At 36.0% G+C, this 555307-nt stretch overlaps 24 protein-coding genes and 3 long non-coding RNA genes across 51 annotated transcripts; 15 read left to right on the forward strand and 12 right to left on the reverse strand.

Annotated features, from left to right (window-relative positions):
- Positions 1-19827: 19827 nt before the first annotated feature.
- Positions 19828-21688, reverse strand: LOC123871653 (alpha-(1,3)-fucosyltransferase C-like). Its single transcript, XM_045915566.1, has 2 exons — positions 20467-21688; positions 19828-20328 (listed from the first exon to the last, which is right to left on the reverse strand). The coding sequence occupies exons 1-2, from the start codon at positions 21453-21455 to the stop codon at positions 20061-20063; spliced, it is 1257 nt and encodes a 418-aa protein (XP_045771522.1). The 5' UTR covers positions 21456-21688; the 3' UTR covers positions 19828-20060.
- Positions 21689-29668: 7980 nt separating this feature from the next.
- Positions 29669-35729, reverse strand: LOC123871654 (alpha-(1,3)-fucosyltransferase C-like). Of its 2 annotated transcripts, XM_045915568.1 has the most exons (3): positions 35418-35729; positions 34355-35387; positions 29669-30179 (listed from the first exon to the last, which is right to left on the reverse strand). In XM_045915568.1, exons 2-3 carry the CDS (start codon positions 35335-35337, stop codon positions 29912-29914), a joined length of 1251 nt encoding a protein of 416 aa, XP_045771524.1. In that variant the 5' UTR covers positions 35338-35387; positions 35418-35729; the 3' UTR covers positions 29669-29911. The 2 variants fall into 2 exon arrangements, with proteins under 2 accessions (XP_045771524.1, XP_045771525.1); XM_045915569.1 differs by lacking the exon at positions 35418-35729 and having other exon boundaries at positions 34355-35409.
- An 8026-nt stretch (positions 35730-43755) lies between these two features.
- On the forward strand, positions 43756-51605 carry LOC123871595. 4 transcript variants are annotated; one of them, XM_045915478.1, is made up of 7 exons: positions 43756-43924; positions 44077-44111; positions 46115-46336; positions 47821-48089; positions 48854-48900; positions 49642-49712; positions 50655-51605. In XM_045915478.1, the coding sequence occupies exons 3-7, from the start codon at positions 46153-46155 to the stop codon at positions 50744-50746; spliced, it is 663 nt and encodes a 220-aa protein (XP_045771434.1). In that variant the 5' UTR covers positions 43756-43924; positions 44077-44111; positions 46115-46152; the 3' UTR covers positions 50747-51605. The 4 variants fall into 4 exon arrangements, with proteins under 4 accessions (XP_045771434.1, XP_045771436.1, XP_045771435.1 ...); XM_045915480.1 differs by having other exon boundaries at positions 44077-44110; positions 46167-46336; XM_045915479.1 differs by lacking the exon at positions 44077-44111 and having other exon boundaries at positions 46167-46336.
- A 1173-nt stretch (positions 51606-52778) lies between these two features.
- Positions 52779-55402, forward strand: LOC123871596. Of its 5 annotated transcripts, none has more exons than XM_045915481.1 (5): positions 52779-53025; positions 53797-54122; positions 54495-54587; positions 54874-55023; positions 55267-55402. In XM_045915481.1, the coding sequence occupies exons 1-5, from the start codon at positions 53001-53003 to the stop codon at positions 55267-55269; spliced, it is 597 nt and encodes a 198-aa protein (XP_045771437.1). In that variant the 5' UTR covers positions 52779-53000; the 3' UTR covers positions 55270-55402. The 5 variants fall into 5 exon arrangements, with proteins under 5 accessions (XP_045771437.1, XP_045771438.1, XP_045771439.1 ...); XM_045915482.1 differs by having other exon boundaries at positions 54910-55023; XM_045915483.1 differs by having other exon boundaries at positions 54937-55023.
- Positions 55403-55982: 580 nt separating this feature from the next.
- On the forward strand, positions 55983-57873 carry LOC123871597. The gene is made up of 2 exons (XM_045915486.1): positions 55983-56293; positions 57294-57873. The coding sequence occupies exons 1-2, from the start codon at positions 56144-56146 to the stop codon at positions 57735-57737; spliced, it is 594 nt and encodes a 197-aa protein (XP_045771442.1). The 5' UTR covers positions 55983-56143; the 3' UTR covers positions 57738-57873.
- Positions 57859-59561, reverse strand: LOC123871600. Of its 2 annotated transcripts, none has more exons than XM_045915489.1 (2): positions 59102-59561; positions 57859-58268 (listed from the first exon to the last, which is right to left on the reverse strand). In XM_045915489.1, the coding sequence occupies exons 1-2, from the start codon at positions 59333-59335 to the stop codon at positions 57987-57989; spliced, it is 516 nt and encodes a 171-aa protein (XP_045771445.1). In that variant the 5' UTR covers positions 59336-59561; the 3' UTR covers positions 57859-57986. The 2 variants fall into 2 exon arrangements, with proteins under 2 accessions (XP_045771445.1, XP_045771444.1); XM_045915488.1 differs by having other exon boundaries at positions 59093-59561.
- A 1774-nt stretch (positions 59562-61335) lies between these two features.
- LOC123871598 (myophilin) lies at positions 61336-83605 on the forward strand. The gene is made up of 4 exons (XM_045915487.1): positions 61336-61555; positions 80476-80612; positions 82105-82309; positions 82886-83605. The coding sequence occupies exons 1-4, from the start codon at positions 61502-61504 to the stop codon at positions 83054-83056; spliced, it is 567 nt and encodes a 188-aa protein (XP_045771443.1). The 5' UTR covers positions 61336-61501; the 3' UTR covers positions 83057-83605.
- Positions 83606-87649: 4044 nt separating this feature from the next.
- On the forward strand, positions 87650-97062 carry LOC123872128 (mitochondrial glycine transporter-like). 3 transcript variants are annotated; one of them, XM_045916278.1, is made up of 7 exons: positions 87650-87840; positions 94062-94195; positions 94556-94819; positions 95320-95495; positions 95971-96140; positions 96758-96882; positions 96922-97062. In XM_045916278.1, the coding sequence occupies exons 1-6, from the start codon at positions 87751-87753 to the stop codon at positions 96875-96877; spliced, it is 954 nt and encodes a 317-aa protein (XP_045772234.1). In that variant the 5' UTR covers positions 87650-87750; the 3' UTR covers positions 96878-96882; positions 96922-97062. The 3 variants fall into 3 exon arrangements, with proteins under 3 accessions (XP_045772234.1, XP_045772233.1, XP_045772235.1); XM_045916277.1 differs by having other exon boundaries at positions 96758-97062; XM_045916279.1 differs by lacking the exon at positions 87650-87840 and adding an exon at positions 91741-92244 and having other exon boundaries at positions 96758-97062.
- Positions 97063-98904: 1842 nt separating this feature from the next.
- On the reverse strand, positions 98905-102446 carry LOC123872121 (apyrase). Its single transcript, XM_045916269.1, has 4 exons — positions 101655-102446; positions 100917-101126; positions 99794-100027; positions 98905-99305 (listed from the first exon to the last, which is right to left on the reverse strand). Exons 1-4 carry the CDS (start codon positions 102186-102188, stop codon positions 99102-99104), a joined length of 1182 nt encoding a protein of 393 aa, XP_045772225.1. The 5' UTR covers positions 102189-102446; the 3' UTR covers positions 98905-99101.
- Positions 102447-104601: 2155 nt separating this feature from the next.
- LOC123872132 lies at positions 104602-106405 on the forward strand. Its single transcript, XM_045916286.1, has one exon. It carries the CDS (start codon positions 105567-105569, stop codon positions 106398-106400), a length of 834 nt encoding a protein of 277 aa, XP_045772242.1. The 5' UTR covers positions 104602-105566; the 3' UTR covers positions 106401-106405.
- A 30718-nt stretch (positions 106406-137123) lies between these two features.
- LOC123872130 (WW domain-binding protein 11) lies at positions 137124-273563 on the forward strand. Of its 2 annotated transcripts, XM_045916284.1 has the most exons (5): positions 137124-137231; positions 186616-186642; positions 224320-224326; positions 244696-244755; positions 272413-273563. In XM_045916284.1, exon 5 carries the CDS (start codon positions 272423-272425, stop codon positions 273296-273298), a length of 876 nt encoding a protein of 291 aa, XP_045772240.1. In that variant the 5' UTR covers positions 137124-137231; positions 186616-186642; positions 224320-224326; positions 244696-244755; positions 272413-272422; the 3' UTR covers positions 273299-273563. The 2 variants fall into 2 exon arrangements, with proteins under 2 accessions (XP_045772240.1, XP_045772239.1); XM_045916283.1 differs by lacking the exon at positions 224320-224326.
- Positions 240350-261697, reverse strand: LOC123872143. The gene is made up of 3 exons (XR_006797414.1): positions 261640-261697; positions 248512-248515; positions 240350-240360 (listed from the first exon to the last, which is right to left on the reverse strand). It is a non-coding gene; the product is annotated as an uncharacterized LOC123872143 (long non-coding RNA).
- On the forward strand, positions 264373-298426 carry LOC123872107 (protein CLEC16A homolog). 5 transcript variants are annotated; one of them, XM_045916246.1, is made up of 19 exons: positions 264373-264383; positions 277442-277844; positions 278831-278970; positions 280436-280584; positions 280666-280808; positions 281459-281545; positions 282362-283458; positions 283610-283612; positions 283707-283925; positions 285113-285299; positions 285940-286066; positions 286415-286553; positions 287520-287680; positions 288737-288895; positions 289775-289916; positions 290370-290472; positions 291132-291279; positions 293137-293164; positions 297254-297384. In XM_045916246.1, exons 2-18 carry the CDS (start codon positions 277642-277644, stop codon positions 293161-293163), a joined length of 3234 nt encoding a protein of 1077 aa, XP_045772202.1. In that variant the 5' UTR covers positions 264373-264383; positions 277442-277641; the 3' UTR covers position 293164; positions 297254-297384. The 5 variants fall into 5 exon arrangements, with proteins under 5 accessions (XP_045772202.1, XP_045772197.1, XP_045772200.1 ...); XM_045916241.1 differs by lacking the exon at positions 293137-293164 and having other exon boundaries at positions 297254-298426; XM_045916244.1 differs by lacking the exon at positions 293137-293164 and having other exon boundaries at positions 282380-283458; positions 297254-298426.
- Positions 298427-308160: 9734 nt separating this feature from the next.
- LOC123872124 lies at positions 308161-370423 on the reverse strand. Its single transcript, XM_045916274.1, has 7 exons — positions 370371-370423; positions 343585-344385; positions 311205-311360; positions 310514-310666; positions 309575-309714; positions 309006-309222; positions 308161-308555 (listed from the first exon to the last, which is right to left on the reverse strand). The coding sequence occupies exons 2-7, from the start codon at positions 343723-343725 to the stop codon at positions 308271-308273; spliced, it is 1092 nt and encodes a 363-aa protein (XP_045772230.1). The 5' UTR covers positions 343726-344385; positions 370371-370423; the 3' UTR covers positions 308161-308270.
- A 3744-nt stretch (positions 370424-374167) lies between these two features.
- LOC123872140 lies at positions 374168-385837 on the forward strand. Its single transcript, XR_006797411.1, has 2 exons — positions 374168-374228; positions 385653-385837. It is a non-coding gene; the product is annotated as an uncharacterized LOC123872140 (long non-coding RNA).
- A 12386-nt stretch (positions 385838-398223) lies between these two features.
- LOC123872141 lies at positions 398224-415766 on the forward strand. Its single transcript, XR_006797412.1, has 3 exons — positions 398224-398234; positions 414400-414404; positions 415629-415766. It is a non-coding gene; the product is annotated as an uncharacterized LOC123872141 (long non-coding RNA).
- Positions 415767-438855: 23089 nt separating this feature from the next.
- Positions 438856-446792, reverse strand: LOC123872131 (E3 ubiquitin-protein ligase CHIP). Its single transcript, XM_045916285.1, has 7 exons — positions 446496-446792; positions 444680-444878; positions 444246-444387; positions 443722-443824; positions 443034-443090; positions 440470-440586; positions 438856-440015 (listed from the first exon to the last, which is right to left on the reverse strand). Exons 1-7 carry the CDS (start codon positions 446613-446615, stop codon positions 439890-439892), a joined length of 864 nt encoding a protein of 287 aa, XP_045772241.1. The 5' UTR covers positions 446616-446792; the 3' UTR covers positions 438856-439889.
- A 1106-nt stretch (positions 446793-447898) lies between these two features.
- Positions 447899-455401, reverse strand: LOC123872114. 2 transcript variants are annotated; one of them, XM_045916257.1, is made up of 11 exons: positions 455215-455401; positions 454541-454745; positions 453828-453948; positions 453342-453524; positions 452779-452880; positions 452094-452249; positions 450926-451093; positions 449909-450103; positions 449189-449311; positions 448863-448981; positions 447899-448273 (listed from the first exon to the last, which is right to left on the reverse strand). In XM_045916257.1, exons 1-11 carry the CDS (start codon positions 455285-455287, stop codon positions 448111-448113), a joined length of 1608 nt encoding a protein of 535 aa, XP_045772213.1. In that variant the 5' UTR covers positions 455288-455401; the 3' UTR covers positions 447899-448110. The 2 variants fall into 2 exon arrangements, with proteins under 2 accessions (XP_045772213.1, XP_045772214.1); XM_045916258.1 differs by lacking the exon at positions 455215-455401 and adding an exon at positions 455057-455093.
- A 1075-nt stretch (positions 455402-456476) lies between these two features.
- LOC123872108 (neprilysin-4-like) lies at positions 456477-465756 on the forward strand. Of its 2 annotated transcripts, XM_045916247.1 has the most exons (13): positions 456477-456996; positions 457837-457977; positions 458464-458603; positions 459095-459263; positions 459624-460486; positions 460564-460714; positions 461011-461197; positions 461524-461642; positions 462134-462526; positions 462825-462997; positions 463416-463600; positions 464230-464373; positions 465150-465756. In XM_045916247.1, exons 1-13 carry the CDS (start codon positions 456587-456589, stop codon positions 465324-465326), a joined length of 3252 nt encoding a protein of 1083 aa, XP_045772203.1. In that variant the 5' UTR covers positions 456477-456586; the 3' UTR covers positions 465327-465756. The 2 variants fall into 2 exon arrangements, with proteins under 2 accessions (XP_045772203.1, XP_045772204.1); XM_045916248.1 differs by lacking the exons at positions 459095-459263; positions 459624-460486 and having other exon boundaries at positions 456480-456996.
- Positions 465757-465906: 150 nt separating this feature from the next.
- LOC123872135 lies at positions 465907-469178 on the reverse strand. Its single transcript, XM_045916290.1, has 4 exons — positions 468750-469178; positions 467424-467503; positions 466478-466640; positions 465907-466266 (listed from the first exon to the last, which is right to left on the reverse strand). Exons 1-4 carry the CDS (start codon positions 469081-469083, stop codon positions 466106-466108), a joined length of 738 nt encoding a protein of 245 aa, XP_045772246.1. The 5' UTR covers positions 469084-469178; the 3' UTR covers positions 465907-466105.
- Positions 469179-473849: 4671 nt separating this feature from the next.
- LOC123872127 (prostaglandin reductase 1-like) lies at positions 473850-474986 on the forward strand. The gene has a single exon (XM_045916276.1). It carries the CDS (start codon positions 473850-473852, stop codon positions 474864-474866), a length of 1017 nt encoding a protein of 338 aa, XP_045772232.1. The 3' UTR covers positions 474867-474986.
- A 1823-nt stretch (positions 474987-476809) lies between these two features.
- On the reverse strand, positions 476810-488950 carry LOC123872122 (protein HGV2). 2 transcript variants are annotated; one of them, XM_045916270.1, is made up of 9 exons: positions 488764-488950; positions 488067-488239; positions 487599-487693; positions 487128-487294; positions 481268-481358; positions 480774-480911; positions 480014-480088; positions 479336-479580; positions 476810-477280 (listed from the first exon to the last, which is right to left on the reverse strand). In XM_045916270.1, the coding sequence occupies exons 2-9, from the start codon at positions 488237-488239 to the stop codon at positions 477086-477088; spliced, it is 1179 nt and encodes a 392-aa protein (XP_045772226.1). In that variant the 5' UTR covers positions 488764-488950; the 3' UTR covers positions 476810-477085. The 2 variants fall into 2 exon arrangements, with proteins under 2 accessions (XP_045772226.1, XP_045772227.1); XM_045916271.1 differs by lacking the exon at positions 488764-488950 and adding an exon at positions 488679-488750.
- Positions 488951-495505: 6555 nt separating this feature from the next.
- Positions 495506-521008, forward strand: LOC123872120. Of its 4 annotated transcripts, none has more exons than XM_045916265.1 (6): positions 495506-495609; positions 508344-508482; positions 516543-516630; positions 516930-517046; positions 517693-517830; positions 519111-521008. In XM_045916265.1, the coding sequence occupies exons 1-6, from the start codon at positions 495518-495520 to the stop codon at positions 519380-519382; spliced, it is 846 nt and encodes a 281-aa protein (XP_045772221.1). In that variant the 5' UTR covers positions 495506-495517; the 3' UTR covers positions 519383-521008. The 4 variants fall into 4 exon arrangements, with proteins under 4 accessions (XP_045772221.1, XP_045772223.1, XP_045772220.1 ...); XM_045916267.1 differs by having other exon boundaries at positions 516930-517037; XM_045916264.1 differs by lacking the exon at positions 508344-508482 and adding an exon at positions 508515-508995 and having other exon boundaries at positions 516930-517037.
- A 2842-nt stretch (positions 521009-523850) lies between these two features.
- On the reverse strand, positions 523851-537629 carry LOC123872106 (small subunit processome component 20 homolog). Its single transcript, XM_045916240.1, has 14 exons — positions 537433-537629; positions 536413-536699; positions 535580-535913; positions 534254-535480; positions 530694-534166; positions 530282-530446; positions 528897-529944; positions 528289-528515; positions 527844-528009; positions 527377-527559; positions 526400-526936; positions 525837-526025; positions 524980-525234; positions 523851-524350 (listed from the first exon to the last, which is right to left on the reverse strand). The coding sequence occupies exons 1-14, from the start codon at positions 537475-537477 to the stop codon at positions 524162-524164; spliced, it is 8325 nt and encodes a 2774-aa protein (XP_045772196.1). The 5' UTR covers positions 537478-537629; the 3' UTR covers positions 523851-524161.
- A 267-nt stretch (positions 537630-537896) lies between these two features.
- On the forward strand, positions 537897-541125 carry LOC123872129 (hydroxyacylglutathione hydrolase, mitochondrial). Of its 2 annotated transcripts, none has more exons than XM_045916282.1 (6): positions 537897-538191; positions 538658-538886; positions 539211-539437; positions 539840-540072; positions 540337-540489; positions 540590-540627. In XM_045916282.1, exons 1-5 carry the CDS (start codon positions 538110-538112, stop codon positions 540478-540480), a joined length of 915 nt encoding a protein of 304 aa, XP_045772238.1. In that variant the 5' UTR covers positions 537897-538109; the 3' UTR covers positions 540481-540489; positions 540590-540627. The 2 variants fall into 2 exon arrangements, with proteins under 2 accessions (XP_045772238.1, XP_045772237.1); XM_045916281.1 differs by lacking the exon at positions 540590-540627 and adding an exon at positions 541040-541125 and having other exon boundaries at positions 537898-538191; positions 540337-540529.
- Positions 541126-547151: 6026 nt separating this feature from the next.
- Positions 547152-549228, reverse strand: LOC123872137 (high mobility group B protein 3). The gene is made up of 4 exons (XM_045916294.1): positions 548986-549228; positions 548652-548886; positions 547853-548032; positions 547152-547326 (listed from the first exon to the last, which is right to left on the reverse strand). The coding sequence occupies exons 1-4, from the start codon at positions 549135-549137 to the stop codon at positions 547246-547248; spliced, it is 648 nt and encodes a 215-aa protein (XP_045772250.1). The 5' UTR covers positions 549138-549228; the 3' UTR covers positions 547152-547245.
- A 106-nt stretch (positions 549229-549334) lies between these two features.
- Positions 549335-554960, forward strand: LOC123872123 (heparan sulfate glucosamine 3-O-sulfotransferase 3B1). Of its 2 annotated transcripts, none has more exons than XM_045916272.1 (6): positions 549335-549738; positions 550502-550710; positions 551256-551336; positions 551793-551966; positions 553326-553551; positions 554226-554960. In XM_045916272.1, exons 1-6 carry the CDS (start codon positions 549556-549558, stop codon positions 554460-554462), a joined length of 1110 nt encoding a protein of 369 aa, XP_045772228.1. In that variant the 5' UTR covers positions 549335-549555; the 3' UTR covers positions 554463-554960. The 2 variants fall into 2 exon arrangements, with proteins under 2 accessions (XP_045772228.1, XP_045772229.1); XM_045916273.1 differs by having other exon boundaries at positions 549335-550085; positions 554226-554958.
- Positions 554961-555307: the final 347 nt, after the last annotated feature.

The following is a 555307-nucleotide window of genomic DNA, read 5'->3' on the forward strand; positions in this document are numbered from 1 at the left end:
TTAATTTACACTTGTTTTCTATCAGCTACCTACGAAAAAAGCTCACAATTCAAGGCATGCATTATTCTGCTTAAGAATTTGGAGAAAATAGATAATAGGCAGGAATTCACACACGGCTAAAGAGATAAACTTTTAGATAATTGGATTAATTAATTTATTGATCGCGTTCTTCTATGACATTCTTTGCATGAGAGATTTATTAACGATCTGGGCTTTTTATGTGAGATAAAATCATCAAACATTTTATGGGCTTCTATATTATTCTCTTCTTCTTCTTCTTCTTTGTCGTAACACTCTTGTCGAAAATCCGTTGAGGTCCCAAGGTGCTACAATGGCGACATTGCCTCGGAAAGCGCAGCATTAAAAGGCTCCACCATGATATCAAACGAGTTGCAGGAAGCCGCTGAATTCAGGCGGCGGCGCAAGACCCGTGATATTTATGGAAGCCCATACAAGAGACCCATGTTGCTATCGAGACGTCTATCGCTTGATAATGATGATGATGACGATATTCTATCAACGCTGTCGGGATATCCAAAGGCGTACAAAGGTATTGAAGCACAAATAGGCAATCAAAAGCAGTTATTCAATTTCGTGGACATAGCTTGAGTTGATTGGCAAAATTTCCATCTACGTCAGATGGACACAGGCTACATGTGGAAATGAACTGATGATTGTCAATCTGACTTCTTGTTAGAAGGCGGATATTGACTAATGGGAGTTGATAGACTTTTCTGTGCCTGTACGCCTGTCGCAGATGAAAGATTATCATCAACATCATGATTATCAACGTCGAGACTTCCACACGCCACGGTCTTAAAAGATTATAGTCAATCCAAAAAAGTTATACCTACTACTGGTACCTATTGTCTCTCTAAAAATCGGAATATATGGCCAATTGTTTGATAAGAAAACTTCGGCCGTGGCTAGTTACCACACTTCCGGCAAAGCCGTGCACCAAGCTCCGGTACGATGCATCGTAGAAATCGATAAAGGGTGTGAGTTTAGCAAAATTATCGTAAGTAATTACCTCTTCTAGCCCGCTTCCATCTTAGAATGCAGCATCACTTACCATATTCTTCAAATAAAAAAACAGTATCCGTATGTTTTTAGGACATTTCTATTACGTAGAAAAGCATAAATCATTTTCCTCAATTTTTTCTCTACTTCGTAAATAGTTAATTCTTTAGTTTTCCTTAAACCAAATGCCAAACTGCTAAAGGTACTGCGCTATTTGATACAGTGTTCTTCAAAGTATAAATTAATTAAACAATACTATCATAAATAATTGTTATTGATTTTCATTCATGATCTATAAGGTAATCAATCGCATTCCAAGGGAATTCCGTTAGGCTGACCTACGTTAAGGATATTCGATGTTTAAATAAACTGTCTCATGTTTTCATAATTTATGTTGCATGCCAGAAATTATTTTTATTTTGGAAAATCCAAAATAGAAGGATCTACTCTTCTCCTCTATCCTCTATTAGTTTTAAGTTTAGTAACCAATTTAAATTATCAATTACCTAAACTAAAAAAGCATGTCAAATGTTTGTGATCTCACATAATATCAGTATTTCATACTAACTTCCACACTAAATGCGCGTTTTTAATATTTGATATAAAACGCGAGTGAATTTAGAACCCTCAGTGCGAGTCACGCACCGAGGGTTCTATACTCGAGGGTTTTTTCCGACATTTTGCACGATATATAAAAAACTATGTTAAACTATATTATTAACATTAAAATAAATAAAAATCTATACGTATTTTAGAATGTACAGGTAAAGAGCCCTTTCATATGATAACCCACTTGATAATAGTTATCTTACTTTGAAAATACTAATTATTTGCTTGTTCATGAACACATTTCATTTTTTTTTTTTTTTATTATTTCGGATTTTTTACTGACTGACGCCTTTACTTATTTATTTTTGGTTCTGCAGTGAAAAATAAAGTCGAAAAAATAAAGCGACACTTTTTCTGGCAGATTTTGTATATTATGACTACGTGTCTTGGCATGCTTATCTAAGTGTGCGTCTCACCAATTTACGCATTCGGAACAAAAGATTTCAGGTTGCGTATTTTTCCAGGACATTTTTCCTCAACTTTTCCTTAAACAAAATGTGAACCTGTCAAGGTTGCGTGACACTAAGTCATTCAAGTGTAAATTAGGTAATGGAAGAGATCACTCATAATAAGGCAACCTTTACATCATGGCCTGCTGTAAATATTCTCTCGTGATTCTGTATGTAATATCTGTGTATTTGTGTAAAAGCAGTGCTAGTGGTTCGGTTAGTGGCTTCACCGTTCCCCTGCCATACCGCTTCCAGGTTAGCTCGCTTCCATCTTAGACTGCATCATCACTTACCACCAGGTGAGATTGCAGTCAAGGGCTAGCTTGTATGTGAATAAAAAAATCGGAACGTCCGGCTTTCGATCCCAGGCATGCACCTCGGAGTGACCTATATACGTTTTAAATAATGAAAATATGTTTTCCATGTTTTCAAGGAACACATCGTGAGGGAACCTGCAAGAAGTATAATAATACATAATGTTCTGATAAGATGTGTGAAGTCTGTCAATCCGCACTTGGCCAGCCTGGTGGACTATGACCTATACCCATTTTATTAACCCCCGACCCAAAAAGAGGGGTGTTATAAGTTTGACGTGTGTATCTGTTTATCTGTCTGTGGAATCGTAGCTCCTAGACGAATGGACCGATTTTAATTAATTTTTTTTTGTTTACAAACATGTGGCTTGATCGAAAGTGTTCTTAGCTATAATAATCGAAGAAAATAGGTCCAGTCGTTTGAAAGTTATCAGCTCTTTTCTAGTGTTCTTATAGAGGTTTTTGTGTCCGGGGTTTTTAAATAAGTTATTCTGAGAGAAGACGTGAGCCTGCCATGGGATGAAATAATGATGATCTATTTATGATAGAGGATGCCCGCGCCTTCGTCCGCGTGGATTTAGATTTTTATAGATCCCGCTGGAACTCTTTGATTTTTCGGGATAAAAAGTAGCCTATGTCCGTCCCCGGGATATAAGCTAAACCTGTACCAAGTTTTGTCAGAATCGGTTACAGTTTACACTGTTGGGCCGTGAAAAGGCAGCAGACAGACATACAGACAGACAGACAGATAGACAGACAGACAGACAGACACACTTTCGCATTTATAATATTAGTATGGATGAAGAGTTTTTACTTACTAAATAAATCAGTATCAATTAAGTAAGTACCTACCCTATTCCAGAATTGTCAAGGGGATTCTAATGGACATTCCCATAAGGAAATGGAGTGATGATTGTCAATTTAGCCACTCTTCACTCGTCAGGGACCGGATACTGGCTAAATGGACGAGATGTTGTGTGACTTTACCTGGACGACGATTTTTTTAATTTATAGACTAACGCTTGGCTGCAATCAGACCTGCTGGCAAGTGATGATGCAGCCTAAGATGGAGCTCCCTTACCTAAGAGATGCCTATTAACTCTTGACTTGAAGGTACCTATATTAAAATTGGAGGGAAAAACTGAACTGAATCGACGATATGTCAAATATTAGACTGTGGTGACGTGAAGTGAAATCATAGACAAGTGTAAATTAAAAATTTATAACACCCCCGACAAGTGAATGTTACAGTAACTAGAAAAGAGCTGATAACTTTCAAACGGCTAAACCGATTTTCTTGGATTATAGCTAAGAACACTCTCGAAGCCACCTTTCAAACAAAAAAAAACTAAATTAAAATCGGTTCATTAGTTTAGGAGCTACGATGTCACAGACAGATACACACGTCAAACTTATAACACCCCTCTTTTTGGGTCGGGGGTTAAAAAATAGGGCTACCTGCGTCAAATATGACGTCGAAAGCGATTTTAGTTTTTTTAGAAGCGACGCGGTTTTGTTAGAAGTTCCCTATCTACTAAATGTAAAAATCAAAACAATTCACCGCTGCGCTGGGTTAGATAAATTTTTATTTTCCAAGTGTTCTACCTGGGTCTATTTGGGCAAATATTATACGAACAAATCAAGCAATCATGAATTCAGCGTGCCATTGAAATTTGAATTTTATTGAAGCTCGAATACGCACGAATAAATAATAATGTGAATATGTAATTTGCCTCTATGAAAACGTGAATATTTTTCTTAACATTTTCCAAAAACGAGGTCTCAATTAGGTGCATTTTTTTACCAATTTCTCCGAGTTTCCTTGATTTTTAATTTTTATTTTTATGTATGTATGAGGTATAATAAGTTAAGAGTTACCAGAATGATATTCAATTTTATCCTGATCTTCAGACTTATTTCTTCTCCCAATGCCTATATTGCGAACGCAACCTGAAAACGTGTAAAGAGTACATTTGCCAAACAATACGGGTAGTAGAATTTAAAATGATATTCAAAACAATGCTTGTAAACACAAAACAGGCCCTAGAGGTCCCTTTATTACGTCCTCGATGTTAGGGGTTGAAGGTCAGAATTTTAAATGAGAGCTATGCTCAGTTTGAGCCTGCAGGACGGAGGTTTCAGAAAATCTGAACGTGTAGTCATGTTTACACAATACGGTTGTTGGTATTTTTATTATTCATTGGGTTTCGTGTGTTTTTCTTTTCACAGATGCCTTTGCCTTTCATCATGATAAGCTGGAACGCGTTTACCTGAAAGATGCCCCTATAGTATAGGTACTCGTAATAATATACGTAGGTATTAACGTTGAACTTACCTTAGATAGTTCGAAAGTGAATAAAATGACCTATTAGTTCAGAACATGAATATCATGAGTCACAACCGATCGCGACACAGCGCACTATGTTGCCATAATCAATTTAACAATGTGTCAAGCTATTCCGTGCTTGTTTCTATTCAATTACACATTTTCATAATGTATGGTTATTCCTATGTCATATTGAGGTGGGCCGTGGGCGTAGAACTATTACCTAGTAAGTACCTAACTATAAAACGTTTAGGCGCCATCTCCACGTACGGATTTAATCAGCTTCCGTGAATTCACCACACTACCAATTACTTTAGATCAACTATTTATTCCCAATAGTTCAACTGCATCTAAACTAAATCCTCTTGAACTAGTGAGGAAAAAAATCTTACTAGTTCAACGGTTGAACTAATAAGTGGAACTAGTGAAAACGAGCAGATTTTTCAATCGTCAGATAATAACTTAGGAATAAATTTGGGCATAATAGATTTTCAATACAAAAATTACTAGCTAAATAATATATTTGTGGTGAATTCATGATTTGGTGCTTGGTCTCTTCTGCGTTGATACCTTTGAAAGCAACTAGATTCAGACATTATTCAGACTATGCCTCACGAACATTCGCCACTTCTCCCTGCTGGCTGATAGGCTGGTACTCTCGGTACCAGCCTATGCAAGGGACCTGCTCTCACTATAGAATAAAATGCACATTTTATAGAAAATACCTATATCATAAATAATCCAATCACAATAATCTCGATTGTATTGTTGCAACAATAACAATTTTTGTTCTAAAGCTGCCGTAACTTCAAGCAAAAGATATAAAATGAGCAAATTTTTCGCAGTCCTCACTTAATTTAAACTCGCTTGTTGAAACATGCTGTATATACGTAAGTACAGACTTAAAACTTGAGAGCTTTGTCCTTGACCTACTACCTGTTGCTCTGTCCGGGCCCTCTAACTAATTTGGTCGGCTACTCAAATATTCCGGAACACAATTTCCTCCGCACACTTCTGTATTACGAGTAATATATTGTCGGTGAGGATTTTTACTCTACTAGATCAGTAGGTAAAGTACCTAGGTATTATGAGCCTCAATAGAACCGGTAAAGGAGTGGACTGAAAACCGAAAGGTCGACGGTTCAAACCCCGCCCGTTGCACTATTGTCGTACCTACTCCTAGCACAAGCCTGACGCTTAGTTGGAAAGGAAAAGGGAATATTAGTCATTTAACATGACTAATATTCTTTTATTAAAAAAAAAAGATAAGATAAGATTATTAAAACATTTTAGCGTTTGTTCTGCTCATTCATTTTACTGTTCTTGAAACAATTCAGTTGAAACTTTCGGTGTTTTTAAGTATAATACAGACTTAAATATGAGTCTTCAATCAAAATAAGTCCACTGGAACCTGAGAACGAGCTCGACCCAGCAAAACTTAGTAACGAGATAGTTACGAATATAATTATGAGTAGGTACTCATAATTACATATATATTTCCTGTATAATTAATTGGACCAGGATATAAACATCACTCTTGAGGAAACACCATGTTATTAATTTTTCATTGCACTTGCACTATGAATAATAAAATTGATAACTCAAACTGTAATACCAGCTACGCATCACATACAAAGCGCCTTAACAAATATTATTAGCAATATTACGTTTACAAACTGTAGCTCTGAAGAAAGTTTAAGGTAAATTTAAAAGCGCTTACTCTGTCTAATGTGCAAAAAGGTGTTTCTAACAAGTGTAAATTATAAATTTATAACACACCCGACAAGTGAAGGTTACAGTAACTAAAAAAGAACTGATAACTTTCAGACGGCTGAACTGATTTTCTTGGATTATACTTAGCTAAGAACACTCTCGATCAAGCCACTTTTAAACAAAAAAAAACTAAATTAAAAGCGGTTCATTCGTTTAGGAGCTACGATGCCACAGACAGATACACTGATACACACGTCAAACTTATAACACCCCTCTTTTTGAGTCGGGGTTTAAAAGACCGCTATTTTTAGAAAAATATCAGTTTTTGAAAATTGCCTTGTCTTTTGGCGATAGACAAAACTACTATATATGTGCTCAACCGCTTCTTAAAATTAGGATGCAGACGGCAGAATTCATATTTTAATGATACCTAGTCAAATCACACATAATGACCAGGACCACTTAGCACTTACCTGATTTCTACACATGCAAAAGTTTTCCTAGACGCAGAAACAAGCCATTGTGCATAGAATCCGTGTCAAGTATAGTTGCTTAATGATCGCCAGCGTTCGTTAAGACCAGCAACGAGGGAAATGGATACAAGAACTACTAACTACTTAGGGGTTCCTTAGTTTTTACACGTGTTTGGTGTACATTAAACAAAACCGTTTCTCTGTTAAATATTTGCAGCTTTTTAGTGCTTTCTCTACCGTAAAGAACTTACGAATCTCTTCAGTATAGGTACCTAACTAGTGTTTATTTTTAACCCCGGACCCAAAAAGAGGGGTGTTATAAGTTTTACTTGTGTATCTGTGTATCTATCTGTGGCATCGTAGCTCCTAAACCAATGTACCGATTTTAATTTAGTTTTTTTTATTTGAAAGGTGACTTGATCGAGACTGTTCTTAGCTATAATCCAAGAAAATCGGTTCAGCCGTTTGAAAGTTATCAGCTCTTTTCTAGTTACTGTAACCTTCACTTGTCGGGGGTATTATACCTACAATTTTAATTTACACTTGTAAAAGGGTTTCGTAAATTTTTTCAATGCATCACTCAAAAAACATGTACTAGGTACTAATTATTGTAACGAAACATTCCCTTCGAAAGCATAATATAAAAACTAAGTAGGTATGTAAGTAGGTACTTACTACTTACCGTAACTTACCTATATATACGTATAGGTATATTTGTAACTTACCTATTATAACAATAATTCTGTAAGTATAATAATTGGTAAGTATAATATATTCTAATGATTTCTAATCTACATGTTACATATACGATGTAATTTTTTTTTACTTTATAGAAACACCTTACAAACGCTGCACTTACTCGTATGAACTTAAGAGGAAAACCTATGCGAATGACATTGACGATTTCCCCTTCAAACTAGCAATTTTGACATGTCATGACCCTCTATTGACAATTAATCAAGCAGACATTTCAATCTGCGAAATTTACGCGGACTTTTAGTATTTTGACGTAGGAGGGTAAAAGATCCAGTACATGAACGAATAAGGACTACCCTGACTTTGACCTAAAATTAAGATATAGTATGAGAATCGTTCTATATATAATTTTTATATTTTTTTTTATCTGTGTCTATACACAGTAGGTATACACTCTTAAATTATTTAAATATCAAAAACGCAAAAAAATGCGTGGTATTAATTATTATAAATTATTTTATTTAACAAAAGGATAAATTGCCAGTAAATGAACTGGGAATTTCAGTGAATGAACGAACTCTATCTAGTGCATAAACTCTCGATTCCTATTAATAAATTCTTAAGTATATTTTCGCCTTGGAATTTTAAAAAAAATGTCAGATTTTCAGTTTTTGACTTATTGTATATTTTTTTCTACATTTTGCGCGATAAATCAAAAACTATTTTACATAATAATAATAAATAAAACCTGTTTTAGAAGACTGCAAGTTACAATAGAGCCGCTTGGAACAATTTTTTTTGCTGTTTCTTCTGGTAATATTCACAATGCAGAAATAATAATCATCATGGTGTTTAGATGGTTTGCGCCAAATTATAAAATTTTTTTTTAGTAAAAGTAGTTAACTATTCTTATTTGCTCATAAACGCAACGAGGAAATACAGCTTCCACATATAAAAATTTGAGTCCAGGCCTTGCTGTTAGCTGCTAATGGGTTCTCAAAGTAGCCCGAGTATGCTTGTTTTACTGGGCACAAAAGGAAAGAATGAAAGGAGCTTACCCAGTACATCTTAAAAGATCCGTTATAGATACATGCATCCTGCCATGCCTTACCTATGCCAGCCAAACATGGGTCCAGACAAAGAATATAAAAAGAAATAGTGACTTGCTAAAGGGCGATGGCAAGGTGCATAAATTAAGCAAAAAATATTCAAAGTGAGAATTGAAGACATAAGAAAAAAGACAAAGCCTACAGACACCTTGAGACATGCCCTAAAACTGAAATGCAAATGGTCATATTGTATCGATTTTTACAGATGAAAGAAAGACAGGTAGGTAGACCGAAGACGCGTTGGTCTAATGCTATTGTGCAAATCGCGAGAGAAAATTAGCTTGATAGTACCAAAGACAGAGAGAAATGGGGATACCCAAGAGGGATCCATATCCAAGAAAGCAGAATACCAGAATAAATATAAAAAAAATTCAAAAGAAAAATAAAACCGACTTCAAAATCACAAACACTAAAAAGTAAAAAATAATTTAAGTTATTGTGGTTTTTGAAGTCGGTTTTATTTTTATTTTGAAAATTTTTTATTTCAAAATTTTTAGTGGCCCCACTGTACTATAATAATATGCCATGCCCAGCTAAAACCCTACTGTTTACTAAGCAATTACACTGATCGCGAGCAATTTGCTCTTATCCATTGAGGAGTTCTGTTCTCCATCTCAGAAGATATTCATCAGAACTTCATCAAATTTATATGGGACCACCTGCAAAGTATACCTAGCTTTTAAAAAAAAAAAAAATCCAGATCGGTCCAGGCGTCTTTGAGCAATCGGTGAACATACATTAAAAAAAAAATTGAATTTGCTCTTATCCATTGAGGAGTTCTGTTCTCCATCTTCAAAGATATTCATCAGATCTTTACCAAATTTATATGGGACCACTTGCAAAGTATACCCTATCAAACAAAAAAAAATCCAAATCGGTCCAGGCGTCTTTGAGTAATCGGGGAACATACATAAAAAAAAAGATACCAACGAATTCAGAACCTCTTCCTTTTTTTAAAGTCGGTTAAAAATATACTAAGATTTACTAACATGGTGTTATACCATAGAGTAGCAAACAGAGGCAAAGCTTCTAAGAAGCGAGCAAAATTTATAACTATTTTGGTAGGGCTGGCACTGGAGGATACAATTTAATTAACAATGAAAAGGTGGACACCCTTGCTAAACAAGCCTGCCTCGATGGTGTGAACATGGCACTAGAACCTTTTTTTTCAGATCTTATTTGGCATGTAAGAGTGAGGTGTTATTCTCTCTGGAACGAGTATTTTGATGAGCGATCCAGGGAGAAGGGCATCTGGTACAGGACGATGCAGTCCCAACCATGGAGGTTTTGTTGGTTTGATAAATACAAAACCAGTCGATCAGACCTAATTACAGCTTTTAGGCTTCGCTCCGGACACATTCCTACTAATAAATTTGCCTTTCTCATGAAAAAGTCAGATTCTTCCAATTGCTCCACGTGTGGAGTAATTGAAGATATTTACCATGTGTTGTTGGAGTGTGTTCGGAATGAATCGTTTAGGTTAAGCTTATGTAATATTTTTGATTTAAATTTTAATATTTTTGATTGTGTTACGTTTCTTTCATTTCCTGCGTGTGATCAAGCTAAATTACTATATAAGTTAAGTAGAATATTTTTTAAGATTCGAAGTAAGTAAGTTAATGTAAGTGTGAAGTTGATTGTAAATAATAAAGCGACATAGTCACTTAGTGACTAAGCTTTTCAATAAAGAGTTAAAAAAAAAAAAAAAAAAAAATAGTTATTTGTTCAACAAGATGGTAAAGTTTGTTTTTGTTGTGATTGCCTAGTTTAAATATCGATCTTTAAATATCGATCGATAGATCTAAATATCGATTTTGAACGAAATCAGTCAATTTAGAAAGAATTATAAATGGTGCCAACTTTTTTAAATTTTGGTTACAGGTTCCTATTTTGTGATCCCAGGGAGCTCTAAATATCGATTTTGAACAAAATCGGTCAATTAACAAAGAATTTCAAAATGGCGTCGACTTTTTTAAATTTTGGTAACAGTTTCTTATTTTGTGATCCCAGGGAGCTCTAAATATCGATTTTGAACGAAATCGGTCAATTAACAAAGAATTTCAAAATGGCGTCGACTTTTTTAAATTTTGGTAACAGTTTCTTATTTTGTGATCGCAGGGAGCTCTAAATATCGATTTTGAACGAAATCGGTCAATTAACAAAGAATTTCAAAATGGCGTCGACTTTTTTAAATTTTGATAACAGTTTCTTATTTTGTGATCCCAGGGAGCTCTAAATATCGATTTTGAACGAAATCGGTCAATTAACAAAGAATTTCAAAATGGCGTCGACTTTTTTAAATTTTGGTAACAGTTTCTTATTTTGTGATCGCAGGGAGCTCTAAATATCGATTTTGAACGAAATCGGTCAATTAATAAAGAATTTCAAAATGGCGTCGACTTTTTTAAATTTTGGTAACAGTTTCTTATTTCGTGATCCCAGGGAGCTCTAAATATCGATTTTGAACGAAATCGGTCAATTAACAAAGAATTTCAAAATGGCGTCGACTTTTTTAAATTTTGGTAACAGTTTCTTATTTCGTGATCCCAGGGAGCTCTAAATATCGATTTTGAACGAAATCGGTCAATTAACAAAGAATTTCAAAATGGCATCGACTTTTTTAAATTTTGGTAACAGTTTCTTATTTCGTGATCCCAGGGAGCTCTAAATATCGATTTTGAACGAAATCGGTCAATTTACAAAGAATTTGAAAATGGCGTCGACTTTTTTAAATTTTGGTAACAGTTTCTTATTTCGTGATCCCAGGGAGCTCTAAATATCGATTTTGAACGAAATCGGTCAATTAACAAAGAATTTCAAAATGGCGTCGACTTTTTTAAATTTTGGTAACAGTTTCTTATTTCGTGATCCCAGGGAGCTCTAAATATCGATTTTGAACGAAATCGGTCAATTTACAAAGAATTTCAAAATGGCGTCGACTTTTTTAAATTTTGGTAACAGTTTCTTATTTTGTGATCCCAGGGAGCTCTAAATATCGATTTTGAACGAAATCGGTCAATTAACAAAGAATTTCAAAATGGCGTCGATTTTTTTAAATTTGGTAACAATATCCTGTTTTGTGATCCTAGGGATCCTCAGATATTGATTTTGAACAAAATCTATGACAGTTCAAGAAAATAGATTTTAAACACTATTTAAATTATTATCATTAACATTAAATTAAATGAAAACACGACGCGCGACGTGTACTGCAGCCCCTGAGCTTGAGCACAGGCCGAGCCGATATAAACCGATTTCTCTCCGTACGCGACGTAGCGCCTGTGCTCACGCACACACGCGCCTCAAGCTTGTAGTAGTGTACCTATCGTAGCGCGCTTGTATGAAGCTTTGACTCTGTTCGCTACACATGTGGTTATACAACGCAATACCACACTAACAAACACTCGTACAAACATACAGACAAGTATATACTCACACACACTCACACACACACATGGACGCACGCACACGCACTTTTGAACGGTTTGAACGGAACACGGTTTTGAAATTGAAATTGAAAAAAGTGTAAGAATTTGTAAGAAAATATTTAAAAAAGGTATATCAGCCGGTTTTTTATTCCAGCTCTTAATACATGTAAAAACGTCCAATCTGTTCATTTACTTGAGCCTTTACCCTAGTACCTAATTATATCGACCGCCCCATATCAAAACAAAGTAAATGACATTTTTCCGAAAATCGTTTTATGTCATAAGCCTAACTTTCATAGTATGTCCCGTTGTATTGTAAGGACACCCACATTAAAGTAAAATTAAAAGCTAGTAAGTCGCTTTGACCATTTTAAAACATAGTAAGTCTATGAACTGGCTAGGTTTTTTATAGATTAATGCGCCTTACTAAGTTTTTCAAAGGAATTAGATAAAATAAAATAAATATCACCCATTATCTAAATACCATGTCAAAACAGTAAATACTTAATGATGCATTAAAACTTAAAAGTAAGATAGGAAAAGTCAATGACCTCTACATGTCAACTGTTAAATATGGCTTGCAAGGGAAATACTTTGCATACTTACATAATGTTTTTAAGGTTCCATATCTCAAAAGGAAACCTAGAATTATGGGCAGGTAGATAGGTCTCAACTCTCATAGCCCAAGTAAAGGAATAAATCCGAGAACAAATTTCGTGATTCTAGATCAACGGGAAGTACTGTATAGGTTTTCTTGACGGACGGACGGACAAATGGACAGACAACGAAGTGATCCTTTAAGAGCTCCGTTTTTCATTTTGAGGTACGGAACCCTAAAAAAGAAAGTGATGCACATCTAATGAATAAATGTGTAGGCCAGTCTTCACACTAAAATATTTAAACCCCTTTAATTTAAAAACTGTCATAGCCTAGTGGTTAGAACGTCCGCCTCCTAATCGAAGGTCGGGGGTTCGATCCTGGAATCACGCACTACTAACTTTTCAGTTATGTGCGTTTTAAGCAATTTAATATTGTATATCAAATCTTTGAAAAGAGCAACCGCCGAGTTTCTTGTTGAAGACTACGGCCTAAACTTCTCTTGAATTTAAACCACTTACTAGGTTTTGATCTGAGAAAGAAATTTGACATTAATTGACAAAATTGAGAGACCTAAGCTTGTATAAGAACACAGAAGTGTCATAATTCGTGTTCACTTTGCCTAACGTCTCTCGGAGAGCAGAGAGAGATTTAAACTGTTTCTTATAATCACTGGCCATATTTCAAATGCGAAAGTGTGTTTGTTGGTTTAATATTCAATCACGCTGCAACGGAGCAACCAGTCGACGTGGTTTTTTGCATGGATACATTTAAAGACCTTGAGAGTGACATCTCTCTCTGCATCGTATTCTTTATTGCTGAGGGTTGTGACCTCTTTCCATTATTCCTACATCTAATGGTAGGTTTTCTTGGGATAATAATGCGGTGGGTTCAAAGAGCCTACGGAACTCGACTAGAAAAACGAGATTTTGACTCTTAGTTTTAACGGTTATGAATTAGTTATTATTATCAGTGATAAAATTGATTAGGGCTGCCAGGTAAAATGACATTTATCTCGGAAAATCAAAGAGTTTCCACGAGATTTTTTCCAAGTTTGCGCTACTAAGTACATATATTATGAAGAGGAAAGGTTTGTTTGTTTGTTATCGATAAACTCTGAAACTACTGAACTACTTGCACTAAAGACATAATCATCAACATCAACCGACAGACGTCCACAGTGAACATAGGTCTTTAATAGGGTCTTCCACATGCTACGGGTTTGCGCCGCCTGAATCTTTGCGCTTGCGCTTGACGACAATCATGCTTTAAAGAAAGCAATGATGAGGTCCAAGTTGGAGCACGCTTACCTGGAAGATGCCTATTCACTCTTGGCTTGCAGGTATCTATGGTATATATGGCAGGAAACACGGCCGCCGAAATGGCGTTCCAACCTTTAGGCTCTCCCCATTGCCCGCAGCATGAATCTGAGCTTCCTTATGATGGTTATATTATGTACATATAATATCTCATAAGAAATCTCTAACACACAATCCAGCTAAGTAAGTCCAATTTCGAAAAAAGCTAGCTAGCCGACAAATCTAACTCAGGCAGCCTTCGGGAACCTTCGAGATGTCTCTGTCCAAAATTCCTCAACGCTTGAAGAACAGTCTTTGAATAGTGCATATTGTCAGTGATGAAATATGGATCCGAAATATAGGTCTTTTTTTTGTACACAGGAAATGCCTGACGCATACCCCTCCGTCATGTGGGGCTTGCACCAAACTTGCACTACTACGAAATCCATTTCGGAACACGGCACCCGGAACGAGGCGCGCTATCTCCTAACATAGGTATAATACCTATTTAGAACACTTACTATCTGTCATCATAATCTATGACAACCTCCGAGTATTTACCTGGTAAAACCGTAACTTTAGAATAAAATTTAGTATATAAGCAGGCTTCATTTAGAAATGAAAAAATCCCTATTTTATTTTTCAACGATTATAAACACAACTTTCATTCAAAAATAATAAGCTTATATTCATTTTAAATAATATTTTGCGACGAAATGACGCGCACAGTCCTTCCGCCATGACAGTCCAGTGGACACTGAATTCCATAGAGCGCCTGCAAGAAAATAAATAGCACAGGAAGTTTTTTGGTTAGTTTTAGATTATTTAAGAAACGAAAAACATTTAGTATAAAACTAACAGTTAAAATTGATTGCTAAACCTAAACATATCATTTTCTGGAGGTTGGCTTCAAAGTATCAAGATGTTAAAGAAAACTTTTACAGAACAAGTTGCGAACAGCAATGTTTTCAACTTGGTTTTTTTTTATTATTGGGATAATGTATACTAAATTAAAAAAGGCCCTTATAATCTTCACAAACTGAAGTTTTTAATTGCATGTATTTAATAGCTGTTAATGCTTTAGAAAAATAAACAATTTACTTCAAAGTACAGCATTTTTGCGATTTGTCAAATAGCAATTACCTTAAATAGCTCTCAGCAATAAAATAAGGAAAATAAAAGCAGCATAAAATCCACTCAATCATCTTTTCACTACAGCATTATTGAATATTGAATAAAATTGTAGTGAAAAGATGAAAGGAAATTTTATAGTAACTTACTATAGAGCTTAGCTTTCTTTTCAGTAATAGTTTTGTTTTGATAGCTACCTAGCTAGATATAAGTAGGAAGGTAGATATAGTCCTATTTTCCACTTAGTTTGCCTCAAAGATGAACAAATCGTAGTTTCGGAGAAACATACACATCGATGCGGAGAAACGCGTAAGTGACAAACCCTTGAATTAGGTAGCGGACTAAGAGCCAGCGCGTGCCAGACCTTCGTTATTTAATAAGAGCTGTCAAACGAAACCTGAAAGTGATTATTTTAGCGGTTTTAGAAATCCTAAACTGGCGCTACCTGTGACAAAATGCCCGAGAAGGTCCAGCCTCCAAGCAAACCCGAAATAATGAAGGTCTGGCACGCGCTGACTCGTTCGCTACCTAATTCAAGGTGTAGTCGGGCAAATCTTGTCACTTACGCGTTTCTCCGCATCTATATCTATTATCTATAGTCTATACCTAGTATCCACGTGTTCCCACTAGATTACAACGTGGGTATTCAAAGGGCGGACCAACAAATTCCTGAAAGGCTGGCAACGCATTGCTGGTACCTCTGGTTCTGCAAATTTTCATGGGCAACGTACGGTAATCAATTAACATCGGGTGACCCACCTGCTCGCTTGCTCGCTATTTTATTAATAAAAAAACTACTTTTTAATACTCAAAATTTTATACAAAATCCTCCATACTAATATAATAAATGCGAAAGTGTGTCTGTCTGTCTGTCTGCTATCTTTTCACGGTCCAATGTAGTTTAACCGATTCTAACGAAATTTGCTACAGGGTTAGCTTATATCCCGGGGACGGACATAGGGTACTTTTATCCCGGAAAATCAAAGAGTTCCCACGGGATCCCTAAAAACCCATTCGCTTAACCGATCTGTATGAAATTTGGTACCGACTAAGCTTGCGTCCCTGTGATTGACATAAGCATTTTATCCCCGAAAATCAAACAGTTCCCACGGGATCTTTAAAACCTAAATCCATCGCGTCGCGGGCATCCTCCAGTTTCATATAAAATATGTAAACGCAGCTCCATGATACCCATACCATGCATATTGATCGGCACACCGCCGCCGCCTCCGCCGCCTCATCGTCATATTATATTATTCTCGATAAGCACGTCTCGGATCTCAACCGGCTCTCAAATATTAACTCCCGAAATTTAAGCAATTTTTATTGTTGCCTTTGTAAGCAATATTTCAGGTCTGAAGCTTGTTAATTTTGACTACAAAAGAATTTCTTTCAAGTTCATGATTTATTTTATAGATAACAATAGGTATCCTTACCTTGACTGGCTGTCTTCAAAAAAAAATATTTTTCAGTATTTTCAGTAACTAATTTTTTATTGCCTTCATCGTGTAGAAAGTTTTTTTGAACAAGTCACAAGATGCCTCGTCGACAGGGCATTGCAAAATATTCGTAAGTAAGTAAGTAGATAACGGAATTCCGAACCAGTGGTAAATTATTATTTGACGATTCAAAAGCACTTGTAAAAGTCTATTTGAATAAAAATCTATTCTATTCTATTCTATTCTAGATACTTATGAAAAAATACAGACCATATCCATATCCATACTAATTTACTAATCCATACAAATACTATAAGCATCGGCTAGTGTCTCATAAATTAATAAATAACTACCTATTGGGAAAACTTGTATAGACGTAACATTGGTTTTCCGCGGACGTTGTAATAATATTAGTATAAGGTATCTATTTATATTATTGATCCATAATAGGTATTATGTTGATAATAGTATGTCATAAAGTTGCAATTTACAAGAAAGTATATTACGGACACATACAGGCTGATGGAATGAAATTGAAAAAATATACCTACCTACCAACCTATTATAGAAGATTTTAACGTCTCTAAAGGGCAAGTCACAACATCAAAGTTTCAATTATAGAAATCGATGTTTTCAGTAGAATAGAAAACAAACTTCAAAGAGGGCATTTCGCAAATTCGTCCTTTTGGGATCGCAATCTTTGACCCGGTCTTATAAGTCCTGGAGAGGCTTATCCTTTATTTGAACTTTCCAAATCACAGGGTAAAAACTAAAAAAGTTTTAGTAGTTTTACAGATTTACAAAATTTAAATTCCGGAATCAAAACCACTCATTTAGAATCTAAACAAAATATAAATGCTAATTTTTAGCCCGTTTGTTTAAAGTCGAAACTAATCTATACAACGCGACGCGCTGAAGAGAAAAAAAAGAAAATAAAAAGAAAAAACAATAAAAGAAAAGAAAAACTATCACCGTAACTAATAGTAATAATAATAAAATTGTTCAAATATGCCTAATATATTTGGATCAATATTGTTGGCTGGATTTTTAAAAGATCTATTCTTGGATCAAGAATCGATCTCTGTTATATTTTTATAGATACATCAATGATTTAATATACAGTAAGGATGTAGATAACCATGGTTTTGTTCGTGAAAAAATAAATTGTGTAGCAACAGAATTAAAGTAAGTAATTATATTATTACCCATTACAAAAAAGTTTTCAGACGGTTAAATACTGAAAAACTTCTAATTACCTATTCTGTTTTACGTGGTATCATGTTAGCAGGTTAGCACTATGTTTAAAAAAACCGGCCAAGTGCGAGTCAGACTCGCGCACCGAGGGTTCCGTAATCGGGTATTTTTTTCGACATTTTGCACGATAAACCAAAAACTATTATGCGTAAAAATAAATAAAACTCTGTTTTAGAATGTACAGGTAAAACCCTTTCATATGATACCCCACTTAGTATCTAAGTTATCTTACTTTGAAAATTTAAACACATTTAATAATCTTTTTTAATGATGTAACCAAAAATTTACGATTTTCGGATTTATACCTTTACTTTTGCTATAAGAGCCTGCAAAATTTCATGATTCTAGGTCAACGGCAAGTCCCCTATAGGTTTTCTTGACAGACATGACGGATGGACGGACGGACAGACAAACAAACAGACAACAAAGTGATATAAGGGTTCCGGAAAAAACCTTTCATTTTGTGAACATATATTAGAAGAAGATGATAAAAATGAGGCGCTTAGTAATAAATGAAGACATGTGGAAAGCCAATTTCATTATATTTTCATTATATTAAATAATACAATATTTAACAAGTAAAACAGTCATTCCGAAATCATTCCATAAATTAAAATGTTATGTCGATGTATGTATCCATAGATACACTAGGTACAAAATATTACTTTATTGCATACCACAACAGGACATATTACAGTAAAAAAAACTTGAAAGGTAGGTACAATAAAGCAGTCTTATCGCGATGTTGAGTTTCAATAACATTTTCATCAAAATCTAGAGTAAAATCAATAAACTTACTTAAAATACATTTTTTATGGTCTTGTAGGTAAGAAATAAGAATGAGTTTCATAATAATTTCAAAAACTAATATTTTAGTTTTTGAAAAACTAAAATATCTATATTTTAGTTTTTGAAATAATTATGAAACTAACTAGATAACTCAAAATTTAAAAAAAACCGCGATACAAAAACCTCTATAAGAAAACTAGAAAAGAGCTGATAACTTTCAAACGGCTGAACCGATTTTCTTAGATTATAGCTAAGAACACTCTCGATCAAGCCACCTTTCAAACAAAAAACAACATTAAAATCGGTTCATTCGTTTAGGAGCTACGATGTCACAGACAGATACACAGATACACACGTCAAACTTATAACACCCCTCTTTTTGGGTCGACGGTTAAAAACGCTACCGTCCACCGTGGCTTCGCTTTCGTGGGAATTTCGAAAAATCTTTTTATATATTAAATTAAGTATTACTGTAGTAATAATGAAATAGTTAAACCAAATTATAAATTATGCCTAATAAAATCTATCATACACACTTTAATTGATCGACACAATAAAGAAATATTGATATTTCCTATCATGTATCACTTTACTAAGCACCTAAATACTTCACAAATACTACCTCGTTAGATACGTACTACTTTTATCAATCAGAATCAGAGTGCTAATTATAATTATTCTTTCAGTTTTAATTTTCAAACCGTTTAGATTTACGACGTCAAACTAAACACTTCTTGTAAGACCCACCAGTTTGCTTGAATATTTGATTTTCCTACAGCTTTTATTTTTTCCACTTCTACAAAAAAATCGGTGATTTCCACGACCGGCAATCTAGAAACCGTGATAGGCTCGCATATCCTACGCTCCGCCTCAGGAAAGTTGGGAAATCGTTTGTGGGAATGAGTGTAATATTTTATAATAAAATTCCACAATCAATTTTAGACTTGCCTTTACACAAGTTTAAAAAATCTATTAAAAGTATGCTCCTGAAAAAAGCTTATTATACAATCGAAGATTATGTAAATGACAAAAAAGCTTGGATTTGATGCGCTCCAGTAATACACGGCGCTGCAATTGCTTGTATACAGTATGGCATATTATTGTAAATTGTACATTTGAAAAGAGCAACCGCCGAGTTTCTTGCTGGTTCTTCTCGGTAGGAACAGCATTCCGAACCAGTGGTAGATTATTTTGACGATTCAAAAGCACTTGTAAAAGTTTAATTGAATAAAAATGAATTTGAATTTGAATTACAGTCTTACACATCTTAACTTACTGAAGAAGCCTTACTTCTACAGTCAGTAGATGTGGAAATATTCATTTCGTTAACAACATAACTAAGGCCAGTTTTATTTCGTTAATCATCTTATGAAAGAAATATAAATTAGACTTAAATGTAAACTTCCAAACCACTCTCAACACCGCCCTGGTGGATCCCACCAATGTCTGAAGTCCTCGTATATACTTGTCCGTTTCACTAGCTCTTCGTTATTCAGAATAGTACAGAAGCTACAGTAGTCATCTGTTTCTATACTTTCATATCTTCTGTAGAATGAATAATGTTTCTTCCATCTAAAATACTCTGCATACGAATCAGGGTTTTGAATGAGCTCGTTCATTTTTGCTGCTAACTTTTCAGCACCTAATTCCCTGGCATTCAAATAAATCCCATCTGGCATGAATCTGTAAATGAAAAATATGTTCACAGGTTCATAGGGTGTAACAATTACGCTAGCAAGAAGACATTTGATAGTACTAATGATTATTGATAAAATATCATAAAAAACATCGCGGTCATCAACTAGCAATGCATAAAATTACCTAGTATAATTGGCACCACCAAACACAATTGGGATAGCATCATGCTGTAACGGATATAGTAACTTCTCAGTAACATAATCTTCAGCAAACGAATTTTCAAAAGATAGATAAAAATAATAATCATTGCTAAGCATTTTGTTGCAATCATCTTGATTATCTCTAGAACATTTTAGAGGGCCACATGTTCCATAAATATCTACGTTTAAATTATACTTCTTAAGCGCCGCTTGTAACTCTTTGACAAATCTTTCTCGGCCACTCTTCGAATAGCAGTTTGATACAAACCATGCTGCTGCCTTAGTTTTCTTTTTTAATTTCTTTTTTAATTCCTCACTAACTGGACCCATTTCTGCCAATCTCAACCAATGCATGTTTTTTTTAGGTCCTATAATGTTATGATTGGCATCTCTCACTACTATATAACCCCATTTAGCTTCCGACTCTAATTTGTATGTCCAAGTCCAGTTAAAGACATTGTTTAGTTTATCAGAACATACTGGATAGTAGTCGGAGGACTCTATGCTCGCAAATGAAAACTTTTGATGAGGTGATCTTCTCTCTGGTAAAGAATTCTTACTCATACGTACTGCTTCTGGGCCACAAAATGCAATTACGTCAAACTTAGTGTAATCACCGAGATAAGTCCTATTGCTGGTCACATAGCAATTTGTAAAAGTGCAATTTCTATCTATAAACCCTTTTTGGCCTTCGCCCATGTACACAAATGGTACATTTTTCGGAGATGTCCACTGCAATATATATTTAAGTTCCAACTTAGGTTTTGAATTTGCTTTATCATCTTCTATGTTTTTGTCTAAATGTTGCAGTACCTTTTCCATAGTGTTTTCGACTCCCTCCATTCTTTTAATAAATAGAATCTCGTTTTGCGTTTTTAAATCATTCAAGGATAAATATAGTAAGATCAACATAGAAAATGTTATAATATAAAAGAAAGTTTTAAATGATATTAAGTTATATCTCATTTTCATGTCTTAATTTTATGGCACTAACACAATACTAACACAACATATTATACGTTTGTATTTTAGACGTTATTGATATTTCTAAATTATTTAGATAAAAGACCATATCGAACCCATATATCTTATCGGATAAGTAATGATAAAAAAGGAAATAATATGACTGTCGCGCAGAAAAACCAAACGAGCAGTTAGTGGGGACGGTTACGGACGAACACCAACGCTATACTGTGGCAGTACTGATGCTTCTAATCTGATTAGGTATTTCAGTGGATATTAATTTTATATATATAAATAATATTGTACATTTGTATGTTTGTTACTCAATCGCAAAAACAGAAACAAGGAAGTTTCGAACTAAAACACTATTGATAGGTTCTAAACTATGCTTTAAAAATAACCTTAGGAACTAAAATGATATTGGAACCAGCCATGTTCGAAAATAGTAAGTGAAGTTTACTAAAATAATATATTATACTGACGTAAATTTGCCTTGTTCTCAAATTATTTCTGACAAAATTTGATAAATATTCAGAAAACTATTAAGTACTTATTGAAACAGATGTTTTTCTCCAATATGAGTACGTTAGTAACTTTTGTTTTCAGTTATAATATATTTTTCTGACCATAGCCACGTTCAAGCTGAGTACACAACAATGTTAATGTCTTCGGGTAAGTAGGTACGAAATTATTATTCACTTGATACCTCCATGGTTTTCAAGCCTAAAAAACAAAGAAGCCTAATAGATAGCTGTGGTACCATCTAACTCATGACGAAAGCTATTATTTACTTAGATAACAAAGTAATTGGTAGTTATAGGTAGATAGTTCTTGACTAATTTGATGCGTATAATATAAAGCGACTTTTGAAAACTTGAATAAAATGTTTACTTTGAGGTACTGACTGAATAACATCTAATTCATAATTCTAAATTTATTTATTTCGGGAATCACAATAAGATAGGTTGATTCTTAACCCCCGACCCAAAAAGAGGGCTGTTATAAGTTTGACGTGTGTATCTGTGTATTTGTCTGTGGCATCGTAGCTCCTAAACTAATGAACCGATTTTAATTAAGTTTTTTTTGTTTGAAAGGTGGCTTGATCGAGAGTGTTCTTAGCTATAATCCAAGAAAATCGGTTCAGCCGTTTGAAAGTTATCAGCTCTTTTCTAGTTACTGTAACTTCACTTGTCGGGGATGTTATACCTACATTTTTAATTCACACTTGTTACAACTAGATAATGGGGGTGTGTTTTCACACTAGGATTTCCCGAATCGAGGAAATTATTTCCTTCCATTCTAAGCTAGTGAATTTGTACACGCGTGTTTTGTGTGTGTGTGTGTTTGTTTGTATCTAGAAACTTAAGACTTTGTATTATGTTCTCTTTATAGACTACTACGCACTAAGGAAAAATATTCCGAAATTTCACTCTACCAAAGCCGGAGTAAGTCAGTTAGTTAATAATATTAATTGTATTCTCAAGCGACAAAGCCTAGCACGTAGAGGCTTCATGAGGACATTTATTTAAATTTAAATACGCTTCCTTCAGTACATTAATAAGTTGCATGGTTACATATCTATGCATGATAATCCCCGGTGGATGCAAGGCTATTTCAAGGAATGAACCAAGAGCCAGCGAACACCAGATCTTCGTTATTTTGTAAAAACTGAAATTTTCTCTGCCTATTGTCCCCAACACAAGGGGAACGATGAAGTTTTGATCATGGTGGCTTTGGGAGATAGGTAACAGGTAACAAAGGTATAAAAAATTCTTACGTCAAGAGTAATTTTTTTATATTTCTTTGGCATAATATCATCTAAATTTATGGGCGTCATGACACCCTTGCCAGACACCCTTAAATTTTTAAACTTTAAGGGTCTCTGCGCACGGGTTCAGTACCGTCGTACAAGACAGGTACCTATAGGTAACAGTGTAATTATTAGTTTTTTAAATTTGCATGGCAGCCATTTTGAAATTCGCTATCTTGGTTTTTTATAAGTAGATTAGATTCGGATTCGGATATTATTCGGATCCCTACCCTGTGCTTCGGGTACGTAACCCAAAAAAGCATGCATGCATGTATGTATGTAAATCAAACAAACAAACCTGCAAAAAAAAATTGTAAAGAATTATCGCCAAAAATATGGGAATTTAGAAAAACCAATGTTTCTAAAAAAAGTTAGCCACGTAGGAATCTAACTAAAAGTCTTGGTCCTACGTAGCATTATTTTTCAGAAATTCCGTCAGTTTTTGGCGCTAACTCATACATTAGTTTATGCACTTAACGGCTCTTTCAGATAACGGATTTTTAACGGATGGGTGCTGCGGACTTCATATCTGGTTTAGGTATAGGGGAGATAACAGACACTTATTAATACATGTATTATTATCAGTTACTACATAATGCCCACGAGTTCATCCGCGTAGATGAATATTTATTTTTTAACTTACATTTTTTTAAATCTTGAGGAATTCTTTGATAATTCCGGGATAAATGCCCATCTCCAGGATGCATGAACGCCTTACGGCACTAAGCATTTCTGCACCAAGTTGCGTCAAATTCAGAAAAATGGATGGATTCTGAAAGCATAACTTAAAGCTATCACACTAATATTATAAAAACGAAAGTTTGTATGTGTGTGTGTGTGTGTGTGTGTGTGTGTATGTTTGTTACTCCTTCACGCAAAAACCACTGGACGGATTTGGCTAAAATTTGGAATGGAGATAGATAGTATCCTGGATTAGCACATAGGCTACTTTTTATCCCGGAAAATCAAAGAGTTCCCACGGGATTTCGAAAAACCTAAATCCACGCGGACGAAGTCGCGGGCGTCAGCTAGTAGATAATAGTGATAAAAATCGGGAGCGACCTCGGCTTAACATGCTCTCCTTGATGCTGAAGAGCAAAGGATCCCCCGAAGCCGATCGCCCATCCAGTTATCGCCTGGAACGATAATGCTTAACTAACGCTAACAACTGGTATCTATTTTTATTACGCAACTAGCTGTGCCCCCGACTTCGTTCACGTGGAATAGTGACATTCAGCGCGCTTTATATAGCCACGGACGCACAGGCGCGAGGCGTGTACTCTGTACGTTAAAAATGTTCGCCGTGATTCTTTAAATTGACATAACTTTTTTATTTATGAACCGATTGACATGAAATAAACACGAAATGCTAAGTGAAGCTTACTACAATATATTAGTGAAAACGGTGTCTAAATCGAATAAGCCGTTTCTGATATTAGCGTGCACAAACACACAGACAAACAGACAAACAGACAAAAAAAATATTAATTACAATTTCGGGTTCGGCATCGATATAATAACAACCCCTGCTACTTTTTTTTATATATTTCCATTGTACAGACACCACTTTTCTACAATTTTATTATATGTATAGATATAAGTAAGTAGTAAGGTATACCCTAATCAAAACATACCCTTTCCATGTTAGTCCATTCCCATCCCAGGGTGCACACACACAGGTGTAGTCGCAATCAAGGACTAGTTTGCATCCAACAAAAAAGTTATTTTATAGCTAAAAACATTACCTAGGTAAAGTAAAATAGTACAGCGGTATCTTCGGCCTTTACGAACACCTACCTATTGAAGAAATAGATAAGCAGCAATACTTATAAACTACACATTGAATTGCAAATTATCCTTTGTATTAATATTTCCATAGCTATCCACCCGCCATCTTGACTCTTGTTGTATTATAAGTATCACTTAAAAGTTAGTATAAATAGTCAGATATACCTAGAATCTAGATCTTGACCTAGATATAGTCTGTAGTCCGTACAAAATGAGAACTTACGCGCCATTTTAACTCTACGGTGTCTGGCTCTATGGGACATTATAGCTGTCAATATAATCCGATTAGGTAAGGTGAGCAAAAAAATATAATAATGATCACAAAAGAATTTATCTCGAATGAAAATGATTTAATCTGAATGTAGTCACTCAATTGCACTGATTGCATTCTCCGAGTATCTATCTATCTGCATCATTCTCTTCATCTTCATTAGAGCTGCTTTCCCCTAGGGTTCCTTACCTCAAAAGGAAAAAGGAACCCTAACAGGATCACTTCGTTGTCTATCTGTCTGTCTTTCTGTCCGTCTGTCGTGTCTGTGAAGCAGACCTATAGGGTACTTACCCTTGATCTAGAATCATGAAATTTGGCAGATACGTAGGTCTTATAGCACAATCAAAAAAAATCATAAAACCGTGAATTTGTAGTTACATCACAAAAAAAATGTGTTCAAATAATATAATTGTGACGTAATCTTTCTTTATGGTCTAAGCTATTGCTCTGACATTTTTTTAATTTGTAACCAAGCGACTTAACCATAATAATTATAAATGAACTCGCACGAGTATTTTTATTCAAATAAAGTAAATCCACGCGGAGGAAGTCGCGGGCGTCATCTAGTAGGTACATAGTATTATAATATTTTGGTGCCTGCAATTTCGTGAAGAGCAAACTCATACTTAGGAGAACGGGTATTAGCAGCGGCGCAGGAACGGGCGCATCCTTTTACTCATTTTGCCTTTTGGTCTGATATAGTAGAAAGCTTCGGCCGTGGCTAGTTACCACCCTACCGGTAAATCCACCAAGCGATTATTTGCTTACGATACCATGCAGACATTAAACAGAAGTATTAAAAACAAGTGTAAATTAAAAATTTACAACACCCCCGTTATTGAAGGTTACAGTAACTGGAAAAGAGCTGATAACTTTCAAACGGCTGAAAAGATTTTCTTGGGTTATAGCTAAGAACACTCTCGATCAAGCCACCTTTCAAACAAAGAAAACTAAATTGAAATCGGTTCATTAGTTTAGGAGCTACGTTGCCACAGATAGTTACACAGATACACACGTCAAACTTATATAACACCCCTCTTTTTGGGTCGGGGGTTAAAAACTGCTCAAACCCTTCCAAGTTACCCCTCGTCCATCTTACACTGCATCATCACTTACCACCAACAGGTGAGATCGCATTCAAGGGCTAACTTGTAGCTGATTAAAAAACCAGTCACGTGCGAGTTGGGCTAGCACACTGAAGGGTTCCGTGTGATGCTTGGCGTTTCTGTACCTGATCAAATCAGAAATGAGGAGATACGAAGGAGAACCACAATAACTGATATAGCTAAGTGGGTTGCGCAGCTGAAGGACAATAGGCAAGGCACATAGTTCGAAAAACCTATAGACGTTGGGGTCCCAAGGTGCTGGAATGATGATTCTTCTAAGTACCTATGTTATTCGAGATCTAAACTAAGCAAAATATCGATTTTCCGAACAATAAGTATTGAAGTAGGTATTATATTATTTTATTTTGAAAGTTATGACCCTTGAGAAATATATGATTTAAGATCCCTACTTCTTTCTATTTTTCAATCGCCTGACGCCTATTATTTAATGTTTCTCCATACTATATCGTAAAACTGTGCTATTGCCATATTTATAGGATTCTTTGGCTTTTCGTGTCTTTTCTGCTGAATAATAAAAACAACAAAGAATAAGGTAATAAATCTTTTATATTTACATTTATTTTTATATGTACACGTATCTACTTACATATTTATTATTAGTAATTTACCTAAATAACTACTCATTGTTCGGTTTCGACTCAATAGAGATAAATACCTGTTTATGAATAGGTAGGTACCATAATGTACCTATATTATGTGCTTTGATATCTTAAGTACATTTTTATATCTAACAAAATTCTCAGTTCGATGCGTACCTACCTACCTACTTATTTTAATTTTTAACAAGTCTTGCTTAACATTAATTTATTATTATTAATTTGTTATTAGTTTAGTACACTATACATAATATAAGCGTTTGTCATCTACCTATTATAATACTGATAACAATCATTTAATACAATAAGTATATTAAAAGTTTTCAATATTCTCTCAATTTTTATAATAAAACATTAAAAAGTACAATAAAAAAAGGTTTAGGTAGGTACATAAAAAACTTATCACTAAAATTAATATTTACAAAAATATACACCGTCCTAGTGGTCATTAATAATAATTAATCAGTAGGTACACCTATTACCTAGTGCCCAATAGACTGGCCTGAGTGGCTATAGGTTTATCGATTGACATATGTAAATAAGCGATTAGATTAAAAAAATGTTAACCAAGAAATTAAATTTAATTAGCGCCTTGTCAAAATGTAGGTAGACTATACCTAAATAAAATAGTGAAGAACCATTGTCTACATACAAAAAACCAAAATATTAACAAAAATATAGTTAATTTTTATCAGGTAGGTACTAGTCAATATTCGTGTGACCCCAGAAATTACCTACATACTTTAATAGCCTACGAGTTTAATGAACTCTCATGTCACGCCATGAAAACTGCGCCCTATCCCATAAATTGTGACGTAGGCCTAATTAATGAATGGCCCCTTATCAATCAGTAATTTAACATTTCTATATTGACTACATCTAAGTACTAACTTAACTAACTTTGGAATAAAGCGTTCTTTTTTCGCAATAAATATTATTTGTAACCTTTATCAAACAGGTGAAAAATTTATAGGAACTTTACTACTTTGTTATAATAACATACTTTAATTACGTACTAAACTCACTTGTTACATAATACATAATATACTTACATATTTATAATGAATATCACTCAAGACAGTTTTGAACGCTAAAACACTACATGCTTTAAAAAAAATCTAACAAGAGATTCTCATCGTCTCAGAAATAAAAGACCTTAAAGGACAAGAAACTATCTTAAATTTTATTTTTTAGAAATCGACGAGGATTACAAGAAATATGTAGATACTAATGTAATGACGTAATCAGTTTTAGAATGTACAGGTAAAAGCCCTTTCATATGATACCCCACTTGATATTGTTACCCTACTTTGAAAATTTAAACACATTTTTAATTTTATTTTAATGATGTTACCACAAATTCACGGTTTTCGGATTTATTCCTTACTTGTGCTATAAGACCTACCTACCTGCCTTTCATGATTCTAGGTCAACGGGAAGTACCCTATAGGTTTTCTTGATAGACACGACGGACGGACGGACAGACAGACAGACAACAAGGTGATCCTATAAGGGTTCCGTTTTTCCTTTTGAGGTACGGAACCCTAAAAACCGGCTGCAATAAGTGTTTTTGAGATATTATCGTAAACTTGTGAATTTTCAAAAAGACGTTTAAAAAAAAATGTTTTGTAGACCAAACTAAAACTAAAAATACATAGGTCGCACAGTACAATAATTGACCTCAATTCGTTCCTAATGAGTGACCCCCAGACCTGTGGGTACGTGTAGGATGTTTGATTGTCTTGCTCAACGTTATAGTAGGTATACTTACTTATAGCTACATACGGTAGGTGCAGTACTTATTTTTTTATTTAATTTAATTGTTGGTAGGTATGTAAATTATTACAGCTAATACAGAGCCGAATTTTGTATCTTAAATTTCACTCAATGTTAGAGCCCGCAAACAAACTAGGTATAATATTATTTAAGTACCTTGGTTTTTTACGGTTCCGACCTCAAAAGGAAAACTGAACTCTTCTAGTATCACTTTGTTTTCTGTCTGTCCGTCCGTCCGTCGTGTCTGTCGAAAAAACCTATAGGGTAGGTACTTCCCTTTGACCCAGAACACGGGCAGGTAGGTAAGTCCTATAGCACAAGTATAAAGGAATAAATCCGAAAACCGTGAATTTGTGGTTACATCAAAGAAGAAAAAATTAAAATGTGTTTCAATTTTCAAAGTAAGATGGTATATATGAAAGACCTTTGCCTTTAAGTGTATTTTAGAACAGATTTTCATTTATTTTCATGCATGATAGTTTTTGATTGCAAAATCAATCATGCCTCGAAATTATTATATATAAATACATTATGTATTTATATTTCGATGGCATGTCTTTTGGAAGCAATGATGATATCTACGGTGGAATTTGCACATATCGTGGTGTGTCACATGCCACATACAGCCATTCATAACGATTGATTGAAGTTACGCTTCAAAGTACCATAATAAATTAATAGTATAGTTACTTAGGCACGTCTTCATATAAAACAAGCTGGCCTTCTGTGACATATCACAATATTCACAACACAATAAATTATAGGCACTGAATATAAGGCACCTATTCAGTGCCTATAATTCGTTAGCACATTTAAATAGTTACTGAAACTAGCACCTTTAAATAGTAACTGAAATTTAGAATGGTAATACATTATTGATTATACCCATTACACATAGGCTACTTTTTATCCCGGAAAATCAAAGAGTTCCCACGAGATTTTTAAAAACCTACATCCACGCGAATGAAGTCACTAGTTACGAAAAATGACGTTTACACGTGCAATTGATATCAAAATTAATGTCGTGAAACTACTTTCGTGCTATTAATTTCGTAAAGTAAATTCCGCGTTAAGCTTCTACATAAAAAATTAAAGTATCAACAGCGACCAGGCGGGTCCCACCAGCTACGAAAGTCCCTAACAACACTAGTCCTTTTCACATACTCCTCATCATTTAGCATCTCACAAAATCCACAGTAGACGTCCGAGTCTGCAGAATCCGAGCTGTCGTGGTACGAGTAATGTTTCTTCCACCGGAACAACTCTGCATATTGGTCCGGATTCAAAATTATTTCATTCATTTTAAGAGCTAGCGTTTCTATGCCGAGCTCTCTCGCGTTCAAGTATATCCCATCTGGCATGAATCTGTTAAAACAGAATAAACAATTAGAGCATCTGTTAGCGAACTGTTATGATTACGGTAATCCATACTATAGGTACCTACATAATATTAAGTATCACTAGTCACTAGTCGTGGATGAGTATCTATAATAATACTAATATTATCAATGCGAAACTGTGTCTGCCTGTCTGTTAGTTTTTCACGGCCTAGCTGTTAAACCGATTTTGACGAAAACGTACTTACAAAGATAGCTAGTCTGCGTCCCGGAGATGGACGTAGGCTAAGAATTTCCACGGAATTTTAAAAACCTAAATCCACGCGAACGAAGTCGCGGGCATCATCTAGTTAATTATATTTACAAAATTTAGCAGGCAAGAAAGAGGAGATCTTACAAGATATTGAACAATCATTACAATGTCCAAGATTGAAAATTTTTTTTTGAAAAGAGCAAATTAATTAATTCAAAAATAGATTAGTCACAATCAATTAAAAACCTTAAAAAACAACTTAGTCCAGAGTTTAAAATAAAATGTCACTAATAAAACAAAATGTAAATAAAGATTTTTCTTTACGTAGTATTATATAGTATCAACAATATTTATTTTGTTTGTTTACTGTCCTTATTAGGTACCTAAGGTCAGTATAATCAACAGCGTGACTGATATTATTAGTACAGGAGTTAAGAAAATTCTAAGTTGATAATGATTTTTGGTTTTGCACGTTTTGAATTTGGGGGAATTTACTACAACTAGGTAGAGATATTTCATTCATTGTTAAGAAATAAGAATCCCACCAAAAACATTTCATGTAAAAAGTTAGCCAAGACTCACAAGTTCATAATGTTTTCACTGTTAAAAAGTTATGAGATCTCTAGTAGAGCCAAGCCCCTAGCTGATCTTAGATTTGTGCTGGCCATGGGACCTATCCCAAGTCCAAAGTAATATAGCTCTTAAATGTTCTTGACTATATCACATTTATAACAATAAATAACAAATCACTCTACTTACAAGCTCTGATTCTACAAACCCTATATCTTGGTAAAAAAAGTACGGTTTGGCCGTTTAATAACTTTTAACGTTTAATATGTTATGTCATGTAATAGTTTTACGAACATTAAACGGCCAAGCCGTACTTTTTTTACCAAGATATAGGGTTTGTAGAATCAGAGCTTGTAAGTAGAGTGATTTGTTATTTATTGTTATAAATGTGATATAGTCAAGAACATTTAAGAGCTATATTACTTTGGACTTGGGATAGGTCCCATGGCCAGCACAAATCTAAGATCAGCTAGGGGCTTGGCTCTACTAGAGATCTCATAACTTTTTAACAGTGAAAACATTATGAACTTGTGAGTCTTGGCTAACTTTTTACATGAAATGTTTTTGGTGGGATTTCATTTCTTTTTGGCAGGTGCCCTAAATTTTTTTTGGATCTATTTCTTGTAGGTACATCATTTTCATGGCCCACTCTCTATCGTTACCTCTTTTTTTAAAAGCTTTTATTCAACTTGCAATGTACTCGTATGTAAGTATATTTGTTCGGGTGGAATCTTGCAACTCAATTTTGAAGCAGATATACCAAATTTCAGTCTTTTAGGACTTCAGGAAACACAGATACTTGGTACGTTTGATAAATCTGCCACGGACATCTTATCATGTAAACTTTAGTATTCGAGCAACAGATTTTACAGATATGCATCTCATATACGAGGGGATGAAGGGGGACTCGATTTCTTAATTTATCTGTTGTTCATAATTCTTGAAATTTGTACTTAATGCCAAATTTCAGTCTTCTAGGACTTCGGGAAGTACCCTAGAATTACAGACTAGAAGTTTTGACTGTCAATAAATCTGAAACTATAAAAGTTAGACAATTGATACTCAATGCGTTTAATCAATTTGCCAAGGACATCTTATCCTGAAAATATCAGCATTCTAGCGACAGAATTTACAGATTTGCTTTTCTCATAAGAGGCGTAGAGGGGGGAAAATTCCAATTTCTCAATTTTTCTGTAGTTTGTATGCAATTTCTAGTCTACACACCAAATTTCAGCCTTCTAGGACTTCGGGAATTACCCTAGAATTACAGACTAGAAGTTTTGACTGTCAATAAATCTGAAACTATAAAAGCTAGACAATTGATACTCAATGCGTTTAATCAATCTGCCAAAGACATCTTCTCCTGAAAATATCAGCATTCTAGCGACAGAATTTACAGATTTGCTTTACTCATAAGAGGCGTAGAGGGGGGGCATTGCCAATTTCTTAATTTTCCTGTAGTTTGTATGCAACTTCTAGTCTACACACCAAATTTCAGCCTTCTAGGACTTCGGGAAGTACCCTAGAATTACAGACTAGAAGTTTTGACTGTCAATAAATCTGAAACTATAAAAGCTAGACAATTGATACTCAATGAGTTTAATCAATTTGCCAAGGACATCTTATCCTGAAAATATCAGCATTCTAGCAACAGAATTTACAGATTTGCTTTACTCATAAGAGTCGTAGAGGGGGGGCATCGCCAATTTCTTAATTTTCCTGTAGTTTGTATGCAATTTCTAGTCTACATACCAACTTTCAGCCTTCTAGGACTTCGGGAAGTACCCTAGAATTACAGACTAGAAGTTTTGACTGTCAATAAATCTGAAACTATAAAAGCTAGACAATTGATACTCAATGAGTTTAATCAATTTGCCAAGGATATCTTATCCTGAAAATATCAGCATTCTAGCCCCAGAATTTACAGATTTGCTTTACTCATAAGAGTCGTAGAGGGGGGGCATTGCCAATTTCTTAATTTTCCTGTAGTTTGTATGCAATTTCTAGTCTACATACCAAATTTCAGCCTTCTAGGACTTCGGGAAGTACCCTAGAATTACAGACTAGAAGTTTTGACTGTCAATAAATCTGAAACTATAAAAGCTAGACAATTGATACTCAATGAGTTTAATCAATTTGTCAAGGACATCTTATCCTGAAAATATCAGAATTCTAGCGACAGAATTTACAGATTTGCTTTACTCATTAGAGGCGTAGAGGGGGGGCATTGCCAATTTCTTAATTTTCCTGTTTGTATGCAATTTCTAGTCTACATACCAAATTTCAGCCTTCTAGGACTTCTGGAAGTACCCTAGAATTACAGACTATGAATTGTGATGATCATCAGTGAGGGACGAAAACGGCGTATTTTAGGTATCAATAAATCTATAACCATAAAAGCTAGATATTTGATACTTAGTATATTTGGTAAATTTGCTGAGGACACCTTATACTGAAAATTTCAGCTTTCTAGCGTCATCCAGACCGAAGTTATGACGGGTCGAAAATACGGCGAAACACTTCGAGAAAAAGGTACTACGTAGCGCCCCGGCCGCCGTTTGGCTCGTCTTGGCGGGGGCACTGCCGTGCCCCCTGATCTATCAGGCATATTGCGCCGATAGATATTTTACCCGACTACGGCAAAGCCAAAAGGAAGGATTATGATTTTGGCAGATGTATTTTCCATTTTAGGTTTTCAGGTTGCATGTTTTGGACCACCTCCTTTTTCTAGTGCGTGTTCATAGGGTTTTGTTTGTAATAATTGTAGATTAGTAGGTATTAGAAGTTTTATAAAACCAAGTACTTAGGTGCATATTATATATTTTGTCCGTGAAAACAATTAATAATAAATTATTATATTATGTAAATAATACTATATAATGTAACTCTTGTCATCTAATCATGTACAATGTATATTATGTAATCATTGAAATAAAAATAAAACCTACATATTTTGCTCATAGTGCTAAATTCCCATTAAAAGTAGGTAGCTAATTATTTGTTATTCAATTTTAAATAACACACTCGTAAAAACTAATTGTTTATTACAATTTATCTTTGTACCTAGATAGGTATTATAATAAATAATAATCGAATAATGATATTATTGTAAACAATTCGTAATAACTGCTTGAGACAATCGCGCAATGCAAAATATATAATATGTACCTCGGTATAACGTAACTTTGTATGAACTAGGTATATTGTAATGAACATAATACAACAATTAATCCTTACAATGTCCAAATACCCCATCTTTAGGGCGACAAAGAATTATTATGGAGAAAAGTGCTTCCCTGTCCACTTTATCTTACTTTTTCTCTTTGTTACAACTTTCTGGTACAAATAAATAATTAAAAATATTTAAAAAAAAACAATACCTTGTATAGTTGGCGGCACCATACACTATCGGCACAGCGTTGTGTTTCAAGGCACGCAACAACTTTTCAGTCACATAATCCTCCGCAAACGAATTCTCAAACGAGAGGTAGAAGTAATAATCATCCTCCACAACCTTATCGCAAGCAGCTTCACTGTTCCGTGAACACTTGAAAGTCCCACAACCACCGTAAACGTCCACACCCAACTGATACTTTGCCAGCTCTTTCTGTAATTTCTCAACGAATTTCTCTCGGCCACTCCTCGAATTGCAGTTAGACACGAACCACGCAGCCGCTTTCTTTTTACTTTTCAACTTATTTTTAAATTCTTCACTCACAGGGTCCATTTCTGACAACTTCATCCAATGCATGACATCTCTCGGTCCTATAATCTCGTCATTAGAGTCCCGCACCGTCAAGTAACCCCATTTCGCATACGGATCAAGTCTGTAAGTCCAAGTCCAATTGAAAAAATCATTAAACTTGCTAGAACAAACCGGATAATAGTCTGAAGACTCCATACTTCCGAATACATATTTTTGGCGAGGCGACCTTCGTGTCGGCAAACTAGATCCAGTCATGCGAACCACTTCTGGTCCGTGGAATGCAATAACGTCGAAACTTGTATAATCGTTGAATAACGACCTGTTGTTGGTAACGTAACAATTTTTAAAGGTGCAATTTCTGTCAATAAAACCTTGTTGACCTTTCCCCATGAAGACGAACGGCATAGTGGTGGAAGACGTCCACTGCAAAATGTATTTCGTATCGGCCATTGCTTTTCTCGATAGCTGATCTTTGTCCAATTTTAGAAGCATTCTCTCCATCACTGATTCTATGCTCTGCATTTTTCTATCCAACAACTCCCCATTGCTTGATTTTAGATCTCTCAAGGATACGTACAGCAAAATCAACATGGATATCGTGAAAATATAGAAGAAGGTTTTCATTGAGAAGTTACTTCTTATTTTGTTAGTCTTCATGGCACCGCCGCGTGATGACCTTAGGTGTACTTAGAGCGCGGAACGGGCACGCGTTTACACTGTAAATCGTAATAAGACTGTTCACTATACCAAACAGGATCGACTATTTACGTTATCGAACTACAGTTCAATATCGATGTAATCGCATACAGAATAGGTATTTCACTATCTTACCCTCTCTCCAAAATACGGGGCGCTTGAACGCGTGTTTTGTGCGTCACTCCAATATTTAATTGACTAAAAAATCACATTAGCATTTTATCTTCATCATAAAATTCACATTATTTATTATTTTTAAATGGTTGATTAACTATTTTACTGATAATTCTTCGTTGCGTAGCCTGTAGGTACGTTCCGCAAGAATCACAACACAAACTGCCTACCCTCCATAACGTCGATTCAAAACGACTGCCGGCGTGCCCGTTGTGTGACGTCATTTGTGACGTCACTTGGCGACGGCTTGGCGGCCAGCTCGTAACTTCGCAGGCCAGCGCCTTCAATCGAAAATACGTGAGAACATGGTAAGTTCAGGCAAGGCGTGGGGAAAATAAACTGTGGCACCGAGCCAAAGTGAAAATGGTTCTATCTGATGAGCGTAAGCAACCTATTGACTTTTTAGTAGCTCTATGCCGTAGCGTTAAGCAACCGTGGTTTTTCTTAATCAAGTAAGTATTGTACCTACCCAACTATACTAACCAATTAAAAGATTGCTATTAAAAACAGGAACACAGGTGATTTTTATTTAATAAAATTTAATCAAATTTAGCTACCAAATAATCAATAAGTATCAGTTTGTGGTCATTTTTATGTACTTAGGACTAAGTAGAAGTAGGTACATACCTACCTATTGTTAAAATTATGTACTCACATTAATGTAAAGTTTGCCCCTTTTTTTATAATTCTAATTTAGTTAGTGTTGTAAAAGTACAGATAAGGCTTTTGAGGTCATAGACCTAAGAAAGCAATAACCGGACCGGACTTACCACAGGAACCGATAGAATGCGGTAAGCTCAAGAAAAATAATCACATTATTACTTATATAAGTTTGTGTGTGAATTGTCACTGACGCAAAAAGTGAAGTTCGTCCACGTTGTTTGTCTGGGGCAAAATAGCGCCTCAGATGAATCGATTTGAATACGGTTTTTGGATTCGATAGCGTGTTTAATCGAAATAATTCTTAGCTAAGTTTGAGAAAAATCTATTAAGCAGCTTGAGGATTATTAATCTTTTCTCAGTCGGTGTATCCGTCTTAGTTATACAGTTATTGATATACCTATATTTTTAGGGTTCCGCGAAAAGGAAAAACTGAACCCTCATAGGATCACTTTGTTGTCTGTCTGTCTGTCTGTCAGTCTGTCGTGTCTGTCAAGAAAACCTATAGGTTACTTTCCCTTCACCAAGAACTATGAAGTTTAGCAGGCATGTAGCTGTTATAGCACAAGTAAAGAAATAAATCCGAAAACCGTGAATTTGTGGTTACACACACATACAAAAAAAAAATGTGTTTCAATTTTCAAAGTAAAATAACTATACCAAGCGGGGTATCATATGAAACGGTTTACTTGTAAAATTCTAAAACAGATTTTTGTTAATTTTTAAGCATAATAGTTTTTGATTTATCGTGCAAAATATCGGAAAAATACCCGAATACGGAACCCTCGGTGCGCGAGTCCGACTCGCACTTCTTTATGTTACATTCACTTGTCTAATCGATTTTTACGAGTCGATCAGACAAATCTTTAGATATGTAGAAATTACTTTGAACACGTCACACCAACGACATTGCAATAATATGGTAGCCATGACCTGATGTCGCAAGTAAACTTTCTGACTCCACGACAACTTATTATTGATGACGTCATTTCTATTTACGGCGTTATTTATGCGGACCAGGGGTGAGGGTGTAAATTCATTAACGATCTGTTTATAAGTAAACCTATTTGAAATATTATTGGGAGGTTCTCAATTTCACATGCTTTTAAGGGTTCCGTTGTAAAACACGGAAGCCTTATAGTTTTATAAATGTAAATATATGACGGCTAAGCCCTTGTGTTTGCTGGAGTATGCCCGACCAGAACCCGTTCGGGGTCCATTTTGAAACGGCGTCTGCTCACGACGCGGCGCCAAAGAGATAGTTTCATCTAATCTGTCTGTTCGTCATCTATCTGTGTGCCTAGTGGGAGATTTTTAACCTATTCGATCGCGTAAAAGTTAACTGCGTTTTGTATGGAATTGAAACAGCGTCATCTAGTGACAAGAAGATGGCGCTGTTTCAATTCCATACAAAACGCAGTTAACTTTTAGGCGATCGAATAGGTTAAAAATCTCCCACTAGGCACACTGTCCATCTATCTATGTGTCACAGTCATTTTCAGAAAAACTATAAGAGCAGTAAGATTTTTTGTTCGATTCTAGAAATTGAATGTTATCACAAAAAGCGTTCCACTCCACAACGCTTCTCGCCTAATGTTCGATGCAAACTAAGTAAATGCCGACATCAATGTCCATATTTAACAAGACACCGCGATAATTTTATTATTAAACCTAAGCGTTGTTCCACTGGACAAGACGGCACGATTCCAGTGCAAACGTAAGATGATAAGTGGGCTTAGATTAAGGAGGAGACCAGATAGGTAATAGGCAGCAGCATATTTAACTTTTAGGGTTCCCTAACCGAATTATGCCAACGGGGCCCTATTACTAAGCCTCGTCCGTCCGTCCGTCGTCGGTCTGTCTGTCGGCGGGTTATCTCTCGTGAACTATTATACCTAGGTAGAGAGTTCAAATTTCCACAAAATATATTCCTATAACCGCTATAACAGCTAATAAATTTTTTAAAAATTACCGCCTTGAAAATTTAAAAAATCAAAAGTGTTATTACTTGTACGTACGGTGGTACGGAACCATTCGTGTGAGAGTCCGACTTGTACTTGACCGATTTTTATAATTCATTTCGTAGCTAAAACCAAAAAGTTACTTTTTAGAGGTTTCATATAATTAACGAACAATCTAGCCTCATTTTAAGCCTCAATAACTCAACGGTTAATGGAGCAGACTGAAATCTAAAAGGTTGGCGGTCAAACCCCACACTTTGCACTATTGTCGTACCCTCTCCTAGCACAAGCGAGGTGTAGGGTAGTGGAACTTCGGAACATGACAATAGTCATTACATTATTGCCTCATAGACTGGTCCCATGGCACTAATTCGCTAAGGAAATTACCTACATTGGAAACATTTTACTTAAATTGAAAAAACTGGCCAAGTGCAACTCAGACTCGCGCACCGAGGATTCCGTACTCAGGTATTGTTCCCCACATTTTGCACGATAAATCAAAAACTATTACATAAGAATAAATAAAAATCTGTTTCACAATGTATATGTAGGTAGGTACAGGTAAAGAAAGCCCTTTCATATGATACCCAGCTTGGTATATTTATCTTACTTTGAAAATTGAAAGTAAATTATTTATTCTTGAACACTTAATGTTATTTTTTGTGTTGCAACCATAAATTCGCGATTTTCGGATTTTTCCCCATACTTGTGCTATATGACCTACCTACCTACCTACAGACAGACAGACAACAAAGTAGTCCTAAAAGGGTTCCTTTTTTCCTTTTGTGGTACTGAACCCTAAAAATTATAAGTGAACTCATACTTGGTATGCTATGATCGCAAGTTCATCGGAATTTTATATAACTTTTGGAGTATTTACTGGAGTACTAAAGACTTATTTGCTTTCGTTTTTCTTTCACCAACCAACCACCGGGAGAAGGAACTCAAAGATAATAGTAAAATAACTACCTTTGTTGCGTACGAACACAAAATAATATTAGCCTTTTTGCCTCTTCGTGTAGCAACCGTGTAATCTAAAAGGTCTTTAATGTATACAAAGGAGATTAGGACCAGGAGATTAACCTTAAAGACCGTATTCGATGTTTTGAGATGAAATACAAAACGTAGGTAAGTTTCTTTGTAAAGTAAGGTAAGAACTCTCAATATAGAAAGGTGAGAGCACGTGAGAGAGAACCCATAAAATAATGCATGATGATACTACTTACTTACTACTACTTACTTATAATGTTAGTGATTGATGATTAAGTGAAAACTGAACATTTTAAATATCACATAAGTAATTGGGCTATGGCCTGACTGTCTATAACCGTAAATCCTAAAGTAAGTTCTCAAAGGTACCACTTAACAGGGCTCTCCGAAGCTGACGTACTCCGTACCGTGTAAATTGAATCAAAATCGGTTAAACTGTTGGACCGTAAAAAGCTAACAGACAGACAGACAGACAGATAAACAGATGGACAGGCACACTTATGATTGTGCAAAAAAGTGATCCTATGAGGGTTCTTTTTTTCTCTGGAGGTACGGAACCCCTAAAAGGGACAGGAAAATCCACAAGGAATTCGAAGTAATTAGGAGTCAACGTATTTGGGAGCAGCTGCTTGATTATGAATGATGACATCTCGCGGCCGTTGTGACAAGTTTGATGTATGGTTTAACCACAAATTAATTGTGTTCAGATGTTCCCAATGGGTCACACATTTTGTTTATTGGGTCAAGGTCACTGTACTTATACCTACTACGTCATAGTACCTATTTTATTATTAAAGGGATAGTATTTAAAGCGACGAGGAGAGATGTATTCATTCGACCAATCAGAATCATAATAGATGACGTGAAAAAATATCCTCTTTTAAAAATCTGATTGGTTGACTTTACACATTTTATTCCTCTCTGCCCCGTTTAGGTGGATACCGGGCCTTATGCCTGTAGATCCAAACGTTTTTTGAACCCGAGAATATTAATCGAATTTGGAGCATTGTTTACTGACTGAATTAACCACAGTATTACAAGTAAGCATATTAATGCTAGCGTACTGCGTACCTATCCGGATTCGATCGGAGATTTCTAGACCAAAATTTTCCCGGTTTTGAATCGGATGCCGAGCTTAAAGAGCCTAAAGCGCCCTGCCCGTTGCAAAATAAACTACCAGTTTTCCTCTCAACAACATACAACTTACGGAGGTTAGTAAAAATGGAACATCCATCTTCCCCGCTTACCAAATCCTCAGCAGCCGCGTTCAACTGGTAGGCAATCAATCAACCACGGCACCTGTCGGCTGTAGCAACCTCAGTCTAACAAGTTGCTAAAGCCTAGAGTTTTCAAGTACAGCATAGTTTTTGGGTAAGATTAATAGCTCGTTTAGACAGGCTGCGTAAGCGTAGACGTAGCGCGTGCTATTACGTTGTAATGTATGGGACTTTAAGAAACATGGCACACCGCTTGCGTAAAGCGTGGACTTATGCATAACCTGGTGTGTTAGGGGTTTACGCGCGTCATTACGCACGTGTCACGTGTACGTGCTTGGTGTGAATTGGCCTTTAAGAGGAGTCTGTCCGTCACTCGCTCCATACAAACGTAGTTCCAATTTCATTTGAATATTAAGCAACCAAAGTCCATGAAATTTTGCAGACATATTCTAGAAACTTATATCTATGCCGGTAACGTAGAATATATATTTAATTATCGTGATGTCATAGGGTGATATCTATTTACGAGTAGGTAAGTACTTCAATGTTTTACAAGCGTTTAGGAATGGATGAAGAATAGTTACTTACTCTAAACAATATGAGTATCTGAAGAACATTGACATTGGTTGGTGCCTCAATTTTTGGCTCTGTCATTTGTTATTTCAAGAGAGCGCTACACATACTAAATTCTTTGCGTGAATAGAGTATATCTACTAGATTAATATCAGTTTATCTACTGCAATTTAAGACACTCTATATACTTAAGCATATTATTTTCTCATAAATAGGTAAAGCAACTGATGGCACGATAGCACATTCAGTGATATGTACCGAAATACAACTTTTACCTATACTGGAAACTGCAATAACTCATGAAATAACATAACTCATGCCAACATTATCTACTATATAAAAATAAGTCGGGTTTTCCTTCCTGACGCTATAACTCCATAACGCACGAACCGATTTCCACGGTTTTGCATTCGTTGGAAAGGTCTCGGGCTCCGTGTGGTTTATAGCAAAGAAAATTCAGGATTTCGAAAAACCTAAATCCACGCGGACGAAGTCGCGGGCGTCAGCTAGTTTTGTATGTAAAATGAAATGCTTTTATTTTAAAGCGACGATAAGCCTCGAAATACTACAAGCATGTTCGACATATTTCATTTGTTGCATTTGCTTTCAATATTTTTCAGAAACTTATTCAGCTGGTTCCATCAACATATAAAATCACTTGTACGGAAAAGTAGTAGTGCAAGAGCCTGCGAGGGCCAGACCTTCGTTATTTTATAAAAACTTTTTTTTATTCTGATACCAGTTAGCCCTTGACTGTGATCTCACGTGATGATGCCTGTGAGTGACGACGCAGTCTAAGATGGAACTGGGTTAACTTAAGCTGAAAGTGTCATGCGCATTGTCTCCAAAACAGGGAGGAAAGATCAGCGACGTTTGAATCATGGTGGATTTGGCAGATAACAGGTAACAAATACGTACAAAACTTTTCGTCAAAGTATAAAGTAAAATATTTTAATATCTTCATCGGAATAGTATTATAATTTACGTCACTTAGTATTGTGGCAATCCCCTGCCAGACACCTAAAGACATATTAAAGTTTAAGGTTTTTACGTACCTATATAAGTACCTATAGAATTTTGCTGTAGTCGGGTAAAACCATAGAAAACCCCCCTCTGTGGGTAAAACGCATATTGCCACCTTACAATCTTAATTTGAATCAATAGTACTTCTGATAATCTTTAAAATCAATAGTGATAATGGCCATTACATGAGATAATGTCTTATGTCTCAAGATAAATAGGCAGGTACATGATAAAAATATAATCTGGGTTCGATAAGTACCTAAGTACTCAATCATTCATTTCGAAAAGGTGTTCTGTCACCCAACGACCTCATCTGCAGACAAAACGTACAAGTTCAAGTAGAGAGAACTTGAGTAAATTAAGAGAAAGAGAGATTAACAAAGAGAGTCGTCATCGTAGCAATGACTGTTATCCATGATGAGCGAGATTATTGAGATTCATGAGTAGAGTTCAAGTAGAGAGAACTTGAGTAAATTAAGAGAAAGAGAGATTAAGAAAGAGACTCGTCATCGTAGCAATGACTGTTATCCATGATGAGCGAGATTATTGAGATTCATGAGTAGAGTTCAAGTAGAGAGAACTTGAGTAAATTAAGAGAAAGAGAGATTAAGAAAGAGACTCGTCATCGTAGCAATGACTGTTATCCATGATGAGCGAGATTATTGAGATTCATGAGTAGAGTTCAAGTAGAGAGAACTTGAGTAAATTAAGAGAAAGAGAGATTAAGAAAGAGACTCGTCATCGTAGCAATGACTGTTATCCATGATGAGCGAGATAATAATCTCGCTCGAGATTCATGAGTTGAAACTAATTTTTATACCGGAAAATTAAAGAGTTCCCACGGGATTTTTAAACATCTAAAACCACGCGGACGAAGTAGTGGTATTGCATCTAGTATAAAATAAAAAAGGCTGTGGTGCACTAAAGTTACTAGAAATAAGCTCAGTAAGTTAAGTTTTAGGTAAATATTTAGGTATTTAAGTTTAATTTATTAATTATTTTAGTATTTATATTTCATCTGTATCCATCCTATATACCCTGTTTGCGCCAAGCTTATAGTCCCAAATAAAAGTATATTTATTTATTTTATTTTATTTTATTTAAGGTTTCTTCGACATTACATCAAACTTTTATACTCGTATCTTACTCGTATTTGAATAAACTAGACGTACTGAAGTAAGTAAATAATTGAGGTATAGTGAAAAAAATGTTTAAGATAAGTCCATAGACGTTTTATATGTTTCAGGATAAATGATAACAAAAATCTACTGTGCTTTTCAGCTTTACAGCTGGAATTTGGTTGGAAATACTTCCGAAAAAATCTGCCTTAGATGAATAGACATAGAAAAGATGATTCGATGTGTGAATTTCTACTATTGAGCACGGAACACTAAGGCAAAAATACATTAATAATAAATAATCAAGATATAGATTTGTGAGAGTACACACGACAAGATAATTACATTAAAAATAATGTTTTATTATATTATCAAGATTTTTGGGCATGTGTAACGAATACCAAAGGAATAATTGTAATCATCATCATCAGCCTGTGGACGTCCACTGCTGGGCATAGTCCTTCCCTAGTTGTGGTGGCGCTCTATAGCGCCACCACACCCGGTCCTCAGCCTTCCTCATCCAGTCAATTGTAATCGGTAAACTTATAATGCGAGAAAATCCCAAGAAGAACATTCGGTATTTTACAACATTCTGAACTCTTTGGTGCATTACTGTACCCATAAATATCTTTGAATTTTGTGCCGTCTGTGATATTTATTGATTGGTAAAAAGACGTCAAGGTTGCTGTCAAGGCGTTTTATAATGAAAGAATGAAACATGAATGAAACCTGAAAATTGAGACAAAAATTAACAATTATTCAACATGCTATGCGCCTTGTATTCAATAAAAAATTATCCACAATATTTTAAAAATGTGAAGACAATTGTCTGGTTCGTATAAAGCCGCCAAGAACAATAACCTACCTATCATATTTCCAATTAATTTTCTTTGCCCTGGGTTGGCTTGGTTGGGTTTCTGAAAATCTTTACATTAGACGTTTATAATATAAAGAAAACCTAACATCCACAATTTATCTTTCTAGACCTAGCCATTTCAGATGTACGTTGATGTGAGATGTGAGTTAGTTTATCCTTTTCTCCTAAACATATAAAGAAGATTTAATTCAAATCTTGCAACTTCGACCAAATAACTTTAACCAAAGGGTAAACAAGTGTAAATTAAAAATTTATAACACCCCCGACAAGTGAAGGTTACAGTAACTAGAAAAGAGATAGCTAAGAACACTCTCGATCAAGCCACCTTTCAAACAAAAAAAATTAATTAAAATCGGTTCATTAATTTAGGAGCTACGATGCCACAGACAGATACACAGATACACACATCAAACTTATAACACCCCTCTTTTTGGGTCGGGGGTTAAAAAGATGTGTCTGATAATGAATTGACATTATAGCTAAAATTAAACTATTTTGTCTTTAAGATACTAACCCATACCTTTACGCCAAAGTTACACCTACATTAATCGTTTCACGACCTCATGCGAATGCGTTGATAATTGATATTACGCTGATGGCGTTGCTGGAATGTTGAAGACTTGTTTTAACTTTGATTCAAGGTATACAGGGTGGTCAAAAAGTCGTGGATCAAACGCAATAGGGTGATAGAGGAGGTGATTTCCAGCAAAAAACATTTCGACAGCATGGCCATATTTAAATTGCCCTAAAAGTTATGAATATTTTTGGGTTTTTTTTAAAAATACCAAATTCTTTTACAATGAGACTAATAAAAAAAAATGTAACAAAAAAACAATAAAAAAAACGATGTTGTGTCATTACTAGATAATGTATCAGCACTACAAAAGTTCTTTTGAGGCTCTGGGTACCAAATTACAAGAGCAATTAATTTTTTTCCGAAACTTTTAAAGCGTTACCAAAAATTAAATGTCACTTTAAAAGCGCACTGTGAAAAAAAAATGTACTACGGAAAAGTGACCCTATATCAAGAAAACTTGCCGATTTAATGCCAATTCAAATGAGGTATAACACATTACCCTTTGTTTTATAATTCTGGTTTTATAATCGTTTTTTCATATCAAGGTGCAAATTTCAGCAGGTTAGTTTAATTCAAAATAATTTTGAAGATTATCATGCTGCTAGTTAAACTGCTAGTTTTTTGTACGTTGGAATGCTAAAAACATCACTGTGCTTGTCACACTTAAAATTTGTGAAAAAAAACATAAACTCTTTACTACCACCACGTACCAGAACTACCCAGAACGCCCGTCTTGCAAGTAGTTCATCTTTTCTAGGAAACAAATGGATAAAGAAACTATGCCTCTCTTTCGCACTAATCATCCTTTCTATTTGCGTTGTTGGAATAAGGAAGAATGATTAGTGTGAAAGAGAGGCATAGTTTCTTTATCCTTTTGTTTCCTAGAAAAGATGAACTACTTGCAAGACGGGCGTTCTGGGTAGTTCTGGCACGTGGTGGTAGTAAAGAGTTTATGTTTTTTTTTCACAAATTTTAAGTGTGACAAGCACAGTGATGTTTTTAGCATTCCAACGTACAAAAAACTAGCAGTTTAACTAGCAGCATGATAATCTTCAAAATTATTTTGAATTAAACTAACCTGCTGAAATTTGCACCTTGATATGAAAAAACGATTATAAAACCAGAATTATAAAACAAAGGGTAATGTGTTATACCTCATTTGAATTGGCATTAAATCGGCAAGTTTTCTTGATATAGGGTCACTTTTCCGTAGTACATTTTTTTTTCACAGTGCGCTTTTAAAGTGACATTTAATTTTTGGTAACGCTTTAAAAGTTTCGGAAAAAAATTAATTGCTCTTGTAATTTGGTACCCAGAGCCTCAAAAGAACTTTTGTAGTGCTGATACATTATCTAGTAATGACACAACATCGTTTTTTTTATTGTTTTTTTGTTACATTTTTTTTTATTAGTCTCATTGTAAAAGAATTTGGTATTTTTAAAAAAAACCCAAAAATATTCATAACTTTTAGGGCAATTTAAATATGGCCATGCTGTCGAAATGTTTTTTGCTGGAAATCACCTCCTCTATCTCCCTATTGCGTTTGATCCACGACTTTTTGACCACCCTGTATTTACTACACGTTTTAAAACACAATACATCTCAAATGTGTTCCTGCAGAGCAATGCCCACTCAAATAGAATGTTATATGGACGAACTGATCGACTGCTTCGAAGACTTTGTGAAGAAGTCCCTCATTGTCATATCGGTTGGGATAGCGGCTATCGTTGGCTTGCTTTTGTATTTGCTGAAAGTGGTCTCGTATCGCCCTCCAAGCAATATCATTACTGGTAAGTGATTCTAATCTGTTTGACGACGTTCCTGACGCATGAGGACCTCCGGCGCGCACTGCTGGACGGGATCGTTCGTGAGGAGGAGGGTCCGGTCTACTACCAGGACCTCGTTGCGACGGCGGAAAACTTCGGAAAGCTACGGGAGTTCGCGCACCAATGGCACAAGAGGTGGAACAGCTCGGAGCCGTGATCAAGGACCAGCGCTTAAGGAGAGGAACGGATCCGGACCGCGTGGCACGCGGGGATCTGCGTGATAGTGTTCGTCTGCCCCAGAAAGGGGAGAAAGACCAAAAGGACGAGGAGGAGATAAATAATTTGTAGGGAGTCAAGAATGCGCCCCTGGGAAACACGCCCAGAGCAAGTACCGGGGGGCTCTCCCGCGATTCGGCCCATATAACCGAGAGGTTGGTGGAGCCATGGGTGGTTGGAGGGTTCCTGACGCAGCTAAGAGGCTCTCCATATTAATTTTATTAATGCAAAAGTGCGTCCGTCTGCTAGCTTTTCATGATCTAGCCATTTAACTGATTTTGACGAAATTTGGTAGAGAGATAGCTTGCATCCCAGTAACGGACTAAGGCTTTTAAGGATTTTTAGGCCCAGAAAACCAAACAGTTTCAACGGGATTTTTAAAAATCCAAATCCCTTTGGATAAAATTGCGGGCATCATCTGTTTGGTACAGAGATACTTAGCTTAAATCCTGGACATGGACATAGGCTATATTTTATCCCGGAAAAACAACAAGTTTTTACGGGATTATAAAAACCTAAATCTGCAAAGCCGTGGACATCATCTTGTTATAAGGGTTTGGGTTCGATTTCCAGCAGGGCCAATTTGAGAACTTGTAATTTCTAATTTGTCTCTATCGAGACCCTGCCTGACTAGTTTCATGCCGTCAAGCAATTTAGCGTCCCAGTATGATGCCGCATTGAAACCTATGTATGGTTTAATTGAACTGCCGTACCGTGTTCAATTTAGTCCGCTTTCATCTTTGACGTCATTATCACTTAACACTAGGTGAGGTCAAGCACAGAATGCTTTAGCGTTTAATATTTTTTTTTAATTTAGAAAAAGAATATTAGTTTATTTATTTATTATTTTATTATAGTTAATAATATATTAGTTTATTATAATTAATAATATTACTAGCCGGGACATGAGAACTATCAGGCATGCAGGTTTCCTCGCAATACTTTCCTTCACCTTTAAAGCTAGTAATCTTTTAGTAGTGTTTAATTACGCACATAACTCCGAAAAATTGGAGGTACGGACTCGAACCCCGGACCTATAGAATTGGAGGCTGATGTCTAAAGTAGACAAATAATCTCTAAACATAATCTAAACATACTGTTACAAAACCCTCTGTGATAACCCTAATATGTCTCTGCACGTCAGCTCACCTCATACCCCAATTAGCGTCACGACCTGTCGCAAACTATACGTCGCTTTTTTTATATCTATTCAATGTAATATTTTTTCGTAGAGAGTGCAGCCAATGATAATAATAATAATCAGACCGGAAGTATGGGTTTGGAAGAGACCAAAAACCAAAAACGCCTTTTTAACTTTAAATTACTACAGAAAAAAAGTTCGCGCCAAGGAAGCAACACCTCCCTCAGTAAAGGAAGCTCAACAAAAATTGTTACTGATGTAAATACTGTTTCGGGTCACATAAATACATCGCCCTTGACGAAAAAGCTAAGCTTTGATGAAAAAGTTTTAAGAGACGTCGGTCTAACTTCATGTTCAAAAGTAAGTTACAATGGACTAGAATAAAAAGTTTTCTAATCAAATAAACGTTTAAGTACAAATTGCTTTGGAGTCGTCAAATGAATGTATCACTGTTTTGGAATGCCTCAGAAAAGCTAAAAATTGGATGGTACAATGGGTACAATATTCTCTTTTGAAAAAGTCAAAATTAGTCAGTTAAACTTGGATAATGCATCTATCCATAGGTAACTATTGTTATGAACCTGCTACTTCGTTGGCTTGATCTAAAGAGTATTTTTAGCCTTTAAAACTAGTAGACGCTTATTATCTTGCCTAACTTTACGCCTGCTTAAAGGTCACGTCTGTTCAATATTCGATCCAGCTATATCTACCTAGTATTTTCGAAACGGTGATTTCCCATTCATCATATATTCGTCATTTGTTATTCAAAAAACTATTAAAAGTTACTACTTACTGTAGTGAATGAGATGAGGGTGATTACTATTTGAAATTCTTTTTAATAACTAAGCAGAAGTCCACTATCTATTCTGACCATTTCTGACGGTTATCACAACTCACAATGTAGGTAGGATAACCCCTAACTTTAATCTCTCCAATCGAATTTGATTCAATGAACATAAATATAATATTATAGTAATGATAACGGATCAATCAAAACAGATCATGTCAATAACTAGATTTATTTGGAAACCAGGGTCATCATTACAAAATGGAACTGATAAGAGACCTGTTCTCAGGCAATGTGGTGAATTCCGAAAAGGATTGAAACATAGCTTTATTTTCAGCTCCACACTTGTGAAAGGACTAACAGCCATAGCTATATACCGTGCAGGTATGTATGTAATACTAGCGACCCGCCCCGGCTTCGCACGGGTGGACATTTATTTTTTAAGCTCTCTGAACCCCTGCGGTTTCGCCGTGCGAGTCGTGCGACACCATCACTCATTTTAATACCAATTACAATTTTAAATTCGTAATATCTTTTGAATAGATTGTCCGATTGGAATAAAATAAAAAGTAATTTATAGCTATTGAAACAATCTTGCTCAATAAATAGTTTATTTGGATAAGGATTAATATTTGACGATAATATGATCAATAAACATAGGCTAATAATTTTAATTAAGTACTTTTATTCTATGGAAAAGTGGTTATAATGGCTAAAATATAAATGTTTGGTTTATACTACCGCGGACTTTTTTGTAGGCATTATTGAGTTCTACAACTTTTCTATAGAAGTCAACCATACATCTCGAACCATTTAGGCAGCGTTCGCGAGAATTGTTAACTACGGCAGTTTTTTCGACGCCTTACTCCACAATTTTCACTACCACGAAAAATCCTATCTATTTTCCGGGATAAAATATAGCCTATACGGATTCGGAAGAATCCCTCTAAGTAATGGTAAAAGAAATTTTGAAATCGGTCCAGTAGTTTTTGAGCCTATTCAATACAAACATACAAAAATACAAAAATACAAAAATACAAAGGTTTCCTCTTTATAATATTAGTATAGATTGGCATATCAAACATGTCTACATTTAAATTTTGATGACTGTATATCCTATTTCAGGGTTCCTGTCTCCTCCAAGTCTCCAACAAATCGTAAATCTGATCACGCTATTCGATCCACTCAAAGTAAAAGTAAGTCACTAAGTTTTGAAAAGAAAAAGGATTCTGTTAGATAATATAATACTATGTGGGACTATGTTCTTGCTTCACCCGCGCTACATAGCTACCTAAGATCTACCTCAAATGATACCCTAACATCAAGTAGGTTCAATACTATTCTGCGTACTGCAACCTTTCGTTCAATTACTTCTTAGTTCAAACATAATAATAAGCTGCCCGCGACTTCATCCGCGTGGATTTAGGTCTTCGAAAAATCCTGTGGGAACTCTTTGATTTTCCGGGATAAAAAACCTATGCCCTTCCCCGGGACGTAATCTAACTGTGTACCAAATTTCATTCAAATCGGTTAAACTGTTAGGCCGTGAAAATCTAGCAGACAGACAGACACACTTTCGCATATTAGTACGGATTAATTAGTTAGTGTTTTAGTGAATAAAAAAAAAAGTCCTTATCACCTAGGAGCATATCTATGCCTGGGAGTAACAAAATTTCAAATCCCTCTGCCGCCATTAACCGCGACTTCAAGCCGTGTTATCCTTGCCTGGACCGTTTTTAGGCTAAAATCAAGGGTAACTAAGATGGTTCACCTCACCGTGTACCGTAAACGAAACCACAATATTAGGACAAATACGATCATAAGAATTAGGGGTTTCGTATCCAAAGGGTACCAACAAGACCCAGTTACTAAGCCTCTGCTGTCCATCCGTCCGTCTGTCCGCGGGTTGTACCTCATAAACCGCAATAGGTAGACATCTGAAATTTTCACAGAATGTGTATATCTATTGCCTCTATAGCTACAAAATAATAAAATTTCAGTTCGGCAAAACTACAAAAAAAAATTAAAACGTCAATATTATTATTAAATGAAGTTATTTATACTTTTAAGCGAATTAGGTATGGGTAAGTACCTATTGGTAGATACGAATTTGCTAATTTTACGTTTCTGCATTACAGATTATATACCTGCACCGTTGCCAATTTGCCCAAAAAGCCCTAAGAAAGGCTCCTGTTGTTCAATTTGCTGCGAGGATCAACCATTATCATAGAAAATCTAATAAACAATTAACATAGAAATTAATGCAAAAATATATTTGAGCTAGCACTACGTCCAAAACCTAGTTTTATTAAATGTCATGAACTTAAACAAACTATTGTGTCTTGGCGTGACGTGATTGGCGTACTCTGTCGTGGCTTGGCACGTTGACGCTCGAGGTGCACTCTGATTGGTCGATTGTTATCATTAATCACGACACCCGACAGATTGCGACACATTACAACACAGTAGTATGTTTGCACCTTTATGATTAAAAATTGCAGTCGAATTCTTATAAGGGTCATAGCACACACGATCTCTTAGCATCAACGACGGGCGTTTTAGTTGTGTTTCGGAAGCTCGATGTCACGATTGAACGTTCGAATGCCAATGCACACCTACAATTTCTATAGTCGCAGCGATCATGTCTGATTTGCACGAGTTCGATACGATAAAACGCGTAATTTTTGTACGGCGATCGAACGCAGAAATTTGTCAAAACGCGATGCAGTCGTGAAATCGCTTATCGGAAATGCTACAAGAATCGTAACTATGTGCTAGGGCCCTTAGGTGGGTCTCTTTATCGATCATCTGTTTGGTACAGAGGTATGAGTAGCTTATATCCCGTACAAAATCCTAAAGGATAGAGTCCCCTTAGGATTTTCACAAAACCTAAATCCACCCGAACGAAGTCGTTGACTTGATCTAAAAGAAGAAACCCAATTTTGTCGATTCATTTATATGCCTACATATACCTACCTACCTATTATATAATGAGGCGCATAGAATGTTGTAGGTACACATTGTGCTTTGTTTGTGTCAAAATTCGACCTAAATTGTGTAATTCGAAAATAAATACACTGTTACCTGAATAATACTTTTATTTATGTAATTTCATGAATCAAAAGTTTGAGAAATTGTGGGGTATTCTGAAACGCTTTAGTTAAGTTTGGGCGAAACAATGGAGGGGAGCATTAAATAAATTGGACCAATTTGTCATCTGTGAAAGCATCAACGTAATACCGGTCGGGAAACTCCATTTTCTGGTATAGTTTGTACCATTTTCTTAAAATAAGGCTCTTTGTACATTAGGTGCATTGTGCCTATAGCACAGTTCACGGGTTAGTATAGTTAGTATTTTACGATCGTTAGTTGAGTTCAAAGTAACCGACATAGCTCAACGGGTTGCGATGCTGAAGTGGTAATGGCAGGGCACATAGTTCGACAAACCAAGGAAAACGCAGCGTTAGATATCCTCCACTGTTGATAGAATTTGAGCGTCGAAATATAACAACGTTCGAAGAAAAATGTACTTAATCCATCTTGGTTTAAAGTTAAAAATCCATTTCCACCGATTTCTATTTCGTGAGGTTTTTAAAAAAAAACTTGTACAAGGTACCTACTCACTTACGGCCCATTTTACTTCAACGCTAAAGTGTTTCAAAATTCGAAATCTATCAACGTTGGTGAGAAGTAAAATATCATACTAACCCTACTCAGCAGCATAGACGTAAAAATCCTTCACTAACGTAGTAATGTTGTTTTTCGTAGCCACTTCGTAGCATCGTAGCATACCTTAATGTGTGACGAGCTTTATAGCTTTGCAGTCTTACCCAATGGCCGCTTGAATGGCAGTTTAAAGTAAACATTACACAGCTTTCCACATCATTTCAATGCTTCCAACACAATAAGGAGGAAAAATGGACGCCCGGTAAACTGAAACTTGAAACTACAACCGATACCTTTGTAGCCTTCCTTTTTAATAGGCAGTCATACTTATTTTGTTTTGAGTGATGATTAGTTTTGTCGACCATTCAATTATGTACTACTTAACAAGTACCTAGTGTGTAACAACTATATTACAATCATTACAATCAGAAACAAAAGAATTCCTCTGGTCGTACAATATGGGTCTTATGAGTCTTACTGCTATGATTACATGGATGCAAAATTTTTTGGGCAATGCTATCGGGTCACAGATTAATAAATGCATCGGGCAAAGCCTTGACAAAGCATGAGCATGGGCAAAGCTGTCAATTTTTGACAGTTCAATCGACATTAAAAACAACAAAATCCTAAGATTTATTCATCCAAGATCCTAAGATGAAAAGAAAACAATCAGCGAAAATCCGTTTGTAAATATGAAAAAATAGTCATTACAAATTATTATGTAACTTAAACGGCAACTTAACCCAAATGTAGATTCACTGTAAATCTAATTTTCTAATCAACTGAGGAACCACAAATGAATTTGTAAGGCAAAGAATATGGCAAAGCGATACGTCTACGAAGGTGAGCTACAATCATCGATGGCTACAATGTACGCGACAGGGCGAGATGGCAATCGAGGTATGAGGCGCTGGGACGCCCCGCACGTTACCCGCGGAATCCCGCACCACGCCTGCTCGATAGCGACTAATATAAGGCAGGTTTCGTGTACTGCTACATACTCTTTACACAAGATCTGTTTATCTAGTCGCTCGCAACTTGTCTCTGTACAAATAACTAAACACAATATGGAGGAGAGCTTTGTTTGGAAATGAAATTAGTAATCAAGAAATGACTTGCTAGTTCCGATCGAATGATTATTATTACAAAAACCGGCCAAGTGCGAGTCAGACTCGCGCACTGAGGGTTCCGAACTCGGGTATTTTTTCCAACATTTTGCACGATAAATCAAAAACTACTATACTTAAAAATAAATAAAAATTTGTTTTAGGATGTACAGGTAAAGCCCTTTCATATGATACCCCACTTGGTATAGTTATATTTTGAAAATTGAATTTTTTTTAAACCTGTATGTAACCTCAAATTCACGGTTTTAGGATTTATTCCTTTACTTGTGCTATAAGACCTACCCACTTGCCAAATTCCATGATTCTAGGTCAACGGTAAGTACCCTATAGGTTTACTTGACCGACACGACGGACGGACAGACAGACAGACAGGCAACAAAGTGATCCTATAAGGGTTCCGTTTTTCCTTTTCAGGTACGGAACCCTAAAAATGTAGAATTTTGAACAAATGCATATAAAATCCAATTTAATTATTCATTTTATACAGATTCCTATAGGACACGTACTCGCAAGACCCACCCCAAAGGGAATAAACCGTTTCTAATTGAAGAAAAATATACCAAAAGAGAGAACAGAGACAAAATAACTGAACTACTAACAATAGCAAAGAAATACATAGAAATTATTGAGCCTTATCTAAGAAAGGCCATCAAGTCGTTTGAAAGCATATCTAGCTGGCTGTCTCGTAATTATTTACCCTTTACTCTGACGCTAGTAGTAATCGGCTTCAGCTTGCTCCTGCCTAACATATCACAGAAGCTACATAAAAACAGTGAACTTAAAGCTATAAATAATGTTCTTCATCGAATGCAGGTAATATTAATTATTTATTGTATATTTTTAGGGTTCCGTATCTCCAGAATAAAAAGGAACCCTTATACGAGTAGTCTGTCTGTCTGTCGTGTCTGTCAAGACCCCTCAAGGGAATCAAAACCTTATACTTCGCAATGACCTAAAACCATGAAATTTTGTAGGTACGAGTAGTATAACAATGTCTTGAAGCACAAGTGAGAAAAATCCATAAGTCCGTAGTCATTACGTCAGAAAAAAATTAAAAAGTGTTGTTTCTTGTACGATGGTATGAAACCCTTTGCGTGCGAATCCAACTCGCACATAATTTTACTTTACAAGCCATTTTAGCTATCTCGGGAATGATAGTAATTATGTATATAATATTGTTAACAGGACGAGGTGAAACGTGCAGAAGTAGAGTGCTTAGCCGCAAATGAAAAGATCTGCGACTTACACTGCACCCTTTGCGACGAAACAATTGAAACGGTTTGTATTATTAAATAAATATAATATCCAACACTACATAATATTATATGGCCAAGGACGCGGTCTCCACTCCAGAATACGTCTGCCCCAGCGCGCCATCGGTTCTGCGACAGACAGCCTGTCCACTGCCACTTCAACTGGTTGATTCATTGAGCTATGTCGGTCACTTTGGTTCTCCTACAGATTTCCTCTTCGCGAATTTTGTCCCTCAGAGAGACACTCAACATAGCACGCTCCATAGCACGCTGAGCTTATTGCTCCAGCAAATTTTAAACCATAAACACAGTCTACTTGCAGACCTAAGAACCTTGAACTCTCTCAGATAACATCAGCCGGGGACTTTCCACAGCACAATTTGATCCTGGACCAGAGGAGAAAGGGGTTGGATTCTTTAGCCGGTTCTTCATTAAGTATCAGCCGGAACTCTTCTAAAAAGGTACAACTGTCGTCATAAGGTTTATGTATATTTCACAGGAAAAATAAAACCAATGCTCTAACTAGCACAGTTTTTTTTATATTAAGTAACAATAAATTTCTACAAACAAAGTTAGTTTTGCGGTTTGTTAACAAAAGTGATTCTTACCGTTTTAATTTTTCTGTAGTACGGAACCCTTGGTGCGCGAGTTGATTCGCACTTGGCCGGTTTTATTTAACATATTATATTCTAATTTTTTCACAGTAACTCACCATTTTGCCAGTCATGTGCACGGACTCCTTCGATTCTCAAGAAAAATATTTACAATTAGATTACAAGTTGTAGCTTAAAGCAATCTTTAACTAATCCCTAAAAATAGAAATAAAATGAATAATACTGTAAAAAATTGTTTTATTTAAGTGTACCTAATTATTGTAATCACAACAATTAATTAAGACGACTTTTCTAAATACCTATCTAAGCAATTTATAATCCTAATAATACTTTCAATATGAAAGTTTGGATGTTTGTTACTTCTTCATGCCACAATAACTGAACCGATTTGGCTAAAGATAGCTTATACCCTTTAACACTACTTTTACGCTACTTTTTATTCCGGAAAATCCCGCTGGATTTTTAAAAGCCTATACACGACGAACTCTAGATGATCATGTAGTAGAAATATAAAGTAGGTAGGTATAAAATGCTTCCGGATAAGTCAAATAAAAAGGCTGATTCTAGACCGATTTCGTATTCTGTGGCCGGCTTTTACTACAAAAACCATTCAGTAATAAGACAAATTTCTAAAATTCAAAAGCCTATGATAAAATCAAATTCATAAAATAACTGCTGAGATCAAGTGGATGAGATTCGTAGATTCTAGATATTTTTAATCTGTGGCCGAATGGCAGTTCAAACTTTTTGGTAGGGCCATGGAGAATGGAAAATATGGAAAAATATTTAAAAAAAAAAACCGGCACTAACTTTCACTTTAAAGTATTCAAGCCTGACATAACATGCCTTTAACATGCAAATAACCTCAAATATTACAGCTAAGAAAATGAAACAACCACCGTATCCCAATGTTTAATTACCTATGTAGATAAACTGGTGAAAATTACCAAAAAATAATCACTTTAAAATGGTTAAGTTTTTTAAGAAATTACTAATAGAAATCACTTTGTTCATCGCGATGGTTGCTCTGGCTGGACATGTGACGGTTAATTTTTGGGAACAATACGTTGTCCAAGACAATCTTTTGGAGATGAAGGAGAGCTTAGATCATCTGAAGGTATGAAACCTAATAATACTTTACTGAAAGCAACCTAGTTGTAAGGCTTGCGATCTCACATAATGGTGGAGTTTGTCCTGGTCTTGATAGGATGATAATTATAAATGGTGGGGCCTCGATAGCTCAACGGTTGAGGAGCGGACTGAATTCCGAAAGGTCGGCGGTTCAAACCACACCCGTTGCATTATTGTCGTACCCACTCCTGGTACAAGCTTTACGCTTAATTGGAGGGGAAAGGGGAGCATTAATCATGTTAAGGATGGCTAATATATATTTTTTAAAGAGAGATACCTACAATCTACATTATATTATTATAATCAGCAAAACGGATTATACGTCTATAAGTTGGACTCTCAGCCAGACAGTTTATTGTGTGTCCATGACACATTAAACAGGTAATCGACTGAAGGACCTCCAAATTCCAAATGTAAATTTTTATTAAGCCTTCATGTTAAAAATTCTGTGTATATCTTGTGTAATGTATATTTTATTTAGGTATAGTATTGCTGTGTACACCTATTAGGGGTTGTCACTTAGATTAGGATCTTTTGTTTTTATGTTTGGACCATTTTTAGTTACAACCTGTTGTGTGTACCTTTGAATAAATAAATAAATAAATAAATAAATAAATTCGGCAGCGATCCAGTCAATAAGTTTGGTAAACATTGCAATTGAATGATATTTTTTAATGTTACCAAGTCTTCGGGCTTTCCAAAAAACTTTAGCAGATTTAATAAAGATGTATTTATTTATAGTGATTACAAAACAAGTACTTAGTCCAATTTGAAGTCCTATCCTCTCCTATCTCTGATATCCTCTTGCTCATGTCCTATCACATAGACTAAGGATTAAAAAATATATACATGCCCGGCTGACATCTTTTTTACTTAACGCGCAGATAAATACACCTTTGTATTCAGATCAGACAATAGTTACTTGTTTTGCGTGTACTTTACTTTCTTGTTTCTTCTTCAATCTGAAAACCTATGCCTCTTTGCAGGTTACGGTAAACAACATGGGATACGCCTACGATGATTTACAAAGAGATCTTATAGAATTAGCAAAAATCAATTCAAAATCATCAAAATCATCTATACCCAGAGTGCTTACACAAGAACCAATTTCTTGCAAGAAAAGAGGAGGGCTCGATCATAAAGTATTAGAACATTGGAATCTACTCTTTGCACAAAATAATGATAAAGCTCCTCGTGTATTGATTACTGATAAAAATGTTGGTAGTGCACCTGTACCTAGTATGGCTTTAGTCAAAAATGCTACGACTGCTACAAGACTTCCATTGAAAGCAACTGCCGTAGGGTCAGAAACTGTAACGGAATTCCAAAATCTACATGAAAACGAATGCATATACAAATGCAGGGCAAGAAACAGTGTCCGACGATGCTACGAAGATTGTGAAAGCACTAATAAAATCCAAAAGTTTTAGATAAAAACTGTTTGGTATTTAATTTCTATACTATTTGATTTTGGTTAGTCTAAGTTACGAGTAAGTTTGTCATACTGTCTCAATTTTCCTATTAAAAAGTGGGTAGTTCAGAAAAATAAAATTACGTTGCACAATGTTTTTTATTATTTTAGTAAGTATATAAGGTCGTTTTAAGTATATTTCTTAAAATACTCCAAAACATGCATCTCTGACTGAGGTAACATTTTTGGAATAACTATCATTTGCTAGTCAATCCGTAGGGGTAATATTATATTGTGTTATTTTTTCCGTCACATTTTTCTTAATATATGGGTTTTCTGTAATTTTTGTGTTAGGTTCTTTTAGAAACACATCGACATTGGGCAGGGTCAGATGTGTTTTAGGATTCCATATGGAATCACCTCTTTCCATAGTGTTAGCTAATGCTTCTAAGATTTCGATTTGACCTTCAATTTTCGGAATATCCCCAGAAAACTTCGTAATTGATTTTTCTAAATCGGTATAAGATGCTTTTAATCTTGAAATGTTGACCTGAAACGAAAAAAAAATCGTTTACTTAGAAATTAGGTGGGTAAGAAATCTAAAAAAAATGTTTTTGGCTTTTTAAAAAAATGCAATGTTTATTCTCTAAAAAAATCCAATGTACACCTACTCATTGCTACTCAAAAATCAGAATAGCCTTGAATAACATTGAGCACTCTCAGGCATGCATGTTTTGTGCAAGTGATACCTACTCGTATATTTTAATTGCATGAAATGCACAAACTCCGAAAAATTGCGTGCCTGGGTTCGAACTTCAAACACTGAATCCCCTTGAAAAAATATTACAAAAGCTTGGATGTTTGTTACTCAATCAGCCCACAATTGCTGAACCGATTTAGGCACCAAGTTGTGGAATGGAAATACCTACCTAGCTCGCACAATATAAGCTATCTTTTTTTACCACATAGGCTAGACTTTTATCCTGGATAAAGTTTTCGTATGGGATTTTAAAAAACTCTATATCCAAGAAACCCATCTTGGTTACATAATCTAGTAATTATCAGGGAGACAGCATCAAGACCGGGAGCCGCAGCAGAAATGGCTGACATTTCGCCGCGTTTAATAGCCTCATCGGGTGATAGAAGGGCTGGCTCATTTTTTGCGCAACGGATCAGCCAGGCTGTCCAGCGTGGAATATGCAGCCAGTATTCTTGTCACCATTCCACGCGGGCATGATTTATATAGTAATTATATAAGGCTAGCGTTTAAGTTTTATTGTAATATTTTCAATTAAAAAAAATTACTATCGCTAAATAAAATCTAGTAATTTTATATGGAACAAGGTTAAAATAAATAAATACATATTACTTTACTGCCATTACCGCAATATCATTGATGCTTTTTGTAATGTCGAGCCCGTCGTATTTCTTGCTGCAAATCTTACAATGGTGGTCCAGCTTCAGATAAATCATCGCGATCAAGCTGGCCAATATGAAGAAGCTACAAAAGCCGTTGTAACTGTTGCTTGTTGGTGGGCGTTGGGCAAAACGAACTTGTTGGTTTGGTATCCGTGATCGAGGTCGCCCTCTGCGGTTGCGTCTACCGGAATATTCCATTTTTAATTTTTATGTTTTTGCCCTGTAGCTTGTCCTCTGACGGGATCACTGCGTTTAGTTAGTTAGTTATTTTTTAGAACATGGCTCTGTTTCTGATTTTCGCTTTTTTGTACAAAAGTACAAAAGATTTTGGATTGGTAGGTGTCCTAGTTAATAAAGAAAGGGAAATAACCATGAAACTGTGCCCTGAAATGTCTTTGCCCTGAAATAACACATTGTGTTTTGATTGATTTGACAGTTTTGTTTTTTCTTGATAATAGCAAATTAAGAACCGAATATGTATTCTTTTTTCTCATTTTTTTTGAAGTAGAAACTTCTTTAGGAGATAGTCGCACTATAAGGGTTCCATTTTTGCCATTTTGTTACGGGACCCTAAAAAATAAAAAGATGTAAAATTAAAAAAAATGTCATTTTTGAGATACTGCCATCTTACGAAATCCATTCAAACCCTTTGCAATCGAGTTCAAAGGACGGGGAATCCATGGATGTAAGTGAATGGTTCAGTGCACAACTTTCAAGCTAAGTGATTAATGACTTGTTCAATAGATGGCACTCATACCGAAATTGAGGCCTTGAGGCCATAATTCGTGAAGGCGCCAGATTGTTACTTTGCTAACCGAATAAAAGATAGAAGTTAGAACCCCTCCTTTTTGAAAGACGGTTGAAAACAACTTGCTAGGTACCTACTTACCTACCTATGTCAAATCAAATTAAAAAAACATTTATAAATAAATAGGTAAGTAGGTACCTACTATATTTTGTGATACCAGTAAGCGACTAGTTGCCTGGCTTTAATTTAACCGCGTTTATTATCACGAAATTATCGCGCCGGTGTTACCGGTGTGTTTTGAGGATTTTGAGGTTAGAATAATTACCTGTCCAGGCTTTTCTATAGTAGGTATCTATAGACATTAGGCGCGGATGTACAAGCCTTTCAATCTCATGGTTTTCGGTCTTTTCGTCGAGACTTTAGAAGGAGAGGAGGAATTAGGCGTCTCATTCCCTCTCATTGTATTCCATACTTGGTTTTCATTTTACATTTCGAAGTAAAATATAGGGTTGTGAATTTATCGATATTTTTTATTATCGATAGAAAACAATAAATTAAAAGTTCCATGTTTGAAAATCTGTAATCAAACTGTAATCTACATTGGTTTTCCATCGATACACACTTTACAAATTTTGTACTCGTGTGTGTAGCACTCTATTAATTAAAGTCGCTGCGCTGGATTAGAACTACATTATTCGATTCGACTTAAGTAATAAAGATGTCGAGTTTATAGAGAAAATAATTAAGGTACACGTTTTCTTACGATTCTGTAACTTCTTATATTTTCTTAATTCATTATTTTCATAATAAATATTGATTGAATCGATTCTTCTTCTAGGGCTTCATACACCGTTTTCTACATTAAAGATTCTTACTTTGAGCATTGTCAAACCTTCCTATCTTACATTTAACAAATTATTTGCAATTTTATAAATTATTCATGACATGGTAAATAGGCATCGCATCATTGAAATGTCGCGGACACGTCCGAAGCGATTTGCCTCTTCGTTTTTAATTCGAAACGCTAGCATCCGTTATCCCCTCCAATTTTGATATAATATGTCAAGACTCAAGAGTGAATAGGTATCTTCTAGACAAGTGCGCTCCATCTGAGGCTGCATCGTCATTCATCACTTACGCAGGTCTGACTGTAGCCAAGCGCTAGTCTATAAATTAAAAAAAAATTAGCCAATCACAACAATCACGATTATAATCATTTTTACCTGGCTGCGGCAAAGCCAAAAGGAAGTCAAAATCGGCTCAATAGTTCAGACACTACGGTGGAACACACAAAATCTGGGTAAAAACATACATACATAGACTGCTATAAAATCATAACCATTCCTTTTGGCTTTGCCGCAGTCGGGTAATAAGAGAAAGCTAAGCCGATAGAAATAATCGATATCGATAACCAGCCACAACCACCCTACATCCGAGTCGTGCACCAGCCGCCGCTGCATGATGTCATTCATCACACACTCACACATCGAACCGGTCGCACTCGCCCGTTTACCCGCGCTGTTTACATTACCAAACGATTATACCAAACGCGGCGACTTCACGACTACTCGTGTTTTGTGATTTAATTTATTATTATAGTTTAGTTAAAGGTTAAAATGGCCAACAATCGGGCCACCAAGTCTGGATTTGCCGCTGAAGCACAGAGAAAGGTAAGCAAGCACTAACAAGCAGATTTCTGCTTAGATTTTAAGGATAACTTAAGAGGAAAACCTATGCGAATGACATTGACGATTTCACCTTCAAACTAGCAATTTTGACATGTCATGACCCTCTATTGACAATTAATCAAGCAGACATTTCAATCTGCGAAATTTACGCGGACTTTTAGTATTTTGACGTAGGAGGGTAAAAGATCCAGTACATGAACGAATAAGGACTACCCTGACTTTGACCTAAAATTAAGATATATGTATGAGAATCGTTCTATATATAATTTTTATATTTTTTTTTATCTGTGTCTATACACAGTAGGTATACACTCTTAAATTATTTAAATATCAAAAACGCAAAAAAATGCGTGGTATTAATTATTATAAATTATTTTATTTAACAAAAGGATAAATTGCCAGTAAATGAACTGGGAATTTCAGTGAATGAACGAACTCTATCTAGTGCATAAACTCTCGATTCCTATTAATAAATTCTTAAGTATATTTTCGCCTTGGAATTTTAAAAAAAATGTCAGATTTTCAGTTTTTGACTTATTGTATATTTTTTTCTACATTTTGCGCGATAAATCAAAAACTATTTTACATAATAATAATAAATAAAACCTGTTTTAGAAGACTGCAAGTTACAATAGAGCCGCTTGGAACAATTTTTTTTGCTGTTTCTTCTGGTAATATTCACAATGCAGAAATAATAATCATCATGGTGTTTAGATGGTTTGCGCCAAATTATAAAATTTTTTTTTAGTAAAAGTAGTTAACTATTCTTATTTGCTCATAAACGCAACGAGGAAATACAGCTTCCACATATAAAAATTTGAGTCCAGGCCTTGCTGTTAGCTGCTAATGGGTTCTCAAAGTAGCCCGAGTATGCTTGTTTTACTGGGCACAAAAGGAAAGAATGAAAGGAGCTTACCCAGTACATCTTAAAAGATCCGTTATAGATACATGCATCCTGCCATGCCTTACCTATGCCAGCCAAACATGGGTCCAGACAAAGAATATAAAAAGAAATAGTGACTTGCTAAAGGGCGATGGCAAGGTGCATAAATTAAGCAAAAAATATTCAAAGTGAGAATTGAAGACATAAGAAAAAAGACAAAGCCTACAGACACCTTGAGACATGCCCTAAAACTGAAATGCAAATGGTCATATTGTATCGATTTTTACAGATGAAAGAAAGACAGGTAGGTAGACCGAAGACGCGTTGGTCTAATGCTATTGTGCAAATCGCGAGAGAAAATTAGCTTGATAGTACCAAAGACAGAGAGAAATGGGGATACCCAAGAGGGATCCATATCCAAGAAAGCAGAATACCAGAATAAATATAAAAAAAATTCAAAAGAAAAATAAAACCGACTTCAAAATCACAAACACTAAAAAGTAAAAAATAATTTAAGTTATTGTGGTTTTTGAAGTCGGTTTTATTTTTATTTTGAAAATTTTTTATTTCAAAATTTTTAGTGGCCCCACTGTACTATAATAATATGCCATGCCCAGCTAAAACCCTACTGTTTACTAAGCAATTACACTGATCGCGAGCAATTTGCTCTTATCCATTGAGGAGTTCTGTTCTCCATCTCAGAAGATATTCATCAGAACTTCATCAAATTTATATGGGACCACCTGCAAAGTATACCTAGCTTTTCAAAAAAAAAAAAATCCAGATCGGTCCAGGCGTCTTTGAGCAATCGGTGAACATACATTAAAAAAAAAATTGAATTTGCTCTTATCCATTGAGGAGTTCTGTTCTCCATCTTCAAAGATATTCATCAGATCTTTACCAAATTTATATGGGACCACTTGCAAAGTATACCCTATCAAACAAAAAAAAAATCCAAATCGGTCCAGGCGTCTTTGAGTAATCGGGGAACATACATAAAAAAAAAGATACCAACGAATTCAGAACCTCTTCCTTTTTTTAAAGTCGGTTAAAAATATACTAAGATTTACTAACATGGTGTTATACCATAGAGTAGCAAACAGAGGCAAAGCTTCTAAGAAGCGAGCAAAATTTATAACTATTTTGGTAGGGCTGGCACTGGAGGATACAATTTAATTAACAATAGTTATTTGTTCAACAAGATGGTAAAGTTTGTTTTTGTTGTGATTGCCTAGTTTAAATATCGATCTTTAAATATCGATCGATAGATCTAAATATCGATTTTGAACGAAATCAGTCAATTTAGAAAGAATTATAAATGGTGCCAACTTTTTTAAATTTTGGTTACAGGTTCCTATTTTGTGATCCCAGGGAGCTCTAAATATCGATTTTGAACAAAATCGGTCAATTAACAAAGAATTTCAAAATGGCGTCGACTTTTTTAAATTTTGGTAACAGTTTCTTATTTTGTGATCCCAGGGAGCTCTAAATATCGATTTTGAACGAAATCGGTCAATTAACAAAGAATTTCAAAATGGCGTCGACTTTTTTAAATTTTGGTAACAGTTTCTTATTTTGTGATCGCAGGGAGCTCTAAATATCGATTTTGAACGAAATCGGTCAATTAACAAAGAATTTCAAAATGGCGTCGACTTTTTTAAATTTTGATAACAGTTTCTTATTTTGTGATCCCAGGGAGCTCTAAATATCGATTTTGAACGAAATCGGTCAATTAACAAAGAATTTCAAAATGGCGTCGACTTTTTTAAATTTTGGTAACAGTTTCTTATTTTGTGATCGCAGGGAGCTCTAAATATCGATTTTGAACGAAATCGGTCAATTAACAAAGAATTTCAAAATGGCGTCGACTTTTTTAAATTTTGGTAACAGTTTCTTATTTCGTGATCCCAGGGAGCTCTAAATATCGATTTTGAACGAAATCGGTCAATTAACAAAGAATTTCAAAATGGCGTCGACTTTTTTAAATTTTGGTAACAGTTTCTTATTTCGTAATCCCAGGGAGCTCTAAATATCGATTTTGAACGAAATCGGTCAATTAACAAAGAATTTCAAAATGGCGTCGACTTTTTTAAATTTTGGTAACAGTTTCTTATTTCGTGATCCCAGGGAGCTCTAAATATCGATTTTGAACGAAATCGGTCAATTTACAAAGAATTTCAAAATGGCGTCGACTTTTTTAAATTTTGGTAACAGTTTCTTATTTCGTGATCCCAGGGAGCTCTAAATATCGATTTTGAACGAAATCGGTCAATTAACAAAGAATTTCAAAATGGCGTCGACTTTTTTAAATTTTGGTAACAGTTTCTTATTTCGTGATCCCAGGGAGCTCTAAATATCGATTTTGAACGAAATCGGTCAATTTACAAAGAATTTCAAAATGGCGTCGACTTTTTTAAATTTTGGTAACAGTTTCTTATTTTGTGATCCCAGGGAGCTCTAAATATCGATTTTGAACGAAATCGGTCAATTAACAAAGAATTTCAAAATGGCGTCGATTTTTTTAAATTTGGTAACAATATCCTGTTTTGTGATCCTAGGGATCCTCAGATATTGATTTTGAACAAAATCTATGACAGTTCAAGAAAATAGATTTTAAACACTATTTAAATTATTATCATTAACATTAAATTAAATGAAAACACGACGCGCGACGTGTACTGCAGCCCCTGAGCTTGAGCACAGGCCGAGCCGATATAAACCGATTTCTCTCCGTACGCGACGTAGCGCCTGTGCTCACGCACACACGCGCCTCAAGCTTGTAGTAGTGTACCTATCGTAGCGCGCTTGTATGAAGCTTTGACTCTGTTCGCTACACATGTGGTTATACAACGCAATACCACACTAACAAACACTCGTACAAACATACAGACAAGTATATACTCACACACACTCACACACACACATGGACGCACGCACACGCACTTTTGAACGGTTTGAACGGAACACGGTTTTGAAATTGAAATTGAAAAAAGTGTAAGAATTTGTAAGAAAATATTTAAAAAAGGTATATCAGCCGGTTTTTTATTCCAGCTCTTAATACATGTAAAAACGTCCAATCTGTTCATTTACTTGAGCCTTTACCCTAGTACCTAATTATATCGACCGCCCCATATCAAAACAAAGTAAATGTCATTTTTCCGAAAATCGTTTTATGTCATAAGCCTAACTTTCATAGTATGTCCCGTTGTATTGTAAGGACACCCACATTAAAGTAAAATTAAAAGCTAGTAAGTCGCTTTGACCATTTTAAAACATAGTAAGTCTATGAACTGGCTAGGTTTTTTATAGATTAATGCGCCTTACTAAGTTTTTCAAAGGAATTAGATAAAATAAAATAAATATCACCCATTATCTAAATACCATGTCAAAACAGTAAATACTTAATGATGCATTAAAACTTAAAAGTAAGATAGGAAAAGTCAATGACCTCTACATGTCAACTGTTAAATATGGCTTGCAAGGGAAATACTTTGCATACTTACATAATGTTTTTAAGGTTCCATATCTCAAAAGGAAACACGGGACCCTTATAGGATCACTTTGTTGTCTGTCTTTCTGTCCGTCTGTCCGTCTGTCGTGTCTGTCAAGAAAACCGATAGGGTATTTCCCGTTAACCTAGAATTATGGGCAGGTAGATAGGTCTCAACTCTCATAGCCCAAGTAAAGGAATAAATCCGAGAACAAATTTCGTGATTCTAGATCAACGGGAAGTACTGTATAGGTTTTCTTGACGGACGGACGGACAAATGGACAGACAACGAAGTGATCCTTTAAGAGCTCCGTTTTTCATTTTGAGGTACGGAACCCTAAAAAAGAAAGTGATGCACATCTAATGAATAAATGTGTAGGCCAGTCTTCACACTAAAATATTTAAACCCCTTTAATTTAAAAACTGTCATAGCCTAGTGGTTAGAACGTCCGCCTCCTAATCGAAGGTCGGGGGTTCGATCCTGGAATCACGCACTACTAACTTTTCAGTTATGTGCGTTTTAAGCAATTTAATATTGTATATCAAATCTTTGAAAAGAGCAACCGCCGAGTTTCTTGTTGAAGACTACGGCCTAAACTTCTCTTGAATTTAAACCACTTACTAGGTTTTGATCTGAGAAAGAAATTTGACATTAATTGACAAAATTGAGAGACCTAAGCTTGTATAAGAACACAGAAGTGTCATAATTCGTGTTCACTTTGCCTAACGTCTCTCGGAGAGCAGAGAGAGATTTAAACTGTTTCTTATAATCACTGGCCATATTTCAAATGCGAAAGTGTGTTTGTTGGTTTAATATTCAATCACGCTGCAACGGAGCAACCAGTCGACGTGGTTTTTTGCATGGATACATTTAAAGACCTTGAGAGTGACATCTCTCTCCGCATCGTATTCTTTATTGCTGAGGGTTGTGACCTCTTTCCATTATTCCTACATCTAATGGTAGGTTTTCTTGGGATAATAATGCGGTGGGTTCAAAGAGCCTACGGAACTCGACTAGAAAAACGAGATTTTGACTCTTAGTTTTAACGGTTATGAATTAGTTATTATTATCAGTGATAAAATTGATTAGGGCTGCCAGGTAAAATGACATTTATCTCGGAAAATCAAAGAGTTTCCACGAGATTTTTTCCAAGTTTGCGCTACTAAGTACATATATTATGAAGAGGAAAGGTTTGTTTGTTTGTTATCGATAAACTCTGAAACTACTGAACTACTTGCACTAAAGACATAATCATCAACATCAACCGACAGACGTCCACAGTGAACATAGGTCTTTAATAGGGTCTTCCACATGCTACGGGTTTGCGCCGCCTGAATCTTTGCGCTTGCGCTTGACGACAATCATGCTTTAAAGAAAGCAATGATGAGGTCCAAGTTGGAGCACGCTTACCTGGAAGATGCCTATTCACTCTTGGCTTGCAGGTATCTATGGTATATATGGCAGGAAACACGGCCGCCGAAATGGCGTTCCAACCTTTAGGCTCTCCCCATTGCCCGCAGCATGAATCTGAGCTTCCTTATGATGGTTATATTATGTACATATAATATCTCATAAGAAATCTCTAACACACAATCCAGCTAAGTAAGTCCAATTTCGAAAAAAGCTAGCTAGCCGACAAATCTAACTCAGGCAGCCTTCGGGAACCTTCGAGATGTCTCTGTCCAAAATTCCTCAATGCTTGAAGAACAGTCTTTGAATAGTGCATATTGTCAGTGATGAAATATGGATCCGAAATATAGGTCTTTTTTTTGTACACAGGAAATGCCTGACGCATACCCCTCCGTCATGTGGGGCTTGCACCAAACTTGCACTACTACGAAATCCATTTCGGAACACGGCACCCGGAACGAGGCGCGCTATCTCCTAACATAGGTATAATACCTATTTAGAACACTTCCTATCTGTCATCATAATCTATGACAACCTCCGAGTATTTACCTGGTAAAACCGTAACTTTAGAATAAAATTTAGTATATAAGCAGGCTTCATTTAGAAATGAAAAAATCCCTATTTTATTTTTCAACGATTATAAACACAACTTTCATTCAAAAATAATAAGCTTATATTCATTTTAAATAATATTTTGCGACGAAATGACGCGCACAGTCCTTCCGCCATGACAGTCCAGTGGACACTGAATTCCATAGAGCGCCTGCAAGAAAATAAATAGCACAGGAAGTTTTTTGGTTAGTTTTAGATTATTTAAGAAACGAAAAACATTTAGTATAAAACTAACAGTTAAAATTGATTGCTAAACCTAAACATATCATTTTCTGGAGGTTGGCTTCAAAGTATCAAGATGTTAAAGAAAACTTTTACAGAACAAGTTGCGAACAGCAATGTTTTCAACTTGGTTTTTTTTTATTATTGGGATAATGTATACTAAATTAAAAAAGGCCCTTATAATCTTCACAAACTGAAGTTTTTAATTGCATGTATTTAATAGCTGTTAATGCTTTAGAAAAATAAACAATTTACTTCAAAGTACAGCATTTTTGCGATTTGTCAAATAGCAATTACCTTAAGTAGGAATTCCGTTTTAAGCGGCACATGTTTTCTCATGTAACCTTATCGATTGGGAAGCTGTGGTCCAGATATTGTTACAAGGGCTAGGCCGTGACCTACTTTCGCATCTGGGTGCGACATTATTTTCCTATGGGATGAAATGAGATGACATTACAATCCCGTATCCTGTTCTTTCAAGGATTTTGGTTTTAATATTGGATTAACATTTGACATTAATCTTACTTTTGATTCATAGTTTTTAAACGTTCTAATTTTAAACTGGTTAACTTTTTGGAGTTTAGAAAAAACCTTTTTTAAGCCTTAGAATTATAACCACCCAGTTTTATGCGTTCTACCCACACTAACAAACGCTATTCATACGTTACACTTACACGTCCCCACATAAGAGTTATTCCTAAAAGGTGGAACAGGTTTGAGGTTTACTTCACAAAAAATTCGTCTACATAGGTGGATACACATAACACAGGTGCCCATATGAACAGCCATTTTCATGACTTGACATTTTTTCGAATCTAGCGCGTAGGTATATTCGTATTATTTAACTAAATTATAAGTTAATTATTTGTTATATTACATCTAATTAAATAAATGACCTACCTGGTAGGTAGTTAGTAAAACATATATATCTATAATTAATTATTATAATTTACTTACGAGCGAAATACCTACCTAAACCAAACAAAACGTTGCACGGTATATTCCCTGTTCGACCGATTACTTTTTTCGAATAAAATAAAATAAAAGTTATAAAAATGAGTGTCAAAAGGGCGTGTAGTAACCTATTACTAATTTAATTTAAAAAAAAGCTACCTACCTAGATGGGGAATGATTACTCGGTGACCAAATAGTTCTTGTACCTACCTACTCTGAAGCAAGCGCAAATGATACACCTTCATTTGGAGTTTCAATGGCCCATCACTTGAAATCTTCAATCACGTGAGCATTGTCAATTGCAAATGATGACCTTAAAAATTGGTTTTTAGTTATTACCTGTTTTACCAATATTTAATTCTACACTTGCTGGTATTAAAAATGAAGCGTCTTATTAAATTCATTGTCATTGTCTTATTAAGTCTAAATACATAAAATCATCAGTATCCAAATATAACACACAAACTATAATAGGTAGTGATGTAAGAACACCAAACATGACTAACAATTGGGACGACGATGTGTTATAGAATTACCACAAAACAATACCTACATGAATAAAAGTCAACGTATATCGGTCTCTACTTACCAAATACATATAGCTTATAGTAATGACAAATAAAATTATGGAATTAGGTTCATAAAATATAATTACAATACTTAGAACCAGATTGACAAATATTTTCGCCCGATTTTTTGAAAAAATACTTACTAATTTAAATATTATATCGTATTTGGTATGAAAAACTTGTATAATATGTGTATATTTTTTAGGTAAATAATTTTATCGTTCGTCTGTGGTGGATATATTGCTGTTGGTGTAGTCTCTAAAGTATTAGTTAGTCAGCTTTTAATTTATATCTTGTTTTATCCTCAAGGAACCACTATACACAAGGTACCTACCTAACGTCTGTTTTACTAACAAATATTTTTGTCCTCAAAACATGTCTGAAACATATTAGTAGTACAACAGTCGGTTCAATACGTTCTGGCAGGTCTACGTTAAGACCTTGTTATGGCTAAAGCACAGGCTAGAGCCAAAAGACGTTTAATAGTTACCTGAACACGTCAGCGAAACTGCTTTTGCACTTGCCAAGGAAATTCCATTGCATAATGCCCTGCTAGACAAGGTTTTGAATTTTAAAGAAGCTCGAAGCTTTATTTACATTCATGTATACGCCCGAGGCAAGGATGAAATCTGTTTAAAATCTTAATCCATTCAATTAAATTGATATGATTGAAACCACTGAAATACATGTGGTCGTGAATCGTGATGCAAGCCTTTAGTTATTAGATATCTAACTGTGCTAGAAATGACGCAACTCTCATACCAAACTCATGAGTTTCGAAAACTATACGGTATTATGCTGATAAACCGCATATTGTAGCTGGGTACGTATATTTATCAGTAGTTTAGTGTAAAATATAAAAAAGAATGACGAAATATACATTAGGTATCTAAAAATAATGAACAAAATTTTAACGATGAATATTTATTTTTTCATTAATTTCCACTAATTTGGGCAGCTATGATTTGTAACTAAATGATGCTCGCGAATAGGTTCATATGTATTTAGGATTTTAAACATCCCGTGGAAAAACTTTGTTTTCCCTTGATCAAAAGTCTAATATCAGCTGCAAAAAATCACGTGTATCTGTTGATCTTTTGCTGCGTGATTAAAGCACAAAGATGCGTAAAATGGCATCCCGCAGGAACTAATAGGTCTGCGTATTAGTGTAAAATCTACGGACCTCCACAGGTTTTAAAAAAATCCGTTTGAACACTTTGTTTCCCTGGGATAAAATTAACCTACGTCACTTTCCACTTCTAGATATATTCATGCAATCACGTTGATCCGTTGCTCTGTTGCGACGTGATTGAATGACAAACTTATACATTTTCATATGCATATTGCATAACAATAATAGGGATCACAATTATGTATTTATTACCTATCCTCACATAAAAACGTACCAAAGCTTGGTTTAATTCCTTGTTTATTTAATTAATAATGATATAACTGAAATCAAAAACAGATTGCAATATTGAAATTTCGTTACGCTATTATTTAAAAGTGTCAGTTGAGCCTGTTTTAAAGAAATTTAAATTTTGCAAACAACTTAAGCATTACCGAATGCGGTCAATGGCCGTAAATGGTTATTTTATACATAAATTCGAATGTATAGCACAAAATTGTTAACTGTACATGAGAATTACTTACTAGCGATACTTTTGGGAGTTGACTTACAAGTTTTTTTGTAAGAAAAATCACGTATAGTGTATTCGTGTATTCGGTAAAAGGTGTTTTTAACAAGCATCTCTTCCTGCTGCATTCAATCGATGTGGGTCAAGGAGAATCAGTCAACAATTACGACCGGTTATAAACCAAATAAGAGTCGTTATGCATCACTGATGATAACTGTGTAAGTGGGGTTAACTCTGCTCGATAGCAAAGCCTACACTTTTTTACTGCTTTCGAAAATTAATGTCTAAAGTTTTTTTAAAGATGCCTTAAAACTTTTCCAAGTGTAGAAAATATAATAATATCGAATATATTGGCCTTGGACAGGTAGAGGTCAAATGAATTCCGCAAGTTCGTTGAGCTGATTTAAGTCCATAGGTACCTACATTGTAAGTCTTACAATACGCTCGATTAGAGGCTGTATTAGCAGTTGGTAAATCCAACAAGTTTCTTAGAATTATATAACTACTTAGATCTGACGTTTGTCTTTTAAACTGTTTATCTTCGTACTATTCAATGAGAACCTGTTAATTTTTGTCTACAAGCAGTGAAATTAATTTCAACTAAGTAACTTTTTGTTTCAAGTTAGACATTCAACAGGTGAAGAATAATAATTATTTTAAATACTACTTCATATAGTATTTACGCTAGTGCACATTTAGTGCATTATAATTTTCCATGTTACGTTAGGACTTTAAAATATACAATTTTATGGCTAACAGAGTGGTCTGAGCGATTATATTATTTTAGTTCAAGCAAATGCTTCAAGTTGTTTGTTTAGATAAAGTCTGACGCATAGAATACCTATGGTAGGCAACTTATTATTTTGTTATGTTAAATCTTTAGATCTCTCTCTACCTTTTATGTACCAAAGGATTTTGTCCAGAGGTCATTTCTAACATAGTTTGTGGAGGCTGTGCCGTGAACTACCCATAGACCTACCGCCAAAAATGGAACTGGATCGGGCGTACACTTCGTTGAGCACCGACATTATACCCAGACTAACGTTGCTTTTGACCTCGTAAGGCCAAAATAAGATTGGATGGCCAAAGCAAACTTTGCAGAGTAGGTAGGTATCTACCACTTTAGATAAGGCAAAAAGATCAATCTCATTTGAGGTAAGTGGCGTCTGATAAAATAAGCTTGAAGAAGAGTATCGTCTGTCCCGAAGAGAAAAGCACAAGATTTAATAATGACGAGTCACCAAAGTATCAGTAACTGACAAATTTTAGATTAAGTATTATGATCATTGGATGAAAATGTAAGTAGATACAATGTTAAAATGATCTTAAACTAATGACCAGCTGAATATAATATCTAGTTATTCATAACTTTATGATACAAGAAAAAAATATAGCTAGACTTGAATAGTCACACGCTTTAGTGAATCTGAATTTCGTGATTGCGTTGTACAGAACTGAAGTTTCCGAATGGGGATAGGCCATACTAAAAAACTGAACAGATGTTCAATTAGTGCACAAGAATTTATTTCATACTAATTCACCAAGACGATGACTCAGAAAAGGCACGGTTCAGTTACAACACCAAACCACGCCTTATAAGGTATGGCCTTTACGCTGGACGTATTTATATGCCTTATATATAGGCTACTTTCAAAACTCCACCATATGTTCATGATTGACACCCAGCTAAATTTCTCTTTGAAAACATTTATGTCGCCTGCATTGTAAACAAACCCAGAATAACAAAAGGGATCGAAAGCCTTCAACGTCAAGCATTGAAGAGTCTGCTAGAAAGCCTAGAAACCTAAAACTGTATACAGAACTGCATCTGTTTTTGTATAATTGAGTTTCTAATTTCATAGGTCACCACTCACCATAGTAATGAGTTATGACTTAAAACTTGGCTTAAAGATTACGAAATCATTAATTAGTCCTTTTGAGACTAATGCAGATAGTTTTGCTATCCACATAACTATTGGGGCTAAGTGCTGCAGCACACAATATCACATTTTCAGCTTTGACATTTCTATTTATCGTTGTTTAATAAAGACTTGTTTCCTTGATTTTTTAATAGAAGAAATATGGAGAAATCATAAATGTTCACAGTAATGTGTCTGCAGTCAGTACCTAGATGGTTTTCTTACATAAACTTCTTGTATGCATAGCTGATTTGATTGGTGCCTATTTCATTCTCAACATGTGTGGCCACAATATGTAATCCGATACCTATTCGGGCCAATATTATTGTTCTGTGATGTCGACCTTTTGTTCTTATACTAATTTTATTACATACTTATGTAGCTACTACTGAATATTCAAGTTTAACTTACACGTGCCTTTCTTAATTGACTTACATGTTTCTTAAATCTGAATTATTTATCTGTGACGTCTACATTCTTCCATTTATGTTCTATCTTTAAAAAAGTAACCGTTTACTGTTCTAGATGAACACTTTTTAAATATCCTGTACATATTTTGAAGTGACATTTATTAGTTTTTAGTACCTATTTCTTTAAATAGTGATCGATCTATTTTATAAGCTCATGTAACTGCTATCAACCTAACCTTGTATCACAATATCTAAAGACTTAATGAATTCCCATAGTAATTACAAGTTGTATTTCATTGGCCGTGTGTCAACTGACGGCCTTATAGTGACCCCATTCCTGTTTCCTTTTAGAGGAAGCATTGTCAATGATGGTATATCTATGAAGTCTTTTTTCTACATGTAACATGACATTGGTATTTAATCGTGCAAATTCTTATGATAAATTATTAAAGTACCTAAGTAAAGACTGTATTAGTTTTAAATAGTGTCGCGACTACATTGAGATAAAATCCGTTAATACTGAGTCATGGCTATTTCTGGCTTCAACGTTGCCAGTTGTTACTAGGTACGAGTAAATTTTTACCATTTAGAGATTGGCAATGAAAGAACGCTTTTAACGGCACGTTGGTAATCCCTCCGGCGTTGTGACCTTCATATGCAGCTGGCGCCAGAAATGGATTAAATATGTAATCCTATACAGTGCATGCGTTGCACTATTTACTTAATCAGTCTATAATCTATAAAATATTAATGTATAGTGACCTAAAACCAACTTCAGAATAAGTAGGTACCTACATGAAACATAATGTTGATTGATGTTTTTATTACTAGCCACCAAAGTTATAATATAATTATTATTAGTAGCCCTAAATAAAGTGTATTTGTAACGGAATTCAAAATTACATACTTACTGATATAACTTGTTCTATTTTCGTTATCAACCTAATGAGTTTATTGACATGTAGAGTTAGAAATTAGGTACACAATTACAATAATTAAAAAAACATTTGTGCAGTTCATATGAGATAGAAATGAAACCTTCAATAAAACCTCGAGAGAATGAGACGAATGCGAGTGTCAGGAATAGGATAATAATTGTAGGGTTTATTTATTACAACATTATCAACAAGTTTAAAAATTGTTTTATATTTTATTCTACATACATATGTATTACATTATATATTATACAGACTCCAAGTTTTCAAATTTCAACAAATGATATGATTGGCTTATGGTAACTAAAGTACAAAATAGTAGGAAACACTATAGGTATAACGTATTCTATCTCTTTCTCTCGCAGTATAAATCCTATAGATATATGAGGATTGGGAATGTCTCTTTTTAGTGTCGTTTATTCGATTCAGCGAGTTTCAAATCGGTAATCAAGAACTTTTCACTTTTTCAACTCATGTTTCACAATTTGCGTAACCAGTAATCTTTTTGTATTTGCGATATTTTATTTTATTCCCGTTCAGTAAAAGTTCAAGTTTGTGTGATGTAATGACAAGTTTATTTATTTAAAATTGGGCAGGTGCTACAAAAAAGTTCAAACAGGACATAGCTAACAAGAAACCACTTCCTTCGTCTTCCAACACAAATTAGATAACGCTTCGGAATATTAATGAAAGGCCCAACTATTAAACGTTGTTCTTATCAGTCAGCCCCATCAACTTGTTGCATTGAAAGTTAAAACTGATGTCAGTGAATTTTTTTTTTTTTGGTTTTTGGTTTCTTGAAAATTAACATACTTTACATTCAGTTCGTAGGTATATATTACTATCGTCTATAATGGCCTGCTTCAGTTCTATCACGGTAATATTAAATACATAATATTACCGTGGTTCTATCGTGTAAGCGATACTTAACTAAATCTCGTAAAATAATATAGGTACTTACTACCTACCTATCTAATTTTTTATTTTTAATCATTTGAAATATTCCTGTTTCAGCCAAGCTCAAATTCTTCTGATCTGTTGACTTATTGGTCTTGATAAATATTTAATTTGCAAATAAGACTCATATAAAAAACATGGTAACTTTTCAAACGCGATCGCTCTTTCACAAAAGTGAAAGAGCGATCGCGTTTGCATCTTTTGAGTTGGCTTAGGTCATTGTCAACATTAATCAACAGAAACGCTAAAAGAAACAGGATATATTTTATTCTTTGGTACGAGTATTATTATCAGCCAACAGCCGAATGAATCTGAGAGACGAAGGAGAATTCAGGTTGTAATGATTCGTTATTTCTTGCTAATGTCTCGTCTGCGAAATCCTGAGTCATGTTCGAATCCTTCGACAGTTACGTCATCAAACGCGTTGGTTGATTTTAGGTTATCGCAGTTCTTAGCAATTCTACAATAAGCTCTTATAAATATTTATTTATATTTACTTAGTAGGATAATTCCGAGAACATTATCGTCACTTCAAATTACTTTATAAGGAAGTCTTTGTAGTTAGACCTTCCTTTAGACGTGGTGTTATGAATATGTAAGCGTATGTAGATGTAGGATGAAAGAACTTACTACTAGGTACCTACTGAATGCTTCGTTATTAATTTAGACTAGGTCCTTCACGCTTGCACTGCCTTATAAAATATAATGGAGCAGGGAAGTGCTCTGTATTGGAGTTACTATCCTAGCCTCTATTCATCACAATTATTCTGTTCACAAATAATTATGAAAGGCGTGAATATAATTTTACAAACCTTGATTGCTTGTTAACTTTATTTTAATGTTATTAGAACTCATTATATTCTTATCTCTGAATAAAATACTTTTGTGTAAGTATATTTATGTAAATAAGTATATTTTGCAAGAGAGAAAAACACTTTTTTTTTATTTTGACTCGATGTTTAGTCCGAAATGTTTGAATTTAATTCTTAGAGTTTAAAATGCATTAGCAAAATACCTACTTTTTTCATTAAAATAACATAAGTATTATAAAGTGCGGGCATTATTTTAATAGCTTAACTCTAGGAGTATTGCGATGTAGCGTGCTCGCTAAAAGGATTGAAGTTTAACAAAATATGACGTGATTATAGTAAATCTTCAAGCAATTAGTTTCGAAGTAGAAATACACGTCATAATGCTTTTATGCAAATCGTTTCGTTGCGATCCATTTAACTGCAATGGAAATCGATAGAATATGTACTTTCTTAATGTTTTCATCTCTAGTAAAATGGACAAAACAGAAAAAATTATTGAATTCCTTACAAATCGTTTTTAGGTACCTAAAAATTAGTTGAATTTCGTGGTTATGCCTGGACATTGAGTAAAATAGAATTGTAGTAGATATATCAGTAGAGCTTATTCGGTTATATTATGTAGGTAAACTATTTCAAAACTAATTATATAAATTAAAAAGAGTCTAAAATCGTATTATCAATTTCGGCTTTTGAAGAAGGAACCGGGAAGGAACCGGAAGGAATAGGTTTGCAGCAAAATGCACCATTGTATGAAATAACTTTTGCTAGACCATGGTGCCTGTGCCCCATCAATTCCTGAAGCCCACACGCTAATGTACCTATTGGCACGGCACTGTCCGTACCTATACACAAGTTGTTACTCAAAAACTAAAGCTATAACTTAAAATTTAAGAAAACCCCGACACAAAAACCTCTATAAGAAAACTAGAAAAGAGCTGATAACTTTCTAACGGCTGAACCAATTTTCTTCGATTACAGCTAAGAACACTCTCGATCAAACCACCTTTCAAACAAAAAAAAACTAAATTAAAATCGGGTCATTCGTTTAGGAGCTTCTATGCCACAGAAAGATACACAAATACACACGTCAAACTTATAAGTTATAAAACACCCCTCTTTTTGGGTCGGGAGTTAAAAAGGTCTCGTGACGTAGAATATGTCAACAATAATAATGGATGCCTGACATGACAATATTTGCAAAGGGCGGACACCCTGTGTCAACAGTCACCAGCTTATAATGGAATAAGCAATTATGAAGAACGTTTTGAACTTTTTAAGTCAAACAGAAACAAACTGGATGTAGTTATTCAATACATGCAAAAGCCGAATGGAGTGTACACTTTAATTAATACCTATTTCAGGTCAAATTAATTTTTAACTTTTTTCTAACCACGTGACAAAAACTACAAATAAATATTTTGATATAATCAAAAGTTGAGTGGGGTATAAACCGTAATTACCGTCGAGTTTTACTATTAAGTTTTGTAGTAGTAGTTAAGAGGGGTCTCTCCGTCACTCGCTTCATACAAACGTAGTTCCAATTTCATTTGAATATTAAGCAACCAAAGTCCTTGCAGACATATTCTAGAAACTAAGGTGTTTGGACTTTCGAGCAAAAATAAATGAGAGAAGAATAAAAAATGAAAAAAAAAAACGATCGGGATATCTGGAAATTACATCCTACACGGATTTTCAAAAACTCCACTCGAGGGAAGCTGGGGTGGGAGACTGGGACAGCTAATTATATTACAAAAATGTCTTGAAATATAATATTGATTATTACGTTGAACATAGATATTTCTACATACAAACACAGTTCGGTGTGATGCCGATAACAAATGTTAGAAAATACATGTGAGTTTAGTAAATACTAACCGTTGAAGGTCACGGTGATAAGCAGGCTAACTGCATGACCGTTATAATGAGCCGACAAACATCTTCAGCTCTATGAATTTACATCTTGTGTTATAAAATCATAATAACAAAGGGAGCGATTAGAAATCTCATCATCTTCTCACGTAAAATTGTGCACTCCTGCTTTTAATATTTATCCAATTCATTATATATAATGTACAGGTACCTATAATACCTACTTAATTAACCCCAGACCCAAAAAGCGGGGTGTTATAAGTTTGACGTGTCTATCTGTGTCTCTGTGTATCTGTCTGTGGCATCGTAGCTCCTAAACGAATGGACCGATTTTAATTTGGTTTTTTTTGTTTGAAAGGTGACTTAATCGAGAGTGTTCTTAGCTATAATCTAAGAAAATCGGTTCAGTCGTTTGAAAGTTATCAGCTCTTTTCTAGTTACTGTAACCTTCACTTGTCGGTTACAATATCATGTTAATTCACATTAATTTACAATTATGTAATATTAATTGTACCTATTAAATCCTTTTCAGAAGCGATTTGCAGTGGGTAGTAGGTAGGTAAAATAGTAAATACATAGTAATATTAGCTATCTATTTGTCATATAAACTTAAATGTTCATAGCAAAAAATTTAAAAATTCATCATGTCCATATTTTACTAGATAGTTTTAATGAGATGTTTCCACTTCATAAGAGTACTCCGCACTTCACTACTCGGTAGAAGCCTGAATAGAGTGCCTGTACCTATAATGTATATACCTACTTTCTAGTAGGTCTAGATAAGTTTGAAGTTACTTTAAAAAGGGAACGTCTGCCAACGCCAGACGGGGGATTACTTGATTAGTCCTGTTTTTATGGTCCATTCCACCCTGATACCATCCAATGTACCAAATCTCTACAAAACCTATTTTATTTTAACCCCCGACCCAAAAGGATGAGTGTTATAAGTTTGACGTGTGTATCTATGTATCTATGTATCTGTCTGTGGCATCGTAGCTCCAAACGAATGAACCGATTTTAATTTCGTTTTCTTTTGTTTGAAAGGTGGCTTGATCGAGAGTGTCGGTGGTTTTTTAAATTTTGAGTTATATATTATTTATCATAGATACTATACGCGGTGTCTTGCACCTTCATCCAAAAAAACCACCAAATACCAGGTTATATTACTATTAAAAACCTAACAATATGTTATAACGAGAAACTTTATACACACACGTTTCCTTACTATGGCGTTTCTTTCCGGTTCTACCCAGTAGAAGCCGTCACAGCAGTAGCAGCAGGTCACTAGAGAAAAAATTGTTACGAAATACGAACTGACGTTTCATCATTGATGATTCAAAAGAGTATGAAAAATCCTATTTAACAGGGCTCTCTCCGTCACTCGTTTCATACAATCGCAGTTCCAATTTCATTTGAATATTAAGCAACCAAAGTCCATGAAATTTTGCAGACATACTCTAGTAACTAATATCTATGTCTGTGGTTTTCCAGATTTCTGTTAAAATATTCGGTTTCAAAGTTACGCGGTCTTAACAATTTTCATACAAATCTTTGAGCCCCTGTAATTTTAAAACTACATATTTAAAAGAAATCTAAAACACCACAGACACAGATATTAGTTTCTAGAATATGTCTGTAAAATTTCATGGACTTTGGTTGCTTAATATATAAATGAAATTGGAACTACGAATGTATGAAACGAGTGACGGAGAGAGCCCTCTTAAATTCCCAACCTTGTGACTAAACGTATGCTAAAAAAATATAGGTAACTAAGGCAATGCATAGGCATTATTGAAACATGATAAACTGTCGGTCCGTTGTGAATCTCAAATGAAGCCCCGCAGTATAAATCGCGGCTAGGCGATAATCGTCTAGAGTATACTAACCACACTGACATATTGAATGGTTTTGCCATCGCCCATTACGCATTTATTATGGCGTCTGATTAAAAACATTAGGTAACCAAGTTATAGACATTAGAACATCTTAGACCACATCATCACTTTCCATCAGGTGTGATTTTGGTCAAGCGCTTACCTATAGTGACTATCTTATGTTGCATCATCAGATTGCCAGCAGATCCGATTGCAGCCAAGCGTTAGTCTATAAATTAAAAAAAAACTTGTCAATTCTGCGGCCAAAACTAGAAAATCTAAGGCCCCTTACTCAAGGGGGCCCAAATTGATGAAATACATTTAAATTTTTTTATTTGATTTTTTCAGATAAACAGCAAATACAGTGAAGAGCTCGCTGAAGAATGCCTGGAATGGATCCGGCAGATCACAGGGGAGCCTGAGAATACATCAGGGGATATGGACAACTTCTACGAAGTGCTTAAGGACGGCACGCTACTTTGCAAGTGAGTAAGATTATTCCACCAATTTTTGGTAAAGAATTTGCAGGCATGGTGTAAGTTCTAAAATTTGTCTGACTGACGCAGTGATTGCAATGATTACGTAAAAACCTTATTATTATCTTTTTTCTTCTTAAAACTTTACTGTTTTCATTTGAATCGTGAAGTCTTTTAATTCTGTATTAACAATCTTGTTCAACAGTATTAATTGCTGTTATCAAAGCTATCAATAAAAAATTACTAATTTATATTATGAATTTATCCTTCATATAAAACGTAAACTGATAGATTTGATCGATCGATCAGGGGAAATACGTGTTAAGGATTTTGTACCTGATGATATCGAGATAATTCAAATAGATTTTTATATTTTCTACATAAACCAAAAACCTTCCACCTCTCTCATTCGGCTGTTGCTTCCATCTTACGTCCTGTTATAACTGCATTACTTGTCTAATAAGCATGCCCAAGACAGGTTAAATCACGAAAAGCATTTTCCAACCAATTTGAAACTGACATTACAAATATTCAAGCAAGGTTTTCATCTATTGCAAACAGTAGGTACCTAGTCAAATACGGACAAATTGCCGGATCGTGATCTGTCGTTGTATATCTTGTCTGTTTCTGCATCACTTGCAATGCTATTCGACGTGTTTATTTAGCAACGCGCAACGTGCAGATAAGGTTCGAACCTGAGGCAATGGTGCTGTTCTATTTGCATAGTAAACACTTCGAATACAGTATTTCAATGAGCGTTTCTTATCTTATATTTAACGTAGATCTATATTAATGCTATACCTATTGCGCGAAAGATAGAAATTGATCTTTAAATCTGCTGTTATCTCAGTCTTTTAAGTGGTTTTCGCAATTCCTTTCATGCCAACCTTAGCTCAATGAAAAATTCCAACTAGGTAATTTAAAGGATTGTCATTGTCTCATTGTCATCAGTAATCAGACTATCTCGTTGGTCTGGTGAGCGAAATGGCTACCTTATTCTTCTGCGGATCATGAGGCTTTGAGCTCTCGGTTTGGGCCAATAGGCTTTTCTGTCAAGGAATTCTCGATATCAGCGGTAAACCTCCATGTCTCTAAAAAAGACTAAAATTTTCAGTGCTGATCCTCCCGCACTTCTTTAGTATGTTAGGTTGCTGTTTTGTGTCGTGACCATGAGGGTGAGGGAATGGAGAGTGCATTTGTGTTTCCACACTTACTTGTATAGTATATTATTTCACGTTGGTTAATTTCCGCTGGGATTGGCCACCGTGGCCGAAGTTCAGTCAGGGCTACATCATCGTCATCATCATCGTAGCTGTCATGAAGTCTTAAAGGATAGGAAAATGTATGTGGTTTAAGCTGAGATGCCTAATTGATATTGGAAATTTTACTCTTAATGTAATAATTCGGCATGGATCTAGATGTTTTTTTTGTTAACTCCTCTAGTACAAAAGTCTATTTTATGAATACATTTTTGATCAAGAGAGTAACCTTTCTGCTTCAGACTCTCCAACCAGATCCAACCAGGTACAATCAAGAAGATAAACGAATCCAAAATGGCATTCAAATGCATGGAAAACATCAACGCGTTTTTGGAATCGGCGAAGAACTTCGGCGTCCCAGCGCAGGAGACCTTCCAAACTGTTGATCTTTGGGAGAGACAGAATCTCAATTCTGTTGTTATATGCCTGCAATCACTTGGCAGAAAGGTTGGTTCGAGTTTTCTAACACTTTGATCTATTTACTTAGATAGTTTACTTAATATTGATATTTTGATTATTATGATTGATATTATATTATCGATTTCAGAATTTCTTTAACCATTCCTTGATTTGATTTCGTTTTGATGATTGTACATCGTAGAGCGATTTTACAAAGCATATAGTATTAGATACAAGATGATGCCTGCGATTTCAGCGATTTTGGTTTTTAAAATCCAGGGGGAACTCTTTGATTTTCCGGTATAAAAAGTAAGCTCTTCCCGTTTCTGGGATGCACGCAATCTCTGTACTAAATAGATGATGCCCGCAACTTCTTCCAAGTAATTTGCCTAGGTATTTTATAAATCCCATGAGAACCCATTTATTTTTTGGGATAAAAATCAGCTTAAATGCGTCCCTGGGTCCTGTCCCGCAAAGCTATATTTCCACCTTTCATCAAAATCAGTTACTCAATAGGCCGTGAAAAGCCAGCTGACAGACAAACACATTTTCGTATTTAAAAAATTACTTTGCATATATTAGTATGGATAAGGAGAATTGATGATGTCAATTGCATTTTTCCAGGCGGGCAATTACGGCAAACCTTCCATAGGCCCAAAAGAAGCCGAGAAGAACGTAAGAAACTTCACGGAAGAACAGCTCAGGGCTGGACAAGGAGTTATTTCTCTTCAGTACGGCTCTAATAAGGGAGCCAATCAAAGTGGAATCAACTTTGGAAACACCAGACATATGTAAACATAAAAAATGTGTGGGTTTACTAAAGCCGTATTATCTTTTTCTTACACATAAGTCAGACACTGTCGTAGAAAAGGATGATATCTGGCATTTTTTGGCCCGAGCTATTCGTATATTTTGACATTCACACTCCTGAAAAGACGATATTTTGGCAAAGATCAATATGAACGTACAAGTCATTCTTGTAAGTAAATTATAAAACTGTTTAGGTTAGTATATATAAAATTGGACTTTTCAAAGTGTTATTACCTAATAATAAGCTATACTAATGTACTTACAAAGTAACGATTACTTAAAGTACGTATTTATGGACCATTGCAGTTAAACTCGAGTGGAATCTCTAAGTAAAATAGTATTTTATGTTGTGTCATAAGTCCCATGTTCAAAATAATAATATTATATTGTTTAGCATTTAGATTGATCATTCCTGATTTATTTCATATTTTTGGATTTATTTTTTGCATTATACTTAATAATAATTAATTAATATTTAATATTGATGAAATGTAAGTTTCTTTTGAACTTACGGTTATAGGAAAACATTTTTTTTTTTCAATAAAACATTTCCATGTTAGTTTTTAGTTTATGTGCCAATTACAATTTGGAGAAATTATAATTTTTGATACAGGACAGTTGATAAACTGTTTAATAAAGTTATTATTGTGTCATTTATTAATTAAAATATATTTACAATTTTGATGAATAATTGTGCCTTCCTGTTCCATAGGAACTTTTTCTGCGGAGGTGACTAACAAGTTGTATGCTTCTAACGTAAGCTGGGCATTCGCCGATACTCTTATTTATTAAAATTTAACTATTCATTCCATATTATTATTATATTTATTGTGTTAGTACTGTGATTAACGATTTTTATAAATATGTCTATTCTTATAGTTATTGTATTTGACGATGAGTAAGTTTATTGTGTAAGTTTCATGAAGCACACACTTTGTGGAAGTACGTAGAATAAAAATAAGTAATATAAAATTAAGTGTGTTTTCTTTCACATCACATTCTCTGTACAGCCTATAATTAATAAGGTATCATGCCTTCCTAGATGAAATGAAAAAAGTGGTCCGATGCTGGGTATAAAACATTGTTATCCGAGAACCTCGCTAAAGTAGACTGGGTAGGGGCCCTAAATAAAACTAAATTCATTAATCGTCATTGAATTAAAAAAAAATACCTATTGAATGTTGTTACAGTAAAAATAATTTATAAGAGTACGAGAAAAAATACGGACTTATGTTAGAAAAAGTGCAAAAGGCCTTCCTAAGATACTTGTGTAAGCGTTGCTATGGATATTACCCCTTCCTATATCCAACCAAATTTCTTTTAGGTTGCTTGGGTTTTAACTCCTTGGAGGTCAGACGGACTAGCGACCAACTAAAAATCATGTGCCAAATTTTGCGAGGGGATGTCGACGCTCCAGACCTTCATGACCAACTCTGTCGTATACGAGTACCTAAATTAAATAATAATCTTCGTCCACGAAAGAATAAACTTTTCGTGGTACCAGTTCATCGTACTGTTGCTCGATCTATGACACCGATACCGCGTTCATTGGCTTCCTTCAACGCGCTCTCGGATATAAATGATCAATGGGATCCATTCAATGACGGGTGGGCATCGTTGGTTCAGGAGTTACTGAGGTACGCGGAGAGCATTGAATGAACAGGATCATTCAGTGCTCTCAGCGTACATACATTCAAAATTTAAAATCTTTTATTGTAACATATTTTGTTCTAGCTTTACCTTTTATTTTTTTTCTCTTTTTGTATTTGTATAATAATCATCTAGTTCGTGTAAGTGGCACTGCCGTTCAATTAGATGTAAAAAAAAATAAATAAATAAATAAATAAGAGCTTTTTGAGGCCCCCTTAGTTCGAGGGCCTTAAGCAGCCATCTTTAATTTAACTGCTATGTAAAATTATGTACACCACTATTCACTGTAATGGAACACTGAACAGAAAAATAGATCATTACGTAGATTCAAATAATGAGAATCCATACACATTCATCTATTTTTATTTAATCCTTTTGTGCATGTGTACCTAAAGAATTGTATATAGCTACAAATAGGTTATCTCATAATATTATCTAGTGTTTAGAATAACAACATAATCTGATTTAATCTGACTGGAACATCGGACGTATGGGTAAGATGCATAGGTAATATTACTTAAATAGTAGGTACCTACTAGTCTCGTCTTGCCTATAAAGGTAGGTGTCCATTTTAAAATTGAATAATTTTATTTTTTGACCCCCATGTAAATTCATAAGGGTTTCTATCCAACATGTTTTACCGGTTGCAGATGTGAGAGGTCAGATGATAGTAGTAGAAAAATACCTAATGATAACGATAGGTAAGTAAGTATATAATTAGTAAGATAATTAGTATAGATACTTACATAATCATCATCATCAATCGATCTAGACGTCCATAGCTGGAGCTATGTTTCTTGTAGGGATTTCCACGCTACGGTCTTGCGCCGCCTGAATCCAGCGGCTTGCTTGATGTCGTCCGTCCACCTAGTGGAGGGGTCTTCCAACGCTGCGCTTTCTATTGCGAGGTCGCCATTCCAGCTACTTGGGACCCCAACAAATTATCTAGATGCGTTTTCGGTTTACGGTTTTAGTAGAGCTCCGCCCGCGCTAATTTTGGCAGTCAAAGTGCGATAGCAGCAAGTTTGCTTCAAGTAAGTAGGGTAGGTACTTACTACTTATGGTATTGTTGTAAATACCAATACCTACCCCATACACTCCCATCGATGTTACCATGATGTTACACACTCCAGTTCTACAATTAATTAACTGCACCCCATACATTGACCATCGATGTACTGTGTAACACTTCAGCATTCAGCATCTTCGTTTCAGTGCGGTCGCTCCATCTATCGGAAATGTATGTATTTACGTAGACTATTATTAATCTACCCATTATTTGTTAATAGTATGAGTCATGATCATTAAGCGTTATCAAATGCTACAAATGCTCAATAGGTGGCACTATATAAAGCTGACATAAGTAAATAATTTACTCAACCATAGACTTGATAGACTTTCAACTGTTGAAAGTCTATCAAATCTATGGTTGAAAGTTGAAACACCGCACATTACAGCATTTTCAACAAGCAATGCATTTTTTAGTATAATTATAGACGTAGTTACCTACTTCACTCTGTTCCACCAATTACCTTTATCGATAAATAATATTTTAATCGTAATCAGCTGTAAGGTTAAAGTTCTTTGAAACAAAACCTATGTAATAATTACTTACAGTTTTTTTTTTTTTTTTGAAATTTGGATATACGTTTTGAAGCAGGACATAACTTTTGTTTAATCAAAATAACTTGGTTGCTTATTTCAGTTGTCTATTAAAGTGTCAAGAAGCCGGACAGGCCGGATATTATGTTTGGCCGGACACTTCACACGATGCAAAAATATGGTCCATACATGGTCCATAACAATAAGTATGGCGGGTATGGCGCTTGTATTCGTCACCGCATTTTATCATGCAGTGAGGTGTCTCGTGCAAAAACGCCGTAAAAACATGTCCGGCTGAAACTGGACGCCTGGTAGCCCTAATTATATTTTATCACGTGATTGGTTAGTGTAATATGCTGAGTGAGTACCCCCAGCAATGTTATTATCACAAAGTTCACAGCCGATAACTTATGTAGGATAACAGCTAACTAACAAGAAGTAGCTACCCACACCTAAATGCCTAGTGATTATTTTATTGGGAAAACACATTCTGGTTGGTAGGTATCTAGGTAAATACTTACCTACTATAGTTTTGAGTGCTGGAAGTAGGTAATAATAGAGATGTATATAGGTGGGTAGGTAACACCTATTATTTAATCGAAAATGTTGATGTTTTTTTTAATAACATAGCTACCTAGTAGTAGTAATAAGGCACATAATATTATGTACCTTGGTACTTGCCTAGTGAATATTCCCTAGCGAGAGATACCTGTGCCTAATTATTATAATGGTAAAATACACTTTTATTAGTTTTATAGTTAGTACAGTGTAGTTCCAGAGTACCTACCTAGTTAGGTACATAAATCTATGTCTATAAGATTCTACTTCATTATGTGGATAGGTGTGATGGGTATCTTTGAATGCAGTTTCCACAGGCAGAGGTACCTAGTTAACTAGGTAACTACATATTTTCTTTATGGATTTTATGAAACTGCATTCAAAATGTTCTTCATGAGGACATAGAGCCTCTTACGAAGTCTTCCCCTGTTATCATAATCTTTAGAGAAGTCAAACATTTTGCGAAAAAATAAAATCACAATGAATGAAATTCGCGGACTGAATTGAAGAAAGTGAGCGTTCAGCTTTACAATTATTTTGAATTTGGAATGACTGAAAATCTGTTATCTATTTATTATTTAATTTTACATCTTATGTGTGAATTATATTGTGTTCTTAAATAGAAAATAAAACCTATAAAATAATAATTAAGTAACTAGTTACCTACCTACTTACATATTTTTTTCTAATCTTTGTAAATGTTTCCATATTTTGCGTGATATGGTTTTTTTCCCGAAAAACCTACGTCAACCGTCAGTCAATGTCAAAATTGACGTATGCAAAATGTCTTCTATTCGAAAACAATGTGAAAAGAAAACAAATTACGTTAACATTTTGTAAATAGTTATGCTTTTGAAACGATTAAAGTGATGTCGCATTCGCTGGGGGTGTTTTCTAACGGATGGGCGATCGACACCACAGCGCCTGTGGCCTCTGACCTCAAGAGCCCTGATAAAGACGTAAGTGTAGTGCGGCCCCCTGCAGACTTGTTTTTCTCGATAAGGACGTCCTCGGTGACCCTGTGCGTTGTTTGCCACGAATGGACTATACATTATACCTACTATATTCCTGCAATAGCCAATAATATGGCGTCATTATTTAGTCTTATTGGTAAGTAAACATCTTTAGTTATCCTACCTTCCTACGATACTTTAGCTCATACCTGCTGCTTAACTCGCATGATTATTAGTAAACATATAAAAGGATGAATTGACAGATTTTGCAAGTATCCGAGCCCAGAGTATGTCTGAAAGTTTCCTATATGACTCTCTCACTGAGAAAAGAATTTCAGAAAAACTGAAAGCTGGACCAGGTTCAGCTAATACGTAAATTAATGGATACACCAATGAAAACAACAATACAGTAACACACTAATTCTATTTACACTCATTAATATTTCTTGTAAATCCTCTTGTATCTTTCATTATATATTGACTATACTTAATTATACTACTTATGTTTGCTCTGTGACTTCATCCATGTGATTTAATTTATAACCCTTACTTGGGATAAAATGTAGCTTTAAATCTGAAAATTACCCCCTACATCCAAACTTACAAACTATACCTCTTTATAATATTAGGTAGATGTTTAAGGAAATAATATTATGTTTACATAATTTTATCATTTTTTGCATGACCAATGGAATCTTGTCTCCAGGGTCAAGTAAAGATAAAGATATTTATTTTTTCTGCTAAATAAATTCACATTAGTAGCAGTAGACATATGCTAGTTAACTAAGTAATTGAACTATTAAAAAGATAAATTATACATACAGTGAACAGTTGTTTACTTACTACTGTTGTATTATATTTTTCTCATATTATCTGTTGTTATGGAAAGGTCAAAATTTCTTTAATTGCTAGAGACTTGATATCAAATTGGAATTTTTTGGCTGCTGTTGCTATCCAAATCCAACATTACTTACTATTATGATTGTAACTATGTTAATACGCTATCAGGCGAAGTTTCTCAAAGATGTTATAACTACTTCCTGCATGGTAGTTATCTATATGATGAAAAGAAGTAATATTGGCAACTAAGGCCATTCTCTGAACTTCCGTATTTCCAAGTGCAGATAACATTGTAATTAGGTCCTTATTATTTTCAATAATAATTTATTTTTTAATTTTCTATAGGCACACACTTGATCACATTAAATGGGGAGTGATATGGCTAATGATGGGGCACTTTTATCTAGAAGTTGCCTATTTAGTCTTAGATTTTAGGGTTCCGTGCCTCAAAAGAAAAACGGAACCCTTATAGGATCACTTTGTTGTCTGTCTGTCTGTCCGTCTGTTGTGTCTGTCAAGAAAACCTATAGGGTACTTCCAGTTGACCTAGAATCATGAAATTTGGCAGGTAGGTAGGTCTTATAGCACAAGTAAAGGAATAAATCGGAAAACAGAGAATTTGTGGTTACATCACAAAAAAAAACCTAGGTACACAATTATTATACACTGTACACGAGTGTACATTGTTTTTTTTAAATTAATATTAGCCATGCTAATCATGACTAATACTCCCCTTTCCCCTCCAATTAAAGGTAAAGCTTGTGCCAGGAATGGGTACGACAATAGTGCAACGGGTGGGGCTTGAACCGCCGACCTTTCGAAATTCAAACTGCTTCTCAACTGTTGAGCTATCGAGGCTCTTCAGAGTCTTCAAAGTTATTTTAGTTTTAAGTATTCAGGGTTTAACCAATGAGCTTGGGTAATACTGAGTAATATTATAAAAGTCAATCTCATAATCAGTGGCGTGCACAGGGTTTGAAGCCAGGGTAGGCTTTAGTTAGGTAGAAATCTGTTCACTAGCAGGTCATAATGAAAAGTATGCATTGAGGTGTTACAACTGAGATAAGCAGTGCATTTATGCCTCTATGACCTGCACGCCACTGCTCATAATGCCCCTCACATGAGGCTATTAGTCAAAATAAATGTAAGATATTGTTATCAAATTAATATTAATTGGTTGATACAGAGTTGCGGAATCAACATTTGTCAGAAGTATATAGATAACAAAATTAAATGCCAGTCTAAAATTATTCTTAGGTCTTGATTTTATGTTAATTACCTACCTAGTTAGTTCCATTATGATGTTATTTAATTTTACATAAAAAACCGGCCAAGTGCGAATCAGACTCGCGCACTGAGGGTTCCGCACTTGGGTATTTTTTCCAACATTTTGCACGATAAATCAAAAACTATCATACATAAAAATAAATAAAAACCTGTTTTAGAATCTACAGGTGATACCCCACTTGGTATAGTATATTATTTTGAAAATTTAAACACCTTTTTTTATAATGTAACCACAAATTCGCGGTTTTCAGATGTGTTCGTGTACTTGTGCTATAAGACCTACCTACCTGGCAAACATGATTCTAGGTCAACGGGAAGTACCCTATAGGTTTCTTAGACACGACGGACGCACGGATGGACAGACAGACAGACAGACAACAAAGTGATCCTATAAGGGTTCCGTTTTTCCTTTTGAGGTACGGAACCCTAAAAAACGATCTACATGGGTACAATCAGCTATAGTGATGGCATATGATCAACACATGGCTGGCTCACTACAGAGTATGGGTCTCCTCTCAGAATGGGAAGGATTTTGGCCATAGTATACCATGCTGGCCTAGTGCAGATTGGCAGACTTCACACTCCTTTGATATGTGATATGTGATAGCCTAGTGGTTAAGACGTCCGCATCCTAATCGGAGGTCGAGGGTTCGATCCCGGGCACGCACCTCTAACTTTTTGGAGATATCTGTGCTTTGAGTAATCAAATATCACTTGCTTTAACTGTGAAGGAAAACATAGTGAGGAAAGCTTCATGCCTGAGAGTTCTCCATAATCGTTTGTTATTTTATGTGTGATAATTAAGGGAATTACTTGTTGGAGAATTATAATATAACATTAATAACTACCTAATTCGATTTTCCTTATTGTATTTACCTAATATTGTGGACTGAGAAATACCTACAATTTATTTTACTGCCTAATATATAGTTCGTCATTGTTGACGTATTTAATCATAAACAAATATTATTAATATATAATTAAACACTACTTCGAATCATTATATCTTTATTGAGAAATTCATAATTATAGTTTTAGTATTCATAATAATAATATTGTGTTTACTTTATTCAGATGCAACATGCGTCGCTATTTTATTTACTACTAGGTAGATGAACATAGGTTTCTGAAAACCCTATCTCCGTCTCCGAGATGCAAGCTGCATCTGTATCTTCAAAAACAATTAATCAGATTAACCATGAAAAGGTAACAGTAAACAGACAGACACTTTCGCATTTACATGGATATATGGATTTCATTTTTTATACTTACCTAATTACTGGTAGGTAAGTAGGTACTAGGGATAATTATGACCTCCCAGGAGCAGTGGTTAGCGCTCTGGTCCTACCAGTGGGAGGTGTTGAGTTTGATTCCCGACAGTGGAAATTTTATAATTTCTAAATTTTCTCTGGTCTGGTCTGGTGGGTGGCTACGGCCGTGTCTAGTTGCCACCCTACCGGCAAAGCCGTACCGCTAACGTTACGGTACGATGCCTTGTAGAAACCAAAAACTGCCTTACCCGTTCTGGGTTAGCCCGCTACCATCTTAGACTGCATCATCACTTACCACCAGGTGAGATGGCAGGCAAGAGCTAACTTATATTTGAATAAAAAACTTTAATTAAAACAAGCATGTAACAATATGTAAGTATTTACTCATACATCATACCCCCTAGTTAGCGCGGCACGGACAGCCTTATCATTGGGTCAGCATGACCTACGTCCCGGTCACCCGCGACCGTTGTCTACAACCGATAACACCACCTATAAATTACCCCAGTTTATCTCAACGCACAGCTTATTTGTCACCAGTCAGTGCTCAGATACGTATTCGTAACCACGCGTTTTTTCTCCTCGCGCGATTTTATCCTTTGAAAGTTTCCCACGTTTTCTAAATGGCTAAATTCGTTAATTACTGTGACTTCCTTTCTCCTAACTAAATCAGTGTTTTGAGAGACAACAGTTCCAGCTCTTGGGATCCGTGGACTGTATTCGTTTAAGATTAATTCTGGTGGCAGCATACATGCATCGATTTTCGAGCAATCTGTTCCAAAAAATGACCATTACATTAATGTACAGAGTAAACCCGATTTACTATTCCGACTACTCCGATACGATTTAGGACTGCATCTGAAGTTATTTCAGATAAAACACGTTTTCTGCCATTGGCTCTATCATTTCGAATACTATAAGTTCGGGGTCTATCCACAAGATATCACCTGACCAATAGCTATCCAAAAGTTACGAGAAAAACTACTTTGAGAAAATGGACATCGTGGCTAACGTAAGTTCTTATACTGATATATTTATTGCATATCTATACCAACTCTAATTTGTATGATTACATTATTATCAACATTGTAGGGCAGGCGATTTGTTTCATTTTTAACCCCCGACCCAAAAAGAGGGGTGTTATAAGTTTGACGTGTGTATCTGTGTGTTTGTGTATCTGTCTATGGCATCGTAGCACTTAAACTAATGAACCGATTTTAATTTAGTTTTTTTATTTGTTTGAAAGGTGGCTTGATCGAGAGTGTTCTTAGCTATAATCCAAGAAAATCGGTTTAGCTGTTTGAAAGTTATTAGAGGTTTTGTGTCGGGGGTTTTTAAATTTTTTATTTATTTATACTGAATTTATTTAAAAGCATCTCTTTATTAGCTGTTTGCGGTATTACTCGAATCACTATACGACGATGTATTGCCTGATCTTATTGGACCCGTTTTCATCAGAGTTAGATGAGCCAAAGTATGAAAATGTAGAGATTCCACTAGTAGGTTTCATAGCTTCACAGTTCTGGTGGAAAAGTAGCTTTCTTGACCAATTGCTATAACCAGATATATTTTCAAAATAAAAAAAAGATTCCCATGAATTGACAACCTCCTCCTTTTTTTGAAGTCGGTTAAAAATAGCCAGCAAACGAGCAGGCGGGTCACCTGATGTTGAGTGATTACTGCCGCCCATGAACATTTGCAGTACGTACCAGAGGAACCGACAATGCTTGGTCGGCCTTTCAGGAATTCATATTAAATTGTTGAATTAGTAATTAATTTGTACCTAAAGTATGACCAAGACACACGTTATCGGTGAATTAAGTTACAACGGACTCGTGTTAAGGTCAAAGTTTATCTTTATTAATTCACGAAAGAAAACAATGTTATACAAACAAAGTTACTTGTATCATTTTGTTCATCATGAAGGTTAAATGTCGATGACTGAAGTTGGGTTGAGTCTGCGTTGAAGAGATAAAAGACTTATAGAATGACTTTAGTTCGTTACTGGGCACTCTTAGCTAATTAGTAGGGTATACCTTTTGTCAAGATTCCTTTAGCCTTGTAGAGAAAAAGAAAAGATAAACCTAGGCAGCGTCATCAGAAGTACTTACTTGATTGAAATCGCATCTTACGATGTTCATACGATGATCATAGATTACTTAATTTCAGGTAAAGACTGGTCAGTATATTAAAAAGGTTCTTTTGAAAAACCAGTGCATTTTAAAGAGATCCTTGACTAAAAGGGAATTTAGTGGGTACAATTCTCTCTTACCTTGAGATCCAAAGAGATCTTTAGAGTTTCCTTCCTAAAACATTAAGGTGTCAATGGTTTTCTCTGTAGAAAAATATCTCGCTCAATAACCTTAAGATTTACCAAAGATAAGAGGTGATATTTTTTTTGCTGTTACCTTGCCTTCACTAGATTGGCTTGGTTATTCCTTACCATTTAGATTTTTCTCCTTAAAACTTTAGGTATGAACGGTAGGTTTCACCTCGGAAAATTATCGCGCCAAGAACTATTTTAAGAGGTACCTTGCCATTCCATTCCATCAGCCTGTGCGCGTCCAGTGCTGGACATAGCCACTGGCGCGCCACCAATCACGGTCTTCCGTCTTCCTCACCACCTGCTCCCCGCCACCTTCTTCAGGTCATCAGTCCAGCGGGCTGGAGGTCGTCCCACACTGCGCTTACCGGTCACGGTACTTACACGGTCTCCACTCCAGAACACGTCTGAACCTTGCCGTTACCTTGCCTCAATTAGATACGTTATTCTGACCATTACTGTTAGCTATGAAGAAATACTCAAAGGCTTATTCCTTTTCTCCACAGTACCACCCGGTGTTCAAAGCGTTCCTGGCCGGTTCCTTCTCAGGGACGTTCAGTACGATTCTGTTCCAACCATTGGACTTGGTGAAGACAAGGTTGCAGAATCCTGGGCAACATGTTGTTGCGGCGACAGTCAAGTAAGTGTCCTATAATAAAAATATAGAGCCTCCGATAATAACTTCGTCTGAAAGATTTTAATCAAATTGAAATTTTTCTCATTTCAATTTAACTTTTATTTCTTAAAAGAGAATTGTATACGGTCGGCCTCAGAATTCTCGAGTAACAATTCCGCGAAACTATTGCATTAAAAACTTGTCGCACTTATGACCTTTTTCTATAAAAACGCCACTCACTTAACGCATGTGCATAACCGTGCCACGCGAACATGATCATTAAGGTGCTAAACGACTTACGGCCTTCGACTGTACCTACATGAGTTGGAACCCTACCTTCTACCAAAGCCGAGACTACTAACATCTTCGTTTTTTCTTCTCCAGCAGCCGAATTCAACCCGGCATGATCACAATCTTCGTGAACATAGTACGCCAGGAGCAAATCATCGGTCTATGGCGGGGCATGGTCCCCTCCATAGCGCGATGCGTTCCCGGCGTGGGCCTGTACTTCTCTTCCCTCCATTGGCTGAAGACTAAGCTGGGCAAGAACAGACAAGACTTGGGCGCTATGGAGGCGGTCGCGCTTGGTGTTATTGCGAGGACCATGAGCGGAGTCGCGCTGATACCTATCACTGTTATTAAGACTAGGTAAGTCTTGCTATTTTTTAGATTCTTATCTATATTTAATATTATAAAGAGGAAACCTTTGTATTTTTGTATTTTTGTATGTTTGTATTGAATAGGCTCAAAAACTACTGGACCGATTTCAAAATTTCTTTTACCATTACTTAGAGGGATTCTTCCGAATCCGTATAGGCTATATTTTATCCCGGAAAATAGAAAAAATAAATGTCCACCCGTGCGAAGCCGGGGCGGGTCGCTAGTAATTTATATTTGAGATAGAAGAGTTGAAGAGCGAAGCAAGCAAGCTCGCTTATTTCTGTGCATTAGGTATGCTATCATTAGGGTTCCGTACGTCAAAAAGAAAACAGAACAGTTATAGGATCATTTTGTTGTCAGTCGTGTCTGTCAAGAAAACCTATAGGGTACTCTAGTGGCGCCGCTCTAGTGCGACATGCGCCCTACGAAATGATTGAAATAATTATATTGATATAGTTTCTAAAAGTTAGTATCATCTTTTTTCACAGATACGAATCAGGATTATTCAAATACAACAGTCTCGGTGGGGCCCTGAAGGCGATATACAAGGCGGAGGGTTGGCGAGGCCTGTCGTGCGGGCTGGGCCCGACGCTAGCGAGGGACGCGCCGTTTTCGGGGCTCTACCTTATGTTCTACACGCAGACGAAACAGGCTATTCCCAAAGGTAAGATTTTTCCACAGGGAAAATTTTGAGAGGCATTTTAGATCTGTCGTTTTGATTTAGTTTAGAGCCATAGCAGCTACGGTGCTTTGGGCAGTTAGTTGCTTTTTGCTAGCTTTTATTCCGAAACAAGAAAAGTTCCCATGAGAGTTTCAAAAACCTAAATCTATGTAGATGAAGTCGTGGGCATTATCGTAAATTATAGTACGCGACGGGTTGAGATGGCAATCAGGGGTGGGGACGCCCCGCACACCCGCACAGCCCCTGCGCTAACCCGGTGACGTGCAGGTGTGCGGTGCTTTCCCCCTCCTCATACCCCTATTGTCATCTTACCTGTCGCGTACTATAGATGCACGCGGATGAAGTTTATGATAAGGGCATCTAGTTTATGATAATATATTTAAAAAAATCGGAATTAAATTTTTTTAAACCTAAATCTAGCCCAATCTAAACCTATAATTTAATTCCATCTTTCCAGAATGCCTCCAATCCCCAGCCACGGCAAGTATAGTGAACTTCTCGTGCGGCATCGTGGCCGGCATCGCGGCGTCGCTCGCCACCAACCCCGCGGACGTGCTGAAGACCAACATGCAGCTGTACCCGGACAAATTCCCCAACGCCTTTAGCGCTGCTGTTTACGTGCATCAGGTAAAATATCACATTTCTTTCTTTCCTCTTGGGGGCTGTGTAGTTCCTTGTATACCCTGTATCGCTTCGATCGTCTCCGATCTATTGTGATCGCCACCAATTTTAAAGTTCCTTGCAAATACTTGTGGCAGCCAGGTTTCCTGACTGGAATTAAAATAGAATCAGGGTGATCTGTTTCCCTAGGTGAATGCTAATGTGGATGTGGCAAGTGTGGTAGCAGATTATGGTGCATCAGAGTCTCGTCAGACTCCTGTTAGTCTGCAGATATCTGTGCCCTGGAGTTTATTTATAAGAGCACGCAGACTCGGTGTAAGTACACTAACTTGCGTGCAATCTGCACACTCCCACAGTACTTGGATTCGAAAGATTGGAATTGTTCGTGTTTTTTTAATGATTTGAACGTCTGGCTCTTCTCTGACGTTGAGGTCAGAGCCTTTGTTATTATTTATTTTATTGTTTCTTTTCATTTATTTCCTGCTTCGTGTTCGCACGAGTCTTAGTACGAAAACGCATCCAAAGTGTGGCTAACCCTTCTTGCTCACAGCATGTCATATTAGTAGGGATATGAGAAATCCTCACGGTAGTTTAAAATCTAAAGTATTTCTCTATTGTTACAGACTTATGGAATCAAAGGCTACTTCAAAGGCGCAGTACCTCGAATGCTTCGCAGAACTCTAATGGCGGCGATGGCTTGGACAGTGTTTGAACAGATAACTCATTCTATCGGCCTCAAATAGTCAATTATTCGCACGTGATTTTACGTGCCTTATGAGCAGTGCTTAGTGAATCTATGACCATTAGTGTCCGACCGAATCTTCGGCCACGGCTTCGGCCAAAGTGGATAAAAGTTTTGGCCGAAGCCGAAGGTTTCTAACAAGTGTCGAAATTGAACGAACTGTTACGAATGCGCCACAGAGTAATGTAAGAAGCGACGCGCGGGGGATGGGGTTTCCACACTGGGAGGAGAGGGAGGAGGATCAAGAAGGGAACAGTCAACATTAACTTTAAAAAAACCGGCCAAGTGCGAGTCAGACTCGCGCACTGAGGGTTCCGTACTCGGGTTTTTTTTTCGACATTTTGCACAATAAATCAAAAACTATTATGCATAAAAATAAATAATATGTTTTAGAATGTAAAAGTAAAGCCCTTTCATATGATACCCCACTTGGTATAGTTATCTTACTTTGAAAATTGAAACACATTTTTTTTTAATGATGTAACTACAAATTCGCGGTTTTCGGATTTATTCCTTAATTTGTGCTATCAGACCTACCTACTTGCCAAATAAAGTACCCTGTAGGTTTTCTTGACAGACACGACGGTTGGACAGACAGACAGACAGACAACAAAGTGATCCTATAAGCGTTCCGTTTTTTCTTTTGAGGTACGGAACCCTAAAACTTTATTTTGTCCACTTTTAGTCAATATTCAACTGAATTTCTTATAGTGATTAAACCTTCGGCTTAGGCCAGAAATTGGCCTTCTTCGGTCGGGCACTAAAGACCATGCATAGGAATTAAGATCACATTGAAGTGGGGTGCTATGATCGTAGATATGATTACCTTAATGTGGGGGTGGGTTTGAAAAACCAACTTTTAGATACCCTCTTGGTACTTGCAAACCTCCAAAAAGTTTTCTTAGATGAAACTTGTTTTAGTTTCAATTTTTCCCAATGTAAGTTTAAAAATGAATTATAAAACATCACAATACGTTTATAAAATAAATTGAGGATCTGGCTAACAAAATGGTGTAAGTACACAAAATTAGTTTTCACAGAAGCAAGAAACTGAATGAAAGCTGTTGAAACCTTACTGTAATTATTGTACCAGTTAGTATTTAGGCCAGAAGTGTAAGTACACCCTTTTGCTCTTCAAATACTCTCACTTTTGTGTCCTAGGTATTGCTTTTCGCACTTAAGCCTTTCATTCTTACCCTTTAAAAATAGTCTCACTTTCTATTCATTTTGGATTAAAAAGCAGTGATTTTGACTTTGATTCGCATCTGATCAGTTTTATTTTAAATTATGATGTGAAAAGAATTTTTAACTACTACATATATTTTATCATAATCGCTCCAAGAGCATTAGTGTATTGGGTAAAGTGTTCCTTATCTGTATTGTTTTGTTATCTATATTAGTAGTTTTCCTTTTTTTAATAACGCGTAGTAATTTTTTTTATCTTTGTGTAATGTATTTTTTCTGTTATTCTTATCAATTATTTTAAAGTAATTGTGTAACTTTCAAAGTAATATTATAGTGATATTTAATGCGCAAGTTACATTTGTTTTTATGAGTATACTATGTTTTATGTATACTTCTTGCAATGTACTCAATGCAGGATAAGGTAAATAATTAATATTGTGATATTGTTAATAAATAAATATTTAAAATATGAATTTGAGTTTTATTTTGCAACAGCAAAGCGAATTAGTTCAAAATTAAAAGAGATTTTGTAACAAAAAGTTTATTTTACATATTTACAAATTTTCTATTGCACTAGTCAAAATATAGTAGGAATATCTTACTTTATTTTCTTGTGTTGACTTTTAAATCAGTACTCTAGTCACTAATGTATGAAACAGAGTTACGATCTTACAAAATCAATGTTTGATCAATAAAAAAGTATTAATGCTAGATTTTTGACTAGTGTATTATTAAAATTAAGTAGGTAGGTAACAATATTGATTGTGCTTGTTACACGACTTATTTGCTTAAAAGCAAATATCAGTTAAATATAATAATTTAGTGATCAGGCCTAAAAAGTTAATATGAAGACATTTCTGATACTTCATTGGAATGTTAACTTCATATAAATTCAATGCCTTCATATTAAAGTTTTGCTAACATCTGTAAAAGTTGTATATTGCATTCATATGAATTCAATACCCTCAATTATTTAATGTTGTCTATAAGTGTTACAAGCCTCCTTGTAATTTCAGTGGAGTAAAATGTTTCTACAAAGTTCATATAAATTCAATGCCTTCATATTTAACATTCTCTATAAATGAATCTTCGAGTAATACTTTGCCATTTGTTTTAAATGCAGAAATATATGTTGCTGTTTTGCCTTCAAACTCTGTGGTTTTTAATGCAACTATAGCTTCATCATTTGTGTCTGGTATAAACTTGAATGAGGAGAAACCATGTTTCGGCTGGTGTTTGGTTATCTGAAATATAAGGAGTATAGAATTAAAAAACATATGTGATTATCCTATATTACTTATATATCTGATGATAAAGAAAATAATTACTTTATCAAACTATACCATCACCAACAGAATATAACGCTTTTTTTACCCCCAACCCAAAAAGAGGGGTGTTATGAGTTTGACCTGTGTATCTGTCTGTGGCATTGTAGCTCCTTAACTAATGAACCGATTTTAATTTAGTTTTTTTTTTGTTTGAAAGGTGGCTTGATCAAGAGTGTTCTTAGCTATAATCCAAGAAAATCGGTTCAGCCATTTGAAAGTTATCAGCTCTTTTCTAGTTACTGAAATCTTCACTTGTCGGGGGTGTTATAAATTTTTAATTTACACTTGTATTAGAAGTTGCCTAACTGTCGTGAACTTTGCTATAAGCCAAATTGTTTTACTTTAGTTACCCAACCATTTATTTCATGCCAAACTTGGTGTCAATTTTGTAAGTTTATACCAACCTCTATAGCTTGTACTTTGTTGAAGCTGTTATCAGCTGTTATTAAATAATTGCACCCCATAATTTCATCCCTTGTTTCATTGTAGGCTTCATGACTGCATCTTCGGGGTAAAAAGTGCCACTTTTGTGAAACATGCGACCATACTCCAGACTCATGTATCATGTAGCCAGGCCAATCTATGCCAATTGAGCTTCTTATTGACTTGAATTCATGGACCCAACTTATGTGTTGCACCTAAAATAAAATCACACTAATATTATAAAGGCGAAAGTTTGTGTTTATGTAAGTATGTGTGTATGTGTGTGTGTATGTCTGTTACTCTTTCACGTAAAAACTACAAGATGGATTTGGCTGAAATTTGGAATGGAGATAGATAATATACTGGATTAGCACATAGGCTACTTTTACCCCGGAAAATCAAAGAGTTCCCATGGGATTACAAAAAACCTAAATCCACGCAGACAAAGTTGCGGGCATCAGCTAGTCAAAATTAAAAATGGTAGCACTTAATGTAAAATTAAGTTATGTTTATGAAATCTTGTGAAAGTGAAAATATTCATGCTAATTCTACATTTTCTATTCAAATGTCCTATTAAATCCAAAGGCTTAGTAGCTTGCTAAACACAAAACATTATTTTATTAAGAACCTGTTGATAATAAAAATTCATAAGTACTAGTAGTCTATTAGTTAAAGGAATTTGTTTTAAATTCTGGTGTTTTCCAGTTGTGTGTTTGACATTACATATTTGCTTACATTACATAATTGATATTGTGTAAGTAATTAAATTAAATTATATGGTTAAATAGAACTTGCATGTTAGTTATCAAACCAGTGTTCTAGAAAAATTTTCATGAATAAATACTTTATAAATTACTTTCTTATATGTAAGCCAACTTAATACTTTTTGATTTAAGCTAAGACTACCACCTAACTTTAATCAAAAACAATCGTAGCAAAAATTAATGACATTAATCAAGAATTTTTTTATTTTGGTATGCCAATAAGTGATGTAGAAGGCAATACATCAATTGGGGGTTTGGACTTCTTTTCCAAAATCATTGTTAAGTGCAAACCAAAATAAGAACCAAATAATCACTTAATGTTTGTAAAATTAAAAATTACCTCTCCATGCATATTCACAGCTTTTATCCACATAGGGTCAAAACTCTCAAAGTCTCCACCTGCAGTTGTCCACTCTTTGCCCATAGAGCCAACATATAAAACTTTGTCTTTAATAGTTGCCCATTCTATCTTGAATCCTTTCTCATTATGACCATTGCCATCTGATAAAATCACCCAGGGCACAACTTTGTTGTTGATTATTTCAAAAATCTGCAAGACACATTAAATTAAGCAACACTAACCGTATTAAATTATTAAAATTGGTTCAGTAGTTTCAAAATTTGCAAAATTTCCAATTACAAACAAATCTTTTCAATACTTAACATTATTAGTAGGGACTTCGTCTGTGGTGGCGTTTGCTGGCGTTGGAGTGTTTTTTTGTGAGAAGTGGCTTGTTTTTGTGTTCTGCTGGTGTTTATTGGTGTTGGAACTGACTGGGAAGCGCTCTAAAGGGGAGCCGCGTGTATGTCGGCAGGCGCCGGCACAGATGAAGTCCATACTTATACATATAGTTTCCCTAACTTGTAAATAACTATAAACTTGACATTGGCTAATCAGTGTAAAGCCAGAGAGAGAAGAAAAAAAAGATTATTAGTAGACATATTATTATAGAAATGAAAAAAAATATTTTTCAGCTCTCTATTAAGACACTAAGAAATAAGAAAATTATATAGAGGTAATGTTGGAACTTTTACTGTTTCTTCCATAAACAATGAGTTAAAATAATTTAGTATTTACCATGCCTGAGCGATCATCAAATGTGAGCAATCTTCCATCATACACAATCAGCTCAGAAAGCTCCATTCCTCTTCCTTTATGTGAATATGTTGATGACAACACCATTGTAGGCCTGGTATCCCATAACACAGTGGCATACTCCTTCACAGTGTCATAACTTAAGAAACCCTTCTTTAAATAACTTGTAAATGTATGCGGCTTTTCACTCTTAGAGTTAGTGTCTAAGTCTGCGACTATACCTATCCTGTAAGATATCACGTCTCCCGAACGAAATGGTTTCGATAAAGGGTATGTGGTATTGTACTGCCGCGTGGGCACTATCCATCTATATTTGGTCTCTGTATTACTTGTACACCAATTGTAATAGAAAAATATTGATAAACTAACACCAGTGACCACAATTAGAAACAGAAATTGAGGTTGCAATCTCACTGTGTTTCCCACTCGATAAGTCGCAGGAGTCCGTAGCGCTTTACGCCAATCCCGAAAGTTGCCTTGCATTTTACGATCTTCCAATTCGTAATAGTCATACATAACGTATTCACGATAAATTAGTTCATTATTGATTCCACTAAAATGTTCACTTAACACCTAAAATTAACTATGGAAATTAATTAGCAAATATGTAAACTATTTGACTGTTCTTGCTGTAACACTGTATTAAATAAGGAGCTAGGTGACTTCTTTTGTGAGAAAATTACAAAATTATTGCTCATTTTTGGTGAAAAATGGGATCTACTTTTTTATCTAATCACAGGCCAGCTGTGTCAACAAAATTGAAAATGTCATCAAATGTCAAATTGTCTATATATGTCATTTGGTGACATGCTGCTTTGAAATATCACAGATAGTAATACAAGCCACAGACTAAAATAATATCTTAAGGCTCTTCCACACTAGGCATGTTCTATGATACTAAGAGTGCTTGTGCACTGCAATCATTGTAGATCAGAACCGGAAGTGAAAGATAAAACCATAAAACAGATATTTACAAAATCAATGGACTTCGTCTGTGTTGGTGTTAGCTGGCGGGGGACTTCGTCTGTGATGGCGTTTGCTGGCGCGCGTGCTGTGCTTGTTTGGAGTGTTTTTTTTGTTAAGAGTGGCTGGTTTTTGTGTTAGTTGGTGTTTTTTGATGGTGGAACTGACTGGGAAGCGCTCTAAAGGGGCGCCGCGCGTATGTCGGCGGGCGCCGGCTCAGACGGAGTCCATACTTGTATAAATTCAATAACTTGAAAATATCACAAACTTGACATTGGCTAATCAGAGTAAAGCCAGATTTAAAGACAAAAAAAAAATAGCTGGCGGGCGTGCTCTGCCTTTTTGGAGTGTTTTTTTTTGTTAAAACTGACTGGAAAGCGCTCTAAGGGGGTGCCGTGCGTGTGTCGGCGAGCGCCGGCACAGACGGGTTCCATACTTGTATAGTTTTCCTAAGTTGTTACAAATAACTACAAACTTGAATTGGCTAATCTTTGTAAAGCCTGACGAGAGAGCAAAAAAAAAAAACATAATCAATGTATAAAATAAAAAATATTATAAAACAACAAAATTTAGCACAAACCCGATCCGATTCCGGACCCAATACTCAAGAATTTCTATACATCTCAAATAGCTGTTACCATATTCATCTGGTCATAAGTCATTTTGCCTATTGACTCTCCCAGAGAGGAAACAACTGAAAAAAAAAACAGCAACAAGTAACAACCATTCCCTCACTTTTTTGACGCGAAATTTTAAACATATAGCTATAATTGAAAATAATTTTAAATAAAATACCTAATTTAAAACAAACAATTTACTTTCACTGCCAAACTAACTGATTACTTTGCCTGACATCCTGTAAAGAACGTAATTAAAATAAATTGACCTTATCACTAAAGATTTTAGATCTTCCATCGCTTGAGTTAGGTACCTATCCGTGTAATTATTAATTAACTGGACACTCTCACTTGCTCTCACTCATCGAACTGAATAGAAAATGAATACTAGGAACCTTCCTATATTATTAATATGAAATAATTAACCTTTAACCTTTCGAACTTCGTGCCTAGTGCATCACCTATACTAAATATTTTTTAAATACATGACCAAAAAAGAAGGCCAAGTGCGAGTCAGACTCGCGCACTGAGGGTTCCGTACTCGGGTATCGGTATGTATACAAATAAATAAAAATCTAGCTGTATTAGTATAATATACAGGTAAAGCCTTTTCATATGATATCACAGATGATACCCAACTTGGTTTATTATCTTTTGGTTACCTTACTTTGAAATTTTAAACACGTTTAATTTTTTTTAATGATGTAACCACAAATTCACGGTTTTCGGATTTAGTCCTTTACTTGTGCTATAAGAACTTCATGATTATAGGGCAACGGGAAGCACCCTAAAGGTTTTCTTGACAGTCACGACGGACGGACGGACAGACAGACTGACAGACAACAAAGTGATCCTCTAAGGGTTCCGTTTTTTCTTTTAAGGAACGGAACCCTAAAAATTGTGGGATCGGCAGGATTCACACCTACCTACATAATAATATAAGCTCATTACAGCTTTTCAATTAGTATTATTTCGTAGCTATCTTTTTGCATTACCTATCTAATAGTTGATACCTAAAATAGCCGATCGAATTTTAAATTGCTGATATAATTTTGGTTATGCTGATATAACGTTACCTAGTCCTAGTACCTACCTAATTTACGAGTAATACCGTAGACCTACTCACGAAATGCTTTCAAGACCAAGTAATAAAATAATTAGATAGGTAGTTAGGCACCGAAATCGATTTCACAATTTCTAAGAATCAGTGAAACCTCAAAAGTTCAAAGCATAGACGATTTTGAGAGGAGAACCACATACAAAACTTTGTGGCGAAACGGAACGTTTAACGTAATGACGTCTGTCACGTTTTGGCGGCATTCGCCAAGTGACAGATGTCAATACAATACAATACTAACTTAGATTTTACAAGTCGAGTTTTTCCCTCGCCACAATTTACTTACCTATTTGTTTGTTATTAGAACTAAGATGTAGTAATTGCCTATGGTGTGTTACATAACCAGCTACGTGAACTATAATTGTCCGTACTCACTCTAATATAACTCTTTATACAAATGGGCGTTTTATTTCAATGGACAAACCCATGCCCATAATGGTGACCCAAGTAAAACACGTACAAGAGTGCCCTACGGACTGTATCCAAGTGTGCCTTCGTCTCTGTGCCTAATGCTTATGTGCCCGTTTTGTGCGTTTGAAACGTGCTCCAACTACCGGACAACGCTTGGCGCCGCGGCCGGTACCTACCTACCGTGGTTCGCCGGTGCCTGGCCTGCGCCGCCGCATCGCATGGGGGCCTGTCGCCGCATGCGCTGAGCACCAGTTGCATGTAATTTGCATGCCACAAAGCAAAAGGGAAGTACATCTACACTAACATTTTAACCTCAAACAAAGGAGCGGTACTAATGATCTACCTAACCAAACCTACTTACTTACTAGCTAACAGTCAAGTGCAAGTGAACTAAACTAAAGTGCTCTAAAACTATTTTACAAACTGAATAACTGGGTGCTATCTGTTTAGCTTGTTTTTAGCTTGTTGTGTACATAGTATAATTTAAGGTATTTTGGTTAGAATTCACTGCCGTTTAGAATTAATTTTAAGATATTTTGTTTTAAAGGTGCACTGCCTACTAACATGTTACTTATAGTTTTATTAGAATGTTAGTTTTAAGGGTGTATGATGCTAGTTACTAAGTTTTTTTAATTTAATAACAAATGCTTGTTTAATCAGCCTGCCACTGTTTTGAAACTTGTTTAGTTAATCCAACTAAGTTATATAGCTTGTTTTAACTTACATTATTGTTCTTTTGTTTTGGTTTTGGTTTGTGCACTGTATTGATTTCTTTTATTTTTCACAATGTCTGAGGAATTGCACGACCAAATCAAAGAACTTCAAAAACAATTAGGGAACTTGCAGACTCAGCCACCGGCAGTTAATGGTATAGCTGTAAAGTTGCCCACATTCTGGCAGGACAAACCGGTGATATGGTTTGCACAGGCTGAGGCACAGTTTGAAATAGCGGGGATAAAACAAGACTCAACCAAATATGGGTACGTCCTCTCAATGCTTGATGAAAGGAAGGCTGAGGAGGTTGAAGATATCCTGGCTAACCCTCCTGAGAATAATAAATATGAAACATTAAAGGCAGAACTAATCGCACGTTTTTCTGCCTCAAAAGAGCAAAGAGTGAGAAAGCTTTTAGGGGAGGTGCAACTTGGGGACCGCAAACCATCCGCATTCCTGCGGCACCTAAAGTCTCTTGCAGGTTCAACCTGCAAGGATGACGGCATCATAAGGGAGTTGTGGATGCGGAGGTTGCCTCAAGAGGTGCAGAGAATCCTCATCGCTCAGCTTGATTTGCCTCTGGACAAGGTGGCCGAGATTGCTGATGCCATCGTCGAGGCGCCTTCATCTTCCTTTTTGCCCTCCACAGTGAGCGCAGCAGCAGTGCCATCGGAGATGGAGATGCTTAAGCAGCAAATGGACATTCTCATGAAGAAGATGGACGAGCTATCTAGAGAACATAGGTCAGGATCTCGTTCTCGGTCTCAAGCTCAACGCCAACGGTCATCTTCTCGCTCTGGTACCCGAGCATGCTGGTACCATAAAAAGTTTGGTACTAAAGCAACCAAGTGCACTAGTCCCTGTGCGTGGATACCAGAGCGGGGAAACGAGCCGGGCAATCAGTAGTGGCGACTACTGATTGCGACCCTGTTTCTCGCCGTTTGTTCGTTGTGGATGCCCAGACCAAGATCAAATTCTTAATTGACACTGGCTCTGACTTGTGCTGTTTTCCTCAAACCATGCTAAAAGCTCCTGTCAAACAAACAGACTTTGATGTGCGTGCAGCAAATGGCACTGCTATTAAGACTTACGGTACCATTTGCCTGCATTTAAATCTGGGCTTGCGTAGAGACTTCAAATGGAACTTCATGGTGGCAGATGTAGGCATGCCGATCATCGGTGCTGATTTTTTAGCTTACTACCAACTTTTACCAGACTGCCACAACGGTAGACTGATTGATGCCACCACAAATTGTTCCACGAAGGCTACCATTGCAGACATTGCACAGCCCAGCGTCAAGACTATTATTTCAGGAGAGTCACCCTACTTGGAAATATTGAAGGAATTTCCTGATATAACGCGTCCACCGGGTATGCACAGGGAAATCAAGCACACAACGGTGCATCACATTTTAACTTCTGAGGGACCACCAGTTGCATGCCGTCCACGAAGGCTTGCAGGCCAGAAACTACAGATTGCAAAGAAAGAATTCGAGGATATGGTCAGTTGCGGCACGGCACGCCCATCTAACAGTCCTTGGTCCTCGCCATTACACTTGGCCAAAAAGGGCGAAAATGGCTGGCGACCGTGTGGCGACTACCGCGGCTTAAACTCACGCACAATACCCGACCGATACCCCGTCCGTCATATAGGGGACTTCAGTCAGGACTTGGCTGGTTCCACGGTATTTAGCACCGTGGACCTAGTCAAGGCATACCAGCAAATTCCTGTACACCAGGATGATATACCTAAAACGGCTATCACCACACCATTTGGCTTGTTCGAGTTCCCCTTTATGACGTTCGGGCTTCGAAACGCAGGGCAAACCTTTCAAAGGTTTATCGATGAGGTAGTGCGAGGCCTCACCTTTTGTTTTCCCTACGTGGACGACATCCTAGTGTTCTCCCGTACTCCAGAGGAGCATGTTGAACACTTGCGTATTCTTTTCAAGCAATTGTCAAAGTTTGGGGTAGTCATTAACCCATCAAAATGTGTGTTTGGTTCAAAAGAAGTGACCTTTTTAGGCCATCGGATCTCCAAGGACGGAACTTGCCCGCCTCCCGAGAGAATTGAAGCCCTGCGCGATTTCCCTTTACCGAAAACGGTTGAAGGCCTCCGCCGGTTCCTCGGCATGGTTAATTTTTACCGCCGATTTCTCCCGAAGGCAGCTGAGTTGCAAGCACCGCTTATTAACATTTTAGCGGATTCTAAACTCAAAGGTGCAAAACCCGTCCCCTGGACACCTGAAACAGAAACCGCATTCCAAAAATGCAAAGATCATCTGGTTAACGTTACTCTGTTGGCACACCCTAACAATACTGCCCCACTCGGGCTATTTACGGATGCTTCCTCATCTCATGTCGGTGCTTGTCTCCAACAGTGTGTTGATGATGGTTGGCAGCCTCTTGCGTTTTTTAGTAAGAAGCTCACGGAGTGGAAAGCCGCGTGGCCTGCTTACTACCGTGAATTGCTGGCAGTCTACGAGGCTGTCCAACATTTTCGGCATATTTTGGAGGCACAGCATGTTACAATTTATACAGACCATAAGCCCCTGATTTATGCTTTTTCAAACCAAAATCGCGAAAAGCTGCCTCCCCCACAGTTGAATCAACTTACATTTATTTCTCAGTTTACCACAGATATTGTGCACGTAAAGGGCGTCGAAAATGTAGTCGCGGATACAATGTCACGTGTTGAAGCGGTGCATTTGGAGGAGGATTTTGCTGCCCTTTCCAAAGAACAGGATACAGACCTCGAGCTCCAGGAGGCCATTACAAAGTCTTCTCTCAAACTCGAGAAGGTAGTGATTCCTGGCACAGAACTGGCTATATTCTGTGATGTATCCACAGGTAAACCGCGGCCATACTTGACCCCTTCATTTCGTCGAGCATATTTTAATAAGCTTCATAATCTCAGCCACCCAGGCGCGCGGGGTTCCGCGCGATTGGTAGCTGACCGTTTTGTCTGGCCAAGCATGCAAAAAGACTGCCGCAGTTGGGCTCGTACATGCACTGCTTGCCAGCGAAGCAAAATCAGCCGACATACATCGTCTCCTATAGGCGATTTTGCCTGCCCTTCCAAGCGTTTTCGACATGTACACATCGACATCATTGGCCCTCTTCCCCCTAGTAAAGGTTATCAATATTGCCTCACTGCAATAGATAGGTTTTCTAGATGGCCTGAGGCCTGGCCAATGATCGGGATAACTGCAGAGGAGGTGGCTGAAACATTTTTCCGCGAATGGATTGCCCGTTACGGCGTCCCTCAAATTTTGACAACTGACCAGGGGAGACAATTTGAATCCAATCTTTTCCAGTCGCTCATGAACCTCTGCTCTGTTAAACGCGTTCGTACCACGAGCTATCACCCGTGTGCGAACGGGTTAGTAGAGCGGATGCATCGGACACTTAAAGCTGCCCTCATGTGTCATCAAGAATCTTGGGCAAACGCTCTGCCAGTGGTTTTACTGGGGATGCGTTCAGCACTTAAAGAAGACATGCAGGCTTCCGCGGCTGAATTAGTATATGGGGAGCCGTTGCGCTTGCCCGGCGAATTCTTTGCCCCAGCGCCCAAAGCTGATGTAGACCGGTCAACGTTTGTCACGCAGCTCAGACAGTACATGGCACGATTGCGGCCAACGCCGGTCGCAAGACACGGCCAGCGGTCCTCATTTATGTTCGAGGACCTCAAAACTTGTACCCACGTCTGGCTGCGGGATGACACCGTACGACCCTCACTGCATCCACCTTATAATGGGCCGTATAAAGTGGTCAGCAGAACCGAAAAGAACTGCACCATTTTAATCGGTTCCAGGGAGGTTGTAGTGAGTGTCGATCGTTTAAAACCGGCCTACATCGACGCAGAAACAGCCCCAGCCTTTGTAACCAAGGAACCTCCGGCTCCAGCCAATAAGGTGGATCAACCTCAGCCTAAACCAACTACAACCCGGTCCGGCAGAACTGTCAAGTTCAAGACACCAGTTGATGTCTGACTGAAATTTTATATCGTTTTGTCGTATATACTTATTTTTATTGATTTTTTTGTCTCCGTAGGGGGGTGATGTGGCGAAACGGAACGTTTAACGTAATGACGTCTGTCACGTTTTGGCGGCATTCGCCAAGTGACAGATGTCAATACAATACAATACTAACTTAGATTTTACAAGTCGAGTTTTTCCCTCGCCACAATTTACTTACCTATTTGTTTGTTATTAGAACTAAGATGTAGTAATTGCCTATGGTGTGTTACATAACCAGCTACGTGAACTATAATTGTCCGTACTCACTCTAATATAACTCTTTATACAAATGGGCGTTTTATTTCAATGGACAAACCCATGCCCATAACTTCATAAACTTGGTTCATAAATAAGAAAATTGGACGTTAAATTTTTGTCAATAGGTACAATGTCAATGACAGTCAAATAAAAACATAACAACAAAAATGCTCGAATCTTTCACAAATGTACTATGGTATTTGGAGTTCTTTGCGTTCGCAATACTTTTAATAGTGTTTTTCTGTTTCATTTTGTACCTAGCGAAGATAAACTACGTGTCTTATAATAAGCGGTATGACTTCCGGCAAAAGTGAGTTGGGTATATTTAATATGACCTTACCAATCCTCATGGATATCTCCGCGCATGGGGAGGCACGGAGGTTATGCCAGATTCTTACTGACTAAAACCCCACGGCGTTCCACGTATCGCCTGGTGGCTGGGTTACGGGGTCAAACACGTTCGCGCAACCCAGCCAGCGGCGTCTGCTGAGGACCCTCTTCAGAGGACCAATATAGTCCCTACACACCGTCTGAGGCGCATCACCAACACAAAGATGCGCCTCCCTGATTACAGGACTGATTTCTTTTCGGACGATAGACTCCCCGTGTCTATGGCCCGTCACCCCTATACTAACCCATGGTGGACTTGTGTACTACATTTTGCTTGAAGTTCCGCGACACACCCGGATCACACCTGGATGCTTCTGCTCGTCAGACACTGAGCAAACTCTTGAGCATGTCCTGAACGTGTGGGCACGCGGTCCAGTGCACGTAGGTTGAAGCTCGAGTTCGAGGTTGACGTAGAAATTAGTAGTACCTTTTATGTAATGAACGTTCAGAACTGAAATTCGCCAACTTTTGCGTTGGTGTCAACTGTCAAGGGAGCTAACACAAATAACTACCTAACTACCTACTTAACTACTACTATGTAACAATTTTAAATAATATGTAACTTTGTAAAAAATATAAACAATTCAAGGACACTGAAATATAAGTATAAAAGGGGTTTTAGGAAAAACCCCTTATGTTAAATCCAAAACCGCATTCAAATCGGTCAAGTCAGAAGCGAGAAAATCTCGAACTTACCTATCTACAAACGAAAGTACGGTTGCGGTGTGAGATAGTTAATCTAGTACCTTTTATTTCTGGGGTCGGGTGTTCGACCCTGGGCATGCACCTCTAGCTTTTCGAAGTTAAGTGCGTTTTAAGCAATTAAAATATTAAATGGTTTAATGGCGAAGGAAAGCATAATGAGGAAACCTGGATGCCTGAAAGTTCTCCATAATGGTTAAAAGGTATGAGAAGAAGTCTGAAATGTTATATCAAAGACCTTATGTGTTTAATTAAATTTATTATGTATGATTAGATATATGGCTGACGGCACATGGTTATTGCAAAGCTAAAAAATGAACTACGAGTTTAATCCCAACCATAAAGACATCCTGTATGTCGGCGGTACCGACTTTTAGCTGTCAATACTTTGCTCACTGAGCATTACGTCATCTCCCCACTGTCGTCGTTGGACTATAAAATCAGACACGCTGTGCGTAGCGAGGCATTATTCGTCCGGTTGTTGCCGAGGACACTTCTCAGTAGGAATAGTCTGTCGTACTGTAGGTTTTAGAGTAGTGGTTACCTAAAGTGGTACTGTTGGTTAAACGAGTTGTTATTGTGGTGGTTAGGTTAGATGGTTGGTTTGGGACCGGTGTAAGGGGTGGAGGAGCCGGTCTAGGTAGGTTAGGTTAGGTTTACCTAGTTACGCTGGTAGTTGTGACATGCAGTAAACGGAAGTAGCCTAGTGATCGAAGCAGACCCTAAGGATCTCCGCCTGCCTTCATCAATTCTTAAACGATCCTCGGCTCGATCCGACATCAGAAGCGGGATGAACCGTGGAGCCTCTTCAGCTCCACCTAACCACATCGAAGAAAATAGCTGGCTTGTTGCAAGGTCGAGCCAAAACTCTTGGAGATACGTGAATCAATTACCAAAGCTTGGAATATCTGGAAACGAGTGGTTAATGGTGACAAAGACAAGGACATCTGATTCAAGTCCAGGAGGTGAAAGCTACAGGTAATCTGCACTTTTTCAAAATCTTAATATTGCCGCTTTGTGTGTGTGACGTAAGTTGAGGACAGGGGCCTCCTTACTTCTGTGTTTTGTAAGTTGAGGACAGGGGCCTCCTTACTTCTGTGTTTTGTAAGTTGAGGACAGGGGCCTCCTTACTTCTGTGTTTTGTGACGTTTGTGTGTGTGACGTAAGTTGAGGACAGGGGCCTCCTTACTTCTGTGTTTTGTGACGTTTGTGTGTGTGACGTAAGTTGAGGACAGGGGCCTCCTTACTTCTGTGTTTTGTAAGTTGAGGACAGGGGCCTCCTTACTTTTGTGTTTTGTGTCGTAAGTTGAGGACAGGGGCCTCCTTACTTTTGTGTTTTGTGACGTAAGTTGAGGACAGGGGCCTCCTTACTTTTGTGTTTTGTGACGTAAGTTGAGGACAGGGGCCTCCTTACTTTTGTGTTTTGTGACGTAAGTTGAGGACAGGGGCCTCCTTACTTTTGTATTTTGTGACGTAAGTTGAGGACAGGGGCCTCCTTACTTTCACTATTAGTCGTGTCCAACGAGGATGAGGGCTTCCGTGCGTAATCTGTTTCGTACAACGGTACTGTGTTCTTTTTTTTTTTTCTTTGGCAGGTCGAGGGCGACCTGTGGTCAGAATGGCCATGTCGGCGCTGATTAACGAAGGCGAGCACGAACAATATCGGACAATCCATGAATCAGGGACGGTAGGGACGGTCCGGTCGCCAGCATTATAAAACAGTGCGTTGCGAAGCCACGCGCACTATTGTCCAGGCGCTCGTTCCGACAACACCTCTTGATTGTGACACGGTTCACGCCTGATTGGTGGAAAAGGTCAAAATCTGAGTAAGTTTTATTGTAAGTTCGCGCCAGGCGTAGAAGTACGGAGTTTTGGGCGTAGTTTGTATTGGATTTCGGTACGCAAAGTAGCTGAGGTTTACGAGGCCTAAAGGAGCGAGCGTTGAGTGAGAAAGCTGACAGCAGGCTAGGACAGTCAATTTGTCCAGTCAAAATAGCTTGTAGCAACATCATGTCACTTTGGTTTCTTCTAAGTTCCAGTGAGTCAATTTTGTAATGCGAACAGGCTTCTTTATAACTGCTAAATTTTTGAATTCTTTAAACGCCAGGTACTTAAGAAATTGTTTTTGTATTGATTCTAATCTTTGAGTAGGTATAATGTAATACGGTGACCAAATGTTGCACCCATATTCGAGAATACTACGAGCATATGCAAAATACAGGGTTTTTATACATTCAATATTACTGAAAGTACGTGTAACGCGTTTAATGAAACCTAGTTGTTTGTAAGCTCTATCCGCTACGACTTCGACATGCTCATTCATCGATAGTTTAGCGTCAATTTTAATACCCAGGTCTCGGACGGTTTTGACTTTAGCTATGTTTACATCGTTTATATGATAGTCGAAGGATATAGAGCTAGTTTTACGAGAAAGAGTTATGTGGTGAATTTTTTTTAACGTTAACGGTAATTCTATTCCTGACATAATAATCACTCAGGGCGTTTAAGTCTTCTTGTAGCCGATAACAATCCTCAAGGGAACGTATTTTAAGGAAAATTTTCTTATCGTCAGCAAATATTAAATATTGTCCATGGCTAAAACAGCTACCAATATCATATAGATAGGCATTATATAGGAGGGGACCTAGGATAGACCCCTGATGGAATGGTTATAAAGTTACTTCTAGCGCTGCCTGTTACTACAGCCTGCATACGGGTTTTTATATATGAAGTTAGCCATCGGAGTAAGTTGCCATTTATTCCTAGAATGCTTAGCTTGTGAAGCAGAATCACGTGATCCACACGGTCGAAAGCTTTTTCGAAATCCGTATAGATCACATCCACCTGGTGTCTCTCATCCATACTCCGCAAGACATAGTCCGTGAAGACCGCTAAGTTGGTGACAGTGGAATGGTTTTTCATAAATCCATGCTGCTCGTAGGGGATAGATCTCGAAATGATTGGAGATATGTAAGAGTAAATAACTGACTCGAACAACTTGCTCATTACGTTGAGGATAGAGATAGGTCGGTAATTCTCTATTTGAGTTTTAGATCCGCTTTTGTGAATGGGGACTATCAGCGCTTCTTTCCAGATGTCTGGGAAACTACCGTAGACGTTTATGGAGTGGTTAAAGATGATCGTGAGAGGTTTCGCCAGATTTGAAGCACACTTGCTCAGGAAAATAGGTGGAATACCATCACTACCGGCTCCCTTGTTAGTTTTCAGAGTTTTGAGAAGCTTGGGTACATTATTCTCTTCAATGGTGATTTTGCAGATTGACTCGTTATAGCTCAAGTTAGAGTCACTCATCGCGTCGTAAGAGTTTGCTGGTTTGGCAAAGACACTCTCAAAGTATTTACTGAAACCGTTACAATCACACTATATCACTTGATAGTCCAAGAATATCGTTAGTACGCCCACGAAGGCTCGGTTAATCTAAAGGTTGCTATCCTGACGTATCCGCTTAGTTATTATCCAGGTTTACTAGTGGTTAGATCATGCTTTAATCTTAATAATCATTAGAAGCGGCGAAATCAGAAGTGGATTACCCACATTAGATTATTTTTACGATTATTTGGTTACGTGTGTCGTGACGCTGCACATTAAGTCAGGGCAACTCTCTGATAATGTGTTGTGGTTTAGATTATGTGTAATAGTGCGTATTGTACGTACGTGGCTAGGGCTACTCTCTGGCAGTGCTGTGGCACGCATTGTTACACATACTGGCGGGACATATCGTGTGCTTGGATGGGGTTATCCTTCGATAGCACTGGATGTGTTTGAGCTAAACGGAACCAATAATCGGATTTTCTGGTACCTACCTACATTAAACCCATGTGCGAATACCTTGTTTCTTTTTGTCTTCAACTGCGGTGTACAGCATTGGTTAGGGATTGTTTGTGCTTGATCCGTACTAGCTCCCGAGGACGGTCGCGCGTCAGAATGGCCGTGACGCGACGATGTTAAACGAGTTTTACTGTCATAGACACCGCACAGTTACAGTTAACCACATATCCTTAACAAAAAAAAAAAAAAAATTTGTTTTTAAGTTCAGTTAGATGCCAAGTCTTGTGATTAGTTCTTTTGTTTTCTGGTTCTCTTTTGTGATAATCATCATGACGTTATAAACCAGTTTTGGAATCAAGTAATCCGTTTAGTAAAGAATCATTGATGACTCTTGTGCAGAGTTAAAATAAATTGGGACAATGAGTTTCCCCATGAAATCGAATAGCTTGCATTCAGAAACCGGGCACTTACTGGCGATTCCTTGATTGGGATACGCGGTGGTGTGGCGATGGATAGTGTTCAAGGCGCCGTAGCGCATGATACTATGGCTTTTAGTATTGTAATTCGCAAAGAGTGGAGAAGGTGAGCTATTGCGACATTTGAAGTAAAGAGAAGTCAATAATGTGATCTAGTTTAGATGTGAGTATCAATGCAATGATTCTTTAAGGAGATCTTTTCTCGTGAAGATGAAATTAACGACTCAGTTAGACGCCACCGAGTTTCTTGCTGGTTCTTCTCGCTAGGTTGTGGCATTCCGAACCAGTGGTAAATTAGTTTTGAATAATGTTTAGATCATGATTGATTAAGAGTTGCAATAGCAATTGCGCTCTAATCATATGAACTGTAGTTTAGAATCGTTTCAACTAAATTTCGCGTCGCGACATGTCAGTAGATAGGTTCTTGTAATTAGGTTTTGGTTCTTCTCGCAGTGTTAGCCTATTTTTTAGACAGATGATCAGTTGAAAGTGATTTCTTAACCTAGGTTGGTTGTGTCAACTTCCACGTCAAGTGTTGAGATGTGATGAATTAGTCAAGCCAAAGAGCTCTAGAAAAAGCCGTGATGGTCAGAATCATAACCAATAGCATTGTACGTTAATTATTGTAATGTTTCTGGTTTACAGAGATTTACTGACTGAGGGGACGCTGATGTCCGGTCCACTAGTGTTGAGTGGTTGAGGGGACATTGATGTCCAGGTTTAGAATGAGAAAGATGTTCATTGACAGTTAACTGCTAGTCAGGATAGACGAGCGGTATAGTGATTTTGTGGTTATGGTTTTGTCCTCACATGCTTTGTGACATTTAGCGTACGAGGACGTACGCAGGTCAGAATGGCCGTGTCGGCGGTACCGACTTTTAGCTGTCAATACTTTGCTCACTGAGCATTACGTCATCTCCCCACTGTCGTCGTTGGACTATAAAATCAGACACGCTGTGCGTAGCGAGGCATTATTCGTCCGGTTGTTGCCGAGGACACTTCTCAGTAGGAATAGTCTGTCGTACTGTAGGTTTTAGAGTAGTGGTTACCTAAAGTGGTACTGTTGGTTAAACGAGTTGTTATTGTGGTGGTTAGGTTAGATGGTTGGTTTGGGACCGGTGTAAGGGGTGGAGGAGCCGGTCTAGGTAGGTTAGGTTAGGTTTACCTAGTTACGCTGGTAGTTGTGACATGCAGTAAACGGAAGTAGCCTAGTGATCGAAGCAGACCCTAAGGATCTCCGCCTGCCTTCATCAATTCTTAAACGATCCTCGGCTCGATCCGACATGTAAGTATTATATATGTTTTTTTTAAATAAAAACTAATTTAACTGGAAGACTAATAATCTCCGAGCTCAAAGGCGGGCATGGCGAAATTATAAGAGTTCCTTGTTTGCTACAGAACCCTAGGTAGAAACACTAAAAACCAAACCAATTTTTTTTATTTTAGATACAAAATTTCAGTCTTCAAGACCCAAACCGAATTTACACACTTAAAAAAACCAGTTTAAATTATTATTTATTGCAAAGACTAGCTGATGCCCGCGACTTCGTCCACGTGGATTGAGGTTTTTTGAAATTCCGTGGGAACTCTTTGATTTTTCGGGATAAAATAGCCTATGTGCTAATCCAGGATATTATCTATCTCCATTTCAAATTTTAGCCAAATTTGTTCAGTAGATTTTGCGTGAAAGCGTAACAAATATACACAGTAGACACACATACATACACACAAACTTTCGCCTTTATAATATTAGTGTGATACGTAGATAGTCTACGAAGTGAGGGGTTTGCTAACGCCGCGCTGTGTTTTTCGGTGTGAGGTGGCCATACTAGCACCTAGGGACCCCAAGGTCCATCAGTTTACCAAATTAATGTACCATGCTCATTGCCACTTCAGCTTTTCCACCCGTTGAGCTATGTCGGTTATTCTGGTTGTCTTACGATCTCATTCCTGATTTGATTAAGTGGAGAATGTTTCTAATTTTACAAAATTTCAGTCTTCAAGACATACTCATCACAAAACCGAAACCGAAGTTAAAACCAAAGGAACCTAACCAGAGACCAGTGTGCTTGGATCTCGGCTGCGTGTGGTTTTGCCGCTTGGTCGGCAGCATCATGGCCATCACTATATGCTACTGCGGCGCCTACACCTTCATATCCGATACCAAGCTGAAGTTTGGGCTATTTGTGCCGTGATGACCAAAGATTTTCGTCGGTTTTGTGACGTGATGTGTGATGATCAAAGTTAGACCCAATATATCAAATTCTTTGTTTCGAAACAAAACAATAAAACAACTTTTTTAATTTGAAGCCTTTTTTTTAACCGCCGACCCAAAAAGAGGGGTGTTATAAGTTTGACGTGTGTATCTGTCTGTGGCACCGTAGCTCCTAAACTAATGAACCGATTTTAATTTAGTTTTTTTTTGTTTGAAAGGTGGCTTGATCGAGAGTGTTCATAGCTATAATCCAAGAAAATCGGTTCAGTGGTTTGAAAGTTATCCGCTCTTTTCTAGTTACTGTAACCTTCACTTGTCAGGGGTGTTATAAATTTTTAATTTACACTTGTTAAATAAATAACTAGCTGACGCCTTCACTTTCGTCCGCATGGATTTAAGTTTTTAAAACCCGTGAGAACTCTTTGATTTTCCGGGTTAAAAATTAGGCTATGTCACTCTCCAGGTTTTTTACTAAGTATATCTATGCAAAACATCACGCCGATCCGTCGCTCCATTGCGGCATGATTGAAAGAAAAACCAACAAACTAATAAACTAGCAAAGAAATGTACTTTCACATTTATAATATGGGTAGTGACTAGCTGATGGCTGCAAGTTCGTTTGTGTGGATTTTAATTTTTTAAAACCCCGTGTAAACTTTTTGGTTTTCCGGGATCCGTGCAATGGTAACAGAGAGTCAAACAGACAGGCAGATAGAAATATACAGTTTGTGATACACGGAAGTATGGATTTGATCTAAAAGAATGCACAATCATCATAACGCAATCAAGACATTTTGGTGCAATAAATGTTTAAAAAACGCCTTCCTTGTTCTTTTTAACCCCCGACCAAAAAAGAGGGGTGTTATAAGTTTGACGTGTGTATCTGTGTATCTGTGTGTCTGTGTATCTGTGTATCTGTGTATCTGTGTATCTGTGTATCTGTCTGTGGCATCGTAGCGCCTAAACGAATGAACTTGATCGAGAGTGTTCTTAGCTATAATCTAAAAAAATTGGTTCAGCCGTTTAAGAGTTATCAGCTCTTTTCTAGTTTTCTTGTAGAAAAGAAGGTTAGATAACCGTTAGGTTCTTAATATTATGTCAATAGGCAAATGTCAAGCTGTCAAGATGGACGTTGCCTAAACACATAATTATTTATTTGAAAATGATGTTTTGGAAAACTCAAATACTTTGGATCGTCGGGGGTGTTATAAATTTTTAATTTACACTTGTTAATAAATGTACCAACTAGTTCTGTTATACCACTATGAAATAATATTAATACCAATTACCACAGTAGGTATAAAGGAAGACACAGTACTCCGACTGCTGCCCGGCTAGCATGGGCAGTAGTAGATAAAAATTATATCCCCCGATTATATCCATTGATGTCATAGAAATCAGTGGATAAAATCGGGGATATAATTTTTATCTACAGCCCATGCTAGCCGGGCTGGGGCCATTTCCGGTCATTCCCTTACCGTAAAATGCTTTATCTATAGATTAACTTCGTCGAACTCTGGTATATCTTTACTGTGTGTTCATACTTTCTATATTTTGTATAAATTTTCGCAGCACTAAGTTCAATTAACACATCTCAGATCCATATCTTTTGGTCACTAGACCATTTAAAATTTGATTCCTATGTAATTTTTTGCTCGGCTCTAAATTAAGACATGTTCGCACTTTCGAATAGATTAGACAAATGAATGACGGAATAGTTAATATAATAATTGCACCTAATGCAATCAGAATGAAAGTAAAGACCACGAGTAACGAGTGCTTAGAAAAATATCAGATAATAATAGTTTTTGTGGTGTTATTAGGACGAGGTTCTGAAAACAGCGGAGACCGAAAAGCTATCGGCGCGGTGTTAAAACATACCTACTCTGAAAACGCCTGAAGCGATTTTAAAGCAAAACATGTGACAAAGTCAAGCGCATTAATATGTGATTTAAAAATTTGCTGTTAAACAAACTAAAATGCTAGCAATGAGTGTTTAGAGATGTCAAAGAATTGCATAGTCCTTTATGGGCTCACAAAATCACACAATCATGGGTCATAATAGGGCCACTGACGACCCTTTACGGACTCATGATTGACAACGATGGACCATTCAGAACTAGTTCGTCACATCCACAGATGAAGAGATAGAACCTTAGGTCTAGGATTTTAGTGGAGGTTTCAGTTGTGCGCCTATATTATGTCAGTCAACCAGTAATTTATATTTAGGCTTGTATTGATATTGTAGCCACATTTTGCTGCACCCAATTATTATTATTAGTTGCCTTTCAGCCAACTGTCAGCAAGTAGAGGTGGACGGAGACGCTTTACATTTCTGTAATCATTATACAAATCACTAAACTATATGCTAAGGTTAGTGTGATAAGCGAACGTCCTATGTAGAGCCGCTTGTTTCGCAGCCCAACCATAAAGTTAGTATCATGACTCGTGATGGACTGCTATACGTACGCCTGACAAATTTGATTAGCAGATCCTTTGTGTTGGACATAAACGGTTTTTTTTTGCACGCAAAACGCTCATAGCCCGAGAGCTCGCAATAAATTTGGAGGAGGTGCTTGATAAAAGCTATTTTCTATTTTACCTCTACTTCTTCTTCTTCTTCTCTCTGGGCTGGTTTCCGCACTTAAACGTTTCCGTCTGTTGTGCGTGCGTTGTCCCCGCCGAAGTCTTCACTCCAGCCATCCAAGCTCACTCCAGAAGCCAAGTAGACCGCCCAGGTTGCCGAGGGCTTCATGAAGTGAGGTTGGGGATTCCAGATGGCGTTCTCGATGTTCTGCCACGCTTGCACACTCCAGGAGCCCGTGCGTCGGTGTTTCATCGACCTCCATGCAGGCCCTGCACAGAGGACTGTCGGTAACACCTATAACGAAAAAGGTGTTTGTTTAGTAGGCTATGCCCTGTTATGAGTCCCACCACCTTCCTAAGTTTACCTTTGTCCAGGCGGAGTAGTTTGTTAGTTTGTCGTATATCTATGTTAGGGAAAGCCTCTTTGGCTTGCCTGCAGTCAGTTGCGTTTGCCCATAGTTGAGAATGCTCTTTACCTCTACTTAACGGCAGGTAAAAAGAGCTCTAGATGACAGTAAAAGCATAATTATGATAACTACTTATCTCTCATAACGCGGAAAAATAAAGGTACTGACTAACCTAAAGCCGGATACCCCCACCATCGCGCCCTACCTCTTACCACCAAATACAAGTTATCTTTAGTTGACGCCAACCGTACCGGGTACCTAGCTGGAAATCACTGGTATCGAAAGCTAAAATATTTTTAAATTGCGTAAATACTGTTTCGTTGCTTGGGTATTGTATTAAACTTTGTTTCAATGGCAGGTTACCCAAAATACCAGTAAAAAGCCATAATAATAAAATTAAATAAATAAGAACCCACCACGGACTAACTTGCGGGGCTTGTTACCTTTCTCAGTTAAGGTAAAAGAAGCACCTTTCACAACTTTTTTCAGGCACTTCTTCAGATCTTCCGACCATCTCTCGGACTATCATGCGAGCCCCGTGTTGCGGATACACTTTCTATTCGAAAGAATTACATAAAATTTCGCGATCACTATCTCGACAGCTCTGATGAGTCTTGAGCTAATTTAATTTGTAATCCGACACTTTTGTCTTGAGTGTTAATTCTCTAGTTGACGTCTTTATTAACTGTTGATCTATTTTGTTTGTTGGCAAAAGAAATTCGGTAGATACCTAATCTTTTTATTACTAAGACTTTCGTAAGTTTCCCTCTATCATCATTATCATTGGCCTTTTCGTCGGTCAGCACGAAGTAATGCCACGCAGTTCCGTGCTCACCTTGGAAGACATGGGGAGGTTATTTTAGTCCGCGCGAGACGGACACACCCTGCCAGCAGGCAGAAGTTCGTAGGGATTTTTTCCTTCCCCGAAGAAAAAAAGACGTTTCAAATACTGTCTAAGCGACACTTTCTTCTATGATTGAACAATCCAAAACGGGAACGGAATTTACGGCTACAATTTGCCCCCAGCCGGATAAAGACAGTCAAACAATGTAGAAGAATGCTATGCTTATACTTAGAGGCTACTCATAGGTGAGGTCAAAGGTATTATTAAACTATACCTAAACCATAGAATTACAGGTGTTGTAATTCTAAGCTGTAGAGATATTTAATAAGTTCTTTGGGCGACTCAGATTTTTCTTTTCGCGAAGTGTAATTATGATCTTGGGATGGTCAATTCATAGGCACGATACACTTTCTGTGTTCCATAGAAAACATAGTTATATGTCAGGCAGTCAATTTCTCCTTTTATTCTGCTAATAATAATTATAAATGCGAAAGCGGTTTGTTAGTTTGTACTTATGTATTTCAATCAAGCCACAACGGAGCAGCGGATAACGTGATTTTACGCAAGAATATCACAATAATATTATAAAGGCGAAAGTTTGTATGTGTGTGTGTGTGTGTGTGTGTGTGTGTGTGTATGTTTGTTACTCCTTCACGCAAAAACCACTGGACGGATTTGGCTGAAATTCGGAATGGAGATAGATAATATCCTGGATTAGCACATAGGCTACTTTTTATCTCGGAAAATCAAAGAGTTCCCATGGGATTTCGAAAAACCTAAATCCACGCGGACGAAGTCGCGGGCGTCAGCTAGTATTATTTAAAACCCGAGATATATAGGAGAGGATACTTAGGTCCTTTTTGACCCTCGAAAATCAATTAGTTCCTACGGGCTTTTTCCACGCGGACGAAATCAGAGAGTTATCATAATACTCATACATCTATACTAATATTATAAAGAGGAAACCTTTGTATTTTTGTATGTTTGTATTGAATAGGCTCAAAAACTACTGGACCGATTTCAAAATTTCTTTTACCATTACTTGAGGGATTTTTCCGTATCCGTATAGGCTATATTTTATCCCGGAAAATAGAAAAAATAAATGTCCACCCGTGCGAAGCCGGGGCGGGTCGCTAGTACATAGATATAGATAACTGGACGAAGTCAGAGAGTTATCATAATAGGACATAGATATAGATAACTATTGATTGAAGGATTATAGATAAACAATTTTCAAGACATGGGGGACATCTTGACCGAAAGAAACTCGTCCTAATGGCCGAGTTGCCTCTTTGCAATTTTTTGGATGGTCAGTAGGTAAAATACTGAGGCGATAATGAATAGTCAAATACAAAATGTGTTTAGCGAATCTAATATTTTGTTTAAAATTTGAATCTTTGTGAAATTATTTTATTAAGTAGTTAAAAATAATTATTGTAGAACCAAAAATTATTGTTTTCGCTTTGATTGTAGGTATACGACTGTAGTAGAAAGTAGACCTAGTATCAAATATCTGACACGCAACGGAAATGAGAGTTCGTTTCGTAACTTTAGCTGGGTATTCAATATAACTTTTAAAAAATTCGTCTAAGTATCTGCTTTGATTAGCAATTACTAGATTCTTCATTACCAGTGTGACATGTAATACCTCGATTTGAGCCTCGATAGCTCAACGGTTGAGGAGCGGACTGAATTCTGAAAGGTCGGCGGTTCAAACCCTACCCGTTGCACTATTGTCGTACCCACTCATGGCACAAGCTTTACGCTTAATTGGAGGGGAAAGGGGAGTATTATTCATGATTACCATGGCTAATATTCTTTAAAAAAAAAAAAAACATAAACCTACAAGTATTACCTATCTATAGCCACCTCAAAGTCAGATACGAAATGCAAATTGCAAACTATAGTTCGCGACAGGTCGACATGGCAATCGCGGTGGGGACGCCTCGCACAGTCCCCGCTCTATAACAGTGCGGGATAGTGCAAGCGCTGTGCGACTCACCCCATACCCCGATTGCGATGTCAACCTGTCGCGAACATTACACAGGTGCGATTTCCGACTTCTTACCGACTGTTCTCAGTCATTATCATCGTGATCAACCCGTCGCCGGCTCACTGCTGAGCACGGATATCCTCTCCGTAAAAGAAGGCTATGCCAATAGTTCCCCACGGCGCTGGTCAAGTGCGAACTGACTTCAGACACCTTTGAGAATATTATGGAGAACTCTCAGGCATGCAGGTTTCCTTTATCGTTAAAGCAAGTGATATTTTTTTTTTTTTAAAACGCATATAACTTCGAAAAGTTAGAAGTGTTTGCACGGGATCGTACCCCCGACCTCCCGAATAGGAGGCGGACGTCTTAACCACTAGGCTATCACAGCGCTTTTGAAGTACGCAATCCTAACAAGATAAAGTTGAAAACTAAAACCCGACTGCGATCGTCTTAATAAATGCTGAAATATTATAGTATAAAATTGTTTCCTGTCGCTTGGTATAAGTATTTTTAATGTTTTTGTACATAATTATATTTATGAACTCAGAATTTTCTCCTCTTTCATTTGACACCCCACTCGATACAATAGCAAAAAAAATTTTGGAGACCTCCACTTTTTTCGTGTAACATTCATTAGGTCAATTTTTTCGTATAAAATGTAGCCTATGTCACCCGGACCTTATCGACGAATCGATTGATACCTCATTCATCAAAATCGGCCCAGTAGTTTAGGCGCTACGGTGGAACACACAGAATCTGGATACAAACATACACACACACAATTACATACATAGACTGCTAAAATCATAACCCTTCCTTTTGGCTTTGCCGCAGTCGGGTAAAAACGGTCTCACAAAATTAGCATCTGTTTACATTAACAGTAACTAAGACCTGGGTGCACGAAATTTGGAGCAGTGCACGTATTCCTTGCACGTGCTGCAAGGCAAAAATAAACATTCGGCCACCAAAACTGTTTCCATTGTCTTGTACTTACCGTGAAAATTAACGGCTTGAACAGTCGAATTTACGGCCCATCATTTTGGGACCAATGATGCTAAATTCATGGTTTGTAACTTTCGTTGGCGTAGACTGGCGATCTTTATCGTGCTTCCTCAATCGTTCACGATAAAAAGCGCTAGTCTAGTGGTAATCTCTAGTTTTGTACAATGAAAGACAGCTCATAGTTACATAATATACTCTTAACTTATTCTCTTCTTTTCGGAATTTTAATATCTTTAGTTGAATCGTAGAAAATTATAAGCCGTAAGTACTAGACAGAACTATAAAAAAATCAAATAGTAAGTATACTATCAGTCTTATAGACCACACAAATCTTATCATACCTACCTACCCACCTAGAAATACAGAACAAGCTACTGTGACAAAACTAGTATATTCCGTTTAAAAATTCATTATTTTTTGTGTGTACCTACGTCTGATCTACCCCTGCTTAGCACAGGTAAAATAGGTATCTGAAAATCATTTCTAAGTGAAAACCAATCATAGTGGAAGTTATAAAGAAACCTACATAAAAAGTTTTAAGTTTCTAGACCCAGTGATTCGAGCTGTATATTGATGTGCAGCAGTCAGTCGGTTTCTCCTTTTTAACCCCCGACCCAAAAAGAGGGGTGTTATAAGTTTGACGTGTGTATCTGTGTATCTGCCTGTGGCATCGTAGCTCCTAAAATAATATACCGATTTTAATTTAGTTTTCTTTGTTTGAAAGGCGGCTTGATCGAGAGTGTTCTTAGCTATAATCCAAGAAAATCGGTTCAGCTGTTTAAAAGTTATCAGCTAAAAGTTATCAGTTATCTAGTAATTACTGTAACCTTCACTTGTCGGGGGTGTTATAAATTTTTAATTTACACTTGTTATGTAGATTTTAGCTATGCGAAAATACTATCGGTTACAATGCGAACGCGCGTCGCAGATCGGGGTACAAGATTCGGCCTACGCGGTCAACGGGTCAACAAACATGTTTCACATCTTTGTTTCAACCGTCTATTTGTCCACGAGTGTTTGCTCGAAGGGGGCTAAGTGAAATGGGGCGGATGCGTTAATTGACAAACGCTCTTAAGGAGATGGGTGATGGACATTGCCGAACTTCACGGTGTTCAAAAGAACTGTGAACCTTCTAGTCAGGCGCACTCCACCATAGGCTGCATCATCGCAATTATAAATTTCCAAATTGGCTCTGTTGGGAATCGAACCCGGAGCCTCCCACTTATCCATACTAATATTAGGTACTAGATGATGCCCGCGACTTCGTCCGCGTGGATTTAAGTTTTTGAAATCCCGTGGGAACTCTTTGATTTTCCGGGATAAAAAGTAGCCTATGTGCTAATCCTGGATATTATCTATCTCCATTCCAAATTTCAGCCAAATCCGTCCAGTAGTTTTTGCGTGAAGGAGTAACAAACATACACACACACACACACACACACACACACACACACACACACACACACACATACAAACTTTCACCTTTATAATATTAGTGTGATAAATGCGAAAGTGTGTTCGTCTGTCTGTCTGCTACGTTCACGGCTCAACCGCTGAACCGATTTTAATGAAAGGTACAGAGTTAGCATACATCCCGGGGACGGATATAGACTACTTTTATCCCGGAATATCACAGAGTTACTACGGGATTCTTAAGGATCTATCCGTTTAACCGATTTATATGAGAGGCACAAAGATAGCTTACGTCCCGGAAATTGACTTCGGCAACTAATTATCCCGGAAAAGCAAAGAGTTCCCACGGGGTTTTTTAAAACCTAAATCCACGAGGGAATTGCGGGCATCATCTAGTAAGACTCTACTGCACCGGGAAGGTCGTAAAAAAGTACATCTATACTATCTATACTATAATATTATAAAGAGGAAACCCTTGTATTTTTGTATGTTTGTATTGAATAGGCTCAAAAACTACTGGACCGATTTCAAAATTTCTTTTACCATTACTTAGAGGGATTCTTCCGAATCCGTATAGGCTATATTTTATCCCGGAAAATTATAGAAAAAATAAATGTCCACCCGTGCGAAGCCGGGGCGGGTCGCTAGTTTTACATAAACCTTGATTGTAAAACAGAGCATTTATACTTACTGTGGAAACCTGCAAAACTGTCACGTCCTACATCCCTATTGCCCACATCCTTTAATTTGCCTGTAGATACTTGAAGTAAACTTGTGAGAGACATTTACTATACTAGCTTTATTGACGTTCAATCAACTCGTACATTTATTGTCCAGGTTTTTATTATACCTCGTGTGGAACGCTTTTCCGGCTTCTATGTTTCCTGCCGCGTTTAACTGTATAGAGAGAGAGAGAGAGAGAGAGAGAGAGAGAGAGAGAGACCTTCGTTATTTTATACTAGCGACCCACCCCGGCTTCGCACGGGTGGACATTTATTTTTTCTATTTTCCGGGATAAAATATAGCCTATACGGATTCGGAAGAATCCCTCTAAGTAATGGTAAAAGAAATTTTGAAATCGGTCCAGTAGTTTTTGAGCCTATTCAATACAAACATACAAAAATACAAAGGTTTCCTCTTTATAATATTAGTATAGAAAAGCTGAAAGTTTCTAAGCTCCAACACAGGGAGGAACGATCAGCGACTATAAAGTTTGGTTCATGGTGGCTTTGGGAGATAATAAGTAAGTAATAAAGGTGTAAAAAATCTTACATCAAGGTATAAAGTCTAAACCGAATTTTTTTTTGGAATAGGTAAGTACTATTAGAAATCACGCCATGAATTGCCAGACACTTAGTATCGTGGCAACCTCCTCCCAGACGCCCTTAAACTTACTTTAATATTTAATATATGCAAATAAAATATGCACTCCTCCATCGTAAAAACCTGTAAGTAGCGAAACTTTCGCTCAGATCTGTGGATAACGAATTGGAATTTTCCACACGCCGAATTTTCTAGCTTTACATTTTCATCTGTACTGATGAAGGCAAAATGACGTCATGCATGAATACTTTTCAAAAAATTCCAGAGATTTTCACCTTATAGTCCGAAAGTTAATGGACAATTGTGGAAAGGTAATCTTCATAACGTAATAATATGAGCACCCCAAAAAGAAAAAAGTTTTTATTCACTAATGCTTTTAGGATCATTTCGTGATTTAACGACATATTGTGGAAAAATCAATATCGATATCCCAAAATCATCATAATATTTTATATTTAAATAAGCTTTTATAATTAATTGTAATTTACAAAATATAATGTAAAAGTTTCAAATAATGTCACGTAAATAAATCTATATATAGCTGTATCCCCAGCACAACAGGTTTCCGCGCGCTGTCATATGACAGTAATAGTAATGTCGCCTATGACAGGGCGGGAAATTATTCCTGCTAGGGGTGCAGGTTCGGAATACGCTTCTTACCGAGTAGAACTAGCAAGAAACTCGGCTATTGCTCTCATTATTATCACTAACTCTCAGCTTTGGATACAAAGTAAGGTACAGTTACATCTTGCTACTGCTTTTTACCATCGTAGATACAGATCAAAGGAGATCATTATTTTTGGGCCTTTTCTGAAAGTGCCGGCCAACGAAAAAAAATGGTACGGATCGTTAGAACTAGCCATTTGGAGTAATAGTTAATATGGCAGAAAAGTTGTAGGACTGTTCTGAACCAAGTTATACAAGGTCGAAGATTCGTCATTTTCATACATTTTATTGATTTCTAAAAGTGATGGGAAACATAAAATAATGTTAGATATTGCTAGAACTAATGATTTGAAGCAATTATCATTATGACCCGAAGGCTGTGGGGGCATTATATGTCGTGTTATACAAGTTATACAAAAAATTAATATACTTTGTATAATTAATTGCAACCGATTTTATGATTTTGTTACTGTTCTGATTGTTTTATACGAATTTCAATACACGTACAATTATTTTGACTCCCACGAAGTGCTGGATCAGCTGCAATGTGGACAAAATTCGTTTATACATACCTGGATTGTATGCGGCCTTGTAATACTAGGTGATCTCATCCAGCCATCTCCCAAACTTCTGCCATTGGGAATTGGGATATCTCCGGCGAGCTCTGTGATGAATGCACCATTTGGTTATACGTACTGTTCACCATAGTAACTACGGGCTTGCTTCAGTCGATAGCTGCCCAAAGCAACCTGCGTCAATTCTTCTGTGAATCTAGGAAAGTCATTGAACGGAGGATGTTGGCTTCCATAGCCTGGAAATAAGCTCTTCTTCTATTATAATTACATATTGTTTGTGATAACAAGTTCTGCTGAACTGTTTTTCTCATTGACCGTTCATGGATTACGTCAAGAAAATCACGTGCATGCACGTTTTTGTCTATCAGAACATGATAGCCTTTCAGCAATGCTGACAAAATTCTGAAATAATCTAAGCTTGTTACCATTTGCCGCTGGATGGTGAAAGTGATGAACAATTGCTTTAAAAGAGATTTTCGATTGCTCAGGGTTGATCAGAGTGACCGGGCATTAAGTAACATCATCGATTATTTCAGAATTTTGTCAGCATTGCTGAAAGGCTATCATGTTCTGATAGACAAAAACGTGCATGCACGTGATTTTCTTGACGTAATCCATGAACGGTCAGTGAGAAAAACAGTTCAGCAGAACTTGTTATCACAAACAATATGTAATTATAATAGAAGAAGAGCTCATTTCCAGGCTATGGAAGCCAACATCCTCCGTTCAATGACTTTCCTAGATTCACAGAAGAATTGACGCAGGTTGTTTTGGGCAGCTATCGACTGAAGCAAGCCCGTAGTTACTATGGTGAACAGTACGTATAACCAAATGGTGCACTCATCACAGAGCTCGCCGGAGATATCCCAATTCCCAGTGGCAGAAGTTTGGGAGATGGCTGGATGAGATCACCTAGTATTACAAGGCCGCATACAATCCAGGTATGTATAAACGAATTTTGTCCACATTGCAGCTGATCCAGCACTTCGTGGTGTAATAAGTACATGGCGGCGTGCGCGGCGCGCGGTCCCGCCGCCACCGCCCCGCTGCCGGCCGCGCCAACCAGCACTCGCGCCGCCCGCGGGCCCCGGCTGGCCGGCGGCAGCGCCGCGGGGCCGCGCCGCGCCTCGCTGCAGCTGCTCGAGCGCGCCGGCGGGGACGGTGGCGGCGGGACCGCGCGCCGCGCACGCCGCCGCCTCCTTGCTCGCTCGCTCCGCCGCTCGACACCACGTACTGGCCTCCTCTAATGTGATCGACGATTTCGCTAGTAATTTTTCTTTCATTTGCGTATCTTTTAAACCACGTATTAATTGCGTTAAAATGAGACTGCTTTTCAAAGATCCAAATTCACAATTTTTACTTAATTTTTTTAATATTCCCAAATATTTGTCAAAATTATGTTCGTTCTGGTAAGTTTCAAAAAAAATATGTCTTTCGTAGTTTACATTTTTCTTTGGATCGCAATACTCACTGTATTTATCACATAACGTTTTATAATCTTTTTCTTGTTCTGGCGGTACATCGAGTTCTTCGAGAATTTCTCGGCCATATTGGCCCAAACAATGCATAAATAACCCATATTTTTCCTTACTACTTGCTGTCTCCTTGCCTGTTGCAATCAAGAAATAATCAAATGCATTTTTCCATTCCCTCCAATTCGTAGCCAGGTTGCCATCTTGCTGTAATGGCGCGGGTTGTTGAATAGCCGCACTAATGCCGTCACCTCGACTATCGTTAGCCATTACGTATTTTTAACTTCTTCCGAGTATTAATTAAGTTAAACAACACTTTTATATCACTTTTAGCTACATTTCCTATGTTTAAACTTACACCTGACACCATGTAATAAGTACATGGGTCCAAATCAAACCACTATTTGATGACGACTGACTTTATTCATGACTAACAAGCCTACCTACATAATATTATATTTTATTAAACTACCTACTACACGTGGGAGTCAAAATAATTGTACGTGTATTGAAATTCGTATAAAACAATCAGAACAGTAACAAAATCATAAAATCGGTTGCAATTAATTATACAAAGTATATTAATTTTTTGTATAACTTGTATAACACGACATATAATGCCCCCACAGCCTTCGGGTCATAATGATAATTGCTTCAAATCATTAGTTCTAGCAATATCTAACATTATTTTATGTTTCCCAGCACTTTTAGAAATCAATAAAATGTATGAAAATGACGAATCTTCGACCTTGTATAACTTGGTTCAGAACAATCCTGCAACTTTTCTGCCATATTAACTATTACTTCAAATGGCTAGTTCTAACGATCCGTACCATTTTTTTTCGTTGGCCGGCACTTTCAGAAAAGGCCCAAAAATGTATGGAGCTAGAATGATCTCCTTTTCGTCCCGCTATTTCCTACAAAATAAACAGTTGTATCAAAAATATGATCTCGTAATAAAAACGAATATCTCCTTATATTACGTACGATAAAAATATAATTTGCACCAGTGACCATGACGGATTATTAAGTTGGTCTTTATGATTCTACTCGGACGCACAATAAGATGATACTCTCGATGATTGATGCTTTTGTTAGGTTTATCTTATGTTTTTTAAAAGAAAATTGTGTTTAATTAATGCGTAGTATGTAAGAGATATGGTGCAGATTTCGAATCGTATCATTGTTAACGAAGCCTGCTTAGATCGATGGGATCTCGTTTTACGTGTTGTTGTGCTATGTTTCAAAATTGTTTTAAGTCTGATGGTAGTCTAATCACAATCTATGAGATAAAATCTATTCAGCTATCGCGCGAATCTAACAAATAATGCACACATACGGTTGGTGTTAACTTGGGTTTCACATACATTCTTCTCCTTACTAGTTTATCTGCATTCTGCATAGCACGATACCATAAAGTATTTTTAAAAAGACAAAAATTCGTAAACAGCTATCATTATGTTTTTTTTGAAATATTTACTTAGAACTCGGATAATATTGGCGAATTAAAACTATAAACGTGCTTAGTGAGAGATTTAAAACTAATTGTTGTGCAAATCGAAATTTCATTTATTTATTTTACTAACATAACTCTTACAACTACTTACATTATATCATGACGAGGCATTCGAAAACAATCATCGCTAACCGAATTTGTAGAGAGTGTATTCAAAGAAAAGCTTATTTATTACAAAAGTAAATCATTTAAGTCGGTCATTTATTTATAATTCACTTAAAAAAGTGAATTTCAAATAAATCATCGATGAATATTTGAAATTGGTAAAAGTCTAAGTAAATATTTTTTCGCAAAGAAAGCTTCTTTCAGCTGTTCAATTAATTAAATTTCAGTAGTTTACTGTCTTGGTTCTCGACCAAAAAAGCAAAAGATATATGAAATCCCTTGGTAAAGCATAATAATTAAATGTAGAAATAAACACATTCTAAATTAATATTTCGATTACTTTGTCATGTGCGCGCCAAACAAGTAGTCAAATCTGAATACGAGGCATAGGTATATGAGATGCGCGTGACTTCGTTCCCGTGGATAAAGGTTTTTAAAAATCCCGTGGGAACTCATTGATTTTCCGGGATAAAATGTAGCCTATGTGCTAATCCAGGATATTATCTCCGTTCCCAGCCAAATCCGTCCAGTAGTTTTTGCGTGAAGGAGTAACAAACACACACACACACACACACACACACACACACACACACACACACACACACACATACACACACACACACACACACACACATACACATAAACATTCGCCTTTATAATATTAGTGTGATGAGTGGGCATGTACGAGTACAAACACAGATCTCAGCCCGGCTGGTGGAGGTATTTAATCCGTACTCTTCTGCGCAAAACATCATGTTACAACTTCAGATTAGACTACTTATTTTGGGATTACTGTGCCTATGTATTTGCAATGTACTGATAGATATAGCGAATTTTCAAGTTATTACACACCCTAATTTTATAAAACTTCCTTTTCGAATGTTTTGAGCGGTGTGGGAACTTGAATTATTTCTTACTTACTTCTTACTTAATTCAGAATCCCTTATACGAGCTTCATACGAAATTCTTCGAAAAATGTCTAGTCTGTAAGTATAACTAAGTACCTATATATGTTTTAACCCCCGATCCAAAAAGAGGGGTGTTATAAGTTTGACGTGTGTATCTGTTTATCTGTGTGTCTGTGTATCTGTCTGTGGCATCGTAGCTCCTAAACTAATGAACCGATTTTAATTTAGTTTTTTTGTTTGAAAGGTGGCTCGATCGAGAGTGTTCTTAGCTATAATCCAAGAAAATCGGTTCAGCCTTTGAAAGTTATCAGCTCTTTTCTAGTTACTGTAACCTTCACTTGTCGGGGGTGTTATAAATTTTTAATTTACACTTGTTACATTTTAAATCTGCTTTCCGAAGCGGTGGTAGAATCTTGACGTAAAAATATTATGGCATAGGCTGTCCCACATAAAATAAATTAATTCACTTCATTTCATTACTGCTAGCAGCGTATGTCAGTGGCCTTTCATAAAACGTAATAAGCATAGAAAGAGTTATATATCCACCTACGCAGTAAAAAGCGTTATTTTTAGTGAGCGTTTTGCTCTACGCACTAGCGCCTACAAAAAAGTGGCTTTTAATAGCTTAATTATGGGATTCAAAGCTTGCATGTGAGCGACATGTCTCTTATTACTTGAAGACTCGTTATCTGTTATTAAGAGTATAATAGAATAAGTACATTTTATTTGCTTTCACAATAAAATATGGAGAGTTTACATAGACAAGACCGAATCTGAACAATTTTAAATACCTACACATAATATAAAAAGTTGCAGAAGTGGCAAAATCCGCGATTTTTGATATATATTTAAAATTATTAAGTTTCCTTGTAGTTTGAACCACTATCATACAATTATTAACAAGACAGAATATATATCGAGCTGCTAACATAATATCATTTAAAAATATTCACGATCTCTGACCTTTTCATTTCTTTCATTCTATCTCTATTTATGTTGCAAAAGCTATCATTTATTAACCCCCGACCCAAAAAGAGGGGTGTTATAAGTTTGACGTGTGTATCTGTGTATCTGTGTATCGGTGTGTCTGTGTATCTGTGTATCTGTGTATCTGTGTATCTGTCTGTGGCATCGTAGCGCCTAAACGAATGAACCGATTTTAATTTAGTTTTTTTTGTTTGAAAGGTGGCTTGATCGAGAGTGTTCTTAGCTATAATCCAAAAAAAATGGTTCAGCCGTTTAAGAATTATCAGCTCTTTTCTAGTTTTCTTGTACAAAAGAAGGTTAGATAACCGTTAGGTTCATAATATTATGTCAATTGACAAATGTCAAGCTGTCAAGATGGACGTTGCCTAAATACATAGGTAATTATTTATTTGAAAATGATGTTTTGGAAAACTCAGATACTTTAGATCGTAGGCGCGGAATAGTCCAAGAAAATCAGTTCAGCCGTTTGAAAGTTATCAGGTCTTTTCGGTCTTTTCTAGTTACTGTAATCTTCACTTGTCGGGGGTGTTATAAATTTTTAATTTACACTTGTAAAGTTCATATCTTACTTGTATTCTAATTTCATGATAACGTTAAGTTCAGCGATTATAGAGGATTTTTAAACATTCTGATTTATTTTTCAGATTTGTTTACCCAGTTTTTAAAAAATATAAAGAATGCAGCATTCATACGTCCAGTTATTAATTATCAAGCACCCGTATAAAATTATCCATGACCTCTCGTACAAAGCCAGTGTATGGTCGTTAGTGTGTTGTGGCTCTTTATATAAAATTTTATAAAGATAAAGTTTTATTATTTTATGGCTAAAAGTAGACAGAATACAAATAAATAGACTGCAAAGCAGTGCAGCACGCAGAACGAGTAAAACACACTAATTACTGATTGTACGCCCATAAAGATATCTTAATTCAGTTATAGGTAAGAGCTCTAAAAAAATAACAAGAAGGCTACAGCTACTCAATAAACAAACTGTTTCTCGCAACTTTGTCTTCTTGGTACCTATTTAAAATGATAATTGTATCTCAAACGAACAAGTTTAGTAATTACAGTTGAATTATATTTAATCTCTTTATTACATAGTAGGTACTAGTTGATACAACGAATCCGCGTTTTAAAAACCCGTGAGAACTCTTTAAAATTCCGGGGTAAAAAGTATATCCGCCTCTATAATTCAAACTATCTCCGTGTCTTTTTTCAAAACTCAATCACACACTCGTTCTGATAAGATTACGTTTTAAAGATAAATCACAAGGCACTTTATAGACCATCATTACCATCATGATCAACCCATGATCGGCCCACTACTGAGCACAGGCCTCTTCTCCGATTGGGAAGAGTTTAGTCCATAGTCCGCCATGCTGGCCAAGTGCGGATTGGCAGATTTCACGCACCTTTGAGAACATTATGGAGAAACAGAGAACTTCAGGTTTCGTCACGATGTTTTCCTTCACTTAATTGCTTAAAACGCACATAACTCCGAAAAGTTAAGGTGCGTGTCCCGACCTTCCGAATAGGGAGGACGTCTTTATCACTAGGCTACCACGGCTACATAGATACTAATCACACTAATATTATAAAGGCGAAAGTTTGTGTGTATGTATGTGTGTATGTTTGTTACTCTTTCGCGCAAAAACTACTTAACGGATTTGGCTTAAATTTGGAATGGAGATAGATTATACCCTGGATTAACACATGAGCTACTTTTATCCCGGAAATTGAAAGAGTTCCTCCGGGATTTTGAAAAACCTAAATCCACGCGGACGAAGTCGCGGGCGTCAGCCAGTTTTGAATAAAGATGAGCAACTTGAGACACTCGCAAGGAACAGTCTCATAGGCCACTCTGACAATGCGTTTGAGCAATTGAATATTGCTGGTGTTTGAGATCACTTGTTTTAGGAGCACAATTTTTTTTTTGATGACATCGATGCTATGATCTACGGTGTGATTTGCTGAATCAGTGCTTATCACTGAATGAAAGCCATCATAGCTCATTTGATATTTGTTTTTATCAAGCTGATGCCCGCGACTACGTTCGCGTGGATATCGTTTTCTTTAAAATCCCGTAGGAATTCATTGATTTCCGGGATAAAAAGTCGCCTATGTGTTAATCCAGGGTATTATCTATGCCCATTCCTTTCAATCAAATCCGTTCAATAGTTTTTGCGTGAAAGAGTAAAAAACATACACACATACTTTCGCAAGTGTGATGAATAAGTATATGGTTCTATGGTAATGTTATGCTTCTACTTTTTCTGAGTATAACCAGCTGATAGGTCAAGATACATACGGCGCTAACTTAGAACAGTTCCATATTACAAAACTTATCGGCTTTTCTCAAGCGCTCTACCAAAATTTACCACCAGCTTTTCAGCTACGTCCAGTTAAACCCTATTTTACTATTAGACAGGTTTAAGTAAGTACATTAATAAATTGAATATGCCTTTTTATTCGCAAAATCACCTCATACATAGTTAACCCATAAAAGTAACTAATGACTTAACACGTTCTTATCCTACATTGAAATGATACTAACAGTCTTGCGATACTGTACAATTACTATAAACAGAGATTAGCCTTTATTTATTTGTTTGAATCTGATACATTGTAGGAAAAAACCGGTCAAGTGTGAGTTTGACTTGAACACGAAGGATTCCGTACCATCGTTCTTAATTTTTTATTATTAGTTGTTATAGCGGAAATACACATTCTGTAAAAATTTCGACTCTACCTATTACGGTTCACGAGATCACAGCCCACTGACAGACAGACGGACGGACGCGGTCGGACGGACAGCGGAGGCTTAGTGATAAGGTCCCGTTGGCACTCTTCGGGTACAAAACTCTGATAAAAGTACCTATTTGGTAAGTTAATAAGTAGATGCGTATCCATAGGCACCAATAATATTATAAACATACTACATGCTACATTTTCACGGTCCATCTGTTTAGTTGATTTTGAAGGGTTTGCATCCTGGGGCTATTTTTGGTTCTAAGTAACCATAAGTTACCTAAGAATATAAAATTGTTAAGCAAACCGTTTAAGCACTGGCCTGAAGCTATTGTGTAACTTTTCAAGTTAACGTTAACTGTCATCAATGTGTTAATCAAGTAAACGATCAGTTCTATCCCTGGCACACACCTCTAACTAACAGCGAAGGACAACTTCGTAAGATAACCTGCATGCCTGCGAGTTCTCCATGATGTCCTCCATGGTGTGTGAAGTCTGCCACTACCTACTTGGTCGCTAGCATGGTAAGCTACCTACTTAGGTACTGTTGTATAGAAGCAGGCGTTACTAGTTATAAAGCAACTCTTGCATTTGGGCATTATAAGGTCTACATCTCCGGTTTCGGTGCGTAACGTGCGTCGAGTGGTTTTTGAATTAGGGGTGGTGGTGTGTATTGCTTGCTTGGTGGCTGGTTTTTCCTGCATGTTTAGCAGTGGGAGAGCAGGTGGTCCATATGGAGTAGCATATTCCACCATACAGATTTGTCTGGTTTAGCGGATTATAGCAAATTAGGCTTTTGGTCCTTGTATACCTACTTACTGGCAAGTCATAAAGGTTGATGAGCATAGGAGCTATTGAGATCAATTAAGGTAACTATTTCTTATGTAAGCAGTGCAGGCACTAGCCTCTAGGACCTGCACGCCACTGCCTGAACCCTTTTCATTCGGAGAGGAAACCCGTGGTCGTGGGCCGGCGATGAATTGATGGTGATGATTAAGTTAACGTAGCATATAACTTGAAAAGTTACAGTAGAATTTCAGATGTTTCTTTTAGCTTAACTTCGTTGTTAATAATTTGCTATCAACAGTCGGTCCTATTCGATTTTTAGCCCTAACTAACTATGGCCACTTCAAACTTTATCTCCCTAATAAACCCTTTGCATAGTACTTAGCGAAAGTGCTCGCACCCTCACCCGCGTATAAACGCGCGCAGGCGCACAGTACCAAGCACTCGCGAATTACACGCCGACGTGTGCGCGCGGCATTAGTGCAGTGTGGTGATTCGAATTTTGAACGAGATTGTGAATTACATTTTTTTTTAAAGTGAATCTTGTAGTGGCTTGGGTGAGTGTCTTTTTGTTTTATTCGGATTAAGATTTTTTTTAAATTTTTAAATAAAAATATTATAATATTTTATTTTTGAAAAAATCTACTTACTTATTTAATTTTTAGATATTTAAATTATTTTACTATTTAATTACTTGATAAAATATTTTTCTGTAATTTAAAAATGAAAACAAAATTATATTTTATGCAAGAAAATTAAATCTAATTTTATTTTAAGAAATTTTAATCACTTATCAGAAAAAGGTTAAGTAAATGAATTACAATAGTAACAAAATATTTTGTATGAATGTATAAAAATCAAAAAGCGGTTTTGTAATACATTTTCAATATTTATATAGAAATAATTTAATTTTTACGAACAGGTAAATTTTCAATTTTTGAAAACAGCACATTTTTTAAAATTTCGATTTTGGTTTATTTTTGACTTTGAATAAAATAGCTAAGCAGATAGATATAGGTCTGTATATTTACTGCAGGATTTATACCTCAAATATTGGTTTATTTTTTAGCCAGCAAAAATACTTAGCACATACCTACGTAAAAGCTACCATTAAATGCGATATAAGTATAACTCATGAACTTTATTAATATTAATTACTTTCATCCTCAATGCCATCTTAATGAACCGTCTTATAATAAATACCTCGTGTTTCTAAGTAGGTACAGTCCTTGAATCTATATTTTAAAAAATCCGGTTATAATAAAATATTTCTGTCAGTGTAAAGTTAATTATATTTTAGTTATTTCAAATATAATGAAAATACAGTATCACATTATTTTATACATATTATTTATATCATACATACATCCGTATAATTTTAGTTGGCAATATTGTTCATGTCATATAAGCATTGCCGTTGAACTGATGACGACTTTTTATATTTACCGGTATTTGAAACGCATATAGGGTTGCCATCGAAACTATATTATTTGTAGAGTAAGCACCCCTCAGAAAATGTGTATCTACATAAGATTAAATTGACTACCTACCTGACGTGCAACTACAGCTTTAGTTGGAAGGTCTAGAAACTTAAGATTTTGAAGTAGTAGGTCTTCCATCAAGAATTTTCCGAAATTTCCCCGCGAACCTGTATGGCTCAGCTAGTTCGGTATCAGTAAATAAGTACATCACTACCTACTGGTCACTGCAGATGCAGAAAGCACTTGTTCAATAAGAAATAAAATGAAACAATAAGAAAATAGAATAATAAGAAAGTTCAAAATCGCAGTAATATTTAGCCCAACCAAAAAATAAATTAATAGTAAGCACATAGTAAGTTTATTGGCTTAGAATATATCAAATTGCTTGTACTGTTGTAATACTTGGTCAAATACGAATAATATACTTAATTTAATACTATTCATATTAGGTACTAACTGTAACTACCGATACAATTTTTTTTTCTCTTTAGGCTCTAAGGGCGTACAAGGTAGTATTACAAGTGACAAATGATATTTTTCTAAAATAATAACAAATCCAGTATTAGAAGATAATATTGCTAATATTATCTTTACAATTATTATTTACCAAGCTGTTATATTTCCTGCAAAAATGTGGCACCCCTTATAATCTCGTAAAGTGCATTTCTTGCCGGTTTCTATGTTTGTCGCTGCAAGATTTTCTTTTGCTTTTTATAAAAATGCACTGGCTACTTTGGTCCTAGCCTACTCGTGACTTTGTAGAAACATTACCACAGTAGCAAAAGTTATAAATAATAATATCATTATATCTATTGATAGTCTGCCAATCCGCATTGGGCCAGCGTGGCGGACTATGGCCTAAACCCCTCTCATTCTGAGACCCGTACTCAGTACTGGGGCGGAAATGGGTTGATCAGGTATATAATATCTATTGATATAAATTTTACAAGAAAACTACGACTACTTAAAATAAGTTCTAAATATCTTTGAACTTTAAAAGCTTCATACTTAAGTCTCTTCATTACAATAATAGAATTTAGTACAATTAAAAAAGAAATTGGTTCACACAGCAAAATAGTATAACTACTTTGGAAAAATATTTCAAAAAATCGTGAAGATTTTGACGAATTTCTGACAAAGTTACGTTGAAGTGGTCCGCGTTGCATTCAACTGCCCACGTTGTATACTTATACGACTTATTGCATTGATAGGTAGAGCTAATAAATAGTATTTACCTTTTCGCATTAAAAGAGAGAGAGAGAGAGAGATTTTAATCCATTCATAATTACCTAAAAAATATGGTTTCTGTATAATACATCATGTTGGCTGTAATTTCTATTTGATAGTAAATCAGCATCGCCCTACAACTTACTACATATCATTACATAATACAGCACTTTAAGAACAATGAATGTAAAAATAATTTCCCTAAGATAAATTGCCTGCTCATTTCTACGTCAAACAATTATCTTAATAGTGGTTATAGTACTTAATATTTCATTTGCCTTTCATTACTGCGTTACGAAATTAAAGACGCCAGAAGCAATCGCTTGGCGTTTACGAGTTAACGGGCTTAGTTTAATAGTCCATTCATTAATAGTCCACTTGCTTCATGCTCCATGCAAACGTTATTTAGTTCTCATTTGAATTCTTCCTCTTCATCGTAACACTCTTGCTAGGTCGTGGTCATCGCGAAGCAACGTCTTTGAGGGCAGATGCTATCCGCCTCACGAGCATTCGCCACTTCTCCCTGCTAGCCAACAGCTTTGTATTTTGTGCAAAGGACCACCACAGCAGATTTAATTTGGCCAGTCCACTGCATGAGCGACCTTCCTCGCCCTCTCATTTGAATAATTAATTAAACTCTATATAGGTAATATAGGTAATTTTATAGACATGTTCTAGAAGTTTATACCTTTGTCTGTGGTTTGTCAGATTTTCTTAAAAATAACTAGTTTTAAAGTTACGCAGATTTTCATGTAAATTTTTTAAGCCGTGTAAATTGGAAATATGGAAAACCAAAGACATACATAGATATTAGCTCCTAGAACGTATGTACAAAATTTGTTTGAGTTTGAATGGTTAGATGGTTAGTATTCAAATTAGAGCCAAACTACGTTTGTTTGGAGTGCACTACTTACGAATAAACATCAAAATCCCGTCCCATGAGCTCCCATTATCCCCGAAAAATATAACAATCGATTATTTTTGCTTTCTTAATTAAAATATGATTCCGAATCGATTATTCTACATTCACGTTACCGTTTTGTCGATAATCGATTAACAAATCGTTTTACGCACGTTTCCGTGAAAGTGTCAGTGGGGTGCGAGTATAGAAAGTGATAATTTTGTGGACCGCCTGGCCTGTTTGTTCGTACATAATTCAGTGCATTGTCAATCAAAGTGTAATTTAATCGATTTTGTCACACAATTCTGCGATTGGAATAGGAATGAGATTGCGCTATTCCACGACGAATAATTACGGAATTTGCATGCTTATCGAGGCAGGAAGATGAATTGCCAGATGTCTAGCGCTTAGTATCAATCAGTGGATGAATACGTAAAATCAGACGGTGGAATTGATTGGATGATTGGTCTGGATTGGATATTTGAGTTTTACGAAATATAACTGTGACTTACTCAAAATAAAATTGTATCTAAGTTAGCAATAAACTAAATTAAAAACTTAAATCTCATCGATACCGCTGCAGGCTGCAGTGTGACATTGTATCCAAGTTGCTAGCAATATTACCCTTTTGTATTGCCAAACTAATTCTTTGGCTAACACTACAAAGGCTACCAGCTCTCGGATTGCCGGTAGACTTTATCGCCGTACCTACTAATGAAATTTGAAGTATAATATCGCTTAATTCTATTCGTAATTGCAATTTTGCCGGACTTTTTTTTATTAATAAAAGTTCAATGGTTTATAGTGTTACGCTTCAGATATTTTATGACTTAAAAATAAAAACTAAATGAAAATCTGCGTATAATTAACTGGTTGCAAGCTTTTGACCATCGCCGAGAATAGACAAAAGTACATTGAATTTGATTAGGTTACATGTATGATAATAATCTAATCATCTCATTAAACTTAATTAATAAAACCGCGGTAATTAATTATCAAAATCTTACATTCACATAATGCCGGCAAAATAAAAAATAACCTTGAAACTATACAGTGTGGTTCTTTTTCGTTTTTTTTTTCGGTTTGCTCTATGTTTGTTTGGAAATTCCAAAAAATGGCTTGACATCATGCCTGATGTATTTAATTGAAGCTTAATACTTCATGTTCTGTAAGTTTTTGTAAATAAAATTGCTTTGAATATTTTGGTATGGAGCCTGGCTTACAGCTACTTTTTCTTTTACTCGCCTTCTTCTTTTCTTTTTTCAAAATAGCGGCCACGCATAACAACTGCATTAATTAATAGCATCAATACTAGCAAGTATTGTAAGAGACAAAATCTTCCAAAGTGTCACGCTTCCAAGATATAAATTATCAAATTATACTAGTACTGGTAGCTAGACTGTTACACAATTTAGACAGTTTGTCAAACAGTTTGACAGTTTGGAAACGTGAGATACTGAGAAATTTCAATAACACTATGACATTTCTCTCTATTTTGGGAACATCAACTTGCTAAATCAGTAAATCAGGTTGGGCAGGCATCAGTTAATTAATGCCAGTTGCTCCATTAACAAATTTATTTATTCAAAAACTAACACTCAAGACTTTGAGTAAAAACTTAATTGAATTAGCAAGCTTTTAAACGCAAGATCGAGACTAATTAATCAATACCTAGGTGCTAGGGCAGCTGTAGGACGGAGTGATTGACGAGCGTAGGTGTAAGCTATCCATTAAGGACTGCAAGTGACAGATCGCGTCTGTCTAATGGACAAATTAAGAGATCACCCTGTAGATAACTTGATTGTAATTATTGCACGCGGTGTACAACTTGCAAGCGGTTGATTTATGTCCCTATTAAGTAGTAGCTTTTGATTTTGCATGACTTTGCCTCTTTGACTGTAATTTATTCTGCATTAAAAAAAATGACCTATTTGGTTCATCGTCATCATGATCAATCTGTCACCGACCCACTACTGAGCACGGGGTTCCTCTTAGAATGAGAAAGGTTAAGCCCTAGTCCTCCACGCTGACCCCATGGGAATTGACAGGCTCTCTCACTGCACCTTTGAGATCATTATGCCGAACTCTTCCTCACGATGTTTTACTCTAGTCTGGTGGGAGGTTTCTGCCGTGGCTAGTTACTACCTACCGACAAAGCCGTGCCGCCAAGCAATTTAGCGTTCCGGTACGATGCCGTATTGAAACCAAAGGGGGATGGATTTAATAACTGCGGTACCACTTCCAAGTTAGCCCGCTTCCATCTTAGACTGCATCATCGCTTAGCACCAGGTGACATTGCAGTCAAGGGCTAACTGGTATCTGAATTTAAAAAAAAACTTTATTGAATTGGAATTCAATTTAAAACATTTAGCATTTTTCATTCTAATTTAATTTGGTATTTAATTATAGAATTGCTTTATTGATTGAATAATTGAACTGAATAATAAAGAAAACGAAAGAAAATCTACAATTAAATGTTAGGAGTCGTAGACACACACGTACCTACATAGTAGGTACGGAAGTCTACCTCTAATGATTATTATTTATAAAATCGATTTCTCTACATCTATTTTCTTGATTTAATCGTTCTCATTGTGAAAATTAAAAACCTAGCTAATAATAATATGGTTAACTGTTGTAGATTATATTATTTCCTAAATTCATAATATAACAGCGTATATACCCTTCGCGTCGTCTATTTTGTCCAAGAATCGAATCCTTGCAAATCATTGTTTTTATCAAAAACTTGTATGGTTTTTTTGACAATGAAAAAATACTGAAATGTTGTGTTAAATGTGCTTCCCACGGTGCGTGATTCTGCGCATTATCACGCACGGCCGACGACCACGGCCAGCCACGTACCGCGGACGACGACGAGACGTGTCAGCGCTACCACGGTCGATGATACTCTTCCCATAGTGCGTGGGTGCGGGTTGGACCGCGTCCATCTGTAATATCACGCACCGTGGGAAGCCGGTGTAACTTATTTACAGATTACAGGTAGTTGACACTGGTCACTTTGCTACAGAAATACTACAGATCTGAGCCACAGACGGAGGGTTGTACCAGAGTGATCTAGAGTGAGACAATTCTCGGTTTGATCCGAGATCCGACGATATGTCAAATGTACTAGGCTATGGTGACGTAAAAGCAAAGAAAAATAGGACTACTTTAAGGCTACCGCCTACCTGCGTCAAATGTGCTAACATTTGACGCCTGCCAGTGACGTCGAAGGCTTGACGTTTTGTTAGAAGTTCCCTCTGTCGTGAACTGTGGTTGTACGTAATGACAATATTTTTGACAGATCAATGCCCAACCACGTCCGTGTGAATACTCCTTTAGTCGGGTTCAAGAGAAATCAATGGTTTTTATGGGCTTGCAAATATATATTATGGTGATTTAGGAACAGTTTACTGAATGCAACTAGTGGTCATATAAATCGGATTGTAGAGTCTAGAATCCAATTTCTAAATAGTTTCTAAATGGTGAATTTATTGGTTGAATATTTATGAAGAATATTTGAATTGGGTTAGAACATGCAGAAAACAGTTCGATGGCTTGTTAATTAAATATTGGTAATATTAGGTACTACTGCTGTGCTACTATAAAACCTTTCGACGCCTTTTTATTAATTAGATACTGTAGCTTATCCAAAAAAAATAACTGTAACATCTTATTTAGATGATGTTGTACTTTAATTGAAAACTAGTATAAGCCCGTATCTTCGTTGGCTACACTATACAAATGTCAAACCCCTATTTTACCCCCTTAGGGGTTGAATTTTCAAAAATCCTTTCTTATCGGATTTCTACGTCATAATAGCTGCATGTTATACAGCCCGATCCGTCCTGTAGTTTGAGCTGTACGCTGATAGATTAGTCAGTCAGTCAGTATTTTTCTTTTATATCTTTAGATATTGCAGCATCCTGTTGCACTGAATTATAATATTCTTTAAGTATATTATATAGAAAAAGATTGCATTAGAATATCTTAGAATTTCTTATTTCAAGTTAATGACGAAAAATAGATCATAAAATCATTAGTATATACATTCACTAAATTGTCGTGTAAATTGTAACGCTAAACACTTTCGCTGAGATAAATATTACATTATAATGGCCGACAATTTGTGTTGCGAGTTATGACATTTGACCGACAATGAGGCGCTAATATATTTTTCATGGCTAACGCAGACGCCCGTTTTTTATTGGAGACCAACAAGGGCCGCCTTTAGATGGTGAAGAGGTTTTGATACTTTGGCACTTGCATTAGCACTTACGTATGTACTCATATGTTCTACCTTCCCTTCCCTCTTTTAAAAATCAAATCAACTGGCGTGAGTTTTTCTAACTACGATTTTTGTGAACCGTTTAATTTTGCAGTAAAGCTTCTAAATGCACTTAAAAACACCTAAGAGGCAAAAAGTAAGACGTACAAATGAACGCTTTACCTTGTTGACTGGGCATTGCATATTGTTGCATGAGTGAGACAGAGTAAAGCTTCTGTTGTCTTACGACACCTGGCGGGGTTTTCTGGAACATCTGCGTTATTAAACTTGTGCTTTACTTTATTAGATTTTTATCTACCTAATATTTTCAGTCGTCTGCGTTATTTACAGAAATTGTATTTTTTTAATTCCCGGCGGATGTACTTTACTAAAGTGCGTTTCATCGGATAGTATCTATGGCGTTATGTTGGCTCCCCTGTCTGTTGGGTGGTCATTGGCACCATATTGGCATGAGAAGACGCAGATTTTGTTTATTTTCATTTGATTTTCATTTCATTCATTCAGGAAAATCATATGAAAATAAACAAAATCTGCGTCTTCTTATGCAAATATCGTGCCAATGACTTGGACAGACAGGGGAGCCAACATAACGCCAAAGGTACTATTCGATGAAACGCACTATAATTAGGTACTTAATGACTCAGAGTAGGTACATAATGAAAGCATAATCATGACATAAACGTCTCTATTCGTGTTGGATGTACATATTTGGGCTGTCGTGTCAAATAATGGACTTTTTACAGGCACGCTGCACGAGTTAAGTAGCTTAAAGCGTATAACTTTTGTTTTTCGTTTGCAATTACTGCTAATAGGGGTCATTAAATCTGGGTATGAATGAAAACGAAATAGAAATCTAAAACTTGATGCATGTTGAAATCAGGAAGTCTAAAAATGATAGGTGTGATTCACTAAGGCATGTCAGGTAATCAGATGTTAGAGATAATAACCGGGATTGAGAGCTTAGCGTTCTCTACGAGGCTTTGATTAATGAAAAGGCTAAATTTTGAATCTTCAAAATCGGTCACCCATGCAGTTTCAAACTCGCGTCAGTACCTATTGCTTATCCAGCACAATAACTAAGTAGGCCACGCGATCCTCTGATGCATAAAAGGTTCTCAATACTAGGTCTAGTAGGTTTTACTAGGTCTAGTACTGATTAGACCTAATAAACCCCGTTATGTAAACCTGGGTTAAAGGTTACAAACACTCTTTCTCTTTATCCACCTGTAATTTTTACACGTAGCTATCTACTTACTAGAGAGTGAAAACAGAGCAATTATTGAGTAGGTAGGTATCTCTTTTAACATTCATTTGTTTTGTTTTGTACACCATTTTTTTGTCTTATTAACGCCTCTTAAGTGAAGAGTACCTACGTACGCATGTCAGATCGCCAATTATCTCGTCGTACAAAAAGTTTTGCTTATCAAAGGCTCTGTTTCATAATTAGTAGTATTTTTTTAAAAAGTAACACCACTTAAAGATTAAAGTGCGGGTTTTTTACTGTGTCAAACATTTAAGTAAGTAGTAAAAGTGCGATCTAGAGGTTGTAGTTTTTTTTATGTGTACAATGTACATATTATTATTAATAATAATAATAATCCTTTTATTTAAAGCTACTATGGCTCAATTTGTTAGTATACAGGCACTTAAAAACCTAATGTTAGTACCTTAAAGTATATTCGTGGCAACAGACAGAAATAATTACAAAGGTGGCCTCACCAACACTTTAACAATGTGTTTAAGCACATTAATGTTATGCTTTAGAATAGATATTTAACTTGGCCAGTGTGGTCGACTAAGCCTTAACTAAAGACATCTCAGAGGAGATCCACACTCCGTACGAGTTCGACTGCATGAGAAGGGGCTGGCGATAGATTGAGATCATGAATCCGGTCAAGTGTGAGTCAGACTCGCGCACCGAGGGTTCCGTATTCGGGTATTTTTCCGACATTTTGCACGATAAATCAAAAACTATTATGCTTAAAAATAAATAAACATCTATTTTAGAATGTACAAGTAAAGCCCCTTCATATGATACCCCACTTGATATTTTTTTGTGTGATCACAAATTCACGGTTTTCGGATTCTTTCCTTAACTTGTGCTATAAGACCTACCTACCCACCACATGATTATAGGTCAACGGGAAGTACTCTATAGGTTTTCTTGACAGACACGACAGACGGACAGACATACAGACAATACGAAGTGATCCTATAAGGGTTCCTTTTTTCCTTTCGAGATACGGAACCCTAAAAAGTTATACACAAATAATTATTTAATACCTATCGTTGTATGTTATACAAATCCCTATCGTGATAGAGTTGCATAAGAGAGACTCGGGGTCCGAAGCAAAACGTGAGCTATTTACAAATATGAGTATGTACTTAAAAGCCACAGGAGAAAGTACCAAAATCTGCATTGCGAATAAGTATGTTTAATTATCTAATTACCTTAAGTGCCTTAGCGCAAAAATTAATCTAAGCCGGTAGCTCTCTCCTACCTTTTGTGAGTTTTCTAATGACAATCGTGAAATAAATTGACCAACACGCTCGGGCTACTTTCAAATTTAATTTAAACTCATTTGTTCATTTAACCTTTTTCGTTTTAATTGTAACACATCTTAATGTAGACTTAATAAACACACAGCTCAGCTGGGAGGTGCGAAAATGAATGGCCTAATTTATCCTGAAGATCTGTAACAGCAGATAAGTTTAAGTGACGAAGTATCTACCGCAGACTGCTGATAATATCGGCCTGATTAAAGTTGGCGAAACCGATTAAAGTCTGCAGAAACAGAATACAGGATATTTGAGTGTTTTTGCACTGATATAAAAAATAATTCCTTCTAAAATAGGGATAAGTAATGCTGACTTGATCCGCTTTTGTACATGTGCTAAAGCAGATGAGTGTGTATTTTCGGTTTAAAATCGGTTACAGATTCTCGATCTCTGCACAACAACAACAATAACAAGCGATACTTAAAAAAAATTAAAAAAACACGACTACTGTGACAAAAAAGTAAAAAGTATGCATATTTGAAAATTTTGAAGTTGTAGCCAGTGTCACTCGGGATTATGTAAGGATTTTAACGATAACACGTACATCTAAATCTGTTCAGCTATTTAGAAGTTATGATTGAATAAAGAAACTCGCATATATGAACCCTGAAAACATTGCACTCCTTTTTTGGGTACTCCTGTAAAAATCGATCGCCAACAAAAGCGGTCGTCTGCGTAAGTTCCAAACTTATTGATATTTATCATTTTTTTAATTAAGTTGGTATTATCAAGTTAACATTAGTAAGCAAATTATGATTAAATATTAGGCAGTGTTATTTATATTTATACAGCAATTAGCAAGCGTGAGAGAGTTAATTAATTAGATGTTATCTCGTACCAAGTAGCTAAAAGGCTATTAATTTGCTACATTAATTTTATTTGGAGCTATGATTCACCGTTGGAGACTACAAAGCAGTCTTCCGGCAAATATCTTTGCAGAAAAGGCCGCCGGCTTCAAATTTTTAGACAGATGTAGGACGTAGGTAACTAATTAATTATATTACATAAAAACTTATGAGTGTTCTTAGAGTGCACGCTGTAGAAATAAAGTTTAATTCTTATTGGAATATGTACTAAGCAGTCAAACTTAATATGGCTCTACAAATTATTACCTTTATCTGTAGTTTATCAGATTTCCATAAAAGTAATGTAGGTACTTAGTTTTAAAGTTGTACAGGTTCAAAGACTTTTATACAAATCTTTGAAAGACTAAGACTATTTCTAAGAGACGAATATAGGATAAGATACTTTTTATTGGGGCAAAAAAAGGGATTAAAACCTCTAAATCCACGCGAATGAATTTTTGGACAAAAGCTGGTATTTTATCAGTAAAATTAAATCATAAGAACCATTACCATTACCATGTAGAACAAAATAGGTATAAGAAAATTAGTTTAGTGGAGAAGCTGGAAGGGGTATGGCAGTTTCATTAAACTCATACAGCTTATCGGTTTTTTCTTTCTACACGGCATTGTACTGGAACGATAAATGGCTTGGCGGCACGATTTTGCTGCCTAACTAGCCACGGCCGAAGCCTGCCACCAGATCAGACCGGAGTCAATTCAGAGGAAAGGAATGTAGTTTCTTCTGTAAAAGTATTTAACCGATGTTAAACTAGAAGACACTACTAGTAAACACTACAGAGTACAGGTACAAGCGAAAACTTGCTTACACCGAATATATTTGCGATAAATCTAAGTAGATGGTGTTCATTGATACAACCTAACAATGGCCACCGCGCGTAAATACCGGCTTCTATGTAATTAAATAATTACTGATTACTGTGGCATCCAGTGCGGAGCGAAGCGATAAGCGACTGTGGAGAATAGAAGCAAATCTTAGATCAGTACACGGATTACACGGTGTTGTATATTATGTGTCTACCATTTGAACGTATCTACATCTATACTAATAAATAAAATTGAAGTGTCGCGTCTGTTTGAACGGGCTAATCCGCGGAATGGCTAAACCTATTTTGACGGGACTTTCACAGACAAGTAGAGGATTAACCAAGGAGTAACATAGGCTACTTTTTTAACCGACTTTGAAAAATGGAGTTGTGTACTTCTACCTATGTACACTGATATCTCCAAGATTTCAGAACCGATTTGCGTATTTTTTTTATCGTTAAAGGAACTTTGCGACATTGTTCCATAAAAAATCTGGTTTCCAACTCCTCAATCCTGATGCTGCAGGGGATCTGACCAATCCACGCGGGCGAAGCTGCGGGCATCATCTAGTGTATTTATAAAATCTCTTGGTACATGACACAAGAAACAATGTTATATAGCAGAAAATTTCTTAATAGTTACATCAAAGATGATTTTATCTGATTACCTACCAACTAAATACAACTAATTACTTGGTGGATTTGTATTATATGTAGATACATTAAGTAAATGATATCATCATTTTAAATTCCGTTTCTGAAAGTTGAAAGCGAAAAGTTTGTTGTCACTGCGCAACCGGGTTAGCACGAAAGTTGTGATTATCACATTACGATAATCGCTATAATTGTGATTGGCTGAATTTTTAATATTGTTTCTTTTCTGCAAAAGTACATTTGAGCCGTAGGAACAGTCAATTGCATTGAGTACCATCATTGTGAAAAGATACGTGGTATCAATATAGGTACGGCTAATATTAATAAAATAATTAAAATCCGTAATCTGTCGATTAGTTCTTTAGCGACGTTACGTTTAGAACTGCCACAAAGACAAATTCTTTGGACAAATAACAATTGCTAACGTGAAGTTGTTACTTACCTTGATATCGTTGGATAGCCAGCTTTAATTTTACTATCTTAACTCAGAGTAACGGTCAATGGCATAGCAATTATTTGAAGCTTAATTAATTATTATTAGAATAATTGGCCAGTTAATTAGTTTGCAGATTTGATGAACTTCACATACCTCATATTATAAAGAATAGGTACACGAGTATTTTTATCGTTTTATTTATTAATTTAAGTCGTTACTTAACGCCATCTCGCTTGGCTTTAACTAATTATTCAATTACTAAATATACTATCATTCAAAAGAATTATTTCTGTATTTAGATGATGCCCGTGGCTACATCCTTGTGGACGTAGGTTTTTCAACAATCCCTCGGGAACTCTTTTGCGGGATAGTAAATAGCCTAAATGCTAGTTCCAACCAATCAAAATATCCGTTCAATTATTGTGGCGTAACAAACATCCAAACCTTCATATTTATAATATTATTAGGATTAGGATAGTAAGATTAAATAAATTGGGTAAACTCATCTGCAGCTGATGTAATGACTACCTTATTTAAAGGTAGAAAGCAATATTATAGATTTATACTGTGACTAGCTGACGCCCGCGACTTCGTCCGCGTGGATTTAGGTTTTTCGAAATCCCGTGGGAACTCTTTGATTTTCCGGGATAAAAAGTAGCCTATGTGCTAATCCAGGATATTATCTATCTCCATTCCGAATTTCAGCCAAATCCGTCCAGTAGTTTTTGCGTGAAAGAGTAACAAACATACACACACACACACACACATACAAACTTTCGCCTTTATAATATTAGGGTGATATCCACAGTGTGATATGGATCGGCTTATTACCAATTTTCATGGCAATTGAAACGCGAGTGAGGTGGCGTTCCGTAAATAGATGTCATTAGGTATTTTCCACACCATTACTTACCGTAATATGCTGTTAATATTTCAATCGCAGGTGATTCTAATCCGTGCCATAAAATAATGTTGTAGCCTGCATTTTGTAACTTCAAATTTTATTAATAGGTATTGCATTAAAAACATCTCACCTTTGCCTTGACCTTGACATTGATTGGAAGTTACTTATAAAACTTGGATTAGGAATCTGAAAAACTCTGGAGACATACCTACTTTAACCACGAGTTTTTCAGCCAAAAATTTAAAAAAAAAAATATATGTATATCTTTGTTCGGACAATTTTTTTTACCAAAAGCTTGACAGTTAACTTTTTAATGATGAAATAATTAAGTAATAACAATATTCACAAATACTAAAAACACTTAAATTAAAAATTATAAAAAGCTATGAATCAATCAGTAAAAAACCCAAAAAACAAAATATTAAGTAGGTATTGACAATGTAACTTTTTCAATAAATGTCTTAGTTTTTATTCTGGTAATATGCATTATAATAATTAACAATGATTTCTATAAAATAAACTTAAAACTAAAAAAAATGTTAAACTTATTAAAACCAAAATAAATTAAATCTAAAACCCCACCCAGACCACCGCAGCGAGGCATTGTAATAAATATATTGTAATCATTAATCAGTAAACATAACACAGCCTAGTCTAGATGACGCTATGATTATAGGAATTCTGCACTAGTACGAATTATATGCTCGCCTATATAAATATTAATGCGTTGTAAAAGAGTAAAGCCTCTGACCGTGTGAACTGAAAATTAAAATGCCCGTAACGCGCGTGTTGTGGTTAGTTAAATGTGTAACTGTCTATGTGAGACGAGTAGAGAGTAAAGTCGCCGGTAAACAAATAGCGGGTGATGTATTCGTCTACTATTAATTATGTATTGTTTTTGTCACCTCGAATTATTACAATTAGTTGATTCTAATTCGTTATAGACTAATCACTAATTAATTACAATAAAGGATGCATTTATGTTACGTTATTTTCTAATAATATACTTTTGCATGCATGTTATCTATATACTTTTAATATTTCCACGCATAAAATAATCTAAATACGAGTATATAAAACGAAAAAAGGGTGACTGGCTATTACTGACTGATTAACCTATTAACGCGCAGCTCTAACACGATGGATACATTGGCTAAGAAAGGATTTTTGAAAATTCAAATAAGCTAGTTAAATATTATAATGCCCGCTCAAATAATTGTGATTGAACTACGCCTAGGAGCCTATTTTGACCTTTTTCTATTCTGCTGTGGTTTTTGAACAATCGGGTACCTATAAAATAGTGAAAACATGTAAAGTCAAACGCAAGATTCTGATCAAGATATTTTTTAGATTTCGCTTTTGAAATTTCAGAAGAAAAATCAAAATCTTGTATCTGAATCTTGTTTTGTATCTGAACTTAAAAAAAAAGCAGTACCGAAACAGACGCTGTCTAAGTGTATTTTTAACTAACCTATGGTTTTGGCATATTATTCGAGAGCAATCTTTAAATAACTGTTAGTTGTGAACTCTTTAAGTGACATTGCAGTATTTGCCCGTAATTAGTCGCAAAACGCTATCACTTTGAAATAGCCTTAATTAATATTGACACGAGCGGCGAATCACCGTTCCGCATGCCGCCTAGGAGCGAAAACGGGGCGTACCCCATCACTCTCTAGTCTCAGCCACATTAAACCCATCCATTTATATCTATATTTGCATAAATATGACTAAAACTGGCAAAAATTTAAATATTTATCAAGGCGAACTAACCCGCCTCTTAGTGTAAAATAGGTAGTTGATTTTTGTATTATTCAAAAACTAATATTTATTTACTTATCTATACATATGACAAAATTGTAGAAAAGTGGTGTCTATACAATGGAAATATATAAAAAAAAAAGTAGCAGGGGTTGTTATTATATCGATGCCGAACCCGAAATTGTAATTAATTTTTTTTTTGTCTGTTTGTCTGTGTGTTTGTGCACGCTAATATCAGAAACGGCTTATTCGATTTAGATACGGTTTTCACTAAAATATTGTAGTAAGCTTCACTTAACATTTAGTGTTTATTTCATGTCAATCGGTTCATAAATAAAAAAGTTATGTCAATTTAAAGAATCACGGCGATCATTTTTAACGTACATGCTGCCCGAAAAGTCACTGTTCCACGCGAACGAAGTCGCGGGCACAGCTAGTTGTTAATAAAATTATCATACATTTTACTATGACTTACTTTATGGAGAAAATCCTATATCTATCTGTTAAAACCTACAATGTTATCCTTGATTCTTTATGCTGTGTTTATTTTTTAACCCCCGACCCAAAAAGAGGGGTGTTATAAGTTTGACGTGTGTATCTGTGTATCTGTGTGTCTGTGTATCTGTGTATCTGTGTATCTGTGTATCTGTGTATCTGTCTGTGGCATCGTAGCGCCTAAACGAATGAACCGATTTTAATTTACTTTTTTTTGTTTGAAAGGTGACTTGATCGAGAGTGTTCCTAGCTATAATCCAAAAAAATTGGTGCAGCCGTTTAAGAGTTATCAGCTCTTTTCTAGTTTTCTTGTAGAAAAGAAGGTTACATAACCGTTAGGTTCATAATATTATTATGTCAATTGACAAAATATGTCAAGCTGTCAAGATGGACGTTGCCTTGATACATAATTATTTATTTGAAAATGATGTTTTGGAAAACTCAGATACTTTGTCGGGGGTGTTATAAATTTTTAATTTACACTTGTAAATGTTTTGTTTGACTGGTCTACTTCTTGTGATTTGAATTTTGAGTTGGTCTATATAAACTTATTTAATATGCATATAATGTTTGTGTTATACGTACTTGTTTTTTTACATTTTTTGAAAGCAGTAATAAGTAAAGTAAGTAACTCTTCTAAGTAAAACTTCTTTTCGATTCGATGTGTGGTAGATGCGTCTTAAGAACTTATCTAATATTGGCTTTATTTAACTAGAATATTTTGTGTAGCTATTAGAGTTAAGACACAAATCCTGAGTGTCCTCAAAAGAGAATAGTAACTAGAAAACGATTCTCTCAAGTAACACCAATCGATTAATATGTAAACCGTACAAATTATAAATAAGTCGGTTACTAAGTTACTATGAAACATTGCATGTCTGTGCGTACGAGTCGAATTCCCAGCGAAGTGGGTGTCTGGGTCACATGTGGCGTTTTGGTATTGCTTTAATTTGTTCGCTGGCCGAATATATGGCCTATTTTGCTTTTAATTATTTTTGGACGTAGGCTTTTCTGATTTCTCACATGTTATCTTCTGCATGACAATAAATTAGTACCTATATAATATTATGTATTTATTAATAGCAAAATTAATGGCGTGTTAGTCAAGGGCTTAGCTAAAGGGTAGGGGAAATCCCCCGAAATCTCAGACAAAGAGAAACTAACCAATTATCACAAGAAACTATCACAACTCTACATATCTAATCGTCTATTGTCATCCAAACCACACAATGTCTACTCAATCGGATAAGTGGATTTCCGGAAAATCAGTTACGTGTCAATTTCGACTTCGAATGACAACATATAAACTAGGTAATGGACCTATTAAAAACTATTTAAAACACTTAGGTATTTAACCGAAATAAATCATAGACTGGTATGTGCAATAATCTACTAAATAAAACTGTTACACTGACTGACTATCAGACAACTATGCGTCTAAGCTATGAGTCTAGAAACATAAAATTTTTACAGTAATTCCCTATGTATACTTACTTATACTATATACTATATAATACGTAGGCATTTTTTTTGGGAAATCCAAGGTCTTTAAAACTCCTTAGAAGTCTGTGAAAAAACCTAAATCCATATGAACGAAGTCGGGGAAACTGCTATTAGTAATTGATAAAAAGATTGTCTCTTCCATCCCATCTCACTATCTTATTTTTGTGGAACGCCCATAAACAATGTTTTCTAAGGCAAGCTAGCAATATGTTATACCTACCGTGAACACAGATCTAAACAGGATATCCTATTTAGAAATGAATACCTTAGTCTTATATGGAAGTTGTTTAAAACCTATGCGTTTGTATGTAAAACCGATTTGACACATAATTTACATGAAAACACTTGATCTTGAGCTATTTTTGATTCTAGATAGACTCGTACTATGTTTGAGAACATAGTAAGTATTACATGAATAGTGATATAATCTGATAATTCCTAATATGTCTTGAAGATTTATGAATGACACAAAGTTCTTTCATCATAGATCGCTTGATGGTCAGTGCAATTTTGGAAAATATTTTATTATATGTAAGTAGTCTTATAGATAATCTACTAACGACTAACTTATTTTACGCCGTGCATGAACTCTGCCGTGCCGTGGCTAGGCAAGACTTAAATTATGCACCTGAACGAGGTACGGGTGAAGCACGGTCCAGTCATGAATTAATTGATACAATGTCATGTTACCATCCTTTCAATCATGCCCGACGGGTGTCCAGGCCCAGTTCATAATAAATAGCTACTTTCTTTACACCCTCTTAGGATCAGGAGAGAGTTTTCTAGCTCAGAACTTCGAGTTATGATCTAATATCAGAACTTTCAAATTGCTCTGTAGTGCCGCTGTTTATTTATCAATCATTTAATTCATTTTGAGATTTAATATTGACACGAGTTAAAAAAAATTGGTTGTCTGTAAAGTCGGTTTACTGACGATAGTTGAACGTGACAACAAAGGCCGATTGTGCTTCTTTGTCGCTCGTTCCGCGCTCTCGCTTGCACTTCAAGCCTTACATGGAACGCCTCAGAGCGAGGTAACGCCGCATGAGTCATGTTTTTTCGTGCGTGCAGCCGGCTCTATCGAATTATAAGACGTTGTCACGTCAAAAGCTATACACACGAAGGCTCAGAAAATATTATCTTTTACGAAAAACTTTTTTAAATAACTATTTGTATCGATAGGTTCTATTAGCTCTACATTGCAAAGTCATATTGCTTATACATGAACAAATACACGTGTAATTCGCAGTTGTTTAGTTAGACAACAGTTATCCAAAGCGTAAAGTTTGTTAACAGTTTTGTGCGAACTAGTAAAGTTCGTCGAACCGAACAGGGTGTAAGTTATTGCATCTAACGTGACCATGGCGAAATCGCTACTGTCAGACTAGTCATGCTTTAAGAATTATACCGCTATTCATTTCAAGATTTTTCCCTGACTAAGTCTTGTTTATTTAAAAAAAAATATAATTATTCAAAGTAGGTACAATTGTACTCTTTTTGATGGTCGAAATGGTTAAATTTGTACGATATGGTGATAATTAATTACGTAACTTAAAACTAAAGCTACGAGGGTTCCAAACTTTAATTTGTTTAAATTAAAGTTTGGAATCCTCGTAGCTTTAGTCTCATTTCAAGCTAAGTAAATAGTCCTTAATCATCAGGGATTTGACATTTATCATCATTAACATCAACCGATAGACGTCCACTTTTAGACATAAATATCTTGTAGGGACCTCCACATATTATACGCCACGCTTGCGTTGCTTGAATCCAACGGCTCACTGCGACTCGTTTGATTATCGTCTGTCCACCTAGTGATCTTGCAGCGTTGCGCTTCCCGGTGCACCTTGTATTCTAGCACCTTGAGACCCCATCGTCTATCGATTTTCCGAACTAGGTATGTGCCATGCCTACTGGCACTTTAGGTAGATATAACCAGAGGGTGGTCGGACTTATCTCTATAAGAGATCTCTACCAGTGATCCTTGGCAGTGCGAGAGGTTGTAGGGAGTAAGGGAATAAGGGAGTAGAATAGGTACTGCAAAGATAGACAGTATTCATGAAAAGCTTAATATATATAATTATGGTACATTATATTACATACATTATATACAACTACAACAACATATGGTACATTATATACAACTTCTTCAGTAGTTAACAAGTGTAAATTAAAAAATTTCAACACCCCCGACAAATCATTTTCAAATGAATAATTATGTATATCTAGGCAACGTCCATCTTGACAGCTTGACATTTGTCAATTGACACTTGAATATTATGAACCTAAGGGTTATCTAACCTTCTTTTCTACAGGAAAACTAGAAAATAGCTGATAACTTTTAAACGGCTGAACCAATTTTTTTGGATTATAGCTAAGAACACTCGATCAAGTCACCTTTCAAACAAAAAAAAGGTAAATTAAAATCGGTTCATTCGTTTAGGCGCTACGATGCCACAGACAGATACACAGATACACAGACACACAGATACACACGTCAAACTTATAACACCCCTCTTTTTGGGTCGGGGGTTAAAAATACTGAAAGTTCCCAAACATTTCTTGCAGCCACAGTAAACGTAAACCAGATCAGAGAACTTTTACGAGTAAATCCAATAAAATATACTCCAAAGCATAGATAAACACTTTTATTTATGCTACACCCGCAAAACTTTCACTGTTAAAACTAATTGCATTGGAATAAACATAGGCTGTTGCATCACGCTAACAAGTATATGCAGTAGTATACCTCATGTTAGTCACGTTGGTCAATGAATGCAGGAAGTCGTTTATGATAAACCCATAACATGAAGAAATTATTATTTTACACACAATCCATGTTTTACATGGAATTACATGATTCTTGCTAATTAATGCAGTTTGTGCAAACGCCTAAAAGGGCAGTGACCAAGGCATTGAAGACATTTTTTTGAAATTTTGTCGTTTTCATACTGAATTTCATTACGATTTTCACCGTGAACGTTAATTAATTTCTAAGAGAAAACTGAATCTGTTTCACCAATTTACCATACCCCTTCCACTTCCGCCTTAGACAGCATTATTTCATGCCAAAAGGTAAGGATGCAGTCAAGAAATAACTGGCATCAAATAGGCAATACAAAAAAAAACCGACCAAGTGCGAGTCAAACTCGCGCACCGAGGGTTCCGTACTCGGGTGTTTTTTCCGACATTTTGCATGATAAATCAAAAACTATTATGCATTAAAATAAGTAAACTCTGTTTTAGAATATACAAGTAAAGCCCTTTTATATGATACCCCATTTGGTATGGTTATCTTACGAGATTGAAACACATTTAAAGCTTTTTTTAATGATGTAACCAAAAATTCGCGGTTTTCAGATTTATTCCTGTACTTGTGCTATAAGACCTACCTACCTGCCAAATTTCATTATTCTAGGTCAACGGGGAGTACCCTATAGGTTTTCTTGACAGACACGACGGACGGACGGACCGGACGGACAGACAGACAGACAACAAAGTGATCCTATAAGGGTTCCGTTTTTCCTTTTGAGGTACGACGAAAAATCCGACTTACCTACTGCGATTCCCACATTCAGTCGTGTCAACGTTGTGACTTTTTTGTAAAGAAACTTAGATTAAGGATTGGTCCATAGATTATCTTGGATTGGTTTGTAGCGCAGCGGAGACCAATCCTTAATTTATGTACCTATGGAAGGTTATTTTTACCGTTTTACGAAGCTAGTAAAACGAATTTACGATCTAAGTACCCACTTAAGTATACTGTCTAGGACCCATCTCGGATATTCGTAAAAACCTACTGTCCATGTATTACATAGCTTGGAAGTAATAAATAGAATTCTCATTAGTAGAAATAAATGTTGTAAAGACTTGAACAGGTGTACATCGCTGACATGGGTTTAACCATATTTATTGGCGTTGTTTTCATCCCATACATTTCGAACTTGCTACTAATTAGTGTCGCAACAGTCTCTGGTTGTAACCTAAGATTGTGAACTTTGAAGAACTTTTAAGGATTATCACAAACTAAGTAGCGGATGTACCCGGCGTGTGCTAAACTGCGCTAACAAGTGTAAATTAAAAATTTATAACACCCCCGACAAGTGAAGGTTACAGTAACTAGAAAAGAGCTGATAACTTTCAAACGGCTGAACCGATTTTCTTGGATTATAGCTAGGAACACTCTCGATCAAGCCACCTTTCAAACAAAAAAAAAACTAAATATAATCGGTTCATTAGTTTAGGAGGTACGATGCCACAGACAGATACACAGATACACCCGTCAAACTTATAACACCCCTCTTTTTGGGTCGGGGGTTAAAAATGACAGGGACGTTACGTTGATGTAGTTTGCATACGATCACCGGCGCTTTCTTGTTGGCCACTTGATCGAAAGAGTTTTATAATAACAGGCTGTTACCATTAACAGGAGGGATCAAGGAAGTAATATACACTGATCTTATTACTGGACGCATTGCAACGCAACGGTTTGATCTGTTCAGGTTTACATCGCGAAAGCTTCAACTAGGTTTATTAATCGTGATTTTATAAGATAGATATAAATTGGACTTCTGTGGCGAGTATAATTTCATGATGGGCCGGTGTTCCCATCAGGGTTGTCGGTTGATGATTAATCTATTATGTAACATAGGTCCTAAGTATCACACGTCTTGTTATTAATAACAGAATGTACCTATACCTGAAAGTGTACTGCGTACCTACTGGGAACGGTGCAAGGTCGCCAATCTATCTCCTTGGGATCACTTGGTTGTCTGTCTGTCTGTCCATCCGTCCCTCCGTCCGTCGTGTCTGTCAAGAAACCTATAGAGTACTTCCCGTTAACCTAGAATCATGAAATTTGGCAGTTAGGTAGCTCTTATAGCACAAGTAAAGGAATAAATCTAAAAATATAATCTAGCACAACTAAAGGAATTTTTAGTTGCTTCATTAAAAAAAAATTAAAACATGTTTAAATTTTCAAAGTAAGATAACCATACCAAATGGGATATTATATGAAAGGGCTTTACCTGCACATTCTAAAACAAATTTTTATTTATTTTTACGCATAGTTTTTGATTTATCGTGCAGAATGTCGAAAAAAAATACTCGAGTACGGAACCCTCGGTGCGCGAGTCTGACTCGCACTTGGCCGGTTTTTATCGAACTATACCTAGTGCCACTTCAGCTTCGCACCCCGTTTACCTAATTCGGTTACTCTGCTTCTCCTACAGATCTGGTTAAATCATATCCCTAAACAAAGTCCAAGCATAGCTCTCTCATCACCCACTAATATTTCTGATTCTGAGCTTTCTGAGCTAAGATTCTGAGCTTTCTTATGAGGCCCATAGTTAGCGATCATGTCTCGGGTCCACATTGTTATCACTGGCGACACGAACTGTTCGATGACTTTGGTCTGTACCATATGCTTGAATATATTCAATCTAATTCAAATTTAATTTTATAAATAAAAAATTAAAAAAATAAATCTACTGAACTAAAACCCCTCCAAGCAATTCTTCATAGTTACATCCAACTTCTGCTACCTATTATATATACATCACTATTATGTTACCCCATAAAGTCATATAACCGCACACCAGCAAGCTCTATAATGGGTTTTACAGGGCGATTAAAACCTTAAGCTTTGGTTTGAACAGTTCGGTTTTCCTGATGAACATGTTTTTATTACCTCTTGTATTGCGGAAATGATCCCGGAATTCGTTGGCAGCCAGCAATTAATAAAATAATTATATACCTTCGCACTGAGTTATTATTTTTAACCGACTTCAAAAAAAGGAGAAGGTTCTCAATACGACAATTTAAAAAAAAATGTTTGTTACGCGATTTCTTCACCAATTGTGAATTGTTTTTGAAATTAATCGAGATATATTGATATTGAAGTGTCTATATCAAGTAAAAACTTTGTCGTTGACCTCGTCTCGAGGACCCAACTCCTCAACCCTGATGCTGTAAGGAATTGCATTTCTAAATCCTGGTGATTCCTCGGGATTTTTAACGGATCATACGTTTAAATGTTTTTACGTGGTACAGAACACGTTGCATCCCGGGGACCGTTTATCACGAATTGGCTTATTTTGTCCTGGGAAATCAAAGGTTCCCACGGGATTTCGGAAAACCTAAATCCACGCGGACGATGTCGCGGGCATAAGCTAGTACATAATTCATATATTCAGTAACAAATTAAATTATTTTTGAATTTTTAGTGTTTGGGCCGTTTGTGGTAATTGGAATAGATTGTTAATTTTTTAATTTTATTATTAAATCAATAAAAAGAATCACGCACTATGGACTTAAATATCTTACTAAAATGGTTGTAAATAACTAGGTTTTTTATTTTTATGGGACTTTATATCCGACACGGACATTGTAAGTAACATTGTACATAAAAAATAAGCAGTCAATTGAGAACATCCTCCTTAAAATGGCAATGGCTTAACTACTACTGAAGCTAGATAATCTATTCTCACGAAGCCTTAACTAGGACTGAATCTAGTCCTCATTTACAACATTCCGCGTATTTTTTACGCGCTGATGTAGGCTCGTTACTAACTATTCTCTTCCTGTCGGTTCATCTGCTCAGCGAATTGTAAATCGTAGTTTTATATGCGAACACTTTATAGGATAATTTTATCTACTATCTGATGTTGGTCGTAAGAATTTATATGAGCTTAGCGGAATAATGATATAATTTTGCTTGTAAGCTAATTGAAATGCTAATGTTGTTTGGTTTGTTTACATAACATTAACTTATTATGAAGTATCCCTATTGATATATTAATGGTTCATAAGCGTAAGATTTTTATGACATAGGTATTAGGTACCTAGGTAAAAGTTGAAAATAATTAAAAACCGGTCAAGTAAGAGTCTGACTCATACAAGAGGAGTTCCGTATCATCCGTAAAATAAAACATTTTAATTTTGTTCTCTGGACATACGGAATCTCTGAAGATACGAAAAATCTGAAGATTAATTGAAATACTCGTAGTGAAGTTAGAGTTAGTTAGTACTTGTGTTGCATCTAGCTCGAGAAATATAATTTGTTTGAGTAGATAAAACGTTTAGAAAAACTTTAGACCGTGTAGACTATGCGTTAGATCTTAGGTCTTTCTCAATTCGGCGCATATTGTTTTTAACCCCCGACCCAAAAAGAGGGGTGTTATAAGTTTGATGTGTGTATCTGTGTATCTGTCTGTGGCATCGTAGCTCCTAAACTAATAACCGATTTTAATTTAGTTTTTTTTGTTTGAAAGGTGGCTCGGTCGAGAGTGTTCTTAGCTATAATCCAAGAAAATCGGTTCAGCCGTTTGAAAGTTATCAGCTCTTTTCTAGTTACTGTAACCTTCACTTGTTGGGGGTGTTATAAATTTTTAATTTACACTTGTGTTAAAGATTAAAATATCTATTTAAGAACAGTAGGTACTTACCTAAAGGGTAAGAGTATAAAAATTTAATAGAACTTAATGTAAGTTGATGTTATATTATATTTGCAATCAGTATAAGTTATAGCAGACTGTTTACTGCATAAAGACAACGTGACTTGTTACATCTGGTCTCATTATAAGAGAAAAAGCTGCATCCCAATGCTTATTATGAAATACCTACTTAATGCAATTTATGACGTTTATTACGTTCTTAACGTCCGCCGGTTAAAAAAAAAGCGGGTGTTAAATATCGAAAGTGAATTTCATACCGTTAATTAAATACGACACCAAATAAATACTTACATAATGTTAAGTGTATTAAATTACTGACGTTATAATATAGTGATAGTATTATGAAAGACTTGCCTTTTAATTAATCATTATTTATTAATTTATTAGCTAATAAAAAAAAAGCTTGGCATTCATTGCAATATGAACAAGTCGAGGACGTCGCCCACGTGGATTGTAGTTTTTAGAATTCCCGTTTGAACTCTTTGATTTTCTGAGACCAAAAGTAGCTTATGTCCGTCTTCAGAATGCAAACTATTTTTGTACCAAATTTTGTCGAAATACATTAAACAGACAGACAGTATAACGACACACTTTGGTATGGATTGTAATGTACCTAAGAAGCTTCGCTAAGTAAGTAAGTAAATATCAAACCAGCAGCAAAATGTTAGTCACATAAATGTAAAGATGCGTCCACAGCGTTAACAATTTTTATCGAGTGAAAAATTGTGGGATAAGCTAGTAAGATTTTCACTACAAATTCGAATCTTTTCCACGGAAAAAAAGTCTACACTGATTAAGATGAGTACTTAGAGCGGTCTCAGACTAGCGTTTTTTTCACACGCGCGCTCGTATCAGCGTGTTCCCTTGAACCAATGGGTCAGTAAGTAGCAATATTATGTAGTCCTAAGAAGTAATGGCACGCGCGTAGGTACAGGTAGGTAACTAGGTATATGAGCTTATATGTATAAGCGCACCTCCGCTGATACGATATACGCGGGTGCGGATACGCACATACAAAAACGACCTCATCCGCGCAAAATCGCTAATCTGAAACGGCTCTTTAACACAATAATTTCCCCGATTCAGAGCGAAAATTTTCGTTGATGTGGTTGCGTCTTTAGGCAAGGTTTCGCACCTGGTAGCGAATGAAGATACAGTGTAAGTTATAACGGGCTGTTAGGTACTTTAACGCCGAGGTGTTATTGACTGATAACGACGTGTTAACGAGCGATGATGATGATTATGTAGGTTCGTAAGATCAAATAGAAGATATGCCTAAATCAGCGATATAAATGTTCCACTAGATATGGTGTTACATAATAAGTAGGTACATGTTCCAACGAACATGGATGTCCGCACTCCTGTTACTGCTTTAGACAGTCCGTTTCAAAGAGCATTGATAAATTAAAATAGATATAGGTACTCGTAAATACTACAATTACTTATGTAAATAATAATTAAGTGTAATAGCGCATTAATTATTACAAACAGGCTGCGTCTAAAAAGGATTACGATTACTTAATAGGAGTGCGGACACCGATATTCGTTGGATCATTTTGCTGCTATGAACTATGAAGCGCCTCGTCGGAACATTTATATCGTTGACATAAATCTCTTTGCTGGATTTAAAAAAAATAAGCAATAGCGAGCAAAAGATCAGGCAAGTCACTTGATGTTAAGTGATTACCGCCGCCCATGACTACGATGAGTAATAATTTTGCTTGAATCTTGTTCGCAAGTACTTATCTTAGTAATGCCATCCTAGTTATTAGCAGCTTTAAGTATGTTGTAAGCACTTGCATAATCATAAAAGTTATTTTATTCTTTTAAATCTTTTAGACCTGATGTTCTTTCAAATAGGTATTAAACAGGATGAGGAAGGAATGTAAGATTTATTTGTTATCACTAAGATTTACCATTGGCATAAACGTTCAGTTCTCTAACTCATAATCATTTTATGGAACAGATATTATATAATACCTACTACCTCCTATATAACGTGAAGAACATGTGAAGGAGCTATAAATTAATGATTTATATATATTAACTGTTCATGCCTCAAGCAAGGGTCATAGCAGACACAGAAACGATGTTTTTAGCATCTACGATCAACGATTTTGCGACTGTATCGATGTTGAATCGTATATTTTCTGTATTTGATTTCGATGATGTTTTAACGACTTTCTGCGTTCGACAGGAGGTGTTCTGTGGTTCGAATCGCGCGCTTTAGCGATTATTTCAATGCTGCATCGCGCTAAGACGATTTCTGCGTTCAATCGCGTTCTTTCTGTAACAAAAATATAAATAAAATCGACTTGATCGTTGTGACTAGAGATTATAGATAAAATTGAGGAGTTATTCAGTTGCGGCGTCGAGCTTCCGAAAAGCAACTAAATCGCCGATGGCTGATGCTTTTAAAGCGTCATGTCTGGTATAGCTCTAAGGTCTGAATTTAAATCTACCAAAATTATTGAGAAAAGTGTTCTGAATCACACTCATATTATGAAGGCGAAAGTTTGTGTGTATGTTTGTTACTCCTTCACGCAATAAACACTAAATGGATTTGACTGAAATTTGGAATGGAGATAGATAATATTCTGGATTAGCACATAGGCTACTTTTGATCCCGGAAACCCAAAGTGTTCCTACGAGATTTCAAAAAACCTTAATCTACGCGAACGAAGGCGTGGGCATCAGCTAGGGTTTAATAAAGTAAGCATCATTTGCTTTTTAACCGCGGTTTCGTCTACAGAAAGTAGTTGAACTCCCTTCTTTATATTTTGGAATTTTACACAAAAATATTCGATTACCCATTAGTTTGATATTTAAGTATTTCCAAAGCATCCTTTTGTTTCTTCTAGTTCCAGAAAAGCTCGCTACAACATTTCACGTAGGTATCTATCTTCCCGTCTCATACACGCTGTGACTTGTCTATCACTTGCACATATTCTTCCATGTTTAGAATCTATCCATTATTACAGCATAATGTACATTAAATTGACGTAGGTCTCACGATTATTAGCATCTGTTAGAAATATGATCACGTCACCGACAATCGCAGGATGGCGTCGGACCGTGGACTGAATACATACTGCATTTATAGCCCGAGAGTGCGTACGAAATTACGAAGAGGTAGCTTATACTGGTGCGTTCTTAGGTTGACATCTATAGAGTTGCAGTTAAAACGAGACAGATTTATGACAGACGAATAACGCTGTCTCGTTTTAACAGTGCCTTAAATCTGAGCAAAGTCAAAGATAGATATCAGCCTAAATCTGGTTTTTGTTTCTGTTTGACATCGCTTATAACGAGAGAGTTATGCAGAGATTTGGTCTCGTTTAAAATTTGTTTTAAGTCTGAGTACGCTCTATAGATAGATCTTCAGTCATAAATACGTATCATACCTAGTAGGATATATATCTAGTATACCTAGTATAGCTTATATTATATACCTAGTAGTGTATTAATATCTTTTATCGTTTAGTTGTAATATGAACGAAATAAAAAATATTTGAATATCACTTAATATCTTCCAGTTTACGACATACGGCAACGTAGAAGGGACTCTTGACATACCGCATTTACTAAGCATCTCCTCAAAATTTCCTTCTGGCTGTCGGCCTATTGCATTTGGTTTTTGCGTACAGATTAGAACTTGGAAGCCGGTTGGATTCCGACACGCGGTGATAAAAGCTCTAATGGAAATAGCCTGACTTGTTTACATGTCGCAGCCTGTGTGATATCGGCAATATCTGAAGATTAAATTAAGATTTCCATCATTATTGGACGGAGGTTCGCGTCTCTTGGTAGTGATAAAGTTATCGATGTAAAGATTGCGATCTAATAGGGTTTCTTTAATGTTTGCATTTATGTTAATCCATATTATAGATTGCTTCTTATCGATTGCTTGGATATTTATAGCTTCAAGATCAAAACTACTATACTTAAACCAAACTTTTCTATTCGTTCTATGCAATCCGTTTAAGTCGTCAATTCTATACTAATATTATAAGTAGGAAATATTGGAAAGATTTGTTGCTTTGTAATCGATATACTTTGAAACTACTAAACCGATTTTAATAATTCTTTCACCATTAGAAAGCTACCTTATCTTGAAGTAACATAGGTTATAAATTACAGAAGTAGTCGCGGGTGAAGTCGTGGTTTTTGTTAAATTAGGACAGAAGAACTGGTGTTCCATAAATTAATGAATAATTAATACATTGGCCACCATAAATAGAACTCTTTTTATGACTACACAAATATGGATGTTCTACTACTCGTTTGACTACACCTAGTCATGCAGTCAGTAGTTGGATACCTGGGCTTAAATTAGAATCTATTTATAAACTAACTAAGTACCTATCTACTAGATAATGCCCGGCATGTGTTGCAATGCCACTTTGTATGAACTCGCCCCGCCATCATGCAATCATCCCTGCAAATCTCAACAATAAAACCGAATTTACATTATGAATCTAGTGGCATGAAATTAGTTTCATGACATTAATTTCATATAAGCGATTTCACGTGTAAACGTAGAATTTCCTGCGTATTGAAATTAGTTGCGTGACATTTATCTCAACATGTATGAAAGTAATTTCGTAATGTAAATTCCTCTTAACTTTACCAATAAATAGTAAAACTTACAAGAGCGCACCACGCACAAATAAACAATCAAAAATAGGTTAATGTACATTAATTTTATTTGTATAGATTGTTCCAATGACGAAGAAATAACATTAAAATTATGTTTTTGAAAAATACAAGTAACTACCTAGGTAGTTACAGCTTAATGTATTAAAATTTAAGAATAGATAGGGGATGCTAAAATATAGACATATTGACATAGATATAAATACAACTATAGACATATATACAAATTTACTTTCTTCTCTTTATTAAATAGATAAAACAGTCACAAAATATGTGAATCGCGTTTGTCTGTGTAGGTACTTACTCATACTTACATATTTTATTATTCACTAGATACTTACTTACTTTTAAGCTTCTGTTTTCACTACTTTTAAAATATTTCACTAGCAGGTATCTTACATGATATAATTGTTCATTAAATTCATTTACATAGGTACCTATTAGGAATAGAAAAGGCTTAGCCCACCTGTGTGAAGCCGGAGCAAGTAGGTATATTACTTAAGTAAAATCCACGGTACTTATCCAACATTCCAAATTCTTTGCATTATTATTTAAATAAATCAATTTTTAGAAAGTTACGTTTTCAGGTAATATTACGTTACGTATCTATTTCAGTTACAGATCAGTGCAAAAGATAATTTCATAAGAAACAGAACAGAAATGCCAATTTTGTACATCGTTTCCGTTGAAGAAGACGAGTCGCCAAAGGAATTTCAATTCTTTCTCACGGGAGCAACGGGACATTGCTTTTTAGTCATTCTAAATCGCTTTCACCGTCTATAAGTTAGACGACCTATTTGGTGCATTGCTGGCCTATGACTATACTATCCATACTTGATATTATAAATGAGAAAGTGTGTCTGTCTGTCTGCTATGTTTTCACGGCCCAACCGCTGAAGCGATTTTAATGAAATTTGGTACAGACTTGGGATACATCCCGGGGAAGAAAATGGGAAAATCGAAGAGTTCCTACGGGATTTTTGAAAACCGAAATCCACGCGGGCGACGCCGCGGGCATCCTCTAGTACCTACATACTAATTCAGTCTGTCGGCCTGTCTGCTACGTTTTCACGGTCCAACCGTTTAACCAATTTTGACGAAATTCGGTACACAAAGCTTCCATCTCGGGGATGAATATAAGCTACTTTTGTCCTGGGAATTTAAAAATATAAATCTAAATAAACCTGGATGAAGTCGTGTCATCTATTTGGTATGGAGATAGCTTGCATCCTGAAATCGGATACAAATATTTTTTATCCAGGAGAATGATAAGTTCCCACGAGATTTAAAAATTTCAATTCATGTAGGCGGAGTCGTAGGCCATCAAAAAGTAACTTTATAAGTGGGAGATGCTAGAGTAGGTCCTGGCCTGGTGGCTTCAGGTATGGGTAGAAAGAGTACATCATATTTTCGTGTTTTGACGCAGATTTTCAAAGTTTTGTCTGTTGTTTTCATACTTATTTTTATGATTTATAGAGCTATATTTAATTTATGTATCACGTACATTTTCAAAAGAAAGTAAGGTTAGATTAGAAATTCTGATTTATGTAGTACCATTAACAGTAAAGACAGCATTATGCCACTGACGACTGTATATTAGTGGTAACTGCGTATTATAGATTCTGAGCTAAGAGTGTAATTTTCTAAGTAAACAAAAACACTTCAATAATATTGGCTTTAGTACTAAGCCTCAATAGTTGTAGGAGAGGATTGAATACAAAAGATTACCTAACTTAACTAATTCGTATGAGGAAGGAAATGGGCCTTGTTACATTATTATTCTCTAGTAGGTATATTGCACAAACGTCATGCAACCGTTATAAAGTACTTCAATACAATATATTACACAACCATTAAGTAATGGTAGGAATTACGACCCCGAATAAAGAACACGACGCAAAGAGGGATTAATAACTTAAAATTTAAAAAACCCCCGACACGAAAACCTCTATAAAAAAACTAGAAAAGAGCTGATAACTTTCAAACAGCTGAACCGATTTTCTTCGATTATAGCTAAGAACACTCTCGAGCAAGCCACCTTTCAAACAAAAAAACTTAATTAAAATCGGATCATTCATTTCGGAGCTACGATGCCACAGACAGATACACAGACACACAGATACACAGTTACACACGTCAAACTTATAACACCCCTCTTTTTGGGTCGGGGGTTAAAATGAAGAAATTCTAAACTGTACGGTAACCAAACTTTATGTCCATTAGGTTAAAAACTAAACGTTTTTTTCACGCCAAGTTTTCAGATTTTTTTATGCTCTATTGATTGAGATTTCATGCAAAAAGTTGTATGCTGCCTTTGTAGCTGTCAGCGGTTTCATTAGCTTGTTGAGTTTAACGTCTATCGTGATATTATGTGCCGGTACTAGCATGCTACCTAGTTATAATCAACAATTTGTTGATCGCAACATGTTACAAAACAAACAAGCTGTCACATTTCAGCGATCTGAAAACACGCGCACACGTTCATACTATTAGTATTAGATTAATTTAAATTGGTAATTTTCGCTAAAGCTAGGGCCCAAGTGCCCGCTTTAGTCGAGCGTTAAGCGGAGCGGGGCGTGCAGTGTTCGTCTCAATCATATTATTGAACCCCCCGACCCAAAAAGAGGGGTGTTATAAGTTTGACGCTATATCTGTTTGTGTCATCGTAGCTCCTAAACCAATGAATCGATTTTAATTTAGTTTTTTTTTTGTTTGAAAGGTGGCTTGATCGAGTGTGTTCTTAGTTATAATCCAAGAAAATCGGTTCAGCCGTTTGAAAGTTATCAACTCTTTTCTAGTTACTGTAACCTTCACTTGTCGCGGGTGTTGTAAATTTTTGATTTACACTTGTGTTTCATACACACAACTTCCTGAGTGGTAGTGGTGTCCTCATTCTGAATGCTCTCTCTTATTCAGGCCTTATCTTTAGTGTGCGTTTCTACTAAAGCGGAACGGAGCGCAGTTATGTGTTCTTCCTTTATTTCTTCTTGCTTCTCTCTGGCCTGGCTTTCGCACTTAAACAGCAGTTATGTGTTTTTGACCAATCAAATTATTCAAAGATGAATAAGGAAAGTGCAGTACACATGCGCAAAAATATCCCTTCTACTGCCTTCCAGAGGTCTCTTTATCTGACACCAACTGCATGAAAACGTTCATACTATAAGCGCGTGGGAGCCCCCGCATCTATTGTCGTAACTCGTATATCGTTGCGCTCACGAAACGCAGTGTGACATACTTTATTGTCCTTGCATTAAAAATCATACATGTGTCCAGTATGAAATCCAGACGTGGTTTTGTCGTCACGCGTTCTGTTTATCCAAGAGCGAACTGCAGGCATGTGATGTCAATATCAATTTGAAATCGCTTAGCAAAAACCTGTATTCTAGACGTGTATACGCTAGTTAATTTAATGTCGCTTCTGTGTTTTTTGCGTTTAGCGGCTAAGTGTATGCATGTTTATAAAAGACGAGATGAAGATGATTATTCGTGACGAGATCGACGCTACAATATTATCAGTATTAGACCTGTCCTACGCTGCAATATTATGCATCTTCATACAATAATTTCCCGTCAATACTCTTACAAAGTATACAATATTTAAAACATTGTGACATTTTAAAAAAGGAGTTATCTTATTAGCATTTGCTATAGAGCAACTTTAATATCTTAAAAGGGTTAATATCATATTGTTTTTAACCCCCGACCCAAAAAGAGGGGTGTTATTGTTAAATATCTTCAACAGCTGTTTTAATTAAGTAAGCCATTTTCTCGTAACTTTGTGTGGATTTTGATTTTTTCTAACTGAAAATCGTTTTTAACCCCCGACCCAAAAAGAGGGGTGTTATAAGTTTGACGTGTGTATCTGTGTATCTGTGTATCTGTGTATCTGTGTATCTGTGTATCTGTGTATCTGTCTGTGGCCTCGTAGCGCCTAAACGAATGGACCGATTTTAATTTAGTTTTTTTTGTTTCAAAGGTGGCTTGATCGAGAGTGTTCTTAGCTATAATCCAAAAAAATTGGTTCAGCCGTTTGGAAGTTATCAGCTCTTTTCTGGTTTTCTTATTACTTTTATCCCAGGACCACCAGAGGTTACGTATTTTCTGACACAGGAAATATGTACGATTGAGTAGTGTTAGTAAGTACTAAGAAAGCATGCCTAGCCTACGTGCTAGCTTGCTTAGACGGCCAATTTTCAGGTATCTGATAATCAAGGTACATAAAACCATTACTTACCTCACGTAAATTCTCCAAACTGATTTTTACGTATATTTTAGGCAATATCCTTAAAAATATGTCGCCAATACTCCCAGACACTTCCCGCGTCGGCCGTATTGCTTTGCAGACGCTTTAAAGCTCCCAAAATAAGTAATTACTTAACTGCACGTAAATTCTGATGCTCCATATTTATATATGTCCACCAGACAACTATTTTAAAACCTTTTACAAGAAGACAGACCGATCCAGAGGGCCAATCATCCCCTAAATTCAATTTTAATGCCTCTGTGGGTTTGTGCGCGAGGGCATCATTATCTACGCGCATGAGACTGAGTAAGATATTATGTATTAGGATATATTGACTTCTCTGTCATTCTCTTATAGTTTACTTATGTCAATTAATTATTAATATTAAAAAAAAACAGCTAAAAATTAAAAAAATTGGAGAATTCACGTGAGGTAAGTAATGTTTTTATGTACCTGATACCTGAAAATTGGCCGTCTAAGCAAGCTAGCAGGTCTGTAGGCATGCGTTCTTAGTACATACTAGCACTACTCAATCGTCCACATTTCGTTCGTCAGAAAATACGTGACGCCTGGTGGCCCTGGGATCTTTCACTATTGTAACAGAGATTCATAATATTATGTCAATTGGCAAATGTCAAGCTGTCAAGACGGACGTTGCTTAGATACATAATTATTTATTTGAAAATAATGTTTTGGAAAACTCCGATACTTTGGATCGTAGGCGCGGAGTTTCTAATTTATTAAATATTATAATCACAGTTAAACGAGAAAACATCAATTCAATTATAATATCCAACAGTCAACCAAAGGCCACGAACAATCAACCCAAACCCAAACCATAGTCAAACTATTTTTAGGGTTCAGTAGGTATCTGTAGAAAAAAAAAAGATGTAGCCTCGACTGTTTTAGTCGCGTAGGTGTGCATGGCACCATTAAATATCGTAGGAGGCGATGACCCTCCGCGCGGCTGAGGTTCCCGCATCGTAGTCGCTTTGTCGCGCAGGTTTGGATGATGCATTAGGCGCACCTTCTTTATATTTTATCTGCTTGAACTCAGCTTATTTAGTTTGACAAAATACGTTAAAAATTCATCATCATCGGGATCAACCCATCGCCGGCTTACTACTGAGCACAAGTCTCCTCTCAGAATGAGAAGCTACCACACTGGCCAAGCACGTATTGGCACACCTCACGCACCTTTGAGGGAGCATTATGGCCAACTCTTAAGCATGCAGGTTTCCTGACGGTGTTTTCCTTCACCACTTCGTTGTCTGTCTGTGTGTCATCTTTCAAGAGAATCAAAACTTATAAATTGGGTACTTCCCGTTTACGTAGAATCATGAAAGGCAGGTAGCAATATCTTATAGGCCAAGCACTCTACTCCTGTGGCCCAAGTAAACAGAAAAATCCAACAACTGAATTGTCATTACATAAAAAAAAAACTTGTATGGAACTCTTCATGTGTGAGGCAGACTCGCACTTGACCGGTTTTTGAAAGTTATGTCAAATAAAAATTTGACATGCAATAACAAACAAAATGAAATACAAGCCACTTTATTCCTTATTTCATCGGGTGAAAGTCGATTTCAATTTAATCGTAGGTATATCTTGAAAAGCGAACTATTATACGACTACGTAAAATGGGTACATTTTTAAAGCAACGACATGTTAGAAACAGATATTTCGTTTTGTTCATGTTAAACTATGTGAGTCATTCAGATAATTCTTGATTTAGTGATGTTCGGTCAAAAATATTTCATGGAACGTATAATTAACATAACATTGATGTTACTTTTGAAGAGATATTAGCTACCTTATTGGATTTATATTATTATAGAAATTGGGTTTTAGAATGGCACAAATAAACGGTAATTTATGAATAAAAGTTTAAAAAGCGTGAAATAAAAATTAAATTAAAAATTTAAAAAACCCCCGACACATAAACCTCTAAAAAGTAAAAAAATAATAGGTAAGTATGTATGGGCCCTTTAAGAATAGTATAAATAGTAAAGTTTTTATCCAAGCGTTCGTTGCGTCGGGGGACCGCTAAAGTTAACAAAAACTATTCTTCCTACAACAGATGACTTTCATAGTTTATGATAGGTAGCGGTCCCCTGGCGCAACGAGCGCTTGGATAAAAACTTTACTATTTATACTATTCTTAAAGGGCCCATACATACTTACCTATTATTTTTTTACTTTTTAGAGGTTTATGTGTCGGGGGTTTTTTAAATTTTTAATTTAATTTTTATTATTTAAGCTCTGGTTTCCTCCAACAGCGGTGCCGTTTTTAAACGGACGCTATTTGATGACCGCAAAAAGACGGCCGTAAACATGTCGAATGTTCGTGACTGCATTGACCGTTTTATTACGGTGAACAGACCACAAAGTACGTGTCAATGGTTGAAAATGGACGGACTTGATTTAGCGTAACTCGTATATTTGGAAGATGAACAATCATCAGAAGATGAAAATAGTCTAGTCTTTATGTTTTACATTATATAGCACATCATGAACCCGCAGAAAATCAACTAAAATTTCATCATCCTCCCTAGTCCAGTTGATGAAACTCATTTTGAACAATAAATATTTTAAAATGGCACGCAAATTAATATTACGCTTGAAAATACCTTCACCGCTATGAAAAAAAACGTTGACAGACACTTTGGCACCGACAAGACGGCCGTCATGCAAATGGCGGTACCGCTTTTTGACGTTACGGTGTCAATTACCGTTATCAAGGAAACCGCGCCATATTGTTTACATAGAGAACGTTCTAGTGACGTCATTCACCGCTGTATTACGGCCGCTACATGATGGCACCGCTTTTGGAGGAAACCAGAGCTTTAGTCTATAATCTCTGTTTGAATCTATAATATTGCACAGGAAATTATCATGCAAATTCTCATAATAATTAAAAATAAGTATCTAGACCAAGCGATTTGATTTCCAGACAGTTTTTCTTTTTATATTTATTCAAGCTAATAAGAGACATTTTAGTTATAAGGCATATGATGTAGATTCTTTCGATATTTCCAGCTCTCTGAGTTTCGTTTCGTCATTAAAATAGCATTCTTTTTCCTTTATGATTTCAAATGAGCCGCGCATTTTAATCACACGCACCAGGCATCATGTAGTTACTATAGTTTACTGGCGTCAGTTTTGTCGTCCGGTATAAATACATAGATTAACGGTAATACTACATTTGCATTGCGTTTGACCATCTTCGCAGCAATTTGGCGTATTCAACCGGCTTAGTCTTTATTTCGTCGGCTATAATTGTTTGTATACATGCAAACAACGACTGTGTTAATATTTGCATGTCACTTCATAAACCGCACTGTTTGTCATTTTTTTATGGTTAAAAGTAGGTGAATTTTTAAGTGGTACACGCTAGTGTTTTCGATTGATTAGGTAAACATTTCTCAGAAAATTGTTCATAAGTTAGATAGACTTTTTTATTTGGAATTCTAAGCATCTTACGTTCAAAGCAAAACATAATTTTAAAATCACACTAATATTATAAAGGCGAAAGTTTGTATGTGTGTGTGTGCGTGTGTGCGTGTGTGTGTATGTTTGTTACTCCTTCACGCAAAAACTACTGGACGGATTTGGCTGAAATTCGAAATGGAGATAGATAATATCCTGGCTTAGCACATAGGCTACTTTTTATCCCGGAAAACCAAAGAGTTCCCACGGGATTTCGAAAAACCTAAATCCACGCGGAGGAAGTCGCGGGCGTCAGCTAGTGTTTTAATATACAAGAGCTTTTAGATGGTGCTAGCATAGGTAGAAGTAACAACTCAGGGCCAATACCCTTCCACTGGATCGAATGGTTTCTTAAGAGCCTTTGCGATCGTCCTCTGTATTTACTGATTCTTAGTTCGCTGATAGGTCCCTAAATTAGGGTTCTGGATTAGGTTGTGAAGCAGTGGGCCCAAAAGTTTGGTAGCTGTACATGATTCAAAATGGTTTCCTTTTTGAGATGTTAGGTACTTTTTACCGAAACGATCCCACCTATGTTTGGTAACACACCAATTTATTACGTTGTAACTTGGAAATACAATGATCGGCTTAAAGCGACCTTAAAGGAGAATAAGATAAAGTTGAAAACTAAAACCCGACTACGATCATCTTAATAACACTGAAATATTAGAGTAAAATTGTTTGTCTGTCCGTTTGGTGTTTTTTCATGTTGTTGTACATTAAAAAGAGGAGAAAATTCTGAATTCATGGGTATAAATTTTGCACCCATGAATTCAGAATTTTCTCCTCTTTCATTTGACACCCCACTCTATAGGTACAATAGCAAAAAATATTTTTGGAAACCCCCACTTTTTTGATGTAACATCCGCTAGGTCAATTTTTTTGTATAAAGTATAGCCTATATTACCCGGGCCTTTACATCAAATCAATTGACACCTTATTCATCAAAATCGGCCCAGTATTTTAGGCGCTACTGTGGAACACACAGAATCTGGATACAAACATACAATACATAGACTGCTAAAATCATTGCTCCTCCTTTTGGCTTTGCCGCAGTTGGGTAAAAAGCTTAGGTAGAATTCCTGCAAGAACGGCGCTTCTCTTTGTTAAAAATTAAGCCCATCCATTTACTTTGTTTAGGAGTTTTTGCCTGAAGAAATGTTATGTCCAATTAAAACCCTATTACTGAGTTAGTCTCGAACTAATGAGTGACGTGATTGACTGGCTTCCTATAAAGCCTTATAGAGAGATGAATTGAAAGAGAATCCTGCTGCTTTCTGTTAATGATCCTGATCCTAAACAAAAGATTGTTTAGAGTTTCTTTATTGGCAGGACAGCAAAACAAGGAAGACCTCCACCTTAGCTACAACATCACTTACTATTTGGTGTGATTACAGTGAAGCTCATGCCTGTAATATAGTTAAAAAATAAATGCTTTTATTTTCCTTTAATCACAAGTTAATGGTCTCACAACAAAAACTTAAACAAGGTTTAAACTAACGTTAAATATATGCATCTGCACGGATTAGACGGGTTCATCATTTATGAATTTTTGTGGTCAAGTATATAGAATAGAACATCCTAACCACACTAATATTAGGTATTAAATGTGAAAGTATGGTTTTCTGTTGCTTTTACTGGCTCATTGTATTCAAAAAATAGTTTTGAAAAAATGTTTTGTAGATACACAGGAAAATAGAACCTCTTTTACTAAAAATAAATAATCATTGCGTATTAGAAGTTTTGGGTGATCAAAATATTTTCAGCAATACGGTATATCTTATCACCTTAATAATGGTATCTAATATCTATGATTTTATTTAAATAATCTACAAAGCAGGGCATCGTTCAGACAGGACCTCTTATCTATAATATAAAAATGAATCGCAAAATGTGTTGGTAAGCGCATAACTCAACAACGCCTGGACCAATTTGGCCAAATCTTTTTTTTAAATGTTCGTTGAAGTTCAAGGATGGTTTTTACGGCGAGAAAAATTAGAATTATTGCTGGAAAACCCCTAAAAATAGCCCTTTTCTTTTTCCCATACAAATGATTTCTAACTAAAACGTAGTCAATTTGAGCTTTATTGCTATGGTATAAAGTTCATATTAAATTATCCTGGATTAGCACATAGGCTACTTTTTATCCCGGAAAACCAAAGAGTTTCCACGGGATTTCGAAAAACCTAAATCCACGCGGACGAAGTCGCGGGCGTCAGCTAGTGTTAGATAAATACTTCTTATTTTTAAATTACCTTTGAAATGTAAACCATGTGCCATACAAGGCGCAAATCACAAATCAAAGAAAGGACTAGGGATTATCAGGTTGCTAGTTTATAATACTTGTATGCCTATGTATGGTCGCAGACACTTGTTATAGAGGAACGCTGTAGATAATAACGCAAAAGATAAGTAGGTAGATCTTATGTACGCGTTGATGTCTAAGATACGTCACCCTTTTACTTTTAATGAGGTTTAAAAGTTTCCTTTTTTAATGTTTTTTTACGATTTACGAATAGTATTGAAACACGCCTTAACGAGTTGCTAGTTTAAAGATGAGTTATAACTGAAAATGAGAATTGAAATGGTAAGCACAGTAGAATTTAATACGGCTAGTAATAAACTGTAACCATACAAATATACTACCTATGTCTTTTTAGAAGATTCCAATGGGACGCTGTTACTAAGCCTCCGCTGTTATTAAATTATTACAGGGATTAAGACAGTTTTTGGAAAAAACTTCCTTGAAAATTATCGTTAATTTTTTTTTGCAAATATAGCATACTAGCTGATGCCCGCGACTTCGTTCGCGTGGATGTAGTTTTTTAAAAATCCCGTGGGATTTTCCGGCATAAAAAGTAGCCTATGTACTAATCCAGAGTATAATCTATCTCCATTCTAAATTTCAGCCTAATTCGTCCAGTAGTTTTAGCGTGAAGGAGTAACAAACATACACACACACACACACACACACACACACACACACACACACACACACACACACACACACACACACATACAAACTTTCGCCTTTATAATATTAGTGTGACAAATAATAACCGGGCCTCAAAATCAACGATGGAACACTTGTAGTATAGAAGCAGGCGTTATTTTGCGGAAATCCATTATATATAAGGAACCAAAAGCTTATTTTGCTATAATCCGCCAAACCAAAGAAATCTGTATGGTGCAACATGCAGCATGCGACATGCACCGCCCGCCCTCCCACTGATAAACATGCAGGAAAAGCCAGCCACCAAGCAAGCCACACGCCCCACCACCACGCAGCACCACACAAATCCCAACACCACTCGACGCACGTTTCACCCCGACACCGGAGCATCCTCAGGAGATGTTGACCTTACAATGACTAATTGCAAAGTCATAAATTGATGGAACACTTTTATATAGTAGTTATGTATTCCTAGCACCTGAGATCTTTGAAAGTTTTCAGCTCCACAAACTCACGGACAAAACATTATTGGTCGTGGTAATCTGATTACATGATTTATAAAACAATTTCTGCATGCCTGATACGTGGTACTCAGTGGCGGCCGAGTTTATTAAATAAATGACCGTGCGGCAAATTACAAGTACTATCAATCAACCACCAAGTATTTATGGTCGTAGCTATAAAGTTACACCTTTTTGCCTGCTCTGTGACAGAGTTTTATTTCTTCGTCATTTGTACTTGTATGTTTATCGAGCAATATCGCTAATGCAATATGAATGATGGGCCTTACTAGTAGTTTATTTAAAACAAATGTAACAAAAATAATGGGACGTCGAAGAAGCGATCTGAACCATCATCGATTATTTATCGTTACAAGTTACAAAATTGAGAAATATTTGACGTTTTTGCCTCGCTTTCGGTACAGCGGTAGCAGCGTGACGATAGTTAATTTATGTTTTTTTTTAATTATTCTCTTTAATGAAGTCTATAGCTCCATAAACTACCGCTATACAAAACATCACATCATTTTATTACTACAGTCCAAGACTCTATTCAAATAGGTACCTACTAGGTACTATTTAGAATATAGGTATATACCTACCTATACGCGTAATAATAATTGCTTTTGTAGAAGTCACACGTCTTTGAAATCTAGTTTTCTAAAGACATCTATACTAATAAATAAAATTGGAGTGTCTGTCTGTAATTTCGAAATAACTACCTCATATTAAGCTCATATGGTTATTTGAACGATACCATAACTGAATCACACGTTTTTAAAATTTTTGTCTGTCTGTCTGTCTGTCTGTCTGTCTGTCTGTCTGTCTGTCTGTCTGTCTGTCTGTCTGTCTGTCTGTTTGAAAAGGCTAATCTTTGGAACGGCTGAACCGATTTTGACGGGACTTTCACAGGCAAGTAGAGGATTGACCAGGGCGTAAAATAGGCTACTTTTTTAACCGACTTTCAAAAAGGGAGTTGTGTTTTTCTACCTAAGTACACCGAAATCTCCGAGATTTCTGAACCGATTTGCGTCATTTCTTTTTTAATCGATAGAGGAACTTTGCGACATTGTTTCATAAAAAATTTGGAGTCCAACTCCTCAATCCTGATGCTGCAGGGGATCTGACCAATCCACGCGGGCGAAGCTGCGGGCATCAGCTAGTTAAAAATAATGTAGCCTATCCCTTCTAGGTTGTCTCTAAAAACTGCGTGTCCATGTAGTTGTGGGTAATAGAGCCTCCAGGCTATACTCGCTAGAACATTTTTTAATGGCGGCATCGACACGGGTTTAGGACTTGGAGCTATTAATAATATGCTTGTTACACTATTGCATGTAAGGAGAATAATAGTTGTAGAAATAATTTGGCATTTTTCGTTTGTGTAACTTTCTCAATCCAAGGCGAATTTATATACATACCTAGCTATTAAGTGTCAATTTATTTTATTCGAAGATATGTTCGTTTACTAAGTACTAAAATGTAAAAATTATTTTCATAATATTGTATTATACCTTGCATAGATAATAATGTAACTTATCTACACACGACTCTACATTAATCCCGCGTCTTCATCCGTTTTGATTTAGGGAACTCCCAAGGTATCTCTTCGATTTTCAGGGATAAAAGTAGCCTATCCGTATAGGGGATTCAAGCCTTCTTTATACCAATACTTTGATGATGCCCGTTACTTGGTTTATGTGGAATTAGATTTTTTTTGTAAATCCCGTTTAGACTCTATGATTCGGGACAATAGTAGCCTTTATCTATCCTCGGGATGCAAGGTATCTTTCGTTAAAGAGTTCACTACTGCTTAGTGTAAATACTTAGCAAATAACACTATTTAACCCATTAACCGCGCAGCTGGTCGCTGAACATTTAGCTAAAGGCTCACGTCATACCTAATACGTCCAAATGTTTACGAGTAGGTAAGCGCGTGGTATGCATGCACGCATAACTCATCTTTGTCTTTAACCATGATTGCATACTCATTAAAGCAAGCCGTTACAAGTTATACGGCAGGTCAACTCGTCTGACCAAGGCAGGGCTACCAGCTATCAACTATTCATACTTTGAATAGTACATTTCCATTTTAATGTTCTTTTAATAGCCCATTATGTCAGTGTTAGGTGACTTCCTTTCATAAAGAGAACTCAGAGATATTGCATATTATTATGGAGCTTCGAACCATCAATATGTTATAGATATACCTACCTACTTTGTTTAGGAATTTTCTATTCGTTGCGTTTTCCTTTTCTCTTTGCATTGTATTAATCATTGGGATAATAAATAGGCAAATTTTTGTAAAAAGTAAGAAATATAAAATTTCATAAATATTTTTACCTATGGGTTGATGATATACCTAGTTGATGATAGCAGTAGATGGATATTACGATGGATGATACGATATCGTAACCAAATTTTTGTCTCTGAAACCGATAACCCTGCACCTTATTTACATAATATCGTATCACTGTAAATGGCTCATGTCGTTTAAATTCTACAGACGGGCACATAAGTCCCGTATGTTTTAGTTTCTTGTTAACAGGGATCTCTCCGTCACTCGCTTCATACAATCGTAGTTCCAATTTCATTTGAATATTAAGCAACCATAGTCCATGAAATTTTGCAGACATATTCTAGAAACTAATATCTGTGTCTGTGGTATTTTAGATTTTTCTAAAAATATGTACCTAGTTTTAAAATTACAGGGGCTCAAAGATTTGTATGTAAATTTATAAGACCGCGTAACTTTGAAACCGAATATTTTAACAGAAATCTTTAAAACCACAGAATTAGATATTAGTTTCTAGAATATGTCTGCAAAATTTCATGGACTATGGTTGCTTAATATTCAAATGAAATTGGAACTACGTTTGTATCAAGCGAGTGACGGAGAGACCCCTCTTAAAATGAAACTCAACAATGTCATAAGTCAAAATGGGAACTAAACAACTATTATGAGGATTTAGTGCTACGTACAAACTCACACTGATACTAATATTTGATTTGAACCTAATACGTACCTAATACGTACTAATATTACTTTGTATGTACCTAGATACTTTATGATGCAATTGCTTAGTTTTTAATGTGGTCGCAGGGAGGAAATATAGTAAAACCAATTTACAACAAACGAAATACAATGCCGTTACGAATCTTCAACATTGACAATGGATTTACAATGCATACAATTTGGCATTGGATGTGCTTGCAACTTCCTGAAGTTTCTACCTTTTTTGCGAGAAGAATACCTAGGTATTAGGAATATGAAAATAAATAATATAGTATCATTTTCATAACCCGTGCCGTCGTGATCACGACTTGTGCAAGTCTAAATATCAGCAGTTACAAGTGTAAATTAAAAATTTATAACACCCCCGACAAGTGAAGGTTACAGTAACTAGAAAAGAGCTGATAACTTTCAAACGGCTGAACCAATTTTCTTGGATTATAGCTAAGAACACTCTCGATCAAGCCACCTTTCAGACAAAAAAACTAAATTTAAATCGGTTGGTTAGTTTAGGAGCTACGATGCCACAGACAGATACACACGTCAAACTTATAACACCCCTCTTTTTGGGTCGGGGGTTAAAAATACCAAATTAATCGTAGCATGCACCCTTTATCTACAATGTAAGATGTTGTATTAAACGCTCCCAATTTATGCATTTACGTTGAATCCGTGCACAAAAGTTATATTTTATAGCTAACGTGACCTATAGTTTCCGCATTAGTAATTAATTATTATTAATTAAAACCGTAACCTGTTAATTACTTAATTTGAAGTGCAGTATGATTTACTCAATGCGTGTGCAAAACTAAACATTGATATTTATTTCCTTATGTCTGTTATGTATGTATTATATAGGTAATATAATTTCTTATAAGATGCATAAAATGTATTGTATGGAATTTTTAGTTTTTTTACATTTAGACCCAACAATCTATATGTAGTACTGCGTTTTTTTTAATACAAGACGCGTCATTCCGAATGAAAAATTATGCGGGATTGCATTTCTTATTTCTTCTATGTTCTTCTTAGTCTATTCTATTTTTCTTAGAGCTATTTTGGAGTTTCTCTCAGTGATCAAATCAAAAATGAGATAAAAATACCAAAATGTGTCTTGTGAGCGATTTAATTTTCGGACTTTCACAGGCCTTTTAAGAGGGCTCTCTCCGTCACTCGTTTCCACTCGTTTCATACAATCGTAGTTCCAATTTCATTTGAATATATATGAATATGCATTTGAATATGCAGACATATTCTAGAAACTAATATCTATGTCTGTGGTTTTCCAGATTTCTGTTAAAATACTCGGTTTCGATGTTACGCGGTCTAAAAATTTTCATACAAATCTTTGAGCCCCTGTAATTTTAAAACTACATATTTTTAGAAAAATCTAAAACACCACAGACACAGATATTAGTTTCTAGAATATGTCTGCAAAATTTCATGGACTTTGGTTGCTTATTATTCAAATGAAATTGGAACTACGATTGTATGAAACGAGTGGAAACGAGTGACGGGGAGAGCCCTGTTAAGATGAAAAATGATTAAATATTTGAACTTATAACTAATTGTCGAGGGTGAAAGCCTTAACTCAGCTTTAGGACTTTAATATAATGTAACTTATTACATTATTTATTTATACTATTCCGACTTCACTCACTGAAGTAACTCTCATATTGCAGCATGCCACTAAATCAGAATGAACAGTACCGTGAGAGTACTTTCACTGAAGAGATCCACCGGACACATCACTCAGATGCGTTGTAAACAGTTTTTCATGAGACCGCTCGCTATTTTTAACCCTAGAAATTGTAGCTCCTTGCGTATGATTAATGCAACTTATTTTATGTTGATAACTTCCTGTGACTTCAAAGATTTATCTTCATACTCATTCGTGTAATGAAATCGTGTGTGTAAATGGTGCATTTGCCGGTTCATACACATTCTACTGCTTATAATACCTATACTTAATACAATCAGCGTAAAAGACGGAGACGTTATTAATGCAAAGCTTTTTTGCATAAAGATTCAGCTTAGCTTTAAAGGATGGAAGGAGCATGTGAGATCGGTATTAACTAAAATTTTTTTTTTAATTTATTTAATTCCTGGATGATGCCCAGGGCTTCATCCACGTAGATTTAAATCATGAAGATTGATAAAAATTCCGTGGAAACTGTTTGGTTTACCTGGATAAAAAGTAGCGCCACTCATCAGATTTTTAATAATATTCATGCAAAAATCACACAGATACGTTGCTCTGTTGTAGCGTGAATAGAGGATAACTTTCGCATTAATAACATTGCTAGATTTTATTTAATTAAATATATTCAAATTTTAATGTAAATTAAGTTATAAATAAGTCCGTTCCTATTTAAAAAAAATACAACCAAGTGATAAATGAAAGAAACATAAAATTATTATTTTTATGACTCTATAAGGATATATTTTATGTCTATCTAATAGCTTTATAATATTGACTTCTAGATGTTTAATAAATGTCTTCAAGTGCAATCATTAAAACAGCATTAAAATCTTGTTGCATACTATTTACTACTCTTAGCAATTTCACGATCAATTTCATTTTCTTTATTACGTAAATAAAAAACGACTTACCGCCGCGCCGTTGGACGTAACGTGACGTGTCGTATTATGTGGCTGATGATTGGTTTATCATTTTTTCTATTGAGTCAATTTAGTTATTAAAGTAATTGATAGTGTTTGGGAGATAGCGCTGCTGACATTGTTACGCAACGTGTTAATGGGAATAAGAGAACCTCGTTGATGGTACAAAAAAAGAACATTTTGTAATAGCGGTCACAACGTGTCACTTTTGTATACTCTGTCCACGGAAAGGAGTTAGTATAGCGCCCTCTTCGTCACGTAATCCCATCGAATGACAGAGACAAATATCTCAGGAGGCGTTAACAGGGCTCTCTCCGTTACTCGTTTCATACAATCGTAGTTCCAATTTCATTTGAATATTAAGCAACCAAAGTCCATGAAATTTTGCAGACATATTCTAGAAACTAATATCTGTGTCTGTGGTGTTTTAGATTTTTCTAAAAATATGTAGTTTTAAAATTACAGGGGCTCAAAGATTTGTATGAAAATATTTAAGACCGCGTAACTTTGAAACCGAATATTTTAACAGAAATGTGGAAAACCACAGACATAGATATTAGTTTCTAGAATATGTCTGCAAAATTTCATGGACTTTGGTTGCTTAATATTCGAATGAAATTAGAACTACGATTGTATGAAGCGAGTGACGGAGAGAGCCCTCTTAACCATTTTGAGTCACATAGCAATCTCAAATATGTTTTCAAAAAACAGTCGAAATTCAATTCGATAATGTTTCCAAAAAACATTCGAAATTCAATTCGAGAACATACTTAGTTTAGTTTGTGATTGGTTGGTGACTCAAAATGGTTTACATCCACTGAGATTTTCTCTCTGTTTTTTGTATGGGATAACGTAACAGAGAGAACGCAACACGTGGTTAACTAACTTCTTTCCGTGGATCGAGTATAGTAATAATTATAACGTACTTTTTTAGAATCTTTCAAATGCAATAAAATCTGAATTTATTTCTACAACCGGACTGATCTGAAAAAACTGGACTTAATTTGGTAGTTACAGTACCTCTAGCTACTCGTACATTGTCAGGACACCTGTAGAAAAAAAATTAACCGTGGAAAACGTGAATTTGCAGACCGCACAGTGCGAAGTAATTCTAGACTCGAGGCGTCATTTCAATGTTGCCCTATAATATTGGATACGCATCAAGTGTTGCTAGTAATTGCGGTGCGCTTCAAATTTGCTTGGCAGGGGACTCCGGGTGATTGGTCTGTTGTCGCCCGTTGAGTCCCCGGGTCGGGAGGCGCACTTCATTGGTGCGTGCGCCTCAGACGTGGAGTTAGGGGACCTCGCGAGTGAGTCCCCGGAGGAGGATCGGCCTCGTCCGATGTCGCTGGCTGGGTCGCGGTTGATTGCTTCGATGTCCCCGTGACCCAGTCACCAGGCGACGCGCAAGGGCGCCGCTGGGGTTGAGTGGGTATTCCGGTCGGCTCTCGGCCGGTGAGTCCCACATACCCTCCCTCAGCTGGCTGTCTGGCTGGTTGGTCTACGGCTAGCTGGCTGGCTTCCAGGGAGGGATGCGTAAATGCATTCCCCAGCGATAAAAAAAAAACCTTTAGCTACTCGTACATTGTCAGGACACCTGTAGAAAAAAAAATAACTGTGGAAAACGTAGAGTTGCAGACCGCACAGTGCGAAGTAATTCTAGACTCGAGGCGTCATTTCAATGTTGCCCTATAATATTGGATACGCATCAAGTGTTGCTAGTAATTGCGGTGGGTCGCGGTTGATTGCTTCAGTATCCCCGTGACCTAGTCACCAGGCGACGCGCAAGGGCGCCGCTGGGGTTGAGTGGGTATTCCGGTCGGCTCTCGGCCGGTGAGTCCCACATACCCTCCCTCAGCTGGCTGGCTGGCTGGTTGGTCTACGGCTAGCTGGCTGGCTTCCAGGGAGGGATGCGTAAATGCATTCCCCAGCGATAAAAAAAAACCTTTAGCTACTCGTACATTGTCAGGACACCTGTAGAAAAAAAATTAACTGTGGAAAACGTAGAGTTGCAGACCGCACAGTGCGAAGTAATTCTAGACTCGAGGCGTCATTCAATGTTGCCCTATAATATTGGATACGCATCAAGTGTTGCTAGTAATTGCGGTGCGCTTCCAATTTACTGATTTTCTTTACATTACGCGACAAAATAAGAACGGAAAGACTTTTTACTTGTGACGATATTGACCTGTATTTTTATTTTACAATTAAAGAAACCATAACTCAAAATAAACTTTACATAGCATACTACATTGTTATTATTAACGACTTATATAAGTAAATCATCAAAGTTCCATCCAGTTATCTAGTTATTGATGGCTAGTTCAAAATGTTATGCTCCCCAGTAAGGACTAGCAGAAAAGAGACTTACTTATCCTTTATTTTGAATCTGAATTTTTAATGAAGATATATATATTGATATATGTATTGGGCTTGAACTATTCATAATTATGAGCGCTAGTCTAAAAAAAAATCAGTGTTTCAATTTCATTTACAGCCATGCCATCTATCCCTGTCGATATCGTATCGTTGTCGTGAATTCAAAAACGGAACTTAGGACTTTTTTTTAATGTAATTAACTTTCGATTCTAGGCTTTCTCGGAATATTGTTTTCTTTTATTTGGATAATATTTTCTACAATGTCTGCGCCAGGAAAAGTAGAATTTCAGTTACGAACTAAACCGTGAAATGCAATTTTATTTTGAATGATTGGCGTATTGCAATAATAAATTTGTACTATTGCTATTGATTGATCTCACCAGTAGACGACAATAGTACGATTTAGTCTAAGTTTAGAAATTCTCCCTTTTGAAAGGAAATGCTTCTAAAAAGAAAAAAATCAGCAGAAACGTGGAAAAGTTTATCTCAGTGAGATAAAAGACCTTTTGAAATCCATGCAGCACTTTTTATGATTTGTGTGTGTTTGCGAACTTACTTAGATAGTTCTTTCAGACAAACAGACGTGATGGGCAAACTTTTGAAACAACGTAATGATTCTCCAAAATTCATAACGTTAACTAACAATTTAATTAACCACCATTAGATATGTAAATTAACTTAAAACGGGCGCTCCCATTCCCTGCCCCAAAATGATTTGGTTTGCAGTTAAAAGGCTATTGTTAAGTGTTGTTATCTGTTTCAGATTGGGCGATAAACTGCAGCGCGAAGCGTGAGTACTTTAACACTTTACCTACTTACCGAATACTTGGGGCGGTGTAGACTAACGGATCACAGGGCAAGCTTAGTAGCCTATGTAACTCTCTAAAGTTAACGTGACGTGCTACGTGTTGTGTATAAATATAATGTTAATCGTTTGGTATGTAATTATTTAAAACCGCATTGAAATTCACTAAGAACTTTACAATTAGTTATTATTAATTAGTTATTATAGTATAAGTAATAAGTAATTTACAACTAGGTGACAAAATCATAGCGTTCATAGAATAATCTAAGGACAGTTATTGGACTGTAAATCAGATATAAAAATTAATGAAATATGCTTCAATGTTCACCAAAACAAACAATAAAATAATCTTAAAAATAATAATAATCTTCATCGCGTGCATTCTTCGATAGTCGAAACGAAGTTTGGCGATCATCATCCGAAAAGCTTCTATATCTAAAGCCCTCACTTTTAACTTCGGGTAACTAAGACCCGTCCACCCAATAATATCGTCCAACCATTTGCGTCTTTGGCGACCTTGATCTCTTTTGCTGCAATTCTCCCTTCTAACACTAGTTAAAATAATAGACATTATTTATTAACCCCCGACCAAAAAAGAGGAGTGTTATAAGTTGGACGTGTGTATTTGTCTGTGGCATCGTAGCTCCTACACTAATGAACCGATTTTAATTTTGTTTTTTTTTTGTTTTAACTTGATCGGGAGTGTTCTTAGCTATAATCCAAGAAAATCGGTTCAGCCGTTTGAAAGTTATCAGCTCTTTTCTAGTTTTTACTGTAACCTTCGCTTGTCGGGGGTGTTATAAATTTTTAATTTACGCTTGTTACTGTTTGGAGATGTTACGTTTAGCGACTGTCTTGTCTGAAATCTCCGCTAGTCTTAAGTGGACAAGACTGTAACTTGTGCTAGGGGTGCTTTCCCATGTTTCGTGGTGCACGTTACCTACATACGGTGAACATACAAGATTACAGACGCCGATCGAATGGTTTTATAGGTGTAAAGTACAGGTCAACCAGTTTTCATTCATGATTTTGCCATAAGCTCTTACTTTGATGTTTCAACTACCTTTCTTGGTGTAACGATAACAATACTTATAATATGAATATCTATACTAATAAATAAAATTGAAGCGTCTGTCCGTTTGAACGGGCTAATCTTCTGAATGGCTAAACTTATTTTGATGGGACTTTCACAGAAAATTAGAGGATTAACCAAGGAGCAACATATGCTACTTTTTTAACCGATTTAAAAAAATGGAGGAGTTGTATTTTTCTATCTATGTACACTGATATCTCCGAGATTTCTAATCCGATTTGCGTAATTTTTTTCATCGTTAAAGGAACGTTGCGACATTGTTCCAAAAAAATTTGAATTCCAACTCCTCAATCCTGATGCTGCAGGGGATCTGACCAATCCACGCGGGCGAAGCTGCGGGCATCATCTATACATTATATGAAATAAGATCAGGTAGTTCTGGTGGGAGATTTTATTCATGGTCTAAAACCAAGATGAGCTATGTAGCAATTCATCTTAGCCTATTATGAATAAACCAAAATAGAATTGACCATCTAAGTGATAAATTATGTTTAGCATATGCTTGGGTACCAAAAGATTAGCGCTAAGTTTCTTAAAAAATATTTGATTAGTTCAGTAAGAGTTTTATTTGGGAATCTCAGTGAGAAAATTGGCTGACTGCATCACTAATTATATTATATTAACTGAAACCGTGGGGAAGCGCTAATAAAAAAGGAATAATCTAAGGATACTTGGTATCCATGCAGCAAGTTTAAAGGAGACGGAAACGGGATATATTTATCCCGGTCAATTAAGTGGCTCCCGGGGGAATATAGCAGATGGGCGTATCCACAGGCGCCGACTCTTGATCGCATAAATTATATGAATAAATAAAATGTTTAATGAGGACCGACCTTTATTAACAGTGGAATTTATAGTAGCTTTATTGAGGATGGTAAAGTAATACTTAATTAGCTGATGCCCCCGACCCGTGGACTAATCCCGAAGGAACTCACTAATTTTCCGGGATAAAAAGTAGCCTGTATGTTAATCCAGGTTATAATCTATCTCCACTCCAACAGCCAAATCCGTCAAGTAGTTGTTGCGTGAAAGAGTAACAAACATCCATACATCCATACATACAAGCTTTCGTGTTTATAATATTAGCGGATTAGCGAATTGAAGTGACAATGAGCAAGCTATGTCTGTTGCAAAACCGATGATATCTGGAGCCATTCTGTTTTGCAACCGACTGTTCTAGAGTGGAGATCGCGTAAGTTCCAGCAATGCGTACAGGATGATTTAGAGCCCGCTGAAGCTATGGCGGGATGTGAGTGGATGAGAATGGTGGATGACCTGGATGACCTATAGTGGTACATTCTCAGGGAATGGTTGAAGACCATATATGTGGATGACCTATAGTGGTGCATTCTCAGACCACGACTCATGCAACTGAGTCCAAATATCGGCAGTTAAAAACACCTAATTAATCGTGGTAGGTAAGTAGGTATGTACCTACCCGTTAATATAAAATACCCAAATAAATTTCTCTATTCGCGAAAATATCTTTCAACGGTGCAAGCTCTGAACTGATGTTGAACCAATATAATATGATGTTGTATCCGTGCTTGATATACTTAGGCAATAATATCGTCCTGGAGTTGGACGTAGTATGTTTTTGTTTCCGATAGGTATTATAATAAAAGATATCAAGGGATGCTAAAGATCGCAGCCGTTACAAGCGAGTTCGTGAGTTTTATTCGTATTTTAAGAGCTCGTTCACACAGGCTACGTAAGCGTAGACGTAGCGCGTACCATTGCGTTGTAATGTATGGAACTGTATGAGACATGGCATACCGCTTGCCGTGAACGTTCGCGTGGACGTAATGCGTGCAGTTATGTCTACGGATTCACGCGCGTCACTACGCACGTGTTACGTGTACGTGCTGCATACGCAATGGGTGTGAATCGGGCTTAAATCATTTCTTATAAAATATTTTATCTCCGCTGTATCCGTCTCCTGAATGCAAGACCTAATTCTGACCTAATTAATTAATACGTCTGTATTAATTTTATTAGGATCGGTTGAAAAGGTAACGAACATATCTCGTTTTCATAATACTTATACGGACGAAGATGTATATGGTAGGTATTATAAAAATTCACAAATGTAAAATAATAAAGTTGGATACATAATATTTTATAAGAGGGCTCTCTCCGTCACTCGTTTCATACAATCGTAGTTCCAATTTCATTTGAATATTAAGCAACCAAGGTCCATGAAATTTTGTAGACATATTCTAGAAACTAATATCTATGTCTGTGGTTTTCCAGATTTCTGTTAAAATATTCGGTTTCAAAGTTACGCGGTCTTAAAAAATTTCATACAAATCTTTGAGCCCCTGTAATTTAAAAACTACATATTTTAAGAAAAATCTAAAACACCACAGACACAGATATTAGTTTCTAGAATATGTCTGCAAAATTTCATGGACTTTGGTTGCTTAATATTCAAATGAAATTGGAACTACGATTGTATGAAACGAGTGACGGAGAGAGCCCTGTTAATAGGTATCAGAGTTGAATTCTAATTTGATTTATCTACTTCAAAGGCAATTCTCACTGCAATTACTGTCAACCTAGGCATTCAACTACCAAATATTCTAAATTGGCTTAATTTGACAATCTGCATGTCAAATTATTCACGCGTGGGAAACCAGGAAAAATAAAAAGGAAAGTAGTAAAATAGGTGGAAAGAATATTCGCTCGTTCCCACTACTTCAACTGATTAGTTCAACCGGTGAACTAATGGGATTTTTATTTGGGTTGGGTTATTAGGTTACCTACTTTACGGTTACTATTAAACTTTGAACGTTAATAAAAATAAAATGGACTATTGGGATAGGTACCTAATATATTACAGTATATACATATATGAACATAATACCTATGTGTAATTAGTAATTACTATGTAATTACTATATTATGTCTGAATACTCTACTGCTTTCTGCATCAACCTCTTGTATTTCTAAGTATAAGGCCACCTTTGTACCCTAGCACAATTATTTTTCTACTTGTTTCTATGAATTCTATGGATAATAATATTATGTTACTGTTTTCGTTGCATTATAGCGACAGTACTTCTACCACTACTCCTTATTTACCTTATTCAGTGGAAATTTCGAAAAATCCGGTCTAAATCCTTGTCCACGTTATATTTATTATAGGGAATCTCTGCCCAATTTTTTTGTTTTCTAGCTCCAAGAGCGGAGCGATGATAAGCCAATCAGTGAATGAGTCATTTTTTATTTACTTATGAATCAGATTTATTGTATTTACGAGACTGATACCAATGTTTGCCCGCAATAAAGTTTAACTAATTAGCAAATAATATGGCAGAAGGTAGACCCTTGCTGTCTATTTATCTTTGAAACAACGATTATTACTAAGATTACCTATCTATCTACATATTTAACTATCGTGAGCTTCCAGTCAACAATATATTATAGTTACACTTACGACAGTAATTTATGGACTAAGAACCAGCGCGTGCCAGATCTTCGTTATATTATAAACGCTGAAAAATTCTCTACGTAGGTACCTATTATCCCCAACACAGGAGGAACGATCAGTGACTATCAAGTTTGGATCACGGTGGCTTTGAGAGATGACAGGAAGTAAAGGTGTAAAAACTTTTAAAGTTTAACAGGGCTCTCTCCGTCACTTACTCCATATAATCGTAGTCCCAATTTCATTTGAATATTAAGCAACCAAAGTCCATGAAATTTTGCAGACATATTTTAGAAACTAATATCTGTGCCTGTGGTGTTTCAGATTTTTCTAAAAATATGTAGTTTTAAAATTACAAGGGCTCAAAGTATTGTATGTGAATTTTTAAGACGGCGTAACTTTGAGTTAGTTCCCGCAACGTTTCTACAAAATTCCTTTGAGCATGATTGGTTATTATTCCAATGAGAGGACTCTTAGGACTCTAGGGGTTGCCACGACTCTAAGTGTCTGGTTTTTACACTTTTATTACCTACCGGTTACCTCTCAAAGCCTCCATGATCCAAGCTTCATAGTCACTGATCGTTCCTCCCTGTGTTGGGGACAAATTAAACTTTCATCTTTTATAAAGTAACGAAGGTTTGGCACACGTTGGCTCTCTCTCTATTAAATTTTCTTGTAATAGCTCTTTATTGTAGTTACATCAATCATAAAGTCACGGCTATAAAGTGGACATGTGAAATGTCTGTGCATATAATAACACAAATTACTGTTTCTGGAGTCGTTATATGCATAAATTTAAATGCGATTACATACACGCAACGCGGTTTAAGAGTTTGATAGATGAAGTCATAATAAGTCAATTTTATCTGTTTCAAACGAGTTTTATCGAAACTTCCGAATAAATCAAAGTAAATGTGTAGGTAACGTCTGGTCTAAGTGATGCTTTGTGTTACTAAAGGCTCAAAGCTGTTGAGTTTGTTTTGAATGAAACACAAACACAAAATCATCATCATCATCATCGTCAACCAATAGACGTCCACTGCTGGAGATAAGTCTCTTGTATGGACTTCCACACGCCACGGTCTTGCGCCGCCTGAATCCAGCGGCTCCCTGCGATCGTTTGATTGCGTCTGTGTGTTAGTAGGAGAGTGGTCTTACAACGCTGCACTTTCCGGTGTAAAGTATGTATTTTAACACCTTGAATAGACTTCATGAAAACAAGAAAATTAAAAACAAGTGTAAATTAAAAGTTTATAACACATAGTCAAGGTTACAGTAACTAGAAAAGAGCATAACTTTCAAACGGCTGAACCGATTTTCTTCGATTATAGCGAAGAACACTCTCGATCGACCTTTTAAACAAAAAAAAAAACTAAATTAATATCGGTTCATTAGTTTAGGAGCTACTATGCCACAGACAGATACACAGATACACACGTCAAACTTATAACACCCCTCTTTTTGGGTCGGGGGTTACTAAAGTACAGACCAACTTTTAATTATTGCAATACATACCGTGTTTAATATTATAGCATCCCAATATTATAACGTCGTCGTTTTGTATGTGTTTTTATGTAATTATTTTACGGTACCTAGTCGTTATTGCCAAAGTAATATAATAGGTATAGACCCTAAAGATAGACTAGAAGATATGAGTAAGATCGTAAATGCAACACAAACACATTTCGCTGAATTTTCGCGTGCAGTGAAAAATCTTATTTAAAAATATTCGTTTCAATAAGAAGAAACTATTTACTTGCTCAATGAAGGTAGTAATTACTAAGTATTTCAATCATTTAGATATCGATACATGCTTATCATGTTATTCTTTTAGTTCGTTCTAGTCGGTGAAATTGCTGCCAATTACATTATAATCTCGTATTAACAGGGCTCTCTCCGTCACTCGTTTCATACAATCGTAGTTCCAATTTCATTTGAATATTAAGCAACCAAAGTCCATGAAATTTTGCAGACATATTCTAGAAACTAATATCTGTGTCTGTGGTGTTTTAGATTTTTCTAAAAATATGTAGTTTTAAAATTACAGGAGCTCAAAGATTTGTATGTAAATTTTAAAGACCGCGTAACTTTGAAACCGAATATTTTAACAGAAATCTGGAAAACCACAGACATAGATATTAGTTTCTAGAATATGTCTGCAAAATTTCATGGACTTTGGTTGCTTAATATTCAAATGAAATTGGAATTACGATTGTATGAAACGAGTGACGGAGAGAGCCCTCTTAATCCGTCCCTCATAGCATCACGTTCCTACCTACTGCATCTGTGTAGGTCTAGTATGGGCTGGCATATCTCGAAAACTTTCATGGTTTTTGTATCATTGCGTTAAAATTAATCTATGCGTGCAAAATGTTATAAATGAGAAAGTTTGTTACATTTTCACAGTCTATCGTTTGAAGTGATTTTGATGATATTTAGCACAGAAATCTTACATGCTGAAGACGAACAAATACTACATTTTGTCCCAAAAATCACGTTTCTACGAAATTTATAAAAACACTTGAGTTCAAAGTAGTAAATAAACTAATAAACAAACATTAGCTTCAGACTATTTTTGCAATTTGTTGTACAATCTCTTAATTTAAATACTTTATTCCTTAGTATTGTGAAAAATTACAACGAGTAAACACAAATACATTCATATACAATATACATACCTAAGTCTACATAGTTCGTTCATTTGTTGTATCGATCTTTATTTGCGTAGATATAATGGAAGATATTGAAGTTTGTCTCGAAAACTATAAATACTCGTACTAGGGATACTTGCTGATCATAATAATTTATCTTGCAAATTGCACTGCGGCTTGTTAAATCATCAATAATTACGATCATCGATCTAACATCGATTTTATTTTCAATATGCTTCCAAGACGCCCCTATTTAGTATTCATGAGATGCGACGGATAGAGTTGTACTTTTCTTCTTGTGAATAATTATTATTAATTATGTCTGTGTTAGTTTTAATTACTTTTTATTTGCTACAACTTGATTAGCATAAATTATAATTGCATCATCAATATATATTCTCAACAATTTCCGGGTTATTAATTTTTGTTACTTTTTAAATATCGATTATTAAAATCATAAAAGTTTAACAGGGTTTTTAATCCCCGGCCCAAAAAGAGGGGTGTTTTAAGTTTGACGTGTGTATCTGTCTGTGGCATCATAGCGCCTAAACGAATAAACTGATTTTAATTAGTTTTTTTGTTTGAAAGGTGGCTTGATCGAGAGTGTTCTTAGCTATAATCCAAAAAAATTGGTCCAGCTGTTTAAAAGTTATCAGCTCTTGATATTATCTATTTATACAATGCTTTTTATTATATAGAAGTAACTGTTAGTCAGACAGGATGACCATTCCATCATTCATTCAATTTTACTTATGTACATATTGTACATAATAGTATTTGTATCTACCTGAAACTTTTCGGCGGTTAATAGAACATAGTTACAGACCGTTTGCATATACTGACAGTCTTTAGTCTATGTGTGATCCCACACAGCTTCCTTTTGACATCTCAAATTCACTTGCACAAAAATGAGCTAACTTCACGTAACCGCCAAAAGATTTACGGGTATTATACGAGGCATTTTCTACTTTAAGTACCAAATCCCTGTTGTACCGGAAAAAGGAAATTCTAAATGCATTGCCAAAGCGTAACAATTAAAAATTGAAGTAAGTAGCCCATTAAAGATGAACTAATTCAAAATGATAGCTTAGCAAAATAAAACTATTTACTGTGGATAACGTAGATAATTAAAACCAAATAATCATAGATTAGATAAATCAGTACAAATTGCAGCTTAGCTAACGAATGTTTAATTCCGCATTAATCCGACAGTTAACAGAACTAATGTTTAACATCGTAAGGCGTGTTAAATGCTCATAATTTTGATGAATGAGCTGGAAACAGTCGGATGTTTTTTTATATAACCGACATTGCGTGTGAGTGTTCAGATTAGACTTGTAAATTGATTGCCGGCGTTTGTAGCAGCTAAGGTTTGTTATTACGTACCGTATTCATGTTCTACGTTGCCTAATATTCACAGTTCAATGGACAGACGGAACGTATTGTCTAGTCTATGTTTTTATTATTGTTTAAATATTCAAAGCAGTGCTAGATCGTAAGATTGATTTATCAAAGAACTAAGTTTCAATGTTAGATACCCAACATCACTGTCAAGGTCTTAATAAGATGACGTGAAAAAGATACAACGCATTCAACACCTCACCAGCTAGTGTAATAGTTACATTGATTATGAATATAACATTTTGATTTTTTAAAAGAGCAACTGGTTTCTTGCCAGATCTTTCCAGTAAAATCTGCTTTCCGAACCAGTGGTAGATTTAATTATTTAGACGCATTTAATATCCTGAAATACGTACATAAGTGGCCCTTATTTTCCGTTAAAAGCATTTCTTTGTTTTTAAAAAGAAAGTATGTAAATGGAATCATTTGTTCCATCTCGTACTTCTGACTGTTACCATCGCAAACGGTACATTTAGGAAATCAGATTTTCACATAATTATGCAGGTGTCAAGATATAAGATACTTACCGACTAACAAAAGCATTATTATAATTGGAATCTGCTCGTAATTACGTTAATAATTACAATGTTAGTTTAATCTTAAAGGCAAACTCTTACTAGTAAATTTCAATTAACTTTACTTGCCTTACTTTAATGTATTAAAAAAATTATGCATGTGACGCAAAAATATTCAACCTAGAATAATTATTTTAGAAATGTGTTGTTTAAATGAATGTGAACTAATCAGGATTTCTAAAAATAATCCCACGGTTATTTTTTTGAGGGATAAAATAATTGCATTTTTTTCTTCAAATAATGTTGCTTTTTGAAAAATTTAATTGAATTCGCTTGAATAATTTAGGCATAATAAGCGAACAACAAATAAACAAACACCAATTTTCGGATTACTTATTGATAAATTAAAATATGTTTTTCGTTTGTCGTAATGGAATTTTCGACATCAAATACTATTTCTATTTTGTTGTATCAAAATCCCAGAATACAATTTCGTGCGCTATCTTCGTTCCTCCAATTCTGTCAGCTAGAAACTTTATTGTTTATCTACAAGTGTAAATTAAAAATTTATAACACCCCCGACGATCCAAAGTATTTGAGTTTTCCAAAACATCATTTTGAAATAAATAATTATGTATTTAGGCAACGTCCATCTTGACAGCTTGACATTTGTCTATTGACATAATATTATGAACCTAACGGTTATCCAACCTCCTTTTCTACAAGAAAACTAGAAAAGAGCTGATAACTCTTAAACGGCTGAACCAATTTTTTTAGATTATAGCTAAGAACACTCTCGATCAAGCCACCTTTCAAACAAAAAAAACTAAATTAAAATCGGTTCATTCGTTTAGGCGCTACGATGCCACAGACAGATACACAGATACACAGATACACAGACACACAGATACACAGATACACACGTCAAACTTATAACACCCCTCTTTTTGGGTCGGGGGTTAAAAATAGTTGTTTTATCTCAAGCGACAAAGCGTTGACTTAACGAGGTCTTAAGATAGTGCTAAAACTGTCAAAAGACTGTTGTAAGTCCATTTAGTTTCACGATATCATTATTAATTCTAAAACATATCTATGATTCTAACGAATATAAAGATTACCTTTACTAGAAACAATTGAGTGTTTTGTGTAATGTGTAAATGTTTGTTACCTTGCTAATCCATACTATCCATACTAATCTATACTAATATTATAAAGAGGAAACCTTTGTATTTTTGTATGTTTGTATTGAATAGGCTCAAAAACTACTGGACCGATTTCAAAATTTCTTTTACCATTACTTAGAGGGATTCTTCCGAATCCGTATAGGCTATATTTTATCCCGGAAAATAGATTTTTCGTGGTAGTGTCCACCCGTGCGAAGCCGGGGCGGGTCGCTAGTAATATTATAAATGCGAAAGTGTGTCTGTCTGTCTGTCTATCTGTCTGTCTGTCTGCTACGTTTTCACGGCCCAACCGCTAAACCGATTTTAAAGAAACTTGGTACAGACTTGGGATACATCCCGAGGAAGGACATAGGCCACTTTTTATCCCAGAAAATCAAACAGTTCCCACGGGATTTTAAAAAACCGAAATCCACGCGGGCGAAGCCGTGGGCATGCTCTAGTTTAAAATATAATATCAATTTCCATAACTATAATTAATTCCATTAAATTCTAAATGCAAAGAGTTAAGCTATCGGCTTTATTCAGGTGTTGAATGCAGTCTTCCGACATGCATATTATGTAAATGCGTTTCAGAAATTTAAGGTTAGGCTTGTCACTTATATAGCATATTTCTCCATAGAAACCAAAACTGAACATTTACCTCGCATTTCAAGTTTAAGTTTATGACTAACATAAAATAGACAATTGTAAATTCTCTATTACAAATGCGCTTTCATCGATTTTATTACCATAACATACATTTAATATTATGTTTAAGTGTTATTGAATTTCACCTATAAAATTATACAAAAGGGTAGCCGTCATGTTGAATTAAAATTCCATTTATCCATCCTATATCCTATAATATTATAAATGCGAAAGTGTGTTTGTCTGTCTGTCAGTCAGTCACACACGCAAAGCTCAGTCCAGTCAGTTAATATTACAAAATGTTATGAAGTTTATTTTACAGTTATTTTACATATAAACCACAACAACTATAAATTTTGCAAACTTACTTTTATTGCATTTTCCAAGGAAGTGTCCTGCATTAACGAGGTGACATTACTAATTGCTGATCCTTCGATAAGAATCGCTCCTAATGCTAACGTCAAACACTGGGATCTAAATTTTTATGGTGTGGGAACCTTATCTAGATAGACATTATCTCATGTTAAATTATTATGGTGTAAAACAAGGCTGCAAATCTGCAAGTCTGTCAGTAGTAGTAAAACATATTAATATAATCTCTTACGACTTAGCAATTTTCCCAGGGAAAGAATATTTAATAGAATTTAAGTAGGTCTATTTAATTTTTAATCCCCGGCCCAGAAAGAGGGGTGTTATAAGTTTGACGTGTGTATCTGCGTGTCTGTGTATCTGTGTATCTGTCTGTGGCATCGTAGCGCCTAAACGAATGAACCGATTTTAATTTAGTTTATTTTGTTTGAAAGGTGGCTTGATCGAGAGTATTCTTAGCTATAATCCAAGAAAATAGGTTCAGCCGTTTGAAAGTTATCAGCTCTTTTCTAGTTACTGTAACCTTCACTTGTCGGGGTGTTATAAATTTTTAATTTACACTTGTTAAAATAGGTATGTATTGTTGTTAGACAAACAAAACAGTAGAAAACTTCAATAAATTCGCAATTTTATAGATTTCTCCCATAAAGCACTGAGAAGCGGGTCTATAAATTATTTATCGATAAATGAATAGCGCGATATAAATCAAAATGGCGTAACAATGGGCGCGGATTGTCTTCGCACCTGCATGGTGGTCCCTCTATGAACTATGGTATTTAATTTGCTCAAGGAACGGTGAAATCTATCGACAGTACGGACGTAATGTATGATTCATTTGTAAATAGCTGATGCACGCGACTTCGTTCGCGTGGTTTTGGAGTTTTGAAAGTCCTGTGGGAACTTTTGCTTTTTTTCTGTAATAAGTAGGTAAGTATGTCGGACTCCAAGACGCAAGCTATAGTTGCACCTGAAAATCGACTTAGCTGATGGGCCGTTAAAAAGAAACAGACAGACAAACAGATAGAAATACCTACTTGACTTTTATAATATTACTAGCTGAATGCCTGCGCCGTCGTCCGCAGGAATAAAAATCACGTTAATCCGTGACTCCGTTGCGACGTGATGAAGGATAAACCAACAAACAAACACACTTTTGCATTAATAATAATATGGGTAGTGATTAAATATGATATGGTAGAGATCTATGGGGGGCGCTTCTAAAATCAATGGTAGAGATAGTATGGATAACAACAATAAATTAGCCAAAAATATTTAATTTGTATGCTCATTTTTTACGCAACGTATCAGCCTGGCTGTCCAGCACGCAAAATGCACCCAGTATTCTTGGCACCATTCCACGCGGGCATAATTTGTATAGTCATTAGATAACACTAGCTTTATTGTAATATTTTCAATTAAAAAAATATCTGAATTCTAAAAAAAAATTGTTTTCAAATATACAGTTAGCCTTTGACTGCGATCTCACTTGGTGGTAAGTGATGGTGCAGGCTAAGGTCGTAGCGGGTTAGTTTTTATAAGTTAAATCAGAGGTCAGAATTGTTTTACAGTGTAGTGTGAACTAGGAATACGGTACTGGGAATGAGCAGGCGGGGTCGCGAACAATGAATAAATCAGGGACAATCCTAACCCGCGGCGATCGTCTGTGGCTGTAATGGGACTCCGCCTCTGTGACAATGTTGACCGCGTGTGCTAAACAATTATACATTTCCGGGGGGAATTTTCAAAAATCCTTTCTTAGAGGATATCTACGTCATCCATACTTCCATACTTTACTATACTTGTAACATTATAAATGCGAAAGTGTGTCTGTCTGTCTGCTACCTTTTCACCGATTCTGACCAAATTCGGTATAGAGTTAGCTTATATCTCTTCCTAAAGACCCATCCGTTTAACCGATTTGTACGAAATTTGGTACCGAGGTAGCTTGCGTCGTCCCTGTAATTGATATGGGCAACTTTTAATCCCAGAAAATGAAACAGTTCCCACGGGATCTTTAAAAACCTAAATCCATGCAGACGAAGTCGCGGGCATCCTCTAGTATTATATACGTCGTCGTCTACGACTACGTCTGCATGCCTTTCAGCCCGGTCCGTCCAGTAGTTTGAGCTGTGCGTTGATACATCAACCAGTCAGTCAGTCAGTTCTTCCTTTTGTTTATTTCTATCACTCAGGGATAATGTACCAAGCTATCTATCAATGAATTTTTTTTCAGAAACAGTTAGTTAAATGTGAAGTCTTTTACTAAGTCTTTATAATATACCTACGGAAAACCACTTTCTATTACGGATTACAGCCCAAGATGTTAATTATTATTATGAGATGATGATAATAATACTACTCATTTAGATAATAAAATTGCATTTCATACAAAATAATAATTATAATTTTATTGCATAGTGTTATAATAAATAATCAATAATAATTAATCTATCATTAAAGTTACAGAAAAACAACAAAATTAACAAACGAATTTTTAATTTCATAACGTCTATAATCATTAGCTAGGCATAAAAATCAAAAAGTAATAAAACAGAATAAAAATTGTATTCGCGCTTTCGTAATTTAGATACAATCACAAATCAATAAGAGCAAAGCAAAACTGTTCCAGTCAATAAAACCGCAGACACTTCGCGTATTCAAATTGATTTACACTTTTATTGATTTTTAATTTACAGTCGCCGTCTGATTATAATGGCAGACTATCAATCAGAGGGGAAAAAGTGCGCTAACGTAATGATAGACACTTTCTTTGGATAAAACGATATACAGGATGAAAGGAGTAAGTACGATCAGTATACCTAATACAAAAAAATATTATGTACTTACTAGCCGATGCCCGCGACTTTGTCCGCGTGGATTTAGGTTTTTTGAAATCCCGTGGGAACTCTTCGATTTTCTGGGATAAAAAGTAGCCTATGTGCTAATCCAGGATATTGTCTATATCTATTCTAAATTTCAGCCATATCCGTCCAGTAGTTTTTGCGTGAAGGAGTAACAAACATACACACACACACACACACACACATACAAACTTTCGCCTTTATAATATTAGTGTGATAGTGTGAAGTGTGATTTCACGATGTCCGTTACTTTGACGGCGTGGATTTAGAGAAAACCTAAATTACACTATTTTATTTTTCACATTAAAGACATTAAATCACCTGGAAACTTTTTGATTTTCCGGATCTCTGTCTATCTGAGCTGTCTATATCTTTTTAACCCCCGACCCATAAAGAGGGGTTTTATAAGTTTGACGTGTGTATCTGTGTGTGTCTGTGGCATCATAGCTCCTAAACTAATGAACCGATTTTAATTTTGTTTTTTTTTTTGTTTCAAAGGTGGCTTGATCGAGAGTGTTCTTAGCTATAATCCAAGAAAATCGGTTCAGCCGTTTGAAAGTTATCAGCTCTTTTCTAGTTACTGTAACCTTCACTTGTCGGGGGTGTTACAAATTTTTAATTTACACTTGTATTAAAATCAGTCAAAAGAAAGTTTTATCTACGCTCGTTTTCTTACATTCCTGATTATTAATGCAAAAAACTGACTTAATGACATTTTATTCACATGCGTCCATAATATGAAAAAAGCATTGGTTTGTTAGCAAAATAATCAAAAGAAAATTATTTGTGTTTGGGCTGTTGGTACTGAGCTATTAAATATTGTATATAAAATCATATAATATTCAACAACCTCGTCTGCGGCTCGGTTTTTAAACTCACACTCGTATTTTAATAACCCCTACTTTGTAACCTTTTTATAAACTACTATAATATGTAATGTCCTTACTCCTGTTATGTCCATAGTGACTACTGTCAATATATCACCCTATATAGTCAGTCGAACCACTTGAAATGCCGCTTGAAAAAGCTAACTTAATTTTCACGGTTGTCGTCAGCTGGGACGGACCGCCCAGTTGCCATTGTGTTTTTATTTTTTTATTTTCCGTCTGGACGTTTTTTGTCTTTTTATCCAGTTACGAATTTCGCTTTCACCGGTGTGCGTTCAACACTGACCTCTACTAATACAAGTGCGCTGGACCTGTAACTGCCGATCTGTTTTTGAAGGAACTTGTTTTTCGCTATTTTGGCGCTGATAGCAGCAGTGAGCATCATGTGAGCGTACCAGGAACTGAATGTTAGTAATGAGACATCTGTCAATCTCAACACAAAGCCCATTTGACCGAAAGTGAAGAAAGAGTGTGAATTTTAATTCCTGGTCCGCTTCGAGGCGGCACAAAACTAAACCTGTCATTTTGTATTGCAATCCTATATTAAGCATATCTAGCGTACTATATAAATGGAGTTATTATATATCAACGGCGTTAAATAATTGACGAAAGTCATGTTTAAAAGCAGTCTTTATCTGTTTTAATTGACCGGGAACCGTTTTGTTTTGAGATTTTATACTACTTTCAACTATTTCAGTTCTTTTAACTTGTTCTGTAAAATCACTTAATTAAAATGATACAGATACAGAATGATACTTTATAAATTCCAAGCTGTTTTAGTGTAGCTGCTTTTAAGGCTACGTTTTTAACTTAGCAAATTAATGTTACATACTTTATAAATATTTAATGTTAGTTTTACGAAAAAAGTACATTTGATTTGTTTTTAAAATAAATCCTAAATACCGTTCCGTACTAAAATAAGACACTCACAGTTTTGTTCATTTCATCGGTCCATATGTACACATGTAATTTAAAGCCGTAATTTAAATGTAAAAAATTTACTTTTGGATAAAGTAGTTCTTAACGATGTTTTTTTTAAATTTTCATTTTTTTTCTATTTCAGTTTCAGAGATTATCGTTTACATAAAATAACGAACAAATCTTTGCTTTATACCATATTAGTAATTATGTACTAATAAATTAGTAAGTATACAATTGTAGATTACATGAGTGTGGTGTGATTCCTGTCTTGTGAAGGAAAGTTTTGAATAACTCGAAGATCCGAATTTTTAGAAGAATTTAGAGTCCAGGTACGATATTAACAAGTGTAAATTAAAAATTTATAATACCCCCGACATTGTGAAGGTTACAATAACTAGAAAAAAGCTGATAACTTTCAAACGGCTGAACTGATTTTCTTGGATGATAGCTAAGAACACTTTCGATCAAGCCACCTTTCAAACAAAAAAAAAACTAAATTAAAATCGGTGCATTCGTTTAGGCGCTACGATGCCACAGACAGATACACAGATACACTCTTTTTGGGTCGGGGGTTAAAAACCAATGAAATTTAAAAGTCAGTTTTTAATATTGTGCGATGTAATGTAGAGTCAATGTCCTAATATCATATTTCGATACACACGATCAGTTTTTTTGATCTATTTCATTTGATATCACTCAAAGATCGATATCAGAAACGAAGAAAAATAACCAGTAGTCGTATTCTTGATAGCACTGTTGTGTAATATGTCTTGTCGATTATTGAATCGGGTGTCAAGATGTCAATTTGCCGAGCTGTGAGATGTTATGAGGTTGTCGCCGAATATCATATTATTTTGACTTGCGGTTAATTTTGTCGAAGGCAGACATCTGATATTAACTTCGTATTTATTTATTCACGCGATTTTGTCAACGTATAGACACTATGCATGATATTACGACGCTATCTATTAAAGTATTCTTCTGAAAAAACCATATTACCTTCACAATCGAAGATTATATAAATGGTAAATGAGCGTGGATTTGATTTGCAACTCGATCCAGCAATGCGCGGAACTGCAAGGATTTTTTTAATACATGGTATGCCTTCTATTATTTTAAATTGAATCAGGGGCAATTGCCGAGTTTCTTGCTGGTTCTTCTAAGAAAGGCATTCTGAACAAATAGCAGATGCATTTGACGACTCAAAAGTAAGTTGGTAATTGTTATTTATTTAAATAAAAAAAATCTGTTTCTATTTCTATGTAAGATTATAAGACTCCAAATAGGCAAAGCTAGTGCAATTGTTTTTAAAAAATCCGGCCAAGTGCGAATCAGACTCGCGCACTCGGGTCTGATTCGGATTCCGTACTCGGGTATTTTTCCAACATTGTGCACGATAAATTAAAAACTATTATGCATAAAAATAAATAAAAATCTGTTTTAAAATGTACAGCTAAACCCCTTTCATATGATATCCCACTTGGTATATTCCTGTATTTGTGTTATAAGACCTACCTACCTGCCAAATATCATGATTCTAGGTCAACGGGAAGTACCCTATAGGTTTCTTGACAGACACGACGGACGGACGGACAGACAGACAAACAGACAGACAGACAACAAAGTGATCCTATAAGGGTTCCGTTTTTCCTTTTGAGGTACGGAACCTTAAAAATGAAGAGAAATTCGTACTACGCTACTGTGTGTGTGTGATATATAAGTAGGTACGCGTAGCGGCGCAGATTGCAAAGCTATTAGCACGGACGCACTTTTTGACACCTTCGAACGCGCTTCAAAAAATAACGACCCGTTACCAGGGTGTTTACATGATACAAGAAGCAATGTGTACAGAGAAAATAGAGTAATTTTAGCAAAGACACCTAGGTCTTTTTTTTTTGAGTCCAACAGCTTCAATGTTTTACAAAAAATGTAAAACATAAATCATGCATACCTAATTATCTTGACAAGAACACTTGAGGAATACTTAGACCGGCAATCAGTCTAATCTATGTCGGTTAAAAATATGAAATTACACGTTTTAGAAAAAGGTTCTACGCCATTCTGCCGCCCTATTATAATAATAATGACAACCGTCAGGGATTATTTATATGGAAGTGAGCAGTTATTGAACAATTTGCATTTGAAAACTTGTTTTACACTCGGTTCGCTTTCCTTTTTTTTTACTAAATTAGCCTGCAATACGCTGAATGAAAGGAACTTTCCCGCAATACTATGATCAGGGTAGATACTTACTTTTATCTTAAGCCTAGTTTATATATGAGTAGGTACACTAGGACAGTGCATGTCAGACCACACTAGGAAGCAACGTTGAACCAATCTATAACTGGATGGATGACTTTGACATTGGCAGAGTAAACTAGAGTGAGGGGACTCTAGGTTTGATTCTGATATGTCAAATATTAGGTGATGGGTGACTTGAATCAAAGAAAAATAGTAGAAAAAAAGCCTCGATAGCTCAACGGCTGAGGAGCGGACTGAATTCCGCAAGGTTGCTGGTTCAAACCCCACCCGTTGAACTATTGTCGTTACTCTTAGCACAAGATTTACGCTTAGTTGGAGGGGAAAGGGGGAGTATTAGTCATGATTAGCATGGCTCGTTTCATAGCTTGACTAGCGTCAAAATAATGTAGGTAATATTTGACGCCTGCGAATAACGTCGAAGCCTCCGAATCTTGTTACAAATTCCCTAACTGTTGTGAACTGTGCCATCAGCAGAGCCATTGGCTTCCTAATAAAAAAAAAAATTGAAAATGAACGTTGGCAACCCTGGTTACGGGTTGCGACAAGTGAAGGCCGAACAGAGGCCGGTCGCTGACCGGCGCGGACGGCGCTATTTATACGTGGACTCCACAGAGCAACGATATCACAGAGGCTGTGAGGGGCGTGTCTGATGTAATGGCGCGTGGCGTAAAAATTCGGATGCATCTTAGTGAAATAATCATTTAAATATGAATTTTCATTTAAAGCACTTATACATGCTTGAATGTAAGTTTAGCTCAAATTACGCGACAGTTAAGTAAAAATTCATAACTTTTTAATATAATTTCATGCAAACTCGTTATTATTGCCATTTACAATTCGAAAAATTGGTTGAATTTTTTTCTCCACTTAAATTAGGTATATAATATGGCATATAATTATATTATGGTAAAACTCAAGTGGCGAGTTTATGAATACACCTGAATTTTTATAAACTGTGTAAATACTTTCTTAAATAAATAAATATTATTATATGTCTACGCGTTGCATTATGCATTCTACGTCATCTTATTTATTATCATATTAACGTTTAGTCAACATGAAAATTTATGAGTAGGTAATAAGTAAAAATACAGAGTTACAAATAAAAATAAATAAATAATAAACTTGGATCCTACTAAGGAATAATTTTCAAAACTTTCAATCAAGCGGGTCAGCTAGTATCGTATAAAAAAAAGTTTTAGTTTTACAAATTAAATTCATTAATTTACGCGTTTACAAATCCTTACCACATTTATTCATACAAACAAAGTAGAATAAAAATATAGAGCATAAAAGGCGTATCTAGCATGTTAAACTTTATGCGTTTCGAGCTTTTATTCGACCGAGACCATTTTATTCGCCCATTTGTATGTAAAATCAATTTCACGGATAACGCTAATTGAAATATCGAATGATGGTTATGATGTTTGTTCATTTATGATCATTGGATCTGGAACGTGGTTGTAAATTTGAAGTTATGCACCATGAATCTGTTGTGACTTTGTATTGGGAATATGCGGAAATAAATTCTATAATACATTTGTAAATAAATGTATTATACAATTTATATCCACCATAATTACTTCAAAATTCTGGTTGTTAAATTTATAGCTATTACTCTGATTTAATGGAAAATTTAACACTGACCGTGCTTACCCAAGTTCATAGGGAATATATTACAGTTGGTGTACGTAAGTTATATACGAAAGTTTGTCTTTTACCTAAACGTTGCGTTCTTATTAAATTTTGTTGAATACAGACGTACGCGCCGTGATAAATCCAAAATTACAGAAAGTCCGGTTAAATAAATTCATAAACACACAGTTTTTAATTCAAGTCTGAGGTCAATAATAAAATGTGTATCGATGTTGATCAAAATTAGCGCAGTGAGTCTGAGTACCATTTAAATTAGTTCCTCGGTTTTTGAGTTAAGCGTCCACAAACATACAAACAAACAGTTATAGTCTTATAATAATAGAGATTACTCTATGCACATCATTACACATTACTCTGTGACAACAAGTCTAATGACTCGTCAATTGTTAGATTCCATCAACATAGACAACCGGCTAAGGCTGGGTCCACATTTTTTATCATTTTGGTGTATCTTGCGAAGCTAGGTCTGAAGTGTATGATAAACTTAATAAGCTAGGATGAAATTAACGTATACTTATTTTATTTCCGATACGAGATCGCCATTCTAGCACTTTAGGGCCCCACCGCATTTTTGATTTTAGCTGTGTATTGTGAGGTAATGATACAAGTGTGGATCCAGCCTAACACTAGGCACCGTTATGCGGTAAAGTATTATAACTTATTTGTTGCTTGATTAATGTTACGCTTGTAAAATTATTTAGTTTTACTAATAAAGATTTTATTATTGAGATACTGCTAACTAATTTATAAACAAATAATAACTTGTTATTATCACTCGTATCTTTGACGGTACAATAGGATAGGTATATAAAAGAAAGTATTATATGTATAATATATTTATAATGTACAATTATAGGAGTTGTCAGATTTTATTACATGGCTGCCCAAAAATGGAGTGAATTGTTTTCAGGGTTCAGGTATGTATGTGAGTTTCTTAATTCCACCATAACTTCTAAATGCCAGATTTGGATGTAGGTAGCTATGGAGTCTCGTTAGAATTCTTACATCATTCTAAGTGATGCCGGCTTGTTGGTGTTTTATAGGATATATATATTTCGGAGAGTGTGCATAGGAGTTCCTAGATCGAAAAGTTTTTCGATCTTGTCCCCCTTCACCATTTTACCACCGAACCGCAAGACGTCGGGCGAGTTTCCATCCTTTTGTCGTCGACATTCCATCTAGACGTACGAAACGTTTTGCGTCATCATTCCTCATACGCACGGCTAAGGTTTGGAATACTCTTCCGCGATCTGTGTTTCCTGCCAATTACAATCCGGGTATCTTTAAAACAAGAGTGAATAGGCACCTTCTAGGTAAACGCGTCCCATCTTAGGCCACATCATCACTTTCCATCAGGTGTGATTTGGTCAAGCGCTTGCCTATAGTGAATAAAAAAAAGTGATACTGGCAATATTTTAACGTGTCATTTTCAAACGTATTTTTTTTATTACAGCGTGTTTATCGCATCTTTTCGTATTAAACTTTGTAAATTCGGGGTTTTAGATTTAATTTGATAGTTCATAATTTGTCATAATTGGCTCTAATAACCTCTAGTTATAATTAATCTGTGTAATAGGTCTGATGACTCAGGCGCCGCTCGGTATAACATTATTTGCTGATTAATTTATCATAATAATGCGAGAGACGGCTGTATAATTTACCGTAGAAGCAATAAATTAATTTAAACATATATACATAGACTGCTAAAATCATAATTTCTTTTTGGCTTTGCCGCAGTCGAATGGCAAAAAAAAAACAAAATACAACTTCTTCCTTCACGCATGTAAATTTAAACATGGGTGAAGTGAAAAATACACAAATTTTAATAAACAAAATTCATAACTGAATTTGAGATTAATGCTTTTTAATACATTTTATTCGTACTACCACAAAAAGAAAAAATAATTATAAAATAACAGCGATAGCTAGAGGACAGGTACATAAGTGGTTTTTTTTTTTTACTTTTTATGAATTCAGATATCAGAATGTGTATAATTAACTAACTCAGAGTTTTTCAAAATTCGCATCTCCCATCATCTCTCACACTACATGGCTTCTATTCTATATTTCACAGACTGCGATTTTTATTAAGATACGTCTAATTGCGTCCGGAATCAATTTATACCGGATACCACTTTTTTCGCAGTAAATTAACCGTTACAACTTACATCTAATGATAAGTTGTTGCAAGCGCCGCTTCTAATTACTCATGATCGATCATGGAGGCGTATCCAATAATATTTTTAGTAAAAACTTATAAATGATAGAACTTAGAAGTGTGGGTTACTTTAATTTATTAAATCCAAAGGAAAGCTTTTGGCGTATCATTCAAAATTCATCAAAATATTGGTAAAGTTGTTATAAAAAAAATAATAGATAAAGAAAGATTTATTTCAAATAAACTTTCACGTTAAATGAATGTTTTATTCACTGGTTCGGAATGGAAAAAAATAATATAATTAAGTATAACATGTATAAATTTATTTATAGCACGTTACGTTTATCACACAAAAGTGGTTCAGGGCTATTATATTTTATAAGTACTCAAGCCCTCATACTACATTTTATTACCTGGATGGAAAACAGTATTTACCCATTTATTTTATATCTTGAGTTAATGTATGATAATCGAAGAAAAACGATTAAAAACTCGACTTATAGAGTCAAAGAAATAAACAAAAAAAATTGAAATAGCCAATTTCTGCCTCTCAGTTACAGTGTGCAGACAGGCTCCGGTGTCTGGTGACCAAAAGGTAAAAATATAATTAAATAGCGACATTGAATGCGCTAATAGAATTTATGTCTTTGATGTTGGCGCCATACTTATGGGTGCTACAACGTGCGTGTTTACGTAGAACAAGCGGCAGCGGATATGTCAATTTTTGTATAGAAGCCTGAGTTACCATGAAAGTTCATACTTGCCGAGAACAACGGTATAATGTTATAATTTTAGTTACGTAAGAATATTGATGGCCGCCCTAGGCAAGTATGTATGTAACTAAACATACCATTTTATCATCTTCGGTGGATACTTACTTACAATCATTTTCCACTGGCTAAAATCGCAACGCGATTTAATTAAGGGTGAGCGAAAAAAAAAAGAGTGAACCAGACTCGCGCACTGAGGGTTCCATACTCGGGTAATTTTTCCGACATTTTGCACGATAAATTAAAAACTATTATGGTTAAAAACAAATAAAAATCTGTTTTAGAATATACATTATATTATGATATCATATATTTTATATTATGATACCCCACTTGGTATAGTTACCTTACTTTGAAAATTGAAACACATTTTAATTTATTTTCGGTGATGTAATCACAAATTAACGGTTTAAGGATTTATTTATTCCTTTACTTGTGCTATAAGATCTGTCCTACCTGCCAAATTTCATGATTCTAGGTCCACGGGAAGTACCCAATAGGTTTTCATGACAGACACGACGGACGAACGGACAGACAGACAGACAACAAAATGATCTTATAAAGGTTCCGTTTTTCCATTTTGAGGTACGGAATCCGAAAAAGAATATTTTTTTTCACTATAAATATTATTGTAACTCAAATTCGCTAAAAAGTGAGTTACTATGTTTTCCCTTGCAGGTGTCGACATTTTGTGAACAACTGCCTACAACTCTACCTATTACGGTTCATGAGATCAGTCCGCTGGCAGACAGTACGGACGGACAGACAGCACAGGCTTAGTAATAGGGTCCCGTTGGCACTTGGCACTTTTTACGGAACCCTAAAAATACAATGCGAGTAGCTCATTGATAATAATATAGTCGGGTAAAACATCGATGACACGAGCAAATTGGTAGGTTCGGATGCCACTTTCACATGTACCAGATAATTTCCATTTACGAACACCTTAGTGACCTTACAGGTAATTTGTATAAGTGGTGAAACTTATAAACAATAGCATTATTATAGCACGGACTATTGTTGAAAGCAATTAAAAATAATTGCAGTTTAGAATAATTGAATCAAGAGAAATGTACCGATTTTCTATTCCTAATCATACCTATTAGCTTGTAAAAGTGTTCGCACACTGGAGACGATCCGCGAACGCCGCAAGTGTTAGATAATGAAAAGATGCGTTATATTCACGACTTACAACTCTATAATCAAGCGTAATCTGCCAATAATTTAAATAAATAAATCTAACGAAATATTGTAATGATTATTTTGACGACTTCCCTAGTCTTTAAGTGGTTTGACAAGTGGAATATAATATTACCCAGCTAGGAATTGTCCCGTTTGGGAATTCATATTTTCTGAATTGGCTCAGATCTGGTCAGTTAGTAGTAGTGTTGAATTGGGGATTCTGTATCAAAATTGGTGGGGATTTTGGATCACTCTCGCTACGCTCGCTCGCTTCGCTCGCCGTGATCCAAAATCGCCACCAATTTTGATACAGAATTCCCCAATTCTAAACTACTGTCCTCAACAACACATTAAATAAATGGAGTGTAGCTAAATCCAAGCAAAAATTAATCAACTATCCGTATTTTGAACAAACTATTCACATGGTTTAAGAACGAAATATTCATTCTATTTGCACGAGCAAATAACTAGATAGGTACTAAGAAACCTTGAATTTTAAAATTACTCTTCAAATGTAATATTTTTACAACATGAAAAACAACTATTTGGCTATAACAACCTACACCAAATATTGTGTTTTCAATACGAGTATAATCAGTAAATTAAATAAAAGAAGCAGGTATATGGAAGTTAAACAAGCATATTTAATCATCTAAAACTTTATTATTCATACACCACTTTTTTAAACAAGTTACATTTTTCAGCGCACAGATGGTCGGATGATAAACACAACTATATATGTCAGAATGTGAATTATACAACTCATACAATGTTAATAAACGAGGACATCCTTTATCTTCTAAATTATGTACGTTAGGATTACTTAATATATCTTTTAACCATAACTGCTTTTCAAGGCCTTTACAATAAATATCATTATTTTTTAAAATATCTATTAGATGGTATTTATAGGTCTCGTAAGGCACGATTCCCTCGCTCCATAATATTTTTCTATTCTTTTCAATCCATTTAACTTGTTTCTTTTCTGTGTCTGTTAGCCATTCATAGGGATATGGCGGTTTTATTAACAAAACTTGAACTCGATCACTATACACTATAGCAATCTCTTTAGGCAGAAAGTAATTTTGATCATTTTTAAAACCTTGAACGTCCACAATAATTTTCATGATAGTTTTCGAACAATGTTACTCAGCGGCCTATACTCCACAAGACGATCGTTTATGATTAAACAGTAAGCGCTGGTATTGCTTGGAATTTCCTGAGACGTTTCTATTTCCAGACGAACATCAACTGGACCAGTTTTTAAATTTTCATTTTGTCTGGAACAATCTATGACAAATAAAGGCGCTATTTCTTTAAATGTATGAAGATCAAGCAGTGGATCAATAGGAAGGTTGTAAAACGACTGACGAAACTTGGTGTACATGTCGTATAATATACTGTATTTATTTTCCTCAAACTTGAGATTTAAAGCATCATACGGATAATAGTGGGAATTCAGGAATAATGTGACATTGGTTAATGTACAATGATCGAATATTGTGCTGTCTCTGTTTTTAACGTTTTTTCTATTAGTTTGCAAACCAAATATAACATATCGAGGTTTTTCTAATTGAGAAGCAGTCTTTAACGCCCATGAATGTTTGGTAGTTTTTGGCAATAATGGATATTCATACAAATCCCAATTTCTAAATGCTATTTGTACGGGATTATCTTTTTCTAATTTCCTTAAAAGTATTAATCTTTGCTGATCTGATACTTTAATATGTGGTACTCGCCATTGGATTCTCTGTATATCAATGTCTACAATATCATCGCTACCCATGACAACACTATTTATGTTAGTACTACCTCTGTTAAGTATGAGTTCATGTTTACAGTTTATTATTATTTTATTGTAGTCTTCAGCAAAACCTAAAATCTTATTTAAGGGTATCAAAGCATTAAAATTTCCATTTTGATTTTTAAATCCGTCTATATTCCAACCCCAAGCAGCAGCCGCTTTACTGTCACCGCTATTCATTGAAATGAAAGATTTTATGGTTGTAGTTATTCCAGCATTTCTAATACGATCGATTTCAACACCATTCATTTCGTATCGGATATCTTGAAAAAGAAATGCAATTGCATTATTACTGAAGTCAACACTTTTCTTTTGAACTTTGCCAGCTTGATCTTTATGAGTCACCGAAACTTTTCCTTCAATGTAAATGGAACTGGCTGATGGTAACACGTAAATATCTTGCTGGTGAATAGGTATCCGAATTTCATCATTTTCATTGAAACTGTTATTGTATGGATTATATGTATGAACCTCATAACTCTCGATAGAGTTATCGAATTCAGGTAATTCGTTGATCTGAAGGAGGCTCATACTTTGAAGCCGAGGGCTTTAAGAAATTGTTTATTACTCTGATGAATTTTTTTATATACTCTAACACGTCTTCTTTGTTTTACACTTTCCTTGGTAATAACTTTCTTAATAGTTGGGTTATACTCTTTATAATAATTACTTTTGTTAAATACGATCATTTTGACTTTTTCAAATGAAGACACAAAACAATAGTTTCGCCCTTAAAATTTATATTATTGCCTTCCAAATCCAAAATTTTTATTGTTATTGATGAAATTATCTTTCTTTTGACCGGAAAATATATCACATTACTTGGAGATTCTATAAATCTATGACCTGGAGGAATGTTTGGCACAAACTCATAAATAATATGTGAAGGAGAACCGTTAGTGTACGAACTCTGTACAAGATCACATTCGATCCTTATGACAGACAGTGGTAGAATGTTAACGGATTCTGTAGATTCATGCCATTTATTTGCTTTTAGTTTTTCGTTAGAAAAACCTAGCATAGGTCCAATACTATTTTCTGAATTAAAGTTTATAGTTTCAGTACAGTACAAAGAGCATGTCATTGTATTGATGTTAGATTTTATTTGTAATTCACAATTTTCAACTCTTTCTTTTAGGTATTCATACAAATCTTGTAAATCGTAAGCACCTGGTTGAATAAGAATTCTTTTTTTCTCTTCTCCATATTCAAACACATTATTATTATAGTCTACATTTGGAATTGAATTAAATGCAGAAAAATATACTAAGCCACACTCATATTCGTCTTCCAAAATAAGAGGAGGGGCGTAAAATGATTCTAGAATAGATTTTTCACCCACGATCGTGAGTGTAATAGACATGATGGTTAAATGAGCTTACATATTTTTGTATCATCTATTTATTTTCAATTTTTATTCCAAAAATTAATAAGAAATTTGATACATAGATGGCCACAGTTATAAGAATTAGATCCTTGATAATTGTCATAATTATAATTAATATTCGCTCCCACATATTTTACAAATTCTTTAGGCGGTTTCAAATTACCATAACTATCAAAGTATTCAATGTAATTATTTATTTTTGCATAGGCTACCCAATGAGTTCCAGGATTTTCAGAGCTATCTAAGTTGATGATACCACACTCTTTTTTAAAAGGATATTTTGGAAGTTCATTTCTCATAAATACACCTCTGAAATAAGGAATATTTTTTGAAATTTTTAGAATATCCAAGTTACTTAGAGCACGATTAGGTAGCCGCCGAATCAGTTTTTTTCCTTTGCTGTGTATATTCCCAAACCATTACCATAGGGCTTTATAAATAATCCTTTTCCGATACACAATGTTTCCATCTTCTCGTTATGTCTCTTTAGTTCTTGAAATTTTTTTTTCATTAAATTAATAGCATTGACTGCTTTCACTATACTAGCAGTACCACCCGCTAAGCTGCCCGCGGCAGACAATCCTGCAAATATGGGGACTAGTGGCAAAACCCCACCTGTCTTTGGTATGGGTATTATACGCGGTACATTAACTGAAGATGTCGCTGCTAATTCCTTAGCAGCAGCAAGAGCTAATTCGATTGCAGCTTTTTTGCATTTAGGTTTCAATTTATGGATATGTTTTTTCGCGCGAGATACAATATCCTTAAAGCTTTTCTTAAAACCAGCACCAGAATTACTTGTTTTCAAATTGTTAGATTTTCTTCTCAAAGTCATTTTACGCTTGGATGGTTGTTTCTCCATTTTTAATAAAAGAGAACTCTGCTCAGTATCGTAGATAATAAGAGACTGAAAGTTGTTAACATAAAATGTGTTTATAAAAGATTTAGTTTATCTATCCAACTGTTTTCACTAGGCGGCAGACCTAACCATTTGACATATAATTTATTTCCTTTTGTTTTTAAAACCTTTTCAATAAGATATATATCAGGATGTTTTGTTTTTTGTAATTCTTCAGTATAGAATGATCCTAAAATAGGTCGCTGTCTTGCATCTTTTAGAAGGTAAGTAATTGGATGAGTGTTTTGAACTTGAGCTATATTAAAAATTTCAGTTGACCAGTTGGGAGTATATCCTTTGTCAAAAGTTCCTTTGTATTTGCTTATTCTTACATAATCTCCAATTTTGAATTTTGAACGTTTCTGCGATGGTGCTGATAATTGTAGTAGTCTGTATCTTTTTAGTATATTTTGTTTATTCTTTTCATTAACTTTATCTGGAGCTGTACCAATTGTTCTGTGAAATGTGGAGTTATATTTTTTCATGATGTGCTCGAGGGTTCCATCATTCCATTTGTAATTCCCTTGCAAGCTAAATTGCTTGTACATTTTAGTTTTCAACGTTCTTATAAATCTTTCTACTATTGACGCCTTTTTAGTGGAATAAGTGGAATAATGATTTATACCGTATTTTTGTAATAATTTTTTGAAACAACTATTATAAAATTCTGTTCCTAAATCAGTTTGTAGATTTTTGGGAACACGACCTTTTTCTAGTAACTTACTAAATGCTTCAGTCACAGTTTCTTTATTTTTAAGTTTAAGCGGATATGCCCATGCATACTTTGAAAAAGCATCGATGACTGTTAAAATATATTTATATTGTGAATTATCTTTTGAGAATGATTGCATATCAACTAAATCGGCCTGCCATACATCATCAATGTCTTTAAGTATAACATGTCTTCGAGGAAAATTTTTCCTAACATTTTTATGTATTTCATTTACTACACTATCTTTGCTCATTTTTTGAATTTACGACTTACACCTTCTATATTCCTTTTTAGACTATTTATTTCTGATTTTAACTGCAACAATGTTTCCTCTACTGTTTTTAATCGTATATAGAGCCCATCTAAGAATTTGTCAACATATAGTTTAGTAGCACAGTCGTTTGGGTCAATGGGTGTACCAACATGTTTGATGATTTTATGTTGAGCATCAAAGATATTTTCTAAGGCAGAGCTATCCATTTTCAGTTTCTTGTGTACATGATGACCAAACTTGTTGACATTCATGTTCAACAGTGTTTATAGAACTAAGCAAAAATGTAACCAGGTTTTATTTTTATATACTTATTTTATTATACCAGCTTCTTTAAGTTCTTCAATTATTGATATAATCTCATTGTCATGACTAGTGTTGCCAGCATCTTTTGAAGCAATTAAAATTTTCAATCTATCTACTAACTCATTCGGATCATCCCAGTATATGAAATCTGTATTTTTTTTCAAAGTTTTAAGAGTTGGCATAAAACCACCTTGTTTTTTTTCTTTTAATTCACTATCAGTAAAGAGAGGTTTCACAATTTTAGTATATTTTGTCCCTTTATCGCCTTTAATCTGATTCGTAGGGTTATAATCTCTCCTATGTGCACTAGTATTGCATAAAATATCTTTATATACTAATTTATCTTGATCAGATACAATCTTTACATCTGGTTTACTCTGAAATAATAATTCTGCCAAACCTGGGGTTACTTCATAGGATCTATTTCCTATTTTAGCCATCATATTTTTGCTATGAGCATCACCATCTGAAAATGTTACTTTTGTATTTCCAATCATTAAATTACTATTTTCATTACGTACACCAAAAGGTACATTCAAATTATAGATTTCATTGCTTTTTTCAGGCGTTGGAGATGGAGTATAGAATTCTTCGATTTCTTCAAAATTTTGGGTAGAAGTTATTGGTTTTGGTGTTACATAATTTTTATCATCATTTTCTATGTTTTTAATTTTATCAGAAGTTGAAGGTGAACATGTATCTGGTAAATCATGGTGACTATTGTTTTTATTTTCTTTTTTTTGCAATACTATGGATTCTAATGGATCCGTTATGGATTTAAAAAGTTTGCGCCTTTTTAGTTCTAAATCATCTTCTTCTTCACGCATTTGTTTTGCTTTCTTTTTGATGGTTTCAATTGATTTAATTAATTGTTTCTTTACAACGGCTTCCATTTTTAAATTAAATATGGGTAGGTATTCTTACCAGTGCTCTCATTTGACTGACTAAATTTGTGTCTCGTATGTGGTATATAATTGTAAAATTGTTAGTCGAATTTCACGAATATGTCAAATGTTTTTCTGTACCGACCGTTATTTAGTTCGCAATCTTTGTTGATTGATAAAAACATAAACGGATCTTTCCAAATACTTGCACACAATTGTTTAAAGACATGCCAGCTCATATCAGAATTAACATGTTCCTTATATATATGTTTTAAGTTTATATCATCTTGCTTGAAAATAATTAAAAAGTTAACATTGTCACGTATTAATTGCTTAGGAATTTTTGAATATGTTTGGGTCAAGTAAAAGCAATCAATTTGTTTGTGTCTGCCCATCGAAAAATAATTTCGAATATTAACTTGATTTTCACAAGTCACGTCGTCAAAAATGAAAATAGAATTTCTTAAGGCTTCAGTTGGCGAAATAACTTCTTCACTATTTTTGAACATAATAAATTTAACATCTGGAGTATTTTGAAAAACTTTTTGTAGGAAACAATATTTAGATTGAAAAGTGGACTTTGAGTAAATATAAACATTTTGGAATTTAAGTCCATTTTCGTGCAATAATAAGTTTATCATAATATTTGTTTTCCCACAGTTGGAGGGTCCGCAAATTATGCATCGAATTGTGTTTGGTAGAAGTTTACTATGTCGGCTAAAGCATGGTGGTGGTGTTTCAACATCTATATAATTTATTTTTAATGATTCAGCCTGTTTTATCAACTTCATATTACTGATTGATGATAATTTTAAAAATGCAACTTATTAAATAACTTCATATTATTGCTAGTTGATTTAAATTTTAAGGTATTGCTTGTAGGTATCACATTCGTGTTTCACTTCGCACTTGTCTAGCGCACTATTATTTGTCGATGATTATATTAAAATGTAGGTATACATTTTAATTTAAACCTTGTGATAATAGTATGAAATTGAAATTCGTAAGAACTTAATATTAAACAGGTTCTAACATGTCGCTAGAGATTGCATAATGCGGACGAATGTCATACAAGTATATACAATTGTTTTGAAAACTTGACTCCATAGATTTGTTACTAAACAATTTTCATTCCCAGATCTTCTCACGCAAGGAACTCACTCGCTTCTGGTTAGTGAAAAAAATTACTTATATAATATTTTGACTGTATTCTTTTCTATTTTAGAATTTGTTTATTGATATTTTTATAAATGTTGTTTTATTGTTATATTTATAAAATTTTGTATTTTGTTACAGCATCATGTCGGACTTTTATTTCACGGATGACGAAAGAAACACAAGTATGAATAATCCATTTTATGGAGCTCAAGACTTGGATGCTATTTTAGAAAGAGAAGAAGAGAATAGATTGAAAGCTTTACGTGAGCAAAAAAATAATGAAACACTTGAAAATAACACCAGTTTGAAAACCATAAAAAAGAAAAATAAATTGTCTTTAAAAAAGAAGCTTCCAAAAATAGATCATGTGATTTCACCAGCTCCAGATTCATCTTTTGTTATACGGAAAAATAAAGCAAAGGGAAGCCACATTATAAAAATTGAAATACTTGAAATTGATAGTAAAGAACAGGAGAACAGTGCAAAGACTAATTTGAGTGTACAGTACATAGTGAGTGATAATTATGACAATATGATGGATGCTACAGAAGATTTAATTAATAGGATTATACAAAAGCTAAGTGTGCCTGAATAGTTAAATTTAATATTATTTTATTGTTATTTTGCGATTGTAAAAATAAAAAGCATAAATGAGTTCTAATTAAAGTATAAAGTATATTTTATATTTTCATATCATGCAAGTAAGTTGTAGTCCGAATATTTTCCATTAAGTAGTAAGTTTTTATAATACGTTAATCTTATGTTAAGTACTAAGTTTATGAAGTAATGTAAATAATTGGTTGAATTAATAAAGGGAATATAAAATATGTTGTGATTTTATTTGAAATAAAACACTGTGGTAAACTTAATCAAATTTATTAAATGCTAAATTACCATTAAAACTAATATTAAAATTAGACACATAAAAATTTGTAAAATACATAGGTACTTAGCATAATATTTTTACTAAAGAATCGTGCTGTAATGCCCCCAAGGCAAAGTTTTAAAATCATTTTCCATTATTTGCCTTTTATTATCATCACTATTTAATACTAATTTATTAATTTTCTGAGTAAAAACCTGATGATTTTTTGATCGTATGACAAACATATCATCTCTTATATTTTCATTGCAAAATAAGGCTTTCTTATATTTCTCAAAGTTTAATTTTTTTGTCACAGGCTTCGTGATACCCTTTGCTTTACTGATAGTTTTTTTCTCAGAAAGTAAACAATATAATTTTGCGCGTAAACCAACAAATTTAGAAATGATTTCTCCTCCCATTTCGTCTTTAAAATATCCAGGTATTTTCATATTAGCTTTCGGCATATTAAAAATATTATCATCTTCAAAATTGCTAGTATCAAAATAATGAATGTTATCTTTCATATCTTCATAAAAATCATCAGTTTTTACAAGATATAGTAAACTATCAGTATCCGTATAACATAACTGAACATTATTTCCATAGATTCTTTTTATGACCGAATAATGAAAATGATACAAATGCGTTTTCGACAGTTCAAGAATCGTGAATCCAATATATATTGGTCGATCTAAGACAATTTTTGTTTTTTTCAATTGAATAGCTACTAAGTTTTCAGAAAAAATTGATAAACTGTGAAAATGTGGTGCACTAATATATTTTTCCGCTCCATTCAATTTATTAGTATTATTTGTAGTATCTCTCCAAACGTTTACTAGTTTTACGTCAACCTGCTTCCTTTTGTTTTCTATCGTTTTTCCAAAAATAGAATTATTCTGCTTTTTAAAAAAGTCTTTCTCAAAATCAGACTTGGCATTTTGTCTGAGACTTGTGTTTAAAAAAATATAAGGCTCTAAAAAGTTGTCCTGATAAAAAGATAGCACTCTGTATATTTTTAAAAGCAATAAACCATTCTTTAAGCATTCTTGCAAGTGCATATAATGAATAACAAAACGATGTTTATTATATAAATTTGCCACCAATTTTTTGCTTTGATTTTGAGCAGGAGAATATTTTTCCGCAGCAAATGGTAGGTCTGAATGAGCATCATGAATATTATCCGGATAACATAAATCTACCTCGAGAATATATCCACACTGACTTTTTTTAGAAATGTTCCTTACATCAAAATTTTTAATTTCATTTTCATTTAAAAATTTAAAGTCACGCATTGGCATTTTTTGCATCATAGCAAAACCGTAAAGGTTGACACAGTCTAAATAAATTAAGTACGTACTTGACTCATTTTTATTGTAGGATGGTAAATATTTATTGTTTGCTTCAGCATATCTCAATGAACACTGGGCTAAACCACCTCGAATACCTTTTTCTAACATCTGATACATATCCACATCAGAAATCAAATCAAGCTCAACTTTAGTATATAACAACATTGCGTCCCAACTTAAAGATGGAGATGATACATAATAGCAGGGGTCTAAATTATAATAGTCTAAACTCATATTTCTGAACTTTTCAAAAACGTCGCATAGTAATAAGACATCGCATTGTAAGTATAAATCTGTATACTCTCCTAAGTTTTTTATACCAAAAGTTTTCCATATTTTTAAAGCGTGTTCGTAATCCTCAATGGAAATATTTTCACCTGTGAGTTTATTAAAAAAAATCGAATGTTTTGGTAACTTTGTTTCATTATATTTCTCCCATGCATCCATATAATCATAACAATAGACACCCTTTTTACAGGCCAAATTTAATAAGTGTTCATCCTTAATAAATACACGCATATGCTGAAAATCATTCGGATGAAGACTCTTTGCCAGTTTATCCAAACCCGAACTCAAAAAATTAAATGAATCGATAAACTTCAGTTGAGCAGCATTTGTTTTATCAATAGGTAAAAATTTTGTGAATGATATATATTTTTCTTTAGATTTTGGTATCAAGCTCGTTTTTCCGGTAATTTCTGATAATTCTTTAATAAATAAGTGGCAATCATAACCACTCAAGTTATGAAAAATGATCGGTATAAACGTACATTTTTTTGCATTTATGTTACAAGTGTTGTGAGCAGGGCCTCGGTATTTACCTGTAAAATGGTCATGATCCTTTACTATTATATCATATTTTTTAAACATTGTTTTACAGATGCAGCAAATTTTTGCTTCATTATATGAAGTCAACTCTTCGGTAGTAAGAGGAAACATTGGATTATTTGTATTTAAAATACCGTGCAATCTTTTTACATCTCGCGTAATGCTTTCAACAAATTTTTTACCACAGTTTGGTCCGCGATAGCTTACAAAGTCATTAAGCTCAGGTTTAGAATGGCAACATATGTAATAAGCGAAACAAGATGGTTCATGTGTTTGTATATCTTCAGTATAAAGAGATTTATTTTCGTTTGAATATTTACAAAGCAAGCTCTCAAAATCGCCATATATCACGATAGGAATTCTTTGAGTTCTCTCATAGTTTGAAAAATGCAACTTACTACCATCTTCTGGAAGTACAGTTTGTCTTTTAGCACAATCGTGATTGTGTAGTTTTTGTTCATTTGCGAAATATAAAAAACATTCATCACATAAAAATATTTTAGACTTGTGTTTTGTTAATTGCCTTCGCACAAGTCGGCCAAAGTCTTTAATCAAACAGTAATGGGCTTTGTCATTTTTAGTAATATATAATAAATTAACATGGGTAAGTTTTCGAGCTAAAGTCACATACAAAGGACCTGTAACTGTATTATTGGCTTCTAACCCATAAACATTTACACTAATAGTTGGATTGTTCTTCTCAAAGGTTTTAATATCTTCAATTCCCGGAGGAAATGTCATATTTCTTATGTCAAAAAGCAATGAATAATGAGGATATGATGAAACTCTATTGGAATTAAGTTTTGTAGGATACATTTTAGCAGCAATGCACCATAAAAAGCAACAATCATCGAAATTATGAATATTTAGACATGATTTTGTATTTCTTATATGTGATGGTAATGCCAAATATGATCCACCTTTCAGAGGATTATATTTATTAATATTTATCTCCAAATGACTGATAGAATCAATTGTCCAACCAGATTCTGACTGTTCGAATTCTGCGCATTTGCAAGTTAACTTTTGAGCACATTGTAATAAAAAATTATCAATATCAGTACTTTGGACTATAATACCATATTTAGTACTGAAAGATTTAATAGACTTTTCAAAATTTTTTGGTAAAATATACGAAACAAATAACTCAAAATTTACTTTAATGGCAGTGTGTTTCTTTAGAGATATATTTATGATCTCGCGTGTGGTTTTAAATATTTGTGAAAAAAAACTCTCTGGAACTAAAGTTGTAGAGGTCGGATTTACTTTGTAACTGACTATTCTGTTTCTAAAAGCCGTTTTTATAATTTGCACATTCTCATATCTAGATTGAAATAAACTATTAGATTTATGAGTATTTGTTCTGTTATGTGACGATATAGATGTTTTAACATAAAGGTTACACTCTTTGCAGAAAAACATTTTCAATTTCATAGAATTGCTTATCTTGTTTATCTATTTAGTATCTAGTTTCTCAGTTCTGGTTTTAATATTCTGCGTATAAAAAATCGGTAAGGAAATACAGCTAAATAATAAATCAAGCTATTGGCTAATAAACAGTAAACAGTTATTAATAGAATGGAAGTAATGCGATGTTTCGATATCAACATTCAAACATGTCAAGTATCTAGTTTGTATGGTTCTAGTTTCTCAGTTCTAGATTTTAAATTTTGGATAGTTATGAGATGACTGTATTAAAATAAAGTAATCTAGTTATTTTCAGACAATGTGCAGACTTAGTAAGAGTATAAGGGCTGTAAGTATCACGTTATTAATATCCCAACTTCAAATCTTTCGATATGAACATTTAGACATTTTTATTTAATTTTATATGGTTCTAGTTTCATATGGTTCTAGTTTTTATGTTTCTAGTTTCATATGGTCTAGGCTTTGTATGGTCTAGGTTTTGTATGGTCTAGGCTTTGTATGATCTAGGCTTTGTATGGTCTAGGCTTTGTATGGTTTAGGCTTTGTAATTTCTGTAAAAAAAACACGTTAATTTAATTTTATATGGTTCTAGTTTCATATGGTTCTAGTTTTTATATTTCTAGTTTCATATGGTCTAGGCTTTGTATGGTCTAGGTTTTGTATGGTCTAGGCTTTGTATGATCTAGGCTTTGTATGGTCTAGGCTTTGTATGGTTTAGGCTTTGTAATTTCTGTAAAAAAACACGTTAAAAAATATTTACAGGCACAAACATAAAGATAGTAATTTAATTGTCATACTTATTATATACAATATGTTGCAGATGAAATATTTTTTGAATTTATTTATGAAAATAATTTCTAAGATTTACAAAATTTAATTTACAAAATTTATCTTAGAAATTATTTTCATTTGCAGGGTATAAAATGGGCTGAATATTTTTTAGTTCAGCCTTACTATCATCAATTAATTTGGTGAGGGACTTCCATACCACCGAATTTAAATCAGTTGCAAGTTTTAGTGTGCAGATGGCATGCTTCCAACGCTCATTGTTCGCGAGTTTCTCCACTTCTTCAGAGTTGTAGACGCGCAGCTCGAAGTAGTAGCTGCCTTTCTTCGATGGGTCTGATTGGGATGTATACCCCGACGCAACGCGCCGACTGAGAAAACTTCTCAATTTCGCAGCGCGCACTGGCTTGCTAGTAGATTCATCCTGAAATTGAAAAATATTCAATTTAGTATCATCTGCGATAATTTCAACTCTCTACCTATTATGGTTCATGAGATAAAGCCCGCTGACAGACAGACGTCCGGGCGGACAGCGGTAGCTTAGTAATAGGATCCCACTGGTACCCTTCGGATATGATCCCTAACAAAATAATAACTTTAACAAACTATATTCATAAATTTATATACAGACCAATTGCCTAACAACATTCTTATTGGGAAGTCTTTTAAAAGCTTTAATCCAATAAAATATAAATAAGACAACTCACCTCAGATTCGGTAATAAACCTCCTCCGCTTAACAGATGGACTCGTAGGTGTATTTGGAGACGTTTCGGGTTCAGATTCCGATCCGCTCGATTCGAACGGATTCTTCGGAGCAGAAGAAGTCACCTCCTTTTTCTTGATCGTCTTCTTCCGCTTCACCTCACGTTTCTTCTTAAGAGACTTCGATGTTGATGGGGGCTGCACCAAAGCGATGGGGTCTTCGTCTTCGTCAAATGGATTGATGAAAGATGAAGAGGCCCTGAAAAACAATTTAAGTAACTATCAACATGAAAACTCCAAATAAAAATTCAATAGGTACCTAGTTGCTTAATTCAAAAATAAACATATAAAATAAAAATACTTACATACTTTATTTCGACTGTTGTTGTCGTCGTATCCAAAACTCGGAAAGAAAGGAATGGTGACGCTTAGGATCGACCTATTTATACGCTCGAATTCTAAAACCTCTTTCATAATAAACGAAATGGATTGAAATAAATTAGATTTAAACATTTGCGCATGTAACTTTAAACACTAAATCATCACAACATAAAACTTATATTTGCGAAAGTAATCAGACTAGATTTATACATTCGTATGAACACTGTCTTACGTATAAATTATTGCCGCATCAGCTATAGGTGTTCGATTTTGAAGCATGGAAGACGCTGTTGTTTATAGTTACGCAGTGAATTGAGATCTAACCGTAAAAGGAATGGTATGCGTCGGACTCGCGATAGTTAAAATGTTAAAAGGTTATACATTTTACTACTTTCCATAGGTAGGTATAAAATTTGTGAAAGGTCTAATAATATTTGCTCCTATTTGATGCTTCAATCTTCTTCCTTGCGAATTTGATTTAAAACTTGAGTGGAAATCCTTTAATTTTCGACGTCAAAAAATATCCTGGATCCGTCTCCAAGATGTGAATTGTCTGTGTATCAAATTTCGGCAAGATTCAGCCGTTAGTCTTTAGTTTAGACAGACGCCTTTTTGCATCACTAATCATACTTATTATAAATGCTAAAGTGTGTCTGTTTGTTTGTTTATTGGTTCGTCCTTCAATCACGTCGCAACGGAGCAACGAATCGACATGATTTTTCGTGGGTATAGTAAAAGAACTGGAGAGATATAGACAACTTTTTATCTCGGAAAATCATAGAGTTCCCGCAGGATTTAAAAACCTAAATCCATGCAGATGAAGTCGTGGGGGCATCAGTGAATTTATTATATTAGTACGCATTGTACGTATTTTTTTCGTCCATTAATCTCTATTTATCAAAGTATTTATAACAATCGAAATATATTTAAATAGCGGGAAATGTGTCTAAATTCATCATTAAAGAATTAATTTTCGATAAATAATAATGTATGATAAGCTTGCACACCTTACTAGAAATCTGCTATAATATATTTTTACTAATAAATCTTTATCCAAAATTCATTGTTTGTAGATCAGAATGGAGTTAATATATCCTAAATATCCTCGCTATGCAACTCAAATCGCAAGATTGCGAAGTTTTGATACCTGGCCTCAAGATTTAAATCAAAAACCTCAAGAAATGGCTGATGCTGGTTTTTTTTATACAGGAGATAGTGATCGCGTGATTTGTTACTTTTGTGATGGCAGGCTCAAAGACTGGGGCATCGAAGATCATCCATGGTCGGAGCACGCACGCTGGTTTCCGTCCTGTCCCTATGTTTTACTTGTGAAGGGTGAAACATACCTACAAAGTGATAGCAAAGATGTTTGTGGTGCATCAAAAGTATCTGAACAATTTGTAAATAACAATATAATAAGTTCTTTTGCAGACAGAAACATATTATGTGTTGAAAATATTAAAGAAACACTTTGCTGCAAAATTTGTCTTGTAGAAGAAGTAGCTGCGTGTTATATACCATGTGGTCATGCTATAACGTGTACTAAATGTGCTTTATCGTTGGATAAAATGTTATGTCCGATATGTGGAAAAGCAATCGTTAATGTAATACGAATATATTTCTGATGAGCTATAAACATTTAAAGAGTCTACCTTTATCCAACCTATTATAAGTATGCGCAAGCCTCGAATCAATCGATCGAAATTCATACTAATGAATACAGCAATGCCGGATCAAGCAGAAACACGATCAATATACAAAAATAATTTGAGCGCAACAAATCAAATGGTTAACTATGCGAGAGCAAACTTTTAGACGTAAAATTATCATGCATATGGGCTCGTTCGCATTTCTTATGAATGCCGCAGTCTCGTCGAACTCATCGTATTATATCATCCACTGTGCGGTGCGGGCGTATGATATAGGATCCGCAATAACTAGTCATTGAGGATTTTGTCTCACTGTTGATAGTGATTAATTGTTGCTTGGATTTAGGAATACTCCATTTATTTAATGTGTTGTTGTGGACAGTAGCCTACATTGGGGATCCTGTATCAAAATTCATGGGGATTTTGTATCACGGTGAGCGTAGCGAACGAGCGTTAGCGAGAGTGATCCAAAATCCCCATGGATTTTGATACAGGATCCCCAATTCAACACTACTGTTAGTGACTTCGGTCTTCGACCGTACCTCGCTACCATAAACTTTGTGCCTCCAAGTGATTTAGCTAAAAACCGATTTGAGCTATGGTTTAGCAAAAACTGACGTTGACCCTGAATTGACCGCTTCGTCTAAACTGCATCGTCTCTAATCAGCGGTAGTGAGCGCATTCAAGAGCTAAATTCAAATAATATAACTCAAAATTTTAAAAACCCCGACACAAAAACCTCTATAAGAAACTAGAAAAGAGCTGATAACTTTCAAACGGCTGAACCGATTTTCTTCGATTATAGCTAAGAACACTCTCGGTCAAGCCACCTTTCAAACAAAAAAACTAAATTAAAATCGGTTCATTCGTTTAGATACGATAGCAACGATGCCGCAGACAGATACACACGTCAACTTATAACACTCCTCTTTTTGGGTCGGGGGTTAAAAAAATATCATTACTTCCTCAAGAGCCGCAAACGCGGAATAGATGCGGATGCGACTTTTGCGCTAGTGCTCTAATCTGCGATTAACTTTATATAATTGAATCTAGTGAATTGTAACGATTTTCTTTTCCAAATACTTAATACCTATAAATTAGCCTGTCAGTCGGACCATGGTCGGACCTGGCTTTGTGGTTAGATCTGTCAGTAGTCATTTCAAAATGGCGAAGTGGAATAAAAGTAACGAGTGAGGAGAATCAATTTTGCCGTCTCGATTCAGATCTAGAAATCGATTGCGCAACTGAAACCGTGTTGGAGATCTTCTAATTCAAAGAAAATCGTGAAGATAGTCACGCGAGAGCAATTATTATTTTTGTGGTCTAGATTTGATATGAAGTCCTACCTAGTTCCTGTATTATTTAGTTGCCATTCGTGACGAACCTTATAGACTTATTGTGTGCTAGATAAGTAGATCATTCCCAGCTTCCTCTTATGATTTTAGTATGGGATCTCTCGCTACTCTCTCTATCTTCCTCTCCCTATCTTCCTCTCTCTCTCTCTCTCTCTTACTAGAGTCATATGACTCCTTCAATTAATGAAATAATAAGTAGCAGATGGACTTCCACATCCGTAATGTTTAAAAATCCGGCCAAGTGCGAGTCACATTCACACTGAGGGTTAACGAGGTTACCTTGGAAGGAATGTGTAATTTTTTTGTTGCTTAAGTTATCTCCAACAACAAATGTGTAAGTTTGTAAAGTATTTTTAATGTGTGGATACTCAAATAAACGATTGTCGTATTTTTCTCTTTATTTATGTTCTAACTGCGTTGCTTCCTGCCTTTGATGTTTCGAGGTTTGCCGGTAGGCTTTGATTTATTTGCGAATACATAAATGGCTGTATTTTTTACTTTCTTGACTTAGAAGCTTGTTTTTTTAAAGCTTCAAGGGATATTTGATACCAACTTCAACTGACACCACTTGTTCCTGAGAATAAGGATCTTGACAGACAGAACAACGAAGTGATTCTATAAGGCTTCCTTTTTACCTTTTTACGGAACCCTAAGGGAATAAGGCTGTAATGACACAAGATTTCTTCGAAGAAACAAACAGCGGCATCCGTTTAGATAATGTGAAAAACCTCGTTTAATTAAGCTACTCTAAATAAGTTGAAGCGAGTTTTTGTTAGATGATTCCAGCCACTCTAAACAAGTAGAATTCCGGAAAACTTCCGGAAAAGTAAAACGTGATTCGTAAAGCTGTTGGATTGCATAGTATTGATAACTTTGTAGAGTCGTTACTCCATAGTTCCTCTGAACGTTTCTAGGCTGCTCTTCCATACTAGGTATGTGTGTGGATACCAAACGAAAAATTGAATTGATACGGTAGATTTAAATATAATAATATAAACCTCTTGAATCACACGTACTAAGTATACATCTGTATCGTTCTTGATCAGTCGTGGCTAAAAAAGCGATTCTATTTTTCACATAAGTTACTCTCTTTGTTATCGTCGTTAATGTCGTCAATCGACATAGGTCTCGTGTAGAGACTTCCACACGCCAACATTGGCGTGCTGCTCATAGAGGCATAAAACACTGTTTACACTAGTCGAATAAATCAATGCTTATTTCATCATGATTTGCCAGAAAGTGCATACCTGAAACCTTGGTTTCAAATCCTAAAAAATAGAGCCTCGATAGCTCAACGGTTGAGGAGCGGACTGAATTCCGAAAGGTCGGCGGTTCAAACCCCACCCGTTGCACTATTGTCGTACCCACTCCTGGCACAAGCTTTACCAGGATCCATCGGAACCCTGCGACTCGTTTGATGTTATATGTCCTGCCTACAATGTGCCAAGCGCACATTGTAGGCAGGACATATAATTCAAGGCCAAAATTCCAGCGCCTTGCGACCCCAACGTCTACCGGTTCTTCAAACTATGCACCCCGCTCATTAATTGATCACGTGGTAGAGCGTTCTCTTAAATGAAAATGAAAATGAAAATGAAAAATGTTTTATTAACAAAATATAGTCTTGTACAATAATTTCCCTGTGTCTGTTGGTACCCACACTAGGTAATCCTGTATCGTGGGTACCTAGTTTGCATTTACAATATCCCGTTTACAATTTTATTTGACACTCGGTTAAATTAAAGCTAACAGTATAACAATTATTAAGTATAACATTAAGTATAAGTATTAAGTATAACAGCTAAAATTCAGTGGCGGTATCATGTTATTATGTTAGTCGGTATCCCTGACATCTCACGGATATGTTTATAACTTCGATCAAGTAGTAGTAAATTATATATCGATGGTTAATAATAGGAATAAATTTCCACTATCGTATGTAGGTAGGTACCTACATTCACTATCATTGGAAAGGCAATTTCACTTTACTTATAATTATAACTGTGTAAAGTAAAGTAAAGTGGTAATTCGTCGTATTTCGTTTTATGTGGATCCATAGCAGTCATTTATGTGGCAGCCATTTTAGTTAACAGGGCTCTCTCCGTCACTCGTTTCATACAATCGTAGTTCCAATTTCATTTGAATATTAAGCAACCAAAGTCCATGAAATTTTGCAGACATATTCTAGAAGTAATATCTGTGTCTGTGGTGTTTTAGATTTTTCTAAAAATACGTAGTTTTAAAATTACAGGGACTCAAAAATTGGTATGAAAATTTTTAAGACCGCGTAACTTTGAAACCGAATATTTTAACAGAAATCTGGAAAAGCACAGACATAGATATTAGTTTCTAGAATATGTCTGCAAAATTTCATGGACTTTGGTTGCTTAATATTCAAATGAAATCGGAACTACGATTGTATGAAACGAGTGACGGAGACAGCCCTCTTAAGAAAAGTTGTAAAATAAATCAATTCATCAATATTAAAATGTATTTTATTGCTTTATTGCTGACAGGATAAACAGTAAGTAAAAGGTTTACTGGTAAAACTATAAAAAATATCGGTTATAAAAAATAACATGTTTATGAGTTCATTTATTTTGTATACCAAATCCTCGAAATCTGTCTGAAATTAACGAGATGTACAACATATCGAGTATTTGATTTTTATACCTATACTAGCTGATGCCCGCGACTTCGTTTGAAGTTTTTTAAAAATCCCGTGAGAACTCTTTGATTTTCCGGGATAAAAAGTAGTCTATGTGCTAATCCAGAGTATAATCTATCTCCATTCTAAATTTCAGCCCAATCCGTCCAGTAGTTATTGCGTGAAGGAGTAACAAACATACACACATACACAGATACACACACACACACACACACACACACACACACACACACACACACACACATACAAACTTTCGCCTTTATAATATTAGTGTGATGAAAATGCCAGCAAAATATATTGTTACTTAAACATAATAATATATGTTTAGGTAACTAAGAGGTATAATTGCATATAAGTACTATTTCTATTCATTTAAAATACAAACAATATCTTAGAGGCAAAATAAAAATAAGAACACTTGATTGTTTGATATTATCACGGTAATGCCGTCTCCAGCATAAAATAATATATTCCTATGTATTAAAATAATAACTATACGAAAACAATGAAGCAAACTTGTTATAGTTGGCTCTTCCTGGCCAAGATTATGTATTAAATGGGTCTGAAAATAACGATACTCATCTTCGTTGACTGTTACCAACGGTATCGTTAGAATGATCATATTATTACATTGACGTAAATTTTCTGTGTATATTTACACATTAATAAGAAAATGCCAGAGTAAAATATGTGTATATCTGGTAATAATGCTTGTATTTCTATTAAATTAAAGTAGATAAACGTAAACAATGCAGCGAGCGAAGTAAACCGCTTTACTCCTTCGCTTCCTGACTAAGATTAATTTAAATATGTCTGAAAATAACGAGCCTAGGCTCATCTTTGTTGGCTGTTATCACGATAGCGAGTATCGTTAGAATGATCATATTATGTCGACGGCTTAGAATGTTGACGCATTATTACCAAGTGCTACCGAGATGCATCGAAGGCTGCGCTAGCGCTGTTTATTTCTTTGAAAAGTACGGTTAGGAAAATAAGACTTGTAATTTGGAAAGAAAACAAGCAACTTTTCAAGAAATGATGTTGATATTATATTTTCTTGTAATAGTATCTAGTTACTACAGTGGTAGATGCTTTTGACGATTCGAAAGAACTTGTAAAAGTCTAATTGAATAAAAACATTTTGAATTTGAATTTGAATTTGAACTGAATAATCTACCTATGGGTACAAATAAATAAAAAAGTGTGTTTGTTATGTTAAAGTAACAGCTTTTTACTAAAAGCATATAAAAGTATTATGCGGTGCTTAATACTAAAAACAAAAAACAATTTGTGAAAAAAAAAATCTGTCTGTCCGTTGGTTCCGGTTAATCTCCGAAATGGCTGGATCGATTTTGACGGATTTTCTATTGGCAGGTAGCTGATGTTATAAGGGATTACTAAGGCTACTTTTATTTAGAAAAGAATTAGGCTTTCGTGCCGCAATATTAAAACCCATGAAATCCAATATAACCCAGAAGCCAGGAGGATCAGTTAGTTTATAAATAAATTACTATGAACTCTGACCTTTCTGAAACAATTAAATGTATTACACGGAAAATAAAAATTATGTCCGTACGTAGTATACTAACACACTTTTCAGTAACTTTCTAAAAGGTTAAAAACTGTTAAATATAATAATTTTCAACAATTTAAATGTGTCAATTTTTTTTGCCAACGGTATTTGGCACTCACCATGGGATCTGACTCATTAGTTCACATCCGATTTCAGCTGTTCATGTTGTGATTTGCAGTTCACTTAGCTCTCGTACGAGTACGTTAATGGAATGTATGTACGAACGTTAATGGAATATCAAGTAATAAAAAATAAAAAGCTAAGTGGTAGCTAGTTCCATGATCAAAATAGAGAAAAATGCGATAGCGTTGTTACATAATGCATCATATTATTATTTCTTCTTAGTTTTGTATTTTATAAACCCTACTAGTTGTTGCTCGCAACTTCATCCGCGTGGATTTAGATTTTTATTAAATACCGTGCGAATTTTTTGATTTTCCGGGATAAAAACTAGCCAATATTCGTCCCCGTGATGTATTTAGATGAATAAAGAAGAGTGAATAGTACGGATCTCCATACTAATATTATCTACAGTGAGTTTGATAAATCATATAACATGACTAATGAGATTTATGTAGTACTATTTTTTATTATGATATCTAGTGCCATAGATTTTTTTCCTTGTTTCTCAGCACACGTAACCGATCCTTTGAGTATACAGAAGTATTACTGGTTCATTTTCGCGGTCAGCTGTTGGCAGAGTCGTTGCATTGGAGTTTTACACAAACTATTTAAGTCCTCATATCTACCACGGGTATCACGCTACTAGGTCCACTATTTTTTTGGTACATCTACACATCGGTCCTAATCTCAGCTTGCTGGGATGTTACAGACATTATCCTAACACCTTGTATGCTCTAAAAGGAAAAGCTGACTGACTGACTGCTATTAACGCACAGCTCAAACCATTAGACGGATCGGGCTGCAATTTAGCATGAAGATAGCTACTATGACGTAACGAAAGGATTTTACCCTTAAGATTAAGGAACCCTTTAGGGGTTGAATTTTCAAAAATCCTTAAATAGGGGTTTGGTGTAGTCCACGCGGTCAAAGTCGCGGGCATAAGCTAACTTATCAAGCTAATACAAACTAAGCTATTACACCTATGGGAATAGGTGCAATATTTTTTTTGCAGACCGTGTAGGTGCTCGCTGCGGGAGGTTTGTCAAGTTTATTCATACATTGATATCAGATTTGCCCGCGGTTAATATAGTTAATATTTATAGCAGTTGCGCTTGCCGACCGTGATTAACTGGATTGAGCTATAAATTAATAGGCTTAAGCTTCTAATCTGTGATATTTTATGTTCGATTGGGATAATTATTGTAGGCGTTAAGGACGTATTTGCACACTTGTATAGATTTTCGGTACGCTTTGTGGCTAAAATATACTAAGTAAATTGGAACTACAGATTGCTAAAAATAGATTGGTCCTTTATCTCGAGATGGTCGAGTAATTTTTTGATAAAATCATTAATTTTGATACTATAAGAACGATTTTCCTTCACCTCTTCCACGCAGAATTAACGATTTAGGGTCAAGTTTAGGTACATTTTTCTCAGTTTACGTACGGATTTTATTCTTCTAATAAATATTTTCCGTTAGCACATAATGTGTACCTCAAAATGTAGGATTATTATATTTAATATTAATATATATTGGATGGAATGAAGCGTTGCTGCTTCTGTCCCACTATAGAGACGTTCTTTTCAACCTGTAATGCTGGTTCATGTATGATAGTTTCTCTGTATGCTGACGCTTATCTCTTACTTAAAAGTTTGAAAGAAATTGCTCTTTAGCGATAAGACTACCTACTTGACAAATTTTCTGCTTACTAATTACTTAGTTCAATAAAGAGGTTAGTATATAATATATACCTATGTTAATAACTACGTTACAAATTAGGTATTTTGACCCAGTACAGACAGTGGATTAATGTTTGTAATACAACTATCATGGTGTCGAGTTAAGATATAGGTAAGTACCGTAATCTATCTGCCCAATTTTTACTATAACAAGTGTAAATTAAAAATTTATAACACCCCCGACAAAGTATTTGAGTTTTCCAAAACATCATTTTCAAATAAATAATTATGTATCTAGGCAACGTCCATCTTGACAGCTTGACATTTGTCAATTGACAAAATATAATGAACCTAACGGTTATCTAACCTTCTTTTCTACAAGAAAACTAGAAAAGAGCTGATAACTCTTAAACGGCTGAACCAATTTTTTTGGATTATAGCTAAGAACACTCTCGATCAAGCCACCTTTCAAACAAAAAAAAGTAAATTAAAATCGGTTCATTCGTTTAGGCGCTACGATGCCACAGACAGATACACAGATACACAGACACACAGATACACACGTCAAACTTATAACTCCCCTCTTTTTGGGTCGGGGGTTAAAAATAGTATTGACAACATAAGAGGAACTTAGGTACTACCTGCTCCAGAATTATATAAAGATACATTGAATAAGACGTCTGGCATATTTGTTAACCTTATAACTCTTTTTTTAACGAGCTTCTCCACTCTCCTCTCTTTAAAAATTGGTCAGTTGGAAAAGTTTCCAATCCCTAGATGTTTTAAGTCATGTTTCTAGTAAATAGGTAGGTACTTACATGTAAAATTTGCACATTGTAAACGTCATATTAAACCCTTTGACCTTTGTGGTGAAAATATTCCGAGAACAAATTGTATGTTATCTCAAAAGAGTTACATAAATTATATTCTGAAAATATGTACAGGAACATCTGACGATCCAACGGGACAAGACGAGAATAAATATCAAAGTTCCCTTACTAGAACTACAGTTTATTTATTCCCACTATGACAGAACTCAATAGGAGATACGAGAAACTTAACATAACCTGTTACAACTGGCAAATAACATACAGTGACCGAAGGCAACATCACTTTATAAATCATAACGGCAAAGATAGACGTATTGAATTTCCGAGTCCAGAATTATATATAACCCAATAAGGCACTAATATATTCCTCTATCGTCTCCGTATAACGAAATGCAATCTATTCTGATAAATCTTGTATGCGGAAGGTGATATCATTAGTGGCTTCCCAAACTGGACACAATGGCTATCGATTTTGAAAATGGTGAGCTTAGTTTTAGGGAATATTCTAGTATTATTATGTATGAGCTACAAGTTGCTACAATACGTAACTAACTACTTACCTACTTGGGTATTTTGTTTTTAACCCCCGACCTAAAAAGACGGGTGCTATAAGTTTGACGTGTGTATCTGTGAATCTGTGTGTCTGTGGCATCGTAGCTTCTAAACTAATGAACCGATTTTTAACCACCGACCCAAAAAGAGGGGTGTTATAAGTTTGACGTGTGTATCTGCGTGTCTGTGAATCTGTGTGTCTGTGGCATCGTAGCTCCTAAACTAATGAACCGATTTTAATTTAGTTTTTTTTTAAGGTGGCTTGATCGAGAGTGTTCTTAGCTATAATCCAAGAAAATCGGTTCAGCCGTTTGAAAGTTATCAGCTCTTTTCCAGATACTGTAACCTTCACTTGTCAGTTGTCGGGAGTGTTATAAATTTTTAATTTACACTTGTTCAACCTTATCCACTATCAATGATTACTGATCTGTGTTAGTGAGTTTTCACTGTCCACTTTCCTTTTTTTGAAGCAAAGAATACAATTAAGCAAATCTTTGTAATTGATAAGGAATTTGAGTAAGCCAGTAATTTAATTTTTCTCGTACAGAGCCGAAAGAGATTATTAAAAAGTGTACAAGATAAATATTTTTCATTTTCAGGCCAGTTAAAAATGATTTTTCCATGATACAAATTTTTAGGCTAAATTATGTATATGAAGAAAAGTCCATACTTCCATAATACTACAATTGTGAAAGTATGTAATATTATGTTTGTCTGTCTGTTACCTTTTCACGGCCCATCCACTTCAATGACTAGACTTTGGTCCAGAGATAGCTTGCATCTTGAAGACATACATAGGCTACCTACTTTTTATCGTGGAAAATCAAGAAGTTCCCACGGTAATTTTAAAAACCTATGACCGGGCGGATGAAGTCAATAACATAATTTAGTTTCATATAATAAGCTAAGCATCTGCAAATTAAAGGTCACAGAACTCTTCATCGAACTAATCAACTCTAACCTATCATTCAAGGCAGTTACCTGCTGCAAAAGCTCCATTTAAGACGTCAATAAAATTATCTAAAAGCTCTCCTCACATTAAACGCTTAATTATGACACTCGGTAACGGTTAATCTCGGAAAGCGGTCACGGGAAGTATCTTGTAGCTGCTGTATTTACATATAAATTGAGTAGGCTTCATTGTCAACCCAAACTGATGTTAACAGGCTGCCTGGACACGCGAGTAGGGTGACCAATATTTAACTTGGAACAAAATATTTCGAAAAAATACCTACACTATGGCATCATATTGAGATTTTTACATGGTAGTATGTTGTTTTGTGGTTGCTAATGTGGTTACTATTGCTAAAGGCGTATAAAAAACTTAAGCGTCACTTAGCGGGAAATGGAAAGACCTACACTCTTTGTTTTTCTTTCTGATTAGATTTTAATTAGAAATGTTATGAACTGCAGTGACTGAAATAATCCAATGAAATGATCCAAAGAGTGATATGCCACACATGAGAGTGGCATATTTCAGAACATCTAAAATCTAAATTATTAAAATAATGAGTGGCATTACATGAGGCACATAGTTCGAAGAACTGATAGATGTTGGGGTCCCAAGGTGCCTAGAGTGGCTAGAGAAAGCGCAGCATTGGCAGTCAGTTGGCAATCCTTGATTTCTTGATGAAAATCTAACTACTAGCTAAAAGGCAACAAAATACTCTTAACGTTAGCATTGGATAAAATAACGTAGATTTAAATAAAAATAAATAAATAGTTTATAGTTTCCTAGGGTAGAATATGTTAGGAAACACTGTAAACACATATATAAACACTATGGAACTTAAAACTAAACTACACATACACATTGTAAAACATAGTACTCCTGCAATCATTAGATCTAGGGGCATGCCGAGGCGATCAAAGCAATAGGGGTTAGCCTCATCTTGTTTCGCCGAAAATTTTTTTTATTCACTATAGGCAGGTGCTTGACCACAATCACACCTGATGGAAAGTGATGATGTGGTCTAAGATGGGTCTAGGTAGACCTAGAAGGTGCCTATTCACTCTTGTTTTAAAGATACCCGGATTGTAATTGATAGGAAACACAGATCGCAGAAGAGTAAAATGTGTACAATAGCACTCAAAAGTGTGTACAAAGCATTCAAATATGAAAATCCATCATCTTAAAGATATAATTATGGTCACCTCACTGGACATAACCTAAGCATCGCTAAGAAGATTTAGTGCGAGAAGGCACATGATGTGAACAGAATGGGTGTAATGATGCTAAACTTAGCCTGAACGGTGTCCTAGATGTCCAGTGTCTAACAATGTGATGCGGAATTTGCATAATTTTGTACCACTAATGTTTGAAATGGCGATGATAGCCTAGTGGTTGAGATTTTGGCCTTTTACTCCGGCGATCTGAGGTTCGCTCCCGGACCTCTAATTTTTCGTTAAAAAAAAAATATTTATAAAGTACCAAAATTGTAGTTAACAAGCAATAATAAATTAAGTTATTTAATATATTATTGTGACATTTTCAAAAAAAAAAAAACAGTTACATTGGAAATGCTTACCTAACTCTAAACAGAGATTTCTTGAGTTATGTGCGTTTTTTTATGGAGAAATTATGGATCAGTTGCTTTAACGGTGAAGGAATGGTGATATTAGGGGTGGCTCTTTCAAAATCAATGGGTGATATTATAGAGATGACCGTAGAAAAGTTTTCATCTTTTAAACATGCCAATAAAAATAAAAGACCTACTACGCACTGGACGATCCATTTTTGCAGGCTTTAGTTTAATGAGTTTATTTATAGTCTTGAGTATGCGTATGATATAATGAAATATATTAAAATTATGTCATTACGTCGATAATTTGACTTCCGCATATCATATTCGCAAATATTTAAGAAAGTTGACATAATGCTCATTGAGAGCCGGTTTTGCATTAAAAAGAGAAAATATCGTAATTCAAGTCCACCAGTCTTAAATTGCATCATATCATTTAGTTGCATGATATACCCGTGTACTGATACATCACAATTTGTAAATTACTATAATGACTTCTTTATGGCCATCGTTGGACATGAAGGAGGTTCTTAATAACTCGACGCGACGTTATTCAGTATGTCACTATTGATTTGCGCGTTTCTTTATGGAATATGGAAGGGTGATTTTATGGTTTATATTTTATTGATGATGATTTGGCTAAATCCTTGCCTATGTTTATTTTTGTGCTAATTAGTAAGTATCTATTAATATTTATTTCTTCATGACTCCAAAATTATGAATGATGTTTAGTATCAAATAAAAGATTTCATTTTTTAAGGAAAGATATCCGAAAAACACCGAAGAAAATATATGAACAGATCCTTGTATGGTGGTATCTATAATGGAGTAGGTAGGTACTTATAGTAATCAAGTTTCAATTTTCATTTGTACTTTTGATTTAGTAATTTCTATGAAATTATTAAAAGTCCATAACACACCTACTTATGTAAAAATATTAACTCGAGGCTAATGAGTATGTAACTTATTTTGTAATTCGTACTTATATAATTAAATTCAGACACAATAATTACAAGGTACTCCAACGAACAGGCGTTTTAAAATGTAAACTAACTTACTATAATATAATTAGAATTCCCAACGTTCGGTCTAAGTCAAAACAAACTACAATAATGACTATAAATCTGTACCGGTAAATTTATCAGTGTAAAACGGTACGGCAAACTTTGCTAATGAACAAACATATCTCGGGTTGAATGCTTAGGAATTCTGCATATAATAACCGCCTTAGTACAATTAATGTTGATTTACGGTAAAATTGCCGGTTAGCTGAAACTTTGAGTCAATTAATGAAGACATCGTGACACGGGGACGCTAATCGTATGCTTTTACTTAACAGGGCTCTCTCCGTCACTCGCTTCATACAATCGTAGTTCCAATTTCATTTGAATATTAAGCAACCAAAGTCCATGAAATTTTGCAGACATATTCTAGAAACTAATATCTGTGTCCGTGGTGTTTTAATTTTTCTAAAAATACGTAGTTTTAAAATTACAGAGGCTCAAAGATTTGTATGTAAATTTTTAAGACCGCGTAACTTTGAATCCGAATATTTTAACAGAAATCTGAAAAACCACAGACATAGATATTAGTTTCTAGAATATGTCTGCAAAGTTTCATGGACATTGGTTGCTTAATATTCAAATGTAATTTAAACGTACGTCACTAGCTTCATACGTACATACGTACGTATGAAGCTAGTGACGGAGAGACCCCTCTTAAGTAGGTACATGAATAATAAATCCTTAGGGATTTTCTGTTTATTTAGTTTTATATCGCATTGAGGCATTGAATGTTTTTATTTGATGCAGTCTTTAGCTTGTAGGTAAATTAAATGAAAATTACCTAGTTAGGTTTGACGGTGGTCTTATTAGTGGAAGGTCCCGGCTTCGATTCCCGGCAGGGGTTTCGAATTTTGTAATTTCTCTGATCTGGTCTGGTGGGAGGCTTCGGCCGTGGCTTGTTACCACACTAATGGCAAACCCGTGCCGACGCGCGACGCCGTGTATAAGCCAAATGAGTATGGGTTTAATGAAAACTGCCAACTCCTTCCAGGTTAGCCCGCATCCATCTTAGACTGCATAATCACTTACCACCAGGAGAGATTGCAGTCAAGGCTAACGTGTATCTGAATAATAAAAAGAAGCTTAGTTGGATAAGGAATTAAGGTCCTTAACTTTAGTACACCCCTGACATTTCATACAAGCGAACAAGAAGTAACCACAGTAGGTATGCCTAAAGCAATATTTTATAATTTGTAATAGTTGTAATGGATTATACGGATTGACTGATATAATTTATAAGTGTTCTTTTTTCTTCTAAGCTAGCCTTATCCTAATCATGCCCGCGTGGAATGGTGCCAAGAATACTGGCTGCATTTCCGCGCTGGACAGCCAGGCTGATCCGTTGCGCAAAAAATGAGCAAGCCCTTCTATCACTAGATCAGGCTATGAATCGCGGTGAAATGTGTCGTAAAAATGCGTAGAAGTAATAAATTTAATTCTAATTGATAAATGATTGCATGATGATGGACCACATTGACGGTTCTTCTAGTACTCCAAATGTTCATGGGCGGCGGTAATCACTCAACATCAGGTGAGCCGCCTGCTCGTTTGCTCGCTATTTTTATTGAAAAAAAAAATGAAGATGTTAAAAAGCGGCCTGAATACAATAATAACCGCATTCTAATCGCATGCATATTATTATCTACCCATAACTACCTATTAAATGACTTCACAGAGGCACATGCTAATATGATATAACATATAATTTAAAATTCTATCCGGAAACACGGAAACCGTACACAGTAAAAGCGTGTCTAATCGGCCAATTTACATAAACAAATTAAGAGAAGTTTCCTTAGCGCGCACCTCAGCACTCCTCATACAAATGGTTTTTTGTATGGAGAAATAAATAAACACAAAATTTGCTAAATTTCTATTAAAATGACTAATTTCAAAATTTAAAACTACTCATTATAGGGCTTCTGGCAGAAATTTCTTAAAGAGATAATTGTGTTGTCCTTGCAATGTATTTATGTTTTAGTTTTAAAGTAAAAAATAAATACTATAAATAGGTACATTTTTAAGTAAGCCTGGAGAAATAAAAACTCACTAAGATTGGTTAATATTCAAATAAGAAACCAACTACTTTTTTTTGGAGCGCAGTACCAATAATATAACGTGTTATGAATAACAGTGATTCAGTATGTCAATCTTAAAACAAGTGTTTAACACCCCCGACCAGTAACTAGAAAAGAGTTGATAACTTTCAAACGACTAAACCAATTTTTTGGATTATTATAGCTAAGAACACTCTCGATCAAGCCACCTTTCAAACAATAATAAAAACTAAATTAAAATCGGTTCATTAGTTTAGGAGCTACGATGCTACAGACAGATACACAGATACACACGTCAAACTTATAACAACCTTCTTTTTGGGTCGGGGGTTAAAAATACAGCTGCTAAGTGTAATGCATGTATGTATGTACAACATACTATTCATGCGTGCGACCGACGTACACGACGCTGTACGTACTGTATGCAAAGAGATAAATTCAAATGTACGAATGAAATTCGACCCTAAAGTCCTTCAGCTACCGTTAACCTGTTGTGACTCAAGGAAAATACATATTGCTTTACTTTTTATTCAAATTAATTCTGATCTCTATTTTAATCAGATTCTAATGAACTGGAGAACCGGAAAGTAGGTATATCATGCGCCCGGTAGCAATGAGCAAGATTAATACACTTTTTTGCGGCCAGGATTATATTAACGGTGATTACCGATGAATAGTTGCCACAAAAAACTGTTTAATCCTATGCCCTAAGGTAAATACATACAAAGCGTTTAAAAACACGCTACTATGAACCGATCAATCAGCTCGTTTGCACTGCACAAGGTCCTCCATCTTCCTCCTCCATCGTCTTCCCACCATCTTCTTAAGACCGTCAGTCCAACAGGCTGGGTATCGTCCTACGCCTGCTTGCTAGTACGTGGTCTTTATTCCAGAACGCGTCTTACAGCGTCAATAAAACTAACTACATCGGATAAGAAGTAGGTATAAAGGTCTATTTGAGGAAGATTATATTGTGTAGGTATATTAGAATTAATAATGGAAGGGGCTATGACCATCAACGCTGAGAATTGCAAAGCAAAGAGAAGTTCTTGAATTGGTATCATTATAACTTGTAAAACAACAATCCATTTTCTTCAAAAACCAAAGCGTTCGAAAAACGTCAACTTTTCTATATAAAAGACATCAACGCGTTCTTCGTAGCGGTTCTAAGCATTTAAACAAACAAATGCGCGTAATCAATAACTCAGGATGAATATTTTTTAACTGTCTATTTGGTACATTTGAGTAGCAAAAAACCAACAAAAAAACTGGGTGTGTTGACCGTTCAGTCCATTATTTATGATTAGTGACGAATTGATGTTATGTTGAGACTATCTTGTCTCTAGAGATAACGCTAATAAGATAATGTCATATCACATAATATGTCGCGGCTAGCGGTAGGTGGATGGCCGACACTACCTATAGTGGGCTGATATCTTAATTTAATTATAACAACACTATAAATCAAATATCATCAATCAATCAAATCATATCAAAACTCTTTATGTACCTATTGCAACAAAAATTATACTTCCATACTAAGTATAATAAGTACGAAACTGTGTCTGTCTATTTTAACCTTTTCACGGCTCAATAACTGGACTGATTATGAAACTTTATTCCTGGATAAAAACGATTATAAGCTGCCATATTCAACTAAATCGAGTGATGGGAAGAAGTTACAAAAATCCAAACTTTTAGGTAAGATATTACTAGTAGACGCCCACGACTTCGTCCGCATAACAAGAAACCAAAAGCTTAATTTGCTATAATCCGCCAAACCAAAGAAATCTGTATGATGCAACATGCAGCATGCGACAAGCACCGCCCACCCTCCCAGTGACAAACATGCAGGAAAAGCCAGCCATCAAGCAAGCCACACGCACCACCACCACGCAGCACCACACAATTGCTTTGCACAATTTGACACAGAGATATTGCATACCTACTGAAGACAGGCTTAGGCTTCTTTTATCCCGGAAAATCAAACGGGATTAAAAAAAATTAAATCTACGCGGACGAAGTTGCGAGCATCACTTAGTACCTACTTAGGTACTAAATGTACCCATACATAGCTTACCTTATCTATGTATTGAAGATAAGCTATTTTCAATAACAGCTACGTAGGATTGTTATGATAAGGAAGTAGGAGCCATGTCCCGATATGTTTGTTCAACAAAGCAATCTGTTACGTAATTTCATACTCGTAACAGGAATCCTGACTGCGATAGATTGCATGTGATAGGCACTGACAAACTTGGGATGGAATAACAGGACTCAAGACTTTGAGGAGCTATCTGGGACCTTGCAAAGAATGCTTACTTGTTTGTAAAATAAACTAGAGGTTCCTGCCAGTTACTTCTATTTTAGAGATCGGTATCTCCAGAGAAAAAATAGGAACCCTTATAGGATCACTTCGTTGTGTGTCTTTATCTTAATATTATAAATGCGAAAGTGTGTCTGTCTGTCTGTCTGTCTGCTACGTTTTTACGGCCCAACCGCTGAACCGATTTTAATGAAAGGTACAGACTTGGGATACATACCGGGGAAGGACATAGGCTACTTTTTATCCCGGAAAATCAAAGAGTTCCTACAGGATTTAAAAAACCGATATCCACGCGGGCGATAACCGTTTCTTAGGTGAAAGAAGGTAAACTCACAATAACTTTCGCACAAGTATTCAGAATTCCAAGAAGTATAATTTGGAAAATTTTATCGACAACGAACCACATAGAGGCCGAATACGTAGATATAATTAAGGGTTTTTCAAACATCTTCTGATGTTATGTCTTAATCACTCATTCCTCAGATTTATCTGGTGTAGTGAAAAATGTATGCAAAGAATCCCAATTCCAATATTGAGAATAATTGATATTATGACGTACCTACCTACTTAAACATAGATTCGTATAATGATTGTAAAGGTATTATGTTATTTCTTAGAATTTACACGGGTAAATACCGCATATCGGCAAATTGTCGCATGTAATAAGTATAATTGGAGGCAGAAATTCTTTTTCCACGTGTTCTAAGATATGGGGAATTCTCCGATTATTGCCTGGATAATTCTATAAACCTACTTATTCCCTATTCTAATGATGTTTCTTATTATAACGATGATTCCATTTATTGTAATGACTATTTTGATAATTAATAATATATCTTTTGCCCAAACATTGAACTTTTTTTGTTAGTTTGAGTAGTAGAATAATTTTATTTAGAAATCAAGTTCAAAGTGATGTTTCGCATATGTCGGCAAGCACCACGTATTTATGAGCATATGGCTGTGAGTGTGAACACAATGTTTAAAGACATTAATCTTCTTCCTATCCTTATATCACGCTTTGTGGAGTTAGCACAACATGCATTGTCTTCTTCTTACAGTCGCTTCTGTCATCCTTCAACGCAATATCCATCCCTTTTTAACCCCCGACCCAAAAAGAGGGGTGTTATAAGTTTGACGTGTGTATCTGTCTGTGACATCGTAGCTCCAAAACTAATGAACCGATTTTAATTTAGTTTTTTTTTTGTTTGAAAGGTGGCTTGATCGAGAGTGTTCTTAGCTATAATTTAAGAAAATCTGTTCAGCCGTTTGAAAGTTATCAACTCTTTTCTAGTTACTGTACCTTTACATGTTATAAATTTTTAATTTACACTTGTACATGCATATACCCTTTCACGAAATTCATCCGTCTTTTCTTTGGTCTTCCTCTCTACTTCTTTCCTTCCACATGCATATTTAATATTCTTCTACTGATGTTATGATTTTCTTCCCTCCGTATTACATGCCTGATCCATGCCATCCTATTAACTGACCACTTTTCTTTTGTACCACTGGCGCTACTTTCAAACTCCCTCTTATACCACACATTCATCTCAACATTTGCATTTCGATGAGGACAATATTTAAAGACTATGAGATTTATTTTATACTTATCATTATCATATTCATTGCATACACATGCTTAAATACCTGCTTCACATGGCAAAAAAGGTGTTTTCCTATTTGAAGATCTGTGGCGCCGGCGTGAGACATATTTTTATAGGATAATTGAACAAGATGTATAGCATATTTTTTCATAATTATGTAGGTGACTCGCTGCGCGTCGTACCAATTAAAACAGTAACAGATTACAATAATTGTTTAATTGCGACTAGTCTTAGCGGTCATTCGATGGAAAAAAACAAACGATTTCCTATCATACGATATCTAATAAATATTGTTTTTTTTTTCAGGTACAACGTGGAATATTACGAATAGCTGAGAAAGCGGCGACGCTCGCGCTGTTGCAAACGGTAGGTACCTACCTACTCGTAACTACATAACACAAAAACAGGAATAGATACAAGAAGTTCATAGAAATGAAAGTCAAGATTAACTGGTGTAGTTAATATTATCGGGAAACCATTGAATGTAGTGTCAGTGACTCGGATTGGCAAGGAATGCTGTTGTAATTAGTTCGATCATTTTTTATCTACATTGAGAGTAATCCATGTGGATTACCTACTACAAGTGTAGATAAAAATAATCAAACTTGTTTCCATATGGAAATAAACGTTTTATTTTAATTTACTGATTTTTACTTAGCTGCACTTGTCTAGCAAAAAAACTTGTAGAAGGTAATTTGCGGAAGTTACGTTTCAATGGAAAATCTTGCAGAAATCGTTTTGCTGCGAATGAATGAGAATGTCAGCTACCTGATCTGACTTCTGCAAGTTTAATTGCCAGTGGTAAGCGGTGGTAGCCTAGTGGTCTCATTGTTAACAGAAGTATCACGTGCTTAAACTGTAAAGGAAAACATCGTGAAGAAACCTGATGCCCGAGAGTTCTCCATACTTCTACAAGTGTAAATTAAAAATTTATAACACCCCCGACAAGTGAAGGTTACAGTAACTAGAACTGTAACTTTCAAACGGCTGAACCGATTTTCTTGGATTATAGCTAAGTATACTCTCGATCAAGCCACCTTTCAAACAAAAACAAACTAAATTAAAATCGGTTTAATAGTTTAGGAGCTACGATGCCACAGACAGATACACAGATACAAGATACACAGATACACGCGTCAAACATATAACACCCTCTTTTTCGGTCGGGGGTTAAAAAAATTAGTACTTCACTTACCTATAATTCACGTTCATTATGTTTGGCGTAGAAAAAAAAAAATTAAAATAATTGCACACTTCACGCTTTCTACGTCCATATTATGAAAAGCATGGAGACTAGCTAGAGATCGCTGATATGTTTATCTAAAGTGGTTATTATTTGCGCAGACTTAATGGGATACCTAGATTTATGTTTCAGTCTTAGGAGATGGACTGATCACCTACATAAATGTGTATCAATTTTTGGTATTGAAAATATATACAACTTGAAGCTAACCCATTATTAGTATTAATAACCCATTATTAGCTTAGTATACAAATCAATCCAGCTGGAATAGTACCAATAATACTATGCTATATTTCCGCGCTGAACAGTAGGCTGATCCTATGCAATAGAATTAGCTAGATTTTTCTCACCAAATGAGACAATTAACCGATTGTTCTGGATTCTTAGACTCCATGGCAATGGCCATTATCTCCCTGGCAAATGGAACAAAAATGTAACTCTTGATAAAGACAAAGAATACTACAATAATTATAACTACGTAAAACAAGCAACACTGCCCCGTGCCCGCAACGTATGGTTACGCCGAGTAGGCAAAGCGTTGTCCTTGTCCCGCTCGTTTAACGTACAGTAGGTACATGTCAAAAGTAGATGATTTAATCTGTTCGCTTATAAGAAGTGTCGGCAGTATAATAGAGATATGTGTGTATACTGAATCAATGACAGATTAACTGTTTACGACAAGAAAAACCTATCGGGAAATCTTCTCGGCATTTTGTCGTTGTGTTGATATGGTACTTCCCTAATGTGTTTTAATATGTTACTTTGCCGGCAGCAGATGAATTCCTGACCGTTATGCTATTATGGTTTCCAATGGTCGACTGATTTGTCGACTGATTGGGGAAGCTGTTAATTAAAAAGAAAAGATATTAGAAAATCAGCTTGAAGGTTAATATACACGCGGATTCGGGTTCTAAAATTCCCGTGGGAAATTTTCCGGGATAAAAAGTAGCCTATTTCAATCTTCAGTTCTATAACTATTTATAGGCGGGGAGCCACCAATCCTAAAAGCTCCGTGATCACGGATTATAATATTTTTAGTAAAAAATAAAAGTTAACGTTTAGACGAACAAGATTTGCTTGGTCGGCGTGGATTTGATTGGCCGGAAATATTTTAATTAAATTATTTATTATTAAATTTCCATAATTTTTTCCGTCATCACGGATTTTGATCAATCTTATATAGAATCGTGTGAAATATTATGTTCAACAAGAAAAAATCCGGCCGACCAATGATTTTTAGCCGGAAAGGTCACGCATACCTGTTTGAATGGTGTGATAAGGGGTAAAATTTATCCATTATTACGGAAATCTTTTTTTTTTTAATACACGCGTTTTAATGTCACATTTATAATTATCTTGGTATGCGTGCTTACAAACTGCCAAAAGTATCGCGCATACCAAATTATAACTCTTCGCTTTTTAACGGTTTCTATATTTCTGTAAAGAGTGAGTGAGGCAGATTTTTGGATGGACACTACATGTAGCTCAATTATTAAAGACAAAAAAGTTTTTTTAACAGTTGAAGACAAGTGTTTTGTGTACACTCATAGTAATGAAATAATAACTCGAATACTAGATGAAAATTATAAATGCTACCATGAAGAAGCTGATAAAAGATTTTTTTTCCACTTAAACAAATGTTCGCCTCAACAAAAAATCCTCATAAAATCATTAGATACTGACGTGTTAATTATTTGTCTCGGAAACATACATAAATTAAAAGAGCAAGAAGTACGGATCACAACCAAACCCAATTTCGAAATAAATTACGTAAATTGTACACAATTCGCAGAAAAGCTAGGTTCATCAGTCTGTCGAGCTCTACCGGGCTTCCATGCTTTTCCAGGTTGTGATTATACAGCGGCTTTTGTTCGTAAAGGAAAAATTAAAGCCAACAACCTCCTGTTAGAAAATGAAGAATATCAGAACATGTTCGAGCATTTGACAAATCCGGGAGGCATAAATGATAAAGAAAAGACAGATTTAGTCCAAAGATTTACAAATGAAATAATAAATGTGACATTAAAACGCGTGTATTAAAAAAAAAAAGATTTCCGTAATAATGGATAAATTTTACCCCTTATCACACCATTCAAACAGGTATGCGTGACCTTTCCGGCTAAAAATCATTGGTCGGCCGGATTTTTTCTTGTTGAACATAATATTTTACACAATTCTATATACGATTGATCAAAATCCGTGATGACGGAAAAAATTATGGAAATTTAATAATAAATAATTTAATGTAAATATTTCCGGCCAATCAAATCCACGCCGACCAAGCTAATCTTGTTCGTCTAAAAGTTAACTTTTATTTTTTATTAAAAATATTAGAATCCGTATCACGGAGCTTTTAGGATTGGTGGCTCCCGGACTATTATATCCATGCAAAAAATATCAATTCGTTCCTCCGTTGCGGCGTGATTGAAGGACAAGCCAATGAACAAACAAGGGTTTTGGGTGTGATAATCAAATGTTAACATAGTACGTAGTTTTGTGTCTTCTGCTACGTGAAGTAAAGTTATATTAGTAGGAGATGTCAACCCGTGTCTTTTAGCATTTAAATAGAACAAATAGGAATCCACTTATGTGCTTGTATCTCAACAGAAGATCGCGTCTACTTTGTTGCGGCTTCAATTCGAACGCTTCCTAGTAAAAGCCTTGCATTTGACGACACGGGCATGACAATGGTGTACGTCGTCCAACGCTCGTGTTACGCTCGTATCATATGGAATATCTCAACGTGAAATGAAAGCACATTATTCAACTTCTCATGAAAGGTCCTGCGACAATCTTGGCATTTCACTTTATGGGTCGCACGCCGCATACTCACATGTGAGTGGCTACCACATTATACGTATCCCCCTTTACAATGTTACATAACTAAAACAATGACCTTTGTTTTCATGATGACTATTCAATGAAATCCCTAACAAACGGCTATCCCTACCAAAAATTTACCAAGATATAGGGTTTGTAGAATCAGAGCTTGTAAGTAGAGTGATTTGTTATTTATTGTTATAAATGTGATACAGTCAAGAACATTTAAGAGCTATATTACTTTGGACTTCGGATAGGTCCCATGGCCAGCACAAATCTAAGCTCAGCTAGGGGCTTGGCTCTATTAGAGATCTCATAACTTTTTAACAGTGAAAACATTATGAACTTGTGAGTCTTGGCTACCTTTTTACATGAAATGTTTTTGGTGGGATCGTTTTTTCACAACAGACTGTAATCGCACCAAATAGTACCTACGTGTTGATTCAACCTAAGGTGGAACATGCCTGCTTAGGAGACGCCTAATCACTCATCTTTCAAAGATACCAATATTTGTATAGTTAGCGAGGAAAATTCAAGAAGAAAGGACATTCCATATTCTAGTAATGTGTATCAGAAATAAGAAAGCGAATCGCTTTACTATAAGTCCGTGGAATTTTGACTATGTTAGAGACCTTCTAATATGATTTTTTACTTGTTTTTGTATGGAGCTTATTTATTATTTATCACGCAGTGCCCGGTAAAATCGACTACGGTTTTTGTGGCATTAAATAATTGTATAAGTTTTCCATCCATCCATCCATCAGCCTGTAAGCGTCCACTGCTGGACATAGGCCTTTCCAAGAGCGCGCCACCAAACACGGTCCTCCGCCTTCCTCATCCACCCGCTCCCCGCCACCTTCTTCAGGTCATCGGTCCAGCGGGCTGGAGGTCGTCCCACACTGCGCTTACCGGTACGCGGTCTCCACTCCAGAACACGTCTGCCCCAACGGCCGTCGGTTCTGCGACAGACATGGCCTGCCCATTGCCACTTCAGCTTGCTAATCCTTTGAGCTATGTCGGTCGCTTTTGTTCTCCTGCGAATTTCCTCGTTCCGGATTTTATCCCTGAGAGTAATACCCAACATAGCTCGCTCCATAGCGCGCTGAGCGACTTTTAGTTTGTGGATGAGGCCAACTGTCAGTGTCCACGTTTCTGCTCCATACGTCATCACAGGTAGGACACACTCATTGAAGACCTTAGTCTTAAGGCTTTGCGGTATCGACGATTCGAAGACCTGACGTAGCTTTGAAAATGCTGCCCAGCCCAGCTGGATTCTTCTGTCAGCCTCCTTGTCGAAGTTGTTTCTACCGAATTTTATAATCTGGCCGAGGTAGTTATATTCCTGAACAACTTCGATGCTGACATTGCCGACGGTGACGGGTCTTGAGTAAGTTTAATAATAAAAAAAAAATAATAAAAAATATCAATTAGTTTGAATAATAACTTATGCCATGCATCGAGGCCGTAACTTGATATATCGTCTAGCAAAACTCATGGATACGTGTAATGTAGTAATGCCTTTAGTATGTAAATTGTGACATGTTCCATATAATTTACTCACCCCGTAATCTTAGCAGCCGTAACTTTCAATTTTATCGAAATGCATCTGTAAGCATCAATTTATGATGCGTAGAGAAAACGGTGTGGTTTTTAAGGCTTACAGGGGTAATTGCATAATGCGCTCGCAATCTGCATAACTTTGATTTAAGAAGCCAATATGTTTAACTTGAAAATACCACTTAAAATTACCTATTATAATCGTCCTCATCATCACAATCAATACTCTAGTATTTTCTCTCTTTTCTTCATCTGCCAGGATTTGGAACTTCTCAAAATTCTAGACTCAGCAGAGTTTGAGCTATATGCCCTGAAATGTCAGTCAGTTCTCCTTTTATCAATACTAATATTATATTGTATGTGAAAGTGTGTCTGTCTGCCTATCCGTCTGCTAGCTTTTCACAGCCCGTACCATTCAATCGTTTTTGGCGAAGTTTGATAGAGAGATAGCTTGCAGGGAAGGACATAGACTACTTTTTATACCGGAAAATCAGAGTTCTCACGGGATTCTTAAAACCTAACTCCAAGTGGTTAAAGTTGTAGGTATCTCAGTAAATACTACTAAACGAACTGTCCCGATTTCGCTTGAAACCTTTTCTTAGTGAGGGTTTATACTCTAAATTATAGAAGTCATGTGCAATATCTCAAATTTTCTGCAATACTGCAATGTCTCAGAATACCATTGGCTTGTTTACCTATAATTTGTAGATATAAACGCAAGAGCTATATCTATTTACCACTGACGACTTTACTTCTACCTGTTTACTCATAGATTCATTCTCTTCAATCAATGTTACTTGTATTATTATGATAATCAAGTTCATGAACTTATAATATGAAGCAATCAGCATTTGCCTCCAGCGAGCATTGTATGTTATTATTAGTGCTTAGAACATCGGGGGTTATAAATGTGTTGATGGCTTACCATTTTGTGTAACGGTGTAAAAGACATGATTTAATAGCTTGAGTTATAGACTAAGAGCCAACAAGGGCCAGATCTTCGTTATTTTATAAAAGCTGAAAGTTACTCTGCGTATTGTCTCCAACACAGGGAACAACGATCAGCGACTATGAAGTTTGGATCATGGTAACTTTGGGAGATAACAGCTAACTTTCAGCTTTTCCATACTATAATATTATAAATGCGAAAGTGTATCTGTCTGTCTGTCTGCTACGTTTTCACGGCCCAACCACTGAATCGATTTTAATGAAAGGTACAGACATGGGATACATCCCAGGGAAAGTCATAGGCTACTTTTTATCCCGGAAAATTAAAGAGTTCCTACGGGATTTAAAAAACCGAAATCGCGGGCGAATCCGTGGGCATCCTCTAGTATAAAATAACGAAGGCCTGGTCCTCGCTGGCTCTCTCCCTATTGCGTCTGTTATAAGTACAGAGTTCGGTTAGTCATAATAGATGGGTATTATGCCAATTATATCAAACTAATGCGAAGATTAGGCAACGTTAAAGTTAGTTAATAAGATAGATGAATATTAGATTACGATGGGATGTGTTTATAATTTTAGATACTTAAGTACTTAAATAATTTCCCATAAATAAATTGGACGCCCGCCCCTTATTGGGTGTTAAATTAAATCGCGGAGTAGTTTTTCGAGTTGCAGTATAATTATAAATAGCTAGTTGATGCCCGCGACTTCGTCCGCGTGGATTTAGATTTTTTAATCCCGTGGGAACTATTTGAGTTTTCGGGTTCAAAAGTTGCCCATGTCAATTTCCAGGACGCATGCTACCTCTGTACCTACCCGTATAAATCAGTCAAACGTATGGGCTTTTGAGAATCACATGGGAACTCTTTACTTTTCCGGAATAAAAAGTAGCCTTATACCCCGGGATAGTTACGGGATACAAAGTTGATAGTTACCCGGGATACAAAGTTAGCTTACATCCCCGGGATGTAAGCTAACTTTGTACTTTTCATCAAAATCGGTCAATCTATTGAGCCGTGAAAAGCTAACAGAGACAGACACTCCCATTTATAATATTAATGCTTTTATACGTGAGGGCGTGCAAAAAAATGGGCGTTCAATAAAAAATACTATGCAATTATGCTTGGACACCCAACGGTATTACATTTTGCGTGAGGCTGGAGGCTCGATGGGTTAAGTCGTCGACTTTTGCTGCCTAGCCCTAACTTTGTTGCTTGCTCTACCTATACGCAGAAGGTAGGTATGATTATGAAGGGATCAAAGATCTCGAAACCCTTCAAGTAGAAGTTACGCTACTTGCAAATAAACAAGCTGAAATATCTCATAGAGAAGCTGCCGTACTTGTACATTAATATGTTGATTCAGCAGTGGCTCCTTGAATTTATGTCCGTGATATTGTTGCACTAGGTGGCCGCAGTACTTGCGGTTTAAAAGAAGAGGTTGCAAGTAATGAACGCGAGCGATTTATTATAGCACTTGTGATGAAATCAGTGTACGAGAAACAGTGATAATCATAATCAGAGCCTCAATAGCTCAACCGGTAAAGGAGTGGACTGAAAAGCGAAAGGTCGACGGTTCAAACCCCGCCCGTTGCACTATTGTCGTATTTACTCCTAGCACAAGCCTGACGCTTAGTTGGAGAGGAAAGGGGAATATTGGTCATTTAACATGGCTAATATTCTTTAAAAAAAAATGTTGTATTTTAATGGGCGGCATGGTCCGCTGGATTCTATACTCGCTAACTTGTATAAATAAAACCGACCTAACCTCAAGGCTATCGAAGTGTGCTAGGCTGCATTCCACAAACACCGCAGTGCATCAAGTCTGCAACTGTTTTTACCTCTACCACTACTATAGACTCCAAAATAACAATTTTTCATTTATACCTGGTAGAAATAAATAAAACTCACAAAAATCAGGTCGAGTTTTAGCATAGGTAGTTAGAAACTAATTTTACGCACTTAATATCTCTATGCACTATTCGCAATGTTCATGGGATTCGATAAGTTTTTAACACTCGTACCTATAAATATCATGAAACTTTAACAAGTAGATCAATGATTAAAAAAAAACCGGCCAGGTGCGGTCTATCAAAAACTATTTACTATACATAAAAATAAATAAAAATCTGTTTTAGAATGTACTTACAAGTAAAACAAGGAATGTTAAGTATCTTTAATTTTTAATTAGCATTTTCTTGTTTGTTAACTATAGAAATCTCAATTCTTAAATTAAGGGATTTCAGGATGTTACCGTATTTCTCGAGTGGAAATCAATTAATAGCCTACACTTTACAGATGCATAAAACACTGCTTACCCTAATTTAAAGGATTCAACAGTTGATCTTCTGTCTTCTTTTCCAAAATTACCTAAAGACAGGAATTTTTTTCAAAGGCAGGATAGGTATTAGGTCTATCCTGACTTTGAAACATGTGCATGCCACAGTTCTCGATTAGCTAAATATTTTATTGATTGAATTAAAAGAGAGAGAACTTATGGTAGGGGTTGAAACGGGCAGCATTTATAAATACGGCAAGCTTCGATGAAAGCTGCTTATAATCGTTAAACGCAGACAAATTATGTTGTTACACAGTTATATTTCATTTGAATGTGAGTTTAAGCGATCCAGGCGTGGCGTGGGTTTGTAATATTAATTAATAAGATTCAGATCTTCAAAGCTAGGCGCCTTTGCATAGATTCGTGTTTAGCTCGATTATTAAGTTAAATCCGTATTGTTTAGATGTTTTGACCTAGTTTTGGCATTACGATACTATTATAGTTCGCGACAGGTTATGATGGCAATCGGGGTGGGGACGCCCCGCACACCCGCATAGCGCGGGTGGCGTGCGGGTGTCCCCCCGCCTCACACCCCGATTGCAATCCGATCTGTCACGTACTTATAGGTGATGCTCGCGCCTTCGCATGGATTTGAATTTTATAATATCACGTGGGAACTCTTTTATTTTTCTAAATAAAAAGTAGCCTATGTCCGTCCCGTCCGTCTAAGATAGATACAGGATAAGTGGACCTAGGTTTTTTAAAAATCCCGTGGGATTTCATTGATTTCCGGGATAAAAAGTAACCTGTTCCTCAGCCAAATCCGTCCAGTAGTTTTAGCGTGAAAGAGTAACAAACATATACACAAACACACAATCTTTCGCCTTTATTATATTAGTGTGATGTGATTATCAATATGGTTTACTAATTAAATGGATTATAATATTAGTAGGTAGGTAGGTACAGTATGGATGAATAATTACAATTGTTGTAGGCCATGGATTATAATATTAGGTACCTAGGTTGGTTACAATATGGAAGACACAAACAACATTGTTGTAGGTCAGCTGTAGGCATGTCATCTCTACACGGCTACAGAGTCACTTGACGTAATAAATGGCTTTCAAAACGATAAAATTACACGAGAGCACTGGTTATGGTTTTGTATTTTTTCGCTGCCAATTGCAATTTATTGATAGACAAGGCGACATGGCGCCTCCTTGTAAACCGTAAATTATAACTTATCAGCATGCGATCTAACCTGTTCATAACAATCACTTAGTACTACTATACTCAGTGACGGATTAAGACTACTTGGTGCCCTAAGCAATCCATGCCTGTGGGCCCCCATATCCGTGTGTCAACTAGAATCGGTCTTTAAACCTTTACCGCCTAAAAACAGTAGTTTTTTGTAAAATAAGATGATGAGATGTAACGTACTTTAGAAGTGAAGTAGGTGCGACAACAATAAAAACCAAAGCATAATTTATTTATTTATTGAAATGCGCCTTGCGGCTTTCGGGGGCATTCGAATTGTCGAATGCACAAGCGGGCAGCGAGTGGGCAAGCGGGAGTGGGGTTATGACTCTAGATCGGACTCTATGTCAACTTGAAACGCGCGAATTTTCAAATTAGTCCTAGAAACTCTTTTTGGTGTGGTTTTTGGTGACGTGAGTGAGGTGAGACGTGATGCCCTAAGGTCGGTTTTTTTTTGTGCTTCTTCTGGTGCCCCCTCAGACGTGATGCCCTAGGCAATTGCTTAATTTGATTAAGGGTTAATCCGTCACTGACTATACTACATAAATTACTTAACTTTTAAACACTGGTCTATAGGTAAACAAATAAACAATAATCTGCAAGAACGTATGGTATAAGAAAGATGAAGGTAGGTATACAATATACCTACTCAAAGGCCATAGCATTCGAATAAATACATAGTGTGAAAATATTTTGTGAAAGACGTGAAAGAGGTCAAAATCCGATATTTGACAGCTAGTCAAACCTGTATTTTTTATCAAACTTCAAAAGACGCACTTGTATGGGACCTTCTATGAAATACTAGCATGTGACGTCACAATGATTTGATATGCTTTTTGCATGTTTAATCGATAATAATTTGAAATGGTTATTGCACTCAAAACAAACGAAGCACATGAATTTTACGTATTTTGGAAGGCCCTCTGTTTAATAATCACTGAGAAATAAGTCCTTTTTGACATAGGCATATTCCGTATTGAAATGAAGTAGGTTTCTTAATTAAGTAAAATTATTAACATTATAGGTAGATAGACAAGTTGTAATCAAATAAAAAGGCCTAGGTCTAGAAGTGGACGCAAATAGGCTGATGGATGAAGCTATAAGTACACTGTTTTTGTATCGTTCATATCAACAAGTAGAAAATCATAGATTAACTAATTGAGGAAACATTACATAATTACCTTAGGAGGTAGTTATGTGGTTTTTAGACGCATTTTTGTATAACCGCTAACCACAGGCCAAGCGCGCTAGGTTAATAGTGCAATCCTGAACGTAAGGGAAAGCCTGTTCGGTAATGTGTGGTTTAAGTTTAACCGACTTGCTAACTTGTTTATTACTAGTCACAGGTAGCTATGTAAATATTACCTACTAACTGGTTATAATTATAACATACCACAACATATACCTATAGGGCTTTGGTACAAGAAGTGAAATACATATATACCTAGGTCTCTCTGTAAACTTCCTATTCATATACGTACTTACAGTAGCCGGCAGGTAATATTGTACATCGACCTTTACACTAGCGGCACGCTATGATGGCCGGTTTGACACATTACAATAGTGATGTGGAATGTCAATTTATTCTCGAACAAAAAACAATTAAGTTTTGTTTTTGTACCTGATTAAATAGGTTTAATAAAACAAAAATGTATATGTTTATTTAATTTATTTGAACGAACTGAATATTTGAACGAAAATGAATATACATACTTTATATGCACACAAGAAACATATGAATACAAAAGATACCAAAAAAGGTGCCACAAAAGGCCATAATTAATCAGATTCGTCCATACTACTATTTTCACTGTCGTCACTGCTATCATCACATACATTAATAATTATATGTTCGTTTTCTATAATATTATCTATTTTCACATCTCTTTCATAATCTTCCCTTATTAATTTAACAGTTCTATTCACAACCTTTTCCCAGTCTCCTTTAGTCACATGTTCACAAGCTTCTTCTAATAATTTTAGCATTTTTTTTGTGGTAAATGGGGGTTCTGTATTGTGTCTTGCAGCATATCCCTTAATTTGAGCCCACACCAACTCAATCGCATTATACTCACAATGGTAAGGCGGTAACCGTATAACTCTGTGCCCATGTTCTAATGCTATTTCGTCAATGACGTATCGGATCTTGGTTGGTTTGTTTTCTTTTAAAAGACGTACTAATTCCGCTTTTAACATATTCATGTTTGCATCTACGCCATTTTTACGAAGCCATGCGACGATATCAGCTTTCTTTTGGGATTGGGCAGGTGGCTTGTCAATTTGCATCGAGTGGTATGGGGCGTTGTCCATAATTATAATAGATGGTTCAGGGAGGCTACACAACATTGAGGTAAACCATTCAGTAAACTTTTCTCCATTCATGTCTTCATGATAGTCTCCAGTGGTTTTTGACGCAAAAGCCATGAGAGAACCTTCGACAAACCCGTTGATGGTTCCGGCGTGACAAATTATAAGTCGCGATCCTTTTCCTACAGGAACTTTGGAAGTAGATGCTGCTGTGTCATCGTTCCAAGAACGGCCTACAGTATGGTTAGCATTAAGCCATGTTTCATCCAAGAACACAACATTTTGCCAATTTTTGATTTCTTTCACTTGCCGTAAAAAAGTATACCTTGCCATCGCTATATCAAATCTTTCCATCAATATTTTGCGTTTGTTACATTTTTTGTATCGAAATCCAATAGTCTTCAAAATCTTCGTTAAAGAACTTTCCCCACCGAAGAATAATCCAGCTTCCTTCAGTGAATGCACCAACTTTTTTCTTGTTGGATACTCCTTCTGTAAATAGTAGCCGTAAACATGTCTTCGGATAGCATCGGCATCAAAGCTATCGATGCCTACGACTGGTTTTGCTCGTTTTCTCTTTTTTGGTGTGTGAAGTTTATTTTCTTCTGTGCCAGTCTCGCCATATTTTTTTTTAGTTATCCGTCTAACAGTTCGTTGTCCAATATTAAGCGCATCAGCTACGCGTTCAACCACTGACGTTATAGGTAAAATTGGCCCTCCATTTTGAGCTTCACGATCGAAATAGTTACGAAGGCGTATTACGAACTCACGTGTCTGACTATTTAGAACAGTTCTCTGCGTACGTTCGGTCATATCGACGAAATCCACAACAAAGGGCTTGAACAGAGTCCAAATTAACGAGCAAGGGTCAACAGTAATGCAGTATCAATATTTGAAATCCAAAGCCAGGTCAAAACTATATCACAATCGCATTGCACTGACAGTTTATACTTTTCGAAGCAACGTCAATTCGAAACTGCTTTGTTTTGCATTGAGCATTGACGCGAGTTTGCCGGAGGTAGTAGTTGTGCTAGCCAGCGATCCTATGTGACGATCGTATTAGATTCCATTTTTAAAAATTTATTGATATTTTTTTGCGATTTCAGAGGTTTGTCCACATAGTGAAAATTGTTCATATTCACAAGTACATTCACCCCTTAAATGGTGCAAACTGATTTTTCTACACTTGTATACATTTAAGAAATCAATTTAATAAATAAATTTTGAGTCCTAAACCTAAAACTACATTCGATAAAATTTATGAATCTCTGCACATCACTATCGTCAATAAAGTAATACAATTATTTCCTTCAAAGTCGTTATCAATTAATACGGAACTTCATGAGCGGACAAACGTCAAACCGGCCATCATAGCGTGCCGCTAGGATAGAAAGAGATTTCGGCTTCGTAGAGCGTTGTCTCTGTCATTCATACCTATGTGAGTTGTGACGTTTTGTCGGTCTCAACGACAGAGACAATGCTCTACGAAACCGCTATCTCCTTCTAAAGGTCGATGTACAATATTTCCTTGCGGGTACCGGGTAAGTACAGTATACTTCGTCTGCATGGATCTAGATTCTAAGCCTTTTGGAAATCGCACGACCATACCTACGCGCTCCTTCGTCTTCCGTCTCCACCCTTTCCGCAACGTTAACATAAAGCTTGATCAACCCGTTGCCGATCCACTACTGAGCACGGGTCTCTTCTCAGAGTGAGAAGGGTTTAGGTTATACTCTGGCACGCTGGCCCATTGCGGATTGGCAGACTTCACACACCTTTGAATACATGGAGAACTCTCAGGCATGCAGGTTTCCTCACGATGTTTTCCTTCACCGTTAAAGTGATATTTTAAGTTGTCCTCTGTCTCGGTGCCTTGTTCCTCATTTATGAGGGTTGTAACTCCTTCCATTATTCACAGTTACAATAACAAATTAACGTCAGGAATAAAGCTAAGAAGTGAGACGTTACGGTAGAGGTGTTTGTCTCGCCGCGTGACTGGTTCGCCAGTCAACATTTTGCTTCGTGCGCTTTAGCAAAGTACAGTAGGTAGGTATTTCGTACAGTAGTTAGGGGATTTGAGCAAAAGCGGCGTAGTGGAGGAAAGTTGGCGCATCACAGAAAACAAATGCCAGTTAGGACTGATCAACCAATCGGGATGATGCCTATGTAAAAAAGAAATTATTTCTTATTAATTATTAAATAGAGTGTCTTCCAAAATTCGTAAAATCAACATTCGACACTTTTAAGTTTTGCTAACCATTTTAAATTACCAAGTTACCTAATAAGTACGTTAAATTACGTCAAATGTGATGACGTCACATCTGTGAATTCCATACAAGCACCCTTACTAAGCGAGCGTTTTGACGTTTGATAAAAAGTCGCCGATTTGACTAATAGTCATCATCCCTATTGCATGCGCGCGGTAGAAATCTTCTGAATCCCCAATTTAGACTGCTAAAGAGCCTTAAAATTATCGATTATGCGCATTTTCTCAACTTGTTTGTTAGTTTCTATGCGCATAGGTAGGGCGGATTAAGGGGCGGACACAACCCCTCCACAGGCTAAAAGCTCTTTTTACTTGACGCTAATTGTATTGAGCTAAACGCTATGGTATCATGAAATACACTCCAGTTACAAGTAACTTGTGCTGCTTCTACATGTAGTAACTGTAGGTATATTGCCCTAATCGACCAGTAAATCTGCCCTTTACTTTTGTATATTGGGGCTTTAAACGTTAATTTATGTGGTGTTAACTATTTAGCATAATGAGCTAAAGAAACGCGACTGATACGGTGAACCTTAGCTGTACAACAACCTATTTGCCTAGGGTCATTGTCCATTTAACCCCTCAGCACTAAACTAGCTTTAGCTTAAAAATAGAATAGGTAATAAGTAGGTCGAGTAAAAAAGAGTAGGTAATCTGATGTTCGCGACATCATTCCAATGGATTTTGATTGCCTACTACAACAAGCTCCAGCATGCAAGCTAGCACTGTGCTTTTCATCAAGATCCAGGGGTGAAATGGTTATAATTAGATAGACAAACAATAATATAATTACTTTTGCATAAAATTAACATAGATGGTGCTCGAATTCTTTGATTTTCCGGGATAAAAATTATCATGATGTATGATGCTAGCTATCTTTCTACCAAATAGATGAAGCCCGAGACTTCCCGTCCGTGAAAACCTTGATTTTTCGGGATGAAAAGTAGCCTATGTCCTTATATGGGATGCAAGCTATCTCTGCAATAAATTTTGTGAAAAACGCTTAAACAGATTGGCCGTGAAAAGCTAGAAGACAGATAAACAGACAAACTTTGGCATTTATAGTTTTAATGTGGATTAGTTTGGATGCATTAAAAAATAAATTGTACGTTGAATTCACGTTTTGAATGTACCTATACTTTATTGGATAAACCTGAGATGCATGATAATGATTAAGTAATAATGCATTTGTATACCTACTAGTCGAGTCTAACTCAACGAACAAACTCGATGAACCTACATTTCATATGGCTGACGTCCTGTGACCAACTTCCTTTTCCAACATCAGACCCTGGTTAGTCTGGAAAGTTATCTGCCAACTATTTCATCGAGACTAAATTGTACAGACTACGTCTTATTGGTACTTACTATTCGAGCATTAATTTTAGCCCTGTCTTAGTTTTGAGATTTGTGTACAAAATAGGCACTGTTAGGTATAGGTTCTCTACCCGTTTTTGCATATCAACCATACCTTTAAGTAACTTATTCCAGTTCCATAAATATGTCCGTAATAATTAACTTTATATCAATTAGATATGGTTCGTTTTAACCTGTAGGAAGTGGCGAGATACATTTTAAGTGAAACGGATGGACTTTCTACAGGGAGGCTGATAAATTGCTGATTTATTATATCGTCGACTACACCGCAACATAATATTGCATAATAAAATCAACTCAGGTTACTTGGACTGAGCTCAGTTGTATATTTACACGACTAAACTGCCCAAAAAAAGGACTGTTAGTTTTCAAGATTCATGTAAGGTTTCTTTATTTCACAACCTTCAATAACTTCTAAATGCCAGAATTTCTGATTTACTATGGGCAAAGATTATGGGGTATTGTTAGAATCCTGACATAATCCCGAGTGCTTTAAACTTTAGCAGCAGTTAGGTCTGGTCTAATAAAAAGATAGGTAACAAAAAGTTTAAGTCATATTAAATTCGTGAACGAAAATTGAAAATTAATGACTTCCTTAATAAAATTTGTGGTCACACACGGCCAAGGACATTCAACTACCTAATTAGATTCTTACCTACTTCATATCGTAGTTTTTGTATAATAATATTTATTATACTTATGTACCAACTTCTAGTTTTTATTTATGACTGCATCCGCTTGGAGATAATATAGGGTATTTGACAGGTTTTTAAAAACTGTTCTACGTTAATCACTGAAGGACTCTTTAGAAAATGTATATTTTACGTTCCATACTTAATGCAAGAAAAAACGAAAACAATAATATTGTTTAAATATCCCGCGAAAACGGGTTTCCTGATATTATGGCGCCTCATATTATGACTCGTGAAGTCACCTGCTTGTAAACTATAGCTGTTGACTACAGCTGCTGTTGAGACTAAAGGCTGATTCACACCTAGCACCTACGTACACGTGACACGTGCGTAGTGACGCGCGTAAACCCGTAGACGTAACTGCACGAATTACGTCTACGTGAACGTTCACGCCACGCAAGTGATATGTCATGTTTCATACAGTTCCATACATTACAACGCAATGGTACGCGCTATGTCTACGCAGCCTGTGTGAACGAGCTATAGATTGTTTATAAGAAGTTGACGTCATCAACCATTCGGCCAATCACAGTCGTTTACGATCACGTGACTAAAGTATCAAAAATTATTCTTATCTTATCTCATCTCTCATCATCTCTTAAAATATCTCGTATTTGTCTTAACTGAGTAAATAGTTGATTTCCAAAATTCAAATTCAATACGGATAGGTACCTCCCATCAAAAGGTCCTTTATTTTACACTAGCTGATGCCCGCAGCTTCGCCCGCGTAGATTGGTCAGATCCCCTGCAGCATCAGGATTGAGGAGTTGGACTCCAAATTTTTTATGAAACAATGTCGCAAAGTTCCTCTATCGATTAAAAAAGAAATGACGCAAATCGGTTCAGAAATCTCGGAGATTTCGGTGTACATAGGTAGAAAAACACAACTCCCTTTTTAAAAGTCGGTTAAAAAAGTAGCCTATGTTACGCCCTGGTCAATCCTCTACTTGCATGTGAAAGTCCCGTCAAAATCGGTTCAGCCGTTCCAAAGATTAGCCTTTTCAAACAGACAGACAGACAGACAGACAGACAAAAATTTTGAAAACGTATGATTCAGTTATGGTATCGTTCAAATAACCATATGAGCTTAATATGAGGTAGTTATTTCGAAATTACAGACAGACACTCCAATTTTATTTATTAGTATAGATGCTGTCCAATACCCCATTCAGTGCCTATATTACTTACCTTATTTATATTATATAGAGTTCTAAATAAAGATTTTTCATTATGTGCTAATCAATTTTTGCAGTTTTATAGGTTTAAACAACTCAATTGATAGGCATATCTAAAACGAGATTATGTGAGCAGCTTTGTATACTCAATCCACCCCGCCCAGTAGCATTTAAAACGTAGCGATAAGATTAATTTTATAGGGACGCATAAAAACTTAAGTCTAAATCTATGAGAACCGTTTAAGAGAACACGATAAAAAGTGGCTTACACCAATCCATATTACCATTAACACTGAGAATAGACTATTAATATCCGTATTCAATTACATGATAATCAGCGCAGCTGCTCAGCGTGGGAGAGTGGCTCGCTTTCGCATATCTCTATCTCAATTCTACACGAGTTGAGATGAAACCTGAGAAGCAAATAAGTACACACATACGGATTAAAGCCTGGCCAGAAATAGCACATTACAGTCATGGAAAAATATTACAGTTCAGGCCGGAAATAAAGCAATTGCCTGCCAACTAGATAACATTAGTTAAGGACGAAGCGCCAGATGAGTCTTTTTATTAAACTAAAAGAAGTCGTTTATTGCTATTTCGGCCGAGACTTGTATAGTACTTTTTTTCATGTGCGAGGAATGCCAAGGTAACCCTTCCCCATAACCCATCTTTTTATCCAGAAAAATCAAAGATTTTGAAAACCTAAATTGCGAACGAAGTCGCGGACATCATATTCTATACTATTCTTATAAAACTACTTTAAAATTAATTTCTCACGTCAGGTATACTAAATAGGTAGTAGGTACCTATTTTTAATAATCTTTTCATTTATTTCAGTATTATAGTTATAAATAGGTTCGTACTTAGCCATAATTTTAGGAAATGCAGTTGTGAAAATTCCTGAAAACTAAAAAAGTTTAGGATGTAGATTCCCCGTTATCCGTAGTGCGTAGATAATAATAATGATAATAAAAACGGTACCATTTTTTAAATGGTAATCGATTTAAACAGCACTATGATTAGGTATTATTGATCACATACTTAATCATAACTTTTTTGTATCTAATACTAAAGTCATTGATCCTGATTGTTAAGCCTCCTACACTCTCTATACCTACGTGTTCTATCGCATTTATAACGGAGATCTTAATCCACGCTCCTTTTTCTACAGCCGCACCGCACGCCACCTAAGCAATTTCACCCTCACTCCCTCGGTGTCTTGTGTACTTCGACCACCCGTTGAGTCAAAACTATTTTTAACCCCCGACCCAAAAAGAGGGGTGTTATAAGTTTGACGTGTGTATCTGTGTATCTGTGTATCTGTCTGTGGCATCGTAGCGCCTAAACGAATGAACCGATTTTAATTTACTTTTTTTTGTTTGAAAGGTGGCTTGATCGAGATTGTTCTTAGCTATAAATCCAAAAAAATTGGTTCAGCCGTTTAAGAGTTATCAGCTCTTTTCTAGTTTTCTTGTAGAAAAGAAGGTTAGATAACCGTTAGGTTCTTAATATAATGTCAATTGACAAATGTCAAGCTGTCAAGATGGACGTTGTCTAAATACATAATTATTTATTTGAAAATAATGTTTTGGAAAACTCAGATACTTTAGATAGTAGGCGCGGAATAGTCCAAGAAAATCAGTTCAGCCGTTTGAAAGTTATCAGGTCTTTTCGGTCTTTTTTAGTTACTGTATAACCTTCACTTGTCGGGGGTGTTATAAATTTTTAATTTACACTTGTTACGGTTAGGTTAGAGAAAAACGGAACCCTTATAGGATCACTTAGTTGTCGTTATTAACAATTCGATCGTCGATCGTTCCTTTTAAAATCTAATACTTAAACCTAACATGTTGTTTATTTTTTTATTAGGCGTAGACCGTACCTATTTATGAACTAGCTTATGCCTGTGATTTCGTCCGCGTAGACTACACGAATTTCAATCTCCTATTTTAACAGAGCTCTCTCCGTCACTTACTCCATACAATCGTAGTTCCCATTTCATTTGAATATTAAGCAACCAAAGTCCATGAAATTTTGCAGACATAGTCTAGAAACTAATATCTGTGTCTGTGGTGTTTTAGATTTTTCTAAAAATATGTAGTTTTAAAATTACAGGGGCTCAAAGATTTGTATTTTTCTTTAAAAAAAGGCCCAACTTTGTGCTCGTTTTTCTAGACAACGAAGCAATTTAATGAAATTTGGAAAAACCACAGACCTAGAAAATTTAATGAATATTATGTAGTAAAAAAATTATCGTTATATATTTTATATTGTTATAATTATGTGGGAACTACGAAAACCAGAAATTACACCCAGAAATCTTGAAAATTTCGTGCTGTCTCGATTTGTGCAAGCGGGGTGGTGAAGTGCGGGGGACGACACGTGAAACTGACAGAAACGGACAGTCTAAACACACGGGCCACATTTAGACTGCACCCGACTCCAAACTTGTCGATAGGTCTAACTAAATACATTTCAACTTGCGTTAGACGTATGCGTTACCTACTCAGACGTTGCCTGTAGATAAAAATATGTCTCATGTTTGCTGGCAATAGCGTATGCATCAAACACTGCAAGTTGCAACTCTCTTGCAACCTATTCCTCACGCAATACGCACAGCTTTAATATTATAATTTTTGACAATGTATACTATATGTAATGCCATATCACAGGTCACTCTCTGATTTATTGCTAACAATTTACTTCCAAATGCAAAGAAATCTAAGTGTGTTGAATTCACACTGCCCAATACCAGGACCTTAAATGACATAAAATCATTGATAAATAATCATATGTTGAAAATAAAGGAGAACCCCGTGTTTCTCGGTATAATGTTAGATGCAAAGCTTCTATGGAACACCCACATATCAACACTTGATGGTAAACTCAGCTCTGCTGCTTACACTGTTAGAAAAATTCGACAGGTACTGACGTGGAAACTGCAAAAATTGTATATTTTGCCTATTTTCACTGTATTATGTCTTACGGACTCTTGCTATGAGATAAAGCGGTAGATATTGAGAAAAAAATGTATTACAGAAAAGGACAGGACGTGCAATTTATAATTTAAAACCGCGCGCTGCCATACAATAAAAATATAAGGAAATAAGTACCTTATCTATTATCTTATAGTAGCTTCTAAATATATTTACAACTAGCTAATGCCCGCAGCTTCGCTCGCGTGGATTTAGGTTTTTAAAAATCCCGATCCTTTCATTTCCCAGAACAAAAGTTGCCTCTCCGTAATAGCCCGTCCCCGGGATGCAACTTGTTTCTGTATCACGTAAGAATATTTAAACGGATTATCCTTTTCAAATCCCGAGGGATCACCAGGATTTAGGAATGCAATTTCTTACAGCATCAGGGTTGAGGTCAACGACAAAGTGTTTACTTGGTATAGATACCTTCAATATCAATTAATAATCGACACTTTTTAAATCCCATTAGCTTTAGTAGTCAGGTCCCCTGCAACATCAGGATTGAGGAGTTGGAATCCAAATTTTTTATTGAACAATGTCGCAAACTTTCTTTATCGATTAAAAAAACTACCCAAAATTACGCAGTTAGGTTACCTGCCAAATTTCATGGTTTTGAGTCAACGGGAAGTACCCTAGAGGTTTTCTTGACACACACGACAGACAGAGAGATAGACAACAAAGTGATCCTATAAGAGTTCCGTTTTTCATTTTGAGGTACGAAACCCTAGAAAACGTAGGAACGGCATTCCGAACCAGTGGTAAATTTTTCTGACCATCCAAAAACACTTTGAAGTTTACCTAAAAGTTTACAGGAATAAAAATTTATCATTGTATTCCATTCCATTTCATTCTATTCCATTCTGTTCAAAGATAAATAGATAATAAAAATATTTGTCACCGAAACAATAATTTACGATACATCGACCAATATCAATTTTACTGATGACAATCTGACTATTACCAAAGTGAACGACTACTATAATATCTATTATATACGACTAACATAATATGTATTATAAATTGTGTGCCGTTTGCATTCTCACTAGGTTCTCATTAAGTTTGTTTTATTTGGTTAAACTTTCTGGCATTTATATTGTTATGACGTTTAATTGGCAAACAGTCTGTTTATTGGCTGAAACTCAAAAATTCAGCCAATCACAACAAAAAAAATATTGTAATAATGATTGATGCAGCTTTCTGTAATTGAAAACAAAATATTTGACATTAACTTGAATGTGACAGTGTTTTCCGAATAGGGTTGCCAGAGGCCCCGTATTTTACTGGTTACCCCGTATGTCAGGATAGAGAAACCGGTAATTATGAAAATAAAATACGGGGCAAATAAAACTAAATATTTTTAGGGTTCCGTAACTCAAAAGCAAAAAGAACTCTTATAGGATCACTTCGTTGTCTATCAGTCTGTCTGTCTTTCCGTCTGTCCGTCTGTCCATCTGTCCTTCTATCCGTCTGTCATGTGTTCATGAACAAATATTAGTATTTTCAATTTTCAAAGTAAGATAACTACATATATCAAGTGGGTTATCATATGAAAGGGCTTTACCTGTTCATTCTAAAACAGATTTTTATTTATTTTTATGCATATTTTTTTTAATGCATAACAGTTTTTGATTTCTCGTGTAAAATGTCGAAAAAAATACCCGAATCGGAACCCTCGGTGCGTGAGTCTGACTCGCACTTGGCTGGCGAAACCGAACACTGACGTTATGTCCAGTAGAAAGAATATTTTCCTTTTGCGGCAATGCGTAGCCGAAACCCACTCGATATTGATCATGGTCGTAGCCAAGGCGGCGGGGCTTGGTTTGAGGATGTTAGCCTTTTTTTATACAAGTTAGCCCGTGACTTTAATCTTTTCTAGTGGTAAGTGATGATGCAGTCTAATTTCTTGGCCGTTAGGGCCATACTAACCATATAACTAGCCATGACCGAAGCCTCCCACCAGACCAGAAATTTAGAAATGGCGACTGCGCCTGGGAAGCCGTCAAAAACCTAAGCCTAAAATAATACTTACACTATTTCTTGCATTTGCTTACCAATTTTTTTTTGGAAATATATCAAACATTTCGCGCTCACTTCACTCGCGCTTTGAATTTGTATTACTTGGTGTAAGCCCCGCAATTTCGTTTGCATGAATTTAGAGTTTTAAAAATTCCGTGGGGGATTTTCCGGGCTAAAAAGTTTATGTCTGGGATGCAAGTTACCTCTGAATAGTAAGTACCAAAATTTTGGTAAAGAAGATGGGCCGTGAAAGGGTAACAAATAGATAGGCAAATAGATATACTGTCGTATTTGTAATATTAGTATGGATAGGGAGCTTTAAAAATAAAATCTTGCTATGGCTAAACTCGTTTCCCTTTCACTTTAATTCTTTCTGTAATTGAACCAAAAACACTTACGCTCACTGCGCTCGCGCTTTTTTATTGTTGTATTTTATCTCACTGTCAAATTGAAAGGCGAAATTCCACTAACCAGGTAATTAGCCCATAAAGTTGAGCGAATGTTATTTTCCTCATGACAGGATTCAGTTCCGGCCCTGATAAAACCTCTCCCGAAATCGATTCCTGGCTACGGCCATAGTATTGATACTGTGAAGGTGGAATTACAAGTTAAATGTAAATTTAAGTTAAAATGCAAAGATTGTATGCATGAAATGTATAACATTTTGCTTTACAAAACTAGAGTTTTTAAAAGCTATTTAAATAAATAAATCTTTTATTTAAAATCACATTGCAAACACAGTTCACCAATCAAGACACGGCAACATACAGAGAAAAAATACAAAACTTACAAATAAACTGAAATATCTAAATAGGCTTTCCATGCATTTCAGAGAGAACCACCGCCTATTTCTTCAAATACTTCAAATTTTTAAATTTCTTCAAATCTAAACCCCGTATTTTTGATGGTGGTAGCCTGTAAATCAAAAAGAGGCAGGTGGCAACCCTACTTGCCACATGACATTACAGAATGAAAAATTGTTTTCATTACTCGGTAAGCCTACTGCCATAGTTTCACAGAAAGTGTGACGGTAGTTGTGACCTCTGATTGGTCGACTCTCTTTCACTATTTGCTAAAATTGATGATTGCAACAACAATTTTTTCTTTTTTGTAATCAAAAACAGAACACGGACGTCATACAGGTTGACTAATTGCAATCATTTCTGACCGGCTAACATTGTTCCGCTAGTGGCTCAAACTCACTGTCGCAGCAAGAACATGGTAAATTCAGCCAATCACAGCAATTAGAATTGGTTATCACAAATGCACCGATCTAGGAACCGAGAATACACGAACCAGGGCAGATAGAGATGAGAACAATAATATCATACGTAGGAAATCGACGGGGGATCGTTGACAATGATCCTCTTAACTCTTAGTGCTTAAAATAGGGGATTGAAATTTGTATAGTCTACGCGGAATTAAAATAGGATAAACAGTAGTTTGAGCTGTGCGTTGATGGATCACTCAGTCAGTCAGCTTTTCCTTTTACCTATATACTAGCTGATGCCCGCGACTCCGTTCGCGTGGATGTAGGTTTTTAACAACCTTGTGGGAACTCTTTGATGTTCCGGAATAAAAAGTAGCCTATGTCCTAATCCAGGGTATAATCTATCTCCATTCCAAACAGCCAAATCCATCCAGCAGTTTTTGCGTGAAGGAGTAACAAACATCCATACATACATACAAACTTTCGCGTTTATAATATTAGTAGGATATGGTTACCTAATGTAAAAGGTTCTTTAAATTATGCCCGTGTAATTTCATCACACTGTCGAATTAGTGTACGCAGCAAAAAGTGACGATGACAGTAATCAGATGTAAAAATACACTTTTATTGGGGCTTTGAGATTAATATAATTACAGGTGGCTCGGATACTTGTTATAAATTCTATTTAACAGGGCTCCTCCGTCACTCGCTTCATACAATCGTAGATCCAATTTCATTTGAATATTAACAGGGATCTCTCCGTCATTTTCTCCATACAGTCGTAGTTCCAATTTCATTTGAATATTAAGCAACCAAAGTCCACGAAATTTTGCAGACATATTCTAGAAACTAATATCTGTGTCTATGGTGTTTTAGATTTTTCTAAAAATATGTAGTTTTAAAATTGTAATTTTAGGGCTCAAAGATTTGTATATAATTTTATAAGATCGCGTAACTTTGAAACCGAATATTTTAACAGAAATCTGGAAAACCACAGACATAGATATATAGGTATATATAGACATAGATATATAGATAGTTTCTAGAACATGTCTGCAAAATTTCATGGACTTTGGTTGCTTAATATTCAAATGAAATTGAAGCTACGTTTGTATGCAGCGAGTGACGGAGAGACCCCTCTTAATGCTCTCGCTGTTTAGTGTTAACGTGTTATTATGAATGTATTCGCGCCGTAATCTCCGTTGAGAAGTTATTTGAATGGTTGGCAATAAAAAAAAGAAAATTTAATTACTATTTTTATAGGGACGGTCTTTACTCTACTTTTTATGCCGAAAAATCAAAGGGTATATGAAACCTAATTCCACGTGGACGAAATCGCGATCATCGTCCAGTGCTAGGCTTAGAGCATGGGGTTCTGGTGATATCTCAATTTTTTTCTGTAAAAACACCAAAAATAAAAACCGACCAAGTGCGAGTCGAACTCGCGCACCGAGGGTTCCGTACTCGGGTATTTTTTTTGATATTTTTCACGATATATCAAAAGCTACTATGCATAAAAATAAATCTGTTTTAAAATGCACGGGTAATGCCCTTGCCAATGCCCATTCATATGATACCCCACTTGATATAGATATCTTACTTTGAAAAAAACAATTTTTTTTTAATGATTTAACCATCATCAATTCACGGTTTTCGGATTTATTCGTTTACTTGTGATATAAGACTTACCTACCTACCAAATTTCATGATTATAGGTCAACGGGAAGTACCCTATAGGTTTTCTTGACAGACACGACAGGCGGAAAGACAGACAGACAGACAGACAACAGAGTGATCCTACAAGGGTTCCGTTGTTCCTTTTGAGGTACGGAACCCTAATGGCTTTATATAGGTAGGTCTACATGACTATACGTCGGCTATAGAGTACGGATCCCAAGTTAATTATGATAATTCTGGAAGTGTACAGTCTACTCGTTTACCTGGCTTAGAAAATAAAACTAAAACTAATATGGGAAAATGTATGCAAAATATAATAAGCTGGATGAGTACTTATTCGTAGACATGGAATGAAAACCACAATATGTTTGCGGTGTACGTCTAATAGTAAAACTGAAATTACTAGAAAAAGTATTAAAGGAACAGGTAAACCTAATAAGTAATAAGGTAAGCAACTTCCAAAAAAACCGACTTCCTAAACCACTACAAAGTAAAAAAATATTTTCGTTTCTATGTTTGTATGAAGTAGGGCGAGCTTTGTGTTTGTTTATCCACTGATCTCGCCGGAACAGATCGATAGATCGAGGTGATTGCTTTAATACCTAGTTTACCTAGGTAGAACTGAAGATCTGGAAAATAACATAGACTACGTTTTATCCCGGGAAATGATTCCCACGGGATTTAAAAAGCCTAAATCCACGCGTCTGAAGTCGCGGGCATCATCTAGTCAGCAATGAAAATAAAACACTAAACTTAATGTGAAATATTTCCAGTAAAAACATATTTATGCATAGGTTGGTTTGGTACATATTTTAACCGCTTTTACTGGTGTTAATTTTTTGCTCAATGTTTTTGTTTGTATGTTTATTATAATTTGAGTAGTCAATTTTCTTGTCAACGCATTGTAGTTTCTCTACTGTTTACGGTCCACTAAAATTTAATAAGTAGGGAATTTGTATGCTAATGTAAACATATATTTTTTTAATAATATAGTATCTTTGTGCATACGTTATTTAGTGAATACTTGAATACTAAAATGTATCCGCCTACTATTTTATCTATTCAATAGGTACAGCCACTGCACGCGACTTGGTTTGCGTAGAACTTCAGTTTTTGTGTAGGTAGATACCTAGGTTAACTCTTGCTGTTTCTTGCTGGTTCTTCTCGGTAGGAACGGCATTCCGAACCAGGGGTAAATTATTTCGACGATTCAAAAACACTTGTAAAAGATTAACTAAACAAGTGTGAATTAAAAATGTATAACACCCCCCACATGTGAAGGTTACAGTAACTAGAAAAGAGCTGATAACTTTCAAACGGCTGAACCGATTTTCTTGGATTATAGCTAAGAATACTTTATATCAAGCCACCTTTCAAATAAAAACAAACTAAATTAAAATCGGTTCTATAGTTAGGAGATACGATGCTACAGACAGATACACATATACACAGATACACAGATACATCTCATACGTACTCAAAATAAAGAGTTTGACATGAGCTACTCACAAATTAGTCGATATAGCAGCTAATTTCTTAAACTGGACCCTTTCAAGTAAAGATTTTTATATAAACCTGTGAGGATGATACTTGAATTTAAATTTGAATGTCTCGGGCAGGCCCGTTTCATGCCCCTTAGTAAAATAAATTATCCTTAAAATGGACTTCTGTTAGTGGCTACAGCAAGAATAAATAATGACTACAAATAGTTCTTGTTTGTTTGTTTCGCCCATTTGCCAACTGCAACCGATTAGCACTACCAACGACGGACTTATAATAATTTATCTCAGTCTAGCAAGGCGTTGAAAAATAGAAAACATTACACTTCGTATTACGTGTGAAACATTATGACTAACTGACAAATGACGCTAGTATCATTATTTTTCATTTGATTTATCTATTGCTTTATATATTTGAAATGTAATGTTCTTAGAATTAAAAGTTTATTTTTATTATAATTAAATGCAAAATAGATTGCATAGGCGTTCCTTACTATTATCAAATTATTATTATATTATGAGCTATTTCGTCGGTCGACCATAGCTTAGCTTGGTGACCCAAGCCCAATGAACAGAGGAAGGTTCATCAGCTTAGTCTAACCACTTGACATGGTAAAAAAATCAACTGGTTGTGAACTTCTACACAGAAAACATTCCACTATACTTAAGCAACGATAATTTCTATTCAATTTATAAACCCATTTTTTCTCTTTCTTTTCAGATAAACCAAGATGAAAACTTCAACTCTACTCCCCGTCCTGATTCTGCTCAACATTATGTACCAAGCCCAAAGCGCCCCTTCTAGAAGATCCCGCGCCGCAGCGATACCTGAAGAAACAGAAACAGGACGACAAAGCAAACTTGAAGACAAGTTCAAAGAAACCACCACAACTGCACCAAAACCCACACACAGAAGAAACAAAGCTCTTAACCTATTTGGAGGATATTTTCCTTCCTTCTTATCGTCTGGCCTGGATTATTCTGAAGATGATGACGACGACGTCACTTTCTCCGTTAACGATGACCGGTTTGAAGAAGACGACATTTCCCGGACTATTCCTTCTAAACGCCGCCAGCAGACCAAGAAAAAGAATGGAGGAGATTCTTATCCAAACGATAATCTGAACTCTCTACAGTACGACAATTCGCCTATCTTCTACATCAGATTGCCACCCACGCCATACATGTTTGTACCCGGATTAGGATATGTATCACAGCCACCAACAATTGGACCTCCGATGCCACCCATGCTTCCTCAAGGACCTCCTCAAGATCCGTTCATCAATCTACCCATTGACTTTGTTTCCAACGGTAAACCAACAGGCGTATATCAATGGAGTGGAGCGCCTAGCTATCCACAACCTCCACAAATGGCGATGGATCCCTACGGCTATGGACCTGCACAGCCTATGATGCCACCTTCTCGACCAAGTTACAATGCGCCGTCTTACTCGAAACCCAAACCGAAGCCAACTCCAACCAATTCTAAAGTCACTAACTTAAAAGGTCCGTACGTTTTCAATGGAAAACCAGGAGACAGCGTTTACGTGCTTCGGGACACATACAATTCTATATATTCGGACGCCCTTCAGAATTTTTACCCTTAAACGTAATATATTATAGATAGTGGTATATTTAGGAAATAATAATGGCTCGTATCGAGTCGTCGTTAATTTATAGTTTATATTTGTCTAGCCCAGCCACATTTTTGCCCTTAGTGATATGCAGGAAAAGTTGTTTTATAATAATTTTAAAAATAAAGGTTCATTATTTTGTACTACCCTCTAACAGCCAACAGGTGCATTACGTTGGTATAAAAGTTGAAAACTATAACCCGACTGCGATCGTCTTAATAAACGCTGAAATATTATAGTAAAATGGTTTTTCTATCGCTTGGTATATTTTAATTTCGTAGTATATTTATGAACTCAAAATTTTTTCCTCTTTCATTTGACACCCCACTCGATACAATAGCAAAAAAAAATTTTTGGAGATTCCCACTTTTTTTCATGTAATATCCGTTAGGTCAATTTTTTCGTATAAAGTGTAGCCTATATCACCCAGACCTTTACGACGAATCGATTGACACCTCATTCATCAAAATCGGCCTAGTAGTTTAGGCGCTACGGTGGAACACACAGAATTTGGATACAAACATACATACCCACATACATACATACATAGACTACTAAAATCATAACCCTTCCTTTTGGCTTTGCCGCAGTCGGGTAAAAAGCGTACGAAAGACTGTCATTTCATTGTTATTTACATGTAACTTAAGAATTTGGTCGAGATATATAAGACATATCAATTTATCAGTAAATAACTAAATATATTTAGCTATTTTTGTGATGATACATTAATTAGGTAAGTGTAGTGCATACAATAATATTATTATTATAGAACATTAAGTACTTAGACAAATAGCAATAAATCTTTGTAAGTAGGTATTCACTGCAGTTTAACTTGAATTAGTGTGCATATCTGCAGTGGGTACATTATTACTCTTCAAATAAATTATTCATACCTAGGGATTATCTATAGATCTGCCAGTAGATTATGTTATCTATTGGTTGATCGATTAATAGTCTCCATGACTGCGCTACCAGGCTACCAGTTGCAAAAATAAAATTATTCACGTAGAAAAATGTGCACCGCCTGGTTGACAAGACAAATCGTTAAAGATAAAGGCAAGATAAAAGTGGCTGAATAGCCTCATTGTCATTATATGCCTTACTAGGTAGTGTATTATATAATACTCAAGATAATAAATATTTATGTACCTAAGTTATAGATTTTGTATAAAATGAGCTTCTAGTTTGCAACAATAGCTCGTCATAGCTCGTGAAGTCCATTTTTTAACCCCCGATTCAAAAAGTGGGGTGTTACAAGTTGGACGTGTGTATCTGTGTATCTGTCTGTGGTATCGTAGATCCTAAACTAATGAACCGATTTTAATTTTGTTTTTTTTTTTGTTTGAAAGGTAGCCACCTTTCAAACCGGCTTGACCGAGAGTGTTCTTAGCTATTATTATCCAAGAAAATCGGTTCAGCCGTTTGAAAGTCATCAGCTCTTTTCTAGTTACTGTAACCTTCACTTGTCGGGAGTGTTATAAATTTTTAATTTACACTTGTATACCGAGCAAGATGCATTCATCGAAGCGCCCGATCTAATAATGGACTATCTACATCTATGTCACAGAGAAGCGTTACATAAGCGCAGATTTAAATCACGGAGTGCTATAAAATTATGCCTATTACATCTTAGTCATGTCAGCATTGGTTAATAAATTCGGTAGGAAATATTTATTTTAAATATTTAATATATAGGCTAGGTATTTTAATTTATTTTATTAGCAAGTAAGAAACATTATTGGTACAACACCCAACAATATGATCCGTCCATAGTTAGGTATTTAAGTATAAGTATGAGATTTTTTCGATTAAGTAAAATCTTATGTGATTTAATTAGTTACATTTTAAATCCATGTTTTTAATTTTAAATTATATTTTGATAGTCATAACAAGACGGCATTGTATTGTTTAGATATGTATTTTTTAAGATATTACCAAGATAACTAGTATACTTTTCCATCTGTATAATTTGATGGTATTTAAATTCCAAGCTTCAATTATATTATTATCCATCGCCGCGCACCAGCTCACTACTGAGAACGGGTCTGTAGCTCTCTGAATGAGAAGGCTTTGACCATTGCGCCAATTCACATTTGGCCAGCGTGGTGCACTATTACCTATTAAATGAGGTAGACTTCCAAGTGCAAGTTGGCTGACTCAATTGTTCACCTTTAAATTGTGGAGAATCTCAGGCATGTAGGTTACCACCTCCCTATGTTTTCCTTCATCGCTAAAGCAAGTGATATTTAATTGTATAAAACGCACATAGGACCTAACACCAAAAAGTCAGAAGTGCGTGTCGGGGATCGAACTGCGGACCCCCGAATACAAGGTCGATCTTTTATTATTATAATTGCCTACATTCTAGTTTTTTTTGGGATATGCAAATCTCTTAATTTAGTCTTCTGTCGGTGCTTAGATCATTTTAGATATTTGGGTAATATTATTATTTCTAAGAAATACTTAGTTAAAAATCCATTATGGTCACAAGCATTGCTCAATATTATCTATGTACTTACTAGAATATAACAATTTAGTAAAAATTATTTACATACAAGTATGTATTATGGAATTTCGAATTAAATATTTTTATTACGAATATGTATGACTTTGTTTTATTTTATATTTTCGGATTTCTATTAACTATTAATTTTAGTACCTAGGTTTAGTAGTTAGGTACCTACCTACCATTACATTCATTCAAGCCTTAAGTCATTTCTTAATTGATAGAAGTGCTCTTAAATTAATTGGAAGGTAATCTTGTAATTAATTAAGAGCGCCTCTACCGGATAACTTGTATCTACTTAGCCTACATCCTTTCTCGGGAGGTATCTACCACTATACCAAATTTCGTCAAAATCAATTAAACGGATAGGCCGTGAAAAGTTAGCAGACAGACATAATTTCGTATTAATGGATTAGTATGGATAAGGTTCAATATTTTATTGGCAAGTTTAAGACGTCTCTTTGAAAAAAATACGAAATAACTAAGGAAATTCGAAGATGCGAAGCTACAAAAATTACCCAAAAAGTATGAATTTCTTCTTCTGGCAATGCTGCAAACTTGATTTGGGAATCATTGGCATATGACTGTCATTGAATTTGACGTTCATACCAGTGTTTACACTTACGATTTCAGTTTTACCCAATTTTCCGTAGGGATTCACCCTAAATTAACCAAAAAAAAAAAAAAAATTATCATTATCATCAACAACCGATAGATGTCCACTGCTGGACATAGGTCTCTTATAGGGACTTCCACACGCCATGGTTTTGCCCTTTCTGGAACTAGCGGCTCAATGCGATTCACTTGAATATTATGTCGTCCGTCCACCTAGTGGGGGATATTTCTACGCTGCGCTTTCTGGTCCAAGGTTGCCATTCCAGCATCTTATTGGGACCCCAACGTCTATTAGTTTTTTTTAACTATGTGCCCTGCCTATTGCCATTATAGTTTCGCTACCACGCGCCGCTAAGCTATTTCGGTTACTTTGTCCGTCCGTCCGTCCGACCGTCTGTCCGTCTGTCTGTCAAGAAACCTATAGGGTACTTCCCGTTGACCTAGAATCATGTTTGGTAGGTAGGTCTTAAAGCACAAGTACAGGAATAAATCTGAAAACAAATATGTGGTCACATTAAAAAAAAAAAAATTAAAATGTGTTTCAATTTTCAAAATAAGATAACTATACCAAGTGGGGTTTCATATGAAAAGGCTTTACCTGTACATCCTAAAACAGATTTTTAATTATTTTATATATAGTAGTTTTTGATTTATCGTGCGAAATGTTGGAAAAAATACCCGAGTACGGAACCCTCAGTGCGCGAGTCTGACTCGCACTTGGCCGGTTTTTCATTCTGTCCCTTTTTAGCACGTTAGAGCCTCTCCTCTTCGATAAATCTAAAAAATATGACATTAAACCAAAAACTAAAACACTGTCAACATAAAAGACGCCCTAAGCAATATCTAATATTAGTCTTTTCGTCCTAAAATAGAGCGAAATTTCTAAAAATGGAAACACTGGACTGCTGACACCTTTCGTTTTATTTGACACTTGACACGTGTCAACTGTCAAATAAAACTTCAGTGTCATGTAACAAAGCAAGTAAAGTAGGTAGTGGAAGTGGATATGACTAAATTATAATAACAAGAAAAAATACTTAAAAGATTAATGCGTGCCGTCAATAAATAGATAATAATTGCAGCCCGAGAAAACAGCTCTGTGGTCGTTCGAATGTATCAAGTTTAATCAGTGATGTTATACAAACCTAAAAATGTTTAGTGTTGACCAAAAGCGTGGAAAACCTGAAGTGGCGTGATGTTTCGGAGTCGTAGTTGGTTCGGAGGCGGCTGGGGCCGCCCCAAGAACCCACATTCTCTGGAGAGGTTAAAATATCTCCATAATATCCTATGCAAAAATACAACAGTCTCTGAGAGCAACCGTGGGATCTTGGTGGAGTCCTTGCGTTGCATAGCCGAAATTTTGATATGGGGAGACCAGAATGACAGCTCTGTGTTTGAGTAAGTATAAAATGTTAGGTCCTTTTTTATTCTATATCACAAAATTACATAGTAAAATTGATTCTTCATACCTACTTAATAAACCCTTGATGGCTTGTCTGAGCTCTGCATTGCTCTATAAGGTAAGCTAAGCTACAAAGAAGGTTATCTTAAGATACTTCATCCAATTAGTAACCTTTATAAGTAGAATAACAGCTGGTCAAGTGAATGCCATAACTTCCATTAGGTCTACCATAATCTTAGTTGGTTTAAATCTTTAGATCATTATTAACTAAATTGTGGGGTTTTCCTAAAGAAACCAGGGGCTCAATTACAACCAAATGACAGCTACATTTTGACGATTGCAATCACATCTTATTGGTTGACACTAGCTCACTATTGGCAACAATACATTGTTGCAACAATAACAATAAATTCAGCCAATCACAACAATTGTGATTGTAATAATGATTCACGCAGGTTTTCCAGAATCAACCAGCCGGTAATGATTTTAAAATACCTTTTTAATTCAACGAGGTATCATTTGAAAGGGCAATTCAATTTTTTCAGCTCGCTTTTGATGAGAACATACCATTAGCGGGTCAATTGGTCTTAAATCTAGTCTGCCCCTTTTTCTCTAGGTATAAAACTTCACATAGTAATTAAAAAGCAGAGCATCATAAAATTATACAGTCTTGTTCTATTAACCTCATATTGTCCATGCATAGTTATTTATCAAGGTTTTAAACTTGCAATGAAGTTATGTGGTTGGCATCCAATCCATTTTCAACATTTCTGATACAAACTACTAAAATGTGGAATGCTCTTCTCTGATTCCTGCCACATATGACTTAAGGTTGCCTTTATATCTTCAAGAATAAAGGTATCTTCTATGCAAACACTCTCCAACCCAGCCTCATCATTGCTTTCCATTGAGCATGGTTAGTCAGGTGAGCACACACCTTTCTTTCATTGAATAAAAAAATTAATTAAATTATCATTTTCAGTTTCTTTTTGGAAAAAAACATGCTATCATATTTCCTTAAGATTATGCGACAGAAATGTGGTGGCTCGTCCTATGTGTGTGTCCAATTACTACAGACTCTTAACATATTATTCGAAAATATTAGAAATGAAACTTCCTTATGTAAGTATGAAATCCAATTAAGTAAGTACATTACATATACATACATTTTGAGTAACTTATTTTGCTTTCACAAAATAAATAGCCTACAAAACATGGTGTTCCATCAAACACTAACTTGATGATAACTGAACTATTAAATATAGTTAAGTATGCTAAAAATAGAAGGAGTTGAAAAGAAAAATAAAAAATTTTCAAAAGAAAAATAAAACCGACTTCAAAAACGACAAACACTAAAAAGTAAAAAATAACTTTTGTTTAGCTACACGTGTAATGTACCTAGGTATGAAGTCGAGCGAGCATATTAAAACAAAATTAGAAATCCAAGAGTGAAGCTCGCCCGACTTCATACCTAGGTACATTACACGTGTAGCTAAACAAAAGTTATTTTTTACTTTTTAGTGTTTGTCGTTTTTGAAGTCGGTTTTATTTTTCTTTTGAAAATTTTTTATTTCACAATTTTTAGTGGCCCCACTGTACTATAATATGCTGTGCCCAGTTAAAACCCTACTGTTTACTAAGCTATTACACTGATCGCGAGCAATTTGCTCCTATCCATTGAGGAGTTCAGTTCTCCATCTCCGAAGATATTCATCAGATCTTCACCAAATTTATATGGGACCACCTGCACAGTATACCCTTTCAAACAAAAAAAAAATTTTCCAAATCGGTCCAGGGGTTTTTGAGTAATCGGGGAACATACATAAAAAATATAAAAAAAAAATAAAAAAAAAAAAAAAAAAAAAAAGATTCCGACGAATTGAGAACCTCCTCCTTTTTTGGAAGTCGGTTAATGAAACCATAAGCAATGAATCTCAGTGATATACTTTAGTTTTCCTTAGTTTACTTGAAATGTAAACAAATGACAGAAACCTTCTCGAAAAAATGTGGAGTTAGATTTTTCACTTGTATTATGATTTCATTTTCAGTTTTCGGTAACAGAGTTGTAAAGGCCGGACCTCACGTGTTTCAATGAGGAACTACTTGCCCTTGAGGAAAAACTAAAGTATAGATAATAGATATACTGATAAATGATAATAATAATAGATGGCATGAATAATAAAATGTTTGGATTTCGTCTGTGTTGGTGTTAGCTAGCGGGCGTGCTCTGCCTTTTTGAAGTATTTTTTTTTTTTTTGTTAAAACTGACTGAAAAGCGCTCTAAGGGGGTGCCGTGCGTATGTCGCCGAGCGCCGGCACAGACGGGGTCCATACTTGAATAGTTTAACTAACTTGTTACAAATAACTACAATCTTGACATTGGCTAATCTTTGTAAAGCCAGATGAGAGAGAGAGAAAAAAAAGGTGTTTGTTGGATGTTTTCTGTAGTATACAAGTAACTTATAAGAATAAGAATAAGAATAAGAAGTGTTTATTTGCTATAGTTGTATACTATGTAACTGGGATAAAGAATAAGTCTGCAGGGCTCTTAATCAATGTATGAATTGTGGATACTTTTGTATTTCAGATTATTTACTTAGCAATAACCATGTGAACTCGATAATAGTTCACAAATTCGATATATCTGATGAAGAAGTTATGGCGTATTATATTTCATTCCTCAAGACTCTAAGCTTTAAGTTGAACAATCATACCATACACTTCTTTTATAATGAGGTTAGTAAACAAGTGTTTTTTAAGCAAGTAGGCCTTATATTGAGTCTTAAGTCAACTGAATATGGTTCTTTTTCCTTTAAGCACACAAAAGATTTTCCTCTATACACTGAGGCGATAAAATTCTTCAACCATCCAGAGTCAATGGTGCGAATAGCAGTTAGAACACTGACATTAAATGTGTATAAAGTTCAAGACGCCAGTATGCTGAGGTTTATAAGAGACAGGTACTTAACAGAATTTATTTTATTACATTCTCTATAAGAAAGTACATTTTTAGATATATTGCAATTTTTTTCACATAGGCCTACTTAGTACTTATCGCTCTTATGATACGACAAGACTTAACCAAGTTAAGTTCGGAAAGCAAGTTCTAGTGAGAAGAGCCAGCAAGAAAGTCAGCAACAATTTTTTCACAAATTCTTTAGTATTTATTTCCTCATTATTCTATCTTATGAGCTGTTATAATAGATTTAGATGAATTATGATTTATTAATGTTTTTTTTTATATTAGAATATTAGCCATGCTAATCATGACTAATACTCCCCTTTCCCCTCCAATTAAGCGTAAAGCTTGTGCCAGGAGTGGGTACGATAATAGTGCAACGGATGGGGTTTGAACCGCCGACCTTTCGGAATTCTGTACGCTCCTCAACCGTTGAGCTATCGAGGCTTAAAAAAGTTAATGTTTGAAGTTTGAATCGAAAATAATATTCATATTTGGTTCATATACTTACTTAATTAAAATAGAAGAAAAATTTATTTATCTATCCTATCAAGGAATGAAGCTTTTTCACCATGGAAGCAAAGCTGTGGGCTTCCGCAAGTTATACCTATGTTTGAAAAAGGTTTTTAATATCTAACTTTTATGTTTTAGAACTGCTGCACCGTACTTCAGTAATCTAGTTTGGTTTATCGGTAAACATATACTGGAATTGAATGCCTGTGTCAGAAACGATGCTGAGTAAGTAATAGTGAATCATTACTAGTTCACATAAAATTAATTGTCTGTTTGAACTTGGCTTTGACACACTGGCATGTTACTTGATCATTATTAGCCCACATAAAATTAATTGTATCTGTTTTTTATTTAAAACTAGATGATTCCCGCGACTTCGTCCACGTGGATGTAGATTTTTAAATCCCGTGAGAACTATTTAATTTTCCGGGATAAAAAGTTGCCTATGTCAATTTACGGGACGTAAGCTACATATAAATCGGTCAATCTGTTGGGCCGTGAAAAGCTAGCAGACAGACACACTTTCGCATTTATAATATAAGTATGGATACACTATAATACTCATAGGCAGAATTACATTTTATCGTTTATCTGGTCTATGAAATTGGGTACTTATTATAAAAAATTCTTTGTCATTGAAGGTAAACAATGCCAGGAAAATCCGCTTTGGACAAGTTCTGTAATAGTTTAAATTAGCCTAAATTCGAGTAAAACAGTGAATTATCTATTTATTATCTATTTAGAAGGTAGACTTTGAGCTACGCGACGGCGAAACGTAACACATATAATATATAAATGTCGCATAATCGACTTATCTACGATTAATAGTCGCGTGTCGCGGTCACTCTCAAATGCTCTCCATACATTTCTATACAAAGCAGCTGGCAATTATTGTCGCGTGACGCCTAGCTCAAATACTATCTTTATGACTGTCAGGGCTAAAGTGTCAAAAATCTGTATCTACGTAAAATCTAGATACCCAAAAACTACCAAGTGCAATCATCCCATTAGTCTGGTTACTACAGTGTTATTTAAAAATAGTTTATCTGTTATTTCCAGCCATCAATCTCAACAGAAGCTAGACGACCTAGTTGCCGAACATTTAGACCATTTGCACTACATCAATGACATACTGTGTCTCAACATTCCAGATCTGAATGGTGTTCTAACAGAACATCTGTTGCATAAACTGTTAATCCCTCTATACATTTACTCTCTTACGTCCGAATCAAGCAAACGTCCTGCTACATCTTCACCATACAATAGAGACCATATACAAAGTATTGAAGTCATAACAAGGAATCTAGAAGCGATTTTGACAGGAAAAAGTACAGATACACCTTCGCGGATTAACTATCCTTTACAAAGAATCGAATCAGATGATGAGGCGAAACCTTCTGTGTCCTGTGTAGTCTCATTATTCCTTTTATCTCAAGTATTCCTAATAATAACGCACGGCCCGATTGTTCACGCGTTGGCCTGGATAATTTTACAATCGGACTTATCAGTCTTCGAAGATGGGGCCACTAAAATATTGGACATGTATGTCTGCAATGCAAAGTCGAATGTTAAACTCGAATTCTCCAAGCCCCAACTAAGTTTGGAAAAAGCATTAGAAAATACGTCGTGTGCTGATAGAGATTATACGACTCCTGAATATTCTGGTGCTAAAGCGTTTGGTTACGATACCGATCAATCGAGTTGCGATCTCGATCCCGAGTTAGTTTCAACCTCTCTTCCGTCCACTTCCCATATAAGTGAATCTTCCAGTATAGCGCACGATTCAACTGAGGATTTAGTAACTCAAATACAGCCGGTCAAATCTGGTAGTTCTGCGACCTTATCAAAATCTAATATGCCCGATTCGCCTCTCCCTGATTCAGCGTTAGAATCAAGTTCTTCAAAAGTTTCGGAGCTAAATAATATAACGGACGAAGAAAAGCAGAAACTGTTAGGATCAATGCCAAGTAAGAACCCCGAAAAGGTTGCGTCAGTAGAAAATTTATTAGAAAAAGAAACGAGGAATATAGAGACGAGACCATTTCTCAAGACAGTTTTAGATTCTTTGGATTGCAGCGAAAACGACTATAAAGCACTCTTTGCTTTGTGTTTGCTGTACGCGTTGATAAATAACAAAGGTATGTATTTACTCTAAAGCAGTGTTGCTAAGTAAACCGTGTGATATGATAACGAATTTCCTTGAACTTTACCTACTGTTATTACGTAATATATTCCTAGTATAATAATAAATCATTTTTACTCTTTCTTTATTGCTGCCCTGGTTATCAGTGGGTAAGATATCACTATACCATATAAAATTGGTTATCTACTATAATTAATATACTACATAAATATTTTTAAAATAATGATATGTTAATGATTTTAGGAGTAAATCCGGAATTACTTGAGACATTGTTAAATTCTGAATCAGATCAAAGAACTAAATCAAATGTATCAAGTGAAAAAGCAAACGCAAACCAGGATGAATCATCAAGTACAGATTTGACTCAAGAAAATTCTAATAATGGAAAACGAAAAATTGACAGTTTCAATGCCCTCCTTATATCGAAACTAATGGCAATAGCGAACCTGAGCTGCAAACCTGGTAAGGTTAGACATTTTGAGAATAACGGGTCGTAAAACTATGAAAAATTACTAGTTACAAACTTATCTTACCGTACAGATAAGCAGATAAGTTTTAGCAGAATTCCGCGTAGAAATCGACCTTTGAAAAATTAAGCCATGCCTTGCGAATATTGTGTTTTATCCTGTATCTGTCAATCGATCAATCAAATCAGCCTGTTTGCGTCCACTGCTGGATATAGGCCTTCGCGAGAGCGCGCCAACACACACGATCCTCATAGTCTACGAGCGAGAGACCTGTGACACACCAACAGACAGACAGACGGATAGACAGACAGACAGACAAACAGACGTACAGACAGATAGCAGAGTGACATTTTTAGGGCTCCGTTTTTATCACCTTCCTCATCCACCCTACATACAGATAATACAGATAGGTATATCTGTATCTGTCTTAGGTCTGATCTCTACTAATAGATTTATTGTTTTAATTCTTTCATTATAACCATGTGATATTTGAGTGAAAATCTCGTCGCTGAAAGACGTCCAAAGCTGAACTTTTGTAGGGACTTCCAAATGCCATGGTCTGGCGCTGCCTGAGCCCTGAATCTCTGCGACTCTTTTATTGACGTCTGATATATTATTGCCAATTGCCTTATTGGTGGCCTGCCAATTCTGAATGGTCTCTAACGAACCCAAACATCTATAAGTTATTTGAACCATGTGCAGTGTGCACCGCCCAAAAAAATATTAACAGTCTGTAACTGTTGACAGAAGAGAAAACTTAAGCATACTAGAGTATTAGACACTTCCATTAACAAGTGTAAATTAAAAATTTATAACACCCCCGACAAGTGAAGGTTACAGTAACTAGAAAAGAGCTGATAACTTTCAAACGGCTGAACCGATTTTCTTAGATTATAGCTAAGAACACTCTCGATCGAAGAACACTCTCTAGCCACCTTTCAAACAAAAAAAAAAACTAAATTAAAATCGGTTTATTAGTTGAGGAGCTACGATGCCACAGACAGATACACTTCAAACTTATAACACCCCTTTTTTTGGGTCGGGGGTAAAAAGTTGAGGTTGCGTTAGGGACCTAACTAAGTGCTAATAACTTAAGCATGTTGCTGACGCGACCTTGGACTTTTCATTCATCACAAAATCGCCCAACGCGAAGAAGTTTTCACTTGAATTTTATTTTTTCAGCGTCCAAAGTAAGGCTAGTAACATGTGAGCTGAGTGTGCGTTTACTCAGAACGTGTATGCAAGGCAGCAGCGGAACAGTTAGTGTGAGACACATTTCTGCTGTCGACAACCTGCGCGCGCGCTCCGCCGCGCTCGCTAGGAACTTTTATAAGTGTGACGACATCTTTTTGGATATGTTTGAGGATGAGTAAGAGCTTTACTTTCTTTTGAAACGCTGACCCAAATCTTTTGTAATTTTTTAAATATCGTCGTCGTCGACTTCTATCGGTTGATGACAACCGATAGAAGTCTACAGCTACCTACTTTTTGTAGGGACTTCTGCACACCGTCTTAATCCCTGCGACTCATTTGATGCTGTCTGATGCTGAATTGTCGGTGTTGCAAGTTTTTCATTCCAGCATATTAGAACCCTACCATCTATAAGTTATTTGAATTAAGTACTATTTTTCCTTTTTGATTAAAAAATATATCTAACTTAAAGCTAGGTTTATCTAATAACTGTACAAATCATACCCACGTGGAATGGTGCCACATGGTGCCAATAATACTATTAATACCAAATCTAATGGATTATGCTCATCTGCCAATCTGCACTCGGCCAGTGTGGTGGACTTCGCCAAACCCTTCTCATTCTGAGAAGAGACCCATGCTCAGTAGGGAGCTGGCAATGTGTTTTTTAATGATGATGATGAAGTGCTTTTCATTTTACTTTCTTTCTTTTTTTGTTACCCGAAAACGACCAGCGCACTTACTCGTATTTTGACAAGTTCATAGAACTCGATTTGTGTTCAAAATAGCCATTCAAAAAATGAATTCAATGATTTAAGGTATTGCGAAATGAGCAAGCGGCCGTTGAACGTGGAATGGCTGTGTATGGACGCGGCGATACTGTTGCCACCCACGCGGACGCCAATGTCCGGGATTGCTTTTGAGAAACGATTGCCTAGTGGAGAGGTAAATTTCCAATTTTAACTTTTAATGATAAATGTATAGCAAAAGAAATGACCAGGAAATATCTAAGAAAGAGGAGCTGGCGAACGAAAGCAATTGACCACAATCACACCTGATGGAAAGTGATGATGTGGCCTAAGATGGGACGCGTTTACCTAGAAGATGCCTATTCACTCTTGTTTGAACGAAATAAAATTTTACAAGAGGGACATGAAACTTAATGAAATCTGTTGAATTAAAATTGTAGCGTTTTGATTGAAACCATGAAGTTTTTACAGTATTTTAACACTTGTCTGTGCTACACCATTTTGTTCACAGTTAATTAACAAGCCTCATTTTATTTATTTGCAGATGGAAAGAGCCCGTCGCGCAATACGAACGTTTTTCTTAATCAGGGAGTTGTATCTAAAGTTGACGGGCAAAACGGAGACTCAGTTACCACTAGCAAACCCTGCGCCTTTTGTACAAGTTGCCGATATACTGGACCTTAGTGAGTGTCAGATGATAGCCTAGTGGATAAGAGTTAGGGTGCCTTTCCACTAGAGATGTGCTATGCAGCTATGCTACGAAGATGTGAAATCTACGCTACGAAAATATGTGACCGTTTCCACCAATACTAAGCTATGTAGCTGTGCGAGGAGGATGCGCTATGAAGATGCGCCGCCGCAAAGTAGCTGCGCGAGAAAGATGCGCAGCTCGAGCTATGCGATGTATCGATAATAGGGAAGAGGTGAGAGCGACGCGGTGAGGAGAGTGGCGCTCACGCGTCCTACCGTGCCTGCTACACCACAAAGCTACATCACTCGCGACGGCCCATAGCAGGCATCCATAGCACGCATCCTTCCTTATAAAAACATATCTTAGTTGAATCCGTTTCCACCAGTGCTAAGCTATGTGCACCAATGAATATGATTGGTGGATATCAAACGCATCCATAGCAACGTAGCATAGCACATCTCTGGTGGAAAAGCAGCCTTAGTCTTCTGTTCTGGTTGTCTGGGGTTCGACCTCTATTTCATCAGTATATGAATCATCATCATCATCATCAGGTCGGACTTTTGGAAATTTTCACGGGACCGATGCCGTGGGCGGTCTCTAGTCATTTATGTCAGTGTGGAGGTGAATAATGCGAAAATAGTGTACCCTTTCCATTGTTTGCTCTTTATTTCACATATTGAATACTAGGTGATGTCCGCGACTTCGTTCGCGTGGATTTAGTTTTTTAAAAATCCCCTGCAAACTCTTTGATTTTGCGTGATAAAAATTTGCCTATGTTACTCAGGTCTTTTACTATAGCCATGCAAAAACTTGCGACGTGATTGAAGGACAAACCAATAAACAAACACATTTGAATTTATAATATCGCTAGTGATCTATCTTTGCTTTTTCTTGCAGGTTATCAATAAAGCATCCTATAATATGTTTCTAGAGTTTAAACAATCATTACATTTTGCAGACGACTCTGACCTAATTTCATGCGACATCATCCAAAAAGACGGCACTTGGCAGCATCGGTTTCTGGCAGTGGATAACATCCAAGTTATCCTGGTGGAGCCGGACAAGCAGCGGCTTGGCTGGGGAGTTGCCAAGTTGGTTGGCAGCTTGCAGGATTTAGAAGTAATTTTTTTCACTGGCTTTACGACTCTGGGGTCTAGCCCTTTTAAGCTTATATAGAAGTAAGTAATGCTACATGCGTAACTTCTAATGCGTACCTGTAACAACTGTATAGAAATAAATTCGACTGAATGACGGAACTAACGTCGCTATTAATTTAAACGTCTTTGCGGAGTGAGCCTTCTGTACCAGTAAGGTAATATTAAGTATTCTGTGGTTATAATGATTTTATGAAGTAGTAAAAATAATACCCGGCCGAGTTTGTTGTGGGCTCTTCTCAGACCTAGGCGCGATTGGAACCCTCGTAGCTTTAGTTTTAAGTTGACGTAATTAATTATCTATACTAATAAATAAAATTGGAGTGTCTGTCTGTAATTTCGAAATAACTACCTCATATTAAGCTCATATGGTTATTTGAACGATACCTACACTGAATCACACGTTTTTAAAATTTTTGTCTGTCTGTCTGTCTGTCTGTCTGTCTGTCTGTCTGTAATTTCGAAATAACTACCTCATATTAAGCTCATATGGTTATTTGAACGATACCTACACTGAATCACACGTTTTTAAAATTTTTGTCTGTCTGTCTGTCTGTCTGTCTGTTTGAAAAGGCTAATCTTTGGAACGGCTGAACCGATTTCGACGGGATTTTCACAGACAAGTAGAGAATTGGCCAGGGAGTAACATATGCTACTTTTTAACCGACTTTCAAAAAGGGAGTTGTGTTTTTCTACCTATGTACACCGAAATCTCCGAGATTTCTGAACCGATTTGCGTCATTTCTTTTTTAATCGATAGAGGAACTTTGCGACATTGTTTCATAAAAAATTTGGAGTCCAACTCCTCAATCCTGATGCTGCAGGGGATCTGACCAATCCACGCGGGCGAAGCTGCGGGCATCAGCTAGTCATCACTATATCATCTTACAAATCTAACAATTCTGACCATCAAAAGGTGTACAATAAGTACCTACTTTGAATAAATGATTTTGACGACTTCTTAGAACACGATTTTCGTCCGTAACAGCTGTTTCATACATTTAATTTAAACTTGGTACAGATACAAGGTGATAAAGACGATCCACGATGTCTACACTTGACCATTCACAAGCCGCGCGTGGGCGCGAGTGCTGCGTTGCCACGGACAGTGTTACTGCGAGCCAAGTTCAAGTTCGACGACCACATCCGCAGTATGGCGGCCAAACAGCGACTAACTAAGGTTTTTTTAAAGAATATTAGCCATTTGAATCATGACTAACATTCCCCTTTCCCCTCCAACTAAGTTAAGCTTGTGCTAGGAGTGGGTACGACAATAGTGCAACGGGTGGGGTTTGAACCGCCGACCTTTCGGATTTCAGTCCGCTCCTATAACCGTTGAGCTATTGAGGCTTAATTTAACACCATTGTGTTGAAAGTCATTACTATACACCAGGACAGGGTACTTTTGATTACATGGCGTATTTAATCCCTTGGTCATTGATTTTCTTAAATGCACACGACAACATTTTTACTAATAAATTAGCGATTATAAATAAAATAAATAAAATATTGGGAACAGCAGCCATATTTTTTGAAATTCCCATAGGATAGGGAATAAAAAGGATTTACATTTGAAGCGTGAACTTACGAAGCAAAGCCTTTGCTTAAGCCTTGTTTAAACTGGCTGAACCACCGGTCAGCTAGTTTAAACAGATTAAAGTAACTGACTGTATGACTTACTGACTGATCTATAAACGCACAGCTCAAACTAATGGATGAATTGGGCTGTCTGGCATGCAGACCGTGATGCAGGTTATGACGTAGACATGCGCTAAGATTTTTTTTTTGAAAATTCAACCCTTCAGGGGGTAAAATATTGGGTTGAAATTTGTGTAGTCCACGCGGACAAAATCGCGGACATAAGTTAGTATGAATAAAATTGGGCTTTTTTCATGAATACTTTCTATCTTTGTTGTACCTATTCTACATTCTTTACAACCTCTCGCACTGCCAAAAGGTCACTGGTAGAGATCTCTTATAGAAATAAGTGCTTCCCTGTCCACTTTTTCTTTTTACTGTTACAACTTTCTGGTACAAATAAAAAAAAAATTGTCATCAGGGTCGCACAAAATCCCGTCAAAAGAAAATGCAGCAGATTGGTCGGCTGTTAGAAGTGTCGGGAGTGGCGGCGCCTGCGCCTGCGCCGAGGCATCGCCCGCTGTTCGCCAGACCCGCGCTCTCCACTGTGAGACGACATTCAGGTACCATGTTCAAAATAACCTCTTAGGTATTACTTTTATAACGAAATTTTTCACTACCCACCTTTTCGGGCTACCACAATTTATAGACACAATTTTTCTTACGGCTTCCGTGCCCGAAAGGTGCCAACGGGACTCTATTACTAAGACTCCGCTGTCCGTCCGTCCGTCTGTCTGTCAGAGGGCTGTATCTCGTGAACCATAATAGTTAGCGACATGAAATTTTAACAGAATGTGTATATCCATTGCCGCTATAACATCAAATAAACAAAGTGTTATTTCTTGTATGATGGTACGGAATCCTTCCTATACAAGTCCGACTCACATTGGCCAATTTTTTAGCTTTTGCACGTGACTTCGTCCACGCTACTATGTTACTGCTGGATAAAGTAGCCAGAACTGCAAATATCGACTGATTTTGAAATAATTGATATAATTTGTTCTATTTTATTGTAGGTTTAGAGGGCGATGATACAGAACGTCGCCTCCGCAGGCCGAGCGGGCACGTGCTCAAAGACGGCATCGTCGTGTACCGCGAGAGGACCACCAGCCGAGAAAGGTTTAATTTCTGTGATTTACTTTATTCATGAATCTTCCATACCGAAATACACACATACATACATACATAATAATATATGAATTTGAGACCGCAAACGGTTTTGTAATTTGTGTGCCTGAGACCTTTGGCTGTACTGAAATGGGACACAAGTACCCTGGAAGACGTGTGCCATACTAAAATAGTTTTTTTAATGTCGATTCGAAGTTATCGGGAATTAAAGTTGACAAATGGTCTGGTTAGTCTTATTAACATTGTAGAAGATATCTTATTACTAATTTTAATAAGTTCCGATTGCTTACATGAAGCTCACTTCTGCTATCAGCACCAAAATGCCGAAAATCAAGTTGGCAATCCCAGGTCTATCTTGTATTAATAGAGGTCAGTGTTTGGATGTATTAAAAAGTTGCAGCGCGTGCACGGTGCGTTGGCATTTCGTCGACTGGCGAGACAAGATATAACATATCCGATAAAGTACGATCGGCTATAGAATGCGAGTAGCAATTCCGAGAAAATATTGCATCAAAAATCTGTCTTATGACCTTTTCCTATAAACACGCCACACACACCTAACACATGTACATAACCGTGCCACGTGAATATGGTCATTAACTTGCTAAACGACTTACGGCCTTTGACTGTACATAATACTCTTTCCTTAGCGTATCACGCAGCAGTAGCACTCAAGCGTCAAGAGAAAGCTCTCCCAGAGCGCGCTCTGAAGAGATCCCTCTAGAAGACATAAGAAGAAACCCTGGCATTGCCGCCGCTGTCCCTTCTACAAGTAGCTCCACTAATAGAGTTCAACAGGTAAGGGCTGAAATCTAGACATTTGCGCTAGTTCTTCGCGTTGAAAACGATATTTAAACGCTTCGATCAATAAACTACAAGATATGCAGTCCCATGCTAAATCTATTTGCAAAAGTATCCGCGTCGATGTCGTGATGTATTCATAACTGAACCGAAAATAATAAGCAAAAACACATTTTCGTTCAGATGGCTTTTGATTTTACATGCTTATTGACACCCACAGCCCACATAAATTCACGTTTTTGAAAGATTTTGTCGGGATTTCTAAAAAACCCTTCCTCTGGGGAAAATCCTTCCTTTAGGGGGGCTAAAGTAGTCAAGGAATGTTTCCTTCTTTCAAATCTCTAGACCACCACACCCAAGTAAATTCACATTTTTCTAAGATCTTGTTGGAATTTCTCAAAATCCTTTGCACTAAAGGTAAAGTGGTTGTAGTAAATCTCTAGATCTACCAATTTTTTACGCTTGTGCGTGATACTAGAGTGACTATGGGTAAACGACACCTATCAGCATGCTTCAAATTATGGTGCCCCGGTACTAGTCTATAGATGTATAGTAAAATAATATATTTGCGACTTGTATGTTTACAATTTTTTAAAGCTCTGTGGCGTTGTAAGACGTTATTGGCTTCCTCAATAGCTGGTATTTATTACGCACAACAGACGGAAACGTTTAAGTGCGGAAACCAGCCCAGAGAGAAGAAGCTGGTATTTAATTTGCTATCGCACAATTATTAGTACTATGTTTTCACGGACACATTTTGACGACCGATATATCTTCTTGTACTTTAATGATCGAAGCTTGAACTGGATTAAATTGGCTAATACCATTATTTTTACAAAGTTCCCCATGGAAAAATTATTCTATTTACTCTGTCAATTTAGTTTGGTTGTTTTGTGTACTGTCAAATTAGCATCACTACGATTTTCTTTGCTTTACATGTTTTATTCTCTACAAAGGTGTGAGATTTACCATCTAAAATAATACTTACGTGGTTGATAAGCTTGTGTGTTCTTGCATTTTTGGACTAACGTTGTTATGGTGTTTTACGGTGTTGGACTGAAAATTAACTTTCTGTCGCCTGTAAATAAGGATATTGGCTCCGCCATAGAGCAGCCTATAATAAGCTCTATACATATGTAGCAAACATGTATACAGATGTCATACGTCATAATACAGGGTGTAACCAGAACGCTGGCAAAAACTTATCATTTGCCTTATCTTGTAATTTTAGTGATTTAGTATTTTTGAAACCTCAATAGCTCAACCGGTAAAGGAGTGGACTGAAAACCGAAAGGTCGAAGGTTCAAACCCCGCCCGTTGCACTATTGTCGTACCTACTCCTAGCACAAGCCTGACGCTTAGTTGGAGAGGAAAGGGGAATATTAGTCATTTAACATGGCTAATATTCTTAAACAAAAAAGAAAAAAAAAACCCACATTAGTAGATGCTTTTGACGATTCAAAAGTACTTGTAAAAGTTTAATTGAATAAAAATATTTTAGATTTTATTTGAATTGCATAGCGTGCAAAATTCGGGTCAATGCCCCACCTACGATTCGGCATTGACTTCGAGTAACCTATTTACGGAACGTTCGTTGATCCCTGGCGTCAGTCAGATGTTTTGTTTGCAATATATTGTGAACATTTAAAAATACAGGTTTTTTTTTAATTTCGTAGTTTTTTTAAGGTATCTTATCAGTAATCATCAATAATATCACCTGTCTTCGTTTTCTAGCGTTCTGGTTACATGCTGTATGTAGCAGACACGTATACAGACGTCATATGTCACAAAATAATTATACAGACGTCATACGTTTAGTGTAGATATACATAAATAAATATTGTCCTTTTGCAGCCACTAGAGGGCACTTCTGGCGAGTGAGGTAAACTTATTTTAATGAATTTCATGCTTAACGATTTATATATTTATAAATATTTATATTCATAACATATTAATTAAATTAAAATTTCTTTTTATAGGGCTTTAGGTAACAAAAAAAAAACAATTATGTACGGTCGGCCTCACAATTCGAGCAGCAATTCCGCGAAATTATTGCATCAAAAACCTGTCGCACCTATCAGGGGGCACGGCAGTGCCCCCGCCAAGACGAGCCAAACGGCGGCCGGGGCGCTACGTAGTACCTTTTTCTCGAAGTGTTTCGCCGTATTTTCGACCCGTCATAACTTCGGTCTGGATGACGCTAGAAAGCTGAAATTTTCAGTATAAGGTGTCCTCAGCAAATTTACCAAATATACTAAGTATCAAATATCTAGCTTTTATGGTTATAGATTTATCGATACCTAAAATACGCCGTTTTCGTCCCTCACTGATGATCATCACAATTCATAGTCTGTAATTCTAGGGTACTTCCAGAAGTCCTAGAAGGCTGAAATTTGGTATGTAGACTAGAAATTGCATACAAACTACAGGAAAATTAAGAAATTGGCAATGCCCCCCCTCTACGCCTCTTATGAGTAAAGCAAATCTGTAAATTCTGTCGCTAGAATTCTGATATTTTCAGGATAAGATGTCCTTGGCAAATTGATTAAACTCATTGAGTATCAATTGTCTAGCTTTTATAGTTTCAGATTTATTGACAGTCAAAACTTCTAGTCTGTAATTCTAGGGTACTTCCCGAAGTCCTAGAAGGCTGAAAGTTGGTATGTAGACTAGAAATTGCATACAAACTACAGGAAAATTAAGAAATTGGCAATGCCCCCCCTCTACGACTCTTATGAGTAAAGCAAATCTGTAAATTCTGTCGCTAGAATGCTGATATTTTCAGGATAAGATGTCCTTGGCAAATTGATTAAACGCATTGAGTATCAATTGTCTAGCTTTTATAGTTTCAGATTTATTGACAGTCAAAACTTCTAGTCTGTAATTCTAGGGTACTTCCCGAAGTCCTAGAAGGCTGAAATTTGGTGTGTAGACTAGAAATTGCATACAAACTACAGGAAAATTAAGAAATTGGCAATGCCCCCCCTCTACGCCTCTTATGAGTAAAGCAAATCTGTAAATTCTGTCGCTAGAATGCTGATATTTTCAGGAGAAGATGTCTTTGGCAGATTGATTAAACGCATTGAGTATCAATTGTCTAGCTTTTATAGTTTCAGATTTATTGACAGTCAAAACTTCTAGTCTGTAATTCTAGGGTAATTCCCGAAGTCCTAGAAGGCTGAAATTTGGTGTGTAGACTAGAAATTGCATACAAACTACAGAAAAATTGAGAAATTGGAATTTTCCCCCCTCTACGCCTCTTATGAGTAAAGCAAATCTGTAAATTCTGTCGCTAGAATGCTGATATTTTCAGGATAAGATGTCCTTGGCAAATTGATTAAACGCATTGAGTATCAATTGTCTAACTTTTATAGTTTCAGATTTATTGACAGTCAAAACTTCTAGTCTGTAATTCTAGGGTACTTTCCGAAGTCCTAGAAGACTGAAATTTGGCATTAAGTACAAATTTCAAGAATTATGAACAACAGATAAATTAAGAAATCGGGTCCCCCTTCATCCCCTCGTATATGAGATGCATATCTGTAAAATCTGTTGCTCGAATACTAAAGTTTACATGATAAGATGTCCGTGGCAGATTTATCAAACGTACCAAGTATCTGTGTTTCCTGAAGTCCTAAAAGACTGAAATTTGGTATATCTGCTTCAAAATTGAGTTGCAAGATTCCACCCGAACAAATATACTTACATACGAGTACATTGCAAGTTGAATAAAAGCTTTTAAAAAAAGAGGTAACGATAGAGAGTGGGCCATGAAAATGATGTACCTACAAGAAATAGATCCAAAAAAAATTTAGGGCACCTGCCAAAAAGAAATGAAATCCCACCAAAAACATTTCATGTAAAAAGTTAGCCAAGACTCACAAGTTCATAATGTTTTCACTGTTAAAAAGTTATGAGATCTCTAGTAGAGCCAAGCCCCTAGCTGATCTTAGATTTGTGCTGGCCATGGGACCTATCCCAAGTCCAAAGTAATATAGCTCTTAAATGTTCTTGACTATATCACATTTATAACAATAAATAACAAATCACTCTACTTACAAGCTCTGATTCTACAAACCCTATATCTTGGTAAAAAAAGTACGGCTTGGCCGTTTAATGTTCGTAAAACTATTACATGACATAACATATTAAACGTTAAAAGTTATTAAACGGCCAAACCGTACTTTTTTTACCAAGATATAGGGTTTGTAGAATCAGAGCTTGTAAGTAGAGTGATTTGTTATTTATTGTTATAAATGTGATATAGTCAAGAACATTTAAGAGCTATATTACTTTGGACTTGGGATAGGTCCCATGGCCAGCACAAATCTAAGATCAGCTAGGGGCTTGGCTCTACTAGAGATCTCATAACTTTTTAACAGTGAAAACATTATGAACTTGTGAGTCTTGGCTAACTTTTTACATGAAATGTTTTTGGTGGGATGACCTTTTCTATAAACACGCCACACACATCTAATGCACGTGGCACGGTAATGTACATGCATTACCGTGCCACGTGAATGTGATCATTAAGGTGCTAAACGACTTATGGTCTTTGATTGTAGATGGATTTGCGAAGATTAATCTTTATTATAATAATGTTTTTTTTTAAATCCTAAACCCCTATATAAATTAATATCATATTCATGCCATAAGCTTACATTAAATAAATAACAAAACCAATCAATAAAATAATACCGCAGTAAAATTACCTCACTTTTCAGTAAGTGATATTTTGCATGTTAGTTTAAAGACTACCGCTTCATGACTTTGCTTAGACTTAAGTTTAAGTTAAAGCGAGACAGATTTATGCCAGTGGTATATCGTTGTCTCGCTTTAGCAGTATCTTAAATCAAAGTGCGCTCGATAGATCTCAGCCTAAGATGGAAGCGGGCTAACTTGGAAAGGGTACGGTTTAGTTATAACTTAATCGGTTTTCGCTCAGCATTGTACTGTTGAGGTAGTTACTAGCCGCGGCCAAACAGGACAGGCGTATATAGAATCCAAAAATTATAAATTTCCAAATTGCTCCTACCGGAAACTCCCACTCCCGATTCCAAAAACTCCCACTCATACATTAGCCCTTCGCTTACGACTTCGTCCGCGTGGATTTAAGTTTTTAGGGTTCCGTACCTCAAAAGGAAAAACGGAACCCATATAGGATCACTTTGTTGTCTGTCTATCTGTCTGTCCGTCCGTCCGTCCGTCGTGTCTGTCAAGAAACCTATACAGTACTTCCCGTTGACCTAGACTCATGAAATTTGGCAGGTAAGTAGGTCTTATAGCACAGGTAAAGGAATAAATCTGAAAACCGTGAATTTGTGGTTACATCATTAAAAAACATTAAAATGTATTTAAATTTTATAAGTAAGATAACTATAACAAGTGGGGTATCATATGAAAGGGCTCTTAACCTGTACATTCTAAAAGAGACTTTTATTTATTTTTATGCATGATAGTCTTTGATATATCGTGCAAAATGTCGGAAAAATACCCGAGTACGGAACCCTAGGTGCGCGAGTCTGACTCGCGCTTGGCCGGTTTTTTAAAATCCAGTGAAAGCTCTTTGATTTTCCGTGTTAAAAGTAGCCTATATAACTCTCTGCGTCTTTTCCTATATCCGTACGAAAATCACATCGCTCTACTGCTCCGTTGCGGTGTGATTGCAGGCCACATAAATACCTTTCATATCCGCATTCGCATTGTATGGAAAACTAGCCGATGCCCGCGACTTCGCCCGCGTGGATTTAGGTTTTTCGAAATCCCTTGGGAACTCTTTGATTTTCCGGGCTAAAAAGTAGCCTATGTGCTAATCCAGGATATTATCTATCTCCATTCCAAATTTCAGCCAAATCAGTCCTGTAGTTTTTGCGTGAAGGAGTAACAAACATACACACACACACACACACACATACAAACTTTCGCTTTTATAATATTAAGTGTGATTGTGGAAATTATATTTTTTTTGCAGACTACGCCAAGTACATCTCAGCACCTCAAGCTAACGAGTACATCCTCAGAAGAAACTTCATTCATTTCGAGCGAGCCGCGAACTAAAAGAAAAGGAATCGTCGAAACCATATGATATTAGCCTAAGAACCGTTTCACACTTAAACCACCGTGAGATACACCAATTTACTACCCTGAAATCGCGCTGGGGGGTATTTCCTGCAATAAGAGTTGATTCACCCATTGCTTAGGGTCATTGCACACTAGTCGCTGGCGACTCAGTCTCTCGTAGACTACAAAATGTCGGTGAAGGACTAGTCAAAAGTCCGTAAACAGCGAATCAAACTTAAACAATGTGACCGTTGCCCTCGATCAGGAAACGGTGCATAATGACAAAGATCACACGGTATTAATACCGCACGTTTTTTTTTTGCTGGTAAATCTTACCGAGCACGTAGTGGCGAATACAGTGAGTATAGAACCACATGGTTAAAACTATGTACGTTTTTGCAGTAAAAACAACGTGTGAACGGTTCTAAATAAATGTATGTGTCACTACGTAGTCAGTAAGTTTTATGTCGTGGAAAACGTACGGTGCAAATTGTTGTGTTGTGTAAACGGGCTGTTAGGTAAATCTCGGAAATGCCTGGCGCATGCAATACGGCCCCTTTTGACGGTTTTAACAATGTATGGTGAGAAAAAATATCGACATAACCTTGTAGCGCAGTTTGACTTCTGTAACATATAAGATGGTAATAATGTTTTAGATTTGAAATAAAATTTCTCCTGGACTTTTTGTAGCTTTTCTCAAGCGAATATTCAAAAATTCTTACAAGTTCTCGGGTCATGTACCTTATATAATATTTTACAGTAATGTTCAGCTATCAGTTATTAGTGTTTATATTGTTCTAAGCCGGGTCCTGACGAAGTATATGCTCGACGAGCAAGTTCCATATAGACCGTAGTAATACTCGACGTTGCATACAGCTACTGAATGAACTTAGACGTCGAGCAAGTTCGCGCGTGTACACCTAGTTAAAAAGGTATTAATTAGTATGTGTCGTCCATTAAAATAATGTGTTTTGGGTTGTTTTTAAGTATTGTACAAAGCGTAAAGTATTTTCGTCAAATAAAGAACGTGTCACACTAGAACGATTAAACTCAGACTAACACCGACTTAATTCGAAATTAAGAATTGAAAAAATACCTTTAATTATTGTTTTGCAATAATACGCTGTGCGCAGTATGAATAGTAAAACTTACATTTTTATTTTTTATGCATCGGTGTAAAATCGTTATAGTGTGTGATGGCTCTATGAAAGCAAAACTTTTGAATTTAGTTTAAACTTTATGACTCTTCCTTTAAAAAAGAGAAAACTATTTATGATTATTTTTTGAAGTTTTTTCAATTATATTGAGCACATTTGCAAAACTTCATCCAACAACATGCAACAAATCGCGTATGAACTGTTTACAAGCAACACATTATGGTGTTTTATATAATACGACTAGCGACCGCAAAATATCGAATTGATAGTTACGTGTATATGCATTCGATTTTGAGTCGATACGCATGGTATAGCGTGGCGGTGGGTGTTGCAAATGTGTTTCTGTCATAATTATTATAGTGAGACCGGTATGCCAATTCCCAGTATGCACTTAGTTATTTTCTTACTTTCTATCAAGAGTTTTTTCTCAAAATGTGCATTCTTTTTAAATAAATTATATTTTTTACTTACTTTAAGTTTTTAACCCCCGACCCAAAAAGAGGGGAGTTATAAGTTTGACGTGTGTATCTGTGTATCTGTGTGTCTTTGTATCTGTGTATCTGTGTATCTGTCTGTGGCATCGTAGCGCCTAAACGAATGAACCGATTATAATTTACTTTTTTTTGTTTGAAAGGTGGCTTGATCGAGAGTGTTCTTAGCTATAATCCAAAAAAATTGGTTCAGCCGTTTAAGAGTTATCAGCCCTTTTCTAGTTTTCTTGTAGAAAAGAAGGTTAGATAACCGTTAGGTTCATAATATTATGTCAATTGACAAATGTCAAGCTGTCAAGATGGACGTTGCCTAGATACATAATTATTTATTTGAAAATGATGTTTTGGAAAATTCAAATACTTTGTCGGGGGTGTTATAAATTTTTAATTTACACTTGTCTTTATTATTTATATTCAAGTATGGAGTACATTCGATATTTTATTTTAGAAGAGTTCGTACAATTCTTTTATCGATTTTATTATTTTCATACCATGTACTCATACATATTACCTATGTATCTAAATATTAAGTATATTTATTTATTCTGGTATCTGTGTTATTAGAATACTACAAAATAGTTATGGATTTTACTTAGTAACTCAAAATGTCCTCATGATTAAAATGTATTTTTATAAAACTAAATAAAATATCTCCTTTACTACGTCCTTTTGAATAGTTACTAAACTTTAATATCAAAAAAAGATCATAAGTTTAACTTAACCGAAACAACATGAAAATATTGAAAACTAAGCCCCTTTTTATAAAGGAGGGAAATATTTTAAGTCTTGACTATTTTATTAGTGGTAAAACTGGTATTGATAACTGTAATATTATGATAGTTACGTATCTAAAATCTAATTAAATAAATTGTTACTTCTTTGCGTATTGTAATAAGAACCTATTCTAAGATTAATTTGAATCCATTCTCAATTGGATTTTCACTCTCAGATCCGACGTATAGGTACGGAGTGGAATGCAACAAAGCCGTTGTGTCTTTTTTGTTGTTGATAACAATTTAAAACATAGATGCCAATTTCAACCGTATGTCAAAATACGTAACTTTAAAAGTAAGTAACTTTGACATAAGGTAGAAATTGGCATGATAAATAGGTACAACAAAGAGAAGGACTCAAAGGCTTAGGCAAAAGGCAAAGCTTAGTTTGAGTTGTTATCAAAAAAGATGTTACCCTCGACTGCATTCCTCTCTACGGGTATGCGCGTTTAAGAATTAGTCTACTACCTACACTGGTGCGTTATCTACTTGCGTAGAGGAATGCGTGTAAGCTGCTGAAGCAATATATGCAATCAACGAATTATTGCTTGCACCGATGCGTGCGCTATTGCCAACAAACTTGAGGCATACACGCAGGCATACGTCTGGGTAATTAACGCATGCGTTTAACGCAAGTTGAAAGCGAACCAGTGTAGTTAGACCTCATAAATGAGACGTGACAAAAAAAACCATAATTGACACAATACTTTATTATAATTATTTTGTTAGTAGAAACGGTTTTAAGCCGTTTCAATGTTGTGATTTCGTTCTAAGGTTTGCAATGGAAAATGTAAATATTTTTTTTATTTTAAATTTGTTCGTATTAATAGGTACTGAAATATTTTAGAGTTGGAATAAATAGTTATATTATGACATGTTAATATTGTGTTGTGATTTTAACCATCTTTTGCTTTAAGTTGCTGGGAGTCGCTAGACATGCAAGTTGCAACACTACTTTGTTCGGCAGAGAACTTCAAAAATATCAATTAAAGATAAATACCAAACGTATAGCGGTTAAAACATCGACGTAATAGACTTTTTTGGCGAATTGTCAGTAGAATCTGTCCTGGGAGATGCTCGTACGCATTATGATAATCGTACACTTGGAATAAAAGATACACTTTATCTATGTTTCTGTTCTAATTTATTTGATTAATCATCTGTTCTATACACATGATATGCACCAATGCCTATAAATAACACAAACGATGTACGAACAATTTCGTGGCTATGACAAAAACAATTTATTATTATATTTATATATACACTCAAAAACAAAATATTCCATATTACTAGCTCATATAAAAACATTAATTATAATAATTAATAACTTTTGTAACTTATTGAGCGCAATGACAAACATTTCTTTTAATAATAATTACAAAATAAAAGTTTAAAATTCACTTCTCAACAGGTTATCGAATCTCAAAATGGTAAACTTTTCATAATCAACATTTTACTTTAATCACAGTGATCATTCTATCAAATAGATTTCACTTGCACCGTAAGGACCGCTACAGACTGACGGAAATGTGTCGAGTAAGACGCTACGCAATACGTAGTACGTAAGAATAATACGTAGTACGTAAGAGTAATACGCAGTACGTAATACGCTGACTCAAGACATTTCTGTCTTCGAGCGTCGTACTTAAATAACTACGCAGGACGTTAAAGCAGCGATTGCTCAGAGATGCAAGAAAAAACATTACCTTCCTTTCTCGTTTATAACCGTAGTTGCCTTCAAACTACGAAAATATAATATAATATATAAATATCGCTCACCCTATTTTTAAATGTCACTGTTCACACTTAGATGTAATTACAGTGACATTTAAAAGTAGGGTGAGCGATATTTATATATTATATTATATTCCGTAGTTTGAAATCAACTTTAACAGGAGACTCTGTCACTCGTTCCACTTGACTCAGTTTGGTTCTCATTTGAATATTAACCAATCAAGTTCGAGGTCATTTTGTACACGTTCTACGAACGAATATCTAAGTCTTAAGTGTAAGTAAAATAACTACCTAGTTTTAAAATTATACGGGTTTTAAGATTTGTATGCCAGTTCTTGAGACCGTGTAACTTTGAAACTGAATTTTTTAACAAAAATCTGGAAAACTACAGTCATAAATATTAGTTCCTAAAACTTTTCTAGAATTTCGTTGAGTTTGATTGGTTATTCAAACGAGAGCCAAACTAAGTTTGTTTGGAGAGAACTACGCATAAACTACTCTTAAATAATTAGAATAAATAAAATTGAGGATGATACTTTGTTTAAAGTTATTTTTAAAGAAGATATAATACAGGTCCATACTTTTAAAATCAACACACTTTTTAAAATCACTTATCAATATAGAATTCAAATACACTTAATAAACTTCAGACTGGTTTTCAAATGTATTTATTAGTTTCCTATTAGTTTTTAACTTATATGTACTTTCTAAATACCTCAATTATAAGAGATTCATTGTTTTATAAGATCACCGCTGTTTGCACAAAGAAATACTTTAGCAACAGCAAAGGAAAATCGTGAGTAAAAAAATGTATGAGATAATTATAAAGGCAGGTTTACATTCAGGCTTTAAGTCTCGTCATTGCGATCACACAGCGGTAGTGATGGTTGTTGCCCCATGTAAATATTTCCGCTACTGTTTACTAGTTTGAATAGAGTGGTAATAATATATGTACATTTTATAACAGCATTGGTGTACTGCGAAGCTTTAATACACTGTTTTAATATAAACCTGCCTTAAATATTTTTTATAAATCTACAACTCATTAAATGTAACCCGTAAAGGAACATTCTTTTTACAGTATATTAATCTTAGTCTTAACGAATTAATTGTACTCATAACTATATTGAACAACTGTTTGGTCGCAACTTAATTTCTAGCTGCAAGCTGGCGTATAAACGTGGACCACGTGATAATTTAAGGCCGATTCACACCAATTGCGTACACGTGACACGTGCGTAGTGACGCGCGTAAACCTCTAACACACCGGGTTACGCATACGTCCACGCTTTACGCAAGCGGTGTGCCATGTTTTATACAGTTCCATACATTACAACGCAATGGTACGCGCTACGTCTACGCTTACGCAGCCTGTGTGAACGAACTATTAAGTAATTATTAGTAGTCAAGCCAGTGATACAAATGATCCACTAGATGCGGCGCTTCATAGTAACATGTTCCAACGAACATCGGTGTTTGCACTCCTGTCCGTTTGTAAAAATTAAACTTGCGCGATAACTCTAAATTATTATTCACGTTATCATTATTTGAATAGATATAGGAAGCTTTAGTACCTATAGTGTGTTCTAACTTATCTGTGTTCGTAGAAACGGATTGCGTCTAAAGCGATAGATATACGAGTAACTAGATTACGATTGACAGGAATGCAGACACCAATGTTCGTTGGAACAGTTAGTATGAAGCGCCGCATCTTTAGAGTATTTATTAACTATATCGCTGAGTCGAGCAATTCCGTTGGTTAATTAAGTATTGCTATTGATAATTTGTTTCACTGATAGAATATTACGGTTAGTTTCAAAACCCATACTTTTATTGTACGACAATGAAAATTATTACTAATGCCGATCGATTGTAGGGGTTTACGCTTTACTAATGATTACAATAGCAACAAACATCCTTCTGCTCCAAATTTTAGTTAGTCTTCCAACAATATTTGGATTGAAATAGATGCCTAAGTATTGAAGTTATAAGTATACCATTTTTTTACAAGCTTTTGCTCGCGGTTTTACAAGCTGTTAGTTCAACTCAACTGATGATTTTGATCAAACAGTTATGAGTCTGACTCTACCTGTGCTTTCGAACTGTAATACTCTTATAACAAAAACCCGGCGTCATTTTAATTGATGTTAAACTCGTGCGTTGCGTGGTATAGATCTGTCTGTCTCTTTGATCCACGCCTAAAGTTACATCATGAAAGTTTTGACTCAATCGGTCCAGTCAGTTCAGTGATAATAGCCAAAAAATATTAATACTAGTGAGTACGTAAGTACCTACTATGAAACAAGAACCACTATTTTATTCTATCAGTAAAATAAATAGTCCAAAATACTTACAGCCATTTTATATTTAAAGTTACGTAAATACTAGAGAAACACACCGAAAAGCCCATACACAGTTCCAAAACAAGATTCTAAGCTAAATAAACAATTAGGCCTTGAGAAGTCGAGTAATTAGTTTGTTTACCAATTAAGAACTATGAAGCGATAAAGCACGATTTAGGAAAGCGATCGTCGCAAGCTATTTTGTGGAAGCACATTAATCAATATTCTTACGGGAATTAGAAATAACACCGTAAATGACATTTTCGTATGAAAAGAAATGATTGGTGCATTGCTGTCGTAAAAATTAACGGGGTATACCTACGTACTTAAATATTTCATTCTCTTTACAATTCCATTATTTATTAGTTTGTTTAGAACTAATGTTAGTAGGTATAGATATAGATATAAATCGGGTGCGAATTATTTATCTCGTGACGCCTTTAAAATGGGGTGTGTAGGTAAATATTTTCCCTATAAAAGGTTTATATCATTCTATAAATAAGCAGACATATTTTTTTGTAAAAATACTTTTGAAAAATGTGTGATATTCAAAATTTTGCACTCAGGGCCGAATTCAGCGTGGAAGTGTAAAGGTTTAAAAAGTTAAACAATAATATAAATAGGTGGTGATTAAAAAATAAGCAATCTATATAGATCTATGCAACGCTTATTTTGACCCTGAATGCTCTTTGCGTCTGCTGGTAGACAAATATAAAATTTTAACCCTGTCACCAGATTATGTGCGCTTGATAATAACGTTTAAAATATGGTAAACCTTTTTTTTTTAAACTTTTGTAAATAACAATTTACATGAAAATAAGAGGTATAGGTAAGCAAAATGTTCAAATCGAGAAAGAGAAATCAATTAATATTTAGGATTACACAGTAACGACAGACGATGATGATACTCTATGTACACAACACTGTCAAACAAGCCAGTAAGTCTAAATAAAGCTCATAATTTTCCTTAACATCTATTCATGTGGATTCTGATCTTTAAAAGTATAGTATTTATACTTAAACTAAATATTTACGCATATACCAAACAAACGCACTTTAATATACATCCCAGAAGAATATTAAATATTATAAATTGCATAATATATAATACCGACGTCTTATACATGTTTATATACATATACATGTATATATACATGTTTCGATCATTATTCTTCATATTTTTAACTCAATATAATTGGTTATTCTCTGCTGCATGTTCTATTAAATATTTTTACTGGTTCAGAGGTAGTATTTTATAAATTATAAGACTTAAACTAACAGAAGATACTTTAAAAATTAATTTTCGAAAGAGATATTACATTTTATTGCCCGTACCGATACATATAATTTTTATGAAAATTTAAAATATAGATTGGTAAATACATAGTTATAGCGATTAAGTAAATCAAGCAGATACCTTATGCCAAAATAATCATTAAGTAATTGACAATTCTTAGATTTAAACAATTCAAAACAACTACATTCATCTGATTACAAAGTTATAATTGACAAAAAACTAATCAAAAAATTTTTACCACACAAATATTTTTTGTTTGATAGTTACTACCAAAGTACGAAAATCCATTATGATCGAAAAAATTTTATTTTAAAGTCTTCTATTATCATATTTCATTTTTTCTAAACAAATGATAAATAGCTATGAAGGTGATTTCGATTATAATGAATTTTTTCGTAAAAATTCAGTTAGAGACACTTGTTCAAGTGTCACATAATAATAATATATATATATATATATTCTAGCTAAACCTGCAGATATACATTTGAATATTCCACTACTAAAGGTGCAAATATTTCTAAAATATATAATATAATTATATAAACAGTATTTCACTATTGTGCAGTATACAATGCACGCTTAAATGTTATATTTTATATTGTTAACACTTGGTTATAATTTTTTAACCAGTTAATTCAATAAGTAAATTTTAATGTTTAAAATAATAAGTAAGCGAAGTGAAATTTCGAAATATATTCAAAAATATAAATTCTTAATTTGAAAACGTATTTAATGATTGCATTCTGAAATTTACGGTTAAAAGATATCTTAATATAATATACATTAATTTAATTTGTAAATAACTAACTGTTTAACTTGTTTAAGTAATAATGAACGAGTGTTAACAATATTTTCCATGAATTTAAGGAATGTGCTTTACCGCAGTTTCTCTCTAATAATAACATACTCATAATTACTGTTAAACAGTATCACTCACTATACACTGACTTAATATTTTAAGCATTTATATCATAAAGTTGGTGTATTTACGTAGTTCAAACGCCAAGATAAAGGATTATTTTATCAATTATATTATTATAATTCCTATTATAGTAAATATATTCTCAAATCCATCAATTACATTAACAATTCACTATATTAACTTATCTATTTAAATAAATTTAATATATCTCTCCGCTGTTTTCGAATATCATCATCTTTTTACCCTTCTTAAATATTTTGAGTTATCGGGTTTATTAAAAAAGTTATCATTGTTGCCATGATTTTGTCATATAATTTACAAAGATTTAATAAATAAAATTTTAACAATTTAATAATAATAAATTAGTTACTATTTTCTACGTAATATAAATATCGAACAATAAGTACATGTGTATAATAAATTATTAAATATTTGAAATACTCGGCGAATGAACTACACTGGTATCTTGACATTTAATTTAAATAAAATTATCGCGCATACATCATAACACTCTATTATACATCAGTTAACAATCATTATTGTCAGTTATATAACTAGTTATGATTTTATATTTAAATATAAATTCGCACTAGTATTTAGGCAGTTTTAACACAATTTTATGTTTATATCATAATATAATCACTATTTTATATCGATACACGACAAGGTGCGGTTTCTGTTTTAAATTAATCTTTACTTAAATTTTAATAAAAATATAAAAAATGTATGATTGTAATTAAATAAAAAGAAATATATAGATTTTTATAAAACCAATTTTTTTTTTGTCAGTTACTAAGTTTTTTCGTTAGGTGGTTACTCAGGTGGGAAAAAAATTCAGTTCAAGAAGGGTTTGAAACCATAATTTTATTCATTCTCCTCTCAATGGTGTATCATGTGTTTGTTTGACAATTTAAATATTTTTTCCTATCTTAAAAAAACCACACCCAATCGTAGGTATAGGTATTACCAATAGTTGGCGTTACGACGGATGACTAGCACATTCAGTATTAAAATGACTACGGATTTATAAACAACGCTTACAATTTATTCGACATAATACTATCTACCATATTACGGAATCGTTCGCTAAACTAAATAAAACAGCTGAAACACTCGTTGCGGTACGCAGTCGAAAAAACCGAAACTTAGCTTAAAAATTAGGGTACACTCTCATTGTTTTAGAAATCGCCAGTTCTGAAAACAAACCTTTGAATTCTTGCTGATTCGCTTATCATTTCAGCTCACGTTTAAAATCATTATCATGCTCATCATCAACACGAACGCCAAGATAAAGGATTATTTCCCAACTAGAATGAGAAGACCTTGGTCATAGCCTGTCACGCTGGCCAAGTGTGGTAAGGCAGACTAGACACACCTTTGAGAAAATTATGGAGAACTCTCAGGCATGCAGGTTTCCTAACGATGTTTTTGCAAGTGATAAGTATTTACTTAAATTCACTAAGTACCTAGGTATTTAGGCACTTATAGTGCCTAAAAACCTAGAATCGTTCATAAAGAAGGTTGTGTTTGGATCATACCTTACATGAAAGAGGGACCCAAAGAAGGTTGTATGCGGTAAGATTTACATACAACGTGCGGTTCAAATGTGTGAATGCCTAATCCACCTTTATTATAAATTAGCTGATGCCCGCGACTTCGTTCGCGTGAATGTAGTCTGTTAAAAATCCCGGGGAACTCTTTGATTTTCTTTGATAAAAAGTAGCCTATGTGTTAATACAGAGTATAATCTATCTCAATTCTAAATTTCAGCCCAATCCGTCCAGTACTTTTGGCGTGAAGGAGTAACAAACATACACACACACACACACACACACACACACACACACACACACACACACACACACACACACACACACATACAAACAAACTTTCGCCTTTATAATATTAGTGTGATTCATGGAAAGAAGCCACTTCTGATCGTCGCCATTAATTTGCTTGATCAAGTGGCTGTATAATAGCGGTACAGGATTGATATCTTTGATAAGGATGAATATTAATAATACCTACCTACCTAAATTCCATACTTATTTATACTTGTTATCAGAGTTGGCAATTTCAATACAGAGTGTTATATTAGGTATATCAAACGTGCAAAATTGATCTCCACTTGCCGCCACACATATCGCTTTGGCCGATCATAGTCATAGTTCGTATAAAAAGTATTGCGACAATGTTTATTGCTTGTGGGTTAGGAGCGTAACTGCGCGGGGCTGAGGACCAGCTCGCCGTCGGGGCCGCCCGCGAAGGACACGTTCCTCGGGGGCGGCCTCTTGCCTGCCGTCTGCTGCGCCGACTGGAGCGACGGCGGCGGCCTTGGCTGTGACCCTGGCTGCGGCCCGGGCTGCACGCCTGGCTGCGGCCCTGGCTGCAACCCTGGCTGCGAACCCGGCTGCGACCCCGGTTGCGACCCTGGCTGCAACCCCGGCTGCGACCCTGGTTGCGAACCTGGCTGCGATCCTGGCTGCGACCCCGCCTGAAAATTAAAGATTACTTTGGTAAAAAACATGGCCACTTGAAGATTTTCCACAGCTAGGACTATTGGTCAAAAAATCCTTTTACCATGTAAAGGATTATTTAAATGACAAAAAGCCTGAGAATCATTCGATGTCTTATCAACACTGTACCTACTACTTAACTGGATCGTCAAACTGTAGCTACGAGTAGGTATATCATACTACGGTGGTAGGTCTACTGAAGAATTACCAAAAATGTGTTCTATGCCTTAGATTGTTTAGCTTACGTTCTGCACATGAACAGTCTGCAGCTGCAAGTGTGTGTGGAGGTCGCGTTGAACGTGCGATATCGGCGCATACGCTTTTCTTCGCCGCTGGTCAGGCTGGACACGCCGCACGAGGACGCGTTACACGTTGCGTTGGCGGCCACGGCTTTAGCAGTAGGATCATAGCAGCGGTGTTGAACTTACTGGCTGTACGTGAACAGTCTGCGGCTGCAAGTGTGTGGAGGTCGCGTTGGCCGTGCGGTATCGCCGCAGACGCTCGTCCTCTTCGCCGCTGGACAGGCTGGACACGTCGCACGAGGACGCGTCGAGGCGTCGCGCCGGCGAACACTGCGCTGGTCCCTGACGTGTGCTTGGGCACCTCGCCAGCGGCATCTCTTCGCCTTCCACGCAACCGGACAGTCTGGAACAGGTATATAAGATGTTAAGTCAATGATTCACAAATGGATAACCTTATGAGCGCCAAACTAGATTTTGTAGCACAGAAAATTTAGGACAACTTTTCAACTCAACGTTAACTTTGTTTTAATATGGATGGGAAAACGTGTTTTAACATCTCCAAACAGTTTTGCCAGGTTTGCATTAGGTACCTACCTACTCTGGAGTCTGGAGTCATGTATTTTCACATGAAAATATTCTGAAGATTTTTTGTTTCAGTATTCAAGGCTCAGAAGCATTTCGCCCAATTCGAGCGTGAGATACCTATTATAACGTTAAGATGTTAGGTATATTTTTGGTAAAAAGATGCGAGTTACCTTCTGTTCTCCTTGTGGTTGGTCCTCCGCCTGCAACAAGGCTTGGCGAAAATACAAAACATAATACGCAGCAAGCAACACGAAAGGCCGGCCACGATGAGTGACGGGCCCACCAGACGTAGCGCTGGTGTTTTGAAACCCTGGAATAGGAATAGGAGATTATACCAATCCATACTTAATATTATAAATGCAAAAGTATGTCTGTCTGCTAACTTTTCACGGCCCAGTAGTTTAACCGATTTTGATGGGTACAGAGTTAGCTTACATCCCGGAAACGGACACAGGCTACTTATTTATCCCGAAAATCAAAGAGTTCCCACGGCATTCATAAAGGTCCATCCGTTTAACTGATTTATATGTAATTTGGTTCAGAAGTAGCCTATGCCCCAGAAATTGACATGGGCAACTTTTTATCCCGGAAAACCAAAGATTTCCCACGGGAGTTTTAAGAAACCTTAACCCAAGATGGCATCTTCTATGCAAACGCGCTTCATCTTAGGTTGCATCATCACGTGCTAGCAGGTCTGATTGCAGCCAAGCACTAGTCAATAAATTTAAAAAAAACGTACCGAGGCCGGTTCCGTACTCGGGTATTTTGCACGATAAAAATCAAAAACTATTACGCTTAAAAATAAATAAAAATCTGTTTCAGAATGTACAAGTAAGCCTTTTCATATTATGATACCCCACTTGATATAGTTATCTTACTTTGAAAATTTAAACACATTTTAATTTTTTTTCTATGGTGTAACGGTTTTCGGATTTATTCTTTTACTTGTGCTATAAGAGCTACCTACTTGCCAAATTTCATAATTCTAGTTCAACGGGAAGTACCCTATAGGTTTTCTTGACAGACTCGAAAGACGGACAGACAACAAAGTGATTCTATAAGGGTTCCGTTTTTCCTTTTGAGATACGAAATCCTAAAAATGAACTGACCTTGTCTCCGGTGCCGACGAAGTACACGACGAGGCCAAGAGCGAGAATGGCCAGCCCCGCGTACAGAAGCCTCGCGACGCCCCAGGGCTCCCCGCTCGCTCCCTCCAGCTCCCCGTCCGAGTCCGACGATGACCCGTATGAGGCATCTCGGACCTGCAACGTTGTTCATCTTATTTACTAAAGAACATATTTCATTGCCACTAGACTACTATGCAAGTAAGTACTTTTATGAGAGATTTTCGGGTACAGTTATAGTGCTATAGCAGTATCCTAGTTAGGTAATGAGTCCTTCAAAGTAACCTAAGCTGTTTAGTGGAGGTATGGAGTAGGTACCCGGTTGGTGTGGTGCCACTTCCGCGCGGATCGCGTCGCGTGCTCGGATGGTCGCCGAGCATGGAGCATCGGCGGCGTCTTTACTCTAAAGGCGCTGTATTGTGGCGCTATAGCAGTGGTGTAGAGTTCATTGAATTACATCTACATTGAAGCAGGATTAGGTTGTATAATGATGGTAGAGATTAGTTACCCGGTTTGTGCGGTGCGGGTCGTGCGCCCTTGTGGTCGCCGAGCAGTAATACTGTACAGTAGGCGGTGCCTATACTGTACAGTATTACGCTGTACAATGGTGCTATGGCAGTAATCTGGAGTACTTGAGGTAAGGCTAAGGTGTTTAGTGGTGGTATGGAGTAGGTACCCGGTTGGTGCGGTGCCACTTGCCGCGCGGGTCGCGGCGCGCGCCCGGGTGGTCGCCGAGCACGGAGCAGCGGCGGGCGGCGCCGCCCGCGCCCGCGCCGCCGCCGCCCACCGACAGCGCCGCCGCCTCCTGCCAGGCCGCGCGACCAGCCGCGCACTGCAATATACCAACGTGTTTGGTTCATTCATCTACTTCTTCTTATTTTGCTTAATGGCTTTTAATCTAAGTGCCACACCAGCACAATGCACTTCGCCAGTGTCATGTAGAAAAACATTGATTTATTGGAAGTCATCTACCCATCGTTCAATGAACTGAATCAGATGAGCTGTTTAGCTCAGCTTAATTTTTAATTTCCATAAAAATCAGCTAAATCGGAATTCGATTCTTAACACGTGTATGCAGTTTAAATAATTTACAAGTAAATCCTCCAATAAGTAAGTAAATAAGTATCCTACAATTCCAGGAATAATTGGTCAACATTATTGTTAGCGTATGGAATATAGGTACGTGTGACGCATGGCGTTGCCATGCCGATCATTATTGGTAGCGTGGATATAGTGTGACCATACATTTATTTTCAAAACCTTGTTAAATTAGAGAAAAAAAATTAAACCAATGAATCGAACGATGCATGCATAATATATTATATATTGCATGTATAATAGTTGTATGTTGTTCTATGCATAGTAAATTATTTTATGGTGGCTAATTAAAAGTTTGTCGTGTACATAATCAACAAGTTTATTCCGTAGGTAAAGAAATAGTAATGGAATTTAGTACTACGAAAAGAGTCCAATGATGTCCATGTTATCTCTATCAGATTCAGTGTTTATAGGACATTACACAACCATTGACATACAGAATTTATAGGCCTGTAGCCCACATACTGGTGCAGTAGGTAAGTATTGCAGTTAAGAAAGTAAATAGTTCTTCAGGTGCCTAGGTACTAATAATTGAGAGAGCAATCCCAATATTGTGATGTAGGCTTCTTGTATTTTTGTGAAATAGAACAGACCACACTCGGCAGTGATAGCTATTTAGTGGTTAAGAATAGTAGTCTCCTACGTTGCTATAGTTTTGCTATTATTAGAGAAATATGTAGAGTTATCGAACTTCGCAATATAGATATGCTTATAATTATAATATAGGTAGGTAACAAATAAAATTACGTGCCTATGTACGTTTACAAAAATAGACTAAGAATGTCACTTATAATTAAATAAAAAAGGAGATTTTGAAGGAAGGTCTTTTTTCACTACTACGAGTAAGTATAGGTACTAAGGAAGTTTTACTACTATACTTAGCTACTAGCATAAAAGAATAGCGTAGGTAATACTTAATTAATCAGTGCATATCACTTAGTAAGAAAGACTCTTATCTAGCGAGAGTATTATATTTTTAATTGGCATTCCAACTACAATAGTTATAGGTCCCATAGAATTAAGCTTTGAGCGCCAATAAAAAGCAAAGTAGGTTGCATAAGTTAGTATGAGAAATTAGAACGAGTATCGACTAATTTGTGAGTAACTCACGTCAAACTCATTATTTTGACTAATTTCTTAAACTGAACTCTATCAAGCCAAGATTTTTTATATAAACCCGTGGAGATGTTACTTCTATTGGCGTTATTAGAATGCCATAAGCCTATTTTGTCGTATTAGTTTACAAATTGCGAAAAACCGAATGAAATTCAAGTTTAAAGTGCACCTTAATCATTAAGGTTAGAGGTAAAATTTTAGTCCAAAGTTAACAAATCATGACTTGTAGAATCTGTTTTGATTTTATTGACGATCAAAGTTTAGCCGTACCTAACCATAACGTAACTTTAACTGCCTGTCATACAACTGGATCTCAGGCTTAGTTTTAGTATAGGAATAATTTCCCACCAAATTATTACGCGATAGTCAGAATTTGTTAAAAAAAGTTTAAAACCTACTCAGATATAGCCATGGGCAAAATATTATACCTCTTCCAGTGCCTTTCTACGACTACATTGTTAGCGAAGGATGTCGTGTAGGTAGGTAAAAAAAAAATCCGACGAATTGAGAACCTCCTCCTTTTTTGGAAGTCGGTTAAAAATGACATTAGAATCCGGTTTAACACTAATTTGCTCCTTAGTAATTATCATACTTAGGTTGATTTATGCGCTAAAAACCCATTTGTATTGCGGCGGGCGGAACACGCCAGTGGCCTAGGGTTACCAGACGACGCGAAGGGAATTTTTGTTACCAAAAAATTCCCAAAACTGATAAAATTCCCAAGAAAAAAAAAATCGGACATCTATTTTCTGCATGCAAAATACAAATTGTCGCCTATCTTCTTCTTGAACTATGGGAATTCATTAGAAAGACTGACTGGCAGTGGTGTGTTCCGTGCGTAAAGATTTTGTGACTGACTTAAATTACTACTAAGTACTGCTTTCAATTAATTTTTTGGCAGTTTATGCTAATTTGGATTAGATATTTTTAGAATGAGTTTTTCCACTTCACATAATAACATATACATAACATTAAATAAACTAATTCTAATTTAAATTAAAAACTAAAATGAACTAAATTATCATAAAATATCAAGATTTTAGTATCTCTTGTATCTGGCAGCCCTATCCCAGCCTAAATAACTCCTTTAAATTCAGCCTTTTTATACCATATAAAATGTTTATAAAGCAATTAGAGCATGTAGGCCTGCTATTTGCGGCTTTCGAGGCTTTCATACTTTAACAATACGTACTTAAATATAAACTGTATCGTTTCATAATGCTCACAAGCATTTAAAAGGTAGCTCTTTTTAATTACCCACATATGGTTAAAAGCTACGAGCTTGTTAAAAATCCTGAAGCTATATTGTAACTTTTTCAAACTTAGTAAACGTGAATGGTGAACTGTGCGAAAATCTGTCAAAATCTATTTTGGCAAATCACTTCGGTCACGGTGAACTGCGTTTTTTACAGGAAAAGACAGGGCTAGCTAACATTGCTATTTTTTTTTACTATGCATGAAATGGGCTATGCTATTAATAGTACATATTTAGTAAGTATTAGTACTTATGGCTTTTTTGAATAGAGAATGATCGGAAACTGATTCAAAAAACTTAAATTTTGCATTCAGCTTTTGTGTTGCTTTACATCCATACTTATTAATATTATATATGGGAAAGCGTGTCTGTTTGTCTGTCTGCTATGTACTTCGACGAAATTTGATACTGACACAGTTTGCATCCTAGCGACGGACATACTCGTAGGCTACTTTTTGTCTCGGAAAATCAAAGAGTTCTAACGGGATTTTTAACGGAATTAAAACATGAATCCACGCGTATGTCATAAAATTGTTGTACCTATCCCCAAAACTGCAAATTTTCAATAGAGCGTTCTAAGAAATCTAAATGACGTTTTCCATCGCCCTCTTTTGAAAAATACAACTTCAAATAGAAACGTCGTTTCATAAGTATAAAAAAATTGTATTTTCAGCATTATTTTATTTTTGTTAACAATTCGACACTAATTTTGTAACTTACCACAACAGCTTACGTAGGTGGTATCATACAAATAATATATTATGTAGGTAAGTTCATAGATAGGTAGATAGTAGGTACATACTTGTAATGTAGGGCAGTATGCGATGTACCTACGTAAAAAGTTATACAAAACTTTTAAATTCGAATACTCAATAGAAAATAAACCACATACCGACTCTGCCTGTAGGCAATGTAGGTTCACTCGTAGACTAGTAGAAAGTTCAACTTTATCTAGATGCAGTAGGTACTGGTACACAGCTGGTACGGTCGGTGTAAACGCTATGGTTTGTGTTCCTAAATACATGGCCGCGATATGACGTGGCACTGCTTCTCAAACTACAGATTTTAAACTTTAATGTTTATAACGCTGAAAAAGATTAAAAATCAGGCAAACTACTTAAAATGCTCCGCAACATCGTACAAGATGTAACACTGTATTTACTTTAAAAAAAAATTTGATAGCCGTCTTGGTTTTAAAAATTATTTATAGCGGCAATCAAAATACAGACGGACATTAGGGTCACGTTGGCACATTTCCGGTACGGAACCCTAAAAAATGTGATTAAAATAGCGCCAGTTAAAGTAAATAAATAAATAAAAAATTGTATTCAATTAAATTTTTACAAGTACCTAGATATTGAATGGTTAAATGTATCTACGACTGGTTCGGTATGCCTTGTGATGAGTTGTGGTGATGATGACTTGCGGTGACATTAATATTATGAAGAAAACAGAATTTTTCGATACCGGCGCGGCGTTAGGCGGCCTCCTTATCGATCCCGGGCACGCACTTTTCGGAGTTATGTGCGTTTTAAGTAATTAAATATCACTTGCATTAACGGTGAAGGAAAATATCGTGAGGAAACTTGCATGCCTGAGAGTTCTCCATAATGTTCTCAAAAGTGTGAGAGGTCTGCCAATCCGCACTTGGCCAACGTGATATGGTCTATGGCTAGACCCTTCTCACTCTGATACCCGTGCTCCATAGTGGGCCGGCGATGAGTTGATCATGATGATGATGATATTTTTAACCCCCGACCCAAAAAGAGGGGTGTTATAAGTTTGACCTGTGCATCTGTGTATCTGTGGCATCGTAGCTCCTAAGCTAATGAACCGATTTTAATTTAGTTTTTTTTTGATATTTTGAGTAGCGTATGTTAAAAGTCATAGATAGATATACTTACAGTAGAGTAGGTATGATAAGTGGAATAACATCGCGTGTCGGCAAGACATTTTTCAATTAACACGGTTAACATTACGAACAATAGCAATCGACCTCGCGAATATAGAATTCATCGAGTACTATTCATATACTTTCATTATTATAACTATTACATATAAGTACCTACGTAGGTTTACGTAGTTGATCATACTACGTACATTTTAATAGCTGACTTAACTGTTATCGAATTCAAAATAGAAAGTGTCTATTTATTTTTTAACGCATCACACTCTTTTTTTTTTCTCTTGTCTGGCTTTACAAAGATTAGCCAATGTCAAGATTGTAGTTATTTGTAACAAGTTAGTTAAGCTATACATGTATGGACCCCGTCTTTGCCGGCGCTCGCTGACACACGCACGGCACCCCCTTAGAGCGCTTTCCAGTCAGTTTTAACAAAAAAAAAAAACACTCCAAAAAGGCAGAGCACGCCCGCCAGCTAACACCAACACAGTCGAAGTCCCGCATCACACTCATACTCAAATCACTTATTCAAATTGGGTAACATATTTTTATTTAGTATCAGCATACAGAATCAATTCATGTATACGACTATGATTTGACGAAACTATTAAAACTAAAAAAAATGTGTAACATTCTACTTTTTGATTGTCAATCATGGAATTTATAGATTGGTGATAATTAATTATTTACTTACGTAAAATAAAACCTAATGCTACCTACGAGGGTTCCAAACGCGCCCCTGGATAATCAAATATTGAATGCGTTGCAATGGATACAATATAGCCAGAGAACTCATAAGATATGTATTGTCAACACAACCACTGCATGCCAGTTCGAAAAGTAAGCTCTACTGAAAAGAGCCGGCAAGAAACTCAGCAGTTTTGAAAACAAAAAGACACTTTTTTAAGAAGAAAACAAAAGATTCCTATTAAAAATCTAAATAGATTCACGTGAACGATGAAAAATTACAAGATAAACTTACGGACATAAAGTGTCCGCAAAAAATATATATCCGCTCATTTTTTTTTGGTGGTAAAAAAGTCGAGGCAACAATTTCTCTGTTAGATTTTGTATGTGACTACATACGTATCTTTTTGCAAAGATGGTATACTCTAACTGTTCTAGAGTTCTGTTAACCTACCACTGCTATTAACTACTAGCATTAACAGGGCTCTCGTTTCATACAATCGTAGTTCCAATTTCATTTGAATATTAAGCAACCAAAGTCCATGAAATTTTGCAGACATATTCTAGAAACTAATATCTGTGTCTGTGGTGTTTTAGATTTTTCTAAAAATATGTAGTTTTAAAATTACAGGGGCTCAAAGATTTGTATGAAAATTTTTAAGACCGCGTAACTTTGAAACCGAATATTTTAACATAAATCTGGAAAACCACAGACATAGATATTAGTTTCTAGAATATGTCTGCAAAATTTCATGGACTTTGGTTGCTTAATATTCAAGTGAAATTGGAACTACGATTGTATGAAACGAGTGACGGAGAGAGCCCTCTTAAAACAAGAACAATATTCTGATATTATTGCAGCTTAGTAAAGACCTTGTAAAGACAAGCATCAATTAATATCCTCATTTAATTGTGAAAGAGAGTTCAAAAGGATCTACTTTAAATCACTACTGACAGTTTCAAAAGCGCCAACAAAAATACTATCGGAATTTTGAAAAGTTTACAAACAAGTCACGACTTCGATAAACATCGGGAAATGTGAAATAGGGCAATAACCAGTGGATTTGAGGCATTACTCGCCCATTGCCTATTGGTTGGTGACGATATTTCAAGTCATATTATTACACGGATACAACCGTAAACCGATGCGACCTTTACACTATGTACCTATTTCTTTCTCTTAATAAGACCTTTACCATAGGTACATTATTTCTGAGTTGGTTGTGGGTTCATGTCAGACTTGGGCGCGTTTGGAACCCTCGTAGCTTTAGTTTTAAGTTTACGTAATTATTTATCACTGTTACATCTTACAAATTCAACAATTGACCATCAAAAGACCCAAATTGAATAAATTATTTTACCTTTGATTTTTGAAATTGTAATAAATAAAATAAGTTTGAATTCGGCATTCGGGTGTTTTTACGGTTGCGTACCTCAAAAGTAAAAACGGGACCCTTATAGGATCACTCTGTTGTCTGTCTGCCTGTCTGTCATCCGTCTGTCCGTCCGTCCGTCGTGTCTGTCAAGAAAACCTATAGAGTACTTGCCGTTGACCTAGAATCATGAAATTTGGCAGGTAAGTAGGTCTTATAGTATAAGTACAGGAATAAATCCGAAAACCGTGAATTTGTTGTCACACCATTAAAAAAAAATTAAAAATATGTTTAATTTTTCAAAATAAGGTAACTGTACCAAGTGGGGTTTATATGAAAGAGCTTTACCTGTACATTCTAAAACAGATTTTCATTTATTTTTATGCATAATAGTTTTTGATTTATCGAGCAAAATGTCAAAAAAAATACCCGAGTACGGAACCCTCGGTGCGCGAGTCCAACTCGCACTTGGCCGTTTTTTTTGTTTTTCACAATTCATAAGTTCGCAATAGCGCCTCCAGCTGGTTGAGCCGCCATATTGGTACTGACAGAATACAGGCTATAGTGCGGTCCAAATAAATAGCCTCCAAAAGGGGCTATAAAGGAAAAATATTCTGAACAAGTCACTTATTATTATTTGATCTTTCCGCTTTTTTGGGATTTCCTTTTCCTGATATCAAAAGAGGATAGAAAATTGTCAAAGCCTGTCCTTTATTATTTTGAATATGTCTCTTTGCGTTGTTTTTCTTACTAATGAGGGCCGTGACTCTTTCCATTAATGATGGGAGTTTCCTTGGGATATCTATCTATCGAATACTAGTACGGTGGACTCCTAAATTCTTTCGTTCGTATCGGTATTATTTAATTATGTCCAGTGTAAAAATGTGGTGGACATTTTAAAATTCTTTACTGATGTAAATCCTGATTACCTGATAGAGGATGTTAATTGATCTATTTTGCGAGTGGTTAGTGGAGCGAAAATGAGGCAATTTTGTGCATAAAGTATAATAAAAATGCGAAAGTGCATAACTAACGGTTTAGTAAATTTCAATTACTAAACATAATAGGTACCATGTAACATCTAGGAGTAATATTTTAATAAACTCGTATAAACTCGAACGCAAGGTTTAATTTTAAGTTCGCCGGCGTTAAATAGAGATTTTCTTACGGGCAGGAAATTATTAGTTGACGAGTTTCCGGTGAGCGGCAGCAGCGCTTTGGGACGTTCGATCTTTCAACGTAATTAAATACATCCCTATATAACCGGCTATATTTATTTTACTAGAAACACGCGAGTACATTACGTTTTTACTACATGATACCTACCTTGTTGTACAAATTTTGTACGAGTAGGTAAGTGACGTCGTCGTCATCTTCTTTAACCGATATACGTTCTTCCTACCATCGTACCACCAGGCATCGTCAAGGTCTGCATCCATACGTAGTCGAAATTCCTTGAACACGTATGAAACGATTTACTTCTTCTTTTCTAATCCGAACCGCTAGGATATGGAACGCCCTTCCTGCATCAGTTTTCCCTTCCTACTATAATATAATATGGGTACCTTCAAGTCAAGAGTGAATAGGCAACTTCTAGGCAAGCGCGCTCCATCTTAGTCTGCATCATCACTTGCTAGCAGGTTTGCAGCCAAGCGCTAGTCTATATAATTAAAAAAAAAAAATAGCCACTGGACATATAAGTCTTTTTTAGGGACTTTTTCACGCCGCAGTCTTACACCGCTTATATTCAGCGTCTCGTTACAACTCGTTTATTTGATGTCGGCTATTTACTTAGTGGTGGGTTGATCAAGACACGAAAGCACATTTCTGGTCGATACTCCAACAACTCAAGACCACAAGATCTATATAGATTCTTTGAACTTATGCCCGCCCATTGTCACTTCAGCGTAATAGATAGAGGTAACTATGTATAGTATGTAACTAATCACCTTGATGAGTTATAAAAATCACATAATTATTTATTTGCCTTTCGTACTTACTTACTAAGTATATACTTCACTTTATGGATTTGCCGTAGCCGAGTTTAAAGGCACTTTAACTATTAACTTCAACTTTGTATGATTAGTCCATTTTATACGGTCATGAAAAATGTACGTCTTGATTTTATCACTGAATAATTTAAAATGTTTGAACTACTTAACACTAGCGTGTGAGAAACGATTTATATGGTTCGTAGAATAGAGATATAGAGAGTCCATTGGCCTCTAAGGTAAATAAAAACACAAAGAAAGGAAGTTAAGATTAATTTGTGACACTTTCTTTTTAGGTCCCCTCACTGAAAGTTTTGGTATTTAATTAGACTTGCCTAAAAAGTTTCGGAACCTATTAGCTTATTTATGTACTAAATGTAGCGACATTTTAGCTGCTAAAACATAGTAAATTGACCAAAGAATTTCTTCCACATAGTTTTGCTATAAACAGTATGAATAGTTGCAAAAATTGATTGCCTGTACTATGACGTAGTAATTTGCTACGCCGTAGATCCATCGTAGCATCATTAACATTTTCTACGAAGCTAGGTTTATGATAAACTATCTTTTGTCTACTGCTGCATGGAGTCAAGTTTATCAAATTTAAAGCCCGTAGCAGATCGCTGCGAAATTAATGCATCGAAACCACTACACGTTTCGCTTAGCGAAACATCACCAAGTAGCGAAACAGCTGTGAAACGGTCTTTAATTGACTTGGCTGTGTATCTCTTTCCCACAAGATTAAATATCGCTAAGCAAAATGTGTAGGCGATTTCGCTATGTTTATTTCGCGTCGGAGAGTGCCAAGAGCTTAAGTCCTTCACCGGGCACAGCTTCCAATATCGGGTTAAAAGGAAAAGGACTCAAAATCCAACCTCTTGTATTAGAGGTAGCTTAAGCCCGCGACTTCTTCCGCGTGGATTAAACAAATTTCAATCCTCTGTTTTATCTCCTTAGGGGTTGACTGTTCAGAAATCCTTCCTTAGCGGATGTCTACGTCATAATTGCTATCTGCATGTCAAATTTCAGCCCGATCCGAACGGTAGTTTGAGCTGTGCGTTAGTCAGTCAGTCAATCAGTCAGTCAGCTTTTCCGTTTATATATTTAGACTAGAGGACGTCCGTGGCTTCGCACGCGTGGATTTCGGTTTTATTAAACCCTGTAGAAACTCTTTGATTTTCCGGGACAAAAAATAGCCTATGTCCTTCCCCGGGATGTACCCCAAGTCTGTACCAAATTTCATTAAAATCGGTTGGGTGGTTGGGCTCTGAAAACGTAGCAGACAGACAGACAGACAGACACACTTTCGCATTTATAATATTATAAGTATATAAGTATGGATAGGCAATATCGCTTCCATTATGCATGTCATACAACTGACAAGTCATGGCTGTGATTCAAAGGTTTCGCTGCTATGATTTAGCAGAGATGTGCCACCAGAGCGTGAAGGTGTGAAATTGCTATCTCAACTGGTTCAGTGACTTTGCGTAATGCGTTCACAGACCAACAAACTGGCATTTACAGTTCTATAGTAAATAGTATAAAAGACATAGTTTTTATCGGCGACTTCGTCCACGTAGATTAAGGTTTTTTAAAAATCTATTTAGCATTTCTTAAAATCATTTCTTAGCCTGAGTCTACGTCAACTCCAGTTTTTAGACCCAGGCATACTTGCTAGGTTTAAAACTGTCCTTTAGACAGGGTGTCTCCTTTTATGTGGATAGGTATTTTATAAAATAACTAGAGGATGCCCGCGACTTCGTTTGCGTGGATTTATGATTTTAAAGATCCCGGGGGATCTGTTTGATTTTCCGGGATAAAAAGTTGCCTATGTCAAATTACAGGGATGCAAGCTACCTCGGTACCAAACATACAAATCGGTTAAGCGGATGGGTTTTTGGGAATCCCGTGGGAACTCTTTAATTTTCCGGGATAAAAAGTAGCGTATGTCCGTCCCCGGGATATAAGCTAACCCTGTACCAAATTTCGTCAGAATCGGTTAAACTGTTGGGCCGTGTAAAGGTAGCAGACAGACAGACACACTTTCGCATTTATAATAAAAATTAGTATGGATATATAAGCCGTGCTAGCCTGCTGATAAAAAAGGTCCGCCTGCTATTCGGGCGGTCGGGAGTTCGATCCCGGGCACGCATCTCTAACTCATCGGAGCTGTGTGCGTTTTAAGAAATTAATTATCGAATTCTTTAACAGTAATGGGAAACATCGCGAAACCTGCATGCCTGAGAGTTCTCCATAATGTTTTCAAAGGTGTGTGAGATTTGCCATTCTGCACTTGGCCTGCATGGTGGACTATGTCCTAAGAGCATCTCATTCTGAAAGGACTATAGGTGTGATGGATTGATTATAATGATAAAATCATATAGCACATTCCACAAAAATATGTAGAGACCTTTATCAACGTTAAAATGACAGACCTCCTAGACCCTATATAATGAAAAAACACAGTTATTAGTTTAATAACTAAGTCCCCAAGTCTGTCAACAAACCTTGCATTTCAAAAACTTCAATCCAACGTTACAATTTCAAAATTAAAAATACAGTAGCCGGCTTACTCGCGAAAGCATACAGCGAAAGAAATGCACCCCTAATTTCATATTAGTTGGCTCGAGCTGTATAACCTTTGCATCTCTCACGGAGGGTGGCATCAAACTAAAGACATAGCATGCGACAAAAAGTTGCAAACTCCGTTAACCGAAAAAAAATTAAGTTCATACAGTACATACAAACTTATTTGGAAAACAATTTCTTCCCTAGCAGAATATTCGAAAACTACCCCAAAAGTTTATATCGGCAAAGTTCATTAAATTTTGGGTATTTTTTAAATTAGTTATGTGGATAATGCACAAACTCGAACAAGTGGTATTTAAATGCTCTGCCGTATAGCATTTCAATCAAATAATTTATAACCAAGTGTCACTCGAGATGACGACGTAAGGATTCTAACGATACCCCATGCATCCGAATCAGTTCAGGCATTTATACGTTAGGATGAAACATAGAAACTTACAAACACATTTAATGCATTTATGCAACATACATAAATACTGAAAACATCCTATTTTTTGGGCAGTCTTGTAAAAATATTATGAAATTACTTTTTGTTTGCTACAAAATGATATAATTTAATTTTTTGCTTCCAGCGCGGCAAACATGCTTAGTTGCCATCTCTTTCTGGGTAAACTACAATGAATAAATCTATCCTGCTCACATTTTTGCTCTCAATCGTGTCAATACAATTTGTTGTTAGATAAAAGTCTCTAGTCTGAAGCAGCTCTAAGCCACTCGAAATAGAGCAGCTTGCGCAGCGGATTACGTTTCAATCTAGACCTTTTGAATAGTAAATTTTCCCCGCAGTAGAACATCAATGGCTGCAATCACTTAAATCTAGGCTAGGTTCACAGAGCTCAAAAAATGTGCGACATTTACAGCCTAAAGAATCTAAAGAATATATTTTTAATGTACCACAATAAGTTAGGTCTTTTATAATGTAAAGGTTAAAGGGTCACGTCTGAAAAATTCGTGACGATGATGTCATAGCATACCTAGGTACTTTCAACCTTTGTTGGAAGGTGCAAATAGCAACAAAGCTTTTTTGCACCAAAAAGTTTGCACCCGCTAATGTAAGCGACTATGGACGGGTGCAAACCAGACTTTGTCGCTGACTCTACAATGGGTCTACTAATACACTAATCGAGTATATACGATTTACGAAGTAATACATTAACAGCACAATAATACATGTGTAAGTTAAAAATTTATAACACCCCCGACAAGTGCAGTTACAGTAACTAGAAAAGAGCTGATAACTTTCAAACGGCTGAACCAATTTTCTTGGATTATAGCTAAGAACACTCTCGATAAAGCCACCTTTCAAACAGAAAAAACTAAATTAATATCAGTTCATTAGTTTAGGAGCTACGATGCCACAGGCAGATACACAGATACACACGTCAAACTTATAACACCCCTTTTTTGAGTTCATAAAATATCTGCTATTTATGTGCCTACCTAAAGTTAGGGATCATATTTCACACAGTCTATCAGCTTGATCTACAAATTCAACTTTTCCAATCAGACCGTGCCTGAGAGAGTACGTCAATCTGGTGCTTCGGATTATTATTAGATATTACTAAGATCTGATATTATAGTTAAACCTAATAGCCGTACTCACTACCCAGTCATATTATTATCATAAAGACTCTGTTCGACTTCACTCCGCCTGTTTGCGTTGGCCCTTAATAACTTGGTGGTTTCGCTTTGTCCGTAGGGTAGTCTGTACGTCTTTTGACGACCTCCCTGGCCCCTTTTCATTGTCTTTGTGGTATTGTCATTTCCATTGTTACCTACACAGATTAATCAGAGTCTATGATTCCTCGAAAAAGTAATAGGCAGGACTGCCTAGAAGATTTTGTAATATTAAGTACTGCAAAAGCGGTCCGAAAAATAAAGTAATGACCTTATTTCGAATGAGTCAAATTTTTAAACCCCGACCCAAAAAAAGGGGTGTTCTAAGTTTAACGTGTGTATCTGTGTATCTGTCTGTGGCGTCGTAGCTCCTAAACTAATGAACCGATTTTAATTTAGTTTTTTTTGTTTGAAAGGTGGCTTGATTGATTGTTCTTAGCTATACTTAATCCAAGAAAATTGGTTCAGCCGATTGAAACTTATCAGTTCTTTTCTAGTTACTGTAATCTTCACTTGTCGGGGGTGTTAAAAATTTTTAATTTACACTTGTGATATTATAATACTAACGTAATAGGAAACATAGATGTGTACAAACCTGGCTACTTGAGCGATGCCTACTTATACCGACTAATCTATATGAATGGGTAATCCCTACAGATATAGGAATAGCAAAAAGATTATCGATGGACACATATTAGTACGGCTTCCAATTAGCCCGCGCCGTGGCATATTTGCAATCCATATTTGCTGAATCCCGCTTCCATCGGGGATTTATAGTTTCCTACAAGTTGTGAGTCAAACATTCGTACATGCTATTGATTTATCCACGTCAATAAGGGAAATTCACCAAATCTCGGTTATGTTTCTTAATCCAAGAATGAAATTATGGGTAGGACATGTATTTTTTTAGTTTTTTTACCCGACTGCGGCAAAGCCAAAAGGAAGGGTTATGATTTTAGCAGTCTATGTATGTATGTATGTGTGTATGTTTGTATCCAGATTCTGTGTGTTCCACCGTAGCGCCTAAACTACTGGGCCGATTTTGATGAATGAGGTGTCAATCGATTCGTCGTAAAGGTCTGAGTGACATACTCGTAGGCTATATTTTATATGAAAAAATTGACCTAACGGATGTTACATGAAAAAAAGTGGGGGGGTCTCCAAAATTTTCTTTTTGCTATTGTATCGAGTGGGGTGTCAAATGAAAGAGTAGAAAATTTCGAGTTTATAAATATGAATGTACTACAACATTAAAATATACCAAGAGACAGAAAACAATTTTACTATAGTATTTCAGCGTTTATTAAGACGATCGCAGTCGGGTTTTAGTTTTTAACTTCATATTGTTATAAGCACAACTTAAAACTATTACAGGCCAGCCTGATGGGTAGAATTGTCAAGACTACATGGAATTATGGTGGTCAGATTATGTTCTGGGCTACTTTAGCAAACAGGTCCTCTGGCTACCGAAAGCCTACTAGACACTTTCCTTAATAAAAATTGTAACAAACAGTTAGCGTTATGTAATAAATTTTAAAAGTTCATTAGTGGTGGTACAATGACCACTGGTGGCTGGCTAGACACTGTCATATGAGTATGTTAAAGTTCCCTAATCCCTTTAGGCTATGTCCACATCAAGCGCACGTCGCTTGCAAGCTAGCTATCAGCGGAATTATTCGCTAACTCAGTGTTCACACTGAATGATGGTCACCGAGCTCATTTTTAGTCCATTAAAGGTTTTTAGGAAAAAATATTTTAATATTATTAAGTGAAGCAGCAGTGTACAAAATGTCGAATGACCTCGGTGGCTATAATTCAGCGCTGATCACTAAATTAGTGAATCGTCCCGCAGTTCATGTAGATGAAGACGTCATGTCATATGTTTATTAACATTGAAATAAGTTCTAACAAGCGAATTTTGTTATTGATTACTATAATATAAATTGACCTTAACAGCTTTAGATAACCTTTGACCTGATTCAGTTTTATTTTTCCACCTAGTTTTAAAGGCAACAAGTTTTTCTATCGAGGCTGATGTTTTCCTACGAAAGTCAAACATCGTTCGTGCAGCTATTGATTTATCAACGTCAACACTGGGGAAGCTGAATATCGGCGGAGATTTGCGTGGCTTTAGCAGTAAGCTTGCTTATTGCTAGATATTAAAATTCGGCCAAGTGCAAATTGGTCTCGCACACAAAGGGTTCCGTAAAATCGTACAAGAAATAACAATTTTTAATTTTTTAATTTTTATGGCGGCCATTTTGAAATTTTTATTATTTGTTGTTATAGCGGCACATTCTGTAAAAATTTCAACTGTCTACCTATTACGATTCACCATTGATTCTAGAAGATACAGCTACGGAGATACAGCCCGCTGACAGGCCGACGGACGGACGAATGGACGAACGGACGGATGGACGGACGGACAGACAGAGAGCGGAGGCTTAGTAATAGGACCCCATTAGCACCTTTTGGGTGCGATACCCTAAAAAGTTGCGGGTGTCCACTGGTGAAACTTTGAACTTTGCGGGTGAAACTTTTCTCGACGTACCCGTAGATTCGTTTCTGGTATTTTTAATCAAAGTCAGCCAAACATTTTAACCTACATTCAGGATATTGCTACCTCAGGGTTCCTAGATTTTTCTCGTCTTTGCGGCGTAAAATATTTGTATGATAAATTGTATAGCACACCTGAGGGCTACGCGGGGAACTATTATATTTCATCTCAATTTTTGCTTATAATTCGAGGGCTTTGAAAGTTCTTCCTCAGAGCGTACTGGCTAGTCTGCAGGAGTGGATCTATATAAGGACTTTTTGGGCTGCATCCCAGGGCCTCGTGGATGCAAAGGGCCCCCAGCCCTTATTGAAGACAAAATGGAATGGACAAAATGCGAAATTGTGTCTGTCTGTCTGTCTGCTAGCTTATCACGATTTAACCAATTTTGCTGGGTACAGAGTTAGCTCAGATCCCGGAGAAGGACATAGGCTACCGTTTAACCCCGGAAAATCAAAGAGTTGCCACGGGTTTTTTAAAAAACCTAAATTCACGCGGACGAAGTCGCGAGCAATATCTAGTTTGCTATACGATTACAGAATATAACAAATTGCAGAAACCTTCTTGGGGAAACGTGTAAGCGTCGCGATTAGCGAGGCGCTTTAGACTTTCTGGAGTTACGTTTCCTGCCAGTATCATGTTTTCATTGTCAGTTTGTGGTAACAAGGTCGTATGGACCACAGAATACAATTTACTCCAAGGAATGTGGACAGCATATAGAGCGTCTCATATTTCCGCGAGAAGTTATTTGTTTACCTTTTAAGTCAGTTAAGGAAAAGTAGATTATAGTGTAGTGTAACGAAAACTAAATATACGTTCAAAAATGATGTAGATATTTAACGAAAGTAAGTAATTTGGGTCACTGGGTGCGGTTCTCAGGGTTAAAATCGAACACTCGAGTATTTATGTAAATGACTCGAGCTGTTTTATTTAAATTCCGTACAAATTGTATGCAATTACGTCCGTGTAACATAGTTCTAATGAGAAAGTTACGTGATTTTTGTGATGAGGCGTGCTTACTAGTTAGTCTTTTTTTTACGTTGCGAAGACTAATGAGTTTGCAGTTTCGGGTATTTTTTATTGAGAACTAGCTAATCTGATTGAGATTCGTTGCAATGTGCCACCAAGTGATGGTACTTTTCAGAAACCTTTTCTCTCCAACTAAGCATCAGGCTTGTGCTAGGAGTAGGTACGACAATAGTGCAACGGGCGGGGTTTGAACCGTCGACCTTTGAGTTTTCAGTCCACTCCTTTACCGGTTGAGCTATTGAGGCTATTATGACGTAGACATTCACTAAGAAAGGATTTTTGAAAATTCAACCCCTTATGAGGTAAAATACGGCTTTGAATCGAATATTTGAATACGAATTAGTGTAGTCCACGTGGATAAAGTCGCGGGCATAAGCGAGTCATTAAAATAAATAATAAATAAATCCGATATCATAGAGGTACATTGTAAGCGTCATCGAACATATCCGTATGCCATAAATTACATCCATTCAAATCCGGTTTGAAGCATCGAACAGAGCATTATTGCACTAGATAGATTTTAATATTTCATCAAAAACCGGCCAAGTGCAAGTCAGACTCGCGCACTGAGGGTTCCGTACTCGGGTATTTTTTCCAACATTTTGCACGATAAATCAAAAACTATCATACATAAAAATAAATAAAAATCTGTTTTAGAATGTATACGTAAAGCCCTTTCATATGATACCCCACTTGGTATAAATATCTTACTTTGAAAATTGAAACATTTTTTTTTTTCAATGATGTAGCCACTTTGCAGTTTTCGGATTTATTCCTGTACTTGTGCTATAAGACCTACCTACCTGCCAAATTTCATGATTCTAGGTCAACGGGAAGTACCCTATAGGTTTCATGACAGACACGACGGACGGACGGACGGACAGACAAATAGACAGACAGCAAAGTGATGCTATAAGGGTTCCGTTTTTCCTTTTGAGGTACGGATCCCTATAAATCATCCCATCGCGTTCACACAATAGTGCCTGTACATGTCCGGTACTCCATAAATTACGGGCATTGGAATCCGGTGTGATTCACCGAAACGCTGCTATCAGTATCGCATTAAATAGGCCTATACGTGGGTAGTCCTAATCTACAATGAAAATTTCATACAATGGATTTAATGAAAGCTATAATTCATGACTCTTGTTCAGCTCTGGATTGTGGGAAGCTGTATCACTTAACTTATTGGTTTGCACGATTCTATGCAGATGTCTATGACGCGACGATGCAATTCATATTAAAGAAGTATGAGATGTTTGTAAGCACCTAAGAATACTACTGTGGAAATAGAAATCTAAATCCTAATAATAAAAATTTTAATCCTCATAGAAAAATTAACGGGCAACGAGTAGTTATAAAAAAGCAATTATAGAACTTTTTACATTATTCTACTCGAACTTGAATAAATACCAAGTTCTGAAATAAAAAGCATTCGATAATTGTTATCGACAACAGGTCAGTCGATTACCTACTCGAGCTTTCATGAAGCCGGCGTCATAGCTCCAAGCTTTTTATAAATTCGTTGATCGAATTCGATCAGGGTGGCTAGCCAGCTACGTCATTTGCTAAATGTCACCCTTACTACCTACCATACTATTGGCATTGCGAAAATGCGACTAAGGCTGGTCGCCCATTGGGTTGGGTTGGTTCCGTGCCTCAAAAGGAAAAGATATTATACTTTCTTTTAGGATCACTTTGTCGTCTGTCCGTCTATCGTGTTTGTCAAGAAAACCTATCGGGAATTTTCCGTTCAGCTAGACTCATGAAATTTGGCAGGAACCTAAGTAGGTAGGTCTTATACCACAAGTAAAGGAAAAAAAACCGAAAACAGTGAATTTGTGGTTACATCACAAAAAAATTAAAATGTGTTCATAAAAAATAAATAATTAGTATTTTCAATTTTTAAAATAAGATAACTCTATCAAGCGGGATATCATATGAAAGGGCTTTACCTGTACATGCTAAAACAGATTTTTATTTATTTTTATCACTGATTTTTATGCATAACAGTTTTTGATTTATGATGTTAAATGCCGGAAAAAATACTCGAGTACGGAACCCTCGGGCCTCGGTGCTCGAGTCTAACTCGCACTTGGCCGGTTTTTAGTTCTTAGCAGCTGAGTGCCAGATTTTTTGGCAGCTTATGCTTCTGTTGAAACAGACGCTCATTCAACATTTTATACTGCCATGGTAGGAGACAATAAGATTTTCTTAAATTACATTTACGGATCCTCTTCAAGATATCTTTATTCCTACCTGGGTTACCCTTTATGCAACTTTAAAAACCTTGCTTAAAATGCCTTTAATGCCAAGTGTAGTAAATTACTAATCACTAGAGGCCTCTAAAAGCTTTTTATAAACTTGATAAACTAGTTCAATTGGTGAGGCTACGTCATCCTCTAAATGTCACATGAAAAAATTATCTATAGTACACGCAACAGGCTGAGATGGGATGGGGTAGGGACGCCCCGCACAGCCTTCGCTCTAACGCGGTGCGTGATAGTGCGGGTGACATGCGGGTGTGCGGGGTGTCCCTCCGCCTCATACCCCGGTTGCCATCTCAACCGGTCACGTATTATACATACCTGAATAGTTGGCGAGCCTGAAATAAGTAAGTATCATCTATAGTTTTCTATATATTTTCCATCATTTGATTATACCTATAGAGATTCCGAGCATGCATAGTGCGGGTGGTCACACACTACACCGTCTGCTGAGTGACTCTGAGCTCACTGATAAAGCTGACGGACTGTAAATTCCATGCAGTAAATAACACACCCGCCACTTACATCAATTTGAGTTCGTACGTAAGTTGAACTAATGACTTGTACGGGAGCTGTGTCTGTGTGCTCGACCGTACAAATAGGGAAATTTCCCAACCGAGCGGTGTTGTGCTCGGTGGCGCCAGCTGGGCCGACGGTTATGCGTTGAAACTTCTATATATAGTCCAATTTGGTAAACGCTCTGTCATTGCGATTGAAAGTTGCGTGTTCTATTTTGAGTTTTCAATTAGGCTACCCGTGCTGCCATCTAGTGTTTCGAGCGTTGTTGATTCATTGGGTTTAGAAGCGACATCTTCTTGCGAATGTGGCAACCGCTACATCACTCCCCTCTGAGACGACGTCGTGGTGTGAAATATCGAGGAGAGGTGGCGTTGTTGTGTGCATCCAAGGGGAATGGCGCCTGGCTTAACCATCCAGAGAAGTGGCGTTGTATGCTGACATCTGCTGATGGAGTGCAGACCCATTGTGCCCTGATGTGCGATGACGCTTGCTGCGCTTGCGCCGTGCGATCCCAAGGGTGTTGCGGTGTGTGCGCGATGCGTCCCTTGACCGCGTTGGTGTGCGCCGTGCGTCAGTGTGCGGTGGTGTGTGACCACGCTGAGTTGGTTGCGGTGATGTGTGATCCGTCTTCGATCACGTCGGCTGCTTGTGGTGGTGTGTGTGACCACGCTTGAGTCGGTTGCAGTGTGCGATCCGTCTTCGATCACGTCGGTTGTCACCAATGTACGGGAGCTGTGTCTGTGTGCTCGACCGTACAAATAGGGAAATTTCCCAACCGAGCGGTGTTGTGCTCGGTGGCGCCAGCTGGGCCGACGGTTATGCGTTGAAACTTCTATATATAGTCCAATTTGGTAAACGCTCTGTCATTGCGATTGAAAGTTGCGTGTTCTATTTTGAGTTTTCAATTAGGCTACCCGTGCTGCCATCTAGTGTTTCGAGCGTTGTTGATTCATTGGGTTTAGAAGCGACATCTTCTTGCGAATGTGGCAACCGCTACAGACTCGCATTTAACAGGGCTCTCTCCGTCACTCGTTTCTACTCGTTTCATACAATCGTAGTTCCAATTTCATTTGAATGTTAAGCAACCAAAGTCCATGAAATTTTGCAGACATATTCTAGAAACTAATATCTGTGTCTGTGGTGTTTTAGATTTTTCTAAAAATATGTAGTTTTAAAATTACAGGGGCTCAAAGATTTGTATGAAAATTTTAAGACCGCGTAACTTTGAAACCGAATATTTTAACAGAAATCTGGAAAACCACAGACATAGATATTAGTTTCTAGAATATGTCTGCAAAATTTCATGGACTTTGGTTGCTTAATATTCAAATGAAATTGGAACTACGATTGTATGAAATGGTATGAAACGAGTGACGGAGAGAGCCCTCTGTAGGTAGGTAGGTACTTTGCGAGGAAGTGAACAAAGTATCGCAACGTTTGTTAGATGTTATTTGCATAACTAGGAACTACTAAGTAAGAAGTGCTCTTAGAAAACTTTAAATCTCAGTTCTGTAACTAGAAACAGGGTACTTTAACGAGCTACGAAAAATCTGTATATCTACATTTTACATATTTATTTATATCCATACTAAATATTACAAATAGGTAAAGTTTGTAAGTTTGTTTGTAGGAAGTAATCTCCAGAACTACTGAACCGATTTTGAAAATTCTTTCACCATTATAAAGCTACTTTCTTTCTGAATAACATAGGTTATATTCCATTTTCAAGCACCAACAATTAAAAAAAATTTCAGAAAAATTGCACTCGTGTTGTAAATTAAATTTACACGTCATGTTTACTAGCATTGAAAGTGCATTTTACGAGCAACTGTATAGAAAAAAATATTACATACAAGTAGTTTGCGTTCACCCTTATAGCTTATAGTTCCTCTTGGCTTATTGCCATCAATCATTTATGATCCAGTGAGCGAGGAGATAACGAAGTACCTATCCGTCGCACGTACGCTCTCAACTTCTCAGCAGAGGCCAGCGTTAATGAGGTTTTGATACTTGGGACACATGTTACTCATACGCTGCTTAGGATCTACAGCACAGGTGCTATGAAGCTAGTGACAAATCTAGAGAAATTCCATAAGCGGAAAGATTCCATGCAGAATTCCTCTTTAATGTACAACCGGTAAAGGAGTGGACTGAAAACCGAAAGGTCGACGCACGGTTCAAACCCCGCCCGTTGCACTAGTGTCGTACCTACTCCTAGCACAAGCCTGACGCTTAGTTGGAGAGGAAAGGGGAATATTAGTCATTTAACATGGCTAATATTCGTTAAAAAAAAAATGTGACATATTTAATTATCGATATACGAGTATTAGCGAAGCGCCAAAAAAAATCTGCGCGGACAAAACTTTGATGATTTGGGCTCGTGATTCCATTCGGGTGTTCCTAGACTAACAAGCGAACACCTACCTACCTGTCAAAAATCAGTAACTTAGTGTTTGGAATGCTCTCAAGTGTTATGGTGTGTTTCCACTAAAACAGACCGGAGCGTAGACATAGATTTAGGACTGATCAGATTATTGAGACACTTGAAAAAATTACCATCGTCTTCGTCCACGCCTCAGTGGCCTCAGTGGAATAAACGTCCGAACGCTTTCGGACGTTTATTTGCTTGTAGCATTCTGATAGACTTTAATAGAGTTTACAACTCTTTCGAGCGTTAAACTCCGTCAATTATAAATCAATCTAGCATCGGTTTGGAAGGTTGATTATTTTCTATCTCAATTTACGCTGCCATGGCCATCTAAGTGCATAACTCGAGTGGATTTTTTTTACATTTGCACCGCTGTTGCCAAGTAATGATGCAGTCTAAGATGAAGCGCGCTTGCCTAGAAAATGCTTATTCATTCTCGAATCGAAGATACCCATATTAAAATTAGAGTAGAAACCTAATCCCAGAAGGTCGTTCTCTATCTAGTATCATGATGAATCTAGCATCAGTTCAGAAGATTGATTCTTCTCTTCGTCAGTTTACGCTGCCATGGCCATTGGCCATATACGTGGGTATCTCGAATGGAATTGAAAATCCACCTATATCACTGTTCGGTGTTCGACTCATCTTGTATTCGTACCCTTCAAAGACTAACTGCGTAGAAGTGGCGATAGAAATCTACTGCGGTTTGTACATGGTTTTCCATCGATTATTATCAATCCGAAAGGTTGATTCTTTTTTACGTCAGTTTACATATACTGCCATGGCCATCTACGTAGGTAATTCGAGTGGAATTGATAACAAAGGAGTGACAAAGGAGTCGATGTATCGTCAAGCGTCACCGCAACGTCACCAGCCAGCCGGTCATTGATCGACCACATCGATACCTGCATAGCGTAGAGCCTTGACACAACATCGGCCTCCGATATCACTGTTCGGTGTTTGACTTGACTTGTATTCGTACCTTCAAAGATTAACTACGTAGAAGTGGCGATAGACATCATTCATAGTTTCCGTCGATTATCATCAATGAGTCTAACTCCGATTCGGAAGGTTGATTCTTTTCTACGTCGGTTTTTGGTGCCATGGCTCACACATAGCTAACTCGAGTGGCTTTTTTTTTAATTTGTAGTCTAAGTGCTAAGCTACAATCAGACTTGCTCACAAGTAATAATCCAGCCTAAGAAGATGCCTATTAACTCTTGACTTGAGTACCCATATTAAAATTGGGAGGGGAAAACTGATGCCGGAAGGGCGTTTTATATTCTAGGGGTTCGAGCTAAAAACAAAGGAGTCAGTGTATCGTTAAGCGTCACCACAACGTCACCAGTAAGCCGTTCATTAATTTATCACATCGATACCTGCATAGCGTACAGCCTTGACACAACATCGGCCTCCGATATCACTGTTCGGCGTTTGACTCGACTTGTATTCGTACCCTTCAAAGAGTAACTTGGAAGAAGTGGCGATAGAAATATACCGCGGCTGGTTAGCGTCCCTCACTTAGAAGTACGAAAATGAACACTTTTGACACTAATGATTGAACGAAAATGTTTCATATCGTCGTCTTAGAGTGAAAACCTCGGGAATGCATTTTTGCTCAAATTTATTTTATTGCGTTTCTAGGAAGAAAACCTCGCAACGCACATCCTGATCTGACTAATTTGTTCATTCGATACTCGTAACGCCATCTATGACATTAAACGAGCTCGTAAATACTCGCTTCTGTTAGTTACAGCACGCAGTTTTTTCTTCCTCCTGAAAAGTTACTTCTTTTACACTTACGAGGTTTTCACTCTAAGCCGTCGATATACGAGTAGGTAAGATGATTGGATATAAGCTCAACGGTCAAAGCGCAAACTGAAATCCGAAAGGTCGAAGGTTTGACCCAACTTTTGCACTATTGTCGTGTCTACTTCTAGCATAACCCTGGTATAATTACCGTGGGTTATCTTCTTTCTATGATATAAATTACAAAAGGGTGCCATCGTCACAGATTCTCGGTCATGAAGTTCCTGTGAATAGATCAATGATCTATTTGTTCTAATGATTTAGTCCAATGATCTATTTCAAACAATATTCGTGTTCCAAGCCTGCAAGCATTTTTGTACAAAAATTCTGAAAAGATACTTCTTATGTGTAGTACTCACTGTATACGAGCTTGTTGTGTACCTACTTGTATATAATACTCTTCAAAGTACTAGTATATCCGATAGGAAACCGATAAACAGGAAAATTGCGCCGATAAAATCTAGAAAAACGATGAAGAATGTGGGGTAGTAGTTGATCTAACGTACTTACTCGTATCTCTTACATTAACAGGACTTTCTCCGTCACTCGCTTCATACAATCGTAGTTCCAATTTCATTTAAATATTAAGCAACCAAAGTCCATGAAATTTTGAAGACATATTCTAGAAACTAATATCTGTGTCTGTGGTGTTTTAGATTTTTCTAAAAATATGTAGTTTTAAAATTACAGGGGTTCAAAGATTTGTATGTAAATTAAGACCGCGTAACTTTGAAACCGAAAATTTTAACAGAAATTTGGAAAACCACAGACATAGATATTAGTTTCATAGACTTTGGTTGCTTAATATTCAAATGAAATTGGAACTACGTTTGTATGAAGCGAGTGACGGAGAGACCCCTCTTACAGCAATTTAAGACATAGGTTTGAGCCAATACATGTCATGTTCAGGAACGCTAGTCTAGTCTCGTCGGATTGATGCTAATTCGCTGAAGAATGTCGTTTATTAGCACACCGATCGATATCTACATAATTTAGAGCATTGATAGATAGTTGGCAAGGTCTGCTGATATATTCAATCCATAAGACCAACTTTCAATCAATTAATGGTGCACCGACGCAGAAATTAAAACCCTGAAAAGCACAAGTGTATTCACAAAAAAAACAATAAACTTTTACATGTTTGTAAAAGTTTATTCGAGAAAGAAACTTTCTATTTCTATTTTAAAAATTCTATATATAAAGAATGTTTAGCTACTATTTCTTGTTAAAAAGCATTATTAGAGGGGTGTTATAAGTTTGACGTGTGTATCTGTGTATCTATCTGTGGTACCGTAGCTCCTAAACTAATGAACCGATTTTAATTTAGTTTGTTTTTGTTTGAAAGGTGGGCTTGATCGAGATTATTCTTAGCTATAATCCAAGAAAATCGGTTCAGCCGTTTAAAAGTTATCAGCTCTTTTCTAGTTATTGCAACCTTCACTTGTCGGGGGTGTCATACTTTTTATTTTAAGTGTTGTTAAATCTACTTCTATAGGCAATTTTTTATTAACCGACTTCAAAAAATGGCGGAGGTTCTCATTTCGGCTGCATGTTTTTTTTTTTATAATAAAGATGGTAATGGTGGTAAAATGTCGTTGTTACCTTTTATAATCTTTCCTCTAATGGCTTACTTAGCAACGTGAAAATGATTCATCCTTATTTCTACGGCATCATCAATTCAATGGAGCGTGACTGGTGTAAATTTACAATACTTGAGGTGAAATATTAACTGCGATGGGTTTTCTTTTTAGGGTTCCGGACCTCAAAAGGAAAAATCGGAACCCTTATAGGATCACTTTATTGTCTGTCTGTCTGTCTGTCTGTCCGTCCGTCCGTCATGTCTGTCAAGAAAATCTATGGGGTACTTCCCGTTGACCTAGAATCATGAAATTTGGCAGGTAGGGAGGTCTTGTAGTACAAGTAAAGGAATACATCCGAAAACCGTGAATTTGTGGTTACATCATTAAAAAAAAATTAAAATGTGTTTTAATAATTTTCAAAGTAAGATAACTATACCAAGTGGGGTATCATATGAAAGGGCTTTACTTGTTTATTCTAAAACAGATCTTTATTTATTTTTATGCATAATAGTTTTTGATTTATCGTGCAAAATATCGGAAAAATTACCCGCGTACGGAACCCTTGATGCGCGAGTCTGACTCGCACTTGGCCGGGTTTTTTTAATAATATTTTTATTGATTCGTCGATTTTACAGAGCAATAATGATAAAGTTTTTGCAAACGAATTGAGGAAAGCTGATGAGTTTTTGTTTTCAGGAAAGAGTTTATTTGCATAGCACGATGGTTTTTCTATTATTATATTTTTACTACAAACATTATTATAAATTCAAAAGTGCATCTGCTTTTCCACTTCTGGTTCATAGGTGTGCGTGACTTTAGATCAACTTATTTCAACGGAATTCGGTACTACCTGGAGAGTGATATAGGGTACTTATTATCCTAGAAAAATAAAGGACTTGTACGGAATAAAAAATTCACTAGCAAAATTAGTACCTCTCCTTTACAGCCTAAGTAAATGAAACATGTACGGTTAGCCTCAGCATTCAAGTAGCGATTCCGCGAAACTATTGCATCCAAACATCATCCAAAACTATCGCTTCTATGGCCTTTTTCTATAAACACACCACACACACATAACGCATGTGCATAACCATGCCACGCGAATATGCCATGCCATGCTACACGACTTACGGCTTTTGACTATACCTACGAACTTGAGAAACTAAAATACGAATATTTTGTGACCTTGTATTTACGCCCTGTCATCGTTATACTTACGCAAATTACTAACACCAATGCTAGTTTTTTCCTATGGAATTTGGGCATTATCGTTGGCAATTCCTTCATTCTTTTTTTCTTCGACACTAACCATTAAGATTAAAGGCAAAATATCACCAAAATGTTAAATGTTATCTTTAATATTCTTATTAAATAAAATCAGATTCAAAATAAATATAAAAGCATACGTGACCTATAAAAAACGCGACTTGTTATAAAAATTAAATTTGAATGAAGTCGGGCGGTATCGATCCCGTGCAAACAATTAAAAACCTCGTATTTTCTATGATGCATATAATATTTAACTTAATTAAGGAAGATGGAAAAGTCATGACCAAATGTTTGATTGACATTCAAAGGAGTCGTACGTAGCCGCTGCATTCAGGCGGCGGCGCAAGATTGTGACGTGTGGAAGTCTCTAGAAAAGACCTATATTGTCCAACGGTGTATATGTAGCAGGTATATTGTCAAAGCCGTGATATTACAATCTCACTAGTGATATCATAACTAAACGGTAGATTGTCAATCGACTTATAATGTCACGGAGACACTACAGTGATATTATAAGGCAATGATATTTTGACAATTTCACTGGTAGTTAGATTATAAGGCCGCCTCTAATCGGCTGGTTGAAAACGATGGTTGAAAAAGAATTGACCAACCTAGACGTCTCCCACTGCCAACTTCACTCATAATATACCTAGATTTTTTATAATGTCACTATAATGACCACGTGACATTAAAATGTCACTAAAACCAGGCCGATAAATTATAAGAAATGAAGTCAATTGACAATCTACCGTTTAATTATAATATCACTAGTGAGATTGTAATATCACGGCTATGACAATATACCTGCGACATATATAAGTTGACGATGATGGTGGTGATGATCACAGGGTAGATTCCTCTTACATCAATTATGATGATGAATGAAGAATAATATATACTTATGCTATTCAAAACTCTACAGCCATTGTAACGGAGTTAATTTTACATAGATACAGGGTAATTATAGAAAGCACCAAAGCGCGTTATTCAATTTTGCACGACATCTTAATACACGTCCGCAAATTGTTTAGAAGGCACGAAGATTCTTTAATAAAATTAAAGTGTACTCTCAGATATTAGATTTCGCATCTAACACTAACGAAATCAAAGTTTGATTTTGTTTGGCAAATTTTTGCACAAGACTTCAGTATGTGGTGTTGTATTGAACATTTTTCAGGGGTGTCCGATGCAACGGATTTTGCACCTTGTGTTTTTAGGTTGAGGTTTAGTTTTGTTTGAATGATTTTAGCATGAGATGTGTGTTGTATGGGAACATTTCGTGGCAAGGGCGTTAATGGTTTCCGCCCGATAGCTGAATGGGGTGCTGTCAACTGAATATACCTTTGCTCGTCAATTGATTAGAGTATAGCTTTCAGTGGAATATGGGTGGAATCGAAGTCGACTTTTGATGACACGCTTTTTCGACTGCTTTATATTATCGTTATGGTCTAATATCGGTGAGTACATCACTCAAATTTTAGCAAATATAAGGCACACAGCTTTACTTTATAAAATGTACACTGTAAGGTACCTGTTTTTATATTATTATCAAAGAATATAATATGGTAATGGTAAGTAAGCAATGTGTTAGATAGATCAATAAAACTAAAAGTCTTTCTTCCTCTTTTTTATAACCCAGCAGTCTCAGAGTGAACTATTCGTAGAAAACTCCAACGATCTTTTGTTTTCTTTATCAACAATCAATTACAACAGTGGGTATGTCCAGGAATGTCAGAAATTTGGTTTGAATGAAGCCGTGGTGGCATAGCCTAGTTATTATTAAAACCTTATAACATAAAAATAGAAATCTTGCTTAGATACCTACTTAGCTACTCGTATATGTAAATTGATTTAGCATAAGCTATTTGCCCTTCGATTACCCAAGCGCAACCGAGCAATAGCTTGACGTGATTTTTTGCATGTACCTATATACCTAGGTAAAGACAAAGAGAGTGACATAAGCTAATTATAATCCTATACAAGTGTAAATTAAAAATTTATAACACTCCCGACGAGTGAAGGTTACAGTAACTAGAAAAGACCTGATAACTTTCAAACGGCTGAACCGATTTTCTTGGACTATTCCGCGCCTACGATCCAAAGTATCTGAGTTTTCCAAAACATAATTTTCAAATAAATAATTATGTATCAAGGCAACGTCCATCTTGACAGCTTGACATTTGTCAATTGACATAATATTATGAACTTAACGGTTATCTAACCTTCTTTTCTACAAGAAAACTAGAAAAGAGCTGATAACTCTTAAACGGCTGAATCAATTTTTTTGGATTATAGCTAAGAACACTCTCGATCAAGCCACCTTTCAAACAAAAAAAAAGTAAATTAAAATCGGTTCATTCGTTTAGGCGCTACGATGCCACAGACAGATACACAGATACACACGTCAAACTTATAACACCCCTCTTTTTGGATCGGGGGTTAAAAATCAATCTAAATCCACGTGCACAAAGTCGCAGACATCATCTAGTAAATACGAGTATACTATATAATAATAACATATTTCTATAGCATTAACAAAATAATAAAATACGTCGAACGTCATAAATTATAGTCATTGACGACTGTAATTAACGAATGTCTTATGTCATATTAATTGAATGTTGACTGAACTTAATTGATTATTATAATTCATTGTTATTCATTACGTACCTACTTTAATCCTTTATTCATCAGAGGAGAAATAATCCTCTTCAACAAAATAATGTTTTTTTTTTAAATCATTATAAACAAGCATTGTCGGGACATTTGTAATTAAAAAACACATAGTAAAAATATAAAGTCGACTTACAATTTACGTGTTTCCTTAAGTTCTATCAAAACACAGAGTTCTAAATAATAAAGTAATAGAAATGGTATCTGGTGTTTTTAATTTTGGGTCAGTGTGTGAATGATATTCAGCAACTCACATATACGCATTTTTTACCATAGAGCAATTAAATTTCACTTGCTTATACGGTAAAGGAAAACATCGTGAGGAAACCTGCATGCCTGAAAACTGTTCTCCGTAATGTTGTCAAAGGTGTGTAAATTCTGCCAATCCTCACTTGGCCAGCGTGGCAGACTATGGTCTAAGTCCTTCTCGATCTGAGAGGAGACCTGTGATCAGTAGTGGGCCGGCAAACACAAAGACAATCATTCCATTCGTCCGATGACATCACCAAGATCTCGTGAAAAACTTGGAGGCTCGCCCAACACCGAAAAGAATGGTGTGCACGTGAGAAGGCCTATATCCAACAATGGATAAATAAGGGCTAACAAAGGATAATAGCTAATAGCTAATAAGGACTGCACTTTCGAAGAAAAGATTAAAGCATTTATTGGTTTTATTATTGAGGAGATTATGAAGTATATTTCGGTTTGGTTTGGGGATAATGACGTCTGCACATGGCTGCTTTCTAAATCAAATTATGGGTAGTGAGAAAGACTTATTTTGTTAAGTTAAGAATTTTGTCGTATTGTTGTATTTAATTAGATTAAAATAGGGCTGACATGTACTTTTAAATGTATCAAAGCCCTTAAATAAATAAAGAAAAAAAAAGGGCTAACAAAGAAGAAGAAATGAAGAAATACAGATACATACCATTTCTATGAAATTATTTAGAGTTCTATGGGGCAACAATAAATCTCCCAGTGGTGAATGTTTAAATCATGTAGTTACACAATTATGCACGTAAATGCAAATGCTCAGGGCAGCTCAAGTTTGTCTGAAAATTCATGAAACGTATATTTACCGTTCGAGATTACAACGCGATAGAATATGCAACAAGCTGGCACGTGCGACTTGTAGTAAATATTCTGGCACAATGTCTACATACGAACAGTATGATTTTAACCCCCGACCCAAAAAGAGGGGTGTTATAAGTTTGACGTGTGTATCTGTGTATCTGTCTGTGTCATCGTAGCTCCTAAACTAATGAACCGATTTAGTTTTTTTTTGTTTGAAAGATGGCTTGATCGAGAGTGTTCTTAGCTATAATCCAAGAAAATCAGTTCAGCCGTTTGAAAGTTATCAGCTCTTTTCTAGTTACTGTAGCCTTCACTTGGCGGGGGTGTTATAAATTTTTAATTTACACTTGTATGGGATGTTACCAAAAATAATTAATTAGAAATATTTGAATGATAAACTACAGTTAATTATTATTATAACTAGCAAACCACCACGGCTTCACAAGGGTAGCTTGAGAGCAATTATTCATCTATACATTGTTTTAGTGTACCTAAGTATTTACGTAGCGCATGCCACGGAAGCTCTCAGATGAGACGATTTCTTCTGACTTTATTCACATTATTACAATTTGCATAAGGATCTCTAATATTTTCGAAAATAAATTATATGCCATGCTACTCGCTGATAATGTAGCTTTCTATAAGTGAAAGAATTTTCCAAATCGGTTGAGTAGTTTTTGTATTTATGCATTACAAACATGCAAATAAATCATTTCTCTTTATAATACTAGTCGTGTTTTCTGATAAATTTAGTTTAATCAATGATTTGCTGGGATTAAAGTAATGTATCCTCTGTCCATCTTCAGGATGTATACCTATGACTATGTATATACAAGAAGGTACTTTGATCGTTGCGTGGATAAATTAGTGGATAATTTTGTTTATGCATTCAACTTATACGAATAACTTTAACATAAAGTTATGATTACGACTGGCATATACAAATTTACATCGAATTTGACCAACTTACTGTAAATAATTTACTCTCGTAGTATAAGAAGACTATTACAGTATTGTTATACGGCAGCGAAGAGAAAACAATGGAGCGTTGAATGCAGCGGACAGCGGCGGTAAGTGATGAATGGCTTCAGCGAGAGTGTTTGCCTAACACTGAAACTGGGCTGGCTGGGTTGAGTTTTTGTGCCTTCTTTTTTAATAATAAACACAATAGTCAACAGAAGATTAAAAATAATACACGACCTCGTGGACGAAGATGAAATAGCAATGACAATGTAGATTGTAGCTGGCATTGTATTGTAGATGTTTATTTTTTGATATTCCAAATAAAAAATGAAGATAAGTATTGTAAGTATTTCAATTTTCAGTTTTTTTTTAATTTTTTAATGTTTATACCTACTATAAGTAAGTGGTTTAGTCAAGCTAATCTCAGGAATTAATTTGAACAAATGTAAATAAAAAATTTATAACACCCCCGACAAATGAAGGTTACAGTAACTAGAAAAGAGCAGATAAATTTCAAACGGCTGAACCGATTTTCTTGGATTATACCTAAGAACACTCTCGATCAAGCCACCTTTCAAACAAAAACAAAAAAAAAAACTAAATTAAAATCGGTTCATTAGTTTAGAAGCTACGATGCCACAGACAGATACACAGAAACACAGATAGGTACACACGTTAAACTTCTAACATCCCTCTTTTTGGGTCGGGGGTTAAAAACGTCCCAAACTGAGAGCTTCCGTGGCGTGCGCTGCATAAATAGTTACAGTTACAAGAAAACAATGTATTGTGAAATAGTTTATCTCTATAACTTCTATAGACAACTTCACGATAATATAACCGCCGCCAAGCTGTATAAAAATTTATTCCCAAAATTAAATGACTCTACAGGTAATTTTTCAAATTGGTTTTTAAAGCAACACCTTTATAATTCTATTAGTATCTTAAAACTTTAAAGCGTGCATTTTATTAACTTTGAAAATTAATTGGTTTTAGTTAATTTTATCAGTGTAACAAAAGATTTTTTCTTAGAGATGTAGCAGCTATTTTATCAAAGCAGATTACAGTCAATCCTTCAGAAATTGTTCGCCGTTATAAAACGACATAGTACCTACAAGAAAATCAATTTAAAACATATTAAGATAAAGTAGATTCTTTATAAAGTACTTAGGTAATATAAATCTATAACCAAGCACGTCGGCATAAACGAGCAATACACGGCTTTCTTAACATGCAAGATAATTTAAAAGTAATCTAGTACATACCCAGGACGCCGGCGGGTATCTCGGGAACGGCGCGATTGGTTTAGTCGCCACATTGCTTGGCAATTCATTCTTGATTCCTCGCTTCAAACGTTGTTTTTTTCTTTCCCGCGATTTGGCTCTTAGCATAAGAGCTGCCTGCATACTTGCCAGCTTTGAGGCCGTTGAAAAACGCGGGTTTTAAACACGACTTAGCTCCTAGGCTAAGATTTCACACAAACTCACTATACACAGTTTACTTTTTCACGCCCCAGTTCACATACAGTTTTAATTTATTATTTAGGATTAATTCGAGCAACTTTAGAACTCTATTCTAGCGTGACTATTCTAATTTATATACAAATAGCCGAAAGAAAGTTCACGTTTACTCGTCGAACATCGATATCACTTTTACGTTAGTCCCATCACAGTATAAGATTTGATTTTATCTCACTAGAGATGATTTAGAATTGGATTAAGATAGGCACAAGAAAAGGCGCGAAACTATATTTATATTTTTAATTCTAATTGAACTTTTTAACCTTATATACGATATGTTTCAGTATGAGAAAACGATATTGGAAGCAAGCGCAATTTGGCGTTATGTGTTTGATTTATTTAATTTAAAGTTTTTTTTCTTAGTTTTTTTAACTGTGTGCACTCATGTCTCGTTCCGCACGTCGAGTCGCAGTCTCTGATTCTTCAGCACCTGCCCCCGGACATTCTCCGCTAGATGTCTCTGTTTCATGGCCGGCCTACTTGTTTCACTTCGCGTACCAACACTGCCCCGCAGCACATATTACTGGCGTCCTTCCGAACGGCACGCTAAAACCGTTACACTTACAGCACCGATAGGATTACGCGTAATCAGGTTAAAGGTGACCCCAGTCATTGCATTGTCTCACTCGCTCATGCTAGCTTACCATACGAATTAAAATAAACGATTACATCGAATACTATATTTACCAAATACCAATATTACAGGAAGCTCAATACTCACACTATATCTCTGTAACAGCACATAAACGGTTTACGAAGCGACATACGCACTCGAGCGGCTTACACAAATCTACAACAAACGATCGTATTTTAAAAGCCGCCGGATTAGTAGCGTGTGTGGCTTTACATCGATACAGTTTCATGCTAAGACTAGACATCGACACGTGGACACAATAAGTCAGGCAGTACCTCGACGACATCGCATGGCGATGCGGGCTCGAGCGACGAGAGGAGTCGGGGCGGAGGCGCGAGGAGGCGCGACTCCCAGTGCTGGCAGGAGTAGGCGCGGACGCCGGTCGGGGCAGGGTGGACCGGGCTGCCGGCGTGCGGGCTCGGCGGCACGGGCACGCGGCCGTGCTGGCGCGCCTGCAACACCACACGCGTGTATCCCTCTCCAACACCACGCAACACTAGCTACATCTCAACATTACTGAAAACCACTAGCGCAAACGGTGGGCTACATACTCGCCATCACAATCGCAAAGGTGTTCGCGTCTTCGATTTCAAACTAGGCAGCGATAAATGAAATTAAAGAACCTAATAAAATTGTTAAGAAATCCAATAAAATAATGCAGAATCAAAAAGCAAAGAGGAATAGAAAATAAAGAAGAGTTCGGAAAAAGGTTTTTCTTGACCAAACCATGTGAAAACTATTAAAATCACTTTATCTATGTATCACTCACGACGCGTCTAAAGGTGTATGCTGACCAGGAACATTTCCATGTACCTAATGTAACAAAATTTTGAATCCGATTTTGAGCATTACATTACATTGGTGCAGTAGGTACCTACTAACCGAAGCGACATAGCTTTAGTCACTTCCTAAATTACTTAATACAGCAATGTTTGAAGTTGTATAAATTATCTCAATATAAATATAAGAAACAGGTCACTGACTGACTAACTGATCAATCTACTTAGCGGATAGGATTGAAAAGCATGCAGATAGCTATTACGACGTACACATCCGCTAAGAAAGGATTTTTGAAAATTCAATCCTAAGGGGTAAAATAGAGGGTTGTTTGTGTAGTCCACGTGGACGAAGTTCCATGGGCATAAGCTAGTTTATTATATGCAGCTACATTAAGGTTAAAGTCAATGCTCAACAACACCAAAATTATCGTAATAATCAACGCGTTAAACTGAGTCGCTTGATAATACTTGAATTGGTGTTAAAATCGACTAACGCCAAACGTCATTTTGAATGCCGTTGTGCGTTGATCATGGCTACATCTACGTTTAACGGGAAACGCCGTTGAACATCGCGTAGTTGGCCGTTAATGTGGCCTGGACATAATAAAAGTGTGAAATATAATTCTCAGTTTGACACGTGCATTACAAGCGATTTAGAAAAAATACTCGTGGTCAGAACGCACCTTAAGTTAACATATTTTCTGAATAAAGAATGATATTATATTATGTAGTTCCCTCTGATGATAGTACAAAGAAAATCAAAAAGGTCAAATATTACAGAAATAAATAACTACAGAACACTTAGTTATAAAATCGATTACAGGCCACCTTTACTATTTTGATGCCACTCTCCACAATTTGCGTTTAGAAAAGAGACACTCGTTGCAGTTCTACGGCATTCAATAGAAATCAACCACGTGCGAAGAACGTCCATTAGTATTATTGAACGTCGAACGTTATTGTGCAATGACTGATGAAGTTCCTCATCCAGTATCTAATGACAATGATACTACACCAGCAACTTTCTCAAACAGTGTAAAACAAGCCAATATAAGTTGGGATTGTGATATATGGCACTCATTTCTATCTACTTTGGATAGGGTAATCAAAAATAGTAGTAATTATAAAACCGAATTTACCTCGATTTCATTATATCACAATGTACACAGTTACAATCTTTGCATTTATTTATTATCGTCTAGCAACGTAACGAAAAACAACGTAAATGTATTTTAAACTTTTTGGTTAACTGCACAAAATATGAACTTGCTGGCAGCCAATTATTAAGTCATTATTGTACGGGTTGGCTTTATTGGTGAACTACATTTATTACATTCACTTTTTGGCTTTCCAACAAAAATCCTCTCCAGTAGGTAGTACAAAACGTAATTGGCTCAATTGTTTTTTAAATTAGTGCCTATAATTATAAACAAAACGATCCAATAAGTTCTAAGATGTTATCAGGAATTTACTAAACATCTAATTTTCTTCGTGGATAAATCTGTTATTCATAATGAAACTCTACCATCCCAGGCACAGGTACTTTTTCCCCTGACTCGTCTGTGATACGGGTGTAGCATAAACTATAGTACAAAAATAAATTTAAAATTTTTGTTGCTAGGATTACTCTATACCTACTATCCACTGAGAGAAGTTAGCATCTTACAGTTAGTATCTCTATGTTACGTAATCCCATACAATATAGAGAGCAAGATAGAGGCAAAAATCTCAGTGGGCGTTAAACATTTTGAGTTACTAACCAATCACAAACATGTCTTCAAAAACATTCGAAATTCAATTAGAAAACATAGTTTCGTTTGTGAATGGTTAGTGACTCAAAATGCTTAATGCCCACTGAGACTTTTGTCTCTGTCTATTGTATGCGAATATGTAACAGAGAGAGAGCCCTATATATTAACTTCTTTCCGTGGATAGAGTATTGGAGCTCGTCTATTTCAGTTATGATAACTAGCTTGATACATTTAGCTCAGTATATTAGCTCTTCAGGTAACGTTTCACCTGCATAAGTCTAAATGTTAGCTGAAGTGTACACCACCAGTTAAGGTTACGTTTCTTCAACCAGTACCTACGCAATACATCTGACAATGAGACTAGAGGATGTTGTAGATTAAATGCGTAAAGCCTGTTGGCTTTACACATTCAACCTACAACTTCATCCATTCGTCCGTTGATTAGAGTAGAAAAAAAAATTAATAGTGAAGCTCGGTGACCTTTTGGCTCGTGTTACGCATACGAGACGATTTAGTTTGAATAAGGTTTTTTTTTTAAATTGGTGGTTGTTGAAGTTTTCATCTGCATAAGGCTACATCATAAGAATGTGTAGTCACCTTTCGGCCCGCGAGCGACGCGCCGCCCGCCGCCGCGTACATGCACCGCGCACGCGCTCGTTCAACCGGCGCGCATCGTCTGGCCTAGAGCGGGGGACCTCGCCGCCGCCGCCCCGCTCCGCCGCATCCGTGCTTCTACCCACCTACACCTATAACATCAATTAAATTAATTCCAATAAATACACCTTCGATGAGTCTTAGGCTGCTACTGAAGTGATTGAGATACGCGACAAACGCGGCGTGGTTGACGCAACAATATCCAAGGAGGCGAGGAGCTCGGATGCGTCGTCATTCACATTAGTTTTTTAAAGTTGACTCAAAAGATAAAACATCCCAGAAAACTTTTCATAGAACAGCGAAAGTCACGTCACTTTCGCTGTTCTACGAAATTTGCCCGGCACTTCAGACTTTCTGAAGTCAGGTTTTTCAATCATATTATCAAATCGTCGTCAGTTTACAAGGTCCTATGGGTCGGGTGTAGTACGTCTCTTATGTATTTCACCGAAAAGCTACTTGTTTAACTTTGAATCAGTTAAGGAAAAATAGAGTATCGTGTTTAGTATTGTCGCGCCAACCATGACGCGTTTATCGCGTAGATCAGTTGCTTTGAATGCGATCCACGGAACTTTACCTTTAGGCTGCGTGTTCATTATGTTCAAGCACTAACTCTCTCGCGCCTTTGCAACTACTGCAATAGGATCGGTGAGCTCATGTTGACAACATCAAATCGAATCTCACATGTCTATTCACTTTTGAATAGTTGCAGAGGCAAAAATTATAGTCGGTGCACGAACATAATGGATACAGAGCTTTATAAACTTAAATATAATAATTGAATATATTATTAATTTTCATTTGATTTCTATTTCTTAATGTATTTATAAATTTTTTTAATATTATGTAAAAATAAAATACTGCTTTTGGTAGCAAAATGATATAGAAGAATATTAAAAACAACTAAATAGTCGTCGTTAGATTAAAAATAGGTAAGTACTTTTTAATATTTTATAAGTAGGTATAGTATGTTACTTAAAAATTTGGAAAAGCTATGAGCAAAAAGTGAGAAACTAACTTTTTACCTACAACTTAGAACGTAGAGAATAAACACTATTATAGGGACATAACACAGTTTGGCAAAGAGACATCTCAGATATCTAGAAGAACTATATTAGATTAGCCCCATCGTTACACAGTAGGTATGTAGGTATTTTAAACACAGCATATATTATTTTGATTAAATCTTGTAACCCACTTGTAACCGTAACAATTAAAGTTGATCATTATTATTGATAAATAGGTACATGTTCAAAGAAATCCAAAAGTTCAAAGGTCTGCTAAACATAGAATTAAAATAACAAGTATTCATATTTTTTTTACTGCTACTAAACTACTACTACTACTGCTACTTTATAAAATCTACGACTGGTTTCGATTTAACCTAATACGGAACTTGATTGTACACTGTCTTACTTCTTAGGCCTGGTAACATTAAGTAATAAAAATTTACACAGGTAGGTATACATTGTCATACATTTGACGAGCTTGTATGTTAAAGCTAAAGTATGTAGGTATGTTAAAGTTTTTTATAACGAACTTATTTACATACACGTAGGTACTATCTACTATTCCTACCCAATAGTGTCTCGGATTGTAGTAATAAAATGATGTGATAGCGGTAGTTTATTAAAGAAAATATATTTTTTTAAAGATTAGAGTTTGCTCTGTACGAAAGGCGATTATTGACGTCACAAGGCGATAAACGACAAATACTTTTCAATTTTTTTTACATAAAAATATATTATTATGCCGCAGAAATTACTCTCTTTTATGTTAAAAATTGAAAAATAATTGTCGTTTACACCTTGTGACGTCATTGGCCACCTTCTGTACAGCTTTACGTTAGTAAAATTATTATTATGTCAAGAATTTTGTTTTTTTTTTTTTTTTAATTATTTTCTTTAGTAATAATTTAGCCCCATAACCTTCCGCTATACAAAACTGATCACATCATTTTATTACTACATTCCAAGACCCTAATACCTATTCTTAGGTAAATATTAAACAAAATTCTTCTCTCCCTCGCATCGCCAACCCTTCACTTCTACCAATAGGTACATAGATTATTCAACGTTCTCGAGGCTGCATTTACATAATAATATGTATTGCCAGCAATTCAATATTACACACAACTGAACATGTATGTTGTAATACCTGTTTTCACTACATTTCCCTCACTCGAGAATATTATTAAGCCACATGTAACATGCGATTATCTATAATATGCTAAGTTTATAGCTTATTTACTATGTAAAAAAACAAAGGAATTCACATAATAACGTCAATATTATGGGGTCTAATAACCTATGGTTAAATTTTATCTTCATTTCCTTGACCAAATCAAATTAAAACTAGTTAAACGTCTCAAATCATAAAATAAGCTTATTTCGTAGCCGGTTGCTAACCATTAACCAATAACGTAACATTATGCGGTCTAATAAATATGTTTTTTTTTTAAATTATAGACTAGCGCTTGCCTACAATCAGAGCTGCTAGCAAGTAATGATGTAGTCTAAGATGGACCGGAATAAAACTTAAGACGTTAATTATAATAAAGATCTCAAATCAGTAAATCATCTTTTTTCATAGCCGGTTATGAACCAGGGTTAAAATATAGTTACTAAAAGTCAAAGTATTTATAATATTTCGTAGCTGGTTACGAAAGGTTAGTTACCAACGTGGACGGAACCATCATTTGCAATGTCAGCCACTATTTCAGATATTGTAAGTTTTTTTTTTTAACCTAAATGTGATTTAGGAAATTCATTGTTATTTACTCAAATGTTGTTTACAATACAAATATGAATAGCTCTCTGTACAATTTCTCAAGGCAGGCATTTTAATGAGGTGCGAGCTTCGTAATGAGCTAGACCGTTCTCGGCTAGACCAGTTCTAATGAGCGGACTGGCTGCAGCTGTCGAGTTGGAAAGTTTAGCTTTACAAGTTAAATAAGTACAACAACTGCAATCATACTTTAAACTCTTAATAATACATTTGCTTATGTTTACCATACTGTGTTTACACGAGGAAATGTAATACAAAATCTGCAATGCCTGAAGACCAAAGTGTTCGATCAGTGCCAGTAAAAGTGATGATATGGATTCGAGATAATGTCGCTTATGGGGCCACATGTTAGGATGGTGGAGAGAGGCTTAGAAAAAGCAAAAAGTTTAGTTTTACACAGCAAAATATGTACAGCAAATGCAATAACAATTTAAAGTAATAATATATTTGCTAATTTTATCTATTATGTACTAGGTACTATAGGCTTATCGATTTTTAAGTCAAGTTGATTTATTGAATGGTATTCCAGATAGATTACAATAATATCGATTTTCAATGTTGGATTGAAAATTTTCGATTTTTCAAAATACCCTAGGTAGCCACGGTGATTTCAAAAAATCTTTAATCATATTATACGAGTACATACCTACTTACTCTACTTTGTTCACATAAATATCAAGTTTTTCAAGCTCGCATCGCCTATAAGTCAGAAATGTAAGGTAATTGGATTAGGTTAACCCATTCAGAAAATGGTTTACTTATACATTTTCCGTCGACAAGTAACACAAGTTAAAATAAGTATATACAATTCATATCCATACTTTCTACACCAATATTACAAATGTTAAAGTGTGTTAGTCTGTCTGTCTGCGAACTTTGTACAGGCCCATAAGTAAACAATTTTTTTAACGACATTATTTTCATATAAAACGACTATTAATGAATTTTCAGCGTGTCTGGACACAGATACCTACATCGAAAATTAGAGTAATTTTTAAAAACAAGTTCTTACTCAGTTATATTGTGAACTTTTCATCGTATTAATCTCGTGCAGCTCGAATTTTACGCTTAATTTGATTGTAAAAGAGGAATAATATTCAGTAATGCTGCATACTATTTCCAATATCATTCAAAATAATTTTTAGCCAACTTTGCTATTAGCCTAAGTAACCCAAGATTAAGTAAATTAAAAAAGAAAAGTGAGTGAAAAATGCAAGACCATAAAATATAATACAGCCATCTTGAACTTTTCACTGTTCTAAATTCGTCTCGGACGCGACTAGGTATCTTCACGTGAAAGCCCTTCAGGTCTGCAAGGCAGGCCTTTAGAAGTACGTTCCGAGACACGGAACGCTTTGCTCAGCACCTTTGGTCTCGGCTTCGCGCCCCTCGAGTCGTTCGATCGTCACTTGATGTCATTTAACCTTGATACGAGTGACGAGGCTTTGTCTTTGTATGAAAAGGTGAAGGTATTTTGATGGAATCTTTTGTGCCTCAATAGCTCAAGGTTTTCAGGGTAGACTGAAATTCGAAATATAGTAGGTTGATAAGATTTGTATTGTAAATCTTTGAGCCCGCTTGAATACCACACAGTTTTATAGAAATCTGGAAAATCATAGGCTTTCTACTTACTATTTGTTTCTAGAACAAATAGTAAGTAGAGATTCATCATCAGCCCATCATCGACCCTATTCTGAGCACAGATCTCCTCTTATACAGAAGAGTTTGATTTCACCACGCAGGCCAAGTGCGGATTGGCAAACTTTACACATCTTAAGAACGTTATCGTAAATTCTCAGGGTTGTATTCCTCACAATATTTTCATTCACCGTTACAGAAAGTTATATAGATACCTATTTAATTAAAGAAAGTAGTAATTATTAATTAGTAATTTTAAAACGTGCATAACTCTAAAAATAATTTATAAGTAAGTATAGTAACAAGGTGTTAAATTTTTTCTGATAGACTATAACTGGAGAAAACTTAAATATAAATCAGTTCAATTCTTTTTACGAGACTTAATGCTTTCAAACAAACAAATGAAACCAGTTTTTTACATTAAATGTTTTTTCTTCATTTGAACTCATCGAATTTACCGAGCCCTCGGGATATTCCCAAAATCTTATTTAAATTGCTGATCACGACACCACTGAATCCACTGATGTATCTAATGCAAAAAAGAGCGTTTAAACATATTAGAGAATAAAATCCCAGTGGACTTCATTCTCTTTGTAAATAAAAGAGCATCGGCGTACAAAATTCAACGTTTTTCGTATTGTAAAGTAAATAATATAATGAAAGAATAATCAAATTTACAATACGTATTCTTACAGAAAATATAAATTATGTCACATTTGCAGTTTATAACATACTAGCTTATCCCCTGATGCATTGCAAAACGACGACTTATGCGCTACGTTGACGATACTATGGTAAAAGTTTCAACAACAACTGTACAAAATTTCAACTCAATCGGATGAAAGATCCACGAACGGGCGGTCACCAACAACGAATAAATACACATTTTTTTTTTTAAAGAAGTAGGTGAACTTATAAGAAGATTATAGAACTCATGTTAAAATCCTAAATAGTAAGTAGGTAAGAGAAGAAAGTTTACAGGTAAAATTCTTTCTTATATACGAAAAGTGTACAAGTGCACACAAGATCTTTGTTGCGAATTATATGAAAAAGCTACCATTGGATACCTAGTAAACCATCATGTAAGCCCTAGTTTTTTTTCGCTGTGTCAAAAGCAGACTTGCTAAACGTTCTCTGTTTTGATAATTAAAAAATGTAAAGGGGACTTCGTCTGTGTTGGTGTTAGCTGGCGGTCGTGATCTGCCTTTTTGGAGTGTTTTTTTTTAGCAAGAAACAGTTAAAATTATTTTGCTATAATCCGCCAACAGAAAAAATCTGTATGGTCAAACATGCAGTTACAAGCTAAGCACCGCTTACCTCCCCAACCAAGCAATAAAGCCAAGTTCCCAAGCAAGCACTGCCACCACCACTCACATGCACCACCACACAAGACTTTTCCACTACTCTCGACGTACGTTTCGCCCCGACACCGGAGCATCCTCAGGAGATTTTGACTTTACAATGCTGTATTGTCAAGTCTGACTTGACAATACAGCATTGCAAAATAATTTTAACTGTTTCTTGCTAAACATGAACTTCCGCAAAGTAACGCCTGATTCTATCCAATATGTTTTTTTTTTGTTAAAACTGACTGGAAAGCGCTCTAAGGGGGTGCCGTGCGTATGTCGGCGAGCGCCGGCACAGACGGGGTCCACACCTGTATAGTTTAACTAACTTATTACAAATAAGTACAAACTTGACATTGGCTTATCTTTGTAAAGCCAGACAAGAGAGGAAAAAAAAAGTAATATTTTAAATCCTGCTCAAATAAATTCCTGGGATGTATATTTTTTTGGTACTTATAATATTTGATTTCTTTCCCACTACTTTATGTCACTAATCACTAGTGCAAAGTTCTCTTTAATAGGCTTTTACTTAATTGACTTTTTGCACAGTAATGCGTCCTTAACTCATAAAATACATTGTGTTAGCTAAATTAATTATTAGTTTCGGCAGTTCCCTTCAACTTGAACGCTTTGTGCTCGTTTTTATCGTTTAATCTTAACGTTCTTTAACCTTTCGTGAAGGCGCTAGGTTAGCTGAATTCGTGATAAAAGTTAAAATCAATAAAAATGCTTTGTATGGAGCAAAAGTTCTTTCGTCTTCTTTTTCTAATGTTTTCCCGGCTTTGTGTCGTGATCCACTTTCGTGTTATACGTTCATAAGATATTTTTGATCGTCCAAAACTTAAACTCGTTTAACAATAACAAAGTAAAGTATAAAACTTAAACTTTAATACTGCTCTACAAAGTATCAACCAACTAACAATTTATTGACATCAACATAAGAGATTTTTAAAAAAAATAAACCTACAAAGTATCAAATAACCAACAATTTATTGACATCAACATAAGAGATTTTTAAAAAAAATAAACTTAAATCTAAATTAAAACTAAAAATAAAAATGATAATTAAATTAAAAACTAAAATGAATTAAATTAAATCTAAAACCTCATCGAGACCACCGCAGCGAGGCATTGTACCTAAGATGCTGGCAGCCATTTATTTATATTTTCATATAAGTAAATACGAGTACCGACTGTACCTCCCAAGAAGAACCAGCAAGAAACTCAGCTGTTGATCTTTTTTAGTGTAGGATTTTCTGTAAATATTTATTTAGAAAGTTTAATAACTAAGTCAGTAAGATCGTTATGTACATAAAAGGCAGTATAATGAAAGGCCCCCAGATATGAATCGTGGTATAAGTTTAATGGAATAAATGATCAAGCCCCGGAGTCTACGCCGCTCTAAATTAATAACATTACAACCTCCTCAGATGTTTGCGCTGTGTTGTGAGACGGGATGTAGTCACTAGCGTTTACAAGACTTCAAGGAAATATTTTTGCACTTGCCCTACACTTATTTTGATTTTATTCATGATTCTATTCAACTTTAACTGTGCTTTAATTTACCTTAAAATTTTTGATGATATTCAATTTAATTATATGATAGATAAGATACATTACATGGCGAATAAAGTTCATGCTCGGTGATGAGACAGGAAATGCAAAACACACGAGCGTAGAAGAGGTAGCACTCTACCTATTATCTACTTATTTTTAATTAGTGTATCTATTCAATTAAACTAACGTGATATGTTCGTTAAAGTAAATTTTATCACATGAATAGGCAAACTTTGTGATTAAACGGTCAAATCTAACTCTGCTTTTACGTTTTTTGCACACAGTTTGCTACGTCGTGGATGTCGTAGGCTAAGTCGTAGCAAAGAAATAAAGAAAACAGTTGGCAGCAAAAGCTATTCCACTAATCTCACTTACTAAAGTGCACGAACATTTTAATGAAAATTAGTGTTCATTTACAAAACATGTGTAATTTTAATTTCCGCATGGAAACTGCACAAAAACTGCCTTTCCGCTAAGCCTTTGTGCGATTAATTGCCTTGAATGCTTAAACACAGTCGCGTTATTAAGTTTCAAAAAAGCTTAACTGCCATTAACATTGCCGTTCACTTTTAACGCAGTCTCTCAGCCGCACGCCACATACAAACGTAGTTTCATTCTCATTTCAATATTGACCAATCAAACTCAATAAAATTTTGTAGAGACGTTCTAACAATTTATAAAATGTGGTTTGGCTGGTTTGCTAGATTTTTGTTAAAATGTCTAGTTTTAAAGATTCATGGGTTTAAATATTTGTATGTAAATCCTTGAGCCCGTGTAACCTATTAATATAAGTAACGGATACGAACGTAAGCATTTTTTTTAACCCCCGACCCAAAAAGAGGGGTGTTATAAGTTTGACGTGTGTATCTGTGTGTCTGTGTATCTGTGTATCTGTCTGTTCTTCCTTTTTAACCCCCGACCCAAAAAGAGGGATGTTATAAGTTTGACGTGTGTATCTGTGTATCTGTCTGTGGTATCGTAGCTCCTAAACTAATGAACCGATTTTAATTTAGTTTTGTTTTGTTTGAAAGGTGGCTTGATCGAGAGTGTTCTTAGCTATAATCCAAGAAAATCGGTTCAGCCGTTTGAAAGTTATCAGCTCTTTTCTAGTTACTGTAACCTTCACTTGTCGGGGGTGTTATAAATTTTTAATTTACACTTGTGTATACTAACTTGCTTACTATTGACAGCTGACTTCTTCAAGTTTTGTTGCTAGTTGAAGTACATGAATTAATCATGGGACGGCACGAGCGCCATAATTTGAACATATTCGCAGTCCCACCATCATCATCATCATTTCAATTAATCACGAGCCAAGTGCCATAGTTTACCAGGCTGACTAAGTGCGGATTGACAGACTTCACATACCTTTGAAAGTACAAGTGTAAATTAAAAATTTATAACACCCCCGACAAGTGAAGGTTACAGTTATTAGAAAAGAGCTGATAACTTTCAAACGGCTGAACCGATTTTCTTGAATTATAACTAAGAATACTCTCGATCAAAAGCCACCTTTCAAACAAAACAAAACTAAATTAAAATCGGTTCATTAGTTTAGGAGCTACGATACCACAGACAGATACACAGATACACACGTCAAACTTATAACATCCCTCTTTTTGGGTCGGGGGTTAAAAAGGAAGAACACTCAGGAATACAAGTTTTGTCAGGATGATTTCCTTTTCAAGCCATAATTCCGATTTAATACTAAACTATTAAAATTGAAATGTAGGCTTAGTTGTACAGAAATATTAATAGTGGGTCGCCGCACTCCGTTGCTATTCAATATCTGTATGAAAGTTCAGAATAATCTCGAGCAGAGTCTTTTGAAAATGTTTTATTTCTTCGATTTAAAAATGCTACGATACTTTTATAAATAATGATTTCCGAGGGCCTTTTCTCCGAAGCGGTGCAGTTCACAAATATGCGCCCTTTTCAACCATCTTAAAAAAAGTAGGTTAGCTAGAATTAAACTACTTGATTTGCCCTTTAACCATGTTGCAATAGACTAGAGGTGTCAAATATGGTTAGATTCCTATATCATAATATTAATGTTTGTTACAGAAAAATATTGAATATTTTTTACGTTAAAATATATTAACTATCAAAAAAAAAAGCCGCAAGCAGAAACTTGCATGCAAACGATTTTCAACCTTATTGACATATTTCAGAAAACCACATATTAGCAATCTATGAATGATACTGAGCAAGAATATGACAAAATAACACCTTTCTCGTTACCGTCAATAAGGTCGAGAATCGCTTGCACCTGTTTTTCTGTTGCTTTCACCCCTAGCGAACCATTATACAGATTACCACCTTAAAAGCGACGTCTGGGAGGTGTCGGAGGAGGTTCTGTAGAAATATATTATATCACTTTAAAAAAACAAATAATTTTTATTTTGTATTTTTATACTTAAATTATTTCTTTTTATTATTATTTTTTTATAAGAATCATTAAAAAGAAGTGAGAACTTATCGCCGGCGCACTACTGAGCACGGGTCTCCATTTCAATAACACTCAAGTAATAAAAATAGTACCTAACACGATATACTAGTACCAACAAATTTCAAAGGCACTTGTAAACCTTTACTTCAATAAGTACCTACAAGCTTCACAAAAATAAATAATAGATTCTGTATTCCTTGTTAGCACCCTTCAGGTTCAGATACGGAACCCTAAAAAGCATGACAATAAAGAAATGTCAAGAAGGTACAAAAAGTAGATAAGTTTACCCAGTTACCTATTTAAAAATCGTTTTAATAACGAGTTTTTATTTTAGCCTTCATCACGGCTAAAACTAATACAAAAATCGAACAACCCAAGCTCCAAGCACGCCGGAGCTATAACAGACACTCGGTTCCTATGGCTACCTCCCAGTTCCATCATGAGACCCTGGATATAATCCACTATGCCCACCCGGTTCCATCATGAGACCACACAAACACACACATTTCCAAAAAGACCAATACAATTTACGTACCTAACCTATAATAACAAATATGCGCGTCACAAATCTACAAAATCAAGTAACTAACCTAATCTGTGATAATATCAACTCCGAATATCGAAATATGATATTATTTACATTCAGTATTCACCCACAACCAAGTTCACAAATAAATAAAACTACTGTCCTGATTGAATAGCAAAATCGAAAGAATCTATTTGATAAATGAAACTACCGAGGGGCGATATTCCAAACGAATTAAAAACCAACGCGTAGCGATAGAATATAATATTTTATCGCGTATGATATTCGCTACTGATATCGTGTGACGTAGATCGTAGGTCTATCTTTGGCAAACGCCTCGTCAAATTTAAAAGCAATTACTAATAGAAAATGTATTGCTTTAAAAATTTTATATTAAATATGGGGTTTAAGGAATATCTAATATCCTGAATATTTTTTTATATTGAATATGTATTATAGATAAATTATTTTTTGACACCACTACAATAGACATCGGATCAACGTGTTTTATTGCATGTATACCTATAGCTAAAAACCAGGTGACATAGGCTATTTTTTATCTCCAAAAATCAAAGATTTTACACCGGATTTTTAAATACCTAAGGGCATGTTTCACAATCTATAGATAAACGTTATATAACGAATTATTTTTTTTGTATGGGGAATCTGTCAAAATGTTAAATTTATCCGTTAGTTAAAGTTTATCTGCAGGTAAATCAACTTATTAAACAAAAATATTAATCAAGCTTCAAAACTATAGGTTCTTTATTTACCTAGCGCGATATAAGTAACCTATCCGACATAATTCAGTTTCCTTTCGAGTTAAAACGAGCATTGAAAAAGTGCATAGAAATATGATGAGCTCTCACTCGGAGTTGAAAAGAAATTTTTGCGAATTTTCCGGTCCCTATGTTTGATGAACTCTTACTGCGGCTTGCCCCTCGAGAGACACGGGACGTGCTTGAAGCCCAGTCTCGTAGCCGTAATATAGCAAATTGAAATATTGTTTCTCTCTTTGAGCTGGCAAATTTTTCAGTAGGTATTTCGTAAGTGTTGATATCGGAGCATTTTTAAATTACGTGGGAACTCTTTGATTTTTCAAGCTAAAAAAAAGTGGCCTATATCAATCTCCTGGATATAAGCTAAACATGAAAATCGGTTACATGGATGGTGCCTTAAGAATTCTGTGAGAAGTCTTTGATCTTCTTGTCAATGCTGAGTGGGAGACCTATGTTTGGTCACATGTGACACATTTATTTTAGTACATTTTAGCTCATAAGTATATTATGTAGTATAAATCGATTAGTTTTAAGATACATTGTAGTGTTACAGTGAACTAATAAAAAAAGTTTTCTTTCTTTCTTTCTTTCTCTTTGATTTTCCGGGCCAAAATATGCTATAGCATATGTCCTTCCGTAGGAGGCAAGCTATCTCTGTAAAAAAATCGTCAAAAACGGTGAAACAGGTGCGCCGTGAAAAGCTTGTAGACAACCAAACAGACAGTCAGACTTTCGCATTTATAATATTGTGAGTCATAAGTAATTATACCTAATTCTTAAAAGTATACAAGTACATATAGTAGGTATTAGCACGTATTAGTATTATTAGGTTCACAAATCAATGATATTCTGTCTAATATTTTTACTATAACAGTGAGAACCGAGATACTTTCAGCATTCAGTTAACAGGGCTCTCTCCGTCACTCGTTTCCACTCGTTTCATACAATCGTAGTTCCAATTTCATTTGAATATTAAGCAACCAAAGTCCATGAAATTTTGCAGACATATTCTAGAAACTAATATCTGTGTCTGTGGTGTTTTAGATTTTTCTAAAAATATGTAGTTTTAAAATTACAGGGGCTCCAAGATTTGTATGAAAATTTTAAGACCGCGTAACTTTGAAACCGAATATTTTAACAGAAATCTGGAAAACCACAGACATAGATATTAGTTTCTAGAATATGTCTGCAAAATTTCATGGACTTAGGTTGCTTAATATTCAAATGAAATTGGAACTACGATTGTATGAAACGAGTGGAAACGAGTGACGGAGAGAGCCCTCTTATTTAAACTCTATTCTGACAATATTATACCGTAAATAAAAGATTTCTCGCAAGCGACGATGAACACTTCATTACACTTGGCAAATAAAATTTAAAATCGCAAAATGGCAGAAATAAATTTAAACCTGAACACCTAACGACTTTACGTTATAGTATGAGAGCGAGTGGTTTGAAGTGATGCATAAATTACCAGATACTATCACTACTTGTTTTAAATGTTACATGATTTAATAGAAACGTTATGAAAAATATACTAGGTTATGCCCACGACTTTGTCCGCGTTGACCACACAAATTTCAAACCCCTATTTTGCCCCCTTAGGGTTTGAATTTTCAAACATCCTTTCTTAGCGGATATCTACGTCATAATAACTATTTCATACTAATGGATGAATCGGGCTGTAAGGTAATCACATATAAGCCGGATTCATCTGTTAGTTTGAGCAGTATGTTGAAATAGATCAGTCATTTAGTTGGTTTTTCCTTTAATATATTCAAACTAGATTTTGCTCACTTACCTCGTCCGCGTGAATTAAGGTACTTCACACTATAATATTATAAAGGAAAAAGTTTGTGTGTGTGTGTGTGTGTGTGTGTGTGTGTGTGTGTGTGTGTGTGTGTGTGTGTGTGTGTGTGTGTGTGTGTGTGTGTGTGTGTATGTTTGTTACTCCTTCACGCAAAAACTACTGGACGGATTGGGCTGAAATTTAGAATGGAGATAGATTATACCCTGGATTAGCACATAGGCTACTTTTTATCCCGGAAAATCAAAGAGTTCCCACGGGAATTTTAAAAACCTACATCCAAGCGAACGAAGTCGCAGGTATCAGCTAGTATGCTATAAAATATTGCTACCTGCCAGATTTCATAGTTCTAGGTCAACGGGAAGTTGCCTACAGGTTTTGACTCCCCCAAATTGACAGACAGACCGACACACAAACAATGAAGTGATATAAGGTTTTCTTTTTTGCTTTTCAATTATGGTACCCTAACTTGAATATGTAATTATACATGGTACGTAGGTATATGTGATTTTTTTATTATAGCAGTGCTAGAGAGAATGTTCAAAAGGCTCTGCCATCTCTCAAACTATTTTCCAACATTCCTATCTTAAAAACACTCATGCCGTTTACCACAATTATTAAAAATAGGAGTAAAGTAATACTAAAATAAAACGCGTGGAACTTAAAAAAATACTAAGCGGTGAAATATGCAAATGAAAAATTTATTTATGAACATTCCAGGGGCAAAAACGTTCCAGAGGTTAATTGCTGGATTCCTTGCCGGGGCAAAAAGCAAGTGCTTTTTTGTATACAGGGTGAATTTAATTTTTACTCAGTCACTAGAATCGTCATACACTAAAGTGAAATACAGTAAGTCATGAGTGCTCTACATAAAGGTTATCGACCATTCAAATGAATGAAAAGTTTAATATTTTTCATAATGTGCTCAAAATTCTAAATGCTCACGAATACAATTTTAAACCTTTAACGGTCTTATCCATAATAATAAATAATCATTGTTTAGCGGGTGAATAGTTATTATGATATAGGATATCTTCATAATATGCGGGTTTTATAAGGCCAGCTGTATTTCTTTTTTCAAAAAACAAGCGTCTAGTTTTCTTCTATCTCTAAAAAGAATTTGCAATCCGTGTTTATTTCAATGCAGTTTTCACTTTTCACTATCGATTTTGAGATTTCACGAGAATATATACTACTTAAAGCAGTCATTATATACTAATATTATGAAAACAAAAGTAAGTTTGTTTGTCCTTCCTTTACCCCCTAACTAAACAACCAATCGACTTAATTTTTGTGTCAGTCAGTTGTGTTATAATTTTATAACGAAAAAGTTGCCTTCAAACTACGGAAATATAATATAATATATAAATTTCGCTCATCCTACTTTTAAATGTCACTGTTCACACTTAGATGTAATATTATATTACATCATACATTACATATTATATTCCGTAGTTTGAAATCAACTAAACTTATTTTATGAACAAAATAGAAAAACGAAGATAAAAAAGTGACACCTGTAGATTGAACATAAATAATCATCAATGCCCATAAAACAAACATGTCGTGTTTATTGTATCTGTGATTGCCCCACAAGCACGAGTGAATAAGTGTAATGTCTTTTTAATAACAGTTTTTATTCGACAACGAGCATTACCAGCAATTTTGTAGTTCAAAGTTGAAGGTGATGATTTTTCTTCACCTTTGGATTAGTTTAGGAATCAATACTTTTGTTTTCTAAGCAATGGTAAGTAGGTATAAGGCTGGACGAATAATCGTCAGAAAGGCCAAAGAAAAAAAAAAATATTCAAGTGCGATTTGGAGTCGTACGTGAAGATTATTTATTTATTAATCAAAACTTGGTTACAAAATAGTTTTCATCGAGACCTGACCTCTAAACTATATAACACAATGTACTTTTAATTTACTTAATTTGCATAGCGGCCATTTTGCGATCATCAATATAAAAATATGTATAAGAAAAGGCAATAGAAATAGGTACACATTTCAACTCTCTACGTTGTTACGGTTCATGAGATAAAGCCCGCTGACAGATAAATCGATGTAGAGACGGACCTAAAACGGAGGCTTAGTAAAAGGCTTAGTGAATTGGCACCCATCGGGTACGGAACCTTGAAAATTAAAAAGTCTTCGTCTTTATAAAATGCTAACCCCCTATATATGGTAGTTATTTTCACCCGCTTTTCTTTCAGTTGTAACAATTTGTCGCGTAATTTTATTTTCACTAAAGTTGTTGTACTATTTTTTTAAAGGCGTTTTCATCTTTTTCTTTTTTATAAGTAGGTATGGATTTTTAAAGACTAAGAAAATTAAATTACATTTTTAAGCTCATGCAAATTTTCAGCAATTATTCAAAAATGGCTGATAACCTACAGACAACTAGATGATACGCGACTTTGCCTGCGTGGATTTAGGTTTTTTTAAATCCCGTGGAAGCTCTTCTGATTTTCTGGGATACAAAGTGACTTTGACCGTCTTTTAGATGTAAGCTATATCTGTCTGTACCCGTGAATTAATACCCGTTAAACGGATGTGCCATGAAAAGGTAGCAGACAAATTAAATTCAAAATATTTTTATTGAATTAAACTTTTACATGTGCTTTTGAATCGTCAAAATAATCTACCACTAGTTTGGAATGCCGTTCCTACCGAGAAGAACCAGCAAGAAACTCGGCGGTTGCTCTTTTCATTCGGACAGACATACACTATTGCATTTATAATATTAAAACTCTTTGATTTTCGGGGATAAAAGTTGCCTATGCCAATTTCCGGGACGCAAGCTCTCTCTGTACCAAATTTCATATAAATCGTAGGAACTCTTTGATTTCCCGGGATAAAAAGTAGCCTATGTCCGTCCCTGGGATGTAAGATAATTCTTTGCCAAATTTCACCAAACTGTTGGGCTGTGAAAAGCTAACAGACAGACAAACACACTTTTGCATTTATAATATTAGTATGGATTAATAATAACTGTGTGGAGCACGTCGCATTATGGAGCGCAAAGGCAGCAGCGCTTTTCCGACTCTCATTCCACAATATTTACGCCATAACAGTTCTTAAAATTATTATTTCTAAGAAACACGCTGTACAAGTAGTTTATCCAAACCTTAAACAAATCCTAGATAAGTCAAACAAATTCCCTCGCAATTTTTCAACATCCTTCCAAGTTCCACGCCATACCTAAGGCTCAAACAATTCTAGTTGAGCTATGGAAATAATAGAGTATATGGATACACAAGTAAATCTATTTGCCGGCATTCGCGATGCAGCGCTGTCATCAAACATAGTTGGAAACGGTTAGAGAAAAGAGATTTCTAAACAGAGATTTTTCAAACACACGATTCGTATTTGCCAACTGTTTGTGAACCCTGACTTTAATGTTCCATTTATTACTATCGCTTGATCTGAATTTAATGGATTGAATCAAAGTCAAAGTTAAAGTCAGAATCACACATACTTACTTTTGGATAGTATCTATAAACATTTTTGAAAAATATGATTCGAATTATGTACACCTATGCATCGGTTGGATAATAAAGTTTTAAAAGTGGATACGTTTATTTTTAGTTCAATTTTAATAAAGTAAATGGATACTATTAAAGTATTGAATACAAACATTACCGAAAATACAATTTTGTGCAGTTCACGCTCTTTATTTGCACATTCGTCATCCCCGATACCAACATTTGCATTTAATGTCCATTCAGACGGACCACAACAAAATGAAAAATCGTAGGCAGTCATCGTGAATGAAAGGTATCGCTGCAGCTGCCTATATTCGCGTTTTGTAGTCATGATGTGGTTGGTTGCGGATGTGCGAGTACCGCGAGTGGTTGCTATGTGACCGCGATGTCGTCGATATTAAACACTCGTTTGCTATAAACATGAAACGTCAATCCAAATTGTAATACAACCATTAATTTTGATTATGTCCGATGTCATTTTTGAAGTCATGGCATAGTTGTGGTTCGTCTGTAAGTACCCTGAGCGAAATTTCGAATATACAGGGTGCAAACGTTAAATGTCAACACCCAATCAATTTATACGTCAACATAAAAGATATTGAAAAACTTTTACCTGGTATTGAAACTGAGCCGACCTAGTTTCGGTTTTTAAAAATTCAACGGAAGTTGTGAAATTGCAACAATAGCAACTGTTGAGGTTATTTAGTACTAGTGATGCCCGCGACTTCATTCGCGTGGATCAAGGTTTTTCAAAAATCCCGTTGAAACTTTTTGTTTTCCGGGATAAAATATAGTTATATCCGTGCCTAAGATGCAAGCTACCTCTGCACTAAATTGATTGACTTCTTTCAGGTACATTAACGTTTTTAACAATTCTTAGATTTTCCGAGACAAAAAGTAGCCTACATAATATGTTTGTTCCTGGGAAGCAAGCTTATACAAAATTTAGTCAAAATCATTTAAAAAATATATAGGCTTCAATAGCTAGCGGACAGACAGACACACATTATAATATTAGTATAAAAGTATAGATTGTTGCTACAAGTGATTTTACGAAACATAAATTTAGGTATGGCTTTTTCTTTTCCTACAAATAATTTCTTAACTATTACATACATTTTTTTTAGAGCTATCGATACATGAAGAAAGTTCAAATGTACTTACATGAAAATCCAAAAATGTATCCAAAACACATCATAATAATCACAAGAGAAAACCACTTCACTCCATCACATAAAACCAGTAAGTAAATCGAAGTAACTGTGTATTACAAGTAATGAGTATAAGTACCTTTATTATAAAATCACGTAGAAAATTGTTTCTTACCACAAAAGTATGATATTAAGATTTTCTCCATAATTATGTGCATGCCTAAAATTATAATAAAAAGGCCAAACTAAGGTTATAATCAAAATCTAGCCCTTCTACGTCTATTCCTTATACTATAAAGAGGTATGTATTCATTGAGAGTTTGTATGTAGGAAGTGATCTCCGGAACTAATAATCCGATCGTAATCCGAACTAATAATGATTCTGAAACTTCTTTCACTGAGTAATATCTACATTATTCCGATAGCTTCAATATCACGGGGTCATCCCCGTTGCTGGTAAAAGCTAATATTTTACAAAGACACTCAGAAAAATATCAGGTAGGTATGTTAGCAACTAGCCAAAACAATATAATTTCACTAAGCATCCCATAAAATATTATTTACCTAAACGATTAAAACCAATTAGTAATAAGCTGGAGTTCGCGTGAAAAATAATTGTTAACAATAATAACGAAATGTAGGTCTCCGTACATGTTAACTTTGTATTTGACCGGTAGAACGGCTAATCGATCCTAATACAATCTTCGTAGCGCCTACGGCCTATCCCTTAGCTTATTGTATGGGTACAATCGATGTGAATTGACCTGAAGCTAAAACGATCTGACGAACCCTCTGACATCTATTGTGAGATTCCCTTCTAGTAGCAAATTATCAGTCAAATGTAGGTCTCCGTACAATATGTTAACTTTGTATTTGACCGGTAGAGTGGCTAATCGATCCTAATACAATTTTCGTAGCGTAACCCCGTCGTATTGTATGTACAGTCGATGTGAATTGACCTTAAGTTAAAACGAATTGACAACCCCTGTGAATTCTATTGTAAATATCCCTTCTGTTAGCAAAATTAACAGCAATATTATGCAAAACTAGAGGATACCCGCGACTTCGTCCGCGTGGATTTAGGTTTTAAAGATTCCGTAGGAACTGTTTGATTTTCCGGGATAAAAAGTTGCCTATGTCAATTACAGGGACGCAAGCTACCTCGGTACCAAATTTTATACAAATCGGTTAAGCAGATGGATCTTTAGGAATCCCTTGGGAACGCTTTTCGGGATAAAAAGTAGCCTATGTCCGTCCCCGGGATATAAGCTAACCCTGTACCCTGTAGAATCGGTTTAACTGTTGGATCGTGAAAAGGTAGCTGACAGACAGACACACTTTCGCTTTTATAATATTAGTAGTATGGATAGTATGGATTTCGCAACTTTTGGGAGTTTTTTACTGCTTAGTTTTGGGAACTATGTTGTAGAAACTAAAATCACAACTAGATAACTATTTTCAGGGTTACCAAGATTCCAGAATAACAGACCTATAAGATTCGGGTCAGTCAGTAATTTCCAATGACGTAAGCAAACTTAAGCGTATTTTTTGAGAAGCATTGAAAAAATATAAAAATGTAGATATCTGAACTATTGTCTTTTACACAATAGGCACTTTTTGTACAGCGTATATTTCAATGGAATAGCTTTATAATATGACGAAGTTCATATTTTAATAAAAAAAAAAAGCACTAATATCACGCTGTTGTGTATTTTTTTTCTATACTTCAATATTCTCACTCGAAGTCTTTATAAACTTCAAAACTTTGTAGAGTTTCTTTATTTAGAAATACTTTTTAATAAAGTACCCCGCTAGACTGCTTTAATGATTTTTTAAAGTAGAAATGTTTTGAAAGAAAATGTTGTTTGGTAAATAAACATAGCTCGAATAAAATTCCGGTCAAGTGTGAGTTCTTTACACAAGCAAAGTTCAAGTAATTTTTAATACGTACTATTGATAAATAGTCTTGTATAAATTACAGATAATATCAGACTGAATAGTCTGATATTAAATATAGTTACTAGGAAACATTGTTACTAGGAAATACTTTCCTAGTAACAATGGGAGACATAAGATGATTTAGATAATAATTATGCCCGCAACTTCATCGATTTGGATTAAGATTTTTAACCCCCGACCCAAAAAGAGGGGTGTTATAAGTTTGACGTGTGTATCTGTCTGTGGCATCGTAGCGCATAAACGAATGAACCGATTTTAATTTAGTTTTTTTGTTTGAAAGGTGGCTTGATCAACAGTGTTCTTAACTATAATCCAAGAAAATCGGTTCAGCCGTTTAAAAATTATCAGCTTTTTTCTAGTTACTGTAACCTTCACTTGTCGGGGGTGTTATAAATTTTTAATTTACACTTGTTAAAAATCCCAACAGAACTGTTATCATACTTGTTTTATTTGGATACAAAAAAAGCCCTTATCCGTATAAGGATCGTAAGCTATCTCTGTGTTATAATATAGATGTCCTCGACTTCGTCCACACGGAATTAGATTTTTTTTAAACCCCGTGGGAGATATTTTCCGGGACAAAGTCTTTGTCCATCCCCGGCATGCAAGCTACTCGTATCTCTTTACCAAAACCAAAAACCAAACTTTCGCATTTATAATATTAGAATGGAGTATAGATGTTTAGCAATGTGAATATTAAGTTAACTTTTTAATAATAAAATATTTAAAGTATATGTATGTATGTATGACGTACCTATGTATATATTGTATAGGTAATAATACTTTATTGGTGTACAAAACACAAATGACAGTATACAAAAAAAAAGAAAACCTAAAAATAGTTATGTATTGAAAATAAAAACGACGATATTAATTTTAAAGTTTCATTAACTGCTTAAATTAATTTAATACGTAATAAGCCAACATTAAAACGGTAGATTTTTCAAAAACATTTTTGTTTTCATACGAAATTCACGAAAAAGTTTAAAAGCTTTCGTTTGAACTGACAAATTGTTTGTGTCCATAGATTGATTTACTCTTGCTAACGAGCCTCCGGTACGAGGCAAATGAATTATTGACACTATGACACTGAAACACTATTGTATACTAGCTGATTCCCGCGATTTCGTTCCTATATATGTTATGTATAGGTTTTTAAAAATTCCGTGGGGACTCAATAATTTTCTGGTATAAAAATTGGCTATGTGTTAATCCAGGGTATAATCTATCTCCATTCCAAATTTCAGCCAGATCCGTCCAGTGGTTTATGCGTAAAAGAATAACAAACATCCATACACACATACATACAAACTTTCGCGTTTATAATATTAAGTAGGATACCTAGTAGCTACCTATTAGGCTGATATCACTACCCATCCCAACCCATACTATAAATGCGAAAGCGTGTTTGTTTGTTGCTTTATTGGTTCGTCCTTCAATCACAAAGGAACAACGAATGGATCAACGTGATGGGAACTTTTTATCCCTACCTATTTGCTCCATAGATACTTGCATCCTGGAGACTGGCATAGATTACTTTCCACCCCAAAATTCAGAGTTCCCGGGGGAATTTTAAAAACCTAAATCCACGTGGACGAAGTCGCGGGCATCACTTAGTATAAATTAAACTGACTATTAAGGTACCTACTGCTTAAAACACTGAGCCTAGAAATGAGATTAAGAATTTGCATGAACAAAGAGAGGATTTAGTGCGATTTTGTTGCAACCGACCGTGAGGAAATTGCATGGCTCAGAAAATGTGTGAAGCCTGCCAATCCGCACTTGCCTATCGTGGCGGATAATAGCCTAAACCTTTCTCATTCTGAGAAGAGACTCGGTCTCAGTAGTGAGCTGGCGACGGATTCGAGATGATGATCATCTGACTGAGTGAAGCTGGAACGGGTCATCTACATTATAATATTCACTTGGGACCCATAGTATGGCGTTTCCCAGTTTTGATCCGTCGAGGAGGAGCGAGGAATGTGTGCAAAACCCATCAGTATTAACCCTTTTACCAAAACAAAGTCGAGTGATCTTAATAGAGCGATATGCCTCTTCTCACATCCTTGGTGTACAAAGGCACCCTTATCACTGAATATAGAACCACCAATTAATAGTTACGCGCATCTTAATTATTTCTAATTCGAATTTACATGAAACTTAAATTAATTAGACACAACCTAAAAATATAGCCATTTTTAAGTCCCGACCCAAAAAGAGGGGTGTTATAAGTTTGACGTGTGTATCTGTGTATCTGTCTGTGGCATCGTAGGTCCTAAACTAATGGACTAATTTTAGTTTAGTTTTTTTTGTTTAAAAAGTGGCTTGATCGAGATTATTCTTGAGAGTTTGAAAGTTATCAGCTCTTTTCTAGTTACTGTAACCTTCACTTGTCAGGGGTGTCATAAATTTTTAATTTACGATGCCACAGACAGATACACAGATACACACGTCAAACTAATAACACCCATCTTTTTTGGTCGGGGGTTAAAAAAGGAAGTTTTGATCGTGGATTTTTAACAAACATTTTTGTTTCACCTTGCTAGTTTTTCACAGTCATTTTGCCTGACTTTACGATATTTTAATAGCATTAAGTTACTCGTGTTACAAAGTTTTTAATTTCGATACTAAAGCATGCCCTTGCCTAACTCGTGGCACATCAAAAAGGTCAAAGTTTAATTAAGTTTATTGCGATTAACTTTATTATCTACTACTTGTCCGTTTTACTATCGTAACCTAAATCTGCCACATAAATAAAGTATTATTTGGGATACAAGAAACAATAGATTACATCCAATACAGATGTCGAAAGGCTTCGCTGACAAACCATTATTTATTGCCTTTGCTCTTATAATTAAGTGGTGTATTCGTTTCAAAAATATAATATCTAATTTATCGAGTAACATACTAGAAGTCTCTTATATACTTAATAACTTTATTATTAAATCAACGTGATGAAAATGAAATATGAAAACAATGCATTCGAATGCAACGATTCATTATTAATTTATTCCATGCTGTTGGAAAAGTTAAGTGAGACAGTGCAATTTATAATTCCTTATGTGGGAACTTCGATAGAATTTATGATTAAACAATTCCGTTCGATCGAAAGTTTGCCGCGTCAATGACGTCACCTTTTATTAGAGAAAGTACGAATTTATGTGGTCGGGCGACAAGCGGACCCGCGGACGGGACGCCCGTTGCCAAACCCATAATCTGTTAATTAGCCCACCGATGTATGATCATTAAAAAAAATGTTAACACTGAGCACTGCCGGTATAGAAACTCTTTTGTTGATTTTTTTCAAATGGCGCGCGTTTTTAAACTTTTGAATTTGGAAGGTTGCGTTCGGCGACGGGCCACGGCGTGCTGCACTGGGCGGTCGGGCGCGCGCGGGCGCTGTTTGCGCGGTGTGAGCGCCGCGCCGCCTCAGCCTCGACTGCCGGCATGGAAATTCGATTTTTCTGACGTTTCCTCCGCGCCTTGCTTCACGATCGAACTGCACGCCACATGAATAGGCGCCCTCACTGATTTTGCACGCCCGTTCACCGTAATAATTCCGAATATTTATGCCACTTTTGGAGGAAGCCGACAGGGCTCGCTGCTGTGGTAGCGAAAGAGCGGCACGCATTTCGACCGATTCGACTTTCGGCCGGTTGTCTTTGACCTTGTCTGCACGCGTATGTCTATACGAACGGACCATCTATCAAAAGTTGGCTTTTTATTTACGTAAATATAACAAAAATTTCCATAATTTTGATACGGAAAATTCTAATTGGGCTCTAGAGAGAGCGTTCCTAAAAAATTAATGGAATTTCTACGAGGCAGTAACTATGCAAATTAGGCGACATTCTCTATGCTTTCGTAATGTGAAAATTTTCCAATTGGTCAACTTGAAATGTATAACGGTAATAAAGAACCCGCAGCAATGATTACAGACCATACACAGGAAATGGGGGTCATTTGCATCACGAACACTTTACTGTTACCGAGTGAAAATAAAAATGAACAGCCAAACTTATTATTTTTGTTTCGATCTTTTTTACTAAGGTCTCGACGATTATCGAGGATTTGGTCTAGAACCTGCAAGAGTTAGATCAAGATTATGAGGAGATGGACGGGAATATTGTAGAGAAAACATAAAGTGGGTAGCTACATAAATGGCTTGAAGTATTTTTTCAATTTTTATTGAAAAAATAAGCGAGCAATTAAGTCCTGAAGTTTTTGAGTTATTCCCTAAGCTGTAATTAAGATAGTATCTAATATCTCTTGTTTTAAGGAAAACGTCGCGTCGTGACTGGTGAGGAAACCTGTATGCCTGAGATTTTTCCATAATGTACGCAAACGTTTATTGACACTTGGTCAGCATAGTGATCTATGGCCTAAAGTTTAGGCCAACGGTTAGAAGTTAGAACGGTTTAGGCCATAAACCGTTCTCATTATGAGAGGGACGAAAATTTTTCAAAATATTACATAGCCGTATCATAAATGAAAAGCTAGTTCACAAATTTATTATGCTCGCAAAATTCATATTACATTATGTAGATCGCAAACTAAAACTTTTGTATAGCTATAGTTAGAAAACAAGTGCATACAGATCTGATATAGGTCAAATGCTGTTGAGCTAGTTTGACTCAACCATTGTGGGGTAAAGAGCGGGCATCTTTATTATTATCTATTTTTAACGCCGACGCAAAAAGTCCGCTGCTGGATGTGTGTTTGTTTGTGATATCATAACTCCCTTTAGTCCTCATATTTCAATCCTTTAACTACCGCACTTTACGTCAACGTAAGAAATTTCACCCTCACCACCTGAGTGAGGGAATAGAGACTACACGTGTGTATATTGACCCTCGCTGAAGGCTAATCTCTATGGAGATTGGGTGCCTTGGACAAAATTCGATATTACATTAAGAGTGCCTTTCCACCAGAGATGTGCTATGCAGCTATGCTGTGAAGATGTAAAATCTACGCTACGAAAATATGTGACCGTTTCCACCAATACTAAGCTATGTAGGTACTCTGCTCTGCACCACTCGCGACGGACCATAGCAGGCATCCATAGCACGCATCCTTCCATATAAAAACATATCTTAGTTGAATCCGTTTCCACCAGTGCTAAGCTATGTGCACCAATGAATATGATTGGTGGATATCAAACGCATCCATAGCAACGTAGCATAGCACATCTCTGGTGGAAAAGCAGCTTTACATTGTACTGAATAATGCTGTTTTTAACCCCCGACCCAAAAAGAGGGGTGTTATAAGTTTGACGTGTGTATCTGTGTATCTGTGTATCTGTCTGTGGCATCGTAGCGCCTAAACGAATGAACCGATTTTAATTTACTTTTTTTGTTTGAAAGGTGGCTTGATCGAAAGTGTTCTTAACTATAATCCAAAAAAATTGGTTCAGCCGTTTAAAAGTTATCAGCTATTTTCTAGTTTTCTTGTAGAAAAGAAGGTTAGATAACCCTTAGGTTCATAATATTCAAGTGTCAATTGACAAATGTCAAGCTGTCAAGATGGACGTTGCCTAGATATACATAATTATTTATTTGAAAATGATTTGTCGGGGGTGTTGAAAATTTTTAATTTACACTTGTTGTGAATGTGACACGTGTTTGTGAAATTCCAACTAATCGCACAGTTCGAAGTAACCGAATAATCAATCACCAATTTCGACAAAATTGACAAACAAGTCAATCTACTTACTGAAAAACCTTTAAAAAATGCGTAAAGAACGGCGCTTGCGGCTTTTGGCTTAAAGAGCTTTCGTAGTACGGACGGTTTACCTATAATGTCCATTTAGTAAAATATAATCTTAAAATCAAGTAAAACTCAGGCTAAACAGGTACTAAAATCGAGACACAAATAGAAAAGTTTTCGTACGAGAAGGTAAGATTGAGCCAAACTTTCAAAATAAGCTCTGAAATAGCTTTTAAAAGAGCTAAAGTTTAAGCGAAATCTGTATTAAAACGGGTGTTAACAAGCTGGTTTCTTGGCACACCACCATTTTCGATCTAGATTAGCAATTTAAATCTTTTGATGTTATCATTCCGCGAGTAATATTTTGTAAAGAGTTTATTAATATAGATTAATTCATGACTATAGTTACTAGAGTTCGTCAGCGTCGATTTGGGTTTTTAAAAATCCCGTCAGAACTCTCTGATTTTCCAGGATAAAATGTAGCTTATATATGTTTATTCAAGATATAAGTTATCTCCATTCCTTTAAGCCAAAACTGTTCAGTCATTGTGATGTGAAGGAATAACAAACATCCTAACTTTTACAAAATATATTATAACGATTTCTTCTTTTTGGTGCTTTATGATAAATTGTAAAGTTAGCTACTTTCCAATGGGTTTTGTTTTAACTTACATAAGTGCAATTTAACTCAAATTATATTATAATTAATAATATAAATTCAAAAGTGCTAATTTGTTGGTTTGTTGGTTGGTTTGTCTTTCAATCACACCAAACGTTGCAAAGGATCGACGTAATTTTTTTGCATGGATATTGCAAATAATCTGGAGAGTGACATAGACTACTTTTTATCCTGGAAACTCAATAAGTTTCCATGGGTTTCTATCAGACCTTAATTCACGCGAACAAAGCCGTAGGCAACACTCAGTAGATCAGTAATTCACCCACTGCGCAAGTTCAATGTTCTTTAGTCAAATGTAAATAAACACAGTAATAAGCAAAGCTTGAAATATTGACTAACAATTGCAACTCATCGATCCGACAGCTTTATTGAGGCACATCATGATGTGACCTACATGGCCAACCTAGGTAGCTATTTCATAAAATGCAATGGTTTGCACGTAATGATATAGCAGGGTAACGGTATGCTTGAGTTTATTATTGCCATGGGAAAATGAGCAATACCTACTTACTTAGCGGGACATTTTAAAAGCTCTTCAGTCCAAGCATATTCAGTCAGTGCGACAACACAATTAACCCTATTACGGCAAAGTTAAAAAGAAGGGTTCTGATTTTAGTAATCTATGTTTGTATGTATGATCCACCGTACCGCCTTAACTGTCGAGCCAATTTTGATGAATGATGTTTAAATCGATTTGTTATTATAGTCCTGGTGACACAGTCCATAGACTACACTGTGTATGAACAAAATTAATATGGCGGATGCTACATCACAAAAAGGGGTCTCTGAATTTTTTTTGCTATCGTATAAGGGTATTGTGGTATTTATTTCGACTTATATATGGAATCTTAAGTTGCGACTCCATTTCAAAAACATTTCCCGAAATACATCTGTTTCACGTAAATAGATGCCTGGTCGCATTATGGAATGTATAAAAAATATCAAAACAGAATAAGAGTGCACTATTAAGTTGCACTTTGAGGCTGCGATGCATATCTCCGAGCCGCGAGCATCCCGCGCCACTGGCAACTTTCCAAACATCGTGTACGACAACATTACACCATCGCCAAGGCCTAATTGATAGTTGCCCGACGACAAAATCGGTTGCTCGCATTTTCTAAGCAACAAAACGACATTGATCCGTCGTACGACAATGCAATACACATCGGATTGTCGTCAGTCGTCAAGATGGATTTACTAAAGTTTCAAATATTTTTAACCCCCGACCCAAAAAGAGGGGTGTTATAAGTTTGACGTGTGTATTTGTGTATCTGTGTATCTGTCTGTGGCATCGTAGCGCCTAAACGAATGAACCGATTTTAATTTACTTTTTTTTGTTTTACCTAAGTATACTCTTTGTCAAAAATAGAGCTTGTGGCCAAGTACGTATTGGCAAACATTATACACCACTGAGAACATTTTGGAGAGCTCCGTGGAAGATGCCGATTTCCTCGTAACGTTTTCCTTCGCGGTTAAAGCAAGTGATATCTAATTTCTTGAAACGCACATAACTCCAAAAAGTTTAGGGGGGCGTTCCCGGAACCGAATCCCTAACCTTCCGAATAAGCGGTCAACCTAATTTTTAACCCTCAACCCAAAAAGACGGGTGTTATAAGTTTGACGTGTGTATTTGTGTATCTGTGTATCTGTCCGTGGCATCGTAGCTCCTAAACGAATGAACCGATTTTAATTTAGTTTTTTTTGTTTGAAAGGTGGCTTGATCGAGAGAGTTTTTAGCTATAATCGAAGAAAATCGGTTCAGCCGTTTGAAAGTTATCAGCTCTTTTCTAGTTTTCTTTTAGAGGTTTTTGTGTCGGGGGTTTTTTTAAATTTTGAGTTATTATTTTATTTCCGTAAAATTAAAAATGCAATAACGCAGCAGGTAGACAAAGCCTCACTACAAACTACTCCTTTATTTACAGTTACAAATTGATGTCGTCACAAACAAACTGGAAAAAAGTGCACTGGTTTTTTGGGAGTGGGTGCTTGACGTTTTGTAAACGGTAGTACCGTACGGTATGGTTAATTGAATGAAAGGCCGGGGAGCTTTGCCGAATTTTGTACATTTAACAAAAGGATTGTTGACTTTTATTTTTTTGTTGCTTGAATAAAATCTAGGTATATATATAAAAGGAGAGGCTGACTGGCACATCAAACTACAGCTTAATCCGTGAAGATTCGGTTATTGATTATTTATTTATTTATTTATTCAAAGGTACACACAACAGGTTGTAACTAAAAATGGTCCAAACATAAAAACAAAAGATCCTAATCTAAGTGACAACCCCTAATAGGTGTACACAGCAATACTATACCTAAATAAAAATATACATTACACAAGATATACACAGAATTTTTAACATGAAGGCTTAATAAAAATTTACAATAATATTTACAATATAAAATGGTTTACTACATGAGATTAAGTATTTAAATGACAAATATGCATAGAAATTAAATCTTATATATATATATACGAACAGTATTTAAAAAATGAAGATGAAAGAAGAATGTTACGAATAAAGTTGATGAATTTCTTTTTTAAATATATTAATAAATATATATATTAATATTATTGTTAAAAATGTCAATATTATGATTTATTGTGAAAAGATCATTATACAGGCGACACATACGAACAACTGGATTATAGAAGGAAGTATTATTCTTGTAAAAAATTATAATGTATTGTACCTATACACCCACCAAAAAAGGATTTTCAGAGGTTCTACCCAAAATGAAGCTAGCTACTATCACCATTTCAGCACTTGACCGGCCCACTACTGACCACGGGCTTACTTTCAGAAATAAGAACGTCATCGAGCCGGCCAAGTACAGCTTGGCAGACTTCACAGACATTTAAAATTTTGTTTACTATGGAGAACTCTCTTGCGTACATGTTTCCTCCCAATGTTTTCCTTCGCCGTTAAAGCAAGTGATGTGTAACTGTTTAAGATGCACATAACTCAGCAAAAAGGTTTTTGCTTCGGGCTTGAGCTCCGGACCTCCCAAATAAGAAACTGATATTTTAACCTCTTAACATTAGGCAAATGAATCTAAGGAGGGTTAACTAGTTTGAACTTTAGACGGCGAGTATTTGAAACATCTGCGCCATTTTTTTTAATTGTTGAATACCTACCGTGATAGCTTAATATTATTTGGCAACAGGGCAATAAATGTCGACGGAGTGAAATGCAAACTTGACAGCAGATTGACTCGTCTGGCTGCTAACTATGTACCCTGTACATTGTACAGTGAGTATATTTAATAACTTCACGCCCACGTGCCTATTTTTAAGCTCCTACCCAAAAAAAAGGGTGTTATAAGTTTGACGTGTGTATCTGTTTCTGTTAGTTTTTTTTTTGTTTGAAAAGTGGCTTGATCGAGAGTGTTCTTAGCTATAATCCAAGAAAATCGGTTCAGCCGTTTGAAAGTTATCAGCTCTTTTCTAGTTACTGTAACCTTCACTTGTCGGGGGTGTTAAAATTTTTTAATTTACACTTGTGTCGGTAAGTATGCAACAGCGCGCACGCTGCCACAGTTTCGACGTCCATTGCGTTGCAAAGTCAAGCGACCTAGTGCGGCGGCGGCGGCGCGGGCGTCGCGATTAACAGGGCTCTCTTCGTCACTCGTTTCATACAATCGTAGTTCTAATTTCATTTGAATATTAAGCAACCAAAGTCCATGAAATTTTTCAGACATATTCTAGAAACTAATATCTGTAGTAATAGTCTGTGGTGTTTTAGATTTTTCTAAAAATATAGTTTTAGAATTACAGGGGCTCAAAGATTTGTATGAAAATTTTTAAGACCGCGTAACCTTGAAACCGAATATTTTAACAGAAATCTGGAAAACCACAGACATAGATATTAGTTTCTAGAATATGTCTGCAAAATTTCATGGACTTTGGTTGCTTAATATTCAAATGAAATTGTAACTACGATTGTATGAAACGAGTGACGGAGGGAGCCCTCTTAATTGCGCGAGTAGAGCAGTGTGTGGACGGGGGGTAACGTCACTGCAGCTACCTGTTCCAGTTTCCTTCCTCATAGGCACCGTTAACGGATCATACAAGTGTGTAACCTTCTTCAATTCATCCGGTAAATACAAATAGTTCGCACGGTGTGACCTAAATCCACGCGGATGAAGTCGCGGGCGAAAGCTGCCAAGTTTTCTATAAACACAAACAAAATGTGACGCAATGTTTGTTCATAAGGTTGTGCTTGCAGTTCGTTAAATTCATATATCGCGCTAGATATACAGGTTTTAATGAGACTCGAAGAAACAAAGAATAGTAAACTGGGACTGCCAGCCATTATTAAACCTGTACGCTTTGAACAACGCGTTAAATACACTTTTATGAAACGGTATATACCATTTCATGAAAGTGTAAATTTCTGACTGTTGTGGTCGCAAAAAATACGATACCTCTAGAAAACTATAACCTTTAACACAGATCATACATATTATTATTAAATTATGAGTTAAAGTTTAAGCCATAATAATATAATATAGGACTACCTGTGGTTTAAGCCTATAAACCTCCTATAGAACATGATTCCAAAACCGCCAGACGTAACTTATTTTTCTGAGAAACAAATGGAGATAGAATGTGGGATAGAATTGTGTTTAAATCTGCTAGCTTGTACCGACGCGATGGTAAATAAACTATCAGCTGCTAAAGGTACCTAAGTCAAACACTACACACTTTACTTAAACTCTGAGTGCTGTTTACAGATACATCAGTGGCTTAAAGACATTCCAGTCACACATTATAACATTTCTATTAAATGTAGTAAAGTGGCTAATAGTTCAAATTGATTTCTCCCTTTCTGTCATCAGAAATTTCGCATTCGAAAGAAGAAGACAAAGTGTTGTGTAACTATACAATCGCTAATACAACGCTTATAATAAGAGAGCGGGAGGGGGATGTAAACCATGTATAAGGAGAATGTATCTATTAGTAAGATACAAAATATTATTATACCTACAACACCAATTTAACCTTTTAGTTCATCAATTTGTACCACCAAAGTGATTTCTTCATTATCAATCATTTGTCGTTTGATTAATTTTTTTTTTTTTAATTAAACTTCTACCTGACCTGATTTGCAGCTGAAGCAATATTTAATTAATTTTATTTCAATTTTATAGGTGCTGTAGAAATTGAAAACTTTACTAGCGCGATTTAGAACTGCATATTGTTACGAGACTAAATTATGATCGGTTACAATTGTTGTTACAACGCCACCTAGTATGTAATGTGAGAAATAGAACAAAAAATAACGCTCAACAGAACCTAAACGTACGTTATATATTAGCATTGATATTAAGAATTAGAAGACATTTTATTATTCCGTTTTAAAATTTTGTGCCTACCGCCTTAATCTGGTGCTTATCTTATAAGCGAAAGTACGCGATATTGTCGCTAGTCGCTATTTTAATCCGAATAGAAAATGGCGATTTATCTCAAACTTTGAATAGAAAACGTTCTTTTACTACCAAAGTCCGTGATACACTTTTCTCTTATGTCATTTCTGCACTGAAAGTTTTATGAAAGAAAAGTATTTGGATATTTTTCTTTCATTGCATACCAGACCGTAGTGAACGAGACATTTAACAATAACATGGCTGGTATCAAACCAACTTACTTGGAAGGTTTCATGACAAAACCCGTATTGTATTACAATTGCAGACAGTAAACGGATAAGACTGTACGGAATACAGATCCGTCTGTGCGTAATCCGATACGTAACACGATTAGGTATACGTGATATTGGATGAGCGATAGTTACATTTGCTATGCAGATCTGAGGAATATTTATTGGCTTTGATATCTAGCATAGTAAGACTGATAAGGATAGAACAAAAGCTTTTCGTTTTAAATTCTAAATGATTCCCGCTTCTTCGTCCGCGTTGTTTGAGATTTTCTCAAATCCTCTGGGGACTCTTTGACATTCCGGAATAAATAGTAGTCTAACTAAATGTTGAGGTCCGTGTTTCCTGCCACGTATAATTTAGGTGCCTTCAAGGCAAGACTGGATAGGCATCTTCTAGGAGAGGGGGCTCGAACTTAGACCTTATCATTGCTTCTTCATACCATGATTGTCGTAAAGGGCAAGCCTATCAACCATTGAAAAAAAAAACATTACTGATGCGATATTTACAAGTCATTTAACAAGTAAGTAAACGACAAACGATTATTCACTTGAAAGGTTTTCTAAGCTGGCGCCTATTGCAGATAGTAATATGAGCTAAAGCGATCACAACTATGCAAATATGGAGATAATATGGTTACACAAACTATTGGCGTATACAATTTGCTCTACTTCACTAAAGAGGTGAACTGGCATGATTAAGCAAGCTCAAGCGATTGGATCAAATCAAGCAAACTTAGCCCAAGAGAGGATTTCAATCTGAAGGGTCGTAGATTCAAACTCCAACCGTTGCAGGATTGTTGTATCTAATTCAAAAGCTGCTAGCTTTACTTTTTTAGAGTTCCGTAACCAAAGGGTGCCAACAAAACCCTTTTAATTATCCTGTGCAATCCGTCCGACCGTACGTCGGTCTGTCTGTCAACAGGCTCTATCTCCTGAACCGTAATAAGTATGGAGTTGAAATTGTCACAGAATGTGTATTGCATTATAGTGTATTGTATTAAAAAATTTATATCCGTTTTTATATATGCCATATATATAAAAACGGATATAAATTTTTCGAAATGACCAGCATGAAAAATAAAAAAAATAAAAGTGTTACTTTTTGTACGGAACCTTTCGCGCGCAAGACTAAAATATTCGTATGGTTCGAAATCATAATACTCATTTTTCGTCAAAGGATGGTCCGTGAAAAGGTAACAGACAGACAGTTATTCGCATTTATAATATAAGTAGCCTGTCATAAACCTATTAGTATAAATTTTGCGGTGCTTTCACCATTTGAAAATTTATTAAATCGATATTGCAACATCGATTTACATACGAGTAGGTACGAGTCCAGTGAGCACTTCGGGCATTACGAATTCAATCGAGTTACGATCTGCATCAATTTACATATAGGCGTAAATCGTTTTACGTACTTTTAATGACGTCCTTCTATATACTATAAAGACTATTACCTACTCTTTATAGTATATTTTATTTTCGTTTTAAATTCTAGATGAACCCTGCGACTTCGTCCGCGTGGATTTAGATTTTTATAGATCCCATGGGAACTGTTTGATTTTCCGGGATAAAAAGTTGCCTATTTCGATTACAGGGACGCTACTTCGGTACCAAACATACAAATCGGTGAAGTGGTTGGGTCTTTAAAAATCCCGCGAGAACTCTTTGATTTTCCGGGTTAAAAGTATGTCCGTCCCCGGGATATAAGCTAACCCTTTACCAAATTTCGTCAGAATCGGTTACACTGTTGGGCCGTGAAAAAGTAGCAGACAGACAGACAGACACACACATTTTCGCATTTATAATATTAGGATGGAGGATATCTCTCATGTTAGTTTAAACGCTATCATTGGTACCTAAAAAAATGTGTACACAAATATACTTTTCTAAATAAATAGTTTTCTGGCAAGTACGTACACAATAAATCTTCTATTAGACCGCCTCATAAAAGTTTCAAGCCACTCATTCACTGGTCGTCGTCGATCCATCGTTTGTAAACATCTATGAATCATCCATCAGGGTTACAGTGTTAACAGGTTCGGAACACAATCGATTTATGCTTTAACAGGGCTCTCTCCGTCACTCGCTTCATACAATCGTAGTTCCAATTTCATTTGAATATTCATATAATCTAAGAGGGGTCCTCTTAAATTGTAGGTTTGAAGTAATAAAATAGCGTGAAATATTTAAATAAATAAATAAATATAAAATTTAAGTAAATAGCGGGATCTTTAAAAACCTAAATCCACGCGGACGAAGTCACAGGCATCCTCTAGTATTATAATACTTATAATAAATATATCTGATTATCTGGTACCTTTGGAATTGAATAATTCGTTTATTCCATGGTTATCAAAGCTAAGCAAAAATCAAGGAAAAACATGCATTAAAACAAAAGTTAATTAAAAGACTATGAAATAAAAGTTACGAACTATTCGCATTGCAAAACCGCTTGCCCTAACGTTATCACTCTGGGTTAACTAGTAACCCAGCCAATTTTATGCCCCTGAGTAACTGACCCCACATTGATGTCGTTGTTCTTACTTGACCCGGTAATTTCATTTTTCGGATCAAACCAATCAAAAATGCATAAAAAAAGGAATTAAAACATGCGACTAGATATTGCCTGCGACTTCCTGCCTGTTTTTACGTTGAATACCTAAGTTTTCCCGTGGTAAAAATTATCGTTCGTTCACTAGACCGCGTTCCGTAAGAAAATAGAGTGAGTATCTACTCAATGCCATATCTTGCGTGCCATACGATATTATATGTAAAAAGAATAGTCATATCTATTGAAACAAGATTTTTTAAAATAATCTAAAATAGGTACTGACTTTTCTTTTCAAAATCCAAAAGTTTCCAAGAGACTTTTAAAAACCTAAATCCGCACAAGCAAAGTCTCAGGTATCAGCTAGTCCTATAAAACTCGGGGATAATGCAGCTATCACTTAGTGAAACAATTTTCAGAATCGGATCATTATTTCAGGAGATTACCATCTACATCCAAACTTACAAACTCTATTTCTTTTGATAATACTGTAGATTAACATACAACCATACAAAGTGGTATGCTCCGATTAACTGACCTCTAGAATAATTGATACATTCATACTTGACCGGGTAATTTCGTTTTTCGGATCAAAACATTCATATCGCATGAGCACAATGCCAACAAATGCACTCTACTGATGAGAATTTTTCATCTCGTGATTAAAGCGTTACATACATGTGCGTTCGTGTTAATTAATGTGTTGTGTGGAGGCCTATTACACGTATATTTTTATAAAAGTTCCTTATATTAGCACAGATTACTATGATAACCCAAATAAGCGACACTAACTTCGCCCGCTAATTTTTTGTCGCCAGCAACGTAATGGCACGGCTACTGGTAATGCTGGCCGCTGTGCTGGTATATTCTGTTCTCACTTTTTTGAAAAAGAAGCACTGATGTTGCTTACGTGTAGGGCTGTCCTTGTCCCGCTCAGTTAGCTTCGTTCAGACCTCAGCCCTACCGTTACCGATACCTACACACAAATCGTGTGAAAACAGGCCGGTGTTCAGGTAGTAAGTAATAGGTATTAAATCTGTTCGCTCACATGGAAAGATATGATCACATGGTAAGTCTACAGATTATGCTAATTTTATAGTACCCTGCCTCTTTCCCAACTACATGGATTTTTGTAATAATTATTTATTAATAAGGAAAATGTAGTTATTAAGTAATAAAGTAACCTCCATTTGCTACCACCGACCGTACCGCACGCCACTGCAAAAGCAATTTCACCCTCACCACCTGGGTACCTAGATTTACCTAGTGTACATCCAACCAACCAGCTAATTTATTTTCTACGTACATACAAATTATGGAACAAAGTCCCTTCGACAGAGTTCCCACTAGATTCAACATAGAGCTATTCAAAGGGCGGATCAATAAATTACCGAACTGCTGGCAACGCACTAGCGGTTTTTCTGGTGCTACAAACCTTCACGGGCGGCGGTAATCACTTAGCGTCAGGTGACCCACCTGCTCCTTTGCTCGCTAATAATGTATACAAACCGGTCAATTGTGAGTCGGACTCGCACACAAAAGGTTTTGTACCATCGTAAAAGATAAAGGACTATGTACTTTTTTTACTTATCTATTTACTTATCCCTTTTGCTTTTTACTATTTTGTTGTAATAGCGGCAATAGAAATACACACGTTTTGAAAATTTCAAATCTCTAACCATTAGGTACGATTCATGAGATACAACCCCCTGACAGACAGATGGACGGACCGACGGACAGAGGTGGCATACGAGTAGGGTCCCGTTGGCAACCTTTGTTTACGGAACCCTAAAAAGTAACATCGAAACGTTAACCCTTAGGGAAATTTTTTGTGTCCTGAAATATAATATGAAGGTATACGCCTGTATAATTATGATGGGAATTGACGACCTCAAAATGACAATTTTTACCAACTTTACCAACAATAACAGTAAAAATATCATTAAAAAAATTGATGTTGCCCGTGTTGCCCTAATATAAAACTTAATTACCGTTATGAATGTTGCCATTCGCAATACGGGTGAAATCTAAAGCTTTATTCTCTTACCTACGACTTCGCCCACCTAAACTGAGGCCGCATTGCCATTTTATCGTGACGACAGCTAATCGTGCAGTTTAAAGGATCATGACTTGTATATTGGAATGGAGGTGTTCCCATATAGAACAACATGATTAGACGACGTTGCTATTACGACAGGTTCAAGCAAACCGCGGCAAACCGTGTGTCATCGTTGCGACTATCTATCGTAGCCACGATATCGCTTACGAATCAATAACACTGACCTCAAAATGTCATACACTATTAAGTTTTTAACGGCTTTTCTGATGTCATAATAATCCCATGATCCCAAAAGACAAAGATCATCCAAGTGCTAACCGCTTATGCAAATATTGGCCCTGGGACCACACAGACGACTGTTGGCTCAAGCTAATAGCTGAAAGGCAGACCCATTAAATATTAAAAAGCTAGGAATAAAGAGTCACGAACGAATTATCTCTGAGGCAAACTTGGTCAAAGCTTTGTCTACGCCGAAAGCTTAAGAAAATGCTATTATCACTATCCATGTCATACGAGTAAATGCAGCGACAGTGTGTTTGTTAGTTAGTTTGTTAGATTGTCCTTCAATCACGTCGCAAGATTGATGTGATTTTATGCATGAGAAATAGTTAAAGACCTGGAGAGTGACATATGCTACTTTTATCCCGAAAAGTCAAAGAGTTGTCACGATATTTCAACAATCTACGTGGACTTCGTCGCGGGCATCATAGCATATGCAATATGCATAGGATATCAATGCAGGATGCTGGGGATCAATTGCATTTTTTTAAACAATGAGGTATTCAGTGTAACAGATTAACACATCAGGTTATCGCACCAGATTACGAGGTCGGCGTCCGATGTCGATTTCGAATTGGAAAATGTGGTCGAAAAACGGAAATCAATGAAACCTCAATTGCTCGACTGTTTATCACTAATGATAAATGGTTTATACGATGAATGCAGTATTAGCCTTTTTAACACTTATTTAGACTATTAAAAACCTACATTTAAATCATAGGTATTTGGTATTAGATGGTAATGATCATGATGATGATTAAGCTAAGTTTTTTAGACTTTTCTAACGTTTAAACTGTCGGGAGTGATTTCCATTACAAGTGTAGGTAAGTATAAGCATAAGTATAGGTTCTTAAGACTTGTTTCGAGGTTCAACCACTCATAAACTAGTAGGTATTATAAATTCAAAAGTGTCTGTCGGTCTGTCTGTACCTTTTTAACCCCCGACCCAAAAAGAGGGGTGTTATAAGTTTGACGTGTGTATCTGTGTGTCTGTGTATCTGTGTATCTGTCTGTGGCACCGTAGCGCCTAAACTAATGAACCGATTTTAATTTAGTTTTTTTTGTTTGAAAGGTCAAAAGGCTTGATCGAGAGTGTTCTTAGCTATAATCCAAGAAAATCGGTTCAGCCGTTTGAAAGTTATCAGCTCTTTTCTAGTTACTGTAACCTTCACTTGTCGGGGGTGTTATAAATTTTTAATTTACACTTGTCATATACCAACGCTAACGGTTTCTCGCTTTTCTGTGATGAAAACGGTGAAAGAGGAACAAGATTGTGAAGATCCTGAGCACACTCTCAAAGAAAATCCGATAGGGAGGCGACATTGCGACGGTACTGTACACTGAGCAATTTCGCCTTTTGCTTTTGAATGTTGTGGCTCAGTGGTTTTTTATCAGACTACGGCAAAGCCAAAACGAAGGGTTATGATTCTATTAGTCTATGTAATGTATGTATGTATGTATGTATGTATGTATGTATGTATGTGTGTATAAATGTAGGTTTGTGTATTTATATGTGTTCCACCGTAGCGCCTAAACTACTGGGTCGATTTGAATGAGGTGTCAATTGATTTGTTATAAAGATCCGGATGACATAGGCTATATTTTATACGAAAAAAATTGATCTAACAGATGTTACATCAAAAAAGTGGGGTCTCCAAAATTTTTTAATGCTATTGTACCGAGTGAGATGTCTAACGAAAAAGGAGAAAATTCTGAGTTCATGAATGTTAATTTATTACAACATTAAAATATACCAATCGACAGATAATAATCGTAGCTAGACAGATCAAAGTCGGGTTTTTCAACTTTACCTTGCTTGCCTATTGAAGCTATTGCAGCAAAGTGCTACATAACCTTTATTTATGTATATGACGTAGTTACTGGCCACAGGCTTTAGGCGTATTGGTCGAGTCAAGCAATGTAACCTAGGTATCATGAATGATCTATTAGAACCGCAGTGTTTACGTGCACAACAATCAAACACGCCAATGCAGGCAAAATAATTATATTATTGGTGAGACAATAGCGTACAATTAATTTAATCGATTCTAGGTAAAATATTTATTTATTCGACATAATATATTTTACAAAATATTAGCAAACTGGCTGATGCCCACGATTTCGTCCGCGTGGATTTAGGTTCTTATAAATCCCGTGGGAACTCTTTGTTTTTCCGGGATAAAAACATGCTATGCCGCTCTCCAGGTTTTAAATTATAGGTATCCATGCAAAAAATTACGTCGATCCGTTGCGACGTGATTGAAGGACCAACCAACGAACCAATAAACCAACAAATAAACACATTTTCGCATTTATAATAATAGTAGTGATTTTAATAATTGCCTTCCAATTAACAGGATTTTATCCATCGCTCGCCCCTTACAAACGTACTTCGGTATTCATTTAAGTATTAACCAGTCAAACTCAATGTTTGTAGACATGTACCATAAACAAACATTTGTGTCTGTGATTTGTCAGACACAAATGTTTTACATAATTACATGTTTTTACAGATATCTGGCAATTTACATACAAATCTTCGTCCGTCCGTGTAACTTTGAAAATAACGAAACAAGTGTTAGAAAACCCGCTAGGGCAACTTGTCTTAAAGTATTCAGAGTTTCAGGCATAAGCACTATACCTAGATGTAACGGTTGTCATCGACCAGTTAATAGAATAGCAGTAGGTAGTGAAAAATGGCTGTGTTATATGGACGGACAGATGTACTGGAAAAAAGATTTCTTGTTACAAAAGAATTATGAATAGAAGTTAAACATAGCACTAAGTTTATTTTCATCACTAAGTAGGTTAATGTAGCTAAATTCGTTTATATTAAATCATTTGGAGCGTATAAAACCACATTATTATGCAAAAAGTATGCAAAAATGTACCAATACATAATTCAAAAGTTTTGCTTCACAATAAGGGCGGGTTCACATTTGATCTTAGTTTGAACTTTAAACTTGTTCTCGCCAGTCTGACATAGCCCAAAACGTCATAGAAACGAGATCATCACGATATGTGTGCTTGATACAATGATACGTGATCATGATCTGGTAAGTCCAGGTAAGTACCAGAGTCACGTCGACGCATTATGTCACTTAGAGCCAGAACAGCCTAGTGGTTAACATTTGCCTTCTATACGTGAGGTCGGAGGTTTGATCCCGGGCATCACTTGCTTTAACAGCGTGAAGAAAAACATTAGGAAACGTTAGGAGTAGGAATTGGTTCTCAGCGGTGTGGCCTAAACTCGTCTCATTCTGAGAGGAGACTAGTGCTCAGTAATGGGTCTGCAATGAGTTGATTATAATGATTCGTCACTTTAGTGATAGACGTTTGGTATCCTAAGGTGCTGTGATGGCAACCTTGTACCGGAAAGCGCAGCGTTGGCGGACTGTCCACTAGGTGGGCAGACGATATCAAACGAGTTGAAGGGAGCCGCTGGCGGTGCAAGATTGCAGCAATTTGAAGTCGCTACTCTTGGACTTATGTCCAGTACACCTGTCTATAGGCCGCAATTACATCTGTAAGTTTTACTCACTAAGTAGTTCACATTATTAACTTATGATAAAACTTATGTAAACACTTACAAGTACATTTATCTTAGTTAATTTGTTGTCAATTAATTACGTAAGTTACTTACGTGAGTAAAACTTGTAAGTGTAATCGCGGCCTATCGGATGATGACGATATCACTCTAGTAATTATCACTATATTGTTAGAGCTTTAGTGTGACCCTACCCTTAGAATGCACCCCTGCGTTTGTAGTTCATGTAAATATCCTGGCCAAGTTACCTACTCGTAAGTATAAATTAATTGAAGTTAATTTGCTTGCTGAGTAAACGGTCTTGCGTTAACGGCGCCTTGCTAATTGTGACGTCACTAGCCAGGGATTTATTGCGAGTTAACTAGCCCCAGCTGTGTGTTTAGTGTAACCATAGTGTGGGGTGATTTAGGGCTAGCGTATGGGGCAATCCTTACCCGACTACGACAAAGCCAAAAAGAAGTATTATTATTGTAGGAGTCTATGTATATGTTTATCGCATGATTAATAATATTATAGTGACCCAATTAGGTCCGAATTCAAAAAAATATTGTTTGGCAAGTCCCAAAAATCATTTTGGAATTAGGAGTTTGCTGTGTGTCTAGTCATAAAATATGTCATACATTGTTTTCTGTTTACGTAGCCACGCCACGGAAGCTCTAAGATGGAATGACTTTTTCCGATTTGATTTACAATAATTATCGTCACGTCGGTAGGTTATTTTTGCGAAATACTTATTAATTATTATAGCCTTCTTAGATAATCCTTCTTTCTGTAGTGAAAACTGTATGAAAATCCGTATAATAGTTTCAACGATTAGCTCGAACAAATACGAACGAATGTTTATAGGAGGGGATAATCACTTAACATCAGGTAGCCCGCCTGCTTGTTTGTTCGCTATTTTTATTTAAAAATTTCAGCGCGTCGAGGGTTTTTATGTGTGGTGAAGTAATTTCTTAAATTGCTTGATCATTTCCGTTGACAAGACAATGTAATTTGATAACAGTGTGGAAGCTAAGAGTTAAACGATCGGTGCGGATGAAGGGAAACAAGATTGATGATTATGTAGAGTTCAACTGTTGATTCAGACCCTAGCTGCTGTTATAAATTGGTTTAATTTCGAAGTTAAGCTCTATTGTGTTCAGAAACCTCAAACTATTTAGCATATTAATCAAAAGTTATCCGTGGACGTATTTATTCTAAAAAATAGTGTAAACTAGAAAGCAAGGAATAATAAGACCTTGACTTCGTCAGCGTGAATTCGGGTTTTTTGAAATCCCGTGGGAACTCTTTGATTTTCCGTGGCTAATAACCACCCTACCTGTAAAACCATGTACTAAGCTACGTAGAAAGTAGAAACCATTAGGGATAGGTCTAACAAAAACTGTTATGCTCCTTCCAGACTAGCCCGCTTTCACCTTAAACTGCATTTTCACTTACCACTAGGAGAGATCACAGACAAAGGCTAATTTGTAGTAGAAAATAAATAATAAAATTATTCTCGGATTAAGTACCAACTAAACAACAGATTACAGTTTGAAATAAGCAGAATCGTATTAAAAAGGAACTAAAACTTAAAGTACGCGATACATTGGCTAACAAATAGGTCTCTATTCAAAAACAGTTTCAATGTACGAGAGCGAGCATAATATATCTTTTAAGAGCAATGTTTCCAGTAAATAAATCGCGCAACTAAATTCAGTATAACAAGAGGGCTGTATTGTCGCAAAGCCTAATAAAATCCGGTCGCTTCAGCCGCCCATTTCTGCCAATTACGTCGCGTCTACCTACAGTTGGCAGCCCTGCAGTATAACGCCGTCACACATAGGAGTATAGCAGAGCGATAAGCGAAGCGTTTTGTAGTTTTTTAGAATTTTGTAGCCAAAGGGTGCTAACGCGACCCTATCATTAAGCCTTCTTACTTACTTCCATCCGTCCATCTGTCCTTCCATTTGCCTGTCAGCGGGTTGTATCTCATGAACCATATTTTGCTTGTTTTATATTCTTTACTAGGGGGTGCCCGCGGCTTCACCCGCGTGGATTTCGATTTTTTTAAATCCCGTAGGAACTCTTTGATTTTGCAGGATAAAAAGTAGCCTATGTCCTTCCCCGGGATGTATCCCAAGTCTGTACCATTCATTAAAATCGGTTTAGCGGTTGGGCCGTGAAAACATAGCAGACAGACAGATAGACACACTTTCGCATTTATAATATTAAAGTACTAGAGGATGCCCGCGACTTCGTTCGCGTGGATTTAGGTTTTTAAAGATCCCTTGGGAATTGTTTGATTTTCCGGGATAAAAAGTTGCTTATGTCAATTACAGGGACGCAAGCTACCTCGATACCAAATTTCATACAAATCGGTCAAGCGGATGAGTCTTTAGGAATCCCGCGGGAACTGTTTGTTTTTCCGGGATAAATAGTAGCCTATGTCCTTTCCCGGAATGTATCCTAAGTCTATACAAAATTTCGTTAAAATCGGTTCAGCGGTTGACCCGTGAAAGCCTAGCAGACAGACAGACAGACACACTTTTGCATTTATAATATTGGTATGGATTAGTGGTGTCAAAAAATAATTTATCTATAATACATATTCAATATAAAAAAATATTCAGGATATTAGATATTCCTTAAACTCCATATTTAATATAAAATTTTTAAAGCAATACATTTTCTATTAGTAATTGCTTTTAAATTTGACGAGGCGTTTGCCAAAGATAGACCTACGATCTACGTCACACGATATCAGTAGCGAATATCATACGCGATAAAATATTATATTCTATCGCTACGCGTTGGTTTTTAATTCGTTTGGAATATCGCTTCTCGGTAGTTTCATTTATCAAATAGATTCTTTCGATTTTGCTATTCAATCAGGACAGTAGTTTTATTTATTTGTGAACTTGGTTGTGGGTGAATACTGAATGTAAATAATATCATATTTCGATATTCGGAGTTGATATTATCACAGATTAGGTTAGTTACTTGATTTTGTAGATTTGTGACGCGCATATTTGTTATTATAGGTTAGGTACGTAAATTGTATTGGTCTTTTTGGAAATGTGTGTGTTTGTGTGGTCTCATGATGGAACCGGGTGGGCATAGTGGATTATATCCAGGGTCTCATGATGGAACTGGGAGGTAGCCATAGGAACCGAGTGTCTGTTATAGCTCCGGCGTGCTTGGAGCTTGGGTTGTTCGATTTTTGTATTAGTTTTAGCCGTGATGAAGGCTAAAATAAAAACTCGTTATTAAAACGATTTTTAAATAGGTAACTGGGTAAACTTATCTACTTTTTGTACCTTCTTGACATTTCTTTATCATTCCAATTGTTTTTAATTTTGCATAAATACGTAGGTAGGTATAGGTGCCTAGGTATTTAGAGTAAAATTATTTTCGGGATTTCTTTATTGTCATGCTTTTTAGGGTTCCGTATCTGAACCTGAAGGGTGCTAACAAGGAATACAGAATCTATTATTTATTTTTGTGAAGCTTGTAGGTACTTATTGAAGTAAAGGTTTACAAGTACCTTTGAAATTTGTTGGTACTAGTATATCGTGTTAGGTACTATTTTTATTACTTGAGTGTTATTGAAATGGAGACCCGTGCTCAGTAGTGCGCCGGCGATAAGTTCTCACTTCTTTTTGATGATTCTTATAAAAAAAAATAATGAAAAGAAATAATTTAAGTATAAAAATACAAAATAAAAATAATTTGTTTTTTTAAAGTGATATAATATATTTCTACAGAACCTCCTCCGACACCTCCCAGACGTCGCTTTTAAGGTGGTAATCTGTATAATGGTTCGCTAGGGGTGAAAGCAACAGAAAAACAGGTGCAAGCGATTCTCGACCTTATTGACGGTAACGAGAAAGTTGTTATTTTGTCATATTCTTGCTCAGTATCATTCATAGATTGCTAATATGTGATTTTCTGAAATATGTCAATAAGGTTGAAAATCGTTTGCATGCAAGTTTCTGCTTGCGGCTTTTTTTTTTGATAGTTAATATATTTTAACGTAAAAAATATTCAATATTTTTCTGTAACAAACATTAATATTATGATATAGGAATCTAACCATATTTGACACCTCTAGTATGGATGGATTGCACACCATAAAAAGAAAAAAGAAAAAGTAACACAATATAGAAGTACAAATTAGCGGTCTTATCGCTTTGAAGCGATCTTACCAGGCAACTAGGTTGAGCAGGATTCAGTGACTAGTGAGAAAGGATAAGCGTAATAGGTGGAGTTAATATTTTCACAAAGCGTGTATTTCTATTGGCGCCATAACAACAAATAATAAAAACCAAAATTGTGAATTAGAAAATGGCCACCACGGAAATTAAAAAAAAATTAAAAGTACATAGCATATCTTGTACAACGATGGTAGGGAAACCTTCGTGTGAACCTGCACTTGACTGGTTTTTAATTGTATCTTTTCTGCGTTGAAAAGTAACACTGAACATGATAATCAATGATTTTATACTTTTAACACTTTAAGTTAAAGTAAAAATAAAAACGAATATTTTGGTTTGTCATAAAAGTTCAATTATAGCTAGAGATATACAAATTTAAATTCGAATACTTTGGTTCATGTAGAAATACTTGGTAAAGTATGTTACGTCAAGACTCGCCCCCGGTTTGAAAAGTAAATTCTACTGAGAACAGTTTTTTTCCGTTCCAAGATTCCCGTTATGTATGCTATCCCTGTAATTTCATCAAAGTCGGTTAAACGGATATGTCCATAACTAACAGACAGACAGACACTTTCATATTAATGGTGGATTAATGTTTTGCCCGTGACTTTGTGTGGACTTCCGCGTGGATTTAGGTTTTTTAAAGTTCCTGTAAGAATTACTAATATAGTCAAGAGATTATTTTTTTTGACCAAAATATCAATATTTAAGAAGCACTTTTTAGAATTTCAATCAAAAAAATCCGAGATTTATGTTAGCCGAAAATCCGAAATTTTACGCTTAGTGTTAATAAAACTAACTGACTCGCATTGACTTCCCATTGGGACACTGCAGCTAGCCAGCAGCTGTTGGAACACCGTGCCAGGATTCTAAAGACCTTTTCCGTTCTTTTAAGCAATATTAAAAAGAAAAAGTTGCCTATTATAAATCTTAAGCTGCATATTATCTTTTAGTTCAGTTAGTTAAATTTAGTTTAGTTGGTAGTAACATCAAAATCGATGTTTTTCAATGAGTAAATGAGTAAAATAAAAGCATGTTCGATTATTAAAAAAAAATTAAAGTGTAAATCGCTACGCTATCCTCCGCGCTCGTAAACAAAAGGTAGGCCTAAACAAGGTCTACGCCCGAGGTCGAGCTACGACATCACTACACGTAGCGCCGTAGCACCGACCAGTGCTACGCAGCCGCTCGAGAAGAACACACCTATTTCACCGCAAGTTGATGACTGATTTTTAGTCTCGACGACTTTTCTAATTACGTAATGGTTTTTTACAATGTTTGGAATAAATATACATATTTTACATAATGATGATTGATGAAAGATTTTTACGTTTTAATACATAAAGTTTATAATACTGTACAAGATGTGAAAGTGTGATTGTGTGGTCTGTTCTCAGCGTAAGCACAATCAGAACGACAGCGCTTTGTCGCGGTTTTGCATCGTCAAAACGTTGCAAAAAGCGCGAGAAAGTGTTGCTAGGCTGATTGTGCTCGGGCAGCAGATTTAGGTTCAGTTGCACGATAGGCGGGTTAACGTTACGTTATGGTTACGGTAAAATTTGGACCATTTGGCAAATTATGTTATGGATACAAAACACATACTGTCTAACCAAGTCTCTAACCTCAGTGGTTTAGGCTGTGCGTTGGTAGATTAGTCAGTTAGTCACTGAGGATAAGGCTTCTTATATGTATAGAAGATAGAGAGATAGTTGGTAGTCCTTAAATTTTTTTAACTTTTTTAAATGAACAAGCTTATGCCCGCGACTTTGCCCTCTTTCACATCTCAAACAAACCCCTATTTTACCAAAAAATATTGAATCTTCAAAACACTTTCTTACCGGAGGTCTATGTTATAATAGCTATCTGCATGCATTTCAACCCGATTCGTGTAGTTGTTTGAGCTGTGCGTTGATAGATCAGTTAGTCAGTCAGTCAGTCACCTTTTCCTTTGTCTAAATATGTACATATAGGTAATATGTACATATTTAGACAGAAGAGAGATATATATCTTGCTAGTCCTTATAGAGTTTAAACATCTTCATGTGAAGGAGGAAATGCCTTGGGTGTTATCCACTAGTAAGTACACAGTCGGACCGGGCATCGATTGGCCGGCATCCGCTTATGATCCGATAATAGATAAGCCGCCATTGTGCCAGCGGACCCATTGTGAAAGCCCTATAGAAAATGTGCATTTGGTTTCCTTTTATACATACAAAAATAAACCACACCTAGAAAATAAAGTCTTGTTCCAGTAAATTGTCGGGTGTTATGGGTATAGCGCATAACTGAGAAGGTTCTTGCGGTAGGGGAGCGGTGCGGGAGGGGTGTGATGACGTGATGCGAGAGCTTTAGTGATTCGTCAACTTATGACAACTGTCACCCCATAAACCACGACGAACATCCTGGCTTAAAAACCATCACCAGTGGTTCATGGGTCCATGGTTACTGTTTAGGGCAGTGGGGAACAAAATTCAGTTAGCCATGATTACCAACCTCCGATAGGAGATGGCACTAGAAGAAGAATAAAAAACAATATTCAACCTTGCATTACATTTTACAAAAAAATACTGAAAAAATTAGATATACCTAGCTATAAGCTATAACATTTAGCCGACCCTCTGCAGTTGAAGTTTCAACGAGTGTAACTGAAATGCCTTTCATAGTGAAGGGCTCTTTCATAAAACTACGGGCGTTAAATCTAAAAGTGTTGTATGAAGCTAGGCATAAACCTCGTCAGGTTACGTTGCATTGAAAAAACTCTCGCTTGGTTTTATATTTTTTATTAAAAACCCCACGACGCGTGCTCTCCTACCTATATTACCGACTAAAAATGCGCTTCTATTATCCATACTTCCATACTAATATTATAAATGCAAAAGTGTGTCTATCTTTCTGCTAACTTTTCAGGGCCCAACAGTGTAACCGATTTTGATTAAATTTGGTACAAAGATAGCTTGCATTTTGGAAACTGACATAGGCAACTTTTTATCCCACAAAATCCCATGGGTAGAGTTCCCACGGGATTTTCAAAAAACCTAAATCGGGACAAAGTCGCGGGCATCATCTAGTGCGATATATTTTGTGGTCAGCTGTTTTGCCATAGTCACTGTTGTGGCTGATGGATAACCTCGCTATGACTGATGTTTGTATGACAAAATGGATTCTCTGCTCCATCACTTATAATTATTGACGGAACCCTCGATACAGAACCTATCCCCCAATCATCTAATTCTAATGGATGCATACAGCAGAAACCTTTCTTATTCAACCATTCTTATACCTATGTATATTTTTATATTGCACTCAACAGAAAAAACTTTACTAAGCTAATTAGTAGGTAAGAAATGGCAGACTTATCGTAAAAAAGCGATTGACAATACCAATGTGGATTGGTTTTTCTCTTAATTATGAAATTTGATGTAGATGTATATGTATATTTATGTATTATTGAAGCAGCTAAGAACATTTCCTCAAGACTCTGCAGTGACTCAGAAATATATATAACAATGTCATTTACAAAACGCAATTGTTAGGTGAATTCACCAATTTCATTATTTTATTCTTCTATCTTTCCAGCCCAATACCTTAAAACACTGTAACAGAGCCGTGATATCCTAATGGTTAAGACGCCTCCTATTCGGAAGTCGAGGGTTTGGCCCCAGGCACACACTTTTAACAAAAAATTTAAAAAACCACTTATATGTATATTTATTTTTTGGTATTATGTTAATTACTTAAGTTACTGATTAACTTTCCCACCTACCCCAATTATCAAAGTAAGTATCCCCCAACTTTTGTTTAACTTGAAAAATAATGTCATAAAAGATCTCATATTACCATAAAACAACTCATTAAAAGTTGGAGGAGCGCCGTTTAATCGGTATTTCCTTTACCTCAGAAAATGACCTACTTTCATCAGATAATATACTGTAACGTCAACAAGATAAAGTTCGTTTTACTTTAAAATATGTGGCAAATTTACCTACCCCGCTTGTACTTTATTATCATAATGTATGGGTTAGGCAAAATAACATTTAAATTCATATCTGCCTTACCATTTCGTAGTAAATGTTGAGCTTTAAAGATCAGCCATGTTTACACAGTCAGAAAATCAACCACTGTAGTACTTGCCTACTGCTAGACGAGTTTTTCTTTGAAAGGAAAAGAGGAATGTACAAGTACTATAACCTGTCCACGGAGAGAAGATAATATCAGACTTCCTCTGTTACGTAATCCCATATAAATAACACAGTCAAAAATTTTAGTGGGCGTGAACCATTTCGAGCCATTAACTAATTACAAACTCGCCAACAAACTGTGATGCAGTTTGGCGAGACATATTTTATAAGGAATTTTTTGTGTCTGCAAATTAATAAATTAAAAAAAAAATGTTAGCACACATTTCTATATTAACAAACAGTTCTGTGGTTTGACAATCTGTAGAATTTATTTAATATTCTGCGATAAATAAAAGCCTATTTTGTATTTCACTATTTTTCAAGTCTTTAATATCCATCCATCATCCATGTAAAAAATCGTGGCGATCCGTTGCGAAGTGATCGAAAGACAAACCCACATTTTCGCATGTATTAGTTGAAAGGAAACTATCGAGATGCCTGGTGTTAGTCAGTTTTCTTGTATTTTTAAATAGCTACGTTACATATTTTTTCTGACAAATAACGCCCAGCATTTTTTTTATAAATATAGCCTTACTTTTAATATTGAGGCAGCGACGAAATGAAATTTATTTTTTAACGGATTTCAAAAAAAGAAGATCGTTCTCAATTCAATCAAGACATCTTCTACATAGTGTCTTGCCTCGACAAACGTTCAGTTTTAAAGGATAGTACTAACAGTTTACAAAGAAAAAAAATTAAGAAGTTAGCAAACATGTTTATTAATAAATTCCAATTCGAAACAAGTCGAGAAACTAAAGTTATAAACCTTGAAATTGTAATACATTATCATAATATACTGTTACTACGTAGCATTATGAAATTCAGATTAACATTTTGCGGCAAATCTATACAAACCTTTCATTACACATAATATTTTTTGTACATTATGTACATATTTTAATTTCCGTAAATTACAAAAACATGTTCTGTGCTATTAGGTTTACCTAAATTGAACATTACTTGCATGCCATTTCTTAAAAAGACTTCGAATATTTTATGAGTGGTAAGTACGGGTTTTCGTTAAAGCGAAATCAAAATGAAATGAGTTTGAGGGTGAGATCTGAGATGATGATGAGAGATGACAGCATATTTTGTCTTTTCTCAGACTTAAGACAGAGTTAAAACGAGACATGTTATTATTATAAAACTCATTATATTATGCACGTTACCAAAACCCAAAAAAAAGTTTTCGAAGTGGTTAAACCGATCTTTATAGGGCTTTCGTTGACAGGCAGAACTTTGCAATGAGCGATGTAAAATGCTTTTTTATAATAAGAAAATAAAGGAGCTTCTTACAGGATTAAAAAAAAAATACGCACAGACTCTGCCAAAAGCTAATTGTAAAAAAATAAACTCAGGAAGCCTGATATGCAATTCTTACAAATGAGTCTTACTACTAGGAAAGAACCTAAAGGTTTTTATAAAAACACTTAGTTGATTGGTCGTTAAATCACTATTATGAAAATGGCGATAAGTAAAATTATAGTACCTAATGTGTTACAAATTTTCCTTACCCATAAATCATTAATTGCGGTTGGGCAATATTAGTCCAAAAGGAATCACCTAAGTATATAAAAAGGAAAGGAAAGGACTAACTGATCTATCAACGCCCATAGACTTTTATATTACCAAGGCACAGTTTAAACTACTGGCCGGATCGGGCTAAAATTTTGGCAGATAGCTATTATGAGTACACATCCAGTGTTTTTTTTTTGAAAATACCACCCCTAAGGGGAGTAAAGTAGGGGTTTGAAATTTGTGTAGTCTACGCGGACGAAGTTGCGGGAATAAGTTAGTTTACTATAAAAAGAAAATTTCTGACATACTCATTATTAGTGCCAATTTGGCAGTATTATTGCCAATGCCAAGTCCAAACTCTTGGACTTGGCATTGGCAAAACTAAAATTTTGCACAGAAGTTCCCTTTATAATTTAAAAAAGGAATTAGAAAACCGGAATTAATTTAAAAATCCCATGCGAAGTCATGATCACTAGTATATTAACAAAATTTAATCTTTTTATATTACTTTCATATACCACAATAGCTTTCGTAAACCTTTTATGAAGTACATGAAATTTAATAAGTTCGATACAAATTTTACGTCTGAAATCCATTTAAATCCGACCGACTTATCATAAAGCCCGGTGGACCCTTCATAATTGAGTTTTTGAGTACCGATTAAAACGTTTTATAAAAGCCTCAAGTACCCAGTACCCACTGATGGCGGTTTCACCTATTGATGTGCATTATGATTGATTGATGGAGGAATTTCATATCTTTGTGGTCTCACCCATTCTTGGAGGAGGGCTCGATATCACTTGCCCATCACTTGCCATATTTACAAAGTTAGTTAGAAGTACGTACCCGATTACACTCCCTGATACAAGGCCGAAGTCTTAAACACTAGCTATCACCACTTACCACTTCTAATCCTATTCTCAATTCTGTGAGCCAGACCCGTCCTTGAGGACGCCATCATCAGTCTACGACCAAATCGATCTAAATTGAAAAGTGCGCTTCCGTAATTACTTCCCGAGGTTTTCCTCCGCCATATCTTTTTATAAATCTGTCGGATTCAACTAGAAAATTGAAAATGGGACGTTACCCTCTTTGCGAGATTTATACACTTAAGAAATAGGTACTTATAAATAATATGATGTTTACAAGCATACAGAATTTATTTGAAGAATGTTTTTTGGATAAAAAAAGTTATCCTTTTCTTTACAATCAATAAAATACATCTTCAGCATCATGATCAATCTATCATTACTAGATACGGGGCTAATTAATGATAGGTTTAGGTCATAGTCCACCATGCTGGCCCAGTACTGATTGATACTCTTCACATATCTTTGAAACATTATGGAGAACTCTCAGGCATGCAGGTTCCCTACCGATGTTTTCCTTCACCGTTAGAGCAAGTGATATTCATTTTTTTATTTTTATTTTTTTAACTCTGTCTTCCAAGCAGAGTGTGTAGGCATTACAACCGCAGCCATAGCAATGGCAAATCGACAGGTAAAAAACTTTAAGATTAACATTAACTCAGATTGCAAAGCTGTTCTCAAAGCTTTGGCTAAATTCTCGACAACCTCCGAACTCATACAAGACTGCCATAAGGCTCTGGAAACACTCGCCATGTCGAATGACATCACCCTACGGTGGGTCAAAGGACATGATGGGGACCTGGGAAACGAGGCAGCGGACGCATTAGCACGCAAGGCTACGACGCTGAAGGTGACAGGGCCACAGCCCATTGTACCCATACCCTTCAGTGAGTATAAAACTTGGTTGCATGAACTAACACTTAAAGAGCATTCCCGATTATGGACAAGCGCAACTGACTGCAGGCAAGCCAAAGAGGCTTTCCCTAGTATAGATCAACGACAAACTAACAAACTACTCCGCCTGGACAAAGGTAAACTTAGGAAGGTGGTGGGACTCATAACAGGGCACAGCCCACTAAACAAACACCTTTTCGTTATAGGTGTTACCGACAGTCCTCTGTGCAGGGCCTGCATGGAGGTCGATGAAACGCCGACGCACGTGCTCCTGGAGTGCATGGTCGTGGCAGAACAACGAGAACGCCATTTGGGTTCCCCAACCTCACTCCATGAAGTCCTCGGCAACCTGGGCGGTCTACTTGGCTTCTGGAACGAGCTTGGATGGCTGGAGTGAAGACTTCGGCGGGGAGGGGCAACACACGCACAACAGACGGAAACGTTTAAGTGCGGAAACCAGCCCAGAGAGAAGAAGAAGAAGAAGATTCATTTATTTTATTTATTTAAACAACTTTATTGTTACAAAATTACAAAGACAGAACCAATGCACTAGAAGCTTTTAAGGCGCAAAAACGTTGTATTAGGTCTATTTGTAATGCTGATTTTACTGACAGTTGTAAGCCTTTATTCAAAAAACTTAAAATATTGCCTCTCCCATGTTTATATATTTATGAAGTTTGCATATTTGTCCGTAAATATCCCCAATACTTTAAACTAAAGACAGAAGTAAAACCGAGCAGTAGACATAAAAATAAAATTTGTATACCAGCACAACGATTGGCTTTATATACGAAGAATGTGTACTGTGCGGCAATACGTATCCATAACCATCTACCGTCACACAGTTATGCAATGAGCCTTACTTCTTTTAGATGTTATTTATTTAAATTTTTATTAAACAAAAGTTATTATGATGTTTATGAATTTTTGAATGACAAATTTTAAATAGTGAATGCAATAATTAATAATAATTTGACATGTTTGTTACATTAAATAAATTCAATAAATTTTGCACGCCATGCTTGGCAGAATATGCGGTTCCACATAATATTTAAGACCAATGTACTTGTATATTATACCATATTCTAGCAAATAAACACTTCTTATTCTTATTCTTAAATGATACACTTAATTAAACAAAGAGCGACCTTATCACTAGATTGATCTCTCCCAGGTAACCCGAAAATTGGACCCGAAGGAAATGGTGATATTTAATTTTTTTTTAAATTACTCTGGAAAGTTAGAAGTGATGTCCGGTATCGAACCTGTGACCTCCCGAATAAAAGGCTTAACTCGTCACCACTAGGCTATTACTACTATCGCTCACAGGTAAGCATATCAAAGAAATAATACGATTAATAAAATAACTGCTAACCTGTAAAAGGACCTAATAATATCCTGTGCCTATGGGCTATGTTGCAAATAATCACAAGTCAACTCAAGAGGTCCAGGTTTGATTCCCGGTAGTACAAAGTTTACAAAACTCTAATTTTCCTACAGTCCTTTCTAGCACCTTACGATACAGGCTATAGTAAACACAGATCTTGAAGAGTTTTACTATGAGAAGGTACGACAATAAGTGTCGATAATGACAATAGGATTTGAACCCCGTCGACATTTCCGAAAAATAACAGCTCTCCTTGACCGTTGAGCTATTGAGGCTTCTAAGTTTTAGGCATTTTTAAAACATACCTGTATTTTGACATTTTAAAAGAAATATTTGAATATTGCGTGCTGCTTTCAAATATTTTTCATTTGTTTGCATAGATTGTGGAAAAGTTATACGTGCTCTGTACCAACCGTGGACGCGAAGTTTTACTTATCTATTTTATATTTACTAGGAGATACTACATAATATTATATTTTTTCTCAAAATAAAGACGTTTTACTACATTTTTTACTTTCTTTATATAGCTGATGCCCGCGACTTTGTCCGCGTGGATTTAGGTTTTTAAAAATCACGTGGAAACTTTTTATTTTCCGACATAAAAATTGTCCTGTATCACACTCCACATTTTGAACTATATCAATACAAGAATCACATCAATCTGTTGCTCCGTTGTGACGTGATTGAAGAACAAACCAAACAAAACAAAGACAAAGACTTTCGCAAAAGATTGGTGTCAATAAACGAGTTGCAATATATTGCGGTTCGGATAATATATCATATTTACATCATTAAACCACTCTCATTGAAAAAAAGAAACAGCTGTATTTAGAATATTAATAAATTGAATGAAGAATATTTCAAAAAGGTTTTTTCTAATGAAACGGCGCTTATGACTCGGGTTAGCGCTCTTTAGAGTGCTAACGAAGCCTCCATACACTTTGCAACTTAAATACACTCAACTTTGCAACACTGAATGAGTGTCTTATACGTTACTAACCGATGCCCGCGACTTCGCCCTCGTGGATTTAGGTTTTTTGAAATCCCGTGGGAACTCTTTGATTTTCCGGGATAAAAAGTAGCCTATGTGCTAATCCAGGATATTATCTATCTCCATTCCAAATTTCAGCCAAATCCGTCCAGTAGTTTTTGCGTGAAGGAGTAACAAACATACACACACACACACACACTCACTCACACACATACAAACTTTTGCCTTTATAATATTAGTGTGATTCCATACTAATATTACAAATGTACTAATATTACGACAGTGCGTCTGTCTGTCTATCTGTTAACTTTCCATGATCCATTTAACCAATTTGACGAAATTTGATACCTGAGAGATAGCTTACATCCCATTATTTTGTCCCGGAAAGTCGAAAAGTTTCCTTGGGATTTTTAAAAACCTAAAGCCACGTAGACGAAGTCACAGGCACAATCTAGTATTTAACAATAGGTGATGCCCGCGACTTTATCTGCGTAAATTTAAGGTTTTTAATACCGTGGGAACTTTTTGATCTTCCAAGATAAAAAGCAAATAATACACGTCTCTCGGATGCAAGCAATCTCTGTCTAAATAGACGATGCTTGCGACTTTGTCCTCGTTGATTTAAGTTTCCTACCTATCCTGCGGGAACTCTGATTTTCCGAAACAAAAAGTAGCCTATGTCCTTCCCTGGGATGCAATCTTCTTTACTCTGGGCGAGTTTTCACATTTAAACGTTTCCGTCTTTTGTGCGTTAAATGCAAGGGATTGTCTAAATTTTCTATTCTTCTAATAATAATTCTAAATTTTGTCAAAATGGTTAAACGTATGGGGGAAAAAGGACGTGAAAAGCTAACAGACAGACAGACATACTTTAGAATGTTTATTTTAAGTATGGATTATTGAGGTATGGATTATTATAAAGTAGATTCTTTCTTTTCACAGCTTAATGCCAACAACGTTGTAGAAAAACTAGCCCGTTTATGAGCCCTCTTATAATGAACAAGGAACTATAGTATCAAAGAAGAATGGCAGCATAATATATGCGAAGCCACGCTCCGGCGTCATCTATCCAAGATACGCCGCGGGAATTTTCTGTTTGCTTTTAACAGGGCTCTCTCCGTCACTCATTTCATACAATCGTAGTTCCAATTTCATTTGAATATTAAACAACCAAAGTCCATGAAATTTTGCAGACATATTCTAGAAACTAATATCTGTGTCTTTGGTGTTTTAGATTTCTCTAAAAATATGTAGTTTTAAAATTACAGGGCTCAAAGATTTGTATGTAAATTTTTAAGACCACGTAACTTTGAAACCGAATATTTTAACAGAAATCTGGAAAACCACTGACAGACATAGATATTAGTTTCTAGAATATGTCTGCAAAATTTCATGGACTTTGGTTGCTTAATATTCAGATGAAATTGGAACTACGTTTGTATGAAACGAGTGACGGAGAGAGCCCTCTTAACAGAAGGGGTTAGAACAACGACAAAGCGCTTTTCGCAACTTTGCGCTTTTGCGCTAAATCCATCACATTATTACTGTTGCAACACGAAAAAAGGGAACATCTTCGCTACGCATGCAAAACCCGCTATGTATTTTTTATAGGATTTTCGTTTTTGATGTCATTTTGTTTGGTTTCAAAAGGCGTGTGTACATGTTGTAACCCGTTTTTAACCCCCGACCCAAAAAGAGGGGTGTTATGAGTTTGACGTGTGTATCTGTGTACGAGATCTAATATTCTGTAATACTCTTGGTTGTCTTTGCGTTCGCCCTTAAATAATGTGGTTAAATCATTATGAATTAAGTTATCACACCAAGTTAGAATAAAACTTTGTTTTCTGGTTACAGAGATCCAAATAGATTAAAATATAGACCGCTGTTTTTTTTAATGATTTAATCGTTGAAAATTTTTAACACTCGTATAATAATGGCGTTCAAGGAAAATCTTCGCCTTTGCTAAAACGTGACTAAAAATTATTTAAACTGAATTTACGAAATAAACGCTTTACTACAGATAGCGCTCTCTTGTCGTATTCGTTTTGATGAATCGAAAGTATTTCTTCGCTGAGTCAGCGTTGAAAGTGAGACTGAACGCTTAAAGAATAGCATCGTTGAAGTACCATTGTCTAAATGGGAAATAATCCCCCAACCTGAACAGGCTGAACAATGAACTCGGATAAATAACTAATGCGGTTCGTACACATTAAAAAGAGAAAAGCGTATTATATTTTTACCGACTGCGGCGAAGCCCAAAGGAGGGTTATTAGATTCCAGGTTGTATCTTCCGTTAATGGGACAGATCATATCTACGAGATTACGAAGTCTGTGGCATTTGAAGATATGCTTAGGCGATGATATAAAATTATACGATAGGCAGATAGATACTCAAACAGTATAATGGATTTTTGTTTTGCCTAACATCGATCTATCTACACTTATTTCACACATAAAATTGGAATAAGAGATGAAACTTAAAAACTTTACCATCTTTGAATTCTAAACACAGGCCAAACCGTGTGACAAAATAGTTAATAAAAATAAACGTGCAATATATTTTAAAAGGGGCTACGCTTGCTGCTTCACAAAACAGAATTTTAACAATGCAACGAAAAACCGAAACGATTACAATGCATTACCAGTTGCCACAGTGTAAATATAATCTACAAACCGCAGTATTACCGCGCGTGTAAACCGACCCCTTGGGATATTATTGCCGCGGCCGTTTGATGAATAATTTAAACCACAATGGCTTTAACTGTGAAATATCACGCTATAATGATTTATATATTTGAAACATCAGCTGAGTAACAATTGTTTGCTACTTTTTGCCTTTGTTATTTTTTCCTGAAACAGTATTCAATTTTATTATGTTAAACACCGAGATACCTTAATTACTAGAGATGAAGAATTTTTATTCTGTAGATAAGTTTAGTCTTACAAGAAAACAGGTTTTAAAAATCGTAGAGTGCAAAAATTTTTTACGTGTAAATAAATACAGCAGAAAAACCGAGAGAAACTGAAACGACTACAATGTATTTATTAGCTGTTGCCACAATGTAAATAACTACGAAACACGATATTATTACCACGCGTGTAAACACTTGATGAAAAATATATAGACTCTACAATGACTTCAACTTTGAAATTTCATATGGAAACGTTTTATATATAGTTTTAGAAACATCTCTAGTAGGTATCGTTTACAATTATTTCTGTCCTTTGTAAACTTTTAGGGCAAATAATTCACTGAGTTGATCTCGATGAAATTTGATACAGAAGAGCTTGAATTCTGGAGGTGGTTATTGTCTACTTTTTATCACTGGGAAATAATTTAGTCCTGAGAAAATCAGATATAAAATTCCACGAGAATTCGGAACAATTTATGCATTACCAGTTGCCACAGTGTAAGTAAGCACTATAAACTGCAGTATTACCGCGCGTGTGAACCGACCTTTTGGGACATCCATTCAGACGCAAACGGCCGCTTAGTGAATAATATATACCACAATGGCTTTACTGTAAAATGCTTTGTATATTTGAAACAACTGAGTAACAATTTTTAACCAATTTTTTTTTTTCTAATTCTTGTAAGTATTAAAAATATGATTAGGGAAAAAATTATCATAAAGCTAACACTAAATGTACACTAGGAAAATAAAATTGGCACAAGTCAGTTGCTATTAAAACTCGCAGAAATTGATTTGCTGCAAGTGTTTACAGAGTGCACGTGACAGCAAGTAACTTGCCAGAGTTGACTTCTGCAACTTGTATCCAGTGACGGATTAAGACTACTTGATGCCCTAAGCAATCCATGCCTGTGGGCCCCCCTATCCGTATGTCAACTAGAATCGGTCTTTGAACCTTTACCGCCTAAAAACATTAGTTTTTTGTAAAATAAGATGATGAGATGTAACATACTTTAAAAGTGGAGTAGGTGCGACAACAATAAAAACCAAAGTAAACCTTGCGGCTTTCGGAGGCATTCGAATTTCGAATGCACAAGCGGGCAGCGAGTGGGTAAGCGGGAGTAGGATTATGACTCTAGGTCGGACTCTATGTCAACTTAAAACGCGCGAATTTTCAAATTAGAAAATTTTTTTGGTGTGGTTTTTGGTGACGTGAGATTGAGACGTGATGCCCTAAGGACGGATTTTTTTGTGCTTCTTCTGGTGCCCCCTCAGACGTGATGCCCTAGGCAATTGCTTAATTTGATTAAGGGTTAATCCGTCACTGCTTGTATCGCTAGTGAACATTTAACCTTAGAACAAGTACGCTGTTCCATAAACATGTAATTAACTTAAACCGGTAACCAGTCGCTCGTAAAGTTCAACCATCAATAACGTGTTTGCTATAATCATCTTTTCATCAGTAGGATATCGAAATAACATTTTTTTAATTTTCTGTCGTTTGAATCGCCAAAGAAGTTTTCATTTAGATAACATAGTATTAGGAACAAACTTGTAACTCTTTAAGCTACCATAGTATTAGTTTATTGTTTTTTTTTTCGAAGCTTTGTTATCTTTTACCGGTTACTATACTAATAGCTATACTTATTTGACTAATAATTTCAAAGCTGTATCAGCGTTGAAGGAGTTTAAAGAATAGCCCCTTTTGATATGAGCCCGTCAACATTTAGCTTCTTCAACCAACTTTTCAAAACTGTATATAACTTTAAAAATGAAATGATTAAATGTATTTTAAAAACAGCTTGCATAAACAAACTTCTTTCTGTTTTAAATTCCGTTCCTAAAGTACACAAGTTGGAAATGCGCATAGCGTGCATTGAGCATTTTGCTGACAAACTGTAAACAACAAAACTGTTTTTAATTCGACGTCAGTACTACGACCACCGAAAAATAACAAAATGAAGAAGGCTTTAGTATTTATTTTATTCTAAAAAAAGTTTTTTGTATATGCGTGAGTAAAGTCTGTTACACGCTGGAGCATCAACATGCGACAATGCGGCATGCCACAAATAGAAATAAGTACTAATTTTGCGTCCGTTTATTGCATCTTCAAATTCACCTTCATTCACAATTCATAAATATTCGTTGCAGAAATTAATTTCACAAAATAAATCGATCAATTTCAGATAACCACTTGTGAGCAATTTTAATGAACCCAAGTTTGTTTAAAGCAAGATCAAAGTGCAAATAGGTCAGTAGTTCACCGATTATTCTAGAATTCTCTCACTAATTTATGGACTTTGATTGTACGGAACTTTCTTCTCACTAGTTACTATAGAATTGAGCTCTGCGGGGGATACCTAACTTCGGTGTAACTAAAGCAGAATACGTAAATTTGATCTAGAACATTATTCTATTATATTACGTTCGAGAATACTAGATGGAGGTTCCTTCTAAACTTCTAAGTTTGTGTTCTTGTTAGTTTTGACTTGCTACTTCGTAGCGTATTTTAGTAGGTACCTACCTCATCCAATAGAGGTAACTACTAAAATAATCCACAACTCTAATTTGTGGCGATTGTTTTGAAAATGATGGAATACCTACATCAATCTTTTCACAAATAACCACACTGTTCGAAGAACCGATAGACCTAACTTATTGGAATGGTGACCGGAAAACGAAGCGGTAGACAACACCTCTCTATACTTTATCTTCGGAAACCATTGTGAGTCACCAACCAATCACAATCATGATTTCAAAAACCATTCGAAATTCCATTAGAAAACATAGCTTCGTTTGTGATTGGTTAGTGACTCAAAAAGATTTTTGTTTCTATCATTTGTGTGAGATTACGTAACAGAGAGAGCGCTATACTAATTTCTTTACACGGACAGAGTATAGAGGGACAGACGACAGTCAACGAGAGATCTAAGCCAGCACTAGTCACTTTTTCTGAGAGCTGATTTTTCATAAGACTACGTCACTTCTGTCACTAATGTGGCATACTTTATAAATGGCAATCACACTAATTTTATAAAGGTGAAAGTTTGTGTGTTTCTCTTTTTCGCAAACTCTTTCACCCAAAAACTACGGAACGGATTTGACTGAAATTCGGAATGGAGACAAATTATACCTTAGACTAACACATAAGCTTCTTTTTACTGAACTGTGGGAACACTTTAATTTTCCGGGAAGAAAATCAAAGAGTTCTACGGGATTTTGAAAAACCTAAATCCACGCCGACGAAGTCGCAGGTCAGTTAGCAATAGTCGCAGTCAGCTAGTAATATTATATTGTTCTTTACGCAAGAAACCAATGCATGATATGGTCTAGGTATTGTAAAAAGTTAGCCTAAGTAGGTGTCTATTCACTCTTCTACTTAAGTTATGAAATACGGTCACCGTCTAGAATAAATTCAGGACAAAAACGCATCTTTATTCAAAACTAGAGGATGCCCGCGACTTCGTCCGTGTGGATTTAGGTTTTTAAAGATCCCGAGGGAACTGTTTTATTTTCCGGGATAAAAGTTGCCTATGTCAATAACAGGGACGCAAGCTACCTCGGTACCAAATTTCATACAAATCGGTGAAGCGGATGGGTTTTTAGGAATCCCGTGGGAACTCTTTGATTTTCCGGGATAAAAAGTAGCCTATGTCCGTCCCCGGGATATAAGCTAACCCTGTACCAAATTTCATTTATCGGTATGAATCGGTTACACTGTTGGGCCGTGAAAAGGTAGCAGACAGACAGACAGACAGACAGACAGGCAGATAGACAGATAGACAGACACACTTTCGCATTTATAATATTAGTATGGAGGATGGAAAACCATTTTTCAATACATGCAATACTTTACGTAAAGTACTGACAGGTGTGATTTTGCATTATGCATTGCAGATGCTGAAATACTGCACTTACTTTGGTCACAGGTAATTCATAGTTGAGAAGAAACCGAAATATAGCTTCACCCAAATTGGATGAAGCCGCGTGTAAAAGTTAGTATTGACTAAACACAAAACTTTCCCTTCGTAGTCAAGTGAAATACCCATGCTTAGATATGATCCGTTCAAGGTTAACGAAATTAGTTTCCAAAGTCGATAACAAATTTCAATTGAAGGTAAGAACTCTTAATTGGTTATCGGCCAACTTGCCAGCCCAATTATCCACGTCAATGGATACGTTTGGCAATCTTGTTATTAACACGATTTAGCAACCGAACAGTGGGAAACACACTGTTAATAACAGAGCCTGCGCAGACGAGGTATTATTGACCGCGGAGTATAAGAGTCTCTTCTCGAGGATAGTGGACTCTCGACTACGTAGGCTATAAAGAAGGTACTTAATAAAGTTAGTACTTGTAATTAATATTAGGATCCTACGAGTATAAAAAATACTAGATGAAGCCCGCAATTTCGTCCGCGTGGATTTAGCTTTGTAAATATCCCGTGGGAACTCTTTGATTTTACGGGATAAAAGTAGCCTATGTGCTAATCCAAGATACTATTATCTATCTCTATTCTAAACAGCCAAATTCGTCTAGTAGTTTTTACGTGAAGGCGTAACAAACATACACACACATACACAAATACACACAAACTTTCGCCTTTATAATATTAGTGTGATTTGCACGCCATTGTATGGCAAATGTGTTGGTAAGTACTACTAAATTAATAATTGTATAACTTTTAAACTGCATTTAGAGCAAATGATTGATTGATTGATTGATTGATCGATCGATTGATTAATTGATAGAAGGAGCGTGGCGAAGGCGTTATGAGTGCTCTCCCACAAATTCAACGCATCTTTGGGTGTTATTGTCTTCTCGGTAAGATTGGCATTTCAATGGTAAATTCTTTTGACGATAGTATAATTTACGTGGGCGCGATAAACTCTAACTAATTTTTAAAGAGTAACCCTGTGTATGTGGTTACATTTTAAAATTTTCTTGACCCTATTATAACTCAAAGTTACAACTCTTTTAAGCGCGGAAGTTTGCTACAATCATAATATTATCTTCATACCCAACTGTACAGTTGTTAAACGGTAACATTAACATCAGACACTCGTCCGCAATCTTCGTATCTTTTATATTAATATAGTAAGTACCATACTGATACTTAAGTATGATAGGAAGTAGGTAGTACTGATCCAAAGTTCCCTAGAACTTGTTTACAATGTAGGTACCCAAGTGAAATAGGGTATGAACACATTTTGCACTCTGCTCCTACGATTACGTAACATTAGATTGATGCATTGCGATGCTTTGAACGTTCTTATTGGACGAATTTAATTCCTGCCGCAGACATCCTATAAAATAGCTAACCCGATAAAAGTTCAGTAATTTGACATACCTATATGTATATTAAATAGGTACTTCAACGTCCCACAAACAAGTAACAGAAATAAAATTCAACTCTCGCCGATCCGATCCGATTTTTAAGGTGTAGAACCACAGATCTATAAATAAGATAAATAGAAATGGTATCTGCTGCTTTTAGTACCAAATCAGCGTGTCAGTGATTTTTAGCAAATGACTCATATAGAAACAAAGAAAAAGTATACTGTAGCGTTCAAGGTAACGTAAAACAATCTGTAATGCTATGCTACTAAGTATATCTTAACAAAATCGTACACTGATGTTTTATTAATGCTTATGTTGGTGACAAGCCCATGCTCCTTTAACACTAATTCAATGTGTATTCCAAATTCCGTGGATAAAATATAAGTTATCACGTGGTGGTTAGTAAACACGTGGAAATGCAGATGAAATCGCACGCAGTCTGAAATCGATTATTGTCGGACATAAATCGGTCACAAATAAAAAGTGGTCGTCTGCGTGAGGCCTTAGGTACTCTTGTATACAAATTAATTGTACGCCAATATTGACAGCAAGTCGAATGCAAAGACTGCAATGCAGTTAGCTATGCCCGTTAACAAAAATAAAACCGGTCAAGTGCGAGTCGGACCTCGTTCTTTTAGGGTTGAACATCATATTTTCGAAAAAAATCTATGTTCTTTTTTTTTACGGTAGGTATACCTATGTATTTTATAATGTTTAGTTATTACAATATTCTAAGATTACTATAAAACTTAAAGCTAGCCTTATCTAATTCCTGTTCAAATCGTGCCCGCGTGGAATGGTGCCAAGAATACTGGCTGCATCTCAGCGCTGGACAGCCAGACTGAATATTTTCGTTAAATAAAATACCTACCTCCGCAATGAAAGCCTCCTCATTTTTAAAATAAAACTCTTTTCTTCTTATTCCAACGTTTTAGGATGCATCCTTCTTAGTTCTTTGAATCTGGGTACTCGTATTCAGAGCCATGTCCGACAAAGGCCACTTCCGACGTCCCTCTCAAAGGAAACATATTAATACTTTGACAGTCATAAAAGATTTTAAGAATATTCTTTTGATGTAGATACTTAGGTAATATAACAAATATATGTATAGGTTCTTTCTCTAAAATAATTTCTAGAATTCTACTAGAATAATTTATTTCAACGATCTTGTACTTGAGCTAGACTCATCATTCCGAAGAAAACACGCGGACTGCAATTTGCTTTTGCTTAATATAACTTGATGACTAGTAACATACTAATTTTAACAGCATCATAGAATATGATTTTGGTTCGGAATAGCTGTTCTAAAAACACGTTTAATTCTGGATAATGGAATTATCCTTACTCTTCTATATGAATGGATGATAATATATTTAAATGATATCGATTAATCAAATCGGTTTAGAAAAACAATCCAATCCTCTAATATTTTGAACGGGCTGAATCTTATATCTGATTGTCTGTCGTATATGACAGCAAACTTATAATAATATGTATTCGCCACTTGGTTCATGAAGTTTTTTTTTTTTTCAAAAAAATTTCATTGACTGATTCTATTTATAAAAGGAAAGCTGACTGACTGACTGAACGATCTATCAATATAGTATCGGGCTGAGGCATGCAGATAGCTATTATGCCGTAGACATCCGCTAAGAAAGTATTTTGAAAATTCAACCCCAAAGGGGGTAAAATAGGGGTTGTTTTTCTGCGGAAAAGTCAATTTCAAATTCATGTGCGTGCTTCAGTAACATATACAAGCTCCATGTTGTATGTAATTTACGCACTCATAACTTAAAACAGTCGTTTACTGACTTTAATTAGCTTACATATTTATTAGCTTAGTGTCCACAGAGCACCATGTTTTTGAAGCATTACACAATATATTGTAATTCTTTTTGAAACTTATTTAAATCTACCTATGATTATTGTTACCTATTATAGGTATATTTCTAGTTTCATCTAGCTTAAATTATATTATTTCTATCTACTTAAATGAAATCAAATATAACCGCAGTCAGTTAAGTCAGTTCGCCAATCCGTCTCAGAGGATGAACCGATTCAAAAGTATTGAACCGATTTTATTTAACTTTTTCCAATCGATAGAGTAGTTAATAGTTATCTTTTGGAAAAACTTTTCTATATCTACTCTCACTAGAAACCGAGCGTATAATAATAAAACAATTTGAAATAAACAGTTTATAGAAATAAAAATAAAACGGAAAATAATACGTAATAGTAGCATTTAATCAACAGTGTTTTTCTGACAAATGAACGCTGCCCCTTTTAATTAAAGGGGTCGGAGCCGCACTGACCACAATCGGGTTGCGGGATGATTTATAGAGACATGGCAGCACACTTTTTTTCAATGTCGGACCTGATAAGGAACAAACATGCATTTTAGTTTAAAAAAACCAACCCAAACTCAGCGACCTCTAACCTAGTTACCTCTATATAATCAGAACGTTAGCAAAAACTTACCGTTATTATTATACTACCTTAACACAATCCAATGCCAATAACCATTTGCCGTATCTAGTAGTTTTAGTGATTTAGTATTTTTCAAACCCGCATTGTATAGCGTGCAAAACTCGGGTCAATGACCCGCCTACGATACGGCATTGACTTCGAGTGACCTATTTACGGAACGCTCGTTGACCAGCGTCAGTCAGATGATTTATTTGCAATATATAACTTTAAAAAAAAACAGGATTTTAAAATTTCTTTTTCGTAGTTTTTTTATGGTATCTTATCAAGTTATCAGTAATAATTCAGTACTATCACCTGTCTTCGATTTTGCTAGCGTTCTGGTAGCACTATGTGGTATCCATCGCTATCTATCGGCCGTTCACGGGTAGTAGTTTTAGTGTTGTTTAACTTTATTGAAGTCAGTTTTAAAATGATGCGCGCTTTTTATTTTACTTACCTATCTAATGCATTATGTAATAGGTACATTTTATTTATACTTTTTAGGGATCCGTATTACATACATATCTTACATAACGCTGAATACTAAGCGTTAAGTGCCCAAAACAAAGACAGCTGGTGCTTGTAATAAATTACACTGGAATCCATCGGACGTTTGCATTGTTTAAAATAATATTATTGCGAGCCTGTAGCCCTAGTACAAGTTTGCACATATCGATAACTCTTATGGTATTTTGAACACCTTATTTTAAAGTTATACATTCTGTACTACCGCTTTTTGTTTTATAATTTTCACTAGAGGTATAGACTATGGATAGTAGATACCCGTAGAGTCAGATGCGGGGTAGGGAGGGTTGGAGCAATTTAAATACAGACGATGCCTCAACCCTAAGGCTCGTAGCATCATAAGGCAAAGTTGAGTAACATTTTGAACAGCTCAAAAGAACTCCTTTTTGAAATATTATTACAATTACTTTTGTATAAAGTCACCGTACCTTTAAAGATCATGTTGTTTCTATATTGATATTTATAATTGTTCTCATATCAGTGAACTTTGTTCTATTTTGAGAAATAAAATCTTTAAACCTAACTTCAGTCCGAAAGTTTTGCAAGTGTTTTAAACAAAATGTATTGTTCTTTTTTCTAACGGTTGCAATTCAGCCCTGGTCTGACTTCGAGGCCAATATTAAATCTATATGGTGACAGACGTTCGTCTGCAGTATCCGTTTGAGCAACCTCGGTTAACTTCAATTTATGGTGAACGGTTTGAGGCTGTTTGATCGGATATGAAATAGTCAAACTCGTCAGTAAATTTCGTATTCGAAATCTACAAAAACTCGTACTAAATGCTATTCCATTTATACTCCGCCACCGGGTGTGTAAACTGAAAGGGTGTGATAATATTTCACACCTAGTGCCTACAACTGAGGCGCTGTACCACTATGTGTATTCATTTCACTCAGTTAAATAGTTTTCATTGAAATACAAACTTTCGCTGCTGTGTTGAAAAGAGAATTTCATTTTAGAAGGTTTTTAAGTTTAAAATATCACATACAGGCGAAACTACACGGAAAAACTAGCATAATAGGCAACAATTATTTAACGAATGCGACAATAAAAAAAAGTGCGATATTAATGTAGAAAGAAGTACTTAGAGTAAATCGTAAGATTTTCCAGTAAAACTCAAATGCCGACGTACCTAAGTACTTGAAAAAAAAAGGGAATGATCCAAAAAAATACACCAATAGAAGAAAAATAATAATTATAATTTGTGTGTGATAATAAACTACGTAACAGCCTATTATTCCCTCCCCGACCATAAGTATGCAAATAACGCCCAGCAAAGGTTCACAGCAAAACAGGAAACGAAATAGAATATTTCACCAGAAATATGGCGTTCACCAGTGCAGAACAAACGGTGGCATTGACATACTAACCGCAAATGGTGGGGGTATAAACATCTAAGGGCCTATTTTACAACTTCCAGATAAACTTTATCTAACAAATTAATATGACTTTGTAACGGTTTTCGTATTGGGAATATGTCAAAATGACAAAGTTATCCGTTAGATAAAGTTTGTCTGACGGATGTGAAATATCTAGATATATTATGTAAAAGGAAAAGGTGACTCACTCACTGATGTATCAACGCACAGCTCAAGCTACTGGACGGATCGGGCTGTTTGGCATGCAGATAGCTATTATGACTTAGACATCCGCTAAGAAAGAATTTTTGTGAATTCAACCCTGGTAAAATAGGGGTTTCTTTGTGTATACAAGATGTTGCGTGGAAAAAGACAGGCAAAATGGGTATCTTTTAATTAGTTTACCTAATCATATCAAGCTGTCGTGCTCTTTTTAACCCCCGACCCAAAAAGAGGGGTGTTATAAGTTTGACGTGTGTATCTGTGTATCTGTCTGTGGCATCGTAGCTCCTAAACTAATTAGCCCATTTTAATTTAGTTTTTTTTTTGTTTAAAAGGTGGCTTGATCGAGAGTGTTCTTAGCTATAATTCAAGAAAATCCGTTCAGCCGTTTGAAAGTTATCAGCTCTTTTCTAGTTACTGTAACCTTCGCTTGTCGGGGGTGTTATAAATTTTTAATTTACACTTGTAGTAAATATGCTTCAGTTACTAAGTACGGATCGGAAGCTTTCTCGAAGTATTTGTCAGAGCTAGTTAGTTCGTTATTAGATTACGTAAGCTTCTATGATGAAGATAACTGTAAGTCTTGTGAAATTGTCTCATAAGGATCATAGCTTTAGTTACCTACAGTCATACATAATTCATACTTATATAATATTATTAGTAAATTAGGAGAACTACTTAATTTACTGCTAGTTTCAAGTTTCTACATATAAATCTAAATAGTTCATAGGTGAATTTTTTTTAGATAATAGAGATACAGATATAGAGTTGAGTAGGTACTTGGTACTCAGAGGTAGGTAGCTATGGAATCAGTTCGAAACCTAATGAATGATAAATACGGTTATCTAACATCCGTAGCCTAACATAATGCTAGTGCAAGCGTTTTTCAACTACGTATTGATAAAACAAATAAACTTAGATAAAGCAAGATTAATGATAAAGAAAGACAAAAGTTTTACTATAGATCCACAACACCTCCCTCTTCCAATTTCTCTAATCTAACGCACGATAACGCAAGCTCATGTATTAAAAACCGGCCAAGTGCGAATCAAATTTGCACACCGAGAGATCCGTACCTTGGAAGTAATAATAAGTAATAATAATAACGTGTGGTAGTTTTGTTGTTTAAATTATCTCCAACTGCAAATTAAGCTTGTAATCGCAAATTTTAATGTGATATAACTACAATGGTTATCGGATCTTTCTTTACTTGTGCTATAAGACATTGCTTCTTGCCAAACACGATTCTAGGGCAGCGAGACCCTATAGATTTGGATTTCCTTGCGAGTGTCAAAATATGCAGCATGACCGGCCGCATTTTTTAATTACTTTGACTCAGAAGTTTGATTTTTCATACCCCACGCACTCCCGAGAAAAATTGTCTTGACAGTCAGACAGACAATGAAGTGATCTTGTAAAGGTTTCTAATTCTTTTTGAGTTACGGAACCCTAAAAACAACATGTATCAAAGATATTAAATCAGCTAAAACTATCACGAGAACACCCCACAAATTGATGAATGTGTAACAAATATGAGCACAGAAATGTGCACTATATTTCAAATACATAAATCCTACAATCCCGTATAAGATTTTTACGATAGTTGCTGGGGTATCCTTGTATAGCCGGCCATCCATCATGTCGATACCGTTGGCTCGTTATCTGCAGAACTCCCGAACTCGTGATATTAAGACAATCTCATCGGAGGCGATCCTCCCATTTCATTAGTTGAAATGGATACCTACTTACTTGAAGCTAAGCTTCTCTAAGCTCAGTATTTGAGACAAAGCCTTTTCATCGCCCTCAATAGGGTTTCATTCATCTCTGAGTAGCGTCAGCATATAATACGACTAATTTTTAGCAAACGCTGAGTAAACGGGGTGAATCAAAAGCTAAAACAGCTGCCGGCTAAACAATGCCTCACACTTTACCCGAATCACCTCTTAAATTGTTTTATGTTGTACTATAGGGTATATCGTCGGAATTTTACAAAATCTTGTTTAGCACTTGAACAGTTTTTTAAAATGTAATAATTACCCCTGTAAAGTGCAACTTTCAATGACTTTAAGTAAGTTAAGTAACTTTGATAAGGTCTATAGCACACAGAGAGGGTATCAACGTAAATGCAGACGCTAGTCAGCGTGCCAAGAGTGCTTAGCGTAAATGCAAACTGCCAAGTCAAACAGATTTGTAGCAGTTTTAACAGCCAGGCTATTTGTTTGAGTTGTACATATTGTGCCAGTTTACTGGATGGATGTAGATTTATATGCTGAAGGCTGTATTGAAGTTTCTCTATCGAAAACAATTTAGAACGACGTTTGACTTCTCTATTCACAGTCGTAATCCTCATTGCTGAGGGGCATAACTCCTTTCCACTAATCACATAATGGAGTTCTCTTTGGATGATACTGCGGTGAGTTCTCAGATAACAGTTCTTAACATGGACGCTTCAGTCTGGCGTTGATTAGGACTCAGTTATAAAAGATACATATCAAGTTGTAGGTACCTATAATCTATATATTTTTCATTTCAATTCACTTTATTACGAACTTGGTAAACATTTACCAAGAAAACCAAGAATATGGTTATTGTTCTGCCTACTTACGGCATGCAATAATTTTCTAAACGTAGTGCCTATAGGTATTAGTTATGTAAGGTTTTCTTTTGTATATTGTGATAACTGTAAAAAAAAATATTTTGACGACCATGGTGGTGCAATTGTTTTCAAAGTTGTCTGCAAAGTCTGCCAACCCGTACAGGGCTAACATGGCACGGTAAATCCTTATCCATATCCATACTAATATTAGAAATCCGAAAGTGTCTATAAGTATGTCTGTTTGTTTGCTTTCACGGCCCAACAGTTTAAGCGATTTTGATGAAAATTGGTACAGAGTTAGCATACATCCCGGGGACGGACATAGGCTACTTTTTAATCTGGAAAACCAAAAAGTTTTCACGGGTTCTTTAAGGCCCATATGTTCAACCGATTTATATGAAAAGTACAGAGGTAGCTAAGTCCGGCAAATGGGCATGGCAACCCTTTATCCCGAAAAAGCAAAGAGTTCCTATGGGATTTTTAAAAACCCTAAATTTATGTGGACGAAGTCCGGGCATCATCTAGTAACATAATAAGTAAAGAACTTGTAAGGTTTTAAATGCGTATAATATTATCTACTTCCTTGATATTTGATACTGAAGGTTGTAGTGATGTCGTTAACTGGATTACCTACCTGCTGTGAACATTGTACGTACGTACCTATACTGTTTTAATATGTTTTTAATAAACGTTGAACATATTTCACTAGAGTTTTATGGATATTTCATATTAATTATACTTACAATACATAAAAATATATCATAAATGTCTTACCCAACATCGAGTAGCTTTTAAGAAGGAGCTTTCAGTTAGATATTTTAGTACTTAAATGGATTTTAAAAATTGAAAACTAATAATGCCGTATTGCATTGCTTTCTTTTCCTGTTTCTTTAGTAGTAAGAGGACAGGCAGTTCGTTTTTTACATCGATGGTTAGCGCCCACTCAGAAATTTGCGTGCATCATTTGTATGGGATTATGTAAAAGAGAGCGCTACACTTACTTACTTATTTCCGCGCTTAGGGTATAGAATAGCAAACGCCAGTGAAATCGTATCGTATCTGTATAGGCGTTATAATCCGGTAACATCATGCAAACGGCATTAAACATGAACGCAGTGGATAATCGCTTTTGCAGCCGATGATTTTCATCTACAGTTAATTTCATAAGCGGAAGCGTTTTAAGCACTTATATGCCGCGGTTCGATGACAGTGGACGACCGAGCGGCAGCGGCAGCGAGAGCGGGAAGATAATACAATCCCTACAATCAAAACCCGTTCTCAGTAGTGGGTCGGTGATGGGTTAATCATGATGATAAGCCATTCCACCTGAGCTACAAGTAAGTAAGATTAATTCAGCCATGAAAATAGTCAATGGTCCAGGTTGGTTTCACAAAGCCATAATAAACCCACGCACATCCCTGGTGGAAATAAGAGAGATGGTCTGCCTTAGTATTGTTATGATAATTAGGCTTAACCCTTTGTGAGATTTATTCTTAAGATTTTTAATCATTATTATGAACAAGCGTTAAAAGGAACAAAGGAGATTTTAATTTAATATAACGTTTTTCCTACCTCCGTCTCAGCACTGGCTATGACTGAGAATATTATTATAACCACTACTTCTTTACTGTTGACCTAGATGTTCTAGATTAAAACGGTACCGTGTGGTTTTGTAGTGACAAAGCTGGATCCCCACGTAGAAAAATGCTCGACGAAGAAACTCTTTAAAGCATAGCAATCATCAACGGCGAACAACGTACGTCGGAGGCCCTAGACGATATAGGGCCTCCGTTCTCTGTTATGTTTATACTTTGGTGGATTTAACACCAGAGAGGATCGTACCAGAAATAATAATCATATATGAAATTATAAGTGCTAGCAAAGCGAGCAAATTTCCATTTTTTGCAGGTCAAAACACATAGATCTTTACTGGTGACCCCCTATAGAGTATAGACAGTAATAGGTTGAATAGAAAGTGGGATTTTAGGAGAATATTTGTAGGTATTAATAATATATACAAACAAAGATAAAAAGTTGATTGTGATAGGGCGCATAGAAGATTTAAGATAGGAAAATAAGGATATTTTTTAAATTTTATTCGTCTGAATTGGGTGTGAAATAGGTACAGTTAGCGACAAACCAAATAGAGATTAAACTTTAAAAATTCCATTATTTTGCATTGCAGCCGTTGCGAATATATCCGTGACAACAGCAGATGCACGTTCGCCAAGATGTCGGAAAAATACGAGACTTTCATATGAAATGCAATCGTGAAACTTTTAAAAGTTGTTTAATCTCTAGACTTCCCAAAAAGGGGCTAAAAACTGCGATCTTTGTTGGTACTTGGCAACAGTAATTGCCTCACTATAATCATACAGGCGATGGGCATCATTTAAAACAGTAAAGCAACAGCTTAAAACCTATACCTTTAGTGTTAATATAATAATTTTTCGAACTGAACGTACAATACCGGGAATTGAAATTCGGACCTCCTACTTATAAAGCTATGCAGCGCGTGGCAGCGCTCCCTGTTGTTCAGTGAGGTGATCAATTGCATAGGTATTTTAAAGACCTTCTGAGTGACCTCGCCAACAAACTGGCCCACCACTTTGACGAGACGAATGTTAAGAACCTTGTAGAATTTATATGAATAAATAAATTAAAAAAAGCTACTTTGCATCCTGGAAAATCAAAGAGATTCCACCGGATTTTAAAAAAACCTAAACCTTTGCAGACAAAGTTGCTACTAAATTTTAAATTCCAAAATAGCTCCTGCCAGGAATTAAACTTGGGACCTTCTAATTACAAAACTACGGAGTATATTCACCCTTGCGGCAGTGAGGTTGACAATCTTTTGCCCTAAATAACAATTATTATCACTTTATTTTTAGTTTTAATTTAGATGTAAGTTTATTTTAAATAAATAAAAAACTCTTATGTTGATGTCAAATTAAAATTATATTTTATTTTATTTGCTTTGGAACCGCCCACAGAGTTACACATTTAAATTATACATGTTATTCCTTACGTTCTATGGCTCTTATGTAACTCCACTTATGGGCAGTCACTGCGTGCATTAACATAAAACAAGTCAAACAGTAAAAAAGTTCAAGTTTGAACTAAATTAAATAATAATAAATTAAATATTTAGTTAAATAAATTATGGAAAAATGCCTAAGTTATGTATTTTACGGTTGTTTTAATTCAAAAACCATTGCAGCATTTAGACGAGAAGTTTCGTTGTTGCTTTACATAAATCAATAACTGGTTTGATGGTTTGACGGTATTGCAGCGGAAGCGCGGCTGGTTCCGCCCGCGCCAGATGTTGGAACGTTTCCCGATCTCTCGAAATGTTAGCGCGATCAAATAATTGAAATACGAACGTGAACATAGATTTTTATATCGTACCTGGCTTGCGGCATACAAACGACGAATGTTTTTCTTCTTCCTTTTCTTTATTCATTACTAGCTGATACCCGCGACTTCGTTCGCGTCGATGTAGGTTTTGAAATTCCCGCGGAAACTCTTTGATTTTCCGGGATAAAAAGTAGCCTATGTGCTAATCCAGGGTATAATCTATCTCTATTTTAAATTTCAGCCCAATCCGTCCAGTAGTTTTTGCGTGATGGAGTAACACACACACACACTCTTCTTCTTCTTCTTCTTTGTCGTTACACTCTTGGCAGAGCGGTCGTGGTCATCATGAAGTGACGTTTTGGGGGGCAGATGTTACACGCCTCACGAGCATTCGCCACACATACACACACATACAAATTTTCGCCTTTATAATATTAGTGTGAAGTGTGTTAGTGTGATAGGTACACTCTTGACCGCAATCACATCTGATAGAAAGTGACGATGTGGTTGCGACTGTCTAGAAGATGCTATTCACTATTATTTTAAAGATACCCGAGTTATAATTGGTAGTAAACACAGATCGCTTAATACTCTTGAATTCCAAACCTTAGCCGTACGAAGTATGAGGAATGATGATCAAAACGTTTCATGCGTGGAGATGGAAGGTTGACGACAATAAGGATGGAAACTCGCTCGATGTCTTCATTCATTGAGAGAAAAGCTGCTCACTTATAATGAAAGCGAAACCAAAAATTAGCAATCCAACACTGAATGATTTCAAGAACAAAACGAGCGCAATTTTGTATAGTTTCGTTGAATAAAGTTTAGTTTATTAAAATTTTTATAGAAAATGTTGCTCTTAGATTCGATATCCATCAAAACATAGTATTCAGTAACTTAGAAGGTGCTATGATAAATGTATGCTGTGATAGTAGGTAATGTCGTTCAAGAATACTAACGCGAGCGAAGCAAGTGTGAAATTTTTATTTATTTTTAAGGTTATTAAATTCAATTTTAAGATAAGGGTCTTTAGGCATTAACATATAAATTAGGCTTGATATTCGGCGTCCTGAGCGATTCCCAAACGCGTCCTATCCTGACCAAACGCTTTTCTTTAGTGAACATGCACACACCACGCTACATCATTTATTCAATTTCATTGCTGAGCCTATTAAGTTGGAGAGCATCCGCCATTTTGCGACTACCATTATCCTAATGATACCTCTGCTGTACAAAACAGTTAGATACCTGACAGACTTAACACCTGCAATGCAATTGTAATAAATAGTAATTAGCAGTTCAGCTGTCATTTTTAACCCCCGACCCAAAAAGAGGGGTGTTATAAGTTTGACGTGTGTATCTTTGTATCTGTCTGTGGCATCGTAGCTCCTAAACTAATGAACCGATTTTAACCGATATCTGTTTCTGTTAGTTTTTTTTGTTTGAAAGGTGGCTTGATCGAGAGTGTTCTTAGCTATAATCCAAGAAAATCGGTTCAGCCGTTTGAAAGTTATCAGCTCTTTTCTAGTTCTTACTGTAACCTTCACTTGTCGGGGGTGTTATAAATTTTTAATTTACACTTGTTATTTTATAGTATCATGTATCATGATCAATCCTTCGCTGGCCCACTACTAAGCACAGGTCTCCTCTCAGAATGAGAAGGGTTTGCCACGCTGGCACAGTGCAGATTGGTTGACTTCACAAACCTTTGAGAACATTATGTAGAACTCTGAGGCATGCTGGTTTCCTCGTGATATTTTCCTTCACCGTTAAATTAAGTGATGTGTAATTGCTTTAAACGCTATAGTTCCGAAAAGTTAGCGATGATTAAAAAAAACATAGCTGTTCATTCTCGTCCAACAGAGCAAGGCAAAAAAAAAGAAAAGCAAGGCATGTCAGCTATAAAAGGTCTTGAAAAAAATCTGAAATAGTTATGTTCAATAGTGTTTATGTATATTTTACAGGAAAAATTAAAGCCAACGCTTGGACTAGCATAGTTTTTTGATACTCACAATAAACTTATACAAACAAAGTTAGTTTTGCAGTTTTATCTTTTTAAGTGGGGTCTCTCCGTCACTCGCTCCATACAAACGTAGTTCGTCTCTCATTGGAATACTAACCAATCATACTCAATGGAATTTTGTAGAAACGTTTCGGGACCTAATATCTATGCCTGTGGTTTTCCGATTTCCGTTAAAATATTCGGTCTCAAGGTTACGCGGCCTTAAAAATTCACATACAAATTTTTGAGCCCCTATAATTTTAAAACTACATATTTTTAGAAAAATCTAAAACACCACAGGCACAGATATGAGTTTCTAGAATATGTCTGCATTTCATGGACTTTGGTTGCTTAATATTTCAATGAAATTGGGTCTACGATTGTATGAAGTAATGACGGAGAGAGCCCTGTTAATTAAGGCTGTTTTCAGAACATCACTGCCTGTAATATAATATGGCACCTCTCTAGGTTGAAGTACCAAGGACTGTACATCAACAATCAGAACAAGAACTTTATATCACACGATCATAATATATCGCGCTATGTATTTATTACCTTGTTTGCTGCTCGGTAACGCTTTACCAGAACAAACGGCGCTTTAAATCGTTTTGTCTTTAATCTTATTTAGAAGATAATTCGATGTCTGAAATTCTTCTTCCGGTACTTTATCTTGTTCTGCTGAAACCTGCTTCCATTTATTTCATTTTTATATTAAAGTTTGTGTAATCTTACCTAGTTACGAATTTTTTTTTTTGTTTAGACTGATTTGGCGTTAATGATGCCCGCATAGATTTGGGTTTATTTAAAAACCCCGGGGAGCTCTGAAACTCTGTGTTTGGGTACTTCATCCATTATACTATAGCAGCTAAGTTCAAATCCAGCGTAAAAATGACGTTTTGGTACGTTTTTTACCTCCGTATAGGACCGCAAAAGGAAAAAAGAAACCTTATAGGATCACTTTGTTGCGTGCCTATCTGTCCGTCGGTAAGTACGGGAAAATATCCGAAAACCGTGAATTTGTAGTAACATTACAAAAAAAAAGTTAAAATATGTTCACGAAAAAATTAATTCACTAAATCACATAATATATAGATGGGGCCGTATGTTATTAAGTTGCGGTGTCCTACATAAACCTTTTACGGAACGCGTTAGACCGGGGTTTTTCGTTGGAAAATTCATTAATATTATAATTTTTATTGACTTACGTACTAACCATCATTTTTGCGCTGGATTTGCACTTAGCTGGCATATTTTAATGAGTGAACTAATCCTTAGTGCTTTCATATAACATGAGTCTCATCACTGCTGAGCAAAGTGAGCCTATGATCCTTTTATACTATTATTTTCTAGCTAGTAAATTATAAAAAATATAATAAAGTAGCTAAAACAGTAACGCGCTTCAGTTTTAGTAATAAATCGCGCTGTATTTATGACCTTGTTTGCCGCTTGCAAGCCACTTACCGGGTTAGCTGGATCCTCGTGATATAGTTTGGTCTTAAATCCGTTAGTCTAGTAACAAGATAATTTGATTTACTATTTGTTACAACGTTGGCTCAAAAATATCGTGAGTGAAATCGACTTTAAACAAAAAATATTATGTAGAGTAAAGGTAAAAATAGCTAGGCTAATTTTTTGTTAAAATAAAAGTGTAAGATACTTTTTAATTCCCTATCGCATGGGAATTTCGAAGAATCCGACCTTATCAGCATAATTTCAGATTCATAGGTACAAGGGTTTAGACTGGGCGTTCATGACACTTAGTGAGTCAGTTCTTTGAATCTAATTATGTACTTATTAATTAAGGAAATCACTACTAATATGGTAAATATGAAAGTCTGTTTGTTTGTTGGTTTGTCCTTCAATCAAGCCGCAACGGAGCAACGGATTGACGTAATTTTTTGCATGGGCAAAGAACTAGAGAGCACTGACGTAATATTTACCCCGGAAAATCAATTGTTCCCACCGGATTTTTAAAAACCCAAATCCACCCGAACGAAGACTCGGGCATCAACTGAAATTCAATATCCACATATAACAATATTATAAGTATTAGGTATTTAGGTACGTTTATAGGACTAAATACTTTCATAATAATCTATTTTATTCGTTACGATTTTACCTACGATTGAAAAGAAAATATTTTTAACCATTTTCAGTGCTAAGTGATTATAAAACCAAAACTATTTCAACTTAAAACACGCTGAATTACGATGTGAATGTGAAAAATTTGTGAAAAAATAATAAAAATACATTAAACATTGTTCGAACTGACTCTAACGATCTTTATACCTAAATGATAGAGTTTACGTTATGTATCTAATCTGATAACATCAGTAATAAAGCAAATGGACTTTGTAATATATTTGCTTTGTAGGTATAGTTACCTACCTACTTAGCATTGTAAACAAACATTGGCGCCGGAACAGAAGTGCAGTCACACATACGATTTACCTACGCTTCAACTACACATACAATTTAATCTGGGACAAGGCTAAAACATTAGAACAGGATGTAGGATAGGATACTCTTCATCCCGAGAAAGTAAAGGATTCCTAAGCGTAAGAAGTCGCAGGCAAAAACAAGTTACTAATAAACTGTATGAAATTATAAGAAAATCTCGCGCTCGCTTCTCTCGCACCATCCAAGTTTTTGTTTCTACTAAATTTTTTTTCAAAAGTCTGTTAGAATAACAAAAATGTAGATAAAACAATTAATCCTTCCTACTCTCACATCAATATTAAAATCAATTACTGGATCACTCAAAATTTCCACTATTCGTACAAATTCTGTAAAAATACCAAAATTTACTGCTTTTCATTGTAAGTATAGATAAGAAAAGTTTCGGGAAGTATCATAGTTCAAAAGCTGCCCTGGACCTTTAGTTGTGACTATGAATGCACCCCTTATAAAATATGATGGTGAGTTTATGCTACACCGTGACGTGCTCGTTCTCGGTTCGTGCCCGATGTAGCGTGAATCATCTTTAATCCTGCAAATTAATGTAAACCAATATAATGTATATCAATAATTAAGGTGATATTCCTTTAATCAGCTTAAGGGCCGAGCCCTACCTAGGCTAATTGTTTATACAAAATGAAGAGATCCTACCAAGCTTACCTCGTAACAAACACACCCATATAATATTGATGCTAGGTTAAATTATGTTTTTTTAGCTAATTACTAATTTTAGGTTCACATTTGAAACCAAACAAATATTGACTACACAATATATATCTGCGTAACAGAGTTATATCATAAGTTTTATTTACAAAATTTAAAATATTGTTATCCTTTTCCGAATAAGCTTTGCGAAAGGGATCGAAATTTATATCCTCAATTTTATTTAATTGGAATGTTCAATACATTACCTAGTAGACATACCTAATATTTTCATTACCTAGATACACACAAACTAAACTTAATGAAAAGCAGGACTAAAATATCATGCTGTCCCTTTCCAAGTGGAAAATTGAGAAGAGAATGGAAACCTCTCAATTTGATATAAAGTCAATGTTTCGTTCGCAGTAAACTACGTAGAAAAAGGTGTAGCTATACATTAAACTAAGTAGACATAGATTTACAATCGTCCCACTAACGTGTAGACATTTTAAATTGACAGGACTATAAAATCATGCCGTCCTTTTTCACAGGGAACATCGGGAATGAGACAACAATACTAATTATAGTGCTGTCAGTCAAATTTATGTAATTTTGTATACAATCGTATTAGGTAGCACCCAAGTAGCGCAATAGATAAAGCTTTCCAGTATTTATGTAATTTTCACAGAACACACCTTAAACGAAAAACAGTACAAAAACAACACAATTGTCCCTTCGATTACGTAAATCCTAAACCAGTCGTGTATTTTATAAATAATAGCAACTATTCTCTAGAAATCGATCGGTAAAAATTTGGGAATTTTGGGGGCACGGTCACTGTCAACATAGGACGCGCAGCCGCGCGGACGATTAAGGCTTTCGTGTTTAGTGGTGGTTTGAACCGCCTGTTTCAAAGCTGATCATTGGAACAAAAATAGCAAAGGTATTAATCGTAAACCAGAGTTATCAGACGGCTGATTAATCACAGATCAGTTGATCAACGTGCCCACTTAATATTACGATGATTGAAGGATCAACCCGATCAAAATTGATCGCTCGAAAAGCTTGTTTACGTTCACACCTACCACCAAATAGCAAATTCGTTTGAGCGTTGATTTCGATCGGTCTTTCGGAAAGCTTCGGTCTGTTTTCATGCGTACTTACGGGGTAAGGCGTTGGTGTATCGTCCGCCGGTCACCTTAGGCAATCCATTGATGAGCGACGGGGCGTACGCGTGAGAGGGCGCGCGGGCGGACCGGCGAACGGGACGTTACTGGCACGTGGCGGCGTCGGGCAATCGATGCGCGGCGCGAGCGCGTCACATTCATGGAGGAACAGCTGACGGACGGGAGGCAAGGCCGTAAACATGAATCGGCCGCCGCCCGCCCCGCGACGCTGCGCCGCCCGTCTTCGCCCGCTGCGCAGAGCCTCGCTAGTGCCTGCTGCTACACCCCGAGCGATATCCGACAGTGCAACTAAGTTGCGACCAAAATAATAGCCACTATCAACTTTTTCTGGTAAAGAATTATACTAAACTATTATTTATCTACAGTAGACTAGTATAGAAGACTAGCATCAGCCGTAGGGTTTTTTTTACAAAATACTGCTTACTTTTTACAAAATACTTAAGCTTTTTGATTTTCTTTTATTTCAACATCTTTGCGACTGTTATTATAACGCTATAAAGTGACAGCTCTCACAACGCTGCGGCCTCTCTTTCTATCACGTAGTCCTCTTAACTGTATCACTTTCAGAAGAGATAAGAGTTAAACAAGTGCTGACTTAGGAGCGTGCGACTATTGAGAATTGAGTGAGCTAGGCCTAATAGCAGGTCATTCACCGTAGCAAAGTAGGCACTCTGTAAAATGGAGTGCAGTTCTTAAGTCAGAACAACTATTTCTCCCTTTATGTGTAACGGTTACGCGAACCCAAAGACTGACCGAGACATTATATATGTAATGAAATTTATATATTTTAGTGTTTTTTTTGCTGCGTATAGGACTCAACCACAGCCTGTGGTGAGTCAAACCAGTCCACAGGTTAGTAAAGCAGATTCTACTGAGAAGAGTTAGCAAAAAACTGGTAGCAAAGTACGCACCCTGTGAAGTGGAATGCGGTTCGCATCTAAGGCTGGTGGGCGTAGCTGCGTGCGGCGCGTGCGTGACGCTCCTCCGGCAAACGGGACACAGGTGTCTCAGAACACCGTTTACACAGTGTACCTACTTCAGACGAACAACTCTTTGCCCCTTCATGTGAACGATTACGCGTAACTGTAAACTTTAATTAGGTCTACTACCTATAAGCGGTGATGGTTGTTGGCGGCTAAGACTTCGGCCTCTTTGGCCTCATTCGGCCGGATCGTGGGCAGGCACTTTTAACTTACTGGAGCTATGTGCGATTTAAGCAACTAAGTATCACTTGATTAAACGGTGAAGGAAAACAGCGTGAGAAAACCTGAAAGTTCTCAATAATTTTCTCAAATGTGTGTGAAGTCTGCCAATCCGCAATTAATCAGCATGGTAGACTGTGGCCAATCCCTTCTCTTCCTGAGAGGAAACCCAGGCTCAGCAGTGAACTTTTTGATTTACAAGGTCATTCGGAAAGGGGATCCAAATTCGGAACCCGAAAGAAGGTCACTTTGCTTAAATATATATAAATGTTACAACTAAATGTACATCTAGGCATCGAGAGTTCCAAATGCGCGCGTCCCCTAGATTTCCCTAGAGAGGTTTTACGTGTTTAAATTTTTTATTAAACACCATTCCACTGCTATCTTTTTTTCTTATAAATATAAAAAAATTTTACTTTCCTCGTGTTTTTTTTTTTGGACAGAACTATGTACTTTGTCGCTTGATCATTGATTATTATTATCAGAGTACAAAAATCGATACAATGATAGGTAAATCTCTGACCTTGAACCTGTGCAGTGGGTGATTTATCGATCTATTTGGTGCTACCAAATGAGGAGGGACTGCGGAGGTCTACGCCGCCACGATATTGTTTCGTCATTCAACTTTTCGTTTCCCGCAGTGTTTTATAACATGGGAAGAGTAGATGGTAGTAGTATTTCTCAGGTATTGTGAAAAAGATAAAATATGAAATTGTATTCTTTTTTTTAACCACGCTTGACAATAATCACACCTGAAGGAAAGTGATGATGTGACCTAATATGGTACACTTAGTATTAGTTTTAGAAATACTCGGATTGTAATTGGTAGGAAACAAAGATCGCGGAAGAGTATTCCAAATCTTAGCCATGCGTATGAGGAATGATGACGCAAAACGTTTTGTACGTGTAGATCGAATGTCGACGACGCGACGTAAAGATGAAAACCCGCCCGACGCGGACGTCTTGTTGTTCGGTGGTAAAATGGTGAAGGAGGAGAGACGGAGGCTCTACCTTAGGTAAAGCTTTCCTGCTTGTCAGGGCCTGCCTACGTTTATACCACGCTGGCATTGATAATTCTGAGGAGCTCAAAAGTATCCTTCTTTTAATGAATTAATAAGAAAGAAATAATAAACAAGAAAGGTTTTAGGGATCTGATCTATCCTTTTTTAAAGACCTGTCATCCCGTCTTGTGGAGTCCACGGGTGACCGGAGTTCTGGCAGTTACCTTGGTCAGCATATTAGTCTGGCCATTCAGCGACGTAACACAGCCAGCGTTCTGGGCACCCTGCCTCGTTAGTGATTTGGATGATAGTTTCGTTTTATAATTTTTATATTTAAGTATTTACAGTATTTGTGAATATTGTTAATAATAATTATTATTTCATCATTATTAAAATTCAATAATGTCAATAATGTAAATCACAACACTCTAGATTACGACTCCTTACTATGTTTCAATTAAGAAGAGCAAGCATTCATTATCACAATTCAAATATTATGTCGGAATTGTATGTATTTATTGCTTTTTTAAATAATAATTTTATTTAATCTGAAAAAAGTACTCGACCATTTTTCCTGCTCGCCACTTGGTCGCTTCTGAAGTCGTGACATTCCAACTTTCAATAAATTGTTTACGATCATTCTTTTTACCCGACTGCGGCAAACCCAAAAGGAAGGGTTATGATTTTAGCAGTCTATGTATGTATGTATGTGTGTATGTAATACATACACACATACATACATACATAGACTATGTATGTATGTATGTGTGTACATACTATGTATGTTTGTATCCAGATTCTATAGGTTCCACCGCAGCGCCTAAACTACTGGGCCGATTTTGATGAATGAAGTGTCAATCGATTCGTTGTAAAAGCCCGAGTGACAAAGACTATATTTTATACGAAAAAAATCGGCCTGACGGATGTTACATCATAAACAGTGAGGGTCTTAAATTTTTTAAACAAATAAATCGACGTAGCTACCTAAACCTTTAGCCATTTTCTTACAATACAAAAAGAAAAGCCACTGTGGTGCCATTATTCTTTTCGAATACAGTAACGCAATATTTCCCAACCCCGCCCCGTATCCTAGTAGCGATCAAGGATTGTTTTTCCCGGCCGATATAATTTATGCGCTTGCCTTGACCTACTTGCCGAGTATCTGCATTCACAGCCTTAGGTCTAAAGATGCGTTTCGAATGACCTGAATCTGTTTTGTACTCAGTTCTGAACAGATATTGGATAATATGGGGGAAGATGGCGTGGCGAATATTATTATACCATATATTCGAAAGAGATAAAAAAAAATATTCACAAAAGTTGTGCCACAAACGCTTTTTACAACCTTCCTGATACTTTGATAGCGCTGTAGGTATTAATAATTGGGAGGTCACGGGTTCGATTCTCGACAGGTGCAAATGTAGGAAATAATATTATTAAGGGTTCCGTACCTCAAAAGGAAAAAAGAACTATTATAGGATCACTTTGCTGTCTGTCTGTCCGTCTATCCGTCCGTCGTGTCTGTCAAGAGAACCAATTAGGATACTTCCTGTTGATCTAGGATCATGAAATTTGGCGGACAGATATGTCTTATAGACATGGAAAGAAAAAAAAAGAAAAATCGTGAATTTGTGGTTACGTCACAAAAAAAATATGTTCACGAAAAAAATTACTAAATCACATTAACTTGCAGTGTTCTACATAAAAGATAAAAGTACGTATATCTTGTGCGATGGTACGGAACTCTTCGTGTGCGAGTCCAAATAGGACTTAACCGGTTTTTTTTAAGATTAAGTAGGTATGTCTTGTCAAGTTTCACGTATTCTCCAAAGCCTGCGCTGAAACTACCTAACAACTGGCTATGAGAATTTCCTGACAGAAAAACCCAACCAAATACCTAAAAATATTTTAGCCCGACCTGAAAATCGAACTTAGCACCGCATCATCCGCATTCGAACATGTTAACCACTAGACTAACGAGACAGTTACAATGACAGCAATCAATGATAGCGACAGCAATCAATGATAGCGATTTTAACAATGATAGCGACTATCATTATTAAAATCGGACTCCGTCCCGTAATGCTCAGTTTCGACATCTCACCTGGCATAAGCCCAGGTTCATAATGGCCTATAACGGAAATCTTGCAAACACTGAAACGTCTTCCAAGCCAACCCTTGGCAAAGAACGCTGACACATGTATTGTGTTCTGAATGCAGTCACAATCACAACTGTTGCGCTTGGCTCCACTCCAGTTATGGAATACCAGGAATAGAAGGAATATGTTCATTCATACAATATTAGAGCTCTGGCAGAGTATGACCGTCAGGACAAAACGTCTATGTGACGAATCACTTTCGGAGGGGAGAGACTTTTTATTCCGTATATTTTGTATGGGGCTCCATATAAAAGTGAGTTACGTTACCTTTTTGTCTGTTAGAAAATAAAAGTGAAAACTTCTTCAGGTAATGGTGATAATTAATTACGTAAACTTAAAACTACGAGGGCTTCAAATTCTTTAATTTATTCTGATATAATTTCGTCCAGTCCGCCTGTCCTTCTGTTTGTCTGTTTATTTGTGTCACAGTTATTTTAAAAGGAATTACTATTAGAATTTAACTTTACCGCTGCAAAAGCGAACTACCACAACGCAGCGGCATAAGATTTAAATTTTGAAAAATAAAAATGTTTGTATGCATGCTACGGCGTAGATGCAATACTTCCGGTGGCTACGCGCGCTACGAAGCTACGCTCCTACGCCGCCGCATTCTACAGCGTGATACGTTTGAATGTTTTTCTCTGCGAAACTAGTACGTCACTAGATGTTTTTCAGCCTCTAGTGTTTGGTTACTTGAAATATTTCCAGGTTGAGAAGTTGAGTAGTATTATAAATGCGAAAGTGTGTGTCCGTAGTCTATCTGTTTGTTTGAAAACTCTCTTGAAAGTGAAATTCGACTTTGAGAGTTTTATACCATATAATCAAAGAGTTTCCCAGATTTAAAAAAAAAAAATTCACTAGAATAAAGTCGCGAGCATCATCTGGTTCACCACGTTTTGTTTAAAATCGAATAGGTACAAAGACAAACGTATAAATCTTATGTAGGCATGCAGTTCCGGTTAGTTATTGGGCTATAAAATCTCCCACACAATAAAGCGGTGTAAGCCAGCCTCCCAGTGAAAGGATGCTAACACATGTATCGTCCGATGCAGTACCAACTGTTGCGTTTGGCTACACTCCAGCCCGATGGGAGTTTTTATTCAATTACATGTGTAATACAAATGAAATTGTTGTTGTCATCCCGCGCGCATTGAATGGGAATTGGCTTGCCCCCAGCATAAAAAACTAAACTAAATATAATGTGCGAAGCGCTAGGCTAGTGAAAGCAATTGTTATATTTCCTAATCTGTTGAATAAATATGAAAAACTAGAGAATGCCCGCGACTTCGTCCCAGTTTAGTTTTTTAAAGATACCGTAGAAGTGATTGATTTTCCGGGATAAAATGTGCCTATGTCAATTACAGGGACGCAAGCTACCTCGGTACCAAATTTCATACAAATCGGTTAAACTGTTGGGCCTGAAAAGGTAGCAGACAGACAGACAGACGGACATACAGACAGACACACTTTCGCATTTATCATATTATATATTAGTATGGATGTTTATGTAGAAATTGTGCCACATATAACCAGTTTTACCTAGAGGTAGTTAACCCATCGCCCGCTCAGTGTCCTCTCAGGAATCAGACTGAGTGAGAAGGATTAAGTCCAAGTGCAGATTGGCAGACTCCGCACACCTTTGAGAACATTCAGGCTTGCGGGTTTCCTCACGATGTTTTCCTTCACATTTAATGGCTTAAAACGCACATATTCCGAAAAGTTAGAAGTGCGTGCCCGGAGTCGAACCCCCGAATCTGAATAGGAGGCGGTGACAGGTAACAGGTTATCATTATATTTTACTAAATGAATGAATGAATATCACACTTCACACTAATATTATAAAGAAGAAAGTTTGTATGTGTGTGTGTGTGTGTGAATGTTTGTTACTCCTTCACGCAAAAACTACTGGACAGATTGGGTTGAAATTTAGAATGGAGATAGATTATACCCTGGATTAGCACATAGGCTACTTTTTATCCCGGAAAATCAAAGAGTTTCCACGGGAATTTTAAAAAAACCTACATCCACGCGAACGAAGTCGCGGGCATCAGCTAGTAATATATGTACTGTACACCCCAAAATTAACACAGAAAAAAACATACAAAACAAGACAAAAATATACTTAGGCAGGTGCAGTTTAGGGGCTTTATCGTTACATAGCGATCTCTTCCAGGCAACCAAAATGGTGAAAAGGACATAGTTATTATATAGATATCTAAATTTAACCTTTAGCATCCCATAACTGGGCAAAAGCCTTCCTCCGATTTTTTTACAACTCCCTATTCTGTAGATATACCTCTTCGGGTCATCTAACTATTTTACCTAATTCATCACGCCATCGTTGCCTTGGCCTGCCACGCTAGGGTCGATTATTCAGATTCTGGAGAGTTTAGAAAGAAGTAGATTATGCATACAAGTCATCTGGCATACAGCATACTTGACCTGTCCAGCCCCATTTCAGTAAGAATCCGTACGTAGTCGAAATTCCCCGAACACGTACGAAACGATTTGCTTCCTCTTTCCTAATTCGAACAGCTAGGATATGGAACGCCCTTCCGGCGTCAGTTTTCTCTTCCACCTATAATATGGGTACATTCAAGTCAAGAGTGAATAGGCAACTTCTAGGCAAGCGCGCTCCATCTTAGGCTGCATCATCACTTGCTAGCAGGTCTGATTGCAGCCAAGCGCTAGTCTATATAATTTCTTTTTTTTTAAAAAGACGGGTGCAAGGCCAACGTCAGCTACTCGCGTTTTGGAACGTATTGCAGAATGCCCCTACCATGCACCCTACGAATTGAAGGCCGACGTTTTAGCTAACTTAGGCTATCACATGACATTCCTTTTAATCATTTTGGTACGGAACGGACTTCGGTAAATGGTACGTCAATACCCAGCTACTTAAATGTTTTGATACTGTAAGTTTTCAGCAATACCTAACAAGTAACAATCCTTCTCTCAAGTGGAATTGTAGAAATTTTCAATAACAAGGGTTGTTGTGATCAAGTTGGAAGTTATGCCTCACAATTGCACTCACTAAGAGAAAATCAATGTTTTTGAAGCAATTAAATATCACTTGCTTTAACGGTTAAGAACATCGTGAAGAAATCTGCATGCCTAAAAGTTCTCCAGTGTATTCATAAGGTGTGTAAAATTCTGCCATTTCGCACTTGAAAACGTGGTAAAGTTCTCAGTACCTTGCATTGCCACATATCCTGCGCTCTTTTCTACTCGTACATATTGTGGCTAATTCTATTGTACCACAGAATATTAAACATTGATCCATATAGGAGGAACCACTCCGAAAAGACGTTCAAATAAATAGCGACTCTAGTTACAGCGAAATAAAGTACTATTCTGCTTGTACATAACTGCGTTTTAAACTTTAACGCCCCTTTCTATCGTGTAGACTCAAGAGATCGAAGAGAGTCGGCACTCCAGCGGCTCGCACCACATTAAACTCAGTGTTAAACGATGAATAATACTCCATTAGCCACAGAGCTCATTTGACATTGGTTGGTTATACATTGCTGCCTCACTGAGTGATATTAATATAATTTTTCATACAAAACCTTCAATGGATTAAAAATAAATGTCAATTGAGCTCGGTGGCTGTCATTATACGTTAAAAACCGAGTTAGCGAATAACCCTGCTGGTTATGAACGATTTCTAAACCAAAATGAAAAGTCTAATTATTTTACAACTAAAGTTACAATTAATGGTAGGGTAAATAAATAAAAGATTCAATTATAAAATAACGTTTACTTAGCTTTACATGTTTATAGTCATGACCAGTTCTTATGATTATGTTTAGATGTCTAGCTAACGAATAGGTATCATAATATAACATCAATGATTCATCATGATCATACAATTATTATTATTTTAAAGGATTCTCGTAATCCATAGACAAAAGGAAGAATAGACGGAGCATTTCCAACAAACTTTTAAAACGTAGGTATTATTATAAAGCAGAGATATAATAATTAGGTGCAGCGGACACAACTCACTTTAATTAGCTAAAACAATTTCCTTTGTGTCCATTACATACTATTATCCCAGTTACCGTCTATTCTTATTCTTTAGTCTAAACACAAACGTATTTTTTATCAATATTAGCTTATGATTCGAAATTGACAATCAATGTCGTGAGGTATACAAAATTGCCAATACAGTTCCATAAAGTTACTTTTTACATTTTAAATCTATTATCTAGTACACTAACGCAATTTAAGGTACAAAAGTATTTATTTATAAGCAACAAATGTAACCCCCGTCCACACACTGCTCTACTCGCGCAATTAATCGAGATGCCGCCGCACCACAGCGCCATCTTCTTGTCACTAGATGGCGCTGTTTCAATTCCATACAAAACGCAGTTAACTTTTACGCGATCGAATAGGTTAAAAATCTCCCACTAGGCACACAGGTCGCTTGCCTTTGCAACGCGATGGACGTCGAAACTGTGGCAGCGTGCGCGCTGTTGCATACTTACCGACAAAATAGGGAGCGATGGGCGTGAACGAGGAACATGCGAGTAACGCGACCACATTACGTCTCTTCCTCCGTTCCTCGCTTCTTCCCATGCCATTCGGGCAGTGTGTGGACGGGGGGTAACTTCTTATGTTGGGTGGAGGCGATCACAATGGATCGGAGACGGTCGAAGTTATACAGGGTATACAAGAGCCTGCATAGCTCCAAAGAAGAACTCTTAGTGATATAACCAACTAGGGTGGCACGTCCGCGTATTTTACCAGGCACAGCAGGACGCGGACAAAGAAAACAGTCCATTTTCAAATAGAGGTCGAGATTTTAATTATGGCCGTAATAATGAACCAACGCTTAGGTGTACCCACAATTTATGGCCGAATCAAAGTGCTTCTATAGATTTCTATCTTAGTCCCAAAGTATTTTTTTTTTTTGCTTATACAACTTTTTTACCTTAAATTCTTAATTTACATCAAAAACTTAAAAAATTTACGATTCACATTGAAATTGTATCACATTATAATACCTACTTACTAGACTATAATAATTCCTATGAAATAAGTGTTTAGTTTCAGGTTTAACTTGAAGGCTCCTTTTTCGATCGCCAAATCATGCATGTATATGCATAAGTCTATGTGCCAAATAAAATTATCTGGCGAATGAATTTATTATTTAACATTTGAGAGATTTCCAGCACGAAAGTTTCAAATCGTCAAATTTCTTAAGTAAACATTATTTGGCGAAAGAAAAATTCGATTTTTATATTAAATTAATTTCTTATGTATATATCAATTTAATGTGTATAACTTAGTAGGGAAAATTCATATGAATTAATCATTTGATGAATTAATTTAATGAATTCATATGAAGCTAGTGTACTAGGCTCTATAGCCAGGCTAAGTTTTTTTTTGGCAATATCTAGTTGCAACATCTGTTGATGACAACAGAAAATTGTTGAGCTATAATTTTTTATAAGATCAGCAAGATGCAATTTTTTAGTTGATAAGTCTAGAACTGGTATGACAGTAAGGCTTTGACATCGATGTTTTTTTTTCTAACTTTTTTTTTTGTTGTTGAACTAAAATGATGCAATAAACGTTACTGGACATGTCAAATAATGTCAAGATGGTGTATAAATATATTTATTGAGATTTGTTTTTAAGGATGGCTCAAACGCCGGACTTCGGCATACTTCCGTCACAAAAGATCACTTACAACTGCATCGCATAACGCAAACGATGCACTAATAGTGCAATAAGTAGTAATCGGTCGACGCGCACGCGACGATCTATTGCAGACAGAAATCTGTCGTCTACGCTTGCCTTTATTACAATGGAAAACTTTAAATTTAAAAACAATAATGGTGTTTTTTTTTTCGAAAACTGTCTAAATATTATGTTAACACGACTCTTTTTCAAGCATACAATCAGGTTGAATTCGCGTTGAACCTACGATTTCAGTCCTTTTTAATCGACTTCCAAAAAAGGAGAAGGTTCTCGATTCGACGCGTATTTTTTTAAAATCGGATAATAGCAGCCATTGTGGCTGAGTCTGTTATACACAGTCTACTAAACTACACAACTAAAATGACAGGTTTAAATATATGTATTACTATCTCTTTCAAATCGCTTCCTTCGGAAAAGGATAGCATTAAATGTAGGCTGTTAATTTGGTTTAGTTTTGAGATTATATAAACAGAATTAGCCACATTGAATACGTCTAAACATTTTCTCTCAAATGCCGTTTCATCGTTTGTTTACATTTGTTTAAAAAAAGTCAGAAAATAAATTGAAAATTTAATCACATAATTTTAGTCGTACACAAATTGTGAATCAAGTTTACTCGTGCCAAAACATAATGCCATCCTTTTCACAATGAACTCTAAAGAAAAGGGATGGCAATACTTGTATATCTACCAATTAAATTAAACTTAAAACTATTTATGTACAACCAAATTAACGCCAATAACATAACAAGAATTTTAAACATAACATAATGACAACTATTTTCATAAACACTCCATCCGCGCGTGGCCCGATATCCATCAAAGCGCAGATGTGTTTAGCAGACCAATAAGATTATTTGAAACTTGACAATTTTTAACGTCATCTATTAATAATTTGATAGGTCTGTTGTAACTCCGCTCCGTTTGAGTGGATATCAGGCCTAATACCTAGGCCCGTCTGTCTATTTACTACTTATACTTATTAACCTACTCGATTTTGTTCATGAATCAAGCAAATTTGCAGACACAGTAATTGCAAGGAGTGTCACAATACAAAAAATGAAAATGTGAGTGACGTCCGCATCTGGTTGAGTGGTCAGGTTACATAATCAACCAATGCCATCGATGCGACTGTGTCTTACTGATGACGTCACACGTGTTTTCAATACTATAGATTCAATAATCCATTGGCGCGAGACTTCAATTACTTTTATACATGGCATAATATTGTATATCAAATCTTTAAAAAGAGCAAGCGCCGAGTTTCTTGCTGGTTCATCTCGGTAGGAAAGACATTCCGAACTAGTGCTAGATGCTCTTGAGGATTCAAAAGTACTTGTTAAAGTCTAATTGAATAAAAATATTTTGAATTTGAATTTGAATAGATGGACAACACATCTAAGATCGAATTTCGTAGTAATGCAATTTACAAAAAAAAAACGGTCGTTACTACGTAAATAGTAGCATTTTCCAAAAAAAAGTCAGATTTTAAAATAGCTATAAAATAATTTTTTCGGCCCTCACTTTTAATATCCGGGTAGGTACCCTGTACTTTTTTGTCAACATTTAAATATTATTACCTTTGAAGCGTTAACAGATTTCTATAACTGGTAAGACTTTACAGCTTATATATTTTACTTTTGAAATGGTTGTGACACACACAAATACAGACAGACGGACTGGTTGAAACAATAAGGCCCCACCATCTCCACGGGCGAGAGTATCGCGACGAATCCATCCTGCTATCGTCGTATATGGCGGACATGCCAGCGTGTCGTCGCGACTTGCAACGATACGCCACGAGACCGCAACGGACCGCCGCGTAACGTAACCACAACGCCTCGTTGAGTCTCTCAACTGTAGCCTATACAGCGTTATACTCGTCCAGAGTCACTAGTCGCGTCGCGGCGATACGATCGCAGCGATACGACTAGTGACTCTGGAGTATCACCCTGTGGAGATAGGCCCATAGAATTTGTATCGGATTTGGTGGCACGGCGAGACTATCGCCCGTAGGGATTGCGCCTTAGAGTTCCTTGTAACCACGGAATCCGAATATGAATACAATCACTTTTACATTACAATATCGTGATAAAATGGATGACGTAACAAGATATTGTGATTACGTCACGACTCCTGACAGCTCCTACATTGCGTCTTTAGTCGACAGTTGTAACACACAAAATGTAACTTTCATGTCGTGTTTCAATAATCAATCGATATCGATACAGATCGATGACTTCTCAATCTTGTTGCAGACCGTTCAATTTAATTTGTCCTTGCCGTCATCATGTTGGTACCATTGCTTTATCAGGTTTTCATTGTGTGAAGTGCAGTGGTGCCAAGATGACGGCAAAGGTTAGATTATAGTAAACGGTCTGTATCTTACATTGTTAATAAATAGTTACAAAAGACGATATAATTTTTGACAATTAAATAGCGACGTCTCTAAGTAGTTTATCGACATATTACAGATAGATTGAATATTGAAACTGGACCTTATATGCTTGTCATATTAAGTTTAGATCGCGACAAGGTTAGCGCAGGGGCTATTGCCATGTCGACCTGTCGCGACTTTAGTTCCTACACTGCATCATACCGGGACGCTAAATCGCTTGACAACACGGCTTTGCCGGTAGGGTGGTAACTAACCACGGCCGAACCCTCCCACCAGATAAATTTTCAATATTACGAGTGTATCCGAATAATACCTAATACCAAATGTTTTCTTACAACACTTGTAAGTGCCTTTGCACACGGCAACATTTCGATACGCATTTGAAGCGCTTTGATTTCGCGTAAAAAAGTCGTCATGTGTAAAGGCTCCAATCTAATACTTTGACTTTACATCCCCTTAAAAATAGACTCGTAAAAGAACTTTACAGTCGAAATTAAAAATAGTCAATCTTATCTATCATAATCCGTCGGTGAGTTATTTGTTAACATTGTTATTTGTCAAAAATGACCATATCATTTTTGACAAATAACAACGTTGCTAAGTAACTTATTGACAGACTACAGATAGGATTGGTTATTAATGTTTGCAGTTTTATCTGCGCTAGTGACGTAATCACAATGGCAAGTATTTAGATGAATCGACTAGTAATCGAGTGCCCACTCGTTCTCCTGTAGGAAAGCGTCGACTACCTCCTTCATAGTGAAGTTAGGGATGAGCTGGTCCGCTGTTAACTTCACTCGAGTCACCGGGTCGAAGTGACCCACCCGCTGTAAAGAAAAATAGGGTGTGAAACTACTTGAAAATGTTTTAATCAACTAATACTATGAATGTATAACTATGTCTGTCTGTTACCTTTTCGAGACCCATACGTTTAACCGATTTTGACGAAACTTGGTAAAGATATATTATAATATGTGGACGAAGTCGCGGGCATCGTCTAGCACTAAATATGTAATGATTTATGCAACTGTTACATAATATAAAATTATGTGAATTTAAAGTTTAAACAGGCCTAGCCGGCCTTAGAAAATTCCAAAACAGTATTATTCTGGCATCAGTTTTCCCCTCCATATTTAATATGGGTATCTCTAAGTCAAGAATGAATAGGCATCTTCTAGGTAAGCGTGTTACATCTTAGGCTATATTATCACTTGTCAGCAAGTCAAATTGCAGCCAAGCACAGCAACAGCAATTTTATAGCCTCTAAAATAAGAAGTTTACCTCTAGATGTTCCTCGATGTCCTTCTTCTCGTACGTGATGCCGCTGGGCGTGATGACGGGCTCGTTGAGGATCTCAAAGCTTATCTTGCCGCACAGGTAGTCTGGCACGTCACGTTTCTGGATAGGACAAAACAACAAACACTGTTTTAAAAAAAAATGATAATTACTCGCACTTGCAACACCGGCTTAGAAATTTGTACACTATCCATCCCTTATAATATTAATCCCCAACTCAGATCTCTACTAGGTAATACAAGTATGGCACACCTCTTCCAGCGTACTTGTAATAATTATGCCCATTTCAATGGCCACTATCAAGATTTTGTGAGAACACTGTCAAAAGGAGTTAATTCCACAATTTGATACAACGAGTGATCGAATTATTCCACGCATGGAAAATGAAATATATTATTTACTAGCCGTTGCCCGCGACTTCGGGTGGATTTAGATTTAGAAAACTCCTTGATTTCCACGATAAAAAGTAGCATGTGCCAGTCTGCTTCAAATATAAACATGCCAGAAATCACGTCCGTCAGTTGCTCCTGTTGTTTTAAACCATCAAACATTCGCATTTATAATATGGGTTGCGATTTTTCAACTATAATTATAGTACGCGACAGGTCGTGATGGGAATTGGGGTATAAGGCGCGGATACGCCCCGCACACCCGCACGTCGCCCGCGCTCGCCCGCATCGGGTCAACGCGGGGGCTGTGTGTGTGTGGGGCGTTCCCAGTTCCCACCCCCATTGCCATCTCACCCTGTCGCGTACTAGAAGTAAGTAATCTTAACGATAGTAAGAAATGAATACCTACAAATCAAATAACTTTACTAAATCCCAGTGTGTGGCTTCACGGAAGCTATACGATTTCTCATTAATACGAATTGTGTAATTTAAACATTTAAGTGACTGAAAATAACTGGCTTAATTATAAATGCGAAAGTGTGTCTGTCTGTCTGTCTGTCTGTCTGTCTGTCTGTCTATCTGTCTGTCTGTCTGTCTGTCTGTCTGTCTGCTACCTTTTCACGGCCCAACAGTGCAACCGATTCTGACGAAATTTGGTACAGGGTTAGCTTATATCCTGGGGACGGACATAGGCTACTTTTTATCCCGAAAAATCAAAGAGTTCCCACGGGATTCCTATAAACCCATCCGCTTAACCAATTTGTATCAAAGGCACCGAGGTAGCTTGCGTGATGCGTCCCTGTAATTGATATAGGCAAAATTAAACAGTTCCCAATGGGTCTTTAACAACCTAAATCCACGCGGACGAAGTCGCGGGCATCCTCTAGTTAATTAATAAAACAGTTTCCGTGTTGCTATTAATAAAAGCTTTTTATTCGTTTGATTCGTTTATTGTTGTCTTAACAAGTCGTTTATCGGTTGACGATGATAATGATGATTTCTAAATCGGCCTCGGCAGGGAATCGACCCCGGGACTCCTCGGGCCATGATAGTGCACACAACTGCGTCGACACAACAAAGAAGGCAATCTAAGTTTTGAACTGAATCATAAATCATGTTTAGTTTGACGTACATTTACAAACACGAACTAAGGCTCAACACTTAGTGATGCAGAATAGAAGCGACGTGAAGCGTTTTTTAAGGTAGAAGCGACGGGCCTGTCGGCGAAATCATAATTTGGTTTTTAACTAATACGACAACTTAGGATTATGGTAATTTAATTGCGACAATGGCAGTATCATCCTCACAGGTTTATAGACTGAATTCTTTTTCCTGAAATTTTACTATATGTGTTCATTTCGATGGTGTTGCAAACTGAATTCTTTTTCCTAAAATTGATGTGTTAGTTTTATTGGAGCTAAATTCTCTGGGCTTAGGGTATACGAGAAGCGCTTTGATGCTGTCTTTTTTTTTTCTTCACTGCACGTACCGACATCGTGTAGCTCAAGTTCTGTATACTATTCTTACTTAGTAACATTTTAGAAAAGACGCTTCGCGTCGCTTCTCCTCGATTCTGCACCGATACGCTTTGAACCTTTCGCGTGTTCTATTACTTTGTCTAAAGTAAACTATCGCTGGAAAGCCTATTCCATCATAGGACTGCACCATCGATCGTAATTCATAGCCACAGAACCACAGATACAAAAGAAATCTCCATATTATATCACGAGTACGTAATGCCTAAACGATCAGGAATAGAAAGAAGTATTTATGTACATAATCCGTTTTGCGCGGTGCGAACTGCGAAGGCGTAAGGAGCAAAGCGATGTAGCACACGAAATGATCTCATTAGAGCTCTTTGACACGCACACGCACTTATACGTCAATTGTGACGTAAAGTATCGAAATAAAGTACGCGATTTCTCCAACTAGGGAAAGCGACATGTATTCTTGGACAGTAAGGCCTAGAACACACGACGAAACTCAAAAGTGGTGATACTGTCACTCGAACTACTTTACAGTTTCACGTATTGTCTTGCAGTTACTTACTTGCCTATTAGCTCGTTTCAATGAACAGGGTATAGTATCAGATATAGCGCCGTCTGTTCTGGGCCTAAATCATAAAATATTCAAATTCGTGTAGGAATGTAAAGAACTTACCCGTCTCCTTTCATCCATTTTTGAAAACAAGTTATTTAGCTCACTGCTGTAGTTATTCTGAAATACAAACAAACATTTTATAAACTAACTAACCCACTCTTGCTCTCTCGGATGGAATTTTTTTAAATCCTGTTTTATTCCTCCTCCTTACCTTTTGTTATAGAGAGAAATCACAGTCTGAGCTGTATGATATGTCAGTCAGTCAGTTTTTTCTTTAAACTGATATAGATAACATAAAACACTGGTACCAAATATAAATTATAGAAATAAAACTATCTTTAGACCTCAGAACTGTTTATAGTCCAAGAACTGCTTGCGAATGAAAAAAGTTGAAAGTTTAACTAAATCCATAATATACATAAATATATTATTTTAGTGCAGAATAAAGAACGCCATTTCACAAAGGTTCCCTGCTGCAAAGAATAGTACTTATTTTAGACTAGATTAGATTTTCTTTATTCGTTGGAGACCAACATTGGCCCAACGTGCTCAACAAACGTGTACCTACAGGGCAACTTGGAATTTGTCGTGAGCGACCAGCATTGGCCAGAGTTGTGTAGATCTTTAGAAACATTAAAAAATCGTAGCGTAGTTCACAAACCCAAGTTAAGAAGCATTGGTCGAACACATTGGGCTAACGTGAACTGGAGGCTTAAGACGTATTTGTTCAATATGAAAGAACACTTACGCATTCTTCTTCGACTTTTGTTATTTTGCTATTGGTTTCTTCTTCGTTTATGTTTTCTAATTTAATTGATTCTATTCTACGTTGCATATCTTCATTTATTAGCCTAAAAACACACAAATAAAAAAATGTTGGCATCAATTTTATAACTACTCTACTAGCATAAAATACGTAAATTCTGGTTTAGGAACTTGTTTATTTATTTATGAATAGTGCATAAATTTTGAAAAAAAGTGTGTCAACTGTCATGACAAAAGTACAGTTTACAGTAGACTAAATCGTACTTTTAACATTTGAATACATAGAGCAAATATGGTGAGTCCTTCGGACGTACAACGGAAAATTTACGCACTATACTATACCAATAACTTAAAATACCAATAACTTAAAACTAGAATACAATGAAAAGTGCACAAAGGACTACTTTCCCTGGAGAGATTTCTTCCAGCAGCCCTAAGAAGTGGAAAAGGTGGAGTAGGTACTGAAACTTTACTCAATATAGTGCCTACTATTAATTAGTTGCTCACCTATTAATATAAGTCTGCAATTCAATTTCCTGTGATATTCTCTTCTCCTCTTGAACATTCCATCTCTTTTTCCTGGCGATACGGATTTGAGCTGCGATGTCATCGCCAAAGTTCAGTTTCTGTTCGCGCGCTAAGTCATTAGCTGCAAGCAAAAATAAATCCATACTAAAATTATAAATGCGAAAGTGTATCTGTCCGTCTGTCTGTCTGCTAGTTGTTTATGGCCCATCTGTGTCCAAGAAAATCATAGTTTGCAATGGGTTTTAAAAACCTAAATTCATGCAGATGAATTAGCAGGCAACCGAAAGTCTCAGGTTATTGGAAGGGGTTACAATACTACTGACATTGAAAGAAAAAGTGAAAGAAGGGTAGAGACAGAGAAAGAGAGGAGAATGAAAAAGGGAGGGAAAGAGAGAGCAGGAGAATAGACTTACCTCTGTGTAAGTGTTTAATAGCCTCATCATAGCATTCCAGTTCGACCAATGCCTGGCCGAGGAAGAAGTGCCCTTTGACCTGGTTGGTGTCTATATCTAGCGCCCTCCTGCAGTCCTGGCATGTGGCTTCCCAGCGCTTCATCTTCAGGTGGCATAGTGCTCGGTTTGTGAAGTATGTGGCTACTGAGGGGTTTTTAATCTAAAAAAAAAAAAATTGATATTTTGTACTGCCACCAAGATAGAATTACCCTGGGATATTCCAGGGTTCTATCTTTCTTATAAACTTTAATGTGGCTTTCACAACACATCTATACCAATAATATAAAGTGAAAGTGTGTCCGTTTGTCTGATACCTTTCCACATCCCATTCTTTTAACAAATTTTGATGTAATTTAACAATCTCCCTCATGCCTTCTCCATAAACGTGACACTGGCGAAGCAATCTGTGTCTAGTTGGCACACTTAAAAGATACATTTCCAAGATGGGCATAGGCTACTTTTATCTTATAAATCAAAGATTTCCCACATGAATTTTAAAAACCTAAATCCACATGGACAAAGTCATGGACATCACTTAGTATACTTACTTATTAAACAAAAAACAGCTTGGCAATTCAATTACTTAACTGATGATTAAGAGCTAATTCTAATTGACTATAATATTAATAAAAACAGGTTATTGAATAACAGCAGTCACTTTCTCTTTATCAATACCTACCCACTTAACAAGAATTTATTTCTAAAACCTATCAGTAAAGAAATTTCTTATCTTGCCTTCATTGAGTAGGTACTAATTTTGTTTTCTAATTAAAATAAACAAATATCATAAAACATTTACGAGTGAGTTACATTAGGACGACTCTTGGAGCTGGTGGTGAAAGTAGAAGTCCTTTTGGTTGTGGAATGGTTTAATTAGGTACTGATTTACATAAAAATGACATATTATGATTAGAGATATGTCCGTTCGGGCCGATGGTAGGTAATGAAGGCAGGGAATGTAGTCTGCATTCTGTATATGGTGTTATTTGACTCTGTCGGCACGTTTCGCTGATGAAGGAAGTCATCCAGCGTAACAAGCGCTATTCCTATATAAATAACAGGCCAAATACTAAACCGTTAGTTCCCAAAGTGGTCCAGGTGGACCCCCAGGGGTCCACGGGAGACCCGACGGGGGTCTACGTTGGCGTGACAAAAACTGGGGGTTCACAGTCTGTTATCGGGGGTCCACGAAAATTTATCTGCTTTCGATAGTGAAGAATTAAAATGTTGGCTTGACTTCACCTACCATTTTACGTAGATAATATTTTAAGCAGCGACTGTTACTTATGATAACTTGCATATTCCACATTCAGTACCTACTTCTTTTTGTCCACCGGAACCAGCTAAATTTTGAAAGTGGTCTATGTGTAAAAAAAGTTTAGGAACCTCTGTGCTAAACTAACATATCTATTGATTTTTTATGTATAACACTTTTATTTAACACCTATAATATTGAATCTGATTTTCCAATAAGAACTAAATAGGTAGGTAAAACATTTGAAACACTTTGATATACCTAAGTGGTAAGTAAAACTGCCTAGGCAGCAAACAATTTTAAAGTATAAATCAAATTTTTGATCATAGTTTTAAGAAATATGCAGTTTCATAAACCTCATGCAAGTACCTACATAACTTAGCATTGACCGATTTTAGTAGGTACCTACTAAAATACTAGTAAGGTACTTATTTGCACACTTGATTTTTTTGTTAGTAAATTACACATGTTATGTTAAACTGGGATCCATGGATTTTCTTAGGTATGTGATGAAAAACTTACAATGGCTTTAGTGTAGCAATTCATTGCATCTTCGAACCTCCGTAGACTGAACAGTCTGTTTCCTTGTTCTTTCAATTCTTTATCAGAGAGGTTCGCAGTGGAATACATATGCTTACTCATTTTCCTTGTTAACTTTAAACACTTTTCGACATAAATTATAGCACAGCTTTCATCATAATATAAAATTACAGTAGAGATTCACTGCACACTACTTTTGCGCGAGAGAAAAATAACTTGATTTGATTTATTTTTCTGAAGAGAACACGAAAGTTCGCGTAAAATTCACAGATAATAATAATTTGTTAATTTAATGACACTGACAAATGACAATTGCCATTTTCCTCTTTTTTTTTTTCTCTCTCGTCTGGCTTTACCAAGATTAGCCAATGTCAAGTTTGTAGTTATTTGTAACAAGTTAACTAGTTAAACTATACAAGTATGGACCCCGTCTGTGCCGGCGCTCGCCAACATACGCACGGCACCCCCTTAGAGCGCTTTCCAGTCAGTTTTAACAAAAAAAACACTCCAAAACGTCAGAGCACGCCCGCCAGCTAACACCAACACAGACGAAGTCCATTGCCATTTTCATAGATTGAAAAAATTGACGTCTAGTGATGTGCTGAATCATTCCTGAATCGATTTAAGTAATTATATAAAAATTAAACTTTAAATTTTTATCGATAGAAAGAGATGCTAAAAGAAAAACGATACTTTTTGAAGTAAATTATATCTGAATGTTTTTGTGCAAACAAAAAAATGAAATAGGTACTTGCAGCTTTTACCTGACGTTTTTAGTACCTTTTAAAAACATCATAGATGATTTGAGAATCGATTTTATTTCAAAGGATTATGGAAAACGTCATAACATGAGTTTAAATTTTTCAGTCGTTTCAAAGAAAGAAAGAAGAAAATAAAGAAAAAGACATCTAAGTCATCACAGAATTCATCCTGATGTACCAACCTAGCTTAATCCCAGTGTAGAATCAGTCTTACTTATCGTAAGGTAGTAATATTATAATTTTACTAATCAATTCATCATGGCTCGTTATCAATTTTAATGATCGATCAAAGAATAACTTGTAGACATCACTATCTGTCAAATAATTAATGACACTGACAGTCCGTTGACGTCTTTCTAAAATGGTGTAAATCCATAGAGTAAGGATTTTTGTTGACGATGGTTTGACCAAGTGTAAGGTCTTTGGGTTTGACGCATAGACACGGTCTACTATGGCATAATTATATCTCTGATCTCTATGGTCTACGGCACAAAATATATATCTAACCGGTCCGTTTTATGCAGTTTTTGTAGGTAGTACGGTCTACAAAAACTGCATAAAACGGTAGGTACCTATTAAATTTTTAAAAAGTTATTTATAACAACGTTTTCAACAAAGAGGATCTTGTATAAAAACACTTCTATTACATTAATAACAAATAAGGAGGTAAGATCACGTCGTATTTTTTAAATTTAACTAAACAAGCATTAGATACCTAACTAATAATAGCATAGCATAGCAATCTGCACTGGGTAGGTAACTACACAATAAAATATAATAATAATCAATATCACTAGGACCAATAATAATATTGCTATCGCACAGCGTGATCCACATTATTTAGGATTAAAAAGGTGATGAGAAGAAATCTTGCAAACAGGATACAGGTTTGAAAAATCTTTCGACCAAAGCGTGTAACGTTTGTTTTTTTCTTGATCGGGAATACTTGCTTCTTCTGAATATGTAACAATCGCTTCAGGTTTAGCAGGCAGTGGAACGCTGCAAAGGAAAATTTTCTTATATTCATTTTCTTATTTTCACGTGTCGTACTAACTAGGTAGTTACCAACGGAACAAACCACATCAAAATCGGTTCAGGTAGGGGAAGTGGGACCTGCCTACTTAAAAACCAGTATAAGTAGCTACTTATTTATGTTATGAGAATCGGCCATGAAAAGAACAGATAGGTAGACAGACACGCTTTCGCTGTATGCTTTCGCTAATAATAGTATGGATTTCTCAATTAAAAAATGCTGAAAAAATAAAAATTGCATAATTTTTTTTATGGTTTAGATAGTTTGTTTCCGTTTTGCTATAAATGTTTTCACTACTCTAATTAAAAAAAAATTGCACTCGCTTCGCTCGCTTCATGTCTCCTATTGGATTATATCAAGGTAACAGCTTGGTAACAGTCAAATAAAATTATAAAAGGTGAAATTTTACAGGCAGTCACAGACAGGTACCTAACCGTCAATTTGGATCAAAAATTCTCATGACAGGATTCGGATAAAAATCTAGCCCTGATTTTTTTATTTCAACCGCGAGTAAACGAATTAAAGATTTTTAGTGAAAATATCGTAGGTACTTACTTACGGGTTGGGTCCACTAAAAGTGGATAATCAAGCGGTATTTTGACAGTTTTAGTCACCACTGGACCCGGGAACATTTCTGTTACCATCGACAATATCCCTCCCTTTTCCACTGGTATCTGAAAAGAATACCATCTAAACTCAAGTTAACATTGCGCGCGCAAAGAAAACGTACCAAAACATTATAGTTACTTCCATACAATCGTAAATAATTTTCACAATATCCAGATAAAGTTTATGTAATTTTGACGTTATCACAGTTTTTGTATTGGGAATCAGTCAAATCCGTTAGATTGGAACAGACCCATAGTTAATTAGTATCTTACTTGTCTTTGCCCATATTTCTCACTGATTTTGAGAACATTTTTGCACCATTTCCATATATTTTCATCAGCAGCACCACGTCTCTCCAAGCGCTCATTTAGTTCTGCCATATTGCGAATAGGTTTCTGAAAAAATATACGCGCTGAACTGAGACCCTTCTCCTTTTTGGAAATCGGTTAAAAATAGAATCTATCTGCTGTATGAACTATGATGATATATAAGTTTTTTTTCGCCTCTTGAACAGCCACATTATTGTAGTTTTGAAAGAACATAGCAGGTGAATGCTGGTTCCACAATAATTCGCAGATTTACGGCAGAAAAGATCTAAAATGGGAGGTTGAATTTGGAGGACAGGTAGCGTTGGCCTACTATTGGGTTGGTCCGGGGTTCGATCCCGACCTCGCAACTATGATTGGTAGGTGACTCAAAATGGTTAGTGGAACCTAATAGAGGAAGCGCTATACTACTCGTAACTTCAATCCGCGGATAGGGTAATGTAGCAAACATTAGGCGGTAGGGTATGAAACGACTAGGTCTCTTTGATTTTACATCACCCCTAGGCCCTAGCCTAATATTTGATAAAGGTCGATTTCAGGATCAAACCGAGAGCTACCTCACTCTAGTTCACTCTGATAATGGTCAGACGGTCAGGTCAGGTTACGGGGGTGGCATAGTCATCTTTGGCTAAACCCCTAAAAAAAATAAAGAGAAAAAAAACTCACAATGTGAATACGTGGTTTTTTCGCTTGCTGCAAATTCATCATGGTCCGTAGCGACAAAGCACAGGACTTGTTGCTGCGATAGCTGAAGTGCTCGCTCGTCTTCGCGACCTCTTCCCTGCTAGTTCCTAGTGTCGATTGTCCAAATTCAGACTTATTCAATAGTTCTAGACTTCTGTCGTGCTTAATCATGTTCTCCTAAAATAGCACGTAGGTTTTCGCAAATATTTTATTTTATACTAGCGACCCGCCCCGGCTTCACACGGGTAGCTTATTACAATTATTGTCGTAGAGATCTCTAACTTTTAGAAATAACACGCCTATTCACTCAGGAATAATGTTGCTTTCTATTCTACTGGTGAAAGAATTTTCAAAATCGGTTCAGTAGTTGGAGAGATTACCCTCTACCAACAAACTTACAAACTTTACCTTTTTATAATATTATATTGGCGTCACTCAGAAAAGCAGGTATTATTTAAATATTTTTATCGAATTATTGGAATGTCCTCTCCAAAACCAACACAAAAAAACACAAGTTTAATGTGTAAGGTTATCCGAGAGTTTTAATCTAAACAAACTAATGCCAAAATAAATAATTTAATTAGAGCGTGATTGCTATCACAACATCTAATTCAGTTCACAATCCAAATACCGAAAATATGCGATATCGCTCCGAATCTCAGAAGGAGACTGAACTAAAACCTTCGAAACACCCGTATTTATGCAAGTTCAATCTTGTTGGCCTCCTAGCAACAGATTGTATGACATCGAATGAGCCAAATATCGATTTTATCAAACTACCTGCATTAGGTAAATTAATAATTTTATATTATTTTTGACAACTCAAATCATTTTTTTAAAAATAACCTTACAATTAGTATCAGTCGAAGACGTCCCAGACGCCCAGTATTACTGTTGTACTAGTTACTGTCTAGAGCAGCCCTCAATACGCTAACAGACATTAGGTATATTTTTATGGATAGTGAAATAATAGGTAGATAGGGTAATAAAGATTTTTACTCGCAGTTTTTCCAATTCGATATCGATTTTTTGTCTCGCAAGCAGTTCTGCCCGGATCTCGTCAACTAAAAATGCCCAGTATTTGTTGACGCGGGCGCAGTCCCCAAGCTGAGTGGTTGGCAAATGTACTAGAATACGCCTACTTATAGATGAGGGAAGTAACTGGATCTGCAAGTTTACGATGAGATTGAATTGCTTGCTGATCTTTAGATTTTCAATCGTGCCAAGTCCTATCGTTGACTCTATTCTACTTCTTCTAAGGTCTTAACTGCCTTAGAAAATAACTAATCCATTATTGACGTGACAACGTCTTATAATTCGATAGAGCCGGCTGCACGCACGAAAAACCATGACTCATGCGGCGTTACCTCGCTCTGAGGCGTTCCACGTAAGGCTTGAAGTGCAAGCGAGAGCGCGGAACGAGCGACAAAGAAGTACAATCGGCCTTTGTTGTCACGTTCAACTATCGTCAGTAAACCGACTTTACAGACAACCAATTTTAATTGAGCTTTGCTATTGTTAAAGGACCAGGAACTATCTCTGTAACATATACATATAGACAAAGCAAACGTCCTAAGGGATTGCAAAGACAATAATTCATAGCGACCATACTCGTAATAGTAGCAAACTGCACGTGAGCCTACAGTAATTATACATTACTATCTCTAAGGACTTGTATATCAACAATATTATTATTCTTATAGGTCTCCCGTTTTTCAGTCGTCATTTAACGACCTTCTGGCGCGGAGATTTTATGAGTGAGATGTTCCAGGATTTAATTCCTGTCTGGATTAATTGGCCTCAGGCACCTCTGGTCATAATATAGGTAGCGCAGGGCTTTTAACGAAAATGCCATACTCTTCCATGTTACTCCATGACTTAGTCATATTTAGACTTCTTTTACATCAGCACCTTTGTGAAATTGCATTTGAAAGCTAAGTTATTATCTTTGAATAAAAGTAGTTTAAATCCTGTATTTATTTATTTTTTATTTGTACCAGAAAGTTGTAACAATATAAATAAAAAGAAAGAAAAAGTGGACAGGGAAACACTTATCTCTATAAGAGATCTCTACCAGTGACCCCTGGCAGTGCGAGAGGATTAATTTGATAGGAAAAGCTTAGACTTAATATAGATTTATGTAGGTATCTTGATTATTAAAACATACGAAGTCGACGGTCTCAACCGCTTCTGGCCTTGGACGATTCACTTTCCAAATCTTCTTCGTCATTCCATTCTTATACGTCATTTCTAATTCTTCTAACTTCATGGTCTCTTTCATTGCTTTTACTGTAGTCGCCCATAGTGCTAAATTCGTTTCCAACTAAAAAAATCACATATTTAGGAGAGACTTATAAAAATACTAGATGATGCCCACGGCTTCACCCGCGTGTATTTAGGTTTTGAAATCCCGTGGGAACTCTTTGATTTTCCGGGATAAAAAGTATAATATCCGTCCCCGATATGCAAGCTATCTATGTACCTTTCGTCAAAATCGGTTAAATAGATGGGCTGTGAAAAGCTAGCAGACAGATAGACAAACAGATACCAACATATTATTATTAAGAATGGGTATATTTTATGTTTAAATCTGATATTTTAGGTAGTGAGGTTAAGGAGAGAATTTTTTTTCGGCCGTTGCGGTTTTGAGGCTCTTGAGAGTTAGTTTCTCTCTTTCTGTCGAGTTAATTATAGCTGCGAAATTTGATTTTATGTGCGTGTTATAATGGATTGATTATTATTAACTCTACCTACCTATCGAAATATTTATTCTTGCGACTTGTGCTTTATTCTATGTATTTCATAGTATCATTACTTACGTAATTTTGAATTAAATAATTGTTATCAGTTACCTGTTTTTGAGCTTGAGCAGGAGCTGGAGTATACGAAAGTTTTGCCGAACCAGCTTCCGGAGAACTTTTAGGTTTTACTGCTTGTTCCTTCTTTACCGGAGTCTGAAAATGTACCTAATATCTAGAACTTATTGTCTGTAATATTTATAATATGAAATAGTTTGTAATATGACACTATGAATTTTAAAACAGTTTATTACGGCCACAGCAAAATACCTACACAAAAATATAAAATTAAATCACTTGTTTTTAGATTACATGCGCAGGAAAAGACTGGACGGTGGAAATCCGAGAGAAAAGGTACCTATATCTACCTAAGTAATCAGCTACATGAAGTTTGAACGTAAGAAAAATTGATCTATATTTTCTACACTCATCGGCTGAGACGACGACGATAAAGATATTTTTCAAAATTTCAAAACCTAGTGTCTGACGAATCTGCCTCTTGGAATCCAAACCTGAGCTCCAACCTACCTACTTAACTAGAACGTGCCTATTCACTCTTTCCCTGTAGCTACTGAACTTGCAGATACCTATACGTTCTAGAAAACATTGTCACCTACTGTTTCAACAGAAACAGATTTTTTTAGCGGTATCTGTTCTTGGACGACCACACATTCTTGTAGATCTTCCAACTGTATCTGGACATGCTGCTCGTAGATTTGTTGTGCGCGTTTCAGGACCTCCCACATTACAGGACCACCGGCGACTGTTAGCAACTCCGAGAGGGCTAAAGCTTGACGTTCCTTTGAAGAATTTCTGCTATAAGTTAGGTAGGAAATAGGGGCAACATAATATTATAATAAAAGAAGTCTCCATTTATATAAAACTCATAAAATGTTCCTGCCTATGTCCCGGTTCAAAGTCTATACTTTGAAACTGTTCTACCGATGTTTCCCAAACCAGTTTCATTAAAAAAGCAGCAATGCGAAGATGGTTTAAGACCACAAAAACAATGCATCCCGAGCACACGCCAGCAATGCAGATCAAGATCTTTTTACTTGGCTGATTTAGTATAATTAGAAATTAGTATTTAAGTAGATACCAACAGGTTCGAGAGTTTGAAACCATTTCCTGTCACTCATCATAACTTCTACAAGGGTTGATAAAGGCAAAGCAGTTCTATCGTGATCCATGGGTACTTGGTCGTAGCTGCTCCATACTCTGGGCCTAAATATACAAAATAGATGACATTATGAACATAATATAGTGTGTGTCAAGCGGGGTTCATTGGCCCAAAATAACTAATTGTAATTATAAAATAAATAATTGGTTTAGAATAGGTGTATCTAAAAATTCGGCAAAGCCGTGCCGCCAAGCGATTTTGCGTTACGATAAATAGTGACGTCCAGAAACCAAAGGAGTAAGTATGGGTTTAATAAAAACTGCCATACCCCTTCCAGGTTAGCCCGCTTCCATCTTAAACTGCATCATCACTTACCACCAGGGGAGGTAGCAGTCAAGAGATAAATTATATCTGAATAAAAATAAATAAAAAAGTCAAGCACCGTCAGCTTCACGCGATGGGCATGCTACAAACAGTTCCTACCATTACTTCTTCCATGGTCGAAATCAATCGACTACAACGTGGGTGACCGGAACATAGAAAACACAGAAGACAGAAATTACAACGGTTAGAAATTGTAAAAGTATGTGCCCTTCAGACTTCAGCCGTGCAGTTTCCATCGCGTAGTGCTACTCCCATGTGTCGTGAACGTTTCAGGCTATTTTGAATTGAAATCCAGTTTCAACTAAAACTTACTCGCATACAGACATGACGGCGTCTTTAGGTCGACAATTCCATATTGACTTCAGAAGCAGTGACAGGGTCCAAATACTACGCACATCTTCCAATAGAGCTAGTACAAATCGCTTTTTGTTGGCGCAAGAAATGCGTGCAAACCAGTATTTTGTTGCAAGCATATGCTTGCTGAATTCTAAGTTTTCCTCCGGATGGTCACTGTTCACTAAAATGAATTTGTTTTCTATTATTGTCTCCGGTTTAGGTCAAACGAAAGTTATTTCGTTAGAAGGTTTTAAAAAGATAGGTAATACATCTATACAAGATTATATATACGGAAGATGAGCGCAAGATCAGCAAGATTCATAGAAAATACCAGACCGTAAGAGTTAAGATTTTCAGTCGAACAAGATTTTTGAGAGATAAATGATCTGATTTTTTTTGTTCTAAATTCTAATAATGTAAATGATGCCAATAGAATTAGATGTGCCTTTTTGCACACTCATTTTATTTAGTCTTCCAACTATTTATGCGTACCTCTGCCTGTTTCTAATCATTCTCATCTCTCAAGTAACGATCTGTTATAATTTCACTGCATTGTCCTTGCACACTCCTTAAGTTGAATAATTCGTTGAGATCAATAAAAATACATATCTATGATAAAAATAAACAGGTAACCACTACTTGAACCTTACCATAAGTCATGTCCGACAAAATTAAATCGTTTAATAGATGAACTTGTCTCGTCACTTCAGCAAATGAAGTCATTGTTTTATTATTTACTTCTCGTGAATTTCTATCTCTTATAGCTCTTTATAATGCCTTAAATTTTATTTGATCATCTAGGTATAATTAAACTTTGGTGAATGAAAAATTGGGCGAACAATGACATTTAAAAAGTATTTAGTGTCATTTTCTTATAATTTTTAAAACACTCAAAAAAGTCTGATTAAATTTTGGTAAACTGCTTTTCTTGACCTCGATCATCTTCGATCTACAAATATTTTAGCAGAAGAAATCTTTGATCTTAGAAGTAGTGTCCCACTATTTGCCTTTCTATATTGTAATTTATCCTATTAGGTTTTTGTTGCCCTTGTGGCCCTACTTCGTGTTTGTGTCCAAACTAGAAACAGGTAAGTAGGTATCACCTGGTACACTTGCTTAGTACACACTACACACGTTAAAACGTAATTGGGTTCAAGCAACGCTTGATTGCCCACAATTTCCCAGACGTACTGAGTCCCAGGGTCAACCTAACAATGGTCACTATATAAGTTTACATATCTATTACCTAACTAGTTGATACCGCTCAATTATTTTGTTTAAGTTTTTTATCGTCTAGGTAAATAAATACACGATCTAGCGTGATGGTAGGTAAACATAAACAATATCTTCAATGTAAGTTTAATAGGTACTTACACGTAGGTAGGTAAATTAGTGCTGAGTAATTTTGAAACTCAATCAAGTCATTTACATTCAGCTTCCTCAGGTAAGTAGGTATAAGAGAATCTTGCTTGCAAGTCATTGAGTCTGAATGATTTTAAGAAAGGCAAAAAAGTACACGAGGTATTTAGGTCTAAGCTGATCACACTAATATTATAAAGGCGAATGACTGTGTGTACGTGTGTGTGTGTGTGTGTGTGTGTGTGTGTGCGCGTGTGTGTGTGTGTGTGTTTGTTACTCCTTCACGCAAAAACTACTGGACGGATTTGACTGTTTAGAATGGAGATAGATAATATCCTGGATTAGCACATAAGCTACTTTTCATCCCGGAAAATCAAAGAGTTCCCACGGGATTTCGAAAAACCTAAATCCACGCGGGCGAAGTCGCGGGCATCGGCTAGTCTACAATATTTCAAAAACTGTGCCGAGCAATTGTTACTTAAATACAGATTTAGTCTGATGATTGCGGTTTTACGAATACAACAATTTTCAGATAAGCATAAGTGACATACAAACACACTGACTTCAGTCTATTATATCATAATAGTAACTACGATAGTATGATGTTCCACTTACAAATCTCGCAGGATTTTCTGACATCAGCTGCGTCAGTCAGATCCTGTCATGGCGCGTGTTGACACGCCGCCCCAAACAGTATCAATAAAACCGAAAAGTGCTAACCTCTGCAAATTCTCCTCGCTTATACTATTAACGACGTTTTTTACGATAGCGTATTTTATATCGAAGAGACCGTTGGATACTTTAGGCGATCCATCCGATCAGTTCACGGTTAAAAACGTGCCAAGTTACACGAAGTTGGAAGGTTTGGATCCTGAAGAAAGGGAGGTGTTTGAAGGTTTCAGAACGTCCTTTATTCCACCTGAGGAAATTATACTTTCTCGGAGGGATCTGAGTCGCAAGTCGCTGTATGAAGGGAATGTTTCAAGCGATGTATTAATTTGGGATAAAGAACAACGCCCACCGGGTAGAGTTAAACGAAGAAGCCGGTACAGCTTCACTTCGCAAGATTATGAGTGAGTATACCTACCAACTTTAAATACCAAATTCCTTTTCTGTTTTTCCACGTGTTGCCTCCCACGGGCCTCCACTTTTTTTTCGTCAACTTAATAAGTTGATAAGTCCAAGGAAACTTTTTTATTTTTTTATTCAGATACAATATGTTAGCCTTTGACTGCGATCTCACCTGGTGGTAAGTGGTGATGCAGTCTAAGGTGAAAACGGGCTAACCTGGAAGGGGAATTTGGCGGTATGGTTTTGCCAGTGGGGTGGTAACTAGCCACGGCCGAAGCCTCCCACCCGACCAGACCAGAAAAACTGTCACTATTCTATCGTCATCCGTCAGAAAAGATATAGGTAGCTTTATCCTTCTCGAGGAGACCTTTTGGACAGATGTAAATAATAATCCACAGTCAAAAACTAGATTTATATCAATAACTATAGTTTGTCCTCGAGTGGACCGACGAGCTCATATTACGGAATCATTATTGAAACTACTACCTTCAAGGAATTTAATTACACCAGGAAATGATCGCAAAATCGCTCACTTTATGCACGAGATCTCCAATAAATAAATAAAAACCACAATCAATGTCGTAGGGTAATAATTTTTCAGTTTGGCCTGGTTTAGACCAAACCTTAATAAAGATTGAGACTAACATTTAAATTACGTAATTGACTGGAACACATTAATTATGACTCTTTTGTGTTTCATTGTAAAGATCATTATATTAACAGCAATGTTATCTTCAGTCATAATTTTAATAAGTCTAAAAAAAAGGAAAAGCGTGAAAAAATTAATGCTGAATAAAAATAATTTGTATAAAAATTAATGCTGAATAAAATAATTTGTATAGTTACACAAACCAGAAACCTTATAAAGGAACTGATGAGGGTAACGAACCAGACCTGGGAGAAGATGAAGAGGAAGATGTTGCTGAAACGGAATACGATAGCAATTCCCACGAGCAAGATGATGATGAAAGAAACTTACACAGGTATTTACACTTATACAAAGCAAGTTTTGTTTGCCTAATAGTTTATTAATAGATTTTTCAAGAAAATTTTCTGAAAATATTTTAAACTAGAGGATGCCCGCAACTTCGTCCGCGTGGATTTCGGTTTTTAAAGATCCCATGGGAACTATTTGATTTTCCGGCATAAAAAGTTGCCTATGTCAATTGAAGGGACGCAAGTTACCTCGAATTCTCATACAAATCGGTTAAGTGGATGGGTATTTAGGAATCCCGCGGGAACTTTTTGATTTTCCGGGATAAAAAGTAGCCGATATCCGTCCCTGGAATATAAGCTAACCCTGTACCAAATTTCGCCAGAATTGGTTACACTGTTGGGCCGTGAAAAGGTAGCAAACTGACAGACAGACAGACACACTTTCGCATTTATGATATTATGTAAGTATGGATAATTAATTATTGCGTCAACGGATGATATTTCTCCTATCATTTTATGCAACTATTCCAAAGCATCGTGCATCCAGAAATATACGTCGATCGAGGCCCACTAGACGATGTCGAACAAGTCCGTCGCCAACCTGAACTTGAGGAAGGGGAAATGGGCTCAGCAGCTCACGTGTACAAACCTATCAAATCTTACACTGGTAAAGGTACGTGGCAGATTCCCACCATAATATTCAGACTTTAAGCGAAAAACAACATAACTACTTTTAACTAAGATTTTATGTAACGAAAATAAAATATTAAGCTACTCTATATGGTATAGGGCTGAATTAACAAAACTCTATAGATATTTAAATAAAATAAAAACTGCGCCTAAAATTGAAATAGTTAAGAAACAATATTACGTTAATTTATGTACTCAAAAAAAAGTAAATTTGTGTAACATAAATTCTTAAAAATGATTTTGCAAGTAAGTCTCATAAATGGTACAATCGCATCTATTTCGGTTCACATTATAATAAAAGTTGTATAGCAATCGAAGCATTGTGTCTAGTACGGCCATCATTCAATTGACTCTTCACGAAATAAGTCAAGTTCACGAGCCACTGAAGAGAGCCAATTTATTTGCAAATATTAGATAATATTGAACATCTGTAGGTTGACAAATTGCCTATACCTGTACAATTCTCTAATGCAGGTATACACGCTTTTTGGAAAGGTCAAGGAGACAGGGAAACAATTAGACAAACTCAAGCAGACATAATGAAGCAATACATGGACGTTGGAGCGGATCCTTGTCACGACTTTTATCAGTACGCTTGTGGAAATTGGCCAACACTTAATCCTATTCCAGCTGATAAGGCTGGGTAAGTAGAGGGAATGAAACTTATAGTTGATACTGACACAATGGTTGCGATAGCGCATGGGAGGAGAATTTTGGAGGCAACTGGTTCATTTTCATATTTACCAAATATTCCGACTGTAATTTTAACTACAGATTCAGATCGGTGAAATTATTGGTAGGATATTACAACGGACGTATAAAATTTTGATTTGCTTCTTGTGATAATAATATGTATCTTAGCGTATTTTTTAGGCAAGCACGCTCCAACTTAGTCCTACATCATTGCTTTCCTTAAAACGCCAAGCGCCAAGAGCAAGCCTATCCCACAATTAAAAAAAAACTTCCAATAAAATAATGCATTAGGTATTATATCTCTTTGCAGCTACGACACTTTTGAAATGTTGAGAGAGAATTTGGACACTGTTTTAAAAGATCTATTAGAATTCAAGAAAAATGAACACGTAACAACTGCATATCCAGGACCACATTTAGATGCGAAGGATAGCTTTTTGACTATGATGCACCATTCTATATGTCCTACCAAAACACATGAAGAAGACTTTGATGTTGTAATAATTAACACTGATGAATTTGATAATTTAACAGAGTTCAATAAAAATTATGATTTAAATAATACAAAAGAGGTTAAGTCGGAAATAATAAACCGCATACGTAGATATTTGGATAAAAAGGCCAAAACATTAATGAAACCATCAAAGATGAAACACAAATTTCACGAGTATTTATCAAAGAACGAACACAAAAAGAATCATTTGAACAAACATAGAAAATACCTTATGAATACTCATAAAAATAATAATGAAAGCTCTATTAAAAAACGTTCAATTAATTCAAGTAAAAACAGTAAAAATAAGAAATCATTTTTCAAAAGATTAAAAAGAATAGGACCCGTAGGAACAATGATTTTAAAAGTTCAGCAAACTGCTGAAACACTTGAGGACGATACAACAAATGATGCAGCATTAAAAGCGAGATTTCTCTTCAAATCCTGTATGAATCATGACATTTTGAAAAGAAGAGGACATCAACCACTTTTAGATTTATTAGACTTACTAGGCGGATGGCCAATTTTGAAAAGTGGATGGACTGGGAAAGATTTCGATTGGCTAGAACTTATGGCTAAGCTTAGATTGTACAATAACGATATTTTGATATCAGAATGGGTGGGTCCTGATATCAAAAATTCTGATGAATTTGTTATTCAATTCGATCAAACGAGCTTAGGTACATATAGATTCTTCTAATAAATTGGTGTCCTTGTTTATAGCAATTATATTTTAATATTTCTTTCATTCATTTAGGTTTACCAACTAGAGATTACTTCCTTCAAGAATCTAACAAAGCTTACCTGGAAGCTTATAAAGAGTACTTAATAAAAATAGCTCTATTGCTCGGTGGTGAAATCGAACACGTAAAAGCAAGCGCAGATAATATAATCAACTTTGAAATCCAGTAAGTTTAATTGTATAAGTATTTCATTTAATGATTTCATTAGTATCTCTATTACTACTTCTAAAAAGGGCCCTAATTTTTGGCCCTCATTTAATATTTTCGTTTGTAACTCTATTATTAGATAGGTACTTCTCCTAAAATGGCCAATTTTCGGACCTCAGCTTGAAATTTTCTTATCGATTTATTTTTAATTGTTTTTGTCTTCCATATTCTCTGTTAAAAAGATGTTTTATTTGTAAATTAATCTACTGAAGTTATTTGTTGTTACTTAGACAATTACCGTTCTCTTCAAACAGATTAGCCAAAATAACTTCAGCACCAGAAGACCGGCGGAATGTATCAGAACTCTACCGACGTATGAGTCTGACAAAGTTAGAAGGATTGGTTCCACAAATACATTGGAGAAGATATCTATGCATTGTTATGAATAGAACAGTTCACTCTCAAGAAACTGTAGTACTATTCGCACTTAATTATGTTAGAGTAAGTGCTTACAATTAACATTATGACATCCTACGATATCATTAGCAATGCTAATGTCAGTTGCAGTAATATGAGCTGATATTCCAAATATGACTTTTCTAATACTAACAGCTACATTGATTATAAAGTGGTCATTATAAGGTAGTCATAGAAATCATAATAATACTATTAACTTTTTCTTTAACCTAATTTTTGCTGGGTTTCCTCGCTAGGAAGGGCTTTTAAAATCATCAGATGATGACGATTTCACTTGATGATTCTATAGCACGTTGTTTAAATAAATATACTTACTTAAATACTATTATATTATTTTTCGTCTAATTTAGCACTTAGTTCAATTGATAGAAGAGACGGATCATAGCACTTTATCAAATTACCTGCTGTGGCGATTTGTGAGGCACCGAGTGAACAACCTGGATGATCGCTTCCAATCTGCCAAACAAAAGTGAGCATAATATCTGTACAATAGTGTGCTAAAAATAAACCAATTTTTGCATTGAGTTTGAATATGTTCCGAAACTCAACACAGTTCTACTTCTGCATATTATTTTCACCAATAAGTAATAATAATCACTCCTGCATATTTTAATTATCAGATTTATTGGGATTCTTGAATAAGGTTGGAAGAGTTGGTTGTATAGAAAATTAAGTTGAGGAGAGGACTTCAAAAATAGCTTTACATTCGGCGTTTTTGGCATTTTACCGGCATCATATAACTCTGCATAAAATCGCTAAATTTCTATAGTTGCTTTGTGTTTGTTTGCAAATACAATAAAATCTCAACTAAATAAAGCTAAATCCTAATAAGACAATCGGCTCTACAAACATTTTTGGAATAGGATAGTATAACATTTATGTAAATAAACTTTTATAGTGCTTTTGAAACGCGAATTTTAAGATACAGAACATTCTGAGCACAACTTGATTTTTCACCAGATTCTATTACATTCTATTTGGCCGAGAACAAGCGCCGCCAAGATGGAAGAACTGCATATCGCAAATAAATTCCAACATGGGAATGGCCTTAGGCTCAATGTTCGTACGAAAATACTTCGACGAGATGAGCAAAAATGACACAATGACTATGACTACAGAAATCCAACAGGCTTTCAGAGAACTGCTCCATATGACAACCTGGATAGACGACGAAACGAAAAAACTTGCGGCACATAAAGTAGATTCAATGATGTTAAGGATTGGCTACCCAGATTTTATATTGAACAAACATGAACTGGATGAGAGATACAAAGAAGTGAAGATTCATCCGGATAAATATTTCGAGAACATATTGAATATTCTTCAGCATTTGACTAAAATGGAACAGTCACGGTGAGTGAGATTGCAGTCAAGGCCTAACTTGTATCTGAATTTAAAAAAAATAACTATAGAACCGTTTTCAGTAGTGAGCTGGTGATGGGTTGATGATGCTGATGTTGATGATGACTCTAAAATAAACTAAAGTGATGGTCTCTGATGTACTTATAACTTCCCTTTTCTAAATGTTACCTGTTGAAAAAGAAATCAGAGTCACATATTGACAAGTATGTAGGATTTACCTAGCTATCTTTGAATGTCGCAAATTTTTAAAGCGCTCGAAACAATAAAATGATTCAAGCTTATTTTCCAGTATTGGCCAGCCCGTGAACAAAACTTTATGGAACACAGCACCAGCAGTCGTCAACGCCTACTACAGCCGCAACAAGAATCAGATCATGTTTCCAGCAGGCATCTTACAACCTCCTTTTTATCACAGGCATTTTCCTAGATCTTTGAACTTTGGAGGAATAGGCGTTGTCATTGGTAATTAAGTTCATAAAATTAGCTTTAAATAGCCAGTAGCCACTGCTTTAATCCCTAGAAAAAGTTCCTTTAGCAAAATAATATTAATTGCTACTAACTATGAGAATTTAAAGTCTCGCCGAAAAATTCCCACACCCCATTTCCCATGGGGTAAAATCTCAGGATAAATTACAGGATAGTTCTCCGTTTGATAAAAGATAGTTAAGAGGTAGGTTTGCTACAACAACTAATAGCCAGCTCAAAATAGGTTTGCGTGGCAAGTGTTTATAAAAAAACGACACCAAAAAAAGTTAAATTGGAAAAGAAAGCAACTAAAAGGAATCAGCTATCAGAGAAATCAAGAAATAGCATTTCCCTTTAGCTTTCATCTTTCTTCTGGTTTATTAGGATTGCAAAGTAATGTTAATTTTATTTTCAGGCCATGAAATCACGCACGGGTTTGATGACAAAGGTCGCCTGTTTGACTGTGAGGGCAACCTTCACCGCTGGTGGTCCGACATCGCGATAGAGGCGTTCCACCACCGCGCCCAGTGCCTTATCGATCAATACGGCCAGTACATTGTGCCTGAGGTCAATATGAAACTAGATGGAGTAAATACACAGGTAAGCTCGAAGTAGACACCACAGGCACATGCTATTCTAATCTACATCGATGGTAGAAGTATGAAAATGTCAGGGTCAATTTGGTGATGAAAATGATGTTTGGGGGTTTTTTGTGTATTAGTCACAATTTGAAGCACTTGACTTAGAATCTAGTGATTATCAATTAGTCTATCGTAGATATTTCATGGATTTGTAGTAGTAGAATTTTGGAATTCGTAGAAAAATCGATCTCCTATAGGTAGCTACTTATTCAAAATACGATGCTATTGTATTGCTTGTAGCAAAACAATATTGGAAACAATATTCCATTTTTGACTGCATCAGAACTCTGAGTTCTGTGTTCTGTGCTTAATTACATATATCGTACCTATGTATATACCTAAAGCTACAAGTTGTTTTGATTGAAAGCTGATAGTAGGTATAGCTAATATTAATGGGCAATGGATATTGAATATTGACCCATATTCGACATAATGTCAGAATAGATCTTTACCTACAGATAAATAACGCCCATTAAAAGTTTTTTTTTTCTAATTACTAATTATGTTCGTGTCACTATTTCCTCACAAATATTATTTATTGTTCACAACCATTTACTTTAAAAAGACTAGAAGTTGTATTTCAACCAGGGTGAAAACATAGCAGACAACGGTGGAGTGAAGCAAGCGTTCCACGCGTACCAGCAGTGGCTATTGCACCATAACGCGGCTGACGAGACGCTGCCGGGCCTTAACCATACCAATAAACAGCTGTTCTTCCTGAACTTCGCTCAGGTTTGTTGACTGATGATGATGACTCATCGTGAAAACTTAGCACACAGAGACAAAACATTCCATGCGTACTAGCAATAGCTGCTGCACCATAACCTGACTGAAAAAATGCTGCCGGGGCCTTAGCTTGGTATATCAATAAACAGCTGTTCTTCCTAATTTCATTCGAGTTAGGTACCTAGGTATCTGTGTCGTATATATCTATGATATTAATAATATTTATTGTGTGATAAATTCAAAGTTGCTCATGAGTGAGCTATGGAGAGGGCTATGTTAGGAGTTTCCCTGAGGGATAAGATCCGAAACTAGGAGATTCGCAGGAGAACCAAGGTCACTGACATAGCCCAAACTATTAGCAAGCTGAAGTGGCAGTGGGCAGGCCATGCCTATCGTAGAGGCGATGGCCGTTGGAGCCGGAAAGTCTTAAGTGGAGACCGCGTTTACCAAGAGTGACGCGACAAAGAAGAAGAAGTGTGGGACGCCCTCCAGCACGATGGACCAACGATATAAAGCGGCTGGCGGGAAGTGGCTGGATGAGGAAGGCTGAGGACCGGGTGTGGTGGCGCTCTTTAGGGAAGGCCTATGTCCAACAGTGGACCTTCACAGGCTGATGCTGATGATGATGATGATTGTGTGAAACGTATGCTATGTCTATACTCTGTGTGAAAGGGTTACCTAGTTTCACTTAATAATATAAATCGAATACAATGACTAAACGTAGAGCCATACATTCCATTTCACATGCCTGGGGTGATTTATTTTAACCAACATTATTTTAGGTATGGTGCGGTGCTATGCGACCAGAAGCAATGCGAAATAAACTAAAGACAGCCGTCCACTCTCCAGGCAGATTCAGAGTTATCGGAACTTTGTCCAACTCCCTGGACTTTGCGAGGGAATTCCAGTGTCCACCCGGGTCCCCTATGAATCCTGTAAACAAATGCAGCGTCTGGTAACCACTAACCGTAGATTCATAAACAGAGTAAACTTTTTTTTAAAAGTATATTAGCCATGCTAATCATGACTAATACTCCTTTCCCCTCCAATTAAGCGTAAAGCTTGTGCCGGAGTGGGTACGACAATAGTACAACGGGTGGGGTTTGAACCGCCAACCTTTCGGAATTCAGTGCGCTCCTCAACCGTTGAGCTATCAAGGCTCTGGCGAAATATTTACATAATAACATAGTGAGAAAGCTCTGTTTTCTGCGTTTGCATTCTTTGTTGAAGAGAAACTTCGTCTTATTAAAATGGATATCCGCCTTGCTAATTTTATTTTAGTTAACGATTAATGCGTAAGTTGTTATATTTTTATTTGTAATGTTTTATTTTTAGTTGTCAATTAATTTGTAAGAGTTTATTCTGTAAATATAAATTAATTTTAATTTGTTGTTTGTTTAATTTTTCGGAAATATCTAGATACTTTGTAATTTTGGATAGGTAAAATGTATCTAATAATAAACCGGCAAGGTACGGGTTAGTATAATAAAAAAACTACCTGGAAAAAACTTGATTTTTCATATTATATTTTCCAAACAACACACACACATAATTTTAATAACCACAGTAAAAACGATAAAGAGTATCACAGAAAAAACAAAATGAATTCACAAAACTTTTTATGACATAACTAAGTATTTAACTTATTATTTTCGGCAGACTTTCGATATCACAATTTTTTATATCGATCTCTCTGAAAATCAATGAACAATCACAGATATTGGGCCGAGGGGTTTGTCTAATAAACGTAATTTCTAACTTCCACGCTCTGCGCATCGTCGTTGCTCCAAAGAGTTTGAACTTCATACTGGGAGTTGGGAGAGGCTTCCAAATTTTCCCTCCTTTCCCAACGCATCCGTACCAGTCGCGCGATTTCAAGCCACAGACGAGCTTCTAGCACTGAAAAAAGTTTATAACCATCAAATAATAAATTAATGGCTTTCCTAAGACATTAATTTAAGATATAACAGTTGACAGTTGTTGCTTAGAGCTATTTCACGTATATAATGCATGTACTTGTACATCCATTATAATTATACGTGAAAAAAATGAAATCGAATAGCCATCGTGTGAACGTAGCCTTAAAGTCGATCATTAAAAAAACACTAACGAAACAGAAAAGAGAATGAGGTCAGAAAAAGGGGATTAACGCTTCCATTGATGACAGCGATGGTGTAGATCAGCGCCCCAGCGGTGGGCACCTGACGTAGGAACAGCCCACGCAGCGTCGCTCCCAGCCATGGTAAGAATAGATACTCGCTCAAAGGAGAACGCTGAAAAATTATCACTTTATTGCACAGATTACACAAACAGATAGTGAGTTCCTTGATTAAGTTGGAAGTCCCAGATTGATTGTTGTTGATGGACTTTGTCTGTGTTGCCGTTTGCTGACGCGAGTGCGGTTTCTTTTTGGAGTGTTTTTTTTTTTTTGTTTAAAGTGGCCGGTTTTTGTGTTTTACTGGTGTTTTTTGGAGGTGGAACTGACTGAGAAGCGCTCCAAAGGGACGCCGCGCGAGTGTCGGCGAGCACCGGCACAGACGAAGTCCATACATAGTTATATATACTTACGTAGTTTCCCTAACTTGTAAATAACTACAAACCTGACATTGGCTAATCTGTGTAAAGCCAGACGAGAGAAAAAAAGTCCCAGATTCGATTACCGAACTCCTAAGCTTTTGTATATAGCAAAGTTCAATATGAGTACTTAAAATCACAATAATAGCCGTGATAATAGTGTGATGTTTTATGGTTATACCTCAAAGTTGTGATAACTGATAAGTGATTGCTTAGTGGTTAGGACGCTCGCCTCTTAATCGCAGGTTGGGGGTTCGATCCCGGGCACGCTCCTCTAACTTCTCGGAGTTATATGATTTTTAAGTACCTAATTAAATATCACTTGCTTTAACGTTGAAGGAAAACATCCTGAGGAAACCTGAGAGCCAATCTGCACTTGGCCAGCGTGGTGGAATATGGCCAAATTCCTTCTCCCTCTGAGAGGAGACCCGTGCTCTGTAGTGAGCCGGCGATGGGTTGATCATGATGATGCTTATACCTACCACGTAAGATGAGTTCCATATCAGCAGTGTGCTCAGCATAACGACAAGAGTATCAGAAGCTTCGATACACCATATTACTCCTGTAAATGACATTGCAAAATATTGTAAATAAGTGTTAAGTTAGAAGTTAACTAACTATATTTATTATTATTATATACTAAGCAAATGCCCTCGACTTCGTTCCCGTGGATATAGGTTTTTAAAATCCCCTATGAACTCGTTGATTTTCAAGTATAAAAGTAGCCTATGTGTTAATCCAGGGTATAATCTATCTGCATTCCTTTCAGCCAAATCCGTCCAGTAGTTTTTGCGTGAGAGTAACAAACATCCATACATACAAACTTTCGCGTTTATAATATTTAGTAGGATGTACCTGATTAATTATCGATCTACATATTTGATGATATGTGGAACTTCGTCCACGTGGATTTAAGGTTTTTTTAAATCCCGTGGGAACTCTGATTCTACGAGATATAGCTATTGTGCTATCAGGAGGTATTATCACGCGATCCGCTGTATCGCGATCCAAATAGATGTTATTTGATGGTATCGCGATAATATTGACGGATTTCACAATGTTCTTGAAATACGCTATCCAGGGGGCGTGGCTACAGGGCGAACGCACTGCAACGTGAAATCATCAGTAGGTATAGGTACTATCTTTGGGATATAAGTTATCTCAGTGCCGAATTTCGTTATAATCGGTTAAACGAATGGGCCGTGAAAAGCTAGGAGACCGCATTTATAATATTAAGTAAGTGGGTACTTATGTATAAAGTAAGTATATACTTATAGGAAGGATTACATACTTACCTACATTGTATGAGGACTAGAGGATGCTCGCGACTTCGCGTGGATTTTGGTTTTTGAAGATCCCATGGGAACTATTTGATTTCCAAATTTCATGCAAGCGGATGGGTATTTGGGAATCCCTTGGGAACTCTTTGATTTTCCGGAACAAAAAGTAGCCTATATCCATCCCCAGGATATAAGCTAACTCGGTACCAAATTTCGTCAAAATCAGTTAAACTGTTGGGCCGTGAAAAGGTAGCAGACAGACAGACAGACGGACACACTTTCGCATTTATAATATTAGTATGGATAGGTATTGTGTATTTTGCACAGAACAGGATAGTGTGTATTTTGATCAGCATACCTTAGATACCTACATGATACCTAAACATGACGCATTCTTTGTACATTTCAGAAAACGCCAAGCCTCAGTGACTTAGCAAAAATCGCTAAGATTTTTAATGACGAAATATTTTACAATACTTAATAATAATTAATTGGACAATTTTTTTTTTGATATAAACCCGAACTTACTCGAAACATCAATATCATCAGCATACAGCTTATCATCCTTGCTCATCAGCATAAAGTGTAAGTCATTCTTTAATGGTTGGTCTTCGAAGGTCGCCACTTCAAACTTTACATTGCAAACCAAGCCAAGTAAAAGACACACTGTGGCAACAAAACTAGCTGATAGAGTAGCTTTAGTGGCTTTGATCTGGAGTCTCTCAGCTCTTGCGAAGGTTTTCTGGCGGAGGTACTCCAGACTTGTCTCCATATAATCAATGAGAGCACCTATTATGGGTACACTGGATTTAGCGTAAGTCAAATGCCTTGGGTCGATGTTGGTGTCTCCTACGCTGGCCATTGTCGTAATTTTGATTTAATATTAAAGTAAATAAAAAAATTCTTCCAGTAGGTACCTAGGTAGGTCTAGTAAATAGTCTTTTGACATTTTTTTCAACTTGACAAAACAGACAAGTTACAAAATTTAAGTTCTTTATCTTTCAAGACGTTTTGCCAATTGCCATCTTTTCAGTACTACTACAATACTAGACTTCTAGACTTTGAAATAATTCATTGATGTCCATTATTAAGGGACCATGACTACGGCCACTAGCCGCAGCGTACAAGCATATCCAATACTAGCCGATGCCCGCGACTTCGCCCGCGTGGATTTAGGTTTTTTGAAATCCCGTGGGAACTCTTTGATATTCCGGAATAAAAAGTAGCCTATGTGCTAATCCAGGATATTATCTATCTCCATTCCAAATTTCAGCCAAATCCGTCCAGTAGTTTTTGCGTGAAGGAGTAACAAACATACACACACACACACACACACACACATACAAACTTTCGCCTTTATAATATTAGTGTGATTATTTACCTACCTAATAAGTCTATGCGTAAAACACATCTCGAAGTTGCCGAACGCTAAACAACCCAATTGGATTCTGCGGTTAACTTCTCTTTCTCTATTATGAATAGCCTACCTATTCATAATAGAGAAAGAAACTAAAGAAAAGAGCAACCGCCGAGTTTCTTGCTGGTTCTTCTCGGTAGGAAAGGCATTCCGAACCAGTGGTAGATGCTCTTGACGATTCAAAAGTACTTGTAAAAGATTAATTGAATAAAAATATTTTGAATTTGATTGAACCGCCTACCTACCTACTTACACTTGATATTATTATGAATGTGATTATCTTTTATCATAGGGGTGACGCTCTAAAATCGATAATCAAAATCATTATATTTATAGATAAATACTTGATACCTATGGAGATACATAAATTATTAGGTATAGAATCGTCTCTGACGCGCTACTGAAGATTGATAAAAATGGTATAGCCTTCACCTTGAGAATGTCATATTTAATCATTAAGTACGTAGATAATTCTATAACTAATGTGTTTGTAGCGTCTGATTCATTAATTTATTCTAGTGCTAACAATTTTCCTACGCTAGAAGTATAGAATAGAATAGAATGGAATAGAATAGATTTTTATTCAAATAAACTTTTACAAGTGCTTTTGAATCGTCAAATAATTTACCACTGGTTCGGAATGCCGTTCCTACCGAGAAGAACCAGCAAGAAACTCGGCGGTTGCTCTTTTCAATTGTTCAATTTACAATAATAGTATGGTGAAGTAACTAAATAAATATGCGTGTGAAGTAGGAAGCTCATAGGTAGCTGTACCTAATTACAGTGGACCCCCCCTAATCCGACAAACGCTTTGCAGGGCAGAGTCGAGCTATCGAATTTGTCGGATCATAGAGTACTGCCTCAGACCCCCTATAATCCGGCTTTTTTTTACAAAACAGTACCTTGTAATCCGACAATTTAAAGATCCAATGATAAGATTCTATATGTTATACATACTCTGAAGTAGGTACAAATCACAGGTACTTCACATGTATGTCAAAGTAAATTCAATAACAATAGACTTGTCGGATTACAGGGGGTGCCGGATTAGACAGGGGCCGGAATACCGGGGGTCCACTGTATATAGCTGTACGTTTACATGCTACTATAATATTATAATACCTGCCTAATATGCGTAAAAAATACTGGAAAGTAGATAAGTAGCTATTTTTTTAGGGTTGCATACCTACATAACGGAACTCTTACGTACCTAGGTAGATACGAGTATAGTAGACCGTATGGATGTTGCCCGTCCGTCCATCCGTTGGTTAGATTATATATTGTGTAGATTTTCGTACAATAATCACACTAATCCATACTAATATTATAAATGCGAAAGTGTGTCTGTCTGTCTGTCTGTCTGTCTTACTGGGATACTTTTTATCCCGGAAAATCAAAGAGTTCCCACGGGATTTCGAAAAACCTAATTCCACGCGGACAAAGTCGCGGGCGTCAGCTAGTACAATATAAGATTTCTACCAACCTAGGGAACCATCCTAGGGCGCAAGTCCAATTCGCACTTGAGTTAGGACTAGTGATAATAGGTAAAACCATCTTCATTCGTGAAATGTCACGATCGCACGATCGATGTTGAATGATGATGAGATTGTGAACTGGCGGAAGATTGTGAACATCTCTATTGTGAGATCTATATGTGGCAGCGAAACGGCATACTGTAGGTTTAATAATGTAGGTACCTACCTGTATAATTACCTACCTACCTGTATAATTACCTACCTACCTGTATAATTACCTACCTACCTGTATAATTACCTACCTACCTAATAATCTGTACCTATATAATTACCTGTATAATTATTTCTGCGTGGAGCGTGGAGTTGAGGCACATGTGTAGAGGTAGAGTGCCTTGGACTTGACTTCATAAGCTAGGTAGGTACCTACCTACATAGTTACCTACTTACCAACCTACTTTTTAACCCCCGACCCAAAAAGAGGGGTGTTATAAGTTTGACGTGTGTATATGTGTGTCTGTGTATCTGTTTGTGGCACCGTAGCGCCTAATGAACCGATTTTAATTTAGTTTTTTTTGTTTGAAAGGTGGCTTGATCGAGTGTTCTTAGCTATAATCCAAGAAAATCGGTTCAGCCGTTTGAAAGTTATCAGCTCTTTTCTAGTTACTGTAACCTTCACTTGTCGGGGGTGTTATAAATTTTTAATTTACACTTGTTCTTTATCACATGTGAAGCCGGTAGCTTTATCTAATCCGATCGGATGCGAGTGTAAGCTATCATACTCGTACAATTACCTGCTCGAATACCCAGACCCAGACGCTTCTATTGTTGCATAAATTCATCGCAAAAAATGGCAAGTCATGTCCAGTCGATATGCGAGTGGCTCACACACCTACATAGGTATATTAATATGATGATGTGGTTGCTAGGCCTCACCACAGTGTCGTGTGAAGTGTGATAAGGATAACTCGTACACAAGTCTATTTTTGGATTTAAAGGTGAGAAAAATATACATTCAAATGATATTTTAAAGTGGTGTTTAATAAAGAACGCTGGGAAAAATTGATGTGACTTGTGTAACAAACGGATATTCTGAATAAGTTCTACCTGCCAAGGTAGGCTTGTGTTTGGCTAGGTACGTATGTACCTACCTACCTAGTTACTCTTCTTAGTCGTAGTTTATTTGTTTATAAAACTCTGATTAGTGCTCGATGTTTTTAGGGTTCCGTAATCCGTACCCGAAGGGTGCCAACAGGACGGTTACTAGGCCTCCAGTATGTCTGTCCGTCTGTCTGTCTGTCAGCGGGCTGTATCTCGTGAACTATATATAATAGGTACAGTTAAAATTGTCACAGAATGTTATTTATATTGCCGCTATATCAACAAATGGTAAAAAATTCATAAACGGCCGCCATGAAAATTTAAATAAAAAAGAAGTGTTAAGTATTTCTTGTACTTTTAAGGTTCCGTACCTCAAAAGGAGAAAGGAACCCTTATAGGATCACTTTGTTGTCTGTCTGTCTGTCTATCGTGGTTGTCAAGAAAACCTATAGGGTACTTCCCGTTCACCTAGAATCATGAAATCTGGCAGGTAGATAGGTCTTATAGCACAAGTAAAGGAAAAAATCCGAAAACCCTGAATTTGTGGTTACCTACATCACAAAAAAATTAAGATGTGTTCATAAACTAATAATAAAATTAGTATTTTCAATTTTAAAAGTAAGATAACTATATCAAGTAGGGTAGTTATCATATGAAAGGGCTTTGCCTGCACATTCTAACTAAAACAGATTTTTAACCGACTTTTTAAAGCCATTTTATACGGACTATATGTACCTATAGCTATATAGGTTAGTGTTATGTAGATTATAATTAAAGGAAAAATGTTAGTAATCATCAGTGTAGCGACTGATCGACGTATATAAATATACATAGTAGGTAAGTACATAGTAAATATATAAATGTACATAGTAGGTATCGAGGCGAGGTAGGTACCTATTTTCGAACATCTCAATATTAGGATGACCGTTAAACACGTCTTCCAAATACAGATAGTTACCTATATGATAACTTGAATTAGGTGGGTATTGACTGATTACATTTACCTAGTTACCAAATTTTCGTTGATTCAAGGTAAATTTGTTTAGAAAACGAAATTATTAGATACTAGCTTACGCCCGTGACTTCATTCGCGTGGATTTAGGTTTTTCGAAATCCCATGGGAACTCTCTGGTTTTCCGGGATAAAAAGTAGCCTATGTGCTAATCCAGGATATTATCTATCTCCACTCCGAATTTCAACCAAATCCGTCCGGTAGTTTTTGCGTGAAGGAGTAACAAACATACACACACACACATACACACAAACTTTCGCCTTTATAATATTAGTGTGATAACTTAGGTATGCCATCACTTTTGAAGTCATAAAAAACAATGCATTTTGGATATGCAGGTTAGTGGTTAACTTTCAGTTAACGCCCAATGTGGAATTGTTTTTCGTTAGTTAGTTTTTTTTAAATTTATTTTACGGCCTTGGATGTAACTCCTTTAAGGCCTTCGTTAGTTAGGTATAAGAAGTGACTTAGAAGAGGTAATTGGTTACTAACCATTATCTTCCATAGGTCTATGTATGTTCCTTAAGAGGAAAGACTGCTTATCTGTTAAGGCTGATAATAATTAGAATAACAAAATCTTTCTTTTTTTCAGACCTACTTACCACTACAACACTTGAGCAGTCAATATGGTTAAAGCCAAGAAATGGGTCGTTAAAAAATACTTCGACGGAGTTCCCATGAAATCAGACTTTGAGATCGTGGAGTATGAACTGCCACCTCTAAAAGACGGTGAGATATTGCTCAAAACTGAATGGATCAGCGTGGACCCTTATCTGCGAGCTTACAACCGGAATTACCCGCTACCGTACGACCAATTCAGTTTCCAAGTTGGAGTAGTGCAAGAGACCAAAAATACAAATTACCCGGTAGGCACTAGAGTCGTCACCCACAAAGGTTGGTGCGACTACGTCATTGTGAAAGAAGCGAAGCCTGTGCTAGGTGAAGTCCAGAAAGAGATATTGTACAAGTTGCCCGATTTGCAAGGCCTGTCTCCATCATTAGGAGTGGGCGCAGTTGGAATGCCCGGAGTCACAGCTTATTTCGGATTCCTAGAGATTTGTCAGCCTAAAGCTGCCGAAACAGTCGTCGTTACCGGAGCGGCAGGCGCCGTGGGATCCCTCGTTGGACAAATAGCAAAGATCAAGGGTTGCAAAGTCATCGGCTTCGCTGGGACGGACGCGAAATGCCAGTGGTTGGAACAGGAGCTCGGTTTCACCAAAGCCTTGAATTATAAAAAGGTAGATGCACAATCAGCTTTGAAAGCTGCTGCCCCTCAAGGCGTGGATTGCTACTTCGACAACGTTGGTGGTGAACTGAGCAGTATAATCATTGGGCAAATGAATTCAAGAGGCAGAGTTGCCGTTTGCGGCAGCATCAGCGCTTACAACGAGGACCCAAAAAAGATGCCGAAAGCTACAATTTTACAACCACCTATCGTATTCAAACAATTGAAGATTGAAGGTCTTATGGTCTGGCGTTGGTTGGATCGTTGGTCGGAGGGATTCACTCAACTAGTCTCTTGGATAAAGAGCGGGCAACTGAAAGCCGCGGAACATAAGACGGTAGGATTCGATAAACTGTATGATGCATTTGTTGGAATGTTGGCGGGAGAAAACACTGGAAAAGCTGTCGTTAAAGTTTGAAATTAATAAATAGGCCTTAAATACATACATATAATATTTACAGAAAACCAACTTAAGATTTTTTTTTTGTGTCCAGCTTAATTTGTAGAAAACGTGAATATGTACCTATAAAAATTATATTGTCTAAACATAAATAACCGTTTTATTTCATCACACAAGAAATAGAGACCATTTCATAGACGCTTAAGGAGGGAAGGACTTAGAATAAGGGCTAACATGATTTTTCAATCGTCAGATAAACTTTATCTCACGAATTTTCACGTTTTGATAATTTCCTAAAAAATAACTAACAGACCCTCAAAATGCTTCAGATAAAAGTTATTTGACGATTGAGAAATTGACCCTAAAGTGCTTTATTGACCTTTCATGTACTTAAATAGTAAGTAATTAGAATAAGCCAAGTTTGAGTATTAAATGCCTATTATGATTATTTTTCTATGAGTCGAATTTTTTTAATACGAGATTTAAAATACATACTAAGTAGATAAGTAAGTACATAAATAATAAACATGTAGGTAGAGTTTTCAAGAGTTGGTATCTTTATTAAACAAAATATTATGTAAATCAATTACAACTAACCAATTACAATTACAACTTAGGGCCTGCGTAGACGAGGGACTAATTGGGATGATGCCTGTGTCAAAAATAAATTATTTCTTAGTAATTATTAAATAGAGGGTCTTCCAAAATTCCTAAATTCCACGTCCCCTGGTCCCCTGTTAGTTTTAAGTTTGCTTACCATTTTAAATTATCGATTTAACTAAAAAAGTAGGTCAAATTATTTTAAATTTCTATGACGTCACATCTGTGATTTTCATACAAGCTCCCTTACTAAGCGAGCGTTATGACATTTGATAAAAAGTCACTGATTTGACTAGTAGTCATCATCCCTATTGTCCGCGGAGGACAAAATTCCCTCATCTTTTGCTACGCTGGCCGAGCGTTATGCAATGCGGTTCTTAGTGACCCATTTTTGTCCTACGCGGATAAAATATAGCCCCTCGTCTACGCAGGCTTAAGCCTTAAGTATCTAATATTCTTATGATTATTTTAATTACGTAAGTATAGTTATAAATTAAACTACACTTTCTACTTAAAGGGCGTTGACACGATAAGAGCAGCTACAAATATATATATTTTTTTGTTTACTATCGAAGTTTTCCTATTAAGGACCAACTTTACAATCGTTAGATTAGGTACCCAGAAGAATTTTGGTAGGCACTCAGATTTTTTATAAGTTACAAAAACATGACAAAACTCAAAACGTTTCCTTATGAAGGGGTAATTTGGAATCGAAAAATCAGAATATGTAATTATTACTTAAAGCTGTAACTTGAAACCTATTAAGTAAATACAAAATTTAGTAAACTCAGTCTTAATTTGGGGCGAATTACAAGTAAATAGAATTACATATTTACTGACCTTATTATTAAAACTCTTATCGTATCACCGCGGTACTTTCCACTATTTCTGTTAAGAAACTCTTAAGTTTACAAAAATATAAAAACAATGATAAAAATTCAATACTTATCGCATATTTCATTCATTGGGGCAAAAATTAATCATCAGAACTCTTGCTGTTACCCCAACTCAAATTAAAATTGTTTAAAAAAAACATTGGAACGATTCGAAAACTAGTTCCGTTTGTGATTGGTTGGTGACTAATTGTTAAGGTGTATGACACGGGTCGGCTCGCGAAATTCAAATTAAATTTGGTTTTAAGCAATTTGTAAACTTATACGACAAAGTAGACTTATGGCATTTTAATTGCACCAATGGCAGTGTCATTCTCACGGGTTTATATAATAATCTTTACTTGAAAGGGTCCAGTTTAAGAAATTAGTTATAGTTTCGACTAATTTGTGAGTAACTCATGTCAAACTCATTATTTTGATTAATTTCTTAAACTTTCAAGTAAAGGTTTTTATGTACTTAATCCTGTGAAGATCATACTGCCATTGTCGGGATTAGAATGCCATAAACCTACTTTGTCATATTAGTTTATGAATTGCGAAAAACCAAATTTTTGAATTTCGCGGGCAGACCCGTGTCATGCATCTTAACGCTCACTGAGATTTTCGTCTCAATTGAATTCGTTCAATTAGAATGTTCCTAAAGTTTTGTATGTATGTAAAGTTGAAAGAATTGTCTATTATAAATTACTTAATGTTTATTAATGTTTCAAGTTACAACAGGTATGCACATCTCATGTTATCTATTCACGTGTTAACGCGTTTGGGCGCCGGTGCGTCTTCGCCGCTGGTCTTCCTCTTGCGCTTGATGAGATGGGAGATGTCTGCCGCGGCAGGCTTGGGCGCTGCGGCACTGGAACCGGCTGCACTGGCGCCGTTGGCTGATGACACCGTTGACTCGCCGTTGGATGAAAATAGAGTTTCGCGCACGCGTTTTATCGTCTGGAAATAAGTAGTTTATGCCTTTAGTTGTTTTCAGGCTCAGAGCGCGCTTGTCTGCAATCCATGCAGGGTGTAACCTGAGCAAAAACTTAGCGTCATTATACTACCTTAACACAATTCAATGCCAATAACCATTTGCCTTATCTTGTAGGTTTAGTGATTTAGTATTTTTCAAACCCGCATTGTATAGCGTGCAAAACTCGGGTCCCACCTACGACGCGGCATTGACTTCGAGTGACCTATTTACGCAACGTTCGTTGACCTCTAGCGTCAGTCAGATGTTTTGTTTGCTATATATTGTGAACTTTTAAAAAATACAGGATTTTTAATATTTTTCGTAGTTTCCTAACAGAAATCATCAGTACTATGATGATGCAGCCTACGGTGAAGCGCGTCTGCCTAAAAGGTGCCTATTCAGTTTTCATCTTTTGAAGGTACCTACCAATATTATAGCCCGCGGGGAAAGCGGAAGCCGGAAGGGTATTCTATATTCAAGCAGTGTATATTAGAACGGTACTCTGACGCATTAATATAGAACGTACTCTGACTTTGCTAAGACTTAAAACAGAGTTAAAAAGAGACATTTATATTTCTACAACTTCTCGTCTCCTTTTAACTCTGAGCAAACCCAAAGTGCGCTCTATTAATCTCCGCCTAAATCTCGTTCTCGGCTCCACTCTGCAGGTATGTGTAGAGTCTCAGACAAATTAAAATCAAGGGAATGTTACATCAATGGCCATAATAAAGAAAAACAACAATTTCCACCACATGGCCATTAATGTATGAAGGGGCATGTGAAATAACACACAGATTTTAATTTTGATCAATTTTATTTCAAAAAAATTGTAAAGCAATACAAAAATGGCCGTGTGGTAAAAATGGTTCTTATAACTAAAGGTCTCCACACACTGTGACATCGGAAGATTATTAAAAAAGGTGCGATGTCGAATTCAGCACAGAAAAACGCACTCTTTAACATCTTTCCTTTTACAAAAATACTAAAAAACTATAACTGAAATAACCGATTCATTTTTAGCAGTAGAGAAATACACAATAACTTCATAGAAAAACAATTTCTTTTAAAATATTGATTTTTGTATGGTCTAACAAATATGTACCAATATTTTGTCTTCATAGACTATTATGGTATGTTCTCCCTTTGTCAGCAAAGATAATGGTACAGTCAGTGAGCGGAAACCTTAAAACATTACAACTTACGAACTATGAGTATCATATTATTTAAATGCAACTTGAGATTCTATAAGGCACTTAATTCTAACAAATTTTAATAATGAATACTGACAGTCAAATTTGAGTTTTATCACAATGTCATTAGAGTTCAATTTGGCAACTTTAGAATTTAGGAACTAACGTTAAATAATCACGGCAGGTTTAGAATAAGACAGTAGGTGGCCACCATAGTAGATCAAGACTTTTAGTAAATTTTTAATTTGACCCTACTACTTAGCAAACTTTTTTAGAACCATCAGTTTTTTCCATGTCTTTGGCGATTATTCAAAAACTATGTTTCACAGTAAGCCACTTTTTGAAAATAAAATGTCGGCAGCATGCTAATGAAAACGCGCCAGTCACTGTCTCAATCTAAGCCCACCTTTATTCTAATTGGAATGACTCGATTTTGCAGCTTAATAAACTTAATGTTTCACTACGGAATGTAAAGAAAATAAATGACGTGTTTCAGTAAAGTTAGGGGACAAAATAGTTACAGTTTATTGCCCTATGTCTACAGGACATACTATGATTTCTAAACTGGTATTTATTATATTCAAACTGGGTATATTAAATGATTCTAAGTAATATTTAGCACATAAGTCTAAGTGTTGTTTAACATGCTAGAGCACGCTTAAAGTCGATTTATAGCATCAAATATTGAATGTCATAGATTAAAAATTATTTATTATTTTTGTCACAAAAAAAAAAGTACCCAGCATGTTAAAAATGTATTTAAACATGGACGTAACACTGTTTCCTCTCTTTAAGAATCATATGCCGAAGCATATTTCTTGTTTCCTCAACACAATCACACGGTCTTACCTCAGCTTTGTAATCCATCATATCCTGGATCTTCTCCTGAATCTCTGGCAGTAACTCCTTCAGCTCCTTGATCTCTCCTTCTACAGTATAGAAGGGGTCGGTAGTGGTATACTTCTTGACGGTTGCATCATCTGTGACACTGGTGGGGTTTTCTAAGGTCTTGATACGTGTTTCGAGGATGTTGGCTGCGTTTTTGAAGTGTGTTATCGCGTCTTCGAAGTTGGATGCGAGGGAGTTTGCGATACCTGGAAATTTGGAAGATGATTAGTCAGAAATTAGAGTTCCGTAGGAGAACCAGAGTAACCAAAGTTACACAGCTAAAGTGGAAATGAGCAGGGCACATAGTTCGAAAAACAGATAGACGTTGTTCCTGTACCTATAAATCCTGTTGTAAATGACCACTAGCATACTAGACACTTTCATTAAAAATTACAACTTATCGGTTTCTCTTAAGGATTTTTTTTTAAAAATTAATAACTTCACTTGTGGCTTAATAATTTCTTAAATGAAACAACCGTTTGTAGAACTTCTAGACTAGACAGTCTATTTTGCGGATTACATGACGTTCGTCCTTATTCATAACTAGTTCCAACCTTAACTGGTTGAGATCCTGGCAAATATGTTGGGAATATGATAGGGTTAAGAATGTAATAATATAGTAAGTTAGCAGTTTCTTACCAATATGATAATGAGTCTCAGCTATGCGTCGGTCATCACTTTTGTACAGCTCTTTTTGTATATCCAAGCAGCTCACTGCAAATAATAAAAACAGAGTCAACATACTTTTATAGCAAATTTAATAATCTTAAACTTACAAATGCAGAAAATGTTTGTCAGGTATTTTATGAATGGCAGGCTGAAATGAATTTTTCTGTATTAAAACAAGATAATAATATAAAAATTATATATTTTATTAGGCTACAGTCTACACAATCAAACACAATATTATTGCATTCGTTATAACGTCATTATATGCATCAACACAAACTTATATTGTGCTCCAGGCAATTATTTGATTTGCGCTTCATTAACTTTTGAATTGGTTGGAGTTAAGCATGTAATAAGAATTCCTACAAAGAAATGAAAAAAAAAAAAATTGAATACTTTTACTAATTTAACACTATTTTGATACAGGAGACATTTTTGTAATTCCTGTATCAAAATAATTGTTACATGGGTGTGTTTGATAGGCCTAAATTGACTGTACCTACAAAATACACCCATATAAACACCCATAGAAGAACATCGTGGTTCAAGAATTTACGCCAATGGTAGGGGAAGAGTACCCCATCTCTTCCGCGCAGCAGCGTCCAAGGTGCAGATAGCCCTAATTTTATTTTATTTTATTTATTAGTAATGGCTGACTAATGGTTGCCAACCTCCAGTAGGAGACGGCACTTCAAGAAGAAGAATAGCCATATATTATGTAGATACATACTCATGTCAATGACAGCCTTGTCGTAGGTCTCGCTCTCCAGAGCCACTTCGCCGAGCGCGAGGTGCACGTCGGCGAGCAGCGCGCGCGCCGCCTCGCCGCCCGACTCGGCGCGCTTCTGAAGGATGCTGCGCGACAAATCTAAATAGAAAGATTTTTTTAATAAACTTTTACATGTGCTTTACTTGGCAGTTACTCTTTCAAATCAATCAATCAATCAATCAGCCTGTTTGCGTCCATTGCTGGACATAAGCGTTATTGGGAGCGCGCCGCCACACACAATCCTCCGCCTTCCTCATCCACCCACTTCCCGCTATCCTCTTAAGGTCATCTCAGTCCAGCGAGTCAGAGGTTACTCTTTTACACAACTTCAATTTACAGAATCATGTCTATTATCTATTATTGTTTTGTTTGTATAAAATGATTCGAAATAAATGTTTTTATTATAACTATTATCTATCCTCATAAAAATTACTTGTGAAAAATGTGGAACATACCAAGCATCTCCCAGGCTAGTTGTAAATTATCAACGTCATCTTCATTGTCCAAGTTCACCATAGATTCATCACCTTCCCCATTTGATGTTCCCTGATTACAAAAAAAGCTAATGTTACAATAGTGTTTGTATTCTACTAATGTATAATTTTTAACGGACACACTTCCACACTATATTACCATACAGCAGTAGCTTTTAACAATGAACTTTTTAGTACATAATATAATGATAAGAATAAAATTGGCTATACTTAATATTATTACTATATTAAATAACTTGACCGTAACTGGAAGCTTTATATTGAGAGTAGCATTTCCGTTTCCGTCGATTTCATGCCAGTTTTCGTACTTTTATTGATGTCATATCCGGTTTTGTGGCGCCACCTGGCGGGGTCGCGCTCAAAGTTTTCGTAAATTGCTCAGCGCGGCCATGGCTTCATTGGCGTTTTGTTTGCCGTCGAAGCAACTTGCAATCAGTCAACACGAAACGTTGCAAGATATTTTATTTTATTTTATTGTGTGGTACTTTATAAAGTGAATTTGGTGAATAATTCGCAGTAAGTACTTATTTTTAATTTATATTACATTATGTAAAATGTAAAATATAATAATATGTACGTGATCAATATTTTTAACGGTTTGTCCGTTCGGATCACAGTACTTTATATTTATTTGCCAGAAGGTAGTTATTAAAAACTTTTCGTACTTGAGACGATGTAACAATTAGAAACCGATTATTAGAAATGAATTTCAAATATTTGAAATTAATATTATTAGCTAAAATTTACCTTTTAAGTCTGTTACAATATGCTCATTTTATTGAGAGGGTACATGACGATAGTTATGACCCCGATTGCATTTTGAAATGAATCCTCTCGGATTTATACGAGAAATTCTTTTAAGATTATGATATGTCTTTTCTAGTTATTGTTATTGTTAATTCAAATTGTTACATCGAATAGTAATGAAATTACAGGTAACCTTTATAAAAATAAAAATATCACACCTGACGATCATCAGGATGAAATCAAATAACAAAGTTCGTGTTTAGATTTTACTTTCAACAGGTTCTAACCATTAATTAACCAGTTTCCAGGTTTTTCAGGTTTAGCTAGCGCATCTTGGTTTTTACGTGTACCTACACAGTACATTAAAAAGTCTTTGATAAAACTCAAGGTTCATAGACCTAGAAACAAACAAAGAGGTAAAAAAGTATGATACCTTGCAATTTCTAGCAGATAAAGCTTATGCAGCTATCACATACTGCGTAAACAAAAATAAGCCTAGGTTTTCCTAAAAATTGTGCTTTCTTGACTTTATTTTTATTCGTATATAAATTAACTGAAAATCAATATTAACTTAAATAATAATATTAAATTAACTAAAATATTGACTGAAATCAATAATCAGACTTCGTCGGGTCTTTCCACAATTAGTGGGTAGCTACAGCATAGAAGGTATTGCGATGCGCTGCGAAATTATCACGAGCCAGGTGGGTCTTTTGGTTACATCCATATGGGAAAAAACAAGTGGAGTTTGTTAATATTTTTTGGGTCGAAAAGAACACATTTATTCAGTCAAAAGCTAAGCAATTATTATTAGTCCGCTGCCTCTCGCGGGGGCAAGGCATTGAAAATGTTACCGTTCCATCGCGTGGAACTATTTTGCATACACTATGGTAAATTATTTTGACGATTCAAAAGCAATTGCAAAAGTGTATTCGAATAAAGATAAGATAAATTTATTTGACCCAGCAATAAATAGAAAACACATTGAACGCGTTCGCCGCTTCACAAGCACAGAAAATTATAATTGTTGCCGTTCCATCGCGTGGAACTACTCGACATGCACATTGCTTTTCTGAAAAATGGTCACCCGCCCCTCGTAGGGGCCATGCATTTCAAATGTTACCATTTCAATACATAGAGCTGCCATGACTACCTTTGCCGTGCATTGAGCCAATTCAATGATCAATATTATCCACCCTCGCGGGTCGGATACCAGTATGATCAATATCATTCAACCTTCGCAGGGTTGATCCTAACATGAGCAATATTATAACACCCTCGCGGAGTGGATACCAGTATGCTCAATATCATCCACCCTCGCGGGGTGGATGCTAGTTTGAGCAATCTCATACACCCTCACGGTGTGAATACCAGTATGATCAATATCATCCACCCTCGCGGGGTGGATGCCAACATGATCTATATCATACACCCTCGCGGGGTGGAAACGAACATACCGGTAATATCTACAAAGGTCATCCAAAAAGTTCTTATCGTTCCTCAATCAGGACTGTAGGTCCAAAAAGGTAAGTAAGCCACAGCATGATTATTTGCACCCGAATTCTCCAAGACAAATCAGAGAAACTAAACCGACCTCGTTCCAAGCAGGTTATTTAGTGCACTGTCTTTCGCAATGAAAGAAAATAGAGGCACCAGAGGTTATACAAAGGTTATTTCAATGGTATCGCATACCAATATTTAAAAAGCCACCTATTGTTTTTCCCAAGGAACTGTATGCAATAGTGCGTAAAATGAATCATGAAGCTTGCACCGCACGCCAAGCTTCCTTTTCACCTTGTTTCTGGTACCGAACTCTGAAGTGTCATCCCGACCAAGATCACGACTTAGAGTACGAAACAACTATGTATGTTATGGCAGAACATTTCATTTTGATAAACATGCAAAGTCTGTTTTCATGTAGTGAAACAGTCTTGTGTCAGTGCTTCTTATTGAGGCCATACGGGAAAGTTAGATAGATTAGATGATAACCTACCTGCCGTTCGGACTAACCACGGTGTCTATGGGTGATATTAAGAGAATGGTGAAATATGAGTCCTATTTTACTTAATCGACTTGTCATAGCAAGTTAAGGCAAGTACATGCTAAATGTACAAGAGACTTAATACATGTACATTTTTTACATGCATTAAGTTAATATCTACTACAGTCGAACTTACTGTTTTTGGTATATAAAATTTGAGAATTGGTTCTTTGACCACGAAAGAGTGAGTCTAACTATTTAGAAATACTATGGAGACCCTAAAAAATGCCTCCAACGAGGGCTGTTGGATGTAAGAACAGTTAGAAACGCTAGTTAACAAACCAATGACCGCTGGATAATCCAAGATCTATCCAATACTGGTAGATCACTATTATCATTCGTTAGACGTCCACAGTTGGACATAGGTCTCATAAAGAGACTACCACATGCCACGTAATTACACTGCATGAATCCAGCGGATCCCTGCGACTCGTTAAGTGTCGTCTATCCATCAAGTGGCGATCTCCACGCTGCACTCCAAGCTGGCAGATGCGATAAATAAATTATAAGGGCTAAAGGAGAAATATTAGCTACCTCCACTAGTTCATGTTCTAGTAACGGATGCTTTGGATTAGGCTTGGGAGCATTAATAAACAATCTTCATCTATCATGCTCTTTGACAGGAAAGGAACTCTTATCAAAATGATAGTCTAATTTACCCTTCAGAAGCTTCAAGAAGGCTCACTTCTTACGCCTTAGTTCAAGTCTCATTCAAAGTAACGACGAGACGTTACTCTCTCATTTACTAAGAAAAAGAGGAATGATGTTCATTCTTTCATTCATTCATTTGTTAATAAAGCATATTTGCAAGGTTTAAGGATGTTGTTATCCTTATTGAATAAAACATTCCAGATACTGGAATTATGGCTTGACAAATACACCATAGCATACAATATTATATCCGGTATGTATAGTAATCATGTAAATAATTTGTATCTAATGTCATAGCCAACCTCCCAGAGTGGCAATACGAGCTTGTGTGGAAATAATATTTGCAAAGTGGGTAATCCTGGAGGTCGATCTATTCACCTCGGAGAAAGCATTCGAAGTACACATCTATGCACTCTTAGATTTGATGGACCATCAAGTCCTGTTTCACGATGCTGTATCTCATGAAAGTTTCCATTGGCATAGTTGGTTTACGCCATTATTTTCAATTCTTCGTCTTGACTCTTGACCCATCTCAATTGGTCAAAAGGAATATTTTTTGAATAGTTGATTTAGTTTATATAGTTTACTCCGATCGAAAGTGTTTGGCGGGCCTCGACCGTTTATATAAAACACAGCCTCATTGACTCGCAATGGGTCTGTCATTGTCTTAAGAAGTCTAGAAATAATGAGTGGTCCTATACTTTACCTAGACACATAAAACCTAAGCAGTAAATCACTGCTTAATTTCAAGCGGAAATCTATCTTGAAACTATTGAATAAGCTTGAAAACGTTGATTGATACGAACCTAAAGTATCACAATTAGCACCAGTTTTGGCACATAATATAAATGACATAATTTAGAATTTTCATTCCTATTACACGAATCTGTAATTGGATCTGTTATTGGATGTATGAAATAAAAGTCAAGTAATGTTTGTTAATGCGCGTGTTTTATATGTGCTATATTAATGAATAAAAGCAAATTCACTCAATTATGTATTCATGTCCAAGCATGTTTTAAAATCGATTTCTTCAGAAAGATTTAAAATCCACCCGTTTGGGGTGCTAATAATAACTTATTACTTAACTAATCATTTGTAATATCTGCGTTTTTATTACTGCTTACTATTCAGATAACTTCATATTGCATCAAAATCGTACCTTAGAACGAATGATGTGTATTTAATAAAATTTGATGATTATAAAATTAAAATCTGACATTTGCCCTAAATTCGGCTCAAAATCTGAAATAGACAACCAATCAGAAATTGCTTGTAATGGGAATAGTCATAACGGGTATCTTTACCCTCTTTTTGGATTTATATGTGTAATTGGTAATTAATTATTGAACGACAGATTATGATATGCTACAAAATATAATGCTCTATATTTTATAATGGTTAACGGATTAAACGTGCCTCTCGTACAGTAGGTATAGCAGACTGGGTAAAAACCTTTTTGAAAGAAGCAAGCATATCTGCTACTTCTAGTAGCATACACTCAACTCAGGGAAAATCATTCTTATGATGAGATGGCCCATGAAAATTAGCAATCAGCTAATACAATTTAAAATTTTTCTAAATGTAAAGTGATTGAAGGCAATGTACTTAGTCCAGGTGGTATCGCTCAACTAACTATTCTTCAGTTCTATGACTGATAGTTAAAATTCTTTTCTTTATTGATTTTGTATTCAAATAAACAAAATTTGGTTTATGAAAAAGAACATAATATCATATAAGTACTCATTATGGTACAAGTGTTATCACATTGGCGTAGAATTCTAATATCTATTATGTGGCGTCACCAGGCGAAAACAAACAGGGTCTCAATATAAAGCTTCCAGTTACGGTCAAGTTATTTAATAGTAGCGTTTTACCTGAAAATAAAACGCATATTAAAATACTTACCTCACTGGAAGCTTTCAGTAATTCCTGCCTGGTGATATTGAGCCAATGAAGCCATGGCCGCGCTGAGCAATTTACGAAAACTTTGAGCGCGACCCCGCCAGGTGGCGCCACAAAACCGGATATGACATCAATAAAAGTACGAAAACTGGCATGAAATCGACGGAAACGGAAATGCTACTCTCAATATAAAGCTTCCAGTGAGGTAAGTATTTTAATATGCGTTTTATTTTCAGGTAAAACGCTACTATTAATACCTAATTAATGTTCTTACTGGTTAAATAAATAAATAAATAAATAAATCTTTATTATCTGAACAGAACATTATTTACAGACTTTGGTGTGAGGTTATTGTCTTGCTTATCATTAGACTGTTCAAATCTGCTTTTGAAAAATAACTTTTCTTTATATTATTATTTATTATTCCTTCATTCTCATTTGATCTTCATAAAACCTATCAAAAAAAAAAATACTCACAGGTTTATCATCGACCATGGACTCGTCAGCTTCAGCAGTGCTGCTGGCTGGCTCCTCATCTTTTGTGGTGGACTCTGCTTCATTCTTTTCCACTTCTCCATTTTCTTTTGCCACTACTTCTCCCTTTTCTTCTGCAGCATTTTTACCACTCTCCTCATCATTCTCTTCTACAATAAAGATTTATTTATGCTGTTTATTTTATTATTTCTGTCCATCTGTCCATTATCTTTACGCCCATCAATTTAACCAATTTTGACAAAATTTGGAACAAAGACAGTTTGCTCTGGGAAATAAATAAATGTGTTGTTGTTATAATTATTATGGGAAATCAAAGAGGTCCCACAAGATTGTTAAAAAGTAAAAACCTAAATCCATGTTGTCTAAATGGTCCTGGTAGGGGTAGTCCTTTAGTAACATTATATTTTATAGAGTTTATAACAACATGTCTGTATGTAACAAATCATAGTTTACCTTCATTATCATCTTCCTCATTATTAGCACCTGGCATGCCATCTCCAAGGACACCATTCTCTTCCCTTGAGAGCCCTAGTAAAGCTTTCCCATACCTAGAAAAGAAAGTTTTAATATTATGTTAACATTTTTTATAATAACAACGTACAAATCTAAACTAATAAGTATTTTAATCTAGAAGTATTCATTACAAAGCTCTACTGTACATCCGCCCGTCCATCTCTGTCAGCAGAGTACCTCGTGAATGTGATAGATAGAGTTCAAATTTTCATTGAATGTGTATTTCTATTGCCACAATAACAACAAATAATAAAAATTTCAAAAGGTAATAAAAAATTAAAGTATTATTTCTTGTAAGATTGTACAGAACCCTTCGTGTGCGAGTCCAACTCGTACTTCACTGAGTTTTTGAGTGTACTAATAGGACATGTAGGTTTATCTGTATTCTATACAATTATGCTAACTTACCATAAATAAGCCTCAGCACACTCATCTGCAATATCCCCATGGGTCTTTGCGAGATGCTCACAGGCCTTTGCCAAGCACTCCACTGCAGAATTGTAGTCTCTCACTGCAAGGTTTCTGCGCCCTTCTGCCAGCAGCTCCTCTGGAGATTGTGGGACTTCTTCTACATCAGACATCTGATGGAAATATGTAACTTCATTATCAAATGAAAGTTATTTACAAATTAGCCAATGCATTCTGCAAGTACCAGCGCTTTAATCTCTGTCTGCAAGGTGATTTTAGTATGAAAAAGTCAAAAGTCGGTAAACCGGCCAAAGCTGGCTGCACGCGGTTATGTACGCAAAGTGGGCCTGTAACGTTTGTGGAATGCATTCGCCGAATCCGTTGGGTCAACGTTTACTAGGCATTTTATGTAAAATTCAACTAAAACTATAACGAATTTGTAAACAAGCCCACCAAGTTAGTATTATTTTTATTAACGGTAAATTTTAACTTAAGCGAATTAATCAGCTCGTAATTACCACGTGTAGGATCGAAAATTCTCCGGCAAAGTGTACAAAGCCTTTTTCGTAAAATGATTAACATTAATATGTATTGAATCCTACGATAATTTACCTAAAAATTCTCAAATGCACTTTTTAAAATGCAACGTTGCAAATGCATGCTTGACAGGTGCACAAAGCAATACATTTTTACTTACTTTATCTGGTTAATTTTCCGTTGAATTTATTACCAAATCGAAATTGATGCTTATATAAGGATAAATCTGCTTTTTTAATCCGTATTTTCTCATAGAACTTGAAATTTTAATAAAATTATTAAAATAGTTATTTTTCTGCCCGCTTAAAGCTTGGTCCAGTGTCCACAGACTAGTAATCCTAACCATGGTCAACTGTCAAAATCAAATCAAAAAGTATTGCCAGTGTCCAAAAATAAAATTCGCTACCTGCACCGTGTGTATGCACCATAATTAAGGTCAATCAGTTCAGTAGGCTTTAATGCTAGAACCCAGAGCTGGGAAAACAGATGATTAAAAAACTTTTACCCGCGTTGTCATTTCTTTTTACTTTGAGCGGATGTTTTAAAAATGGAAAATGCGTCATTCTCTGATCTCAAGTACCTATTTGGTCTTTCATGACAAAAACTTTAACTCGACTTGATAGGGAGAATACCTGGTTGGTTAATGGAGTTTTACGTTTTAATTTAACTGCAAAATATGATACAATAAGAAACAGGAGTGCGAGGCAGCGAGCGCAATTTTTTCTTTTAGTACAGATAAAAAGAAAAAGATAAACAAACTCCACCATGGCAAAATTTTATTGTTTAAGCACCTCACTCACTTTTTTCATGTTTTTATCCAGGAAAACAAACATTTCCCAGGGGATCTCCAAAAACGTAAATACATGCGGACGAAGTTTCGGGTATCAACTAAAATAATACAATAAAAGCGAGAGCGAAGCGATCACAAAGTTTTTCGATATTTTTACAAAAAAGCTTGGTAAATTCGAGAACTAGTCTAGGTAACATTTTAAAAACAATTATTTCTCTTTGTCTAGGATTTCGGGGCTATGCAGACTAAATTAAAGAAGAGCTTTGAAGATTTTGGCCTACGTAGTTGTAGGCCGCCACTTTTATTTTTTTCCAAAGTAGCGACCACGCATAAAACTTACCTATATTAATCAATAGCTGGGATCAATACAAGCAAGTAAGTATTGTATGAGACAAAATCTTCCAGTGTCACGCTTCCGAGATCTATGCTATCAAAGTTGTATTGTTGGAGTCATATTCAGAGCAACAATTTAGCCACCAGTACAACTTTGGTAGTTTACATTTCGGAAACGTGACACTGAAAGATTTTTTCTCATTCAATATATTTTGTTTGTATTGATGCCAGCCATGTGGCCTGCTTTTTTGACAAATAAATAAAATGGCAAACATGTATAGTTAGGCCCATACGTCAATGGGTAGGCCCATTGGGTGGCTAAGCTCCGTACTCAAATATTCAAACCTCTTTCCATTCTATAATATCGATGTATATGGATTAGCCTTTCCCATACAATTCCGTCCGCAAAAATACGCTTGAATCTTACGTCATCGTCATTGACAAAGTCAAGAGACTTTTGCAATTTCTCTTGACTTTTTGAGCGCGTTTTTTATCTTCGAAGGGCCCATCCATATACATCGATGTTCTATTACTATTAGGTACAGTCAGCAATAAAGCTAGGTTTGCACCCGTCCATTATTAGTCGTTTGTACATACTGTGCAAAAGAAACTAAGGGTCGAAAGGGTCACTTAGACAAGTGACCCTTTCGAACAACTAAGTATACTTACTTAGTACAGGATTTTTGTGTTCAATTGCATACTATGAAAGTGACGCTAGGGGTCTATAAGGTCTTTCTATAGACGGTCAAACACGTAGATTTTTGCTTGAGCTATGCATTTCGACCGTTTACAATTGCTTGATACTTGAGTCAAGCATTTACGTGCTTGACAGGGTTGGAAAAATGAGAACTGCTTGACGGGCGCATCAAGCTGCTTGTTCAAGCAAAATAGCCCTAATAAATAAAGGAGAAAAAAAATCTGCGTTCTTGACGTTAAGCCGCTTGACCGTCTCGAAAGTGACCCATCTACGAGTGTCGCACTAACTAGACTGAAGGAATTTTTGTGTTCTATTACTATTAAGTCGCTAGGGGTCTAACTGACCCATACCTACCCCTAATCGCACTATGTATACTAGATTAAAGGAATTTTGTATTGTATTACTATTAATTACTGTGCAGTATGCATCGTGTAATGACACGAGTGGGTATCGACTTTTCCCCCGCCCAGCCGGCGATCGCCGCCCAATATTGCCTTAGTGATGTCGAATTTTAGCCAATGCCGATACGAACTATATCTATCGATAGTTGTAGTAATTGATAATTGGGTACATAACTATTTTCTTCAATACTAGTAAATAAAAAAAAATATATATCGATATAACAATATTATATAGGAAGGATCATGGATATTTTATCGGTACCTATCTTACAATTTCAGGTTGTCGTTTTCGTTAAATAGTATTTTCCTATTAAGTAAGTAAAATTGTTTTTTCCTTTAAAAAAACTTTTGAGTCTAGCAGTTTGTTAATTAAACATTTTTTAGGTACATAGGTATACAATTTTCACGATAGAATACGTCATTAAATCCTAGGAACTATCCGTAGGTATATAGGTTTTTATTTCGTGGACTAATATATTTTTCGACAGCTATGATCAAGCTATTCTACCTACATTGCAAACGATACAATACATCACGTGAATCCATTAGTACCCGAAGCAATATTATTACTGAAAACATGCCTTTCAGTTCCCCATTTCCCAACCCTACGTTCATTTTCTAGTTTTCCCTGCTCAGTTTGTGTTGAACCTTCGCACTGAGCGGTCGTGTGTTTCGCCTCCAAGTCCCAAATCGCGAGTGAATTATCTTTAACCTTTCAGTACAATCACGCAATATAACTTCGTAGAGCTTGATATCATAAAACAAAAACATTGTCAAGGCAAAATGTGACGTGTGAACTATGTGTGTTTTAATGCAATAAGGCTTGAAATCGAATGAAATTGTAAGTCTGTTTTGGTTATTACTTTGTGTAGCAACTATTGTAATTATTGTAACACTAATGACAATTGGATGGGTACATTATACCTATCCAGTGCTTAAATATAATTATTGGAATTAGACACGCCTAAAAGCTTCCGATCATTATTTATATGTAATGTACACTTATGTTAAACAAAGGCTTTGTAACTTTTTGAACCTACCCAGTACTTAGATAACAACACATTATACCTACGTAGTTACATACATACGCATAGCTTATAGCCAAAATAATTCTTTTGTCTATCCATCCTTCAGCTTTTATTCATCAACTGCTGGACATCATAATAGGCCTTTTTGAGAACGAACCACATAATATACGGTACTCCGGCCTTCCTAATCCACACATTTCGCGCCACCATTTTTAAGGTCCAAGCTATCATTAATTTCCATTAAAACCTGATTCAAAATAGATACATGTATTTTAGGTTACTTAGCATGATCGATCTAAAAAATATTATAAGTAGGAACCTAAACAATAACACAAATTCACATTTAACCTGTTGTATCTACCTACTTGCTTATTCGTGTCTTAGTGGATTTCAATGCAGTTTTCACATATCTTTATGATCTACTAGCTGATACCCGCGACTTCGTTCGCGTGGATGTAGGTTTTTAAAATTCCCGTGGGAACTCTTTGATTTTCCGAGATAAAAAGTAGCCTATGTGCTAATCCAGGGTATAATCTATCTCCATTCTAAATTTCAGCCCAATCCGTCCAGTAGTTTTTGCGTGAAAGAGTAACAAACACACACACACCTACAAACTTTCTCCTTTAAAATATTAGTGTGATAACTTTTTACGAGTTTTAAAGAAGATAAAATAATCTAAATATATAAAAGAAAAAAGCTGACTGACTACTATCAACGACGCACAGCTCAAACTACTTACCCACTGGACGGATCGGGCCGAAATTTGGCATCCGCTAAGAGAGGTTTTCAAAAATCCAAGCCTTAAGAGTTTAGTCTTTAAAATACCCATTCGAAAATGCGGTTAGTGAGCTAGTTTTATTAGTAAAGGAGTAGGTATGTGTTAAATGAACTGTGAAGATACGAGCCAGCACTTAGTTCGGTCGTTAAGACCCAAGCACCCACTCTAGGGTTAAATGTATTGCTAGAATACACCAACATGTAGTAGCTACATACTTATTTATTTTAATCTACTGTATATCGTTCGCTTTTGGGTCAGTTACTATGTTTACTGAAATATCAAACGGTTAAGTAAATAGATTTTTTTCCCTATCTATGACAAAAACTTGCCTTTAATATTATCATCTCAAACCTTTTAAAATATGTAGGTAGGTACAGTATAACAATGAAAAAGCATTCTACGACTATTCGAATTAAATTAATTTGTGCTGGATAGCCTTAGGTAAAAATTGGTTATCGAAAAAATATTTAGGTAGGTATAGGTAAATAATTAATAATTTATTAATGGCTGTTTCCTCTTTATGAATTACTTCATAATAGTATATGAGTGTTATAGATATATTTTCCATGATAAAAAATGAAAAAAGTAATAATGGTCTTTGCACTTTATACTTTTGCTGGGCCATGATTGAAAGTGAAAAGGTTTATCTACAGTGATTAATTAATATACAATTTCACTACAATAACAGAATTTCATATGGTCTACCTAATTCTACACAAAAAAGGCAAGATGCCGCTATAAAGTCGTAATTTTATCGCGACAAGACAAAACCCAGAGTAATCCCATGGCGTAGTATGAAATTTGCAGACAAGTGCTTACTTTTAAATTAGAGTAAATACCTACTCTTATATTTAGAGAAAAATCAAGGATAGGTCACAGTAATATTATAAAGGCGAAGGTTTGTGTGTGTGTGTGTGTTTGTTACTCCTTCACGCAAAAACTACTGGACGGGTTGGCTGAAATTTAGAATGGAGATAGATTATACCCTGGATTAGTACATAGGCTATTTTTTATCCCGGAAAATCAAACAGTTCATCTTTAAAAAACCTACATCCACGCGAACGAAGTCGCGGGCATCAGCTAGTAGTTAATATGATAAACATTTTCATATTCTTTTGAAAAATAATTGCTGGAAAAATGCGACCAATTTGAAATTGAAAACGTGTATGAAACTGTCAAAGACTAGACTTAGTTCCTAACCTAATCTAATCCATCCCATCGTCTAACTGATTATTTATTTATGAGAATATTATTAGTATTTACATAGAATAGAACAGCATCAAAGCAGGTGAACTAAAAAGCAGTTTTTTGTTGCAGCTAAGGGGAAGGGTCACAGCGACCAGATGAGCAGATTCAGTTGGCATAGAAGCAAAGTACGGCCACAAAAATTGCTCCACACGGCAGCCCGGCGCGCGCGTACATCGCCTACCACAAGCTCGGCGCAGGCATGGAGGCGCAGACTGCCACGCCGCAGCCTGAGTGCGAGTGCGGCGTGCATCCCTCCGTGTTCTACCTCCTGGCCACACTGCTACTCACCAGGTAACCTCTTCATCCTAGCTAGTTCCCTTGTAACTCACTCCACACTGCAGCATAAGCTCGGCGCAGGCATGGAGGCGCAGACTGCCACGCCGCAGCCTGAGTGCGAGTGCGGCGTGCATCCCTCCGTGTTCTACCTCCTGGCCACACTGCTACTCACCAGGTAACCTCTTCATCCTAGCTAGTTCCCTTGTAACTCACTCCACACTGCAGCATAAGCTCGGCGCAGGCATGGAGGCGCAGACTGCCACGCCGCAGCCTGAGTGCGAGTGCGGCGTGCATCCCTCCGTGTTCTACCTCCTGGCCACACTGCTACTCACCAGGTAACCTCTTCATCCTAGCTAGTTCCCTTGTAACTCACTCCACACTGCAGCATAAGCTCGGCGCAGGCATGGAGGCGCAGACTGCCACGCCGCAGCCTGAGTGCGAGTGCGGCGTGCATCCCTCCGTGTTCTACCTCCTGGCCACACTGCTACTCACCAGGTAACCTCTTCATCCTAGCTAGTTCCCTTGTAACTCACTCCACACTGCAGCATAAGCTCGGCGCAGGCATGGAGGCGCAGACTGCCACGCCGCAGCCTGAGTGCGAGTGCGGCGTGCATCCCTCCGTGTTCTACCTCCTGGCCACACTGCTACTCACCAGGTAACCTCTTCATCCTAGCTAGTTCCCTTGTAACTCACTCCACACTGCAGCATAAGCTCGGCGCAGGCATGGAGGCGCAGACTGCCACGCCGCAGCCTGAGTGCGAGTGCGGCGTGCATCCCTCCGTGTTCTACCTCCTGGCCACACTGCTACTCACCAGGTAACCTCTTCATCCTAGCTAGTTCCCTTGTAACTCACTCCACACTGCAGCATAAGCTCGGCGCAGGCATGGAGGCGCAGACTGCCACGCCGCAGCCTGAGTGCGAGTGCGGCGTGCATCCCTCCGTGTTCTACCTCCTGGCCACACTGCTACTCACCAGGTAACCTCTTCATCCTAGCTAGTTCCCTTGTAACTCACTCCACACTGCAGCATAAGCTCGGCGCAGGCATGGAGGCGCAGACTGCCACGCCGCAGCCTGAGTGCGAGTGCGGCGTGCATCCCTCCGTGTTCTACCTCCTGGCCACACTGCTACTCACCAGGTAACCTCTTCATCCTAGCTAGTTCCCTTGTAACTCACTCCACACTGCAGCATAAGCTCGGCGCAGGCATGGAGGCGCAGACTGCCACGCCGCAGCCTGAGTGCGAGTGCGGCGTGCATCCCTCCGTGTTCTACCTCCTGGCCACACTGCTACTCACCAGGTAACCTCTTCATCCTAGCTAGTTCCCTTGTAACTCACTCCACACTGCAGCATAAGCTCGGCGCAGGCATGGAGGCGCAGACTGCCACGCCGCAGCCTGAGTGCGAGTGCGGCGTGCATCCCTCCGTGTTCTACCTCCTGGCCACACTGCTACTCACCAGGTAACCTCTTCATTCCAGCTAGTTCCCTTGTAAAGGTGCCCACGCACTCGAACTGAACTGCAGCTGAACTGCGCGTCGCGGCAGCGCCCCGCACGCTATTCTCTCCAGATGCGACGCGCGTACCGCGTAGCTCGTCACTGCCGCGTGTCGCGGCTGGAAAGACTATCGTGCGGGGCGCTGCCGCGACGCGCAGTTCAGTTGCAGTTCAGTTCAAGTGCGTGGGCAGTTGGGCACCTTAACTCACTCCACACTGCAGCATAGGCTCGGCACAGGCAAGGAAGCGCAGAATGCCACGAGTGCAAGTACGGCTACGCATAGTACTATTATATTAATCTGTGGTACGGCGAACAACTCTCTATCTTCTACCTCCTGGTCACACTGCTTCTACCAGGTAACCTCTTCATCCTAGCATCTCCTAGTCTTGGAACTCACTCCACACGATTCTCTTGCTTGTCTAGAAACCAGTGAAAACCTTTTACTCTTTATATCTACTACCAGGTTGATCCTATAGCCTCATAGCCTCACTTACTAGAAGACCTGGATTATCCAACATCTCTTTCTCTACATCCAGACCGTCTTTTCTTTTTAGAATTACAGCACTTACACCTGAATTACGCCGCGTAGTCTTTATACCCTACGAGGCAATAAATCCGAGTGAACCCTCACAAGTGAAACTCGGCCCACAGCATTTAATTTCAAAAGGGACCGAAACGAATTTTACTACGCAAATATTTGTCACAAGTCCTCGTTCCTAATTACAGCAAAGAGGGTTTACACACTGTCCAATCTAATAAATATCTACTATAACCATGAGAGCGTTCCAGTATTTCAACTACTGTGATCTTTGCCGTATACCTACGCCTACGAGTCTTCGATAAATAATAAATAATTTACACTTATTGAAGCTCCGAGTCATTTTTCACAGCGATAGTCCGATTTTTTTACAGTTAGGTAGATACTAATTTCCCATTCAATTAGATAAAATAATTGTGCACGTACATACCTAAAGTGTTATTAAGACTCACCTATTATAAATAGAAGGTCAAAAAGACCCAAATTCAAGACCTAACAAATCTAGGTCTGAAAACTTCCAATGTACCTACCTACCTACTGTTGTAAGTTTAGATTTTCAAAGTCATCTTAGCATTTGAAGTTTAAATAGAGCAAATTCAACGCGATAAAATCGCTACTTACATTTGTTTTGGGTAGCTCTAGCTAGTCTTGAATTTAGGCTACGAGTACGAACAAACAGTTCGTTGAATTTAGGTAATGTTGCGCAAAACAGCAATGCGGCAGACAATCTAGGAGTAGATAGGTACTACATAGGTACAATCCTTTCAAACTTCCTTGTTGCAATTTATTCACCACTGAACCGTATCAATAGAATAATATCAATTAAAAATGTTTCAAACTCTTGAAATATCTAAGAGACCTAATTTTTTTTTTTAAAGAATATTAGCCATGCTAATATCATGACTAATACTCCCCTTTCCCCTCCAATTAAGCGTAAAGCTTGTGCCAGGAGTGGGTACGACAATAGTGCAACGGGTGGGGTTTGAACCGCCGACCTTTCGGAATTCAGACCGCTCCTCAACCGTTGAGCTATCGAGGCTCATTTACCACTAGATTACCAATACCAATAAGATACTCAATTACCAATAGACTTCATAATAAATCTATGGGATACCTAATAGACCTACGAGTGATATTTCTTCCGACATCTAAGATAGTTGTATCTAAGTAGATATTATATACTAATGATCTAACGATCGGAAGCCAAATAGTTACTTCGTAACTAAATGTGGTGTTTGATGTTAAAAGGCTGTAGGTATCAGAAAAGGAGAGGACCGTGACATCATGTCACTGACATGGCACCTCGAAAAGTCCAGCAGTCCATAGACACAAATTACAATAGATACTTAAATGCTGATATTAATGAAGAGGATTCAGAATATGGCATGTATTATTAGGGTCAAATTTTGTTGTAAATATGAAAATTAGGGGTCAATTTATAAATGACTTGGCAACCCTGATTTTCATCTAAGACCACAGACAACCAATAGTGTTTGCTGTTTGACAGCCAACCTTTACTTAGCTCTCTTCTCTTGGGCAACCATGGCGGCATCGACATGTATTAGATTAGCTCTCTAAATTAATTTGTTATACCTAATAAAAGTGATCCAGTTCATCCACTGCTAATCTGCCTTATTATTTCCTCATAACTCACAAGAAATTTTTCGTTTCAAGAAAGCATTTAATTCCCGTTAGATTCTACGGGATTGAGAATGAGATATATTAACTATGACAAGTGTAAATTAAAAATTTATAACACCTCCGACAAGTGAAGGTTACAGTAATAACTAGAAAAGAGCTGATAACTTTCAAACGGCTATACCAATTTTCTTGGATTATAGCTAAGAACAATCTCGACCAAGCCACCTTTCAAACAAAAAAAAAACTTTATTAAAATTGGTTCATTAGTCAAGGAGCTACGATGCCACAGACAGACACAGATACACACGTCAAACTTATAATATAACACCCCTCTTTTTGGGTCGGGGGTTAATAAGCAGTGCTTTTATGCCTCTGTCACCTACACTACACGCCACTGGTTATTTTTGACTTTGACTTGGATTCGCGGAACGGGCACAACACCCATAGAAAAACTGTCAACATCGTACGACACTGTTTGCTTAACCTTCATCGAGGGGCGCGGGTACGACCACGCTATTTGCTTAGTCACACCACTTTATGTTTACGTCTACAGATTGGGAAGTGTTTGTTTGCGTTGACTAGTGGTTTACCACGAAAGGGTTATATTTAACCTACATTAAAAAGGTGGTTCTCAATTATTCAGCTCGCATTTTTAACCCCCAACCCAAAAAGAGGGGTGTTATAATTTTGACGTGTGTATCTGTCTGTGGTATCGTAGCGCTTAAACGAATGAACCGATTTTAATTTTTTTTTTTTAGTTTGAAAGGTATATTATGATACATGCATCATTTTTATTACTTACATAGGTCTTAAGAATTATTATAATCTCCACAAGAGGATCACAGGTTTACAGATCAAGCATCGCGTGTGAAAAGACTTGTGTGGACCGTTCGAAATATTTGCTAAGTAGGTACTTTTCTGGAAAAGTTCATTTTGTTCATCGATGTAAAAGGAATTTTGCTGTGACCCCTTGATATTTGACCATGCCAGGCCTTGATATAAAACCAGCATAAAGCAGCTAAGATGTATTAGATCCAAGTATTTAAATAGGCCTCGAGTAACAAAGAAATACTGAATAGTAATGGAAAGTGGAAACAAAGGCTTTGATATAAAAGAAAAATGGTGCGTGGGTCTAAAGGTTTGCCCACAATTATCTACATGTTGGTGCGCTGATTTGTTTTTATTATAACAAAAGAATGCCATCAAGGCATTCATTAAACTGGGCGTACCTAATCTAAATCAGTATATACTCGTATATTATACTGTTTTATAGTATCAACATACAGAATTAGGTATAATGATAATTGGAAATTCTATAAAATAAATTTCCATTTTGCTGAAATTTGGCGATTTTTCGGGAATTTAGTAATTAGGTACCTAGGTATCGTTGAAAAGATTAAGTATAACAATTTATTTAATATATTTTTTAATCTGCTTTGATTTACGATTCTATTGTTGTTGAAAAATATTATAGTAAATATTGAAGATACGTAGACAGAGAGGTAGAAAAATTTCCTGCTCACATTAAAAATAATTTTCCACTTAGAACTACTGAAGGGAATTGCTTTTATTTAAAACCCGTATTATTTAAATAATTTAAACCCCGTAGTATTAAAATTCATTTTCCGTGTTAATTAAGGGGAAAGCGGCGGGAAATATACGTGGCGGCTTGTTTTATGGGTGTCATTAGTTACGTTCATTAAAATGTAAAAGTAAACTCGGTCAAGGAGGGGTTGAAACGCTAACGAGAATTGTATTATGAAATTAATTTGTCACACCACTGAATGCTGAACACACATGAACACCAGGCACTAACTAAGTAGCTGTACCTATTAGGTTTAAAAATAGATGAACTAAAATTTCTATGACAAAAAATTGACAGTCAGTATGGACTGCCGACAGCTTATACGTTGTACTAGTGAATCAGCTTTTTTTCGATTTTCAAATTAGGCACTTAACAGGGCTCTCTCCGTCACTCGTTTTATACCATTTCATACAATCGTAGTTCCAATTTCATTTGAATATTAAGCAACCAAAGTCCATGAAATTTTGCAGACATATTCTAGAAACTAATATCTGTGTCTGTGGTGTTTTAGATTTTTCTAAAAATATGTAGTTTTAAAATTACAGGGGCTCAAAGATTTGTATGAAAATTTTAAGACCGCGTAACTTTGAAACCGAATATTTTAACAGAAATCTGGAAAACCACAGACATAGATATTAGTTTCTAGAAGATGTCTGCAAAATTTCATGGACTTTGGTTGCTTAATATTCAAATAAACTTGGAACTACGATTGTATGAAATGGTATAAAACGAGTGACGGAGGGAGCCCTCTTAATAATTGTATAAAAAATCAAAATTTCATAATTCCAAAAAACCATTACTTAACATTAATTTACTTTTTGGAGCTATCGCATGTCGGTGACGCGATAAAAATCGCCCAACGCGGCTAAATAATATTTTTCACTCTAATAACTCAAAATTTAAAAAAACCTCGACACAAAAACCTCTATAAGAAAACTAGAAAAGAGCTGATAGCTTTCAAACGGCTGAACCGATTTCCTTCGATTATAGCTAAGAACACTCTCGATCAAACCACCTTTAGAACAAAAAAAAACTAAATTAAAATTGGTTCATTCGTTTAGGAGCTACGATGCCACAGACAGATACACAGATACACACGTCAAACTTATAACACCCCTCTTTTTGGGTCGGGGGTTAAAAACCAAAAAAATATCTATTCAAAGAACAAAAACATGTCGTAGCTATACCTCAGAATATACATAATAGTAGGTACATATCTAAAGTATTATACGTAATATGTATACTATTTAAAACTAAAAACTAAATGTGGCATGTTACACAGACAAAAATATGCCTCAAAAGTGCGATGAACAAAACCATAACAATACCTTCGCTCTTTTATTTTTAGGAGGGCTCTCTCCGTCACTCGTTTCATACAATCGTAGTTCCAATTTCATTTGAATATTAAGCAACCAAAGTCCATGAAATTTTGCAGACATATTCTAGAAACTAATATCTATGTCTGTGGTTTTCCAGATTTCTGTTAAAATATTCGGTTTCAAAGTTACGCGGTCTTAAAAATTTTCATACAAATCTTTGAGCCCCTGTAATTTTAAAACTACTTACATATTTTTAGAAAAATCTAAAACACCACAGACACAGATATTAGTTTCTAGAATATGTCTCAAAATTTCATGGATTTTGGTTGCCTAATATTCAAATGAAATCGGAACTACGATTGTATGAAACGAGTGACGGAGAGAGCCCTGTTAAGTTACACTGAAATTCGGGACAAAAAATCGTTTTCCAACTACTCTTGTCAAAACGTTTGTTCGTATTTTCCTTTTATGTAGGTACATATTCAACAAGTGAAATGTACAATTTTTTTCCATTTAGGTAAGTACTTTTTAGGGTTCCGTATCTCGAAAGGAAAAACGGAACCCTCACAGGATCACTTTGTTGTCTGTCTGTCTGTTGTTTTTGCCTACTACACTAATAATTCCACCCTTCTTCTTCTCCAAACGCCACCAAGCAAGCAATTTTACCCTCACCACCTGGGTGCCTGGTGCACTTCGACCGTCCGTTGTGCCAGACCCTTTTTAACCGACTTCCAAAAAAGGAGGAGGTTCTCAATTCGTCGGAATCTTTTTATTTTTTTATTTTTTATGTATGTTCCCCGATTACTCAAAGACCCCTGGACCGATTTGGAAATTTTTTTTTTTGTTTGAAAGGGTATACTGTGCAGATGGTCCCATATAAATTTGGTGAAGATCTGATGAATATCTTCGGAGATGGAGAACAGAACTCCTCAATAGATAGGAGCAAATTGCTCGCGATCAGTGTAATAGCTTAGTAAACAGTAGGGTTTTAACTGGGCATAGCATATTATAGTACAGTGGGCCACTAAAAATTGTGAAATAAAAATTTTTCAAAAGAAAAATAAAACCGACTTCAAAAACCACAAACACTAAAAAGTAAAAAATAACTTTTATTTAGCTACACGTGTAATGTACCTAGGTATGAAGTCGGGCGAGCTTCACTCTTGGATTTCTAATTTTGTTTTAATATGCTCGCTCGACTTCATACCTAGGTACATTACACGTGTAGCTAAATAAAAGTTATTTTTTACTTTTTAGTGTTTGTGGTTTTTGAAGTCGGTTTTATTTTTCTTTTGAAAAATTTTTTCCACGCACATTCATGCTGTGGAATCAACTCCCAATTGTGTTCCCATTAGATTACATGGGGTTATTCAAGGGGCAGACCAACAAATTCCTGAAAGGCTGGCAACGCATTGACGGTTCCATACCTATGATAAAAATTAAAGAAAGTGGAAATTTAATGCATAGCATTTGAGAGAAATAAATAAGGCAGTTATAATTACTGTACAAACCATGCCCACTTGGAATGGTGCCAAGAATAACAGCTGCGCTGGACAGCCAAGTTGATCCTTTCCTGAAAATAAGCCAGCCTTATTGTCTATTATATTAAAATGTGTAACACAATTCAGTCAGTTCCCTCGCTAATTGGATAATAGGCGCAAACATCTGCCAGGTTTGCTACACCTACGTACGTAGACAAAGATAGATCACTTTCAAGTTTCAGAGACCTAGTAGGTATCCTCGTTTCGTTAGATTATCAAGCGAATAAAGCTCTCTTCATCATACCAACGAGATCACGTTTGACCTCAATCACACCCTGATTTGCATTCTGAACCGCAGACGGCAATCTGATTTAAAAATCCATTTCAAAGAACTATGTTTAATTTTAGGGTTCCGTACTTAAAGAGTGCAAACGGGACCCTATTATACTACCAAGCCTCCGACTGCCCATCCGTCTGTCTGTCAGCGAGCTGTATCTCATGAACTGCAACTGCAGTTAAAGTTGAAAATAGAGTGTGTATTTTATTTATTTCTATTGCCGCTAGTTACAACAAATATTAAAAACCAAGATAGCGAATTTCAAAATGGCCGCTATGCAAATAAAAGAAAATTTAAAAGTACATATAGTGTTGCATCTTGTACGATGGTACGGAATCCTTCGTGTGCGGATCCGACTCGCATTTGACCGGTTTTTAAGTTTCAGAACCTCGACGATGTTGAAAAGGTCGGATTAAATTCGAAATGTCGCACTGAGGTCGTACCTACATGTGTTTCAGCGGTTCTTTACTAGGAATAATTTACGGTTGACATTTAAAAAGCCCTGTGAATACAAAAAAGGAAAAGAATTAGGAATTTTTTCAGACTGGTTCGTTGCCAAGCGGCCTTCATAAAATTTCCAATAGCAGAAATTAGAAATTACAGTTTGATCGAGGATGTAAAATGCTTTGCTGCATACAAGTAGCATAAAGGTCATAGCTCATTAGAGCCACCAGGCACCCGATCTGCACCACGCCGCCTCGACGCGCGCGGATAGTATTCTTTATATGGACTTCAATGGACACATACTCATTATATCAACTCCAGGCGCGGCCGGTCCGCTGACGTTACGGAGTTGATGTAATGATGTCCATAGAAGTCCATATAAAGAATACTATGCGATGCGAGGCGGTGCTGGTGCGATGCTGGCTGGTGGAGCATAGAGACATAGACAAGAAATAAACAAAGAACGTTAAAATAGAATGGAGAGCAGTATATTCCTTGAAATGAATTACTAAACTAAGTTCTTCTAGGCAAGCGCGCCCCATCTTAGGCTGCATCATCACTTGCCATCAGGTCTGATTGCAGCCAAGCGGTAGCCTATAAGTAAATTTTAAAAAAAGTTTCAGTAAATAATGTACCAGACACGTTTAAACTTTAAGGGCATAACAACACACTAGTGCCTGGCAATGCATGACGTGATTTCTAATATTATTCGGAAGAAAATAAAAAATGTTTTTTTTTTCTCTCGTCTGGCTTTACCAATTAACCAATGTCAAGTTTGTAGTTATTTACAAGTTAGGGAAACTATATAAGTATGGACTTCGTCTGTGCCGGCGCTCGCCGACATACGCGCGGCGTATTTTAGAGCGCTTCCCAGTCAGTGCCAGCATGGTTCCAGCACCAACAAACACCAGGTTTGTTGGTGCTGGAACAGGCTGGTTTTTGTGTTTCAACACAAAAACCAGCCACTTTTAACAAAAAAAAAAACACTCCAAAAAGGCACAACACGCACGCCAGCAAACGCTAACACAGACGAAGTCAAAAATTAGACTTTATACTTTGACGTAAGATTTTTTACACCTTTATTACCTGTTATCTCCCAAAGCTCCTCATACCATGATCCAAACTTCATAGTCGCTGATCGTTCCTTCCTGTGTTGGGGACAATACGCAGATAAACTTTCAGCTTTTATAAAATAACGAAGGTCTGGCACGTGCTGGTTCTTAGTCCATTAGTATAACATATTATATGTGAAAAATATATAATAAAAACATTCTGCTTTCTGAATAAGTGAGCTCTTGTGAGATACTGAACTTCCGTCGAGACGCTAGGACGCCCGACAACAATCGATGGCCGCTTCACAGTGGATTACGTTGATAGAGCGTGCGAATTGCGAAAGTAGACGTATTTATTTTGATGCTCTTATGTTTATTGCTACTTGAATACATAGTCGTTATTTTATTGACACCAATTCGTTTCCCCAAACTGATGTAGCAACATCATTTTGTAACAAGTGTAAATTAAAAATTTATAACACCCGACAAATGAAGGTTACGTGGTCTCCATTCCAGCAGCAAACGAGTCCATCGGTCATCTCTTGATATCTATAGATAAATCATGCTGTACTTTCTTGTCACTAGCATACCTAATTATCTTGAATATTTTGACTTTTTGATTTTCCGGGATAAAAAGTAGCCATATCCTTCCCCGTGACCCAAGCTATACCTGCTTACCTATATGTCTGTACATTCCTGTCAAACTAAGTTGAATGTATGGGCCGTGAAAAACTAGAAAACAGACTCACATTTAGGATATTTGTATGGATTGAAAACATTTTATTTACATTAATTTTATTTCATTTCAAAAATAATAACTTTCAGTCTAACAAAAAAAAAAATAGTTTTTATGTAGATAACTTAGGTAGGTATACATTTTTATGCTCTGACTAGCGATCGAAGTTTACAACAAAAGGAGAACCTAGACGTTTTCCCCTTTCCTACTTTATATTCCATCTTGAAAACTTTCAAGTTTCATAATATCTTGATATTCATAAGACGCTCCAGGGAGAAAAATATGTCGGAGCGGCGCCCACTTCCGCAAATGAGATTTTCCACTGAAATAAAAAGTCCTTCGATATGAGAGACCTACCTACGTTTATATATTTTGACGATTAAGAAAAAATTAACCCTGTTAGTTTCTAAATACAAGTGTAAATTAAAAATAAAATAACACCCCCGACAAGTGAAGGTTACTAGAAAAGTGCTGATAACTTTCAAACTGCTGAACCGATTTTCTCGATGATCTCTCGATCAAGCCACCTTTCAAACAAAAAAACTAAATTTAAATCAGTTAATTAGTTTAGGAGCTACGATGCCACAGACAGATTCACAGATACACACGTCAAACTTATAACACCCCTCTTTTTGGGTCGAAGGTTAAAAACAAAATTAAAATAAACTAATTCATCCTAGTTTATTAACTTGCCATTCTACATCAATAGTTTGCTTTCAAAGTTATGGGGTTTTATGATCGTATCCTTCTAAACTTTCCAGTATAGTCTAATGTAAACAACGAAAGTCAAAAGATATGGGAAAAAAGGAACGGAAATAAGAATAGAAATGAACAATTTGCAATACTCGTAAATTATTGAATTATAAATCTATTTATAAATATGTTCCATTCTACCTAGTAACCCAGTTTCGTCATTTTAGAAAATTAGCTTTTCTAAATTAGCCCCTGATCTGATTATTTTGGGTAAACTTTGACTCCTACCATTTATCAATATTATTATCACTCTGCCCGTGAAGCTCACTTTAATATTTCACTTATTAGTTTAGTAACATAAAAATACTATTAGTATGGAGCTTTTCATCTTCTGTTAATATTATAGTTAGGTTTTTCATACTCTACTGAACACGGAATTCCTCTCAGAATGTAGGTCTGTAAATATCCCTTGGGAACTCTGATTTGCTGGGATAAAAGGTATATGAGTCGGGGGACGCCTCGCACACCCGCATGTCACCCGCGCTATCCCGCACCGGGTCCCCATCCCGATTGCCATCTCGACCTGTCGCATTCTATACCTGTGTCGTCCCTAAAAAGCACATAACGCTTAACTCAGTACCTACCTAATTTTGTTAAAATTATTTAAGCAGATAGTTAGACAGACACACTTTCGCACTTATGATATAAGTATGGTTACAGATTATGAAATCTATACTCCGTCCAAATGATCAAGCATGGGCATGGTGCCCAAAACGCTAGCGCTATCGTATCTGAATCACCGGGCTTAGCCGTTGGGCTAAATAAACCTTTTCGTATTACGATTTACATGAAAATGTTCTAGCTCATTCTATAAAATTGTATTTTATATTTCAAAACTCACTTCAGGGTGAGGTTTTACGAATATGTAGACTTACGTAACAAATAGGTATGCATTTAAAACATTCAAATCTCCAACATTAGAGCTGCAAACTCTTCAAAAGATAAATGTATGAGCATGACGTAGAACCCACAAATTGCGTTGACTTGACAATATGATTTCCATTTTCCTTGAACAAGTTGTGAGCGAGCTGCAATGTATTCATGCATAGCTTATGCAAAATGTTTTGAGTTATATCATCATCACTACTGTAGGTACTCAAATATTATTATGTGTTGTCTGTCAGCTTTGCTTATATGTTGAAAACTGTAATGTTGATATTGCTAGATAGATTTTATTAGAGTTTCCAGCAAAAGATAGTATGTTTCTTGGAAAATAATCCTATAACTATGTATTGAAGTCCAAAGTGGGATCACCGACCCTTTGGACTTAAATACATATTGCATTATAATATATAGCTATAGCTATAAGATTATTCGTGTATTTAAGAGACGTTTCCATAGAAACCTAGTTTGGATCTCATTTGAATATTAACCAATCAAACTCAACAAAATTTTGGAAACTCGTTTTAGAAACAAATATTTGTTTGCCAAACCGTAAAAGTGTGAGGTTTCAGCGTGACACGGGCTCAGAGTTACACCTATTTACATACAAATCTTTGAGCCCATGTAATTTTAAAACCGTACATGTTTACAGAAAGGTGGAAAACCACAGATATAGACTTTAATTTCTAGAGTATATTTAATATTCAAATGAGGACCAGACCACGTTTTCTTGGAGCGCGCTACGAATAAACTCCTCTTAAGTGAAAAGTCAAATATTTTTTTATTTAGGGCCTAACCATGAGCGCCGGCCTTTACACCTACGCCTAAAATCAGCCACTGAACCCTTGAAATTAATACGGCTTCAGTTACCTGCGTTATAGCATATTAACTTCGTAGACAGACTACGAATGTGCTACGACACGCTACGAAAATGTTTTTGTTTGCATTTGTGATCAAAGTCAAAGTCAAGTCAAAGTCAAAATCATTTATTCAAAGTAGGTACAATTGTACTCCTTTTGATGGTGGAAATTGTTAAACTTGTACGATATAGTGGTGAAAATTAATTACGTTACTTAAAACTAAAGCTACGAGGGTTCCAAACGCGCCCAAGTCTGAGAAGAGCCCACAACAAACTCAGCCGGGTCATTTCCGAAAAGTGAATTAAGTACATTTTTTTTTAATTCCACATTCATCTGTGTATCCGTGTGTTAAATCCGGCTAAATAATCCTCATTCATTCATTTTGAAGGTTTGTTTACATCGTTGGTAGGTAACATCGTTTTTTAATCGCGCTTCAATGGATTTTATGATTACGCGTCAACCGGATTACGTGCTTCACAAACCTGGCAGGACTTTAGGTAACTATATATGCGTAACATAGATATGTATGCGTAAAAATAATGTTTTCTTTTAAAATAATTGAGATATCAACAAATGAACTAATCAGGATAAAGTGGTGGATATTTTCATTTCTCACCTAAGAAAAACGGTACTAACTCGAACCTTTACTTTTAAAATGATGATCTAAAATGATTGTGTAAAAGAGTAACAGCGTTGAATTGCTCTAGGGCTAGGCAACCTTTCACCTTGGGCTGCACCATCATTCATCAATTCATCACTAATTAGTGAGTTAATTATTGACAAGCGCTGGTTAAAAACAAAATCAACTTGTCAAATTGTCAAAAGCTCAACGGTTGAGAAGCGGACTGAATTCCGAAAGGTCGGCGGTTCAAACCCCACCCGTTGCACTATTCTCGTACCCACTCTTAACACAGCTTTGCGCTTAGTTGAAGGGGTAAGGGGAATATTAGTCATGATTAGCTTGCTATTAGCATGGCTAATAATCTTTGAAAAAAAAATTGTTGTAAAATATACGAGTATGTCTCTAGACGTATTGTCTGTTTTGGAAACTAAATTTTAATATTTTTTCAGCTGTTCAACAGCGATGCTCTGCGCTGCCATCATGACAGAGCACTGGGAGCATGTGTCGTGGGAACGCGCCGCCCTCGCCGCCCTCGCCAACGCCTCCAACACGGCGCTTAACTGGATGCTTGATGAGAAAGTCGTCAAGGTAGGCACCAGATCTTACTCTATTAGTTCCAGCTGTTCAACAGCGATGCTCTGCGCTGCCATCATGACAGAGCACTGGGAGCATGTGTCGTGGGAACGCGCCGCCCTCGCCGCTCTCGCCAACGCCTCCAACATGGCGCTTAACTGGATGCTTGATGAGAAAGTCGTGAAGGTAGGCACCAGATCTTACTCTGTTAGTTTCAGCTGTTCAACAGCGATGCTCTGCGCTGCCATCATGACAGAGCATTGGGAGCATGTGTCGTGGGAACGCGCCGCCATCGCCGCTCTCGCCAACGCCTCCAACATGGCGCTTAACTGGATGCTTGATGAGAAAGTCGTGAAGGTAGGCACCAGATCTTACTCTATTAGTTCCAGCTGTTCAACAGCGATGCTCTGCGCTGCCATCATGACAGAGCATTGGGAGCATGTGTCGTGGGAACGCGCTGCCCTCGCCGCTCTCGCCAACGCCTCCAACACGGCGCTTAACCGGATGCTTGATGAGAAAGTCGTCAAGGTAGGCACCAGATCTTACTCTGTTAGTTCCAGCTGTTCAACAGCGATACTCTGCACTGCCAACATGACATACCCTATAAGTGGTGTGTAGTTACCTACTTATTTCTTCCGCAAAAAACTTTTTTTTTTTTTCATTTTAAATCGGTACAAAATAAATAGGTACCTACCTAATCAAATTTTATAAAGAATAGATCTTTATAAAATACCGGCAACATGAGAAACAATCGTAAATAAAGCGTTAAATACAATTATTTTATAAATCAGGTTCGTCGGAAGACTTGAGCCATCTATCAATGTCCGTGGATTATTTGAAAAGCTAAAATATTTTATGAAAAATGTCATGCCGTCGCCAGCTAGTGAAAGGATCTTTGTTCACGAGATTTATTAATGTCTTGGATTATTTAAAGGAAAATTCGCTTTTCTTTAAACTGATATCTTTCATCATCATATTATATAGAAACTAAAATTCCGCAGCACTAAAATACAAGTCTTCCTTTTGAAGTGAAAGATCAACTTTATTTTACTTTACTCGTAAATTAGTTAAAGATATTCTGTGATATAAATTATTCCTAATAATACCTACTTAACCCTATTTTTTGTTATTACTTTTTGTTTTCATCGTAAGCAAGTATTATGGAAAATATGTTATGGCATGATATTATTTTTGCAAATTATTACATTACGGAGAAAAGCGATACAATTTCACCAATAAATTAACCTTGACATATATTTTTACGCACGCAAAATAAGACTTGATATACATACACTAAACTTTACTGAACATATTTCTACACTAATCTTTATAAAGAAGACGTAAAGTTTATAAGTTTGAGGCAGGAGCTAATCTCCTCTGAAACTACTCATCCGATTTCATATATTCTTTCATTGATAGATTGCTACATCATCCCCGAGTTCTATAATAGGGCATGTGCTATAAATTATGTAAGTATAGCGGACAAAGCCACGGGGAAAAGCTAGTTACTTAATAAATAACTTAAAATTAATTACGAATGCAACTTACTACTACCCTAAGGTAAAAATAAAGCATAAAACAAAGTTACGTACATTCGGTTTTCTTAGAAAAGAAAGTTGAAAAAAAAAAAAAATTCGAATTGCTCCTAGCTTTTTAACAGGGCTCTCTCCGTCACTCGCTTCATACAATCGTAGTTCCACTTTCATTTGAATATTAAGCAGCCAAAGTCCATGAAATTTTGCAGACATTTTTTAGAAACTAATATCTGTGTCTGTGGTGTTTTAGATTTTTCTAAAAATATGTAGTTTTAAAATTACAGGGGCTCAAAGATTTGTATGAAAATTTTTAAGACCGCGTAACTTTGAAACCGAATATTTTAACAGAAATCTGAAAAACCACAGACATAGATATCAGTTTCTAGAATATGTCTGCAAAATTTCATGGACTTTGGTTGCTTAGTATTCAAATAAAATTGGAACTACGTTTGTATGAAGCGAGTGACGGAGAGACCCCTCTTAAGCTTGAGATAAGTAGATATTATTTCAAACGACCAGTTTCAATGTTGGGAAAATGAAAATGATTAGAAAAAAGAACAAAGGAAAAAATATTAGTACCTACTGTAGTATAAGCATAGAGTAGATAATAGATATGCCAAGTGCAAGTCCAAGGTTAAATAACCCTGATTAAAGAAAGCATTGTTTTATATTGCTTCTGGCAGATCGCTCCCTTGGCCTTCACTTTGATAACGTACTCACTTACTTTCTTCACGATATTTTCCGTGCCATTGTATTGTCTGAAACTTGAATTTTATGTGTTCATTAACTTATATTTAGTGGTCTATGTTACAGTAAGAGTAATAAAGCACTAAAATTATTTTTCGCTTTCTGTTTTATGCATAATATTAACATTATATGGAACTAGAGGATGCCCGCGACTTCGTCCGTGTGGATGTAGGTTTTTAAAGATCCCGTGGGAACTCTTTGATTTTCCGGGATAAAAAGTTACCTTCGTCAATAACAGGGACGCAAGCTACCTCAGTACCTTTCATACAAATCGGTCAAGCGGATGAGTCTTTAGGAATCCCGCGGGAACTGTTTGTTTTTCCGGGATAAAAAGTAGCCTATGTCCTTCCCCGGAATGTATCCTAAGTCTGTACAAAATTTAATTAAAACCGGTTCAGCGGTTGAGCCGTGAAAGCGTAGCAGACAGACAGACAGACACACTTTCGCATTTATAATATTAGTATAGTATGGATATTAGCGAAATCAACTTTGCGCTACATATAGCCTTGAATATTCCTCGCTAAGCACGCGATATTACTGTGTAGGAGTAATAAATTAGAAATCACGGAAAATTCATAAATTGACTGACAAAAATAGCTAACGGAAAGCAAGTTCATGGTCACTAAGTAAACGTTAATATAGTGAAAATTCTTAGTAAGCATTGTAAGCATTTTTCATACGATTTTTTCCGGGAAATTATTTAGAGAATTGGCTTATAATTCCCAAAATAGTAAAAAATAGGTACAGCTATTAAGTTTTTTTTTTTTTTGAGTTCCGCATAATATTTCTAGGCTATTTATAGCCAAAAAATATATATCCTTCCTCTTATATCCATTTAAGTATTTATTAACATGCAGTGATTTTTCAATTCGATCGTTATCATCATCATCATCATCATCACAACAACCGAATACATCCACTGCTGGACAACTTATGTCTCTTGTAGGGACTTCAGTTTAACAGTCAAGCTTTTTTTTATAGAAACATGTCTAGTAGGTTTGTAGTTTCCAAGAAAGTTAGTTTTCCGAGAGAAATTATTCCATGTAATCCGTAGATACCTACTCCAAATCATGAAGTAACCCCCTATAATGAAAACTTAGTATTTCCAATTTAAAAACTTTATCAAGCGATAACTATCCAAGCTGAGCGTATTGGGAACTCCTAGGTAGGTAGTGGGTACTTAAGCATTCAACTAAAGCGATTTCAGCTCAGCTTGATATTTAATTCACTTCGAGCTACACTGGCGTCTAGCTGTTCCACACCTTTAGCAGATATTTTATATTTCAAACCTATTTTTTGTCATAGAATTTGTAAGCTTTTATTCCCCTTGACATTTAAATGGCAACTTCACAAAAAATATCGCCCACAAAAGTAAATAATGTTAATTACAAGTGTAAATTAAAAATTTATAACACCCCCGACAAGTGAAGGTTACAGTAACTAGAAAAGAGCTGATAACTTTTAAACGGCTGAACCAATTTTCTTAGATTATAGCTAAGAACACTCTCGATCAAGCCACCTTTCAAACAAAAAAAAACTAAATTAAAATCGGTTCAATAGTTTAGGACCTACGATGCCACAGACAGATACACAGATACACACGTCAAACTTATAACACCCCTCTTTTTGGGTCGGGGGTTAAAAATACATGACTCAACATTATTTTCGTAACAACACGACGACGTACAAACTGTATAACCATCATAGTACGTACCTATATCCCCCTATCTACATTTTAGATAGTGAAGGTTTCCATCATGAAGAAATCTGCATGCCTGAGGGTTGTCCATAATGTTCTAAAAGGATGTGAAGTATGCCAATACGCAGTGGCCAGTGGTGGATTATGGTCAAAACCTTCTTATTCTAAGAGGATATCCTTGCTCAGCAGTGAGCCAGTAATCCGACGTTGGGTTGATGATGATGACTCTATCAGTATCTAATAACTTAAAATTTAAAAAACCCCCGACACAAAAACCTGTATAAGAAAACTAGAAAAGAGCTGATAACTTTCAAACGGCTGAACCGATTTTCTTCGATTATAGCTAAGAACACTCTAGATCAAGCCACCTTTCTAACAAAAAAAAAAACGAAATTAAAATCGGTTCATCAATTTAGGAGCTACGATGCCACAGACAGATACACAGATACACACGTCAAACTTATAACACCCCTCTTTTTGGGTCAGGGGTTAAAAAACGTGAATTCTTTACAAAAACAAAAGAATAAAATGGCTTTAAAACATGACAAAGGCGCCATCGAAAAAGCTTGGTAGCAACTGTATTACCGCAACTAAATAAAAAATAGAGTCGCAAAGGCTGACATTTCAGCATATTATATCCCCTAGAGATTCAGATCACGTGCGACAAAAAAAACGATTGTTGCTACAATGAACATTCTAGGAAAAAGCTAGCACAATATTGTAGTGCGACGTTATTTAGGTGCCTACTTCTTTCACTTACTCTATGCTTTTTATTTTTCCACAAGAGGATGCCCGCGGCTTCGCCCGCGTGGATATCGGTTTTTTAAATCCCGTAGGAACTCTTTGATTTTCCGGGATAAAAAGTAGCCTATATCCTTCCCCGGGATGTATCCCAAGTTTGTACCAAATTTCATTAAAATCGGTTTAGCGGTTGGGCCGTGAAAACGTAGCAGACAGACAGACAGACCGACAGACAGACAGACACACTTTCGCATTTATAATATTAGTATGGAAGTATGGATATAAAGTTGGTAGTGAACGCCAAAATATAAAACTTTTCTTTTATTCCACGCCTGTGCTGTATGATTTATGTAATGGAGTCGTAAACGAACTATCTACGTAGTTTGGCAACTTTGCCTTAACTTACTCATTAGATAACCGAATGCTACCTAATATAAGCTGGATTCACTCATTGATTTGTACTCTTTCCAAGTCAGAAAAAAACTGAAATATTTTTCTGTAAAATTATCTACTCCTGTTGTTCTGCTATAGGATTTTTACCTTTCCATAAAATATATAATAATAAAAGCTTACAATCTTAAATTTATCACAGGGATTGTCTATCAAAGTACCAACGTACCTACTCACATAGGTACTAACTACATACTAATGTACCTACCTATGTACCACTTTGACCCTATTTTCTATCACTGAAATAAAAACGTACCTAATAACTCAAAATTTAAAAAAACCCCAACACAAAAACCTCTATAAGAAAACTAGAAAAGACCTGATAACTTTCAAACGGCTGAACCGATTTTTTTTCGATTATAGCTAAGAACTCTCGATCAAGCCACCTTTCAAACAAAAAAACTAAATTAAAATGGGTTCATTCGTTTAGGAGCTACGATGCCACAGACAGATACACAGATACACACGTCAAACTTATAACACCCCTATTTTTGGGTCGGGGGTTAATAAGGAAAAGAGACGCCTGGGGCTTCTCATTTATCAAAGTTAGGTAGCTAGTAGCTACCTACATATTTTCGAAAGAAAGTCATCTCAGGATTGATGCCTGTCCGAGTTTTGTAGTATCACCATAGACCTATATGTTACTTACTGTATCATTAGGTACGGTTAAAGAAATAATAATCGGAAGAGAATCCTTATATGAAGCGGGATTACGCCCCAAGCCCCCAACCTATTTGTTCACATTACTTTTTTTTTTTTTTTTTTTTTTTAAATAAACAACGATAACAACTGCGTTAGTTAGGTACAAACTGTGTTGCAGTTGTTAACGCCCACCTCCAGATTGACAAAATTAGGTACTAAAGACAAGAAAAATAAATATATATGTAACAATCTTAAAAATCAATGAATATTGTGTTAAGTTAATATGCGTGCGTGTGTGTGTGTGTGTGTGTGTGTGTGTGTGTGTTTGTGTGTGTGTGTGTGTGTGTGTGTGTGTGTGTGTGTGTGTGTGTGTGTGTGTGTGTTTGTTTGTATGTGCATGCGAGTGTGAATGGATTATTTCAAAGTTACGATGTCTTCCGTGTCCCTATAAGAGAGTGATTTAAGCCATTGAGATATAAGTATTTTACAGGTTCGTTGATTAGCAGAGTAAATATTTATGTGATAATTTACTTTGTTGTATAATATTGGGCTAGCATAGCAAAAATGTTTACTTGCTAGTTCAGTTCTGCAAGATTTGATCTGGCATACCTTATCGGATCTTCTTTTACGATGGTCTAACGTAGGATCATAGTGCATTTGTTTGTGTTTGCGTAAAATTACTTGGAGTATGTAGATCTGTCGCACCGTTAGAACATCGCATAAACCATACAACTCACGGGTTGAAAATAGAATAGGTTTCCCTAGCATCACTTTAAGGATAGCTCTTTGAGCTCGCTCAAGTCGTAAGAGTAGTGTTTTTCCGCAATTACCCCAGTTTGTGATACAGTAAGACAGGATCGACTGTACCAGAGCAAAATATACAACTTTTAAGGTTTTTGTGTCGAGTATAGGCTTGAGATTTTTGAATATGTATATCATTTTTCTCGCTTGGCCGACAAGTTTGTCAATTTGTGGAGCCCAGGATAGTGTACTATCAATAATTACTCCTAAATATTTCATACAGTCAACTCGTTCCATTTTACCACAGTTACAATTAGCAATATTAAAGCCGCAAGTATGAGCTTTGATTAGAAAAGGGTTTTGGGGCTGTGAGTTCCTTTTTAAAGAGAATGTGATATATTTACTTTTTTGTAAGTTCAGTGAAAGCAAGTTAGAAGAGAGCCATAGCATGACCTTTTCCAACATCCGTTCTGCAATTGTCTGCGTTTCAGTCCAGGTTTTACCCCGAACAACTATTGCCATATCGTCAGCATAAGCTACTATTTTAACTAGGGGAAAAGAAAGATTACATAATTGGTTTATGTATATGAGGAAGAGTGTCGGACCCAGGACACTCCCCTGGGGAACGCCATAAGTTAATGGTTCTTCTTGGCTGGCTTACTAACCTATTACAATGTATCCATCGACATAAATCGTAGATTAAAATGATTTCTCTTGTGTTTTATACCTACTGAGTACATGGACTTATAATACTACTGAGTATAGTAACACATAAACATCCCCCCGACCCAAAAAGAGGGGTGTTACGAGTTTGACGTGTGTATCTGTGTATCTGTCTGTGTCACCGTAGCTCCTTAACTAATGAACCGATTTTAATTTAGTTTTTTTCGTTTGAAAGGTGACTTGATCGAGAGTGTTCTTAGCTATAATCCAAGAAAATCGGTTCAGCCGTTTGAAAGTTATCAGCTCTTTTCTAGTTACTGTAACCTTCACGTCTTGTCGGGTGTGTTATAAATTTTCAATTTACACCTGTCATATGGATAGTTTCAAAAAATAGAACTTTGCGAAACATCCAAAAATATTAGGTACTTATATCTGCTAAAATCCTTAGTCCTTGGTCCAAAATCTAAATCACCGGGGTTATAGTTGTATTTACTGAGTAGGGCAGTAAAGTCTGTTAACATAGCGTCGCTACTTAACTTGTGTTTATTATTTATATTTGTATTTTATTACAATAACTATAATAGTTATAGTATTCTATTTTATCCTTAAAATAGAAAACATTTTTTAATAACTTGTGCGCCTGCGAGTGTAGCAACACTATGTTAGTGAACAGACTTTATTTTTGGCATGGGGAATATTATTCTTTACTTATTAATCTTATTATATTCCATAAAAACGCCTTATTCCAAGTCAAAACCTGTAAAGTAGGTAAGTATCATCACTTTACTCCTCCATAGATCCGATAACAGCTCTCTCATAAATTCTGACTATAACAAACACTAAATTTCGCTTTTCAGATCGAGGATACGAACTCCAAGAAAGGTGGTGGTACCTTTTTGGTCCCAATGAATGGTGGTATTTGGACCATGTGCGTGTCTCTTGAAGGTATCTTTTTTTTTTTTTAATTGACTTTTAGCTTTTTTCCTGATTAAAAGTTATCTACTAAGTTGGAAGTGATAAGTTGGATTAATAAACGTAACAAACTGTCCTAATAAACTAATTTTACCAACGATATATATTTTATTCGTCCTAAACGATCACCTACTTTAATTCTCATCACGTAAATGTCTGCTTTTTATAAAGGCCATAACTTGAGATTGTTGCGAATAAAATGTGTGGAATTTATTAGGTCTCTTCTTTTCTTTTCTTCTAGCTCTAGCTAATCTTTTAAAAAATGTTTTTAGACGAAGAAGTATCGATATTGTCAAGAGCCGGATTTCCAAAAGAGCCGCTGTGCACAAATTATTTGGCTGACGACGAAGACGAAGAACAAAGGGGTGACTGGCAACATCGTGAGTACTGTTAGTTTTAAAATAAATCAAAAGCAAAGTCAAAGTCAAAATCATTTATTCAAAGTAGGTAGTATTGTACTCCTTTTGATGGTCGGAATTATTATTTGTACAATATAGTGGTGATAATTAATTACGTAACTTAAAACTAAAGGTACGAGGGTTCCAAACGCGCCCATCTCAAATATTATTAGGGTAGAACCTACCTACTTCTGTTATTCTAAAATTAAAGTCGCTAAGTACATACATACAGTGATACTTAATAACTAAATTATTGATGATGATAATTGACAGGACTAGATTTGTTATCTGATGTTAACTAAAATGTTCCCTATGAAAAGGATGACTTGTATTTTAGTTAAGATTAGTTTTTACGTTTATACTTTGTGACAGATTTTTTTTTACTTCTTTTTTATTCGTATTTGCGATTCTAAATCAAATTATCTAGTGAGACGTAGTTTATAAGTCGTTTAGAGATAGGTGCGCTAGGTACTTCACGGAAGTGCTGAGGGCTTCTTCGAGAAAAAATAAAATGAATTTTTATTTAGGCAGTCAATTTTCTGGGAATGTTTTTGATTAAATTTATACTTACCACTGAAAAAATATTAACGCGGAATACGTTAGCAAAAATTACCTACTAGGTTTTTTTTGTTTGCAGGTATGCAGAATCTGTCCATTTCGTGTGCGCTGGTATGTCTCATCGTGTTGGGAAGCGCAGCGTTGGTTGGCGCCTTTGGTCTCTGCAAACACCAAATCAGCGCTGTTCTAGTCACTGGCGTTATGTATCTTCTAGCCGGTAAGATTTGTTTTTCTGGGCTGTAACTCCTATAATTAAATGTTATTTTTTATATTAAGTAATAATAAACAAACGACCAGAAACTGATTTAAATTTATAAACGCCAAACTCGAACATATTTTGTTTAGTACCTACATCACAAAGGAGTTAAATAACCGTTGAATCTTTTTTCCTCCCATAGATATGAACTCCGTGCTATAAAATACGCGTTTGAATTCTGGAACAAAGTGCAGGGATTTTAAAATCATTCTATTGGTACTCACCCTACAATTGTAAAAACCTCAATTTTTTTTAAAGAATTATGTTCACAAAAGCCAAGGAATTAGTAACAGTCCATAGAACCGTCTAAAATCATGGGTATTAAATTAGCGATAAGTTCAAATTCGCTTAATCGCATTAACGTGTTTACGTGTAAATTCTTAGTACGAAATATTATACGAGTCGACAGCTCTTAATAACACTCACTGGGGAAATGAAATCCTAGCACTTGTAGTTTTGAACCGATCGTTTGTCCTCCTTTTTCTGTGGACTTAAATCAATATCGGTTACTCTACATAATTGCTATCATTGCTTTAAGGGGCTGTTACTATAGTTGACATTAAAAGACAGACTGAGAGTTCGCGAACGCAGTCCTTCAAAATAAAGAATATTTTTAATGTACTTTATCTATATCGATTACTAATCCATACTTAATATTATAAATGCGAAAGTGTGTCTGTCTGTCTGCTACCTTTTGACGACTCAACAGTGTAAACGATTCTGACGAGATTTGGTAGGTACAGAGTTAGTTTATATCCCGGGGACGGACATAGGCTACTTTTTATCCCGAAAAATCAAAGAGTTCCCGCGGGATTCCTAAAGACCCATCCACTTAACCGATTTGTATGTTTGGTACCGAAGTAGCTTGCGTCCCTGTAATCGAAATAGGCAACTTTTATCCCGGAAAATCAAACAGTTCCCACGGGATCTATAAAATCTAAATCCACGCAGACGAAGTCGCGGGCATCCTCTAGTAGGTACTTAATGAAATTATTTCCAATGCGATAACAAGCTCTCAAAATGGTACAAAACTTTCATGAGTCAAGACTTCATGGGTCTATTTTATTTAGGCACTTGAAAATTAATAAGTAACTAAATTCATTCACCAGCATTCGAGAGACCTGAAATCTCTATAAGAGCTTAGACTGCACAATTTTCCACTTCACTAAATAACTATTTAATAAATAATATTACGTAGCTACTACAACAGTAAAAATAAAGTAAATATTTTGTTGTTTCAGGTCTATTCGCAATGTTCACACTAATGATAATCCACTTCAAACGCGTCCAAAGAGTTTCAACCCGAGGAAGCCCACACGTGGACGACACAGCCGACGGGGTCATAGGCCCACGCTACCCCGCTCTACCCTTACTATCAGCAAGAGAGTTCACTACCTCATGGTCTTTGGAACTAGGGTGGGGTGGTGTGGCTTTGGCAACCACTACTTCACTCTTGTGGATATTGCTGTCAAAAATAATGAGATACAATCCTATATCGTCTATGCTGTTGTGAATCTTTTATTTTAATTTGCATGCTCATTAATGTCCATAGTTCATACATCGTAGTACCCTGATATACCCTTAGTATCAACGGGAGTCAGTTTGTTTCATTTTTGAATGAGGATCGGAGGATAATGTTACATTATAGAGATCATTACGTCATGGCTTTCTATTAAAATAATGAATTATGTATAAATACTATATAGTATCGTCTATACTTATGTTTAATGGGCGTTTACACGGGGCGGTTCCTAGTTACAGCTTATAATTATTTATTATTGTATATATGCGAGACCTACCTACTGTTTAAAATTCGTATTCACTTACTACATCCGTAATCATTGAAGCGGGCACCCCTTTAACTTTTCGGAGTCATGTGCGTTTTTACTTTTAAGTAATCAAATATCACTTTCTTTAACGTTGAAGGAAAACATCGTGAGGAAACCTGCATGACTGAGAGTTCTCCATAATGTTCTCAAAAGGTGTGTGAAGTCTGCCAATCATCCTGCCAGCGTCGCGGAGTGTGACCTAAACCCTTCTCATTCTGAAAGGAAACCCGTGCTCAGTAGTAGGCTGGCGACGGGTTGATCATGATGATTCATAATTAAAAAAGATTAATAAGTATTTTGCTGCAAAGAAAACATAAAAACTAGATCTTTATTAATCATTGATGGACGCTAATGCTCACGACTCGAATTTTAGTTTGACTAAAATTTAAGTACCTATGACTAAAATTCATGTAAGTACATATTCCATTATAAAATATGTATATTATTTTGACGGGCATCTCTTGTCTTTTGTTCTAAAGACTAAAATTTCACAAACCAACAGCCGTGTAAACGTTAAGTCAATTATCTACATAATCTCAGTTATGTGAGTAGTACCTAAGTCATACCTATCTGGCGATTTTTACCGCGCCACCAAATTAATTAAGAAACATTAAAATGTTTCATAATTACCTAAATTAATTATAAGCCGCTGTAAATGGATACGCTAAAAAGCTAAAATTTAATTTTAAAAAATCCAATCCGAAACAACTATCGATATCTGGCAATGTTTGACGCCATAAAATATAAAATTTGGATAAATCACTAATCATTTTTATTTTTTTAAATAATATGTAGGTAGGAAAAATAAGACCAACCATTTACTTTTGAAATCCTTCAGAAAATACTTTAAATTAAAATGCTTATAAATACCTACCTACAAATTTTTATTAGCATAAGCTGATATTACTATAAAGTAGCCTTAACGCCAGGCTGGTTGCCGTCCATTGCAAAATTTTATCATATTTAGCATTGAAACTTATTGTGCATTTCAACTTTTACGACCTACCTATGCACTATTACGCAAAAATAAATTCCCGCTTTCATCAAAAATTATTATTAAGCTCCTATTCTAAAAATTTTGAACACTCGAGCTTTTAAAACACGTTGTAAATATTTTTTGATATGTTTTGAGGGCGGCTTGGATTATTGCGAAATATTTTTGCCTATACTTCCGTCACTTTTGCGCCAATTAAGAGCTTGTAAAATTATATTTTAAGAAGCAATCGACCATATTGTCTGTTTTGCATTACTACCTATATTATGACTTTAATATACCTACTTACCTACCTATCTACTTTCTACCATATTATACCTACCAAGTATTTACCTATTTAACTATAAAATAAAAGTTTTAGAAATAAAGGCCTAAATAAAGTACCTATAGGTAGGTACCTATGCTACCCATTCTTACTTCCAAATTGCAATTAACTAGCATCTATAAATAATTTTTACTCTCTACTTATTATGAGTAGTCTCATAGGCACTAGTTTACAAAATATAAAATTTACATAATATAAACAACCAATAGTTTTTTTGCTTGTCAAATGGGTATCCCGTACCCTGATATGCCATAATTTAAATATATAATATCTTCATGTGCTTTAAAGTACACAATACTAAAAACTAAACTAAAAGTCAAGTCATTAATTTTCGTAAAGAAAAATTCTACAAATAAAGGCACTACTTTTTCAGTTCTGTTATTTTCGTGAGTGATATGAACCTAGCTTCTTACAATAAAATAGGTTAGATAAATATTTTAAGTGTTAATACATAAAATAAATAAAAAGTTGTGCGTTGTTTGAAAGTTGGTGCTGTGAGTTAAAAATTAGATTACTTAGTTAACAGGGCTCTCTCCGTCACTCGCTTCGTACAATCGTAGTTCCAATTTCATTTGAATAAGCAATCAAAGTGCATGAAATTTTGCAGACATATTCTAGAAACTAATATCTGTGGTGTTTTAGATTTTTCTAAAAATATGTAGTTTCAAAATTACAGGGGCTCAAAGATTTGTATGTAAATTTTTAAGACCGCGTAGCTTTGAAACCGAATATTTTAACAGAAATCTGGAAAACCGCAGACATAGATATTAGTTTCTAGAATATGTCTGCAAAATTTCATGGACTTTGGTTGCTTAATATTCAAATGAAATTGGAACTACGTTTGTATGAAGCGAGTGACGGAGAGACCCCTCTTAATAGTCTATGTTTATATTTGACCTAGTAGTGTTAGCTAAAAGACATAAAAGAAATAAAAAAATAGGTAGTCCTTCCTACTTATCCATAGAATAAAATATGAATATAATAGGAATAGACATTAATTGAAACGCTTAAAAATTGCATTTGCTAACCGTTGACCACTAGTTACTGTTTTAAAATGGACATAATTTAAAACTATCTAAACTAAATTTCGAAAATGATAGCTAAACTTTTAGTTCTATTGTAATTTAGTTTAGACAAAGATTTTATGCACAATAAAATAGACTTATCTCGTACATCAGTTGCAACAAGATTTTCACTCAAAACAGTACCTACCCTAGTCCTAAATTAGTTGGGTAAATAGAAGATAAGAACATATTTCATTTATTTACGTAATAAATATTTTAATTTACGTCTTAGTCACTTTTTGATATCGAATAATTTACTTAATTTAAATATAATAAGTACTCACACCTGCCTATCATTTAACTTATAGATGTTTTTAAATCTAACAAAGAGTTTATAAGGAACTATTTATTTTACTCTTTTTTCAGAATTTTCGAAAACTACGTATAATAAAAAACCGGTCAAGTGCGAGTTGGACTCGCTCGCGAAGGGTTCCGTACCATCGTACAAGTTATACCCTTTTTAGGGTTCCGTACCTCAAAAGGAAAAACGGAACCCTTATAGGATCACTTTTTTATGTAGAATTATACTGAAAATTAAGAACGGATTGCCATCTATATAAATAATTATAATTTAGTAAGTTATTTTTTTCGGAACACATTTTAATACTTTTTTTATACCTATACCTATATCTAACCTCTATCTATCTATCTATTTTTTTATACCTATATCTAATCTCTATTTAGATATTTAGCGCTTTTCCTACGTCAATAAAAAAATCACGAAGGTTTTCTGATAATCCTCTTACATATACAGTTTCAAAAGATTTCAGCTTTTATCTTATAAAGTGTTAAGTGTTAAGTCCTATAGCAACTTTGATAAATTAAAATCAGCTTTTATGCACCTTTGGAAAAGGCAATGTTTATAATATTGTGATGTATATTTTTATTACGATTAATGTTGTTAGTAATTGTGTTGAATAATTTTTGTAATGCATAAAGCAATATTACTTATTTTGTTTACTTTGTCTTTTATTTACATCTTTCCCGAATTCACAATAAAAAAAAAAACAACTATGCGATTTTTATCTTCAAGCTTTCATATTACATAACAGTACCCGGCAGGAAATTATTGTACATCGATCTTAAGAGATAGCGGTTTCGTAGAGCGTTGTCTCTATCGTTGATACCGACAAAACGTCACATAGATATGAGTGACAGAGACAACGCTCTACAAAGCCGTAATCTCTTTCTAAACGTCGATGTACAATATTTCTTGCCGGCTACTGTAATTTAAAACTATGTGGACATAGGGAACTGAGATAGGGAAATTATTTCTGCCATGTGACTAGAAATATATTTTGATTCATATGTGAGTATATTTTTTTAAATATGTATATTTTCAATGCATTTTGCAAGATAAGGTTAGATACTTCCGGATTCAATGGACAAAATCCATTAAAAATAATGTAAAGTATGAATCAAAATATATTTCTAGTGGTATATTTCTAGTCATGGTGGAAACGATTTCCCTTTCTCAGTTTGGACGCATTATACGTAGATAAGGCGCAACGCATACCTGCAGAACGAAGTAAAGCTGAGACGGACTATTTTAACAGTTAAAAAACTAGGCTTTATTTACTTTGCAATAGCGGCAGCGACGCGCCGATGCGGAGCGTGTCTCCTTTGAGTCTCCATCGTGTTATACCAATCTAAGCAGAAACTAAAAGTAAATAAAGTTGAATTTAAGTTCGATTTGTCTCTGAATTCTACTTAAGTTGAAATTATACACTCAAGACTCGGAATAAATAAAAAAATAAATACTATATTAATAATAATTAAATATTTATTTACAAAACAACATAATAAGTATGTTACATTGTTAAATATGTATAAAAACATTTCAAGAGTAACAATTTATTAGAATCTAAGCTAAATCAGGCATTAATAAATACCCAAATGCGACGAAATTCTTAGTTAGACGAAAGTCTTAAAAAGTAGCATTTATACAACTGCCTGAATCTTCAGGATCAAAAGAATTCGATCTATAAAACCAATTGGGTATTAGAAATAATCCTGAACGCGTAAGTGCGTAAACGCCACAAGCATTTTTTCTTTAACCTGAGCCTTAGTTATTAAATTGTTATTCTTCAGTATCTTTAAACAAATCGTCTTCAATATCTATGTCCTCTGCCTTTCGTTTCTTAGCTCTCGGCCTCTTTCCGTGCATCATTTCTAGTTTTATTTTCTTGGCTTGTTTCTTCTTTTCTCTCAACTGCAGTTTCCGTTTAGCAGCTTTTTCTGGATTGTTGACCTTCTCTTGTAATAATATCTGGAAATATTTAGGTTATTAAGTTTTTGTTAAGTTATTATAAAGTTTTATTATAATTTATAAGATATTGAAAAAAGTTTTCCATAGAGCTAAGTATATTAAACATGGCCACATCATAAAATGTATACAAAATATATCAAATTAGGTATCTGACGAAATCTTATTTTTTTTTTTTTTATTTCTACCAGAAAGTTGTAACAATAAAGAGAAAAAGAAAGAAAAAGACTCAACTTCTAGACACACCACACCTTCTACTTTATATATATTATATAAAAAATATTAACTTAAAAACTCCTCTTTTTCCTTTGTCTTGTTCTTATACTTTGTTTGATTTGTCCCCTACTATATTCAATTTTCCCTATGTTCCTTCTCAACTTCTTGCCGTCTAACCTGACCTTACTTACTACTTTATCGAATTTAATGATTTCGAAAACTAACCTTTTTCCGTTCCACCCTCTCTTACATTAAACTTCATCTGTACTTTAGCAGCCATCTTGCTAAACTCTATTTCCCCTTTTTTCCTTCTTAACTTCGTGCCAAGTCATGCAAAGGCATGACTTGGCACGAAGTTAAGAAGACGAGTAAAAGTACTTGTCTTATTAAATTTAATTTAATAGTTTCAAACTCACCTTTTTCCGCTCAGCCCTCTTTATATTAAGCTTCGTTTGGACTTCAGCAGCCATCTTGCCATACTCTATCTCCCCTATTTTCCTTCTCAACTTCTTGCCAAGTCTCCCAGCCAACTGCTTAGCGGCGGACGAAGGCCCGTCGCCGGTGGAAAGTTCTCGAACGATCGCCGGTAGAATGACGTCGACTATTCTGTTTATGTCAGTGGTATCGAGTGAACTGATCACGTGGAGCCACATTGTAAATATCGCTGTTCTCTGAAAATTGTAGCAAAATGGTGTTTAACCTATAATAAAAATTGTATTCTTATTCACTAATCACTAAATTAAGACGCAACTTGGCAGCTGTAAAACTTATTGACTATACTTTGTTTCATAAAAAAATAAAATTTACTTGTAGCAAAATTATTCAATGTGAATAACAAATTCAAAGGATTTTTCTTTAAAACAGATGATGGTTCGACTGAGTCAGGATTAAAAGCTTGCAATATAAGTATTGATGTACTTTTTCTTTTTTGAGTATGAAGTCTTTACAATCTTCTTGAGAATCGTGTGGTCTTCATCTTCATCGGTGCCCAGTCGGTGCGCGCACTTAGTTTAGGCACGCACCGACTGGCAGGGTCGCCATGAAATATTAAAACTTGTTGGTTGGTATTAAAATGATGGAGGACGGCGTTTTAGTAGACGTCTTTATTCGGTGCAGGCTTATGTCGACTCTTAAGGGACTAAACAGTAACTATCTCGAAATCTTACGTGCTATTGTTTAATTGATATTTCTTAATCTAACCTACATAAATTGTGCATCACCTTTTGTTTAATTTAACGCATAAGTAACCTACATATTACAGTATAATACTCACAATATACATAGAGTTTGGAGCTTTAGCAACCTCTACATTGATAGCTTTCCTCAATTTGAACAGTATCCATCGAATATTCACTTTTGCATTTGTGTCTTCATCCCTATCTTCAGTGTGTAATTTCTTTGAAAGAGCAAAGCACGGCATTGCGTGTACTAACTTCAAAATTTGGAATAAAACTGCTGTAACCTGTAATGGAAATAAATATTGCTATTAAAGATAAACTACGAACGACCCGGCTTGAAGGACCAAAAATAATGTTTCTTTAATTCAACGATAATTTGACTGTAATCACACTTGGTGTTGACTAGTGCAATCTTAATTTGAAGAGGGCTAACCGGAGAGGAGTATGCCAGTTTTATTAACCCCTTAAGTAATAAGTTTCTATGTGGCATCATACTGGAAAATAGCTTGACGACACGGCTTTGCAGGTAGGGTGGTAAGTAAGGCACAGCCGAAGACAAGACAAGATCTGAGCTGACATTCTGGAGTCAGCTTTTATTAGTCCCACAGGAAAAAGAATAGAAACAAACAGACAAAAAAGTTAGTAATTAAGTACAAACCTGGTCAGCCATATCTTTCGCCACATTAGGGGTGTATTGCGCACACAAATCCAAAATCAGACTCCTCAAAGAGTTTTCGGTATCATAATAAATAAACCCTCTATCGCTGTCCTTTTCTTTCAAATTTAATTCTTCGATATTGACATGAGATATTATTGTTCCTAAAATTTTCGCAGCACGTAACCTGACCCATGCATGAGGGTATGCCAATAGTATTTGACATTGCTGCGCCAGTTCATCATAATCGGTAACAAATTTCTTATTTTTCAAGCTAGCCGAGCAGTGTATAGTGATTTTATCGATTAAATTCAATATCTGTATTAAACTATGGTCCTTTTCTTTCTGTTTCTCTTCATCAGTCTTTTCGCCCTGATTGAGCTGTATTTTAACGAATCGACCCTCAGCTATGTCGTTATTGAGTAAGAGAATTTTCCCGCTGACTAAAGATAATATGTTGTTTAAACGGTTCTGAAATTCTTCTTGTTCAACGTTGACGAAACGTATGCTTAGCTGAGCTGCTAGCTCGAAATGAACGGGCTGGAAAAATTACATGGAACAACAATTTAATTTAAAAAGTATTAAAAAATCTGATTTTTAATATTAGACACTGTATATCTTGAAAACGACGGAAATATTGAGACAACTGTTAAAAATAGTAAAAGTCTTGAAGTTGAGGAGATACAATCATTTTGGGACTTTTTGACACATTTTATAAATTGCAAAAATTTTGGGGCTAGGCTACTGAAACATGGCAACAACCTAATCTGAAACATCGCATGAGTCATGACTACTTATAACGAAATATTTTAAGAGTACTGTTATGACTAGATTATTTGTACACATGCCTAAATAAATTATATGTATTAACAGGCGCCAGTAGTTGCATCTCTTTCACAATGTTGCCTGCTGAAAAGGACGACAATACTTTTCCGTAAATCAGTAAGTATTAAGTTAAGGATTTGGCACCAATATCTTACCTGTGAGTCCTTAAAGAAAGCAAGCACCAAATCAAACAGTTTGTTCCTCTCGAGAAGCGGGAATTTCTTCAACATAGCCTCTATGCAGTTGGCGGCAGCTTCCCTGCATTCTGGTGCACTGTCGTTTATCATACATGCGCCTAGTGATAGGAATAGATAGTCCGCGTGATTTCTTAACTGAGCCTAAAATTAAGGGACTTTGATTATTTATCCTTAATTATATTCTTAAAAATTTTTTTTTTGTGTTGGAATATCAAAAAACAGAGCCACATAGGGACCCAGCTCTTTAAATGAGAGAAAAAAAAATGTCAAAAAAGTTTGGGAATGTTCGGCAACAAAAGTGAATGAAATTGAGTGAGTGAAGAGATTTTAATTTTGTTAACGATGGGGCCGGCATATAGGCCACTAGAAAAACTCATTAAAAATATTAAAAAAAGTTTGCAAATGGTGATTAGATTGATACTCACAAGGTTTAGCTTATTGATGATCATATCAAGGAACTTCAAGGAAGATTCTCTTCCATGCTGCAGTTCGTAGTTGAGTTGAGTCACGAAAAACTGTATGTGCTTCTCCAGACGTTTGCCGGGAGAGTAGTGCGTGAGATAGCTCACGAATATCGCGCGAGCTTCGTCTCTGGATGAAACGTAAATATGTTTTCAATGGGGAACACCAATGTTTAAAAATGTTACTAGTCTTTATTTCTCTTTAATACATGCAGTATTACAAAATTTAGAGCGGTTAGAAGTTTTTGCATAATTTTGCGCGATACGGTTGTGTTAAAGCGGCAGGCTCAGCATCGTCCATATACATATAAAAGCATAATACATTAAGCTTTTAAAATCTTCGCGCTTTTAATCTTCACTCATTTTTAAAACTAATAACAATGGCTGAAACTCTAAAAAACTTTTTTACCTAGACCTCGCTGATTCACTAAGAATGCATATCCTAGAAACTTTCTCCATAACTTCGTGCAGTTCCGTGGAAACGAGTTTAGCCTCCAGTATAGCTTTGAGTAAGGAGAACGAGTTGGCTTGCTTCTCATCGTTCTGACAATCTTCCTCAGCGTAAAGGAGGAGCGTTTTCAATTGGTCTGCTTCTAAATTGTAGTACTTTACATTCCGTACTAATACTGTTACCGCCTGAAAAATTGTTTTATTAGAGTTTAAATTTTTCTCCTAATATTCAAATGGGTTACGAATTTAGCAGTCAATGATATCAAAATAAGTCTAATTTTTCACTCGCATTGAACTATTCTGTCAAATGAGATGTCGTTGCTTTAATTTTAGTACATATTTTTTGTTACATAATTAAGTTAAAAATATGACGTCAAATCCAAAATGGCGGATGTAAACAACAAAAATATAAAATCAGACAAATAAATAAAGTTTATAGAGTCAAATGAGGTCTCGAAAAAATCGTTAACCAATCCAAAAATGCTGTAAGTGTAAGTTTTAGTTTATAGGTAGAGCATATTTTAGTTTTTGATAATTTTGGTGATTAGGGTAGTCATGAATAATTACCTTGAATGCATTCCTCACCAGATGATAATTATCATTCTGTGTGCTGATCTCAAAAGTTGCATATTTATGTAGTATAGAGAATATAGTCTTAACAATGTCCTTAACCATTTCTTCTAAGGTAGGTGTACTTATTCTTACAGTCCACAGTGTAGCAATACATTTAAGAGCTACTGTCGATACTTTGACATGATCGCTTTTTAAGGCATCTACCAATAGCGGTATTATAGGGTCTACAAATGCTTTGCAATCCATCCGTGGAACCTTTTCTCTTTTAAGAATGACATACAAAATGTTCATACTAAATTCTACTAACACATGAGCATTTGCTTTCGAAGATGTCTTAACATTTTTCGCTTGAGATTCTTTATTACGTTTCGGCGTTTCAGGTATTATAAAACAATCTGGTTTTGCTCGTAATATTTTTTCTCTTTGCGCTTCCGTTAGTTCTCGTTTAGGAGCGCTCAAAACAAATTCTGGGATACTCTCTGAAGCCAAACCGCGGAGAAACACAAATAAATCTTCTATATCAATGAATTTATTCGTAACTAATCCACTTGATATGTGCATTAATGCTTCCTGAACCTTAAGAACGATTTTTTTCGAATGATGTTTTTGTAAAACCTCTTTGAAAGGCAGAATAAGTTTTATCAAACATTTCTCAGTTATATTCTGTGCTACTATCATTAGTGTCACGTAACTTTTCTTGCTTGGTTTCGCTTCTGGCGTTTTATAATGAAGTTTATCCACCTCTTTCTCCTCGGATAATGAACCAAATAGATCATTAGTACAAACATTGAGTATGTAATGAAGATTTTCGTTAATTTCACCAGATTTGAAATCGGATTTCAAAGCATCTAAGACTGTGTGAATTGTGGCAACTAAAACATGAACTTGGAAGCCTCTGGTAAGTAGTATAGTTAAATGCTCCAGTAAGATTCCTAAATATGACGTACCAACTGTCAACATAATTTTTTTAACAATATCTCTTGCTGCGCTTCTTATTTGTTTCAAGGGCGATTTTAGGAATGAGCATAGCTTGATGATAATGCTGAAATATAAAAAACAGTTGAAAGGCTTAGTACAAAAACGCCTCTTAATACTTGAGGGCAACTTAAATACTCATATAAGTGACGGTTTTTTGACATTTGCGATCCAAAGTACGAAGTGACAGTGTTCCAAGTTTTTAAAATGTAATTTTATTTAAGTTGTCTCAATATTCGTTTAAAGCATTTCAGCTCGAAAATTCTCAGGGAACTATTAGATAGTTACTAGTCACCCAAAAGTTTTTACACAGAACTGCAAAATAATCACTACTAGATATTAAGACCTAAATTATCATTTGATTTACAGTGCTGTTTGAGTATAGTAATTTCCAAGTCACTTACCCTGGAAGCTGATGTTTTAATATATCTCCAGGCAATCTTTGAAGAAGTTTAACTAGCGCCAATGCTATGGGCACCCTTAACATGTCTTCCTCTAATCTCGCTACGCTTGTGGGGCGACGGTTCAGTTTATGAGATCCTTCGTGTTCTGTTAATTTTCCTATCGACCTTAAAAACCATTGAACATGACTGTAAATTCACATTTTAATCTAACATTTTTAACAATTACAGGACAATCATGACCAGGGTCTAACATCATAATCAGATGTCTACAAATCATAGCTAAGAAGTAACCCGAATACCAGTTTTGATACAAAAAATCATATTGGAAGTTGAAATTATATGTATTGACTTGAAAAAATGCCGTCTAAAGCCATAAAAAACATATAACTTTGGTATTCGAAAATGGACTTACCTATTTAGTTGTGGTAGCAATCCAGAAGACAAAGATTTGATGATCCTATTAGCCACAGATGGCGAGACACTTGTCATTCTTTCATAAGCTGGTAGATTAGCTACTTCTTTACTTGTCTGTTCTTCCACTACATCTTCAGCTGACAATAATTCATTTTCCATTTCTTGAATTTGCTCCTCATTCTTTACTTTACTACTAATATTTTCTGGTTCCTCTTCGGAATCATCAGCTGAATCTGGATTTTCTGTTTTATTATCAACTGATTTCTCCTCTATTTTCTCGGTTTTGGCAACATTCTTCTTTTCTTTTCTAATATTAGCGGTCAATGCTTTTGGCAACTCAATATTTTTCGCTTTCGAAAAGTCAAAATGAAACGCATCCAAAATACCAATAAGTATACGCGTCAGTTGTTTTTGATGCTCCGATGTATATCGTAATTTATTTAAATAGAGCTTAAGTATCACTTCGTAATGATACCATGGCAGCAGTCGACAACATGTAGAAATGACTTCTATACAAGCATCAATCAGGGTGTTTTTGTCAGAGTATTTATCATCGCAGATATAAATTGTCGCTAAAGGTAGTATGAAATTCGTGAGAGTTCTGGGCGTCGGACATTTTGTCATTTTTCTAGCTACTTTAGAAAACTTTAGCAGTGCTCTGACTCGTCTATGAAGTTGAAGATGGCAAGAGTTATCGAAAAAGTCTACCTCTCTATCTTCTTTATTAGCTAGAGGCGCTAAATCAGATAACACTACGTCCGCATCACTACATTCTCTAACTAGTTCTCCCAGCAACATGATGCTTTCATTTCTTAACAAGTCATTTTTACTATCTCTTATCCCCGTGGATATTAAGGAAAGAACGGTATCCCGAACTAGAAATTGTCCATCAGGAGTCGATCTATATTTTAGGAGTAATTTGGGCAAAATCTTTTTCAAACATAATCCTGCACTATCACGTAAGCCTATATCTTTTTCAGTGCGTATGTAATAGAAACAGTTATTAACGATAAGAATCGCTAAGTCAACGTCGATTTCATCGGCATCTAACATTTGGTATATCAGTTTATATGCGTCCAATCGACGATCAAAATCCGGTTGTTCAATCCATCTTTTGTTAAAAGCGTTCATTTCAGCTATCACATGCGCTAATTTTTTTAATACCTCTTTATTTTCTTTAGCATTCTCGGCTATAGAGGTCAGTAATTTAATTAATAGTTTTCTAACTTCAACTGGCCCCACTTTGTTGAACAAAACAGCTATATTTTTAATATAACGTTGGGGATTTGTGCTGTGTCCGAGTAAATTTATTATGGTGTTGACTGCATGTTCCATATTTTCTTCTGCCATATTCATACAAACTTTCTTAACCAATATTGGTAATAAGAGATTAAGTAAATCATCACACATCTCTGGAGTTGTGACCATTTCTGTTACTCTTGATAAAATCAGGAGATCTCTTCTATTAACAGTATTAGATTTCGCTGTATTAGCGATTCTTCTCTTCATTACTTCCAAAATACTTGGCAGATGTGGAATTAAGATCTTACTTCCAAAATTAATGTCATTTCGATCATTTGCACTTATTTCTAGGGTGCAATATGACTCTATTTTAGGAATATCTTTTTCCTCTTCATCTTCTATCAGAGTCAAGAGCTTTTCAATCATATCTAAAATCATATTAACTACTCCTGAAGTAGTTTTAGGTGCCAATAAAAGTTTAAATATGGCTGGTAAGGCACTCACAGAATTGTCTTCTTCAGAACATGTTATAAGTAGAGCATAGTATCTTGGGTTCTGACACCAAATATTGAACAACTTTAGTAATGCTGTTGGAGAATGAATACCTTCAATGTGTAACCGAGTAACAAGTGGGAATATTAAGGTTTGGAATATAACAAATAACTCATCTTTGCTCCACTCATATTTTTCAAAATGATCGAATAATTTCGCTAAAATATTGATAGCCAGTACTCTTAGATTTTTCATTGCCTTGACATAACCGACATGGACTTTATCAATTTGCGCCAGAACACTAGCCAAGTTACAACAGACAGCGTAAAATATTTTGAAAAACTGAGAAAGCAATTCAGCTCCCATATAACCTCCAAAATATTCTCGTACAACATCGAACAAGTTTAGAATACTGTGTAGTTTTCCTGCACTTGTAACAGACTTTAGATTTACGTTGTTTAAGATTTCTGTATATATCTCTTTTGGTTGCATCAGCATAAAATCATGTACGTACGAGAATGCCATTTCAATGAACATTTTCTGTTCATTTTCACTACAACCACTCAAATATCTCATAACTAGGGACCTTCTCGTTTGGCCTCCTCCCTTTTTATCGGCACCTAATTTCGATGTCATTTTGCCATATAGAATGCGTAGTAATATAGGAATTACATGCTCTCTGTGCTCAGGCTGTATGGTTTGTGAATCCTCAGTTATTTTAAACTGAGTAAGTTCATCTTTAAATTTATTTTCATCAACTAAATTATGTAAGTTTGCTTTGTATGGAGTAACATTTTTATTTTTATAATTTAGTATACAATCTAAAGCATACTTTTGCAAACCAGGATTCTTATTTTTTAAGAAATCCATATAGAGTTCCCAGAATACAGGTTCTTTGTGAAGAGCTCTAGGGTTTTTAAACTGTGATAAAACTTGCATGATATTTATGAGTGTTTTGAATATCATTTTGCCTGAAACTGAATCTTTTGGGGTATCTTCAGGGATTTCTTCAATAAGTTCTTCTATAGCATCAGCAGGTTTTTCTTCTTCTTGTGTCATTTCTTTTTCGATTTGTACTTTGTTATGTGCTTCAATGTCTACTTTAAGTGCACTACCAGTGTCATTCCTTCGATACTCTTCTTCTATAAACTTCAAGAAAAGAATGACAACATCTCTATTTTTTGCTTCACACACTTGAATACAATTTGTCATTGTTTTCAAAATTAAATTTCTATAGTTATGTACATCTGGCCTTTCGGCTATGCTTGTATAGTCTATATAAAGGTCCTTCAAAGTCTTACTGTCACTTTCTATATCGTCTTCAAATATAAATATCTTTAGATTATGTTTTGCATTAGCGAAAGAGGATTCGAGTGCTTTATTAAATGTTGGCCAAAAGTCGTCAGCAGTCAGAGCATTACCGTAACCCGCAATAAATTCGACTACAGGTTCCCAAAGAAGTTTGAAATTCACATACAAAATTCCTAACATATAATTTAGAGCATAGAGATGAAAATCAGTATCTTTTGCTAATTCATACTGGATAGTATTAAAAGCCATCTTTTGAAGTAGATTTAACTGTAATCTATATTCTTGTATAGAGGGTGAAATAGATTCAACTGTGAAACATTTACTGAAAACTGAAAATCTCTCAGTTTCACCACCAACTTGTATAGTTTTATTGAGCTCCTCGACGTTCTCAAATAATTTGTAGATATGAGTCGTTAGTAGCCGTACCTAGAAACATAAATATTTTAAAATGTTTACACTAAATACACTATATTTGTTTATGAAAAAAATATGTATTTTAAAAAGAATACTTACAATATGAAAAGGTGATGACACATTTGGTCTTAGATAAGAATCTACTAATGACAAGAATGGGTACGTCAAACCATATTCATGTTCATATGCAGTTAAATATAAATCAAGAAGATTCAATGCCACAACGTAATTTGGGTCTGCAGCACATGGCAACATCATTGGTAGCAAAGTTTCTATATCACATATAGCTTTCAATCTTGAACAGCTTGATATGTGAATAGCACATTCTAAGGTGTTAGCTAACAAAAACATAATTTTTCTTGCACATTTTGATAGAGGAGTAGCATCACAGTGGAAAATACTTTCATTCACTTCTCCTTCAAGATTATAACTAGCTAGGACTTTTAAAAATTTCGATACAAGCTCACTTAGCTTCTTGATACAAAAATCGACATCAAGTTTTTCGACATGTGGTAAACAAAAGAGCAAATTCATCAATCTGTTTGGGTATTCCACAATATCCTCTAGATCAGCATTGAGAACATTTTCAACATGCTCCATCAATTTGGGAAGGTCTTTACCAAAATCTATAGGGTATTTCACCCATTCAAATAATTTCAACCCGCTTTTTGATAAGGGTGATTTTGTAAGACAGATTTTAGACAATGTTGTCATCGCATCGTTATCAAAATTAGACTGGATTACAAATTTAATAAATGCTGGAAGAATGTGCATATCAAATTGTGAATAATGAATGACATTTTGCACGAAATTTATTAAAATGTTTGGATATGGTAAAGGCAGAAGTACTTTGACTATGATGCCAGCATGTTCTTGAGATAAAGAAATATTTTTTGAAAGCAGCATAAGAGCACCAATCTGCGAGCATACTTCCAACACTGTTTCTGAGGATTGCTCACAAATTATTCTCACTAACAGCAATGCAAACTGTGGGGGATTCGTTAAATATTTTCCATGCTGATGTTCTACAACTTGTCCAGCCAATCTCAAAATGTACTCGAGTCCTTTATTATTCTCATCTTCTTTTAATATTTCTTCTGTATATGTTTGGATACTCTTCCAGAATATACTAAACTCTTTAGCTGATATAGCTTGTAAGCAGTCTTCAAATGTTTGTGTTAGGACTTTGAATAAGATTTGTTGATGTTCCTTTTTTTCTTTAAGATGTTGCAATAAGACTGGCAGGATGCTTTCTATGCAACTATGAAATTTATTACTAACACCTCTTATTATTTCAAATATCAGATGTCCACAACCTGCTATTGCCTAAAAATTAATAGATTTCATTGAAGTTACATCTAATATTAAAGTTTCAGATGAAAATTATAACTATTTGTTAACTTTTGTTTCAGATATTATACTTACATTATCATTGGTTTGCAGATAATTTAAAACAAGATCAATAAATTTATTTTTGTCTCTTATATCTCTCGCAACAAATGCAAAACTTTCTGCTGCAAAATTATTAATATACTGTGGATGTGCATCACTTAATAATGGAATAATCCTTGTAAGAACTACTCCAATATCTTTCTTCAAATAAGGTTTCAATGTCTTGAATAAAAAGGCAAGACACACCAAGGTCCATTCTAATCTTTCTGCATCTTTTGTGTTCAATAAATCTATTAGAATGTCTAGGAATTTGGGAAAATGTGGATAAAAATCTATTCTTAAATCTTTTGCTAGAGACACCAGAATTCTGTAACGCAAAGTACAATGTTTTATTAAAATTATTTATATACATTAATAATGCATGATTTCTTAAGATTAGGTTGACACTAGTAACTAAATGAAACCAGTGTAAGTTTCGGTTTTTCTGAAATCCTGAGATAAAAAGTAGCTTATATCCATATCCAAGACGCAAACTAACTCTGTACAAAATTTATGATGCTTGTCCTACTTCAGTGAAAATTAAGGTTTTTAAAAATACCATGGGAACTCTTTGATTCTCCAGGATAAAATATTGTCTGTGTCTGTATCTAGGGTGCAAGTTTTTTTGTAACAAATTTCATCATAATTGGTTAAAAAGACAGACCATAAAAAGGTAACAGATAGAGAGACAGACACACTTTCATATGGGTGGTAAATCCAAAGGACAATGGACAAAGGAGGATAGACCTAATGATATCCTTTAATGTTAAGGCATAAATGTTTAGAAATTCATTAAATAAAATCTAAATCAAATTGCTTATACTTACTCTAACAATGGTTGCAGACACAACTGATCTTCCAGCTTCAAATACTTTTCCAATAATTGCAAAACCTCATCCTTCTTGTGTATCAGCTGTGGCACAGTCACTATGCCATAGACTTCTTTTTTAAACTTCTTAAAATTCTCTGTCAAATTGAGGCCATGCCATTTCTGGAGCGCCAGATGAAAGTGACTCTCGTTTTCATTTGGCTGACTTGCATAGATATGCTCAATGTGGTATAAAGCTGCATGTCGGATGTCGATTGCATTTATACGTTCAGCAAAGGAAACAAACTGGAATCAAAAGGTTTTTTTATAAATATTATTTCTTCTTATCATAATGTGGCTAATTCTGTTGTACACAGTCTCTAATCAAAACTAAATCAAATGCTACTTTTTCCGCAGGGTGCATTATGAAAGGGATAGTAATTACATTTGAATCAGTCATTTCAAAAACTGCGTCAGTCAAGTTTTTTTCAAACATGCTTTTTATGCTTTGAATGCTTCAAAAATAGATGTAAAACCCTAAATAAAACCATGTAAGTCAGTAGGTACATTCCTTATATAGTTTAAACACTATATACAATAACAGCCCAAAAGTCCTACGAAATTTGTTTTCTATTGAATGAAACAGTTTTTATTGGCTACTTATAAAAAAATATATAATATGATGACTAAATTGGTTTTCGAAATGACCGATTCATTTAGTTAGACCGGACATTTTAGTTTAGAGATTGTTACAACAGAATAAAATCTAACCTAATAAACCAATTTATCTGTTTATTATTTCACTGTGAGGTGAGCTTGTAGTTTATTTTTAATAAATTATACCTATTTTGTTTATATCTGCTCTACTTATTAGGACATAATAAATTAGTAAAGAAAATGATATTTATTTATTTTTGTAAAAAATATAAAATTATAATACATGTCTGAGAATACATCAACCGATATCCGGCTGCGAAAAACCTATCCGTAACATCATAAATTAAGCATTTAAGTGCAGTTAACTTAGCAAAGTACTCACACGAAATGTGTTCGTCGTTTTGTGCTTTACAGGTTTACTTTTCATGATTAATTATTATTGACACTTAGCAGTAATACTTTAAATATTAATGATTAAACTAAAATACGGGGTAATTTATGAAGAATTCGCATATTTTCTTAGCAATCATCACCGAATCACAAAATCGCGAACTGCTTGAAGATAAACACGTGTGTTTGACATTGACATACGTCAATTTTCAAAGATGACAGTGACATTTTTTCTTTTTCTGACAAGTCGCCACTTGCCAGGTTAAAATAATTAATTAAATTAATTAATTAAATAATTAAATTCTTGTTTAAGGTGCTTATACACGGTGCAAGAAGTTCACGCTAGCAGCTTTCACGACACTATACAACACTCCAGTAGCATAGTGAATGCTAGAACCCAGAATTATTGTGAAGTAAAAAAAAAATCAAAATTGTGCTGCCGCGTGATTGAAGTTTGAACTTGATTGATTTGAAGTTTGAACTCTTTTGACTTTTCTGTGGATTTTATTTTCATTTGAATGATTTGATTTGTGTAATGTTTTTGTAGTTTTCCCTGTTCCCTGAGTTTTTGTTATTGAATATTCATGCGAAGGAAATAAGAATATAAATCACTCTTCAACATCTAAAACAAAAACCTGAGAGTGAGAAATTGATTTTTCCGGTTGTTCAATGCTGCAGTCGATGCTTGCAAGGTTTGTGAATTCCTTGCCATTGGGGCTATCGCAGCGTATCACGAAGTTTTACTTTCAGGGTAAGTAATCTCTTATCAGTTTACAATACAAATACATACGTAAGGAATGTAAGTACTTATAGTACTTATTATTGGTAGTACAAAATGTACAGTGTAGGTACATCTATGTAAACTAACTAGTACCTACTAACTTGAAGCAACATAACTACATATATAATAATATGCTAGGTGCATGAGGTGCAAAGTGCAACCGGTATTCTTATTATAGATAGCATTTGCAGGCTGCAGTGATCCTGTCCAGATCTATACAATAAAATCAAGCTTTGAGGCTTTAAAGTCAAGTTTTAGATTTTGAACTTTATCTTGTTTATCCTTCTATACTGTAGTATAGTAAACATACATTTACAATTAATTAGCATGTGTAGTTCTGGTTCACTCTGGTAAATTACAGATCCAAGTTGTTATATTACAAACAAATGCTCCTAGTCAGTATGCAGTATGCACCTTTAAACATTTCTGCTTACAGCTTTAGTTTGCAACCAGCGAGGTTCGCACAGCTTACAAGAGCACTTTGAGTATAAGACAATGGATGTAAAAATATTGCCAGCTCTGAAAGACAATTACATGTACCTGATTGTGGACAAAGCAACCAAGGAGGCAGCGATTGTGGATCCTGTGGAACCTAAGACTGTATTACAGGCTGTCGAAGATAATGGAGTCAAGTTGACAACTGTGCTAACTACACATCATCATTGGTAATATTTTTTCCCCAAAATCTGATAATCCATACTAATATTGTAAATACGAAAGTGTGTCTGTCTGCTACCTTTTCACAGCCCAACAGTTTAACTGATCCTGACTTTTGGTACATAGTTAGCTTATATCCCGTGGACGGACATAGACTACTTTTTATCCTGGAAAATCAAAGAGTTTGCTCAGGAGTCCTAAAGACCCATCCATTTAACCAATTTCTATGAAATTTGGTACCAAGGTAGCTTCAGCCTCTTACTACAACCACTAATAGAGGTCAACTATTTTGCAGGATAAAATATATAAGGAAAATTATTTACTGTCCACAGGGATCATGCAGGTGGCAATGAAGACTTAGTAAAAATGCACCCAGGTTTGGAAGTGTATGGTGGAGATGACCGCATAGGGGCACTCACCACAAAGGTCCAGCACAACACAAAGTTTAACATTGGCCAACTGAATGTCCAATGTTTGTACACACCGTGCCACACTTCTGGACACATCTGTTACTTTATAACTGCACCACATGATGGGAACGATTCAGTGGTGTTTACAGGTGTGTACTCCATTTATTTTTAACTAGCCGATGCTCGCGACTTCGCCCGCGTCGATTCCTGTAATGTGAGTGTGCCATAATGATTTCGAAATAAATAAAAATAGTAGCTTAAAACAAAGTCACTTCCTACCACCTGTCCCTCTACATGTTTGGATAGTTTCGAATTTCAAGACCCATACAGACTGACGCACCATTAGAAGCGCCTTGTGCGTGGTGCATGAATGTCTGGTCGTCCAGCTGTGCGTGATAATCCGCAGAACCACGCACTGTGGAAAACCAGTATCAAGAAAACAAATAAAAGTGGCAATATAAAATGTGCAACACCAAACCAAAGCTCTCAAGATGCTCACTTCAGTAACAACTTTGTTACCCTACCCTTCAGTATTCTATTGTACATTTCAGGAGACACACTCTTCCTTGGTGGATGTGGAAGATTCTTTGAAGGCACAGCAGAACAAATGCACAAAGCACTAATAGAGATCCTCGGTAACCTGCCAGACCAAACTAAGGTGTTCTGTGGACATGAATACACCTTGTCAAATCTGAAATTCGCAGCTCATGTGGAACCAGAGAACGAGGAGGTCAAGAAGAAAATACAGTGGTCAGAGAGTCGGAGGGAAGAAAAGAAGCCTACGGTATTTTAATTTTTTGCCTAAGTGAAGGTGTAGTTTATCCATATTCCATTTTTATGCTAGAAAACGAAAAAACCTCTAAGCATAGTTGCAGGCATGGTCAATAATACACATATAAATGAAATTACTCTACCATGCTTCTGTAAGATAATTTAGTCAAAACTGCGAAAATGTGTTCCATGCATAGATGCATTTCTTACTGGCAAACAAATAGGTAGGTACATAAGTAAAAATAGTAATTTGTGTTATAAAAAATGCTGTTTACAGGTCCCTTCAACAATATCAGAAGAGAAACTCTACAATCCATTCATGAGAGTGACCGAGCCATCTGTTATGAAGCACGCCAAGAAAAGCGACCCCATAGAAACCATGAGGGCCTTAAGACTCGAGAAAGACAATTTTAAAGGATAAAAATACTATGGAATACTAAATTATATCCAGCATGCATTTGCAAAATAATGATACTTGCTCTGATGGCAACTTAATTTAAGAGTATTCCCATGTTTTTCTTACCAATATAATAAAAAACCGGTCAAGTTCAAGTCAGACTCACACACGAAGGATTCTGTGCCATCATACAAAAAATAACATGAAAAAATTGTTTTTTTTTAATATTAGCCATTTTAATCATGACTAACATTCCCGTTTCCCCTCCAACTAAGCATAAAGCTTGTGCTAGGAGCGGTACGACAATAGTGCAACGGGTGGGGATTGAACCGCCAACCTTTCGGATTTCAGACCGCCCCTATAACCACTAAGCTATTGAGGCTTAATTTACTAAATCACATAGATGGCGCTGTTGTAATTAACTTGCTTTGTTGCACATAAAAATGTCAAAATATATTATATGATGGTACGGAACCCTTCTTATGCAAATCCGACTCGCACTTGACCAGTTTTTTTACTAGAAACAAATGCAGATTGCAGATACTCTAGTTTTGAGAAAGACATCTGAATTAACGCCATTATAACTATCCATTTTATACTACATATTTAAATTGATCACCTATTTTTATGTCATTTGGATGCATTGTTAATAAACATTTTTGTTTTACATTTTTTATATTATATGAATTCATAAGACAAGTTAGAAAACATTTTGTTTTGATGAATATATTATGTAGTTGTTTCCATACATAACACAGTGCTGTTCTCATATCCACAATGGAGAATGTTCACAGGAACAATCTAACTCAGGCAGTACACAAAAGTTGTATTACTGACTCTTCTCAGTAGAACTTATATTCCGAAATTGAACTGGTGGTTGTCTTGATATAAAATAATGTTATAAAATATTTATAAAATTATTTCATCTAGACCAACTTGGTCTAGATGAAATAATTTTGAATCTCGAGGTGCAAAGGGCATCTATACCTACTAACGAAAATTCGAATCTCAAAATAAAAAAAAATCACAAAATACGGCGCACTATACTAAGTTCTTATGGCACTAGATTTTATATGCAATCAGAAGAAGACTTTTAAGTAATTTGTAACGCCACGCCGCCTCAGCCAATCGCAACGCGCCAACGCCAACCAGACTATCCGAGTCAAGCCAAGCTGGCCAATCACCGCCTGTTACAGCCGATAACCGCCAAGACGGCCAATCATAGCCTACTGCCGCCATGACAGCCAATCAACGCCAGCGCCATTGACAGCCGAACGCAACTCCGCCACCACTGCCGAATCCCTTCGGTGGGGATAACGCCATATAAAGCTATGCGAGCTCATTTTTAGGATTATTATTGTATCGTACGCATTATAAGCTGAAATACTGCCGGTCTCTGTAAATAAGTGTAATAAGTGTGTAATAAATGTGTAATAAGTAAATAAGTGTAGTAGTAACAAATATATGAGAGTAATTATTAGTGTGTTGAGTGAAGTGATAAAATAAATTAGTGCGATTATACTGATTTGCTCTTTTTATTTAAACCCACTGTTTCATCTCAGAAGTGGGATTAATAAAGAAAGTTATGATGCATAATCGCGCCAATTAACGAGTCGGCAAAGACATGCCATCTACTTTGTTCATCCGCAAGGATGAAACGAATCATCGTGTAAAAATCAAGCGACAATGAAGATCGTCCACTTCTGGGGCCCGGAAGGTCCTTAGAAGAGTTTTGAACCGGAGGTACATTCATCTGCAGCGTGCATGGTTTCTACGCCCGATGGCAACCTACCCTCAACTTCTACGCGTAATAACTGAGGTATGATCCATCCATTATTCCATTTCAAATAATCCCGTTTTTAATGATATTGATGCATAGTGTAATGAGGTTGATCGTGTTTGTAACCTCTACTGATGAGATGACCGTGAAAGGTTAATATTGCTAACACCCTGTTTGAGGTTATGAAATTAGTATTAGAGCACGCGGGTTATGATAGGTGGTCATTATACGCTCGCGGATAGTGAATGGTTTGAGTGATAGCTGAAGATAAATATAACTATAATTTGTGGCATATCTGACCGTCAAATAAAGGTTTAGGTTTAAAAATGTTTAATTCTCATAAAAACAAAAAAGTCATTTACATAAGAACTTAATTCTAAGAAAATAAAGTTTACAATATTCGCCATTTAATTAAGTACTCATTCAGCGCATTTGTTGAAGTAATTCGCATTACTCATAGTGTGAGCAGCTAATACAGTTTTAAATGGATTGAATGAGTGTACATTTTTTTATGTGTGCAGGTATTTTGATGTACAGTTTAGCTCCTTCATAGGTAAGGGTTTTTCTGCCATAAATTGTTCTAGTTTTGGGTAAGGCAAGGTAACTAGCTCGACGAGTTTTAGTTTTAATTTTTGTAAATGTGCTATTTGTGTGTATTGTTTTATTTATAGTTTTCCTAACAAAAATACACGTACCTATTGTATATATTATATAACTGATAAAATAATGGCGGTGAATACTAATGCTAAAATTGCAACCGATTGATTTAGTCAACTTTTTATCGAATCAGGTAAAAACCCGCTCAACCATCCACTTTTCACGTTGCATCTCGCCGAGATACCCGCAATTTGAATTCGCAGTTTAATTCTAGAAAACGTACTTAGTGGGTTAGTAGTAGTGCTTTCCAGTATGTGGAAATTATGACCAAGTGCTACCGGTACGAAAAAGTTAACAAGTAATTCAATAAGTTAAATAATAAAAAATAAAAACTCCCGACTGCAGTTTGCGCTGCATATTTTTCGGCTCTTACATTAAATCGTATAAAATCCACCACATTGATTGTTTAAAGAATTTTATATATCCATTGACACACACGCCATCAAGACGAATGACGTATCATTTATCAAAATCGGTTAAAATTGTTGAGTGGTTATGAACTGACACAAATACATACTGATCAGGAATTAATTAAAAAAAAAAGATCTAGTATATCGGATGGTAACAATAGTTCTCAGACTACCCGCAAATTTCAACCAGAAGTTTTCAAGAAACAAGCTTTGACGCTATTAGTGTTTTTATTTGCACAAGGCTCAGTTATAGTATAAGGTTCTATAAACCTTTAAGGTTATTTTTTTCGCGTCGTCGGTGATATTCCCGCTGCAGTCATACAGACAACACGGGGTACGTGTGGGGTACCTGTAAATTATTTTTAAGGGTACAATAATATCATTTACGTCAGAATCGGTTGATGAACACTTTCAGTGTGCTCAAACCCAGTTTTGCATATAGCATGGCGATCGCAATTTGAATGTAAAATCGAATTGTTTTATAATGTTCACTTTTGAGTTTCTTGTGAAATTGATTTTCATGTGGTTATATGATTGTTATGTAATATGAATATAGATCTTCATAATTGGGGCAGACGTACTTTATAAATCGACTGGGAGCTACTTGTAGTCAAACAATAATATTGTGTTTATCTTTCTTTTCTCGGAATTTTTGGTGAGTTCGTGAAGTGCAAACGTCATCGCCTACGATGGTCACCACTGATGCTTTGCTGTGTGCTGTGTGCCTGATGCCGAGCGCGTCACTGCGAGGCACCACATCGTGGCGCGCTAACGATGCAGGGTTGCAGCCAATGGGTATCTGTAAGCCGCCGCATTGTTGCCTATTTGGGGTGACATAAGCGCTGTTAAGCGTTTATGCTGTATGGTATGACTGTTCTTTTATTTTTACTAAAAGTTAGTGTTTATGAAGTCTGTACGTGTTGTAACTTGTAGTTTAAATCACATTCTTTGAATGATTGAGAGCATAGTAAGTAGATCTTACTCACGGCTTTGGAACTGTCTCGTATAATATACAAGCCAGTGGCACAGCGTATGAGTAAATACAAATAGGTAGTGTAATGTAGGCAGAATTGGGCACTTGGAGGAAACGTAATAATAACTATTACCAGTTAGATATCCTTATGATTTTGATAATGCTTTTGTCATTTTAGAAAAAAAGTAGTGCTTGTAGGCAGCATGTATGTTACGTACTTTTGCCAACAAGCTTTGAATCGAGTCAATTTCATCATTCTACCTTAAGATTGTCGGTCCAATCATAATGTAAGTAGAAAGTTCAAGTGGCACTTTTAATTATAACCATGATATAGCTTTGTGCCGTTCATTGTTAGTCAGGTGGACCGGACGTACCGTAAGAATTTTCACTAAGCCGACTAGACTGACGTTTTACATAATATCTTGAGTTCAGTTGGTGTTAGTATGCCTGCCTGGTTATGTAGCTTACATAGTAGGGAATAGGAATGGAATAGAAAACTGTTATTTGACTGATGATCCTGTATTACCTAAATTCAATCGTGAACTGTTTTCGGAATTACATAGATGCCGAAGTGAAGACAGTAGCCAAGTCTTACTTTCTGCAGCCAAGTCTTACTTTCTGCAGCCAAGTCTTACTTTCTGCTGCCAGGTCTTACTTTCTGCAGCCAGGTCTTACTTTCTGCAGCCAGGTCTTACTTTCTGCAGCCAGGTCTTACTTTCTGCAGCCAGGTCTTACTTTCTGCAGCCAGGTCTTACTTTCTGCAGCCAGGTCTTACTTTCTGCAGCCAGGTCTTACTTTCTGCAGCCAGGTCTTACTTTCTGCAGCCAGGTCTTACTTTCTGCAGCCAGGTCTTACTTTCGGTTGCCAGGTTTTGCTTTCGGTAGCCAAGTTTTACTTTCGGTAGCCAAGTTTTACTTTCGGTAGCCAAGTTTTACTTTCGGTAGCCAAGTTTTACTTTCGGTAGCCAAGTTTTACTTTCAATAGCCAAGTTTTACTTTCGGTAGCCAATTTTTACTTTCGAAAGCCAAGTTTTACTTTCGATAGGAGTACTTTCATCTCGTTGCTCGTTGAGAGATCTCCCTGCAAGGATTTAAGTGAGATTCCTTTTCAAGTCAGAGTAATAGCATTCACAGCTTCACGAGAAGCTATTTACAAGCTATTTTCCTTTCTACAAGCCAGTCTGTTGACGGTTTTTCTTTCAAAAATGTCTCTAAAGTAAAACGTGGAAAAACAGTACAACTGAAAACGATAATAATTTATAAATTAAATAATGTTCTTTTGTTTCGTCTTGGTTTTAAAGTAGATAAGATTGCAGTTTAGATCACAGACCAATGGCATTGGATTAGAATTTTGTAGAGTTCATACTGACCACATTTTGTAAAACCATTTTGTAAGACAGCGATAGGATATCGCTCATCAGTAGTGTAGGTACAATTTGATTATTACAGATGCTTTTGCAAAATTTGTTACTAGCCGAAAACGATTAGTTTCGTAGAATATTATACATAATTTGCCTTATTTGGACATCCTAGTAAACTTATAAAGTGAGCATAAGAATGCTTTTACTAGTAGACATTTTAGAGTTTCCGAGTGTCGACTGATTAATAGTTAGGTATGTTTTGACCTCCATGATACTACCACGAGTCAAGTGCCTAGTCAAGCCAATCCAAGCACTAACCAGACCATGTTAAACGCGTTGTGCCACAGGTCCTAGCGAAACTGCGAATAAAATGATTGGACAAACTGTTAACTGATATTATTTGGACTACTGACAATACTCTCAATTAATGTGATATCCATAATTTGGTATTTACCTAGGTCACGATGCCATGTTACTATTAATGTAAAATTAGCGAACTCGGGATGGTTATGCGTAACAAGGCAAATGCTCGGTAAAGGATAGCAAGCGATAGGATAAAGCTAACTAGATAATGTAACTGACAAAATTAATATTTCATTTAATTATAACAAAGGAATTTAGTTATTTAGTGGCAAGTTCCCACAAGCATTGCGATAGAAGTAAACACTGATAGCATTTACTCAGGTTCATTTTCGTAACCAAGCTGGTAGGCATTAAGAGAACTCGAAGTGTTAAGGGGTTTCGAGGCTACGAAGCTTGTACATGCCTGAGCAGACTCTTTAAAGCCATATCACAGCGCCTACGGCTCTTATATCCAACAGTGCTAACTGTTCCGATAAATAACTTGAAACCGAAGACCTTGTTGAGCTATTGTCTACAAGAAAGCTAACCAAGCATTTTCCCATTGCGGGAGCAATTCATTGTTTCAGGACGGCCGAATGTAACGCCACGCCGCCTCAGCCAATCGCAACGCGCCAACGCCAACCAGACTATCCGAGTCAAGCCAAGCTGGCCAATCACCGCCTGTTACAGCCGATAACCGCCAAGACGGCCAATCATAGCCTACTGCCGCCATGACAGCCAATCAACGCCAGCGCCATTGACAGCCGAACGCAACTCCGCCACCACTGCCGAATCCCTTCGGTGGGGATAACGCCATATAAAGCTATGCGAGCTCATTTTTAGGATTATTATTGTATCGTACGCATTATAAGCTGAAATACTGCCGGTCTCTGTAAATAAGTGTAATAAGTGTGTAATAAATGTGTAATAAGTAAATAAGTGTAGTAGTAACAAATATATGAGAGTAATTATTAGTGTGTTGAGTGAAGTGATAAAATAAATTAGTGCGATTATACTGATTTGCTCTTTTTATTTAAACCCACTGTTTCAAATTATTGAACGAGATTTTATAAACAATCAGAAGAGCACTTCTTAGGTTTTATTGGACAAGATTTTATAGATGGTCAAAAGATTTTGCTTTTCACCGCGCGTCAGTAATAAAACAATAAAAATATAATATGTATAATAAATTCTATATTAGATTAACTTAATATTAAAGCTGGTGATCACAAAAGAATTAACTGCTACTATCTAAGGACAGTGAATGTCATTGTTCCTTCTTGATATTGTATGCTGTCAATTCTTCTGCATATTTTTCTTTTGACCTTTCAAACATTGCAACGTAGACCTGAGAACAAAATACAATATTAGTGAGATTTTCTTTCACCATCATCATTCATGACAATCCATCGCTGGCTCACTACAGAGCACGGATCTCCTGTCAAAATGAGAAGGGTTTTGGCCATAGTCTGCCATGTTTTGCATGATTGGCAGACTTCACACACCTTTGAGAACTCTTAAGGTTTCCTCACAATGTTTTCCTTCACTGCTAAAGCAAGTGATATCAAATTACTATAAAAAAAACAACTCTGAAAAGTTAGAGGTTTGTGCCCAGGATTGGACCCCTGTTTTTTTTTCAGAGGATTATCACTACCCATTTATTATATGTGTCTGTTTGTCCTTCAATCATGCTGCAACAGAACACATGATTTTTTGCATGGATATAGTTAAAGACCTGGAGAATGAGAAAGGCTAGTTTTAATCCAGCAAAATTGTGTTTTCACAGGATTTTTATCCAAACAAACACAGTTGCATGCTTCAACTAGTAAAAAAATAAATGAGATATCAAAATAAGTTTTAAAAGAGTATTGTACCCTTTTCTCTTCATTAGTAAGTGCTCGCCATCGGGATGCCAACTGTCTCGTAACTTCCTGTTTGGTTGGTTCTGAGCCCATCTCTGTGGCGGTTTCTGCTACAACCACAGGTCTTTGTTCTTGGCAGAATTGGAAAAATGCATTGCAGGGTTTCTTTGGGGCATTTGGATCTCTTTCGGGCTAGAACAGAACAAGACTAGATAAAATAACTATAACTAATATGCGATAGAAAATTAATACATACATATCTAAAGGATAAACAAGCTGATTGGCATATCAACATATGCTTAAACTGCTAGTTTTAGAAACCACACATTTCGTGAATAGGTTTTTTCCATAATGTAGACTCCCCACTAAGGATTTTCACAAACTATCTAGAAAAAACCTACGCCAATCAAGTCTGTCACTCCATTTGCTTGCACCCAGAGGACAGACAGGCTACTTTTTATCTTTGAAAATTAAAGAGTGCCCATGGGATTTTTAAAAACCTAAATTCATATGGACCTTGGATTGGACATGGATTTAGTCTCATTTAAAAACAAATACCTTGAGAGTAACAAAGTACTGATTTCAACATATTGCCAGTATGACTAACTAACTTAAATAACAAAAATTGGAGGTCATATTAACTAGATAATATAATAGCTGTGATGTGTTTTGTGCAAGATACCTATACTGTTTGAAGTATAACTTACTTTGTAACCAGACAGTCACTCATAGTCTAGACTGCTCCAAAGAAGCTTGAACCTTGTAGCATAGGTTTAAACACTAAAATAACCTTGAAAATACAAAATCTTACTTTATCAGCTTTACTTTTCCTCTTTGTCGCGGTTTTTTTAGCATTTTGTTTCTCTGTTTGTTTACCACCTGACTGTGACTTGGCGCCCTTTTGAGGAGGTTTCACAATAACCTCTTGTTTGACCTCCACATCGACTGCAGTTGATCTAAACGCGTCTCCATGTTTGTCCAGTCTCTCTACTAACAACTTAATATCCTTTTTATAACGCCTAGTTATTTTCTTCACTTCATGTATTCTGAAACGAAATTAACACCACTATCGCCCGATAACGATTAACACTTAAAATTAAGCTACATAATCTCTCACTAGCGTTATAAACAAGAAATAAACACACCTATTCACAATACGTTCGTTGTCTTGCTGTAGCACTTCACATCTTTCTAACAGCAATTGGTATTTTCGCCTGTAAATTTCTTCCTCTGATGGTAAACTAACCATATCATCCGAGTCGTCAGAAATATTCGAGTTTAGCTGTTGGACTGTCATTTTAATTTATTTCACGGCTTCGAAGTTCAACGCGACCAATATTCTTTTATTTGTCGGCTGTCATTTTTGTTTTTGTAGGAATATTTTTGCCTGTTATGTTGGTAGCAAAAATCGGATGCACGTACAAATGCGTTTAACTTTCGGCCGGAATCTAAAAAAGTTAAAATAATGTATTATTATATATTTTTACGAAGTTATAGTCTAACTAAATAATTATTTATAAATTATAGTAACTATACTGAGCTTCCATCGTATTTTTAAAGCAAAAGTTATCACACAAAATTATTGTACCCACATTGGTATTACATGAATAGTATGGGTGTATCCAAATTCCAAATGAAAAGGTAATATACGACAAGAAAGGTATTTAATCTGTGTAAGGCCAGAAAAAAAAGAAAGGTGTACCTATTTCCGGAAAATGACAAAAATGCGCGCGCAACTGCAGAATTTTCCTCTATTTATATTTGGCGCGAACCAAAGGAATGTGAAGCTGCTCAGAGCTGCTCCCAGATATTGTTTTCGCATTTCCTCCCGTTCTCCTCTGTCCTTCGTGTTCGAACTTCGAACGCGGTTGCGCAGTGCGTTTACTGATGCAGATCAGGTGTGCAGTAAATTTTCTTAAAATTAACCGCGTGGTGCCCGTGTTGTAATGTGTTATTTTTTTGTGATTTCCCAAACGATTATAAGAATGACTTTTTCTGTAAATGATTTTGTTTAAATGTAACAGTTTTCATATATACGTAATTAGTTTACTGATCATGGTGAATATTTAACATTAACTAAACATTTTACTAAATAGAAAATTGAATTCTATACAAATGAATTCCAAAAATAGCAATGAAATGGATTCCGGCTTTTTCGAAACGAACTATGTTTACATATTTCATATTATTATTTCTATTATATTTATTTTATGTTTTGAATACTTGTTTAGTTGACGAAAGAAAGGTTAGTACCTATCCGTACATTATTTAATTAAGTAATTATTTATTAATCTAGTTAGTGTGAATCGCAAATGCCTGAACAGTGTCCCGGTTTTTACACGTGTTAAGAATAAAATATAGTTTTCCTTAATTAGAGCGGAAATTGATACCAATAATTTAATGACCGGCTGATTATAAAATTATACTCATTAAATTGCATACCTACTTACCGCTTTATCCTGAATTAAAAAATAATTATTAGAATGCAACCGTTATTAATGCCTCAACAAATTTTGATGGAACTTTTATGGTCTCTTTTTCTATTGTGTGAGTCCTCATTTCAAAATGAAGTGTTTAAAACGTGTACATAATAATATTATCGTGAGATATGCCTACTTATATATAAGTACCTACTATATTAATAAAAAATATAATTTTCAGTTTTCCTTCAACTATTTTTCACTAAAGCATCACGTGTCCAACTATAAGAGCGTAAGTCGTCGGTTTGCTGCGTTATTGGGCTATAGCTTTAACGGCCATACATACATGAGACTACATAAACCAAACCTCGTTCCAACGAAGAAACTGCCGGATGCCTTGATAATAGGGGTTAAGAAATGCGGCACGAGGGCACTTTTGGAGTTTTTAAGGTATATTCCGCTTCCTAAATCGCTTGGCGCTACGGATTTGCCGGTAGGGTGGTAACTAGCCACGACCGTAGCCTCCTACCAGACCAGACACAAGAAATTGTAATTCTCAAATCGCCCCTGCCGGGAATGGAATCCGGGACCTCCCACAGACAAGAAACACTGCACTGCGCGTACACGTAAGATCGCGATCGTCATAAATGAAATTTTTATGCCCTTTATTTTAGACCAGCTGATGCCCGCGACTTCGTTCGCATGGATGTAGGTTTTTTTTAAATCCCGTGGGAATTCCTTGATTTTCTGGGATAAAAAGCAGGCTTTGTGTCCAGGGTATAATCTATCTCCATTTCAAACAGTCAAATCCGTCCATAAGGTAGTTTTTGGCGTAAAAGAGTAACAAACACACACACAAACTTTCGCCTTTATAATATTAGTGTGAAGTGTGATGGTATCGTAATCGTCGCAGCCATCAATAATCTTCCATTGCACCTGCTCAACAAAGTAAAGCTCTCCCGTCCAATGTTTTCATGACAGAAATGGTGTTTCAGGTTACATCCAGACGTGAGGGCAGCTGGATCAGAAGTACATTTCTTTGACAAGTTTTATCATAAAGGCTTCGAATGGTACAGGTACAAAATTTTGTAAATATTTACTAACTAGGTACATTGTGTTTGATTAGGTAATGAGTTAGTTCGACGCTTCCACTACTGCAGCATTGGATCAAATTATTAGAAGCTCTAGAATAGCACATCTTCGGATATTGCTTACGCAATAACCCGATCTCTGATTCAAATAAAAGCTTTCAAGTGGACATCTTTGACATGTCATATGTCTGATTTGAATCCGAGGCACATCTGAGATATTCTCACGACGAGGATAACTCGGATGACGGAAGTCGATGCTAGTGCGTAAGCTACCATACAAATAGTTCTATGACTACTTCGGAACGTATCTTCAAGGATTCCAATTTACAGTTCCAATTTATTGTAGTGTAGTATGTAAAAAAAGCATGCAGGGCTGATTTTAAGCTGGAGCCCTCATTTCAGTACTTATAATGAATTTAAACCCTAAAAATGCAATTTTAGGGACAAAATGCCACCAACACTCGAGGGGCAGATAACGATGGAAAAAACTCCGTCTTACTGGGTGACGAGGTCTGCACCAAGGCGGGTCTATGCCATGAACCCTTCAGTGAAGCTGCTGGTTGTAGTCCGTGATCCAGTGACCAGGGCTATAAGCGACTACACTCAATCTGCGAGGTATACTCTGTTCCCCTTTAAATAGGTAATTTTTGTAACCATCTAAGTTATATTCTTTGACTAGATAATACCCGTGACTTCGTCCACGTGGATTTCGGTTTTTGAAAAATCCCGTGGGAACTCTGCTTTCCGGGATAAAAAGTTGTCTATGTCAATTTCCGGGACGAAAAACTTCTTATGAGAAACGGTTAAACGGATGGCCCTTAAAGAATCACGTGGGAACTTTTTGATTTTCCGAGATAAAAATTAGCGTATATATGTCCGTACCCGGGACATAAACTAACTCTTTATCGGTTAAACGGCTGGACCATGAAAAGACAGACAGACAGACACACTTTCGTATTTATACGATTAAGTAGGTACCTATTGACAGCACAATTGCAGTTTCAATGGTACTGCAGATATTTAAGATTTATGGTAGGTAATCATTTAATATCAGATGATAAAATCAAATGAACGTTTTCTCACTAGGTAAGTAAGTAAGTACCTACTTAGTTATGTAAAAAAACAGTAGGTACGTAATCTTGAAATTGGTCGACGAAATTCTACTCTCGCAGGTAATAAGGTCAAAGGTTCGCGTTCTGCCAGTGAATTGTGTAAGCTTAACCCATTTTCTAGCGAAAAAGTTATTCAGTTTCTTGAATAATACCTCAAGAAGACTCTTTCTTTTACGTGCCATTGTTGCATTCACAATCAAATGGTGATTTTTGTCTGCAAAACTTGGATAAGATTATTTAAATCACGTATACTAACTACTACGAGGTATTAACTAAATACTTACCTACGAATTTTTTAGCGTTGAGACGAAGCTGGTACGAAGAAAACCATAATATAAAATCTGTCATGCCTTTAAACTTACCTAGGCTTAGGTTGAACAAAAACTGTCTACAAAGCTAGCTTGAAATGATCAACCCATTGCCGGCCCACTACTGAGAACGGGTTTCTTCTCAGAGTGAGAAGGGTTTAGGCCATAGTCTGCCACGCTGGCCCAATGCGGTTGGCAGACTTCACACACTTTTGAGCACATGGAGAACTCTTAGCCATGCAGGTTTCCTCACGATGTTTTCCTTCACCGTTAAAGCATGTGATATTTAATTAAAACGCACATAACTGAAAAGTTAGAGGCGTGTGCCCGGGATCGAACCCCCGACTTCCGATTAGGAGCTGGACGTTCTAACCACTAAGACATCACAAAGCTGGCTTTAACCCTTTCAAAACGCGCTTTTTGCTGCCTTTACTTATTTATTAAGCAAATCATTGAAAGTCACCCGGCTTAGTTAGGTGTAACGCTGATCTCGCAACTAATCTAAAGCTGGCATTGACTGGTATAGTCGTTCACCCAAGTATTTTTGTTTACAGCAAAAGGCCCAGTCTTCCAAGATTCGAAGACTTAGCTTTAGTCAATAGCACAGTGAACTGGGGCGGGGTATGGTCGATAGTGGATTCATCGTGGCCTCCGGTTAGACTTGGCATCTATGCGCGCCCGTTACGACGCTGGTTGCGACGGTTCCCAAGGTCCAGACTCTTGCTGATCAGCGGGGAGCGATTGGTTGTGGACCCTGCTTTTGAGATGGCTAGAGTTCAGGTGCGTAAAATTTCACGGAAGAATGAAATGAGGGAATTTTCGATTCTTGGGTTCGTTTGCCCTGAAGAGAAGCGGAGCGTCATGCTAACCAATCAGGTTATTACTAGATCGGAGATCCATACTAATATTATAAATGCAAAAGTATGTCTGTCTGCTAGCTTTTCACGGCCTAACAGTTTAACCAATTTTGCCTAAATTCGGTACAGAATTAGCTTACATCCCGGTAATGGAAATAAGGCAACTTTTTATCCCGGAAAATCAAAGAGTTTCCACTGGATTTTTAAATACCTAAATCCACGCGGACAAAGACACGGGCATCAGCTAGTTTGCTAATATTTTGTGATAAAAACGTGCCGAAACTGTAAATATTTTACTATCATCTACCTACTAATTATGACGTATGTAATGTCATTATTTTATCATGTCATCTCCCAATAAGCTGATTGGTTGAAAACACATCGCTTCAGTGGAAATACATCCTTACTTCATTTACTAAATTTTCACCAAATTCTAGTGAAAATTAATTTATAACCGTTTCCAATTCATTTGTCTAATAAGCCAGTAAACTCATTGCAGTGCTGTCTCAGTCTTGAGATATTATGGATGGATCATTTTAGTGCAGCATTTAGAATTTCTATATAACCAAACAGTAAACCATTATCATCCTTTTTCAGGATTTCCTCGGTCTCAAACTAGTGATAACAGAAAAGCATTTCTATTTCAATTCAACAAAAGGTTTTCCCTGTCTTCTGAAGTCGGAAAGTCGGCCGACGCCACACTGCCTCGGGAAAACTAAAGGCAGAAACCATCCATACATTGATCCCGTGGCTATAGAGAGGTTGAGAGAATTTTACAGGCCATACAATGAAAAGTTTTACGAACTCTCGGGCACAAATTTTGAATGGCCCTAACAAATGTGTTGTACATATTGTTAAATAGGTAACTAGGTACCTAGTCAAAATAGGAAAATTCCTAATAAACTTTTGTTATTCGTGTATTTTGTAACTTGATTTAGTTTAAATCCTAGAAGGGAAGAAATAGATACCTACTGGCAATCACGATTAATTATTATTATTTATTAAGGTAGATAATCGATACAGCGAAAACTAGAGAATGAAAAATTACTTACCTGGTTGTAAGATTTATACACAATTATAATGCTATTTATACCGGTATGTAACGAAATTATAAATAGCTATTTTAGAAAATATAAACAAAATGTTAATTTGGGTATCTATTGTGGAAATTGAAATTAGAACAATATGTTAGAATACAAGACGTGTAGCATAGAACCTTCGCATAGAACATGATAGAACATATAGACTACGGGCCCATGTACAAAAATGGATGGGTCATATGAACCACCAGATGACGTATATAGGACGATATAAGAGCATAAAATAATACGATTCAGCACTATGCCGTCACTTGTAAGCTGTCCAACTGAGTGCTGGTGAGAATTCAAAAGTGCAGGTAGAGTGAGTACATTTTGGTCATATATTTTTGTACGGCATTTTTACCATCGATAGATCCATGAAAAATAGTAAGAAAGCGCGCAGTGCCGTAAAAAAATGGTGCGCCACAAAGTCGGTAAATTTTTTGATTTTCTGATAATTTCCGGAGTAAATTTGGTCATTTCATTCTGTACGGCATTAGTTTCATACTGTTTCAATACAGCCTCTAATCCATTATTCCGCAACGCCGTACAAAAATCATGCGACAAGGGGAAAAAATCGAGGGTTGCAACCGCCTCTCT

Source organism: Maniola jurtina, chromosome 14 (genome assembly GCF_905333055.1).
Source record: "Maniola jurtina chromosome 14, ilManJurt1.1, whole genome shotgun sequence".
Lineage (NCBI taxonomy): Eukaryota > Metazoa > Arthropoda > Insecta > Lepidoptera > Nymphalidae > Maniola > Maniola jurtina.

Bases quoted from the DNA above. Each gene is read 5' to 3' on its own strand.
- LOC123871653 (XM_045915566.1), bottom strand. From the start codon at position 21,455: ATGAAAATGAGATATAACTTAATATCATTTAAAACTTTCTTTTATATT. The intron at 20,329-20,466 runs GTAATTTTATGC...TTTCATTTACAG, and splicing joins GGTGGTGCCAATTATACTAG to ATTCATGCCAGATGGGATTT.
- LOC123871654 (XM_045915568.1), bottom strand. From the start codon at position 35,337: ATGAAGACTAACAAAATAAGAAGTAACTTCTCAATGAAAACCTTCTTC. The intron at 30,180-34,354 runs GTATTGTTTTTT...CTGTTTTAACAG, and splicing joins GGTGCCGCCAACTATACAAG to ATTCATGCCAGATGGGATAT.
- LOC123871595 (XM_045915478.1), top strand. From the start codon at position 46,153: ATGTGTTCCTGCAGAGCAATGCCCACTCAAATAGAATGTTATATGGAC. The intron at 46,337-47,820 runs GTAAGTGATTCT...ATTTTTTCGTAG, and splicing joins TCCAAGCAATATCATTACTG to AGAGTGCAGCCAATGATAAT. The intron at 48,090-48,853 runs GTAAGTTACAAT...CTTTATTTTCAG, and splicing joins GTCTAACTTCATGTTCAAAA to CTCCACACTTGTGAAAGGAC.
- LOC123871596 (XM_045915481.1), top strand. From the start codon at position 53,001: ATGGCAAAGCGATACGTCTACGAAG. The intron at 53,026-53,796 runs GTGAGCTACAAT...CATTTTATACAG, and splicing joins AAAGCGATACGTCTACGAAG to ATTCCTATAGGACACGTACT. The intron at 54,123-54,494 runs GTAATATTAATT...TATTGTTAACAG, and splicing joins ATGTTCTTCATCGAATGCAG to GACGAGGTGAAACGTGCAGA.
- LOC123871597 (XM_045915486.1), top strand. From the start codon at position 56,144: ATGGTTAAGTTTTTTAAGAAATTACTAATAGAAATCACTTTGTTCATC. The intron at 56,294-57,293 runs GTATGAAACCTA...GCCTCTTTGCAG, and splicing joins AGAGCTTAGATCATCTGAAG to GTTACGGTAAACAACATGGG.
- LOC123871600 (XM_045915488.1), bottom strand. From the start codon at position 59,335: ATGGAATATTCCGGTAGACGCAACCGCAGAGGGCGACCTCGATCACGG. The intron at 58,269-59,092 runs GTAAAGTAATAT...TTTTCGTTTCAG, and splicing joins ATGATATTGCGGTAATGGCA to GTCAACATTTCAAGATTAAA.
- LOC123871598 (XM_045915487.1), top strand. From the start codon at position 61,502: ATGGCCAACAATCGGGCCACCAAGTCTGGATTTGCCGCTGAAGCACAG. The intron at 61,556-80,475 runs GTAAGCAAGCAC...TGATTTTTTCAG, and splicing joins CCGCTGAAGCACAGAGAAAG to ATAAACAGCAAATACAGTGA. The intron at 80,613-82,104 runs GTGAGTAAGATT...TTTCTGCTTCAG, and splicing joins GACGGCACGCTACTTTGCAA to ACTCTCCAACCAGATCCAAC.
- LOC123872128 (XM_045916277.1), top strand. From the start codon at position 87,751: ATGTCGCATTCGCTGGGGGTGTTTTCTAACGGATGGGCGATCGACACC. The intron at 94,196-94,555 runs GTAAGTGTCCTA...TTTCTTCTCCAG, and splicing joins GTTGTTGCGGCGACAGTCAA to CAGCCGAATTCAACCCGGCA. The intron at 94,820-95,319 runs GTAAGTCTTGCT...CTTTTTTCACAG, and splicing joins ATCACTGTTATTAAGACTAG to ATACGAATCAGGATTATTCA.
- LOC123872121 (XM_045916269.1), bottom strand. From the start codon at position 102,188: ATGTATGACTATTACGAATTGGAAGATCGTAAAATGCAAGGCAACTTT. The intron at 101,127-101,654 runs GTAAATACTAAA...TGTGTCTTGCAG, and splicing joins TTGATGATCGCTCAGGCATG to ATTTTTGAAATAATCAACAA. The intron at 99,306-99,793 runs GTTGGTATAAAC...CTTATATTTCAG, and splicing joins ACAAAGTACAAGCTATAGAG to ATAACCAAACACCAGCCGAA.
- LOC123872132 (XM_045916286.1), top strand. From the start codon at position 105,567: ATGTCTGAGGAATTGCACGACCAAATCAAAGAACTTCAAAAACAATTA.
- LOC123872130 (XM_045916284.1), top strand. From the start codon at position 272,423: ATGAAAACTTCAACTCTACTCCCCGTCCTGATTCTGCTCAACATTATG.
- LOC123872107 (XM_045916241.1), top strand. From the start codon at position 277,642: ATGTTTCGGAGTCGTAGTTGGTTCGGAGGCGGCTGGGGCCGCCCCAAG. The intron at 290,473-291,131 runs GTTTAATTTCTG...CTCTTTCCTTAG, and splicing joins AGGACCACCAGCCGAGAAAG to CGTATCACGCAGCAGTAGCA. The intron at 291,280-297,253 runs GTAAGGGCTGAA...TTTTTTTTGCAG, and splicing joins CCACTAATAGAGTTCAACAG to ACTACGCCAAGTACATCTCA.
- LOC123872124 (XM_045916274.1), bottom strand. From the start codon at position 343,725: ATGCAGGCAGCTCTTATGCTAAGAGCCAAATCGCGGGAAAGAAAAAAA. The intron at 310,667-311,204 runs GTACCTACTCCA...ACAACGTTGCAG, and splicing joins AGTGGCACCGCACCAACCGG to GTCCGAGATGCCTCATACGG. The intron at 308,556-309,005 runs GTAAGTTCAACA...TTTAATTTTCAG, and splicing joins AGACTGTTCACGTACAGCCA to GCGGGGTCGCAGCCAGGATC.
- LOC123872131 (XM_045916285.1), bottom strand. From the start codon at position 446,615: ATGAGTAAGCATATGTATTCCACTGCGAACCTCTCTGATAAAGAATTG. The intron at 443,825-444,245 runs GTGAGCAACTAA...GTGTGTTTTTAG, and splicing joins TTGCAGACTTATATTAATAG to GCTAATAAATGAAGATATGC. The intron at 440,016-440,469 runs GTAAACTTCTTA...TTTTCTTTACAG, and splicing joins ACATCGAGGAACATCTAGAG to CGGGTGGGTCACTTCGACCC.
- LOC123872114 (XM_045916257.1), bottom strand. From the start codon at position 455,287: ATGACTTCATTTGCTGAAGTGACGAGACAAGTTCATCTATTAAACGAT. The intron at 453,525-453,827 runs GTTGGTATCTAC...AATTCTTCAAAG, and splicing joins GGTTTCAAACTCTCGAACCT to GAACGTCAAGCTTTAGCCCT. The intron at 448,982-449,188 runs GTAAGATACTAA...TATTCTTTTCAG, and splicing joins AGAAATATGGGCAAAGACAA to ATACCAGTGGAAAAGGGAGG.
- LOC123872108 (XM_045916247.1), top strand. From the start codon at position 456,587: ATGGCGCGTGTTGACACGCCGCCCCAAACAGTATCAATAAAACCGAAA. The intron at 456,997-457,836 runs GTGAGTATACCT...TAATTTGTATAG, and splicing joins TTCACTTCGCAAGATTATGA to TTACACAAACCAGAAACCTT. The intron at 460,715-461,010 runs GTAAGTTTAATT...CTCTTCAAACAG, and splicing joins ATAATCAACTTTGAAATCCA to ATTAGCCAAAATAACTTCAG.
- LOC123872135 (XM_045916290.1), bottom strand. From the start codon at position 469,083: ATGGCCAGCGTAGGAGACACCAACATCGACCCAAGGCATTTGACTTAC. The intron at 466,641-467,423 runs GTAGGTATAAGC...ATAATTTTTCAG, and splicing joins TATGGAACTCATCTTACGTG to CGTTCTCCTTTGAGCGAGTA. The intron at 466,267-466,477 runs GTTAGTGTTTTT...AACTTTTTTCAG, and splicing joins CTCATTCTCTTTTCTGTTTC to TGCTAGAAGCTCGTCTGTGG.
- LOC123872127 (XM_045916276.1), top strand. From the start codon at position 473,850: ATGGTTAAAGCCAAGAAATGGGTCGTTAAAAAATACTTCGACGGAGTT.
- LOC123872122 (XM_045916270.1), bottom strand. From the start codon at position 488,239: ATGTCTGATGTAGAAGAAGTCCCACAATCTCCAGAGGAGCTGCTGGCA. The intron at 487,295-487,598 runs GTAAACTATGAT...TCTTTATTGTAG, and splicing joins TGAGGAAGATGATAATGAAG to AAGAGAATGATGAGGAGAGT. The intron at 480,912-481,267 runs GTATGTTCCACA...CTTTCTATTTAG, and splicing joins ACTAGCCTGGGAGATGCTTG to ATTTGTCGCGCAGCATCCTT.
- LOC123872120 (XM_045916264.1), top strand. From the start codon at position 495,518: ATGGAGGCGCAGACTGCCACGCCGCAGCCTGAGTGCGAGTGCGGCGTG. The intron at 508,996-516,542 runs GTAGGCACCAGA...TTCGCTTTTCAG, and splicing joins TTGATGAGAAAGTCGTCAAG to ATCGAGGATACGAACTCCAA. The intron at 517,038-517,692 runs GTGAGTACTGTT...TTTTGTTTGCAG, and splicing joins AAGGGGTGACTGGCAACATC to GTATGCAGAATCTGTCCATT.
- LOC123872106 (XM_045916240.1), bottom strand. From the start codon at position 537,477: ATGAAAAGTAAACCTGTAAAGCACAAAACGACGAACACATTTCGT. The intron at 526,026-526,399 runs GTTTGTACTTAA...TTTCCATTACAG, and splicing joins CGAAAGATATGGCTGACCAG to GTTACAGCAGTTTTATTCCA. The intron at 525,235-525,836 runs GTGAGTATTATA...TACAATTTTCAG, and splicing joins CTCCAAACTCTATGTATATT to AGAACAGCGATATTTACAAT.
- LOC123872129 (XM_045916282.1), top strand. From the start codon at position 538,110: ATGCTGCAGTCGATGCTTGCAAGGTTTGTGAATTCCTTGCCATTGGGG. The intron at 538,192-538,657 runs GTAAGTAATCTC...TTCTGCTTACAG, and splicing joins CACGAAGTTTTACTTTCAGG to CTTTAGTTTGCAACCAGCGA. The intron at 539,438-539,839 runs GTGTGTACTCCA...TGTACATTTCAG, and splicing joins CGATTCAGTGGTGTTTACAG to GAGACACACTCTTCCTTGGT.
- LOC123872137 (XM_045916294.1), bottom strand. From the start codon at position 549,137: ATGACAGTCCAACAGCTAAACTCGAATATTTCTGACGACTCGGATGAT. The intron at 548,033-548,651 runs GTAAGATTTTGT...GTTCTGTTCTAG, and splicing joins GGAAAAGTAAAGCTGATAAA to CCCGAAAGAGATCCAAATGC. The intron at 547,327-547,852 runs GTACAATACTCT...TTTTGTTCTCAG, and splicing joins TTACTAATGAAGAGAAAAGG to GTCTACGTTGCAATGTTTGA.
- LOC123872123 (XM_045916272.1), top strand. From the start codon at position 549,556: ATGACAAAAATGCGCGCGCAACTGCAGAATTTTCCTCTATTTATATTT. The intron at 549,739-550,501 runs GTGTGCAGTAAA...TATAATTTTCAG, and splicing joins CGTTTACTGATGCAGATCAG to TTTTCCTTCAACTATTTTTC. The intron at 550,711-551,255 runs GTATATTCCGCT...ATGGTGTTTCAG, and splicing joins GCACTTTTGGAGTTTTTAAG to GTTACATCCAGACGTGAGGG.